The sequence below is a fragment of the Chiloscyllium plagiosum genome, unplaced genomic scaffold, assembly GCF_037043375.1.
Source record: "Chiloscyllium plagiosum isolate Xiang-an unplaced genomic scaffold, Cpla_swu_hap1 HiC_scaffold_2, whole genome shotgun sequence".
Lineage (NCBI taxonomy): Eukaryota > Metazoa > Chordata > Chondrichthyes > Orectolobiformes > Hemiscylliidae > Chiloscyllium > Chiloscyllium plagiosum.
Genome location: NW_028270140.1, coordinates 114,169,038 through 114,718,552, shown reverse-complemented (window position 1 = coordinate 114,718,552; position 549,515 = coordinate 114,169,038). Strand labels below are relative to the sequence as shown.

The window sequence follows — 549,515 nt, the reverse complement described above, 5'->3', positions numbered from 1 at the left end:
TATTTTTTGTCTCTGATATACAGCATCCGCAGTTCTTTTGGTTTTTAAAAACTAAACATTTTTTTTAAAAACGCTAGGAAAGGACATGTTGTGACATGTACACAAAATACAAAAATGTCTTCCAGCATCTACCCTTCAGTGTGAGATTCCATCTGTGCACATTACATATTTTTTAAATTCACCTGTGGGACATGGGCATTGCTGGCTGGTCAGCATTTATTACCCAACTCCAGCTGCCCTTAAGAAGGTGGTGGTGGTGAGCTGCCTTCTTTAAACATTGCGGTGTATGTGCTGTAGGTTGACCCATAATGCCATTAGGGAGGGAGTTGACAGGAAAGGGCAGTGAATATTTCCAAGTCTGGATGGTAAGTGGCTTGGGAGGTGGTGGGGGGGGGGGGGGGGGGGGGGGGGGGTGAGGGGTGATGGAAATTTTCAGGTAGTGGTGTTCCCATGCTTCTACTGCACTTGTCCTTATACAGAAGTGGTAATGGTATTGGAAGATATTGTCTAAGGGTCTGAATTTCTGCAGTGCATTTAGTAGATAGTACACAATGCTAATACTGAGCATTGGTAGTGGGGGGAATGGATGCTTGTGGAAATGATGCCAATCAAGTGGTCTGTTTTGGTGTCAAGCTTCTTGAGTGTTTTTGAAGATGCACGCTTCCAAACAAGTGAGGACTATTCCATCCCACTCATAACTTGAGCCCTGTAGATGGTGTACAGGTTTCAGGGAGTAAGGAGGTGAGTTACTTACTTCAGTATTCCTAGGCTCTGACCTGCCCTCGTAGCCACTGCATTTATATTACTGGTCCAGTTGAATTTCTGGTCAGTGGTTACCCACAGGCTGATGATAGTGGGGGTTCAGTGATGGGAACACTACTAAATGTCAAAGACAATGGTTAGATTATACTTTTTTGAAAATGGTTAAAGCCTGGTATTTATAAGGTACAAATGTTCCTTACCAATTGTCAGCCGAAGCCAGGATATTGTCCAAAAGTTGTTGCATTTGAACATGGACTGCTTCAGTAGCTGAGGATGTGCAAATGTAGCACTGTGATCGTGCTCAGTGGGACAGACTTTGAATAGATCTAACATATCAAGTCTTGGCATCCCTGATGCACTGTGGGCCACCAACAGCAGCTGAACTATACTCCAGCACAATTTGCAACCTCATGGCTTGATATATCCCACTCAAACATTACCATCAAGCCAGTGGATCTATGGTTCAATGAAGAATGCAGGAGTGCATGCCTGGAACAGCACCATGCATGTTTATAAATGACAGGTCAACTTAGTGAAGCTACCATCAGGACTACTTGCATGCCAAACAGCATAAGCAGCATGTGATACACATAGCTAAGTGATCCCACAACCAACAGATCAGATCTAAGCTCTGCAATCCTGTCACATCCAGTCATGAATGGTGGTGGACAATTCAACAACTCACTGGTGAAGGAGGCTCCACAAATATCCCCATCCTCAATGATGGAACAGCACAACATAGCATTCTCAGCTCTCTCTGTTCGACAACATCCCCATGGCCCTATGATTAACTGCAATGGGGCCTGCTTTAGTTTGCTTTATCAAACTGCAAGACCTCACATTTCTCTCAATTAAACACTCTATACCAACCCTCTGCCCATTGGTCCATCTGATCAAGATCTTGTACTCTTAGATAAACTTCACTGCCTACTATATCACCAATTTTGGTGTCATCCACAAAACCTACTAACCATGTCTCGTATATTGTCATCCAAATCATGTATATAATTGGCAAACAAAAGTAAACCCTGTACTGATCCCTGTGGAATACCTCTGGTCACAAGCCTTCAGACTGAATAACAGCCCTCTATCACCACCATCTATCTATTACTGTCAAACCAATTTTGTATCCAATTGGTTAGCTCTCCTTGAATGCCATGTGATCTAACCATACTAACCAGCCTGCCATGTGGACAAGCAGGAGGCTGGAAGAACACAGCAAGCCAGGCTGCTTCAGGAGGTGGAGAAGTCGATGTTTCGGGTGTAACCCTTCTTCAGGTCTCGGGGTAGATGAGGGGGGGGGGGGGGGGGGGGGTAGCTGCAGATGGGGGGGAGGTGGGGACAGGGTGGTGAGTGGGGATTGGTGAAGACAGAGGGTATGACCTGGTTGGTTGATGAGAGGAATGAATCCGGTAGGTGCCTGAGAGGAGTGGAAGGGAGATGGAGGGGCTGGGACGGGAGTCAGGGGAAGGGAAAGGAGATTATTTGAACTTGAATGCTGAGTCCTCCAGGCTGTAGGCTGTCCAGGTGGAAGATAAGGTGCTGTTCCTCCAATTTGCCATTTGATTAGTTGTGGCAATGGAGGAGGCCAAGGATGGTCATGTCAGAAAGGGGGTGGGAAGGGGAATTAAAATTGTGACTGGGAGGTTCAGGTGGCCCCTGCGGGCCTGGCTGAGATGCTCAGTGAACCATTCACTAAGTTTGAGTTTGGTTTCCCTGACATAGAGAAGAACACATTGGGAGCACCTAGGTTAGAGGAGTGGCAGGTGAACCTCTGTCTCACCTGGAAGGACTGTTTGGGGCTCTGGATGAGGTTGGAGGGTGGTGTATTGGCAGGTTTTGCATCTTTTCCAGTTGCAGGGGAAGGTACCTAGGGTTCAGGGGGGTTAGTGGGTTGGTAGCGCAAACCAAGGACTGGCAAAGGGAACTGTGCTTAGTAGAAAGCAGAAAAGGGTGGAGAGGGCAAGATGTTCTTGGTAGTGGAGTCTAGTTGGAGTCGGCGGAAGTGTTTAAGGATGAGTTGTTGGATGTGGCGACTGGAGGGGTGATAGGTGAGGACAAGGGAGACTCTGTCTTTATTGCATGGGGGAGTTTAGAGCAGTGGAATGGGGAATGGAGGTGGTGCAGCAGAGGCCTATCTGGATGACAGAGGGGGACAAAGCACATAGTTCAAAATAGGTGGACATCTGGGATGCTTGGGAGTGGAATGTCTCCTCGTGCGAGCAGATGCGGTGGAGCCGGAGGAATTGGGAGAACGGGATGGAATCCTTGCAGGATAGTGGGAGGGAGAAAGTGTAGTCCAGGCAGTTATGGGATTCTGTGAGTTTATAGTAAACATCCGTCTGGAAACTGTCACCAGAGATGGAAATGGAGAGGTCAAGGAAGGGGAAGGAGGTGTGAATTTGAGATGGACCAAGTGAATTTGAGGAGGGGGTGCAAGTTGTGGGTGAAGTTGATGGACTGCTTCAGTTCAGCTTTTGGGTGCAGGGCGCTGCAACAATGCAGTAATCGATGTAACGGCAAAAGACTTGGGGCACAGTGCCAGTATAAGTACAGAAGAGGGACTGTGTGATGTGGCTGACATAGAGGCAGGCATAGCTGGGGCCCACCTGGGTGCCCATGGCCACCCCCTGGATTTGGAGGAAATGGGAGGAGTTAAAGAAAAAATTATTAAGATTAGATTAGATTAGATTACTTACAGTGTGGAAACAGGCACTTCGGTCCAACAAGTCCACACCGACCCGCCGAAGTGCAACCCACCCATACCCCTACATTTACCCCTTTAACCTAACACTACGGGCAATTTAGCATGGCCAATTCACCTGACCTGCACATCTTTGGACTGTGGGAGGAAACCGGAGCACCCGGAGGAAACCCACGCAGACACGGGGAGAATGTGCAAACTCCACACAGTCAGTCGCCTGAGTCGGGAATTGAACCCGGGTCTCTGGCACTGTGAGGCAGCAGTGCTAACCACTGTGCCACCGTGCCGCCCACTGTGCCACCGTGCCGCCCAGGTCAAGGACCAGTTCAGCAAGGCAGAGGAGGGTATTGGTGGAGGGAGGCAGGATTGGTCTGTTGGAGAGGAAGAAGCTGAGGGCCTGGATCATGGTCACATGGCCTGGAGACAGCTGGAACCAGGGGCAAATTTCGAACAGCGAGCGAGTTCTCTGACTGGAGGTGAGAGGAGCAGAGTTTTGCAAACTTCTGTTTTTTTTTACATTGGATACGAAACCAAAAAAGAAATTTGAGCTGGTGGATTTTGCATTGGATGTAGAAGAATTGAGGTCCTTCACACATTTGGGAAAGGGAGGCCTTGAGCTGGGAGAGGGATGAGGAGAGGGAATGGAGGTGCCTCCATGTGGAACCATGTTGAAGGCCTTGCTAAAGTATCCAATTGGCTAGCTCTCCCTGGAGAGCTAGCCAATTGGATTTAACCTTACTAATCAGTCTATCATATGGAATCTTGTCAAACGCTTTGCTAAAACCCATTAAAACAAGTCTACTGCTCTACCTTCATCTATCTTCTTCATCATCTCTTCATAAAACCTCAACCAAGTTTATGAGAAACAACTTTCCACACACAAAGCCATTCTGACTATCCCATCCAACTGCATGTGAATCCTGTCCTTCAGAATCCTCTCCAATAACTTACCAACCACTGATGTAAGGCTCACAGATCTATAATTCCCTGGATTTTCCTTCTTAAATAATGGCACAACATTAGCCAGCTTCCAGTCTTTCGGAACCTCACCCGTGGCCAACGATGATGTAAATATCTCTGTAAGGAGCCCTGAAACCTCTTCCCTATTTTCAACAATATTCTGGGATAAACCTGATCAGGTCCCAGGCATTTAGCGACCTTAATGTGGCTTAAGATCTCCAGCATCTCCTCTTCTGTAATTATGGCCTCCTTTCAATACATCATTGTTTATTTCTTCAACTTTCCAAGTTTACATGTCTTTCTCCACAGTGAATACTGATGCAAAATGTCCATTTAGTGACTCACCTAACTCTTGTGGTTCCACACACAGATGGCCTTGTTGATGTCTATGGGGCCCTGTTTTCTCCCTAGTTATTCTTTTTCCCTTAATGTACTTGTAGAATCTCTTTAGATTATCCTTAATCTTATTTGCCAAAACTATCTCATGGCCCCTTTTTGCCATCCTGATTTCCCTTTTATTTGTTCTTCATCCTCCTTCAGGGATTCACTTGATCCCAGCTGAGCACAAGAGACAAATCTGGAGCTACCCAACTAATCTTACCTACTAGTTTCATACAGCTAAGGTATGGGTCATAACTTGACACTTGACCTGGATTTTCTACTCTAAAGTTTTAGTTGTGAACAAGAACTGGATTTCCCTTTTTTCTTGAGGTCACAATAATGCAGTACTAATCCTACCCTGCCATGTTACATTTCCTTTATGATTCACCAGGTATACCTCAACAGACCACTGATCTTACAGATGGATAGGTTGGTAAAAGTACATGGCTCTAACATGCCTATCTGTAATCCAGGAATGCAATCCCTTAGAGATTTGAACAGGCTTGTCTCAACACCCAAGCACAATATGTCACGTTGACATTATTTACAGCAGCTTCAGAGAGGCATTTTTATGTTGTGCATAATTTTATATTATCTGTGAATTTTTATTCACATGCTGGCCATGTCTCTCCACTTACCCCATCACACTTGCTGTTGGATGTTCATGATTTTATCTTCTTCCAATTCACACTTTTCCAAACCATTTATTTCTTCTAATATTTTAAACATTTTCTAACAGTTTTTATTGATGTGTTAAAAGTTGCAATAGCTAATCTGTTTACAAATTGTGTTCCTGTACCAAATGTTGCAGCTGAAACATGAATCAATTCTTCTTGCACTCATCCATGAGAGTGAGATTTCATTTGGTTCCCCTGAACTTCATAGAGAGAAGCACTTTCATCCTCATTTACCACATCCTGGAATGTTGGATGTAGTATCCCCATTTCCAATGATCAAAAACACAGGAAAATGAGTTTACTGTTCCAGCATTTCAGGGTTACTATCCTTATCCAATTAAATAATTATATACACATACACATTCTCATTATATGACCTAATCACAATTTCTTGCATTCTGGTTAATCCAAGATGGAGGACCTGAAAAATTTCTGGCTGTAACAGTTGCTCCTTTTTTTGAGGTATTTTAGGTGCTGGAGGTGATTTCCTCGAATTCCAGGAGCAGCAATTACTGTTTTATATGCAACACCAGGTTATAGTCCAACAGGTTTAATTGGAAGCACACTAGCTTTCGGAGCGACGCTCCTTCATCAGGTGATTGTGCAATGCTCGATCGTAACACAGAATTTATAGCAAAAATTTGCAGTGTGATGTAACTGAAATTATACATTGAAAAATTGATTGTCTGTTAAGCCTTTCATCTGTTAGAATACAGTGATAGTTTCACTTCTTTCATGTGTAAATCACAAAACCTTTTTTTAAAAGTTGCATTTTTGGGTTAACTGTTAACAATGGTGATAATGAGCTACGAGCTAGTGAGGACAGGAATAGGAGGATAGAGCAGATGAATGCATGGCTGAGGAGCTGGTGTATGGGAGAAGGATTCACATTTTTGGATCATTGGAATCTCTTTTGGGGTAGAAGTGACCTGTACAAGAAGGACGAATTGCACCTAAATTGGAAGGGGACTAATATACCGGAAGAGAATTTTGCTAGAGCTGCTTGGTAAGATTTAAACTGATAAGGTGGGGGTGGGACCTAGGGAGATAGTGAGGAAAGAAATCAATCTGAGACAGGTACAGTTGAGAACAGAAGTGAGTCAAACAGTCAGGGCAGGCACGGACAAGGTAGGACTAATAAATTAAACTGCATTTATTTCAATGCAAGCGGCCTAACAGGGAAGGCAGATGAACTCAGGGCATGGTTAGAAACATGGGACTGGGATATCATAGCAATTACAGAAACATGGCTCAGGGATGGGCAGGACTGGCAGCTTAATGTTCCAGAATACAAATGCTACAGGAAGGATAGAAAGGGAGGCAAGAGAAGAGGGGAGTGGCATTTTTGATAAGGGATAGCATTACAGTTCTGCTAAGGGAGGATATTCCTGGAAATACATCCAAGGGAGTTATTTGGGTAGAACTGAGAAATAAGAAAGGGATGATCACCTTATTGGGGTTGTTTTATAGACCTCCTAATAGTCAGAGGGAAATTGAGAAAGACTTGTAAGGAGATCTCAGCTATCTGTAAGAATAATAGGGTGGTTATGTTAGGGGATTTTAACTTTCCAAACACAGACTGGGACAGCCATAGTGTTAAGGGTTTAGATGGAGAGGAATTTGTTAAGTGAGTACAAGAAAATTTTCTGATTCAGTATGTGGATTTACCAACTAGAGAAGGTGCAAAACTTGACCTAAGGCAGGGCAGGTGACTGAAGTTTCAGTGGGGGAGCACTTTGGGCCAGCGACTATAATTCTATTAGATTTAAAATAATGATGGAAAAGGATAGACCAGATCTAAAAGTTGAAGTTCTAAATTGGAGAAAGGCCAATTTTGACTTTGTTAGATTAGATTAGATTCCCTACAGTGTGGAAACAGGCCCTTCGGCCCAATCAGTCTACACCGACCCTCTGAAGAGTAACCCACCCAGACCCATTTCCCTCTGACTAATGCACCTAATGCTATGGGCAATTTAGCATGGCCTATTCACTTGTCTTACACATCTTTGGACTATGGGAGGAAACTGGAGCACCCTGAGGAAACCCACACAAACACAGGGAAAATGTGCACATAGACAGTCACCAGAGGCTGGAATTGAACCTGGGAACCCTGGTGCTGTGAGGCAACAGTGCTATCCACTTAGCCACTGTGCCACCCCAAGAGCTTTCGAAAGCTGATTGGGAGTAGATGTTCACAGGTAAAGGGTCAGCTGGAAAATGGGAAGCCTTCAGAAATGAGATAACGAGAACCAAATGAGGGTTTGGTTAAGAAAAAGAAGGAAGCATATGTCAGTTATAGACAGGATAGATCAAGTGAATTCTTAGAAGAGTGTAAATGAAGTAGGAGGAGACTTAAGAGGGAAATCAGGAGGACAAAAAGGGGACATGAGATTGATTTAGCAAATAGAATTAAGGAGAATCCAAATGGTTTTTACAAATACATTAAAGACAAAAGGGTAACGGAGGAGAGAATAGGGCCCCTCAAAGATCAGCAAGACGGCCTTTGTGTGGAGCCGCAGAAAATGGGAGAGATACTAAATGAGTATTTTGCATCAGTATTTACTGTGGAAAAGGATATGGAAGATATAAACTATTAGGAAGTAGATGGTGACATCTTACAAAATGTCCAGATTACAGAGGAGGAATTGCTGGACATCTTGAAACGGGTAAAGGTGGATAAATCCCCAGGACCTGATCAGGTGTACCCTAGAACTCTGTGGGAAGCTAGAGAAGTAATTGCTGGGCCTCTTGCTGAGATATTTGTATCATCGATAGTCACAGGTGAGGTGCCGGAAGACTGGAGGTTGGCTAACGTGGTGCCACTGCTTAAGAAGGGTGGTAAGGACAAGCCAGGGAACTATAGACCAGTGAGCCTAATGTTGGTGGTGGGCAAGTTGTTGGAAGGAATCCTGAGGGACAGGATGTACATGTATTTGGAAAAGCAAGGTCTGATTCGCGAAAGTCAACATGGCTTTGTGCATGGGAAATCATTTCTCACAAACTTGATTAAGTTTTCTGAGGAAGTAACAAAGAGGATTGATAAGGGCAGAGTGATAGATGTGATCTATGTGGACTTCAGTAAGGCGTTCGACAAGGTTCCCCATGTGAGACTGATTAGCAAGGTTAGATCTCTCAGAATACAGGGAGACTTAGCCATTTGGATACAGAACTGGCTCAAAGGTAGAAGACAGAGGGTGGTGATGGAGGTTTGTTTTTCAGACTGGAGGCCTGTGACCTGTGGAGTGCCACAAGGATCGGTGCTGGGTCCTCTACTTTTTGTCATTTAATAAATGATTCGGATGCGAGCATAACAGGTTTAGATTAGATTAGATTACATTACATTACAGTGTGGAAACAGGCCCTTCGGCCCAACAAGTCCACACTGACCCGCCGAAGCGTAACCCACCCATACCCCTACATTTGCCCCTTACCTAACACTACGGGCAATTTAGCAAGGCCAATTCACCTGACCTGCACATCTTTGGATTGTGGGAGGAAGTATAGTTAGTAAGTTTGCAGATGACACCAAAATTGGAGGTGTAGTAGACAGCGAAGAGGGTTACCTCAGATTACAACAGGATCTTGATCAGATGGGCCAATGGGCTGAGAAGTGGCAGATGGAGTTTAATTTAGTTAAATGTGAGGTGCTGCATTTTGGGAAAGCAAATCTTAGCAGGACTTATACACTTAATGGTAAGGTCCTAAGGAGTGTTGCTTAACAAAGAGACCTTGGAGTGCAGGTTCATAGCTCCTTGAAAGTGGAGTTGCAGGTAGATAGGATAGTGAAGAAGGAGTTTGGTATGCTTTCCTTTATTGGTCAGAGTATTAAGTACAGGAGTTGGGAGGTCATGTTGCGGCTGTACATGACATTGGTTAGGCCACTGTTGGAATATTGCGTGCACTTCTGGTCTCCTTCCTATCGGAAAGTTGGTGTGAAACTTGAAAGGGTTCAGAAAAGATTTACAAGGATGTTGCCAGGGTTAGAGGATTTGAGCTACAGGGAGAGGCTGAGCAGGCTGGGGCTGTTTTCTGTGGAGCGTCGGAGGCTGAGATGTGACCTTCTAGAGGTTTACAAAATTATATGGGGCATGGATTGGGTAAATAAGCAAAGTCTTTTCCCTGTGGTTGGGGAGTCCAGAACTAGAGGACATAGGCTTAGGGTGAGAGGGGAAAGATATGAAAGAGACCTAAGAGGCAACTTTTTCACACAGAGAGTGGTACGTGCATGGAATGAGCTGCCAGAGGAAGTGGTGGAGGCTGGTACAATCACAACATTTAAGAGGCATTGGAAGGGTATATGAATAGGAAGGGTTTGGAGGATATGGGGCGGGTGCTGGCAAATGGGACTAGATTGGGTTGGGATATCTGGTCGGCATGGATGGATCGGACTGAAGGGTCTGTTTCCATGCTGTACATCTCTATGACTCTATTACATTGTTTCTTATTCCTATAACGAGGTAACTGCATTCTTGTGGTAACTCACACCCTCCTTTATACCAGCCATTGATAACATACTGAACTTAACTAGTTCTAGCAGCTTATATTTGAACTGTTTCTGAACTTCCCATTGACATTCCAGGTAGATAGAATTTTCCTACTGTAAAGGAGTTAGTTACCTTGGTGAAATGGAAAAAATTATCAATTTCGCTTGCAACTTCCACCCTGTTCTCACCTTCATCTGGTCCATCTCTGACCCTTCCTGGCCCTTCTTTTATAAAGGGGAGGTCAACAACCCCCCCTACCTCCCCCCACCCCCATAACTAAAACTTAAACCGAAGAGGTTTGCCTCACTCTATAATCTGTTAAAACAAGTGTGAAAAGTTGTAGAGCGTGTCTCTCACTCTCAAGCTGTTATAAGGAAAATATATGAAAATAATCTCCCAACACTTATTTTATAGTCAACAAATACCTCTCACAGCGAACACAGTAACTGAATTATTCTGAATAAAATAAAATTCTAATGATATGCTGTTCCAATAAATACAAATTGCACTTGTATTAACCAAAATAATAAAAATATTAGAACTTAGTCTCTCAAAAGTACAACCAGGGTATATCTTCAAGAATGTTCTGGGCCATCTCCACTGATATTCAGTTAGGAACATCTTTCTCCGTCGAATATTTGTGTGAGCTATATTAGCTAAGAGTGCCACTGTACTTTTTGTTAGTTGATGCTTATTAAGAGATCTCAGAGAAGTATCTGAGAGCCAGTGATTTTCTTTGTAGAGTTAATGGTTGTTAACTCTATCAGATGGCAGTTGCTCACATCCCGATTTGCTAATGCTTTCTTTTGTTATACCCTTGATGACTTATCAGTAATTTTACAATTGGATTTAAATGTAATAGGTTTTGGTAGCTAAGGGCCTGGTTTTGTTAAATTGATTAACTTAATTTGAACTTGTCATCCTGATAGCAAAACTAACCTACTGCCTGGGCTACTAACCTCACAGCCTTTTTGATACAAATGTGCCAATTCAGGGGCTCTGTGCACATGCAAACTCACAGACATCCGTTTTTGAATCTCAAAGCATAAGAAAAAAAAACATCTTTTAAAGGGAGCACACAATGCTTTCCCCATTTTATAATTTTACACACACCATTTTCACAACACTTGCTCCACATAACTGTTTCCATTTCTGGGAATGGGCTGAGCACACTGCAAATCAACTGACTCCCACAGTTACCTGGAATATACATTTTCAATTTATGCTTCCCCCTGTAAAGACTCTATTCCATTTCCCCAGTTCCTCCGTCTACATCACACCTGTTCCGATGATCCCAACTTTGACAAGGGAGTCTCCAAAATGTCCACCTTCTTCCTCAACCAAGGATTCCCCATCACCTAAGTTGACAGGGACCTCAGCCAGGTCCAACCCATCTCCCGACTTCAACCCTCACCCCCTCTCTTCCCTCCCACAGCAGTGAAAGGGTCCCCCTTATCCTCACCTACCATTCCACCAGCATCCACATCCACAGGATCATAAGCCACCATTTCTGTCACCAGGATGCCATCACCAGACACATATTCCCTTCCCCTCCACTGTCAGCCATCCATAGGGACTGTTCCCTCTGGGTCACTCTGGTTTACTCCTTCACTCCCAACAGCCCCCGACAGTCCCACGGCAGTTTTCCCTGCAACCACAGAAGGTGTAACTCCTGTCTATTTGCTTACTCATTCCTCAGTATCCAAGGGCCCAAACACACCTTCTAGGTGAAGAGCACTTAACTGCACTTCACTCAATCTAGTCTACTGCAACCTCTGCTCATAATATGGTCTCCACTCTATTGGGAAAATGAAGTGTAGACTGGGTGACTGCTTCACAGAACATTTACATTCTGTTCGCAGAAAAGAGCCTGAGCTTCCAGTTGCCAGCCACTTCAAGACACCACCTTATTCCCTGGTCAATATTGCAGTGGCCTTTGGGGGACCAACCCTGAAATATATATCTATATCCTACCCCTAATGTACAGTCAAGGCCATGAAGGAACCAGCAAGTCATGCCACCTGACTGAGGTGAGCAGTTTATCATCCACATTTTTTGTTTTGGTTAATCTATTTATATAATTTGTTTTAAAATTCAGTATATTTCAGATTCAGATTCCTTAATTTGTGTGTTATTTAATCCTCCACTTTCTTATCCACAGAGTACTTCACCAGTAGCAGTAAAGTAACATCATATGCAGAATCAAAATTTCTCCAACTCTCTTCACCTGTATTTGTCTTGAGGATACTTCTTCAATATGTTCTCTGCCTTGCAGTTTTATGAATGATTGAATCATTGAATGGTAACTACTTCCAAACGCAACTACAATGCACATGGTCTCAAACAATACAGCTCTAACATTCAGCTTATGCTTCTTGCCTTTTATTTTTCCCGGGACTCCCTCATCACAAACTTGTACACCTTCTAAGACTTAGATCAGCCTTGTTTCGCATACACTAACTGTATGTGAACGGTATGTAACAATTTCACCTACTGGTTTAATCATTCAAACGCATGGGGGAATCTGTATGTCATCTGATGGGCCCTTTCACTCAGTCCACAATTACATATGCTTTCATTTCTGTAACATTTTGATACAATAACCAATCACACTTCTTATTTTGATCATTATTCTTCTTATATCCCTTTCACTAATACTACTTGCATTATTTTAGTCAGTTTCTCTAAGGATTTTGATTCAATGTCTTATTATTTAAACTATGTTTACATGTTTTTCCAAGCCACACTAATCCTTTTGTTGGGTGTACATGTCTGAGTACTGTTTTTCAGAGTACCCCAAGATAATGTTCATTATCCCCAAGGTAATATTCACTTTTGCACACTTCCATGCACTTTCTCAATTCCCAGAGCCCTTTAAATTTTCAGGTAAATATTCCATTTAAATGTTTTAGAGTACCAGGGTATGTTAGTCTTAATATAACTTGTTTAGATATGCTTGAGTGTACGCAGGCTCAATGGTTTCGAGATTCTTGACAATCACCACAGTTAATATTTCCATAATACTTCCGCAACATTGAAATGTGTTATTAATGAACGGCCGAATGGACTGAGGATGTTTCATCCAACACTTTGTTATGACATTGAAACTCTACAAACGGGTTTAGGCTTCAGTGTTTACAATTTCTAAAAAACAAACAAGTAAGTTCCATCCATTCCACATCAAGCAGAATGGGTTAATTAGTATTGATCTAGTAAGGATTCAGAAAAATTGGTTTGGGGCGTAAACTTTTGCACATAATTACTAATCTATCTCTCCTCCTGTGAGGAAAATAAATGAATTTACTTTTAAAGAAGGAAAAGCCTACCTGTTTGCTAAATTTGCCTTTACAGAAGGTTGCATTTTCAACATTTCACTTGGATATTAACAATGAGTCAATCTTATCCTCTGGAATTAAAGATTCACTCATGTGTGAAAACAATATTTGGAAAATCACTCTGGCCAAAAAATGAAATTCCAAACATGGTAATTTCTGGAATTAAAATTTGCCCAAGTCCAAACACAACACAGAACCAATTCCAAATGGTAAATTTTTGCTACGCTTTACAAACTAATCAACACTTCAGAGATATTTGTTTTACACAACATTGATAGTTTCTTAAAAGGGCATTATATTAATCATACACTGATACAAACACACAAAACACTTTCAAATCACCACACATTCCCAAAACGTAAACTAATTTCAAAGTATCCCCAAATCTCGTGCTCCATAAAATCCAAACATACACATTGTACAAGATGACATTGAAAGTATTTTGAATGACATCTTAAGACCAATGAGGAGAAAGTGAGGTCTGCAGATGCTGGAGATCAGAGATGGAAATGTGTTGCTGGAAAAGCGCAGCAGGTCAGGCAGCATCTAGGGAACAGGAGAATCGACGTTTCGGGCATTAGCCCGAAATTCCTTCCTGAAGAAGGGCTAATGCCCGAAACGTCGATTCTCCTGTTCCCTAGATGCTGCCTGACCTGCTGCGCTTTTCCAGCAACACATTTCCATCTTAAGACCAATGCGTGATTACTTCCAATATTGTTTATTAATACATGTATGGGCTTGAGCAGCTTGATTTTTGTACAGAACATGATCTTCCATTGATTTGCACTGTGTTTCTTGGAATGGAAACCTTTCTTAAGGTACTGGTGCCAGATTGAATTGCTTCCAGTAATGCAGTCTGTGCCTCTTCTGTTTTCACAACAGATTTGGTAGTGAACTTCTCCATTTTGTGGAAAACCAGGAGGAGGAGCACAAGATGCAGTTGCTGATTGTCTTATTTGAGAATATTCCCTTATATCCTGTAGCTCTTTTGATCCTGTAGAAGTTGTCTTTTTCAGTTTTGTAATTCCACTGTGTGTTCTAATTGATGCCAAAGATGTAGAGAGTTCATTCTCTGGTACAATAGAGCAAATTTATTTTGGGTTACCATTGTTCACTGTATCAGAAGTCTGTCTAAGCCAACTTTTGTTTTGCCCTGATTGGATAGATTCCATTAGAGAACTGTGTAAGCCCTCATCTTTCTGTACAGGCTTCTGAACAATTAGTTTGAACTTCTTGATAAGCCCAAACATATTGGTATTGAAGCAATTGTGAAAAGAAAGTGAAGTTTATGACTGTGTCACAAACGTTGTTTAAGCAACTGAAGAGATAACTGACTAATCCCATGGGGCATTGGAAATCACAAAATCTTTCATGAAAGCTGACTGTATGTTACTTTGTGGAGTCTACCTGTTTGCACTGGGATGTTGCTTGTCAGTAGAAAAGCCATCCTTTATGAGTAATTGGGAAGGCTGTGATTGGGATTTAACTTCATTGAATGGGATTGTTTGATTTGACACATCTTTAATGATTAAATTCTGATTCGAAATAGCTTTAACCTCCTAATGTATTGTCATTTTTCAGTACTTTCTGTCTTGGAGCAGAGTGAAAACTCTGTCTTTTCTTGGTTTTTCTTTCTCCCTCTACATCTCATTTGATCTCTCTTACTTTCTCACGCTTTGGAGAACAGAGGGTCTTCCACATATTACACATAGCACTTATAGGTATTCAGACTATCATACTCCTCTCTGTTTCTGCTTTCAATAATGCCACAAACACCTCTCTTCTGGTTATCTTTTGTTTCGCTTTAGAACCCTCCCCATCTCTAGCTTGTTGTCCTGGTTTGTCACTTGCTTGGTTGGGCCTCACTCTTCGTTTACCAGCCTCCATGTCCTCTAACAGTCTTAACAACAAAAATACCTTTCCGACTACCTGACCCTGGGCAGGGCCTATTAGAGCTAATAGGGCACCTCTCATCCAGTCTGGACCATTTCATATTAGCTGGCTCCTCATTTCGGCTGTGAAAGGTTCCTGGTCTGCACCCTGAAACTGTGGAGAATACATACCCACTGCATTCCATGCTGGAATATGTCCAGAGTATCAGGTTTTCTCTCCCTTCTCTTAAATAATTTCCCGAATCCCATCCTCGTTGTTAAATGTGTCTTGGTTCACAGGGTGTATCCAAGTGGTGCTTTTGGATTTGGTTCAATATAGTTAAGGGAAGACTTGACAACAGCAATTTGCTTAAATGTGAGTGTTCATTAAGTAATAATAATGCTAATAAGGAGAGTAATAAATGGAAAAGAAATCAGAAAAAGCAACAAGTCTCACACCCTTCTGCCCTTTGGGGACTCCTTGATCGATGAATGGTCTGGAGGCTGAGGTTCGTTCGAAGCACGGTTCGCGATCCTGATGCAAGATGAAGTCCCTCTCTCGGAATAAAACTCTCTTTTTCTTACCCCGTTTCAAAGAAACAATACAGAAACAGCTACAGAACAAAAACATGCTGCTGGTACCACCTTTGGCCTGTCCAGGAATGTTCGAGGTTACGCAGCTGTCAAATACCATCAACAATTTTAGCCTTACGGCCCATCCTACACTATCTATTTTCCGTGTAGCTGTCGAATATCATCATTAACTTTTAGCCCTTCGGCCCTTCCCATACTGGCCCATTCTATACACTACAGAAATGGCTCAGGGAATGTCGGGCCAAAGAGAAAAGAAATATGCCTTGATGACGCTAGACGTACAAGAAGAAGAATTTTTAATCATCTGTAGTATTCTGATGTGAGTGAATACACACAGGTTAGCAACTTCTTTACAGTAGGAAACTTTATCCATCTGAAGGGACAAACGGATATCTGTTCAGAAGCTCAGAAACAGTTCAGATACAAGCTACTAGAACTGATTAAGTCCAGTATGTTGTCAACGCTGGAATAAAGGAAGGTGTGCAGTTATTTCCTCATAGGAATAAGAAGTAATGTGATAATGCAGATAGACAAATTGTGATAAGGTTATATGATGAGAATGTGTATGTGTGTAGAATCATTAAATTGGAAAGGTATGAAATATCACAAGAATGCAGTTACTTCCCTGTAGGAATAAGAAGCAATGTAATAATGCAAGTAGAAGAAATTGTGACAAGGTTGTATAATGAGAATGTGCATGTGTATAGAATCATTTAATTGGATAATGATAGTAACCCTGGAATGCTGGAACAGTAAAATCATTATCCTGTGTTTTTAATCATTGGAAATGGCGATACTATATGCAACATTCCAGATGTGATAAATGAGGATGGAAGTGAGGATGAAGTTCGGGAGAATCAAATAAAATCTCAGTTTCATGGATTAGTACAAAAAGAATTGGTTAATGATTCAGCTATAATATTTGACATTGGAACACATTTTGCAAACAGATAAGCTTTTGCAACTTTCAACAAATCAGCAAAAACGGTTCAAAAATAGGTTAAACTATTAGAGGAAATAAATGATTTGTGTTATAAAGATGTAGAGTACTCTGCCTTTAAGAGAGTTGAAAAGCTAGCATGGACTTAAAGAGGCATAGAGCGTACTGAAAGAAATTAAAACGTAACACTTGGTCGAAACTAATAGTCCAGCTGTGTTGCGAAGAAACCAAAACAAATTCAAATCCAGCCAATCAGTTTAAATTATGCCCAAAGATCTTTCAAAAACTTTCGTTCGTCATTGAAGAGCTGGCACACATTATTCATTCCAATAAATAAAGTCTCCAGTGTTAAAAAAAACTGATAATTATTTGGCTTAATCAGTCAATCAAAGTTGCCAATATCTTTTTAACCAGTCAATTTTGTACCACATTGAACTTTTCAAATCATCTCAACATAATTTTCTCTACATGGAATCAGATTTGAGGAAAGATGTAATGGCACTGCAGGCAGTTCAGAGGAGGTTTACGAGATTGATCCCAGAGATAAGGGATTTGTTATATGAAGAGAGATGGAACAGTGTATATATATCTGGATTTCCAACTGGCACCACATCAGCACAGGCTTAGATTAAGCAGTGACTCAGCTTATACCCTGGAATTTAGAAGAATGAGGGGAGATCAAATTGAGGTATTCAAGATGATAAAAGGTGAGGATAAAATAAACGTTGAGTGGATGCTTCCTCTTGTGAGACATTCCAAGACGAGATGTTATAATCTTAGGATAAGGGGTAGAAAATTTAAAGCAGAGTTGAGGAGAAACTACTTCTCCCAAAGGGTTGTGAATCTATGGAATTCACTACCTCAAAGTGCAATGGATGCTGGAACAGTGAGTACATTTAAGGAGGATGTAGACAGATTTTTAATTGGTAATGGGTTGAAGGGTTATGCTGATTTTGCAATAATCAATGCACAGTCTTTGTGATCAATTTAGTTTTGGCACCATCAAAATAGGTGAGCTTTAGCTCCTATCACTTAATTCAATAATGTCAATGCCCATCATGAATTTAATGTCTTCTGTCACTTGAACTAACTTCCCTGAGATGAGTATGTAACAATGTTGTTTTATGGGTAATGCATCCAGGTGGGACTAGTTTAATCTGAGAACATAGTTGGACGAAAGGGTCTGTTTTCGTGCTGTATAACTCTATTATTCATAAACAGACATTTTTCCTGCCTGTCTGGAGAAGCAAACTCCCAAATCAGGGGACAAAGACTCAGGAGGTGGTGGGAGTCAGGCATGTGCCAGTTTAGTCAAACATTCACTGGATCATGCAGGAACCACCCCCAAATCTGGTCTCAACTTGAGGGCTCAATTACCCCCTCAATCTGTGGCTCAGATCAGAAGAGAGGTTAATAATGCTTCAGTATTTTTATACATTTTGTGTTAGAATAATCATGTACAATGTGGTCACTGTGCCTTTCCCTCTTATGCTATACATTCAATCTTGTGGAACACCTAATCAATGATGGACACTCCTATGGACAGCCCCAGGTTTCCCATGGTCATAGAGTCATAAAAATGTACAGCACGAAACAGACCCTTCAGTCCAAATTGTTCATGCCGATCAGATATCCCAACCCAATCTAGCCCCATCTGCAAGCACCTGGCCCATATCCCTCCAAACCCTTCCTATTCATATACCCATCCAGATGCCTTTTAAATGTTACAGTTGTACTAGCCTCCACAAGTTCCTCTGGCAGCTCATTCCAGACACATTCCATCCTCTGCATGAAAAAGTTGTCCCTTAGGTCTCTTTTATATCTTTCCCCTCTCACCCTAAACCTATGCCCTCTAGTTCTGGACTCCCTCACCTCATGCCCCTCATAATTTTATAAACCTCTATAAGATCTCCCCTCAGCCTCCGACAGTCCAGGGAAAACAGCCGCAGCGTATTCAACCTCTCCCTGTAGCTCAAATCCTCCAACCCTGGCAACATCCTTGTAAATCTTTTCTGGACCGTTTCAAATTTCACACCAACTTTCCGATAGGAAGGAGACCAGAATTGCATGCAATATTCCAACAGTGGCCTAACCAACGTCCTGTACAGCCGCAACATGACCTCCCAACTCCTGTACTCAATACTCTGACCAATAAAGGAAAGCATACCAAGCACCTTCTTCACTATCCTATCTACCTGTGACTCCACTTTCAAGGAGCTATGAACCTGCACTCCAAGGTCTCTTTGTTCAGCAACACTCCATAGGACATTACCGTTAAGTGTAGAAGTCCTGCTAAGATTTGCTTTCCCAAAATGCAGCATCTTGCATTTACTTAAATTAAATTCCATTGGCCACTTCTCAGCCAATTAGCCCATCTGATCAAGATCCTGTTGTAATCTAAGGTAACCTTCTTCGCTGTCCACTACACCTCCAATTTTGGTGTCATCTGCAAACTTACTAACTATACATTTATGCTCACATCCAAATCATTTATATAAATGATGAAAAGAAGTGGACCCAGCACCGATCCTTGTGGCACTCCACAGGTCACAGGCCTCCACCACCCTCTGTCTTCTACCTTTGAGCCAGTTCTGTATCCAAATGGCTAGTTCTCCCTGTATTCCATGAGATCTAACCTTGCTAATGAGTCTCCCATGGGGAACCTTGTCGATCGCCTTACTGAATCCATATAGATCACATCTACTGCTCTGCCCTCATCAATTCTCTTTGTTGCTTCTTCAAAAAACTCATGATGTTTAACAGACATTGTAATCACCATGCGTTGGGATCTTACAATGCATCCCATTAATTAATATTCCAAAGTTAATGGTTAAAAACTTGATTATTCATTGGACTGCTCAAATTCTGTTATTCATTGTTATCCCTATCAGATTCTGTTACTCATCTTATATTTCCTACTGTCCAAATCACAAGAGATACAAAGGAAGTTAATTCTTATTAACTGCTATAAAAGACATAATATTAGTTCAACGATAAAGTTACTTATATGTAAAGTATGTCTACCTACTGTGAGCATTCTTTACTTCGAAGATGGAATAACACAGCACATTACGGGCTCTTCAGCCCTCGATGTTGTGCCTGCCTTTTATCCTACTCTAAGATCAAATTAACCTACATATTCTTCATTTTGCTATCATCCATGTGCCTATCCAAAAGTCGCTTAAATGTCCCTAATGTAACTGACTCTACTACCACTACTGGCAGTGCTTTCCATGCACCCACCACTCTCTGCGTGAACAACCTGCCTCCAATCACCTTAAAATTATGCCCCCTTGTGAGAGGCATTTCTGACCTGGGCAAAAGTCTCTGACTATCAACTCTATCTATGCCTCACATCATCTTGTACACTTCTATCAAGTTGCCTCTCACCCGTTTTCATTCCAATGAGAAAATCCCTAGCTCCCTCAACCTTTCTTCATAAGTCATTATATTACATTTTTTTTACATTACATTACAGTGTGGAAACAGGCCCTTTGGCCCAACAAGTCCACACCGACCCGCCGAAGCGCAACCCACCCATACCCCTACATTTACCCCTTACCTCACACTACAGGCAATTTAGCATGGCCAATTCACCTGACCCTGCACATCTTTGGACTGTGGGAGGAAACCGGAGCACCCGGAGGAAACCCTCGCAGACATGGGGAGAATGTGCCTAATCACATTGTGATTGCCTTTCCCCCATCTATAACCCTTGCCCCATGGTCTATACCTATTCCTTTCCATCACTAAAGTAAACATAACCAAATTGTGGTCATTATCACCAAAGTGCTCACCAACCTCCAAATCCAACACCTGGCCGGGTTCATTACCCAGTACCGAATCTAGATTAGATTAGATTACTTACAGTGTGGAAACAGGCCCTTCGGCCCAACAAGTCCACACCGACCCGCCGAAGCGCAACCCACCCATACCCCTACCTTTACCCCTTTAACCTAACACTACGGGCAATTTAGCATGGTCAATTCACCTGACCCGCACATCTTTGGACTGTGGGAGGAAACCGGAGCACCCGGAGGAAACCCACGCAGACACGGGGAGAATGTGCAAACTCCACACAGTCAGTCGCCTGAGTCGGGAATTGAACCCGGGTCTACAGGCGCTGTGAGGCAGCAGTGCTAACCACTGGGCCACCGTGCCGCCCACAAATCTAATGTGCCCTCACACCTTGTTGATTTTGTTGTGGTGGACTGTGCATCTTAATAATGATTAGGAGACGCTGAGGATTCCTCAAGACATGAAGCCTTTATTTGCAAACAAAAGCTGTGACAACCAGAGAAGTACTTGCTGATTGCCCCCGAGCAGTGAGAGTTCTCTCTTGTTTATGTCTTTTGAAAAGCAGCACCCTATCCCGTAACATTAGCAAAACCACTCACACTAAGCCTTAACCAATCACACTCTGCCACAATTGTCTTCTGGTTTACACCCAGTCCATCATGTAGAGGAGATTTCATACAATATACTCACTCTTATTTCATAGTTATGTACCCATATTTATCATAGTTATTTACCATAGCCTGTCTGCATACTGTCTGCATACTGTTCATTCCTGAAGAAGGGCTTATGCCCGAAACGTCGATTCTCCTGTTCCCTGGATGCTGCCTGACCTGCTGCGCTTTTCCAGCAACACATTTTCAGCCCTGTCTGCATACTGTGTCAGGAAACCCTCCTGCACACATTGGACATAAACTGACCCATCTAAAATACTTGAACTATAGTATTCCCAGTCAATATTTGGAAAGTTAAAGACCCCATTATAATCACCCTGTCACCCTTGCTCCTATTGAGGATCATCTCTGCTATCCTATCCTTTACATCTCTGGAACTATTTGGAGGCCTTTCAAAAACTCCCATCAGGGTAACTTCTCCTTTCCTGTTTCTCATCTCAGCCCATACTACCTCAGTAGAGGAGTCTTCATTGTCCTTGACTAACAGTGCCACACCTCCCCCTCTTTTACCATTTTCTCTGTTCTTACTCAAACTCAATTCTTATCAAACTGTCTCCAACAGACTTTTGCGGCTGCTGTTTATGCAGAACTCTGTCACCTTGAGATTATCCCTTCTCAAAGTTACCACTGTGTTAACTTATAGCCTCACTTAAATGTTGAATCACACTTTTAATTCTTGGCAAGGTTTGAGAAGATTTGTAGCTCAGGTTGAGGTTTTGGATGTAGGTTTGCTCGCTGAGCTTGGAGGTTCATTTGCAGACATTTCATTACATTACTAGGTAACATCTTCAGGGTGTCTCATGAGAAGCAATGCTGAAAAATTCCTGTTCCTTTTCTCAGGGGGTGGTAGAGGGGGGTCTAACTCGATGTATTTGTTGATCTACTATCCCTTGAGAAAAGGAACATGAAGTGACTTCACCACAGGAAATAACATCACCAACCCAAAGAAACCCAAACATATAAATAGAAAGCAGGAACTTTCAGCATTGCTTCATGAGGCTCCCTGACGATGTTACCTAGTAAAGTAATGAAACGTCTGCAAATGAACCTCTAAGCTCAGCGAGCAAACCTACATCCAAAACTTTTAATTCTGTTTAACTCCTGTTAGCCATTTTCTGCAGGTTAAAGGGACAGCTAGCTGTCAGCCATTTTGTGTCTGTCAGTTATGGGCATCCCTAACACTGCCATAAAAGTTCAACATGGTAAACAACTTATCAATTGACACCACAGGTATCCTGCCTGGCACTTAACTGAAGTCATATAACTTTGTGGAAATTATGTATCATTCACAATTCCAAATGATCTCTAAAAACAAAAAAACAATAACTTGTCAGAACTAAAATCAAATATTTATTTCATCTCTATTTTAAAATTTAAATTTGTAAATGATACTAACATATTATACACTTTTTTGAGTAACAAGACAAATGTAACCATGTACTGTGTTGCATTCTGCCAGTATCCCTTTAACAGACTTGCTCACAATATCATTACTGTACCATAGCACGTGACTTGAGATAGAAAGATTTTATTTGGGCCCACTTGAAGTATGACATGCTGATGAAACATGAAACTGTCTGCAACTGAATAGCTCAATGTTAGCCCAAACACAGATGTGTTTATGAATATAATATTTGTAGATCTTATTGTTGCGTGGATCTTTTAATACCATAGTTCTTATAATAACATAAGAACTAGAAACAGGAATAGACCTCAAGCCTGCTTTACCATTTGGTATGATCATGGCTGATCTCATCTCAGCTCCTACTCCATTTTCATGCCTGTTCTCCATATCCCTTCAATTTACAGGCGGCACGGTGGCACAGTGGTTAGCACTGCTGCCTCACAGCGCCAGAGACCCGGGTTCAATTCCCGCCTCAGGTGACTGACTGTGTGGAGTTTGCACGTTTTCCCCGTGTCTGCGTGGGTTTCCTCTGGGTGCTCCGGTTTCCTCCCACAGTCCAAAGATGTGCAGGTAAGGTGAATTGGCCATGCTAAATTGCCTGTAGTGTTAGATAAGGGGTAAATGTAGGTGTATGGGTGGGTTGCGCTTCGGCGGGTTGTTGGGCCGAAGGGCCTGTTTCCACACTGTAATCTAATCTAAATCTAAATTCATTACTAAGTAAGGAATGTCTATCTCCTCCTTAAATCTACTCAATGTCCCAGCATCCATCACATTCTAGGGTAGTGAATTCCACAAACTCACGACACATTGATAGAAGTAATTTCTCCTCAGCTCTGTGTAAAATCACTATAGAGTACCCCTTATCGTAAAATTATGACCTCTTGTTCGAGACTGCCTCATATGAGGAAATATCCTTCCTATATCTACTTTGTCAATCACATTTAGCACATAACATACCTCAATTAGATCTTCTCTCATTCCTGAAAACTCCAGAGAGCCTAAACTGTTGAAGCTCACTTGGAAATTAGTTTTTTGAAACTTCTCTGAATTGCCTCCAGGATATCTACGTCCCTCCTCAAGCACGACGACCAAACCTGTATGCAGTCGCACTAATGCCTTGTATAGTTTCAGCAACCTTTCCTTACTTGTATACTCTCTTCAATTTAGCAATAATTGCCAAAATTATATTTGCCTTCTCTATTATCCTCTGCACCAGAATACTGGTTTTCTGTGATTCATGCATGAAGACACCCAGATCCTTTTGCACCAAAGCATTCTTTCCATTGAGCTAATAGGTTGCCTTTCTATTCCATTTAGTCAATAAGTTGCCTTTCTGTTCCTCTGACAAAGATAGATAACCTTATACCTATCCATATTAAACTCCATCTGCCATCTTTTGGTCCATTTACTTAATCTATCCATATCCATTTTTAAATTTCTTATTTTTTCATTTCAACTTAGTTTCCTATTTTTTCCCACCTATTTTTTTTTAATCCAGCATCCAAGTCATTCATACAGATTAATATACAAGAATTAACAAACTTTGAGGCATCAGGCAAAGACACTCTGTTGGAGGGAAAACAACACATTTGGTAAAGAGTGATAAATGTCTAAGAAGTTATGATTATAAAAAAATTACACCATAATCTTGGTCCAGATATTTGGGAACCTCATTGAAGATCAACAGTATTTCAGCCCTAAACTTCTTTATTTTGAATCAAAGAATATACCTGATACCCTCCTTTTTTTTGTTTTTCGGTTTCAATCACCTGATGAAGGAGCGTCGCTCCGAAAGCTAGTGTGCTTCCAATTAAACCTGTTGGACTATAACCTGGTGTTGTGTGAGTGAAATATATGTATTCCTACAACTTCCTCAGATTTCAAAATTATCAGTTTATCTTTTTAAATGACACTTCCAATTGCTTCAAAATTCAAGCGTTTTCTAGAACAAAATCGAGAAAAAAATGCATTTCATGCAAATCCACAGGACTCTAGCATTTGTTTCACTTCATTGTAATTCTCTTCTTTAGATTCCAGAAGGGGTGTTAAAATTAACACACATTACAATATCATTGGATACTTCATTTGCATTCTACATCCTTACAACATTTTCTTAAAAACTGAAGTCAGACTCAAAAATATGCAAGCAAGCTAAATATATTTTTATGTTGGTTGTCGTGAATTCCATTTTTCTTCAAGTGCTTCGAGGTTTATTTTACAGGACCCTATCCCTATCATATTCTAGGTTTCTCTATCCTGAATAGTTGCCAAAAGCACATATTCTACTTCAAAGGCACCACAGGAGCTTGAGAACAATTCTCATCCAACTGCCTATAAGTTCAGGGAGTGGCCCCACACACCTCTCATAAAATTTCTCTATGTACTTGCAATTTTTATCTCTCTCCTCCAGCTCCTGTCTGAGTTTTACTAAGTTGGCCTCATATCTCCTATTCTGGTAAATATATCAGAGTTCTATGAAGGAGTGATATGCACTGTGATAAGGAAGAACCCAAAGGCATGCAGTTCTAGGACATGTTTGACAAGATGTCACATAAAAAGCTATTGCACAAGGTAGAAGCATGTGAAAAAGGTAATACATTTTCACAGATTGAAGATCGGCTAACTCAAAGAAATGGAGGTTATGTTTACATAAGTCTTTTTCTGACTGATAAGATATGTCAACTGGAATCCTGCAGGGGGGTGTGTTGGGCTATCAATTTTTCACAATTTGTGTCAATGATAAGGGAAACAATAGTGGGTAACTAAATATGAAGATGACACAAAGGTAGGAATTTATGTGATGCAGAGAACACAAGGAGGTTGCAGACTGATTTGGATAAGGTTGATTGAATGGACAAAAGTCTGGCAGATTATAATGTGATGTATAATGTGTTAAAATATTAAATTGTTGAATTTGGCAGGAAGACTAAAAAAAGAGAGTATTACCTCAGCAGAAAATAACTGCAGTGTTTGAATATGTAGAGAAATCTACGTGTTCCAGTTACAAACTGTGACTGTATAGGTGGAGCAAGTATTTAAGAAAGCTATTGCAATGCTGACCTTTTTTTAATGAAAGGAATTGAACATAAAAATAAGTATGTTATGTTTCAGTTTCCCATGCACTGGGGAGACCCCATCTTGAATTCTGTGCAGTTTTGATGTCCTTATTTAAAGAAGGTTGAGATAAAAGGAGGCTTATTATGTCAATATTTGGAATGAGTGCGTTAATATAAGAACATAGTCTTATCAAGGGGATCAAGGGCAATGGGGAGAATACAGGAGAATGGAGTTAAGAAACTTAGCAGTCATGATTGAATGGTGGAGCAGATTAGATGAGCTGAATGGCTTAATTTCTGCTCCTATATTTATGGTCTCATGGTCTAACATAAGAACTAGGAGCAGGAGTGGGCAATTTAGCTCCTCAAGCCTGTTCTGCCAATCGAAATGGTCATGACTAATCTTATCTCAACTTCAACTCCACATTCCTGCCCACCCTGCATAGCCTGTCAATTTCCAATTAAAAGTCTATCAAGCTGCAGCTTAAATTTACTCCATGTCCTGGTGTCCAGTGCACTCAGGGGAACTCAATTCCAGAGATTCACTACCCTTTGAGAGAAGTATTTCCTCCTCATCTCGATTTTATGTCTGCTAACCCTTATTCTCTCATTCTTGATTGCCTCACAGCAGAACCAGCCACTCTACATCGAAATGGTTTGGTTTGACATAAGTTTGGGCTTGTTTCCATTGGAGACTAGGAAGCTGAGAGGTGTCTTGATTGAAGTATGCATGGTCCTGAATGGTTTTGTCAAGCTGGACAAAGAACTGATACTTCCTCTAGTGCGTGAATCCAGAGGAAAGGAACACTGTTTAAATATTAGAGCTCATCTTTCTAAGAGAGATATGAGAGTTTTCCGTCCCACAGCAATTGACTTTGGAATTTCCTGTGTCAGAGGGCAGTGGAGGTGGGTCATTAAATATTATTAAGGCAGACGTAGATAGATTTATGCTGTTTTGACAGAGTGGATTGGAAGGGTACGGATTGGGAAGTGAACTGAGGACACGGGAGATGATGCCAAGAGAAGAGAGAGGGAGGGAGAGTGGGAGAGGGAGAGGGAGAGAGAGCGACCAAAAAGAGATAGGCAAACAAAGAGATAGCTCCTGCGTAATGTGCTAACCAGAAGTGCAAATGATTGAAAATGGTATGGCTTTTCTGGAACAAAAAGGACAGATATAGGGGCATGAGAAGAAGGAAATTAACATAAGAGAGAAGATGGAGGGATGTTCACATTCTGAAAATTTTAACTCAATGTTGAGTCTTGAAGGCTATAAGGTACCCAGATGGAAAATGAGGCACTATTCCTTCAGCATGCATTGAGCTTTGTTGGAAAATTGAGACAGAAATGTTGGCCAGGGAACACGGCGATCTGTTAACTGGAGTATTGTGTCAGTTCTGGTGGTACATTTTAGGAAAGATATGCAGACAGTACAGAAAAGCTTCACAAGGATGTCTCTGGCAATGTGGAATTTCAGTTAAGAAAACAGATTAGGGAAGTTGACTCATGTTCCCCTTAAAGGCTGAGATTAGATTTGGTAGAGGTATTTAGAATCAGGAATGGTCTAAACAGAGTAGATTTTGAGAAACTGTTCTCGCTCATGAAAGGATCACGAATGAGAGGACACACATTTAATGGAAACGCCAAAAGAATTAATGACAACACAGGAAAAACATTTTCACACAGCGAGTGGTTAGGATTGGAATGCACAGCCTGAGAACGTGGTGGAGGTAGATTTAATCATTCAAAAACACTTTGAAGAGAATTTTCTGAGAAGATTTGAAGGTGTCGGTGTTGGACTGGGGTGTACAAAGTTAAAAATCACACAACACTAGGTTACAGTCCAATAGGTTTATTTGGAAGCACTAGCTTTCGGAGCACTATTCCTTCAGCTACCTGATGGAGAGCACTCCGAAAGCTAGTGCTTCGAAATAGACCTGTTGGACTATAACCCGGTGTGTGATTTTTAACTTTCAGAAAAGAAGAGTAGACAGAGTTATGGAGGAAGGAGTTCAGGGAGTGGCAGGAAAAGTGTATCACTCCGTCAGGGAGCCATGCACACAGTGAGATGGATGGTTTTGTTCTGCACTGTAACAATTCCATGGTACAAGTTTGTTCGCAGGAATGGAAGGGGGTATGAGTCATTTCCTTCACACACCCATCTTTGACAGCTTCGAAAAGGCTGTATATGTCACCCATGGAGCCCTGACAACTTCCTGGAGCAGACAATTGGAATGTCTCACAACACTGAGTTTCATTCCAAATCGATGTGCCTAAACAATCTCAGGTCCTACAGCCTGGGACAGTCTCCGCTGATTAAACTCAACCAGGAATTGGGCTACCACTGTGCCTGTACCACTCGCATTTTAAATATCTTCCCCAGAAGGGATCAGCTTCACTCCATACCAACAGAATGGTCAACTCTGATGATTCTGACTCATCTGCTCCTTCTGTTGATCCAGCTGAGTTGCTGTCTAGTTCCTGGCTGCTGAATGTATCTTATGCCTTGTCATCAGGATTGTTTCTTTTTGACCCGTCTTCTCTTGTTCGGTTTGAACTAACAATTTGGGGTGACATGGCCCACTTGTTTACATTTTCGGCACTTGGCCTCTCGAGTCCAACATGTCCGCTCCTAATGGCCAAACCTGCCACATTGACAGTATTACCCTATTGAACTTCCACTCCTTTATGCCCGTGGACACAGACACCCAACTGTGCTGCTTCGCTGGCTGCCAACTTCATCGAGGTACCAATTTTGAAATCCAGGTCTCTCCATTCGTAACTTCCATTGAGCGGCTTCATGCTAGAGGTCACAAAGTAAACTGCAAGGCAGCTTGTAGGAACCTAGGAGAGAGTGAGGACTGCAGATACTGGAGATCAGAGTCAAAGAATGTGGTGCTGGAAAAGCACAGCAGGTCAGACAGCATCCGAGGAGCAGGAGGATCTTGGAGGAATCCTCTGAACTTGCAATGTTCCACTAACCTCTTTAAGGTGGCCATGAGTTGTGCAATGGACACTGTCTCTTTCATAACAATGAAAATATTCCGCAGTCATCAGTGACTTTGGTGCAAAGTGACATTCCAGAACTTCACATAGTTCTTTATTGGTTTCTCTGGTTTACCAGGCTCCTTAGAATCACGTAGGTTTTGCTCTCTGAAAACTAGTATCCTTAAGTCTTCAGCCACTCTAGTTGCCTTCAGGTACACATTAAAATGCTCGGTGGATGGAATTCAACTTTCTGAAACTTGACAAGCAGTCCCATCATTCCAAATTGGCCTGCCATTTGTTTTCCTGCCAGTGGGAATTTTTCCCACCACTTGAGTCTGTATAGCTAGTAGCCGCTTGCTGCCCTCAGTGAACACTCTCCACGACAATGTCAGTAAGCTCCTGGGTGAATACTCCCTTTTTTACCCGTCACCTCACGATTGCTTCTCTCAACGTTTTGGGCCTTCTCTCAGCAATCCTGCACTGTTTCCAAGGTCCAGATTACATTTGATTTCCTCCCTGCCTTCCAAAAACGATGGCAGCACACAGTTAGTGGGCCGTGTCTCTGCTTTGTCGCCTATGTTTAGGTGAATTTATAAAATAGAAATGTAACTTAAGATCGGCCAGTGACCCCTGAACAAGGAAGAATTTATTACATGTCTTTACAGCTACACAGTCAGGCCGAGGCTGATACAAAGCTCCTGTTCTGGGTCACCTGACCCACTCTCGTAAAGGGACAGCAACCCCCAACGACATACATAATAGGTGCTATATGTTTCTTGTGCACCGTTAAAATTGTCATTCTGGTTGTATGCAACTGCAAAATGTTTTAACAAAATAGATATCCATGACATGCAAATGTAGCACAAATAGAATTCCACTGGGGGTAGCATGAGGTCTATGAGATATTGCATTATGATTCTCTTTACTAACTCACTCACAAGCACTCTATGTTTACTACATCGCGTTTCCATTCATGCATTCAAAAACTACATCGCGTTTTTGGAGTACATTTTGTTTTTACATGATAAACTAAAAATCCCTTCCTAGGCTGCCAACCATGACTGTTTCTTTACATCTTTCAATTCTTATTGGCCCCATGCTGCAAGCAGTGTTTAGACCTGTTTCTGTGTCAAAGGCGGTCCCTGAATAAATGTTAATATTGTAACCTACTCAGAAAAATGTCAATCTGCCATCATGTCTCCATAACTCACTCGAAACTATGGAAAGAATATAATATGAATTAACCCTTAGCAAACGTGTCTCGAGCCCTGAATAGGCTGCAGGACATCAAACAGTTTCCTCACCAGCATGTCCCTACAATCTGCTGCTTTTTATCTTTTTGAAATTTCCTTATCCACTATCTATTTCTATAAGGCCGTACTAGCTATTTCTAACTTCTATTTATGACTATCATCTCGTACTAACATATGGATTTATACTTTTTAAATACATATTAAATGGGGCACCACCCTCTTTAAGAACATTACTATCAGAACAGCACTTCCATGAAATTGCATGAATGATTGTGTAGGAACTGTCAAAAACTGGCAATAGTAGATGAAATCTATGACCCAGCTGCGGGAGATCAGCTTAATATCCTCTATTTTTTATTTACTGCGTGTATAATTTCTCACTTATTTAGATCATATAAGTTTGTATATTTACGAACATTACTAGCTTTAAGGACAAAAGGACGATCACCTCATAATTATGCAAGCTCAGACCAGACAGACATTCTAATCCCATCAGGAGTAACAGCCAGTATTTAGCAAGTGTTTAAACTATTTCCTGCTTCCCCAGGACAGATGTCACACATGCTTGTGTACAATAGATACACCATAGTGCTAAAATTTTAAATATAATAAGTGTATAAAAGAGGCTACTGCAAAACGGTGGCTGAGTGGTTAGCACTGCAGCCTCACAGCACCAGGGTCCCAGGTAGAATTTCAGCCTCAGGCAACGGTCTGTGTGGAGTTTGCACATTCTCCCCGTGTCTGCGTGGGTTTCCTTCGGGTGCTCCGGTTTCCTCCCATCATCCAAAGATGTGCAGGTTAGGTGAATTGGCCACGCTAAATTGTCCATAGTGTTGGGTGCATTGGTCTGAGGGAGATGGGTCTGGGTGGGCTGCTCTTCGGAGGGTCAGTGTGGACTGGTTGGGCCGAAGGGCCTGTTTCCACACTGTAGGGAGTCTAAAAAAAATAAAAACGATACATTGGGTTCCATCGCCACCTCAAACTGTGCCACTGCGGATGCTCAGTAAAGAGGCAGGTTTTGCCACTCACCGATTTTAGTTGCTATTGAACATGATGCCACAGGTCATTTCATGAAACTGAAATGGGACTTCAGACCTATTTAGTCAGCCAGCCTGCCATGTTATCCATTCCTACAAGCTACATTAAATACCACTGTCAGTGCTCACAGCTGTTTCCTCACCTGTCACTGGGAAAGCTGGGATTGTTGAGGGCATTTTTGGTGAGGCAGGTTTGTGTCAGATTGGAGAGTCAAGACCAGGATGGGCGGCACAACAGTTGACAAAGATTGGACCTAAGATGAGGAGCAAGATGACCATCATCAGCAGCAACATTGAAATGTTCTGGAGAGTCCTACAGATGGGCAGCATAGCAGGGAATAGTGGAGAGGAGCAGCAGAAAGATACTGTTTGTATAACAGAGTGTACAATCAAGCATCTTGATCTCTCAAATGTTTCTGGAAACTTGGAATGCTATATCACGTGGTTACAGAGATGACCACCACCCTCAATAGTTTTGGCTTTAGATCCTTCCAGAACACTGATGGAGATATGTTTATGATTTCCCTGAAGGCTCGATGTAAATACATTTGGCAGATTGGTGATTGATTTTTTTTCCTTCATTGGCAATGTCACAAACAGTTGCCGATGGCAGCCAGGATGAGTGGGCTTTCTATGTTTTTTATCTGGATGGTTTCACATGGTGCTGAATATCACTGACCCATACACAGAGTAATCTGTGCAGCCTGACCAAATAGGATTATCCACCAACTGCAAATGGTTCCACTCCATTAATACTTAGCTGGTATGCAGCTTCACGAAAAGGCAAAGTTGTGGCTCTCATTCCTGGAGAAACTGACATTAGATCCTGTGCAATCATGGCTCACTGATCTGTTTGACTTTCCATGATGTGGAGGTGCCGGCGTTGGACTGAGGTGGACAAAATCCAACAGGTTTATTTGTAATCACGAGCTTTCAGAACGTTGGTCCTTCATCAGGTGGTTGCTAGGGGATAAAGGATATCCCCATCAAACATACCCAATGATACTCATGAGAAACCTATCAATGAAACCAAAAGCAGTATCAAGAGAGCTTTATGATACCTGGTGCTTGCCATCCAGGATATCCAGAATGCGCTGTTCAACACAACTGCACAACCCAAGCAGGAAGATTTTGAGTTGCCTAAGAAACACAGCCCAGAGAGCAAATCATCTGCACTTTCACTGGTTTTAGATGTGAGAAGAGGAGGGAAGTGGTGAACTTAATGTACCGGTTGCCTGGAATGCCAGGGATTGCCATTGGCTGATCATCTCTATTACTGGACTGAAGTGAAAACAACACAGATGACAAATATCCTCTACCAGCCCCTGCCCACATCCCCTGGCAGCCATCGATTTCACTTATTCAAAACAATTAAATTTCTTTCAACAGCAACAGTGCCGAGGAAAAGTTATTTTTGAAACAATTTTTGAAATAATTATTTTACAGAATGGAATCACCTGACAAAAATAAAACTTTTAACCTACTGAAAGGAAAATGAGAAAGAGTCATGGATTCAAAATGTTGACTATGTTTCACTCCACATGCTGCCTGACTCACTCACTCACCGTTTTTAAAATTTTTTAGTATTTTTAAAAATTGTATTTACACTTTCAGAAATGATTACCTCAAAGACAGTTTATGAACATCTTTTTCAACTTGACCTCTTCAAAAAGCCAGTGAGGATTGCACAGCATGGAAATGACTGACAGCTGGAACCAGGTAGGATATTTAATCCAGAGCTTTTTTTCAATTAATGCTGCTTTTCCCCTTAGCTATTAGCAACTAATGCTGTTGTTTGACAAAATTTCCAAAACCAGAAATGTTGCTTCATTACTTTTCTCCTGGAGTAATTATATTCTCATTGAGTAATCTCTGCAAGTGCATTACAATGCAGTCCAAACCCAGATGTTCATTTCAGCAAAGTGCAGGCACAACTGTACAAGGCTGGTTTAATTAAATGAATGTTCTGAAAATCAGCCACCAAATGTTTCTATATCTAACTTTACAAAGAATGAGATTATCTTTGTTCTTTCAGGGTATGTTAATGTGAACATTTATATTCTTGGAATGGGAAAACTCAGAGGCTGCAGGTACAGGAACATTGATTTGACTAATTTCATAAACATGAATGTTTAATTGTGTACCAGTCATGATCATTGTGCATTTAATATGACATCCCATTATACTTTATCTTGTATATAGATAAGCAAGAATAATTTTCAAACAAAAAGAAAATGGATTTTTTTGAGTCATTCCATACTACAGGAACAGGTGTCGGCCATTCAGTCCCTCAAGATTGTTCCACTATTCACTAAGATCATGGCTGCCCTTGGCCCATTTCCCTTAATATCTTTACTTAACAAAAGAAAAAAAAAATCTCAGCTCTAAAATGAATAATTGATCCTGTATCCACTGTTTATGGAAGAGAGTTCCAAACCTTGACCACCTTTTGTGTGAAGTGCTTTCTCACATCCCTCTCCTGAATGGTCTGGTCCTGTTGCCATACACTGCCCCCTAGTGCTAGAATCTTCAACCAATGGAAATAATTTATCATTAACTACCCTGTCTTTTCCGGTTAATATCTTGAAGACTTTGACGAGATCACTATTTAATCTTCTAAATTCTAGAGAAAACAGGCCTAACTATATAATCTCTGCTCATAACTTAAGCCCTGAAGTCCAAGTATCTTTTTTGTAAACCTATGTTGTGCTACCTCCAAAGTTCCTAAGGTGTGGCGCCCTGATCTGTTCACAGTACTCCAAGTGGGGTCTAACCAGGGTTTTATATAACTGCAGCATAACTTCTGTATCCCTTTACTTCAAACCTCTAGACATAAGGCTATTTCATTACCTTTCTTGATTATTTTCTGCACCTGTTTGTGACATTTTAAAGATCTATATACCTGACCTCAAATCTCTTTGGACATCTATTGTATTTAAGTTTACACTAGAAGGTATTCCAATCTATCCTTCATTGGTCCAAAATGGATAACCTCATACTTGAACTCCATTTGTCACAGTTTTACCCAATGATCAAGGCTAATTGTAATTTTGTAACTTTATAATTTTATGCAATCATCTACACTGTCTAAAACGCTACCCAACTTTGTATCACCAGCAAATTTGATTACTTGCCTTTCTATATCATTGTCCAAGTTGTTAATAATGTGAACAATTGAGGCCCTAAAACACATTTTATGGGATACCACAGGTCACATCCTGCTAAATTGAGTACCCAAACATAATGCCCATTTTCTGTCACCTGTTGCTCAACCAATTTCCCAGTTATGTGATCTCAGTTCCATGGACTTCTATCTTAGTTAACAGCTTCTATGTGATACTCGATCAAATGCCCCCTGGAAGTCCATATAAACAATATCCATAGACATTCCCCTGTCCACTACCTTAGACACCTCTTCAAAATTTCAATGAACTTTGTCAGGCCTGACCTATCTGTCATGAACCCATGCTGGCTCTCCCTGCTGAACTGAAATTTTCAAGGTGTTCAGTTACCCCAGCTTTAATGTGTAGACTCCAACAATTTCCACACCACATGTGTTAGGCTAACTTTCACCCTACTTAAAAAGTAGAGTGACATGAAATTTTCCAATCCAGAGGGACAACTCCTGTATTTAGGGATTATTATAGTTAGGGTGTCCACAATGTGCTCCCCTACTTCCTTTAACACTCTCGGGTGGAAACAGTCAGATCCTAGGTATTTGTCACAAACAAAGACAGACATTGCTGAGAAAGCTCAGCAGGTCTGGCAGCATCTGTGAAGAGAAATTAAAGTTAGAGTTTCGGGTCCAGTGAACCTGAGGAAGGATCAGTGGACCCAAAATGTTAACTTTAATTTCTCTTCACAGATGCTGCCAAACCTGCTGAGCTTTTCCAGCTAATTCTGTCTTTGTTTCTAATTTACAGCACCCATAGTACTTTTTATTTTTTACCCGGATTGTCAGTTTTTAACTCCATTAATTTCCTCATTACCCATGTTTTACTGATATGAATTTTATTCAGTCCCTGTTACTCATTCACTATCAATTTCCTTGTGACTTCCAGCGAGCCAACCTGCTTCTCTACTGCAAATACTGAGGCAAAGTAATTCTTCAACATGTCTGTCATTTCCCCCGTAGTCAGAGACAATATCCCAAGTCATTTGTGGGCCAGCATTGCTCCTGCTCAGCCTTTTTACAGAACTCCGAGATTAGAGGTTGGGAGAAAATACCAAACAGGTATTAAAGCACTGAAAGAACTTGAAAGAAAGAAGATACATTTACATAGCTGTTTTCACAACTTCAGAATGTGTTTTGTAGTCAGTGAAGTACTTTTCAAGTCTAGTTACTGTTGTAATGCAGCAAACATTGTTGTCCATTTGAAGATAACAACGTTCCATATACAGCAATGTCGTAAGTGGCCAGATAATCTGTTTTTGTGACACTGACTAAAGACCAATATTGACCAGTATGACCCAAGAGGTGTGATTTGAATACACACACACATACATATTAGTATAAGTTAGTTTAGAGTTTGGATTTTGAAATAGCAGCATGTGGTTTTTAGTTTATGTGTACAATGAGGTTTCATGACTTAATTGTCAGTATTTTTGGAGCCATGTTTCTTAACCAGTATATGTACGAGGGAAGCTTCTTGACAAGTCATGAGAATTTGCTTAGATTGTGAAAATTGTACAATTAAAGAGTGTAAACATTAGATAGAATTGGCTTTCATTTGGTTCTGAAGAATCAGGATTTTGTTTTGCTAAAAACCCAAAGACTGAAAAACATTCGTTGGCAATTCATAGAAAACCTGATTGAAATTAGAACAAAGAACCTTACAGCACAGGAATGGGCCCTTCGGCCCTCCAAGTCTGCACTGATCCAGATCCTCTATCTAAACCTGCTGCTTATTTTCTAAGGAACTGCCCATTTATGCATCTGTCTAGATACATCTTAAATGACACTATCGCTCCTGCTCCTACCACCTCTGCCAGCAATCTGTTCCAGGCACCCACTACCCTTTGTGTGAAGAACTTTCCACGTATATTTCCCCTAAACTTTTCCCCTCTCACTTTGAATTTGTGATCCCTAGTAATTGAGTCTGGGAAAGGGTTTCTTGGGATCCACCCTGTCTACACCTCTAATGATTTTGTAGGCCTCAATCGGTTTCCCCCTCAACCTCCTTCTTTCCAATGAAAATAATCCTAATCTACTCAAACCTCTCCTCATAGCAAGCACCCTCCATACCAGGCAACATCCTGGTGAACCTACTTTGCACCTCTTCAAAGTATCCACATCCTTTTGGTAATGTGGCAACCAGAACTGTACAGAGTATTCCAAATTTGGCCGAACCAGTCTTATATAACTGTAGCATGACCTGCCAACTCTTATACTCAATACCCCATCTGATGAAGGAAAGCATGCCGTATGCCTTCTAGATTTTGTGTACAAGTTGTAACTGATTAATTTTCCACATTTTTGGGTGTATGCCTGTTCTGGAACAACTTAGACCAGGGGGTGCAGCAAGTTTTCGAGGCAAGTCTTCAGCACTATTGCCAGAATGTTACCTGGGCTCACAGACATTGCAGTATCCAGTGTCTTCAGCTATTTCCTGATATCATGTGAAGTGAACTGACTGGCTGAAGACTGGCATCTGTGATGCTGGGAACCACTGGTGGAGACCAAAATTACCTCTTGGCCCTTCTGTTTGAAGGCCATTGCAAATGTTTCAGAATTGTCTATTACACTGACATGTTAGTATCCCTCATTATTCAGAATGGGGATATTTATAGAGCCAAACCCTCCAATGAGTTGTTTCATTGCCCACCACCATTTATGACAGAATGTGGCAACACCACAGAGCTTTAATCTGATCTGTTGGTTGTGGAATCACTTAACTCTATCCCTTGTTGCTGAGGGGCATGCAGGGAGTCCTGTTGTGGAGCTTCACCAGTTTGAAATCTTATTTTTAGGTATGCCTCGTGCTGCTCTTGGGATGTCCTCTTGTACTCCATATTGAACCCAGGTCAATCCCCTAACTTGGTAGTAACAGTTAAGTGGGGGATAAACTGGGCCATGAGATGCAGGTTACATTGAAGTGCGATTCCACTGCTGCTGATGGCCCACAGAACTTCATGGATATTCAGTCTTGAGTGAGAGATCTGTTTGAAGTATGGTTATAATGCCACATGAAGAAAGACACTCACAGTGTGGAGATGGTTCTCCATAAAAGGTCTGTGTGGGTGGTCACCCTTACCGATACTGTCACAGATAGATACATCTGTGGTAGGCAGATTGGGTAAGGATTATGCCAAGTGTATTTTTCCCTCTTCTTCCCTCACCTGCTACAGACTCAGGCTTTTAGCTATGTAAATTCGGATTTGACCAGTTCAATCAATAGTGGTGCTGCTGAGTCACTCTTGGTGATGACATTGAAGTTCTCCACCAAGACTACATTCCGCATCCTTGTCCGCCTCAGTGCTTCCTCCAAGTGTTGCTGAACAATAATGATTCATCATCTGAAGGAAGACAGTAAGTGGTAAGTGGGATTAAAAGCTGATAAATTCCCAGGACCCAATAAAGTATATCCCAGAGGACTGAAGGAACTAGGATGCGTTGGTGCACATCATTCAAGATTCTACAGACTCTGGAATAGTTCCTATGGATTGGGGGGGGATAGCTAATGTAACCCCACTATATCTTAAAAAAGGCAGGTAGACAGAAACAGTGAATTATAGACGATAAGCCTGACATCAGCAATGAGAAAAAATCTAGAGTCTATTATAAAAGATTTAATAGCAACAGTTTAGAAAACAATGACAGAATCAGACAGCATCAGCATGGATTTACAAAAGGGACATCATGCTTGACAAATCTATTGGAATTTTTTTGAGGATGTAATTAGTACAGTTGGTATTGGAGAGCCAGTGTTGACGTAGTTTACTTGGAACTTTGAGAAAACTTTATATAGGGTAACACAAATAAAATTAACATGCAAAATTAAAGTACTTGGGATTGGGGCAAGAGAACTGGCTGTCAGACAGGAAACAAACAGTAGGAATAAGTTGGTCTTTTTACTAAGCAACAGGCAGTGAATTGTGGGTTACTGTAGGGCTCAGTGCTTGGAGCCCAAGTATTCACAATATACATTCATGATTGAGATGAGAGAGTTAATATCTTCAAGTCAGTGCAATTTGGACAAGTTGAGTCAGTGGAAAATGCATAATGTATAATATGGATAATTGTGGTTACCCACATTGGTCGCAAAACGAGGAAGACAGATTATTATCTGAATGGTGATAGATTGATAAATGGGGGAAATGCAGCTAAGGTGTCCTTGTACACCAGTCGCTGAAAGCAAACGTACAGGTAGTCAAGAAGTCAAATAGCCTGCTGGCCTTCATAGCGAGAGGATTCAAGTAAAGGAGCAAAGATGCCTTATTGCAATTGTACAGGTCTTGGTGAGTATTGTGTGCAATTTTTGTATCTTTATTTCAGGAAGCTATGGGGGGAGTGCAACAACAATTTACGACACTGGGACAGCAGGACTGACGTAAGAAGAAAGACTGGATCAATTACAATTCTAACTAGAGGTCAGAGGAATGAGGGAGGATCTCATAGAAACTAATAAAGTTCTTACAGGACTAAACAGGGTAAATGCAGGAAGGAAGTTCCCAATGATCAAAAGACCTGAACTAGTGACCACAGTATAAGAATATAAGATAAGCCATTTCTTCACCCAGAGAATGGTGAGTCTGTGGGATTCTCTGCCATAGAAAGCAGTTGAGACCAAAACATTGCATGTTTTCAAGAAGGGAAACAAATATAGTTCTTGGGTCTAAAGGGAATGAGGAGAAAGTAGGTAAGGGGACTGAGTTGGATAAGCAGCCGTAATCATATTGAATAGTAGAGCAGGCTCTAAAAGCAGAATCACATACTCCTACTCCTATTCTCAATGTTTCTCACATTGTGTTACCAACTGATGGTTGCATTGCATTATAAAAGCAAGTCTTACTTTTATCACTAAACCCTAAATAATTTTCCTAAGAAATCTAAAAGGTACTTTAAAGATCATAGCAGGTTGAATTAAAAACATTTTATTAAATTCATGTGCAATTATAATCATGTTTTAATTAAAAGCAAATTACAGCAGATGCTGGAATCTGAAACCAAGAGAGAAAATGCTGGAAAATCTCAGCAAGTCTGGCAGGATCTGTAAGGAGAGAAAAGAGCTGACGTTTCGAGTCTAACTGACCCTTTGTCAAAACGGTTTTAATTAATGTTTTTTTTAAATTAAATCCATTTGCATGAAATGCCAGTATCCAGTGCTTGACATCAGTGAAAACCTCTTTGTTTTGATGATGATGCATGTGCATATGCAATAGATACTCAAAGATATGTCCACTGAAAGTAGTATATGCGTTGTGGTCAATAGGGTGTTTTCATTTGAACAACTAATTACCTCCCAATACAATATCAAGTTTGGCTTCCTATGAAAGTACTTGCCTGCTATTACTTGATTCATCCATTCTTGTGCAAATACAACCAATTGTTTTTTTTTCTATTGCATTGTTCTATTGACCTTGTGTATTGAAGGCATTTCCTTCGGAAAAGAATCTTCATCAAATATTTCTTTCCACTAATTTATTGTGTGGTGTGCGACTTGATTATGTTTCAATGGTTCCATTTTTTTGATCAAGTAAAGGAAAATGAAAATAAACAAGCTATCTTTTAATTCTGAGCTTGGAAATGACACCACCATGTTGTCACATACAAGATACATTTATCTCTGCTGGTTCTATTTGTTGCCAACAAACATCACTTAGGTGGATTTGCCATTGGGATGAATGCCCATAAATTTTGCTGTCAAATCAATGTTCAGTGTGGTTATATATCTCACTCCATGGTAAGCTGAGAAGGATATACAGCATCATGTGAAATTATGAAGCGAGTACAAGATAAGTGAATGGTCTCTGTAGTTAAAGTCATTATGTATCAAGGTAACAGACTACGATTACATGAATATATTCCTTGCAATGACAACAAACTTGCAGCATGCTGACGGTTCACGTGTATTTGGTTAACAATGGAATTGATTTCTTTCTTGATTTGTTGAAACTTAAGTAATGCATTGCATAAGGCAATGGTTAGACCACAATTGGCTATCCTAATACACCAAGAAAATTCTACAGAGAGATCTCTGAACAGCCAGGAAGAGGTAGAGTAGATATGCAGACAAATCTCAGAGAAATGTAAAATAGAAAGGTAAAATAGTAGGGGATTCCAACTTCTGTCTAGATTAGAGTGGTGCTGGAAAAACACAGCAGTTCAGGCAGCATCTGAGGAGCAGTGAAATCGACGTTTTGGGCAAAAGCCCTTCATCAGGAATACAGGACTTTTGCCCGAAACATTCCTGATGAAGGGCTTTTGCCCGAAACGTCGATTTCACTGCTCCTCGGATGCTGCCTGAACTGCTGTGTTTTTCCAGCACCACTCTAATCTAGACTCTGGTTTTCAGCATCTGCAGTCATTGTTTTTATCTCGGGGATTCCACCTTCCCCAGGATAGACAGAGTGAAATACCCAGGGAGAATTCTAATATGTATCTAAAAGAGCTTTTTAAACCAGCATATAGAATGTACTGCAGATGCTGGAGATTAGAGTCAAGATTGTGTTGCTGGAAAAGCACAGCAGGTCAGGCAGCATCCAAGGAGCAGGAAAATTGACGTTTCCAGCAAAAGCCCTTCATCAGGAATGTCCTATCAGAGAGCGGCAGTTCTATACCTAATATTAGGAAATGAAGCTGGACAAGTGATAGAAGTGCCAATGGGACAGCATTTCATGAATAATGACCACACACCTCAGCCAGGTTTAAAGTAATCGTGGAAAAAAACAAAACCAGTTTTGTAATTGAGGGTAGGCTAAATTTTAGTACAATATGACGGTAACCAAAGTGGACTAGACAGAATCACTTGGTAAACCTACATCCAAAGTGATAGTCTTTTGGAAAGAAAATGGCGAAAATGTCCTCGGAAAGATGAAGAGTGGACACAAAAATTCCAGAGAACCCTGGATATCAAGGAACATACAGGATTGGATAAGGAAATAAAAGGAAGCTTATGGTAAATACCAAAACCATCTTCCTCTGTGATAGGTATCACTCCAATTAGCAGAGAATTTACACCCTGATACTCATTGATTCCAGTTTTGATACTCATTGATTCCAGTTTTGCTAGGGCTCCTTGATTCCACACTTAGTTGAATGTGGCCTTGGTGTCTCATGGAGTCACCCTCACCTCCCCTCTGGAATTCAGCTCCTTTGCCCATGTTTGAACCAAGGTTGTAATGAGGTCAGGAGCTGAGTGGACCTGACCGAATCCAAACTGGGCGTCACCGAGCAACTTATTCCTGATCAGCTGCTGTTTGATAACAGATTTGAATATAGTGCTGTGAAGGGTGGGGACACAAAGGTTTGAAAGGTTTATTTCTAACTCTCATCATTGAGTGTGTACAGTGCAGATTCAGCAGAATTATGTCAGGATGTGAATTTGTACTTATTTGGAGAAATTTGAGATATCAGGCCTATTTTGCTAGAGCAGAAATGGCTAAGAAGAGATATACAGGTTTTTTAAGTTAAAATATTTGTAGATTATATAAAAGAAAGATCATTTCCTTTGGCAAATTTATGCATTGCTTTGATTATTAAGAAAGTAAAGAGAAGTATGAGGAGAAATTTCTTTGTGCAGGAAGTTGTTAGAGCATTTGCCTCAGGGACAGTTGAGACAGACAATTGCAGCCTTGAAGACGGGAAAGGATAAATATTCGAAGCAGATGGTGAAACAGGACTCTCAGAAGAGAAACAGTCTGCAGGATTAGTTTTGAATGGCTTTGGCAAACAGTTCATATCGGTGTAGTTAGCAGAATCTCCTCCTCCGCTGCTGCTGTAAACTCCATGTTTGGCTACAAACACAGGTGAAATAATGCACTCAAACTAACAAAACCTTGCTGTTACCTAACTCCAAACATCCTACCTCCTCCAAGCGATTGAGGATGTTTATGGAACAACAATCATTGGAACCACTGGAATATTTTGAACTAGCAAGTTATTTAATAAATCAATGCCATCAATCAAAATGAAAAACTGCATTAATTGCCAATTTTAAGTTTACCTTCTTAAAAGTACTGTTTTTCTTTTTAGATGAGTAATGATGTACTCATTACTCTTTGAATAATGAATAGAGTATTCATCTGCTGTGACTTCAGCAAAACGTCTCCATGTCCCAGGAATGAATGAAAAAAACTCAGAGAAAGGGCAAACCATCCAATATTAAGTTTACCTTGCAAACTTGTGTTAAAGGTGCATTGACAATCAGTAGAGGAGTAAACCTTTAAAGTTCTAGGCTGTATGGATATGTAGTTAACATTGTATGTATTATACAATACAGGTAAAGACAAAACAATTTCTGGAAGAATGCAGATGATTAGCTTTGTTCAATGTAGCAGCAGGAATTGATGATGGGTTTTCAAATTGAAAAGTGTTTATAGTCCACAAGGCATCTGGCCTGGATTACATCAACTGTTGCTGGTCCACCTATAAAGAAATGTCAGAAGAAAAATGATCATAACAAACATTAAAACTTACTCTGACAATCACCTTTTCAAATAATTTAAATTTAATTAAAGATTCTTTTACTCCGTTATGTGATAGTAACAAAAGTAATTCATATTTACTGAATTCCTGCTACCCAATTATGACAGTCATAGACCGTACAGTACAGAAACAGGCCCTTGGCCCAGCTGGTTCATGCCAACTGGGTTTCCCAAACGATGTAGTCCCATTTAGAACATAGAACTGTACAGCACAGGAACAGGCCCTTCAGCTGACTATATTGTGCCAAACACGATGCCAAATTAAACTAATCCCTTCTGCCTTCCCTTGGTCTACATCCCTCCATTTCTTACATATTCATGTGCTTATCTAAAAGTCTCTTAAATGTCCCTATTGTATCTGTGTCCACCATTATCACAGCAGCACCTTTCACACTCCTACCACTCAAATTTCCTTTGAACTTTCCCCCTCTCACCTTAAATGCATGCCCTCTAGTATTAGACATTTCAACTCTGCTTTGACTGGCAACCCTATCTATGCATCTTATAATTATGCAGACTTTAATCTAGTCTCCCCACAGTCTCTGCCACTTCAGAGAAAACAACCTGAGTTTTTCCAGCTTCTCCTCACAGTTCATATTCTCTAATCCATGCAGCATCCTGGTAAACATCTTCTGCAAAGCCTCCACAGCCTTCATGTAATGGGATGACCAGATTGGAACACAGTACTCTAAGTGTGACCTAACCAAAGTCTTATAAATCTGCAACATGGCATCCTGACTCTTATACTCAATTGCCAGTCCAATGAAGGCAAGCATGTGAATTTGTATTATTTGGAGAAATTTGAGATATCAGGACTATTTCGCTCGAACAGAATTGGCTAAGAAGAGGTATAACAAGTGTTTTAAGTTAAAATACTTTTTGTAGATTCTTTACCACTCTATCTACTTGCGTGGCCAACTTCAGGGAGCTATGGACTTGACCTCCAAGATCCCTGTGTACATCAAAGATCCCTCTGTACATCAATTTGCCTGTGTGTGGCTCAGATCACTCGAAGATAATTTGGTGAAAGGGCAGGAATGACAGGGATTACACTTCTTTGGGGGTGGTGGGGGGACAATGAGTGGTGTCATCTCCAATAGCCACCTTATGGCACCCTGAGATTGCACCTTGAACTGTACCTCCCTGCCTGCCCTCTCATTTCCAACAGAGGAGGAGGTTGTAGCATCGTAGCAATGTCGCTTGGCCTTCTAATCCAGCTGTATTAATCACACTTTAAAAGTTAGCACACATTAGTACATCAAGAAGTCCTTTTAGAGTCATAGAGTCATAGAGATGTACAGCATGGAAACAGACCCTTCGGTCCAACCTGTCCATGCCGACCAGATATCCCAACCCAATCTAGTCCCACCCGCCAGCACCCGGCCCATATCCCTCCAAACCCTTCCTATTCATATACCCATCCAAGTGCCTCTTAAATGTTGCAATTGTACCAGCCTCCACCACATCCTCTGGCAGCTCATTCCATACACGTACCACCCTCTGCGTGAAAAAGTTGCCCCTTAGGTCTCTTTTATATCTTTCCCCTCTCACCCTAAACCTATGCCCTCCAGTTCTGGACTCCCCGACCCCAGGGAAAAGACTTTGTCTACTTATCCTATCCATGCCCCTCATAATTTTGTAAACCTCTATAAGGTCACCCCTCAGCCTCCGACGCTCCAGGGAAAACAGCCCCAGCCTGTTCTGCCTCTCCCTATAGCTCAAATCCTCCAAATCTGGCAACATCCTTGTATATCTTTTCTGAACCCTTTCAAGTTTAACAACATCTTTCCGATAGGAAGGAGACCAGAATTGCATACAATATTCCAACAGTGGCCTAACCAATGTCCTGCACAGCCGCAACATGACCTCCAAACTCCTGTACTCAATACTCTGACCAATAAAGGAAAGCATATCAAACGCCTTCTTCACTATCCTATCCACTTGCGACTTCACTTTCAAGGAGCTATGAACCTGCACTCCAAGGTCTCTTTGTTCAGCAACACTCCATAGGACTTACCATTAAGTGTATAAGTCCTGCTATGATTTGCTTTCCCAAAATGAAGCACCTCGCATTTATCTGAATGAAACTCCATCTGCCACTTCTCAGCACATTGGCCCATCTGGTCCAGATCTTGTTGTAATCTGACTAACTCTACCTCTTACGCTCGATTCCAAATCATTTATGTAAATGACAAAAAGTAGAGGACCCAGCACCGATCCTTGTGGCACTCCACTGATCACAGGCCTCCAGTCTGAAAAGCAACCCTCCACCACCACCCTCTGTCTTCTACCTTTGAGTCAGTTCTGTATCCAAATGGCTAGTTCTCCCTGTATTCCATGAGATCTAACCTTGCTAATCAGTCTCCCATGGGGAACCTTGTCGAATGCCTTACTGACGTCCACATAAGATCACATCTACCGCTCTGGCCTCATCAATCTTCTTTGTTACTTCTTCAAAAAACTCAAAAAAACTCTTAAAACACTACTTTTTCTTTCTCAGTTGACAACATAAAATACAGATTATTTGTTCATTGGTGCATCGCTGTTTTTGGAGGCTTGCTATGTTCAGTTTGTCTGCTGTGTTTCCTACATTACAATAGTGACTCCAGTTCAAAACGGATGCCTTGGCTATGAACTAATTGCTGCGATGAAAGACACTATATAAATGTGAGTTTTTTCTTCTTCAGTTACAACCAGCAAAAGACACAAGTACTTTGACAGAAATATGAGCTTCTCTTTAAATCTCAGCTTCTCATTAAAGTGCAGTCTTCTTAGTCTTTGTTGACTGAGCACAAGACACCAACAAAATGCCATTATTCAACTAAATCCTAACATTTATTGCCCTGCATTAAGTTTGCCAAAAACACACACAGTCTTCTCTTAGGTCCCTCATATCAATTAAGAAACTAAAGATTTAGGTAATTTTAATTTACAACACCTTGGTAAGTAGATGCTGAAAATTTCTGTAATGAGTCAACAAGAATAGACTTTTTAAACGAGGTGGCTCAGTCAACTGGATACTAATCAAATTATGTTTTAAAAGAATATCCATGAACACCAGATACAGCCCTTGGCATTATTTGACTTAGTAACTTGCTGGCAAGTTGGAGAGATTTAGTTAAACACATCCATTATTAGTTCAATAAGCCTTAATTTCCCAGATCATCTTATTTTAATGCTAACATTTGTCTGTTTAAAATAAGTGGGCCAGTGCTAAGATTATAATAATACTGATGAGAAATTTTATATTGCACAATGTAAATGCACTGACTGATCATACTCACTTAATGGAAAGTAGGTATCCTTCCCAACATCTTGACGTGCTGCCTCAATAGCGTGCTTCACGGCAAATAATGTGACACAGGACATACACTGGGGAGGTTCACCAGAGGCTTTGGAACGAAGAACACCCATTGGGTTGGGAGCATTCTTTAAAAGCTCAATGTTGAAATTAATCGGTATGCTCTGATAGACAAAACACAAACAAGGTGATCTTACTGGCAGCTGCTCTTACATTTCCATTCTACAATATTTTTGGAATGTATTATCTTATCCTCAATTGCATTAATTAAAACTTCATCCTATTTTCTGGAAATAAAATGAGATGCCCAAAAAGTAATTAAGAACAGCTGATTCTTACCTTAGTAAGCCAAGAGAGCCAAAACAGAATTCAACAGGGGAAAGAGGCTGTACCTTCAGTGCACTAGGATTTTGGAAACATACTGCTTCCTTCAGTTCAGAACCTACCTTGCTGAATGGTGGTTTGTAATCCCATGTCCCTGGATTCAGTACCTCCCCAGTCGAAGGGTCATAAATCATCTTCTCCAGCAGCCAATATCCCATGCCCATGACAAAAGCACCCTCAACTTGTCCAATATCAATGTCAGGGTTCATGCTGCAGATAATGAGAACAAAGACAAATCGTCTACTAAAACGGATAACTAATTTGGTTAATTATCTCACTGCTGTTTGGGGAACTTGAAGCACAAAGTTGGTTACTTTTTTTTCATCATGACACGAAAGGGAAGTAAATTTGTTCAAAACTAATGTGTTAGATGTAGTATGTATTGTACATTATGTCAGTCTCTTTCTTAAAACACCAACATTGATGAAAATACTAATGTTGCTGATGCAGTATAAGTACTACTGATATGGCACTTCTGATTTAAGAAACATCAAGACTGAGGACTTGGGTATTTGAAGAAAGCAGTGCAGCAACAATAAGATTAATATTGTCTGTGGTAGTGTCACCTCCCATCCAGACCTCCACTCCCTTATTTTTTAGTTGAAGGTAGAATGACTGATCATTTGCAGAGTTTCACTATTAACGGTGTCTTTTCAGAATTTCCTCGCTATTGGATAGTCTTGTATTCAGAAGCTAAGGTTAGTATTGCAACTTCAAACATATAATTTTGCACATGGGCAGTTGTTTGTATATTATTGTTATAGATACAGCCAAGATTACGCAGTGGCTTCTAGAAAATTTGGTGGTTTATTAGACAATCATTTTAATAATACAAACATAGTATTGTGCCAATGGAGGTAGGGTGGTGTGAGGAAAAAATACCCATTTGACACAGCGAGTTTTTAAAGTCTGGAAGGTGGAGGCAGGTTCAATGAAACATTCAAGAAGGTATTGGATTTTTTTTGGTGTGCAGGGATATGAAGAAAAGGGAGGAGATTGGCATTCACTAATAGAGCCAGATTAGAGAATGGAGTCAGTGTACACACCATGGGCCAAATGGCCTCCAGCTGCACCGTAATAAATCTCTGATTCTGTGGCTTCACATCTACAAAGCTTCCACTGGCACCTTTAAGTGGTATATCTATTCAACTCTTTTGGGGGGTATGGGGGGAGGGGGTCAGCATTTATCTGTTGGCAGAATTATTTTCAAAATGATTTAATGCTTTATTGGCTCAATTTACAAACTGTGATTAAACGACTCATTCATTAAGTAAGGTTTTTTTTGCTGAAAGCAGGGGCAGCTGCCAGAGAAGAGCCCAAATGTTCAATGTGAATAAACGTTTCCTCTAAGGAACAGAATGTAACATCGACAAATCCCTGACATTTAAGGTCTAACATTATCTTGGTGTTACCTGAATTCTGTTTCCTACCTTTCACCGCAGTCAAACAGTATGTCCACTTGACTAATCTGGTTCTCGCCAGTCAGGACATCAAGGTCAGCCTCTGCCACAGTTACTCCATATGAATTATACTGAGGGGCTCTTTTGGGCTGTGCATCAGGCCACACCCTACACAGATGACACAATGCCATGTCTTTATAGAGATAAAAATAATTAACCATAACATTTTAGAAAATCACACCATGAAGTAGATATTTTGGTTAACTATAGGTAGAAGAAACTAACAAATATTCCTGCTTTTTGATATAAGCAAAAATGCCTTGATTACTCACTTATGAAAACAAGGTCACAATGATTTGTGCATAAACTCACTGCTAGTGGTACAGTGCAGGTCTCCAATAATACACTGATTTACAATTGAATGGAATCATTTTACAAAGGGTGGCATCACGCCAACTGGAACACCTGGATCCTGAATCCATGACAAGTGGGAAACCAGATCAGTTCTATAATCACACACATAATGAATTTCCATCTCAGTTGTGCTGCTGTGTGAAAATGTGGAGAAGCCAGACTGTTTCTCAAGCTAAAGGCAGAGCCAAACTCTGCTGTTCTTTTGCATTTAGCAGCAGCTAAATGTCATTGGTGAGATGCTGATACAACTCAATGTAACTAGTACCTGAGAAAATACACGTACGCAGTATCATTAATAACCTCCTAAAAAGTTTGTACTTCTGTCTGATACTTTGAGGTTAATCTATTTCACCAATCACTTATTTATACTTGTAGCTCCCCCCAACAGTTCAAAATAATTTCCAATCCACAGCAATCCAGTAAAGAGGTACAGCTTTTCAACCAGTGTTAGATGCTACCAAAAAAAAAGTGTCATAAATTCCAAGTTTATTTAAGTATAGCAGCTTGAGGGCAATAAGTAGGCAAGTGAAAAATGGATACATTAATTATTGGGCTAATGTGTAGACAGCCACCACTCCCAACACATCAAAAAATACTATAAATATTACAAAAACAATGTTCCTTTTTAAAGAGTTAAAAGAGCAAAACAAACAAGCACAAAACAAACTTAGTTCAATGTATCAAATGTTTGTGTCCAGATTTTAACCATATAATTGTTCATATTTTGCAGTAATAATAATGGACAAGCTATCAGTGTTCGTCACTATCACTTCTCTGAAAGTGACAGCAACTTTGGGGTCTCCACATAAGCTGCTGACAGTGATTCTATACCTTGCTATAGGATGCACTATTGAAATCCTCAAAGGAACTACAGTTAATAATTAACCATTAAACAGATGAGAATGTCACTTTTTTCTTGCAAGAGGGCTGCAACCATGAAAATCCTCCGCGTAGTTAATGGTCAGAAATTTCATTTTTTAAGCAACTTGCTTCTGATCTTTCAGCTTCTATTGACTGTGTTCCAAACATTTATTTTGCTCTCTATAAAATTTATAAGCAATGAATGATAATCAGTACACTTTAATTCCTGATTTGTTGTCTTCAAAGACTTTTTCTCAGTATAGTTGGCTGCTTTATCCTGTTTTATGATATACTTATTGCCTAATAACTGAAGACTCCTTTAACGTAGATTCAGATCAACTCAGAAAAGGGTAAATTGACACTTCAGGTCAGCAGAGAATGCTGTTCTTTGCTGCTGACTGCATGATCAAAGCTTTGAAATCTTATGGATAAGTTTTAAAGAGGCAAATACAAACTTGAACAGCAGAGTAACTTCATCATTCAGATTCAGTAAGGATTACTTGATTAATTCAATTAACTCACCAATACTGTGCAGTCAAATTCACTTTGGCTTTAAAACAGGCTGCCACCAGGTCCTTCCAAGGGGTACCTGGTGGAAGAGTATCCTTCACTGGGTCCATTCTCTTCTTCAATATCTCACAACAATTTTTTACACCCTGTGAGGAAACCAAATCACAGGTTTACAGGATAGAAAGCAGGATGAGACTACAACAAATGTATGAGATGGCAGGGTCCAGCAACTCAATTCTTTTCTAAACTAACCTTGAAGATCCATATAGTGCTGCTTATCCCAATGATATAAGCTCCTAACTAAATAACAACTCGAAACAACAGCTTACACAAGTATATTGCACTTTAAGTTCATATATTGAGGATGTGAATTAGGAAGGCAAACAGTGCGTTGACATTCATTTCAATGAGATTTGATTTGAATTGCATAACCTAAGCTGGCTACCATTTCAAGGGGATTCAAATATGAAGTAATAATTCAGGTTGTAAATTTGCTTGCTGAGCTGGTAGGTTTGTTCTCAGACGTTTCATCACCATGCTCGGTAACATCATCAGTGAGGCACCATTGAAGCACTGTCCCGCTTTCTATTTATGTGCCTTGGTCTGTTTTGGTGGGTGATATCATTTTCGGTTCTTTTTCTGAGAGTTTGGTAAATGGTGTCCCTCTTTGTCTGTGTTTGTCTGTCACCAGTTCGACTGGGACAATATATCCATCCGAGGACATGCTACATAAAGACACGCACAGGAATTCTTAAAGGCCTGGCATTTAAACTGGAACTCCATCAATAAATGCATCAACTTGGACCCCATTTACCAAACTCTCATAAAAATAACGGGAAATGATATCACCCACCACAACAGACCAAGACACATAAATAGTGAATGGGACAGGATACCAACGTTTCACTGGAGGCCCACTGATGATGTTACTGAGCACGGTGACAAAACGTCTGAGAACAAATATACCAGCTCAGTGAGCACACCTACAACCAAATCCTCAACCTGAGCTACAAATCTTCTCAAAAATCGCAAGGAGTAATAATGTCTTGCTACACTTGCATACAACCTTGGTAAATCCTCACCTGGAGCACAATGAACAGTTTTGGTCTCCTTATCTAAGAAAGAATATACTTGCCACTGAGGGAATATAATGGAGGCCCACAAGATTAATCCCTGGGATAGCAGGGCTGTTCAGTCAGGACCAATTGAGGAAACTTGGTCTATTTTCCCAAGAGTTTCGAAGAATGAAGAGTGATCACAAAGGAACTTAGAAATTTAACAGCATGGATATAGATGGGATACTTTCCCTGGCTGGTGGTTCTTGAACCAGAGAACATAATTTCAGGATTATGGCAGAAGCCATTTAAGACTGAGATATGGAAAAACTGCTTTATTCCACTACCTGCAAGTTCCCCTCTAAGCCACTCATCATCCTGACCTGGAATACATCATTGTTCCTTAAGTGTTGCTTATCAAATTCCTGCAACTTCCTTCCTAATACCACTGTGTGTGTTCCTACGCCAAAGGGATCGCAACTGTTCAAGAACAAAGCACACTACCACTCTCTCACAAGGGGGAAATCAGGGATAGGCAATATGTGCTGGTCCAGCCAGTAAAGCCCACATACCATAAATGAATAAAACAAAACTCACAGAGTGGTGATTCTTTGGAATGCTCTATGTCAGAGGACAGTGGAAGTTCAATTATTGGGCAGGTGCAGGACTGAAATTGATAGTTTCCTGCAGATTAACAATATTAAGGGATATGGCATTATTACAGGAAAGTAGCATTGAGGTGATGATCATCCATGATCTAGAAAGGTGGAGTAGGCCCGATTAGGAGAATGGTTTACTGGAGTGCCTATGCTCATATATGTTACGTATACAGAATTAACAGCTCAGAAACAGTCCTGATCGTATAAAGACAGCTTAACATTGAAATCCCATACTTCACTCAATAGCAACTCACATTTACTCGTATAGAATTTTACAGCACAAAAACAAGTAATTATTTTCTCATTAGCATATCCTTCTATTCTTTTTTCCTTGAAGTACCTATTTAGTTTTGCCTTAAATACATCACCTTAACAACCTCAATCACATTTTAGCGACTGTGAGTATAAGAGATTCTCCTGAATTTCCTTCTGAACTTATGAGTGACTTACATTTGAAATATATTTTTTAGAACAAGATAAAATTCTTGGCTTGAACAAGCCCTTGGGTTTATCACTGATTAGTCATAATTCTCCATATTTGGGTGATACTGCTGTCTAATTGATGCTGGCAAGCATCACCAACAATGAATTGGAGCAAACTGCAGATCCATCACATTGCGCATTGTTTGTGTGACTGCTGTGACTCCATTCTCACCTCTGTGTCAGAATGTCACAGGTTTAAGTCTCACTCCTGTAAAGTGGTGACTGCATGCTGCAATGTTGGAGGTGCCATCTTATATGGGTATCAAAGATGCCATGGAAGGACGTGGAAGAATGGCAAATGTTTTATTAGCAGTGTTTCAGCCAATGCTCACACTCCAATGGTAGTATATTGTTATGAGGGTCATGAGGTATTTATATCCTGGAAGATATAGTGAAAAATGTTTTGTCACCACAATCCAGTGCCATTTTCAGTCACAAAAAGAAATTGAATAAAGAGAGTTAATCTTCTGTACTCAGTGTTCACCACTATTACTTTTCAGAAACTGACAGCAACTTCGGGGTCTCCATGTAAGCTGTTGGTAGTGATTCTATACTTCACTATAGGGTGTACTATTGAAATCCTCACAGGAGTTACACTTAATTATTAATCATTGAACTGATGAGAACACCCCTTTTATGTTGCAATAAGCTTGCATATGTGAAAAACCTATGCCTAGTTAATGGTCAGAATCATTTTCTTTTAATCAAATCGCTCATGATATTTATTTATTTTGCTCTCTATAAAATGCATAAGAAGTGAAGGATAGTCACTACACTTTAATTCTGATTTGTGGTCTTGAGAGAATTTTTCAGTATAATTGCCTGTTTATCCTATTTTGTTGTATACTGCTGGACAACTGAAGACTCCGTTAATTTAGAGTCAAATTAATATCAGGAAAGGGCAAATCTACTTAGGTCAACATCTTCTGTACAAGGGGTCTTCAAAAGACAGCTCCAGGGCTTCTGCAAGATCTCTGTGAGGTGTCCTGGGCCTCAATGAGTCCCCTCTTTGGGAACAGCAACAACAATCCTACCAAGAGTCCACACTTCAGGCACTGCCTCCATTACAGCGACCTGCTGAGCACTGCATCTGCTTCTCCATGACGTCAGAAAACGTGGGAAAGAGAAGGAAAAAGACGAAGAAGGAGAAGAAGACTGAAGGATGCAGCTCGCTGGAGCAGACAGACTCAGGGACCCAAACTCATTAATGTTACTAGACTAGCAATCCTGAAGTGCAGTTTAATGCAGTGGGGACATGGGGTTAGATCTCATCATGACAACTGATAGAATTTTCATTCCATTTACAAAACAAGTCTTACTAATGGCAACCATGAGAACTGAACGGACCTTTGTAAAAACCCAATAAGTTCACTAATGTGCTTTCAGGAAGGAATCCTGCCATCCTTACCTGGTCGAGACTATATATGACTCCAGATCCAAAGCAATGTAAGTCACTCACAAATGCAGAATTAAATTCAGGAGAAACTTCTTCACCCAGAGAACGTAGTTAGAATTCTCCAACACTGGAGTTGGTGAGGTAATGTATTTAAGGCAAAACTAGCTAAGTACTTTAAGGAAAAAAAAAGTAGAATAGGATACGTTAATGAGAAAAAAAATGAGTTGTTTTTGTACTGTAAGTTCTATGTAAGTAAATGTGAGTTGCTATTTGTGAAGTATCGCTGTCTTTATACTGAATCAGGGCTGTTTCTGCTGCTAATTCTGTGTACATAACAGATTAACATAGAGGTGCAGTAAACCACTCTATTACTTGAGTCTACTCCACCACTCCAGGTGATGGATGAACCTCACCTCGATGCTACTTGTCTACAGAATCTCCAATATTTGATGTTGGAAAACACAAAGTGGCACTAAGTAGGGAGTTACAGGATTTTGATCCAGCAATACTAAAGAAATGGCAATGTATTTCCACGTCAGGATGATAAGTGACTTAAGGGATGCTTTCAGGTGGTGGCATGAAAAAAAATTTCCGTATCTCAGTCTTGAATGGTCTCTGCCACAATCCTGAAATTATGGCCTCAGGACCAGAACCTCCAGCCAGGGAAGCATTACTCTGTCACACCCTGTACAAAATTTCAAAGTTTCTTTGAGATTACCCCTCATTCTTAACTGTCCTCTGAAATGGCCTAGCAAGTCACTCAGTTCAAGGGTGAATAGGTATGGGCAGAAAACTGTCAGCCTTGAAAACTGTCCACCCCAGGTAAGGATGAGAAAAGTATCCCTCAGTCAAAATCCTAAAACGTTTATCTGGAAAGTAGTGCACTGCTTCTTGTGGGAGTCTGCTGTATGCAAATTGGTTGTTATGTTTCCTACCTTATAGAGAGTCCAACATTTGAAACCTATTCTGGAAATGGACAAGGGTGCTGCAGTAGGAACACTTCCTTCAGACTGGGAATGATGCATACATTTGGTAGTGGTTTCATGTTGTAGCTGATGAATGTGGAGGATGATCCCCTTTAAAGTGAGCGCTGCTGGCAGAAGAGGAGTGGAGCAAAATTCCACTTGCTATATTTCCACTTAGTGAAAATTTACCAAATCCACTTCCCCGTACCACTCCCTGCAGGAACTGGTGAAAGCTCACTACAGGGTATACTGGTTTAATGCAACAGTTGTGTTCCTTTGCAGTGCTTTTCCACAGAGGATCATTCTACGGAAAACCGCTACAGAAAATTGTAAAAGATTGCTACAGAAAATCGCTATACCCTTTCAGTAAAAGATTTGTGTTTCTGAACAGTAACCAAACTTTGTCAATTGCATTATAGCCAATTCTCATCAACGAAACACCAGAACAATCTGTATAACATAATCTAAATATAATTGTTGATACCACATTGATAATTGAGGATGTCTGTTCTGAAAAATATGAAGTCTCACCAAACAGTTAAGTTCACTGGTCATGCTGCCACCAGTTGGGCCAGAGTTCGGGCTACTGATTGTTGTGGTTGGTTTTATGGAGATGGAATTAACTGGAATCCCCAATGCATAGGCACACACTTGAGCAACCTGGTTTCCAGAAGGAATAGAAATCATATATTGTTTCAACATCCAAATAATTAAAGCATTTTAGAGAAATGGAAATAGTGAAAATACCAGAACATCTTTTCCTCCCTCTTTTACCAGAGGAAATTGGACAGTGCACACATTGCATTCACTTAACATGACACATGCTGAAAATGGTCTATTTTGTATGAATAATTATGTTTCATATCTTGGTTTCAGAGCATATCTTGGACTTGAGGGAAGAGAATTTGTGAATAGCATAGCTGAAAGCAAGATAACAATGCGGGCTGAAATTTCTTGGCATCACTGCTGTGCAAGGACAGTTTTGTGCTAATTTACTTTTGAGGCAATTCACTTGTAACTGAGCTGTGCTCATTTTACATTAAAACATTGGTAAGCTTGAGGTTTGTTAGTGTATGCATTACTTCTGATGTAGGTCTTCTGCCATTTACTTGCATAGTCGTATTCCTCAAATTAAAACCCAGTTCAAGTGAATTTCCTGCATTAAGTCATGTACAGGTGTAGATTTCCATCCACATTGCAGGTGCAGCACAGTTTGACACCAACTACTGGCATTAAGACTGGGAGTTTAGAAAATTATTGATACTTATTTTGGTGATATGTTTTTAAAGAAACAACTCTTACTAAAATCTGCAGAATACTTAAGTGCTATCAGTTTCAATGCACCCAAATTTATCCCTCTATCAATATGCCAAAACCAGATCACTTAGACATTACCACATTGTTGTTTGAAACGTTTTTTGTGCAATTGGTTCTCATATTTCCTACAGTATGACTGCACTTCAAAAGTACATTATTGGTGGAAAAGCATTTGAGGGTATTCAATGATCTTAAAAACTGCCATTAAATGCAAAACTTTATTTTACTTTTAGCCATTGATTTCCGCTAATTTTTAATATTTGGGCCTTTCAGATTCGCTCAGTGTGAATTGCCAAAATATTAAATCAAATACCAAGTGCCTGAACACCTAATTTCCCCCTCAGGTTGGCAACAAAAATAGTTCACTCTCTTAAAATTGTTAACCATTCTCCTTCATAACTATTGCCAGCATGTCTGTCCTCGAATAACCAATTACTGACCCCGTATCTTTGCCATCAACCATGTCCAGCCCCACTGTTCTCTTCTAGTTTGTTGAACATATAACTGCTTTACAAATTTGTATTCACTTGCAACTTGGGTGATTGAATCTCTTCAATTCTGATTGTGCCCATCATCTATCATTCCTGCTGAGCCTCCTTGCAGTCCTGGACAGAGAACGCTAATTATCCTCCAGTTGCTTTCAGCCAAGTGGGACTGCTTCGAGTTCCATTCTTATTTATAAAATCATTGTCAGAGCACTAAAGCAGTAACTTCTCCATCCAGGTGCCATTCTATCTCAAGATCCCAGGAATCTGACCACATCTGTCTCCCTCATTTATATTCGATTTCTAGCTACATCATCAACCTTTCAATGTAGATTAATGACAATTATCTCCATCTCACCAAACATTTTTGACATTCCCACTGTCCCTGTGCTATGAAATTACTCATCTAACATTCAATCCTGTTTAATCAAAGCAGAATATAGTGAATGTTGGAAACTTCTGTAGTTTGTTCCTTTTGCTGTCAGTATGGCAGATGCTTTTTCTCCTTCTCACACCTAATGTCAGCACTTATTTTACATCTCTTTATCTCTCTTTTCCCACCATGAGCATTCCCTTTGACTTTTATTCTGGGCACTCCCACTGTTGGTTCCACTTGCTACTCATCCACTCTGTAAAAACCATCACTTTCAGTTCTGAACAGTCATATCACACTGGACACAAAACATTAACCTTGTTACACTTTCTTCAGATGCTGACAGATCTGCTGAGTTTCTCTAGCATTGCCTGTTTCAACCCTGTTTATATATCACTTCCTTTGATTTAATATTTTCAAGATCAAAAACATCATCTATGATCACTGCCACAAATCCTTCATCAAAATCTCAAGTGCAACCAAACCATTAGAAACCTTTGGAGCCACTTACCAAAGACAAAAGTGGGAGGGGGGTGGGGGGGTTCATCATTGGCTTAGGAATCAATAAGAGTCAGTAAGGAATCATGTTGGCTCCTTTGGGAAAGCCAACCAAACTAAGAACACATCAGGTATGTTGGTTCAGAGTGGTGGGCCCTTTCCTCGATCAAGAACTTCCCAGAGGAGGAAATCCTGCGGAAAGTCAAAGTGGGTTGTGGGAGACGGGCATCTGGTAGCAATGTATTGACCAAAGGCCCAGGATTATCAAGGCACTCCAGGTCAAAGACGAATGAGGGCAGGATGAAGTCTCTAGGTCACTGGGTATATGTGTGTGTTTCTGTGAATGTGTCCCTGTGTATTTGTTTGTGTCTCTGTGTATGTATTTGTATGTGTGTCTCTGTATGTATTTGTGTGTGTGTGTGTATATACACATAACTGTGTATCTGTGTGTGTCTGCATATGTGCGTGGTTACCATCAGCATCTAGGGAAGAGGACTGGCTCTCTTACTTTTGATGCCAATGGCAGTGACCAATAACAAGACACACACACAAGACTCTGTATAACGTAGCCATTTACACCATTTACTCTATTCAGAAAGTGATCATGGAGACTGCCTATCTCTACTGCATTCCCCATTGAGACAGTCATTCCCTATTCAATCAGTGCCTCGTCTGAGAATTAAGACTGACTCTTCCTCTTAGATCATATGAGTGATGGCCCAACCAATCAGGGCTGTCTTCTCGTGCTGTCTAAATAGGTATTCCTTTTACAAATTGGATTTCTTGTGTCCTGGTCTGGATGAGTGCAAGACAAAAAGCCTCAACTTCATTTTCCTTTTGAACAGTATAACTTCTGAAAATCATGACAACCATTTCATTTGAGAGTTGTAACCTGAATGATCATACAAAACTCTAATGTCGATGTCTTCACCAACACTAAGAGCTGATCTAACATCCTGTTAATTACCTCCCACCCCACTGGCTGACATGGGGGACTTTTAATCGGGGGGGAGGGAGAGGTGGATGGGGACCTCACCACTTCCTGTCTTGAGGACACAGTGAATTAAATCTGGGGATAGCTTGTGAATGCTGTTCCCAACCAGGCGCTAACTGAGCCCCTCAAGTGGGTTATTAATGCACAGTAAAGGCTGTAACCCCAACATTTCTGGTATTGAACCAGCAATAGGCAGGAGAGGTGCCACAGAGTAATCCCAAAAAAAGCAAATCCAGCGTGGGTGATAGTGGTTCTCCCTCACACACACCTCCTGGGTAAAAATGTTAGCAATGAGCCATAGATCACTCAGTCCTGAGGTAAGCAGCCATTGAATTGGAACCCAGCAAGCAGACAATATTTCAGCATCCACTTGTAGAAGTTTTCTGGATGAGGCTTTGATCTATTTCATTCCTGACTTAGAGGATTAGCATTTCGATAGCTAAATCAAATCTTTTTTATTTTAAGCCTTACACTCTGTACGGAGATTTCATGCATAACCATTATGTTATTATCAACACAGTGAAAGCAGTTGAAAGTATTATCCTTCCACTGGATTTCAGCCTCCTGAATTTTTCTTCTGTTTCTCACCCCTTTGCAATGATTAGTCCAAAATGGTCCCCAAAGTATTACTGAACTGGCTTTGACAGCTTCTGTAATGTACCTACAGGGTGTAAAATGTCAAGTAATTAAGATTTCACTGGGAGTAGAATAAAAAAAGGGAACAGTGGGAATGTAACAGGATTAAGATATTAAAATGAAGGAAGCAAGTAAAAGGACCATAAAACTAAAACTCTGTGTAATGAGAGTCACACCATAAATTGTGAAGCTTACCTTGGTATCAAGGCCTTGACCAGACTCAATGCCACCTTGTGAAATCATGACTGAACCATCACTGGCGAATATTGAAACAGTACCTAAAATTACACAAATCACAATTTGTGATGCAGACAGATAAACCTCTTTCGAGGTACAGTGTTACCTGATTGGTACAAGTGTCAGCAGAAAGAATCAGGTGGTGACTGGATTGTTCCCGGTGCTATTGAAAACAAATATTTCTTCCAAACAAACATTCAAATTATTGCTAGGTATAATCACATATGAGCCAAATGTTTATTGGAATTTTCTAAAATATGCATAGGACATCTTTATCTCATGTGATTCTACCTCTTACTAGCAGATTCTGAGGAGAGAAATAACTGCACATAAGATAATAGGCCAAGTCTTCTGATCAGTGGTGATGTTCAATGTCCTGCTGGTTGCCTGTGAAGATCTCTGCATGATTGCCTTCTTGTGCACTTACAGTCCGAATTTCCAGTCCAGGTGAAACCACAATGCTTCAGCACAGTGACCCATAGGGAACACCAGTGAAAAGAAGCAGTACAGCAGAGGAGGGACAGAGGAGCTCAGTGGAGGGCAGGTCTTGTTTTTATGACATTAGTTGCTGTATTCAGGTAAGTTCTTGACAGTCTCAAGACCTTCACTGGGTTAAAAATCACACAACACCAGGTTATAGTCCAACAGGTTTAATTGGAAGCACACTAGCTTTCGGAGCGTCGCTGTGTGAGAATCTCTCCGGTTATGTTGAAGACATCTTTAAACCAATTGTACAGGGGATCCCCAGCTTCTGTCGCGACACTACGGATTTTTTTACAGAAACTCAGCACCCATGGACCAGTCGAACCGGGAACATTCCTCATCACAATGGACGTTTCCGCACTCTACACCAGCATCCCCCACAATGATGACATCGCGGCAACAGCCTCAGTACTCAACACCAACAACTGCCAGTCTCCAAACACCATCCTACAACTCATCCGTTTTATCCTTGGTTACAACGTCTTCACCTTTGACAACCAGTTCTTCATCCAGACACACACGGAACAGCCATGGGGACCAAATTTGCCTCCCAAAATGCCAACATTTTTATGCATAAGTTCGAACAAGACTTCTTCTCTATGCAGGATCTCCAACCGACATTGTACACCAGGTACTTTGACGACATTTTCTTCCTCTGGACCCATGGCGAGGAGTCACTGATAAAACTACACAGTGACATCAACAAGGTTCATCCCACCAAACTCACCACGGACTACTCTCGACTATCTGTCTCATTCTTGAACACTTGCACCTCCATCAAGGATGGACACCTCAGCACCGCACTCTACCACAAACCCACAGACAACCTCACAATGCTACACTTCTCCAGCTTCCACCCAAAACATATTAAAACAGCCATCCTCTAAGGACAAGCCCTACACATACTCCGGATCTGCTCAGATGAGGAGGAACATGACGGACACCTGGATGTACTCAGGGATGCCCTCACAAGAACGGGGTCCGATGCTCAACTCATTGACCGCCAGTTCCGACGTGCCACAGCAAGGAACCGTAATGACCTCCTCAGGAGACAGACACGTGCTGCAACCAACAGGGTACCGTTCGTTGTTCAGTATTTTCCAGGAGCTGAAAAACTATGCCATGTTCTTCGTGACCTGCAGCACATTATCAATGAGGATGAGCATCTCACCAAGACCTTCCCCACACCTCCACTACTTGCCTTTAAACAATCACCAAACCTCAAACAGATCATTGTTCGTAGCAAGCTGCCCGGCTCTCAGGCCAATTCCATGCAACCCTGTCACGGTAGGCGCTGCAAGACGTATCAGAGTGTGGACATAGATACCAACATTATGTGTGGGGACACCTCCCACCTTGTACATGGCAGGTACTCATGTGACTCAGCCAATGTTGTCTATCTTATACGTTGCAGGCAAGGATGCCCTGAGGCATGGTACATTGGGGAAACCGAGCAAAGGCTACAACAACGGATGAATGGGCAGGGTTCCCTTCCAGTTGGGGAACACTTCAGTGGTTCAGGACATTCGACCTTGGACCTTCGGATGACCATCCTCCAAGGCAGACTTCGGGACAGGCAGCAGCGAAAAGTGGCCAAGCAGAGGCTGATAGCTAAGTTCGGTACCCATAGGGAGGGCCTCAACCGGGACCTTGGGTTCATGTCACATTACAGGTGACCACCATTGCACTACACACACACACTCTCACACACACAGGCACTCCTATACACACATACACACGGACACACATATACACAGATGCGCAGACACCCACACACACCCTTACAGACGCACACACTCCCACACGCACCCCCTCACAGACTTAAGACACTCTGCACTCACTACGCACACACACATACACTTTCTCACACTCACAACCCCCAACCCAGGCAAAGACCCACATGCACACATATATTTTGTGGGGTGAATTTGAACTTGCAGGGTGACATTGTACTTTGCCCATTGTAAGTTTAAACTTGCGGTGTATTTACAGTGTCTTTGTGCATGTAAAGACTTCCAAAGAATTCCACTGGCAGCAGCAACTTATGTTCAGAACATTACCACAATTTACGGTGAAAGATCTGACATGATACCCATTCTGAAGTTAGCAGGAGGTGAGCTCCTCAAAGCCTAGTCCAGTTTGTTACACTTAATAGCACAGCCTGGCCAAAGTCAGTGCAAGTGGGTTAACGGATTCCAGTGCACTAAGAAAGCAGAAGACCTTTTCTTTGTTCACAATGAAATAGATAAACTGCAATTGCCAATATTGAACAAGCGAATATGTAATTTTATGCTGGAATCATAAAATCGCTACAGGGTAGAAAGAGGCCAATCGGTGCACTCAGTCTGCATTGAACTTTGAAAGAGCATCCCACCTTAACTAAGTTAGGCTGGAATTGAGCCCTGTTCCCTGGCCCTGTGAAGCAGCAGTGCTGACCATTGCTGGTTGGGTGAAACCAGTATCTTAACTTCACTGACACCTAAAATAGGCAGCAATTCTGAATTGCAGCACCAGCCTTAGGGAAAGCCTTTTGTATTTTGGTGCCCAGTTTGTTCAGTTTAAGTATGGACTAGTATTCGTGCAAGTTGCAAAAATATAGCAGGAACTCAAAAGATTAGCTATACTTCAAATAAACAGCACCATAAAAATAACAGTAGAATGACTGACAATTAGGGTAAACATTAAATTAAATACTAAACAAATAAATACATTTTAAAAATGATTCTCCAAGATTTCAAGACTGAAGGTTTGTGTTTGTTTTTTTCAGATTCGTGACATATGTTGATATCTACAGTAGGTGGAGCTCCTGAGCCTAAGTAAAATACACTAAATTGCAATAATTCTGATTAAATGCCAAGGTATTGAGTGCATTAAAACACTTACTGTTGCAATCCAGTCTTTGTGTATTCTCATACTATCAATTTAACACTAATTTATGCTGAATTAAGATAATTCATAGCATGATAATGTATAAAACTGAGTAAACATGCTTGTCAGGACTGGAAGTGACAGGAGCAAATTACTGAATATGCTGGAAGCTAAACTGAAAACAAAAAATGCTGGAGATCACCGCAGGTCAGGCAGCATCCATGGAGAGACAGCAAGCTAATATTTGAAGTCTAGGTGGCTTTTTATCAAAGCGAAAGTGTGGAGGGGACAGCATTTATGCAATAGTTGAGGGGGGGGGAGTGTGTTAGAGTACGAGGGGAGAAAGGATGTTGATAGTTCAGATTAAGTGATCGGATTGTCAGAATGACAGAATAATGGTGTGTCTAACTGCCAGACTGGAATGAACAGACAGTGCCCCTGGAGTGGGGGAAGGCGAGAGAAGGTGACAGTTGAAAAGGAATCTTTTTTCCCCCAGTAGTTTGGGCTAAACTCAACTAATTATTTCAAAGCCTTTGAGCTGGGATATGATCATCGTGGATGAAGCTGCTTTTAAATGTAATCTGATAATTAAAGAAGCCAACATCAAGCCATATAGATACAAATGTTTCTTTCTCGTCACACGAGACTTGATTGTGCAACCTTTGCACCATTCTTAGTAAATACACTGCCCTACAGAGTAAGTTAAAATAGCAATTAAGATAATTACATTTCATAGATGTTCAAACATTCTTAAAGAACAATAGAGATATTCTTCCTCCGTGATGTAATCCCCTGATGATTTCAATTATGCAATCTAAACCAGCTACAGGACCACAGTGTTTCAAGCAGCACTCACACAAGTAATAGCTTTCAGACCAATACAGGCCGTATTTGAGGGGAACCACTGCCAGTCCTTTCTTCTTCCACCTGTTGTCTGCATTGAATTTCTTAATTGCTTGCAGTCGCCCAGCCACATCCACTTTTTCTAACTGAGCTGTTCAGAATGACAATAAAAATGGTTAATTCTCTAATTCATTAAAGGTGCAATAGGAAAATACAGTAATGCTGTCCTAGTGTTTTTGCATAACATAGACATGGATGTACAATATTCAATCACAGCTGAATCATCTACATTTCATATGCTTTGTGTATTCATTAGTAAGTACCACTAAAAACAAATAAAAATCAGATGAGCCATGAAGTGTGCTAACTTCCGCATTATGATTAGTATCCTGAGCATACAAGCCCCATGTTGAGTGCGCTAATTTGTAAAACCAACTTCACACAATCCAATTTGCCCTGTTTATAAAATAATTCCTTTTGCTGCAGTCATTAACTTGACATCTTGACTGTTGTACTAATTCTACTGCTACTGTTGCTTTTGTATGACGAAAGAAGCTTATCATGGGATGTCGAGTTTGATTATCCATTCAACAACATCCTGAGATGATGAATGGAGAAATGAAGTTTCTCCTGCAGTGGATCATAGAGGGCAGGACAATGTTGGTAATCCACAGACTGGAATAATGGTCACAATCATATCTCAGGTCATCCCCAATTTTCCAGTATTTCTACTTTTAACTCCTCACCTCAACAATCTGGCTTCAGTCAGTTCTGCAGCTCTTCAGCTGAGAAATTGAGCAGATAGCCTGCTCTCAGGTTTGGTCATGTTATTTTTGATAATGCTATAGCACACAAGTCTGATTTCTTTGGAGGATTGTGAATGAATGAAGATGGGCTGTGAAGGGGAGGAGACATGTTATGCTAAAATAAAAAAGAAATGCAGACTCTGGAAATCTGAACAAAAACAGAAATTGCAGGAGAAACCCAGCAGGGTCTTGCAGCATCTGTACAGCAAAAGCAGTATTAACATTTCGAGCCCATTGACCCTTCTTCTGTTTGCTTCTGAAGAAGGGTCACTGCATTTGAAACGTTAACTCTACTTTCTCTGCACCGATGCCTGGCATCTTTAAGCTCCTAAAAACATGTTTGGTTCCTTAATAAATTTGGTGAATGTATGAACATAAACCAGCAGGCAGCTCAGACCTACATAACACAATCATCTCTTCCTGTGGTTTGTGAGTATAAACTTATGTGGGCACAACTGGGACAACTAAAGGACAATAAAAAATAAGACATTTAAACCACCTTAATAATTGTGTCAATATGTAATGCCCACAAAACAGAGAGAATGATGTATATACCACCTTTGAATGTGACTACCAAATCATTGGTAAGATTTGTAAAAGAGCTCTTTGAGTATTCTTAACATTCAGTGACTACATTTAGATTGTTCAATTACTTCTTCAGCATTGAGAGAAGCCAATGCAGTAGTCAGAAGGATAGATGCAAAGCTATAGAGGATTTCACATCCACTGCTATTGTTATCAAATACAATAGGTCATCACAGAATGAGAATCTGTCCAACTTTGCACCGGACTCACTTGAGTAAAGATCCCAGATGCTGCAGTAGGGCAGGTTGAAGCCCAGTGGTGTGATGTCTCCTTGAACATACAAGTTCTTCTGCTTTACAGCGATTGGATCCAAGTTCAGAAATTTGGCCACATGTTCAAGAATTGTCTCAATGACAAATATGTTGGGTACTGAACCTGTAAAAGCAGGAATTTTATATTTGTATGTCAACTTGGCTTGGTGATGGAACTCTAGCCTCAGACACATTATGGTCACATCACACTGCTGAGTTAAGTATGTAATCTGGGCTGATATTCAGTCATTTGGCTGATATAGTGTTACTGTACATATACGGTGCTTCAGTGCTGCATAATCATAGGTGGGATCTTTAAGATGAAATGTCCTGCCTAGGTGGTGTTCCAATAACAAGACGTTCCCTCAGTGACTGTAACAAAGACTCCCCTCAACGACATTAACAAGACCTAGTTAGTTCTCATCTCCATCTTGGGTTCCATTTTCAGCTTTCATGGGAAGTTCAATTCTAATTTCCAATTTCGTCCATACTGACACAACATAGCTAACTGCTGCTTTTACATTTACCCATGAAGTTACATTGGTTATCAGTGGGTACTGCTGAAACCCAATTTGTTGTTAGCTGTCAGCTTAAATTTGATAGTAGATTGCAATATTGGACACAATAATGAATATCAAAATTAGCTTGGGTAGGCATTCAATGCTAGATCAAGGAATTAATACGACAGTCTTTGGAGCAGCATCAAGTTTCAAGAATGTTGATGCTATAACAAGAATCTACCTGATCATCACCTTTGAAATCAATGCTGCCTTCAGGAGAACACAATCCCACATTTATTAAATGTCACAGAAATTTGAGGGTGCATACATGAGGATCAATGGTCAGCACAACATCGTGGGCTGAAGGGCCTGTTCTGTGCTGTACTGTTCTATGTTCTATGTAATCTGAGGATATTACTTCACTTCAGGTGACGTAGGACGATACCAAAGGGAAATTTTTCCCAAAGATTTTGCTGGTTGCATTAGTCAGAAATTACAAGTCAGTTTACAGCATTGCTTACAATTTGGTTTTGTTCTCCCCAATGTAAGGAGCCCTGTGCGACATCAACTATTGCCCACAATGGGACAATCTGAAGACAGCCACAAATGCATATTCACTCTGGATCTTGATTTGGACTTTCCACTTCTCTCAGTGACAAAGTGATCATCATTCAGACGTCCACGTGTAGCTCAGATATTCGGAGCACTAGATTGTCATTGGAGCAACACAAATGGATTTGCACATTGGGACTGTGTAGAATTCCAGATGCAGCTGTAGGAACTTCCTGGGGAATTGAAGATCCCATTTTGCAATGTCTCTGTGCCTGGAACCACCTGCAAGAATCCATGTAGATTGGAGAACTTGGAAGGATCTGTTTTAGATGAGACACTAGTTGCTCAGAAAGGGTGAGAGGCTCAAAATCCTCCTGGGTAACCCATCCCCCAACATGCTACTAACAATCCCCAAACTACATCTACCCCACCCCTTTACACACTCCCCACCTGATAGACAACAACCATTACCCTGAACTGACACCCCAAAGGCGAGAAGATTCTAATTCCAAGCTCCACATCACCTAAATCCTCTCCTTTCACCTTCCTTGCCACCGCCCCAACCCAGCTCCGCTCCAGCCAGGACCTTCCTTCATGTTACCTGATGTGGTCGCCCCCAATTTACCCTCAGCATGACATTACTTACCAAGCACCCTAACTCCTTACCCAACCTTTTAAGGATTTTATGGTGAGTGATGGTCTAACTCCTGCTTCTACTTCTTATGTTTTTATGTTCAACTGCACCCCAACCCTACACTTACAGATAAACCTGGCTGGCTGTACTACTGGATATTTAAGACACAGAATACTGCAAGTATTGCTGTGAGAAAGGGGGCTTGTTTCGATATTCTCCCTGAGTATCTCGCACAATAAGGCAATAGTTTGACTCCAAATATGCTTCTGAAAAAGCGAGGATTAGAGTTGCTGGTCAGAATCTGGAGCTCAGTCCCAGGAAGGAAAGAAGTAGGAACACAGTGGCAGTCCGACTTTGATTCCCATGCCTTGGAATATATTGGTTGGGGTGTAACAGATACTGTGACCTCAGTGAGCTGCTTTCTTTAACACAGTTTGTGGGTCTTTAAGCTTTTCAGTAAAGTTAAAGTTGCCATAGTCTTATCAGACCATAGGACTACTTCTTTATTAGGCAGAGAGAGAGAGAGAGAGAGAGAGAGAGAGAGAGACTGGTTTACCTTGAGGATATTATACCTCAAGTGAGCAGAGAGGCTGAGAAGGAGGGATCTTCCTGAAGACAGCAGCTAATGTAGGAATTGAAACTGCACTGTTGGCATCACTCTGCATCACAATCCAACCATCCAGTCAACTCAACTAACCAACCCCATTCACTAACACAAACTGGAATAATGCGGTTTTCTGGAGATTACCTGGAGCTCTGCACCATGTGTGAGCTGCTCGGTTTGTTTTAAGCGCAACAGGGATCAGCTTCCAGTTCTGACATTTGTACACTGCAAAATAAACATGGGGTCAGGCCATGGATCTGAGAGGAGAAAGAAACAGCAATGGCCACATCTTGAACTGCATCAGAATCTAAACAACAATAAGAGGTACAGTTAGTAAGTTTGCAGATGACACCAAAATTGGAGGTGTCGTGGACAGCGAAGAGGGTTACCTCAGATTACAACAGGATCTTGACCAGATGGGCCAATGGGCTGAGAAGTGACAGATGGCTTTTAATTCAGATAAATGCGAGGTGCTGCATTTTGGGAAAGCAAATCTTAGCAGGACTTATACACTTAGTGGTAAGGTCCTGGGGGTGTTGCTGAACAAAGAGACCTTGGAGTGCAGGTTCATAGCTCCTTGAAAGTGGAGTCGCAGATAGATAGGATAGTGAAGAAGGTGTTTGGTATGCTTGATTTTATTGGTCAGAGTATTGAGTACAGGAGTTGGGAGGTCATGTTGTTTCTGTACAGGACATTGGTTAGGTCACTGTTGGAATATTGTGTGCAATTCTGGTCTCCTTCCTATCGGAAAGATGTTGTGAATTTGAAAGGGTTCAGAAAAGATTTACAAGGATGTTGCCAGGGTTGGAGAAGGCTGTTTTCTCTGGAGCGTCAGAGGCTGAGCGGTGACTTTATAGAGGTTTACAAAATTGAGGGGCATGGATAGGATAAGTAGGCAAAGTCTTTTTCCTGGGGTCAGGGAGTCCAGAACTAGAGGGCATAGGTTTAGGGTGAGAGGGGAAAGATATAAAAGAGACCTAAGGGGCAACCTTTTCACACAGAGGGTGGTACGTGTATGGAATGAGCTGCCAGAGGATGTGGTGGAGGCTGGTACAATTGCAGCATTTAAGAGACATTTGGATGGGTATATGAATAGGAAGGGTTTGGAGGGATATGGGCCGGGTGCTGGCAGGTGGGGCTAGATTGGGTTGGGATATCTGGTCGGTATGGACAGGTTGGACCGAAGGGTCTGTTTCCATGCTGTGCATCTCTATGACTCTATAACTTATTGTTCATGCTTTTAAAATTTCTTTGATGCTTTAAATGCAACAGGAGGCTTATTTTAGTTTTAGTTATAGACATAGCAAAGCTTAAACTGACTATAATAAATGGGGTATTTTCATGGTTTACTTAATTTTATGTACAAATGTAGGGAGAGGGTAATTTAAATGTGTCAGCACCTGCAACGTCTATACTATTGAAGTTCAATGCCACAACTTAAGACTGAGTAGAAATGTATTTCTGGTTGGAGAACTTGTCAACTACGTTTAGTTCTTTATTAATAAAGGTCAATTTTTGTCATGGGATGTTATTTATTATCGGTTCTAATCAACCTTCGTCTATCCATCATTATGTGAACATACAAAGAAAGAGAAGTAGGCCATTCAGCCCTTCAAGCCTGCTCCATCATTAGTAAGATCTGATTGTAACCTCAAATGCGCACCAGCCTCCCTTGATAACTATTTAGACCTTTGCTTAACAAAACACTCACATTATCTACATCAAAAAATATTTCAGGACTCTGCTTCCACCACCTCTTCAAGATGGGAATTCCAAGGTTTCACATCTCTCTCTGAGAGGAAGAAAATGGCAGCCCATCAGTTTGAAATGGCAACCCCTGATTGCCAATCTAGTGGGCTGCTTCATTATGGATGATGGCTGAAAATGTGTTGCTGGAAAAGCGCAGCAGGTCAGGCAGCATCCAGGGAACAGGAGAATCGACGTTTCGGGCATTAGCCCTTCCTGAAGAAGGGCTAATGCCCGAAACGTCGATTCTCCTGTTCCCTGGATGCTGCCTGACCTGCTGCGCTTTTCCAGCAACACATTTTCAGCTCTGATCTCCAGCATCTGCAGATCTCACTTTCTCCTCATTATGGATGATGTCAACCTTGAGCGTTGCTAGAGCTGCATCCATTCAGGTAACGGTAGAGAATTCCATCATACTCTTGACTTGTGCCTACAGACAGTGGAGATGCTTTTGGAAGCCAGTAGGTGAATTACTTGCTCTGGGATTCCAAGCCTCCAACCTGCCCTTATAGCTGTAATATTCATATGGCTAGTGACCCCTAGTTCTTGATACCCAGATTGGAGGAAATATCCTTTTCGTGTCCTGTATGTTTCAATCGACTCACTATTTACTTCTCTAATATCTGGTGGACACAAGACTATCCTTTCTAGCCTTTCCTCATAAGACAAGCAACCCTTTCCAGTCATTAGTCTTGGAAACCCTCTGTGAACTGCTTCAAATGCATTTAAATTCTTCTTTAAGTTGACCAATGCTGTGCATAGTATTCCAGATATGGTCTTACCACTGCCTTGTATAACTGAAGCATAACATACCAACATTTTTATTCAATTCTACTCGCAATAACTGATTACATTCTATTAGCTTTTCTAATTATTTACTGTACCCTCACAATAGTCTTTTGGGATTCATGCACTAGAGCACTCAGGTCCATCTACATCTCAGAGCTCTGCAATCTCTCTCCAATGAGATAATATGTTTTTTTTTGTTCTCCCATATCATATTCTACTTGCCAGGGCTTTGCATACTCACATAACCTATCTATATGCCTCTTCTAATAATTTCCCAATATTTTAATTTTTATAAAAGTTTTTTTGTATCTATATTCTCTCATGGGATGTGACCATTGATGTCTGAGCCAACATTTATTGCCATCCACAGTTATCATTGTGAAGGTGGTGTCGAGCTGGCTAGTTGGTGCACTGTAGATCCACAATGCCATTAGGGAGGGAGTTCCAGGATGTTGATACAATGGCCCTGTAAGAACCATAAGACAATTCCAAGTCAGAATGATGAGAGGCTTAGAGGGGAACTTGCAGGTGGTGGTATTTTGCTACCTTTGTCCTTCTAGGTGGAAGTGGTCATGGAGTCTGTAAGGAGCTGTCAAAGGAATGTTGGCGAATTTCTACAATGCATCTTATAGATGATACATACTGCTGCTATTGAGTGCAGGTGGTACAGGAAGTGGGTAGTTTTGACGTAGTGCCAATCAAGTGGACTAATGTGTCCTGGATGGTGTCAAGCTGGAGTGTTGCTGAAGCCGCACTCATCCACACAAGGGTAGATAATTCCATCATACTCCTGACGTATGACACATAAATAGTAGAGAGGATTTGGGAAGTCAGGAGGTATAAATTACTTGCTAGATTCCTAGCCTTCAACCTACTGTTTTGACTGCAATATTCATATGTCTAGTCCAGTTCAGTTTCTGGTTAATGGTAACCCTCAAAATATCAAGTGATGGTAATGCCATCAAACATAAGGGGGCAGTGGTTAGATTTTCTCATATTGGAGAGGGTAATTACCTGCAATCTGTGGTGCAAACGTTTCCTGCTATTTTTCAGCCATACCCTGGCATTATCCAGGCATTGCTGCACTTGGATACGGACTGCTTCAGTATCTGACAAGTTGTGAAGGTATTGAACATTGCGTGATGACTGGTGAATATTCTCACTTCTGACTTTGTGATAGAGGAAAGGTCATTGATAAAGAAGCTGAAGATGGTTGTGTCTAGGACACATGTTTATGGACCTATGACAGATGTTAAGCTAACTGGCCTGTATTTTAGCGCTCTCTGATTCCCTTCTTTTTTGAATAAACAGTTTAATTTGCTACTATCCAATGTAACGGAATCTTCCCTGAACCAAAACTAAAGATAAATGCATCAACAATCTCATTAACCACATCTTTTATGACCTTAGGATAAACTGCATTAGGTCCCAAGCACTTATCAGCCCAAATCTCCAATAATTTATTCTGTAGTTCTTTGGTAACTTTCATGAGTTCCTCAATTCCTTCCATAATCTGATGTATCACTCCTATGGGATCTTACTGGCAACATCTACAGTGAAGACCATTGCAAAGTATTTGTTCAATTCACTTAACATCTCTTCATTCCCATTATTAGTACTCCAAACTTATTTTCTACAAGACCGCTACATTAACTCACAATTTTAACACTTTTTAAACATTACATTAATTATATTTATAATTCTTAAGACAAATGCTGTTTTGACATTGCTAATTAACATTATTATTGTATGCTAATTCCTCACCTTGCAGATGAACTAGATGACAGGCTTGGGTGCTCAAAAGCTGAGCTTTGACTTAGATTAAGGTACTCAAGAAATCAACAGCTGCAAATCAAGCCTGAAAAGTTGATCATGTTATGACATTGCACTCCTAGCTGAGATACTTTACCATTATCAGAAAATACGAGGGATTCTCCAACCTCATTATCATTCGGGCTACATCCATTGTCAGCATAGTAAGTAATGATAATACCATTTAGTTTACCATCTTCATTAAACCCCACCTGGAACAAAACAATAGAAATATTCACTTTTGTTAAAACCACCATTTGTTGTGACAGATTCACAGCTGCCTGACTGGTCTACTCAGCTACTTGGCAAGAGGTGTCCAGTTATGGACCTCAATTAATGATTACATGCTTTGGAGCATTATATACACAATGTTGAAAAGAAATATAACAAATTTGTTACGTGGGCCACAAAACCATGTATTCGGTGTTTATAAGCAATGAAGAGAGCGAAAAAAACATTGGCACACCGAACTGAAGATATGACTAACAGTAGAAAGAAATTACTTGGAACTTGAGGAGCCAGTCAGAAGACATGTTATATAAGGACAACATGGTGACTCAGTGGTGAACACCATTGCCTCACAGCACCAGGAATCCATGTTTGATTCTAGCCGTAGGTGACTATGTGCAGTTTGCATGTTCTCCCCGTGTCAGCACGCATTTCCATCGGGTGTTTCAGTTTCCTCCCACAGTCCAAAGATGTGCTGGTGGGGTGGGCTGGCCATGCCACAGTGTCCTGTAGTGTCAAGAGATGTGCAGGCTAGGTGGACTAGCCATAGTGAATCTGGGGTTACAGGGATTTGGGTAGACTGCTCTTTGGAAGGTTGGTGCAGACTCTATGGGCAGAATGACCTCTTTTGCACTGTAGAGATTCTATGAAATTTGATCCAGTACTGTGCAATGAAAAAGGGCTAGTCAACAATTTTGTTGCAAAAGAATGTTTAAGGATGAGTGACCGCAGTATGATAAAATTTTTGATATTTGAACATGAGCTAGTTTATTCTGAAGCAAAGTGTTAAATGCGAATAAGGGAAATTATGAAGGCATGGGGTATAAACTGGAAGGCTAAGGTGGATTGGGAAAATACGTTAGAAGGCATGACTGTACACAAGTGATGGACTGTCTTTAAGTAACTGTTACATGATCAACAGAAGCTTATTTCAAGGCACAAAAACTCAAGTCAGTCAACTGTTCAGGAAGTTCAGGATTGTCTAAGGTTATTAGATTAGATTAGATTACTTACAGTGTGGAAACAGGCCCTTTGGCCCAACAAGTCCACACCGCCCCGCCGAAGCGCAATCCACCCATACCCCTACATTTACCCCTTACCTAACACTACGGGCAATTTAGCATGGCCAATTCACCTAACCTGCACATCTTTGGACTGTGGGAGGAAACCGGAGCACCTGGAGGAAACCCACGTAGACACGGGGAGAATGTGCAAACTCCACACAGTCAGTCGCCTGAGGTGGGAATTGAACCCGGGTCTCTGGTGCTGTGAGGCAGCAGTGCTAACCACTGTGCCACCTTGCTGCCCATAAAAACAGCCTATAAAGTTACCAGAAATTGCAATACTATTGAGGATTGTGAGGTTTTTAGAATACAGCAAAGGGGGATCAAGAAATTAATAAGGAAAGGGAGAATGGAATGTGGATGTAGTATAACAAAAATCATTTTAAAAAGCTGACCGCAAAAGTTTCTATAGTTATGTCAAAAAGTAATGTTTGGCTATAACAAATGTGGGTCCATTGCAGGCATGGTGAGGAGAATTTATAACAGGGAACAGGGAAACGGCAAAGAAGCTAAATTATTATTTTGTGTCAACTTTCATTGAGGAAGACAAAATAAATCTCCTAGAACTGCAGATCTAAGTGGATAGGGAGAATGAGGAATTTAAGGGAAATAGAGTTAGTAAGAAGATTCTAACTGGAAAAATTAAAGTTGATAAATCTTCAGGACCTGATGGCTTGCATCCTAAGGTGTTAAAATAATTGGCTATAGAACTAGTTCATGCATTGGTGATTATCTCTCAAAATTCTATAGATTTGGGAATGATTCCCATGGATTGGAAAGGAGCAAATGTCACTCCCTATTTAAGATGGGAATGAGAGAGAAAACAAGGAACTACAGACCTGTCAATCTTTTATCATTACAAGAAAAAAAAATCTGGAATCTTTAATATAGGAGGGGACAAACATATCCTTGGATGATTGGGCATAGTGAATGGGAAATCGTATTTGACTTCGAGTTTTTTTTTGAAGATCTTACTAACAAAGCTGCAAAAGATGAGCTGATGGATGTAGTACATTTCAATTTTCAGAACCCATTGATTAAGTCCCCCACAGAACTTTGGTGAGCAAAATTAAAGCACATGGGATTAGAGGTAATGTACTGGCATGGAATAAGGATTGGCTAACGGGCGGAAAACAGAGGGAAGGAATAAAGGCTGCAACTATTGGGGTAACGCAAGGATCAAAAATTGGCCCCAGCTGCTCAGAATATATATCAATAATTTGAAGGTCGGGATCAAATGTAATATTTCCAAACTTGCAGATGATACCAAAGCTTATTGAGACTGTGTGATGTGAGAATGATGTAGAATGGCTTCCGGAGGATTTGGACAGGCTTCGTGAATAGGCAAGAATATTGCCAATGGAATATGTGGAACAATGTAAGGTTATCCACTTGGCTAACAGAAACAGATTTGAAGACTATTTCTTAAATATTAAGAGGTTAGGAATTGAGATGTGCAAAGGGACATGTCAATAAGTCACTGAAGGCTGATAAGCAGATGCACCAAGATGTTAGGGAAGGCTAATGAAATGTTAGAAATAAAAACAGCTCTGGTAGCATCTGTGGAGAGAAGGCAGAGTTAGGATTTCAGGTCCAGTGATCCTTCTTATGTACATCATTTTTCATTTTTGATTTCCAGCATCTGCAATTCTTTGCTTTTTGTGCTGAATGAAATGTTAGCGTTTATTATGAGGGGATTTGAGTACCAGAGTAGAGACCACATGCTTCAGTTGTATGGGAAAATGATTAGACTGTGTTGTGGTTCTGTTCGCCGAGCTGGGAATTTGTGTTGCAGACGTTTCGTCCCCTGCCTAGGTGCCATCCTCAGTGCTTGGGAGCCTCCTGTGAAGTGCTTCTGTGGAGTTTCCTCCGGCATTTATAGCGGTTTGTCTCTGCCGCTTCCGGTTGTCAGTTCCAGATGTCCGCTGCAGTGGCCGGTATATTGGGTCCAGGTCGATGTGTTTGTTGATAGAATCTGTGGATGAGTGCCATGCCTCTAGGGATTCCCTGGCTGTTCTCTGTTTGGCTTGTCCTATAATAGTAGTGTTGTCCCAGTCGAACTCAAGTTGCTTGTCATCTTTCCGTGTGGCTACTAAGGATAGCTGGTCGTGTCGTTTCGTGGCTAGTTGGTGTTCATGGATACGGATCGTTAGCTGTCTTCCTGTTTGTCCTATGTAGTGTTTTGTGCAGTCCTTGCATGGGATTTTGTACACTATGTTGGTTTTGCTCATCCTGGGTATCGGGTCCTTTGTCCTGGTGAGTTGTTGTTTGAGAGTGGCTGTTGGTTTGTGAGCTGTTATGAGTCTTAATGGTCATAGTAGTCTGGCTGTCGGTCCAGAAATGTTCTTGATGTATGGTAACGCGGCTAGTCCTTTGGGTTGTGTAATGTCCTCATTCCGTTGTCTTTCCCTTAGGCATCTGTTGATGAAATTGCGGGGATATTCATTTTTGGTGAATACATTGTAGAGGTGTTCTTCTTCCTCTTTTTGCAATTCTGGTGTACTGCAGTGTGTTGTGGCCCTTTTGAACAGTGTCTTGATGCAACTTCTTTTGTGTGTGTTGGGGTGGTTGCTTTCTCCCATTTTAGACGTGATGGTACAGAGAACACCGAACGGAGAATTCAGCCCAAAGGTATACAGGAAAGCCACACACACAGACCAAGTCCTGAACTACGAAAGCCAGGGAATTCCGAGAGGCATGGCACTCATCCGCAGATTCTATCAACAAACACATCGACCTGGACCCAATATACCGGCCACTGCAGCGGACAGCTGGAACGGACAACCGGAAGTGCCAGAGACAAACCACTATAAATGCCGGAGGAAACAACACAGAAGCGCTTTACAGGAGGCTCCCAAGCACTGAGGATGTCACCTAGACAGGGGACGAAACGTCTACAACACAAATTCCCAGCTCGGCGAACAGAACCACAACAACGAGCACCCGAGCTACAAATCTTCTCACAAACTTTGAATGATTATACTGTACCTAGAGTACTGTGTGCAGATAGCCTCCTTGTCTTAGGAAAGATGTCAATGTCATACAGGGAGTGCAATGAAGGTACACTAGACTTGTTCCCAGGATCGAGACATCTTCTTGTGAAAGGACATGGGGCAAACAGGTTCTGGATTCTCTAAAGTTTTGAAGAAGGTGGTCTCACTGAAACTTACAAATTTTTTTAAGGAATAGACAGGGTAGATGCATTGAAGTGTCTATAAACAGAATGCATGATTCAAAAGTAAGAGAGATGCCACCCTGATCTGAGACAAGGAGTTTTTCTTTAACTCAGAGGATTGTAAACATTCGGAATTTTCTACCACAAAGACTGTGAAAGCTCAATATTTGAGTATGTTGTTATTTGCTGCAAGTATTTCATTGGAGAAACATATATTCTAAAAAGTTAAACAGGTTAGTCCTTCTAACATTGAAGTACTCTTCAACACATAGATTTTAAAAAAAAATTCATTCACGGGATGTGGCTTCACTGGCCAGGGCAGCATTTATTGCCCAGCCCTTAATTGTTAAGCATCAACCACATTGCTGTGGGTATGCGATCACATGCAGGCCAGACCAAGTAAGGGCAGGAGATATCCTTCCCCACAGAATAATGGTTTGATGGTTACTATTACACTCTTAATTACAAATTTATTTTTAAACTTAATTCAAATTTTATCATCTGCCATGACAGGATTCGAACCTAGGTCCCTAGAATTCGAACCCAAGTCCCCAGGATCTGATTCTCTGGATTGATAGTCTACAAGTAGGCCATCGCCTCCCCTTTTTAATCAGTTGTTTATACATCATTACATTATTCTTGTTGATAGCAAAGTTGGTACAAGGAAAAGCCATCTGTGATTTTTGAACTCTGACCTTGTATTTGAAAATATAACTATGGCGTTTGCCAACTGCTTTCATGTTGGTGCTCAGGTCCATTATGCATCGAACAGGTCTGTAAGGAACAATATGATCACATTAAGAAAACATGAAAGAGGAAGCCTGAATAATAGAACATAGAACAATACAGCGCAGAACAGGCCCTTCGGCCCTCGATGTTGCGCTGACCTGTGAACTATTCTCAGCTCGTCCCCCTAAACTATCCCAATGAAGACTAACACTTGAGTAAACTTTAGAGAGAGCGCGGTTAGCTCACTTGGCTAATTCAATAGCATGAGGTAGCCACCAATAACCAGAAGCATGGCTACAATTTCTGTTTGCATGACAGAAATAGTTCCCCTATTCTCAAAGCTAATAAAAGGCAACTTTGGACTAATTATCCAATTCCACTATCCAGCCCTCGCTAGCTGTTTTGCATTTGTAATGAAATACTGATCTCATCAACAAATGAAACATCACTTCCCATGATCAGCTCCTTTTCTATTGGCTTTATTCATAGGATACTAGTGCCTTCAAGCTACCTCATTATTTAAAGCTACATAGAGATCCCATCTGCCAGACCTTGGCCCACACCCTTCCAAACGCTTCCTATTCATTTATCAATCCCAATGCCTTTTAAATGCTGTAATTGTACCAGTCTCCACTCCTATCACTGGCAGCTCATTCCATACACACACCAGAAACATCTCTTTTATAGGTCCCGTTTATATCTTTCCCCTCTAACCCTAAACTTATGCCCTCCAGTTTTGGACTCCCCCACACCAGAGAAAAGACTTTGTCCACTTACCCTTTCCATGCTCCTCATGATTTTATAAACCTCTATATGGTCACCCTCAGTCTCTGACACTCCAGGGAAAACAGCCCCAACCTATTCAGCCTTTCCCTATAACTCAAACCCTCCAACCCTGGCAAAATCCTTGCAAATCTTTTTTGAACCCTTTCAAGTTTCACAGCATCCTTAACTAGACATTTCCCAAATGTTTGGGTTCATCAGAAATCATTTCAACAAAAAGTTAGTTCGTTCATCTTTCATTAAGGCCAATTACCAGACAAATCATATTTTCCTGAGTCTTATTGTTTAAACTTGTTCATAGAATGTGGTCATCAGTGGCTTGGCCAACCTTAATTTTTTCCATCCTTAATTGCCTTGAAAGAGGTTTGGTAGATCTGCAGTGTGCCTTCAGTTGTAGGGATACCTGCAGTGCTATTAAAAAAGGGGAGAAAGTGAGGACTGCAGATGCAGGAGATCAGAGCTGAAAATGTGTTGCTGGAAAAGCGCAGCATGTCAGGCAGCATCCAAGGAACAGGAGAATCGACGTTTCGGGCATAAGCCCTTCTTCAGGAGGGGTGTATTAAAAAAGGGGGTCCAGAATTTTGACCCAGTGACAGTGAAGAACTGACAATATAACCACAATTGGATGGTATATTGGGGGGGAGGGGGGGGGGGGGGGGGGGGGGTGGTTGCAGTGACTGGGATGAAGTGGCAACGTAGGTTCCAAATCCAGATGGAGTTCAGTTTGGAAAGCAAGTTGCAGATAGAGGTGTTCCTGTTCACTTGCTGCCCTTCATTTTCTAGGTGGTAAAGGTCATGTGTTTGTAAGATGCTATCAGAGGGGTTTGGTGAAATTCAAACACATGTCCTTAGAAAATGAGCCTGGGCTTCTGGATTACTAATTTACTGTCTTTACCACCATGTCACCCGTCTTCCCTCGACGTTAAAATTTGGTTGTCATTCAGTGGTGATTGAAAAAGTGGGTTACATTTTTAGAGGATATCAGAAATATAAAGTGAGAATGGAACTCAGTCAGTGCGGTAGAACATTCCAATGAGAACAACAAATGCTGGAGATCACAGTGGGTCAGACAGCATGGAGAGACAGCAAGCTAATGTGCTGAATCTCAAGGACTCCAATGTTTGGGCAAAAGGGAGGGTGGTCACATAGAAATGAGTCGAGCAAAGGTGTGAGGGGTGTATAAGACTAGAAGAGATTGCCAAGACAGAATGAAGTAAAATTAATGCAACAATTGAAAACAAAGATGATGAGTTAAAAATGTTGTTAGTCTGTAAGGCAAAGCAGGTTAGCAGGTCAAGATTGAAAGGATGGAGAACCTTTATGTATGACAAAATACAGTCATCAGCTGGCATTTGTCAAGGATGGAGTTTGAGATAACAGAAAGGCAAGCGCACAGCAGTCTCTGAGGCACATAAATCCATGATCTTTTCGCTCTTTTTGTCAAAGGTAGGTGATAGATAAAGAAGATTAAGTTGACAATGAATGGCACAGAAAAGGAATATTAGGTGTCCACATCCTCCAGGATGATCCTGGTGCAGTCAGTAATTTAGTCTTTGGACAGTGAGGCATTTTGGTAATCAAGATGTTGCAATTCAATCTAATTCTGGCTTTGTTACAGTCCTTTAAATTAAAATACAACATAAAGGTCAAAACATTGGCAGTAATATCCTTGCACAGTTGTGAAGTTTAGTAGTAGGTCACTGGTTGTGAAGAATTCATCACATGATTGGTCCTCAGAGCAGGAGCACTCCTCTGTGTTTCACATGGAAAGCTAATGAATTTCCTGCCCCAGACTTGGCTCCCTGTTCCACTCCCCTTCCAAACCCTCCACTCAACCACCGTCCCAGCTGCTAAAATATCCTGCACTATCTACCAACCAGCTCTCGCTTCCTGTCAGTTTGGGTAATCAACAGACAGATGGAAGGTGATGCATTGCTCACCCTCTACGTGGAAAAACCTATCTATAGTAGCAATCCACTGACAAGCTCAGTGTGGGATTCCTGTTCCTCAGAGTCCCACTCTTGTGCACTGCTAGCCAATGTGACTGGCAGGTCAGGGCCTGAACAGGCCTCAGAATGGGCAGGCTAGTGGGCACCTTACTCTGACATTGTACTTCATGGAAGTGGACGAGCGATTTGTCATTATCTTACCTACTCTTCTACAAACACCTGCCCAGTGGGAACTGAAAAGGCCAGCGCCCCCTGTCAATGCAGATGAGGCATTGGACTTGGTTTTTTAAATGTGTCAAATTAATGCAAATTGTGCTGTTCCAAATGTAAGACAAACTATCAATTGAACCACATGTAATATTTAAGATGTTTCAGATTGGAGTTTCTGTAATTAGACTGATAATTATTCCCCTGGAGGACTGTTAAGGAAGAATTTAATGCTTCATTTATCTTTTCTTTCTGGAGGTTGTGAAGGGAGTAAGTGAACATTTGGATAGATATCTATATCCAATCTGATTGGATATTGCTGGGATTTCAGCCAATTCTGCCCTCACAGCGATCACGGCACAGCGAGGAAGGTAAAAACAGTCAAAGACCCACCCTAGAGGCAATGCTGCCCAGATTGCCATCTTGGCTTTGTTGCCTCTACAAAGTGATTTTCAAGAGCAAGTTATTATCAAATTAATCTTGCTCTTACTCTGCAACCCGGCAAATGTTTATTTTTACAGAACATATCTTTGAAAGTTATCTTAAATCTTGTTCTCCTACTCTTTCAACCAATACAGATCACAATAACTTACTGCACTAAAAGAATCTCATCTCCCCTCTGGTTCTTCTGCCATGGCTTCTGGTGGGCAATTGGTATGTTATTTGAAACAAGTTGTCTTCACTTAAAACATGATAACTCCAATCTAAGTTTGAATGCATCGATTAATATCCAGCTTACCCTTTTTCTTTGCATTATGTCGATCAATCGTAGCTTTTAATACAACTTTTTCATTAATGCACATAAAGATGAAATAAAGAGGGCAGGATGTGTGTGGAAGTTGTAAGAACTTTGCATTTTGCTTCATGATGGGATACTTGACCAAGGTAAAAGCTATCTTGGCTCTCAGCCTCTCGCTTTAGCGGGAAAACACGGCTGGAGACTAAGGTTGTGTAATTATAATTTGACAAAATATAGGGAGCATATCATAGGCTCGTTAGTAGGGTTGCTTCCTGAGCTCGTTAGCTTTTCTATCATTGAGTCATAGAGCTGAGCAACAAGGCTATAGCTTCACTGTGCTTATCTTTATCTTGAATTATTGTAAACTGCAGAATGTCAGCAAAGTTGTTTGTATCAATATATAAGTACAGGCTGACTGTTCAGCTTGAAACAGTGCTGTTAGACAGTGGAGACTGTCTTCAGCCTCTCCGTGAATTCACAAAAAATAAAGCTTCTTTAAACAAGACTCAAAGTCTCAGACCAAGTAAGTTCCTCAACTACGTGTTGCTTCTGATACTGCCAAGTTTCTAAAAAAAAAATCAACAATATATTCTGTCCAGTATTCAATTGAATCCTACCTGCAAAGGACTGTTGCAGCCACTGCTGCACCACAAGCTACTAAACTGGCCCGTGTAGCTTTACCTCCATAAGCTCCTCCCAAACGCTTAGCTGAGATGTTGATACTGTGAAAACAAAAACCTTTCTAAATGATATTAAACCCTATAATTATTTTTAGATAATACTGGAGTAAAAGGTAACCACTAAATTTCAAAGTTGTACATTAAGAGGTTAAAATTGCAAATGTTTGATATTTGATATAATGACCACAAAAAATGTTACAAATAAATTGCAGTCCATCAATTCTGTGAACACACAAGACAGGTTAATGTTTCAGGTTGGTGTCCTTTGCCACAGACTAGTAAATATCAAAACATTCACTTATCCTTTGTTCTCACAAACCGTAAAACTGCTATGTATTTTAAGTACTTTATATTGATATTACAACACTGCCTCTTGCTGATTTAATTAACTATTGATGAGCAATGATATTTTTCCTTCAATCATATATACAAACTCACCTTGCCACAAACCTCAGCAGAGCTCTGACGCAACTTGGACGTTTCCATACATTCTTGTTTGAGGTTAAGGACAATCAACCAAGGTTCTACCAATCTCACACCTTACAGTGTGGCTTGGTCAAATACATCTGTCATTAGTGATCAACTAAATAAATCAAGATTCAAGATCAAGATCAGTGCCAAATTGTCTACTTTTGCTGCTATATGTTTGTATGTATGTACAAATATTAATTTGCATGTTTGTCTGCAACATTTTCTTAACTGCTGTGAATTCAAGTCTTTCGGAGGCTGTGATTGGTTATCACAACTGTTGGTGAGGAATATTGTAAGTTATTTATTTTTGCATTTGTTTCACAATTAAAAATGACATATTATTGTTGTAAGTATGATTGGCAGGTATTTTACTATATTGATTAGAATAGTGATGTGATGGATGATTTAAAACAAAGATAGCCTGGTAACTGAGATGGTCAGGTGACGATCTCTTTATTTAGATTCTGCTTAGAAGTGTTTTTGTCAGTTTAACTTATGACATGATACATTAAGTACATTATACCACACCTAACTCAGTTTAATGTTGAAATTTGCCTTCTGCAATTTCAATGTTACTATTAATGCAATTTGTAAAGTTATTGTAGCAAGTTAATCACAATGGGATAAGAATGAACAATCTGCTTACTCTGTGGCAGGTATTCCAATGGCACAGGCAATGGCTTGTTGTGCTAAGTCCAACCATTGGCTTGCTGCCTGAACATCCAAGCCATCTTCAGTAGGCATGCACCGACAAATCTGACCAAAAATAAACAGTTGTCAAAATATAATCCCTGACAGTTATTTCTAATTAAATCGCAGATTATACAATCTTAATTTAAGAAGTAGCTATCAGCTCAGTTAGGTCCTACCTTCTCAACGTATCATCTCTCTCTCTAGTGAGACAGTAGTCCTTTAAGATATGTTGACTTTACCTTTAACATAGGAATCATATGAATTTCCCCGAAATGTTTCATTAGGGCAGAAAGCACACAGAGTATTGCGCAATTATACTTGTTTCATTCCTTCTGCTCTGCCCAAATATGGAACTGTACCCTTTATTTTACCTCACTCTTCTCTGGTTTAAATTGCATCTGCCACTTGTCCTTTCATTCAATTGACCCCCTTTATATTTCTAAGGTTTAAAGTGATCACTCTTACAGTTCACAATGATACCAGCAAATTTTGAAATGCTGCCATGTACCCTAAAGTGTAAAATATTAATACGGATCAGGATGAACAAGAGATCCTCACACTGAGTCCTGAAAAACCCCATTTTTATATACCACCACTCTCTGCTATCACTCAGTCCCTTTCTTAACTATGCTGCTACTACATCTTTTATTCAACTCAGTCCATGACTCAGTTGTGTGGCACTTTTTCAGATATCTTTTGGAAGTCCATGTACACCACATCAGTCATATTACATTCATTTACCTTCCCTTTTACTTATCAAAACTGCAATGAATTACTTAAACAGGACTTTCTTTTAATACATCCTTACTAGATTTCTCTAATTAACCCTCATTTGCCCAAGTTACTTAATTCTGTCCTGAATAATTTGTAAATCCATCTTGTGGATGATGGATAGAACAAATGAAGCTTGCTTTGTAAACCACCAAGCAAGTGGAATATCCCTTTAGTTAATGACACTAAGCACAAAAGTAATTCCATCTGCAGTTGCACATAAATCATCAAATTGGCAAAAAATTTTAAAAATTATCAAGTAACAAAATTATGCTGATGATTTCTTTGCAAGCACAGCATTTGCTAACCTGAAGTTTTCTTTTTACAGCTTGCCTATAAAGTATTTCCAGTAACTTTCAATATTATGGATTACTGTGGAATACAAATTCTCAGTTGCCAGGAAGACTGTAATTGTGCAAGTTGTTTTGGAAAGTATGCAAAGATCTGTCCCACCAGCTACTTTACACCATAGAGAAGGTGTTCCAGGGAACACACCAGCGGTGTTAGAGATGTGTATCTTATTCTTGGAAATTTGTTTGCATATCAGCGCTAAGAAACAAACTGTCTTAATGTATACATAAATTACGAAACAATCAGTTCTGCTATAACATTCTTTTCTTCAATGCGAATTAACTATAATGTAATTGAAGAATTTCGTCCATTATTTGTAGAACACAAACTTTCCTTACCTGTACTGGCTATAATGTGAATCTAGGCCCATTGGTTTATATAGTGCTGCTATTATACAATTTTCTTATAAAGTGGGATTGCACAGGAACGGAACTATTGCTTTATATCAGAACAGACTATATTGTTCAACTTTGTTTGCTCTCAAAATTGCATCTTGTTAAAAAATTTTCTTTCTTCACTATTTGCTAAGAACTTATTTTATTCCATATTCAATATAATTAATTAGGCTGCATTTTAACATATAGACCTGCTCACAATGGCCAGCAGAAGTAATGAACCCGGAAGATCGTGGGGTTGGGCTTTTCTTTTCCATAGCAGTTTAAAATCTTATTACTGGCTTTCCTGACCAATTACAATGGGTGCACATGTTCACAACTCACATCTGACTGTCAAGCCTCAGCACTGAAAGGGTCGAATAAAACTGAAAATGGACTGCAGGGCGGCCAATGCAGTACTGCCATTCAAGAACTGAGCAAGGGACAAACCAGGAAACTTAAGGCCACTCAATCCAACATCAGTGCTGGACAAAATATTGGAAGCAATTCTGAGGGAAACAATTAATCTGTATTTGGACAGGCAGGAATTAATCATGGACAGTCAGCATGGCTTTGTTAAAGAGAGTTCATGTCTGACCAACTTGATTGAATTTTTCAAAGAGGTGACCAGATGTGTTGATGAAAACAATGCTTTTGATGAAGTCTACTTGGACTTCATCAGGGTTTTTAAATAGGGTCCCAAATGAGAAACTGAGAGCAAACATAAGAGCCATGGGATTCAAGGAAATTTGGATAATTGGGTCTACATCAATTATTTAGACTTGAATGTGGAGGATTCATCAGTAAGTTCACAAATGACACAAAAATTGGTGGGGTGGTGAATAGTGAGGTGGATAGTCTTAGATTCCAAGTGGGTATAGATAAGGTTGGATGTATGTCAGGTGATGCACTTGGGCTGAAAAACAAGGCAAGGAAATACATAATGAAAGATAGGATCCTGTTGGGCATCAAGGATCAGAGGGACCTTGATGCATATGAAAACCATCAGAGCAGATGGATAAAGTGGTTAAGAAGGCATGTGGTATACTTGCTTTTATTAGTCGAAGCATAGAGTTTAAGAGCAAGAGGTTATGCTAGAACTGTATAAAACATTGATTAGGTTCCAGCTAGAGTATTGTGTACAGTTCCGGAATCCACATTATTGATTTTATTTATTATTGCCACAACTACCAAGATACAGTGAATCTCCTCACCACCTTCTCCTGTGCTATCACATCTCTTCAAAATCCACTCATGACTTATGTCAAATTTGCTCATGAAATAGTGATTTGGATCTCAAACAATGATGAGACAGAGTACAGGAAAGAGAGAGAGCGAGTTTAGTGGCAAGTGGCGAGCTTGTTTTGCGTGCTAACAAGACAAATCATACCTTACATAAGTACATCAGGGTAACAGAACTGAATGCAGGATATAGTGTTACAGCTACAGACAGGGTGTAGAGAAAGATCAACTCTAATAAATAAGAGATCCTTCCAGAAGTCTGATAATAGCAGGGAAGATGCTGTTCTTGAATCTATTGGTACATGTTTTCAAACTTCTGTATCTTCTGCCCAATGGAAGAGAGTGGAAGAGGACTTAACCAGGGTGGGACGGGTCTTTGATTATGTTGGCTGCTTTTCCAAGGCAGCTGGAAGTGCAGACGGAGTCAATGGAAGGAAGGCTGGTTCCCGTGATGAACTGGGCTGCATTCATAAATCTCTAATTTCTTGCAGTCTTGGGCAGAGCAGTTTCCACAGCAAATGGATGTATCCGGATAGATGCTTTATATGCCGCATCTTTAAAAATGAGTAAGAGTCAATGCTGAATTTTCTTACCCTCCTGAGGAACTTGAGGTGTTGGTGTACTTTCTTGGCTGTAATGTCAATGTGGATGGACCGGGACAGAGTTTTGGTGATACTTACTCCTTGGAACTTGAAGCTCTCGACCATCTCCACCTCCAGACCATTGATATTAGATTACTTACAATGTGGAAACAGGCCCTTCGACCCAACAAGTCCACACCGAAGCGCAACACACCCAGACCCATTCTCTTACATTTACCCCTTCACCTAACACTACAGGCAATTTAGCATGGCCAATTCACCTAACCTGCACATTTTTGGACTGTGGGAGGAAACCGGAGCACCCGGAGGAAACCCACACTGACATGGGGAGAATGCGCAAACTCCACAGTCAGTCGCCTGAGACGGGAATTGAACCCGGGTCTCTGGCGCTGTGAGGCAGCAGTGCTAACCACTGTGCCACCATGCCGCCCTGATATAGATAGGGATGTGTCCTCAACTCCACTTCCATAAGTCGATGACCAGCTCCATTGCTTTGCTGATGTTGAGGGAGAGATTATTGTTTTTACACCATGCCACTAAGCTCTCTCTCTTTCCTGTATTCTGTCTCATCATTGTTTGAAATCCAAACCACTATGTCATAAGCAAATTTGGCATAAGTCATGAGTGGATTTTGAAGGAATGTGGTAGCACAGAGGGTGGTGAGGAGATCACTAACGCGTTGCCTGAACTGGAGAGTTTTAGTTTTGAAGGAAGATTGGATAGATGGGTTGTTTTCCTCAGAGCAGAGAAAATTAAGAGGGGTGTGCATGAGAAGTATAAAATTATGAGCAGACAGGAAGGAACTCTTCCCCTTGATGGAGGGATCAATGATCACTGGGACACAGGGTTTAAGGGAAGGTGCAGAATACTGAGGAGGTAGGAGGAAAGACATTTTCACCCATAGGGCAATTCTTACTGTCATAAATATTTAAACAGTTATTTTAGTGTCAATAAGTAGTTTTTTTTTTTTACCTGTGTTTCCATGTGGAAATGGTACTGTTCACCTGCTCTAACTTCCCCTTCAATTTTGCAAGGAGATTCTGAAATAGCATCTTCAGGGTGTCCAACAAGCAATCCCTTTCCAGGTGATGGGTAAAAGGATTTTTTCTCAATAGCTTCATCAAGGGTCACTATTGGAGGCTGTTGATCTTGGTAGGTGACCTTCACTACTTCTACCATCTCCAGAGCATGATGTTGTGAATCTTAATATGAAAATGGACATGATTAAACCCATATGTATCTCGGTAGCTGGTGAAGCAGTACTGAAGATCAACACCTTTTTTACGTAGTTAAAAAATTCTCAAACTTCTAATTCAAACTTCTAATTCATAACACTACGGGCTAAATTGCCCGTAGTGTTAGGTAAGGGGTAAATGTAGGGGTATGGGTGGGTTTCGCTTCGGCGGGTCGGTGTGGACTTGTTGGGCCGAAGGGCCTGTTTCCACATGTAATGTAATCTAATCTAATCTAAAAAAAAAATCTAATAGTTTGGATAGCAATGTTAAAACAATTATTGTAGCTATGATTTTATAACCGTCTTGAATGGTACATAACTTCTAAATACAATTATGGTCTGCTATCATTCATGGGTATTGAAAAAGGAAATCAGCAAATGATATTAATTATCATTTGAAAAACTCATTGAACTGAACTCATTGGCCTTTCAACACATTACAGATCTATACAACATCATTAAAATAGTGAAATCCCAAAGTACTTCTGGTATGAAATAGTAAGTAAATAATGAGAGATTTAAAGAGTAGTTGGAAAGATTGGTTTTGAGGAAACATTTGAAGATCTAGAAATGTGGAGAAGTTTAAAGGAAAGCATTCACGAGAATAAAACCAACATAGCTAAAAGCTTTTTCCAAATTTCACTGGGTGAAAATTATCCTTTTGGAAAGCTCTAGCTCAGAACCACTATAGAATTTAGTGAGGACTGCACAAACATATTGATCAAATGCTTCAGGTTAGTTTTCAGCCTTAAGAGATTGACAAATGCATCTCGACATTTTAAACCCTGCACTCAGTGATTCCGTGCTGTTTACAGTCACAGAATACTTCCCCTTTGAAAGAAACCTGGCTGAGGGCAGTCGGAGCAGTGACAACAGCAGCAACAGAGTGAAGGAGAGTGAACATGGGAGTGAACAGCAGCAGCACGGAGTTGAACCTAGGAGCCAAGTACTGGCAAATGGGACTAGATTAGGTTAGGATATCTGGTTGGCATGGAGGAGTTGGACTGAAGGGTCTGTTTCTGTGCTGTACACCTCTATGATTCTATGACTAGGGGACATAGGAAAAAGGGGGCCAAGTCTAAAGAGATGTGAGAGGCATATTTTTTTTCAAAGTTTGTGCGAAGATTTGTAGCTCGGGTGCTCGTTGTTGTGGTTCTGTTCGCCGAGCTGGAAGTTTTTGTTGCAAACGTTTCGTCCCCTGGCTAGGCGACATCATCAGTGCTTGGGAGCCTCCTGCGAAGCGCTTCGCAGGAGGCTCCCAAGCACTGATGATGTCGCCTAGCCAGGGGACGAAACGTTTGCAACAAAAACTTCCAGCTCGGCGAACAGAACCACAACGGCATGTTTTTTTTTTTACACAGAGGGTGGTAAGTGCCTGGAATGTGCTGCCAGAGGTGGTGGTAGAGGCAGATGCAATTACAACATTTAAGAGTCATCTTGACAGATTTGTGAATCAGCAGGGAATAAAGGAATACAAACCACATCGAGGCATCCTGTATTGTTGTAAAATCCCATCTGGCTCATCAATGTTCTTTACAAAGGAAGCTGCCTCTTCACGTGGTCTGGCCTACATGTGACTCCAGATCTACAACAATATGATTGGCTCTTAACTGCTTTCTGAAGTGGCCTAGAGAGACACTCAAATCAAGATCAATTTGTGATGGGCAACAAATACCCCTTAAAAATGTGTTGCTGGAAAAGCGCAGCAGGTCAGGCAGCAACAAAGGAGAAGGAGAATTGACATTTCGGTCATAAGCCCTTCTTCAGGATACCCCTTGCCATGAAAGAAACAAAAAAAAATTGCATTACCTGCAAGACACAGCGCGATTGGCTGCCCAGCATACAGAACAGGACCACTGCTCAGAATCTCTTCAGCCTCATAGGGTGGAGGCATAAATGTATTGCATCCAGGTATATCGCTTGCTTTAAGCACCTTTAATAGAGACAGAAGAGATTAATTAATTCAAAGATTAATATTTTGGTGATTGTTTTTGCTGATGAGGGTAATTCCCATGAATGGAGTATTTTTCTTGCCCTTTATTGCAATCATAGATTCTCAAGCTTGGTTTTGCATGTCACTGAAAGACAAAGTTCCCTCGAAAATTGCCCAGCAATCTTCCATTACTTTGACATAAATCTTATTCTAAGCATTGCCTTCAACATTGAAGGGGATGGAAAGGGAGAGACTTTCATTCCCTGTTGCTATCAAATCATATTTCTTTTTAGTTCTGTCTTACTGCTCAAAAACTGTCTCCAGAAAAATAGTTTCTTTAAGGATTCCAGTATCTGACGTCATTTTTATTTTCAAACCAGATGATCTGCAGGCAATCTTTATTCCAAAATGTAGCTACTAATAAACTGTTAATCAACTAAAGATACAGATCTGAGTTTCATAATGATGCTAATTACAGCCCAGACGGATCCTAGTTTACTGATAGTTTCATGACCTTAGCTAAACTTGGTCAGGTGATCACAGCTGCCATCTTAGGTCAGCCACTGTTATTTTTAAAAGTAATTTTTAGTCTCTGAAAGATCCTGATTATGACAATAAGATGATGAATGTTGAACATTGGTAGTCCATATTTACCATTATGCGAAGCATGTGTTATTAAGTTTCCTGCTGGTCCAGCTTTTAATGATATAAACATTGGAAACACAGAGGGAATTTTTAGATTCATTGGATTTACTCCAGTGTCTCTGACACTAGAAGTAGAGCTGCTGTAGTGTAGAGATGAATTTTCCCTTTAACTGGAATAGGAATGTTTTGCTAAACTCTGGAACTTACTAACTGGAATTTAAGTGTTTTAAGTGTCGGTGAATATCTTAAATAGTTCCTTGTGACATCAAGTAAAATTTGGCTTCTCTATTAGAAACAAGGTGATACTTTATTTTGGTAGAGCTGTCAATGTTGTAATTGATTATGTTGAATATATTGTCCCATATAATCTTCTACATCCAAACTCAGGAGTACATCTCCACACACTATTCAGTGAAGAGGTACATTTTTGACAAAACTTGGAATATCCGAAACAAAAAAAAAACCCAAGAGAACTGCAGATTCTAGAAATTAAAATCAAATATAGAAATTGTTGGAGAAAGCTCAGCATGTCTGACAGCATCTGTGGAGAGAAATCAGAGTTAACATTTCGGGTCAAGTGACCCTTCCTCAGAAGATTATGAGGAAGGGTCACTCAACCAAAATGGTAACTCTGATTTCTCTCCACAGATGCTGTCAGACCTGCTGAGCCTTTATAGCAATTTCTGTTTTTGTTTTGACTGACAGCATCTTTCAGTTTTTAGTTGATATTATGTAACTGCTTGGGTTGTTTCATACAAATTAAAATTGCGAAGTGTAATGAAGAAAGGCAAAGAATATAACAATGCTTTGATAACCACCCCATCATTCTCCATGGAAACAATAAAGTGATAGAGCAAATTGCAATAGTGACATCAATACTCACTCACCAATGTTCATTTCAGACTCTCACAGAACCACACTGTTTTGGACTTCATCGTAACTTTGATCCAGATATGGATACAAGAACTGAATGCCAGAAGCAAAGTACAGTATCTGACCAAACATTGTACCAAGAAGTTCTACAGTTGCCTAAATTTCCACTTGACAGCTCTTCAAACTGGAATGGTTGACAAACTAATTTGTGTACTGGGGCACAGAAAACTGAAGTTAACAAGCACCACAGGAGCAATCTCTGCTGTGATGAACCTCAGGAAAGAAAATGCAAAACAATATTGAAGACCTTCTGTTTAAGCCCCAGGTCATCATCGTAAAAGTTTCTCAGACCTTTAGTCCAATCATCTTCATCTACTTTAACAATTAAATTCTTTCAAATTTAAGGTCAAGACTGGGGTAGGAGCTTCTACAATGCCCAGCTCCAACTACAAAATTCTCAAATATACAGCAGGCCATTCCAACCTTGTCAGTTAACATCTGCCTCTCAAAAGCCTGAAGTGATGACAATCTCTGACAAGAAAATGTACATCTCTCCCTGATCATCCACGGCAATGCCAATGCAAATGGGTCCACCATCAACAGTAGGAGATCACGGATAATCAGAAACTGAAAAGGATGAGCCAGAGTGCATTAGAAAACAGTTCTCTGTAAAGTGTGGCTCACTTCCTGATGTCAGAAAGTCTCTTAACCATCTTCAAGGCTGAACATGAAAGTCCAACACAATACTCAGCATTCAACTGGAATTACTAACACCTGAAGGTGAACAATATTCAGGACACTGGTGCTTAACAGACTGTCAGCCTTGTCAGAGGGCCACCAGAAAAACACAGCTGCAATATATGCAAGTCACAGGATGCACTACAACTCTTCACAATTTGACAGTCCCTCCCAGTGCAACTTGAACCTCCAAGAGGGGTAAGGGCAGCCACAAGCTTCCTTCCAGGATTTATACCATCATTCCTTCAAAGCCCTTAGTTCTAATTCCCCACTTAGCATTGCTGCGGATGCATCATTGGCTCAGACACTGTATTAGCTCATGGAGCAGGTTTACCCGCATCTCACAGGGCAACTCGGAGTGGGCAATAAACCCAGCCTTCTCAGTTTCACTCACACCCCGAGAACAATTTTGCAACAAAAACCTCTTTACTCGCACATGAATCTTAGTCTTATAGATCGGGTAAAGTTTTTAAAAACTCCTGAAAAAAAGGAACATGACCAAAGCTACACAAAACAATCTCACTTCAGAGGAGCTAGCTAACCTTCTGTGTCAGTGCAGCATTTTTTGTTTGATTTCAGGCTCACAGCATTTGCAGTTTTCCTTATTTTTGTTTTATAAAGTTAACATGTTATATTTAAGATGACTGTATTAAGACGAGTTAAATAATGTGCTTTGTGGATAGATTTAATTACTTACTGCAGCAGCACCAGGCACACTCATAGCTGCCGTACTGTCAATTTTGCTGATAGTTGCACTTCCCTCTGTGCTCAGCACGAACATTGCAAATAACTCATTCGGAAGAGGCAGCAGGTCGTTGATAAACTCAGCTTCACCGGATGTCTAGACACAAACAAAGGAAATAGATGATTAAAATTACTCCAGCTTTCAAAGGACTATGACAATTCACCAGACAGATCTAGCAAAGAACACAAAAGAAATCCCAGGATCTGCCTTATTTACCATCCTTTTTAAGCAATCCTGAATTAGCATATGTCTAAATGCAGCAAAACCTGAATAATATCCAAGCTTGAGCTGGCAAGTGGCAAGTAACATATTCACCACACAAGAGCTAGATAATGACCATCTGCAACAAGAGAGAATCTAAGCACCAGCCTTTTACATTCAACAGAACTACCATTGCTGAATCATCCATTATCAACATCCTTGGACTTACCATTGACCAGAAACTCAAATGGATTCACCACATAGACAGAGTGGTTACAAGAGCAGGTCAAAGGCTAGGAATACCAAGGCGAGTAACTCACCTCCTGATTCCCCAAAAGCCTCTTCCCCCAGGAGTGTGATGGAATACTCCCCACTTGGCTAGATGACTGCAGCTCCAATTACACTCAAGAAGCTTGACACCATCAAGGACAGTGCGACTTGATTGTCATTACATCCACGAACATCCACTTCCCCCATCACTGATATACATAAGCAGCAGAGTGTATCATTTATAAGGTGCACTGCAGGAATTTGCCAAGGCTCCTTCGACAGCACTTTTGACACCCACAACTACTACTATCTAGAAGCACAAGGGCAGCAGATACATGGAACACACCATCTGTAGGTCCCCCTCCAAACCATTCATTATACTGTGCAAGTAATATATCACTATTCCTGGAGTGTTGCTGGGTAAAGATCCTGGAACGCCATTCTTAACATCATTGTGCTGTATACATTGTAAAAGGCAGTTTGTCACCACCTGCTCAAGGGAAACTAGGGATGGACAATAGACACTGGGTCAGCAAAGCCCAAGGATGAATATAAAAAAGCAAGAAAACATTTCTAAGGGCTTGCTTATGAGATGGTACCCAGCACACGGTGATGCTGCAGGAGTTAGAGTCCTCCAATAGCTAAAAGGAGTAAGGGCCATTGTGTACAAGAATCTGCTTCCTCCAGATATTATTGATGTTCTTGCCAATGATGGTTAATTTTAGTGTTTTAAGGTAATTGATGTGCTATGCTTTCACTGGCAAGTTGGGATATACCATATATTCTAATGCCTAAGGTAGGATAAAGATTGAAATTATTGCAGAAAAGTTGTGGAATAAAACATTTTTCTAAAATAGTGAGAGGAAATTTATTTAACACATCCTACTTTAGGTTTATACTCTAATATACCTAAATATAACCACACATTATTCTTAGTCTGATATATTTGGTAAAGTTTTTTAAAATTCCTCAAAAAAGGGAACACGACCAAAGCAACACAAAACAATCTCATTTCAGATGAGCTAGCTGCCCTGCTACGTCAATGAAGCTTTTTTGTCAGTTTACCATATTTAGGCAGATGTTGGGGTGACTGAGAAATAAATTAGATCAAAAGTTGGACAGCCCTCAGTTACTGAAATGTTTTTTAAAGAAAATACCTATCATTGTGTCTGATACAAGCTTCCTTCCAGGATTTATACCATCATTCCTTCAAAGCCCTTAGTTCCAATTCCCCACTTAGCATTGCTGCAGATGCACCATTGGCTCAGGCACCGTATTAGCTCAAGGAGCAGGTTTACCCGCATCTCACAGGGCAACTCGGAGTGGGCAATAAACCCAGCCTTCTCAGTTTCACTCACACCCCGAGAACAATTTTGAAAAACAAAACCTCTTTACTCGCACATGAATCTTAGTCTTATAAAGTTTTAAAAAACTCCTCAAAAAAGGGAACACGACCAAAGCAACACAAAACAATCTCACTTCAGTGGAGCTAGCTAACCTTCTGTGTCAGTGCAGCATTTCTTGTTTGGTTTCAGGCTCTCAGCATTGGCAGTTTTCCTTGTTTGCAGTTTGCAGTAAATAAGTTGTCTGATTGTGTCTGGGCTTGTATACCCTTGAGTTTAGAAGGCTGAGAGGGGATCTGATCGAGACATATAAGATTATTGGACACTTTGGAGGCAGGAAGCATGTTTCCGCTGATGGGTGAGTCCCGAACCAGAGGACACTGTTTAAAAATAAAGGGTAGGCCATTTAGAATAGAGTTGAGGAGAAACTTCTTCACCCAGAGAGTGGTGGGTGTATGGAATGCTTTGCCCCAGAAGACTGCGGAGGACAAGTCTCTGGATACTTTCAAGAAAGAGTTGGATAGAGCTCTCAAGGATAGTGGAATCAAGGGTCATGGGGATAAGGCAGGAACAGGATACTGATTGAGAATGATCAGCCATGATCATAATGAATGGTGGTGCTGGCTCAAAGGGCAGAATGGCCTACTCCTGCACCTATTGTCTACATGACGGATCCATATTTGTGCACCTAATCCACAAACAATGCTTGGATCTGCTTCTTAACATGTTCCAAGCTTTTTAAAAAGAATTCTCCACCTTAAACTATAGAAGCTTGGGAAAATAATCTTGCCCGAATGATGTGCTAGCTTTAAAAAAAAGAAATTCCAAATTAGCTACCTTGGAAGGTCTTTATAATTTAGCAACATGTCCATTCCTGATATACTCTCCAGTATTTCTATTTTTAACAAAACATAAAGCTCAAAGGGTGACTTTTTGTTCTGCCTGCTGTAAAGCCCCAGAAGCTGCATAATAATTCAATTCTGCATTGTCTCATCCAACACCACTGTGTGGTAATAAAGTATTCGTCTTATCCTGATCACTGTTGTGACACAATCAGATTTATTTTGTCTCAAAAACCAATCGGTACCATTGGCACTTTGCAAGAATTTATCACTTGCAGTGCGGTTAGGTAACATGATGGGATTTTGGTGCCTCTACACATGTAGTGGACAGAAACTGTCACTTTTTTTTAAGTAGATAATGGAATGGCATTGCAACCTCTTGGGAGTTTGAAAATCACCAAAAGCAAGATCAGGATATTTTATTCAGACCACTTGGGTTTACTCTAGTGTACAAAATCAATCTATTTTTACTGGAGAATAGATCTACATGCCAATGTACAACATGCATAAATCAAACTGAAGACAAAATGAAATCCTACCTGCTTGTAGGCACTTAATTTTGGCATAGGCTTTGTCAAAGGATATTCCTCTGGTTTGCTGCTGAACGTTTGTTTTCCCGTGGATACAGGACGTTCCAAAGAACATGTAGCACTCCGGTTGCAAGGTGAAACAACACCTTCGCTCAACAGAGAGAGGAAAAACTGAAAAACGTTTAGAGTGGATTTATTAATCCGTAAACAAAAACAATAAGCTCACAATGCAGTAACACTTTTCAATTTTTAGGGATAAATTGGTTTAGGCCAGTAGGATTAAAAGGCCACAGAATTGTTCAGATTCTCTTTGGAGACTCCTATTTCCTCATCTCACTGCCACTTTTATTTAGTTTGCCAATAAAAATTCTTCACAATATTTCCCAAGTCAATGAAAAATAAAAACTAAGTGCAATGAAAGATCAGCTTCCGGTTTGCTATGCACCCATTTCCTGTGGCTGATGCAAACCAATTACACCAATATAACATTTGAAATTAACCTGGTAAAAACTGATCAGTAATCTAGAATAAATAAGAACATAATCAAGAAATCATTGGGTATGGTACAGTGTAGTGGATTACTACATTGGCCTTTCACCCCTACAGCTAGACTTGAATACCACTCAACCTGAACCTGGATAGATGAGTGGAGGAGATGTATCCCCTAATGAAACACATGTTTCATTGTGTGTCATTACAGGTCTCATTACATAGCAATTAGTATTGAAAATGTTGCTTAAGCGTCCATTCTCTAATTTCTGCTATGGCTTCATCATTATCAAAATCATTGCTGAACTTGCCAAAGACCAGAAACAAATCTGAATTTCTCTAGTTTGCAGCACCAGTGTTGTGCTCTGTGGTGCATTTATAAAATGAAATACTAATCTTTCCCTGCCATCTCAGTTGCTCCTCTTCCTATAATATTAGATTGCAGAACTGTACTGAATACATCTTAAAATACTTTGAAGAGTTGCTCACCTTATAGAAAAGCCCAAGTGCCAGTGATTTTCTGTACTCAGCGCTTGCAAGTAATGGATTATCTTCATCAGGAATTATCTCCTTGTCAAGTGTTGTCAGGGCACCTGCAACCATCACTTTTAATCATTTATCCCCAATGGAAAGAGCTTTGCATTCTACCTTGATCTCAAATGCTATACAATTATTAATACCACATCAACGTATAAATTAGAAATTGAGAAACAATACTAATCAACTTCTTGTCTTCTGAAATGAGAGAAGGAGAAGGAAAAGAGGACGGAGCCGAGAGAGGGGAAGAGGAGAAGGCAGCTTAGACAGTGATGTCGAGTTCAGCCTTGAATACGCTTAATGACTCACCTTCATTAGCCCTTTGTGGCAAAGAATTCCACAGATTCACTACTATCTGAGAGAATCAAATCCTTCTCATCTCTGTCTTAAATGAGCAACTCCTTATTCTAAGATCATAGAATCCCAAAAGTACAGATAAAACTCATATGGCCCATTGAGACTGTTCCAAACTTCCAAAGAGCTGTGGTCTGACCAGTACCTTGCATGATTTTAACAAAATCTGTTACTTTTGTACTCCACTCTCTTTGAAATAAGACTGATGTTTCACACGCCTTCTCTACCACCTGCTGAACTTGGAGGCTAGCTTTTTGTGATTCATGCACAAGGACTCCTAAATCCCTTTGTTCTGTAGCTTTCTGCAGTCTTTCTCCATTCAAATAATATTCAGCTCTTCTATTAGATTAGATTAGATTAGATTACTTACAGTGTGGAAACAGGCCCTTCGACCCAACAAGTCCACACTGACCCTCTGAAGAGCAACCCACCTATACCCATTCCCCTATATTTATCCCTTCTCCTAATACTATGGGCAATTTAGCATGGCCAATTCACCTAGCCTGCACATTTTTGGATTGTGGGAAGAAACCGGAGCACCTGGAGGAAACCTACGCAGACGCGGGGAGAATATGCAAACTCCACACAGACAGTTGCCTGAGGCGGGAATTGAACCCGGGTCTGTTGCTGTGAGGCAGCAGTGCTAACCACTGAGCCGCCGTGCCGCCCATCTTTTGTCAAAGTACATAACTTCATATTTTCTCACATTATATTCTATCGGTCACATTTTGTCCATTCCCTCAAGCAGTCGATATCCCTCTGTAGACTTCTTGTGTCAGATTCACCTGTTTTTGTGTCATCTGTAAACTCCGACAGTACATTCACTTTCATATGTATTGTAAATAATTGTGGCCCCAGCAGTGATTCCTGTGCACTTCAATAATTACAAGTTGCCATCCTGAAAATGCCTAGGCAAAGTGAGGACTGCAGATGCTGGAGATCACAGTCAACATTACAATGGGTTTAATTGGAAGCACACTAGCTTTCGGAGCGTTGCTCCCTCATCAGGTGATAGTGGAGGGCTCAATCCTAACACACAGAATTTATAGCAAAAATTTACAGTGTGATGTAACTGAAATTATACATTGAAAAATTGATTGTCTGTTAAGCCTTTCAAGTGTTAGAATACCGTGATAGTTTCACCTCTTTCATGTGTAAATCACAAAACCTTTTTTTAAAAAGTTGCATTCTCGGATTGGCTGTTAACAATGGTGATAGCCAGACAATATGTTGAAGGTTTTGGCCTCATGTGTTCTCTGTCTATGCCATGATGTTTAGATTGATTCTAATCTAAAAAGTGAGATAACGGAGTTTTACATGAATTCCTCGGACCTTCAGGTGACCATCCTCCAAGGTGGACTTCGGGACAGGCAGTTGAGAAAAGTGGCCGAGCAGAGGCTGATAGCTACGTTCGGTACCCATAGGGAGGGCCTCAACCGGGACCTTGGGTTTATGTCACATTATAGGTGACCACCATTGCACTATACACACACACACACAGATACTCCTACACACACGCACACACGGTCACACATATACACAGACGTGCACACAGACACCCACACACACCCTTACAGACACACACACTCCCACACTCTCACATGCACCCCCTCACAGACTTAAGACACTCTGCACTCACTACACACACACATACACTTTCTCACACTCACAACCTCCAACACAGACAGACAGACACACACACACACACACACACACACACACACACACACACCCATATATTTTGTGGGGTGAATGTGTATTTGCAGGGTTACATTGTACTTTGCTCAAAAACTGCATGCATTCATGTAAAACTCCGTTATCTCACTCTTTAGATTAGAATCAATCTAAACATCATGGCATAGACAGAGAACACAGTGGCCAACACCTTCAACATATTGCTGAAAATGTGTTGCTGGAAAAGCGCAGCAGGTCAGGCAGCATCCAAGGAACAGGAGAATCGACGTTTCGGGCATAAGCCCTTCTTCAGGAATGAGGAAAGTGTGTCCAGCAGGCTAAGATAAAAGGTAGGGAGGAGGGACTTGGGGGAGGGGCTTTGGAAATGCAATAGGTGGAGGGAGGTCAAGGTGAGGGTGATAGGCCGGAGTGGGGTGGGGGGGGGGGGGGGAGATGGAGAGGTCAGGAAGATGATTGCAGGTTAGGAAGGCGGTGCTGAGTTCGAGGGATTTGACTGAGACAAGGTGGGGGGAGGGGAAATGAGGAAACTGGAGAAATCTGAGTTCATCCCTTGTGGTTGGAGGGTTCCCAGGCAGAAGATGAGATGCTCTTCCTCCAACCGTTGTGTTGCCATGGTCTGGCGATGGAGGAGTCCAAGGACCTGCATGTCCTTGGTGGAGTGGGAAGGGGAGTTCAAGTGTTGGGCTACGGGGTGGTTATCACCATTGTTAACAGCCAATCTGAGAATGCAACATTTTAAAAAAAAGGTTTTGTGATTTACACATGAAAGAAGTGAAACTATCATAGTATTCTAACAGATGAAAGGCTTAATGGACAATCAATTTTTCAATGTATAATTTCAGTTACATGACACTGTAAATTTTTGCTATAAATTCTGTGTGTTAGGATTGAGCCCTCCACTACCACCTGATGAGGGAGCGTCGCTCTGAAAGCTAGTGTGCTTCCAATTAAACCTGTTGGACTATAACCTGGTGTTGTGTAATTTTTAACTTTGTACACCCCAGTCCATCTCCAAATCATGAACATTACAATGGTGCTGGAAAAGCACAGCAAGTCAGGCAGCATCTGAGGATCAGGAAAATCAACGTATCGGGCAAAAGCCCTTCATCAGGAATGAGGCTGGGATCCTTGGGTGTGGAGAGATAAATAGGAGGGTGGGGGGGGGCTGGGGAGTAGGTAGCCAAGAGTACAATAGGTGGATGGAGGTGGCGGTGAAGGTGATAGGTCGGAGAGTAGGGTGGAGCAGTTAGTTGGAAAAGAAGATTAGGTGGAACAGGTCATGAGGATGGTGCTGAGCTGGAAGGTTGGAACTAGGGTAAGGTGGGGGGGGGGGAAATGAGGAAATTAGTGAAGTCCACATCGATGCCATGGGGTTGAAGGATCCCGAGGTGGCAGATGAGGCATTCTTCCTTCAGGTGTCGGGTGGTAAGGGAGTGATGATGGAGAAGGCCCAGGACCTGCATGTCCTCGGCAGAGTGGGAGGGGGGAGTTGAAATGTTCAGCCATGGGACGGTGGGGTTGAACAGTGCAGGTGTCCCAGAAATGTTCTCTGAAGCGCTCTGTGAGTAGGTGACCAGTCTCCCCAGTGTAGAGGAGACTGCATCGGGAGCAACAGATACAGTAAATGCAGTAAATGACATGTGTGGAAGTGCAGGTGAAGCTTTGATGGATGTGGAAGGCTCCTTTGGGGCCTTGGTGCTGCCCGACCTGCTGTGCTTTTCCAGCACCACTCTAATCCTGAAAATGCCCCCTTATCCCAACTCTCTGCCTTATATTGGGCAGAAAATCATCTATCTATTTTTATACAACCTCCAACAAGTAACCTAACTTCTGGTACCTTACCAAATGCCTCTGAAAATCCAAATTTATCACATCTACTGCTTCCCCTTTATCTCTCTGATTGTCACCTCCTCAAAGGATTTTAATAAACTTGTCGTGCACAAATCTCCCTTCATGAAGCCTTGCTAATCCTGCTTGATTATATTTTGCATGTATTTCTAAATACTCTAGTCTTATATCCTTTATTAATATTTTCCCAGTAACAGATGACAAGCTAACTGGCCTATAGCTACCTGTTTTTGTTTTGTCTCATTCCCTTTTCAAATACAGGTATTACAATGGCAGGTTTCTATTCATCTGGAACTTTTCCGGTCATGAACTACCTGTCTTGGTATCAAAATCTGGGCATAAGTCTTTATTTGTTGTAATGCTTATGAGATTATGAAAACATGCTTTCTCACACAAATTAAAAAGGATACCCACTCTTTTACAAGTGTATTTGAGGTGGAGATCAGCCATGCTTACTCAAATACAATGTGGTGCATCTTTGGTTCCTCAGTTCCTGTACACATTTTCACTGACTCATGCACGTACCTTGCAAAGTTGCATTGGCTGTGATGTCTTTGCCTTGGAGATATTTTTCTGTGGCAACAGCATGAATGAAGGTCTCATTGATTCCAGTGTACACCATTGAGATGGATTCGACCAACTGTTTCTTATCCAAAGCCTTTAACTGAACCCGGAACCCTGCACTCACATACGTGTGAGCATTCTGTAGAATAGAAACAGGGAGACAGGAGCAGGAATGTAACAAGTTACTTACATAGAAATAGTTTTGGTATTTTACATATGGACTACCAGAGATTCGCAGCTGACAAAAGAGGCCATCTCTTTTCAATAAAAGCAATATCCAGATAATGTACCTAAACCAGGGTGGTTAGAAGTTAACTCTATTTTCAAAGCAAAAGAAAAAGCTCCTTTATTCAGTGTTTCCTCAACCTAACACAAATCCATTACATCAGTTAATAGGAGCAAATGGCACTACTTTTTAAAAGGAGTGTAATGTTAAGGCTAATTCATACTGCCGAATTTTACACTTTTCCGACTAAGTGCAAGTTATGTTGAGCTTTTTGGAGGGTTTTTCATTACAATGCCGAGGGTGTTTTCTCACTGTATCTTACCAAATGCATCTCAGTAATTATCTATCCCACCCTATGGCACCCATGATATCCAATTCCAGACCCATCTGACCACTAACCATTCCCAGAACAACCCAATACTCAGAGGACATATGCTGAAGGATTGGTGTCCCTTCCTTCTGTGCCATCTTAGAGAGGCTGCTATGCACTTAGACAAACGTTGGCAATCAACATTGCATCTCACCGGCAATGTTATGGCACAATGGTCATAAAGCCATGTGGATAACGACACAAAGTTGACATGAATGGCATACCATCACATGTATCACCCCATTCAGCACAATGTATCTGTCCCTAGATACATCCTGTCTGGACACTCACTCTGAGTCCCTGTTACTATTTTCCCAATGTCCAGTGGACAGACACAGCCTGTCATTGTCCAACAGAGGAACACCACATACAACGCAGCATTTTGGCAAGACCAAGCATGAGTTTTTATCGACAGCCAGGAAAATAAATCACAAAGAAAACTAATACAGGCTGCAGTTCACACTCATGATGTGAACCAAATGCCAACATCTTGACCCAAATAATCCATGACAGTCTTCCGCAGCTATAGAAACTGGGTGTCAATCAGGTCCTGTCTGTTTTGTAAGTAAAATACAGCTAAACTCTATCATCTACGAGGAGAGCTCATTTTGTCCCAGTGTCCTCATCCTTTACCATGGACGACTGTTTCCATTCCCCCAGTTCTTAGCATCCAGCACACCAGCGCAGACTCATAGAGGCTACGACGATGGTGTGTTTGGGCCCAGTACAAGACCCAACGGCATCGGCAGTGGCTGTATCGGCGAGGTGAGCCCAAAACGCACTCATGATGGCATAGGGAGTTGAGTTTGGGCCCTCCCATGCACTACGCGGTAGCACTGGTAGTGTCTGCATTGGTAAGGCCTCACAGTGGTGAGGGCATTGGTGGAGGCAAGATGGCGCTGAAGAGTGGCAACTTTCATTCCAACAGCAGTGACTGCATGGCGAAGATGACTCATGCCGAGCCACCAGATCCATGGTGGAGCACTTAATGAGAAGAACCATAAAGCTAAACACTTCTTCTTTATTTCTTTATGTTTTTATATTCTTATGTTTTGGTTTATTTTTCTGTGCTTTATGATGGGACCAGAGAATGACAACACTCTACAACATTTTTCACTGTATGTTGTAACAAAATACATATGGCAATAAATAAATCAAACCGAATCCAATGCAATCTCCTTAGTGTCAGCACTGATTGTGCAGAGTGCAGCATGCCAAGATGGCATGGCACACTATGAATTAAACTGAAGCCCCCACCCACAAGTAGCTTTGATCGTCCACAAGTGATGGGGCATTTTGCTAAGTATTCACCCTCTCTTAAGTTATTGTCATTAATTTCTCCATTGCTGAGATAACAGGATTATTTAGGCTAGAATGAAAGGCAACCTTATTGAAACATGTACGATACTTAGATTAAAGAAAAGGAGTAAAATGTAAGATTGTTAGGGGGCCTTGACGTGGTAGTTCTGAAAGGTTTCTTCCCCTACTAACAGAATCTGGGACCAGAGGGTTCAATCTCAAAATAGGGAGTTGTCCACTGAGGACTAAGGTGAGGAGGAATTTCTTCTTGGAGAGGGTAGGGAATTGGTGAAATTCTTTACTACAGAGACAGCGAGATTAAGCAACGTTTGATCTAAGCTACCCAGCTGCTCTGACACTCCGCCCATGCCAATCGATTCTGGATGTTGCTGCCACTACAGCGGACAGCTGAAACTGACAACCGGAAGCGGCAGGGACAGGCCACTATAAATGCCGGAGGAAACACCACAGAAGCGCTTCACAGGAGGCTCCCAAGCACTGAGGATGTCACCTAGACAGGGGACGAAACGTTTGCAACAAAAACTTCCAGCTCGGCGAACAGAACCACAGCAACGAGCACCCGAGCTACAAATCTTCTCACAAACTTTGATGCACAGACTCTCTGAAGTCAGCTTAGAAGACAAATAAATTAGAAGGAATACAATCATTGAGCATATTCAAACCCAAATTTTTATTCAGTAAGGAAATCAAACATTATGGGGAAAAGGCAGGAAATGCACAGAATTATCAGGTCAGCTATGATCTACGAAGGGCACAGCAGACTTGCTGGGCCAACTGATCTACAACTGACTAAGGTCCTATGGTCCTACTGGCATTTGCAATCCATCTTTGACCAATGTTTGATGTGTAAACACAGTCACTCTGCATGTATTGCATGTGTGTGTGAGAAGAAATGTTTGGAAGTGAAATGTAGCTGGAGCAATAAGATGTTCCCCCCCCCTCCATCCCAAAGCAGCCTGTCTGTGTCTGTGCAAGAAAGCTCATCAAAAGAACAGGACTGACAGCCTTGCATCTGAATGAAATGCCAGTATACAAACAGGGATGGGCATGGTCAGGTCAGTGCAGGCATGCCAGTAGGCATTAAGTGAGCAAAGAAAAGAGCAAGCAAGCAGCCTTGAAATACAATCTGCTCCAATCCATAAACAGGGTGCCTATGTGTGCAAGCAAAATGTTCCTGCACACAGCCTTTCAATACTAGGTGCTGATGTGCCCTGCAATGCAAGTCTATACTTCCTAAAAGGCCCGTCAGTGTATCAGAGTGATGTCATGATGATGATGTAGCATTGGCAAATTCCAGATGCTAAGGTCCTGGTCAAGTGATGCATGCAGCTGGAGTCTACAGTTCATATACATTGGCATGGGAGCTCAGTTGTTAGCTAGCACTGATGCCCAGGTTTGATTCCACCTGCAGGCAACTGTATGGAATTTGCACATTCTCTCCATGTCTGTGTGGGTTTCTTCCAGGTGCTCCTGTTTCCTCCCGCAGTCCAAAGATGTTAGGGGGACTGGCCATGCTAAATTCCCCTGTAGTGACCAGGGATGTGCAGGTTAAGTGTATTAGCTAGGGGAAATGCATGGTTACAGGGACAGGGTAGGGGGATGGGTCTGGTTGGGATGCTCTTCGGAGGGTCCTTGTGAGTCCAAAGGGCTGAAGGGTCTGCTTCAGTACAGTAAGGATTCCATTAAAAGAAATATATCCTGAGATGTCACTTGGTCTATGCAGTAGAGGTTTTTTTTTTGGATCAAGCATCATGCTGAATCCACCAGATAACCGTTCGGATTTCCCAGTCAGGTTCTCTTCATGTCTAGCTCGTTTGGCAAATTTGGCAAGATAGAAAGCTGAATGGCAATGAGGTATGCTGATCCATTAACAAAGTGTTTAACATTCGATCATCTCCCTTAACTGACAACTTACTACTGCCTGGTGAGAAACACTTCATGCCGCTTGTTAAAAGCATGGAGGGTGGAGCCAGAAGCTCCCAATGACCTCCTGACCTCAGTGGACTTCTTAGCAGATTCTGTCACAGATCTCACCATAGACCCCATTACTCAGACCCCAATAAGATTCCACTCATAATACTTTTCCTTTTAGACTTTATTTTGGTTTTGGTTTCTTGGCCTATGCTGTATGTAAACCTCACTCCTTGAGAGCAAAGGCATTTTCACTACTTTCAGAAATCTTAGTAAATCCCTCTCAAGTTTCACAAGGTAGCAGAATAAGACAATGCTACCAAAGATTGAAACTTATTGTTTAATAAATTTGGTTGAAAATTAAAACCTAAAACAAACCTTAAACAGTAGTGACGCACTATAGATATTTAGACTTAAATGTAACTAGTTAAAATCAGTCAGTAGCAATTAAAAATACTGTATTACATTACAATGTACATGAAATATAAAAGATTGTGAGCTTAAGGACATAACTATGTCTGAACTTCCAATACAACATTAAAAAGTGCTGTATAGTCAGGGTAGTCATGTGGATGTAGATTGTGTTAGATAAATTCATGCATGAGGGGAGGATTGGATACTGGACTAGATCCTGTCATGTTATGACATTCTTTGCTTAAAAGGGGTTAAAGAGGAAGAACTCTTAATATTGAATTACTGATCAAAAATTCATTATGTAGACTGGTGAAGGGATCAGACATAAGCAACAGGAATTATGTGCTTTGAATTCAACACCTGCTTGATTGAATTTTACATTTCAATACAGAGGAGACAGGTGATGGGTGAGTTGGAACAATAGGCAAACTAAGTACTGTGATGATACTATGGCTTTAAGAGGATTATTTGATCCTTTTTTTAAAATGAAGAAACGTTGAGCCAGAGTTGATGATCTGTCTGCTCCAAAAGCCCAAAAAGTAAGCTGTTTGTTAAGCCTTGTGTTTTTTTCTCAAGTTGGAACAATAGAAGTGGCCTGAACGGGTGGAGTCAAGCTCCCACAGAACCAGGATTTTTATTTTTACTTAGTAGCAATTTCTGGAAGTCTTGAAGATGGCTGTTTTCTCTTCCTGTTGCTAGAATTGTATGTGAGACCATCTATTTTAATGAATTTGTCATTGGCAAGGGTGTGTTTTTGGGATGTTACTATAGATTAGATTAGGTTACTTACAGTGTGGAAACAGGCCTTCGGCCCAACAAGCCCACACCGCCCCACTGAAGCGCAACCCACCCATACCCCTACATTTACCCCTCACCTAACACTACAGGCAATTTAGCATGGCCAATTCACCTAACCTGCACATTTTTGGATTGTGGGAGGAAACCGGAGCACCCGGAGGAAACCCACGCAGACACGGGGAGAACGTGCAAACTCCACACAATCAGTCGCCTGTTATTATAACTGGAGCAGTTATTATTTAGTAGTTAAATAATCTATAATTCTGTTAAGTTTTCCGATAAAGCTAAGCTACTCAAATTTCTTTTTTCTTTTGTTGCATTTTAACTCTAATGTATGAATGAACTGTGTTTTGTTTCAAGACTGATAGTTTGACAAATCGAATTATGTCCTGAATGCAATGCTCAGTACTTGCGTTTAAAATATAAAAAAGTTAGAGCTCAGGCTATATTTTGAGGGGGTTTGATCTGGTCCATAACAGCACAAATCCAACGACCTACCAAGCATAATTTCTTCCTAATAGTAGATTAAAGAGAAATTTCCATCACCATCCCCAGGAGCATACAATGGGATTGAACTTTCTACTACAAAAATTATAAAACTTGACAAAGTCTACCTTTAGCCAGGTCCTAAAGAAAATTTAGATATACCCTCCAATTAATAATCTGCCTATCACTAACCTTTGTTTACTTCCTGCACAATTGATACTATCTGAATCTATTAGCATGCATGTGTAGATCTTTTAATTTGTAAGATCCCTTATCTGCAAAACGAAATATCAGTGTTGTGCTATTCAGAAAAGGTGAAATCATTGTAATCAGTTTCAAACATATTTTACTAAATATTGGCTAAGTATCAATTTTAAGGAGTTTCATGGAAGGTTTCTCTCTATGAGCTGGAACACGTTGTCTCATGCAATTCTCTACGGCTTGCCGCATTACGTATATAGAACCCCTTCACGGTACCCCACTCACACTGTTGTGCACTAATTAATGGCAGATGCATCTCTGCTGCTGGATCTCTGGGATTTCTGGTGCCTTTTAAAGCCCAGCCACATAACAGGTCAAATACTGACCCCACCCCCAGCACATAATGGGAGGGAAAAATAAGAAAAGCTTCTGAGAGTATATAAGCGGCACTTGCAACACTTCACTGCAAATACAAGCTCATATTATTAAATGCATTGTTATCATGTTTGATTGCCTGCCATTGTAACTACAACTATAAGGATCATGCCATACAGGCTATCTGATTCAAGGACAATATGGTCTTAGAACCCTGTCTCACGGATTGCTACTTTACTACTATTGCCCAGTGCAGTTTAATATCTTCTCATTATTTGTGGTATTGGACTGGGGCGTACAAAGTTAAAAATCATACAACACCCAGGTTATAGTCCAACAGATTTATTTGGAAGCACCAGTTTTTGGAGCGCTGCTCCTTCATTAAGTGGTCCACAACTATACTCCACAACCACTTGATAAAGAAGCAGCACTCCAAAAGCTAGTGCTTCCAAATAAACCGATTGGACTATAACCTGGTGCTGTGTGATTTTTAACAATCTCATTTTTCGATGTGGGAACTCTTGTCTCCTCCTGCCATCCTTGGAAGTCATTTAGCCCTTGAAATGGTCTATCAAGGCTGTCGGAGCTTTGTCCACCCCAGTCCTACACCAGCACCTCCACATCATATCAAGGTTGTGGCGTAGTGGCAGCTACCAGATTACCTGGCACATACCACTAGGATGTGATATCAATGGTCACAAATGATTTGTACATTGATTGAATGGAACCCTTTTCTTTTGTTGAAGTCAGCTGTGTTATGACATGTGCTCTCAACATGACAAGTGCATAGTCAATAGTACTGCCAAGCCAGCTCTGTTGGCAATACTAGTGCCGATGCTGCAGCACCGACCTCTCCATTGGGAAATAAGATGAGGCAGTGTGACCTGGCACAAACCGTACCAGTAATAGCCTCAGTGTATTTATGGGTGACTGTGGATGATTGAAAGATCCTGCACAGGCATCCAGTGGAACTTTGGAAACAGTTAATTACACTAAAGTTTGGCGCAAATGGGATAGGATGGCCATTCACTCTTCAATGTTGCAGGGTCTGCTCTGGTAGCTGGCAATATTCTGTGACAGTGTCAAGGAAACCTCAGTCTGCACCGACACTGCAGCTCTCTCACTGCAGGAAATGGTATCAAGGACAATAATCTCTGGGCCTTCTGTAGATCCTCTGCATTGTAAAGAGACCTTCAGCTGTTATTTCTTCACAAAGAGGCTGTTTAGCAGCTGCTGTCTTGCTTGAGAATCTGTTCCTGCTCATTTTCTCTATGATTCCTCAGTGACAATAACCCCTGCTGTGGCTGGATCCATTTGTTATGCTCCTAATGAATCGCATGGGAACTATCAGAAACAGAACAGCTTCTTAGTAATAGGAGCACTCATTAGTCCCATCACTCACAAATTGCAGTTTTCTACAGTCTTCCAGACATTGGGATATGGAGGGCATAGACCTCTACATAGACCTTTGACTGAGGAGATTTTATTCCAATGAGTGCCATGTCAAGAAAATACTATAGGAGATGGTGAATGTTTCACTAAGGATTGAGGAAACCTTGACCCTAACCCCCACATTACCCAAGAAAGGCAGTGTTGCACATAAGAACGTATCGGTGAGTATTTACAATTAAATGATGCTTTTTCAGCTGAGAAGACCTTGGGTTGTCGTTGCGAAATGTCACCTGCAGCTAACATCTTTTACAACATCCATGATTAGCTTTACTTCATAAAGATGACTGTGATCAATCTGTAATGGCCTATGACATGGTCAAGATTGCTTGTGAACAGGATTTGAATCTCACATTATTGGATATTGCATATACTTTCCATGCAGGGTATTATGATTACAGATGTTTGTCATCTGTAATGTTTGAGTATCTGATTATTGAGTATTAATGCAATTGCCCCTTGAAAGTCCACACATCACTCAAGTAGAGTCTTTGTGCTCAAGAAAGGTAAAGCAATTACTCCACCAACTTTGGGTGTGGTCGTAGCCATTTCCATATCCATTGTGTATTAATGATTTGAATTTGGATGGTTGCCCCTGGCATATTAACAGGCTGAGCTTACACTAGATGACGCACCTCAAACCATCAAGTTCCTTTCTCCTGTATTTCCTTTTGACCATCAACGCTGAGTATCCACATAGAATTATAGAGACATACAGCACGGAAACAGACTCTTCAGTCCAAGTTCCAACTCTTTCTTTAATGTCTTCACCACCCAGTAAGCCTTGGCCCTACAACTTAGCCATGCCAACCATTATGCTGGTGTTGCTCCCCTCACAAAACCAGGGTCACTGCCATGGAGCTTAACTTAAGATACAGGGGAATGCTGGCCAAACTGGAGGTACAAAGGAGCATACAATATGTTGAAGCTGTCAGGTACCTTGCTCTGATTTTCCTGTGGCTGTAACATTTCTCTCTTGTATATAGCACAGTGGGAAATTGCATCCATATAAATGAGGTAAGATCAAGACATGTGTTGCTGTTATGACATTGTGGGTGTACTGTACCTTTAAGGGAGCTGAAATTTCTGGCCAGCACAAAGTGTGCTGAACATTTAAAATGCAATATTTGGGTTGAAACACATATCCAGTGCTCTGTTGCCAGGATACAAAACCAATTCAAAATTCAGCCAACCAGTTTAAATGATGCCCCAGATACAAAAGTCCAATCAAACTTGAATCTTACTATTTTGGACAACATCAAACCAATGAAATGATCTGATGTTTTGGGATATAAATATCAAACAGTTCGAACAGTTAGCCACAGCAACAAAGAGCAGCCAACAGCAACAAGACTTCTTGCAGAAAAATCTGCTCTCTGAAAGGTACCTTTATCTATCAAAGACCCGGGAAGTAGAATCCCCAAGAAAAAGGAAAGAAGACAGGAATATAGAGATGGACCGAAAGCTGCCCGGTTTTGAAATAATAAGTGTTTTAAAATCATAATTGGGATTTTTAAAATCAAAATAGTATTGAAGAGGGGGAGGTAAAATATAGATTTAACAGAAAGAAGTTGGAAATTGTTGTGAGTTAATATTGTCTTTTAGACTTAAAGAGTAAAGATGTTAACTTTTATTTCAATAGTGACTTTTGGGACAGTTCTTTGCCTCTTGAATTTTAACAGGTTGCAGCACGGGATGAAGCTTTCCTGTGTTGCTGGTTTAAATTAGCAGAGGGTTTACCCTGTGTCATAGCAGTTGAAGACATATAAATAGGCTTTTCATTGCTCACGAAAGAGATTTTCACCTTGCCGTTCAAATTTTTGTTTCAGAATCAGATTTATTTTCCCCTCGATTTGTCAGGGGCTTGGAAAATTCAGCCCAACCTTGAGTTCTCTTGAAATTTTATCAATATAATAAAAACTTTATTGATTACTTATTTTAGCACAGGATTTATCAGTTCCAAAATTCACACTGAAAAGGAAATGGAGTAGGATTTTAAAGATGGAAAAAGGCTGAGTTTCTGGCAGACTGCAGTTCAGAGTCACAGAGTTCTTCAGCAGACTCTTCAGTCCAACCCATCCATGGCAACCAGGTATCCTAAATTCATCTAGAGTTTGCCAGCACTTGGTCCATATCCCTCTAAACCCTTCCCATTCATAAACTGATCCAGATGCCTTTTACATGCTGTAATTGTACCATCCTCCATCACTTCCTCTAGCAGCTTGTTTCATATGCACACCATCCTCTGCATGAAAAGGTTGCCCCTTACATCCCTTTTAAATCTTTCCTCTATCAATCTAAACCTATTCCCTGTAGTTCTGGACTAACCCACCTTCAGAAAAAGACCTTGACTATTCACCCTAACATGCCCCTCAAGATTTTATAAACCTCTCTAAGTTCACCCCTCAGCCTCCAACACTCCAGAAAAATATCTCCAGCCTTTTCAGCCTCTCTCTATAGCTCAAATCCTCTAACTCCACCAACATTCTTGTAAATCTTTTCTGCATCCTTTGAGTTTAACATCTTTCCTATAGCAGGGAGACTAGAATTGAATGAAGTATTCCAAAGTGGCTTAATCAATGTCCTGTACAGCCCAACTCCTATACTCAATGCACTGACCAATAAAGTACCAAACGCCTTCTTCACTTGTCTACCTGTGACTCCACCTTCAAGGAACTATGAACCTGCATCCCTCGGCCTCTTTGTTCTGGAATACTCCCCAAGTATATAAGTCCTACTCTGATTTGTCTTTCAAACAAAACACCTCACATTTATCTAAAGTAAACACCATCTGCCACACCTCGGCCCATTGGTCCAACTGATTAAGGTCCTGTTGTATTGTGAGAGAATCTTCTTCACTGTCCATTACACCACTAATTTTATTGTCATCTGCAAACTTACTAACCATACCTCCTATATTCACATCCAAATAATTTATATAAATGACAAGAAGCAGTGGACCCAGCGGCACGGTGGCTCAATGGGTAGCACTGCTGCCTCACAGCGCCAAAGTCTTGGGTTCAATTCCAGCCTTGGGTGACTGTCTGTGTGGAGTTTGCACATTCTCCTTGGGTCTGCGCGGGCTTCTTCCGAGTGGTCCTGCTTCCTCCCACAATCCAAAGATGTGCAGGTCATGTGAATTGGCCATGCTAAATTGCCCATAGTGTTAGGTGTATTAGTCAGAGGGAAATGTGTCTGGGTGGGTTACCCTTCGGAGGGTTGGTGTGGACTTGTTGGGCCGAAGGGCCTGTTTCCACACTGTGGGGAATCTAATCAATCCTTGCGGCACACTCCTGCTCACAGCCTCCAGTCCAAAAAACAACCCTCCACCACCACCCTCTGTCTCCAACCTCAAGACAATTTTGTATTCATTTGGCTAGCACTCCCTAGATTCCTTATGATTCAACCTTGCTAACAGTCTGCCATGCAAAACCTTGTCGAACGCCTTGTAGACAATGTCCCCCTCTCTGCCTTCGTCAATCTGCTATTTCACTTCTTCAAAAGAAACTCAATCAAATTAGTGAGGCACAATTTCCCATGCATAAAGCCATGCTGACTATCCGTAATCAGTTCCTGCCTCTCCAAATCCTGTCCCTCAGAGTCCCCTACTCATCACTGATGCCAGATCTATACTTCCCTGGGTTTTCCTTACCTCCTTTCTTCAATAATGGCACCACATTAGCCAGCCTCCAGTCTTCCAGCATCTCTGTTAACTCTACTTGCCAAAGCTATCTCATGTCCCCTTTTTGCCTTCCTGATTTTCCTCTGAGTATACATCTACTGCCTTTAAACTCCTTGAGGGATTCATTCGATTCCTGCTGTCTATACCTGCCAAATACCTCGTTCGCTTTCTTGACCAGAATCTTAATTTTTCTAGTCATCCAGCATTCCCGACACCTAACAGCCTTGCCCTTCATACTAATAGGAACATACTGCCTCTGGACTCTCATTACTCATTTTTGTAGGCCTCCCACTTTCCAACCACCTTTTAACCTGCGCATGGCTTTTCTTAATCAATTTTTGATAGTTCTTGCTTAATACTATCCAAATTGGCCTTATTCCAATTTGGATATTTAACTTTTAGATCAGGCTATCCATTTCCCTAACTATTCTAAAACTAATAGAATTACGATCACTGGCCCCAAAGTGCACCCCCTCTGACACCTCAGTCACTTGTCCTGAGGTGTCCAAGAGAAGGTCAAGTTTTACTCCTTCTCTAGTAGGGTCATCTGCAAACTCCACATGATTGTTGAATGTTATCATGAATTATTGAGTTCAATACCTCAAATGATATTCAGAATCTGCACTTGATTTTCTGGTCCAGTTAGAAAATGTCTGAGCTTTGTTCTCAATGTTTTGAAGTAGCGTTGGTGCCAAAAGCACACCATACCAATCCCTGCCAATAATATTATCTTCAATATATACAACGGCATTACTGTGGAGGCGGTGATGAAACATCTCAACATATTTCACTCAAGCATATGTTCCTTGAATTCTTTCCTGTCTCATGCTACTTCATTTATTCTGCAGGTAGAAGCCAGTTTGCTATAAAAATTCTACTTACCTGCATTCGGGGCATAATCTTATAGCTGTTCATCCTTTCAGACTCTGCCAGCTTTGGGATTTCCACACACAAAAGAACCTTTACAGAATGAGCACAAGTTCACAAATTATATTCTTCATTTTTTGATAGAATCGCTATCCCTAGTTATAGTTTTAACAACTAACAAATAGGAATGTGAATCAATGATATATCAATTAATAGTAAATGTGAAGTCACTATAGACTATAGGAACTATAAGGGTGCTCTCTCATTACAGAGTGAGGGAGAGACAACCAGTGGTGCCTTAACCAGGCCTCAGGTGAGCAGAGGGATTGAGAAAGCAGGACCTTCATGGTGACCTCAGCGTATGTGGGAACTGAACCCACATTGTTGGCATCATTCTGCATTACAAACTAGTTGCCCAGCCAACTGAGCTAATAGAATTAAATTCACTCAAGTGAGAATAACAGACAATAGCACCTTATCTCAGCCCATTTCCTCATGGATAGACTTCCTGAGGGCTTCCTTGTGGAGGTGTACCCAAGAACAGCAGTAGGTCATCTGATCCTTTGAACCTGCTCCACCATTCAATGAAAACAACAGCAAAACAAGTTAATCTTCTACCTCGGCTACACCTTCCCATAATCTCCTCATATCCATCAAGTGACTTAAAGACGAGAAGGCCACAAGAAATAGGAACAGGAATAGGCCATTCGGCCCCTTGTGCCTGCACTGCCATTCAATAGGACCATGGCTAATCTGACATTCCTCACATGTATTTTCCTGTGTTTCAACTGCAAGCCCTGTTTCTGCTACTGATTAAGAATCCATTTACCTCAGCCTTAATTATACACAAGGACTCTGTCCCCACAGATCTCTGTGGCAAGGAGTTCCAAAGACTATCAAATATCTGGGAGAAGAAAGTACTCTTCATTTCAATTTTAAACTGGTGTCCCTTAATTCTGGGACTATGCCCTCTGGTGCTAGACTCTTGCCATGAGGGGAAACATTGTCTCAGCATTTACCCTTAATTCCTCTAAATTCCAATGAGTACATACTCTTTGTGCATACAATGTATCCAATCTGTTTGTAGTACATGAAAATATATCTGAGTTTAATCGGTCTTATAATTGAGCAGACAGGGATCTCTGGGTAGATAATTCCAAACATTCACAACCCCCATGAATGCACAATACTTTTCTAAGTGCTAAATGACCAATACTTTGAAATTATTGCCTGGAGACAGCAACAGCCTCTCTGCATCTATCCATTCAAAACGTTTCAGAATCTACATTTTCTAGAGACTGCCTCTAATCATTGTGAACTCTAAGGCTAAGATTTCTCAGAATCGCTTTGAAGGGAAATCAAAATATTCCAGGGACAGAATTCCCTCCCCACAACAACAATATCTGGAATGAATGTAAGGGCCCACAAAATGTGGCACTGGAGAGCATTTAGGTTTCAGAATGCTGGTCCTGGTAGTAACAAGTATTAGGCCTGGGGACAACAGAAGAGGAAGCCAATTCTTGTCCCAATCTACTCAGTTAACATACTAAATAAGAGATTGCCCACAGCTGAACTTCAAGGGGCAGATAGATTACCCATTGCTTCAGAACAGATTAACTGAGGGAAAGTGGGTGTGCAGAGCCAGTCATGGCTGCCCTAGGATGTCATTGTTGGCAGAATGGATATTGAGTGTTTGGGGTCTTCAATGGGGTTGGCACACCCCACTCACACATCAGAGGGCAATACAGAGGTTAGCTGCACTGAGGAAAGGCTCCAGCTGTTAAATGGATCCTGGCTGTTAGATTCCAAGCCAATTAAAGGCAACGGGCATCTGGAAGTCATGGGAGAAATTAGCTGCCAAAGTTAGTGCATTTTAAGGCAGATTGTAAACCGAAACTAAAGAACTGCTGGAGATCTGAAACAAGCACAAGCAGAAATTGCTAGAGAAGCTCAGCAGACCTGGCAACATTTATGGACAGAAAACAGAGTTAACATTTCAGCTCAAAATTTTGGTAATTATTTGTTTCAGCTTTTAAACCTACTTCAATATTTAAGTATTAACTGGGAAAGTAACCGAACTTTCACAGTTAATAACTCACAGAAACCCTTAAATCGGGTCATAAAAAACATACCTTTCCATTCATGTTGACATCGAGAAACTGCGCTGGGGTATAAGTGTTCAATTCTGCAATATCTCCAACAGTCAGTTTAGCACCAGCAACTTCAAAGGCCACAAATACATCAGACACAAACTCATGGTGTTTCCATTTCATCATCAAATTTCCAGCCCATCCACCAGCCTATTTACACAAAATATAAATGTGCACACGTAAATCTCAGATAACAGTAATTGCCCTTGACCACTGGCATTACCAACTGTACTTACCACTCAATACCTGACTCAAAATTGCAAGCGAGATCAAATTGATTTCTTAAACTTTCCAGAATAAATTTTGAGAGTTCAACAGATTTTTGACCATGAACCAAAGTTGTACTTTTATTCCACCACCTCTTGCAAATAAAGTTTGGACAATTTTCAACAACATTAATCATTGGAATACCAACAAGTAGATGGATGTCCTGATTTTGAAAGAGAACGTTTTCGAGCAGGAAGTTTTATCACTCCAGCAGGAAGAAGTAGGTTTTAGCAGTAAAATTAGAGCATGTTTAGTGATAAAATTAAGAATACACATCAAAAATTCAAAAACTACTTTTCAGAAAAAAACTCAAAACATACTGAACTTAACTATTTTCTTAACGTTAAGAAAATCGAGTAAATGCAAAATTTCTAATGAGTGTCTTCATTACAGAAAACAATGAAGATGCAGCTCACTGAACTGGGGCCAAAGCTTGTTAGTAAAGTAGGCTTTACAGAAAAGTTTCCATGTCAAGATTATTTGCTATTTAAGTGTAAATTATTGGACAAAAATCCAAGCATTCAATATTCTGGCGATGACAATATGTGTAGTGTAATCATAGAACTATTTACTGTGGTTCACCAATTGCCTGCACAAACATGACAAATAAACATCAATAAAAACAGAAATTGCTGGAGAAATTCAGCAGGTCTGGCAACATCTGTGGAGAGAGGGAAAGTTAACATTTCGAGTCAGGTGTGACTCTTGATCAGAAAAAGCTTGAAACATTAACTCTTGTTCTCTGGCCACTGATGCTGCCAGATCTGCTGGATTGCTCCAAAACTTTGTTATTATTTTTTTTCTCTGAGATTTCACAGCATTTTGCTTTTATTTGAGACTTCAAGAGCACATAGTCAGGCTGCTCAAATGGCAGACATAGCAGATAAAACTTCATGCAGTCAAGAGTGGCATGTTTTTTTTCAGTTGACAGACCACAGAAAGGCAATTAACAACAAAGGATTCAGTGCATAACAGGGTGCAAGAGCAGAAAAACCTAGGGGTAATAATTATTGAAAATGGTAAGGAGCGTGAGAAAATGGCATTCAGGATATTAAGGTTTATAAACAGAGGCATAGAGTTATAAAATTCTTGTTTGGCTTCAGCTGGTGTATTTTGTCCAATTCTAGGCAACAAGATTAGGAACAATAGGTTGAAGTTTCCTGTGTTTACTTGAATGAGATTCATAGTGTCTAGTCTGCCATGGTCCATTATGGCTTTTCTGAGCAACCTTCCCTTCCTCAATGCATTAAATTTGAAACTATTCCCTTCAGAGTGCTTCTCATGGAATCATGCAGCTGAAGAGGTAGACGGGCTCACGACTACCAGGACATTGTGACATTCATGCCATTGGTACCACATTCAAAACCTAGCTGCACCCAGTTACTGCCTGTTACACTGAGATCCTGCACTGTTACCCAAAGGAAATGATCCAGAAAGGCACTTAGCAACTTGCTTCATCAAAAGCGTCAGGAATGGATGGGGTGTTTGAGGAAAGAGCACTGCTTCTTCCTACTGGCCACCAAAACAGGCCGTTCCACCAGTCTCAACCAGCCTGAATACAGATAGTAACACAGGCCAGTGCAGAGTCCCAGTGAAATGCAATGCACAGCACTGAAGGAAGAAGGTGAATGACCTTGTATTCTGCAAGACACTCTCAGGGTCAGCATTCACTCTAACTCTGCCATTATACACTCACCTTACCTTGGACTACAACTCTCAATATTATATAAATCAGCTCCAGTTGAGAGGTCCCACCCATCTCATCCTCCCAAAATGTCAACTCTTCCTGCCCTCTGTACTTTACAGGAGAAAGTGAGGTCTGCAGATGCTGGAGATCAGAGATGGAAATGTGTTGCTGGAAAAACGCAGCAGGTCAGGCAGCATCTAGGGAACAGGAGAATCGACGTTTCGGGCATTAGCCCTTCTTCAGGATTCCTGAAGAAGGGCTAATGCCCGAAACGTCGATTCTCCTGTTCCCTAGATGCTGCCTGACCTGCTGCGTTTTTCCAGCAACACATTTCCATCTCTGTACTTTACACTCAACTCACTGGGGAGACCTTATCACATTTCCTGCTCCTGAACTGCAATAACTGGTTGTTGCCATTGCTAGGTAACTGCTCCCACTCACACATTGTGAAACGGCACTGATTAAGGAAAGATTTGGAAGCTGCTTACAAAAGAGGTGAGGAGACTAATAATGAAAAGTGAATTAGTAATGAGGTGCAAGTGCATGAAATAAGGTAGTTGCCAATCATTAACATGATTCTGACCTCACTGTTTAAACCCAAGCAGAAAATCCGTATTTTTTAATCTTAATCTTGAAATTCTGACCTTTTCTTCACTTTTTCTTGTATTTTCCAAACCTTCTCACCATTGTCCATGGTGCTCAAGGGAGCAGAAAACTCTCAAACTTTGGAGAAGGCTCAGAAAAGATAGGGAATGATGGTTCCAGGGTTAAGAGATGCCGGTTATGTGGACAGATCTGTGAAGCTGGTCTTTTTACAGCAGAGAAAATTACAGAGGTTTGACAAAGGTGTTCAAAATGTGATGGTCTGGACAGAGCAGAAAGACAGAGACTATTCCCATTGGTGGAAAGTACCCAATTCTTTTTTGGAAATAACAGTGGAATTGACCAACATTGTGCTCTCAATCACTACATTCCACATCCTAAAAAAATCCTCATTGCTGGATCCAAAAGACATCAATTTAAAATCAGAAAAAGATACAGCAATGAGGAAAAAGTATATTTTTTTTAATGTAGCAAATATTTAGGATCTGGAATGCGCAGTGAATTGAGAGCGCAATGTTCGTCAATTCAACTGTTATTTCCAAAAGGGAATTGGATACTCATTTGAAAATAAAAATAAGAAAAGGTAAAAAGGAGTGTGGAACTAGCTAAGCAGCTCTTCAGAGAACCAGCAGCAGCACAACATGAATTTGCTCCCTCAGTACTATTACAATCCTGTGATTCTATTCCATAAAAATCCACTGACAGCTCAGGGAACTCCAGGCTATCGTCAGAGGAATTAAAGCTCTGGAATAGGTGTAGGGGAGTGTGTAGGGTTAGTGTTTTCAGGAATACAGCTATGAAGTCTTAAGGATGACAAGTGCAAACATGGTCCTGGGGAATGGATGGGCAAGAAATGATGTATAAGAGGATGGACTGAAGTTTATGGATTGTGAGGTCTGGATATAATTGCACAGGTTAATATGCAAGGTGAAATGATCAATGTTACACATATGGTTGGAAAACAATAATAGTAGGGGCAAAATGGGTGTAAATCAGCACCTAAACAGAAAGTCACTCAACAGTTGGCTGAAGGTTAGACGTTAGAACAGAATGTTAATTGTTGGACTGGTACTAGGCTGAAAGGAAATCAGGAGAGTAGAGAATAAAATTCTCTGCAATAAATATCCAAAGGAAAAGTGAATGTGCAGTGAGTGTCCAAAGAAACAAGGAATAGAAAGAAGGATAAATTAAAAATTTGATGAATCACTCCACTGATGAAATATGAAGCAAATGTGTTTTCAGATGTAACTATATTTGCCCCACTGGAAGAGGTCACACGCACCTCCTGTGTACTCAATACCCTCCCTCATGAGCTGCTGCCAGGAAAACAGCAAGACAAGATTGGGTTCAATCATGCCAAAGACCGCACAGAGAATAAAAAGAAAAATACAGTGCACTTCCAGAGTTTGCAATTTATTAAAGCTTTTCCAATGAAAGGGTGGAATTTGTCTGGCACTGGATCACGTATGTGCTCCTTGGACTTGGCAAAGTGAGGAGAGTTGCCACATAAAGGGCCTAAGCAGAACGTAGGAGGTTTAACTGAGTCAAGGCCAACAAAGTTAAATTTAAGGGAATGATTGAGCAGAAAGACTGTATTTTGGCAAAAGAAGGTAAAGAAACAGATTTAAAATGCTAGTGATTTGGGGAGTAATGCTTACCAGATTAGATGTTGAACTAAGTACAATTAAAGGGGATGAGGGGAGAAATGGCTGGGGGGGAAGTAGGGTTGAAGATGGTTATTTTAGTAATCCAGATCATAACAGTAGGAAGTCTGTGAGATGCAGAGTCAAGGAGAGGCACCTCACAATACAGTTGGGACACTCCATGGAAGGACATAAGGTCAGTGACTTCAAAGCAAAGAGATGGTAACATGACTGGAGATAGAAATTGAAATCACTGAAGATGAGGAGCACAGAGGTTCTGGGAAGAAAGGTGGGATGTTGGCTCAATAAATAAAAGATTTGGGGTGTTTAAAGGAGGGGAAGGCGTGGGAGTAGAAAACGGGGGATGCACAACTTCACCAATACTTTGGAAAAGGCAGTTGGCCATCGTCTAGCCAGGCTGAAAGGGCTCAGTAAAGAGAAATGCATAACCACAGCTGAGTCAACTTTGATGGAAGTACAATCACATACAACTAGGTCATAGAGGAACCTCGATTCTCCATGGACACGGACGGAGAATATTAATCGAATTCCGGATAACAGTTTAGCCAAGCATCGGGACCTTACGATCTTGTTCAGATAGTCAAAGGTCAGATAATTGAGGTTCTTCTGTATAATAAAAGACAGTTTTGTGAGTAAATAGTCATTCTGTATCAAAGTCTGGTGGGGCCAGTTATTACTGATAACTGAAGCCAACAATTGCTATAGGAAGTTGAAATCAAGCCCCTGTCAGGAAAGCCAATGAAATGGAGGCTGGAGGGCAATTAGCATTATTTCTCATCACAAGGCAACAAGAGAGAGTAGCACTCAGAGTGACTATTTAATAAGGTTGGAGTGACGTCAGAGTTATGGGCAGAAGATTTAAAGGGGTCAAGACGGCAGGGTGGGGAGAATTACAAAATGGCACGACTGGGTGACAAGAAGATGAGGAAATAGGAAACAAGGGTGTAAAGACAACACAATAGAGAAATAACTGTAATAGGCCAGGCAGAGGTAACATGGTGTACAGGCTATGAAGAACAGCTTGATGGGTCAGAAAATCAAATCATTTTCTTCCCCTTTTGTCATCAGAAATTAGAATCAAAGGTTAGCGAATTGTCTAATAAGAGATTGTCTGTGACTGCTGTGGTTCAGACCCTATTAATGACAATTAATAAGCCAAGAACATTTCTTGCAGAAACTACAATTGCTTTCTCAAAGCTAAAACAACAATAAACTTACATTTCGCACAGGCCCATTTGCAACCTTGAGCAAGTGACGAGCTATAACGTTGTAGGACAGTGATTGGTCAGAATACTGTTTCAGGTAGCCGATGAGTGAACTCAGGGTAACATTGGAAAACACCTTTAAACCATTAGGTCCCATAGTGACCTTGTAAAGATCAGGGATTCCTTTCACATCAATGAGAACTTGATAAGGTCCATCTTTCTTGTAAACTCCTATGGAAAGATGACATATTTGTTTTTAAATCTTTGAAATTATTTGTACTGTCAAGGGCAAGAGATCTTTAAAATACAAAAAGGTTATTGACCAGATCTGACCACCCTCAAATATATCATGAACGTAGCCTAGACCCTAGCTTTTTCTTATTTTAAAGGTAAATGTCAGGTGCTGTGTTCCAGACGCATTTCCAGATGCAAGGTCAAACTACTCTGCTCAGCAAAACGTAATTTATTCAAACACTAAAGTTAATATACAACAAACGAAAGAAGAACTTGGCATAACACAACTACTGGAAAACTTAACAGAATAATAGACATAGTAACTATTGCTAATTAACGGTGCCAATACAGTAACACACCCTTGGCAAAAAGGCAAACTCAGAAAACTGATTTTGTCTCACATGTAATCCAGCAGCCTAGGAAGAGAATCCCTTTTGGTCATAATCAAGAGAGGGGAAAAAAATAGCTTCCACCTCTTCGAGACCTCAGCAGCAACTGATCCTGAAGAAACTAAAAACCTAAAATCCCTGGTTCGTGGCTCGGAGTTTGACCACACCCACTCAGGCTGCTTTTATCGTTGCAACTTTTGAAAAAAAAAAACGCCCAAGGCTTCACAAGCTGTTTATCATCTCAAAGACCGCTCAGCACCTGTCCCCCAATCTCTCCCTAAAAGAAACCAGCACAAAATACACCTCTTAAAGCCATAGCATTATTACAGAAGGACAAAAATCTTTGCATCCTCTGGCAGATCATCACCCTCTCCCCCTTGCCGAAGAGAATAGGACTACATACACTTATAAATCTCTAAATTAGTTCAGTTAAAGCCTTCCAACTTGGTTTAATGTAAAGTGGAACATGGCCAAGGAGATAACCTTTACCTTCAGCACTTTTGAGAGCTGTCCAATCTCGTGAATTCGATCACATATTGCACCTGCTTCCAACTCTAAGATGTATCCTTGTAAGTACTGCCACTAATGTATCAATATGTTAAAGACATATGTTACCTTGATTGCAGGTAAATTAGCAGGATCAGGATCAACATTTACCATCTTCAAATGTCAGGCCCAAAAATGGGCCTTACTTTAGACAATACATGCCAACAAAGGTATTGTTAAATGAAGACAGGAAGTTTTTAAATTAGCTGTCTCTTGTGACAAGAACTACAAGCCAGGTAGGACCAAGCTCCAGAACAAATTTTTTTGTTTCAACTTTGGCTTTGACTACGCCCGGCACCCATCTCACATTCAGCAAAAAATAAATTTCTGCATTTTTGGCACTGAAATTGATATCTGATAACGTTGCTGTGCTTGCACTTCTTGACCTGAGTGCATGTTTCTTTCCTGTTCATTTCACCTCCATTGGCTGCATCTCACACAAACAGTTTGTGTTCCCAGATAACTTGTACCAATCAATATAGTGACAACACTGCCCACAATTCCTCATATTCCGAAAGCCACGCCACAACAAGGTCACAGTAGAAGATATTTACTGAAAATAGTTAAAGGAAACAAAACAAATCAGAACTGGTAGAAAGTAAATCGCATTGACAAAACATGAACTGAATGTACTTTGCTCTATTACACACACAATGGCTGAGATTAGGCAGGATGATCTTGGGGCTAAGAAAACCAAGTCATTCGCCCATTAGATATATGGCCTTGAGTAAACTGATTCCAATTTACTGTGGTGTGGGGGGGGGGAGGCACAGGAAGAGTCTCATAGTTGCGTCACCCACTGGAGGCTAGATGTCAATAAAGTTCAATGAGCCACTCTGAGGCAGTTATCCTGGAAGCCACCAGGAATTAAGAATGAATCTTGGAATTAATGGGTTTTTGGATGGGTCCACTGTGTGTCACAGTCAGATTTATCTATGTTGCGATGGGGATGTCCCTCTTTGACACTCAGTGCCTAATGGAGAGAGTCAGGATATGGTAACAGGTAGGTGATTTGCCACAGGAAGTTACCCCTCCTCCTTAAATGTTCTCACATTTGGCCCCTTCCTCCCTCCTCCTCGCTCCTGCCAACCTCCCCACCTGTCCTGCCTCAGATGTATTCAGTTATGCTGTGAAGATTCCTGTTGAAAGCCTCTGAGTGTTATCGACAGTAAGAAAACGGTCAAAGTGCAGCTAAGAAGGTACCAGATCTTGCGGTTTGGATTTCCACTCTCCTATTATTTCAATGACGGGCTGAATACCCAACTGCATTTTTAAAAAAAATGTCATTGTGTTGAAGTAAAGAGAAATTAGACCCCCAAATCCTTCTCCAATCACTTTGGAGGGAGCTCCCATCATTGGATCGAAATTCTGCCTATTTTGTCAGGAAGGCAGCAAGGACAGCTGTGACATAAAAAGACTGGCAAGCTTTTCCAATTAAATCTTCCATTCAAAGCATCTCACACTTTCGCATTTTGATCAGTAATAATTTATGCACAAGGTATATCTACTGGTCAAATTTACACTGCGGTGAAAATGGTGCCAGATTCATACTCTGAAGCTTTGTCGAATTATCCGACGGACTCAGACAGGTAGTAGTGCCATAAATGGTGAAAACCCTTCAGGTTGTAAACAAATTGATAAAGGGTCTGACAGCAACTGTTGAACTTAGTGAGGCTGAATCGCCATTTCCTTGTTGGCAGAGAAAATGTCAACCATTTCATTTAAAAAATGTGTACAGTTGATGAAGAAGCTGTTGTTGATATTACATCTGTACTGTACCATACACATAGCCCTCCGTTTAGGTGGAAAAGACTATCATGATTCTGTGAACAGATGGAACTTTGCAATCTATTTCACAATTTCCTTCACCTTCATTACCTTTGGCAGTGTCTCCATGTACAAGTTTGACAGTTTCACTCGAGTGCTCCTGCATTAATAGATATAGCTGAGTTAGTTCTGTTGGCTGGTACCATTTGAGACCATCCTTTGAGAAAAGCATGCTGGTGGTGCCCTCTGCTGGACTAGTGGAAGATGCAATTTCACCCAAGGAGCTCCGAGTACAAGGTCTCCTTATCTTGGTACAGCTCATCAAATCCTTTGGGCAAAAATGAACACAAATTAGAAACATATTTGAACACTATAAGCTGATCAATACCTAAAATGTTAAAAACTGTAAAGTAAGTCCAATAAAATATGGATCATGCCATTCAAGTTGCTACAGTTCATTGGAGCAAATAATGTGCCCACGCATTCTCCTATTTGTTTAAGATGTCATAGTGCAATTTGAGAACAGGATTTGCTAGCCATGCTATTGCTAATCAACCAATACTTATTAAAATAGATTAATTTGTCATGTCATGTGGGCAGCACGGTGGCACAGTGGTTAGCACTGCTGCCTCACAGCGCCAGAGACCCGGGTTCATTTCCCGCCTCAGGCGACGGTCTGTGTTGGAGTTTGCACATTCTCCCTGTGTCTGCGTGGGTTTCCTCCCACAGTCCAAAAATGTGCAGCTTAGGTGAATTGGCCATGCTAAATTGCCCGTAGTGTTAGGTGTAGGGGAGTGGGTCTGGGTGGGTGCGCTTCAGCGGGTCAGTGTGGACTTGTTGGGCCGAAGGGCCTGTTTTCACACTGTAAGTAATCTAAGTAACGTCTACTACATTTTTAACACTATGTTTATTTCTTCATGGATTGTGGGTATCACTGACCAGGCCAATATAAATTGCCTTCCATAGGTTACCCTGAGAAGATGGAGGCAAATTGCTTTCTTGAACTGCTGAAGCCCTTGAGGTATAGCTACACTTAGGATAAGGAAGTTTATAATGGCAGCAAAAGAAAGGCAGTATATTTCCAAGTTATGATAGTGCATGGTTTGGAGAAAAACTTGTAGGTGGTGGCATCCGCATACAAAGCTACACTTGTCCTACTAAGTGGTAGAGATCATGAGTTTCTAGGGTTTTGGTAAAGAATGTTGGTGATTTACTGCAGTGCATCGTGTAGATAATGCATGCTGCTGCTGATGCGTTAGTGGTGAATTTTGAAGATAATGGGTACAGTACCAATTACACAAGCTGCTTTGCTCTGGATGGTGTTGAGCTTTTGAGAATTCTTGGAGCTGCACTCATTCAGGGAAGTGGACAATATTCCTGATTTCTGCCGTGTAAATGATACAGGAGCGGAGTTAATTAGTGCAGAAGTTCTAGCCTCTAACCTGCTAGTATAGCCACAACATCTATACAGTTGGTCAGTTCAGTTTCTATGTGATGATAAACCCCAGGATATTGATAGTGAGGGATTCAGAGATGTTATTACCATTGAACATTTAGAGCAGTCAGTTAGATTCTCTCTCATTGGAAATGGCCATTATTTGCAATTGCGTGGCATATGTGATGACACAATGACTTTGTGAGGTGTACTTTGTCCTGGTTTCTTTATGAAGAGAGGTTGAGACAGAGGTAGCGAGCAGTCTGTTCCAAGCCAATCAAGTAAGCAGTTTGTGAGGCTTTGGATTTTATTTTTAATGTCGGAACAATAGAAGCAGCCTGAATGGGTGGGGTTAAGCTCCCACAGAATCTAGATTTTAGTTTAACTTTATGTAGCTGTTGGGAGTTAGGAATCTGCTGCACATCCTTCCCTGCCACAGCAAAATGCTCAAGTTCTTTCTTGACGTTCTTTCCTCCTAGACTGGAGAATTACACGTGAGTGAAGTTATTCCAATTCTTCTTTTGTTTGTATTTTAACCACTGTGTAAGAATAAGGTGTGTCTTGCTTCAGGCCTGGTAGGTTGACCAAATTGCATTTAAAAATAAGCAAAGTTGGGGTCTAAAATATCCTCAAAATATATTTTGAAGAGGTTTGGTCTGGTTCATGTTGCACACATGTTATTTGCCACTTCTCAACCAAGCCTGGATACTGCTCAGGTCTTGCTGCATTTGGACAGGGAAGGCATCAGTGTTTGAGCAGTTGCAAAAAGTGCTGAACATTGCACAATCATGGGTGAACATCTGACCTTATGATAAAGCAAATATTAATGATGAAGCAGCTAAAAATGGTTAGGTGTGGGATATTACTCTGAGACATTCCTGCAGTGATGTCCTGAGGGGACTGACCTCTGACAAGAACCATCTTCCTTTGTGCATGACTCCAACCAGTGGATGGTTTTCCCTGATGCCCAATTATTGTTATATTGTTGATGCTCCTTGATTCCACAATTGGCCAAATGATGCTTTGATGTCAAGGACTGTACAAAGACTATCAAGTACTGCACAGCTGAAACACTACCTCCCTACTTTTATATTCAATTGGCTTTACGACATATAAAATTCCATAAGCTCGACTAATTACTTGCTGCACCTGCACATAAACTTTTTGCAACTCATTAACTTAGACATTCAGATCCATTTGCATCCCAGAGCTCTGGGAATTCTCACCATTTAGATAATATGCTTCCTTTTTATTCTTCCTACCAAGATGGATAATTCGACACGTAACCATTATACTCCATTTGCCGCATCTTTGTTCATTCAGTTAACCTGTATGCTTTTGTTTTAGCCTCTGCATGTCTTCTTCACAACTCACTTTCCTACCTTTCTTTGCACCATCAATAAATTTGGCAACAATACTCTTCATCCCTGCATCTAAGTAATTTATAGCAACAATTAAAAGTGGGTGTCCCAGTACCGAACTCTGTGGCACACCACTCTTTTCATCCTGCCAATCTGGAAATGATCAACTTATGCCACTCTGCTTTCTGTTGGCCGGTGAATCTTTATCACACCAATGTGCTATCCCCTGCGCATACAGGTCTTATTTTCCACAATAGCCTCTGATAAAGCATCTTATCAAATGCTTTCTGGAAATCTATATACAGTACATCCACTGATTCCCCTTTATCCACAGCATGTGTTACCTCCTCAAAGAATTCCAACAGATTGGACACCATTGCAAAATTACTTTGACCCTGCCTGATTATCATGAATTTATTCAAGGGCCCTGCTATCATTTCTTTAAGAGTAACTTTTAACATTTTCCCATGACAGATGTTGAGTTACCTATCCTGTAGTTTCCTACTTTCTGTCTCCCTCCTTTTTTTTTTAAACAGAGGAATTATATTTGCTCTATTCCTATTAATGGGATTGTCTGCAAATTGGGGGAGCTTGGAAAATTAAACCAAAATTATCAACTATCTCACCAGTCATTTCTTTAACAGCCTGGGATGAAGCCCATCAGAACCCAGCCACTTGTTCACCCACAGCTCCAACAATTTAGTGAATAATTCTCTGGTGATTATCTCTCTGCCTCAATGAATTGGAATGTAGGTCATCCCCTTCACTTACTATTCAGCTATTGATACTTTACTCACACTGTCTAACACTTCTGATCACCCGCAGAGACTTATTATTTAGTGTATCAATACTCCACTCACACCATTTATGTGATCTTTTGATCTCTCTGCCTGTTGACCTCTTTGTCTATAAATTCTGTGCCTGTATGCTTTTCTCCACTTCACCGGGTAAAGGGACAGCGCACAGAAAGCTTGTGATTTCAAATAACCTGGCATCATATGACTTCTGACCCTGCAGTCCTTGGCATTGCAGTTGCTAGCTTTTAGCCAATTTGCTACATCCCCTGTGGTATTAAGAAATGGTGGAATACACTGGATACTGCAAATATATTGATCCTTGACAACATACTGGCAGTGGAGGGTCAAGAGTGTGGTGCTGGAAAAGCACAGCAGGTCAGATAGTTTCCAAGGAGCAGGAGAATCAATGTTTTAGGCAGAAGTCCTTCATCAGGAATCTGGCAGTGGTAATGAAGGTTCCTGCTCCAGGACTGGCCGCACTCCAAGCCAACCTAGTCCAGCACAATGTCAATGTGAAGACACTCTTAGCCAGCAGTGACCTGTAACATATTTGGATTTTACATTCAATTGGAGGTAGAGAGTCTGAAACTTTTATTTCACAAATGTAAATAAGGAGAATTACGAGGGCATAAAAGCAAAGCTGGTAGAGTGATCTGGCAAATTATCTGAAAGATCAATACAGATATTGGCAGATATTTAAGGGGATATTTCAGAATACACGGAATAGATACATGAAAACAATGAAGAAAAATATTAGCAGACGGACCTACCAGCTGTCATTGACTAAAAATGTTACAGATCCTATCAGGCTAAAAAGAAACGTCCAAAGACAAGTGGCAGGTCAGATGATTTGACAGAATATTAAAAAAAGCAAAGAAAAAGTGAGGTGAATTGGCCAAGCTAAATTGCCCATAGTGATCAGGGATGTGTGTGTTAGGTGCATTAGTCAGGGGAAATGTAGAATAATAGGGCAGGGGAATGGGTCTGGGTGGGATACTGAGAGTTGGTGTGGTCTTGTTGGACCAAATGGCCTGTTTCCACATTGTAGGGATTCTATAATACAATAGAAAAAATGAGGGAATTACGGTATAAAGGAAATTGAGCCAGAAATATAGAAACAGATTGTAGGAATCTATATAAATATTTCAAGAGTGAACAAATTTTTTATAGAAAGAGAGTAGAGAATTAATAGTAGAAAATACGGAAATGACAGATGAGTTGAATTCGGATCTTGCATTGGTCTTTACTATAAAGAACACATGTAACATTCCAGAAGCAAGGAACTTTGGAATAATTCAGGGCTTATCAAGCAGAGGAGATCTGTGTCTTCTTAAATCCCCAGAATGAGTGCAATGAGGTCTCCAAGAGAGCAGAAGCCCACCATCTTCAAAGACTTCAGATCAAATACCATCAGAGATACACGCCATGTTGTATTTCGTCCCAGTTAATAACTGCATTCTGCATCTGCTATTATCCTTATCCTGGAAACTTTAATAACCCCTGCTGAGCCCTCCCCCTTTAACTTTTTCCATAATTTTCTACTTAACTGAATATCTCCCATTATTTAGTTTAAAGTCAGAAGCGAGATTGATGAATTTCCACTTGTTTGGATGAGTACAGCTATAACAGTATATAGAAGCTCAGCACCATCCAGAGCAAACTAACTTGCTTTACTGCCTCCCCAACCATTACACATCCATTCCCCCATCAACAATACACATTGGCAGCAGCTTACTTTACCTATAAGATGCATTGATCAAGATTCCTAGAGCAGCATTTGCAAATCTATTGCCAAAGGACAGGGCATCAGACTCATAGGAACACCATGAACTGCAAGTTCCTCTTCAAGTCATATACATACTGAACAAAATAATTCTTCTTTCACTATCACTAGGTCATTATTCTGGAGTGCCCTCCCTAACAGGAGTGTGGGTATTACTAGCTGTTCAAGAGGGGGTTTGCCCCCATCATTTCCAGGGTAATGGTGTTGCAAGTAAGTGTATTGCCAATGAAATGATGGGCTTTTACTCGAAACGTCGATTTTCCTGCTCCACGGATGCTGCCTGAACTGCTGTGCTTTTCCAGCACCACTCTAATTTAGAATCTGGTTTCCAGCATCTGCAGTCATTGTTTTTACCTTGCTGATTTAAACCCTACTGCGAATCCTCTTGCAAGGATGCCTGCCTTGAAGAAGTTTTCCTCCTCTCTCTACAAGAATCTCAGGGAGTCCCTCTCCCACTGCAACTCCCAGGTCATTTCCTCTGCCCTGAAGCTTTACAACCATGTACTCTATGCTACTTTCTCTCCAGCCGCACCCTCCTCTCATTTATCTCTCCACCCTGCAGGCACTCTGCCTCTATTCCTGATGAAGGGCTTTTGCCCGAAACGTCGATTTTCCTGCCCATCGGATGCTGCCTGAACTGCTGTGCTTTTCCAGCACCACTCTAATCTAGTATCCGGTTTCCAGCATCTGCAGCCCTTGTTTTTACCCTGCCAATGAAATGAAACAAACCCTGCCAACTACCTGCCTGTCATCAGAATCAGGTGGATGCAGATACAGTTACAACATCTAAAAGACATTTGGATAAGTACATGAATAGGAAAGGTTTGGAGAGATGTGGGCCAAATGCAGGCTGGTGGGACTAGGTTAATTTAGGAACATGGTCAGCGTGGACTGGTTGGACCAAAGGGTCTATTTCCATACTATATGACTCTATGAGGACCATTCCTCTTCTTATTTTATGTACTAATGACCTGGTTCTGAGTAAAGGGCATACAGTTTCAAAGTTTAAGGAGCTACCACAGGAACAATGAGATGAACAGTTGCCTCTTTGGTCTCTCTGCATTTGCTGTAATGATACCATTGCAATCATTTTCTAACCTGTAATTACATGTCACTAAATCATAAATATCAGGTTGACATCCAATTTAGTGGGGCTATCACCAATGTGTAAAGCAGAAAGCAAATCTAAATAAGTGCACATTCTTCGATGTCTCTAAACAAAAGGGGAAATATGCCATACTCAGCAATCAGAATGCAGAGCATTGAGGATGCTTGAATCAATCCATAAGTAAGTAATTTGGGGCCAGAGGTAGCAGAAACAGATGAGATGTAAGCTATCAATGGAAAAACAAATGGATGCAGGTTTTACACTATTTTTTGAAGAGTCAGGTCTTTCTGACATACTTTAATAGTCTTGCATAGATCAAAATATTGGAATATCTTACCTGATAACATTTCAGGAGCACCATTACCAAAGACACTGATGCAGATGAAGAAGGCAGCTTACTAACACTCTCCCGAAGGGACAACTATAAGAAAGTATAGTCTCCTACCCTGGAAGGTTTGAAGTCAGGTCATTTAATTTGGTGAGACAATCCAGTACAAGTACCCTGCTGCCTTCCCACCTCCACCCAATTAAGTCAGAAGGCTAGAAGCCTCAAGGACAGCCCTCCTGCCCAAGTACTAACTAAGGCCCATGTTTAACGTCCACTTAAAAGCCTCATCCTGTCACTGCTAGTATGTAACCTGCCGTGGGTGGTAGAGTCCTAAGTGGGGAACCACACACTGTTTGAAAGGCACTCAGTGCCTGACTGAGGAACCCAGCAGAAAACCAGTCCTCCTTTGTCCTTTGTTCAGACCTTCTCTTCCACCTGGCCTACATCCCCTCCTCACACCCTCACTCTGTCCTCACTCGATCTTTAGGTTTGTTGATCCGAGGTCAGTGAGGGGTAGACTGTTGGCAGCAGCCATTCCTCCTGCTGTCCCTGGCGGGTCAAGGAAGTCACTTGACTCAGGATGGCCACCACTCTCACGAGGCAGGATTTCCACCTCTGGGATTCTACTTCCTGCAGAAGCATTAGTCAGTAAAGTTCCGATAAGGGTTTAATTCCTGCACAGCTGCCCCAACTGAGTGACTCGGTGCACCTGTCAGTTCTCCAGCAGGACAGCAAATCCCCTATCGCCAACATTACATCCACCTCCACGTGTGGCAACAAGGGTGACACTTCCATCAGTTCCCGCATACACAGAATGATTATTTAAAAAGCAATGTGTCAGCCATGGAATCATCTGCGGCTTTATCAGAAAGATTCACAGAGTCAGCAGGAGTAGAATCTGTGTGAGTAGAGTGGAATAACCACAAAGGAGAAAAAGACCCTTATGTGAGTTACACACAGGCCTCCTCGCGGGAGTCGGGATGGCGGGGGGGAGAAAATACATCAGGATATAGAAAAGGCAAGTAAGAAAGGCACTATTACAATAATCACGTGGGACTTCAGTATAAAGGTGGACTGGGAAAATCAGGCTCGTATTGGATCTCAAGAAAAGGAATGTCGACACTATGATCTTTTGGAGCAACTAGGGGTAGAGTCCACTGGGGGACAGGCGATTCTGGATTTGGTGATGAGTAATGAGGTAGACTTGATGAGAGTTAAGGAATCCCTAAGGGGCAGTGACCATAATGTACATTAGAATTCACCCTGCAGTTTGAAACCGAGAAGACTGAATCAGATGTAATAGCATTTCAATTGAGAAAAGGCATGGGGGTGGAGATGGCCATAGTTGATTGGAAGGTGAGCCTAGCAGGAAAGATGGTGGAACAGCAATGGCAGGAGTTTCTGCAGGTAATTCAGGAGGCCCAGCAGATTTAGGAAAAAGAAGCAGACAAGGGAGAGCAGTCAGAGAGAGCATAAAAGCAAAATAAAAAGCATGTAATGCAGTGATGGTTAGTGGGAAGCCAGAGGACTGGAAAGCCTTTAAAACCAAGCAAGAATAACTTAAAAAGCAATAAGTGGGTAGGGGGAACAAGATGAAATTAGAGAGTAAGTCATCTAGTAATTTCAAAGTTTGCAAAATGAGGCAGGAGTGGATATTAGACTGCTGAAAAATGAGGTTGGAGAAATAATAATGGGGAACAAAGAAATGTCAGATGAACTGAACAGGTACCTTCCATCTGTTTTCACACTGTAAGACACCAGCGGCATTCCAGAACTTCAAGAGAATCAGAGGGCAGAGGTGAGCGTAGTGATCCTCACCAAGGAGAAGATGCTGGGGAAGCTGAAAGGTCTGAAGGTGGATACATCACCCAGACCAGATGGACTACAATCCAAGGTTACAATTATAGAATCATACAACATGCAAATAGACCCTTTGGTCCAACTAGTCCATGCCAACCATATTCCCAAACAAAACTGGTCACACCTGCTTGCATTTGCCCCACATCCCTCCAAACCTTTCCTATTCATGTACATATCCGAACATCTTTAAAATGTTGTAAGTGTACCTGCATCCACCACTTCCTCTAGCAGTTCATTCCACACACGAACCACTCTGTGTAAAAATGCTGCCCCAATGTCCTTTCTCCTTTCATCTTCAAAATATGCCCCCAAGTTTTGAACTCCCCCACCTTAGGGTAAAAACCCTTGCTATTCACCTCTTCTATGCCCCTCATGATTTTATAACCCTCGATAAGGTCACCCCTCAACCTCCTATGCTCCATTGAAAATTGTCCCAGCCTATCCAGTCTATTTTTATAACTCAAACATTCCATTCCTGGCAACATCCTGGTGAATCTTTTCTGAACCCTCTCCAGTTTAATATTATCCTTTCTATATCTCTGACAGAGATAGCTGTTGAGATTATAAAGGTATTAGTGGTAATTTTTTAGGACTCACTAGAGTCAAGGAAGATCCCAGAGGACTGGAAAATGACAAATGTAACATCCCTGTTAAAGAAGGGATGGAGGCAGAAGACAGGAAACTATAAGTCGGTTCGCCTGACCTCGGTTGTTGGTAAGATTTGAGACCATTATTAAGGTTGAGATTGCAGAGTACTTGGAAGTACATGGTAAAACAGGGTGGAGTCAGCACGGCTTCAACAGGGGAGGTCGTGCCTGACACATCTAATAAGAACTCCTTGGAGGAGTAGAGTCGAGGAGTCATAGGGATGTACAGAATGGAAACAGACCCTTCGGTCCAAATCGTCCACGCTGACCAGATATCCCAACCCAATCTAGTCCCACTTGCCAGCACCCGGCCCATATCCCTCCAAACCCTTCCTATTCATATACCCATCCAAATGCCTCTTAAAACAAATAAGTTAGACAAACGAGAGCCAGTCGCTGTGATTTATTTGGAATTTTTTAAGAGGTCTTTGACAAAATGCTGCACAGGAGGCTGCTAAATAAGATATGAGCCCATTATGGTCAGAGCAAAGTACTGACATGGACAAAGGATTGGCTGACTGGCAGAAAGCAGAGAGTGAATAAAAATGAATTATTTTCAGGATGGCAACCAGTGACTAGTGGGGTTCTACAGGGGTCAGTGTTGGGACAAACTAATCACATTATACATTAAATATCCGAATGAGTACACTGAGGGGTTTGTTGCTAAGTTTGCAGATCATACAGGATAGGTAGAGATACAGGTAGCATTGAGGAGGCAGGGAGCCTGCAGAAGGACTTGGACAGGCAAGGGGAAAGGGCAAAGAAGTGACAGATTATACACAACGTGGGAAAGTGTGAGGGTATGCAATTTGCTGGAAGAATACAGACGTACACTATTTTCTAAATCAGGAAAGGCTTCAGCGATTTGAAGCACAAAAGGAATTTGAAGTCCCAAACCAGAATTCTCTTCAGGTGAACATGCAGGTTCAGTTGGCGGTTAGGAAGTCAATTGCAATGTTAACATTCATTTCAAGAGGGCTAGGATACAAGAGCAGAGATGCACTGCTGAGGCTGTGTAAGGCTCTGGTCAGAACACATTTGGAATATTGTGAGCACTTTTAGACCCCATACCTAAGGAAGGAAATGCTGGCATTGGAGAGGGTCCAGAGGAGGTTTACAAGAATGATCCCAGGGATGAAGGGTTTGAGGAGTGGTTGAGGACTCTGGGTCTGTACTTGATGGGGGTTTAAAAGGATGAGGGAGCTGCCTGAATCAAACTTACAGAATACTAAGAGGCCTGGATACAGTGGATGTGATGATGATGTTTCCAACAGTAGGAAAGAGTAGGACCCAAAGGCACAGTGTCAGAAAGAAGGGACCACCCTTTAAAACTGAGCTGAGGAGCAATTTCTTCAGCCAGAGGGTTGTTAATAGAATAGAAACCCAACAGTGTGGAAACAGGACATTTTGCCCATCTGATCACACCAACCCTCTGAACAGCATCCCACCTACACCCATCCCCCTACCCTATATTTACCATGGCTAACCCAACCTAGCCTGCACATCCCTGAACACTACAGGCAATTCAGCATGGTCAATCTACCTAACCTGCACATCTTTGGACGGTGGGAAGAAACCAGAGCACCCAGAGGAAACTCACACAGATACAGGGAGAAGGTGCAAACTCCACACAGACAGTCACCCAAAGGTGGAATGGAACCCAGGTCCCTGCAGAACTAACAATTAGCAACCATGCCGCCCTTAATCTGTGGAACACATTGCTGCAGAAGGCTGTGGAAGCTAAGTCATTGAATGTATTTAAGACAGAGATAGATATGCTCTTGATTGGTAAGGAGATCAAGGATTACAAGGAGAAGGTAGGAGAATGGGATTGAGAAACAAATCTGCCATGGTATAATGGTGGAGCAGACTCGATGAGCAGAATGGTCTGCTCCTATATCTTATGGCCAACGTAACACTTGAATACAATTTCACTATCAACAACAAACTGAATTTTAAACTATAACAGTTACATTTTTACCTCTATATCAATAAAGGAACCTCTCAGCTTTGTGTCTGTACTCTTGACAAAAGACTTCATGGCATCCAAAATAGATCGATAGCCTGGATTGATCAGACAGAAAACGACGAGTCAGCAAACAGAATTAGTAAGGTATTTCCTGCATATTTGATTATCGTGTTTTTGTTTTCAATTTAATACAAGGGTAAGAACATTATTCATAAGTTAAAATTAAAAAGTCAACTTGATCCAAACCTAAAAGTGGCATTTCTGTCTGCACCTTTTTAGTTTTCCACTGATAACTAACATTTCACCTGTTGCCGTCTTTTTTGAGTCAAAATCATTCATCCTTCATTGTTTGATTCAAGCCACCTGGGTGACCTGCAGTGCAGCCACTAGGTATTCAGCTTTGTAATTATTAAGAGGTCTTCATTCATTTCTTTTTGACAGTAACAACAGCAGCTTTCATTTAATGGCCAAATGTAATAAAATGTCTCAAAACACTTCACATGAGCAATAAGTTAAGAAATAGTAACAACAATAGACTAAATAGTCCACCCATGCTGCTGTGCTATTTAATATGATCATCATTATCAGGCTTCAACTCCTTTTCCTCCGTACGTTTTAGTCTATTTGACATCAAGACTGCATTTAACTATTGAGTTGGAGTCATATCTGGCACAAAGTTAGAAGGTTGCCAGATGTTAGAGATCATTCATCTCAACTCTAAGACATCACTTCAGGAGTTCTTCAGGGTAGCCCAACATCTCCATCTGCTGCAACAATGATCCTCCTTCCATCATAAGGTCAGAAGTGGGGAGGTTTGTAGATCATTGCACAACCGTTCAGCACCATTTACAATTTCCCAGATGCTGGAGCTGTCTGCATCCATTTGCAGCAAGACCTTGACAAAATCCAGTTCTGAGCTGTCAAATGGCGAGTAAATTCCGGGCAATGACTATCTCCAACAAAAGAGAATTTAACATTACCACTTGACATTACTGCCCATTGCTATCATTGACTCCCCCACTCTGAACATCCTGGGAGCCACAATTGACCAGAAACTGAATTGGATTAGTTATCAAAATACTATGGCTATAAGAGCAGGTCAGAGGCTGGGAATTCTGCTGCAAGTAACCCATCTCCTGACTCTGTCCATTGTCCATAAGGCACAAATCAGTCCACTTACCTGAGTGAGTGCAGCTCCCAAGCAGCTCCCTTGATTGGCACAAGATCTACAAAACATTCGTTCCTTCCACCTCCAGAGGCAGTAGCAGCAGTGTGCACCATTTACAAGATTCACTGCAACAATTCACCTTCGAAGCACCTTACAAACCCACAACCACTGCCATCAAAAGGATAAAGGCAGCAGACAGCCGAGAACACCACATCCTGCAAGTTCCCCTCCAAGCAACTCATTATCCTGACTTGGAAATATGTCATCATTTCTTCAATGTCTTTGGCTCAAAATCTTGGCACACCCTCTCTAATAGCACTGTGGAACTAAATATCCGAAATGGATTGTAGTAGTTCAAAAAGACAGCTCACCTCTATCATAACAAGGGCAACTAGGAATAGGCAATCAGCAAAGCAACATTCCACAAATACATTAAAACAACTTGTCAATCGATCTTCAATTCCCCAACTAGCTAACTCTTCCCGCATACCAATTCAATTGACTGTTTAATTTTAAGGATCTTGTTTCTGATTGGCTCTGTTCTTCTCAAAGTTATATCAGTATTATTCTGAGACATGCAAACTTACCCCATGAGCATTTTCTAACTCCCGCTATTTTTAATCTTTACCCATACTGATCCCAGTAATACTCTGAGCCAAAGTCTGGTGTGAATGGGAAGCAGACAGGAAGCTCTCTACTGGTTGGAGTCATATGTAGTACAAAGGAAGATGGTCTTGGTTGCTGGAGCTCAATTTCTCAGTCCCAGAACTGCAGAAATTCCTCAGGATGGAGACCCAAATATCGGTAGTTGCTTCTTAAATGACCTTTGCTTCATCAAAAAGTCAGTTGGCTCTCTGATGATTGTATAATGTTCAGCACAATTCCCAATTCGCCTGATACTGATATACCTCAAGAATTGGATAACATTCAATGAATAAGTAACATTCACACCACACAAGTGCCAGACAATGACTAGCTCAAACAGTAAAGAGTCAAACCTATCTGCATGACACTCATGGTATTACCAATGCTGAATCCTTCCATTAACTATCTTGAGAATTTACCACTGACCGGGAACTAAACTGGACCAGCGGATTAAATTCCACTGGAGGAAAAAGGCTGGGAATTCTGTGGCACAGAATTCACCTTCCAATTCCCCAAAGCCTGTCCACCTACACGCAGGAGTATGATCAAATACCAGCAGAGATAGTAGATATGGACAAGGCCATCATGCATTAAAAGGCCTTTGAGGTAAAGCATTCAATAATGAATAAAAAAGGACAGAGAGGTGAATCGATCTCTTGTAATTCTCTGAAACTATTTCAAGATGTCACATAATTGTCTAAATTATTGCTAATTGATAAAACTACAAACCTGTACATCTGCAGACATTGCCATCAAAGTTATCCTCCACGTCCTGAAAGCTAGGACTTGGTTTGTTTTTCAGAAGCCTGTGGAAGAAGGAATTGACAGGTCACAGATGTCAAAACCTCAGATCTAAAATCAAAGGATCAATTCATATTTGCATTTTTATTCAATGCCTGTCTTCATTAATCCAGAGTCTTGCTGGAGTTTGATTCCCAAACTGCCAGTAGTTTTATTTAAATTAACCCAATTTGCTTCATGAAAGAATCAATAAGTGTTCGTATGCTGGAAAAACGTATGTGACCATTGTATATTTGGGCTTCCTGGTATTGTCATCTGAATGTAACCATGGAGTTTCTATTAAGGCCTGGTAAGTTCAGCTATTAATAGGGCTAGGATTAGCACAAGCAATGAATAAAACATGCTGCATTACAGGCTAATTTGCTGCCATCACAACTGCAGAGGATTTACCTATCACTAACACAATCACTGCGCCGGTAACGTCATTGCTAGCAACAGCACAGCTAACTCGTACTTAAATCAATTCAATTCAAATCCTAGGATTGTAATGTTCACATTGCTCATAACCAATACTCAGGTGACCTACGTGCTAGTTCCCTGGCCAATTTGCTCCTAACCTCTCACTGCCTTTCTCCCACTCCCGCCCTGCTTTTCGTATTTTCCTTTATTTCATGGAACCAGAAGTCAACATGTACGTGCACATCAATCCCTCCAAGCGGCTGCACATCGTTGAGAGAATACCATTCCCAGGATGTTGACAGGCAAATAGAGTGAGTTTAACAGCCCACTGCCATTCATGGCTGAATGTGGCAGGACATCAGTGCTGGATCTGATCCACTGATCCTACACACATAAGTGAATCAGATAAGTTTTTATGGCAATTGACAATGGTTACACTGTCACCATTTCATTAGCTTTTATTTCCACCAACTGGCATGCTGGAAACTGTAATTATCCAAAGCATTCGTCTGTCTCCCTGGATTATTAGTCTAGTGATGACAACATCACTCCCCCTAAGATGGACCTGATGTATCTTCTTTGGTTCCTTATCCTAAACAACACAAGACCAGGTGGGAAGGCAAGTGGTGAAGCTGGCACAAAGTATTGCTAAAGCGATACAGACAGGTTAAAGAAGTGAGCAAAAACTTGGCAAATAGAAAAATATGAGGTTATGCGCTTTGGCCGTGAGAACAGGGGCGGTGAATATTATTTAATTGGAGAAAAACTGCAGAAAGCTACTGGACAAAGGGATTTAGGAGTCCTCGTGGATAAATCTCAAAAAGCATTCAAGTTCTGTGGAAAATAGGGAAGGCGAATGAATGTTGGTCTTAATTTCAAAGGGAGCAGTGTATAAAAATAGGGAAGTCTTGTTAAAACTATATAAGCAACTCATTAGACCAGTACCGGAACACAGTGAACAGTTTTAGGTCTCTTATCTAAGACATATTTACATTGCAAGCAGTTCAGAGAAGGTTCACTCGGCTGACCCTGGGTACGAATGGATTCTTTCATGAGGGGATGTGACAGATTCAATGCAGATTTTGGCTTCAATTCCACTGACCAATCACACCTGATAATCAAGAATCTATCTACCTCTATTACCGCTAATCATACCGCTATTATGACCAAGGCTGAAGGAATGCTTTGTCACTTAAGCCGCACTATTCCTTAGATCACAAGATAAAATTAAAATATTTTTCCCAGTTACCAAACATGACCAATAAAATACTTATCTATATCAGGTATTAAACAAAAAGATTCATCAACCAGGTTTCTTAATATACACAATTATCAGCTTATTATCAAAACAAAATGTATTCAATGAAGATTTAGATTAGATTCCCCACAGTATGGAAACAGGCCCTTCGGCCCAACAAGTTCATACCAACCCTCCAAAGGGTAGCCCACTTAGACCCATTCCCCTATTCTATTATTACCCCTGACTAATACACCTAACACTATGGGCAATTTAGCATGGCCAATTCACCTGACCTGCACATCTTTTGACTGTGGGAGGAAATTGGAGCACTTGGAGGAAACCCATGCTAACATGGGGAGTATGTGCAAACTCCACATAGTCACCTGAGGCAGGAATCGAACCCGGGTTCCTGGAGCTGTGAAGCGGCAGTGCTAACCACTGAGCCACTATGCCACCTTATTTAAAACTTGGTTAACATACACAGTCATTTGAAATAAAAATGCTTATTTCCAAAGCGCACATGTAAACACACACACATTCTTCAGGAAAAGAAAAATAACATTCTCTGACTTTTTGATGAACAGAACAATTGGCCAATACATAATTCTGAAAGACAGAAGTAATAAAGCTTTAAATGTCCCCGAATTCTGACATGTGATCAAGTCATTAACCATGCACAGTTTTCTCTGAAATCTTACAGATACAGATTGCTCAGGAAATAAGTCTTGACTTTTTTTCAATCACTCTTCCAACAGAACAAACACTTTGAACTCAACAAGAGAGTTTTCTTTTCAGAAATGAGAGAGAGTTCAGATGAGCTGTTTGGTCTTAGCAGGCTTCCCTCCAGATAAAATAAACATCTCGACAGACCATCTTGCAAAATGTCCAGATTACAGAGGAGGAAGTGCTGGATCTCTTGAAACAGTTAAAGGTGGATAAATCCCCAGGACCTGATCAGGTGTACCCGAGAACTCTGTGGGAAGCTAGAGAAGTGATTGCTGGGTCTCTTGCTGAGATATTTGTATCATCGATAGTCATAGGTGAGGTGCCGGAAGACTGGAGGTTGGCAAACGTGGTGCCACTGTTTAAGAAGAGTGGTAAGGACAAGCCAGGAAACTATAGACCAGTGAACTGACCTCGGTGGTGGGCATGTTGTTGGAGGGAATCCTGAGGGACAGGATGTACATGTATTTGGAAAGGCAAGGACTGATTCGGGATAGTCAACATGGCTTTGTGCAGAGGAAATCATGTCTCACAAACTTGATTTGAATTTTTTCATGAAGTAACAAAGAAGATTGATGAGGGCAGAGCAGTAGATGTGATCTATATGGACTTCAGTAAGGCGTTCGACAAGGTTTCCATGGGAGACTAATTAGCAAGGTTAGATCTCATGGAATACAAGGAGAACTAGCCATTTGGATACAGAACTGGCTCAAAGGTAGAAGACAGAGGGTGGTGGTGGTGGTGGAGAGTTATTTTTCAGACTGGAGGCCTGTGACCAGTGGAGTGCCGCAAGGATTGGTGCTGGGTCCTCTACTTTTTGTCATTTACATAAATGATTTGGATGCGAGCATAAGAGGTACAGTTAGTAAGTTTGCAGATGACACCAAAATTGGAGGTGTAGTAGACAGTGAAGGGGGTTACCTCAGATTATTGACCAGATGGGCCAATGGGCTGAGAAGTGACAGATGGAGTTTAATTCAGATAAATGCGAGGGTCTGCATTTTGGGAAAGCAAATCTTAGCAGGACTTATACAGTTAATGGTAAGGTCCTAGGGAGTGTTGCTGAACAAAGAGACCTTGGAGTGCAGGTTCATAGCTCCTTGAAAGTGGAGTCGCAGGTAGATAGGATAGTGAAGGTGGTGTTTGGTATGCTTTCCTTTATTGGTCAGAGTTTTGAGTGCAGGAGTTGGGAGGTCATGTTGCGGCTGTACAGGACATTGGTTAGGCCACTGTTGGAATATTGCGTGCAATTCTGGTCTCCTTCCTATTGGAAAGATGTTGTGAAACTTGAAAGGGTTTCGAAAAGATTTACAAGGATGCTGCCAGGGTTGGAGGATTTGAGCTACAGGGAGACGTTGAACAGGCTGGGGCTGTTTTCCCTGGAGCGTCGGAGGCTGAGGGGTGACCTTATAGAGGTTTACAAAATTACGAGGGGCATGGATAGGAAAAAAAAGGCAAAGTCTTTTCCCTGGGGTCGGGGAGTCCAGAACTAGAGGGCATAGGTTCAGGGTGAGAGGGGAAAGATATAAAAGAGACCTAAGGGGCAACTTTTTCACACAGAGGGTGGTACTTGTATGGAATGAGCTGCCAGAGGATGTGGTGGAGGCTGGAACAATTGCAACATTTAAGAGGCATTTGGATGGGTATATGAATATGAAGGGTTTGGAGGGATATGGGCCGGGTGCTGGCAGGTGGGACTAGATTGGGTTGGGATATCTGGTCTGCATGGACGGGTTGGACCGAAGAGTCTGTTTCCATGCTGTACATCTCTACGACCAGGTCAGCTCACCCCCAGCATATGTCTGCCACAAAGTATCACCAGTGACATGATTTCCAGGAAATATTGTTCGAAAAAAAACTCTAGTGTCCACAGTAAACTTGCAATTATCTTTTTTCAAAGGCCATTCCATTTATTTTCCCAAAACTTGAAATAAATCAATTTTCCACAATCCTTCAAAACTTGAGTTCTCCAAGCAATATTAAATATAAAGCAGCTTTATAACACTGCATCAAAGAATTCAATATCCCACCTCCACCATTCTCAGGGGAAGAGAATTCCAAATATTCACAACACTCTGAGTAACTAAATTCCTCTTGACCTAAGTCTTAAATAGGAGACCCCTGATATAAAGCAGCGTCCCCAGTTTTAGTCTCCCCCACACGAATAAACATTCTTTCAACATCCAACATGTCAAGTCCCTCAAGATCACAAATGTTTTAATAAGTTCACCTCTTTATTCTTCTTAACTTCGATACAGGCCCAGCTTTTCCAACATTTTCTCATGTAATAACACCACAACATCCCCACTTCAGTTAATGAGTGAACTTTCTCTGACCTGTCTCTAACACATTTCAAACTTTCTTAAATAAGGAGACACAGTACTCCAGATTTGACCCCACCAATTTTCTATATAGTTTTGCAGTAGCAAAGCCTCCCTACATCTTTATTCACTTCTCCTTGCAAGAAACAACAACATTCCATTTGCCTTCCTAGTTACTTGCTGTATGGTTAAGATAACCTTTTGTGATTCATGTACAAGGACATCCAGGGTCCTGTTGCTCAGAGTGCTGCAATTACTATCCATTTAAGCAGTATATTGCCTTTCTATTCCATCTGTCAAGGTGGACAAGTTTATATTTTCCCACATTATACTCCATCTTGAAATCTTTTGTCCATTCACTTAACCTATCTATATCCTTCAGCAGACACAAGATTCCTCTTCACAATTCACTTTTCTACCTATCTTAGTGTCATCAGCCATTTTAACAACATGCATTTATTCCCTTCATCAAATCATTGATATAAGTTTTAAATAGTTGAGGCCCAAACATTTAGCCTTGTTGCATTCCACTCGTCACACGCTGCCAATATGGAAATGGACCATTTGTACCAATATCCTGCTTCCTATTTAGCAATGCAGTTCTCTATCCATTCTGGCGAAACTCAGCAGCTTTAGCAGCACCTGTGGAGGGAGAAACAGAATTAATGGTTCATGTCTGATATGACTTCCTCAGAAAAACTACAAATCACTAGGATGATCTATGCTGTGAGATGATGAGCTATCCTGTGAGGCATTGGCAACCCTGATCAGATCTTGATGAGAATTATGCAAACACATGAATGGGCCTAAGGCCAGCACATTCAATCCTGAAAAGTGCATAAGGCTACCCTCAGGTTATTCTGGGAATGTGAAGCTATTTCAAATACTTGAACACAAATAAAGCTCGCAGTTTCACGCTGTTATTATGAAGTAGCAATGTGAGTAGTGTTCAACACTAACAGGATGCTGCTGTGAAGCCAAAAAGACATTCTGCCTATTACACATAGCATGATGTATATTAGGGGGAGTAACAGGATTTCAATCCTGCAACAAGGAAGATGCGACAATATAATTCAAAGTCATTCGAGTATATGGTTTGGAGGAGGACTCACAACATTTCAGTTTGTTCCAGGAGAGAAGAGGAAACAGAAGGAAGATCCTTTTCAGATATTCAAGATCCTAAATGTCCTGATTTGGAGATGCCTGTGTTGGACTGGGGCGTACAAAGTCAAAAATCACACAACACCAAGTTATAGTCCAACAGGTTTAATTGGAAGCACACTAGCTTTCGGAGCGACGCTCCTTCACCACCTGAAGCGTCGCTCCGAAAGCTAGTGTGCGTCCAATTAAACCTGTTGGACTATTACCTGGTGTTGTGTGATTTTTAACCAAGATCCTAAAGGTTACTAATAACCTGAAACCTGGACATCTGCCCCCACCCTCCTTGCTGATCCCACTCCCCTGGGCAGCACCACCCCTCCCCCAGAGAGCTCCCCCTTCCCCCTTGCTGATCCCACTCCCCTGGACAACTCCCCCCTCCCCCTTTGCGGAACCCCCCCGGACAGCTCCCCCTTCCCCTCTTGCTGACCCCACTCCCCTGTACAGCTCTCCCCCTCCCCCTCTTGCTGACCCCACTCCCCTGGACAGCTCCCCCCTTGTTAATCCCACTCCCCTAAACTGCTCCCCCTCCCCTTGACAGTTTCCCCCCCTCCCCCTCTTGCTGATCCCGCTCCCCTGGACAGCTCCCCCCTCGCCCTCCTGCTGATCCCACTCCCCTGAACAGTTCCCTCCCCTTGATGACCCCATTCCCCTGGACAGCTCCCCTTCCCCCCTTGCTGATCCCACTCCCCTGAACAGTTCCCCCCCTTGCTGATCCCACTCCCCTGGACAGCACCCCCCCCTCCCCTCTTGCTCATCCCACTCCATAGACAGGAGATCGGTGAGGCCACCTTTTGACTACAATGTACTATTTTGGTCTGCTTGCTTTAGGATGTTGCGAAACTTGAAAGGGTTCAGAAAAGATTTACAAGGATGTTGCTAGGGCTGGAGGGTTTGAGCTATTGGGAGAGAATGAATAGGCTGGGGCTGTTTTACCTGAGCATCGAAGGCTCGGGGTGACCTGATAGAGGTTTATAAAATCATAAGGAGTATGGATGGGGTAAATAGGCAAGGTCTTTTCTCTGGGGTAGGTGCATCCAAAACTAAAGGGCATAGGTTTAGGGTGAGAGGGGAAATATTTAAAAGGGGTCTAAAAGGCAACGTTTTCATGCAGAGGGTGGTATGTGTATGAAATGAGGAAGTGGTGGAGGTTGGTACAATTGTAACATTTAAAAGGCATCTGAATGCGTATATGAATAGGAAGGGTTTAGATGGATATGGGCCAAATGTTAGCAAATGAGCAAATTTAGGATATCTGGTCAGCATGGAGAATTTGGACCGAAGGTTCTGTTTCTGTGCTGTATATCTCTATGACTCTCTGATTTTCCCCTGCTGATTCCATTCCCACTCTCTTCACTTACGCACATATATAAAACACACGTTTAGAAACATGAATTCTACCTTGTTTTGCTGCTGACATAAATTATGCTAACAAGACCGGATTCTGGTTAATCGCACACCTCACTCGGACATGAATTTGTTGGTCCATATTTCAGTGGAGTCTAAACTTAGCGGTGTCAAGATATACTGCTCTATACTTGTTAAAATTAACAAGCAGATAATATATATTCATTGAAGTCTTATATTTTGTAGGCTCAGAGGGACATTGTTGGGCTGAATCTTCCCATATTTTGGCTATGAAATGTTTGGAGAGTTTCGTAATAGTTTTGCAGCTTTCTTGTTGAATCATGCAGTCTCCGAGGTGGTACTGCTGACCAATGCCAGCTCATTCCAGCATTAGCACCATGGGATCAATAAGGTGCACACGGTCAAGGAGGAGAGATCCCATCTGGAGTGAGACACAGCGCGATAAGTATATAGTTTAGGGAAGTTGGAGACAACGTGGGAAGACAATGCAGACAGGAACAAGGTGCTTTTTGATTTCTATTTTTGGCTCATAGTTTGTCAAGTGTTTTTCCTTAAAGAAATGATAAATTTAAGTCTGGAATCAGGGGCCCAGCACAAAAGAATGACATCATAGGAAAACCATAAGCTCATTGGTTGGTGACAGCTACTAATCTGACTATATTTATACATACTTTCTGATTGAAAGTAAATAGGGGAAATATTTATAGGCCGCAAACTAAGTGACCCATATGAAACTTTTAAAAATCAAATAGAGAACAAATTAATAAAAATAGACAGGCATGACCAGGCAATGTGTTACAATTGCAGGATGTGGAATCTGGTGGATGCCATTGTGGTTCATTATGACCACATTTGCAGCAAGTATTGGTTGCTCGAGGAACTCTGGCTCAAAGTTGATAAGCTGGAGCCTTAGCTTCGAACTCTGCGACAAGTCAGGGAGGGGAAAGAATTATCTGGGCATTGTGTTTCAGGAGGCTCGGGGTGACCTGATAGAGGTTTATAAAATCATAAGGAGTATGGATGGGGTAAATAGGCAAGGTCTTTTCTCTGGGGTAGGTGCATCCAAAACTAAAGGGCATAGGTTTAGGGTGAGAGGGGAAATATTTAAAAGGGGTCTAAAAGGCAACGTTTTCATGCAGAGGGTGGTACGTGTATGAAATGAGGAAGTGGTGGAGGTTGGTACAATTGTAACATTTAAAAGGCATCTGAATGCGTATATGAATAGGAAGGGTTTAGATGGATATGGGCCAAATGTTAGCAAATGAGCAAATTTAGGATATCTGGTCAGCATGGAGAATTTGGACCGAAGGGTCTGTTTCTGTGCTGTATATCTCTATGACTCTCTGATTTTCCCCTGCTGATTCCATTCCCACTCTCTTCACTTACGCACATGATATATAAAACACACGTTTAGAAACATGAAACTTGGGTTAACTATCTCAGAGTTGATCAGTGGAGAGGAGGGTGTGACTACCAGTGAGGCAGGTAGAGAAATCCAAGAGGTAGTGCTGAAGGAGCCTCAATCCTTGACCTTTTTCTAACAGGTTTGAAATTCTTATTCCTTGTGTGGATGAGAATAAGGCCTGTATGGAGGATGAACCAACTGACCAAAGCATCATCATACAGGCAGCCATTCAAGAGGGGGGGGAAAGGAGAAATATAATTTGTAATCAGGGCTAGTATAGGCAGGGGAATTGACATTGTTCCCTGTGGCCAGGATCATGAGTCCTAAAAGCTGTATTGCCTACGTGGTGCCCAGGTTCAGGAAATCTCATCTGGGTTACAGAGGAACTTGGTGGGGGAGAACAAAAAGATCCAATTGTCATGATCACACAGGTACCAACAATATAGTAGAAAAGTGGAAACAGATTCTGCTGAGGGAATATGAACAGCTTGGGGTTAAATAGAAAATAGAACCAAAAAGATAATAAAAACTGAAAGAACTGCAGATGCTGCAAGTCAGAAACAAAAGAAATGGTTGGAAAAGCTCAGCAGGTCTGGCAGCATCTAGAGAGAGAGATCAAAGTTGATGTTTCAGGTCCAGTGACCCTTCCTCAGGACTGGATAATAAACTCTGGATTACTGCCTGAACCATGAGCTAATTGGCACAGAGTCAACAAGATTAAAGAGGTATTCGCATGGCTCAAAGACTGGTGTGAGAAAAATAGATTTGAACACACAGGACATTGGCACGAGTACTGGGGAAGGAGAGCGCTGTTCCAAAGGGATGGGCTCCACTTGAATCATGCTGGGACCAGAGTCCTGGTGAATCATATAACTGGGGTTGTGGCTATGGCTTTGAACTAAATAGTAGGGGGTAAGTTCAGCTGCATAGAAAATATGGAAAAAGTCAAATTTTGGGTGGGGCAGGGGGAGGCTCAACAGATGTTACTAAAATTTCCACAACAAATAATAGGGCAGAGAGTATAGAAAGGGTAAGGAATCTAACTTCAAGCACAGCAGATAAGGGGAAAAATATGAGAAGGGGGGGAAGTCAACACAGGACTGAAGGTGTGGTAGTTAAATGCATACAATATAAGAAACAAGGTTAAAATTAGATTGTGGGTATCAAAAAGATGGCTGCAAGAGGATCAGGGTTGGGAACAAAATATCCATGGAATCACATCCTATTAAAAGGACAGATGGATGGATACAGGGGATGGGGTCTCCTTGTTAGTAACAAACAAAATTAAATCAATAGCAAGAAGTGATATAGAACTGGAGGGTATAGAATCTGTGTGGGTAAAGTTGAGAGACTGCAAAGGGAAAAAGATGCCGATGAGATTTGTATCAGGAGATAGGAAAGACATGTAAGAAAGGCACTATTACAACAATCATGGGGACTTCAATGGGCAGGTGAACTGGGACAATCAGGTTGATACGAAAAGGAATGTGTGGAATGTCTATGAGACTTTTTTGGGAACAGCTTGTGGTAGAGCTCACTGAGGAACAAGCAATTCTGGATTTGGTGATGTGCAGTGAAACAGACTTGATTAGGGAGCTGAAGGTGAGGAATCTCTATGGGGCAGTGACGATATGCAGTGGAATTCACCTTGCTGTTTGAGAGGGAGAAACTAGAATGAGATGTAACAGTATTAAGGAAAGGAACTGAAAGGTTGATTGAAAAGGGAGCCGAACGTGGAAGGTGATGGAGCAGCAATGGCAGGAGTTTCTGGGGTTAATTCAGGAGGCACAGCAGAAATTCATGCCAAGAGAGAAGAAACATAATAAGCGGAAGATGAGGTAACCATGGCTGACAAGAGAAGTCAGAGGACAAAGGAGAGTGTAGATGCCTGCAATAAGAAGGCGCTGCTTGGGGGAGCTGAAATGTCTGAAGTGGATAAATCACATGGACCAGATGGACTACACCACAGAGTACTAAATGAGGTAGCTGAGGAGATTGTAGTGACATTGCTGATGATCTTGCAGGAATCACTGGAGTCAGGAAGGGTGCCAGAGGCCTGGAAAATGGCGAATGTAACACCCCTGTTTAAGGGCAAGAGGCAGAAGATGCGAAACTATAGGCCGGTTAGCCTGACCTCAGTCACTGGTTAAGATTTTAGAGTCCATTGTTAAATATGAGATTGCAGAGCACTTGGAAGTGACCCTAGGACTGAGTCACCATGACTTCATCAAGGGGAGTCAAACCTGAAAAGTCTATTGCAATTCTTTGAGGGGATAATAAGCAATTTAGGCAAAGAGAAGCCAGTGGGTGTGATCTATTTGGATTTCCAGACGGCCTTTGACAAGATGTCACACAGGAAACTGCTAAATAAGATTAGGGCTCATGGTGTTAGGGGCAGGGTCGTAGCAAAGCCAGAGGACTGGCTGACTGGCAGAAGGCAGAGAGTAGGAATAAAGACGTCATTTTCAGGATAGTAGCTGGTGATAAGTGGAGTTCTGCAGGCATTACTGTTGGAACCACAACAATTCACATTGTACATTAATGATCTGGACAAAGGAACGAAGGTCACTGTTGCTAAGTTTGCAGATAATACAAAGATACTGTTGAGGAAGTGGTGAGGCTGCCAAAGGACTTGGACAGGCTAGGAAAGTGGTCAACAAAATGGCAGACTGAATACAATGTGGGAAACTGAGAGGTTGTGCATGATGGTAGGAAGAATAGAAGTAGGGAAAGGTTTCCGAAATCTGAAGCATGAAATGAATTGTGAGTCCTGGTTCAGGGTTCTCTTAAGGTTAACAAGCAGGATCAGTTGGCAGTTGGGAAGGCAAATGCAGTTCAAGAGGGTGAAAATACAAGGGCAGAGACGTACAGGGGAACCTCGATTATGTGAATACCAATTATCCGAAAATCAGATTATCCAAAGGAGATCTTGAGATCCCGTGTTTTCCAGCAGTGATTGCATCTTTTGTTTACAGTGATTAAACAGGCACCGTCTCCGAATAACTGACCTCCCACCCTCTCTCTTCCCACACGTTTCCTGGAGTTCTACAGAGAGGTGTACCCTAACCCCACACCACCCCCCCCTCAACCTCCCCCCACCCCCCAGGAATAATCTCTCCAACTTTGTCCAGTACAGGGTAAACGTGGAACCTGTCAAAAATGTGCAGCTGTGGCTGTATCTGTGCGCTACTTGGAGACTTACCCCACAAAGGCAGCTGCAGCAGCAGGAGCAGCAGGCTTGTTGTTGGTGTCCAGTCCAGCTGCCCCGGAGAGGGGCTGGGGGTGGACGGGGGTCTCGTGCACTTTGTGCTGGGGTTGGACCTGATTGGGGGACAATGTTGAACCAGGTTGGGGCGGGGGGGAAACGGTTTCGACAGGTTCAGGAGGCAGAGACAGATCTGGAGCGGGTTTGGAGTGGGGGTGGATTGGGACCGGGTTAGGGAACAGGGGGTGGGGTTGGACCGGGCTGTGGGCAGCGGGCGGCAGTGTTGGGGGCAGGTGTCGCGCAATGTGTGTTGCTGCAGTCTCCTGAACCGGGAGAAGACTTTAAGACTCCAAGCCCTGGATGAAAGGCTCTAATCAATTTTCCGAATAATCGATTATCCAAAAGAAATAATGCTCACCCATCTCATTCGGATAATCGATTTTGTACTGTATTGCTGAGGCTGTATAAAGCCCTGGTCAGACCATATTTCGAATATTGTGAGCAGTTTTGGGCCCTGGATCTAAGGAAGGATTTACTGGCTTTGAGGGGGTCCAGAGGAGGTTTTCATGAATGATCCCTGAGATGAAGGGCTTGTTGTATGAGGAGTAGTTGAGGACACCTGGTCTGTAGTTGATGGAGATTAAAGGGATGAGGGGGGAATCTGATTGAAACTGACAGAATCCTGAGAGGCCTGGGTAAAAATGACATGGAGGAGATGTTTACAATAGTAGGAGAGACTAGGACTGAAGGGTACAGCCTCAGAGTGGAGGGACAATCCTTTAAAACTGAAATGAGGAGAAATTTCTTCAGCTAAAGGGTGGTTAATCTGTGGAACACATTGCTTTAGAGGGCTGTGGAGGCCAAGTCATTGAGTGTATTTAAGACAGAGATAGACAGGTTCTTGATTGAAAAGGGGATCAAGGATTACAGGGAAAAGATTGAAGAATGGTGTTGAGAAACATATCTGCCATGATTGAATGGTTGGTGGAGCAGATTCGCTGGGCTGAATAACCTAATTCTGCTCCAATATCTTATGGTCTATGGGTACCAGGCTGCAAGTCAGGAACTGACATTCAAAGTTTGCTGCTTGCCTGCCACTTTGAGGAGATGGTTGAGAAATGGATGTTGGCATCTCCGTTCGTAATCCAGTGCACACAAATCACATTATGGTTTTGGAAAATGTAAACGGTTTATTATAAAGAAAATCTAGGAACAAAAACACTGGATTGGACACCTGACAATGAAGGGGCCAGATTGTTGTAAAAATGTAACTGGTTTATTAACATGATGTTAGAGCAGGAAACCATCATTCTTACCCAGTCTGCCTATATGTGGCTGGTAAATATCGTCTGAAGTGACCTGCAAAGCTTGTTAGTTGTGTCAAACCTCAATCTGTGATTTAAAGAGCCCAGCACCAATAAACGGTAGCCTGAGGCTGAATGAGGAGAAATAGCTTTGCTTTGATGTACAGCAATGTTCTCAGCAATAGAAATTCTATCAATGAGAACCATTTGTCTTTGGTTAATACAAACAATAAAAATTAAGCAATTGTGCTAAACAAAAATCCATCAGATCTAGCAGAGAAACAATTGGTCTTCAGGCTACATGTCATGGCTTTCTACTTAACTGAAGAATAACACCAAATTAACTATGACTTTAGGTAACAAATGCCACTTTAGTTAACAAATGCTTAGTCAGCTCAAGCCTCATGATGACACTTTTGGAAGAACAGTTTAGTGCTGAGTTTCTGCTACACCAAAGCAGGACACATCTAGTTTTTAAATTGAACATGATTCTCTTCACATCAAGCACAATATTTTGACACTTATCATTTGTGTTTAAATATCAGGCAAAGGCTTGTGTTCACAAAGCTATTATTAACACAGGAAGTATTAACATGAATAAGTTTAAAGTAAGTCAAAAGAAAACTCAATTTAACTGAAGAAACAGTTTCCTGATTAGATTAGATTAGACTCCCTATAGTGTAGTAACAGGCCCTTCGGCCCAACCAGTCCACACTGACCCTCCGAAGAGTAACCCACCTAGACCCATTTCCCTCTGATTAATGCACCTAACACTAGGGGCAGTTTAACATGGCTAATTCACCCTGACCTGCACATCTTTGGATTGTGAGAGGAAACCGGAGCACCCAGAGGAAACCCACACAGACACGGGGAGAATGTGCACCCCTCAGCCTCAGACACTCCAGGGAAAACAGCCCCGGCCTATTCAGCCTCTCCCTATAGCTCAAACCCTCCAACTCTGGCAACATCCTCAAAAATCTTTTCTGAATGTTTTCAAGTTCAAGAAATCTTTTCTACAGAAGGGAGACCAGAACTGAACAGGAAATTTGAATCTTACATGCAAGTGAATCATTAATTGTTGACTTTCATGCACAAGCTCAAATGGATTGATGGTGGAAACATCTGGGGCAAGAGGACAAAACTTTAAAATCAGATCCAAATCATCTCGGCGCAATGAATAGTTCCACATGCAAGAAGTGGTAGAAATGTAGATGGCTCTCCTTAAAAAGTGCAGATGTTAGCTGAATTAATATTATCTTTGAGATTGGTAACATTTTCCCAGACAAGCATATTAAAAGGCAGAGAGGTTCCAAAAGTATAATTAATACTGTTATGAAAGAATCTAGAGGCATTTTAGTTGAGTAGTTGAACCTTCACTAAAATCCTCAGATCATAAAGTTAACCATATCAGAAATGTGAGCTTCTTTCAACAAATAAATCATTTGTTTCCAAAACCAAACACAAACTGCACCAACAATCTATTACCCAAGGCAATATTCAATTCTTTGTACAGTATTATGGTCGAGCATAATCAAAAAAATACACCAAAAGTTTTAATGGGTTTTAGAAAATCATTAAAATGTATTTTTTGCCTAACAGATACACTTGATTTTGGTATAACTCCAAAACTTAGTAACTACAAAATTTTACAAAGCCTTGCTACAGTTATTGATTTATTAAAAGAATAGCATAGATTAATTTTGACATTTGTGTTGATGGAATTTCTAATGTTACCACTGAGCCATCAAACAAAAGAATATAATCAAATGATTTCACTTGCAGCCTGACCCCATTTCCCAAACCAGCACATGGTACAGCAGTGACAACTGCAGAAGGCTCTCGATCACATCTGTCACACCAGATGAATTGCAAATATGGTGGGTGCAGTTGGCACCACTTGTGCTTGGAATCAAATTAGGACTTCTGGCTATAAGAAGTACAAAGTGAGAAAAGAAGATGGTGCTGTTTCTAAAAGGCATACCATGCCATATCTTTGTAATTTGCAGTGCTTCTTTCAATCCTGTTATTTCACAGCCACCAGCTCACAATAGTAACGGTATTTATGTCCATAAAGAAGCATTGGAAAGAAGACAGACCTGCTTTCTCTGGTATTTCTAATGAACTCAGGACATCCCAATTCCGTATTCTTGAACTGGATGGACCATTTCAAACCAGAAAATGCTGCAAAGTGTGCACCTAACACTCGAAAATAGCAACAAAATAAGTAACCAAATAATGTGTTTTTGGTGTTAATTGAGGGACAAATATTAGCCAGGATACCAGAATAAACGTTTTTCATTGAATAGTGCTGTGGTATATTTTACAACCACCTAAAATAGGGATGGAAACAGGATACAGACAGGACCTTAGTTTAACCTGTTACCACTCCTGCAATAGGGGACTGAAATGCCAATTTAGGTTGTTCAGGTCTTTGATCTAAGTTTGTACCAACAATCACCTCAGAGACAAGACTGTTAACAACTATGTCATTGGGTCAGAACTGTCATTATCAAAAACAAATTTCATGAATTTGTCCTGAAAATGTAAAAACAAAAAGACTGGTTTGAAATATATTCAAGGAACAAGTGGAATATAATTTAATTCACATTGTGTTGTAAGTAAGTTGGTCTGCCTACTTAAAGATGCCAAGTATGGACAAGTATATGTTCAGATACTTAATGGTGGAAAATTGCAACAGAGATTATTTTAACCATTTCAGAAATTAAATGCAGGTTTATGTATCTTTTAATACCACCCTCACCTCCATATGTATCTCAGTTTCAAACCAAATGTATGACTTGACAAGCAGAAAAATAAAGCAAGGAATGGGGAGATTGAAGTGAAGTTCCCATGAAAAGACTGAGAGGTTCCTATTATTTTAGCTTTTAGAATGGCTGCGAGTAGGGTCAGACCAGGTACTTGGTGAAGCCCTGACCTCGGAGCAGTTGTAAGAGTTGATAGAGAATAATTGGAGATAAATTGGGAATTGACATAATAGATTACATTCAGAACACTATGATGACAATAAACTGAAGACCTTTCATTAATAACTCTTCTACATGTTTTTCTTGGAGCACAGTGATTTGGGGAGAGATTTGACAGTGGTTCAGGGTTTAAATCCAGTAAATAAAGAGAAATTGGTTTCAATGGCTAAAAGGTTGATAATCAGAGGATTCAGAGTTAAGATGATTGGGAAGACAGCAAAGGCAAAATACAGAAAATCTGTTACATGCCAGCAAGAGAGAAAACAGGGAAAATATGTATCTGTTAGCCCCATACCACTAGGAGGGTATTAGAATCTAATATAAAGGATGTGATAAATGGACACTTTAAAAATGTTTTGCTCATTATTAACATGGACGTGCTAAAGGGAAATCCTGTTCAATGAACTTGTTGAAGTTTTCTGACAACATTACTGAAAAACTTAGTAAATAGAGTTGATGGAGATAGAATACTTGGATTTCCAGAAGGTAATAGGAGGTATTATACTGCCGTGGAATAAGGACTGGCTAACCCGCAGAAAACAGCAAGTGGGAAAAAATGGATCATTTTCTCCATGACTGGCTGTGACTATTGGGGGACTGCAAAATCACTACATTGCCCCAGCTGTTCACAGTATTAATCAACGATGTGGAGACCCAATGTAATATTTCCGAATTTGCAACCAGATGAAACTAAGTGAGAATGTATGTTGTGAGAAAGATGTAAAGCGATTTCAGGAGCATTGAACAGGCTTATTGACTGGATAAGACATGGCAGATGGATTGTAGTATGGAAAAATGCAAAGTTATTCACTTTGGAAAGAGAAAAAAATGCACAGATCATCTCTTAGATGGTAAGAGGTTGGAAAATGTATGTGTCTTTGTCGAGAGGTCACTGAAGGCTAACATGTATATGCAGTAAGCGACCAAAGAGTAATGGAACATTTTCATTCATTGCAAGAGTACTCAAATACTAACCAGAAGCTTGGTTAGATTGTACCTGGAGTACTGTGTGCAGTTTCGATAACCCTATCTCAGGAAGTCAGAAATCACGTGACACCAGGTTATAGTCTAACAGGTTTATTTGAAATCATTTGTTTTCGAAATGCTTTCAGGAGAAGTGGATGGAAATGCAGAAGTACAGAATTTGTAAGTAGAGAGATCATTGCAAGGCAATTCCGGGTAATTAAGTGTGTCAAAAGGTAGTACAAATGGAATGAGTGGAGTGTTGACTGGCTGAATAACAAGTCTTTGCAGGTGATCAGAAGTGTCAAACAATGTGAGTAAAGTGTCAGTAGCTGAATAACAAGGGATGACCCGTGATCCAATTAATTGAGGCAGAGAAATAATTACAAAAAATCAAAAATAAGATGGCACTACAGACAAACCAAATGGAAAAATGTGGTTGGTGTAAGAGTCACATGACAAAGGTCATCCTGAACTAACAAGTTATCTAAAACTGTACAAATTAATTCAGCCCACCACACTGTTCTGTTTGTAAAATCTTCTTTACTGTTGTTTTAACACCATTCACCTTGATAAATTACAATCTCTCTACTTTAATTAGTTTGTACAGTTTCACAATAGCTGTGCGCTTTCCTCACTGCCTTATGAAGGAGCAGCACTCTGAAAGCTTATGATGTCAAATGAACCTGTTGGAAAGGCAAGGACTGATTAGGGATAGTCAACATGGCTTTGTGCTTGGGAAATCATGTCTCACTAACTTGATAGAGTTTTTTGAAGAAGTAACAAAGGGAATTGATGAGGGCAGCATGGTGGTCATAATCTATACACACTTCCTCATGGTAGACTGCTTAGCGAGCTTTGTGTGCAATTCTGGTCTCCCTCCTACGGGAAGGATGTTGTGAGAGTTGAAAGTGTTCAGAAAAGATTTACAAGGATGTTGCCAGGGTTGGAGGATTTGAGCTATTGGGAGAGGCTGAATAGGCTGCAGCTGTTTTCCCTGGAGCATCGGAGGCTGAGGAGTGACCTTATAGAGGTTTATAAAATCACGAGGAACATGGATAGGGTATAAAGACAAAGTATTTTCCCTGGGGTGGGGAAGTCCAAAACTAGAGGGCATTGGTTTAGGGTGAGAGGGGAAAAATATAACAGGGATCTATGGGACAACATTTTCACGCAGAGGGTGGTGCGTGTATGGAATGGGCTGCCAGAGGAAGTGGTGGAGGCTGATACAATTACAACATTTAAAAGGCATCAGGATGGTTATATGAAAAGGAAGGGTTTAGAGGGATATGGGCCAAGTGCTGGCAAATGAGACTAGATTAATTTAGGACATCTGGTTGGCATGGACAGGTTGGACTGAAGAGTCTGTTTCCGTGCAGTACAACTCTATGGCTGTAATCTGGTGTCATGTGATTACTGACTCTGCCCACCACAGTCCAACACCAGCACCTTCACATCATATCTCAGGAAGGGTATTATTGCCAATGAGGAAATGCAATGAAAGTTCACCACACTGGTTCCTGGGATGGCAGGACTGGCCTTTGAGGAGCGATTGGACAAGCTGGGTCTGTAGTCTCTAGAGCTTTGAAGAATGAGAAGTGATTTCATTGAAACACTATAATTAAAAGGATAGACAAGGTAGGTTCAAATAAAATGCTTTCCCTGGCTTGGGAGATTAGAACCAGGGAACACAATTTAAAAATAAGTGGGATACCATTTCGGACTGAGACAAGAACTTTTTTAAACCCAGAATTGTGAGCCTTTATAATTATCTATCCAAGAGAGCTGCAGAAGCTCACTCTTTGAGTATTTTCCAAGTAGAGATTAATGGATTTCTGACTTCCAATAGGAATAATTTGGGTAAAGGGTTTCGAGATGCGCAATAAGCCATTTTGTATTAAACAGCAAGCAGGCCTGACGGGCTGAATAGCCTATTCCTGTTCCCATGCATCAAGTGGCTCAGGTTTGGAACACACTGCCTGCACAATGGTGGATACTGAATCAATAGGAGCCATCAAAAGAAAAGTAGATAAATATTTGAAAGAGAAAAATTGCTGGGATTATTTGGAAAAGCAGGGAAGGGTGAATTGGGCTGTTCTTCAAAAGAGCCAGTTCACGTTCAAGGAGCCAAATGGCCTCCAGCTGTGCGATAAATGGAATGACTGTGTTGTATCATTATAGAATCCACTTTGAGAGCAGGTTACCATGGAAACCCAGACCCTTAAAAAATTGTCTATGGCAATAATTTAACGCTTCCTTGATCCTTAAAGAGAGAACACCAGCAAGAGACCTCTGAGTATGCAAGGAAGCACCTGTAGCCAGACATCTACATTGCATGTGTCATCCTCTGTACAACAGAGTAGCTACACATACATTGACATGGACACTGATTACAGGATGGCCTCCACCATCCCATGTCTCAGTGAAGGAAGCAGCAGAGATCACCAGCAAACACTCTCCTAACAGAAATGTCAGGACTATTGGCCTGCCGATTTGCAGAACCCAAGAGCTGAATATTTGTCATTGCATTTCTTAGTTTCAATTTAATACAGTTAACATTAATAAGATGCCAACCTGCTGCTGGTGCTTAAAAGCTACAAATCCCACATCAAGTTTTGCTTTGGTGTCATAATTAGCATTAAAAAAAAGGAAGATTTTATTGGGAAAACTATGGCTTGATATGTCCTACAAATCCCCAAGTTGTGCGTGAAAACACATTTAACAAAAGAAGAAATTTAACTGGACACAGGCAGTTCTGCTTTAACGCATCTTTCGTTAACACAAATTGGCTGTAACACGAATGGCTGAATAGGGAACATTTTTTCAAAAATATGAACTTTTAAAGTAGGTGTTGGCTATAATGCGATTACGTCACCAATATTTTGAAAATATTTGTATCACAAGATTTTCGTAAAGCACAGGGTTGCACAGTAATGCAATTATCATGTAATCACAGAACTACCTGTATTCTACAAAGGCAATTGTCTGTACTTACCCAAACATCTGCATGACAAAGCCTGGGCTGCAAAATCCACATTGACTTCCATTGTAATCAGCCAGTCGCTGTTGTATGGGGTGTAAACCCTTCTTCATAGACCCCAGTGCCTCTATTGTTACAACCTGATGGTTCTTCAATGAAAGGAGGGAGCCAATTGGAAACAAACACTGAAAAAAAATCAAAACATATGGTACAATACTACCTTCAGATATGACAAGATATAATATTTATTTTATATATTCAATAAGATGAGGAAATTAAAATCAAGTCTGAAAGCCATCAAAGCATTGTGTATGTCTATCCAATAAAGTTATTTGATGATTTGAGAGTTTCTGAGTTGGTGCATTAGCATTAAGGCAATTTTAACTTCAGCAACAGATGCTCACTATAATGAAAATGGAACATACTGGAAATATTCGGGATATAACCCCAGCTGATGGCGATATTGGACAACTCAGACCTGAGTAAATCCTGGCTTGATAGACCTTAAGTTCTCCTTTTGCCGTTTGATATCATGTTGGTCAGTCACTGAACATTTTCACATGAGACCATCAATGTTCTTTCCACAGAGAAATAAGAACAAAAGAAATGGGACCAGGATAGGATATGGAGCCCCTCAAGTCCTGCCCTTATGTCAGATAATGGCTGATCTGCCTCAGTCCTCAGCTGCTTGATGTTTCATAAATCCATTACCTCCTCTTCAAATACTTTCTGTGATCTAACTGCCAAAACTCTTTGGAGTAGAGAAAGACAGAAATAAATTTCTTTGCACCACAGTTTTAAATGAAAAATACCCTTATTCTGCAACTATGACTCCTAATTCAAGATTCCCCTCATAATGGAAAGCATCTTTTCAACATCTACCCTGTCAAGCCCCCTCAAATCTTGCATGCTTAAATTTATTACAGATGTTTATTACACAGTAAAGCCATAAAAATCTACACAAGACAATTTAAACATCTTAACATATACAGCAAAATTCAATCCTTCTCCCTGCAATATCCTTTACAGTTACTCAATCCCAGTGAAGTACCACTGCTTTCCTCATTAGATTCTTATTTAGAACGTAAGAATTAAGAACCACAAGCAGGAGCAAGCAATTCAGCCCCTCCAGCCTGCTCCACCATTTAATACATCATGGCTGATCTCAAATCAGCCTCATACTCACACTTCTCTGTCCACTCCCCATAAGCCTTTAACCCGTTACTAATTAAAAATCTTGTCTATCTCCTCCTTAAATTTATTCGATATCTTAGCATCCACCACAATCTGAGGCAATGAATTCCACAGACTCATGACCGTTTAAGAGAAGTACTAAATCTGCCACTCCTCAATCTAAAACTGTGACTACTCATTCTAGTTTACCTCAGAAGGGGAATCATCTACTTTGTTAATCCTTTTAGCATCTCATAACTGACCTCAATTAGACCTTCTCTCAGCTTTCTAAACTCTTACAATTATAGGCCTAAAGTGCACAATCTCTCCTCATCAGATAAGCCATTCATTTTTAAAATTAATCTCGTGAACCTTCGCAGAACCACTTCCTTCCTTCAAACCCTCAAATCTGTCCACCCTTCAATAATGTCATGGTTATTCTACTTCAGGCCTCAACTGCTCTTTCAAGCCAGCTCCTCATCACCCTCAACTCCTCAATCAATACTGTACACAGTACTCTAGATGTAGTCTCACCAATGCCTTGTACAGTTACAACACTTCCCCACCTAAATCCTCCATTCCTTTAGCAATAAGTGTCAAGCTTTCATTTGCCCTCCTTATTATTGCTGTACCTGTAAATTAGCTTTCTGTGACTCATGCACAACGTCAACCAGATTGTTCTGCACTGAAGTATCTTGATGTTTATCTCCATTTAGATAATAAGTTGCCTCTTCTTTCTTCTGGCCAAAATGAATAACTTCATTCTTATCCACATTAAATGCCAACTGCCACATTTTAGCCCATTCACTTGACCTATCCATATCCATTTGTAAATTTCTTATTTTTTCATTGTAACTTACTTATTATAGTGGCTATTTAGAGGTTATTTAGTGCAAACTTGGCGACAGTATATTCTATCCACGTCATTGCTGTCTCTTTCTAGCCTTTCTCTTCGGATTGCTGACACAAACAAAGACTTCTTTCCAGCTCTGATGGTCTGGATACTTTTCAATTCTGACAGCTTGCAGATTTCTGCCAATTCACTCAGTCTAGGGACTTCTATGAACTAAACTGCCCTTCTCCAAGCACAAATGCGTTTTTCTCAACTGAAACCTGATGTGGCCCTTTGCCTTGTCTTTCTGCACATCATAAAAGTTCAACTTTGTTAACAATTTATCAACTAACTCATCAGGTTGCTGATCAAGTAATTTAACTTAAGACGCATGCTTTCTTGGAAACAACATTAGAACTGTCTGTTCAAAATGGCTTTTCTGATCTTTGTTAAAAGAAACAAGTCACCTTCACAGAAATTAAAACTAAAATCATTTCCTCTGCTATCAAATCCAACTTCCCAAAATATAATAATACATTACAATCCTACAACAGAAAAAAAGAGAAACAGAGATTTTGTTTCAGGCTTATGATGCATCAGCAGAACTTTCAATGTTTTGTTGCAAGGTCATTAATCGGAAAACGTTGCTCCTTTTCTCTCTCCACAGAGGCTGCCAGACCTGCTGTATGCTTCCAGTGTTTTCTGTCTTTATCTACATTTTCTGCATTAGCAGGCTTTTACTTTTATAATGGTCACTCGTGTCTAACAGTTTACCCTCTTGTCTATCTAATCAAATACTTTGGTCCCAACCTCAGAAGAGCAGCCATGCGACTCTGGTTGATTTGAGTACAGCCCCTTATGCTACCTTTCAAACTGCACAATTTGCTGATTGCATGACAATCATTTAGGGAATTGTTTTGATGGAATTACTGACCTCCTATTGTCCTAAAGCTGAATGAATGTATACAATTAAATCACAAAATCACCAGAGAATCATGCATCTCCTAAAATAGCTACTTCACTTGCACAGTAATTGCACCAGCAAGTGCCCCAGATTAGGGTACTGTGAGTTACCATTTAGCCAAATAAAAAGCACAGAAAACAAAATCAAGAAAATGTTAATACAAAAGGCTGATTGTGGGAAAAAAAGATTTTAAAAAAAAAGGGTATGTGCTCAACTCTACAGCTCAGAAATAACCAGCAGATGGCAGTGTGTAAACACTTCACACACACACACACGCACACAATAAAAATGCTCCCAGTATTTTGAATATATGATGTTATTCACAGGTTCACAATAGCAACTTGATTATTCCAGATTAAAAACTGTCAGTCAGCAAATGTCTAAAATTCAAACTCCACTATTTAAGAACTAAATATAGTATTACATATTGTTATTACTGGAGGAATCTGTCACACTGAACAATTCAGACTGTTTCAGTTCCAAATGAATGTGCATACTATCATTTTACATTATTTATTTATACAGTTGCCAGTATGTTACTGATTATTCCCATCAACACACCTTTGATCTGTGACAGAAAATTGGGTCAATAAGTAGGAATACTCCTACTCACCACCAATGACACTCCACAATCAGATCTCAGCAGTATAGTCATAATGATACAATAGCAGCAATTCCAAACTTCTCATCATCCTTTTACAAACTTCTGCCCTGCAGTGTGGACTACAAACTAGCTGTGGAGTTGCGAACTGATATTTCCTACAACCTAGGTATGTAAGACAAAAGCTCATTTGCAAAGACTATGTTGACACTACAACAGCAAGCCACAAAGGGAGTTCAAGGATAAGCAACACTGAAAACAATTTTTGATTCCAACATTTCGAAATATAGGCGTTGATATCTCAGCAATACTTAAACATGCCCTTATTCAGGAGGATGTACTATAGTGTCTGGGTAATCCCAAATTGCAAACTTTGACCAAACCAAGTTTATAATCAAGGACTACACTAAGTGGTCAGAGGGAATTCTTCAGCACAATGAAATTAAAATGGAAGCCAATTTTGAGAACTTCAGCAATTATAACAATATTTAATAATGCCTCTCAACATTTGAATACTGGATTCATCTCATTTTTGATTGAATTGTTTTATGAAGGAAACTGGTTGAACATGATTAAAGTGATCAGATGTCAATTGGATTGTCTGGGGAAGTGATCATCATAATTTTCTTGGACTTGTGCACCTGCAGAGGTCAGAAAGTGATTTCCTTTTCAAAATGACAATTCTAATGTGCCTGCCCCAACTATAGCTTAAGAAGAAATTATCAGATTGCCATTTGAGTATTGCCAATAGATGTCACATATTGTCTAAGTTTTTCATCTTGCACTCATCAGGACAATTCATCAAAATAACAAATCAAGAGGGAAACAGCATACATTCTGTTTGACAGGAGTCTGTAGATTGGTTGGGAAGTGGACTCTGATTGGTGGAGGACTGGAAATGGAGAACACACAGGTTAGAAAATGACTGGCAGAAAGCTACTGAACTTTGTTTGGCATTCCCTAGTTAGCTATAGCAAATGGGTACATTGATACTGACTGCATTGCTATGATTAAGCTTGGAAATATGTGGTGAATCAAAGGCAAGAGTCAAGGTCAAAGAGAAATGTATTAATCCAGGAAATGACAAACAGACAGGATGGACAGCATGAATCTAAGAGTGGACCAACAGTTAAGACTAGAATTTACAAACTGAGTTAAAGTATCAAACGTTTTTAAAATCTGAATGTGTGTAGCAACTAAAACAAAATAGATTAACCCTGAGCACAAACAGAAATGAATAAGTGCAATCTAACATTCCAGAGACACGGCCGCAGGGTGACAAGGATTGTTGTGAGAAACAGAACTCATTCACAAATCAGCCTGAGACAAAGCCTTGGAAACAAGAACAATTTATTATGGCCTTGCAAGTACCGGACGCCTCTGCAATCAAGCAAAAATGCGCGCATAACAAAGCATGTAAACTTTCTTTGTTCAGTTTGCAAGTTGCTGAATCATGCCTCCCTTTTCTCATTGGTCTAATCTCATCCTATCATAAGCCGGTTACCTCACCGGTTTTTTTTCTCTAGTTATTTTCTTATCTGGCCATCTTGCTGTCCTTGTATGTCTGCATTCTTTGTTCCTTGTTTGTTACAGCTTGTTCTTTTATCCAGTTTCTCTTATCATACTATAAGCTTTATTGTGAAATGCCCCTGCTGCTTCTTTTGTGGTCAGCTAAAACCTTTCATAGTTATTTCCTAGCTTAAAACTATTTTCTTTAAAAGACACTCTATATCCATTAAAATCTTAGCCTTAAGTATGCTACATGCTACAAGAATTCCGCGACCATTTGTATAATGTTACACCCCCGCAACACCCCACCCCCCCACCTGCAGAAACTACATTTATAACCTCCCACAATTTCCCCTTTTCGTTTTTTTAAAACTGTTGTTTCTGCACTTGTTAAGTCTCCTTTAATCCATTTTCTTATGTTCTGCCCTCTTACACCTTTTGGCGATGAGGATCACAATCTTATACACGGTATAAAAGCATCTGATGATGCATCTGGGTTCCTTCCCCAAGGGATGTCATCAGTCGGCTCATCACCCATTTTAGGGCATTGAACCCTACCACCAGGCCCACTAATATCAATAATCCATAGATAGCCAGATTGACTAACCACCTTCCCCAATTAGTGCACAGGTACCACCTTTCTCTGCCAGAATATAATCTAGAGCCATCCTGTTCTGAAGAGTCGTTAGCCTAGTGGCAATCATTTCGGTCGTTATGGCTGCTACTTGGGATTGGGTTTCAGCCAACGCATCAGCAGTATTGTTGGCCAACTCTTCCAGGGAAGCCGCCAACTTTTGTATTTCTACTCCTGCTCGAGCGGTCCCATACATAGGTATCAAAGTCCAGAGGAAGTGATCTCCTTCGGTTACTTTCCGGGTTACTCGCCTTCCTCCCTGTTTATTCCGAGGTATTTTTAGGGCTCTCTTTAACAGCCTCAAGTGGGGAATTATATAGGCGAGGTAGCAGCAGCCACTCCAGCCTTTCTGGCTTTGAGGCAGTGTTTGATCAACATCATAACATGCATGCATTCCTATACATTCGGTCACGTGAATGTATTTTTCCCTGGAATAAATGGATAGGCCTTCAGGCCGCATACCCAATGTGTTCCGTTTAATGGTCGTGGCAGTGGCTTGGCTGGTGTAGACACAAGATGATTTTCCTAATCGGAAGGGTGCGGTATCATTCTGATTACAGAAACAAGTGGTATTTACTGCTCCTTTCAGGGGGAAACTCTAAGGCCATCGATAGCACCCAGAGTTTTCGGGGCTGGTCGAGGGAACCATCCCGCAAAGTTATAATTACCCCTGTCAGATCTCCATTTTGTATTGTTTGAGCCCGAGTCAAATTGTTATACATCGTACACTTCTCTTTTGGTAAGTGGTATTACCGTGAGAGGAATTCCGGATTCCCCATGGTGTGGGATCTCAGCACATACCCAACAGTCGGTATGCCCCTTTAATTTAGCATAATTCTGACATAAAGCGGTAAAATGATTTTTCCCATCCCCCTTGGCAGCTAGCACCAATATTATCGTGACAATATAAAGCTGACCACTCATTTCAGCTCACAACCCTATCTGTCTATTTCCTAACCCTTTGTATGCCAGGGAGGAGTGAATCCATGCAACACTTACAATTGTTTTGGGATACAGTTTTTTTAACCAATACTTAATAGTCTCTTATCTCAGTCCATTCTTTTTGCTCAGCTTGACTTTCATAGGGTTGTCTGCAGGATGAGCTTGCCACTCTGCCGAAGGGGAAGGAATGTCCACGGGGCCCTCAACATAAGTGTGATGACTTCACCCTTTTCAAGCAGTTCGGGCGGCTGATTCAGTAGTCAGGAGGGTTAGGAACGGTCCCTCCCAGCTTGGGTGCAGTTTGGTATCTTTCCAGGTCTTTATCAGCACCCAATCACCCGGTCGTATCCAATGTACTGCGAACTCAAGTGGCGGTGTCTGGGTCAACAGACCCTTCTTCCTAAGGACAGACAAAGAAGAACCGAGCACCACAATATAATTTTTTTAAGAACTTATCACTGAGCTCTACAGTTGGTAATTGTCCTGTCACTTCCTCATCATTTCCTCTAATTAGGGTTGGCTCAAAAATAGGCTCCAAGAATTCTTCGCCTTTTACTCCGGAAACCCTGAGATTCTTGTTAGTCAATTTAACACCAGTAGGTCTAAAACTTAGGGATGATCGTGCCGCTCCCATGTCCACCAAAAATACTGCCTCCTCCCCTTCAGGTCCCACCTTTAGATTTATCAAGGGTTCCCGATGGGTCTCAGGAGGAAGGAACCCCTGACTCCCCTAATCTTCATCTAAGGTCATTAGGGAAACAATTTCCCTTTCTCATGCTAATCCCGGGCATTTCCGTTTAAAATGCCCCACTTTTCCACAATAGTAATAGCCTGCCTGTTGCCTCCTTCCCCGGGTGTCCGACCTTTGTCTTTCGTGTCCTCCCCTATTCTTCCTGTTATCCCATGATCCCAGTCTCCTTTTTGTTATTTCTTCTACTGCCGCCACCATCATTTTGGCTTTCTGTTTCTGCTTCTCGTCTTCCCTTACACTTTCTGTGCCTCACATAACAGTTCTTCCATCTGTCTTTCACTCCATCCATCTAATTTCTGTAATTTTTTTTGTATGTCCGGCCATGATTTAGTCACAAACTGGACTTTTAAGAATCCCTGAGCTACCGGATCATCGGGATCCATTCCAGAATATTTCCTTGTGCCCTCCTTGAGCCTTGAAGAAATATAGAAGGGGTTTCATCCTTCTCTTGTCGTACTTCGAAAGCCTTAACAAAGTTTTGTGATCTAGGTGCCGCCTCTTTAATTCCTAATATTACCATTTCTCGTAGATCCCGCATTGACTCCCTACCTTCTCTGTCATTATTTTCCCAAATGAGGATCAACATTTGGGAATTTCTGTTCTGCTGGGACCCCTTCTGCCCCAACTGGGTGCTTCTTTTCCCATTCCTGTAAAGCTGCTCTCCTAATCATACCTCGTTCTTCCCCTGAAAATAATGTTCCTAAAATTGCCATCAGTTCTCCCCAGGTATATAAATTAGGCCCTAGGAATTGATCTAATTGTTCGGCTAGTCCAAACGGATCCTCTATTAAACTTTTCATTTCCTTTTTAAAGACCCTAACTTCACTGCTAATTAAGGGAGCATTTACATATCTGATTGTACCTTCCCCAATCGGAACCTCTCGTAAGGGACATAATTTTATATTTTCCATTAAGTCTGCCCCTCCTTTACGTGTGGTGGCTCGAGTGATTCTGAGCCCCCTAGGTTCTGCATCTTTTAGTTCAGAGTCCGTTCCCCTTTTTGTGTCTGGACTCGGTTCTACTTCGGGAGTTGTAGGCTCGTTCCGGGGAGTAGTATATGAAGGCGGCAAACACGTTAAGGGATCCCACTGTGGCTTTCCTTGTTCATTCTTTTTCTGTTCTTTCCCTGATTCCTCCGTATTCATGGGACATAATTTTACTCCCACACCCTCTATCCAGCAAGCCGCATATTCTGATTCTTCTTGACTATATGTTTCTTTCCGATTGACGTATATATTTAGATCTTGGCACAGCCAATCTTCATCGGACCCATATTTGGGCCACAAAAAAAACCAGACTCCTTAATGCTTTCTCGAATCCAGACAAAATAACAATAGTTTATCATTATAGCCTTATCTTTCCCTCGCGTCCGGGAGTTGTGTACCCAATTTCCCAATGTTTTCCCCAAAGGACTGTCGGACGGAATATATTCCCCTTTAACGTTATTTACAGATCGATCGTTACCCAGGCAACTCCCCGTGCCTCCCATTTTTGCTAATTTAATTAATCTCAACAAGGTCCAGTGTCACCTTCTTCCACACCCCCTTCAGGGTCCTGACTAGACACCTTATTCGTCCGATTAATCTGACCAATTATATGCTTTTTGAGACTTCAACTGTTCTCCATAAATCACTTTTATGTAAGGATAAAAGAGATTAGTTAGAAACTGATAGTAAGGCAGTCATGACCTGTAAAAAGAACAGGAGTTAACATTTTATTTCATAATCTGTAAAATCCTTCACCTTAAAAGAAATAATGCTAAAATTTCCATAGTAGAAATCAGATTCAAAACAGTCCCGGATCTCAGGCTCCAGGGAACAAAGCACAAACATTCAATCACCAACAAACAAATGTGCATTCAAACCGAATCACAAAGGGTTAAACTTTCTACTAGCTGTACAGCTCTTTCTCTCTCTCTCTCACACACACACACACACAAACACCGTATCTCACAGACACTTTGAACTTCCCGCAACAACTCCTCTAGCTTTTGAATATTTTTCTGGACGTCTGGCCATAAGTTAGTTACGAAGTGCACCCTCAGTAGCCCTTCAGCTACTAGCCCTTCTGACACGGGCTATTTTCCATTGACATATGCTTTATTTTATATATCGCCAATTCCCCGTACTTTCCGTACATCCCAACCACCAAGGCAATACTTAAAGGTCTCTTTTCTTACCTTGGTCTATGCACAGAGTTACCTGGTTGTTTCAGTGCGCCCCGCCCGCGGCAATTCCTGTAGCAAATACAACTGCCCCCAGTCGCCCGGATATATCCTTTAAGACCTTTCCCTACCCAGGTCTTGTGCACAAGAGTTGCCCGACCGAACCCGCCGCGTCTGCCCGCCTTGTTTCCAGGGTCTCCCAGTCCGGATCGTACTCGCACAAACCGCGAACGGCAAACAAGGGAGTTGGAGATCGCCGAAATCGGCGAAGTGCACCTTCTCCGTCGTCCCAAGAGTGTCGAGCAGTAGGAGTTTTGGATCCTGGAACGAGGCCCCCAATTGTGAGAAACAGAACTCACTCACAAATCAGCCTGAGACAAAGCCTTGGAAACAAGAACAATTTATTACGGCCTTGCAAGTACCGGACGCCTCTGCAATCAAGCAAAAATGCGCACGTAACAAAGCATGTAAACTTTCTTTGTTCAGTTTGCAAGTTGCTGAATCATGCCTCCCTTTTCTCATTGGTCTAATCTCATCCTATCATAAGCCGGTTACCTCACCGTTTTTTTTTTCTCTAGTTATTTTCTTATCTGGCCATCCTGCTGTCCTTGTATGTCTGCATTCTTTGTTCCTTGTTTGTTACAGCTTGTTCTTTTATCCAGTTTCTCTTATCATACTATAAGCTTTATTGTGAAATGCCCCTGCTGCTTCTTTTGTGGTCAGCTAAAACCCTTCATAGTTATTTCCTAGCTTAAAACTATTTTCTTTGAAAGACACTCTATATCCATTAAAGTCTTAGCCTTAAGTATGCTACATGCTACAAGAATTCTGCGACTGTTTGTATAATGCCCCACCCCTGCAACACCCCACACCCCCACCTGCAGAAACTACATTTATAACCTCCCACAGGACCTGAATCTTGAACAAAGTAGGATTGACAGGAAGCTAGGAACAATTGGAGAGGTTATTCTGGTCGGTAATGGTGGTATTAGCACTATAGAGAGGGAAAACCTAAGTTCAGGAAACCAAGATGCGGTGACAGTCTTGGATAGAGTTTGGGAGAAGATTTGTAGCTCGGGTGCTCGTTGTTGTGGTTCTGTTCGCCGAGCTGGGAATTTGTGTTGCAGACATTTCTTCCCCTGTCTAGGTGACATCCTCAGGGCTTGGGAGCCTCCTGTGAAGCGCTTCTGTGATCTTTCCTCCGGCATTTATAGTGATTTGTATCTGCCGCTTCCTGTTGTCAGTTCCAGCTGTCCGTTGTAGTGGCCGGTATATTGGGTCCAGGTCGATGTGCTTATTGATTGAATCTGTGGATGAGTGCCATGCCTCTAGGAATTCCCTGGCTGTTCTCTGTTTGGCTTGTCCTATAATAGTAGTGTTGTCCCAGTTGAACTCATGTTGCTTGTCATCTGAGTGTGTGGCTACTAAGGATAGCTGGTCATGTCGTTTCGTGGCTAGTTGGTGTTCATGGATGCGCATCGTTAGCTGTCTTCCTGTTTGTCCTATGTAGTGTTTTGTGCAGTCCTTGCATGGGACTTTGTACACTACATTGGTTTTGCTCATCCTGGGTATCGGGTCCTTCGTTCTGGTGAGTTGTTGTCTGAGAGTGGCTGTTGGTTTGTGTGCTGTTATGAGTCCTAATGGTCGCAGTAGTCTGGCTGTCAGTTCAGAAATGTTTTTGATGTATGGTAGTGTGGCTAGTCCTTTGGGTTGTGCCATGTCCTCATTCTGTTGTCTTTCCCTTAGGCAGCTGTTGATGAAATTCCGTTTTTGGCGAATACATTGTATAGGTGTTCTTCTTCCTCTTTTGCAGTTCTGGTGTACTGCAGTGTGTTGTGGCCCTTTTGAATAGTGTCTTGATGCAACTTCTTTTGTGTGTGTTGCAACACAAATTCCCAGCTCAGCGAACAGAACCACAACAGTCTTGGATAGAAATGAGAAATGGTAAAGGCAAGAAGTCACTTACAGGAGTGGCATACAGGCCCCTTAAATGTAACTTCACAGGAGGATGGACCGTGAAGAAATAAATAATGAGCATTTGTCAGAAAGACAAAATGACAATCAAGGGAGATTTTAATGTATTTAATAAGTGGAAAAAGCAGATAGGCAAACATAGCCATGATAAGGAGTTCACAGATTGTTTTTCAGGATAGTTTGTTCAAAATAGTACGTTCCCGAGCCAACGAGAAAGCATGCAGTACTACTATTGGTATTGCACAATGAGACAGGGTTAATGATCTCATAGTCAAGGTGCCCCGAGGTAACAGCAACCATAAGAAGTCTGATTTTTATATTCAGTTTAACAGAGAGAGGTTTGGCTCTGAGATTTATTTTAAATAAGAGCAATTATGAAGGCATACAAGCAGAACTGGTTAGTTAAGTCAAAGGATAGGTCAAATGAGATGCAGAGGCAGATATTCAAAGGTATAGATCAAAATACACAGAATAGTTACATTGTACCAAGAAAGAAAATTCCAATTCCACTATTTGTGGTTAACTAGAACAGCTAAAGATGGTGTCATAGTTAAAGAAAAAAAAGTTTATACTTGTGGAAAGACAGGTGGTAGGTCAGAAGCTTATACAGAATTAATTTAAAAAAGCAAATAATGACCAAAACTTAATATAGAAAAACGTTAAGAGTACAAGTGAAAACCAGTCAGAGATTTTTAAAAGACAATAAGAGTTTTCTAGAAACATTTAAAGAGTTAACAAAGTGAGTAATGGCCCTACAAAAAGGGAGATTATAACTTAACATCCCAGAAGTAGTTTGGTATGTCAGGAAATGGAAGGAATTCACATAAATTAGCACCAGATTATAATCCAGTTTATTAGTTATTAGTTTTATTAACAGAAAATAAGGGAATGGCAGATGAACTGAACAGATTCTAGATTAGAGTGGTGCTGGAAAAGCACATCAGTTCAGGCATCTTTCCACCCTGCAGGCACTCTGCCTCTATTCCTGATGAGGGCGTTTGCCCGAAACATTGATTTTCCCGCTCCTCGGATGCTGCCTGACCTGCTGTGCTTTTCCAGCACCACTCTAATCTAGAATCTGGTTTCCAGCATCTGCAGTCCTTGTTTTGACCTAGATGAATTGAACAGGTATTTTCATCAGCGTTCACTGTACACTAAGAACTTAACATCCCAGAAGTAGTTTGGTATGTCAGGAAATGGAAGGAATTCACATAAATTAGCACCAGATTATAATCCAGAGCTTGCACAGTGGCTAGCACTGCGGCCACACAGCGCCAGGGATCCAGGTTCGATTCCATCCTCAGGTGACAGTCTGTGTGGAGTTTGCACATTGTCCCTATATCTGCATGGGTTTCCACCAGGTCCTCTGGTTTCCTCCCACAGTCCAAAGACGTGCAAGTTGGTGGATTGGACATGCTAAATTGTCCATAGTGTTCAGAGATATGAAGGTTAGATGCATTGGCCATGGGAAATGCAGGGTTACAGCAATAGGGTGGGACAATTGGTCTGGGTGGAATGCTATTTGGAGGTTCGGTGAAGGCTTATTGGCTGAAGGGCCTGTTTCCACACTGTAGGGATTCTATTTGAAAAGTGATACTGGGTAAATCATTGGAGTTGTGGGCTGACAAGTGCCCAGGCACTGATGGACGTCATCTTAGGATCTTAAACATGTGGCCAGTGAGATCGCTACGAGAGTGGAGGATATTGAATAGAACTCCTTTAAACAAAAAGAGAGAGAGACAAAAATCAGGAAACTACAAGCCAGTTAATTAAACATTATTGTGGGGAAAATGTTCAAAGCTACTATTATAAGATATTATAGCAGTGTTTTTGCACAATTTCAAGATAACCAGACAAAGTTAACATGTTTTTGTGTAAGGGAAATTATGTTTGACCAACTCATTGCTTTCGAGATAAGGTACCACAATAAATGTTTCTGCAGAAAATAAAAAGCTATTCTGTAGGAGGTTGCATGCTGGCATGGATAGACGATTGGCTGTCTAACAGGAAGAAGAACATTGGCATAAATGGATCTTCGAGGAGAAAGTGAGGACTGCAGATGCTGGAGATCAGAGCTGAAAATGTGTTGCTGGAAAAGCGCAGCAGGTCAGACAGCATCCAGGGAACAGGAGAATCGACGTTTCGGGCATAAGCCCTTCTTCAGGAATGAGGAAAGTTTGTCCAGCAGGCTAAGATAAAAGGTAGGGAGGAGGGACTTGGGGGAGGGGCGTCGGAAATGTGATAGGTGGAAAGAGGTCAAGGTGAGGGTGATAGGTCAGAGTGGGGTGGGGGCGGAGAGGTCAGGAAGAAGATTGCAGGTTAGGAAGGCGGTGCTGAATTCGATGGATTTGACTGAGACAAGGTGGGGGGAGGGGAAATGAGGACACTGGTGAAATCCGAGTTCATCCCTTGTGGTTGGAGGGTTCCTAGGCGGAAGATGAGGCGCTCTTCCTCCAACCGTCGTATTGTTGTGGTCTGGCGATGGAGGAGTCCAAAGACCTGCATATCCTTGGTGGAGTGGGAGGGGGAGTTGAAGTGTTGAGCCACAGGGTGGTTGGGTTGGTTGGTCCGGGTGTCCCAGAGGTGTTCTCTGAAACGCTCCGCAAGTAGGCGGTCTGTCTCCCCAATATAGAGGAGGCCACATAGGGTGCAGAGGATGCAATAGATGATGTGTGTGGAGGTGCAGGTGAATCTGTGGCGGATATGGAAGTTTCCTTTGGGGCCTTGGAGGGAGGTGAGGGGGGGGAGGTGTGGGCGCAAGTCTTGCACCTCCTGCGGTTGCAGGGGAAGGTGCCGGGAGTGAAGGTTGGGTTGGTGGGGGGTGTGGATCTGACGAGGGAGTCACGGAGGGAGTGGTCTTTACGGAATGCTGATAGGGGAGGGGAGGGAAATATATCCTTGGTGGTGGGGTCCGTTTGGAGGTGGCGGAAATGACGGCAGATGATGCGCTGTACATGGAGATTGGTGGGGTGGTAGGTGAGGACCAGTGGGGTTCTGTCCTGGTGGCGGTTGGAGGGGCGGGGCTCAAGGGCAGAGGAGCGGGAAGTGGAAGACGTGGTCGACGATGCCCTCCACTGCATCTCTTCCACTTCCCGCTCCTCCGCCCTTGAGCCCCGCCCCTCCAACCGCCACCAGGACAGAACCCCACTGGTCCTCACCTACCACCCCACCAATCTCCATGTACAGCGCATCATCCGCCGTCATTTCCGCCACCTCCAAATGGACCCCACCACCAAGGATATATTTCCCTCCCCTCCCCTATCAGCATTCCGTAAAGACCACTCCCTCCGTGACTCCCTCGTCAGATCCACACCCCCCACCAACCCAACCTCCACTCCCGGCACCTTCCCCTGCAACCGCAGGAGGTGCAAGACTTGCGCCCACACCTCCCCCCTCACCTCCCTCCAAGGCCCCAAAGGAAACTTCCATATCCGCCACAGATTCACCTGCACCTCCACACACATCATCTATTGCATCCTCTGCACCCTATGTGGCCTCCTCTATATTGGGGAGACAGACTGCCTACTTGCGGAGCGTTTCAGAGAACACCTCTGGGACACCCGGACCAACCAACCCAACCACCCTGTGGCTCAACACTTCAACTCCCCCTCCCACTCCACCAAGGATATGCAGGTCTTTGGACTCCTCCATCGCCAGACCACAACAATACGACGGTTGGAGGAAGAGCGCCTCATCTTCCGCCTAGGAACCCTCCAACCACAAGGGATGAACTCGGATTTCACCAGTGTCCTCATTTCCCCTCCCCCCACCTTGTCTCAGTCAAATCCATCGAATTCAGCACCGCCTTCCTAACCTGCAATCTTCTTCCTGACCTCTCCGCCCCCACCCCACTCTGACCTATCACCCTCACCTTGACCTCTTTCCACCTATCACATTTCCGACGCCCCTCCCCCAAGTCCCTCCTCCCTACCTTTTATCTTAGCCTGCTGGACAAACTTTCCTCATTCCTGAAGAAGGGCTTATGCCCGAAACGTCGATTCTCCTGTTCCCTGGATGCTGTCTGACCTGCTGCGCTTTTCCAGCAACACATTTTCAGCATAAATGGATCTTCTTCAAGTTGGCAAATTGTAATGAGTTGTGTGCCACAGGAATTGGTCTTTGGATCTCAGTTGTTTACAATGGATATTAATGGCCTGGACTAAGGGATGGAAGGTACCATTGTCAAACTTGCTGACAACACAAAGCTAAGGATTACATTGAGCCGTGAAAGGACACGGTGAGGCTCCAAAAAAAGATAGATGAAGTAAGTGGATACAGATGTGACAAATAGAGTACAACGTGGAAAATATGAAATTGTCCAATTTGGCAGTAAGAACAAAAATGAAGCATATTATTTAAATGATAAGAGATGTCAGAGCTTTGAGATGCAGACAGAAGACAGCATCGTAGTGCATGAATCACAAAACCTTTGTATGCAGATACAGCAAGTAATTATGAATGCTATAGAATTTCATCATTTATTGCAAGAGGAATTGAATACAGAATCAGCGATATGCTACAGTGTAGGAAGAGGCCATTCAGCTCATCATGTCTGCATTGGCTCTCTTGAGCATTCTGACTTAGTCACAAACTCCTGCCTTTTCTCCATACCTTTGAATATTGTTTCTACTTAAATAATCAGAGTGACCTCCTAAATGCTCCAATTTTACTTGCCTCCACCACACTTCCAAGCTGTCAATTCAATACCCAAACTACCCGCTGTGAGAAAAAGATTTTCCTCATCTCATATTTGCTTCTTCAGCAAAACACTTAATCCATGCTCTAGATCACAATCCTTTAACAAGCAGGAACAGTTTCGCACCAATAATTCTGTTCAGGCTTGTCATGATTTTGAAAACTTCTATCAAGTCTCCTCTTAGCCTTCTCCTCTCCATGGCAAATGATCCCATTTCGAAGTTTCTCATCCCTACAGCCTTTCTTCTATTCCTCTTCGGCACTCTCTCCAATGAGTTCACATCTTTTCTCCAGTATAGTGCCCAGAACTGTACACAACACTCCAGCTGAGATCTAACCTAATGTCTTCTGTAAGTTTAGCATAACCTCTTTGTTCTTCTACTATGTCCATATTAAAGAATTTTTGCACAATGTACATTCCTGCCACCTTTAGTGCTGATATATACCCAGGTCTCTCTCCTTCTGCAGTTAAAAATCACACAGCACCAGGTTATTGTCCAACAGGTTTATTTGGAAGTACTAGTTTTCAGAGTACTGTTCCTTTATCAGCTACTTTATTTCCAAATAAACCTGTTGGACTAGAACCTGGTGTTGAGAGATTTTCAACTTTGTCTACCCCAGTCCAACACCGACACCTCCACATCATACTTCTGCGCAAAGTTTGGAAGAGTAGAATAGTACCCTTTATTGTATATTGTCTCTTCATGCTCTTGTACCAAAATGTATCACCTCATATTTCTCCGCATTGAACTTCACCTGGCACCCGTCTGCCCACCGCACGGACTTGTACACTTTTGGAGTTTGACACTGTACTCCTCCCAAGTTTCATGTCATCCCCTGAACACCAAAATCTAGATCATACAGGGAAAAGCATGAGTCCTAATTCCAACCCTGAGGCATGCTAACACAAAAGGTTATGCTTCAGTTATCCAGGATGCATCTGGAATACAATGCACTGCATTGGTCACCTTACTTAAAGAAGGATGTAAGTGCATTGGAGGCAGAATAAATTCACTCACAGGATGTATGCATCGCTGGCTAGGCCAATATTTATTGCCCCTCACTAAAGGCCAAAAGGGCAGTAACGGTAAACCACATTGCTGTGGGTCTGGAGTCACATGTAGGCCAGACCAGGTAAGAACCGCAGATTTCCTTTCCTTAAGGACATGAGTAAACTGGGTGTTTTTTTAAAAAATCAACATGGGTTTTATGGCCATCAATTAGACTGTCAATTCCAGATGTTTACTGGATTCAAATTTCATCTGTCATGGCAGGATTTGAACTCAATGGAGCCAGGGCCTTATCCTGTAATGGGTGAGTTGGGAGTCTTTGAAAATCTCTTTAAAGAGCTGGGATTCTTTTACAGAATCTCTATCAATGCTCTTGAAGGATGGATTATGTCTATAGAACAACCAAGTTGCAAAGCTAATTAAATGGCTAGTCCTTTAAAAATTGAAAGCACTGCTAACAGCTTCAGGACATGTTTATTGAACTAATTCTAAGTGCTTTCATTATGGTATTATTAATACATTGCTGCTTTCCACAATCTACACTTACCACAATAAAGTCACTTATGTAATTGAAAATGTACTTAGCAGTATTTGATGTGGAATTATGAATATAAATGGTTTTATAAGGAATTCAGTACTTGAGGAGACTTAAATCTATTGAATGGGCTTTTACACAAAGGAGCTTTTGAGAATGAAATCTGTACTAGATGAATGATTTGGAGGCTCTGGAAGTCTACCTACAGAGAACACAAGGTGAGTTGGCATGGAGACTGTGGAGCAAAGGGTGGTGGGGCATAGGCTGACTTGAGATAGCACTAAGTTGGCACAGGGGCTATAAGGGCTAATAAGGATGGATGGGAAATCATGCTTTTTCACAATTAGCAAAGGGTTATAAAGGACCACCATTTATAAGGCATTGGCATTGAGAGTATAAGAGACTATTGAGGATAGGGATGGGGTCACAGGGATTTTAAAATTCATTCATGCGATGTGGGCATTTCTGGCAAGGCCAGCACTTTTTGCCTCTCCTTAATTGTCTAGAGGGCAGTTAAGAGTTAGCCACATTTCTGTTGGACTGGTTACCATGCACATGTCTAGGGATTAGAGGAAGGAATGATGTGTTGTGAAGGGTGGGGATTCGATGACAATGTTTACCAAAACAACTGGAACAAAGTCACAAAGAATCAAAGTAGGCCTGACTATACTGACTCCTGCAGCCCGGTTGTCACTTCTGATGTGCATCTAGGGGCAGTGGATCCTATCTCTATCCTTGACCACTCTCCCTAACTGAGGACATACACCATTCAGGGCAGTTTTTCTCTCACAAATGAAAATCCATCCCAAGATCTTTGATCAATGCAGTCATTGATTCATTGTCCTTCCATATGTTTCCTGGATAGCTAAGAATCAGGAATATTAAATCTTCATTTCTTGTGTTAATAGTTTCTGCAGTTCACAACCGGACATTAAATCCACCTTCATGTGTTTAGTAAATCTACTCATTGATCCCTCAACCTTTAAATTAGTCTTTCTCATAATGTTGTGTCTTTGTCCCAGATTTCAATGTGTCTTGGTTCTTTTTTCTCTAGTTTCCTTCTGTCTGCATAGAATTACTTCCTGAAGTAACATTGGATGACTGAAAGGTTTAATCATGAGAATGAATGGGACCATTGAATAGGTTAGGTTTGACTGACCAATTGTAATGTCCTATATTTATTCATCATTTCTCATATTTGGTAGTAGTCTATGATCAAGTTATTGGCTGAACTGATGGATATTTTAAGGTAATATATGTTTGATAGGAGTAGAAGTGGAAATACTGGTTTCACTTGTGAAAATAGACAAAAACCAGAAGTATAAAATGGAGCATATTCACCAATAAATCCAAGGGATAATCCAGAGGAAACTTAATTTAAACTGTGTTTTCACACAGTCATAGAGTTATACAGCACAGAACAAACCCTTCAGTCCAACTTGTCCGGCCAACCATATATCCCAATCTGACTTAGTCCAGTTTACCAGCAGTTGGCCCAGATCCCTCTAAACCTTCCTATTCATATGTCTATCCAAATGCCTTTTAAATGCTGTACTTATACCAGCCTCCATCACTTCCTCTGGCAGCTTGTTCCATACACACACCACCCTGTGTGTGAAAAATTTACTCCTCAGGTCTTTTTGTAAATCTTTACCCTCTCACCTTAAACCAATGCTTTCTAGTTTTGGACTCTGCCATCCTGGGAAAAAGACATTGGCTGTGCAACCTATCCATTCCCCTCATGATTTTATGAACTTCTGTAAGGTCACCACTCAGCCTCTGATGCGCCAGGGAAAAAAACCCCAGTCTATTCAGCCCCTCCTTATAACTCAAACCTCCAGTCCCAGCAACATCCTTGTAAATCTTTTCTGCGCCCTCTCAAGTTTAACAGGATCCTTATTATAGAAGGACAACCAGAGTTGTACAAAGTATTCTAAAAATGGCATCACCAATGTCCTTTACAGCCACAACATGACGGCCCAACTCCTATACTCAATGTTCTGACCAATGAAGGTAAGCATGCCAAACACCTTCATCACTACCCTGTACCTGTGACTCCCCTTTCAAGGAACTATACACCTGCATCCCTGGATCTCTTGTTCAGCAGCACTCCCCAGGGCCCGACCATTAACTGTGTATCTCTTGCCCTGGTTTGCCTTACCAAAATTCAGCATCTCACATTTATCTAAATTAAACTCCATCTGCCACTCCTCAGCCCCACGGCCCATCTGACCAAGGTCCTTTACAGCCACAACATGACGGCCCAACTCCTATACTCAATGTTCTGACCAATGAAGGTAAGCATGCCAAACACCTTCATCACTACCCTGTACCTGTGACTCCCCTTTCAAGGAACTATACACCTGCATCCCTGGATCTCTTGTTCAGCAGCACTCCCCAGGGCCCGACCATTAACTGTGTATCTCTTGCCCTGGTTTGCCTTACCAAAATTCAGCATCTCACATTTATCTAAATTAAACTCCATCTGCCACTCCTCAGCCCCACGGCCCATCTGACCAAGGTCCTGTTGTACTCTGAGATAATCTTCTTCACTGTCCACTACACCATCTATTTTGGTGTCACCTGCAAACTTCACTAACCATATTTTCTATATTCGTACCCAAAGCATTTATATAAATGACAAAATAATCAGTGGACCCAGCATTTATCCTTGCGGCACACTGCTGTCAAAGGCCCCCAGTCCGAAAAGTAACCCTCTATCACCTTCCTCTGTCTCCTAACTTAAGTCAGTTTTGTATCCAATTGGCTAAATGCCCTTGTGGGCACCGGTGTTAATGTTTATTATGGTGGAGGTGTTGACACATATCCTGACAGATTACAGTCTGTGGGCCAGGAAGTCAAGACTCCAGTTGCGGAAAGTGAAGGTTCTGGGGGAAGAGTCCTGCATCACAGGGTTTGCATCTTTGCATTCCACAGCTTGGATGCAGGGCAAATCAAACTTCATCTCCATCCCATCCATGTTGCTGATGTGACTTAATGAATACTATTTGTTTTTGTCACTTTCTAATTGTGAACCATTACAACTCCGTTATTTGAGCAGAAGTCTCTTGGTAGTATCTGAGCAATTTTGCTCTAATGTTGCAAAACTGTTTTGTCCCATAAAATGTTCACATCAACTAGCTATTTGAAATCTCTGTTGGGCTTAGGGCTTTATTTAGGATTAGGATATTAGTATATTTTGATAATTTTTTAAAATGTGAACTCCCAACGAATGATATTTTTTGGGTTAAGATGTTTACAATCATGAAAAGAATAAAAGCCTAACTAATTAAATACTGTTATTGTTGGTAAATTACACTTCAAATTACAGAATTTAATACTTTTTCTGTTTTAAAACACAACCACATAAACATTTGACAGGTATACATAACATTGTCTTTTAAAGTGGATATTAAATGCCCCAGAATCTGTCCAAAATTATTCTTAACTTGCGATTTCTGCCTTTTTCCTTTATCTGCCTGGTAACATCTAGCTTGAGAACTGTCTTTTGTAGAGAGAGCATTACTGGAGATCTTTCTACTGGTGGGAGTGAGGTACACCTTCCAGCTTAATTTTTAACACCTCTGAATTTATTTTGTTAAATTCAAGATTGAGCTTCACCCACATTCTGGCAAATTAAAACATAGAGCCTTTAGACATGGAAATGCTCTCTCTCCAGGCCTCTGGCAAAATAAAGTTTCTGATGTTTTAGGAAAGCCTTATAAACTTAATAATTGTACCACACATAAGCGAGTATAGAGTGATGATGATTCTGATGATTTTGAGGACCCATTTTAATGCGTGCTTCTCAATATCAGGCCAGCTGTAGGTTCCTGTTCTGATGTACATTTGCTACAAAGTGGATTCCTCCTCGTCCTCCTATTCTCACATCATTTTTCCACTGAATTCCTTTGCTACATTACAGTTATTTGACAAGTTAGTATATATTATGACTTTTAGCTTGAAAACAGCTTCATATTTCAATACTTTTAGAGGAGGAGCCATATTTTGCTCAGTCTTTTGAATAAAAGCAAAATACTGTGGATGCTGGAAATCAAAACAAACATCTGGACTTTTATTTGTTTTTTTCCACTAAAATGCCCAAATTTAATAATTAGTCATAATAATTAAAAATAATTTAATTAGGTTAATTATTAATCTAGAATGCTGTCTGCAGCAAATCAAAGATGATATTCTGTTCTTCCTATCTATACAAGTTAACAAATGGTCAAATCTATTTACAAGTCAATATAAAAAATCCAAATGATACAGCAATATACTGAAGTACACTAAGATTTGAATAATTTTTTCAAACTGACTTGTGGAATGGTGATAAAAAACACGGTTCTTGAATGTGACGATTGTGCTTTGGCAGTTTTTACAAATGCAATGGTATACAAGAAATAATGCAAACCTCAGCTCACTTCTGGAGCTCAGATGTCCAAATAAAATTAAAGATAATTGGAGAATCTCTGAGTATTCCTAAACTCTAAAGGTCGACCGAGGTTAGCACTGCTAAGCAATCATGATTAAAGAGACAAACAGCAGGAACTGATGCAGGAGAATGCTTGTGATCAGGTGCTCACATACTGGCTTCATTATGAATAGTTATGAGCTCCTTGCTCACATATAATTAATGCAAATTTCAGTTCAACCGAACCAGATTGGTTCTTGAAGTGAACTTAATGTATCGTTTTCAAGAGATAATTGTTTTCAAATAGGGATGCGACCCTGGCTATCATTTACATTCATTCGTTCATTTGTGGGATGCAAGTGTCACTGTCCAATCCAGCATTTATCGCCCATCTGTGCTGATCTTCAGAACAACCGCTGCAATCCAGATATTGTCGGCACACCAACAATACTAAAACAATGACTTCTCAGTCTAGTGTGCACCATGCAAGGAAGTATCGCCTCTACCTTGTTGTGAATCTGTGCAATTCAATACCCCAGAGTACAGTGGATGCCAAGCCAGAGAGCTGTAAATGCTGAGACAGGCAGAATTTTAATCAGTAATGAAATCAAGGGTTACAGGAAAAGGACAGGAAAGAGGAGTTAAAGATGATCACATCAGTCATAATTGCATTGAATGGCGGAGCAGACTCTATGGTTGAATGGCATATGGTCCTATGTCTTATGATCTCATTGGTTATGAACACATTCAAACCCAGTTATTCAGAACATTAGTTATTCCTAGTTCCTTATATTGTTTTACAAAGCTATTCTTCCTCTTCAAAGACCACTGGGAAATGGAATTAGTACAGACAGTTTTGTTTTACATCAGTGCAGACCCAATGGACTGATGAGCCTTCTGACTACAGATCTTTTGCATTAATTGCATCAGGCTAAATATATATATATTTCTTGCCACTACAACAATTCTGTTGTATAAAGTTTACAACAAGGCAGACTAAAATGACCTCAAAAAAATGTTTATCTGCATCACTGAAAATGGGTGAATCAATATTTGAGACATTGAAAGACACTGGGTTTCTGCACTGACAAATTGTTCTTTGTGTGGGTAGGCATAATGAAGGTCCATAGAACTGAAAGAATACATATACATATGTATGAATAAATGTATTTTGAAAAAGACAATTTTGTCATCAAAACAGATAAGGTGAATAACAAATGTAGCAGTCATCGGCTTACTGAATTCATTGACTTGATGATTCTTTTCTCTGGTTTCGTGGGGTTGTCATATTCAAGTACAACAACACAGCAGCCACAACCTCCTTCGTGACACATGGTCTTTGTTCCACAAAGATGTAGAACGGAACGCAAGTATTCAGCCAGAGACATCAGAGGGTCTTCATTTTTCACTGTTTTGAGATATTTAAAAACAATGCATTAAGTCAGAGCCAGGAGAAATAAAATTTGATAAAGCTTAAAATGAAGAAACTAGACAGTATATGCAACTTGTAGTTACATCCACCACCAGTGCAACTAAGTAATTATCAGTAGTTTTACAGATTCTCATGGTCATAATCAGGCCATTTAGTTCAACCTTTCTAATGCCAGCATTTATACTCCATGATGTTCTTTCTTTCATTAACTCATCCTGCGATGTGAACATCACTGACAAAGCAAGTATCTGCTGCCTATTTTAATTGCCTTTAACAAAAGGTGGTCAAGAGCCACCTGTTTGAACCACAGCAGGCCATTTGATGTAGGTACACCTAGAGTACTGATAGGAATGCAATTCTTAAGGTTTTTGATCCAGAGACATTAAAGGAAAAGCAATAAAACTGTCAGAGTCTGTATTAAATGGAGAATCTGCAGGTGCAGTGTTTCCACACATCTGTTGCCTTTCTTCTATGAGGTAGCGGTCACAGGTTTAGAAGGTGCAGACAATGACAACTTGGCTATTTGCTACACATAGTCACATGTATTGGTGAAAGTAAAATGTATGAGGTGTAGACAGGACACCCATTAAGTCAGCTACATTCTACTGTCAAGCTTTTAAAAGTGTTGCACTCATCCAAGGAAATACAGAGTATCCTATCGTACTCCTAAGTTATCAAGACAGACAGGATTTGGAGATCTAAGAGGCAATATACTCACCAAAGAATTCCCAACATGTGACCTGCTCATGTTGCCACAATAATCATATGGCTGATCACATTTCTGTTTCATAGTAACCTTCAGGTTCTTGATTATGGTAATGTGATGGAGTATAAAGGGGAAATGGTCAGAATCTTTGTTGGAAATGGTCATTGCTTGGCACTTGTGCAGGATAAATGCTACTTTCCACTTGTCAGGGAAAGCTTGAACATTACCTAACGGTGTCTGGGTAAGGACTGCTTCAGTCGCTGAAGGATGGTGAATGGTGCTAACACAATTAAAAAACATTCCCATCTCTGACCCTCTGATGGAGAAAAGGTCATTGATGAAGCAGAGATGGATGAGCCAAAAACACTACCCTGAGGATGTCCTACAGCAATGTCCTGGACTGAGATGACAGACCTCCAATACCAGAGAACATCTGTTTCCATATTACATAGGCCTTCATTACTTTGCTGACAGAACATACACAAGCATGGTAACGGAGGGGACTGGAACATTAACTCAAAAATATTTGATTTGCTAAGTATTAGAGATGGCAGTACCATGGTGGTAGCGTCACCAGAAGGGTAATGAGAGGTCCAGGATAATGCTCATGGGACATGAGTTCAATCCTACAACTATAGGCTTAATGAGAATCATGAAACCACTGTCACAAAAACATAAAAATGCTGGAGAAACTCAATAAATCGGGCAGAATCCGAAGACATACTGAACTCAAAAGATTTACGGTTTCTGTCAGTCAAATGCTGTCAGACCCTGCTGAGTTTACCAATCTTGAAAGGAAATCTATCGTCCGAACCTGATATGACCTACATGTGGCTCTTACATGAGAAGTTTGGTAGACGCTTCAATGCCCTCGGAAATGGTCGAGCAAGCCACTCAGTTGTTTGCAAAAGGACAGGGATAAAGCTGGAGGATTGTCCTAGGCATTGGAAATGACAATGCCGACATACCCAGCCCAGACTTTGGGAGAACTGAAGGAGATATTTAGCTGAGTTTTATTGGGCAAAAAACAAAATAAACATGAACACACACCTTAAATACACAAATTAAATAATACATGAATACACATGCAAATTAAGATGAGTAGCATATGCCTGGCACATACTCTCACCGGTAGAGAAGGGTACACAGTGTATGAAAAACATCTGCTGGCTTGCTTCTGGGCAGTGCAACATTTTACCTACAGAGTGCGGTTGAATCCACTTACAATATTCACAGAACATACCTGTGTATAGCTACTATTAGACAGAAGGATGAAAGATGTCTCAGTTAGTTGAAATAGAACCACTAGACGGACAGTGTTGCTACAGGGAAGGGATGTCACTGTAAAAGCCACCACCCTGTTAGCAGACAACTTAGTATATCAGGGAGAAAAAAAACATGAATGTCAATTGACAATAGCAAATGATTCCAAGGGCCCATTTGTATCAAAACAAATGGGAGGGGGTAAGATGGGGCTCAAAAACAGGGAGACAAAGGGAAAAGTAAAGGAGAAGCTCCACTTCAAAATGTTTGTGCATGGTTCCTCCTCAGTGCAGGAAGGAGAAAGAAAGAAAACTGGGTGCAGGATATACATGGAGGATTAGAGCGGACAGGAAAACTATAATGTGACTCTAAAAAAGTTACTCATAGAATCATAAAGTCATAGAGATGTACAGCATAGAAACAGGCCCTTCAGTCCAACCCGTCCATGCCGACCAGATATCCCAACCCAATCTAGTCCCACCTGCCAGCACCCGGCCCATGTCCCTCCAAACCCTTCCTATTCATATACCCATCCAAATGCCTCTTAAATGTTGCAATTGTACCAGCCTCCACCACTTCCTCTGGCAGCTCATTCTATACCTGCACCACCGTGTGTGTGAAAAAGTTGCCCCTTAGGTCTCTTTTATATCTTTCCCCTCTCACCCCAAACCCATATCCTCTAGTCCTGGACTCCCCCCACCCCAGAGAAAAGACTTTGCCTATTTAGCCTATGGGTATTTACTCATCTGCGTATACCCCGGATCATACTATTAGGCCAGGGAACACATCTTATGGCCCAAGTAATGACTCTTTTTGGAATCAGACAGAGATTCCAGATACCTTATGGACCACAGTCTCATGGAATGTGGAAAGGATGAATCTGACATTGAGAAACATGACAGACAAAATGATGCAGCAGCACAAGATAACCTGGCAGGTTGTTCTACCCTGTGTGCTGCTGATAATGAATACCATTGCTTCATCCACAGGCTACACCCCTTATAAGTTTTTGACAGGAAGGGACACGAGAAGAATGGATGGGTTGGTAGATTTGGATTTGTCTGAACCCGAGATAGACAGCACTATATCGGAAAAATGAGTTCAACAGCTGGTGGAAACAGTAAAGGAGGCAAATGATAAAGCAGCTCATCAACAGGAAAAAAGAAACAGCAAAGCTTATTTTGACACAAAAGCTAGTCCAATAGAGTTGAGTCCTGAACAAAGAGTAATGATCAGAATACATCAGCCCAACTCATTCTTCAGTCCAAAGTTCGCAGGTCCCTATGAGACAGTAGATAGAGCTAGGCCATCTGTATACAAGGTATTGACAGCAGCAGATAAGAATGGTTGGTATCGCATTAATTAGTTAAAGTTAGTAGGAGAGAAACAAAGCAACCACCAATGGCATGTGATATTCAATGCTAATGATGCTGCATTCCCAAGTTAAAGGGAATCAAGAGCAGGACCAGACGCTGATATCAGAGGAGATAACTGAAAGACAACCTGATATTGGCCATCCATGTACAGAGGGTAACCAACAAAAACAACAAGAGAAGAAATGTTCAGAATTCAAGATGGGTTAGATGATTAGAATCTGAAACAAACTGGAAACAGGGGACAGATGATTTGGCTCAGCTTATGCAAAACCTGGACTTAAAAGTAAAATTGGGAATAAGACTATAAATAAGAGCTCAAGCTGCACTTGTATGTTGCAGATCCAGCCTAGAATGAGGGGAGTAGTGCATTTTGTTGCTATTGGATTGAACATGTTTTGGACTATGGTAGAACCGGCTTTAGAACTAGCACAATGGGCGAACAGACCTTGAACAGCATCAACGCTGGAAGACTATCTTGTGACCAAGAATAACTCGCTCTGCAGCACAAGATAACACAGACTAACAAAAGGACATCAAAGAGGACTTCAATTTATACCAAATGGGAGCACGTGGGTTGGAATGCATGGGAAAGACATTGTGTATACTAGAAGGAACAGGGGTGCAATTTTCATGTAACATTTCTGGAGGTGACAGTGGCACCAATCCCAGAAGGGCAAATCACTAGCCAATTGATGGGTCAATTCATTTAGCAACCAATCGGAAAATAACAGTCGAGATAAAATTATAGTTCACTTGGACTGTGCCCATGTGAACATAGACTGGGGTAGTGATGCATACAAGAGATATATTGACTGGGGTGGCTATTCAGTGAAATTGGTGGGATCATCATCAGTTTATACAAAGGATGATATAGCACCGGAAGGGAGTTGAGAGCATAGGCCACTCAGAGATGCAGATAGAGGTTTTTAATTTGGGTGCGGGGCCCTTCATAACTTTTAGGACCCGTAGGAAGCCTATCACCACTACCCAGCCGCCCCCACCCCCCACCCTCAGCTGTGATTAGTACCACACCAGAGCCTAGGTGTGTCGAATCTCAGTACAAAACAAAAAGGTGTAGGTTTGGTGCTAGAAGACACAGGAGAATCTGTCACTTTGGTACCAAGATATCGGCACGCGCAGGTAGTTTTCAATTTAACTGAAATGACCACTCCAGAATGGTGTCCATCCACCACAAAATGAGTATTGGTCCACCTCCTCGAAGAACAGTTGAGCAGGAATGAGCTAAAGTCCTAAACAGGTATGAAGAAAAGAGGACCGTTGGAGTTAGCAGGGGCAGGATATGCATCAGGAGTAGCAACTGTCAACACCGTGGACATAGAATTAGAAAGTCAGATACAATCCCTCCAGCAGAAAATACAAGTCATTATTGGAGGTTACTTAGATTGGATATGGACCAATCAAATAGGATGGGATGAATCACAAGAAACCATGGACACAGCAAATTTTCTGAAGCCTCTACAGGATACAACAAATTTGATCATTGATCATATGGTCAATACTTCTGAGGCTGCCCACAAGACTGAGTGCGTGCTATTGTTAACACCCAGCTGGTATAATATATATATGTGATTGATAATAACTTTTTAGAGTTTCATGCACACCCAGTTCCAGATTATGTTTTGGATGAACAGTTAGCAAAATGGATTGGAGAAGAGCAACCTCTACATCACCTCAGTAGTTTGACCTTAATAGGTTGTTAGGTACCGGTGACAAGGATAAAGGGAAATACTATGTTGGGGCAATGCTTCATATTTCCTGCCATGGGAACAATCTAACCTACCCTTTAAAAAGAATCCATAATGTGGACAAATAGCATGTGAGTACTTTGATATCCTTAAGCAATTCATTATGCGGCACGGTGGCACAGTGGTTAGCACTGCTGCCTCACAGCGCCAGAGACCCGGCTTCAATTCCCGCCTCAGGCGACTGTGTGTGGAGTTTGCACATTCTCCCCGTGTTTGTGTGGGTTTCCTCCGGGTGCTCCGGTTTCCTCCCACAATCCAAAAAGGTGCAGGTTAGGTGAATTGGCCAGGCTAAATTGCCCATAGTGTTAAGTGAAGGGGTAAATTTAGGGGAATGGGTCTGGGTGGGTTGCGCTTCGGCGGGTCGGTGTGGACTTGTTGGGCCGTAGGACCTGTTTCCACACTGTAAGTAATCGAATCTAATGGATAATGCTGAGAAAGGGGTAAGTTGATATGCCATCGGGTGTGCAGGGAGTTGGAGAGGGGAAGTCACTGGGCCGGTCCTGAAGAGATTCCAAGGCAGAGACGTACTGAAACCACAGTCTGTACCTATGAAAACAATTCATTATCCACTCTGCCTGTTAACAACTAACCAGTCATCTTTTCTACAATATGCCCTTGTACGGCAAACATATTACAGCCGCGACAGGTATGAATTCAACCAAAGGATGGAGATAATGCCCTCTGGGAAGGACACTATGTAGCCATTAACAACATAACATCTGATGTGATTATTAGTGAGCAAGTTCTGCCTCAGCCAGTAACCAGGAAGGTGGTAAAAGAAAACCTCACAGTGCAACATACCGATACAGACCAAAAGGTACGGAGGTATGTCTCAACTGAACTATCACCCTTCCATACCGGACAGCAGATTGGACATGTATAGTGGAAGAGGCAAAAGAGATAACCCACCAATGGACTAAATGCATTAAAATAATTAGAACTCATGCAGATAAAACAAAAAGGAGTTATTGCAGGATCCCAGATTATGGATTAGGTTTTGGAATTGGGGAACCAATGTTTAAAATGAAGTTACATGAAGATTGGAAGTAGAGCTTATAATGAAACAGAAGGAATGTTAGGGAAACTAACTGCAGATATGTACACGTTTTTCATATATACTTTTTATATATTATCCATGTACATTTTTATACATGTTCTATTATAACAATATTACACTAGCAATTATGAGAAGATTTGTAGCGCAGGTTGATGATATGAATGTCAGTTAGCGCACTGAGCTGGAAGGTCTGTTTTCAGATGTTTCGTCACCATGACAAGGTAACATCATTAGCAAGAGTCTCCAGTGAAGTGCTGGTGGTATGCCCCACCTCTCTATTTAAGGTGAGACAAGCAAAACGAAGACATGCACAAGAATTCCTACAGGCATGGCATTCTAACCAGAACTCCAATAAACACATCAATTTAGACCCCATCTACCTTCCCTTGAAAAAAAAATGGAAATGGCATCACCTGCCTTAAGAAACCAAAACCTAGAGAGAGAGAGAGGCAGGACATACCACCAGCACTTCACTGGATACTCTCACTGTTACCTAGTCATGGTGATGAAATGTCTGAAAACAAACCTTCCAGCTCAGCGAGCTAACTCACATACACATTATTACACTGTAGGATGTGATACACCCACTGGGGAACACTGACAATCCTGTGAGTGGTCCACAGAGAGAGATCCTAAGGGAAGTATATTTGGATCAAGAGGGGTAGATGTTAGCCTGATTGCTGCATAGAGAGAGAGATGGTGTACCAGTTAGAGACATGCTCCTGAAAATGTGATGTTCATTATGAGGCTGCAGAGACACAGGGGTACTGTGAGCTGACAGGGCTTAGGGATACTCAATATATAAAAAACTGCTGACACCCAGGGAGAAACAGCTTGTGAACTGAGAATGACCAGAGCCCAGGTACTGCTTGGTATCAACTATATTTTTCAGAAAAAGAAAGAAAGATGAGGTAATGCAGAAGCCTTGCTTGGACAAGGGGCAATGAGGAGAAAGTGAGGTCTGCAGATGCTGGAGATCAGAGCTGGAAATGTGTTGCTGGAAAAGCGCAGCAGGTCAGGCAGCATCCAGGGAACAGGAGAAGCGACGTTTCGGGCATAAGCCCTTCTTCAGGAATGGGCAATGAGGTAATGAGGTAATGCTACCCAGCTCCTTGGTCTGGAGCCAATAAAAAGTAAAGACATGCATTAACAGGTGAACCTGAGCCAGTAAAAGACATCATGACTTGAGAAAAATAAGGAAAGAGGATCAAATATGACTTAGAGGCATCCAGGAAGTGATAACTCTGGAGACCAACTCTCAAAAATCAGACTCAACGTCAGAGACGTGGAGAGTGAGACCAGCGTGTGACCAAAATCAGGTCTCAGGAGCAGCAAAACAGTTATCCAGAATAGGTATTATCTTTTATATTCTGTGACTATTCAGGGAGTGTCAGAGGACTGGAATGGGTGTATAAATAGTTTTTTTAATTCAGTATGAGAGAAAATATATAACCTTTAGTTTGTAAGAGAACATAAGAAATAGGTACATAATTTTTGTAACTTTACAAATTAGATTAGATTACTTACAGTGTGGAAACAGGCCCTTCGGCCCAACAAGTCCACACTGACCCGCAACCCACCCGTACCCCTACATTTACCCCTTACCTAACACTACGGGCAATTTAGCATGGCCAATTCACCTGACCTGCACATCTTTGGACTGTGGGAGGAAACCGGAGCACCCGGAGGAAACCTACGCAGACACGGGGAGAACGTGCAAACTCCACACAGTCAGTCGCCTGAGTCAGGAATTGAACCCGGGTCTCTGGTGCTGTGAGGCCATTCTTAACATTAATTACTTAATTAATGTTAAGAATGGACTGTTCTCTATGTATAGACCAGCAGCTACAGCCGGAGCCAGAAAGTAGCTGGCGGTTGCTGGACTCAAACAGGCATCAACACAGGTTACATTGCATAGGGCGTGAACTAGGTGAGATCATCGTTAACAAGATCAGCATTATTTGAAGCTATATAATCCATTTGTCAGTCTAATAATGACCATGAAGAAGTTCTTCCTGAATCTGCTGGTGCATGTGTTCAGGCTTCTGTATCTTCTGCCTGAAGAGGTTGTATGAGATGGTTACCAGGGTGCAACAGGTCTTTGATGTTGGCAGCCTTTCTGCGGCAGCAAGCAGTGTAAATGGAGCCCATGGATGGAAGGTTGGCTTCCGTGATGGTCTGGGTTGTACACACCAACTTCTGTAGTTTCTCATGGTCCTAGACAGAGCAGTTACCATATCAGGCCGCATTGCACCCAGACAATAAGCTTTCAGTGGTGCATCTGTAGGAGTTGGCGAGGGTCCTTACGGACATGCCAAATTTTCTGAGCTGCCTGAGGAAGGAGAGGTGTTGTTGTGCCTTCTTGGCTGTCGCAGCTACCTAGGAAGTCCAGGATAGATGTCGGTTATTGTCACTTTTAGGAACTTGGCGTTATCCACCCGGTCAACCTCAGCTCTGTTGATATAAATGGGGGTGCCTTCTACTCCCTTCGGAAAACAATGATCAGTTCTTTAGTTCTACTGACATTGAGAGAAAGATTGTTATCATTGCACCATGTCACCTAGTCCTCTATCTCCCTTCTGTATTTTGACTCGTTGTTGTTTGATATCCATCCTACGCAGGTGGTGTCATCAACAAACTCGTAGAATTCCAAAATTCTGTTTGAAATTTGGCAACACAGTCGTGGGTGTACAGGGAGTATAGTAGGGGGCTGAAGATGCAGCCTTGGGGGTGGGGGCTCCAGTATTGAGAGTTATTATGGAGTAGGTGCAGTTACGTATCTTCACTGATTTCCACTCTGTGGGTCGGAAAGCAAAGGACCTAGTTGCAGAGGGCAGAGCCAAGACCAAGGTCATGGAGTTTTGAGATCAGTCTGGAGGGGATAATGGTGTTAAAGGCAGAGCTGTAGTCAGTCAATGAGCAGGAGACTGACATAGGTGCCCTTCTTGTCCAGATGTTACAGGGATGAGTGCAGGTTTAAGATTTAGACCTCCATCCTACTAAGCCTTTATTCATGGGTATGTGTTGTGTTGTGATATCATGGTTTATCAATCTGTTTTGTACCAGCATTTCCATATCATAAGAAGGATATCAAGTATTGAGAAGTATTCATAGCATTTACCAATTATAATCTAAATCAAGCCTCAATGCTTTTCTGCTTTTAAATTCTGCCCCTCTAGAAACAAACCAAGTCTTTTTTTTGTTTGTTTCTTTAAATAGTCTGACTAATCTGTGTCCTTAGTGATGTGCAACTATACCATAGATAACTGTTTCCCTACCTCATGTGATTTTTAAGACTCCCTATTCCTTTCAAGGGATGCAATATCTCCATACTTTGAAACCAAAATCAATTTGCCAATTACATGCTCATTCTATACATTTAACGCGTTGCATCATATTGTTGCTCAATGGAAAGTGTAGTCCATCGACGATTTTGATGCCACTTACAAAATAATAAATTATACTTCCAAATCCAGAATCTAAACCATCAGCTGGAATTGTGGTCCCAGGACTAGCAAACATCTCTTTCGACCCAAGTACCCTTGACCCGTTTGTTACCTTAACTCGAATCTGTAGTGCATATCGTGGGTTCTCAGAGCACTTTTGCACAATTATTCAAACCAGTGAAAAGGAAATGCTTTAAAAAAAATGATTGTGACATTAATACATATTAGAATTTTTTTTAAATAAAAGTGGATTAAATTCTTTGTTTGTTACAGCAATGGGTACATTTCAGGGATGGACAAAAATTAACTTTTCCAATTTTCTAAACCACATGACCAAGGTTTTACATTGGTCAGCTGGAAGACCCAAAAAAATCACATCGCTCCAAGAAAAAGCAGGTTCTCAGGTCGATATTGGATTGGCAGAATAAACTAATAAGACTCAGGGACAAACAGGAAAAGTTAGAAAATTAAAAGGCAAGAATTTAATTGAGCCGGATCATGACCATTTCAAAAATTGATCTGCCAAAATAAACTTTACTGTAGGAACAGGATCAAGTGCCTTGAAGACATTGAGTAGTATTATTCAGATTGATAGACAAATCTAAAAATAGCTGATAGAAAAGTCTACAGAATAGATCATAGACTTGATAAAAGTTAAGCACCAAGGGCAGAAACCTGAAGTCCTCCACTTCAGCAAGAAAATCAGCATTATGCAAGATCAGTAATAAATAAATGTGTGAATCTGCAAAACAAAAAAACACTTTATCGGGTCAAAAAGATATCAGATTGATGAGTTAATAGAACTAGAATGAGGACTTTGAGATGCGACCAATAAGAACGATTCAGAACCAAGTAACAAGCAGATGCCAATGTTTCAAATCACTTCAGTACTTTACTGGAATTGTTGGAAAAGTGCATGCTGAAAATATCACTGTGATCAAGGACTCCTTATTAATGTACAGGTTTGACTGTACATTAAAGGAAATCAATTTTTAAAATAATCATTGATTGGATTTGGGAACATTGGCAAGGCTAGCTTGTTTTTTGCCCATCCCAAGTTGCCCTTGAACAGAGTAGCTTGCAAGATGAAGCTACTTGAGAGCAGTTAAGGGTCAGCATATTGTTGTCGATCAGCCAGACCAGATGAGGATAGTAGGTTTCCTTTCCTAAGAAAGGATACCAGTGAACTAGACAAATGTTTACAAAAATGTTAGTTTCATGGTCACATTAACTTACATTAATGGTCAATTCCAGATTTTGTTAATTGTTTATTAACTCCACCAGCTGCTGTGTTGGGATTGGAACCCACCTCCACATAACATTAGCCTATGTCACTGAAGCAACTAGCTCAGTGACATCATCATCCTAGCAAGGCAACAGGGCAATTAGAATGGGCAATAAACACTGGCCTATCTAGTGGTTTCTCATCCCGAATAGACATCTTTCCTTTGTAAAAGCCACCCATATCCCAAATGTGATCACCCTATTCTGCCAAGAGCTGTAGACAAACCTTTGTAGTACTCTACATCCCTGCTGAATTCTGCTCAGACACCTCTATATATCCTTCAAACAGCAGAGTTAACTTTATGCTATGGAATCAGAGCTTAACTCTTGCATCTCATGGAACAGGAGGATGAAGCCATTTGGTTCCTTGAGCCTGCTCCACTATTCAACTAGAACACAAAGCAAGGCTGTTCTATCCCATTACCCTTGACATCTTCAAAATCTAGAAAGGTATTGATCAGTTGTGAGCCTATTGAATGACTTTCCACAGCCTTCTGGAATAAAAGTCAAATACTTACCGTCCTCTGAAAAGGGAGAAATTGTTCATCTGTCGTCCCCAAATGGAAAATCCTTTATTCTGAGAGTGTCCCTACTAGTTATAGAATCTCCAGCCAGGGAAAACATCAGTACTGCCCTACCCTGTTAATCCTGAATGAGATCACCCTCATTCTTCTAAGCTCAAGAGAATACAAGCTCAGTCTCTTCATTCTCATTTTACAGGAAAATCGCACCACCCCGTCAATCAGTCTGGTGAACTTTCACTGCACTCTAAATGACAGGTATACCATTCCTTAGATTAGGAGACCAAAACTGTACATAATAGTCTGTACTACTGCTGCATGACATCATAATTCCAGAGTTCAAATTATCTTGCAATAAAAGCCAACATACTATTTACCTTCCTAATTTCTTGCTGCACTTGCTCATGGCTCACTAAAAACTAATGTGCAAGGGCAAGTCTCTGTCAATGAACATTTCTGAACCACACCATTTTGCAAACACCCTGCATTTCTGCTTTTCTTGTCACAGTAGATAACTTTACCTTTGTTCAACATTTTTCTTCTGTCTGCTGTGCTCTTTCCCACTGTCTTAGTTTGTCTAAATCTTAAGGCCTCCTTGCACTGTCCTCAACTCTCATTTGTAACTAGTTTTCGCAGGAGAATCCTTGAAATACATTTCATCCTCACACACACATCTTTGGTAAAAGATTGCGAGTAGCTGCCACCCAAGCACTGATCCTTGAGGTAATGTGCGAGTCGCAACCTACCAAATTGAAACAAAAACTATTTATTCCAACTTGCTCTTGTGCCCATGAACAAATTCTTAATCCATTCTAGTATGTCTTCCTAATGTGTTTACTAACCACATGTGGGACCTGAAATAGCCTTCTGCAAACCCAAAAAAGCCACATTCATTGGGTTTTCCCCTTTTACACATTCTACTGAATTACAGAATCACTACAGTGTGGAAGCAGCCATTCAGCCCATTGAGTCCACACTGACCCTCTGAAGAGGATCTCACCCAGACCCCCACCATACCCTATCCCTGTAACCCTGCATTTGCCATGGCTAATCCACTTAGCCTGCACATCCCCTATCACTCTGGGCAATTTAGCATTGCCTATACATCTATTTTGCACATTTTTAGACTGTGGAAGGATACTGGATAACCCAGAGGAAACCCATGCAGACATGGGAGAATGTGTGAAGTTTGCACTGTCGCCCGAGGGTGGAACAAAACCTGACCCCCTGGCGCTGAGGCAGTGCTACCCACTCACCCACCATGCCACTCTAATTCAGCATCTTCCGAACCTGATTTTTCTTTCACAATTCAATGTTGACTCTGCTCAAGTTCACTGCTTTGCAAGTGTCTGGTTATTAGATCTTTAATAGATTTAGAATTTTCCCTACTACTGCTGATGTCAAGGAAATGTCAAAAAGCAACTGCAGTAAGAAGAGATGTGCATGAACACACTACTTTAAACATGCTAATCAAAACATCTCGACTTCCAGTTTGAGAGAAGGTGCATTGACACTATGCGCAGCTGTACCTAATCTGTGTTACAACTGCCCTCAGGAGTTACACCTTCAATTGGGAGTGAGTACCTGAAAATGATGGATCCCCATCGGAGTGAAATTTAATCAACGTTGTAGACATCTCCTGCCGGGTAGAAAATAAGCTTAAAATGCAAGCTTCCCTTGGAGGCTTCTGCAGTCAAACAAGACTTTTGCCTTTTATAACAGAATTAAAAAGCAACAAAGCAAGGTGGAGGTTAAAGCCAGCAGATTGATGGTCATGCACTGCAACAAAAGGAGGAACAGGATGACCCGAGAGCCAGAAGAGAAACAGCCTTTCCCAGCTGTCAATTGCATATCATGAGGTTCTTATTATTATTGCCCATTCTTGGTGAGCTGCCTCTGAACTGCTGCAGTCCATTGGTTGGTGGTATACCCAAAATGCCATTAAAAAGGAGGAAGTTCCAGAATTCTGACCGAGCAACACTGAAGGAACAATGATATATAAGTGGAATCAAACTTGCAGGTGCTGGAATTCCCTTGTGCTTCTAGATAGCAGTGGTCATGGGTTTGGAAGATGCTGTCCAAAAGAACCTTGGTAAATTTCTGCATTGGATTATCTCCTGGGGATGGTCATTATCTGTACTAGTGTGACATGAATGTTACTTGCTACTTGTCAGCCCAAGCCTGGATATTGGGGGAAGGTTGAGGAAACTTGTGAAATCCACACTAATCCTGTGTGGTTGCAGGGTCCCAACGCGGATAATGAGGCGTTCTTCCTCCAGGGGTTAGGTGGTAAGGGTTTGGCGATGGAGGAGGCCCAAGACCTGCATGTCCTCGGTGGAGTGGGAGGGAGAGTTGAAGTGTTCAGCCATGGGGCAGTGAGGTGGACCTTACAACCACACGGGATTAATGTGGATTTTATCAGTTTCCTCATTTCCCCTCACCCCACCTTATCAGAGTTCCAAGCCTCCAACCCGGCCGCATCTTGACCTGTCCATCATCTTTCCAATCTATCCACTCCATCCTATCACCTTCTCCCACACCTTCATCTACCTATCGCATTCTCAGCTACTTTCCCCCATCGCCACCCCTACTCCCCTTCCACTTATCTCTCAGCCCCCCACGCCCCAATTCATAAGCCTCATTCCTAATGAAGGGCTTATGCCCAATATGTCGGAGCCCCCTGCTCCTTGAATGCCGCCTGACCTGCTGTGCTTTTCCAGCACCACACTCTTCACTCTGATTTCCAGCATCTGCTGTCCTCACTATCTCCTAGACTCACTGTTGATAAGGATTTTAACATCAACAAGACTTGTTTGCAGTTGTCATTTCCAGTGCCAATGTTAATGCCATTAATCCACCTAGTTTCATTCAATTTGGAAACGAGAGTGAGAGGCAGATTGAGACACCGCGTTCCCTTTCTGCAGGTTAATGTGGTATCTGCAGGAGATGTCACTCATTAATCGGCAGTTGAGTGAGCTGCTGTGTAACAGGCCCTCCCCCCCCCCCAACCCTTCCCTTTGCCTCCTCCTTCCCCTAAACCCCAACCCTCCATCACCATTTGGCGCAAGGTTATGAACCTCTAGTGCCTTCCATCAGCACAGCCCCACACAGGCACATGGCAGGAAGGTGGTGCCGGTCACCTGTCTCCAATGACATCACTACCTGCCAATCAGATTACCCACCTGCTTGATGGGCAGGCCACACGCCAATCAGAGCTGTAGCCTGTGGGCAAGGAACCAGCCCACCCAAACACCACAGAACAAATGGAACTCCATGTATTGTATCTGAGAATGTAGCAAATTGAGGAAAGTTTGCGTTCCTGACTCAGACCCAGCAGGAAGATGGAAAGCAACAGATTAGGATTCAGTATGTATTTAGGATTCTTCTTTACCTGGGATTCGTTGTGTGATCAAATTGACCTCTGCTAATAAGATGGTATTTCGAACTACATCATGAATTTCACCCCATTGAAAACAATACCTCGTGTCTAAGTCAAGCCCCTAATTTCAGCTTAAAAAAAACAAAGTCTTCAAAATTTGACCTATACATGAGTACACAAGATCTCTCAACCTCAAATCAAATTGAATTTAATTAGCTTTGTCACATGTCCTCAAATGAATACAGTGCAAGTTTATAGGGCACCGCTTACAGCACCATCTTAGGTACAAAGGTACTTATGTAAACTTCTTCAGTTCCAAGATTAGTTACAGTATAACAATGTCACCAACACACAGCACCACCTTAAGATTGCACCTAGGTACGGTGTACGTACAGAATAGAGAAATGAAGAAAATAAAAGTTACATTAAAAAGGTACAGCTTGAGTATAGTTGTACCTTTAAAATAACTTCATAAAATCCACCCTTTCAACTTCAATTATCTCTCCAACTTCTAAAACTACAGTTTATTCATTATTCCTCACCCAATAAGTATTGGGCTAATTCTGATGTTGAATGTGATTGGTAGGTCATAAAATATTGTGGTTACTAAATTGGATTAGAACAAAAATTGTCACTGCCCACTCATTTCCATATTTATTTTCATCTATTATTCTGTTTCAGAAAACAGGCTATTAGGCTTACGTGTTTGAGGTTTAAGTTTTGCAGGCACTAGGCCAAACGACAGCCTTAAACTATCAAGTTGCTCATACTGAAAGTCAACATACTTCCTAACTGCAGACAAGCTAACTGTAAGGAAGTTCTTGAAAATGCAACAACCAAAAACTATAATGACAGATACTTGTACATAACCAATCATTTTTTCCCCATCCTATTCAACCTCAGAAGCTACTAGACATAGAGATGAGAAAAGGAGAGAGAGAGAGTGAGGACTGCAGATGCTGGAGATCAGTCGAGAGCATGGTGCTGGAAAAGCACAGCAGGTCAGGCAGCATCCGAGGAGCAGGAGAATTGATGTTTCAGGCATAAGCCTGCTCCTTGGATGCTGCCTGATCTGCTGTGCTTTTCCAGTGCCACACTCTCCATAGAGATGAGAAAGGAAAACGTTGAAGAAACAAACTGTTGAAAAATGATAAGTCTTATAGCAAGAAAAATAAAACACAAATTGTAATTAATTATTTAACTATTTGTGGTTGATATATAAATTGGTAAAAAGTCACTGGTTAGTATAGAACTTGAGCATTTAGAGTCAGATATACAGCACAGAAACAGACCCTTCAGTCCAACTCATCCATGCCAACAGATATCCGAACCTAATCTAGTCCCATTTGCCAGCACGTGGCCCATATCCCTCTACATCCTTCCTATTCATATATCCATCTAGATGCCTTTTGCATGCTGTAATTTCTTAAAACAATTTGAAATTTTGTTTTGCATTCATCAGAAAATTTTGCAAGAATAAAAATCCAAAGGAAAGAATCATTCACACTACATGAGAAAAGCGCTGATTGGTTGACAAGTGGACTCTGATTGTTGACATGAAGAATGTATCCATTGAAAGTTATCAGCTAAGCTGTGCTTAAATTTTAAACCAAACAGATCAACTCCGATTGGCTAAGGTTTTCACTGACAAATGAACCAGCTTATGGGGAAAAACAGAAACAGAGGATAGGAGGAGTAGGCCATTCCATGCTGAGAATAATGTATCAGTCATGATTGTCGCTGATCATTGAGTTCAATATCCTAATCCCCAGCCCCCTCCCTTTATATCTTGTGAGTCCCTTAGCCATAACAATGTTTTGGTCGCAATCACTTTATGGTCATGAATTCCACAGGCTCACTACTCTTTGGTGAAACAGCAATAGCCTAACAGTTTTAGCACAATATATTAAAGAAAAATCCAGATAATGCTCTGGGGACCTGGCTTCAAATCCCACCATGACAGATGATTTGAATTCAATAAATATCTAAAATTACAAAGCTGTGACCACAAAACCGTTGTCAATTGCCAGAAGAAAACCCTTCAGTTCACTCATGTCCTTTTGAGGATCTGAAAGCTGAATACTGGCTGAGGTAACCAGTTGTTGTCAGGAACAACCACTTAACACATGCTCTTACTAACTTCGGTGACAACAAAATGGCTTCTCAATGCAAATAATATGACAAAATGGCTTTGAAACTGCAAATTGACAATTCTGCTAAAAGCTGCATAAAATGGCTTTTAACTCTGCCATAGCGGCACAATTAACTAACCACAGTTAGCTTCAACGGAGATTAGCAGACAGTGCTTCCTTTATATCATAGAAATAACTATATTAGATAAGAAATTACTGGCTATCCTAACTGACATTCAAGTGCAGGTGCAAAGACTCGGTTTCGGAGATAAGGGTGGCCCGAGTGTTGGAAAACAAAATTGGTTCCCAGGAAATATCATTGGACCAAGTAGCTGTCAAATAAAACTATTTTGTTAATCGATTGATAATTGTCTGAATGTACTATACGATTATGAACTGTACCTTCTTTAAGAAAACTATAAAAATGTCTTTGTTTTAAGCCACATGCGCAACTCCTCTGAGGAACACGGAAGTGTATAACCTCTGTGTTTCTGGACAATCTGTGCCCAGCCGTATGAAGAAAATAAAGAATGAAGTCTTAAAGAACCAGACCAATTATGAGTACTATTGACTGATCACAGAACAGAGAGACCTCCACCCCACCCCACCCTGGGGTCCAGATCTTCACTTTATATATTTAAATGTACCTATGAGAGAAGGAGCAAAACTTGACCTATTCTTCGGGAATAAGGAAAGCCAAGTAACTGAAGCGTTAGGAGTGGAACATTTTGGGACAAGTGATTATAATTCTATTGGTTTTAAAATATAGTTACAGAAAAGGATAACTTGCATAAAAGTTAAAGCTCTTAATTGGTGTAAAGCCTATTTTAATGATAGGAGATGAACATTCAAGTTAAATGAAGTAGACTGTTCTTAGGTAAAGGGACAACTGACAGGTGTGAGGCTTTCAAAAGTGTGATAATGAGAGTTCAAAGGCATTATGTCCCTGTTGGTAAAGAGCAAGGCTGACAAGGTTAGGGAACAATGGATAAAGACAAGGTTCTAGTTACGAATAACAAAGAATATTAGATATAGACAACTGGGATCAACTGATTCTCGTGAAAAGTTTAAAAAAGTGTAGGGGCATTCTTAAGATGAAAATCAGGAGAGCAAAGAGGGGATTGATAGTGTTGGCCGATAAGGTTAAGGATGATCCAAAAGAAATTCTACAAACACTTTAAGAGCAAAAATACAACTAGAGAGAGATTAAGGCTCCTTGTCTATGTGTTGATCCTCAGGAGATAGGAGAGATATTGGTTGAATACTTCACGTCAGTTTTTACTGTGAAGAAAGAAACGAAAGCTGGAGAACTTGGGAAAATACATCTGGTTGTTCTGAAAATAGTTCAAATTACAGAAGTAGTGGTGATGGAGGTCTGAGAAACCTGATAGATTCTCTGGTACCTGTTCACTTGTGTCCTAGGGCATTGTCGGAAGACAGAAAAGAAATTGATGGGCCCCAGCAGAAATATTTGCATCATCTATAACTATGCGTTCGGTACCAGAGGTCTGAAGGGGTGCTAATGCTGTGCCTTTATTTAAGGAAGGTTGTAAGGAGAAGCCGGAGACTTGAGAGTTTGACATCGGTGGTGAGTAAGTTGTTGGAGGTGTTTCTGCAAGATAGGATTTACATGCATTTGGAGAGGCAAGGACTGAGTAGGAATAATCAAAATGGTTTTCTGGGAGGGAAATCATGTCTCAAACTCGATTGGTTACTCCCTTCAAAAACTCAAAAATTGATGAGGGCAGAGCAGTGGACATTGTTTATGTGATTATTGTTTAGTAAAGCCTTTAACAAGGTTCCGCATGGAAGACTAATTAGTAAAATTACATCATATGAGATTCAGGATGAGCTTGCCAATTAGATACAAAATTGGCTTGATGGTAGGAGACAGAGGGTGGTGGTTTCTCAGACTAGAGGCCTGTGACCATCAGTGCTCCACAGGAATCAGTACTGAATCCACTTTTATCTGTCAGTCATACAAACAGTTTGGAGGAGAATGTAGAAGACATGATTGGTAAGTTTGTAGTGGTGGTATAATGGATAGTGGAGAAGCTTATCCAAGGTTACAAAGATATCTTGATCAATTGAGCTGAGGAGTGGCAGATAGAGTTTAATTCAAATAAATGCAAGGGATTACATTTGGTGAAACAAACAAGGCCAGGACTTATACAATTAATTGTAGAACAGAGAGACCTTAGGATTCAGATACATAGTTCTTTGAAATCTACATCACAGGTAGACCGGGTGGTTAAGGCAGTGTTTAGCATGCTTGCCCTCAGAGCTCAGACCTTTCAAGTACAGGAATTGAGATACCATGTTGAGGTTGTGGAGGACATTGGTAAGTCCTCTTCTGGAGTACTGTGTGCAGTCTGGTCACTCCGCTATAGAAAGGATATTATTAAATTGGAGAGGCTTCAGAAAAAATATTTACCAGGATGTTGCCAGGAATGGAGGGTTTGAGTTAAAAAAATAGACTGGAAAGACTGAGACTTTTTTCACTGGATTGTATGAGGTTGAGGAGTGACTTTATAGAGGTTTATAAAATCATGAGGGGCATGGAGAAGGTGAATAGATAAAGGTGTTTTCCCTAGGTTGCGGAAATTCAAAACAAGGGAGCATATTTTTAAAGATGAGAGGAGAAAGAAAGATATAAGGGGCAACTTTTTACATAGAGTGGTTACATATGAACATGAACTAGGAGCAGGAGTAACCCCTTTGGCCCTCTGCGCCTGCTCTGCTATTCAATAAGATCATGGCTGATCTTTTTGTGACCTCAGCTACATTTACCCACCTTCTCACCATAACCTCTAATTTCTTGATTGTTCAAAATAATTATCAATCTTAGCTTTAAAAACATTTACTGAAGTAGCAGCAACTACTTCACTGGACAGAGAATTCCATAGACTTACAACCCTCTGGGTGAAGAAGCTCCTTCTCAATTCAGTCCTTAAGCTGCTCCCCCTAATTCTGAGGCTGTACCCTCTTATTCTAGTTTCATCTGCCAGTGGAAACATCATCTCTACGTCTATCTTATCTATTCCCTTCATAATTTTATGTTTCTAAGCTTCTAAATTCCAATGAATATAATCCCAGTCTACTCAGTCTCCTCATAAGCCAATCCTCTCAATTTTGGAATCAACCTAGTGAACCTCCTCTGCACCTCCTCTCGTGCCAGTCCATCCTTTCTCAAGTAAGGAGACCAAAACTGCCCATAGTACTTCAGGTGTGGCCTCACCAGCACCCTATACAGCTGCAGCATAATATTCCTGCTTTTAAATTCAATCCCTTTAGCAATGAAGGGCAAAATTCCATTTGCCTTCCCAATTACTTGTTGTACCTGCAGACCAAACCTCTGATTCATGCACAAGGACACCCAGGTCCTTCTGCACAGCAGCATTCTGCAACTTTTTAACCATTCAAATAATAGTCCTTTTTACTTTGATTCCTACCAAAATGGATGACTTAACATTTATTAACATGGTATTCCATCTGCCAGATGTTTGACAACGCATTTAAAGTATCTGTGGTCCTCTACAAAGTTTCACAGTCCTCTGAACACTTCGCTCTGCTACTCATGTTAGTGTTAACTGCAAACTTTGATATATTCTCATGTGTGGAATGAATTGCCAGAGTAAGTGGTGGATGCAAGTACAGTTACAACATTTAAAATACTTTTGGGTAAGGACGTGAATAGGAAATGTTGAGGGATATGGGCCAACTGCAGGCAAGTGGGAATAGTTTAGTTTGGAAACAGGGTCTGGTTTCCATGCTGACTGACAATGAAAGCAAACCACCATCCTTTCTTGGTCTGAACTACAGAATGCCAGACCTACAGCAGTGTAGTTGACTCAACTGTCCTCTGGGTAATTAGAGATGGCCAATAAATGCTGGCCCAGCTAGCAATTAAAACTAAAACTAGATTTACACTCTTTACCAATTTTTGTTGTACTAGAGTCCACCTCCTAACGAATCAGACCTCTCCTCTTGTTCAGTACAAATTTGATTCGCCAACTTTAAGTACATTTAAGTTGTCACTAGACAAGCACATGGACGTACATGGAATAGTGTAGGTTAGATGGGCTTCAGATTGGTATGACAGGTCAGTGCAACATCTAGGGCCGAAGGGCCTGTACTGCGCTGTAATGTTCTATGTTCTATGTAAATGTTGTCTTCCTCTGGAATTTGTATTCTTGCAAAATGTCCTGCCAGAATGCAGGATGAGAAACTTCAACATAATGTCAATTTTTTTTCCCACTGAAATATTAAAAAGTAACAATACTCATTTTAAATGCTTTAGTTCATCTCCATGCAAGTAATAGCCTGAGTAAACTTCACTTTAAACAAAAAAGGGCACCCAGATTTTTTTTACAAATGTGGGGGAAAAAAAACAAAGAGGAGAAAAGAAAGGCAGTTTTATTAAAAATCCTTGGAGATTTCCAAAGCTGATTCTTAGGTTGGTGAAATTGTATTAAGCAATGCTTCCATTTACTAAGCCTAGGAATTTAAAAAAAAATCCATAACCAGTGTTACTCAAATGATGGAACAAACTTAACGACTGTCTTGACTTATCACCTGATCTATAATTATTCACAAGATGTAGGTTTTACCATCATGTAAAACTCCATTCACTTGAATCATATATCGTTGTGCAGCAGTCCGATCTTCTACTGAGTCATTACTTTGTCCCGGAGGTGAGGCCGTCTCCATCTCTAAAGACATGGTGAAACACAATCAGAACATAAACAATAGTACATGCTCAAAATATGAAAACAAACTCTCAGAACAGAAGCACAAAATTTGTGAATTGTTGGACTTAAGATTGTATCAGATCATTTACTGTGCTTTAAGAGCAAGCAGAGGAAAAAAAAGCAAATATAGAAAAAAGGTTGTACCACATTGCTAGTACAGTTGCAAAGGCATTACTACATTACTAACACAGAAACGCTGAAACAGGAAGGTATTTTTCTTTACAAACACTATGGTTGCTGGTTCTAACCTGCACTTGCTACTATTGAGGTCTGTTTGTATCACCAACTGTATAAAGCGCACTTCCAGTAAACATTGTACTCAGGGCAGAAACAAAACCATTGCTGCATTCACTCAACGCTTTTAGTTTCATGAAAAAAGTTAAATAGGGTCTCTAATACATGCACTTTTCAATGCATGTAACCCAAGAAAATAAAACTTAAAAAAAAGGTACCAGAAAATAAAACCTTCATGGACAGGATTTTCTTCTTCATGGTATCTAAGAAAAGCAAGAGCCTGGAAATAGCAAATGGGAAGGGTGGGGAAAGGAGAACATATATTCCTGACAGACCCAGTTAAGTTGTTTGCCCAAACTAAAAAGTATTTTTGTATATATTATACAATACCAATTTTTTTTAAAAATCACTGACTAGGCTGGCTCAAACATGTAAATTTTAAAATAATTCATATTAAAAATATTACTCAATATAATTAAAGACTGGCAGTCTAATTTCATTAGCACATCTGAAAATGATTTGCCACAAATAAAACAGATACTTTATCTAGCAATCTACCACCTACAAGAAATCAAATTTTAAAAATTCGTGACACTTTCAGTAATATTTGCCGTGTTTTCTTGTGTTATCAGTAAGAAACAAATTGAGTCACACAAATTCCATTTACTTGACAAGCTCAAGCAGGGTCAACAGCTTAGACTAAAATTTGCAGTTCAGGATGTGTGCAACTCCAAGCACTGCTTCTGCTGAACTATTAAAGGTTAGTTGGTCATGTGATTTATGCTGCTAAGTCCAAGGCTAGGATGTATCAAGTTATACAACTCCTAAAATAACATTACACCATTTGTTTTTCACCACACCTTAGCCAAGACATAGCTACATGAAGTGTGAATGCAGACGTTAGTACACAGAGGGGCCTCAACTATCTGAATGAGATGGGCAGGCAGTATTTTGCTCGGATAATTGATTATTCGGATAACTGATTCAATGCCTCTCCTTGGGGACTTGGAGCTTTCTGAAGATTCCTTTTTCCTCACTCTGCCTGTCTTGCTCCCTCTCGCTGTCTCAGGGTTTGTTTCTGAGCAGACACACACTTGTAAGGGACCTGTAGCATTGCTGAAGCCTGTCCTTGCCGCTGCTTCAATGGGATTGACAGAGTAAGCACTTGCTATGTCCACCCCCTGTTCAGGAGATTAAGCAACAACACCCCCCCCCCTCCCCTGCCTGCACACTCCCACCTCCACCACTCCACCCTGCGCACCCCCACCCCCAGAATGGAGATGGCAGCCGGACTGGACACCAACAGCAAGACTGCTGCCGCCTTTGAGGGGTGAGTCTCAAAATAGCACACACACACAACTTTTTGACAAGTTCCCACTCTGTCCTGTACAGGACAATGTTGGAGAGATTATCTGGGGAAGGGGGTGGTTTAGGGCACACCTCTGTCTAGAACTCCAGGAAAAGTGTGGAGAGAGAGAGAGGGAGGGAAGGAGATCAGTCATTTGGAGACAGTGCCTGGGCTCCAATCGATGTGCAGGACTGTTCTCGGCAGCATTTCAGTAAGCCAAATTCACTTTTAATCACTGTAAACAAAAGACGCAATCAGTGTTGGTACACCTCTTTGATGTAATGTTTCTATCTAAACCTCGAAATCTTCTTCGGTTAATCCGAAATTCGGATAATTGATATTCAAATAATCGAGGTTCCTCTGTAGTTACAAATTTCTTCATTTATTACTGTAACTATTTACATAACTGTATAAAAACGTGGAAGGAAAATCTTCCAAATGGGGTTTCAAAGGGAGTGAATTCCTGAAATGAAGAATATCACTGTTCAGCATTCAGCGTGGATACTATAGCTTGTGAATTTGGAATTTGGTTTCTCCACGTTTGGAAATTTGACAACATGGAGAGAAAACTTAAGATTTCTTGGGCCCAAACATGCACCCCCTCCCCTGTCAAAGTGATAGGTAGCACCCAAGTGTAGCGTTCAGCTCACATTTTCAGCAGATTCATTTGTACCAGCAGGGGGAAGGGTGTGAATCCCAAATTCGGCAGGGCCTTCTGAACAACACATTCAGTTAAGAAATAGCCAATAGAATTAGAAAAAACAATAAACACCTCCACAAATGCTTCAATTTTTTTGCAGTGAAACTGCTAAAACCCAACTGAGCAGCTTTTTTTCTTCTGAGAGAGGTTTACTTTTTCCAGCTGTTTATTTGGCAAGACAAATGCAGTTATTGTTACAAGTTTCCAGTTAGGGACAAGAATCAAACACTCCTTCCCTAGACCAAAAGTGAGCAGTCACCAGCAGCAACTCATAGCCACAGCCAATTACTCAACTGATAGGAACAAGGTAGTAAAACAAAGACAAAAGACAAAAACAGAAACTGCCAGAGAAACTCAGATCTGCCAACACCTCTCGAGGAAAAAAAATTAACATGGAGTCCTTAGAATACGGAATTCAGTTTTGAGGGTGGGTCACTGTACACAAAACTGTTTTCTCTCCACAGATGCTGCCAGACTTGGAGTTTATCCTGCAATTTATTTGTTTCAGGTGTCAAAGTTGGGCTGGTAAGATCCACTTTTACCAAACTACTCTGTTAAACAAGAGGGAAAATCCTTATCACCAAGTCTCAAACTCCAAATCTTCTCTAGTGCTGGTGAGTATTTTGATGTTGTGGAGACAGGGTGGAAAAGGAATTAAGGTTTGCTAACCTGCCTGGTCATAGAATACAGTGGTACTAATTATCTGTAGCTTACATTTCTGAAAATCAGATTAAACTTGCTCACTAACAAGCCAGTGTTTAAAATTTAAAAGGGAGAGATGAAACTGGAATTCAATATGGCCTTTTGAAGCTTAGAACATTGGTATTTTGAGAAAGATTCTCTGGGCCCACAGCTATTGACAAACAGTAAGACCTGTGTATGTTTTGTAAATAGTGTACTGTAGATTGTATCATTGACTCCCAATAATTTTAAATCTGGAAGTTTACCCCACTCCAAGTGGGGCAGATTCAGCATTGAAGACATGGAGAGTAGGAGGTCACACTTAAAAGAGCAATCATGATCGTTTTAAATGGTGAACTATTCCTGATCCCATTCCTTGCGTCTTTGGTCACTTGTTACCACTGAATGCTAGAGAGAAAAAAAAAACATTGGCTGATGCATTCAAAAGTAATTGAACTGTTAATGGCATACTAAGTTTTCATTAGAGCTCAAAACAAAAATACCTCAATGGCACTGATTTTAAATTACTGATCATTCCTTTGTTTCATACATCTGATGTTATCCAGATTTATTTCTCTACCATAGCTTTCCATTGCTCAACCTAGTAAACTTGGAGTAATTTTAATTGGACATACCCAGGTGGAAAGAGTAGCTGCCCTGGAAGTGGCAGAAAATACCAAACTCAACTGAGCTTATCCAGCTGAGCAGACAATCAGGATAATGTCAGTCATGGATGAGGGAGCGGAGTAGATTAGATTCCCTACAGTGTGGAAACAGGCCCTTCGGCCCACCAAGTCCACACCAACCCTCCAAAGAGCAACCCATCCAGACCCATTTCCTTCTGATTAATGCACCAAACCCATGGGCAATATTGGCCAATTCACCTGCCCTTCACATCTTTCTGACTGTGGGAGGAAACTGGAGCACCCGGAGGAAACCCACGCAGACACAGAGAAAATGTGGTGTTGGAAAGCAAAAGATATTTGTAGTGCGGTAGTAATGAACCACAGACTAGAAGGCCCAGGTTCAAGTCCCACTTGCTCCAGACCGGTGTACTCGCAACTCTGAATAGATGGATTAGGAAAATATCTACACAGAGCAAGAAAATGTGTAGGGTGAGGAGGAGGTATCCTGAGAGGTGAGGGAACAGTGCCAAAAGTGGTTAGCGGTGATTCAGGTTCTCCACCCACACAACATCCTCACTGGAGGGAGATTCAAGTTTTGTGCTGCCACATTTGGAGAAGAATTGAGGCTACAGAAGAGCAACAGGTTCTGTACGTAGCAATTCTGTGACTCTTGGGGCAGAACAGTGGTTAGTACTGCTGCCTCACAGCACCAAGGACTTGGGTTCAATTCTAACCTTGGGCATGGGTTCCTAACAGGTGCTCCAGTTTTTCTCACACAGTTCTAAGATTTGCAATAGATTAGCTGGTTAAATTGCACCGTAGCATCCGGGGATGTAGAGGCTAGGTGTATTAGCCATGGTAAATATGGGAATGGGGAGTGGGGGGGGGGGGGAAGCTGGGTGGTGGTGAGATGCTTTTGAATTTCGGTGCTGACTTGATGGGTCGAATAGCCTTTATCTGCACTGTAGGGATTGTACAATTCTATAAACTTCAAGGCTGGTAGCATCTTTTGTTTTACCAATTAATGTCAGCCCACTTTCATTTTTACACACTGTGGCTTGCCCAATCCAATTGGGATTCAGGCTGCAGTTGGTTGTTTCTGTTTTCAACATGCTCAAAATTAACAAAAATGAACAAGTTTAATTATTTAAAAAGCAGCAAACAGTAACAGCCATTTCGCCAATGCAGTTTAAAATGATGCACAAGCTTTGAATTTGAGTTCACAGTCAGTCGAATACCTCTGATTGGTTGTTTTGCAAATCTCTCATGCAACTAATACACAAATACTTCTTAGTAACTGCTCAATTCCAATGGAAGTCTTTTTTTTATTTTTCAGAGCAGTGCAAGCATGCCTGCAAGGGCTGCTGTAAGTAGATCATGCTGAACAAACGTATATGAAAAGCAATCTTTAAACCATCCTGCAGACTCCCTTTTGATATTCAAGAATGGAGCTGTTTTACTTGAACAATTTGAACAAGTGTATCTGTTGCATTTGGTCAGTTCCACCTATTCTAAAGAAATCCTCACTTTTCCTTTGTGTGATAGCATGGTGATGCATGGTAATTGTTGCTATTCAAGTGATATCTTTTTTTTAGATTAGATTAGATTAGCTTAGATTAGATTACTTACAGTGTGGAAACAGGCCCTTCGGCCCAACAAGTCCACACCGCCCCGCCGAAGCGCAACCCACCCATATACCTACATCTACCCCTTACCTAACACTACGGGCAATTTAGCATGGCCAATTCACCTGACCTGCACATCTTTGGACTGTGGGAGGAAACCGGAGCAAACCCTCGCAGACACGGGGAGAATGTGCAAACTCCACACAGTCGGTCGCCTGAGACGGGAATTGAAGCCGGGTCTCTGGCGCTGTGAGGCAACAGTGCTAACCACTGTGCCACCATGCCGCATAATGAATTGCTTAAGGATATCAAAGTACTCACATGCTATTTGTCCACATTATGGACTCTTTTTAAAGGGTAGGTTAGATTGTTCCCATGGCAGGAAATATGAAGCATTGCCCCAACATAGTATTTCCCTTTATCCTTGTCGGATGCATATGGTTAGAAAGATAATTACCAACACCATCTTGACTGTTTTCTTTCTAATTGACTTCGCCTGTGTCAAATAAATGTTTCCACATCTCCCAGTACTTAGTTAAGCATGCTATCTCAAAAGAAAGTGTGAGAGTCATATGTGCTCAGTCACATTCAGCCAACTCTCTCTCAAAAATCAACTAGTCAAGCTACTGGGACAATTTATACAATCAACACAGGAATTCTTGGACATCATCAGAAATATACACATAGACAAGGAAGAAACTATGGTCTCATTCGACGTAACGGCACTGTTCACCTCTATTGACAAAACCCTAGCCAGAGAAACAATAGCCAACCTGCTGGACATACAGAACAGGTAACAGGACGTTGAACCTATCAACAAAGACGGCATACTTAAACTACTGGACTTGTGCCTCACAACACACTTCACATTCAACAACCAGATATACGAACAAATCAACGGAACACCCATGGGCTCATCAATCTCTGGACTCTAAGCAGAAGCAGCAATGCAAAGGTTGGAACAAACAGTCTTACCACAAATTCAACCCAAACTCTGGGTCAGATATGTTGATGACACCTTTGTAATCATTAAAAACACAGAAATAGAGAACACACACCGGATCATCAACGCCAACTCCCATTCCTAGACGTGATGGTACAGAGAACACCGAACGGAGAATTCACCACCAAGGTACACAGGAAAGCCACACACACAGACCAAGTCCTGAACTATGAAAGCAACCACCCCAATACACATAAACGAAGTTGCATCAAGACACTATTCAAAAGGGCCACAACACACTGCAGCACACCAGAACTACAAAAAGAGGAAGAGGAACATCTGTACAAGGTATTCGCCAAAAACGGATACTTGTGCAATTTCATCAACAGATGCCTAAGAGAAAGACAATGGAACAAGGACACGCCGGAACCCAAAGGACTAGCCACACCACCATACATCAGGAGCATTTCAGAAATGACAGCCAGACTATTGCGACCACTAGGACTTATAACAGCACACAAACCAACAGCCACCCTCAGACAACAATTCACCAGAACGAAGGACCCGAGACCCAGCATGAGCAAAACTAATGTAGTGTACAAAATACCATGCAAGGACTACACAAAACACTATATAGGACAAACAGGAAGACAGCTAACAATCCGCATCCATGAACATCAACTAGTCACGAAACGCCACGACCAGCTATCCTTAGTAGTCACACACGCAGACGACAAGCAACATGAATTCAACTGGGACAACACTACCATTATAGGGCAAGCCAAACAGAAAACAGCCAGGGAATTCCTAGAAGCATGGCACTCATCCACAAACTCCATCAACAAACACATCGACCTGGACCCAATATACCGGCCATTACAGCAGACAGCTGAAACTGACAACCGGAAGCGGCAGGGACAGGCCGCTATAAATGCCAGAGGAAACACCACAGAAGCGCTTCACAGGAGGCTCCCAAGCACTGAGGATGTCACCTAAACAGGGGACGAAACGTTTGCAACAAAAATTTCAGCTCGGCAAACAGAACCACAACAGCAGTTAAGAGAATGTTCACTAGACTGATCTTGAGTCTGGATCAGTGGTGCTGGAAGAGCACAGCAATTCAGGCAGCTTCCGAGGACAGGCAAAATCGACGTTTCGGGCAAAAGCCCTTCTTGAGTTTGACAGGAACCCTCTTATGAGGAGAGGTTGAGTACATTATGGAATTTAGAAGAATGAGAGACCACCTGATTGAAACACTGATTCTGAGAGCACGTGACAGGGTTGTTGCAGAAACATGTTTTCCCCTTTGGGTGAATCTAGGACTCGAGGACATAATCTCACAATAAGGAGTTGCACACTTTATAACTGATAAGGAGGAATTTCTTCTTTGTGAGTAATGAATTTGGAATCTTTTTTCAGCAGAGGGCTGTTGAGGTTGGGATATCAGGCACATTCAAGACTGAGGGAGTCATGCTTTTTCAAAGGAATCCAGGGAAGAGGCAGAAACATCGGCCAGATTTCATTCAATGGGCTGAATGGCCTACTTCTGCATCTTACGGTCTAACCATTTCGAACTGCTTCAATGACCATTCCTTCAGCGTGAGGTCGGGGTGGGATTTTTGCTGCACAGCGTTCAACACAATTTGTGATTCCTCAGATGCTGAAGCAGTCCATGACCAAGTGCAGCAAGACCTGGTCAATATCCAGAAACAAAGAAAATATATTTCTCAGACTTTGAGCAGAGTAATTGCTTAATACAAGACAGCACAATTGAAATAGAACTGAAATATTTTTATGGATTTGTGCCTCAATTTCTGGATATGTAGATAACAACATTTATTTAAAAACATAGAATAAATTGCTGGCTTTTGACCTGATGGGGTCAAGTAAAACCGTAGACCACCAGTACCTGGACTACACCTCCCACCCTGTCTCCTGTAAACACGCTTTCCCTTATTCCCAGCTCTTCTGCTGCATCTGCTCCGAGGAGCAGCTGAAACTGACAACCGGAAGAGGCAGGGACAGGCCACTATAAATGCCGGAGGAAACACCACAGAAGCGCTTCACGGGAGGCTCCCAAGCACTGAGGATGTCACCTAGACAGGGGACGAAACGTTTGCAACAAAAATTTCCAGCTCGGCGAACAGAACCACAACAACGAGCACCCGAGCTACAAATCTTCACCCAAACTTTGAATTCTCTTAACTGCCTCCAATGCTAGTATATCATACCCTTACACGGGCCTCCGACACTGTTCACAGTGTTCCAGCGGTGATCTGATTAGTGTTTTGTACGGTTTCAGCAAAGCCTCCCTAACGTCATACTCCATTCTCTTTGAAATAAAAACCATTGGAATTCCCCATTACCCAAGAACTTGGATGCTAGCTTTGAGAGATTCATGGGTGTGGAATCACAACCTCTTCTGCAGCACCCTGCAAACTTTCTCCATTGAACTAATATTCAGCTCCTCTATTCTTTCTGACAAACAGCATGACCTCAAAACCTCGATTTTGCCTACTGACTTAACCTATCTGCAGACTTAGTCATCCTCACCACTTGCCTTCTTGCCCAGATTGTCATCTACAAACCTGGTTCCAGGACATGCATATACAGGTGTGGAACATTAAACATTCTAAAAATCCAAATTTATTACAGCCACTGCTTCCCCTTCATTTTTCTTATTAACTCCTCAAAAGAATTTCAGTGCAATTTGTCAGGCACGATTTCCCCTTTCTGAAGCCATGCTGACACTGTTTGATCATACTGACTGTCAGTGCACTCTCCTGAAGAACTCCTGCAGAGGTGCCAGACCTCCAGCAATTACAACCAGGAGAGAGCGTTTTCTCTCCAATTCTCACAGACTCATTTCGATTGGGTTCTTGAGTAAATACTGTCCTTAATGACAGTAACCCTCACCACCTCTGGAATTAACTCCTGTGTCAGGTGTTTCAACAAAAATTAGATCAGGAGCTGATGGGCTTCAGCGGACACTAAACTACAAGACAGTGAGCAGGTAATTATTCAGTGCCTGTGGATAACAATGTCAATGACACCTTGCTAATTGCAAGTAGACTTAAGGGAAAATTGGTGGCAGTCATGTAATCATGGGCATGGTGATCTGGAGGCCCAGATTAATGCTACAGGCACATGGGTCAAAATCCAACTGTGTAAGCTGGGAGAATTTGAATTCAATCAATAAGTAAAATGTGGAATTGAAAACTAATTTCATCGACAGAGCCATGCAACAATTATCAGTTACTGTCAAAATCCTACTGGTTCACTAATGTCTTTTCGAGCACAAAATCTACTACCCTTACAACCTCACCTGGTCTAGTCCCCATGTGGCTCCAAGTCCACAATAATGTTGTTTACATTAAAAACCCTCAGATTGCCAAGCAATTCACCCATTTCAAAAAATAAGGGATAAAAAATGCTGACCTGGCCAGTGAGGCCTACATTGTTTTTGAAAAGCCTAATGGGACAAAAATTGACAGGGCTGGACTTCTCCTGCTTCCAGGGAGGAGGTGGGGGGTTAGGTGGGATATACCTAGTTAATTCTCCACAACTGGAGAGATGCAATTTTTCGAACATCCTAGTGCTCAAAAATGAGGTGAGAATAGTTAGGTGGTTTGGTTAGGGGGCACAGTGCTTTCTACAGTACACATTTATCACTAAAGTGTTGTCAGGACCCACAGCCTTTTCAGTATCCAGTATCTTTAACCTTTTACAGTATCAAGAAACAGTTGATGTCTTTATTATTAGTGGTCCAAAACTGGAAAACAATTGCTTTGAATCAAGGAAACTGGAAAAAAAATGGCTGCTATTTAAAAACAAAACTTTTCCTGGGCTGTTTACAGCTGGCACATCAAATGAAGGCAACAGGTGCACGATAAACTATGTTACTATTTGGAAACATCAAAGCTAGACAAATAGTCTCCACTTGTTTGTGTTCAGGAACAGCTTGCCTAATGACAGAGTTGTTGGGCTTTACTATTAACCAGTTATTCTGGATGCAAGAGAGCTCAATGTAACAGCAGCTTTTGAACGGATGTCTGACCAAATGATAGATTGTTTATATGAGCAGCACAGCAAAGAGAATCTAACCTCGGAAGGGAAACCAACATGAGAGATGTACCACTAATGTTAGCTGTTCGCATCCACTTCTCCTATAACTGCTTTCTTTGCGTAACCTTATCGATGGAAGGAGAAAGAGCTTACTGAAAAAAAACACTGGAAATCACAGCAGGTCAGACAGCATCCACAAGCTAGCATTGAGTCTAGATGACTCATCAGATGAGTTATTTGACTCAAAACATTAGCTTGCTTGCTCTCCATGGATGCTCCCAGACCTGTTGTGATTTCCAGCACTTTTTGTTATTAATAGGTTCCAGCATCTGCAGTAATTTGTTCCTAGCATGAAAGGAAGCTTCCCAAGTATTGAAAGGATCGATTCCTGACCAATGATTGAACTTAAGTCATTAAAGACCTGTAAAGACTAATCAATTCATTGAATCTTGTAATCCAGATTGGCAGTATTGAATGTTATTATCCTCCCCTACCCACCCCCACTACCCTTAATACCTACCAAGGTATAGCTTTTATGTGACTAGTTTAAACTCTAAGTCTGACCCCATACTTCTGTTACCTGCATTTAAAGACAAATGTTCACAAGCTCTTTTTTGGCTAATTATACAAAGTAGAATTGGCTGTACTGTTACAGGTAATCAAATGAGTGCAGTGAAAAGTCACCACCCATGGCACTCTCTTCAGTACAAAGGTCCCTGGGTACAGCTTCTTCAGTTAGTTATAGTTCTTAGAAATTTAGAGAAGTACAAAGTCCACAATAAAATACAGACTTTAGGAATAAGTTATAAAATGGAGGAAAAAAATTCAGAACAAGAGAGTTTTCCAACCCAAATATGATCGAAAATGCAATTTCAAATCAGAATTGGATAGCAAAGTAGAGTTGTAAATTTTGCTGGTGATCAAACTTTTTCCACTTTTGTCAAGACTACAGGAATAGTGGGTTGGATTTCCAGTGTGCTATCCCAGCCAATCCTAACGCTATCATGGAGTGAATTAAATTGGCTGAAGGCTGCATCTGAGATGCTGGGGACCTCAGAGGCTGGACTGCTCCGATGTTAAAAAATTCAGTTGTACAAAGTGTTGCGGGAGATAGGGGAATCTGGCTGGAGCAGCAATTATTGCACATTCCTAATTGCCCAGATGCCCATTAAGAATCAACCACATTGCCATGAGTCTGGAGTCCCATATAGATCGACCAGGCAAAGAACCGCAAACTTTCTTCCCTGAAGGACATCACTAAATCAGATGTGAACAATGGTCATTGGCAATGGTAGTCAGGAGACTAGATTTTAATTGCAGATTTTCATTCACTTCAAATATGACCATCTGCCATGGTGGTTTTCAAATCCAGTGTCCCCAGGGCATTAGCCTAGAGCCCTGGATATCTAAAGTTAAAGAGTGTGGTGCTGGAAAAGCACAGCCGGTCAAGCAGCTTCCGAGGAGCAGGAGATGATGAAGGGTTTATGTCTGAAACGTCGACTCTCCTGCTTCTCGAAAGCTGCTAACCGGCTGTGTTTTTCAAGCACCACACTCTAACTTTCGATATACAGCAACTGCAGTCCTCACTTTCACCCGGTATATCTAGTCCAGTGACATTGCCACTATATCACCACCTCCCACAGATGCTCTGTCTTCCGTGGAAAGAGCTGTTTAAACAAAAATCTATCCCCATGCAGCATGGCAGGAAATGAAGGGTACTCCAACTGAAGGGTATCTTTCCTTTTTCAAGGGACCAGAGCAGACAAAAGGCAGTACTCTCCTTATCAATGACATTTGAGGAAACAGAGGCATGATGGAGGAGAAGGTAGTAAGACAAACTAAGTAAAATTAGTGTTATGAAGATGTGGGTGTACCTTTAAGAGAGTGAAGGACTTGGAAAGTACACCGAGTGCTGGAGAATTTACAAAGTAACATTTGATTCAGAACAAACAGCACTTGCTGAGTTGCCAAGAGACAAAAAACACAAATTTGAATTCGGCCAATCAGTTTAAAGTATACCCCGAGAAAAATATCAAATTCCAATCCAATTTGAATTGAGTATATTGACAATCTTATAAGCCAATGACAGAATCCAGTGCTTTCAGGGTATAAGACCAGGGGGAAAATTGAACAGTTGAGAGGAGAACTGCCAAGTCCAGAATGTAAACAGACTGCCTGAAAATAGCTCTCTTAAAGTTCCTTTTCGATCAGCAACATGGGATGCAGAAATTCCTAAAAAGAAAAGACAACATAGGAAGACCCAAATAGAAGAACAAAAGCTGCCTGGTTTTGAGATAAGAAGTATGGTTTTGTAAATCTTAATTGGGAGTTTTATCGGATTAGTATTATAGAAGGGAATGTAAAAGATAGGGGGTTAGAGGAAGAAATTGTAAATAGTGGTTAGTTAGTTATTCTCTGTTATACTTTAAGAAATAAGGTTGTTAATTTTTACTTTAAATAGTTCTTGGCCACTCTAATTTTAACAGATTACTGCATGGGATAATTATTTTCTGTGTAGCTGATTTTAAATTAAACAAGAGGGTTTACCCAGTGTTGTAACATTAGATAAAGCAAGAAAATTATCAAATGCAAGTTTGAAAACATCAATAAGAACAAAAATGTAGTACCTGCAAGAAAATCTTCACAATTTCAATTCTTTTTGAACTGATGAGGTGGAGTAACTGCAAGAAAGTAAATGGTGGTATTAAGAAGGTTCCTTGCATCATTAAGAATGCAGCCTAACTTTACAAATTTTAATTCATTTCAGCAATACAACCACAGCAACTTCTTGATATGCATGGAGAATTGGGCTGCAGGCTTGCTTTTCCTGTGGCCAGTGACAGAACAGTGCAGAGTCCAGCAATTGGTGGCAATCTGTGATGCCCAGGACGTATAATGTATTCCTCACTACAAGATGCTGGGACACTTATACCACATTATTGCTAAATAGTGTTATGGATATCATGCAATTTGGTGTAATGAATGAATGCATCATCTTTGCTACAAAGTATAGCAATAATTATCCAAGTTCTACAATGTTGTGCAGAGTAATAAAACAAAAATAATTGTTTCTGAGCTTCAGCATCCATACAGACCGAAAGTACTGGCTGCATTTAGGAGGCAATAGCCTAGTGGTATTATCGCTAGACTATTAAGCCAAGAACTCAGCTAATGTTCTAGAGTCCCAGATGGGAGAACTGGAATTCAATTTTTTAAAAATCTGGAATAATTAAGGATCTAATGACGGTGAAACCATTGTCAGAAAAACCCATCTGGTTCACTAGTGTCCTTTCAGGATGGGAATTTGCCATCTTTACCCAGTCTGGCCCACATTTGACTCCAGACCCATAGTAAAATGGTCGACTCTCAACTTGTCCTTTGAAAATGGTGCAGTTAGCCACTTGGTTGAAGGGCAGTAAGCATGACCAGGGCAAATTGACGCCTGGAGGAAGAGCGCCTTATCTTCCCCCCAGGAACCCTCCAGCTTCCTCATTTCCCCTCCCCCCACCTTTTCTCAGTCCCAACCCTCGGACTCAGCACCTCCTTCTTGACCTGCAATCTTCTTCCCGACCTCTCCGCCCCCACCCCCTCTCTGGTCTAACACCCTCACTGTAACCTCCTTCCACCTATCGAATTCCTAACGCCCCACCCCCAAGTCCCTTCTCCCTACCTTTTATCTTAGCCTGCTTGGCACACCCTCCTCCTTTTTGAAGAAGGGCTTATACCTGAAGCATCGATTCTCCTGCTCCTTGGATGCTGCGCTTTTCCAGCAACACATTTTTCAGCTCTGATCTCCAGCATCTGCAGTCCTCACTTCCTTCTTCACGCAATCTAGTCTAATGTATTCACTGCTCACAATGTAGTCTCCTCGACATTGGGAAAATTAAGCAGAAACTGGTGACAGTTTCCCTTTTTGGCTGGAGTTTTGAGCAGTCACTTAACTTAAGTGTTAGCATCTGGAGAGAAATGAGAGTTATCAGACCTGCTGAACTTTTCCAGCAATTTGTTTTTGTTTCCGATTTCCAGTATCAGCAATTCTTATTTAGTATGCAACTCACGACTGACTTTTTTCCACCCTAACTCCCCCTCATGGGCTTAGCAACAATTCGACTACAAAAGGAATTCCATTGAGCTCACCAGTTTCTCCAGACTTCAGCTAAGTTTGATAAGATAATACTACATTCAATGTTCAATATTCAAATGCACAAACGTTTTCATGCCCACAAATCACACAATCTTAAAATCTCAGTCTTCCTATTTGAGATTTTATTGTTGTCATGAGCTAGACCGGTTTCCACAAGATACAGAACTGTTGAAACATGAAGTTCCTCCCCCCCCAACAATATGTGTTTCACTTGGTGTACCTGGTAACCACGTTTGTACCAAGACTTGTTCAACTGCAATTTCTCATTATGGGGAGACTAACCTCACACTGACAGATCTCCCTAGACTCAAGTTTTAATCGGTTTGGCGGAAGCAGTTGGTTGTGTGGACTAAAGGACACCGCTCCCTGGCCATTTGCTTAGCTTCAGCATAACGTCTGAACAGCTGAAGAAACCTCTCTCTCAAATGCCCTGTCTCTTTCAGTTCTGCGCAACGCGCGACAGTACAGTTCACCGAGATCACATGAAAGTGGAATGGCGAGGTGGAAGAAACGAAACTATGCAAGTATAGCTCAACAAACTGCATAGCTCACTATCGAGGCTGGAGAGGAAAACATTAAATGCAATCCTCATGAAACATTCAGTGCATTCTGATCTACATTCAGAAATTGAGAGAGCGCAGTCGAAAACGAACCTTTAGCAATTTACAAAAGCAGTTGGCTTTCAGTATTAGCGTCACTTACGTCCGTGAAGTGACTTTCACTCGACAGCGGAAAAGGAGGATCGCACACTCGCGGTTCCTGGTAAACAAATGCCGAGAAAAGAAAGGGGCCACTTTAACACTGTCACTGCTGCACGGTCATGAGACGATAAAGATTTGGTAACGAAAGTCTATGCATTCACAATGAAACCATTCTAGCAAATAGCCCTTGGTTTTATTTAACTAATTCATTTTTAATTAACCTGTTCAGAGCTGTTAAAACACACCGCTTGATCTCTTGGTTCAGAGATAGAGACAGTGCAAGATCCTTAGAGTCATAACAGCGTGCAAACACACCCTTTGGTCCAAACAGTGTATCCTAAAAATGATCCCAAACAAAACTAGTCCCACTTGCCTGCTTCTGACCTTTATCCCTCCAAAATAACTTTTAAAAAGCAAAAGACTTAAACCATTTTCCCATAATTATTACAGAAGTAGAACAAAAAAGATTTAATGGAAGCAATAAAGAAATATTTAAGAGGCTTATTAAGTGAAAAAAATGATAAACTGGTCAGTCAAATTAACACCAAATTACAAACTCGATATAACCTGAATACATTTATTCCTGCCAATGAGGCATTATCATGATTTGGAGATGCCAGTGTTGGACTAGGGTGTACAAAGTTAAAAATCACACAACATCAGGCTATTTCCTGCTTGCCTGCATTTCTGTAGAAACTTGATGTCTATGTTGCTCTCTTCTTGGAGAGCCTCTCCACTTTAAGCTGGCAATTAGTGTTGTCGATAGTAGTCATGATTTGGAGATGCTGGTGTTGGACTGGGGTGTACAAAGTTAAAAATCATACAACACCACAATAACCACAATTATCAGTGAGTAAAATAAACCCCAGTAGTTTGTAGACTCAACATTTCAGGTCCTCTGCATTTTACCAGACAATTACTGCTGATTTATCATTTGTTTTGTGACTTTTAATAACATAAATAGTCTTTCACGTCAATTTGAAAAGGAAGGAAAATGGTTTTGAAGTTCATGTTCTACCTCTCAGGACAATTTAATAGTATATCTAATTCCCAGAGTATCATAGGGCTGTTCCCACATTGTCAGTGCTCACACATACAACTGGTGGTGGTTTAACTTAAGGGTCACTACATCTCAGGAGAAGGGACAGGTTGAGAAAGTGAGACCTTCATGGTAACCTCAGTTGGTACAAGAATTAAAACCACAATGCTCTGCATCACAAACCAGCTATCCAGCCAACTGAGCCAACTAAGCTGGTTCAGTATGTCTGAACAGGTTGAATGAAATAACTACATTTCTAATATATGCAAGCTGACCCCATTACATTTTGGGCTCTTGTGGTAGTGTCTCTACATCTGAACCAGACAGTCTGGGTTCAAACCCTACCTGGAAAAGGGTATGGATCCTGACAACATTTCAGCAATCGTACTAAAGACTTTTACTCCAGAACTTATCACGCCCCTAAGCTGTTAGAACACTGGCATCGACCTGGAAATGTGGAAAAATACCTAAACACAAAAATCTGGTCAAATTAATCTATTCTCTATCATCACCCAAAGTTATGGAACAGGTTGTCAACAACGCTGTCAAAGAGCACTTGCGGAGGAATAATCTGCTCACTGATACTCTGTTTGTACCCTGCCAGGGCCATTCAACTCCTGACCTCATTACAGCCTTGGTCCACATACAGACAAAATAGTTCAACTCCAGGGGTAAGATAAGAGTGACTGCCTGTGGTGAAACGGTTAAAAATTATGTCCCAATACATGTGTGAATCTAACCGGAATGGAGGTGTTGCTTAGTCCCGTGTGAATCTTATTACACACCTCCCCGTGTGAATCTTCTTATCTGTATGTAACCAGAATGGAATGTGTTTTTTAGCCTTGCTCTGCTGTTCACATGAATGTTTATATCTGGAAAAGAGTATATCAGCTGGAAAAGTCTCCAGTTCGGTGAGTCTGCTCCGGGGTTACGTTTAACCGCCGAGCGTGGGTTGTTGGCAACCGCTCTATGAGAACTGACGGCTCCCAGTTCCGGTAACATGTAGAGTGAGTATAAGCCAGACCCGTTGGTTGTGGCGACGCTGCGGGGAATAAAATGCCCATATTCTAGCAGACTCGCCTCTTGGTCGTTTGTTCTGTGTCAGACTACTCTCCTACGAACCTGACCTTGAGAATTTTTTAAAACATTTGGCGTAGTCGAGCAGGGTCAATCGCAATTGAGGAGAGATTTTGATACAGAACAATGTTTTGGAAAAAGACTAAGAAACCAGAAGAACAAACTGTGGAGGTCCCGACCGTCCCGGGATGGCATGGATGTGGGCATGTACGTGGCAGTTTGTTTGAGAGAGGATCCCAGTCCTGCCGAAGAACCCCTTGCCTGGGGTACAGCGGAGGATGTGGGCATGTCCAAAAAGCTGAAGCGGAGTTAACAGAATTGAATGGGATTGAACTGAACTGAACTGAGTGGAACTGAAGTGAATCAAATTGAACGGAACAAAATGGAACTGAGCTAAATTGAATTGAAATGGACGGAACTGAATTGAACACAATTGAATTGAACTGAACAGACCTGAACTGAGCTGAATTGAATTACACTGAATTGACTGAACTGAAATTAACTGAAACGAATTGAACTGAATTAAGCATAATGTAACACATGTATTGGGCCAAGCAGTGGAATGTGGTGTAAAATTATGTCCCAATACATGTGTGAATCATAATGTAACACATGTATTGGGCCAAGCAGTGGAATGTGGTGAAACGGTTAAAAATTATGTCCCAATACATGTGTGAATCTAACCGGAATGGAGGTGTTGCTTAGTCCCGTGTGAATCTTATTACACACCTCCCCGTGTGAATCCTCTTATCTGTATGTAACCAGAATGGAATGTGTTTTTTAGCCTTGCTCTGCTGTTCACATGAATGTTTATATCTGGAAAAGAGTATATCAGCTGGAAAAGTCTCCAGTTCGGTGAGTCTGCTCCGGGGTTACGTTTAACCGCCGAGCGTGGGTTGTTGGCAACCGCTCTACGAGAACTGACGGCTCCCAGTTCCGGTAACATGTAGAGTGAGTATAAGCCAGACCCGTTGGTTGTGGCGACGCTGCGGGGAATAAAATGCCCATATTCTAGCAGACTCGCCTCTTGGTCGTTTGTTCTGTGTCAGACTACTCTCCTACGAACCTGACCTTGAGAATTTTTTAAAACACTGCCCTTGACATAAAGGCAGCATTTGATCAAATATAGCATTAACGTGCCCTAGAAAAATTGGAATCAGTGGGAGATAAGAAAACCAGAAATTGCTGGAGAAACGTGGCATTATCTGTGGAGAGAAAACAGTTAACATTTCAAACCTAGTCACCCTCCTTCAGAACGGAGACCTAGTGGAGATGTTCACCTATGATTGCACAATATTTAGCACCATTCGCAACACCTCAGACTCAAAAGCAGTCAATATACAAATGCAGCAAAACCTTGCGAATATCCATGTTTGGGCTGATAAGTGGCAAGCAATGTTCACACCACACAAGTGCTAGACATTGACCCTCTCCAACAGGACAAAATCTAACCATTGTTCCTTGACTTTCAATAGCGTTATGATCACGAAATTCTCCCACTATCAAGATCTTGAAGGTTACCATTGAAACTGAACTACACTGGACATGTTATTACAGTAGCTACAAGATAAATTAGAGGCTAAGAACTCTGCAAAGAAAAACTCATTTCCTGAATTCCTTGAAAGGAGAAAATGAGGATTGCAGACGCTGGAGATCAGAGTCAAAGAGTGAGGTGCTAGTGAAGCACAGCCAGTCAGCATCCGAGGAGCAGGAACATCAACGTTTCGGGCAAAAGCCCTTCATCAGGAATGAGGGGGTGGCCCAAGGGGGCTGAGAGATTAATGGGGTGAGGGGGGGTGGAGCTGGAGGGAAGGGAGCTAGGAATGCAACATTTCAATGAAGGTGGGGGTGAAGGTGATAGATCAGAGAGGAGGGTGGAGTGGATAGGTGGGAAGGAAAATGGACAAGTGGGACAGTTGAAGAGAGCGGTGCTGAGTTGGAGGGTTGGATCTGGGGTAAGGGGGATGGAGGGGAAATGAGGAAACTGGTGAAATCTACATTAATCCTGTGTGGTTGGAGGGTTGCAATGCGGAACATGAGGAGTTCTTCCTCCTGGGGTCGGGTGGCTAGAGTTTGGCAAAGGAGGAGGCCCAGGACTTGCGTGTCCTCGTGGAGTGGGAGGGGGAGTGAAGTGTTCGGCCATAGGGTTGTGAGGTTGTTTTAGTGAGTGTGTCCCAGAGATGTTCCCTGAAATGTTCCGCAGGTTGACGTCCTGTCTGCCCATTGTAGAGAAGACCACATCGAGAGCAATGGACACAGTAGATGACGTGTGTGGAAGTACAGGTAAACCTCTGCCAGTACTTGCACACCTATACTAATGCCCCGCTGGCTCCTTCTTTCCCTTCCCTCTGACTCCATCCTTTTATTTATCCCACTTTCTGTTGTGTATTTACTATATCCTCTGACTTTTCCTCTGTAATGCTGAATGATCTGTCCTCAGCAAAGGACTTAGTTTAATCCCTTTACTCCTCTAACTCAATTAATTTTGAGCAGGACATTACAGTGAACTTTTCTTCCATAGTCGTCGACTGCACACCCGCTGCTTTGTTCAGGAGTCCTTTTACTACCAGACCTTTCAGCATCGCCCTCTGCCCTTATACCTGTACTTGATCTCTTCAAGAATTGCTGATGTGAGATACACTGTCTTAATTTCTCTGCTCTCCTCACCCGCTCTAACTATCTCCCTCTGAACTTGGAGCAGTTTGTTCGCGCGAGTCTAACCCTGACTTTGTTATCAAACCTGCCATGAAAGGGTAGTGATGTTGACATATATCAGACAGAAGCTAAGCACCAACTCTCAGACTGCTCCTTCTATCTCCCTCTAGATCAATGACCCCATCATTGAACATTAGTTTGTTAGTTCCAGGACTGTCACTAACCTCATCTCCCCTCCATAATTTCCCACCTCAGAGAACCCCAACCACACAAATTCCACAAATCCACAAAAGACTGCTTTGGCATACCCCAAACTAAAATAAAGAACAGTCGCTGCTCCCAAAACGTCAACTCTGCTTTCTCTTCAGAGATACTGCCAGAGCACTGAGTTTCTCAAGCAGTTTTTATTTTTGCCTTATAAGACCATAAGACACAGGAGCAGAAATTAGGCCATTCAGCCCATCAAGTCTGCTCCGCCATTCAATCATGGCTGATAAGTTTCTCAACCCCATTCTCCTGCTTTCTCCCCGTAACCCTTGATTCCTTTGATACTGAAGAACCTATCTGTTGCAGTCTTAAATATACTCAGTGATCTGGCCTCCACAGCCTTCTGTGGCAATGAATTTCATAGATTCACCACTCTTTGGTCGAAGTTTCTCCTTATCTCTATTCTAAAAAGTATTTCTTTTTAGGACTGTGCCCTCAGGTCCTAGTCTTCTTACCAATGGAAACATCTTCCCAGCATCTGTGCTGTCCAGACATTCAGTATTCAGTATGTTTCAATCAGATCCCTACTCATCCTTCTAAGGTCCATCAAGTATAGAGCCAGAGACCTCAAACGTTCCTCTTATGTTAAGCTTTTCATTCCTAGCACAGTTCTCGTAAACCTCCTCTGAACACACTCCAGGGCCAGCACATCCTTCCTGGGAAATGAGGCCCAAAACTGCACACAATACTCCAAATGTGATCTGACCAGAGCCTTACAAAGCCTCCCTACTTTTATATTCAAGTTCTGTGAAAGTAAATGCCATCATTGCATTTGCCTTCCTAACTACTGACTCAACCTGCAAGTTTACCTTGACATAATCCACATGTTTGAGTGTGAGCAGCAGCGGAGGTAAGCCGAACCCGGAAGACTGCAGCTAAGGTAAGGCAGTTTTTTTTAAAAATTACTTACCGGTAGCGGACAGCGGTGTTTTCCCTTTCACAGAAGGAGCGGGAGCAGCGGGGGAAGTGACGAGGACCAGAGGGGCAGCCGGGAAGGAAAGCAGTGACCATATATATCAGCAAGGTGGCTAAACCCGAGACTCCACAACTGTAGTGTCTCCCACCCGCCCTCCTCCTCTAACCTAGTTAATAAGGTAAGGTTCATTCTAAGCTTCCTCTATTGAATATAAGTTTGTTATTGATTTTATAGCAACTTGAACTAAGCTTTCTACTTTAGTACTGAGTGCGTGTTCAGATAAGTCAGGTATGGAAGCTAGGGCAGTTGCTTGCTCCTCCTGCAGAATGTGGCAGGTGGAAGACATGGCACACGTCTCCGCTGGCTACATCTGTGGGAAGTGCACCCAACTCCAGCTCCTTGAAAACCGTGTTAGGGAATTGGAGCTGGAGCTGGATGAACTACGGATCATTCGGAAGGCTGAGGGGGTAATTGAGAGGAGTTACCGGGAGTTGGTCACTCCTAAGGCTCAGGACAAGGATAGATGGGTTACAGTTAGGGGGAGGAAAGGGGACAGACAGACAGTGCAGAGATCCCCTGCGGACATTCCCCTCAGCAATAAGTATACCGTTTTGGATACTGCTGGGGGGGGGGTGACCTACCAGAGGAAAGCCATAGCAGTCAGTTCTCTGGCACTGAGTCTGACAATGTGGCAAAGAAGGGAAGGGGGCAGAATACAAAAGTACTCGTGGTAGGGGACTCGATACTTAGGGGAATCGATAGGAGATTTTGTGGTCAGGATCGGAATTCCCGGAAAGTATGTTGCCTCCCTGGTGCCAGGGTCCGGGACGTCTCCGAACGGGTGTATAAGGTTCTAAAAGGGGAGGGCGAACAGCCAGAAATCTTGTTACCTATTGGCACTAATGATATAGCCAGGAAAAGGATCAAAGATATAAAAAGTGATTTCAGGGAGTTAGGATGGAAGCTGCAAAGCAGGACGAGCAGAGTAGTGTTCTCTAGTTTACTACTGGTGCCACGAGATAGCGAGGCGAGGAACACGGAGCAGGCACAGCTTAATACGTGGCTGCGCAGCTGGTGTAGGAGGGAGGGCTTCAGATATGTAGATAATTGGGATGCCTTCTGGAGAAGGTGGGACATGTACAAGAAGGACGGGTTGCATCTGAACTGGAAGGGGACCAATGTCCTGGGTGGTAGGTTTGCTCGAGTAGTTCTAGAGGGTTTAACTAGTATGGCAGGGGGGTGGAGACCAGAGCTGTATACCGGAGGTGAGAGTTGATGCAGATGAGGCAATAGCAAGAGGTAGTGGGAAGGATTTTCCTGGCAAGGAACCAAGGTATCAGTTAACGTGTGTTTGCTTTAACGCAAGGAGTATCAGGAATAAAAGTGACAAACTTAGAGCATGGATCAGTACCTGGTGCTATGATGTTGTGGCCATAACAGAGACATGGGTTGCTCAGGGGCAGGAATGGCTGCTGGATGTTCTAGGGTTTCGAGCATTTAAAAAGAATAGGAAGGGAGGAAAAAGAGGAGGGGGTGTAATCAGAGAGGGTATCACAGCTACAGAAGCTTCCATTGTCGAGGAAGATCTGCCTACCGAATCAGTATGGGTGGAAATTAGGAACAGCAAGGGAGCAGTCACCTCTTTAGGGGTTTACTACAGGCCCCCCAATAGCAGCAGGGAGATGGAAGAAAGCATAGGTCGGCAGATTTTGGAAATGTGTGGATATAGTAGGGTTGTTGTAATGGGTGACTTTAACTTTCCCAATATTGACTGGAACCTCCTTCGAGCAGAAGACTTGGATGGAGCTGTTTTTGTAAAGTGTGTTCAGGAGGGTTTCCTAACTCAGTACGTTGACAGGCCGATGAGGGGAGAGGCCATTCTAGATTTAGTGCTCGGAAACGAGCCGGGGCAGGTATCAGATCTTGTGGTGGAAGAGCATTTTGGTGATAGTGACCACAACTGCCTCACATTCTACATAGCTATGGAGAAGGAGAGGATTAGGAAAAATGGGAGGATATTTAATTGGGGAAGAGGAAACTATGATGCGATTAGACATGAGTTAGGAAGCATGGATTGGGAGCAATTGTTCCATGGTAAAGGCACTATAGACATGTGGAGACTGTTTAAGGAACAGTTGTTGCAAGTGATGAATAAATATGTCCCTCTGTGACTGCAAGAAGTGGTAAGATAAAGGAACCTTGGATGACGAGAGCGGTGGAGCTTTTCGTCAAAAGGAAAAAGGTAGCTTACATAAGGTGGAGGAAGCTAGGGTCAAGCTCAGCTCTAGACGATTACAGGCAGGCGAGGAAGGAGCTTAAAAATGGTCTGAGGAGAGCCAGGAGGGGGCACGAGAAAGGCTTGGCAGAACGGATTAGGGAGAACACAAAGGCATTTTACACTTATGTGAGGAATAAGAGAATGGTCAAAGAAAGAGTAGGGCTGATCAGGGATAGCATAGGGAATTTATGTGTGGAGTCTGAGGAGGTAGGGGAAACCCTAAATGAGTTTTTTGCTTCTGTCTTTACGAAAGAAATGAACTTTGTAGTGAATGAAACCTTTGAAGAGCAGGTGTGCATGCTGAAATGGATAGAGATAGAGGAAGCTGATGTGCTGAAACCTTTGTCAAACATTAAGACTGACAAGTCGCCAGGCCCGAACCAGATTTGTCCTCAGCTGCTTTGGAAAACGAGAAATGCAATTGCTTCACCACTTGCGAAGATCTTTTCATCCTCGCTCTCCACTGGAGTCGTACCTGAGGACTGGAGAGAGGCAAATGTAATTCCTCTCTTCAAGAAAGGAAATAGGGAAATCCCCGGCAATTACAGACCAGTAAGTCTCACGTCTGTCATCTGCAAGGTGTTAGAAAGGATTCTGAGGGATAGGATTTATGACCATCTGGAAGAGCATGGCTTGATTAAATGCAGTCAACACGGCTTTGTGAGGGGCAGGTCATGCCTCACAAACCTAATCGAGTTCTTTGAGGATGTGACTAGAAAGGTTGATGAGAGTCGAGCTGTGGATGTGATGTATATGGACTTCAGCAAGGCATTTGATAAGGTTCCCCATGGTAGGCTCATTCAGAAGGTCAAGAGGAATGGGATTCAGGGGTCTGGATACAGAATTGGGTGGCCAACAGAAGACAGCGAGTGGTAGTAGAAGGAAAATATTCTGCCTGGAAATCTGTGGTGAGTGGTGTTCCACAGGGCTCTGTCCTTGGGCCTCTATTGTTTGTAATTTTTATTGATGACTTGGATGAGGGGATTGAAGGATGGGTCAGCAAGTTTGCAGATGACACAAAGGTTGGAGGTGTCGTTAACAGTATAGAGGGCTGTTGTAGGCTGCAGCGGGACATTGACATGATGCAGAGTTGGGCTGAGAGGTGGCAGACGGAGTTCAACCTCGATAAATGCGAGGTGATGCATTTTGGAAACTCGAATTTGAAAGCTGAGTACAGGATTAAGGATAGGATTCTTGGCAGTGTGGAGGAACAGAGGGATCTTGGGGTGCAGGTACATAGATCCCTTAAAATGGCCACCCAAGTGGACAGGGTTGTTAAGAAAGCATATGGTGTTTGGCTTTCATTAACAGGGCTATTGAGTTTAAGAGTCGTGAGATCTTGTTGCAGCTCTATAAAACTTTGGTTAGACCGCACTTGGAATACTGCGTCCAGTTCTGGTCACCCTATTATAAGAAAGATGTGGATGCTTTGGAGAGGGTTCAGAGGAGGTTTACCAAGATGCTGCCTGGACTGGAGGGCTTATCTTATGAGGAGAGGTTGACTGAGCTCGGACTTTTTTCATTGGAGAAAAAGAGGAGAAGAGGGGACCTAATTGAGGTATACAAGATAATGAGATGAATAGATAGAGTCGATAGCCAGAGACCATTTCCCAGGGCAGAAATGACTAACACGAGGGGTCATAGTTTTAAGCTGGTTGGAGGAAAGTATAGAGGGGATATCAGAGGCGGGTTCTTTACACAGAGAGTTGTGAGAGCATAGAATGCGTTGCCAACAGCAGTTTTGGAGGCAGGGTCATTGGGGACATTTAAGAGACTCCTGGACATGCATATGGTCACAGAAATTTGAGGGTGCATACATGAGGACCAGTGGTCGGCACAACATCGTGGGCTGAAGGACCTGTTCTGTGCTGTACTTTCTATGTTCTATGTAATCCAGGACTAGAACTCCCAAGTCTCTATGCACTTCAGACTTCTGAATTTTCTTCCCATTTAGAAAATAGTTCATGTCTCTATTCTTCCTACCAAAGTGCATGACCTCACAGTTTCCCACATTATACTTAGTCTGCCACTTCTTTGCCCACTCTCCTAATCTGTCCAAATCCTTCTGCAGCCTCCCTGCATCCTCAATGCTACCTGTCCCTCCACCTATCTTTGTATCGTCTGTAAACTTAGCCAGAATGCCCTCAGTCCCTTCATCTAGATTGTTAATGTATAAAGTAAAAAGTTGTGGTCCCAACACTGAGCCTTGTGCAACACCACTTATCACCAGCTGCCATCCTGAGAAGGACCCTTTTATCCCCACTCTCGCCTTTCTACCAGACAGCCAGGCTTCTATCCATGCTAGTACCTTACTTCTAACACCATGGGCCCTTACCTTACTCAGTAACCTCCTGTGTGGCAGCTTGTCAAAGGCTTTCCTGAAATCCAGGTCTCCTTGGTCGAACCTGCTCATTACTTCCTCAAAGAATTCATGTAAATCTGTCAGACATGACCTCCTTTTGATGAAATCATGCTGACCTTCCCCTAATTTACCATACCCTTCCAAGTATTCAGAAATCTCATCTTCCCAATGGATTCCAGGATCTTATCCACAACCAAGGTTAGGCTAATTGGCCTGTAATTTTCTGTTTTTTGCCTGACTCCATTTTTAAACAGGGGTGTCACGTTAGTGATTTTCCAGTCCTCTGGGACCCTCCCTGATTCTCACAATTCCTGAGGGATCACCACTAACCCTTATCTCTTCAGCTATCTCCCTTAGACTCTGGTGCGTAGTCCATCTGGTCCAGGTGGTTTATCCACCTTCAGCCCATCATTTTAGTGCCTACCCCAAGGAACTTATTTCTTCCTATCTTTGCTCTATTTTCTTGTACCCTTGCCCTACCCCTACACCTTGTTTGACTTATATGTTTAGTACATGGCAGGATTTTGGAGGCCAAAAATATAGGGTTGTCTTTTATATGCCAACTACACCGCAACGTTTGGTGGCTCTGCATTGTGTCAAGGTGTTCCAGTTAACATTAATCTAACAGACATTATGTCCTCTTCACAAATAGCAGGATAATTCCAATCAGATGAATTACAGGTCATAGTCAGAGAATCAGAGAGGTCTACAGCACAGAAAAAGGCCCTTTGACCCTGCACCAGTCAAAAACAATTACCTATCTGTTCTAATCCAATTTTCCAACAGTTGGCCCATAGCTTCATATCCCTTGGCATCGCAAGTGTACATTAAATATTTCTTAAAGGTTATGTAGGTTTCTGCTGTTACCCATGTGTGTCTAATTCCAGCACATGGATGCATCAGTTCAAGAAGGCAGCTCACCACCACCATCTCAACATTAACCAGCCCAGTCAATGATGCCCGTGTCCCACAAGTCAATTAAAAAAACTTTACTGAAGATTCCCAGCACTGGATGAAAACATTCTTTTGTCATGCCCTCAAAACCTTCTGCCTCTTACCTTGAAAATATGCCCCTGAATGTTGATCCCTCCATCAAAAAAAAAATACTTTGTGTCTATTCTGTCTATGCCCTTCATAATGTTATACATCTCAATCATGTCCACTCACAAACTCCTCTGCTCTAAGGAAACCAACAACAGTCTATCTAATCTCTCTTCATAACTAAAACTCTCCAGCCCAGTCAACATCCTGACAAAACTCCTCTGCACCCTCTCCGTTGCAATCTGTTTTGACAGATAGTCTAACAACCAGTTCTATCTCTGTCACAATACACAGCAATTGTAGCGATAGCCCTCCTTCTTAAGTGCAAATGAAATTTTCTGGCCAGGCTTAAAGAATAATTTCTTCAAAACCAACTAGATCATACAGCTTTAAAAGGTATAGCGTGGCTGTAAATTAAGTGCATTTATGGGCAGCACAGTGGTTAACACTGCTGCCTCACAGCGCCAGAGACCCAGGTTCAATTCCCACCTCAGGCGACTCTCTGTATGGAGTTTGCACATTCTCCACCCGCACAAACTGTGTGGGTTTGCTCCGGTTTCCTCCCACAGTCCAAAATTGTGCAGGTTAGGTGAATTGGCCATGCTGAATTGCCTGTAGTGTTAGGTGAAGGGATAAATGTAGGGGAATGGGTCTGGGTGGGTTGCGCTTCGGCGGGTCGGTGTGGACTTGTTGGGCCGAAGGGCCTGTTTCCACACTGTAAGTAATCTAATCTTAAAAAAAAGAAGCAATGTTAGAAAATAGCCACAGTTAGAGCATGATGTGAAGACATCTTCTGCATAATCAACCAAATATGACAAGTGTCCTGATTTTAATTTTTTGATGTCTATTTGAAATGGGTCTGTAGTAGTTTACTTTTATAAAATTGATTCAGATATATGCTTCAGGCCTGTTGACCTCAGTTACTATGTTGCAACGGAGGAGGAGGTTTATTTGAACTGTGGTGTTGGATGTCATCTCAAGACAGGATCAGAAAGTTAATTATTGAATGCAAATCAATTGGCTAATTTTCTTTACTGAAGGTCTGTCAATTTGCTTCATTATTCATAGAATATAATGATGTCCAATAGCATGGTGGTTACAACTTCAATTGTAACCTTCAGAAGGGAATTGGATACATACTTAAAGGAGAAAATTAGAGGGACATAGGGAAAAAGCAGGGAAGTCGGATTAATTGAACTTTTTTATGAAAGAGTCAGTCCTGAATTGGGGAAGATGAATGGCCTCCATATGTTGTACACTACTATTCTCAAGACATAGCATCATAGAGTCATATACAGCATGGAAACAGACCCTTTGGTCCAACCCGTCCATGCCGAACAGATATCCTAAATTAATCTAGCCCCATTTGCCAGCATTTGGCCCATATCCCTCTGAACCCTTCTAATTCATATACCATCCAGATGCCTCATCAGGCTGAGTCTTACTTTTTTTGGACTAAATGTTGAGTTTATTGAAGTGATTCTTGCCTCATGGCCGAGGAAGATTGCTCATCTTCTTTGATAAGACGCACCTCAAACTACCTACTGTGCTCATATGGAGCACCCTAACATTCGATTCTAGCCTATTTTACCATGCTCAGTTTCATTGCACCCGCGTCAGCTTTGAAAAGGAGCTGTGCACCTGGACAAGTGTTGGCAATCTGGTGATACCCCTCACCAGGAACATAATGGCAGAGCAGTCATACTGCCCACAGCACATACCCAGCATAAGTGGCACTCCCTCGTACATAAAACCCCATCCTCTCACCCTAGTTGCAATTTAACCACCTTGCCACACCCCTTTCCCAGCCTTAGGTAGATTCCACCCAATGACACGGTCAAATTCCCTCTTCCTGTTTCACCTTTTGCCCACTGGTCACCCACCTCTTGTTATTGACCACTGGGGGGAATATCACAAACTGGACAGTATTCTGACATGTACAAACATAAGTTTTTAATTGACAGGCAGCAAAAGGAAACATCAAGCAAATAATTACAAGCAGCAATTCACATTCACAATGTGAATGAAATGCTGGTATCTTGGCCTTGACTGTCCATGATGGCCTTCTGCCCACCCTCCCCAACTCGTATCTACTCGAAATGGGTGTCAATCAGGTCCTGCCTGCCTTATCATACCTGATGGATCTGAACTGAAAATGTGTTGCCGGAAAAGCGCAGCAGGTCAGGCAGCATCCAAGGAACAGGAGAATCGACGTTTTGGGGCTTAAGGAAAGTGTGTCCAGCAGGCTAAGATAAAAGGTAGGGAGGAGGGACTTGGGGGAGGGGTGTTGGAATTGCGATAGGTGGAGGGAGGTCAAGGTGAGGGTGATAAGCCGGAATGGGGTGGGGGCGGAGAGGTCAGGAAGAAGATTGCAGGTTAGGAAGGCGGTGCTGAGTTCGAGGGATTTGACTGAGACAAGGTGGGGGGAGGGGAAATGAGGAAACTGGAGAAATCGGAGTTCATCCCTTGTGGTTGGAGGGTTCCCAGGCGGAAGATGAGGCGCTCTTCCTCCAACCGTCGTGTTGCCATGGTCTGGCGATGGAGGAGTCCAAGGACCTGCATGTCCTTGGTGGAGTGGGAGGGGGAGTTAAAGTGTTCGGCTACGGGGTGGTTGGGTTGGTTGGTCCGGGTGTCCCAGAGGTGTTCTCTGAAACGTTCCGCAAGTAGGCGGCCTGTCTCCCCAATATAGAGGAGGCCACATCGGGTGCTTCTTCAAGGAGGGCATCCTTGTAAGAGGATTCGCAGTAGGTTAAAATCTTCGAGGAGATAGTGAGGACTGCAGATGCTGGAGATCAGAGCTGAAAGTGTGTTGCCGGAAAAGCGCATTTTCAGCTCTGATCTCCTAATGGAGCTGATGTCTGTCAGACAGAAGAACAGATTGCTCCAGCTCAATGGTCTCATTCTTTTCCTTAGACAATTGCTCCCATTCCCAGGTTATTCAGCATCTATCACAATGCCTCATTTCTTGCTCCAAGATCACAGCACACCATGATGTAACAACACACTCTGCCAGAACTACATTTAAGAGTCCTGTCCAGATTGGTTGAAACTGCAGAACTGGATCTTCATCATTTATTCCACCATGGCCCTGATCACAGCATGTGTAGCAACTTGGTAAAGTTGCCACATAGATTGAGCATCCCAGTGATGTGTAATCGGGCAGGTTTAACAAATGATCTCCAAATAAAACATCCTCTCAAAAACAGTAACAACACAGTAGAATTTAACATTCAGTTTGAGAGGGAGAAACTGTCAAAAACAACTGTGCTAAACTTAAATAAGGGTAATTATAAAAGAAATAATGGCACAGCTAGCTGGAGTGCATTAGGAAAGGAGTTTAGGAGTAACGACGGTTGAGGAATAATGTTAGATATTTAGAAATAGCTCATGGCTCAGAACAAAGCTGTGAAAGAAAGATTATAGTGAGGGGATAGGTCAGTCATAGTTAATCAAGGAAGGTTTGTTTCTGTTCTTTCAATTTAATACTAAGTAGCAAATATAAGTGGCAAGATAGAGGTTGGAAAAGATTTAAAAACCAACAAAAAATTGTGAAAAAGATGTGAGAAAAAGAACTTTGAGGATAAACTTGCAAGTAATATCAAAATAGACAGCAAGAACTCCTTTAATATTTCAAGAGAATGTATTTAGAGAATGAGACTGGAGCGATAGTAGTGGGGAACCAGGAAAGGACAGAGGAATTGAATAAATATTTTGCAATTATTTTAATGGTAGAAGACATGAATACCTATCCCAAAATAATAAATAATCAAGAGGCAATAAAGAGGCAAGGAAAATAAATACAATTACACTTGAAATAACTTCAGAGAGTCCAGTATCCCTTCATCAAGTCATGGACTGCCCTTGACACAGATCCAGGTCTCTCAGTGCCAGCTCTCAGAGTGAACAGAACCTCTGACACACCTGTTTATATTTGTCAGCCAGGGTTCCCTGATTGGACCAGATTACCAGCCCCAATCAGGGAACTCATATTCTATGAGGTCCACTGGCTTACCTCATTACAATCATTATATTCCTTTCCCCCCAAACCCGATACTGAGGACAGAGGCTGCTTCTTTTTGTAGCATCTCCTGGTGCATTCAGCACTGGGTCAGGCTCCAATTTCACCTTTGATAAGTGTGGTGTGCAACTTAAAGTAGCTCATCTCTTGTGGCCCAGAGCACCTTGGAAGAAATTCATCCTCCTGTTCAGGCAGCAAAGGTGTCAAGGTGGCAACATCTGCCATGTCTATCTTTGAGACATCTTCAACACTTGACAGAGAGAGTGAACCCGCAAGTTCTGGAAAGCCCATCAAAGAACTGGGCACATTTTGCTCCTGCACCGTTTGCGAGTTTTCAGCTTTCATATAGTCCACATGGACCATTCAGGACTGTTGTACGTACCCGAACTTTATACCTGACCTCGTGTTGACCATGCCTATTACCCATGAAGGGCCATTCCCATGGTTCCTACACCAAACATCTGTAGTTGCATAAGGGATGATCCTATCATTAAACAGGAACCAGGACAGTTTGATATCTAGTGAAGCTGTTTCTTTAAGCTGGCCTTCAAAGTTTGGACTATGCTTTCTGTCAGATCATTGGACAATGGATAGTATGGAGCTGTCATTATACAACAAATAACATTTGACTTAAGGAAATACTCAAACCCCCTACTGGTGATTGATGGCTCATTATCTGTGACCAACACTTCCTGGAGTCAATGTCTTGCAAATGATGTGAGCAGTTGTCCCCATGACTGGTCAATGAACACTATGTACGTCCAGTCATTTTGAATGGGTGTCCACAATGACTAAGAACGTTGAGCACATGGAAGGACCTGCACAGTTGGCATGAAGATATTGCATAAGCTTCAAGGAAATGCAGGCCATTGGAATCACAGCCCCAACCTACTTTCTCTTCAGCCACCGCTGAAGCAGCCATTGTTCCTTCAGTGTTGCTTGGTCAAACTCCCAGAACTCCCTCCATAACTGCAATGTGTGTATACCTACAGCATATTGACTACTGTGATGATGCTGTCACTTTAAGAGGTTACTTTGTCCTGGTTTTTTTTTAAATGAGATTGTAAGGCAGAGGTGAGAAGCTGTCTCTAAGGAAGTAAACAACTTGTGAGACCCTGTTTTTTTTTAAGAGTTGAAACAATGGAAGTAGCCTAAGTGGGGCCAGCTCTCTCAGACCAGGCTTTCTAATTTGTTTTTAGGTTTAGGGTTTAGTTTTCAGGTTAAGTTTCAAGCAGTAGCATTTGGGGGTCTCAAAAGCTTCAGTGAATGTCACTTAGCTGCTACTTCCCCTGAATTTTTCTGAAATGTTTTTTCCTCCTGGATTGGAGAACTGCATGTGAGAATCTGTGTCTGAATTTGCCTTTTTGCCAATGGGAGTGTTTTTAGGATGTTACTATATTGGAACAGTTGATTAGTAATAGGTATTATATTATTCGGTTAAGTTTTCCAGTAAAGTTATTATAAATTCCACTTTCTTTCATTTGTTTTATAACAACAGTGTTTAAATAAATTATGTTTTACTTAACATTGAGTAGATGACCAGTTGCATTGCATCGGGAACACGTACAGAGGAACCCCTCGATTATCCAAACAAGATGAGCTGGCAATATTTCATTCGGATAATTGATTATTTGGTTAATTGATACAACGCCTTTCCTCTGGGTCTTGGGGTTTTCTGTTAAGTCCGCTCCCCATTCAGGAAATCCATCAGCAGCACACCGCATGCAAGCCCCCGCCTCCCGCACCCTGCCCCCCGCCCGCACCCCTGACCCCGTCCAACACCGCCCCTCCCACCCGCCACCACCCTGCCCCCAACCCCATCCAACACCACCTCCGTCTTCCTGCATCCCCACCCACCACCCTCCCCTCCAAACCTGTCCAACACACCCCCTTCCTCTCACCCGAAACCCATCCAACACCGCCCCCTGTCTGCCCTCACCTCTGCCCCCCACCCTCCCCAAACCCATCCAACACCGCCCTCCTTCCCCCCACCCCCCAAACCCATATAACACTGCCCTCCTCCCCTCCCACCCTGCTCACCCCTCAATCCTGTACAACACCACCCCCACCCCCGCCCGCTCCCCATTCGCCCCCGCACCCTCTCCGGGGCAGCCAGACTGGACACCAATGACACGACTACTAATTTAGGGAGGTGACACACACACACACACCATTTTACTGCAACCTTTTGACAGGTTCCACTTTTGCCTGGTACAGGATAATGTTGGAGAGATTATCTGGGGAAGGGGAATTTAGGGTACACCCCTCTATAAAACTCCAGGGAAGGTATGGGTGGGGAGAGAGAGAGAGAGAGAGGCAGGAGGTCAGTCATTTAGAGATGGTGCCTGGGCTCCCATCAGTCCAAGGCTGTTCTCGGCAGCATTTCAGTAAGCCAAGCTCACCTTTAATCACTGTAAACAAAAGACATGATCAGTGTTGGAAACAAGCCTTTGATGTAATGTTTCTATTGGGACCTCGAGGTCTCCTTCGGACAATCCGATATTCAGATAATTGATATTCAGATAATCGAGGTGCCTCTGTACTTCATATATACCTTTAAAATTAAAAAAAATGATCTAAGCTACCTCCTTAAAATATATTGAGGGGTGCTGGTGTAGTCCAAAAAGCTACAATAGTACAATAATGCTGCTCATCGCTATCTTCGCAAGGGTAGTTATGGATGGTGCATCCTGCATAGCTCACATGCCATGAATGAGTAAAAAACTCAATTCTTTTGCCATTCTTTTCTCTTGAATCATCATCCTTGATGAGGCAATGCTATTGTAAATTGTTAACCTAGACGCCCAGGTAATGTTCTGGAAATCTGTGTTTGAATCTATGAAAGATGCTATAATTTGAATTCAATAAAGGTCTGAAATTACAAGTTCAATAGCAATCCTGAAACAGTAGTTGATTGTTGGGGAAAACCCATCTGGTTTACTAATGTCCTTTGGGAAAGAAATCTGCCTTCCATACCTAGTCTGGCTTATATAGGATTCCAGACTTCACAATGTGTTTGACTCTTAACTGGTCTCTGGCAATAAATGCTGGCCAAGCCAGTGATACCCAGATCCTGTGTGTGAATCTCTCCTGCCATCCATCCTATCATAGGGCCCTCTTTTGTTCTTCACTCCTTGCTGCTTTTACCTGATCCTGTCCTTGATTAACCTTTCAACTTCCCTCAGCATAATGAAAGGTCATTGACCTGAAATGTTCACCCTCTCAGTGCATCGCTGCCTGGTCTGTAAAATGTTTCGAGCATTTAATGTTTTCACTTCTGCTGTTCGATGATCTTTCGTGCCTCCTCTCCCCTTCACCTCATCATTGCCTGCAATACTTTGACTCGTCTGATCCATGGTTTTGAATTCCCTCCTAAATTTCACTGACAATTCCTCTCCTCCTCCTTCAAAATCCTTGTCAAATCTCCTTCACCAAGGTTTTAGTCATCTCTTCTGACATTTCCTTCTTTGCTCAGCATTCCTTTCATCTGACTATTCTTCTGTGAAGCACAGCAATACTTTTTCTACATTTGTTTTACAAGAACTGCTGTTGATTTACATCAAATTCAAAACACACAACTGAGCACTCTTGAAATAAAGATCTCTAATAACACTGTATTATTTACTTTGGCATTACATTCTTCCTTTGCACACTAACGTTTAAACTAACGTGAGTTTATGCTACTTACATTTTAGAAAGCCCTATCTAAGTTTCCAGTCTAGTAGGGTATTTTGGTGGCTTAATTGGAGCATAAAATACCAATGAATTGGGAAATCTGGTCTGGAATTTTCTCAATGGTTTGGATTCAGTCCAGGCATTAACTCACTTATAATGCTGCAAAGCAAACAAAAGATTAGGCAGAAAACAGTAATGCTGGATCTCGAAATACAACAGGAGCTAACTGGAAATTCTGCGAAGACCTGATGTGAATGAAAGTTTGTTCTGCGCTATTCAAAGTACTGATAGCAGAAAGAGATGATGGGGTTGGCAACTAACTACCAAATTTCCATGGCCACCTCTTCTGCACTCAGTAATTTAGAAACGAGAAAGTAAATGGGAACCAGATCCTTGGAGTTACATAAAAAAAACTGCCTACTATGTACAGACATGGCCCTAATGATTCCTAGTCAAGATTAGAGTGGTGCTGGAAAAGCACAGCAGGTCAGGCAGCATCTGAGGAGCAGGAAAATTGACGTTTTGGGCAAAAGCCCTTCATCAGTAAATGATGAAGGAAATTAATTTTTCCCGAAACGTCAATTTTCCTGCTCCTTGGATGCTGTCTGACCTGCTGTGCTTTTCCAGCACCACTCTAATCTTGACTCTGATCTCCAGCATCTGTAGTCCTCACTTTCGCTTAATGATTCCTAGTGTGACTAAAATACTATAGTAACTGACCTGATCCTGAATGCTCAATTGCCTTTGAAACCTGCCTACCCTCCCCACTCTTGCATTTCATAGAATCCCTACAGTGTGGAAACAGGCCATTTGGCCAAACAAGTCCACACCAACCATTCGAAGAGTAGCCCACCCAGATCCATTCCCCTACCTGATTACTCTACATTTACCCCTGAATAATGCACCTAACCTACACATCCCTGAACACAATGGGCAATTTTAAATGGCTAATATACCCAACCTGTGCATCTTGGGACTATGGGAGGAAACCAGAGCACCTGGAGGAAACCCACGCAGACACAGGGAGAATGTGCAAACTCCACACAGACAAAAAGGATGGAAGTGAAGCCAGGTCCCTGGCGCTGTGTGGCAGCAGTGCTAACCACTGAGCCACCATGCCACCCACATGATGCAAATGTCCAAGTTGCATCTCTACTGATAACTTACATCAACTAGAAGTTTGCAAATTCGATAAACCTATTATAATCCAGGATGCTCGAATGGATTCAAAAATTAGAGGTCACATGTAGTGCAGAATTCTCACTCCAACACATTAATAGTGCTTGATTGGATATAAGTAATTTTTGTCATTTATCTTTGCCCTAAAATTATTTTAACTTCTACATCTTTCTAGCAAAGGACTTCATACTTTAATTGAATTATTTCAATATCGCTTGGCAATATTGGATCACACATGTATTACTTACATCACTTTTGCTTTAAATTTTCATGCAAACTAACATACAACTGGAAATTGAACCTAAAGATCTGGTAGACAAAATATGTTACTGTGGAAAAGATTTGCAAGATTTAAACATAATTTCTTCCAAACAAATGTTTTTTGCCTCATAGTTTAGGCAAAGGTAAATGGATGTTGGAATTGATATTAATCAGAGGACAGTCCCTATTTACAGTAGCTTGCAATATTGTACACACTAGAATGGAAGATCTCCCAGTATTTAGCTAAGGAAACACACTGGCATTTGACTATGTCAGGTTTCCTATTCTTTCAGTTTAGCTCAGAAGAAAAAACTCACACTACACCACAGCATTAGCAAATTCAGCAGATTTCAGCTCATTAACTGTAGGATCACAGCTAAATAATTGGATCAGCATTACTGCATGTGAGTTCAAACTGTCTGAATGATCCTATAATTGGAACGAGAAATTTCATCTTCAGAATCTGTTGCAAATAAGACAAGAGTATGACGAGGTTTCTATTGAGGTTTGTTTTTTGTTGCTTTAACATAGCCATGAAGAGTTTGGCAAAATACTTCTGTGTGAACAAGAAGTAAGGCCTGTCCTCTTGGTAATAAACTTAAGAGGAAGTCAAGCACCTGATTTCAAACACACATTCATTTCATTATTGGTTTCATCATGAATATGAATATTCTTATTTATATGTGGACAGCAGTCAGGAGCTTCTGGCAATCCATAATAGGGTATAATATGGGTTAATTTCAAAACCAAGGGAGGAATTTGAGTTGCATCAAAATAAAATGAAATCTATCCGTAATGAAAGATTTTAGTAAGCTTCCAAACCATTCTAGGTAATAAGCAAAGAGGGCCTGTGTATAAAACAACGATGGAAAAATAGGCTAGACTTCTAATGCACTTCTGACTTCTTTTGTTTCTTGCTTTCAAGAAAATAGATAATAACATTTCTATTGTATATGTACTTGTTTCTTGATTGTTGCACTGTTCTACCTTATTAAATCGCTTATTTGTTTTAAGTACCCTGATTACATCATCCTATAACCTTCTAATCTCAAGGGAATACAAATATAACCTAATAATTTAACAGAGAATAGTAGAACAGTGGTTTATTACTGGACTGGTAATTCAGACATCTGAACTGATGATCTGGAGCCACAAGGTAAGATCATGGTTCAGTATCTGAGAATTTTAATTCAATTAATTAATTCAATTTGAAATGAAAATTCAGGGTCAGTAATGGTGATCATGAACTGACGGGATTGCTGCAAAACTCCACAGCTTTACTAATGCCCTTTAGTAAAGAAAGCTTCCTGTACTTACCCAGTCTGACCTAAATGTGACTCCAAATCCATAGCACTGTAGCTGACTCTTAATTGCTATAGCAAGCCATTCAGTTGTATTCAAGAAACAAAGTTTCCACAAGGATTATACATATATGTATACATAAAAATGATTTGGATGAAAATGTAGGTGGCCTGATTAGTAAGTTTGCAGTGATGCAAAAATTGGTGAAATTATGGATAATAGGGAAGGTGCTTTACCAGCACCATTCTGATCTAATAGGGAAGGTTGTCAAAGGATACAGCAAGACATAGATCAGTTGGAAAATTGGGCAAAGAAATAGCAGATTTAATACAGACAAATGTGAGATGAGTTTGGAAGGTCAATTGCAAGAGGAAAGTATACAGTAAATGGCATAACCCTTAGGAGCATTGATATACAGAGGGATCTTGCGGTGCACGTTCATAGCTCCCTGAAAGTGGCAGCACAGTGGATAAGGTGGTAAAGAAGGCGTACAGCATACTTGCCTTCATCATTGAGTATAAAGGTTGGTGAGTCATGTTGCATCTGTATAAAGCTTTAGGTAGGCCACCTTTGGAATATGGTGCACAGTTCTGATTACTACACTATATGAAGGATGTTGAGGCTTTGGACAGAGTGCAAAAAGAGGTTTACCAGGATGTTGCCTGGATTAGAGTATGTTAACCATAAGGAGAGATTGAACAAACTTGGATTGTTTTTGTTAGAGGCATCAGAGGCTGAGGGCTGACCTGATAGAAGTGTATAAAATTTGATTCTTTTCTCGCATGTGGAAGTATCAAATACTAAAGGACATATGGTTAAAATGAGGGAAGGAAAGTATAAAGGAGAGGTACAAGAAAGTTTTATTTTACTCAGTGTGATAGGTGACAGGAATGTGATAGGGGAGGTGGTAGAAGCAGACACTTAAGAGGCATTTAGACAAGATACATGAACAGGAAGGGAGTACGGTAATAGGATATGGACCATGTGCAGGCAGATGGGATTAGTTTAGATTGGCAGCATTGTCAGCATGTTAAAAATTTCTGGTTAGCTGCTTCTGATGCTTCTCTCCTTTGCCCAAGGCTCAATAAACCTGTCTTAGCCCAAATTTGCATCCTTTCCTTTCTTTCTCTCTTATATTCTCTCTGTAGAGAGGATGCAGAAAGGATCTATGAAAATTGTTCCAGTTTTGACTGTCTTCAGCCTTGAGGATAAACTGAAGAAACCAGGGTTCTTAATTTTAGAGAATAAAAAAATTAAAAGGAAATCTAATACAGAGCAGATGAGGAGAAATTGTCCTTTTTTTAAATTCACTTGGGGGATGTGGACGTCACCAGGGCTAGCCAGCATTTATTGCCCGTCCTTGCTGCCCTTGTTCATTGGGAGAAAGGTTTGGAATGCAATACCTGAGAGTGTCTAGAGGCTGATTCAATCAGTGGTTTTAAGAAAGAAATTCAATGTTTTTCCAAGTGAAAAGGTTTGCAAGGTTATGGGGAAAAGACAAGGGAGTGAATTGGCTGACTTGTTCTTGCAGAGAGTTGGTATAGGCACAAATGGACAAATGTCCTGTTTCCATTTCATGATTCTAAGACGTACCTCTTACCAAACATTTAGCCATCTGCCCTAATATCATGTGCATTGGTATTCATCTTTGCTTTATAACCTTCCTGAGAAATACTTTGGGATATTTTATTATTTGAAGGTAGTTATTTTTGCAAATATTATATTTACAAATTAAATTTACAAGAAAAAATGACAAAAATAAAAATTACAAATTAAACAGAGAGATCTCACAGCATTAGGAAATTGTGGAAACAATATAAAAAAGAGTTAATTTAAATTCAGAATATTGAGTACAGAAGTTGGGAGGTCATGTTGTGGTATACAGGGCATTGGTTAAGCTACTGTTGGAATATTGCGTGCAATTCTGGTCTCCTTCCTATTGGAAAGGTGTTGTGAAACTTGAAAGGGTTCAGAAAAGATTTGCAAGGATATTGACAGGGTTGGAGGATTTGAGCTACAGGGAGAGGCTGAACAGGTTGGGCTGTTTTCCCTGGAGCGTCGGAGGCTGAGGGGTGACCTTATAGAAGTTTACAAAATCTTGAGGGGCATGGATAGGGTAAATAGGCAAAGTATTTTCCCTGGGGTCGGGGAGTCAAGAATGAGAGGGCATAGGTTTAGGGTGAGAGGGGAAAGATATAAAAGAGACCTACGGGGCAGCTTTTTCACACAGAGGGTGGTACGTGTATGGAATGAGCTCCCAGTGGAAGTGGTGGAGGCTGGTGAATTTGCAACATTTAAGAGGCATTTGGATGGGTATATGAATAGGAAGGGTTTGGAGAGATATGGGTCGGGTGCTGGCAGGTGGGACTAAATTGGGTTGGGATATCTGTTCGGCATGGACAGGTTGGACCGAAGGGTCTGTTTCAATGCTGTACATCTCTATGACTCTATGACTCTAAATGGAAGCAGACCGAGGAGACAGGCTCAAAATTCATAAAATAAAACAAAATTGGATTGATAGAGAAATTCTTGAAACAAAATGCGATTGCTACAAATTTTTGGATAGAGTCATGGAATCAAAAATTATTCTGAAACGTTACTAAATGAGAAAAATGTAAATATTTTATGACCAGGTGTACTTCAATTATGCAAGGATGAAATACAAGGAAAACTGAAGTGAGATAGTGAAAGAAATTAAATAGCAAATGAATTTTACAAATACCTTACATAAAAGATAGTCTTTTGGAGAAATCATTTAAAATCTAAATACAAAGGAAAATGAAAATATGGAGAAGGGGACGAGCCTATTAGCCACTATCAAGAGTGGAGTCAGCTATTTCCATTTAAATTAAAGTACTGTGTCTCTGAATGCTACTTTTCTTGCTCTATTTGAAAAACACAACTAAACAACTCAGCCTATATTTGAAATGTAAATGAATGTTGGCAAAGATAAGGACATTTTCTCAACAAAATGGGAAAAAAAAGACTCCTACAGGCATTGCTCAGTGTGGAAGAAGCTTCCTGAGATCTTAAGAAAAAGTATAAAGCATTTAAGAAAGGGCCGGGCAATAGACAAGGTTGAGACAAAGTGTGTGTGTGGAAGAGTGGGATGGGTTTTTTGGGGGGGGAGGGGGGTCGGCAGCGGAGGGGGGGGGGGGAGTTTGGTCTGGGTGCAGATCTAAAATAACAAATTGTAACAGATCTTAGCGTAAGAGCAGAGCAATCCCAAAATTACACGGTTCCACTATAAATTCAGATTTGAATGCAAGTTACACAGAACCATGTTTAGCATCTAACTCAGGACAACTATTAAGATATAGCTTTGCATAGAGTTTTACGTATGTTAGAAGTTTGCAAGTGGCACAAACCTTTGGCTTTTAAAATGAATTTATTATACATGAGATGTGATGTCACCGGGTGTCATATGCTTGGTGCAGAGACATCAGTTCGCCTAAAAGGAAGGCGAACTGCAGTAATTGCAGTAAAAACACCTGAAGCCTGAAGAAAGCCATTTTAATCTCCCTCATCAATTCTAAGCTGCAGCCGTTAGGAAATAGCTGATTTATTTGTTAAGTGTGAACCAATCGGCTGTACCTCCTCCAAGCAATTGTAAACATGAGAGAGAAGGGGGATCAAGGAGCATCAAATACTGACAAGCTAAAATCATTATCCCAGTGAACCCCGTGAACAGAGGCCATAGAAGTACCTTCTAGTCTTTCCCTCCACCTATCATACCCAATTTGTTTGTCTCTGTAAGACAAAGATGACAGAAAGGAACCAAAAGATGTGTTGTATTTGGACTTCCAGAAGGCATTTAACAAAGTACCTCACAGATGGTTAAGTCATAAGATAAGAGCCCATGATATTGGAGGTAGTATGTTGGTAACTTAAAGGGAGATATTTGCAGTGGGCAAATAGTTAGCAAGTGGGGGATAAAGTGGGAAGATATCAAGTTGTTTATTTTGGAAGGGAGAACAAAAAGAACAGAGTATTATTTAGAGTCATGGAGATGTATGGCATGGAAACAGATCCTTCGGTCCAATTCCTCCATGCTGACCAGAGATCCTAACCTAATCTAGTCACTGTGCCAGCACTTGGCCCATATCCCTCTAAACAATTCCTTTTCATATACCCACCCGGATGCTTTTTGAATGTTGTAATTGTACCAGCCTCCACCACTTTGTCAGCAGCTCATTCCAAATCCACACAACCCTATGCATGAAGAAGTTGCCCCTTAAGTCCCTTTTAAATTTTCCTGTCTCATCCTTACCCTATGCCCTTTAATTCTAGACTCCCCCACCCCAAAGAAAAGACCTTGTCTATTTACCCTATCCATGCCATCATGATTTTATAGACCTCTATCAGGCCACCCCTCAGTCTCTGACACTCCAGGGAAAACTGATTCAGCCTATTCAACCTCTCCCTTTAAGAGAGGCGGTAAGGACAAGCCAGGGAACTATAGAGCAGTGAGCCTGACATTGGTGGTGGGCAAGCTGTTGGAGGGAATCCTGAGGGACAGGGTGTACATGTATTTGGAAAGGCAAGGACTGATTCGGGATAGTCAACATGGCTTTGTGTGTGGGAAATCATGTCTCACAAACTTGATTCAGTTTTTTGAAGAAGTAACAAAGAGGATTGATGAAGGCAGACTGGTAGACGTAATCTATATGGACTTCAGTAAGGCTATTGACAAGGTTCCCCATGGGAGACTGGTTAGCAAGGTTAGATCTCACGGAATACAGGGAGAACTAGCCATTTGGATACAGAACTGGCTTGAAGGTAGAAGACAGAGGGTGGTGGTGGAGGGTTGTTTTTCAGACTGGAGGCCTGTGACCAGTGGAGTGCCACAAGGATCGGTGCTGGGTCCACTACTTTTCATCATTTATACAAATGATTTGGATGTGTGCATAAGAAGCATAGTTAGGAAGTTTGCAGATGACACCAAAATTGGAGGTGTAGTGGACAGCGAAGAAGGTTACCTCAGATTACAACAGGATCTTGACCAGATGGGCCAATGGGCTGAGAAGTAGCAGATGGAGTTTAATTCAGATAAATGCGAGGTGCCGCATTTTGGGAAAGCAAATCTTAGCAGGACTTACACACTAAATGGTAAGGTCCTAGGGAGTGTTGCTGAACAAAGAGACCTTGGAATGCATGTTCATAGATCCTTGAAAGTGGAGTTACAGGTAGATAGGATAGTGAAGAAGGCGCTTGGTATGGTTTCCTTTAGGGTCAGAGTATTGAGTACAGGAGTTGGGAGGTCATGTTGCAGCTGTACAGAACATTGGTTAGGCCATTGTTGGAATATTGTGCACAATTCTGGTCTCCTTCCTATCGGAAAGATTTTGCGAAACTTGAAAGGGTTCAGAAAAGATTTACAAGGATGTTGCCAGAGTTGGAGGATTTGAGCTATAGGGAGAGGTTGAATAGGCTGGGGCTGTTTTCCCTGGAGCGTCGGAGGCTGAGGGGTGACGTTATAGAGGTTTATAAAATTATGAGGGGCATGGATAGGGTAAATAGACAAAGTCTTTTCCCTGGGGTGGGGTAGTCCGTAACTAGAGGGCTGTCTTTGTTCAGCAACACTCCCCAGGTCCTTACCATTAAGTGTATAAGTCCTGCCCTGATTTGCCTTTCCAAAATGCAGCACCTAGCATTTATCTTAATTAAGCTTCATCTGCCATTCCTCAGCCTACTAGCCCATCTGATCAAGATCCCATTGTACTCAGAGGTAATCTTTTTTGCTGTCCACTACACCTCTAATTTTGGTGTCATCTGTAAACTTACCATTAAATGGAGAAAATCTGCAGAAAGCTTAACACAAAAAGGGACTTTTGCACAAAACACAGAAACCTAGCACACAGGTGCAGAAGGTTATCCAGAAGGCGAGTGGGAATGTTGCCCCTTATTTCAAAGGGGTTAGATTATAAGAGTGGGGAAGTCTTACTGCAATTGTACAAAGTGCTCCTGAAACCACATCTGGACCACTGTGGGCAGTTTTGGTCCCTTCACTTCAGGAAAGTTCAGAAAAGGTTCACTATGGAGTGATTGTTTTATGATCAAAGGCTAAACGCGTTGGCACCCTGCTCACTGGAGTTTCGAAAAATGAAAAGTGATCTCATTGAAACACATCAGATTGTTAAAGGGTTTGACAGGATAAATGCTCAGAGAATGGTACCTCTCATAGGAGAGTCTGGGATCAGAGAGCAAATCCTCAGAATAAGGGGGGAGGAATGCAATTTAAGACTGAGTTCAGGAGGAATTTATTCTCTCAGAGGGTTTAGAGTCCTTGGGATTCATTGCCGTCAAGAGCTTGAGAGCAGTGTCATTGTGTATATTTAAAGGTGAGAGAGATAGATTCTCCATCAGTAGGGGAATCAAAGATAATGGGGAAATACAGGAACATGGATATAAGGAATGTCAGATCAGATATGATCCTATTGAATGGCTCAACTGGCTGAAAGGTCTACTCCTGTTTCTATTTCTTACCAGAGTCCAGGAAACTGCTCAGCTCCAGGAAGGTGAGGACCTAACAGAGTCAACATAGGTTCATGCAATACAGAACAGGGTCTTTGGCCCATCAAGTCCAGAACACCTAAAATACACATTTACACTAGTCCCACTTTCCAGCACTAGGCCATTGCTTTGATCATAAGGTATAGGGGCAAAATTAGGCCATTGGCCCCATCAAGTCTGCTCCACCATTTGATCATGGCTGGTATGTTTCTCAGCCCCATTCTTCTGCTTTTTCCCCATAACCCTTGTTCCCCATACCAATCAACAACCTATCTCTGTCTTAAATGCACTCAATGACTTCGCCTCCACAGCCCTTTGAGGCAGTGAGTTCCACAGATTCACCATCCTCTGGCTCAAGAAATTCTTTCTGATCTCAGTTCTAATGTCCCTTCACTCTGGAGGGTGTGCCCTCAAGTCCTAGTCTCTCCTACCGGTGGTAACATCTTCTCCAAATTTACTCTATTCTGGCCTGTCAATATTCTGAGAGTTTCAATCAGCTTCCCCCCTCAAAGACCTCAACTGCTCCTCATATGACAAACTCTTCATCCCCTGGATCAATCTTGTCAACTTCTTCTGGAACCCCTCCAAGGCCAGCACATCCTTTCTTTGATATGGGACCCAAACTGCTCACAATATTCCAAATGCAATCTGACCAGAGCCTTGTACAGCCTCAGCAGTATATCTCTGCTCTTGTATCCTAGCCCTCTTGAAATGAATGTTAACATTGCCTTCCCAACCACCAACCGAACCTGCATGTTCACCTTAAGAGAATCCTGAACTTGGACTCCCAAAGTCCCTTTGCACTTCAGATTTCCAAAGCCTTTCCCAATTTAGAAAATATTCTGCCTCACTATTCTACCTCTCAAAGTGCATAACCTCACATTTTCCCACATTGTATTGCATCGGCCTCTTCTTTGCCCACTTGCCTAGCCTGTCCACCTCCTTCTGCAGCCTTCTGCAGAATAATATACTTCAAGGCCTCATTCAAATATATTTTAAAGTACTTGCGAGGTTACTACCCTCCCAGACAGCATATTCCAGACCCCCACCTTTCTCTAGGTGAAAAATATTTTCCTTAAGTCTCCTGCCTTTCAGAATAAAAAAAGTGTGTCCCATATTATTGACTCTTCAACAAAGGGTAACAGCTGCTCTTTATCCACCTTGTCCATGCCCTTCATATTCTTATACTATCAAGTCCCCTCTTAAACTTCTCTGCTCAATATCCAGCCTTTGTTCTTTGCTAAAGTGCACCATCAGAGGCAACGTTCTGGTGAATCGCTTCTACACCAGCTGCAGTGCAAATATTTCCTTCCTCTTGCACAGTGACCAAACTGCATGCAGTTCTCCAAAGAGAGCCAAACAGCACCAACATAACCTCCCTCCTCTTATAATCTATGCCTTGGCTGATAAAGAGAAATGTTCCATGTGTTTCTTTAACTACCCGTGTCCTTTCGATAATCGAGGTTCCTCTGTACATCTTCCAGTAACTTAACACCTTCTTCGTCACTGTTAAACACCTGGCCAATCTTCATGTCATCATCTGCAAACTTACTTACCATCCCCTCCACATTCTCATCTATATTGTTTAATAATACAAACAATAAAGTGACCCTGTAGGAATAGTAACAATGTCAGCCAGGTGGACCTCAGAAATATTTTTTAAAATTATTTTATGGGATGTGGACATTGCTGGCATTTATTAGCCATCCCTAATTGTCCAGAGGGCAGTTAAGTGTCAACACATTGTTGTGGGTGAGGTCAGGCAAAGGGCATTAATGAACCAGATGGGTTTTCCAACAATTGACAATGGATTCACGGTCATCATTAGACTCTTGATTCCAGATACTTACTGAATTCAAATTCCACCGCCTGCTGTGCCATGATTTAAACCCGGGTCTCCAGAACACTACCCAGGACTCTGGATTAACAGCTCAGCGATGATATCACTATGCCATCACCTCCCCTCAGAATGAGTTCACTGATTGGAAAAGTTTAACAGCCCAATTCAGGGAGCCTTGGCTGACAGATATAAACAGGAGTGTCAGAGGTTCTGTTCACTCAGAGCTGGCTTTGAGAGAGCTGGATCAGTGTCACGGCTCCACGTGTAAATAAAGGGTGACTTGGTGACAGGATACCATCTCTGTAGAGTTATTTCAGACCCAGCACTTAGTGTTATAGTGTGCCACAGGATAACTCCTTCAGTCACACAAGCAGCCTTCCACCACTCTGCCTCTTTCCACCAAGCCAATTTTGGATCTAACTTGGTTAAATTACCCTGGATCCCACGTGCTTTTACCTTCTTTGTCAGTCTCCAATGTCGGATTTTGTCAAAGGCCTTGCTGAATCCATATAAACCATGTCAACTGCACTACTCTTATCTACACATTTGGTCATCCCCTCAATAAATTAACCAGATTTGTTAGGCATGGCCTCCCTCTGACAAAGCCACGATAACTATCCCTGATTAAACCTCACCTCTCTAAATGGAGATTAATTCCTTCCATCAGAAGTTTCTGCAAGTTTCCCTACCACTGATGTGCAACCCACTGGTCTATAATTCACTAGTTTATCCTTACCACCCTTCTTGAAAAATAGAACCACATTCACCATCTTTTATGCTTTTCACAAACAACATGGTGAGCTGCCAACTGATGGTAATTATTGCTTTTTAAATGTCTTTCTAACAGCCCAACTTGCCTCATTTAATATTCTGCTCCCTTAAAACCATCTCATCGCAGGAAAATATGATAAAAAAACCAAGTGCATACCTTGCAGATTCAGCTCGCTGATTTCTCCAAACCCCTGTCATGTTGCATATGACCAAACTGCAATCCACACTATGATCCATGGCCAAAGCCATTCTGGCAGCTATTCAATACATTGGAAGCAAGACCTGCATTGCAGGATGAGCCAGCAACTAGCATTGAAAGGCTGCAGCATTGCAAAGGGCCAAGACTACAACTCACGGACTGGGCCAGGCTGTATCTTAGGGCTGCTCACTTTTATTTAGTGCTTGCTCACTTAGCGCCTACCTGCATGCTCACAGCTTCCATGGTTTGCCTTATCATTATTTAGAGAAGCCGGTGTTGGACTGGGGTGGACAAACGTAAAAATCACACAACACCAGGTTCTCATCCAACAGGTTTAATTGGAAGCACTAGCTTTTCAGCCTGCTTCTTCATCAGGTGGTTGTGATACAGGACCATAAGACACAGAATTTATAGCAAAGGGTTACAGTCTCATGCAGCTGAAATGGTATATTTAACAAACCTAGATTGTTAAGTCTTTCATCTTTTAGAAAGGGTTGCAGGTTTTGGTTCATTAATATGTAAATCCCAGAACTTCTTTTAAGTCACATTCCCGAGATAATTTATGTTTTATAACAAACGGTGACATCTCAGCTCAGGCAGTGCATTCAAGGTGTGAGGTTAGAATCTGTCCGTATCCCAGTCTTGAGGCAGACTGTTCTATTTCCAAAGTGGAATTTACAAACTATTGTATGGATTGACTGTCTGCACTGACTGCTTGCAGATTGTGCATTTTCTGAGCAAAAATAGAATGTATCTGCAAATATAATTCTGCAAATACACATTCACCCCATAGACTTATGTGTGTACGCATGCATGTGAGAGAGTGTGTGTTTGTGTGTGTGCAAGCTTGGTAAAGTGTGTGTTTGAATGTGATGGTGTATAAGCCTGTGAGAGGGTGCGTGAAAGGGTGTGTGTGTAGTCAACTATAGTGTCACATGAACCCAAGGTCCCAGTGCAGGCCATCCCCATGGGTATCGAGCTTGGCTATCAGCTTCTGCTTGGACACTTTGCATTGTTGCCTGTCCCGAAGTCCACCATGGAGGACGGTCACCCGAAGGTGCGAAGCCAAATTTCCCTGACAACTGAAGTGTTCCCAACCTTTAATGCATTGTCTGAGTTGTCACCTTTTGTTATAAAACCTTCGGGAGCTTTTCCTCACATGTCCTCTTAAACCTTCTACTGCGTACCTTAAATCTATGGTCATTGATCCCTTTATCAAGGGATACCCTATCTTGGCCTTTCATAATTTTATGCTTCTCAATCATGTCCCCTCTCAATCTCCTCTGCTCCAGGGAAACCAACTCCAGTCTGTCCAATCTCTCCTCTATATGGGCGTGGCAGTGTTGGACTGGGATGGAAAAAGTCAGAAGTCACACAACACCAGGTTATAGTCCAACAGGTTTATTTGAAATCACAACTTTTGGAGTGTAGCCCCCTCATAGCCATTTCACCTGATGAAGGGGCTGTGCTCTGAAAGCTTGCGATTTCAAATGAACCTTTTGAACTATAACCTGGTGTTGTGCAACTTCTGACAATCTCTCCTGACAACTGAGATCCTTCAGCCCAGACAACATCCTGACAAATCACCTCTGCACTTCTCCAGCACTACCACATCTGTCCTATAATGTAGATTACAGAACTGCACACAACAATCTAGCTGAGGCCTGACATTTTGTGCAGTTCCTGGATAACCTCCCTACTCTTTTAGATTAGATTAGATTACTTACAGTGTGGAAACAGGCCCTTCGGCCCAACAAGTCCACACCGCCCCGCAACCCACCCATACCTCTACCCCTACATTTACCCCTTACCTAACACTATGGGTAATTTAGCATGGCCAATTTACCTGACCTGCACATCTTTGGACTGTGGGAGGAAACCGGAGCACCCGGAGGAAACCCACGCAGACACGGGGAGAACGTGCAAACTCCACACAGTCAGTCGCCTGAGGCGGGCATTGAACTCGGGTCTCTGGCGCTGTGAGGCAGCAGTGCTAACCACTGTGCCACCGTGCCGCCCACTCTTAAACTGTGCCTTGATTAATAAGTATAAGTATATGATATGCCTTCTTAGTCAATTTATCCACCACCAGCCCTGATGCCTTGTGGACCAGTGGACACCAAAGTCCCTCTCATCTCCTGTGCTTCCCAGGATCCTCCCATTCATGTGATTCCTTGCCTTGTTTGGCCTGCCCAGTTGCTTCACCCCACACTTATCCTGACTGAAGTCGATTTGCCACTGATCAGCTTATATGACTAGCCTGTCTGTGTCCTCCAATAATCTAAAGATATCCTCCTCAATATTTACCACATCACTCATGTGTGAATCATATGCAAATGTACTGATTAATCCTCCTATATTCAAGTCTAAATCATTTATGTAAACCTCCACAGCAAGGGCCTCAACACTGACCCCTATGGGACTCCTTTGGATACAGTCTTTCAGTCAGAAAAACACCTCTCAACCATCACACTCTCCTTCCTGCTACTCAGTCAATAATGTATCAAATTGCCCAAATTTCCTCAGATCCCATAGGTGTTTACCTTTGCCTTCACTGGCATACACGGGTCCTTACTAAAGGTCCAGTTGAAGTCGAAGTATTTCACCTCAAAAGCATGTCCTCATCTACAAACCTCTACAAAAAAATTCAATCAATTCATTAAAAATAACCTCCTCTTAACCGTGTTGAATGTCTTGATTTATTGCTGCATCTCTAAATTGTGCTATGGCTTAAGAATGGCCACTGTATTTGAGACAAACCTGCCATAAAATTTAGCAAGCCCAAAAATTGTTAGAGTAGGTTTACAGTTTTAGATGCTGGTGCTTCAGTTACATTTTTTACTTTTGAAGGTGACCTGTGTAGTCATTTAACATCAAAGGTAGAGCGAGAGATCCATCTTCCTTCGTGCCTATCGCTCCACCCTCCTCTCCGACCTATCACTTTCACCCCTACCTTCATCTATATATCTTACTCTCAGCTACCTTGCCCCCAGCCCCACCTCTCCCCCTCCCGTTTATCTCTTCAACCCCTCGGCTCACAAGCCTCGTTCCTGATGAAGAGCTTATGCTCGAAACGTCGATTCTCCTGCTCCTCAGATGCTGCCTGACCATCTGAGACTTTCTAGCACCACACTCTTGATATTTAACACCAATGACCTAAATATTTGATGGAAGATTTACAAAATTCACACTTTTCTTTCAGCATTTTCAGGCCATATTCTTCATGTCACCGCAGATTAGCATATTAACTGAGGGGATGCTCTTTTTTGTTTCTCCCTGTCACTAAAATATTGTCTAGCTTGTGACAGTCTGATAGAAAATAGGCAAACAAAAATGGAGGAAAAGGTACAGATCCTAGTGAATGAGGAGGTAAAATGAACAGTGACGAGTGACAAAAGAGTTGGTCACAGCATAAAGAGTAAAATTAGCTTTTCTCCGCAGAAAGTTTACACTGCAGAAAGAAGCCATTCTGTCCATCTTGCTTGTACCAGTTCTGTTGTCAAATCCCCTGCGTTTTGATGAAGGGCTTTTGCCCGAAACGTCGATTTTCCTGCTTCTCGGATGCTGCCTGGCCTGCTGTGCTTTTCCAGCACCACTCTAATCTAAACTCTGGTTTCCAGCATCTGCAGTCCTCACTTCTGCCTAATCCCCTGCCTTTTCCCATATCCGTTGCACATAAGTGTATCTAAAAAAATCCAATGCCCTCATCATGCCTTAACTGAACCTGCCTCCATTCATTTCCAGGTAGTGTGTTCCATATCCTAACTACTCGCTGTATGAAAGGATTTTCCTCACATCACCTTGGCTTGTTTGCACATTTCAAATCTATGCACTCTGGTTCTTCTTTTCTCTTACACTCTGGCTTCTCTTTAGTTACTCTATCCATCCACTCATGATTTTGAAAACTTCCATCCAATCTCCTCACAGCTACCTTTGCTCCAAGGAGAACAGATCCAACCTCTTCAATCTATCCTCATAAAGGAAGAAGTTGCTTATACTTGGTGCCATTCTCAGGAATCGCTTCTGTTCTCTCTCCAACATATTCACAGCTTTCCTGTAATGTATTGCGCACATTACATAATATGTGCAATGTGTATACACAGCAGCTGAGATCTAACAAGTGGACAAGTTCAACATCACCTCCTTGCTTTTTCGGGATAGCAAAATCAATACAGTATTTTCTTCCATTGTTTTAAGAAAGATAGGCCCTATTGTTGTAATAAAAAGGGAGATCAAGAGTGAAATTAGCTGCTTGAAAACAATGGTGATATTGTCAATAACAACAAGTCGTATTGAATAACATTGCAACAGGATTTTTTAAAAACCCTGTATTTTTGTAGTTCTTTCATGACTACTGGATATCACAAAGTTCTTTAAAAACGTGAGCAGACCAGTTATCCCATTAAGCCTGCCCTATCATGGTGATGGAGGGTTTGAGCTATAGGGAGAGGCTGAATAGGCTGGAGGTGTTTTCCCTGGAGGCTGAAGGATGACCTTATAGAAGTTTATAAAATCTTGAGGGGCATGGATAGGGTGAATAGCCAAGGTCTTTTCCCCAGAGTAATGGAGTCTGAAACTAGAGGGCATAGTTTTAAGGTGAGAGGGGAAGGATTTAACAGGGACCTAAGGGGCAACATTTTCTTGCAGAGGGTAGTGCGGGCATGGAATGAGCTGCCAAGGGAAGTGGTGCAGACTGGTACAATTACAATATTTAAAAGGCATCTGGATAGGTACATGAATTGGAGGGGTTTAGAGAGCAGGCAAATGGACTAGATTAATTTGGGATATATTGTTGGCATGGATGTGTTAGACCAAAGGGTCTGTTTCCATACTGTATAGCTCTATGACACCATGACTCTAAACATATTCAAATACTGGGCCTTTATAGCCCTGTGGTGAAAAATTCCAAGGGTTCACAGCCCACTCAGTAAAAAAAAATTCTCTTAATTTGGGACCCAAGTTGCATCTCCTTATTTTATTTAAATTGTGCTTCCTGGTTCGAGACTTCCCACCAGGGGAGTCATTTTACCTGCATTTACCCTGCCAATCTCTGTGAGTATTTTGTAAGATTCAATGAGATCACCTTTCATTCTTCAAAATGCTCAATCTCTGTTCAGAAGACAATGCCAGCATCCTGGGAACAAATCTGGTGAATCATCAGTGCACCCCCTCTATGGCAATAATAACCCTGTTGAGAGGGACATGATCCTATAGGTGCAGTCTAACCAAGCTCCTATATGTTAGTCCTCAATGATTATTGACAAGAATACTGAGGTCCTTCTGTACATCTGCAGTTTACGACGTAATACCATTTCAGAAATAATCTACACATTTGTTTCACCTAACAAAGTGAATGTCTTACCTCACATTTTTTCACATTACATTCCATTTCCCATGTACTTGCCCATTCACTAAGCTTCTATAATGCACATTCCCGACTGGTGTCTTGTATAATTTTGGCATGACTTCCTCACTTTTATACTCTGTTCCCTTTGGATTAAAGACCAACATTCCATTTTCCTCTCCTGTTACCTAATGAACTCAGATGTTAGCTTTTTATGATTTATGTATGAGGGGAGCTTCAGAGGCTGAGGGGTGATTTTATAGAGGTTTATAAAGTCATGAGGAGCATGGATAGGGTAAATAGATGAGGTACTTTCCCTGGGGTGTGGAATCCAGAACTAGAGGGCATAGGTTTAGGGTGAGAGGGGAAAGAATTTAAAAGGGACCTACGGGGCAACCTTTTCATGCAGGGGGTGGTGAGTGTAAGGAATTAGCTGTCAGAGGAAATGTTGGAAGCGGGTACATTTACAGCATTTAAAAGGCATCTGGATGGGTATATGAATAGAAAGGGTTTAGAGGGATATGGGTCGAGAGTGTGATGCTGTAAAAGCACAGCAAGTCAGGCAGCATCCAAGGAGCAGGAAAATTGACGTTTCAGGCAAAAGCCCTCCTGAAACATCGATTTTCCTGCTCTTTGAATGCTGCCTGACCTGCTGTGCTTCTCCAGCACCACACTCTCGACTTTAATCTTCAGCATCTACAGTACTCGCTTTCGCCTGAGAGGGATATGGGCCAAGTGCTGGCAAATGGGACTAGATTGGGTTGGGATATCTGGTAGGCATGGATGATTGGACTGAAGGGGTTGTTTCCATGCTGTACATCTCTATGACTCCCAAATATCTTTGCACTGCACCTTTCTGCAGCTTTTCCCCATTTGAATAATATTCAGCTCCTCTAATCTTCCTGCCAAAGTGCATAACCTCACATTTTCCCACATTATATTCCAACTGCCAAGACATTGACATCTCACTTAATCTGCCTGCCTCCCTAGGGGCAGCAACGTGGTTCAGTGGTTAGCACTGCTGCCTCACAACACCAAGCAATTGTCTATCTGGAGTTTGATGTTCTCCTCATGTCTGTGTGGGTTTCCTCCCACAGTCAGAGGATGTGCAGATGAGATGGATTGGCCATGCTAAATTGCCCATTGTGTCCAGGGATGTGTAGATTAGGTTGATTCGCTATGGGAAATGCAGGGAAAGGTTATGTGGTGGGGAGGTGGTATGTCTGGGTGGTATGCTCTTTGGAAGGTCAGTGTGGACCCGATGGGCTGAATGGCCTATTTCTATACTTAGTGATTCTTTGCAGACTTTTTCCCTTGGCAATCTGTAACTAGCGGAATGCTACAGGGATCAGTGCTAGAGCCACAATTATTTACTCATTAGCTGTTATCTCATTAGTCCAGAATGATTTAGGGAAATTAATAACTAACTCATCTTTCTTTGATCCTATGTACAATTATAAGGGGATGCAGGAACAGAGATACCTAAGAGTCCACATTCTACACCTTTGAAAGTAGCAAGAAAAATTGATCAAGTTGTTACGAAAAAGCCTGCAGAATGCTTGGTTTTACAAACAGAGCCATAGACTAGTTAACAAAATAAGCACATGATGGTCAACATTAATAAATCACTGGGTAAACTTCAGTTGAAGCCTCTTGTCCAGGTTTGTGCACAACACTTGAGGAAAAATGTCAAAGCCTTAGACAAGGGGCAGAAAAGACGACATTGTGTGGACAGATTGGAAAATGGCAGCAGAAAGATTAAGAAAATTCAAAACCATGAGATGAAAGAGCTGATGGGGAGGAACAATTAACACCAGCAGAAAGGCCGGAAATCAAAGATAAATGTTTAAAATAATTGGCAAAAAAAAATTCCAGGGTGAGAGGAAACAATATTTACATACCTTTTCATGATCTGAAATGTTTTGCGTGGAAATAGCAAATTCAACATTGTTTTTCAGAATCAATCTTAGAAGTTTAGAATCCGTACAGTGTGGAAACAGGCCCTTTGGCCCAACAAGTCCACACCGACCCTCCGAACAGCAACCCACCCAAACCCACCCCTCCCACCCATTATTCTATATTCACCCCTACACATCCCTGAACATTATGGGCAATTTAGCATGGCCAGTTCACCTAACCTGCACATCTTTGGATTGTGGGAGGAAACCAGAGCATCTGGAGGAAACCCACGCAGACACGGGGAGAATGTGCAAACACCACACAGACAGTCAAACCTGGGTCCCTGGCGCTGTGAGGCAACAGTGCGAACCACTGAGATACCGTGCCGTCCCAAGGAAGGAACAGGATATGTACTGGTAGCGAACAAATTTGCACAGTTATGAGGCTAGACAAAGGGCATGAGACTAATTGTATAGCTCTTTTTAAAGTACTGGCACAGGTATACCAGGTCAAATAGCCTTCTTCTGTGCTTAATGATTCGAAAAGCCCCCGAAAATAGATGTGATGATTGCAGTGAGGGATTAACCAGTTCCCATTGCTGCCAATGCATGAGTATGCAAATATCATGCTGCTTGCTAATTAACATAGCTGCAGTGTGGTGTGCAACGTGTTCTAACCATGCTATTTACACCTCAGCAGGAGACCTAAAATTGCAAGAGGCTAACATCAGTTAAAACTAGTCTGCCCTACTTAAAGCGAGCAGAAGCCTCTTAAAGGGGCTTAGTTATGGTCAAAGCAAGTGCTGAAGGCATTCTACAATTAATTGAGACTCAGGGAAAACAGAAGAAAGGCACAAAATATTGCTCCAGCATTTTCCGACAGTACTCTGGAAACCTTTCTTGAGATGATGCAGAGGAGCAGAGATGTACCCTGAGGTCTGGAGGACCTTCATATCCTAAGAAGATGTTGAAATCAAAATAGTGAATGTCAGAATTCAAGTCCGAAGATCTGCAGTGTTGCAAAAAGGTTTATTGAGCTTAAGTGAATTGTCATAGTCACTGAAAGAATTGTACTACATCCCACCAGCTGCACTGTGAGCCTCACACAGTCCTCTCTGCATTACAACTCCATCATTCACTCAACAATCACTACTAATGGAAAATGCAGCGACCAACCTAAATGAGTATGCCACTACCATCACATTCACAAGTGCGTAAAAGTGCCAAATAAGTGACTCTGAATGTTCCCCAATCATAAACCATGGATGAACCATTGGGGGAGCCATTGCCTACTAAAGTCCAGGTATGTAGCGTTCAAGCCAGATGACCTTGACCTTTGCAGGAAATCCAGATACAATCTCTGTAAGACCATTACAGATGCCAAGAGGCGCAATATCAGGCTAAGCTAGTGACCCAAACTAATCATACAGACACCTACTATTTGTGGCAATGCCTACAAAAGAACAATGGACAAAATAATGAGCTCAATGCATTTAACACTCAGTTTGAACAGAAGATCAGTGAAATGGTGCCACCTGCACTGAAGGCCTCAGCTGCTCCTGTCCCCACAGTCACCACTGCAGATGTCAAATTGGCCTTTTTGAGACTGAACCCATGGAAAGCCACTGCCCCAGATGGTCTCCACAGCCATTCACTCATATCCTGTGCTAGCCAGTTGGTAGGATTATTGGCTGACATCTTTAATCAGTCCTTACTACAATGTGAAGCCTCCATCGGCTTCAAGAAGACCACCATCATCCCAGTGCCAGAGAAACTCATGTAGCATGCCTCAATGATTAACACCCAGTAGTTCTGATCTCCATAATTATGAAGTGCTTCGAGAGGTTAGTCATGGCTCCCAACAGCTCTAGCCTCCCAACCTACCTTGATCCCTTGCAATTTGCCGACTGGTGCAACAAGCCAATGGCAGATATCATTTCGCTGGCCTTACACTCACCCCGGAAGGTCTGGATAACAAGGATACATACGTCATGCTCCTACGTATTGACTACAGCTCTGACATCAACACCATAATTCCAATCAAACTAACTGCCAAACTTCGAGACCTAGGCTCTGCTCTGCCGTCTGCAACTGGATCCTTAACTTCCTTACCCACAGACCACAATCAATGAGAATAGGCAACAGCACATAGAATCATAGAGTCATGGAGATGTACAGCATGAAAACAGACCCTTCGGTCCAACCTAACCATGCCGACCAGATATCCCAACCCAATCTCGTCCCATCTGCCAGCACCCAGCCCATATCCTTCCAAACCCTTCCTATTCATATACCCATCCAAATGCCTCTTAAATGTTGCAATTGTACAAGCCTCCACCACTTCCTTTGGCAGCTCATTCCATACACGTACTACCCTCTGTGTGAAAATATTGCCCCGTAGGTCTCTTTTATATCTTTTCCCTCTCACACTAAACCTATGTCTAGTTCTGGACTCCCCGACCCCAGGGAAAATACTTTGCCTATTTACCCTATCCATGACCCTCATAATTTTGTAAACCTCTATAAGGTCACCCCTCAGCCTCCGACACTCCAGGGAAAACAACCCCAGCCTGTTCAGCCTCTCCCTGTAGCTCAAATCCTCCAACCCTGGCAACATCCTTGTAAATCTTTTCTGAACCCTTTCATGTTTCCCAACATCTTTCCGATAGGAAGGAGACCAGAATTGCACGCAATATTCAAACACTGGCCTAACCAATGTCCTGTACAGCCGCGACATGACCTCCCAACTCCTGTACTCGATACTCTGACCAAGAAAGGAAAGCATACCAAACACCTTCTTCACTATCCTATCTACCTGCGACTCCACTTTCAAGGAGCTATGAACTTGCACGCCAAGATCTCTTTGTTCAGCAATACTCCCTAGGACCTTACCATTAAGTGTATAAGTCCTGCTAAAATTTGCTTTCCCAAAATGCAGCACCTCGCATTTATCTGAATTAAACTCCATCTGCCACTTCTCAGCCCATTGGCCCATCTGATCAAGATCCTGTTGTAATCTGAGGTAACCCTCTTCGCTGTCCACTACACCTCCAATTTTGGTGTCATCTGCAAACTTAATAACTGTACCTGTTATGCTCACATCCAAATCATTTATGTTAATGACAAAAAGTAAAGGATCCAGCACTGATCTTTGTGGCACTCCACTGGTCACAGGCCTCCAGTCTGAAAAAGAGCCCTCCACCACCACCCTTTGTCTTCTACCTTCAAGCCAGTTCTGTATCCATGAGATCTAACCTTGCTAATCAGTCTCCCATGGGGAACCTTGTCGAACGCCTTACTGAAGTCCGTATAGATCACATCTACCGCTCTACCCTCATCAATCCTCTTTGTTACTTCCTCAAAAAACTCAATCAAGTTTGTGAGACCTGATTTCCCACGCACAAAGCCATGTTGACTATCCCTAATCAGTCCTTGCCTTTCCAAATACATATACATCCTGTCCCTCAGGATTCCCTCCAACAACTTGCCCACCAACGGCATCAGGCTCACTGGTCTATAGTTCCCTGGCTTGTCCTTACTACCATTCTTAAAGAGTGGCATTGATCATCCATTGTTGCCCCTCACCAGCAATGTTGTAGTAAAGAAGCCACAAAATCACACTACTCACAGCATGTAGCCAGCATGGCTGTCACTCTTTCATACATGCAATCCCATTCTCTCATGTTAGTTGCTGTTCAACCACAATGCCATACACTCTACCCACCCTTAGATACATCCCATCTAAACATCCTCTCCACATCAGAGCATTGATTGTTCCTGTAGGGCCTTAGCAGCAGTCAGGGAGAATTGTGTATCATCAGTCAGGGGAGTCAGTGGTCAGGGTCTGGTCAGTCATTTCTCGCGGTTGCTTGAAATTGGTTAGAAGTTTGGGGGAATTACAATACTGAAGGTCTGTGTGTTCATCATTAAGGCGGGTGCAAGGGTAGCTGGTGGGAACAGTTCTGAAGAAGAGTTGTATCAGGCTTGAAATGTTCATTCTGATTCTCACTTTGGTGGTTGTAAAATATTAATAGGACTTGTTTCATGCACGAGTGGGTTGAATAATATCAAATATCATAATTGCTGGTTTGAAAGCATTTATTCACAGCTACCGTACCTTGTTTTGGTGGCAGATCTTGGCAATAGGTCAGGCTCTAGATGATAGCATAATCTTTTGCATTAAGTATTGGCAACACATTCAGCAGTGGAGCCTTCCATCAGTACTGCAACAAAGTCAGGCTGGATTTTGTAGTCAAGTCTCGGGAGTAAAATTTGAACACAATACCTTCTGTTAGGTCTCTTCAGATTGCCCAGATAGGTGCACTTGCATAGTTATGAAACTGTGAAATCCTTCATCTGGCAAATCAGGAATTTGGGGCAATTCAGCTCACTTAACCAAGCTCACTTTCTGAAATACAAGATCATGCTCTGTGAGTATATTATAACTGAATTGTTTTGGATGACAACACACTAAAATAAGGTCAATAATGTCATCAGGCCACGTGGCATGTTCCATAAACTCCTAAATAAAAAAAACTGAGAGGTGCTAAACAGAGGTTCCAACCAGTATTTTTCAATTCTCCTTAGATAGGAAAATATTGTTGACTGCATGAAAGCCAATCAACATCATCTGAAGAAATAACCAATTGGACAGATAAAAAAAAATCTTATTCAATAATCATTGGTTTTAAGGAAGTTTAGTGTATCTTTAAGATAACCTTCAGCAAGGTTCCAGTGGTGAAGTTTATAAACCATGCATCCTTCAATTCTTGGACAGGTTTTTACCATGGATTTTGAGACTCTGACATCAGGATCATGTCGGAGTTCTGTGCCTGCACTTGCTCGCAGCAATCTTGAGACTTAGTCATTTTTCTGAAGGTAAGGTGGGCGGCACGGTGGCTCAGTGGCTAGCACTGCTGCCTCACAGCTCCAGGGACCCGGGTTTGATTCCAGCCTCAGGTGTCTCTGTGGAGTTTGCACATTCTCCCCGTGTCTGTGTGGGGTTCCTCCAGTTTCTTCCCACAATCCAAAGATGTGCAGGTTACATGAATTGGCCGTGCTAAGTTGTCTATAGTGTTCAGGGATGTGTAGGTTAGGTGCATTAGTCAGGGGTAAATGTAGAGTGATAGGGTAGGGGAATGGGTCTGGGTGGGTTGCTCTTTGGAGGGTCAGTGTGGACTTGTTGGGCTGAAGGGCCTGTTTACATTCTGGGATTCTATGACTTTGTAACCTATTCTCTCAGCTGGAAAAGGTGAACATTTTTAAAGTGGCATGGAATCTTAGTGGATGCCTGTAATTTGAGTGACCTCAGGCAGGTAAGTGAGATTCTAAAAACTGTAGGCGGCCGGCCTAATGGCCCAGTGAGGCTATGGGATAGCTTTCCATCCCTGAGTCCCCCTGTCTGGATTGTTGGGCTTACCAGTATGGGTGCCACTCAGCCAGCATAAGTATGTGAGCTAGGACCTTTGATAATTTAAATTAACTACCAACCTCTATTCAGCAGGAAGCAGATCCATGTCAAACCCTCCCACAGGGAAACCCCCTTGGCAAGGGGCCACATTAGTGAATCATCCCGATACAACTCTTTGCTATACTTTCACCTACCAATCAACCCTTGCAGGCCCATCACCCCAAACCCAGGCAAATCCTGCCCCTTAACACTAGTGTTAGAAGCATTTGTATTATTTCAGAATGTGTGATTACAACAATGTAAGGACAATTCCCATTCTATCAACATTTTTTAAATCATAAATTAGTATTACAGAATCTACAGCACAAATACAGGATGTTACTTACAATCTATTAAGTCTAGTTTCTTACATTTCCTCAACATTTCTTCCTCTGGGATCCATTGTTTTCATTGCAATATCTTTGTTGTGCTTGTATAAGAAGCATACATATTTGATACTAATACAGGAAAAAAACTGAAATGTTGATACTGCTTGCTCATCATGTGGCCTTCTCCCCATTCGCTGCCATATCATTACTATTTTATGTTTCCTTTTCTAACATTGAATGATTTATCCTCAGGAAGGCTGTCAGGTTCAATCCCCCAATATCTGCACCTGAATTTCAAATTCTATATAATGTTGAGCTCTTCCTCTGCATCTCAATTTTTGCTGTGGAGGTTTATCATCCCACTGCCCAACACCATTCCTACCCCAAATCACCATGTATCAAACCCTTTCCCCTGCATATCCTTCTTGATGCTCCTTAACATTGATGTCTCATCTCTGGCTTTGTCACAACAAAGTTGGTTTTCTCAATTTCTCCACACATATTGGCTGAATCTTATAGCTCCTGAAATTTGTTCGCTCGGTTCCAACCATAATATGAAGCTCTTAACAAAGTGGGGGCTGATGTCATGAGTTGAGATCAATTTTGCCTGAGTAAGACTGAAAGCCAACCATCTAAGCCCTCCTTTCTCCCTCTGGACCAAGCCTGCAACAAGACCTAATCATCACTTCCCAGGAATGCTTTCCTACTAACTAGTCGTCACGGAAACCAGTAACTCTTCACCTCTGTACTATCTTTTGCCTAAAATTTGTAATCAGATCTTTCCTGTTATGTCAATTGTTTTCAGCCTGTTTCTGACCCTCAGAGTTAGGCATTTCTAAACCTTGATTCGGTTTTTTTCATTCCATGCGAAATCTCGACCTCACATCTTTGAATATCCTGGTGTTCTTCAGTCCCAGGTGTTTCACTTGCATCACGGATATACAATTCTCTTCACACCTCCATCCTTCACATGACCAGTCACCAAATACCAAAAATAAAGCAGGACTTGGATGGTTGCCTTTCAGCCTTACTCAGACAAAATTGATCTCCACTTTGGTAAGAGCTTTATGTTATGTTTGGAATTGAGCAAACAAGTTTCAGGGGATATTGAGAATGAATACTTCTGTGTGATTGAAGTGAACCTTTTTGCTTGCCTACTCAAGTTAATTTATCTTCTGCATTTAGCACTGCTGACTATTCAAATCCCCGTCATTGCCTCGTCTCCACAGTGCTTGTACAGCCTCAGCATTTGAACTAAATCTAAGAATTAAATTTTGCACTCTTTTGTTAAGATCACCAATCCTCCACTTCCAGGATAAACATGATTAATCCCTTACGTCATCCCTTTCACTTGCTTTCCTTCATCAAATTCTTCGAATCTTCAGGATTATTTTCCTTAATACTCAGTTCTTACCAACCATATCAATAGCATCCTAAAGTTCACCTCATCTAGAACAGTGGTCTATTTATTCTTTTGTGGAAAAAGCGCCAAAACCTGATCCTTGTTTTAATCCAGTTTGAAAGATTTCATGTGACCTACCAAATCGACTATGAGACCTTTATCCGCATTTTCAAGTCCCTCCATACTCTTGTTCCACCACAGCTGGAAAATCTTTTCTGGCAATTTGCCCCAGTTTCCATTTTTGCCCCTCTTATCCAGACCCATCTAGTTCATTTCACTGTTTAAAATCACTGCATTCCTGTTTCCAGACACCTGTCTAAAACAAATTTGGTTTGCCACAATTCTGGTTAAGTCTACTCCTAAAGTCTTTACATCCTATTCAGTTTCTCTAAATAACACGGTGAAACAAGTTTTATTTATCTCACAGTCTCACTAAGCGACAGTCTAATATAGTCGCACTTACAGAATCATACTGCCTCACAATGTCCCAGATATCATCACACCACCCCTGACAGACCCAGCAGAGGTGGCAGCACAGTGGTACACAGTCAAGAAGGAGTTGCCCAAGAGGTCCTTAACATTGACTTTGAACTCCATGAAGCTTCATGGCATCAGGTTAAACATGGGCAAGGAACTTTCTACTGATTTATCATGTAAATTCTTCTCTTGGCTGATGACTCTGTTCCTCCACATTGAAAACTACTTTGGAAAAAGCACTGAGAATGGCAAGTGTCCAGAATGCATTCTGAGTGAGGGATTTCAACGTCCACCACTAAGAGTGGCTCAGCTGTGGCACTACTGACCAAGCTAGTCATGTCCTGAAGAAAATAGCCACTACACCAAGTCTCTGGTAGATGGTGAGGAAATTCATAAATGGAAAATGTACTTGACTTCATCCTCACCAATCTGCCAGCTGCAGATATGCCTGTCCATGACAGAATCGGTATATACACCCACTGCACAGTCTTTGTGGAGACAAAGTCAAATGTTCACATTGAGAATACCTCAATGCAAATTGGGACAGATTTCAGGCACATGTAGCAACTCAAGATTGGGTATCCATAATGTGCTGTGGGCTATCATTACCAGTAAAACTGTACCCACACACAATCTTCAGCTCATGGTCTGGCACATGCCCAACTCTTCCATTATCATCAAGCCGGGGATCAATCCTGGTTCAATAATGAGTGCAAAAGGGCAGCATCCGGCATTCCTAAAATTGAATTGTAACATTCACTTGCTCAGTTTGTGTTTCACCAGGGCCACTCATCTCCTCATTATTGTCACCTCATTGCAGTCTTGCTTCAAACATGGGCGAAAGAGCTGAAATCTCACAGGGGAATGAAAGTGACTGCTGTCGACATCAAAGGTGCATTAGACTAAATGTGGCAGCAAGGAGCCCTAAAAAAACTAGAGTCAAAAGAAATCAATGGGGATACTCTCCCCTGATTGTAGAAGTACTTTGCACAAAGGAAGATGATTGTGAATGCTGTAGGTCAGTAATCTCTGCTCCAGGATTTACCTGCATAAGTTCCTCAGGATAGCATCCTGGGCTCAATCATTTTCAACCAACCTCCACCTTCCCCCAACGCCTCCCCCTGACACACACACACACAGGAAAAGAGTCATTGTCAGATTCCAATCATTTCAAGTCAAAGACATGGCTTCAGAAGCTCATCAGGGCAGTGCAAAATCATGTTTTGCTGTTTTGACAATGAACTTAACTCCATCATAAGGTCAGAAATGGGAGTGCTTCCTTATGAGTGTCCAATGTTCAGTTCCATTTGCAACTCCTCAAGTAATAATCCATGTTCACTGCAGCCCTGACCATCATTCAGGCTTGGGCTGATAAATGGAAAGAAACAAAATTCATCAGGGTCAAAATTAATAGGCAATTGGAGAAATGTAGATTAATTAAGGAAATTCAGCACAGACTTGTTAAAACAAATAATGTTTAACTAACCTGACAGCGTGTTTTGATGGTATTACAGAAATGTTATTTGAGGGTACAAAGTGCCACCTAGAAAGCTTGCAAGCAAAGTCATAACCTGTTGGTTCAGTGATAAGAAACAGAAAGTAGAAGTGAACAGTTGCACATTGTGTGAGGAGAATTGCAAAGTCTATAAAATACGAATGTAAATATAAAAGCAACTGTAGCCGGTCACTTGTAACAGTGTGGGATCCAGAAGTGATTGAAAAGGGAATTACCCAATCATCTTCACTTCAGCTAGAAACAATTCTTGCACTTACTTTCATTTGCTTGATAATTGAGTCGATGGCACATTAAGATTTTGCTCTCAAATTGCTTTCACAGTTTTCACGCTCTTGCTGTGTAAATTTAAATAATGAATGCCTTTCAATTAATCTCCCAGAGGTGACCAGTTCAGGCCAAGTGGGGAAGCAGGGACTGCATGCTCAGATATTGACAGGAGGAGGGTGGCCTGGTTCACTTGTGCCAGCCTGCACTCACCTGCCCACCTGGCAGGGGGTGCTGTCCTTCATGAACCTGGACATGAGACTTGCCTACCTGCAACTGCGGATAGATAGGATTCCCAGAAGTATGCTACAACTAATACACATAAGGATTTCTACCAATACACAAGACTGCCATTTGGAATTTGATCAGCCTGTGAAATTTTTCAGCAGATGATGGAGAACATTTTACAAGGTCTATCCCAGGCTGCCATTTATCAGGATGACATGACAATATCAGGGAAGACCAATAAGGAGCACTTAGAAAATTTTGATATAGTTCTTAGATGCTTCTCCAAGTTGGACATATGCCTTAGAAGGGAAAAATATGTGTTCTAGGCACCCCAAGAGACCTACTTGAGCTAATGAGTCAACAAGGCCAGGTTACACACACTGGAAGATAAAGTGAGCGCAATCAAAGATGGTCCCGTTCCAAGTCTATATCGGAGCTTAGAGCTTTCCTTGGATTGATAAATTAATGGAAAATTCATTCATAACCTGGTCTTCATCCTGGCACCCTTACATCTGCTGTTGAAAAAGGATCAGTCTTGGAAATGAACTCATAGGCAAGACGTAATCTTCAGGGAAGTGAAGAAGCAGCTATCATCATCTAAGGTGTTGACACACTGTGATCCAAAGCGAGATCTGGTGCTGACATTCACAGCTGGTCCAATGAAGAGGAATGCCCAATAACATATTCTTCCCGGACTTTGGCAGATGCAGAGTGCAGATATGCTCAGATAGGGAAGGAAGATTTGGCGCTCATCTTTGGTGTGAAAATGTTCCACCAATACTGACATAACTTTGTAATAGTAACAGACCACAAACCTACTGCTAAAACTTTCGGGTTACTCTAAAAAAGAACAAGGCTATATTGCCCATAGCTTCAAGCAAAATTCAGCAATGGGCTTGCATTCTCAGTTCATACAATTAGAAATTGGCCAGAAAGCCAAGCTTCAAATGCAGATGTGTTGAACCGCCTCCTGCTGGTAGATACACTGTCGGTGGTGCTGCCACCAGAAGAGTCTGTTCTGGTTTTAAATTTTCTGAATGCCCTCTTGGTCAAAGCTGACAATATCAGACTGTGGACCCAAAAAAGGTCCAGTGCTGGCAAAACTGAAACATCTGATGGTAGTGGGGGAAACAAAAGGGCCATCACAACCAGAATTGAAACCTTTCTGGGCCCAGTGAGACCACATCACCAGCATTTTAGTAAGGAAAGTAAGAGTGACTGTGCCAAGCAAAGGTTATTGCCAAATACTGGTTGGAGTCCACCAGGGTCATCCAGGGGTGTCCTAATGAAGATGCTGGCAAAAGGTTTTGTTAGGTGGCCAGGTTTGGTTGCAGACAAAGGTACGTTGGTGGGGACAATGCCCAGAGGACAAAAATTGCCACTGGCAGATCCCCCATATTTGTGAGAATGATCGGGTAAAGCCTGGACTCAGTTACATATCGTGTATGCCTGCCCTCTCATGGGCTCAATGTCCTTAGTCTTTGTGGTCACCCACTCAAAGTGGTTGAATGTCATAGAGTTAATTCATCAAACACAGGGCCGACAATGCACAGACTCCTGGTCATAGATAATGGGCCATCATTTACCAGCATGGAATATGAATATTTTCTAAAGTTGAAAGACATTCATGATATTTTGACAGCTCCATTCCATCCATCCTCCAAAGGTCTGGTGGAAAGAGCCATCCAAAATCCAAGTACATGGACCACAAGAAAGCTGCAACTTCACAAATGGTACGCAAGTAAAATGTGCCAATCAGAGAGCCCTGGCTGACAGATATTAGATTAGATTCCCTACAGTATGGAAACATGCCCTTTGGCCCAACAAGTCCACACTGACCCTCCGAAGAGTAACCCACCAAGACCCATTCCCTTACCCTATATTTACCCCTGACAATGCATCTAACACTATGGGCAATTTAGCATGACCAATTCACCTAACCTGCACATCTTTTGATTGTGGGAGGAAACCCACACAGACACGGGGAAACGTGCAAACCCCACATGGACAGTCACCCGAGATAGGAACAGAACCCAGTCCCTGGTGCTGTGAGGCTGCAGTGCTTACCACTGAGCCACCGTGCCATGAACAAGATTGCCAGAGGTTCTGTTCACTCTGAGAGCAGGCTCTGAGGAAGCCAAACCAGTGTCAATTATATGGCACATGCAAATAAAGGATGACTTGGTGATGGGATTCTGGCCTATGTGAAGTCATTTCAGCCCCCCCTGTGTACTTGTTTTTCCAGTCTATCTAAGCCTTCTTGAAATCTAGCCCTGTCAGTCTCATAGCTCATGATACTTCCAAGTTTTCTATCATCCGGAAATTTTGAAATTGTACCTGTGCATCCAAGTCTGATCCAGAAGTAAATCAATGGTCCTAATACTGACACATAGGGAACCCCACTATAAACTTACCTCCAGTCCAAGAAACAACTGTTCACCACAATATTCTGTTCCCTGACTCTCAGCAATTGCACATTCAGGTTTCCACAGTACCTTTAATTTCATGGATTTCAACTTTGCTGACAGGTCTGGAAGGGAAATTTTATCAAATGCATCCTGGAAGCTCATGTACATCATGTCAACGGCATTATTAACATCAAGCCTCTCTATAATCTCATCAAGAATCTTAATCAAGTGAGTTAAACACACTTGCCTTCAAAACCTTCATAAAGGCTTTTCTTAATTGGTCCACATTTAACGAAGTGGCAGATAATATTTGTTCTGGATTAATATTTCTAAAGCTTTCCCACCACCAAGGTTAAAATGGCTGATCTGTAGCTGCTGATTATAACTTTACACAATTTATTGAACAAAGTTAAAATATTTGCAGTTGTGCAATCCACTGGCATCAGCCTGATATCTAAGAACAATTGAAAGGTTCTGACTAGTGCTCCAAATTTCCTGCAGCATCCTTGGGTGTATCCTATCTGACTCCAGTCATGATCCTCTTTGAGGTCAATAATCACCACCACCTCTCTTTGTATTCCACCTTCCCTAAGTAGACAATAGAAAACGTTGATGCGTTTTCTGTGTTCACTGTCACTCGCTTCTCATGCCCTCCCTTTGCTTCTGTTATTACTTTGTCACTTAGAGTCATGTAGATTTACAGCTTGGAAACAGACCCTTCAGTCCAACCCATCCATGCCGAGCAGATATCCCAACCCAATCTCGTCCCACCTGCCAGCACCCGGCCCATATCCTTCCTATTCATATAACCATCCAAATGCCTCTTAAGTGTTGCAATTGTACCAGCCTTCACCACTTCCTCTGGCAGCTCATTCCATACATGTACCACCCTCTGTGTGAAAAAGTTGCCCCTTAGGTCTCTTTTATATCTTTCCCCTCTCACCATAAACCTATGCCCTCTAGTTCTGGACTCCCTGGCCCCAGGGAAAAGACTCTATTTATCCTATCCTTGCCCCGCATGATTTTGTAAACCTCTATAAGGTCACCCCTCAACCTCCGACGGTCCAGGGAAAACAGCCCCAGCCTGTTCAGCCTCTCCCTATAGCTCAAATCCTCCAACCCTGGCAACATCCTTGTAAATCTTTTCTGAACCCTTTCAAGTATCACAACATCTTTCCGATAGGAAGGAGACCAGAATTGCACACAATATTCTAACAGTGGCCTAGCCAATGTCCTGTACTCAATACTCTGACCAATAAAAGAAAGCATACCAAACGTCTTCTTCACTATCCTATATACCTGCGATTCTACTTTCAAGAAACTGTGAACCTGCACGCCAAGGTCTCTTTGTTCGGACCTTACCATTAAGTGTATAAGTCCTGCTAAGATTTGCTTTCCCAAAATGCAGCACCTCGCATTTATCTGAATTAAACTCCATCTGCCACTTCTCAGCCCATTGGCCCATCTGGTCAAGATCCTGTTGTAATCTGAGGTTAAAAATCACACAACACCAGGTTATAGTCCAACAGGTTTAATTGGAAGTACACTAGCTTTCGGAGCAATGCTCCTTCATCAGGTGATAGTCGAGGGCTCGATCGTAACACAGAATTTAAATTCTGTGTTACGATCGAGCCCTCCACAATCGCCTGATGAAGGAGCGTCGCTCCGAAAGCTAGTGTGCTTCCAATTAAACCTGTTGGACTATAACCTGGTGTTGTGTGATTTTTAACTTTGTACACCCCAGTCCAACACCGGCATCTCCAAATCGTAATCTGAGGTAACTCTTTGCTGTCCACTACAACCTCCAATTTTGGTAACATCCGCAAACTTACTAACTGTACCTGTTATGCTCGCATCCAAATCATTTATGTAAAAGACAAAAAGTAGAGGACACAGCACCGATCCTTGTGGTACTCTACTGGTCACAGGCCTCCAGTCTGAAAAACAACCCTCCATTACCACCCTCTGCCTTCTACCTTTGAGCCAGTTCTGTATCCAAATGGCTAGTTCTCCCTGTATTCCGTGAGATCTAACCTTGCTAACTTCTTCAAGACACCTCCACTTCTCCGTATTGTCAATGAACATCTATCATGCAGAATGTTTTATAGTCCAGGTTTTGCTCTTTTTTTTGCATCAAGGAACTTTAGTTTTCGGTTTCCCTACTGCTGTAAATAAACTTCGAATATACCTCAATCATCTCCTCTTTCAAGGCAGACCTTTGTTCCATTACAATTTCAATTACCAGTCTTTAATTCCAACATACCTGGGACAAAAACATTACAATTCACTAAAATTGGCCAATTAAGTACTTTTACTTTAGATCACTTTTTAAAATTTTCCCTCACCAGCAAAACCCTTATGAGTCTATGTTCATTGTTCTTTAAATATTTCCTGGCACTTGATCCAATTGCCTCACCTCATTCACCAGAAATAGATACAGCAATGCTTTCTTGTTTGTTTGGCTGGAAACATACTGACAAAGAAAATTCTCCTAAATGCACATCAAAACCTACCTCTGTCTGCCGTATGCACTATTACAATCCAGTCTATATTAGGATATTAAGCATTAGGTCAGTACGGATTAAGTACTGTGATTAAAGTTTGTTTTTATTTGTTGAATCCCATTTGTTATGTGTATCAGGTGCAGTTCGTAGTTGTACAAATGACAACTTACATATTATTTCATGATATTTGCTCATTTACAATCAGTAAGAACTACAAGGAGAGTATGAAATGAAGCTTACAGGGATTTCAAATTCAATGTATAAACTTCTAAATTTGAAAGATGTGGTTAAGATCAATGTGGGCCTGTTCAAAACTGTTAATGGTGATACTGAACAACAGGACAATATCAATACACGTCCACCTTATTTACAATGGAGGACGAAAGTATGCCAGAGGAACCAAGGAAATTTATTGCAAGCAAATAAACTGTAAAATGAAACAATGATATGACAGTGTGACAGTTTTCTCGAACCAGGTGGTGTCATTTCTAAGATTTAAAAGGTGGGTAAGAACATTGCAGATGCCCTTTGATTTTTTAAAGGTCTCTTGATTCAATAACAATTCCATGAGATTGGTCAAATTGTGCATGGCACTGTCATTTAAAAAGAAAAGGTGAGAGAGGGAGACCAAGGAATCATAAACTAGTTAGCCTTGCATCATGTTATTAAGAAATTAATAGGATAAGGATTAAGTGACTAAGCAACTTGATCAGAGAATTGATTTGGTAAAGGGCAGGTCATGCCGAATGAACCTGATTGAATGTTTTGAAGATGTCACTAAAGTAGCAAAAACAGTAATGACTGCTGTTCTTTGTATGGACTTGTAGAAGGCATTTGATCATAAGCGACTGTTAGTGAAAGTTAAAGCTTTAACAGGTATACTTTCAGTTATTAATGCCAAATGGTGTGGTTCAATCTCTCTATCTTCCTATCTCTCTGCCTTTCTTTAAGATGTTCCTTAAAATGCATCGCAAGCTTTTGATGTTCTGTCTAAGTAACTCTTATGCAGCTTAAAGTCAAATTTTCTTGCCTGACAATCTTCTAAAGCAGCTTGGGAGGTTTTACCATATTTAAACCACTATATAAATGCAAGTTGTTGTTCACAGAGGAATTGTCAAACTGTCTTCATACTGCTGGATAAAATATTCACTGAATTCTTTTCAGTGTAACAAAATAATGTAATGATTACAGAGGTTATAGAGTCATAAAGTTATGCAGCACAAAAACAGACCCTTTGCTCCAACTCATCCATGCTGACTAGATTTCTTAAATAAATGTGGTCCCATTTACCAGCATTTGGCCCATATCCGTCTAGATCCTTCTTCATCATATACCCATCCATATGCCTTTTAAATGTTGTAGTTGTACCAGCCTCCACCACTTCCTCTGGCAACTCATTCCATACATGCACCACCCTCTGTGATGCCCTTTACATCTCTTTTAAATCTTTCATCTCTCACCTTATACCTATGCCATCCAGTTTTTGACTCTCCTACCCTGGGAAAAATACCTTGTCTATTATTCCTATCCATGCCATTCATAATTTTATAGATCTCTATGAGGTCACCCCTCAGCCTCCGATGCTCCAGGGAAAACAGCCCCAGCCTCTTCAGCCTCTCTCCAGCTCAAATCCTCCAACTCTGGCAACATCCTTGTAAATCTTTTCTGAACCCTTTCAAGTTTCACAACATCTCTTCTATAGCAGGGAGGCCATAACTGAATGCAGTATTCCAAAAGTGGCCTAACTAATGTCCTGTACAGCCACAACATGACCTCCCAATTGCTATAGAGGAGAAAGTGAGGACTGCAGATGCTGGAGATCAGAGCTGAAAATGTGTTGCTGGAAAAGCGCAGCAGGTCAGGCAGCATCCAAGGAGCAGGAGAATCGACGTTTAGGGCATGAGCCCTTCTTCAGGAATGAGGAAAGTGTGTTCTGCAGGCTAAGATAAAAGGTAGGGAGGAGGGACTTGGGGGAGGGGCGTTGGAAATGCGATAGGTGGAAGGAGGTCAAGGTGAGGGTGATAGGCCGGAGTGGGGGTGGGGGCGGAGAGGTCAGGAAGAAGATTGCAGGTTAGGAAGGCGGTGCTGAGTTTGAGGGATTTGACTGAGACAAGGTGGGGGAAGAGGAAATGAGGAAACTGGAGAAATCTTAATTCATCCCTTGTGGTTGGAGGGTTCCTAGGCGGAAGATGAGGCGCTCTTCCTCCAACCGTTGTGTTGCTATGGTCTGGCGATGGAGGAGTCCAGGAAACTGCATATCCTTGGTGGAGTGGGAGGAGGAGTTGAAGTGTTGAGCCACATCGGGTGCAGCGGATGCAGTAAATAATGTGTGTGGAGGTGCAGGTGAATTTGTGGTGGATATGGAAGGATCCCTTGGGGCCTTGGAGGGAAGTAAAGGGAGAGATGTGGCCTCCTCTATATTGGGGAGACAGGCCGCCTACTTGCGGAACGTTTCAGAGAACATCTCTGGGACACCCGGACCAACCAACCCAACCACCCCATGGCTCAACACTTCAACTCCCCTTCCCACTCCACCAAGGACATGCAGGTCCTTGGACTCCTCCATTGCCAGACCATAGCAACACGACGGTTGAAGGAAGAATGCCTCATCTTTCGCCTAGGAACCCTCCAACCACAAGGGATGAACTCAGATTTCTCCAGTTTCCTTATTTCCCCTCCCCCCACCTTGTCTCAGTCAAATCCCTCGAACTCAGCACCGCTTCCTAATCTGCAATCTTCTTCCTGACCTCTCCGCCCCCACCCCCACTCTGGCCTATCACCCTCACCTTGACCTCCTTCCACCTATCGCATTTCCAACGCCCCTCCCCCAAGTCCCTCCTCCCTACCTTTTATCCTAGCCTGCTGGACACACTTTCCTCATTCCTGAAGAAGGGCTCATGCCCAAAACGTCGATTTTCCTGCTCCTTGGATGCTGCCTGACCTGCTGCGCTTTTCCAGCATCACATTTTCAGCTCCCAACTGCTATACTCAATGCACTGACCAATAAATGCAAGTGTACCAAATATAAAGGCAAGTGTCTTCTTCACTACCTGTAGCTCAACTTTCAAGGAACTCAATGTTTCTTTGTGAAGATAAACTGAAAGTGTCAAGTCAAATAGTACCCCAAGATAATTGGGTAAGTGGCTAATGAAACTAGACATTTTCAGTCTGCATTTTCAGTAAACCCTTGAAAACTGGAACTGTGTCTGAGTACTGGAGAAAAGCAAATATAATACCAATGCACACCTATCACAGGGAGTGCAACAGATGTGACATGAATGAAAAAACAATGAATATCAGAGAAATATGAGGGAGCTCAAACATTTTATTTAAGTCATATCATGCTGACAAATCTCTTCAGTTCTTTAAAAAAGCAACACATGTGATGGATGTTAATTGTTAACATTTCAGCAAAGCTGTTGGTACAGTGCCACGCAAAATGCTGGAGCACACAGCAAAGGTGGACTGCTTCTGAAATAGCTCAATAATTGATTATAGCAGATAACTGGAAGAAAGTAACTAGTAGGATATCTCAGGCATCCATTATGGGGATTTTTACTTCAAAGTCTACAAATCATTTGGAAGTGAGAACAAATTTTGGAATATAAAAGCAGAGATGTACTAATAAGACTTTATAAAGCTCTGGTTAGGCCCCATTTGGAGTACTGTGTCCAGTTTTGGTCCACACCTCAGGAAGGACATACTGGCACTGGAACGTGTCCAGCGGAGATTCACACGGATGATCCCTGGAATGACAGGTCTAACATATGAGGAACGGCTGAGGATACTGGGATTGTATTCGTTGGAGTTTAGAAGATTAAGGGGAGACTTAATAGAGACGTACAAAATAATACATGGCTTGGAAAAGGTGGATGCGAGGAAATTGTTTCAGTTAAACGAGGAGACTAGGACCCGTGGACACAGCCTTAGAATTAGAGGGGGTCATTTCAGAACAGAAATGCGGAGACATTTCTTCAGCCAGAGAGTGGTGGGCCTGTGGAATTCATTGCCACGGAGTGCAGTGGAAGCCGGGACGCTAAATGTCTTCAAGGCCGAGATTGATAGATTCTTGTTGTCTCGAGGAATTAAGGGCTACGGGGAGAACGCTGGTAAGTGGAGCTGAAATGCGCATCAGCCATGATTGAATGGCGGAGTGGACTCGATGGGCCGAATGACCTTACTTCCACTCCTATGTCTTATGGTCTTATGGTCAAAAGTAAAATTTCCAAAGCTGTTGATTTCAAACTCTTAAATGAAATCAGTTGAATGAGTCCACAAACAACAGGAAAGAGGTAAACCAAATATAGAATAGATTATTGACAAGTTCCAGATATCACTTACTGTGGTCAAATACAAAGTTTGCAAATTATGATAAGCAGAAACAATATAAATTAATGAGACTAACTGGCAAAACACATTTCAGGAAAAAAGCTTTTACAGGTACTTATGGACAGATAACTGAAGCCATCAGTATAGTGACAGGGAGCCAATCAAACTTCTTTATGTGATTCTAAGTTTGAATAGATCTTTTGTCTAGCTCAGCTGTGATTGATATACAATTCTCATCACCATGAGAAGACATCCAGAACTGAAGAAAGTGCATCAAAAAGAAATGGAACAGTGTTCTGGGATCAGGTGTATAATCAGGAGACGTTGTCGAAGCTGGAGGAATACTGGAGTAGGGAAAGATGTGGGTGATTACGTTGAAATATTAAAGATCCCATGGGTATTGAAAATATAAAAAGCAGTATGCTTGCCAGAATCTGCAACAAGAGGGATGACACAAGGGGAAGATGAAAATACAGCTTAGATTTAGCTATTTCTATGTAAAAGGTAATGAATGTATGAGATGTACTTCCAAGGGAAGCAATGAGGGTTAATTATATTGGAGATAATTGGATAAGTACCTGGTGAAGAATTGCTAGAGGGATATGTGAAATATTGTGGAATAAATTTCCTTGAAATTATGACTCGTGAAATGGACCACAATGTTCTTTCTAGTATTGTAAAATCCTATGTGTTTATATATAGAACTAATGCATACGAATGAACATGTTATGAAGTACAGAGCACAAAGGGAGTAATCTTGGCAGCAACTAGTTATAAAATTTGTGGTTTTTTTCTAAATCATTATACATCATGAAAAAATTTGGACATATTTGAATCACTGAAAAATAAATACGTGTGTAAGTATGGACGGAATATATTTTCTTTACAAAATGCAAACACATTCGGTGGGATAATTTTCAACTGTGCCTGATATTCTAATGTGTTTGATAATATGAAAGCTTTTAAGTTAATTCCATAAAATTGTTGAATTTATCAGTCAATTTGGAAATTTTAATTTCAGTTTTGAAAGATTTTCAATCCCTCTCTCTCCACCAAAAATCATGTGAAAAGGAACATTTTAAGCAACACAAAGCTTGTAATGACACTCAACTTGCAATCTAAAGATATCATAAGAAGATTACAAATTGGCTTGCCCATCAATGGTATTAAATTCAATTGTTTATTTTGTTCATGCTGCAAATACAAGCATATGTCAGTCCTTTCCCTCTGTTTTCTGTCACCATTATATAACCCTCACCTACTGATTTGCTGCATATTCACCTGCATATCACATTTTTGAATAAATAGGGGAAGAGTTTTCCACTGCCTTTAGTGGAATGGGTATTGGAAAGCAATGTGGGAAAACATGGTGAAATGAAAAAAAATCAGCAATGCAACATGGAGAAAGCCAGATTCTGATTTTCCCTTTGAGATTTCAATGAGGAGCTCAAAATCTTGTTAATAAACAATGATTACCTTACTTCATACGTTTGGATGTCATTGTTTACTCAAATTGACTAGTTTTTGCACAGTCTCTAATCCTTCTCACCTTCCCCAAGGAATCAGTTGGCTTTGATTCCTGATGTGAAAGCCAAAGAATGTACCTGGTTGGGGAGGGTGTGTGTGTGTTGGTGGTGGGCGGGGGGGGGAGCGGGGGAGGTTGCAGCTCACCATTTGCTTTTCCTGACCTTCAAACAACTCTGTCTTCCATAATGCCCCTCTGTGCTCCATGGACACGGTCATCCATGGTCCACCCTTCATCCATGAAAGTCAATATCATCAAAATACCAGCTTCGCGACATCATCACATCTCCTTTAGTACCAACTTGAACAACACTTCAGCTTTCAGGTATTCACTGTGGAGCTCATCCTTTGCATGATTCTGACAGGTAGCTTTGCTGCTCTGATCCTGGCTGGCGTTACTACTGGACAAGTCAGATTCCAGAATGAAATCTGGCTTGACAGGTCGCTTTCATTACATTTAATGTTGTGGTCATTGACTGAGAAGTAGGTACACAAGGCTGAAGATATGTGTTACCTGTTAAACAGAAATTTGTTACAGAAAAGAACAGGAACAAACTATTTAAATATACAACACAGTTTGAAAGAACTAAAGACACGCAATAAAACTGAGTGGCATGGTGGCTCAGTGGTTAGTACGGCAACCCTGCAGTGCCAGGGACCAGGTTCAATTCCAGCTTATCGATTATCTCTGATGCTGCTCCTGTGCCTGTCTGTGCTTTTTGACGTAGTAATTAATGGTTAAAACAGTGGTATTGGCTTCTGTTGGAGGCTGAGCAGGTGCCTGGTCTCCTGCAGGTGTAGAACATAGAAAAGTGCAGCAGATTACAGGCCCTTTGGCCCACAATGTTGTGCTGAGGATTAATCCTAATCTAAATTAACCTAACCTACGCTCCCCACAATTCACTGCTGTCCATGTGCATGTCCAGCAGTTGCTTAAATATCCCCAATGACTCTGCTTCCACCACCACAGCTGGCAACGCATTCCATGCATTCACAACTCTCTGTGTAAAGAACCTACCTCTGATGTCTCTTCTATATCTTCCTCTGAACACAATAAAGCTATGACCCCTTGTGATAGTCAATCCTGTCCTGGGAAAAAGTCCATGTCCCCAAGTGAATAGCTGCATCTTCTCCGGTGAAATCCAACATCCCATCCTCATATGGCCTTATGTCTATCACTAAGTCTCACCAGACTTAGTCCTCCCTGCCTGGTTGTGAGTCATTTTTCCTGCAATGAGATAAAAAGATGGATTGAATGTGATGGAATGAAATGGGAGAGCTGATAGTAGTGATGCAGGAGCAAGCGAGGTTGTGATATGTCCCAAGTGAATGAGTAGGAAGTGCAGAGAGCAGGAAAGGTTCGGACTCTGAGGAGATGAAGTAGGTGAGAGCTGTGGGGTGGAATTGATGCATGTAATAATGAGAGTTGAAGTTCTTGAGCTTTTCATTTCAAACTTCTAACTTTAGACTTACTCAGAGGGGATTGGAGGAGACAACTCCCAGACTGGAGGCTGTTGCAGACAAATCCCAGCATGGTCAGCCTGGGAGGTGAGTCTTAATGGCAAGTCCTAGACTGGAGGCCAGCAGAGGAAGGCGAGTTCCAGACCAGAGATCTGCACAGGGAGGCAAGTCTGGAGGTGAGAGCTGGACTAGAGGCCGATGAGGGGAAGTGAGTCATGGACCAGAGGCCTGTGAGGGGAGATGAGTCATGGACTGGAGGCCTGTGAGGGGAGATATGTCATGGACTGGAGGCCTGTGAGGGGAGGTGAGTCATGGACTGGAGGCCTGTGAGGGGTGATAAGTCCCGGACTGGAGGCCTGTGAGGGGAGGTGAGTCACGGACTGGCGGCCTGTGAGGGGAGATATGTCATGGACTGGAGGCCTGTGAGGGGAGATATGTCATGGACTGGAGGCCTGTGAGAGGAGGTGAGTCATGGATTGGAGGCCTGTAAGCGGAGATGAGTCATGGACTGGAGGCCTGTGAGGGGAGGTGAGTCATGGATTGGAGGCCTGTAAGCGGAGATGAGTCATGGACTGGAGGCCTGTAAGGGGAGGTGAGTCATGGACTGGAGGCCTGTGAGGGGAGATGAGTCCCGGACTGGAGGCCTGTGAGGGGAGGTGACTCCTAGACTGGAGGTGGCCATGGGGAGGGGACTCCTGGACTGGAGGCTGCCATGGGGAGGTAAAGCCCTTGCGGACTATAGGCGAGGCCTCGAGTTTTGAAGCCCAGCATAGTCAAGAGACTTGGTTTGATGCTGTCTGGAGGCAAGGTGTTGGCATGGACTTGGGTGAAAAGAACATAATTTGAAGTTTTTTCCTCCTTTTTATTCTTACACTGGACTTTTATTTATTATTATTATTTTAGTTTTGTACCAAATACTTAAGTATGGGTACCGAGGAACTTTGTGCCTAAGGTGGATCCATAAGCAGTGACATTGCAAAATTTTCACTGCAACCATTTGAGTGCACGTGACAACAAAGCTAATTCTGAAGGTAAGTTCTGAACTTCTTGTCCAAACGACAACATATCTAATAGTAGAGTATTGAAGTATCAAGCCTCTATTATGTGCTATAGTCTCTGAAGTGGGGTTTGAACTAACAATCTTCTGACTCAGAGGCAAAAGTGAGTCAAAGCTGACATCTTAAAGCAGAGAAAACTTTCATTTGTAGCATTCCATTTACAACTCGAGGGCCTCCCAAAACATAATAACAATCATTGAAACAATCAATGATTATATTAATTGTAATCATTAAAAACAAGTCTATTGGAACTACAAAGACTAGAAACATAGAAACACAGAAGATAGGAGCTGGAGGAGGCTACTTGGCCCTTTGAGCCTGCTCAGCCATTCATCACGATCATGGCTGATTGTCCAACTCAATAGCCCAATCCTGCTTTCTCCCCACAACCTTTGATCCCATTCACCCCAAGTGCTATATCCAGCTGCCTCTTGAATATGTTCAATGCTTTGGCATTAACTACTTCCTGTGGTAATGAATTCCACAGGCTAAAAAAAAACATGGTTGTTGTTTGTTAATGAAATGTGGGTGCCACTGGCTAGGCAAATAATTATTGCTCATCTTTAATGAGTGAGCAAATTGGATGTTGTAGACAATTGGACAATTCACAAACTTCTTCATATGCAATGTTATTTCTTCATTATTTTGTTATTCCTTGAGCACCAAATATTCGCAAGAAATTAAATTCAAACAGTGTAGCATGCAGCTGCTTCACATTTGCCAAATGAATTGGGGAAGAAAGGTTGTATTCATATTTGCATTTGGCCATTGTGAGACAAATTGAAATTGGCAGTTTTAACTCAGTGGTTAATTTATACATTCTGCGATCACCAAGAAATCTAGTTAAATGAATATGTTGCACTTTGACTAAAATAAGGCACTCATATTATTCTCTTTTAGCTGTAACTTATATGTAATTTTTACTCTCAATTTTATACAACTCAAAAAGTCTGAACAGAATTGTATTGCTGCCAATTTTTTGAGGTAATCAACTTTGCTATTAGTTCAGAGTTGTGGTGCCAGAGGAGTTTACCGAAATGTGGAGGACTGAGACCAGAGGGGGTTTTGAAACAAAGATGGGGATTTTAAAATCAGGACATTACTTGACAGAGAGCCAATATACGTCAGTATGCACATGACTAATGAGGGAATGGGACTTGCTGTGAGTTAAGGTGCAGGAAACAGTGCTTTAAACTGGCTATTATTTGAAAGATTTTGAATAAATGTCATTGATGACCGTTATAGTTGACCTTTTGCAAATGAGCAGAAACCGAACACGTTAAACGCATTGCATACAAAGGCCCAGATGTTTGGGTCATGATTCAAGATCCTTTTAAAAATATCAGATGAAACTGGATTTGGACTCCCTGCAGGGGACAAGTACACATGAAGTACTTCTCTCTTACTGGCACCATTGCCAGATTGGTCAGTTTAAAAACCATTCACTGTAAGTAGAGTCAGGCACTTTAGTAAGTAGCTGTGTTCACAAACCCTCAGAGGAAATATATGAACATGCAAACAAGGAACCAGAGTGGGCCCCTCAGCTCAACTGAGTTTGTTTTGCCATCCAGTAAGATCATGGCTGATCTGATTTTAACCTTGAATTCACATTCCTGCATATCCCCGATAATCTTTCATTGCCTTGGTAATCAAGAATCTATCTATCCCTGCCTTGAAAATATTTAAGGATTCTGCCTCTGTTGTCTTTGGAGGAACCCTCCAAGAGAAAAAAAAGTTTCCTCATCTCTGTTTTAAATGGGCGCTGTCTTGTTTTTAAACTAGATACCTAGTTCTAGAGTCTCTCACTAGAGGAAACATTCTTCCAACATCCAACCAGTCAAGCCCCCTCAGGATATTATATGTTTTAATTAAGAAACTTCTGACTCTTCTAAACTCCAGATGACCCATGTCCAGAACTTCCCCATGAGCCAATCTGCTCAATCCAGTTATTAATCAGGTAGACCTTCTCTGAACTGCTTCCAATAATTTAACAGCCAGTACCTGAGACAATACATGGACCATAGTGGTTCAATGAAGCAGCTTTCCAGCACCTTGTCAAGGACAGCTAGGGATGGGCAATACAAATACTTACCAGCCAGGGATGACCAAATCCCACAAATCAATATAAAATCATACTCAACCATGTTCTGTACACCTAAAGCTTAGCCCTTCCTCCAAATTGGAACTAATGACATTGGAAGAAAAATGGATAAGGTTCTGAGGACAGAATACAGAAAGTTAGGCAGGAATTTAAAAAGTAGGTCCTCGAGGGTAGTAATGTCTGGATTACTCCCAAAGCTAGGAAGTAGTGAAGGTAGGAATGGGACGATAGAGGAGATGAATGTGTGGCTGAGGATCTGGTGCTGGGGAGGATGGATTCACATTTTTGGATCATTGGAATCTGTTCTGGGGTAGAAGTGACCTGTATAAGAAGGATGGATTGCACCTGAACTGCGGGGAGATTTGCTAGAGCTGCTTGGGAGGATTTAATAATGGGGTTGGGTGGGACCCAGGAAGATAGTGGGGAAAGAGATCAGTCTGAGATTGGCACTGTTGAGAAAAGGAGTAAGTAAAACAGCCAGGGTGTGCAGGAACAGAGTAGAGAACAAGGTTAATCTGATAAATTAAACTGCATTTATTTCAAAGCAAGAGGCCTAACAGGGAAGGCAGGTGAACTCCGGGCTTGGTTAGCAACATGGGACTGAGAAATCATAGCAATTACAGAAACATGGCTCAGGAATGGACAGGGCTGGCAGCTTAATGTTCCAGGCTATAGATGCTGTAGGAAGGGTCAAAAGGGGAGCAAGAGAGGAGGAGAAGTGGCATTTTTGATTAGGGATAAGATTACAAAACTGTATTTAGGGATGGCTTTATGCGTGTAAATCGTGTCTCATGAACTTGATTGAGTTTTTTGAAGAAGTACCAAAGAAGATTGATGAGAGCTGAGCATTCAACATGATCTATATGGACTTCACTAAGGCATTTGACAAGGTTCCTCATGGGAGACTGGTTAGCAGGGTTAGGTTATATGGAATACAGGGAAAAGTAGCCATTGGACACAGAATTGGCTCAAAGGTAGAAGACAGAGGTGGTGGTGGAGGATTGCTTTTCAGATCGGAGGCCTGTGCCCAGTGGTGTGCCATAAAGATTGGTGCTGGATCCACTGCTTTTCATCATTTATATAAATGATTTGGATATGAACAGTGTAGCTATGGTTAGTAAGTTTACAGATGACACCAAAATTGGAGGTGTAGTGTTACCTCAGATTACAACGGGATCTTGATCAGATTGGTCAATGGGCTGAGGAGTGGCAGATGGAGTTTAATTTAGATAAATGTGAGATGCTGCATTTTGGAAAGGCATATCAGAGCAGGTAAGACCCTGGGGAGTGTTGCTGAACAAGGAGATCTTGGAGTGTAGGCTCATAGTTCCTTGAAAATGGAGTTGCAGGTAGATAGGATAGTGAAGAAGGTATTTGGTTTGCTTTCCTTTATTGGTCAGAGCATTGAGTGTAGGAGTTGGGAGGTCATGCTGCGGCTGTACAGGACATTGGTTAGGCCGCCTTTGGAAGATTGCGAGCAATTCTGGTCTCCTTCCTCTCGGAACGATTTTGTGAAACTTGACAGGGTTCAGAATCGTTTTACAAGGATGTTGCCAGGGTTGGAGGATTTGAGCTATAGGGAGAAGCTGAATAGGCTTGAGCTGTTTTCCCCAGAGTGCGGAGGCTCCTTATAGAGGTTTATAAAATCATGAGGGACATGGATAGGATAAATAGACAAAGCCTTTTTCTTGGAGTGGGGAAGTCCAGAAATGGAGGGCACAGGTTTAGGGTGAGAGGGGCAAGATTTTAAAGGGATCTTAGGGGTAATGTTTTCATGCAGAGGGTGGTGCATATATGGAATGAGCTGCCAGAGGAAGTGGTGGAGGCTGGTACAATTACAACATTCAAAAGGCATCTGGGCATATGAATAGGAAGGGTTTAGAGGGGTATGGTCCAAATGCTGGCAAATAGGAGTAAATTAGGTTAGGATATCTGGTCAGCATGGACAAGGTGGACCGAAGGGTCTGTATCCACGTTGTACATCTCTATGATTCTAATAGGAAACGTTTGGAGGGATATGGACCAGGAACAGGCAGGTGGGACTCGTTTAGTTTGGGATTATATTCGGCAATGACTGGTTGGACTGAAAGGTCTTTTTCCATGCTGTATGACTTTATGACTCAATGACTTTCTGACTTATTTTGTAACATTTGCAAATTTAGTTACCATACCTTCAATCCCTTTATCCACATCACTGATTTAAATTGTAAAGAGTTGACGCCCTGTGGCACACTGCTTGTGACATCTTGCCAACCTGAAAACAACTCACTTATTCCTACTCTATGTTTCCTGTTAGCCAGCCAATCCATGTGATCCACGAGGGAACAATCATCCCAATTGGAGACCAAAAATACAGTCACCTATTCCAGGGTCAGATTCAATGACAGGCTTTGAAATACAAAAAAAAAAGAAAGCTTCTCCAATTTCAATAGTTGTCTGCTGTATTGTAAATTAGATATGTTATTACTGTGATTGGGATATCTCTAGTGTAATAATCTGAAGTGATTTCACAGAATTGTTGTGGTATGTTCAGCCCCAGATCTCTCCAACAAGTCTATTTTCTGTTTAAATTTTAACAAAACCTTTTAAAGCGCTGGTATTTTGGGCCTGTTCCACCATTCAAAGAGATTTCTCATTATTGAACCATATTTTAGTTACTCCCATGAGTGGGAACACCTCCCAGGCATCTAACCTCCCAGATATCTTGTATGTTTCAATAAGATCACCTATCATTCTTCGAAAGTCCAATGGGTACAGACCTAACTTGTTCATCATTTCTTCATAAGGTAACTCTTTCATTCCAGGAATGAGCAGAGCAAACCTTCTCTGAACTGGTTCTAAAGCAATGAAAGCCAAAATTGTAAACAATACTCACATGTAGTCTTACCAAGACCCTATGTAGCTGCAGTAAAACGTTCCAATTCTATGTTTCATTCCTTTAGCAACAACAGAAATATTTCATGTTATCTTCCTGCTCATTTGCTGTTGCTATACCTGATTCATATACCAGGTCACCAGATCCTAATGTATCTCACAGTTCTATGAGCTCTTTTCATTTATTTTTTTTATTAGATTCTCTACAGTGTGGAAACAGGCCCTTCGAATGAACAATTCCATACCGACCGTCTGAACAGTAACCCACCCCCCTACATTTACCCCTGACTAATGCACATAACACTATGGGCAATTTAGCATGGCCAATGTACTTGACCTGCACATCTTTGGATTATGGGAGGAAACCCACACAGAGGAGAATGTGCAAACTCCACACAGACAGTCACCGAGGCTAGAATTGAACCCCAGTCCCAGGTACTGTGAGGCAGCAGTGTTAACCACTGAGCCACTGTGCTGCCCCAATGGTATGCTGTTTCTCTATTCTAACTGACAAAATCGACAAGTAGACATTTACCCATGTTAGACTCCACCTGCCAATTTTTTTCTCACTTACTTAACCAATTTAAAGCCTAGCAGACGCTCTTTCTCCTCTTGATAACCTTGCCTACCATATATTAGCGTAATCTCGGTTATGGGTAAAATCCTGGAATCCATTGTGAAGGATGAGATTTCTGAATACTTGAAAGTGTATAGTAAAATAGGGCAAAGTCAGCATACTTTCATCAAGGGGAGGTCATGTCTGACAAATCTGCTAGAATTATTTGAGGCCGCCTACTTGCGGAGCGTTTCAGGGAACACCTCTGGGACACCCGGACCAACCAACCCAACCACCCTGTAGCTCAACATTTCAATTCCCCCTCCCACTCCACCAAGGATATGCAAGTCTTTGGACTCCTCCATCGTCAGACCACAGCGAAACGACGGTTGGAGGAAGAACGCCTCATCTTCCGGCTAGGAACCCTCCAACCACAAGGGATGAACTCGGATTTCACCAGTTTCCTCATTTCCCCTCCCCCCAGCCTGTCTCAGTCAAATCCATCAAATTCAGCACCGCCTTCCTAACCTGAAATCTTCTTCCCGACCTCTCCGCCCCCACCCCAGTCTGACCTATCACCCTCACCTTGACCTCTTTCCACCTATCACATTTCCGACGCCCCTCCCCCAAGTCCCTCCTCCCTATCTTTTATCTTAGCCTGCTGGACCAACTTTCCTCATTCCTGAAGAAGGGCTAATGCCCGAAACGTCGATTCTCCTGTTCCCTAGATGCTGCCTGACCTGCTGCGCTTTTCCAGCAACACATTTCCATCATTGAGGAAGTAACAAGCAGGTTAGGCCAAGGAGAGCTAATGGATGTTATCTACCTGGATTTCAAGAAGGCCATTGACAAGGTGCGTAAGAGAAAGTGTGGACTGTGGATGCTGGAGATCAATGTCCAAACGTGTGGCACTGGAAAAGCACAGCAGGTCAGGCAGCATCTGAGGAGCAGGAGGATGGACGTTTCAGGCATAAGTCCTTCATCAGAAAGTGTGAGGTCATGCATTGGTAGGAAGAATAGAGACATGGAATATTTTCTAAATGGGGAGAAAATTCACACATTCCTGATGAAGGGCCTATACCCGAAAAGTCGATTCTCCAGGTCCTCGGATTCTGCCTGACCTGCTGTGTTTTGCCAGCATCACATTTTTCAACTTTGACACAATGCCGTACAGGAGGCTGCTGAGTTAGATAAGAGCCCCTGGTGTCAGAGGCAAGGTGCTAGCATGGATAGAAGCCTGGCAGTCTGGCAGAAAGGAGAGAGTGGGGTTAAAAGGTCTTTCTCAGGATGGCAGCCACAAGGTGTGATGTTCCACAAGGGTCAGTGTTGGGACCATAACTTTTCACTTTATACATTAACAATCTAGGTATTTTGGTTAAGTTTGCAGATGACACAAAGATAGGTAGAGGGAGAGGTAGCAATGAGAAGGCAGACAGGCTGCAGAAGGAATTGTTCAGGTGAGGAGACTGGGCAAAGAAGTGGCAAATGGAGTACAACATGGGCAAGTGTGAGGTCATGCACATTGATAGGAAGAATAGAGACATGGACTACTTTTTGAATGGGAAGAAAATTCAGAAGTCTGAAATGCAAACAGATTTGGGAATTCTAGTCCAGGATTCTCTCAAGTTAAACTTGCAGGTTGACTCAGTAGTTAGGATGGCAAATGCAATGATGGCATTTATTTTGAGAGGACTTGAATATAAAAACAGGGATGTACTTCTGAGGCTCTGGTCAGACCACATTTGGAGTATTGTGGGCAGTTTTGGGCCCCATATCTCAAGGGTGCGGTTGCCCTGGAGTGTATTCAAAGGAAGTTCACGAGAATGGTCCTAGAAATTAAAAGCTTAACATATTAGGAATGTTTGAGCACTCTGGGTTTATACTCAATGGGGTTAGAAGGATGAGAGGGGAATCTAATTGAAACATACAGAATACTGAATGGTCTGGACAGAGTAGATGTTGGGAAGATGTTTCCATTGGTAGAAGAGATTAGGACCCGAGGGTATAGCCTTAGAGTAAAGAAATAAGAATGGAAATAAGAAGAAACTTCTTCAGCCAGAGTGGTGAATCTATGGAATTCATTGCCACAGAAGGCTGTGGAGGCCAGGTCATTGAGTATAGTTAAGACTGAGATAGACAGGTTCTTGAGTATCCAGGGGATCAAGAGTTACGGGGAGAAAGTGGGAGAATAGTATTGAGAAACCTATCAGCCATGGTTGAATGGCAGAGCAGACTTGATGGGCTGAATGGCCTTATTTCTGCTCCTATGTCTTATGGTCTTGTATTTGGTCCCCTCATCTAAATCATGGATGTAGATTGCAAATATTTGAGGACATAGCATTGATTTCTAAGGCACTCCACTAGCGAGTTCTTGCCAACCTGAGAAAGATCCATGTAACCCTATTTTCTCCTTCATGTTAACTATCCAATCTTTTATGTCACCAACAAACCTAGTGCTGTTATCTTGATCAGCAAGCTTTCATGTGGCTTCTTATCAAATGACCTTTGGAAATCAAGGTAAACTACATCTATTGGCATTTCTTTATCCGTCACGGATGTTACTCAGTCAGAAAACTCAAATAGATTAAATAAACACAATTTCCTTTTCACAAAGCCAAGCTGGCACTGTCTGATCAAGTTATGATTTTCTAAGTACCTACAAAAAGCTCTTTAAAATGGATACTAGTACTTTCCCTGTTAAAGACGTTCAGCTATTTGGCCTATAGATTCCTACTTTCTGTCTCCCATTTTTATTATTCATTTCAATATTTCTGGAATTCATCCCTTGTTATCATTTTTTGATTTTCAGTTGTCGTTTGGAAATTTTTCAATCTTTTAACTTGAAGAAAGGTGCAAAGCCTTAATCATTCCCAATACCTCATACTCACTCTCTACAGGACCAACATTTCGTGACTATCTTACTATTCAAATAACTGGAGAAACTTACTATCTACTTTTATCAATAGTTTTCTCTCACAAAGTGCTTTCAATCTCTATTATCTTTTCAGTGATTGTTTGCTGGTTCTTAAAGTCTGCCCAATTTTCTGACATACTACTAATCTTTGCAGATTTGTGCAGTGTTTCTTTCAATTGAAACCTATCTTCCTGATAGTTAACTAATCTATCCTATCTAACTTCCTTATTTAACCATGGATGATTTATCTTTTTCAAAATGTCTTTCTTTCTCACTGGAATAAATCTTTGCTGAGAATGATTGACATCTCCATTGCAACTCTCCTGACCTAGCTTTTACCTTAGTTTTCAAATTCACCTTAACCAGCTCTTTTTTCATCGCATTATGGATGCCTTTATTGATTATTTAAGTTTTAAATTTTAGTCATGGACTCATGCTTCTCCTTTTCAAACTGAGCATGAAATCCTGTCATATTGAGATCACTGTCACCTACTGGATCATTTGCCATGTGATTATTGATTAATTTTGTCTCATTACATATCACCAGATCCAGGGTTGCCAGTTCCCTGGTTAGTGCTAGAATGTACTGCCCTAAGGTATTGCCATAAATACACCCGATTAACTCATTTTCCAAGTTACCTTTACCAATCTAATGTTCCCAATCCACACAGGATTAAAATCACCCATAATTATTGTGGGTACTGTTATGAAGATGTGGCTGTACTGCACCTTTAAGAGAATTAAAAGCAACAGAACTACCTGACAGCACCAAGTGTTCTGAAAAAGAATATAATGAAACCTTTTTGGACCAGCAGTTGGGGTAGCTGGTTGCCTGGAGACAAAAATAGATTTGAATTAGGCCAATCAGTTTAAATTAAACCCCCCCCCCCCAAAAAAAAACAAACTCCAATCCAGTTTGAATTTAGTATATTGACAATCTTAAAAGCCAATTACACAATTCAGTGCTTTGGGGGTATAAGACCAGGGAAAATTGAACAGTTGAGAGGAGAACTGCTAAGCCACCAGTATGTAAAGACTGCCTGAAAAAAATTGCTCTCTCAAAGGTACCTTTATCAATCAGTAACCTCTGAAGTAGAATCCCCAAGAAGAAGAAAAGAAGTCGGGAATATAGAGAAGAACCAAAAGCTGCCTGGTTTTGAGATAATTAGCTTTGCTTTGTAAATCTTAAACGGGATTTTTTATCGGACCAGTATTGCAGAGGGGAAAGTAAAGGATGGGTTAGAACTAATTTTAAATAGTTGTTAGTAAATTATTCTGTTATACTTTAAGAAATAAAGTTGTTAATTTTTACTTTAAATAGTTCTTGAACTCTTAAATTTTCACAGATTACAGCACAAGATAAATCTTTTCTATGTTGCTGGTTTTAAATTAGCAGAGGGGTTTACCCTGTGTCGTAACAGTTTGGGGGCTTGTTGTCGATATTTGAACTGGTTTAGACAGAATGGAATAGATATGGGGGTATGAAAAATCCCAGCAGATTTAAAAACTTGCAGGTTAGTGTGTTAGAGTTTTAAATAAAATGTAGGTGAGGCAATTTGCTTACTTTCAGTGAGTTGTGATTGATTAAGTTAAAAGTGAGCGAAATGGCTCTTAAAATTGCTAAAGAGATTCTGGGATTTGAAGATGATTCTCAAATTTGCCAAGAAAGCTTAGAAGGAAAGAAAAAGGTCATACATTTAGGATTAGCAAATAAGTTAGATTTGGGTTTAACAGAGGACAAAAGTAAATCTGAAATTGAGGGAATTACTCAAACACTTAGGTGTATCAGAGAGACAGAAAAGTGCAGTACAGGTAGAAAAACTTTAATTACAATTGAGGAAAAATTGAGTTAGAAGATAAACAAAGGGAGAGAGAGAGAGTGAGAGTCAAAAGAGAGAGAGAAGGTTCTTAGCTGAACAGAAAGAGAGAGAGAGAGAAGAAAGGGAGAGACAAAAAGAGAGAGAATTTGAACTTGAGAAGTTGTGACTTTGTCAGCAAAGTCAAGTTAACAGGATGGAGATTAAAAGAGAAGGTAGTGATATATATAAATACGTCAAAACATTGCCACATTTTGATAAGAAAGATGTTGAAGCCTTTATTTCATTTAAATAACTGGCTAGGCAGATCGAGTGATCGGAGGATTTATGGGTAATGTTAGTTCAGACTAAACTGGCAGGCAGAGCTGGTGAGGTATTTGCCACACTGTTAGATGAGGGGTAAAGAAATTATGAAAAGGTTAAACAGGCTATTTTAAGAGCTTATGAATTGGTACCAGAAGCATATAGACAGCGGTTCAGAAACACAAAAAAGGAACCAAGTCAGACTTATGTTGAGTTCAAAAGAATTAAACATAGTCATTTTGATCGATGGGTGAGTGCTTTGAGGTTCTAAGAGAGATTATTCTGCTGGAGGAGTTTAAAAACTCACTTCCAGAGATGGTAAGAATTCACGTGGAGGAACAGAAAGTTCAAGAAATGAGAAGGGCAGTAGAATTAGCAGATGAGTACATGATGGTGCATAAGACAAGCTTCCGGCCAGAATTTCATCCTATGAGGGATAGAAGTTGGGAGAAGGGGAGATCCTACCAAGAGTAGAGCACTGGTAAGATTTTACCACAGGTTAAAGAAGCCCAAGCGGGTGGACAGGAAGAGAAAGGCCTGGTGTCTTCACTGTAATAGAGTGGGACTCAGAAAATTACAGTGCCGGTGGTTTCAGAAGGACACTGGGAAAAGGTGTTTTCACTGCCAGAAAGTGGGACAAGTAAAGTCACAGTGCTGACTGTTAAAGAAAGACATTGTGGGAAAAGATATGGTAAGAGAAACTTAGCCAGTGGCATTTGTGAAGGTATTAAAGGAGATTTCGAGAAGAGTCGATGAGCTGCAGGAGAGTGCACAGCCTAGGCAGGGGCTGGGTATGGAGTTAGTACTTGATATCTACAAAGAATTTGCCTCTGTGAGTAAAGTTTCTTCAGAAAGAACAGGGGGAAAAGGACAAGAAGTTATAATTTTGAGAGATACAGGATCTAACCAGTCATGAATAGTAAGGGATGAGTGAATATGCACACTTTCTGATCTGTTACCTGAGACTGTGGTAATTTGTGGGATAGATGGATGGAGATTTAATGTTCCCTGATGTAAAAATCAGATTGGAGAGCCAACTCAAGACTGGGGAGTAATAGAGTATCAGTTCCAAGAATTCAATTTGTTCTTGGGAATGATTTGGCAGGATCCAAGGTGGGAGTGACACTCCTTGTTGTGGAGAAGTCCAAGGAAGACCAAGAAACTGAGGAGTTAAAACAGAAATATCCCGGTATTTTCCCAGACTGTGTGATAACCGGATCCTAAGTCATAAGTCACAGTACAAAGTGAAAAGTAAAGAGAAAGGTGAAGGAATTGAGGTTCAGTTAGTTGATACCCCGTTTGACGTAATGGTGCAGGAAAAACCTGAACAGGCAGAGGGTCAGACAGAAGTGTTTAGTCCTGAAACGCTCAGACTCCTCCCTCCCCTTCCTAGACCTCTCCATTTCTATCTCAGGTGACCGACTCAACATAGACATTTACTACAAACCGACCGACTCCCACAGCTACCTAGATTACACCTCCTCCCACTCTGCCCACTGTAAAAACGCCATCCTATATTCTCAATTCCTTCGCCTCCGCCGCATCTGCTCCCAGGAAGACCAATTCCACTACCGAACAGCCCAAACGGCCTGCTTCTTCAAAGACCACAATTTCCCCTCCGACGTGGTCGATGATGCTCTCCACTGCATCTCCTCCACTTCCCACACCTCCGCCCTTGAACCCCGCCCCTCCAATCGCCACCAGGACAGAACCCCACTGGTCCTCAACTTCCACCCCACCAACCTCCAGATACATCGGATCAGCCTTCGTCATTTCTGCCACCTCCAAACAGACCCCACTACCAGGGATATATTTCCCTCCCCACCACTATCAGCATTCTGGAGAGACCACTCCCTCCGCGACTCCCTCAACAGGTCCACACTCTCCACCAACCCAACCTCCACTCCTGGCACCTTCCCCTGCAACCGCAAGAAATGCAAAACTTGCGCTCACACTTCTCCCCTCACCTCCCTCCAAGGCCCCAATGGATCCTTCCATATCCGTCGCAAATTCACCTGCACCTCCACACACATCATTTACTGTATCTGCTGCACCCGATGTGGTCTCCTCTACATTGGGGAGACAGGCCGCCTACTTGAGGAATATTTCAGGGAACACCTCTGGGACACCCGCACCAACCAACCCAACCGCCCCGTGGCTGAACACTTTAACTCCCCCTCCCACTTCGCCAAGGACATGCAAGTCCTTGGCCTCCTCCATCGCCAGACCCTGGCCACACGACGCCTGGAGGAAGAGTGCCTCATCTTCCGCCTAGGAACCCTCCAACCACACGGGATGAATGTAGATTTCTCCAGCTTCCTCATTTCCCCTACCCCCACCTTATCTCAGTCCCAACCCCCGGATTCAGCACCGCCCTCTTGACCTGCAATCTTCTTCCCGACCTCTCCCCCCCCACCGACCTATCACCCTCACCCTCACCTCTTTCCACCTACCATATTCCCAACGCCCCTCCCCCAAATTCCCACCCCTTACTTTTTATCTCAGCCTGTTTGGCACACCAGCCTCATTCCTGAAGAAGGGCTTATGCCCGAAACGTCGATTCTCCTGCTCCTCGGATGCTGTCTGACCTGCTGCGCTTTTCCAGCACCACACTTTTCAACTCTGAAAGGCTAAGGGACTTGCAGCAGCGAGACAAGACAGTAAAAGATATATATTTGGATGGGTACCCTGGAAAGGAGGCAGAGAATATTCCGGAAGTTTATTGTCTGAAAGATAGAATCCTAAGATGGAAATGGAGACCATGGCAGGTTAGTGCAGAGGGGAAATGGGCTGAAGTGCAGCAGATTGTGTTGCCGGTACCATACAGACAGGAGGTATTACGGGCAGCACATGAACTACCTGTAGGAGGTCACCTGAGGGCATGAAAGACTCAGGCTAAGGTATGGAAACATTTCTATTGCCCTGGAATGCACAAGGATGTGGTTAACCTTTGCCATACGTGTCATACATGCCAAATAGTGGGTTATCCACAGGCGGTAATAAAACCAGCACCTTTGTCGCCAATTCCCACATTGGAAGAACCTTTCATGACGGTTATAATAGTTTGCGCAGTTCCCCTCCTGAGAACTAAAAGTGGGAATTAGTACTTATCAACCATAATGGATGTGTCTCCCAGATTTCCAGAGGCAATTCCATTATGGAATGTCAAGGCAAAAAAGGTGGTCGAGGAGTCAGTAGCTTTCTTCACACGGTATGGGATACCCAGAGAGAATTGGTCAGACTAAGGGTAAGATTTTACTGCTCAGCTGTTTAAGGAGGTCATGGATAGCTTAGGTATACAGCACTTTAAATCCAGCGTGTATCATCCTAAATTCCAGCGAGCTTTAGAAAGGTGGCATCAGACCCTGGAGACCATGTTGAGAGGATACTGTCAGAACTACCAAATGATTTGGATAAAGGTATCCCATTCATATTGTTTGCTGTTAGAGATGCCCCAAACGAATCTACTCAGTTCACTCCCCCGGAGTTAATATTTAATCATGAAGTGAGAGGCCCTTTGAAATTAAAGAAAAATTGGCAGAATCAAAGTTGGAGATCTCACACTTAGATTATGAATTGGAGGTGAGAGAGAGAGACTAAATTGAGTAGGTGAGTTAGCTAAACTGCACCCAAAGAGGGCACAGTATAGAAGAAAGCAGGTGGCAGATAAAAGTCTGAGACTCGGATGTTTTCCTGAGGGGATAACGTCTTAGTACTGTTACCAGTGGTAGGAGATCCCTTCAAAGCCAGGTTTAGTGGTCCTTATCAAATTGAGAAAAAGTTGAGTCAGGTGAACTATCTAGTAAAGATGCCAGATAGAAAAAACACAGGTATTGGGTATGTCATGTGAACATGTCGAAACCGTATTACACTAGAGAGAAAGAACTGGAGAAACAGGTGTTAGTTACTGCCCCGCAGAGTGAGGAATCAAATCCAGATGATGTGGATTTTGAGCTGCCTCAAAATAAGATGAAAAATTGTAGATGTTCTTGAGGACCGGGATAGGTTGGTAAGCTATCATGAGCATAGGACACAGTTGAAAGATTTGTTACTGCAGTATAAGAACATATATAAGAATCAGATGGGGAGGACTAATGCTTTTGTACATGAAGTGGACATAGGGAATATTGTTCCGATGAAACAACATGCCTATTGGCTTAATTATTTCAAAGCCATACAGGTCCAGATGGAGGTGGAGGCCATGCTGACAAGGACATCATCGAACCAAGCCAGAGCGAGTGGAGCTCGTCTTTGTTCCCAAACCAGATGGGACTCAAAGATTCTGCATGGATTATTGGAAGGTCAATGCTGCTACAAAATTGGACTCATATCCAATTTCTAGATTGGAGGACTGTATCAAGAAAGTCGGATAAGGCAGTTACATCACCAAGGTGGACTTAATGTGTGGTTACTGGCAGGTACCTTTGTCAGAGATGGCAAAAGAAATTTCTGTGTTCGTAACCCCAAATGGACTCTATCAGTTCAAAGTGATGCCCTTTGGAATGAAGAACTCACCCGCCACCTTCCAAAGACTCATGAACAGAGTTGTGGCTGGGTTAAAAAACTGTGCAATCAATTTGGACGATGTAGTGATCTTTAGTAAGACCTGGAAAGATCATATGGTACAATTAGCAGAGCTCTTTGAACAAGAAGCAAAACCAGTGATAAACTTAAATAACATGGAATTTGTGAAAGCTGAGGTGATGTTCTTGGGATGTAGCGTTGGTCATGTAAGGTTGACCCCACTGAATGCAAAGACGAAGGCCATAGAGGAATTTCCATGACCAACCTTGAAGAAAGAGGTGCTTCGATTCTTGGGACTCAGCGGATTCTATCGGAAGTTTGTTCCAAACTTTAGCAGTCTAGTGATACCGTTAACTGATTTGCTGAAGAAGAACACAAAGTTTCAGTAGATTTGAATTCGGCCAATTAGTTTAAATTATACCCCCAAAAATAATATCAAACTAAAATCCAGTTTGAATTTAGTACATTGACAATATTAAAAGCTAATGACACAATTCAACGCTTTGGGGGTATAAGACTGGGGAAAATTGAACAGTTGAGAAGAGAACTGCTGAGTCACCAGTATGTAAAAATTACCTGAAAAAATAGCTCTCTTAAAGGTACCTTTATCGATCAGTAACCTATGAAGCAGAATTCCCAAGAAGAAGAAGACAGGAATACAGAGAAGAACTGAAAGCTGCCTGGTTTTGAGATAAGAAGATTTGTTTTGTAAATCTTAAATGGGATTTTTATCAGATCAGTATTGTAGAGGGGAAAGTAAAAGATAGGTTAGAGGAAGGAGTTGTAAATAGTTGTTAGTTAATTATTCTCTGTTATACTTTAAGAAATAAAGTTGTTAATTTTTACTTTACATAGTTCTTGACCTCTTGAATTTTTACAGGTTACTGCATGGGATAAATATTTTCTGTGTTGCTGATTTTAACTTAGCAGAGGTGTTTACCCCATGTCATACAGTACCTTTCTGAAATGCCCGACTCCTTTCTTCTTGTATGATCTCCTCTATGATGTAACTACTGTTTAGGCGCCTGTAAATTACTCCCATAAGCAAATATTAACCTTTGTTATTCCTTACATCTACCCAAATTGATTCTACAATTTGATCCTTCAAATTAAGGTATTTCTCAGCAATGAACAAATTCTTAATCCATCCTTGATTAACAGAGCTACACCTACACAAACACACGGGATACATAAGACAGTACAGAGGGGGAATGGGGGATATGAAGAAAATCGGAGGGATATATTGGGTGTAGGGTTGGGTAAGGGCGTGAGAGTTTAAGGGTCTGACACTCACCATTGAAATTGTGCAGTTGTCACAGAAGGCAGGCATTCCTGCCCGGTCACCTCTTACCTGTGAGCCATTTCATGCCTGTCTCCAAAAGCAGAGCCTGTCTCCATATTGGTCCTGCCTACCTGGAAGAATATGGAAAATGTGAGCCCTTTTAACAGAGACAGGTTTGTGGAGTTGCAGCATTTCCTAACCTAACCTAAGTGTCCCATCAACTTGACAAAATCCCAGCCAAACATCAAACTAGTGATAATACAAGTAGAAGATAGAACATAGAAAAGTGCAGCATAGAACAGGCCTTTTGGCCCACAATGTTGTGCCGAAAATAACCTAACCTACGCACCCCTCAATTCACTGCTATCCATGTAAATGTCCAGCAGTCGCTTAAATGTCCCTAATGACTCTGCTTCCACCACCACTGCTGGCAATGCATTCCATGCATTCACAACTCTCTGCATAAAGAATCTTCCTCTGACGTCACCTCTATACCTTTCTTCTAATATCTTAACACTATGACCCCTTGTGCCAATCAATCCTGCCTTGGGGAAAAGTCTCTGGCTATTGACTCTATCCATTTCTCTCATTATCTTGTATACCTCGATCAGGTCTCCTCTCTTCCTCCTTCTCTCCAGAGAGAAAAGTCTGAGCTTAGTCAACCTCTCTTCATAAGGCAAGCCCTCCAGTCCAGGCAGCATCCTGGTAAACCTTCTTTGCACCCTCTCCAAAGCCTCTGTATCTTTCCTATAGTAGGGTGACCAGAACTGGATGCAATATTCCATATGTGGTCTCACCAGGGATTTGTAGAGCTGCAGCAAAACCTCGCGACTGTTAAACTCGATCCCCCCCTAATGCAAGCCAAAGTACCGTTTGATTTCTTAACAACCTATCCACCTGAGTGGCAACTTTGAGGGATCTATGTACTTGCATACCCAGATCCCTCTGTTCCTCCACACTGCCAAGAATCCTGTCTTTAATCCTATATTCAGCATTCGAGTTCAACCTTCCAAAATGCATCACTTCGCATTTATCCAGGTTGAACTCCATTTGCAATTTTTCAGCCCAGCTTTATATCCAGTCTATGTTGCGCTGCAGGCTGCAGTAGCCCTCGATACTATCAACGGTCCCTCTAACCTTTGTGTCATCTACAAATTTACTGACCCACCCCTCAATCTCCTCATCCAAGTCATTTATAAAAACTACAAAGAGCAGAGGCCCAAGAACAGAGCCCTGCAGGACCCCCCCTCCCCCCCTTTCTCAACAATGGCAGAATACTTTTAATCTACAACCACTCTCTGCCTTCTGTCAGCCAACCAATTCTGAATCCAGACAGCCAAATCTCCCTGTATCCCATACTTCCCGACTTTATAAATAAGCCTTTCGTGGGGAACGTTATCAAATGCCTTGCTGAAGTCCATATACACTGCATCCACTGCTCGACCTTCATCAACCTGTCTTGTCACCTCCTCAAAGAACGCAATAAGATTTGTGAGGCATGACCTGCCATTCACAAAGCCATGCTGACTGCCTTTAATCATGCTATGCTTTCCAAATAGTCATAAATCCTTTCGCTCAGAATTATTTCTGAAACTTTGTTAACTGATCTGTATTTGCCAGGGATTTTCTTATTAACCTTCTTGAAAAGAGAAACAGCATTCGCCTCCTTCCAATATTCTGGTATAACTCCCCTGGAGAGTGAGGAGGCAAAGATCTTCGCCAAATCTTAACATGCAGTTTAACATGAAACATTTTCAGATATTCAACAATCGTGTAGAACAAGCAGATGGAAAATTTCCAATCAGGCTCAACATGATAACAACTCCAGTCCAATATGTCCTTGTTGTGTGCTACTGACCTTAATGGTTAAGCTGAAGGAAATCCTGGATAGTCAGACAGCACATCATTGTTCCTGTAACAGCACTAACCCTTTGGGTCAGTTCAATGGTCATTGTAACAAAGAAGAAAAAGTCAATTATGCACCTGCAGAGATCCTAAAGACTCAACCAAAACTGTGAAGTGGAACATTCTGTTCTGTTGACTATTGCAGCTACAGATCCACACAGTACTTATATTTTCACGATTCTCCATGTCTAAAATGGGATATTGGCAAGTTCATCTCTGAGAACCACCTCATATCTACTCACATTCCACACCTCTTGGGAGAGGTACTGTTAGAAATCTGCCTCATTTGTGATCAGCTCAAAATCATAGTTTTCAATTGGAAGACGTATGAGCCATGGAAGGACTGAAGGGGTTAAAAGTAATTGGAGATGGATTTAAAACAGATGGGTTTGGAAAAACATTTGAAGGAGCAACTCAAGACCTTAACACCTAGAAACTCCTCATCACTGATGCAACAAATGCAGTGTGATGTGGCACATGGACTATGGTAAGAAGCAAGAACATAGGAACAAGAGGCAGCCATTTAGTGTTGACAGCCTGTTCCAGTATTCAATGAGATTATTACTGATCTATGACTTACCTCAAAAGGCTCAATTTTGTTCTTTATTATATAACACCTCAGGATACCAAAAAACCTAACAATCTCAGATTTAAATTTATCTGCCAATCACCATTTGTGGAAGAGTTCCAATGTTCCATTTTGTGAAGTCAATCAAAAATGCAATGCATATTAATCTAGACTTAGTGCAAAATGAGCTAATTACCTTTGAAATAAGAGCAAGTATTTTGTAATTTGGGCTATAAAGTTGAATTGCATCAATGTCAAGCCTTCTGTTTTATTCACTCATGAGAAATGGGTATAACCGGTTGGGTCTAGTTGTCATTGAGTAGGTGGTGGCAAGTTGCCTGCTTTAACTGCGGCAGTCCATGTGGTGTATGTTGATTCACAATGCCCATGGGAAGGGAATTTCGGGATTTTGACTCAGCGACCGTGAAAGAACAGCAATATATTTCCAAATCAGGATGGTGAGTGACTTGGAGGGAAACTTGGAAGTAGTGGCGTTCCCATGTATCTGCTGTCCCTGTCCTTCCAGATACAAATGACAGTGAGTTTGAAAGGTGCTAAGGATCTTTGCTGTTTTTCTGCAGTTCATCTTGTAGATCATAAACACTGCTGCTATTGAGCATCAGAGGTGGAGGGAGTGGATGCTTGTGTCCTGGACGGTGTCAAGCTTCTTGAGTGTTTGAAGCTGCATCCATTCCGGAAAAGGAGGAGTAATCCATCACACTCCTGACTTGTGCCTTGTAGTTGGTAGGCATGATGTGGAGGTGTCAGTGTTGGACTGAGGTGGACACGTTCAGAAGTCACAAGACACCAGTTTATGGTTCAACAGGTTTATTTGAAATCACAAGCTTTCAGAGCGCTGCTCCTTTCCCCAATGAAGGAGAAATGCTCCAAAAGCTTGTGCTTTCAAATAAACCTGTTGGTCTATAATTTAGTGTCATGTGACCTCTGACCTTGTAAATGGTAGACAGGCTTTGGGGATGTGAGTCATTTGCTGCAGCATTCCTAGCCTCTGACCTGTTCTGGTAGCCACCGAATTTATATGGTGAGTCCAGTTGAGTTTCTGGTAATAGTTTCCCCTAGGATATTGATTGTGAGGGATTCTGTGATGGTAATGCCATTGAACATCAAGCTGCAGTATTTAGAATGTCTCTTATTAGAGATACTCATAGCCCGGCATTTGTGTGGTGTGAATGTTATTTGTCACTGTATTTTGACATGGACTGTTTCAGAATCTGAGAAGTCGCAAATGATGCTGAGCATTGTGCAATCATTAGTGAACATACACACTTCTGATTTTATGATGAAGATCATGCATGATATAGCTGAAGATGGTTGGACCTAGGACATTACCATGAAGAAGTCCTGAAGAAATGCCCTGAAGCCGAGATGAGTGACCTCCAACATACACACCAGCTTGCTATGTGCCAGGTAAGATACTGACCAGTTGGCTCCATGATTCCCATTGATTCCATTTTTGTTCGGGCTCTGTGATGCCTGTATACAATGTTTACATGGTTTATTCTTTCTTCACATGTTCTCCTTCTATGTGTGGTACAATGTTCTGTGCCTGGGCTGTCTCCAACTCTGCTGATGGTTAATGTTTAATTATTATTTCAGTCAGGGAGAAAATCCAATATTTATACTTCCTTTTGGGCTGTACTTCTTTGGCAACTGTCTCACTGATGACTCAGAGCAGGCGTTTCTTTTGTTTGATATTACAGTTAAACATGATTTAATACTTCTTTCATTAAATGTGTAAATCCAACATTATGTCAAAGTGAATTGCCAGACTGAGGATTGCTTTTGTAATCCTGACCATAAATTGAAAGGAAACCGATAAATGCCAACCACCAGTTGACGAAACAAAATTTATACTTGTTCTGGATCTGCAGAAACATAGGAAATTTGAGTTAGAAGCTCGCTCAATAAAAGTGGTTGTGAAATCAGATAAAGGAGGGAAGCTATGTCCCCTTGTGCTAGCCATCTCCATCCAAAGAAAACGATTCTCACTGTCCACCCTATCAAACCCTCTGATTATCTTATATGTCTCAACTAAGCCACCTCTCAACTTCTTCTCTCTAACAAAAACAGCCTCAAATTTCTCAGCCTTTCCTCATAAGTCTTTCCTTCTATACTAGGCAACATCCTTGTAAATCTCCTCTGAACCCTTTCCAAAGCTTCCACATCCTTCCCATAATGCAGTGGCCAGAACTCTACGCAGTACTCCAAGTGTGGCCACACGAGAGGTTTGTATAGCTGTAGCATGACCTCATGGTTCCAAAACTCAATCCCTCTACTAATAAAAGCTAACACACCATATGCCTTCTTAACAACTCTATCAACCTGGGTGGTAAACTTCAGGGATCTATGTACATTGACACCGAGATCTCTCTGCTCATCTACACTACCAAGAATCTTACCATTAGCCCAGTACTCTGCATTCCTGTTACTCCATCCAAAATGAATCACCTCACACTTTTCTGCATTAAACTCCATTTGCCAACTCTCAGCCTAGCTCTGCAGCCTATCTATGTCCCTCTGTAATCTACAACATCCTTTGCCATTATCCAAAACTCTACAAACCTTAGTGTCATCCAGAAATTTACTAACCCATTCTTCTATACCCTCATCCAGGTCATTTATATGAATGACAAACAGCAGTGGACACAAAACAGGTCCTTGCGGTAGACCACTAGTAACTAAACTCCAGGATGAACATTTCCCATCCCATTTCCCAATTTCTGATCCAAACCGCTAATCACCCTCAATCCCATGCCTCCTTTTTGTGCAATAGCCTACCGTGGGGCACCTTATCAAACTCCTTATTGAAATCCATATACACCACATCAACTGTTTTACCCTCACCCGCCTATTTGGTCACCTTCTCAAATAACTCAGTAAGGTTTGTGAGGCATGACCTATCCTTCACAAAACCGTGTTGATTATCCCCAACCAACTTATTCCTTTCTAGATGATTATAAATCCTATCTCTTATAACCTTTTCCAATACTTTACCCATAACTGAAGTAAGACTCATTGGTCTACAATTTCCAGGGTTGTCTCTACTCCCCTTCTTGAACAAGGGAACAACATTTGCTATATTCGTCTTATGGCATTATTCCTGTAGACAACAACGACTTGGAGATCAAAGCCAAAAACTCGGCAATCTCCTCCCTGGCTTCCCAGAGAATCCTTGGATAAATCCCATCTGGTCCAGGGGACTTATCTATTTTCACACTTTCCAGGATTGCTAACACCTCCTCCTTGTGAACCTCAATCCCATCCAGTCTGGTAGCCTGTATCTCAGTGTTCTCCTTGACAACATTGAGTTTTTTCTAGCTTGAATACTGGCAAAAAATATTCATTTAGCGCTTTTCCTATCTCCTCTGACTCCCCGCAACTTCCCACTACTATGCTTGATTGGCCTAATCTTACACTAGTCATTCTTTTATTCATGATATACCTTTAAAACGCCTAAGGGTTTTCCTGGATCCTATTCGCCAATGACTTCTCATGTCCCCTCCTGGCTCTGCTTAACTCTCTCTTTAGGTCCTTCCTGCCTAACTTGTAATTCCCCAGCATCCTAACTAAACCATGACATCTCATCCTAACATAAGCCTTTTTCTTCCTCTTGACAAGAGATTCAACTTTCTTAGTAAACCATGGCTCTGGAGTTTGACCATTTCCTCCCTGCCTGACCACAATAGCTGGCCCTTGAATAAGCTCCATCTTTCAATTGTGCCCATCCCCTGCAGCTTCCTTCTCCATCCTATGTATGCTAAATCTTGCCTAATTGCATCGTATTTGCCTTTCCCCAGCTATAACCTTTGCCCTGCAGCATATACATATCCCTTTCCATCACTAAAGTAAACATAACTGAATTGTGGTCACTATCACCAAAGTGCTCATCTACCTCCAAATCTAACACCTACCCAGTACCAAATCTAATGTGACCTTGCCCCTTGTTAGCCTGTCTGCATATTGTTGAAACTTTATTGCTGGAACAGCACAGCAGGTCAGGCAGCATCTAGGGAACAGAAGATTCGACGTTTCGGGCACACGCCTTCTTCAGGCGTGTGCCCGAAACGTCGAATCTTCTGTTCCCTAGATGCTGCCTGACCTGCTGTGCTGTTCCAGCAATAAAGTTTCAGCTTTGATCTCCAGCGTCTGCAGACCTCACTTTCTCCTGTCTACATACTGTGTCAGGAAGGCCTCTTGCACACATTGGACAAAAACGGATCCATCTAAAATACTTGAACTACGGTATTCCTAGTCAATATTTGGAAAGTTAAAGTCCCCCATAACAATAACCCTGTCACTCTCGCTCCTGTCGAGAATCATCTTTGCTGTTCTTTCTTCTACATCGCTGGAACTATTCGGAGGCCTATAGAAAATTCCCAATAGGGTTACCTCTTCTATCCTGTTTCTAACCTCAGCCCATACTACCTCAGTAGGTGAGCCCTCAAATGTCGCTTCTGCAACCGTAATACTGTCCTTGACTAACAATGTTACCCCCCCCCCTCTTTTGCCATCTTCTCTGTTCTTACAGAACCTGTAACAACCATTCCTGTCCCTGATTTACCCATGTCTCCAAAATGGCCACAGCATCAAAATCCCAGATACCAACCCATGCTACAAGTTCACCCACCTTATTCCAAATGCTCCTGACGTTGAAGTAGACACAAAGGTAGAAGACAGAGGGTGGTGGTGGAGGATTCTTTTTCAGGAGGCCTGTGACCAGTGGAGTGCCATAAGGATTGTCATTTACATAAATGATTTGGATGCGAGCGTAACAGGTACAGGTATTAAGTTTGCAGATGTTACCAAAATTGGAGGTATAGTAGACAGCAAAGAGGGTTACCTCAGATTACATGATCTTGACCAGATGGGCCAATGGGCTGAGAAGTAGCAGATGCAGTTTAATTCAAATAAATGCGAGGTGCTGCATTTTGGGAAAGCAAATCTTAGCAGGACTTATACACTTTTTACCTACTTAATGGTAAGGTCCTAGGGAATGTTGCTGAACAAAGAGACCTTGGAGTGCAGGTTCATAACTCCTTGAAAGTGGAGTTGCAGGTAGATAGGATAGTGAAGAAGGCGTTTGGTATGCTTTCCTTTATTGGTCAGAGTTTTGAATACAGGAGTTGGGAGGTCATGTTGCGGCTGTGCAGGGCATTGGTTAGACTACTGTTGGAATACTGCATATAATTCTGGTCTCCTTCCTATCGGAAAGATGTTGGGAAACTTGAAAGGGTTCAGAAAAGATTTACAAGGATGTTGCTAGGGTTGGAGGAGTTGAGCTGTTGGGAGAGGCTGAACAGGCTGGGGCTGTTTTCCTGGAGTGTCGGAGGCTGAGGGGTGACCTCATAGAGGTTTACAAAATTATGAGGGGCATGGATAGGGTAAATAGACAAAGTCTTTTCCCTGGGATCGGGGAGTCCAGAACGAGAGGGAATAGGTTTAGGGTGACAGGGGAAAGAAATAAAAGAGACCTACGGGCAACTATTTGACACAGAGGGTGGTATGTGTATGGAATGAGCTGCCAGAGGAAGTAGTGGAGGCTGGTACAACTGCAACAGTTAAGAGGCATTTGGAAGGGTATATGAATAGGAAGGGTTTGGAGGGATATGGGCTGGGTGCTGGCAGGTGGGACTAGATTGGGTTGGGATATCTGGTCGGCATTGACGGGTTAGACCGAAGGGTATGTTTCCATGCTGTACAGCTCTATGACTCTAGATGATGGCCTTTCTCAATTATGCCTTTGCACAGCTGAATGCCCAAGCTCAAATGCATCCCTCAGTACATAGTCCTAGACCTTAGAATGTGTCAGTCTACAACACTCAGTTGTGGACAAATTTACTCGAGAACACCAACAAGCTTTGTATAAACCAAAGAGTGTTGTTCAGCAAATTAATATTTATATGCAAGTGTATCCCTGACAACAACAATGTTGAGCACATGGGCCTGCATCATGGAGCTGCCCATAATGAAATGCAACAAAAACCATTGCACTTATTTCTTGACGTTCTCTGCAAATGCACTGGTTTGATGATCCTCCAGCTGTAGTTTACGTTTGTCTTGGTGTGCATCTCAGGGAACAGTAAGTAGAGTTTTTGTTTTACAGTGGCTATGCACGCCTTCCAGGTTTTAACATATGCTCCAGCACCTTCAGCTCATCTGATGTGACAGTGATGGGAACAATGCATTGGCCCAATTCCCAAAAATTATGACCTTGCTCTTGACTTGATTTCTCTTGATTCCCAGAACAGTTGGAACTGATTACAGATGTTCATCAGTCCTCTCTTTCTCCTACAGCTGCTCATCAGTCTGTGTACCAACAGAGGATCTCAGCAGAGGACACTATTGATATTCATGTACATGGAGGCTTTGACACTGGTGCCTCCATGATCTGGAATAGTTACTCCTCTTAAGCCCACATTCTTTCTTATGGCCTTGCTAAAGGTTCTATACATTAGCAGGGCAGGGCAGCTCTACCTGACTCCAGATTTGATTGCCACTCATTGACTGAAACTTCACTACCGATGTTTGCTTCCAACAGTTGTATCCAATTGTGGAATCGAAACCCCATTTTGTTAGGCAACTCTATTGTGCATGCGTGCGATATTCAGATAAAGCCTTTCTCTTTGTCCAGGCTGATGAGGCATGTGCCCTGAACTCCTGCCTCCCCCAGCTCTGTCCCACACATAGGCAGCCATATCCCTAAGGAGTGTGAGGTTCTTGGAGGTCTTCCAGCTAGCTATAGCATATGTGTTTGATCAGATTGAATCCCCAACTCCAAAGCAAGCTTGCATTTTATAGTCCACATGGGCTGATTAATTCACAAGTAACATTCACACAACACAAGGTAATGGTTACCTCCAACATGAGGAAGAATTGAAGCATCTCTCCTTGACATGCAATGGCATTACCGTCACTAAATATTGCAGTATCAACATTTTGAGGACCAGAAAATGAAATGGACTATTCATATAAATACAATAGCTAGAGCAGCAGATCTGTGGTTGGGGATTCTGTATCAAGTAACCTACCTCTTGACTCCCTAAAGCCTGTCCACCTTTCACATGATTTGGAGATGCCGGTGTTCGACTGGGGTGTACAAAGTTAAAAATCACACATCATCAGGTAATGGTCCAACAGGTTTAATTGGAAGCACTAGCTTTCGGAGAACTGCTCCTTCATCAGGTGACTGTGGACTAAACAATTGTAGGACACAGAATTTATAGCAAACGTTGACAGTGTGAAGTTCACATCACACTGTAAACTTTTGCTATAAATTCTGTGTCCTACACAACCACATGAAGGAGCAGCGCTCCGAAGCTAGTGCTTACAATTAAACCTGTAGTTCTACAACCTGGTGTTGTGTGATTTTTAACTTTGTACACCCCAGTCGAACACCGGCATCTCCAAATCATGTGAAAGGTGGACAGGCTTTAGGGAGTCAAGATGTCGTGTGATTTTTAACTTTGTACACCTTTTACATAGCAGCTATATGGAATATCATGGAATACTCTCCATTTTAATGGATGAAGAAGTTTGACATTATCCAGTTCAAAGTAGTCATCTTGAATGGCACATTACACATTCACACCACTAATGCACAGTTGTAGCAAGATGTACCAGATACAAGATCCTCTGCAGTAACTTATCAAGATGTCTTTGATAACACCTTGTAATCTTATGACCCCTGCTGCCTAAAAAGAAAAAGATTGCAGACATATGGGAATGCATCAACTGTAAATTCCCCTCCACACCACGCACTGTCAGTGGGTCAAAATCTGGATCTTCCTACATAACTGCACTGTGTGTGTACCTAGACCACATAGTGGTTCAAGAGGTGGCTCACCATCACCTTCTGGCATACTTATTTCTGGAATAGCCGACAATGCCCACATGTACAAGTATAAAAATCATTCACACATGTGGAAAATGAGACCTGTTCAATAGAACAGAGTTTTAGAGATAACTATTGAAGGACTGCCTACCCAATACAACTATATCTAAAATTGAGACCATTTGTATGCTATTAATTTTTAATTCTATTAATGGAACTGGAATTTAAAAATAGGTAAAAATAATTCTAAAGCAGATTTGAAGGTGCATGTATATTGTTAAAATTAGAGCTAGGACTTGCAGCAGAAAAAAAATCAGGGAACACTTTTCTAGACAAGGAACAATGGAACTTCACCACTCTGTACCCCCCAAAAAATGTGAATACAAGAGTAACTGAAATCTTCAAGGCTCCTGGATTTTTGTAAGGTAATGATTTCGAGTGAAAGGGAGTAACAGACCATCTAACTGAATGATGCAACAAGCTCAAAGGGTGAAATGGCTTACGCCTGTAACTATGTTCATTCTACAATCTATGTAAGGCAACTTAGACAATAAGACCATAATTTCAATAGCATCATATGAATTGTAGACAAGCAGGAGGCATCAATCTGTTCTCTCTCCTGTCTTTTGTTTCTAAAGTTTATTACTAGAATCTGAATTGTTTATTTTTCATAATTAAGGATTTGTAGTGAGAGATTTCTGCTCATTTCTTTTGATACATTAATGGCAATTTTCTGAAGTGAAATCTATATTTATTTCACTCACCATAATCACAAAATTATATGCTTCATTGTACAGAACAAAAGTGTACACATTGCGAAAAGTGTAATCTGGACAAAAATCATTCAATCAATGGTAGTTAACAGTTAAAATCACATAAACAACAGCATACAATATTTTCCAGCTTGAAAACTGTTCAGGATTTTCCAAGGTACAAATTTTTTTTTAAATTAATCTCATTACATATTTTCCAGATGCTAAATAAGCACTTCAATCAAACTCTACAGATGGTATTGTGTTCTTTTTTACCATGAATTGTTCTAATGGAGGAATATATTTGAAATTCCATCACAATAACCTGAATGGAACAAGATGTTTGAGTGCAAGTGTGTAATTTTAATATGACATAAATAAAATGTATGGAATGAAGAGAGGTAGTTAGTGCAGTGATTTCTTTGTGCTTAATACCTTAAGATACAGTGCGAAGAAGGTTAATGAAGTCGCAAGGTGCTTGCTTCTTATCTTTCTGGAGCATTTAAGTAACTGAGGAATTGCAGTTTCAGTTTGGTTTGGTTCAAGATTGGAAGTCTGCTCACTCTCTCAATTATTTTGCCTGTTGTCACATGTATATGCTGTACTTGCAATAGCTGATAAGCTAGACTTGCCAAATTACGTTCAACATGGTCTCAGCATCAGCCTGTCACTATTTCTCTAGTGAGTACCAGATTTACATTTATCTAAAATATATGCAGGACATGTGTACTCCATTGGCTAAATCTTTTGTGTTCTGTTGAAAAAGTGCCAAATAAAAGTGGAAGGAAATTAAAGGTACACAGTTTCAGGATTCTAAACTTCTTTACATTGTTATTTTAATGACTGATTCACTGCATGTAAGGATTTAATAGGTTTTCCATGAATATTTCTGGTTTGATTTTTTAGTTTAAATGACAGTCAACTGTATTTGTTATGCTAATATTCAGAGATGCATCCTTAACCTATTAATACTTAAAACCTGAAATGGAAAATAACCAGACAAGATTACAAATGTAAACGATATCTTGAATACCTGTTTATTAAGTGTGTACAGACAAAACATATTAAACATTGGGAAGTAAAATAAGTCAGTGAGTACAAATACTTGAAGAAAATTCTCCTAGAATGTTGCAGAATTAAACACATTTATTTATGCTAATAATTATGTTTTAGTTGTTTTTAAATCGCAAACTATAGATACTTCAAGAGGTAACTTAAGTTGACCTGAAGAGGGCTCCAATGTATTTTCATTTGTGCTAGTCAGTAACAGCTTCGATAGTACCTTGTTTTCACTTATTTCTTTTGCACAATATGTGACAACATTAAGCTCAATTTGCAAGCAGTGTGACACTTGCAAAAACTGAAGAAAATATAAACTGTATGTTCAAAACAAAATACATCTATCAATGTGTTTGAATCTTCGTGACAGATATTTCAAGCAAGAAGAAGGTTTATGGGAACTCCTTGGTGTCATTTAACAAATACAGCACATTATTAACATTTTTAAACAAAAATGCTCCTTTTCCCCTTCTCAGGATGATCTAATTTATTTTCAGTTTTAATTTAATTTCATTCCATCTCAAGATTTCTGAAGAAAATGTGTGTCTTTCTTTTGGTGTTAAGTACATTTTACTGCACTTCTGCACACACGTCCACATTAGGTTTCACAGCCACAGTGTTTAAACAAAATATCTTCAAGTTCAGTGAACATGGATTCTTTTGTCAACTATTGAAACAATATTGTATCAGAGACCAAAGATAAGTTTCCTTTAACAGCACAGACTAATCAGAGAATGGCATATCTTAAGCTGTAAGTACAGAGAACAAATCTTTGACAGTGCCAGTAAGAAGCTGTTGATTTGATTTTGGATAAAGATCGTTGTTCTTCTTCTCAGAATTCAGTGTTCTACGTAATAAACAACAGGATTTTCTTATTTATCCACTTCAAACATTCCCTAAAAAACAGTGGAAAATCTTACTTTTCTTGGTTGTGTAATTTTCCTGATTCATTCCCACAAGTTATTTTCTCAAGTTAGGATTACATGATGGTCCAGACTGCACATTTCAGTTTACCAGTCTCTTTTCCTCGAGTGACCCACCACTGGAACGAGGTGGGAAGAGACCACCTACCTAGATGATAATTGCTTGAACTTGCTCCCTGCAGAAAACCTAAGTGCAGAACTTGAAGTCAGTCAAGTCCTTCAACTATACTTACATTCAAGGAACCATAAGATGGTACAGCATGGTAATCCAGACAAGCAACCTATCAGGGCAGCATCACTTATGGTAGTTGAATACTGAGTAAAATTTAACATAGAGTGTTCAGCATGTCAAATAAATACTAATATTATGTAATTAAGATGGCCATCCATTTATGTTAAAACAACAAGTTAAAATGTTTTACATTGCACCAATGATCTATTAGAAAAAGCTCAAATGTTAATAAATATCAAAATAAACAGTATAAACATTATTAGGAAATCCCTACTGTGTAACATCTGGAACAACAAACCCTTTTCGATCAAACTAGAATAACAGATATACTAACATCTATGCAATCCCCATGACTCTTCATCAGATCACCATCATTTTGTGCTCAAAAACATTTCCACTTTTCTTTCTGCATTACAACCTCCACCTTCCCCGACTCTTATGTACAAAACACATGCCATAAAAAATTTACAAGCAAAGTGGAATTTTTGATAACTGAATCATCTACATACCAGGGAGCTGTAATATTTATATTCCTTGTTACAAACATTCCCTAAACAATGTAAAACACAATTCCTGATTTTATTCCTTGGTTGCAACTTGGCTTATTTCACTTCATACATCAGCTTCTGCTAAAACATTGTCAAACTGGAAGTGTGTTATGAAAAATAAATATATTGTGTTCACATACTTTTTTCAATTTGGGTCAAAAATGCCCTGTGATACAGCTGTGGCATAGCTCAACGGTACATCGAGTCCCACTACTGGCCCCATCATGCTCAGCCAGCTTGTGATGTAATTTACATTCCTAAACAAAAGAAACATAAAATAAGCATGACATTTTCTTTAAAAAAAATTACTTCACGTTTTTCTTTTAACGTAGACAATTACAGTTTTGAGACACTTTTGTTTTCTGCATTAGTTGATTTAACAAAGCAATGTACAGCATAATAATGAGCATACACTATGTATTACAGTGTAGAACAAATATAAGTAAACTGGACATTTTCAAAGGCACACATAATGAATTACAAAAGGATTGCTTGCATTGCAGCACAGCTCATACAGCCTGAAGTATTCTGAAGCTGAATGTCAGTAACTCTGAAATGTGTTTCCAATCACCAGAAAGCAGTCACAGTTTGAGACATGTCTAAAAGGCAGAGTTTGAGTTCGACAATGCTGTTTTTCTCCCCCACAACCATCCCCCGCCCCCATTACATTTTTTTCTCTTTGCTCACTGGTTTTCTCTCCTTGAAAGAACGGACTCCTTGCTAGAATATGGCTCAGTGGACGCAGCATGCTGTCCAGGACCTTGCTCAAATGGCCATTATTCACGTCTACAGTGAGTGTAAGCAGGCTGTTTCATAATCATCAGAAGGGGGTTGTGGTTATAGGTAAATATTATGCTCTCCTCATCCAGCATCCAAACACAATCACATCCAACAGGGATTTCTGGATAATGATCAGGAGCAACAACCTTAGCTGATTTCCACTTCATAATCCAGGAATGCTGAGGCCAATGTTTTGTGCCCCTACTACTGTAGTATCGGAGATCAGCTAATTCAGCATATGTTAGGGTCGATTCTGGGTCTTTCCTGCTTTATACTGTTCAGCTCCTCAGTTGATAAAGTCAATAAACCATGGAAGGGGAAGACCTAATTAAATTTCTACCTTCCTACCCACTATAAGTTTAATACTGATGAAACAAAGCAAGTTGAAGAAACCAGAAATGTGTGAATGTAACAGACATAACAGTACTGTGCTCAACTCATTCCAAAAAAAAATCTTTGCATCTCATTAAGAATGCATTTCAATTCTTTAAAATTGCAACCTCCTTAGCAGTCTGAATGCCAAACACAAAACAGTATATTTCTCTTCATAACTTGTAAGTAGAATGTTAACCAAGTAGGGCATGAAACTACATAGTCTTTGTAAATCCACAGTCTTCCATAAACCAGCTGAATGCAAAGTCTGAATATTCATCTTTTCTTGGATGCTGTTAGTTACAAGAGGGCAGATGGGTGGCTATTACTAGACATCTGCCAATATGAATCTGTTACCAACTATTAGATGGAACACAAGATCAGCCAAAGTCGACCTTGCCTCCAGTTTTCTCCATTACTGCAGGGAGGAGGCTTGCTTTTATTCATTTTCCATCCCTCCCTTCCCAACCAGCACTGGAAATTTTTACTGCAGACCGAGGTATGATCCCTCATTCTAACATTCCACTGCTCCTTTACTTAAATGATTAGTAGTCACATTAGACATGAATGGCTGAAATTATGTTGTGCAATATTAGTAACCACACACATAAACATTCAGGTAAAGTTAATGATATAATCTGTTTGCTGCTTAAAACAAATGCAAACACATAATGCAGTTTACACCTTATTTTGAATCATCAATTAAGGAACTGCATCTGAATATGTTAACACTTTAATACCTATATCATAATACACAATGTTATCCCACTAAACGTTTTCTCTATTTCACACAGATCATCACAGTTATTTGTTTATTTTAACAACTGCATTTTGGAAAGGCAAACTAGGGCAGAATAACCAGGGCAGGACTTACACACTTAATGGTAAGTTTCTGGGGTAGTATGGCTGAACAAAGAGACCTTGGAGTGTGGGTTCATAGTTCCTTGAAAGTGGATTCACAAGTTGGTAGGATAGTGAAGGCAGCATTTGGTATGCTTGCCTTTATTGGTCATTGCACAGAGTACAGCAGTTGGAAGATCATGTTGCAGCTGTACAGGACATTGGTTAGGCCACTTTGGAATACCGCATGCAATCCTGGTCTCTCTCCTATAGGAAGGATGCTGTGTAACTTGAGAGGGTTCAGAAAAAATTTACAAGGATATTGCCAGGGTTGGAGGGTTTGAGCTATAGGAAAAGGTTGAATAAGCTGGGGCTGTTTTCCCTAAAGCGATGGAGAATGAGGAGTGGCTTTGTGGTTTATAAAATCATGAGGGCTTTGGATAGAGTATGTACACTCCATGGGCTAGGGGAGTCCAAAACTAGAGGGCACAGGTTTAAGATGAGAGGGGAAAGATTTAACAGGGACCGAAGGGCCAGTTTTTCCACGCAGAAGAAGGGCTTATGCCCGAAACGTCGATTCTCCTGTTCCTTGGATGCTGCCTGACCTGCTGCACTTTTCCAGCAACACATTTTCAGCTCTGATCTCCAGCATCTGCAGTCCTCACTTTCTGCACGTGTATGGAATGAGCTGCCATAGGAAGTGGTGGAGGCTGATACTTTTAAAAAGCATTTGGATGGGTATTTTTTATAGGAAGGATTTAGAGGGATATGGGCCAAGTGCTGGCAGGTGGGACTAGATTTATTTAAGAAATCTGGTCAGCATGGACAAGTCGGACTGAAAGTTCAATTTCCGTGCTGTACATCTCTATGACTGTATGCCTCTATTTCACATTGTTTTTAGACACTATGATATAGCACAGCTTAAGATCAAAGATGGGCAAAGAAACCTGCTGCTTATCACCAAACAATGAATCACTTCTCTGCTATATCGAGCACCACTTGGAGGAAGACAGGGAGCAGCAAGAGCACAAAATGTACTCTGGATGAGGGCCTTCCATGTTCATTACTGAGAGGCTGAATGGCACCATTGCTGACTGGGACCTTAAGGATGCATCTGCCTAATAGGATTCATGTCAGATGCTGAGTAACCAGTAAAATGAAAATTCTATGAAACCTTTTCCTCACCCATCACTTAACAATCCAGCTGTTAAGGTGGGAGTGACCACTGCACAATCCTTGTGGAGTCAAAGTCATGAAGAAAACTGTCCCCAGGTCACTCCGGTGCTGTGAGCTAGTGAGTCCAGAAACAGGAAGCTAATGCAGTCGATTACATGATTGGAGAAATGATTCAGGATGTCTGAGGTACCTGGGGAATTAGAGTGGTTTCTAGAGAAGTTGGAACCATTACATGCTGGACAGGTTACACCTCCATTCAGCTGGGACTAATATCTCTCACGAGGAGGTTTACTGGGGCTTTTGAGAAGTGTTTAATTTATTTTATAGGTGAAAGGGAACATGAATATTGATTCAGAAAGTAAAGAGCAAAACTGAAAATGGAAGGCAGAAAATTGTGAACAGAGTATGGGAGGCAGTGAGAAGAAAGAATAAAAGTATCAAAAGAATTTGTCAATGCATATGGTACATACTTCAAAGAAAGGAATTCAGTGAATAAAGCAGATCAGTTGAGCTCAGAGACACTTTGCATTATGATATCACAGTTACGAATGAAACTTGGCTAAAAGAAGGGTAGCAATGACATTTCAATATTGACAGCATTCTAAATGAGATAATGAGAGAAAGAGGGGGGAGTTTGCAATATATTTGCTAATAAAACACAGACAGCCAAGAGACGATAAGCTAGATGATTTGATGGGATGAATGGCAGAACAAAAAAGGGCACTCATGGTGCTAAAAGTGAATTATGACTGTCCAGTCAGAGGGAGATGGAAGAAAAAAAAGTAACACAGAAACAACAGAGCAGTGGTATATTCGGGATTTCAGTAATCCTAACATTAACCGGGATGGAATCAGTGTAAATGGTACAGGTGGAACAGAATTATTAAAATGCACTCAAGATAACTTTTTACCTGGTTCCTAGCAATCACAATCAGTGAAAGGGTAGTTTTGGACCAGGTTTAGATTTTACAGGGTGAAATGGTCCCCAACACCAACTCACACACCTGCTAAATGGTTGGTAGGGACCATCTCTGCCCAAGGCGGAATGTCTGCTCTCCTGCTGCCAATGAGGAAATAAAATCCTGGAATTCCCTCCCTAACACCATTGTGTTTATTTACAGAATATGAAATGCAGCAGTACAAGAAGACAGCTTATCACCGCCTTCTCAAGTATGACTAGGGACAGGCAATAAATTCTGGTCAGCCAGTGACACCACATCCCAGGAATGAATTTTTAAAAACTCTTGCATTTATTAATTAGCAAGCTCACTCTTTTTGGGAAGTCAAGAAAGTTTGGTTAAATTGGCTCCTTTTAAAACAGAGGCGAGGAGAAAGTATTTCTCTTTGTGAACCTGTGGAATTCACTATCCAATAGGACGGTGGACATGGGGACAGTGAATAAACTGAAGAAGGAGATAGACAGATTTTTATTTTGGAATGAGTTGAAGGGTTATCGAGAGCATTTAGACAGACACATGAACAGGCAGAGAATAAAGGGGTATAGGATTAGTTTGGAATGGCATCATGGTTGGCACAGACATGGAGGGCCAAGTGGCCTGTTCCTGTGCTGCATTGTTCTATGCTCTATGCTAACATAAGAAGTAGGAGCAGGAGTTGGGGAGCAGGCAGAAAAGTGTAGCTGAAGCTGAGATGAGACCAGTTCTGATCATATCAAATGGCAGAGCAGGCTTGTGGGGCTGAACTGCTTACTCCTGCTCCTAGTTTTTAATGTTAATAAAGAGCACAGAACAATACAGCATAGGAAGTGGCCCATTGGCCCTCCATGTTCGTGCTAACCATGATGCCCTTCCAAACTAATCCTATTTGCCTGCACGAGGTCCATATCCCTCTATTCTCTGCATGCCTAACTTTGCTTCTACCACCTCCACTGATAGCACGTTCCAGGCACATTTTATTTGGTTTTTAATAGAATGGTATTAAAAAGGGAAGGGAGCAGTTTTTGTATTAACCTTGTTGAGATCAACACAAAGGGGCAGTGAATAAAGACGGTGAATCAAATTATCCGTCCTCATCTGTGCGTGTTAAGAACTGGGATATCCCGCCTGGAACCAGAACACATTGGGGGTATTTCAGTCAGGGTCAGGACGTAATATCATTCATCATGAGCTTCACATTCATTTTCAGGCCCTGCTGAATTTTGCGACTACAGTATCTGTGGAAAGTCCCGACAAATTAGCAACTTTGGAATTCAAACATTGATCCTATCTGATCTGAAATTCAAACTGGTATAACCTTTCAAAAGCGAGAGCATACTCTGCATGTGTAATAAATTACCAACTTTCAGAGTACAGATGAAAGGAGATGTTGAATTTTACAACCACTTTTAGATGTGCTGTAAGTTTTGTCTACAGAGCTATTGTCAACTTAACCTCATCTCTTTAGTTATTTTTATTCTAAAGGCTGTATCCAAGGATAGATTCATGACCTTCTTTCATTTAAGAAAACTATTTGAAATACAACTTTTAAAATACTCTGCTATAAGAATTGGTGGGAGATATTAATTACAGCACAACAGTTTTACATAAGCAGTTTCTATTATACATTTTGTCCTGGGAATTTGAAATGAGATACAGAAACGGGAACTCAATATAGGAGCTGAATGTTAATGTTTCAATCTGCTTATAATGGAGGAACCTGACAGTGTGTTAGGAACTCAGAAAATTCAACAGTACATTGAACTCAACCATAGAATCTGACACTGGGGTCTCCTGATCAATCAGAGAGGGCATACAAGATGATAGTCCAAGGCCTCAGTATCTAAAAGGATCCCACAGGATTGTAAGGCTTTGGAAACTGCCAAAAGAGAGTCATAAATTCAACACAGGAATGTTCGACCTGTCCAAAGGTTGCCCCAACATTCTCAGATATATCCTGGACAGCAAGCTGTGGATTGTAGGAGCACATGTGGACACTACTTTTTCCCATGATTCCCACGGAGCAAAAGAGGACATGGCTGGATACAGAAGAAAAGATGAATTGAGGGTTACTCAAGAATTATTAGTTTATTCTTCCTATCGTTACAGTGAAACTGAACACTAAACTGTAGGTGAGGCAGAGGTAGCCCTCCACTTATCGTCATACTGACACCTGTGGAGCAGATAGCAGTAGAGGTAAATTGGATGTCAGAGTACCTGGTCATTGGCAAAGATGTGATGGTGGTGTTCCAGCTACCGAACAATGTCAGCAACAAAAGAAGAATGATCTGCACAATGATACATAGAATCCTCTGAGATTGTCAATTCTAATTTATGCTCTTCATCCCTGACAGACTATCCTAGTGTCCTTCAGGAGCTGGGGTCATAGGAGGAAGCTGAAGGTTTGTTAAAGGGGCTTGTATGCTCTGAGAATGGTCACAGGATATATACACAAGCTCTCAGGTGGTCAGCAAGACATGTAGTGAATTGCGATACAGTGAAGTGCACATCACAAGTCAGCAGGAGCAGAGGTAATGGATACACAAAACAATGATGTAGAGTCTCTGTTAAAGGCTACAAGACTATCCAAGATTTGCTCAGATGGGTACAAATGCTGAGTCTTGTAAGCCATCAATAAAGAAGACTATTCTGAAGCACCAGCTGAAACGTGTGAGGCTCTGCCAGTTTGTCCAGAGGCACCAATGGTGACTGGAGGGAGACTGGCGAACTCAGCCGCAATAATGAGCACTATGATTGCTCCCATTTCATACTCATGTCTAGATCCATGGAAAGTGAGGCCATCTACATGAATGTGGTAGGCAAGCACAGGCCTGAGGACCCTAACCAAAAGCTGAAACATTCAGTGTACCATGTTATGGAGGGTGGCCATCTAGCACCACACTGAAAGATACAAAGGACAGCACAGCTCAAGGGCAGACCCTTTGGCCAACCCAAGATTGTGCCAACACATAATGCCTTTCTAAACTTTAAAAAACATTTGCCTCTATAAAGTCCATATCTCTCTATTCTCTGCCTATTCCTATATCAAGATGCCCTCAGCACCTCCTCTGACAGCACATTCCAGGCACTTACCATCCTCTGTGTAAAATATCTTGCCTCTCACATCTCCTTTGAACTTACCCCTTTTACCTTTAACTTATGTTCCCCTTTTAACTTAAATTTACCTTTTATCTTAAACCAGTCCCTATCCCTCTCCCTCTTTTACCTTGAACTCGCATTCCCTCATAATTGATATTTCTACCCTGGGAAAAGACTCTGATTATTTGCTTTATCCATGCCTGTCAGAAGTTTGTAAACTTCTTTTAGTTCACCACTCAGTCTCCAACATACAGTCAAATGGAAATAAACCGAGTTTGTCCAATCACTCCCCACAGCTAATGGCCTGAAGCCAGGCAACATCCTGGTAAACCTTTTCTGTACCCTCCTCTCACCTTTCTGGTAGCCTGGCGCCCAGAACTGTATGCAATATTCTAAATGTAAACTAACTAAAGTTCTACACAACTAAGTGCAGATATGTTATTTTGTGCTCCTGGCTATTGGAGAAATGCAGGTTTTCCAATGGGGGAGTATGATGGAGAAAGGGAACACATAAGTCGGAACTCTGGTCAAAGAAGTTTCAATCCCCAATCCTTGCATTCTTCATACCCCAGCCCCTGCTAAATTAGATTTTGATGGCTACCATGACGCTGAGGCCAACTGGTTAGGAAATGGAGATAAAAGGCAAACAACACTTCCAAGTGAGCAGAAATTAGTCTAAATTCTTGAAAGTCACTTCCCCAGCAATGAAAAGCACACTCTCAGAATCGGCCCAGTGAGCTGAAACAATTTGTTTCAGCATGGAAACAGCTATTTGATTTTGCCAAGTAAAATTTTTAAAATTGGTTTCTGCCAACACTGGACATACCATTGTCTGGTTTTGTTAAACATTTTCTGATTATATCTGGTACACATTCAGTACGGGTTTTGCTTTAGTAAATTCAACACTCTGTGTTTTGGCTACCTTGTTCTCACAAGTCACTCAAAATGCCTTCTGACATGTTTTCCAATTGCTCTTTAGCTTTTCAGCTGAAAGTTCACATGACCAGTGCAGGATTTTAAAAAATTGAATTCTTGTTAGTAATGTAGTAAATATGACAGCAAGTTTCCAAAAACATTGTGATAATGACCAGATAATTGGCTTTTTTTATTATGTTGATAGAGAGATATATCAGCTAGAACAATTCATCTGCTCATCTTTGATATCCATCTGAGAGAGCAGATGAGACCACTGTTTGTCAACTTATACAAAACAGATAGAGCCTTCAACATTGCAACACTGCTTCAGTGACGCATGGAAAGATCAGCCAAGATTTTGTACCTCAGTGTCTACAGGACTTCATTCCACAACCTGAGATCCACACAATTTTGAGACTCTGGCAAAAGTGTTATTAAATGAGCAATGAATGAAACAACACTGTTTCCCCAGGTCCATCCCTGATGAAGGGCTTTTGCCCGAAATGTTGATTTTCTTGCTCCTTGGAGGCTGCCTGACCTGCTGTGCTTTTCCAGCACCACTCTAATCTTGACCCTGAAAAATCAATGTCACTGTCTTCTTGCAAGATCTTTCACCTATTTTCACCAGTCAGGATCGATGCTACAGCCTTAGGACTACAAAATAATGAGCTGCTCAAAATGTACTTTTACCTACGACTGATATACTTTCTGTCATCAAAAGAAGTCTGTTACTTCTTGGTGGTCACTACTACAGCTATTTTCAGCTGTTTCTCACAATGTTTCAAAATCATTGAATTTTTAAAAAAGCCTCAATCACCTTTTGTTTGCAGTTCCTGGAAAAGACTGGGTTTGGGGGAGGAGGTTTGGATCAGTAACCAGCATCAGTGCACTAAAGGAGTCAATAAGTGTTCTTACTTCATTTGATTTGATTTGATTTACTGCCACAAAATACACTGAAAAGTGCTGTGTAGTGTTGCCATGCTCCAGCACCATCTTAAAACACAGAAAAATAAACAGAAACCTAGCATATAAAGGCAGAAAAATTAGGAAATAAAGAAAAAGCATTCAACTTTCAACTCCTTATAATGGAATCTGTCATGGACAATAGGCCCAGTGGCTAGGCATGGGTGCTCATGCTTCGGTGCTCTCTCATCTCCACTGCCGCCCTCACCATTGGTAGTTTGCGATGGACTTCGGCAATGCTGCCTTGAGCTCACTTCAGGCCCAACTCACTGATGCAGCCGCTGCGCCTCACACTGGGCCCGAACTCGCATCAGCTGCCGGCTCCATGAATTCCACACACTGGATGCAGACGCTGCTGGGAACACAAACTTGTCTTAGCCGCAGCAGCCCTGAGTTGGCACTAGGACCGCCTCGGCGATGCGGGAGGTGTCAGGTACCTAAACGTGTCTTTGACTCCACCATCACAAATCTGCACCGCTGGGCCCAATCACCACCACGGGTCTGCACTGCTGGGCCCAATTACCACCACGGGTCTGCACTGCTGGGCCCAATCACCACCACGGGTCTGCACTGCTGGGCCCAATTACCGCCACAGGTCTGCAATGCTGGGCCCAATCACCGCCACGGGCTGCACTGCTGGGCCCAATTACCACCACGGGTCTGCACTGCTGGGCCCAATCACCACCACAGGTCTGCACTGCTGGGCTCAATTACCGCCACGGATCTGCACTGCTGGGCCCAATCACCGCCACGGGCTGCACTGCTGGGCCCAATTACCGCCACGGGTCTGCACTGCTGGGCCCAATTACCGCCACGGGTCTGCACTGCTGGGTCCAATTACCGCCACGGATCTGCACTGCTGGGCCCAATCACCGCCACGGGCTGCACTGCTGGGCCCAATTACCGCCACGGGTCTGCACTGCTGGGCCCAATTACCGCCACGGGTCTGCACTGCTGGGCCCAATCACCACCACAGGCTGCACTGCTGGACCCAATCACTACCACGGGCTGCACTGCTGAACCCAATCACTACCACGGGCTGCACTGCTGAACCCAATCACCGCCACGGGCTGCACTGCTGGACCCAATCACCACCACGGATCTGGACTGCTGGGCCCAATCACCACCACGGATCTGCACTGCTGAACCCAATCACCACCACGGATCTGCACTGCTGAACCCAATCACTACCACGGATCTGGACTGCTGGGCCCAATCACTACCACGGGCTGCACTGCTGGACCCAATCACCACCACGGATCTGGACTGCTGGGCCCAATCACTACCACGGGCTGCACTGCTGGACCCAATCACCACCACGGATCTGCACTGCTGAACCCAATCACTACCACGGGCTGCACTGCTGGGCCCAATCACCACCACAGGCTGCACTGCTGGACCCAATCACTACCACGGGCTGCACTGCTGAACCCAATCACTACCACGGGCTGCACTGCTGAACCCAATCACCGCCACGGGCTGCACTGCTGGGCCCAATCACTACCACGGGCTGCACTGCTGGACCCAATCACCACCACGGATCTGCACTGCTGAACCCAATCACTACCACGGGCTGCACTGCTGGACCCAATCACCACCACGGGCTGCACTGCTGGGCCCAATCACTACCATGGGCTGCACTGCTGGGCCTACTCACCACCACGAGTCTGCACTGCTGGGCCTACTCACCACCACGAGTCTGCACTGCTGGGCCTACTCACCACCACAAGTCTGCACTGCTGGGCCTACTCACCACCACGAGTCTGCACTGTTGGGCCCAATCACCACCACGGGTCTGCACTGATGGCCCAATCACTACCACAGGCTGCACTGCTGGGCCCAATCACCACCACGGGTCTGCATTGCTGGGCCTACTCACCACCACGAGTCTGCACTGCTGGGCCTACTCACCACCACAAGTCTGCACTGCTGGGCCTACTCACCACCATGAGTTGCACTGTTGGGCGTACTCACCACCAATGCTGTCACTGTGTGCAAACTCTTCAACAAGAGGTAACATAAAAGAAAGAATAAAAAGAGCGAAAAAAAGAAACAAGAAGAAAAGCAGATGAAGTTAATAAGCCCTGTGCTCAGAAGCCTTCACCTTAAGAGTAGTATGCTGTTGAAACAGCTTTACAGCCGTCATATTAACGGTCTTCTATCCCTTCAATGTGTTATCAATCAGAGAAGCTTGAGCCAGCCTACCGGCAGGTCAGTCCCAAACCACTGCTGACTGATAAATGCTACCATATGTAGTTAATCATGTTTGCAGTGTGCCCTGCAACAACACCTTCTGGCCCCAAGCTCCAAATTTCTTGGATGTGTTTCAGTGAATAGAGGATTTATTCTCGAAATAGACATATACTTTGTGTACATCAGGTTACAGGTTAGAATTATACAAGAGATATGCTCAATAGCTATTATGGGGTCATCATTTGTCTACTTCAGCTTGAGGTTATAAGAATTGAAAACAAACCCTTTCGTGTTGAATTTATGGCACCACACAAACATGGTTGAAATGTCATTTTAAAGTAAGTTGGTATCAAGCCCTCAGGATTGAAGACACGGGATCCCAAAATGGATGACATCCAGGTTCTATTTCAGCAAGATTTGGGTCAGAGTGCCAGGAGTACTGACTCATCCTTTCTACCTCAGAAATCGCAAAGAAATTTCCACCAAAATCAGTGGAAAAGCTGAAATTTCAAAGCATTTGGAACAAGCTGAAACTGAAATTCTGCAGCAACGGGAACTTTTACCATACCTAAATTAAGGAAGAAGTCTGCAGTCTTTTGCTTTTGTCCCAAAGGCTGTGGCAAGTCAGTCAAAGCAGCCATGTCAGATCCAGAGTTAGATGCCATGAAAAAAATTCTTCCATGATTACCATAATGGGTGCCAGAGTTGGTGATCCTGGTGTTGGGACGAGCTTCCTAATAGAGGATTTAATACTACATTCCAGCTTGTCAGTGAAATCACAAGTTTGAGGTCACAGGATCTCTGGCAGTAATGTCCTCGGTTGCAAATTGGATACCAAGATATAGTTCTGTTTTCTCATAACAAATACACAAAATAGGTGTGGTCCAATAACAGATAAAGGAAGTAGCTACAATTCAATATGTAACTATTTATGATGGACTGCACCAAAGTACTTTACCACAAATGGGTAACTTATGAAATGCAGTCATTGTTGTATCAGCCAATATTTCCTGCTAATGACTACTTTCATTCTCTAATGTCAGAGAAATATATATTGGAGATGAAATTTTTCATCTCCTTTCCAGCTTTAGACTGCAGGCAAACAGCCAAAGGTCATATTTCAATGATTGGGAGTGAGAATGAATATAACCATCGACACAAAACAGCAAGCTTTAAATTTTCTGAAGTCATGATTCAATGGGAAGCAGCAATAATGATACTTAGCTTCTGGAATGACCAGATATCAGGAATAGCAAAACTTAAAGCAAACAAGTACTGGGAGATCTAATTTGTGAACTAAGAACTATTTTAAGAAAACAAAGGTAATAGAATTGTTGTGAAACATATAATGATGCAAAAAGTGTCACAGAATTAGGATGAAGGCTGTCACTGAAACTCCAAAGTGGAAAAATGATCCATTACAAGCACAGGGAAGTATAAGTTATCTGAATCCCTGTCGTTGCAGTCTGCTACTTTATTAGAAAGCATTAGGCAGGAAATATTGCACATCTCTTCCAAGACTACAGAAGGTTAAAACTTGAAAGAGTCACCATTCCTGTGATTTTAGTATTGGATGATGGATGCATCAAAACTTTGGAGGACAAACGAGTAAATCTTGTTACTTTGCAGACATTGGTCAGTTCAGCTAATGGTTGTGGAATTTTAGTGCTGCCTCTCTTGTTCTATGCCTTAAGGTTTTTTTTGGAATACACCAAAGACTCTCCATACGTTCAAAGTTTCTCTTGCCTTATGTTGCTGAACAATAATTATTTCAGGATGTTTTAGCCTGCTGCTTTGTTAAATCTGACGAAGGTCAAAGATAGTTGTCCTGAAGGAATCATGCTTTAATATTTAAGGCAAAGGAAACTTAAAATATAATGCAGTTTTACAAATGTTCAATAATTTTTTTTAAAGAGACAAAGTATAAGACTAACTTTTAATCCTTGACAAATCTATGGCGAGATCAGTCATCTTCAATAAATTGTTATTTATCTTACATGTAACATTCTTGAAGTAACATTATCAAAACATATATTACACATATGATTTACAAATGAAGTGTTTTATACAATACAGTACAATATAGCATAGGAACAGGCCCTTCAGCCCACATAGCCTGTGCTGATTCTTAGTTAGATTCGCTACTTACTGCTCAAATGTAATTTCTATCCCTCTGTTTGCCTCACGTTCATGTGTCTATCAAGATATACATCTTGAACATTGCTAATGTGCCGACTTCCACTATCCCCACTAGCAGTGTTTGCCAGGCACCCACTACCCTCTGTGTGTAAAACTTTCCCTGCATTCTCACCTTGAACATGTGCCCTCTTGTAGTTGACCTTTCCATTCTGGGAAAAAGGTTCTGACTATCCACCCTATCTATGCCCCTCATAATTTTACAGAGCTCTGTCAAGTCGCCCCTTAGCATCCATCTTTCCGAAGTTATCCAAAATCTTGTTAGAACCAAAACCCTCCAGACCAGGCAACATCCTGGTAAATCTGCTCTGCACTCTCTTGAAAGCATCCATGTCCATCTGGTAGTGTGGTAACCAGAACTGTATGCAATATTGGAAATGTGGCCTAATGTTTTCTACAGCCATAACATAACTTACCAAGTTTACCTGATTGATGAAGTCAAGTGTGCTGTATGCCTTCTTGACCACCTTATCCATCTGTGTTGCCACTCTCAGGGATCTGTGGGTCTGTATGCCTAGATCCCTCTGTATGTCAATGCTCTGAAGGATTCTGCTATTTATTATATAACCTGAATTTGATATTCCAAAATGCATCACCTCACATTTGTTCAGATTAAACTCCATCTGCCATTTCTCTGTCCAAATCTGCAAGCTATCTACATCCCATTTTATGCGTTGACAATCCTAACTATCTGCAACTTTGACAATTTTGGTGTCATCCGAACTAACTAATCAGACTGTCTACATTTTCCTCCAGGTCATTTACATATATTGCAAACAACAAAGTTCCCAGCACTGATTCCTGCAGAACACCACTAGTTACTGATCTCCACTCTGAAAAACACCCTTCTATTGCTACTCTCTGTCTTCTATGGCTAAGCCAGTTTTGTATCCACCTAGCCAGCTCACCCCAGATCCCATGTGACTCAACGTTTTGTATCAGTCTGCCATAAGGTACCTTATCAAATGCCTTATTAAGTTCATGTAGACAACATCCACTACCCTTCCCTCATCAATCATTCTTTTCACCTCCTCAAAAAACTCAATTAATTTGGTAAGACATGAGCTTTCCCACACAATGCCTATCACTAACAATTCCATTTGTTTCCAAATGTGAATAAATCCTGCCCCTCAGTATCTTCTCCAACAACCTCCAAAGCACTGATGTCAGGCTAACCAGCCTGAAATTACCTGGATTATCTCGGTTTCCCTTCTTAAACAAAGGAATGGCATTGGCTATTCTCCGACCCTCTGGAACGTCAGTCACCCAAGGCCACAGAGGATGCAAAAATATCTGCTAAGGCCCCAGCTATTTCCTCCCTTGCCTCCCATAGTATTCTGGGATAGATCCCATCTGGCTCTGCAACTTGTCTATCTTTAATGTGTTTCAAGATACCCAACGCTTCCTCATTCATAATGTTGACCTGCTCAAGAGTATTCACACACCTTTCCCTAACCTCAACATCCCCCATGTCCCTCTCTTTGGTGAATACTGATGTAAAGTACTCATTAAAGATCTCCTAGGAGAGTGTGAGGACTGCAGATGCTGGAGATCAGAGCTGAAAATGTGTTGCTGGAAAAGCGCAGCAGGTCAGGCAGCATCCAAGGAGCAGGAGAATCGATGTTTCGGGCATGTGCCCTTCTTCAGGAATTCCTTGGATGCTGCCTGATCTGCTGTACTTTTCCAGCAACACATTTTCAGCTCATTAAAGATCTCACCCACTTCCTCTCGCCCCGCACAAAACCTCCCTCCTTTATTCTTGTTGTGGGGAGGACCAACACATTCCCTAGTTAGCCTCTTGCTTCTAATATATGTATAAAATGCTGAAGGATTCTCCTTAACACTGCTGACCAAGGACATTTCATTGCCCCATTTAGTCCTCCTAACTCCCTGCTTGAGCTCCTTTCTACTTTCTCTATATTCCTTGAGGACTTTGTCTGTTTTTAGTTGTCCAGATCTTAGGTATGCTTCCTTTTTTTGACGAAGCTGATAATTTCCTGTCATTCAAGTTTCCTCAATCCGGGCATTCCTCTCCTTCATTTTCAAAGGGACATGCCTGTCCTACATTCTTTAAAAGACTCCCCCATGTCAGATGTGGACTGACCCTCAAAGAGCTGCTCCTAATCCACATTCTCCAATTCTTGCCTAATGTGCTGATATTTGGCCTTCCTTGAATTTAACACCTTCATCCTAGATTCACTTACCCATAAGAATCCAAAAACTTACAGAATTATGGTCTCTGTTCTCAAAATGCTCCGTCCACTGAAACTTTCATCACGTGGCCAGTCTCATTTCCAAAAACCAGGTGTGTTATGGCCCCATTCTTCATTGGACTATCCACATACAGTTTCAAAAAACTCTCCTGGACACAACTAACAAGTTGCTCACCATCCAAATTCCCGGCACTAAGGGAGTCCCAGTCAATATGGAAGAAATTAAAATCATCCACCACAACAATCCTGTTATGTTCATATCTTTCCAGAATCTGACTGCATTTCTCTTCCTTTATCTCCTGCTGGCAGATGGAGGTCTGTAGTACAATCCCAACATTGTGATTGCACCCTTCCTATTCTTGAGCTCTATCCATAGTGACTCACTGTAAGATCCCTCTAGGGTGTTATCCCTCAACATAACTGCAATATGCTCCTTAGTGCAACTCCCCCACCTCTTTTGCTTCCTCCTCTGCCTCATCTAAAACATCAATATCCCAGAATGTTAAACTGTCAATTCTGTCCCTCTTTCAACAATGTCTCTGTGATAACAACATCATTATAAATGCATGCATTAACGTAGGCTTAAAGTTCATCCATCTTACCTGTTGTACTTCCTGTATTGAAGTCTAAGTCTCTAGTTCGGCTGAGTTCAGCAGCCTCTCCCTGACTGCTCTTCCTATCAGCTATATTTGCCTTAGTCTCAAGGTCTTCCCCAGTCTTTATACTTACTGATCTGCTGCTCCGGTTACCACCACACACCACAATGTCTCCCTGCCAGGATATTTGTGTCCCTCCAGTTTAGGTGTTATCCGTCCTTCCCAGTTTTAGTTATAATGAAAGCCATAATCATTTTTATTTACTGCACATTTGTAAATGCCATGCAATTCATATTCCAGGAAAACTGCAGAAATATTTGTATTCAACAGTTAACTACCCTATTTTATCCTCCACACTTACTCTTCTTTATTAAGTCAGATGAGTTAGAAATCCATTTGTTCTTATCTAAACTGTTGATCTAATTGCTTAAAAAAGCTATCATCCATATCCATTGTCCTAATAGTAATTCAATGCATTTTAATTCACCTGCGTCAGTTGCTGCAGCTCAACAGACTCTCTATTTAAACACTTTACCTCTGCTCCTGTGTGGCACCCATTATTGAAGTCATTAATTCAGATGTTCGACAAGGATGGAGAACAAAAAAAGGTTGACCAAGTAAATGGTGTTCCTGGACAAATAAATACAAAAGAATAGTTAAAGAACCAGATTATTGTTTCAAAGAAGCTTTAACACATGAAGCTACAATTCAACACATATTATCTGTGCTAGCTGCAAACTCATCCTGGAATCCCTACTGTGTCCATTATACACATTCCAAGATTTTTAAAGTATTCTTTATGTTATTGTAATTTTAATGATGTTTTCCAATTTAGGAATCTTAGAACCAAACGATGTTTAAATTGCAAAGCAAGGGAAAACACAAACTCTAAGAGCACAATCAGTTAGATTAAAAATAAAAATGTAATAGGTCATAGCAGTCAAAACTAATGTGTTTAAGGGGGTTATAATGATGTACATTGTGCAAAAATAAAGGAGAGGTTCAGAAGGTAAAGAAATAAGAAAAAATAGCAAACAAAATAAGTGGAATGGAAAGCATACTTATGATGAAAGGGTCAAAGTTTGCATGATTTTGTACAAATGTGCACAACATTGAAATGATTCATGAAACTATATATATTCATTCGAATGGAGAGACAAAATTCTACATTTTTGAAGAATATGGAGTTTGACTTTTGAAGATGCAGGCTCTTGATTGCTGTAATTTAGGGCGGAAACTCTGGAGAAATATAAATGTTGGTCTTTCACTGAATGTACAGCAGTTAATTATAATTAGATCATTTTTAAAATTCCTTGCTGGCATGTGGATGGCCCTGGCTAAGCCCATCCCATAATGCCTTTGACCCTATGAGAGTGAAAGCTTGATATAGTTTAAAGTCAGGAATGCAAATGGTTTAGAAGGAAGCGTGTGTGTGATGGCGCTCCCATATATTCAAGGTAATCCATTATAGGAGGAATGCTGAAACAAAGCACGGAGTGAACAGTCATGATAATCGCAACAAAAATGAAAAATGGAGCAAAGTGTGAAAACTTTATCCTTTTTAATAGAGCAGAGGAGGTCACAAGGAATAGGGAGCATGAGAAATTTTCAGGATTATGGAAAGGTTTGAAAATGTCATTTTCAAACTGATTTGAATTTATTTATTGTCACGTGTGTGTTGATACAAAATCCAGTGAAAAGTGTTGTATAGTTTCCCCACTCTCCGGTGCTATTTAAAACACAGAAAATAAACCAAAACATACAATATGAAGGCAGAAAAATGAAGGAAGTATTCAACTTCACAGTCCTTCTTGTTAATTGGTCCATCATGGGCCATGGCCCATGGGCGTGGTGGCCAGGCACGAGTCCCCTTTGCCACTTCACTAGTGCTGGAGCAAAGTCACCACTCTTTGGTGCCATTTCATCTCCACCGTCACTTCAACACTGTGAGGCCTCGATGGACCTCATCAATGCAGATGTCACTGATGACACTGGGTTTCACGCCAGCTCAAACTCAACACCGCCGATGTTGATCCGCTTTGGGACCCACCTCGCCAATACAAGTCGTTGCTGATGCCCAAACTCGTCTCTGTTGCTGACTCCATGAATCTGTGCTGGACGCAAACACCACTGGAAACACAAACTCACTTCGGCCACAGCTACAACGAGTTGGCGTTAGGACTGCCTTGACAATGCAGAAGCAGCCAGAACCAAAAATCTTTCCAATGTTGCTGCGAATTTGCACTGCTGGGCCTACTTGGGTCTGCGCCGTTGGTCCTACTCGAGTCTGCACTGCTGGACCTACTTGGGTCCGCACCGTTGGCCCTACGTGAATCCATGCTATTGGGCCTACTTAAGTCGGCGCTGTTGGGCCTACTTGGGTCCGCGCCGTTGGCTCTACTTGAATCCACGCTGTTGGGCCTACTTAGGTCCGCGCCATTAGGCCTACTCGAGTCTGCACTGCTGGGCCTACTTGAGTCTGTGCCATCGGGCCTACTTGAGTTTGCACTGCTGGGTCTACTTGGGTCTGTGCCATCGGGCCTACTTTAGTCTGCGCTGCTGGGCCTACTTGAGTCTGTGCTGCCAGGCCTACTTGGGTCTGTGCCATCAGGCCTACTTGTGTCTGCTGGGCCTATTCGCCACCACCAATGCTATCGCCTTGACTGAGGTCTTCACCAAGATGTAAGCAAAACAAAATAGAAGAGAGAAAAAAAACAAGAGAGAGAAATATAAGACAAAAAAAGAAATGAAAAGAAAAGCAGACAGAACAGACGAGGCCCGGGCTCAGAGGCCCAACTCCACCACCATCATGCTGGAGTTGGTAATGAAATGTAAGATCTGATTCTCAAAAAAATGAAAAAGTAAATTATAAGAGATCTTTCCCACTGAGCAGAGAGAGTCTCTGAAAAGCTGCAGCTGTTTCTGTAAATTATTTTGGAATCTCCTGGAATGACATGGGCTTGCCTAGGTTTCAATGCAGAGAAGTGTAAGGCGATGCATTTTTGGAGGAAGAGCATTGAAAGGGAATTTAAAGTAAGGGGTACAATTCCAAGAGCTTGCAGGAGCAGAGGGGCCTTGGGTATATAAGTGCAGAGATCATTGAAAGTAGCAGAATAGGCAGACAAAACAGCAAGCAATATGGAGAGTATCTCAGCTTTATTAATAGTATCATAGAGCACGACAGCAAGGGCTAATTAAGCTTTCTACATTCACAACCAATTCATGAATGCATTTAACAAGCGGCAAGGGTGCCAGCATCGATCTCTGTGGTACACTGCTGATCACAGGTGTTGAACTACAAAAACATCCCTCCACCATAACCCTATGTCTCCTGTTTAGAAGCCAGTTTTGGATCCAGGTGGCCAACATGTCTTGGACCTCATGGGGTCTTAACGTTTGGACCAGCCTTCCATGTGGGACCTTGTCAAAGGCTTTAATAACATTCACGTAAACCACACCAACTGCACTACCCTGATTAATATATTTAGTCATAGTCATAGAGATGCACAGCACAGAAACAGACCCTTCAGTTCAACTCATCCATGCCGACCAGGTATCCCAACCTAATCTAGTTCCATTTGCTAGCACTTGGCCCATATCCTTCCAAACCCTTGCTATTCATATACCCATCCAGATGCCTTTTAAATGCTGTAATTGTACCAGCCTCCACCACTTCCTCTGGTAGCTCATTCCATACACGCACCACCCTCTACATGAAAACGTCGCCCCTTAGTTCTCTTTTATATCTTTCCCCGCTCATCCTAAACCGATACTCTTTAGTTCTGGACTCACCCACCACAGGGAAAAGACATTGTCTATTTACCCTATCCATACCCCTCAGGATTTTATAAACCTCTATAAGGTCACCCCTCAGCCTCCGATAATCTAGGCAAACAGCCCCAGCCTATTCAGCCTCTGTGTAGCTTAAATCCTCCAAACCTGGCAACATCCTTGTAAATCTTTTCTGAACCCTTTCAAGTTTCACAACATCTTTCCCATAGCAGGGAGACCAGAATTGCACACAATATTCCAGAAGTGGCCTACAACATGACCTCTCAACTTCTATACTCAATGGTCTGACCAATGAAGGAAAGCATACCAAGTACCTTCTTCACCATCCTAGCAACCTGAGACACCACTTTCAAGGAACTATGAACCTGCACTCCAAAGTCTCTTTGTTCAGCAACACTCCCCAGGACCTTACCATTAAATGGATAAATCCTGCCTTGATTTGTTTTTCCAAAATGCACCACCTCACATTTACCTAAATTAAATTTCATCTGCCATTCCTTGGCCCATTGGTCCATCTGATCAAGGTCCACTACATCTCCAATTTTGGTGTCACCTGCAAACTTAATAACTGTACCTCCTTTGTTCACATCCACATCATTTATATAAATGACGAAAAGCAGTGGATCCAGCACCAATCCTTGTGGCACACCACTGGTCACAGGCCTCCAGTCTGAAAGGCAACACTCTACCACCGCCGTCTGGCTTCAAGCGAGTTCTGTATCCAAATGGCTAGTTCTGCCTGTCGTCTATTGATCTACCCATGCAAACCAGTATACCATGAAGAATCTTGTTGAACATCTTACTGAAGTCAATATAGATCATGCCCATCACTCTATCCTCATCAATCCTCTTCGTTACTTTTTCAAAAAACTCAATTAAGGTAGTATGACATGTTTTCCCATGCACAAAGCCATGTTGACTATCAATAATCAGTCTTTACCTTTCCAAATACATGTTAATCCTGTTCCTCGGGATTCCCTCCAACAACTTGCCCACCACCGATGTCAGACTCACCAGTCGATAGTTCCCTGGCTTTTCCTTACCATCCTTCTTAAATAGTGGCACCACGTTAGCCAATCTCCAGTCTTCCAGCATGTCACCTGTGACTATCGATGATCTAAATATCTCATCAATTGGCTTAGCAATCACTTCCCTCACTTACCACAGAGGTCAAGGGTACACCTAATCAGCTCCTGGGGATTTATCTAACTTTATGCATTTTAAGACATGAACTGAAAAATGTGTTGCTGGAAAAGCGTAGCAGGTCAGGCAGCATCCAAGGAGCAGGAGAATCGACGTTTTGGGCATAAGCCCTTCTTCCCAAAACGTTGATTCTCCTGCTTGTTGGATGCTGCCTTACCTGCTGCACTTTTCCAGCAACACATTTTTCAGCTCTGATCTCCAGCACCTGCAGTCCCCACTTTCTCCTAGCGTTTTAAGACATCCAGCAATGCCTCCTCTGTAATATGGACATTTTTCAAGATGTCACCATCTATTTCCCCACATTCTATATCTTCCATGTCCTTCTCCACAGTAAACACTGATGCAAAATACTCATTTAATATGGGTGGCACAGTGGTCAGCACTGCTGCCTCACAGTGCCAGAGACCTGGGTTCAATTCCCGCCTCAGACTGATTAGGGTCTGTGTGGAGTTTGCACATTCTCCCCGTGTCTGCGTGGGTTCCCTCCCACAGTCCAAAAATGTACAGGTTAGGTGAATTGGCCATATTAAATTGCCCGTAGTGTTAGGTGAAGGGGTAAATGTAGGGGAATGGGTTTGAGTGGGTTGCTCTTCGGAGGGTCGGTGTGGACTGTTGGGCCGAAGGGCCTGTTTCCACACTATAAGTAATCTAATCTAATCTCCCCCATCTCCTACAGTCCACACAAAGACTGTCTTGCTGATCTTTGTGGGGCGCTATTCTGTCCTTAGTTACCCTTTTGTCCTTGATGTATTTACAGAATCCCTTTGGATTCGCCTTAACCCTACTTGCCAAAGCCATCTCATGTCCCCTTTTAGCCTTTCTGATTTCCCTCCTAAGTATACTCCTACAGGCTTTATACTCTTCTAAGAATTCACTTGATCTCTGTTGTCTATACCTGACAGATGCTTCCTTCTTTTTAACCAAAACCTCACTTTCTCCAGTCATCCAGCATTCCCTATACCTACCAGCATTGTCATTCACCCTAACAGGAATATACTATCGCTGGACTCTAGTTATCCCTTTTCTTTTGAAGGCTTCCCATTTTCCAGCCGACCCTTAACCTGCGAATATCTGTCCCTGGTCACATCTTCAAAAACCTCAATTAAATTAGATCTGATCTCCCTTTAAAAAATCTGTGTGTTCTCTTCAAGAGAAGGCTGCTAAGAGGATTTCAGATCGCTTACATTATCATGAGTGATCTGAATAGAGCAGATAAGATTAGATTAGATTACATTAGATTAGATTAGATTACAGTGTGGAAACAGGCCCTTCGGCCCAACAAGTCCACACCGACCCGCCGAAGCGAAATCCACCCATACCCCTACATTTACCCCTTACCTAACGCTACGGGCAATTTAGTATGGCCAATTCACCTAACCCTGCACATCTTTGGACTGTGGGAGGAATCCGGAGCACCCGGAGGAAACCCACGCAGACACGGGGAGAACGTGCAAACTCCACACAGTCAGTCGCCTGAGGCGGGAATTGAACCCGGGTCTCTGGCGCTGTGAGGCAGCAGTGCTAACCACTGTGCCACCGTGCCGCCCACTAAGGAGAAACTGTTCCTATAAAAGAAGCACAAAAAGCTCTTTCCCTCAGCAAGTAGTTAGGGTAGTGCAAGTGTGGTGGAGGTGTGTTGGAGGCAAGTTCATTGAAGCATTCAAAACAGCACTGGATATAATTTGTGCAAGGGTAACATGAAAGGTAGGAGACTGGCATTACATAATGATGTTCATTTAACAAGCTACAGCAAACACAGTGGGTCGAATGGCCTCTTTCTGCACCATAACCATTCTCTGATTCTGTGAACTAGCAAACCCTGGAGTGAATGTTACACCATGTCGCTTTCATTTTATTCTTTGTGGGAGATGGGCGTCACTGGCCGTCTAGCATTTATCATCCATCCCTAATCTCCTTTGAAAAGCCGGTAATGAGCTGCCTTCTTGAACTGCTGCAGTCCATATGCTTTAAGTATACCCACAATGCTGTTAGCTATAGTAGGATTCTGACCCAGCAGCATTGAAGGAAGGCTGATGTATTTCCAAGTCAGGATAGTAAGTGTCTTGGAGGTGAACTTGTATCCATGTATCTACTATCCTTATCCTTGTGTATGGAAGTGTTTGTGGATTTGGAAGGTGCTATTGAAGGATCTTTGGGGAATTTCTGCGGTACATCCTGCAGATAGTACACATTGCCGCTGCTGAGTGTCAGTGGTTGAGCGAATGAATGCTTGTGGATATAATGTCAATCAAGTGGGCTGCTTTGTCCTGGTGTCAAGCTTCTTGAGTGTTTTGGAGCTCACACATCCAGGCAAGTGGGGAGAATTCTATCAGACTCCTGGCTTGCGCCTTTGGGAAGTCAGCAGGTGTATTATTCGCTGCTGTATTATACTTGTTCTGGTGCCATTGTATTTATCTGGCAAATCCAAAAGTGTTTCTGGTCAATGGTAACACCCAGGATATTGACAGTGGGGAATTCGGTGATGGTAACACTATTGAATGTTAAAGGATAGTGGTTAGATTGTCTCTTATTGAAGATGGCATTTGTGTGGTGTGAATGCCATGTGCCACTTGTCAGCCCAAGCCTGGATATTTCCAGGTCTTGTTGCATTTGAACACAGTCTGCTTCAGTATCTGAGAAGTTGTGAATAGTGCTGAACATTGTACAATTATCAGCAAACATCCCCAGTTCTGACCTTATGATGGAGGGAAGGTCATTGATGAAGCAGCGGAAGATGATTGAGCCTGGGATACTACAACTCTCACAGAGGTGACCTGGAGCTGAGGTGATTGACTTCCACAAATAAAACCATCTCCCTATGTGCCAGGTATGAGTCCAAGCAGTGGAGTGTCTTCCCTCAATTTCTACAGATTCTAGTTTCATTAGGGCTCCTTGACTCGATCAAATGCAGCCTTGATGTCAGGGTTTGTCACTCTCACCTCACCTGTGGAATTCAGCTCTTTTGTCCATGTTGAACCGAAATTGATGAGGTCAGGAGCTGTGTGTCCCTGGCGGGACCCAAACTGGGTATCAGTGAGTAGTGTGTTGCTACTTTACTGATGATTGGGAGTAGACTGAGGGGCACTAATGGATGATAGTGCAGTAGAGCCTCCCACCAGTTGAAATGTGGCAACATCAGTTCCCATGATGTGGCCTCTTGATGGGAACCAGAGCTATGATTGATGTTAGCTGAATAGCTGAAAGTGGAGCCCATGCCAAAGGCAGGGAGAAAGTAGGGACTGCAGATGGTGGAGATTGAAGTCAAGAGTGTGGTGCTGGAAATGCACAGCAGGTCAGGCAGCATCCAAGGAGCAGGAGAATCGATGTTTCGGGCATAAGCCCTTCATTAGGCACTCCATGCCAAAGGCACCACATAGACCCTGAAACCTTAAGAGGTAAAGAGGTAATAATCTTTCCTTGGTTTGGTTAGGGCAGTGGGGATGGTGGAATTGGGGGTAATCTCTGAGTATACCTTTCTCGCAGAGAGAGATTCAGAATTGCTTCCTCCAGACCAGGTACCCTTCAGCTCAATCATCTGGCCTCCCTGGTACGATGCAAGTATTAGTAGCACAACTAGTGATACGGGTACTGGGCATTATCAGACAGTCAATGGAACCTTCCCCTGATACAAACAACTCCATTCGCAGTAGAGGTCTCCTTTGGGTATAACTTGGCACTTGCACTGAGATGTACCCATTCATAAATTTTAGAATTTCAAGAAATTTCAAGAATGTTTCACCAGAAGTGGCTGTTGAGGCAGATTTAAGGGAGCATTTAAGGGAGCATCAGGAAGTGTTTGAAAAATAAATAAATATATGTATTATAGGATAGGGAAATGGCAACACAGTAAACAGTTCAAACTACCCTGTCATAGATATTCTAGTTGTTTGAGCTTACTGTGCACTAATTTCTAGAATCAGTGCCATTTTCATCAGTTGTATTACACTAACATGAAAAACAATTTAAAGAGCACCAGGACTGACATCACAAAGTGTTTTACAATCTGTGCAGGCAGCAAAATTATTTTGAAACATTCAAGAAGGTCTAATCATCACACAGTACAAAATTATTATGCAGAGTGTGGAAATTTGGAACTTTTGTCCACTTGATTAATGCAAAATGAATTGTTTGTTGTAAATCTGACATTGTTACAATTTCTTAACCAACAGTATCAATGAATATGCGTCAAAAAATGAATATGTGTGTTGGGTTACAAAACAGCCAAAATCATCTCAGAACAGGCAGAATGGCCCATTTTTGAGTCAACGTAGGAGCCAAGAAATTAGATAACAAGAAATAGTTGATGATAACTTTTAATACTTGCCCATTGACACAACCAATTTGTATTACACAGCCTATTAACTGTGGGAGGTGGATTTTACATTATGACTGGACGTAGTGAGTTGAAAATAGAATCCAGATTGCCAATTGCCTTACTTTAAATTGTTAAATCATTATTTTCCACCATATGAAACTTCCAAACCTCCAATTTATTCATTAAAATGTATGCTGAAAATGTATAATGTACACCACACTATCAATCAAGTAATGTGATATATCTAAAATAAGTAACAGCATCAACATCTTTTGTGCAAATCTACAAACCTTAGCATACTGTACTAAACAATATACCTGGGAGTGAGTTGAAGACTAATTGGAGGCATAGACAGCAGGGAAAAGAGGGTCCACATAATATTACCATATTGCTTAAAAGAACTGTTGCTACTACATATAATTTTGTTATAAATGAGAAATCTTAAAATGATGCTGAAAATGTTGCAATAAACAGCACTTTAATCAAAACAACATAACAATGAATGTCTTTTCATATTAGAAACCTATCAAAACAAAATGCAACATATAACATTAAAAAACTCTCAAAAGTTACCCCACATCCAAACAGACACTTTAACACATTCAGAAGATGTTATTAGTGTTTCTAAGCCTTGTTACAGCATGAAATAAAAAGTGCATTTATAGCCTCAACACATCCTTAAAGAATTACTCTTCAAAATACAGAAGTTACTTGTTTTGTAAGCAAAAACAGAAGCCAACTGAGCACGGAAATTCCCATAAAAGTAAGCTTTTTCTGTAAGCGTTGACAAGGATGTATTTTTGTTTTTTCTATTTATATTTGTCCCGCAATACTTTTCCAAGTCTGCACATCTGGCTACCAGTTCCCATTATAATCATCCTGAGCCAGTGGAAACACTTCCATTGGTAAAGGCAGAAAGACTGGTGCACTGTTAAAGTCAGGGCAGTTACAACTATATTGCCTTTGCCAAAAACAAGACTCGGAAAGGCTGAAAAGTTTTACATTTGTAAATATTATATTTTAACCTGGAGTTCAAACAATGATTCTGAAGTGATTCTGATCTCAAATTATTTTTTGAAGTTCTAGGTATTTGATTTCTTTCCTAGAAGTGTTGATTCCTTGCCCAACCTACATCAGTATGATTTCGAACCTGGCCATTGAACTTCATCCTCTGCTGCCATCATAGGTTCCTCCCTAATAAGCACTAGTACAAAATAATTCTATTTTCGCCATCTAGCTTTCATGTAGCAATTCATTGCTTTCTTTGACCTGGTCAAGAAACTGCCTCAGCTTAGGTGGCTCTTAAAATACCAGGTACATTGGGAAACACTAAAAAACCCTGAACGTTGGTCATAGCCATGAAAACTTGGACAATGCCAGCAAAAATTTTAAATTCCTCAGAGACTTAAGTTCAATGGTTTTAAAATTTGGCCAGTGAGATGTTTTGACCAAAAACTTCAATCACTACAAAACAAGGCCAGCACTTTTCCCAAGAAGTTTTAATAAAACAAAGAAAACACAGATGCAATGCTGTTCCCAAAAGCTTGGCAGAAATCCAAAACTTCTAAAAATGATGGAAGAAAAATAACTGAGGGAATAGCCCAAGGCCAGGATTAATAAATGATTCCAAAAGCAATGGTCATGTGACAGACGTCACAACATAAAAATGTCTTAAAAGGGTTAGAGTGCCTATGAATTTCTTCCACTGAATACAAAGGAAACAGAGGAAGTGAATTTTCTGTGGCATTTTCCACATATTGAAACAATGTAGTACCGTTTTAGACGAGATAATTCAGATTTCTCCATTTCTTCACCTTTAAAAAGTCCTTTACGTTTTCTTGTACTTATTGAGCCTCCCAGTCTCTGTTCATCATGTCTCTGGTTCACGTATTTGCTTACTGCTACTAGCTGTAGATATCTGGTAAACCCTTTTGGCACTTGTATAAGTTAAATCAATATGCAAATGATACAAGAGCTACTCATGTCCATTGATCAAATTCGAAATGAGAAGGTTTCTCAGTTTGGAAGAATGGAATATTTTAGTTTGCGATATCTGTAGCTTGAATGCATCACGCCAACATGTTTTTTCTTCCCAAATTTTCTGCAACTGCACCTGATTTCAACCATGTCATGTATTGTAATAAACTGTCTGCAATGCACTAACTTCCAATTTGAAGATACATTCGGACCTTCCCAGCATTTCTTTCAGAACCATCTGCAAAACAATTGATTAGTTCATGGGAGAGTCAGGATAAGTAAGGAAGTGATCCTCTTCATATGCTGTTAAACACAGTGGCGAATTTTCATTCCCAATGAACAAAAAAAGATTGAAAACAGCTTTCAAGAAAGCTGTATGGCTGCAGTACCAGTTTTCTAATATAAAATACCTACTGTGATTTTCACTCACCAAAGCAAGTACTGAAGAATTAAAATACAAGGCATACTTTTCATAATGAAGCAGTGTTTGAACAACCGATTTTTCAATTTGAGTCAGCAGGTTTTACTAGTTCAGTGAACATTTGATAAGAAAAAGTCTGAAATTCTTCAATATTTCATTGACCTAGGAGTTCAGTGTTGCTCCCTGGAAGAATGGGAAGCATTGGACTCTGCAGACTCAAAACCTGCTCCAAGTTAAGCCAACTTCCATCAAAGAAAACATTCCCAACGGATTAATACATAAATGAACTGAATGGTATGATATTGAGCAATGCAGACTAGGAAATATCTAACACTTGTGTATGTTGGGATAGCTGACCTCAGCTAGTATGTGCTGTGGTTAGTATAATTGGGCTTAATGCCTAAAGCTGAGGAGCTGGGCAATAATTAGCTAAGGCTCTCATCTCTGACGGTTAATCAATGAAATAAAAACAGCAAATGCTGGTAATACACAAAACTGGTTATCAGTTTTTAAGAAGAGGGAGGTCACCGAAAAAATGATTCATTCAGTGAGGAGAAAGGAAAAGCCAGGCCCACAGAGAAATAGAGGTCCTAGTTAAGTTGTTCCCACAGAGAATGGGCATATATATGATGGAATAAATGGCCTCATTCTGTGCTGTAACCATTCTATGAGGATAAGATCAGGTTTATGTTGCCAGTCCAGTTGAAAACGCTGCTGTGACTAGTCAGATGGAGTTCTGTGATTATGTGTTTGAGGTTCACAAGAAATAAGGTTGAAACGTAGCCTTGAACATTGCACAGAAAGTGTTTTTGCAGGTGTTAAAGTGATCTTACATGTACAGCTACTTCACTATCAGCCTTCAATGTCTGGCTTAGATAGTCCAATAAATGAATTAGTGTTTGAATTAGATTTGAGTTAACTGCCAAGAAAAATGTTAATAAAATTCAGAAAAGTTGCCATTTACCTAAAATATTAACTGTTTTTCTCTGGACAGTGTGCTTCCAGGAGTTTCTGCTTTTATTTCAGATTCCCAGCATCAGCAAGGTTTTGTGTTTGGAGAAAACCTCCTTGCTCTACTTCCAGTTTCCAAAGCTGGTCAAGCTACAACACAGGGCTACACAAATGTTATCCTGTACTGCATCTCAGGCACAGAACACCCAAAGGATTGCGGATGCTGGAAATCTGAAATTGCTGGAAAATCTCAGCAGGTTTGACAGCATCCGTGGAGAGAAATCAGATTTGCCACTTAAGCTCCAATGACCTTTCCTGAATCACCAATTTTCCAAGGGTACACAACACCAGACTATAATTATTAAAGGAGTGGCATGATGGCTCAGTGGTTAGCACTGCAACCTCACAACACCAGGGACCTGGGTTTGATTCCAGCCTCGGGCGACTGTGTGGAGTTTGCTCATTCTCCCTGTGTCTGTGCGGGTTACCTCTGGGTGCTCTGGTTTCCTCCCATGATACAAAGATATGCAGATTAGGTGAATTGGCCATACTAAGTTGCCCATAGCGGTTAGGTGCATTAGTCAAGGGTAAATGTAGAATGATGGGGGAATGGGTCTGGGTGGGTTGCTCTTTGGAGGGTCAGTGTAGACTTGATGGGTCAGAGGACCTGTTTCATACTGTACAGATTCTGATTCTAAAGGGCATCAGTGAACAATTTTTTTTTCCCTGACAACTGGTTATCATTAGACTCTTAATTTCAAATTTTTATTGAATTCAAATTCCATCTGCTATAGTGGGTTTCAAACCCAGGTCCCAAAAACATTACCTAAGTCTCTGGTAACAGTCTAGCAATAACACCACTAGGCCATCACTTCCCCAATTTGTCAGTAATAAACCAGTTGGTTTTATTTAAATGTACTTTATGGAAAAAAATCTGCCAATCTTTAGCTGGCATGGCCTACATGTGACTCCTGTGCAATATGGTGGCTCTTAATTCCCCTCTTGGCAATTAGGGATGGCCAATACATGCAGACACTCAAACCCTGTGAACAAATAAAAAACACAAGCTGCATGCAGTAAATATTGCTAAATGACCCCACCACCAATGGATCAGATCACAACTCTCCAGTCTTGTTGTGAATGGTACTTCACAAATTAACTATACAGAGGAGCTGATTCCACAAATGATAGGGAGCCCAGCCCAACTGTGTAAAAGACAAAACAGAAGTACAGGTCTTTCTGCTGTAACACACGCTCTGTTGACCCAAATTCACTGTAATGAGATTGATGAATTGGGAATGTTGTTTCTAAAGTGCGAAAATTTAAAACATGTGTGAGCTGCGAGTGATTACATCACCAACACTTTAAACGCTGTTTCTAAAGCGCGATTTTTCCATAACGTGGGGTTGCACAAGAACTCAATCACCGCATTATAGAAGAACTGACCGTACATTGCAATCATCTTCAAACAGAAATCATAGCCTCTTCCTGAGGATCCCAATATTACAGAAGCCAGTTATCAGCCAATTTGATTCACTCCATATTTTATCAAGAAATAGCTAAAGACATTCAGTCTACAAGGTGCACTGTAGGAAATCAGCAGCTACTGGTGTGGTATGTGACACAGAGCAAGGGGAATTGTGTGTTCTGGTTGCTTGGGTTGAATGCTTTCTGTGTACTGCAAGAAATTATGCCAAGTTCTGTGTACTAAGCTGATATCAAATGCAGTACTTTTTTTCCCTTGTGCTCACATTGCTGTCTTGGCTCTGCTGCAGTGTTACAGTAAAGCTCAGCAAAAGCTGGAGAAACAGCATCTTATTTGCTGATTAATTTACAATCTTCAATCTTCAATCTGGACTCCACATTAAATTCAACAGTTTCAGATCCTGAACTCTCTCTACAATGCCTATTTCCACAACCCCTCAAACCCAGTTTCTATTTTTCTTTTAACACACCTCTCCAATATTCTATGAGCACCTGTTCTGGACTTCACTTCCTCCTCTACAAACATGATCACTCCCTTTGCCTATTGTTCTGTGACACCTGTGACCTTTAAGCTCATCACCCTTTGATAACATTTGCCTGATCTTCCCTTGTGCTCCTCCCGGCATCTTTTCCACAGGATAAAGCCTATCACTTTTCCACCTCACTTTTCAGTTCCAAAGCCAAGTCATTTGACTTTAAACATCATCACTTTCTTTCTCCATAGATACTACCAGACCTGCTGACTTTCTCAGGCACTTCAAATTTACTCTGACTTGGTTCATATTTGCTCAGAGTAGGAAGGGTTTCGACTTAAGTTGCACATCAAGAATCAAGAATAGTAACTAAAAAATTCATACTGTTGTGAGGAAGTGGTTACTTGAGGTCATGTCCACCATGTGATATGACAGACTGATGTTTCTACTTACCTGTTCTGATTATTCGGGCAAACCTTAAAGTTACACTAGCATCAAAGCTCTGTCTGAGCTATTAGCCATGCACTGCCATCCCGACCCCACCCCCTCCTACACCCGCCTCCCCACCCCCACAAAGGTTCCTGCACAGGTCAAGCACAAGATGTTGCACAAGATCTGACGTGCAAAAATAACAGGCCCACGCACTTAAATGAATAGGCTGCAGAAAAAAAGCAAATACACAGAATTTTGTCTGGCATCTTTAAAAAAAAACGGTTTTTCCTCGGATCTGAGCAAACAGTCTGAACTTAAGAAACAATCAACTCAACACGTCAATCATCTTACTGCTGTTTGTAGGATCGTAGGATGGAAACATGGCCATCACATTTCCATACATAAATAAGTGACAACCCTTCAAAGCATCATAGCTTTCTGAGATATACAATAAAATACAATATGAATGTTGACGATCCCCACTTAACAAAATTACTGCTTTATGCCCAGAATTCTGGATGTTTAACAATTTAAAAGTTACATTCAAATTGTTTAGTTCGGCCATGCTTGAAATATTGTATATTGTTCCAGAAGGAAGTGAATGCTTTGGAGAGAGTACAGAAATGGTTTACCAGGATGGTGGCCGGTATGGGATTTTTAGCTATGAAGCAAGGTTGGATGGACTGTGTTTGTTTTTACTGGAACGCAGGAGGTTGAGGGGGCGACTGTGAATGGCATGGATAGAGTGGAAAGAATGAGATTTTTTCAAGGGTGGAGGGGTCAATTACTAGGGGCCACAGGTTCAAGGGGGTGGCTTTAAAAGAGATGTGCGAAGCAAGTTTTTCACCCAAAGGGTGGTGAGTGGCTGGCACACATTGCGAGACATGGTAGCAGAAGCAGACACAACAGCAGCATTCAAGAAGCACCTGGTGAAAGAGAATATAGAGATATATGTATCCTGAAGTGAAGACAATTTTATTATGGAAGGCAAAAGGCTTGGAGGGCCTGTTCCTGTGCTATATTGTTCTTGTTCTAGGAAAGCAAAAGAGCGAAGCATTTGACAGATATTTATGCTTTATAAGTAAAGCTTTAATTACTTTTTCCACTATGATTTCCTGTCCTATGGCAAAGTGTAGCATACTTCCTTCCATTGCAGAAACTCAAGTTTGCAGTCAATACCTGCGCTGCATTTTTCATGCATTGGAATAGGAAGCAGGTGCAATAAGTCAATTCTTCCAGGGCAGCCTATTTAGGAAATGTTCCTCCATAATGTTATGGCCTATAAGAACAATTCTCCTCTGGTACACATTCATCTCCTGTAAACCGTGCTCTGCTTTTCTAGATGAGAGACCTCACGACTGAGTTAGAAGGCTGTGGGTTCCAACCGTACCTCCAGGGACTTCAGTATAATATCTATGCTGACGTTGCAGTGCCTTCCTGAGGGACTGCTGCACTGTCAAATGTGCTGACTTCACGATGAGACATTAAAACAAAGGCTGATCTGCACAGCAGATAGATTTAAAAGATCCAGTGGTAGCGTTGTGAAGAAATGCTGTTCAGTTCCCCTTGGTGTACTGGACAATATTTATCTGTCAGCCAAAGTGATGAAATATAAAGAGACTATGCTGGGGAAATCTCAACCTTCCAGTTGCTTGCCACTTCAGTACAAAATTCAGCTCCCAGACCAACAATCCTCTCCTAGTTCTGTGGCAGTGTGCTAGCAAAATCCAACACAAGCTGGAGGAATACCACTGCATTTTCCACTTAATGCTACAGCCTTCAGGGCTTAACATTAAGTTCAACAACTTTAGAGCATGAACAGTGTCCTCCATTTTGATGACCCGTCCTTGAGTCTTGACTGTGTCCTGTTGGCAATGCTCTCAGCAAAACTGACTTACATTCTCTTAGTCAAACCTACCATTAACACCTATTTTATATTCTAAATCTCCTCTATTACCATTAGCACTCTTTTTGTTCTGAACACCCTCACGATCTGTTCCATTCACTCTGCCTACCATTTTGTCAATAGCACAAAAAAGCATTATCCAGCCCACCTCAGATCAAATAAAAGTCTCTGGATTTGAAACATTATCTCTTTTTCCTCTCCAGAGATGTTGCGGGAAGGCATGAGTTTCTCCAGCACTTTGTTTTTATTCCAGCATCTGCACCATTTTGCTTTAATTATTAAATGAAAGTTCAGATTATGTAGAAGTCATCACATTGTCACTTAGAGTCATAGACTCAGAGGAGTACAGCACTGAAACAGACCCTTCAGTCCAACTCATCCATGCCAACTAGATATCCTAAACCTAATCTAGTCCCATTTGCCAGCACTTGGCCCATATCCCTCTAAATCCTTCCAAATACCTTTAAATTGTTGTGAATGTATCAGCCTCCACCACTTCCTTTGGCAGCTCATTCCATACACGCAACATCCTTTGAGTGAAAAAGTTGTCCCTTAAGACCCTTTTAAATTTTGTAAATTGGTTGCTTTCCACACCGCAACAGGAACTACACCTCAAAAATACTTATGCGTTGTGAAATACTTCAAAATGTCCTGAAGTCTTGTAAAAACAAATTGGCCCAGATATTTGAATGGCCAGAGAGTTCTTGGAGAAATGTGGACTGGAGATGTGTGTCAGGACCATGTGGAATTCTTGACATAGCTGACTCCATGGGAATTGACCGAGGAATTAAACTTTCCACAGACAATTCCCCTGTGTGTCAAACCCTCTGAAAAAGTATATTGTAGTTACAGCCTGACAGTTTCACAGGGAAAGTCAGGCTAATACAAATATACTTCCCAGGTGACAAATAAACTGAATTCCCAATTGACCACTGATTCCCCAACTACATCTTCATCTCAACCCAACAGCGCCTTCATTGTGGCCCAGCCAAGCTTGGCTGGAATCAGCCAAGTAAAGTCACGCAGATCTACAGCAAAGTAAAAAGCCACTCGGCCCATCAAGTCCAGTCAAAAAAAAGCACCTAACTTTTAAACAAGTCCCTCGCCAAATTCAATAGCTGCTTCCCAAATTTGCCACCTCTGATTCAACCTAAGCACCCATCCAACACTCTACCTCTCTCCAACCTCCTTATGTACTTGCTTTTCTTCAGTCTTGGTTAGAGACAAAAAAAACTGCAGATGATGGAATCCAAGGTAGACAAGCAGGAGGCAGGCAGCATCAGGAAGAAGGGTTGCATCCGAAATGTTGACTTCTCCACCTCCTGATGCTGCCTGGCTTGCTGTGTTCTTCCAGCTTCCTGCTTGGCCTCCCTCAGTCTCTGTCAAACCACCATTCAGATCTTTAACTGCTGAAACATTGTGAAAAATGGTGCACCAGTGACCTACAACATTATTCCAATGAGTGAAGCTCCAGTAAACGGATGACTCCAGTTTCCTTTGATGGATGTATTTGGGATAGGCCAGCCTCAGACTCTTGAATAGAAAAAACTGGCTACAGGTAAATGGGTAATTTTAAAGTGGGCTTCTGTTGGTGTAATCTATGTTGATGGTAATGAGAATACTCGGGCCGAGGGGTGACCTTATAGAAGTTCAAAAAATCACGAGGGGCATGGATAGGGTGAATAGCAAAGGTCTTTCCCCCAGGGTAGGGGAGTCGAAAACTCTAGGGTAAGGTTAAGGTTGAGAGGGGAAAGGTTTAGAAGGGACCTGAGGGGCACATTTTTCACACAGGGTGTGGTGCATTTTTGGAATGAGCTGCCAGAAGGCGGATGGATACATGAATAGGAAGAGTTCATAGATTAATGGGCCAAATGCTGGCAAATGGGACTAGATTAATTTTGAATATCTCGTTGGCATGGACAAATTGAGCCGAACAGTCTGCTTCTGTGCTGTAAGACTCTATGACTCTTTTTTTGATTAGTTTGGTTGCTGTTTTGTCAACACATGTCCTACTGAACAAATGTACAATGGGTGTGCACTAATTTAATCTGTGATGATCAGGTTTTTTGTTGTGTCATGCTAGGTACAGGAAGGGTCTCTGTAAGGCTAAAAAACCTCTTTGTCAAAGCGCTATTTTAACTGCCTTTCATGATCGACTTACAATTTATCCTGGTAGACTTCACCATTTGTTGCTAAACTGAGTTTCTTGCTATGTACTAGCTTTTTCCAATAGACAAAACAGTAAAGGGAAATTTTACAGCTAATTACTATACATGTGACATAATCTTCAGACATTAGTATGTGTGCTTATTCATTTTTTACACTATGATCTTTTGTACAGCAAATTAAGTTTAATTTTTCCTTGTTTGCACAGGCAATTTGTTCACCTTCACGCTAGTATTTCAGATTTAGTCAAATTTGTTCATGAATAATGCAAAATACAAATAAGGACTTTTCCTATACTAGATGAGACACTTTGATCCAAAGTACATTGAACATTTCTACGAAGACAGTGCTTCATTCATGAACTCTACTTGGTCACAATTGTAAATTACTTGCCAATAATGTCCCATGTCCTCCATTAGTTACGGTCATTTTTAATTTCAGCTGTATTTTTAAAAACTCATAGAACTCTTTATGGCCCTCTATCCAGGTCCAGATGGTGGTGGACCCAAAGTTCATGCTTTTCACAATGAACCTGCCAACTGCTTTGCAGCCTTCACTGATTTGTTACAGAGCCCCTTTAGCATAAAAGGTCACTTTATTATTCACGTAAGTCCTTTATTAGGGCACCGAGCTCACAGTCTGCATAGGGTACATTGGAACCTCTGCTCTATTGCCCTGTTGTGGCTCCAGGTTTTTAAGGAATTTGAGAACTTAGCAAATTGAAAAGGCTGAGAAATTCATCTGGAAGCCGCAGTGATTAATTTGGTCGATTCAGCAAACAGTAGCAACTTCAAAAACCAGCATTATGCTACAATGAAAAGAGAACATTTCAAATTCAATGGATAAAATCTGTAAAACGAGGATTAACTCAAGCCACAAAATGAGCAAACTATGTGCAGTGATCCACAATAATGTGTAGATGAAGAACCACATTCATATAATAAATACTTGATAGGGCAGAGTGTTATTGCTGGAAAAAGACATATTGTCAAAACTCTTCATCTTGTGCTCATCAGGATAATTCACAAAAACAACAACTTGAGAGCAAAACCAACATTTACTCAGTGCAGGTGTCATTCCAGGTATGCAGGCTGTAGAGCCCAAATGGTTGATCATATCAAACAGCATAACCTTTTGCTGTTTGCAACAAACAAAATATTGATCATACCAACTATTGGAGAACCATCAATTCAGTGAAAGACATTCTTTGGTCTGCCCAAAAGTTGTTAGTCTTCCAGTTGAAAAAGTTGGCCCTGACTGAGTGTTGCAGACTGGCACGTTCCAAAGTCCAGGACTACGTACTGAGGGATGCACTAAGGCACAGTGGAGAAAGACCATGCCTGAGGTCTTTCTGCCAAAGTTATTAGACCCCGGTGCCTCAAATATATAGGTATTCTTTTGTATGTCTTTGGTTTGTTTTGTTGGATAGAATCAAACCCCAATGTCACCATAGATTACACCAACAAAAACCTACTTTAAAATTACTCATTTGCCCGTAGTCAGTTTTTTCCATTCAAGAGTCTGAGGCTGGCCTGTCCCAAGGCGTCCATCAAAGGAAACTGGAGTCAACTGTTCACTGGGGCTTCACTCAGTAGCAGTAATGTTGTAGGTCACTGGTGCACCATTTTTCACAACGTTAAAGATCTGAATGGCACTTTGACAGAGACTGAGGGAGGCAAACCGAGGCTGGAAGAACACAGCAAGTCAGGCAGCATCAGGAGGTGGAAAAGTCAACGCTTCAGATGTAACCCTTCTTCCTGATTGTCTGCCTTGGATTCCAGCATCTGCAGTTTTTTTGTCTCTAACCAAGACTGATAAAATGTGGAGCTGGAAAGGTACAGCTGGTCAGACAGAATCGGAGAAGGAGAAACGTTGACCTTTCAGGTCAGGACCCTTCGTCAGGACTGGGGAGTGGGAAGGGAGCTCAGAAATAAATGGAGGGAGGGGTAGGAGTTGGGGTAGGATAGGTGGGATGGTAATAGGTGGATGCGGGATAGGTAGGTGGGGTTTTGATCCCGCATCCACTGATCACCACCCTCCCTCCATTTATTTCTGAGCTCCCTTCTCCCTCCCCAGTCCTGATGAAGGGTCCTGACCTGGAACATTGACGTTTCTGCTTCTCCAATGCTGTCTGATCTGCTGTGCCTTTCCAGCTCCACATTTTATCGACTGACTTCCCACATCTGCAGTCCTGACTATCTCCAATATTTGTCTGTTTCTCCTTATGCTACTGTATAGAACAGAACTGTTTTAGTGACTACGCATGCATATAAAGACACTGATATGAGTAAAGTATTTTTTGAAATTTTAAAAAAATTGATCATACCAACAAAACTGCACTTGCAAAACTCTCAATGCTTGCTGGATAAGCCTGACGAATATTATGCTGACAGCCAATTTATTCAGGGAGACTCTCAATGTGCACCTGCAGATACTGGAAGCTACATATATTAGCTCACAGACCCTGGTTCTCTGCAGGTATAAAGAATAAGTATATGCACGGCATCTGCTTCTATAAAATACATGATATTCATTTGATGATAAATTTCTTAGGGCAGTGCCCTGACCAATCAAAGACAACCTGCCTGGTTTAACATTTGAAGAAAGCCTGGTTTAGTGGTTTGAACCAGGTGGATCTCATTGACTGTGAGACCTTTGATTGGGATTGTGAACCTGGGCCAATCAGGGAGCCCTGGCTGACAGATATAAACAGGGGATTCAGAGAATCAAAAACCGTAAGTGCTGGAAAAGCTCAGCAAGTCTGGCATCATCGGTGGAGAGAAAAATAGAGTTAACGTTTTGGGTCCAGTCATCCTTCCTCAGAACGTTTTCCTACCTACCATCAGTTCTGAGGAAGGATGACTGGAACCGAAACATTAACTCTACTTTCTCTCCACAGACACTGCCAGACCTACTGAACGTTTCCAGTGATCTCTGTTTTTGTTTCTGATTTATAGCACCTGCAGTTCTTTTGGTTTTAATTCAGAGAATCCCCTGACTTTAGCAAGTGACTTTAGCCTGTGTATTGTGCACAAGTAAATAAAGGGTGACTTGGTGACGGGATAATGGTCTCTGTGCAATTATTTCACCGGGCAATTAACATCAATACCCGCCATGACAATGCTTCTACCTATCAGTAATCACCTCTCATGCAGTATGAATGTTGGCTTTCCCCTTGAATTAGTATTCTTGCAAATTGTCCTGATGAAAACAAGATAAAAAGCTTCAACAAATGTATCTTTTTATCATAAATACTCAAGTTCTGAGTGACCGTAAAGAGTCATGCTGAATTTAGCAATTAATACTGCATTAGCAGTGGCTGAGAAATTAGGGAACACATGAGCACACCTTTCCCAAAAAAGATAGTCTGTTTAATTTCTCACGCTCTTTGAGCCACAGTGCAAGACTGAGAGGGTTAACAGTTTTCACTGAATTGAGAATTGCTCCTTTCAGCGTGAGTTGATCTTGTTGATCTTGCCAGGTGTGGTAAATTGGTGTCATTATGAGCCACTAGGAAATGCCCACAGAGATTTCTAGCAACATTTCAGAAGTTTCATTAAACAGCTGCATCTTGTAATTGATTTACAGTATTTAAAACAAAAGCATTTAAAACAAGTTACTGAATGCTGGTGCACATAAAATGGATGAATGAGGACTCAAGGGAGATTCCCACTGAGACAAAAGCTGACTGAAAGAACATCATTGGGTCCATCTAGAATATGTGTAGACTAAGTCCCATTAATTTCATCACATGGGTTTGTTAATAATGTATTTGCTATGCTGGAAAATATACTTAAGATGACAAGTTTGCTGTTTAGTTTATATGAAACAGATCTTAAATTATAACTTTTCAAGGCTTAAGTTTTAACTTAAAAATGTATGCTAGTTTATGTCTGATTTTATACTCTGAAAACACAGGCAACATGAGAGTTGGTTATTGAAATAATAAACATCTTCTTTCTATCATTTTCACTTGATTGTAAAGCATTGATTATTTTGACACGCTACACACATTCACTTGGCCAAGGGAACGCAACATAAATAATAGATTAACTTTCAAGGTGAGCAAACATTTTACCTGGGAGTTGGAGGGGAAGAAAAAGCACAAGGAAGTCAAGGAAAAAAACATTTGAGATTACAACACAGAAGGACGCATTGTCCGTGATTAATTTCCATGTGAGAGAGATGCGGAAGGTGGGTATGCTTGAAAAACAATGGACAATGTGAGGTGGGTAGCAGACAAGCCTTGTGCTCTGGGTGTATAGTGGGCAGTGAGTACAGGTACAGCAGCTAACTGGCGAAGTCGAGTAGGACCTGACTAGATTTCATTGTCAATAGTTATTATAAATATGGTTGATCGGATAGCTCAGGTTGCTCAAAAAATAACAATAGTGATGTCTTTGCAAAATCCTGCAAATCCACTGGCAGGATTGGTGCTCCAATCACCTTTCAGAATATCAGCCCCCAGCTTTCAGGCACTGATTTCTGTAAGTCTGTTGTGCTGGATGGACCCATGGTCCACAATCCTGACACCAAATTCTCAAAATAAACACTCTTTTCTGAGCCTTGGCACAGCAAATGGTTACCAGGAAGGCAAAGAAAGACAAAGGACATCCTCAAAGCTTCCCTGAAAAAGGCAATGTCCCTTACTCACGGAAACCTCTTGCCCAAGACTGCCCAAATTGGAAATTACACATCTGAACAGGTGCCGACCATTTCGAGTATCTTCAACAAGCCCAGGCAGAGGCCAAGTGCAAACTGCTGAAGGAGGGTGCGAAAACACATGCATCCCACCCAATTATTTCTTCAAACAGCATCTGCCCACCAGTGGCAGGATGTGCAGATCTAGCATGGGACTGTCCTCAGGACCTATAACTCCAGAGTAGAAGAAAGTCATTCTTGAGCTTGAAAGACTGCTTAAGAAGAAAGATGGAAGAAGAAAGAAGATAATGTGGTTGGCAAGCCTGTAGCCTGTAATGAGTTACTCAAAGTAAAGGATCACTCTTTTGGGACCATATATCAGCGGTACCACTGAAATCAGGGGTACAGTTATAGTCAAAGAAGCAATACTGTGGAGTAGGAGGTAATGTACTTGCAGATGCATGGGGCTAAGAGATTCTGCTTTTAGCACAATCAACAACACAAGGAAAACACTGCACTTAAGGATGTATTAGTTTTAAGAAGTTTTATTTTGCTCAAACTCATCTGTCCTACACCCAGAGTTAAAACTCACCTCAAATCCACACAATCGAGCTGCAGTTTAGCTAGTTTTTCCTTTAAGAAGCAACTTTGCAATAAATGACATTCCTTGACATGTTTAGAAATGGCAACTTATTGCAGCTTGATAGGCACATCTGAAAATAGGTTTATCATAAAAATACTTAATGTTAATCAGATGTCGTAGACCACTACTCATGAATGACACAAATTTAAGTATCTGTTCTGTCTTTTTTAAAATTATGGAATAATTTAGGATTTATCATTTTCTTAGTAAATTCAAACATATAAAATCTTTTAATTGGGTGTCTATTATTGTTCTTATGCCTAACAAAACAACAACTTAATTTTAAGAATCTCCTCAAATGCCCTCAAAAAGGTGCAATAAGCAGAAACTCACAGTGGTGATTAAATTGATTGGAGTGTGTCTAATTTGGTGGGCACAGAAATATTCCAGTCTGGTCTTCTGTAAACCACCATAGAAGATCATGGAAACTTGATTTTAGCTTCATGTAGTTAAAATTCTGCAATCATTTGCGCAATTTCAGGCAAATTGCCGAACAGAAGTCACTAACAAGTGAAAATTCAGTTTAATTTGGAAAACTTAGCTAATTCTCAGAAACTACATCCATAGCTCCATCCAGCTTTATCTGAAAGAGAAGCTGATTCACATCTACTATCATTCGAAATTGCTCATATATTGCATCTGTCAGGCAGAAGTAGTCCGAGGCAGCTGAGGATGACATGAGGTCTAAAGGACTTCATTTGACCTCATCTGTATTGGTTCTGGTCTGTTTCAGATAAGAACTTTGACCATCAGGCTCTTGGTACAGTATATCCTCATAAAACTTAGAACAGGCATCGATATCTGTGCCTTTTCATGAGGAAAACAGCATTACCATATATGAAACACTAATGAAAATAAACCCTTTTCTTATTCAAGATCAGTTTATATATTGCCAAAAATTGCTGCTGACTAGGCAGTTTTGCACATGATGAGATTTCTGTGTTCTGAAACAATCCACACATTTATAGAGTGGCACACATCCTGATGATGCATGCAGTTAGCTTCACATGTGGAGTCCTGATCACCACATGGGTTCCATCTGGAACACCATCCAGTTGTGGGAAGGCAGCCAGACAGCAACAGTTCTATGTCCCTTCAAGTCAGTGCCTCATTCCCACTGGGAATGTGATAAAGATGTTTCTTCTGGCAGCTGTGGTGTCAGCACTGTTCTCTGTTGCAAGTCTGAACTGTCAAGGGGTTTATCTTGCACATGTTTCTTGCAGTGGCCTGGAAAAATCCTTGGCATTGACTGTTAATGATACAGTGACATTCACAGCTCCAGGAACAGCCAGCCTAATCAGTAAAATTGTTTGTACTTCGATCTTCAGCAAGTGGAACTGTTTGGACTGTGCTTCTCATGAGTCCACGTTGCTGACAACAGCTGACTTATACCCAGGGAGAAATAACATTGCTTAAAAACTTTGTACTTGGGTACGAATGGCAGGGACTGTACTCTGATGTGCTTGGACATGAATTAGTTTTAGCTATAAAGGATTAAACAAGGAATCTGGGTTTTGTAACTTGATTGGCTACATCTTGCACTGTGGGCAGTAACTGCCAAAACTCCAGGAGAGTGCAACTTAGGAAAGGTTTCCATAGAAAGTATAGAGAGAAGAAACAGCACATATATCTTAACTGCTGTAAAGAAATGTTAGTGCTAAAACTAGCCTTCAATAAAAACAGAAAGTGCTGGATAAACTCAGCAGGTTTGCAGCATTTGTAGACAGACAAACAGAGTTAAAGTTCTGAGTCTGATAATGATGCTTTGAAACTCACGAGATGTAGAAATGTAATGCTTTGAAATGTGGGGAGGGGAACAGAAAAGAGCTGAAAATGTGTTGCTGGAAAAGCGCAGCAGGTCAGGCAGCATCCAAGGAACAGGAGCATCGACGTTTCGGGCATAAGTCCTTCTTCAGGAATCATTGCTTATGCCTGAAACGTCGATTCTCCTGTTCCTTGGATGCTGCCTGACCTGCTGCACTTTCTCCTCAGGGGAACAGGAAAGGTCAGGGATATGTTAGAGGGCAGGTGTAATGGAAAAAAAAGCAAATGAACAGTAACAGTGAATGAAACAAAGCATCAGTCATTGTAAACAGCAGAATAAAGTGGAGCTCTATCAAAAAACAGAACCATGAGGACAAAATACAGACTGGCATATGGGGAAGAATGGAATCAAAATGGGGCACAGGGTTCATGGTCTGAAATTGTTGAATTCAAGTGCTGATCAGAAATGATTGCTGCTCCTCCAGTTTGTGCCGTGCCTCATTGGAATAGGGCAGAAGGACTGTCACCTGTTCTGAAGTGTTTTAGTTATGAGAGATTGGATAAACTCAGATTGTTTTCATTGGAAAGACGGAGGCTGAGGGGGCGACCTAATAGAAGTCTACAAAATTACGAGAGGGATAGATAGGGTGGATAGTCAGAGGCTTTCTCCTCAGGGTGCAAAGGTCAACTACAAGAGGGTACAGGTTCATGGTGAGAGGGGGAAAGTTTAGGGGAGAAGTGCAGGGAAACCCTTCACCCACAGGGTGATGGGCACCTGGAACGCACTGCCAGTGGAGGTGGTGGAAGCATGCATGCCACTGCAACGTTTAAGGTGCATCGTGCATCTCGATAGACACATAAATGTGAGGCAAACAGAGGGATAGAAACCATGGATAAGTAATAAGTAATGGGTCTAAATAAGGACTAGGAATTAATGCAGGTTTGGTGGGCTGAAGGGCCTATTCCTGTATTGTAACATATTGTATTGGATTGACTATGGCTGAAATGTGTCTATAGGCATGAAGGAATGGAACTGCTGCAAGTGACCAGAACGTTCTGCTTTTATGTTAGATCTCCAGTATCTGCAGGACTTTGTTTTCATACTAGTGGTCATACACAAACACCAAGAGTAAGCTAACCTCAAAACTGAAGCAAGACCATTTCGTTATCATTTATCAAATTGATACCATTCAGCAATGATCTGTGGGATAAAGCTTTGCACCACAACATAGTTTTACAGTAGACATGAGTTGCACATGCTTGCTCTAAAACAAGCCACAGAAAAATCAGTGTGACACAAGGACAGAGATTTGCTTTTCCATCCACCGAGTGGGGAAGATGTGGTGGATGTGGAGCTCAGAGAATAAGACAGGAAAGCAAAACAAAATTCCCATTAAAGAAAAACACAAGGAAGATTTAAATAGAGAGAGTCACATTAGGCTGTAATCTTTCTCTGAAAATCCTATTCAGGGGTCTTGATGAAGAGTATCCCAATAAGATTCTTAAACAATGTTCTAGTTTGGACGGGATTGTCATCAATTAATAGCTTAAAGTTATTAAGGAATAAATGAGCTTAACACAGGAAACCAAATTGCTTTGAGGTTTTAGCAAAGGAAAGGTCATGTGACTTCCTTTTCATTCACGGTAGATAAAGAAGGTTAACTTTTGTGGAAGCTGTTAGAGAGCAAGTAACAAGCAAAAACACCAAACCCAAAATTTCAATTGAGTTCTGGAGGCTGGGGGCCACATAATGGGGGTAATTGGACTACATGCAGATACCACAGTGTGGTGCTGGAAAAGCACAGCAGGTCAGGCAACATCCTGATGAAGGGCTTATGCCTGAAACGTTGATTCTCCTGCTCCTTGGATGCTGCCTGACATGCTGTGCTTTTCCAGCACCTTACTCTCGACTCTGATCTCCAGCATCTGCAGTCCTCACTTTCTCTTACATGTAAATTCCACCCTATTATTTTTAATTTAACTGTTTGCTAACGTCGCTATGCACTGCTGGTATCTGGGGCAAGATGTTCAGATTCTACAGGAGGTGAGGGTGGTGGGTGGGTGAAATCAATCAGGTGAGAGGCAAAAAGTCAGATTCTCACCATGGAGGTGAAATTTGGCAATTCATTTCTCGGACCTCAAAAAGGCAGGAAAACTTTGCGATAAACAGATGAGGAGAAGCTTATCTGCATGCACGAGCATCTCATTAAAAGCCCAACTTGCCGAAAATAAGTTAGCCTTTCCAATTAATTTCAGTCGCATCAATAAATTCAACATTTCAGATACACAACCACAGTGTAGAAGGCACCTTCCAAGCTCCCTTTCTCCTGGACTTTGGGTTAACTATTTGCTGTTTTGTCTTTGTAGTCATAAATGTTTGAAGGATGCTCCAGCTGAGTAAAACTGTCGGCTCTACAAGTATGGTCACAGTATCCAAGGGAAAGGGAAGCTGCATTACATGGTCCATGTTAGAGGGCAGGGAGGAGTGTACAGAAATATGTGAATAGAAAAGGGAAAGGTGTTTAGTGGGGTTCGGGTGGACCACAGTCTTTCTGCAGGCGGCCCCAGTGTGTCAGGGTGGGCCAATGACAGTTTGGGAGGGTGAATCACTGGTGGTCTAATAGTGGGGTTGGTGGTAGGGTAAGAGGGGGTTGGTGGGAGGTGGTTTGGGAGGGCACAGTCAGTCTAGGAGCGGGCAAGTTTGTTTGTGAATGCGCTACAGTCAGTCCCTGCTGCAGGCAGCTCAGGTTTAGAAACCTGTCCAGTTGTATTGTGCTGCAGAGGGAATAGTGACAGTCATAGGAAGGAATTTGTTGCGATAACGAGAGACTTGGTAGGTTGGGGGGGGCAGTGTACGTAGCAAAATCAAAGAAAGTGAAGGTACAGGTGGCTTTGATTAGGAGGGGTAATGGTACTTGGACTGGGTTAGAAATCAGATGACAGCAGGTTATAGTCCAACAGGTTTGTTTGAAATCACAAACTTCTAGAGCGCTGCCCCTTTGTCAGGTTCCATCTGATGAAGGGACAGCGTTCCGAAAGCTTGGGATTTCAAATAAACCTGTTGGACTATAACCTGGTGTTATCTGATTTCTGATCTAGTCCACCTCAGTCTAACACTGGCACTTCCACAACTTGGATTGTGATAGACTCCTAGGGCAGAAATGGGATCATGAAACATCATATGGACGGGATTGGCAGGAAACATGTAGTTAAGTCCATGCAGAGAATGGAAGCAACTGAGACAGAAAACTGGTGAGGAAATAGGAGGCATTTGTTGGGGGTCGGGGGTAGCTGGAGCTCTTAACTTTCCAGGCAAACAGTGAATTCTCTTTGATTTTGAAAAGGGGATACCCGAAGTGGGAGTAGTAAGTTTTTCTGAGTTGTATCTTCGATTTTCAAGTATCGAAGGGGATCTCGTTAATCATGACTCCAGTGGATGGAGAATCATGAGAAAATCAGTTTCCACATAACAAGCTAATCAAGTCAATTCACGTCACATTCCAACAAGATCTCATGAGTCATGGAGCCATCGCGCATTAGTGCCTGACTGCAGTCTCGTGATGTCTCAGCTACACACAAAGAAACAGAGCTTTGGGAGTGCATTCAATCCACCGCTCAGACTTAGCTGGAGCATTAAATGGCTTGCGGGATAGAAGTCAAACAGGAAGATGACCATCTGCATTAAATGACTGCCTTTGGCGATCTCCTGACGGCATGATCAAGCCTAATATTCTTCTGAACAACTTGCAAAAGGAAGCAGAGGTGAAGGTTGGTACAACCAGCTGTCGGTCAGCTTGCAGAAGCGCAACATCTGTGGCAATGTCTCACCTCCAGGCTCTGAAACAACTGACAGACAAGTGATGCTGAAGATGCCTCAGGATGTCCTAGGATGTTGTAGCCTACATCATTCCAGTGAGCTACTGGGGATCTCTAAAGAAGATCACAAGCATCCATGCAAATTAATCTGGAGGAGACTGATGCTCTATACTAACCTATTCACTTTCCCCTGTGTGCTGGAAGCCAGGCAGATAAACAGCCAGGGCAGTGAGCTTCCTTTCTACAGTGTACTTCCCAATGCAATTTACCACATCTATAAAGCATTGAGAGCATTCGAACATCAACCAGCAGTCGCCATCAACAGGAAAGAGTTCCATTTCCTGAACGTACACATCATCTGTGACCACACCGGCCAAATACGGCAGCTCAGGGTAGGATATCGAAGGAGGAATCACAACCCTTACATTCTGCATCTTTCAATGCACTTCATCACATACTCAGGCTGCTGCTTCAGGGACAAGGGGGACCTCTGCCAAAACTGGGCTGATAACTTCTCTCAAACAATCTGCAGACCGACACTGACCTGAGGTATGATTCTGCATTTCCCTGCCATGATGGAGTACACCACACACCCGCCATGAACGAGTGCAAAGTATACCCGCCCTGATCGAACACACGGTATACCCGCCGTGAACGAGTGCATTATGTACCCGCCGTGAACGAGCACACGGTATACCCGCCCTGATCCAGCGCACCGTAACCCGCCCTGATCGAGCGCACCGTATACCCACCTTCACCGAACACACCGTATGCCCGCCTTAATTGAGCACACATAATACCCGCCCTGATGGAACACACCATATACCCGCCCTGATCGAGTACACAGTATACCCGCCCTGATCGAGCGCACCGTATATCCGCCCTGATCAAGCGCACAGCATACCCGCCCTGATCGAGCGCACCATATACCCGCCCTGATCGAGCACAAGGTATACCCGCCCCGATCGAGCGAACCGCTTACCCGCCCTGATCGAGCGCACCATATACCCGCCCTAATCGAGCACACATAATACCCGCCCTGATGGAACACTCCGTATACCCGTCCTGATGGAGCGCACCGTATATCCGCCCTGATCAAGCACACAGCATACCCGCCCTGATCGAGCGCACTGTATACCCGCCCTGATCGAGCGCACCGTATACCCGCCCTGATCGAGCACAAGGTATACCCGCTCTGATCGAGCGCACCATATACCCGCCCTGACCGAGCGCACCGCATAACCGCCCTGATCGAGCGCATCGTATACCCGCCCCGACTGAGCGCACCGTATACCCGTCCTGATCGAGCGCTCGATCAGGGCGGGTATACGGTGCACATCGTATACCCGCCCGGATCGAGCACAAGGTATACCCGCCCTGACCGAGCGCACCGCAATCCCGCCCTGATCGAGCACACGGTATACCCGCCCTGATCGAGCGCACCGTATACCTGCCCGGATCGAGCGCATTGTATACCCGCCCTGATCGAGCGCATTGTATACTCGCCCTGACCGAGCGCACCGCATACCCGCCCTGATGAAACACACCGTATGTCCGCTCTGATTGAGCACACCGTATACCTGCCCTGATCAAACACATGGTATACATGTCCTGATCAACCGCACGGTATACCCGCCCTGATCGAGCACACCGTATACACGCCGTGGTCGAACACACGGTATACCCACCATACCCACGATGATCAAGCACACCGTATACCCACCCTAATCGAGCACACTGTATACCGGCCCTGATCGAGTACACCGTATACAAGCCATGGTCGAGCACACGGTATACCCGTCCTGATCAAGCACACCGTATACCTGCCCTGATCGAACACACAGTATACCCGCCCTGATCAAGCACACCGTATACACGCCGTGGTCGAGCACACGGTATACCCGCCCTGATCGAAAACACTGTATACCCGTCCTGATCGAACACCCCGTATACACGCCGTGATCGAGCACACAGTATACCCGCCATGATCGAGGACACTGCATATGGGCCGTGATCGAACACACGGTATACCCGCCATGATCGTGCACACCGTATACCCACCGTGATCGAGCGCACCGTATACACGTCCTGATCGAGGACACGGTATACCCTCCATGAACTAGCACATGGTATACCCGCTCTGATCGAGCGCACCGTATACCCACTCTGATCGAACACACCGTATACCTGCCCTGATCGAACACACCGTATACCCGCCCTGATCGAACACACCGTATACCCTCCCTGATCGTATACCCGCCCTGATCAAGCACACGGTATACCCATCCTTTTCGATCACACCGTATACCCGCCCAAACCGAACACACAGTATACCCGCCCTGATCGAGCACACAGTATACCCACCGTGATCGAGCACACGGTATACCCGCCCGGATCGAGCACACCGTATACCCGTCCTGATCGAGCACATCGTATATCCGCCCTGATCGAGCGCACCATATACCCACCGTGAACAAGATAATCGTATACCCGACCTGATCGAGCGCACCGTATACCCGCCCTAATCGAGCACACATAATACCCGCCCTGATCGAGCACACGGTATACCCACTGTGATCGAGCGCACGGTATACCCACCCTGATCGTGCGCACCGTATACCCGCCTTCACCGAGCGCACCGTATACCAGCCCTAATCGAGCACACATAATACCCGCCCTGATGGAACACGCCGTATACCCGTCCTGATGGGACACACCATATACCCGTCCTGATCGAGCACACCGTATGTCCGCCCTGATTGAGCACACCATATACCTGCCCTGATCAAACACATGGTATACATGTCCTGATCGACTGCACGGTATACCCGCCCTGATCGAGTACACTGTATACCCGCCGTGACGAGCACACAGTATACCCGCCCTGATCGAGCACACAGTATACCCGCCCTGACTGAGCACACTGTATACCCGCCCTGATGGAACACGCTGTATACCCGCCCTGATGGAACACACCGTATACCCGTCCTGATCGAGCGCACCGTATACCCGCCTGATCGAGTGCACTGTACACCCACCCTGATCGAGCGCATCGTGCCCTGATCGAGCACATGGTGTACCCGCCCTGATCGATCACACCATATAGCCGCCGTGATTGAGCACACAGTATACATGCCACGATCGAGCACACGGTATACCCGCCCTGTTCGAGCACACCGTATACCCGCCCTGATCGAGCACATGATATACCCGCACTGATCGAGCACACGGTATACCCGCCGTGATCGAAAGCATTGTATACCCGCCCGGATCGAGCGCATTGTATACCCACCCTGATCGGGTGCACAGTATACCCGACCTGATCGATCGTACGGTATACCCGCCATGATCGAACACACCGTATACCCGCCCTAAGCGAGCACACCGTATACCCGTTCCGATCGAGCACACCGTATACCTGCCCTGATCGAGCACACGGTATACCCGCGCTAATCGAGCACACAGTATACCCGCCGTGATCGAACACACCGTATACTCGCCCTGATCGAGCGCACCGTATACCCACTGTGATCGAACACACTGTATACCTGCCCTGATCGAACACACCGTATACCCGTCCTGATCGAACACTCCCGATACCCGCCATGACCGAGCACACGGTACACCCGCCCTGATTGAGTACATGATATACCTGCCATGATCGAACACACGGTATACCCGCCCTGATCGAGCACACGGTATACCTGCCCTGATCGAGCACACCGTATACACGCCGTGGTCGAACACACAGTATACCCACCATACCCACGATGATCAAGCACACCGTATACCCGCCCTAATCGAGCACACTGTATACCCGCCCTGATCGCGTACACCACATACAGGCCGTGGTCGAGCACACCGTATACCCGTCCTGATCGAGCACACCGTATATCCGCCCTGATCGAGCGCACCATATACCCAACGTGAACAAGCTCATCGTATACCCGACCTGATCGAGCGCACCGTATACCCGCCCTAATCGAGCACACATAATACCCGCCCTGATCGAGCACACGGTATACCCACTGTGATCGAGCGCACGGTATACCCACCCTGATCGTGCGCACCGTATACCCGCCTTCAACGAGCGCACCGTATACCAGCCCTAATCGAGCACACATAATACCCGCCCTGATGGAACACGCCGTATACCCGTCCTGATGGGACACACCATATACCCGTCCTGATCGAGCGCACCGTATACCCGCCTGATCGAGTGCATGTACACCCACCCTGATCGAGCGCATCGTGCCCTGATCGAGCACATGGTGTACCCGCCCTGATCGATCACACCATATACCCGCCGTGATTGAGCACATGGTATACCCGCCCTGATCGAGTGCACCATATAGCCGCCGTGATTGAGCACACAGTATACATGCCACGATCGAGCACACGGTATACCCGCCCTGATCGAGCACACCGTATACACGCCGTGGTCGAACACACGGTATACCCACCATACCCACGATGATCAAGCACACCGTATACCCGCCCTAATCGAGCACACTGTATACCCGCCCTGATCGAGTACACCATATACAGGCCGTGGTCGAGCACACCGTATACCTGTCCTGATCGAACATACGGTATACCCGCCCTGTTCGAGCACACGGTACACCCGCCCTGATCGAACATACGGTATACCCGCCCTGTTTGAACACACCATACACCCGTCCTGATCGAACACACCGTATACCTGCCCTGATCGAACACACCGTATACCTGTCCTGATCGAACACACCGTATACCCGTCCTGATCGAACACACCGTATACCCACCCTGATCGAACACACCGTATACCCGCCCTGATCAAGCACACCATATACACGCCGTGGTCGAGCACACGGTATACCCGCCCTGATCATGCACACCGTATACCCGTCCTGATCGAACACCCCGTATATACGCCGTGATCGAGCACACCGTATACCCACCCTGATCGAACACACCGTATACCCGCCCTGATCAAGCACACCATATACACGCCGTGGTCAAGCACACGGTATACCCGCCCTGATCATGCACACCGTATACCCGTCCTGATCGAACACTCCGTAATCCCGCCCTGATCAAGCACACCGTATACCCGCCCTGATCGAAAACACCGTATATCCGTCCTGATCGAACACCCCTTATACACGCTATGATCGAACACACAGTATACCCGCCCTGATCCAGCACAAGGTATACCCGCCCTGATCGAGCACATCGTATACCCGCCCTGATCGAGCACACGGTATACCCGCCATGATCGAGCACACAGTATACCCGCCCTGATCGAGCACATCGTATACCCGCCCTGATCGAACACACGGTATACTCGCCCTGATAGAGCGCACCGTATACCCGCCCTGATCGAGTGCATCATGTATCCGCCTTAATCGAGCGCACAGTATACCCGCCCTGATCGAACACATCATATACCCGTCCTGATCGAGCACACCGTATACCCACCCTGATCGAGCACACCGTATACCCGTCCTGATCGAACAGACGGGATACCCGCCCTGTTTGAACACACCTTATACCCGTCCTGATCGAACACACCGTATACCATCCTGATCGAACACACCGTATACCCGTCCTCATCGAGCACACCGTATACCCGTCCTAATCGAGCACACCGTATACCCGCCCTGATCGAACACACCGTATACCCGTCCTCATCGAGCACACCGTATACCCGTCCTCATCGAGCACACCGTATACCCGTCCTCATCGAACACACCGTATACCCGTCCTGATCGAACACACCGTACACCCGTCCTGATCGAACACACCGTATATCCGCCCTGATCGAGCACATCGTATACCCGCCCTGATCGAACACACGGTATACTCGCCCTGATAGAGCGCACCGTATACCCGCCCTGATCGAGTGCATCATGTATCCGCCTTAATCGAGCGCACAGTATACCCGCCCTGATCGAACACATCATATACCCGTCCTGATCGAGCACACCGTATACCCACCCTGATCGAGCACACCGTATACCCGTCCTGATCGAACAGACGGGATACCCGCCCTGTTTGAACACACCTTATACCCGTCCTGATCGAACACACCGTATACCATCCTGATCGAACACACCGTATACCCGTCCTCATCGAGCACACCGTATACCTGTCCTAATCGAGCACACCGTATACCCGCCCTGATCGAACACACCGTATACCCGTCCTCATCGAGCACACCGTATACCCGTCCTCATCGAGCACACCGTATACCCGTCCTCATCGAACACACCGTATACCCGTCCTGATCGAACACACCGTACACCCGTCCTGATCGAACACACCGTATATCCGCCCTGATCGAGAACACCGTATATCCGCCCTGATCGAGAACACCCTATATCCGCCCTGATCGAGCACACCGTATACCCGCCCTGACCGAACACACCCTATACCCGTTCTGATCGAGCACACCATATACCCACACTGATCGAGGATATCGTATACCTGCCCTGATCGAGCACACGGTATACCCGTCCTGATCGAACACACCGTATACCCACCCTGATCGACCACAACGTAATACTCGCCCTGATTGAACACACCGTATATCCACCCTGATCGGGCACATCGTATACTCGCCCTGATCGAGCACACCGTATACCCGCCCTGATCGAGCACACAGTATACACGCCGTGGTCGAACACACGGTATACCCACCATACCCACGATGATCAAGCACACCGTATACCCGCCCTGATCGAGCACACCGTATACCCGCCCTGATCGAGCAAACGGTATACCCGCCCTGATCGAACACACCGTATATCCGCCATGATCGAGCAGACCGTATACCCGTTCTGATCGAGCACACAGTATACCCGCCCTGTTCGAACACACCGTATACCCGCCCTGATGGAGCACACAATATACCCGTCCTGATCGAACATACCATATACCCACCCTGATCGAGCACACAGTATACTCGTCCCTGATTGAACACACCGTATACCCACCCTGATCGGGCACACCGTATACCCGCCCGGATCGAGCACATGGTATACCCGCCCTGATCGAGCACACCGTATACACGCCGTGGTCGAACACACGGTATACCCACCATACCCACGATGATCAAGCACACCGTATACCCGCCCTAATCGAGTACACCATATACAGGCCGTGGTCGAGCACACCGTATACCTGTCCTGATCGAACATACGGTATACCCGCCCTGATCGAACAGACGGTATACCCGCCCTGTTTGAACACACCATACACCTGTCCTGATCGAACACACCGTATACCCGTCCTGATCGAACACACCGTATACCAGTCCATATCGAGCACACCGTATACCCGTCCTGATCGAACACACCGTATACCCACCCTGATCGAACACACCGTATACCCGCCGTGATCGAGCACACCGTATACCCACCCTGATAGAACACACCGTATACGCGCCCTGATCAAGCACACCATATACACGCCGTGGTCGAGCACACGGTATACCCGCCCTGATCAAGCACACCGTATACCCGTTCTGATCGAACACTCCGTAATCCCGCCCTGATCAAGCACACTGTATACCCGCCCTGATCGAAAACACCGTATATCCGTCCTGATCGAACACCCCTTATACACGCCATGATCGAACACACAGTATACCCGCCCTGATCCAGCACAAGGTATACCCGCCCTGATCGAGCACACGGTATACCTGCCATGATCGAGCACACAGTATACCCGTCCTGATCCAGCACAGGGTATACCCGCCATGATCGAGCACATCGTATACCCGCCCTGATCGAACACACCGTATACCCGCCCTGATCAAGCACACCGTATACACGCCGTGGTCGAGCACACGGTATACCCGCCCTGATCGAAAACACTGTATACCCGTCCTGATCGAACACCCCGTATATACGCCGTGATCGAACACACAGTATACCCGCCATGATCGAGGACACTGCATATGGGCCATGATCGAACACACCATATACCCCCCCCGATCGAACACACGGTATACCCGCCATGATCGAGCACACGGTATACCCGCCATGATCGTGCATACCGTATACCCACCGTGATCGAGCGCACCGTATACCCGTCCTGATCGAGGACACGGTATACCCTCCATGAACTAGCACATGGTATACCCGCTCTGATCGAGCGCACCGTATACCCGCCCTGATCGAACACACCGTATACCCTCCCTGATCGTATACCCGCCCTGATCAAGCACACGGTATACCCATCCTTTTCGATCACACCGTATACCCGCCCTGACCGAACACATAGTATACCCGCCCTGATCGAGCACACAGTATACCCACCGTGATCGAGCACACGGTATACCCGCCCGGATCGAGCACACGGTATACCCGCCCGGATCGAGCACACCGTATACCCATCCTGATCGAGCACACCATATACCCGCCGTGAACAAGCTCATCGTATACCCGACCTGATCGAGCGCACCGTATACCCGCCCTAATCGAGCACACATAATACCCGCCCTGATCGAGCACACGGTATACCCACTGTGATCGAGCGCACGGTATACCCACCCTGATCGTGCGCACCGTATACCCGCCTTCACCGAGCGCACCGTATACCAGCCCTAATCGAGCACACATAATACCCGCCCTGATGGAACACGCCGTATACCCGTCCTGATGGGACACACCATATACCCGTCCTGATCGAGCACACCGTATGTCCGCTCTGACCGAGCACACCGTATGTCCGCCCTGATTGAGCACACCATATACCTGCCCTGATCAAACACATGGTATACATGTCCTGATCGACTGCACGGTATACCCGCCCTGATCGAGGACACTGTATACCTGCCGTGACGAGCACACAGTATACCCGCCCTGATCGAGCACACAGTAAACCCGCCCTGACCGAGCACACTGTATACCCGCCCTGATGGAACACGTTGTATACCCGCCCTGATGGAACACACCGTATACCCGTCCTGATTGAGCGCACCGTATACCCGCCTGATCGAGTGCACTGTACACCCACCCTGATCGAGCGCATCGTGCCCTGATCGAGCACATGGTATACCCGCCCTGATCGATCACACCATATACCCGCCGTGATTGAGCACACGGTATACCCGCCCTAATCGAGCACACTGTTTACCCGCCCTGATTGAGTACAACGTATACCTGTCCTGATCGAACAGACGGTATACCCGCCCTGTTCGAGCACACGGTACACCTGTCCTGATCGAACACACCGTATACCCGTCCTGATCGAACACACCGTATACACGTCCATATCGAGCACACTGTATACCCGTCCTGATCGAGCACACCGTATACCCACCCTGATAGAACACACCGTATACCCGCCCTGATCAAGCACACCGTATACACGCCGTGGTCGAGCACACGGTATACCCGCCCTGATCAAGCACACCGTATACCCGTCCTGATCGAACACTCCGTAATCCCGCCCTGATCAAGCACACCGTATACCCGCCCTGATCGAAAACACCGTATATCCGTCCTGATCGAACACCCCTTATACACGCCATGATCGAACACACAGTATACCCGCCCTGATCCAGCACAAGGTATACCCGCCCTGATCGAGCACACGTTATACCTGCCATGTTCGAGCACACGGTATACCCGCCCTGATCGAGCACATAGTATACCCGCCCTGATCGAACACACGGTATACTCGCCCTGATAGAGCGCACCGTATACCCGCCCTGATCGAGTGCATCATGTATCCGCCATAATCGAGCGCACAATATACCCGCCCTGATCGAACACATCATATACCCGGCCTGATCGAGCACACCGTATACCCACCCTGATCGAGCACACTATATACCCGTCCTGATCGAACACACCGTATACCCGCCCTGTTTGAACACACCTTACACCCGTCCTGATCGAACACACCGTATACCCGTCCTGATCGAACACACCGTATACCCGTCCTCATCGAGCACACCGTATACCCGTCCTGATCGAACACACCGTATACCCGTCCTGATCGAACACACCGTATACCCGTCCTCATCGAGCACACCGTATACCCGTCCTGATCGAACACACCGTATACCCGTCCTGATCGAGCACACCGTATATCCGCCCTGATCGAGCGCACCATATACCCACCGTGAACAAGATAATCGTATACCCGACCTGATCGAGCGCACCGTATACCCGCCCTAATCGAGCACACATAATACCCGCCCTGATCGAGCACACGGTATACCCACTGTGATCGAGCGCACGGTATACCCACCCTGATCGTGCGCACCGTATACCCGCCTTCACCGAGCGCACCGTATACCAGCCCTAATCGAGCACACATAATACCCGCCCTGATGGAACACGCCGTATACCCGTCCTGATGGGACACACCATATACCCGTCCTGATCGAGCACACCGTATGTCCGCCCTGATTGAGCACACCATATACCTGCCCTGATCAAACACATGGTATACATGTCCTGATCGACTGCACGGTATACCCGCCCTGATCGAGTACACTGTATACCCGCCGTGACGAGCACACAGTATACCCGCCCTGATCGAGCACACAGTATACCCGCCCTGACTGAGCACACTGTATACCCGCCCTGATGGAACACGCTGTATACCCGCCCTGATGGAACACACCGTATACCCGTCCTGATCGAGCGCACCGTATACCCGCCTGATCGAGTGCACTGTACACCCACCCTGATCGAGCGCATCGTGCCCTGATCGAGCACATGGTGTACCCGCCCTGATCGATCACACCATATAGCCGCCGTGATTGAGCACACAGTATACATGCCACGATCGAGCACACGGTATACCCGCCCTGTTCGAGCACACCGTATACCCGCCCTGATCGAGCACATGATATACCCGCACTGATCGAGCACACGGTATACCCGCCGTGATCGAAAGCATTGTATACCCGCCCGGATCGAGCGCATTGTATACCCACCCTGATCGGGTGCACAGTATACCCGACCTGATCGATCGTACGGTATACCCGCCATGATCGAACACACCGTATACCCGCCCTAAGCGAGCACACCGTATACCCGTTCCGATCGAGCACACCGTATACCTGCCCTGATCGAGCACACGGTATACCCGCGCTAATCGAGCACACAGTATACCCGCCGTGATCGAACACACCGTATACTCGCCCTGATCGAGCGCACCGTATACCCACTGTGATCGAACACACTGTATACCTGCCCTGATCGAACACACCGTATACCCGTCCTGATCGAACACTCCCGATACCCGCCATGACCGAGCACACGGTACACCCGCCCTGATTGAGTACATGATATACCTGCCATGATCGAACACACGGTATACCCGCCCTGATCGAGCACACGGTATACCTGCCCTGATCGAGCACACCGTATACACGCCGTGGTCGAACACACAGTATACCCACCATACCCACGATGATCAAGCACACCGTATACCCGCCCTAATCGAGCACACTGTATACCCGCCCTGATCGCGTACACCACATACAGGCCGTGGTCGAGCACACCGTATACCCGTCCTGATCGAGCACACCGTATATCCGCCCTGATCGAGCGCACCATATACCCAACGTGAACAAGCTCATCGTATACCCGACCTGATCGAGCGCACCGTATACCCGCCCTAATCGAGCACACATAATACCCGCCCTGATCGAGCACACGGTATACCCACTGTGATCGAGCGCACGGTATACCCACCCTGATCGTGCGCACCGTATACCCGCCTTCAACGAGCGCACCGTATACCAGCCCTAATCGAGCACACATAATACCCGCCCTGATGGAACACGCCGTATACCCGTCCTGATGGGACACACCATATACCCGTCCTGATCGAGCGCACCGTATACCCGCCTGATCGAGTGCATGTACACCCACCCTGATCGAGCGCATCGTGCCCTGATCGAGCACATGGTGTACCCGCCCTGATCGATCACACCATATACCCGCCGTGATTGAGCACATGGTATACCCGCCCTGATCGAGTGCACCATATAGCCGCCGTGATTGAGCACACAGTATACATGCCACGATCGAGCACACGGTATACCCGCCCTGATCGAGCACACCGTATACACGCCGTGGTCGAACACACGGTATACCCACCATACCCACGATGATCAAGCACACCGTATACCCGCCCTAATCGAGCACACTGTATACCCGCCCTGATCGAGTACACCATATACAGGCCGTGGTCGAGCACACCGTATACCTGTCCTGATCGAACATACGGTATACCCGCCCTGTTCGAGCACACGGTACACCCGCCCTGATCGAACATACGGTATACCCGCCCTGTTTGAACACACCATACACCCGTCCTGATCGAACACACCGTATACCTGCCCTGATCGAACACACCGTATACCTGTCCTGATCGAACACACCGTATACCCGTCCTGATCGAACACACCGTATACCCACCCTGATCGAACACACCGTATACCCGCCCTGATCAAGCACACCATATACACGCCGTGGTCGAGCACACGGTATACCCGCCCTGATCATGCACACCGTATACCCGTCCTGATCGAACACCCCGTATATACGCCGTGATCGAGCACACCGTATACCCACCCTGATCGAACACACCGTATACCCGCCCTGATCAAGCACACCATATACACGCCGTGGTCAAGCACACGGTATACCCGCCCTGATCATGCACACCGTATACCCGTCCTGATCGAACACTCCGTAATCCCGCCCTGATCAAGCACACCGTATACCCGCCCTGATCGAAAACACCGTATATCCGTCCTGATCGAACACCCCTTATACACGCTATGATCGAACACACAGTATACCCGCCCTGATCCAGCACAAGGTATACCCGCCCTGATCGAGCACATCGTATACCCGCCCTGATCGAGCACACGGTATACCCGCCATGATCGAGCACACGGTATACCCGCCCTGATCGAGCACATCGTATACCCGCCCTGATCGAACACACGGTATACTCGCCCTGATAGAGCGCACCGTATACCCGCCCTGATCGAGTGCATCATGTATCCGCCTTAATCGAGCGCACAGTATACCCGCCCTGATCGAACACATCATATACCCGTCCTGATCGAGCACACCGTATACCCACCCTGATCGAGCACACCGTATACCCGTCCTGATCGAACAGACGGGATACCCGCCCTGTTTGAACACACCTTATACCCGTCCTGATCGAACACACCGTATACCATCCTGATCGAACACACCGTATACCCGTCCTCATCGAGCACACCGTATACCCGTCCTAATCGAGCACACCGTATACCCGCCCTGATCGAACACACCGTATACCCGTCCTCATCGAGCACACCGTATACCCGTCCTCATCGAGCACACCGTATACCCGTCCTCATCGAACACACCGTATACCCGTCCTGATCGAACACACCGTACACCCGTCCTGATCGAACACACCGTATATCCGCCCTGATCGAGCACACCGTATATCCGCCCTGATCGAGAACACCGTATATCCGCCCTGATCGAGAACACCCTATATCCGCCCTGATCGAGCACACCGTATACCCGCCCTGACCGAACACACCCTATACCCGTTCTGATCGAGCACACCATATACCCACACTGATCGAGGATATCGTATACCTGCCCTGATCGAGCACACGGTATACCCGTCCTGATCGAACACACCGTATACCCACCCTGATCGACCACAACGTAATACTCGCCCTGATTGAACACACCGTATATCCACCCTGATCGGGCACATCGTATACTCGCCCTGATCGAGCACACCGTATACCCGCCCTGATCGAGCACACAGTATACACGCCGTGGTCGAACACACGGTATACCCACCATACCCACGATGATCAAGCACACCGTATACCCGCCCTGATCGAGCACACCGTATACCCGCCCTGATCGAGCAAACGGTATACCCGCCCTGATCGAACACACCGTATATCCGCCATGATCGAGCAGACCGTATACCCGTTCTGATCGAGCACACAGTATACCCGCCCTGTTCGAACACACCGTATACCCGCCCTGATGGAGCACACAATATACCCGTCCTGATCGAACATACCATATACCCACCCTGATCGAGCACACAGTATACTCGTCCCTGATTGAACACACCGTATACCCACCCTGATCGGGCACACCGTATACCCGCCCGGATCGAGCACATGGTATACCCGCCCTGATCGAGCACACCGTATACACGCCGTGGTCGAACACACGGTATACCCACCATACCCACGATGATCAAGCACACCGTATACCCGCCCTAATCGAGTACACCATATACAGGCCGTGGTCGAGCACACCGTATACCTGTCCTGATCGAACATACGGTATACCCGCCCTGATCGAACAGACGGTATACCCGCCCTGTTTGAACACACCATACACCTGTCCTGATCGAACACACCGTATACCCGTCCTGATCGAACACACCGTATACCAGTCCATATCGAGCACACCGTATACCCGTCCTGATCGAACACACCGTATACCCACCCTGATCGAACACACCGTATACCCGCCGTGATCGAGCACACCGTATACCCACCCTGATAGAACACACCGTATACGCGCCCTGATCAAGCACACCATATACACGCCGTGGTCGAGCACACGGTATACCCGCCCTGATCAAGCACACCGTATACCCGTTCTGATCGAACACTCCGTAATCCCGCCCTGATCAAGCACACTGTATACCCGCCCTGATCGAAAACACCGTATATCCGTCCTGATCGAACACCCCTTATACACGCCATGATCGAACACACAGTATACCCGCCCTGATCCAGCACAAGGTATACCCGCCCTGATCGAGCACACGGTATACCTGCCATGATCGAGCACACAGTATACCCGTCCTGATCCAGCACAGGGTATACCCGCCATGATCGAGCACATCGTATACCCGCCCTGATCGAACACACCGTATACCCGCCCTGATCAAGCACACCGTATACACGCCGTGGTCGAGCACACGGTATACCCGCCCTGATCGAAAACACTGTATACCCGTCCTGATCGAACACCCCGTATATACGCCGTGATCGAACACACAGTATACCCGCCATGATCGAGGACACTGCATATGGGCCATGATCGAACACACCATATACCCCCCCCGATCGAACACACGGTATACCCGCCATGATCGAGCACACGGTATACCCGCCATGATCGTGCATACCGTATACCCACCGTGATCGAGCGCACCGTATACCCGTCCTGATCGAGGACACGGTATACCCTCCATGAACTAGCACATGGTATACCCGCTCTGATCGAGCGCACCGTATACCCGCCCTGATCGAACACACCGTATACCCTCCCTGATCGTATACCCGCCCTGATCAAGCACACGGTATACCCATCCTTTTCGATCACACCGTATACCCGCCCTGACCGAACACATAGTATACCCGCCCTGATCGAGCACACAGTATACCCACCGTGATCGAGCACACGGTATACCCGCCCGGATCGAGCACACGGTATACCCGCCCGGATCGAGCACACCGTATACCCATCCTGATCGAGCACACCATATACCCGCCGTGAACAAGCTCATCGTATACCCGACCTGATCGAGCGCACCGTATACCCGCCCTAATCGAGCACACATAATACCCGCCCTGATCGAGCACACGGTATACCCACTGTGATCGAGCGCACGGTATACCCACCCTGATCGTGCGCACCGTATACCCGCCTTCACCGAGCGCACCGTATACCAGCCCTAATCGAGCACACATAATACCCGCCCTGATGGAACACGCCGTATACCCGTCCTGATGGGACACACCATATACCCGTCCTGATCGAGCACACCGTATGTCCGCTCTGACCGAGCACACCGTATGTCCGCCCTGATTGAGCACACCATATACCTGCCCTGATCAAACACATGGTATACATGTCCTGATCGACTGCACGGTATACCCGCCCTGATCGAGGACACTGTATACCTGCCGTGACGAGCACACAGTATACCCGCCCTGATCGAGCACACAGTAAACCCGCCCTGACCGAGCACACTGTATACCCGCCCTGATGGAACACGTTGTATACCCGCCCTGATGGAACACACCGTATACCCGTCCTGATTGAGCGCACCGTATACCCGCCTGATCGAGTGCACTGTACACCCACCCTGATCGAGCGCATCGTGCCCTGATCGAGCACATGGTATACCCGCCCTGATCGATCACACCATATACCCGCCGTGATTGAGCACACGGTATACCCGCCCTAATCGAGCACACTGTTTACCCGCCCTGATTGAGTACACCGTATACCTGTCCTGATCGAACAGACGGTATACCCGCCCTGTTCGAGCACACGGTACACCTGTCCTGATCGAACACACCGTATACCCGTCCTGATCGAACACACCGTATACACGTCCATATCGAGCACACTGTATACCCGTCCTGATCGAGCACACCGTATACCCACCCTGATCGAACACGCCGTACACCCGCCCTGATCAAGCACACCGTATACACGCCGTGGTCGAGCACACGGTATACCCGCCCTGATCAAGCACACCGTATACCCGTCCTGATCGAACACTCCGTAATCCCGCCCTGATCAAGCACACCGTATACCCGCCCTGATCGAAAACACCGTATATCCGTCCTGATCGAACACCCCTTATACACGCCATGATCGAACACACAGTATACCCGCCCTGATCCAGCACAAGGTATACCCGCCCTGATCGAGCACACGTTATACCTGCCATGTTCGAGCACACGGTATACCCGCCCTGATCGAGCACATAGTATACCCGCCCTGATCGAACACACGGTATACTCGCCCTGATAGAGCGCACCGTATACCCGCCCTGATCGAGTGCATCATGTATCCGCCATAATCGAGCGCACAATATACCCGCCCTGATCGAACACATCATATACCCGGCCTGATCGAGCACACCGTATACCCACCCTGATCGAGCACACTATATACCCGTCCTGATCGAACACACCGTATACCCGCCCTGTTTGAACACACCTTACACCCGTCCTGATCGAACACACCGTATACCCGTCCTGATCGAACACACCGTATACCCGTCCTCATCGAGCACACCGTATACCCGTCCTGATCGAACACACCGTATACCCGTCCTGATCGAACACACCGTATACCCGTCCTCATCGAGCACACCGTATACCCGTCCTGATCGAACACACCGTATACCCGTCCTGATCGAACACACCTTACACCCGTCCTGATCGAACACACCGTATACCCGTCCTGATCGAACACACCGTATACCCGTCCTCATCGAGCACACCGTATACCCGTCCTGATCGAACACACCGTATACCCGTCCTGATCGAACACACCTTACACCCGTCCTGATCGAACACACCGTATACCCGTCCTGATCGAACACACCGTATACCCGTCCTCATCGAGCACACCGTATACCCGTCCTGATCGAACACACCTTACACCCGTCCTGATCGAACACACCGTATACCCGTCCTGATCGAACACACCGTACACCCGTCCTGATCGAACACACCGTATATCCGCCCTGATCGAGCACACCGTATACCCGCCCTGATCGAACACACCGTATATCCGCCCTGATCGAGAACACCGTATATCCGCCCTGATCGAGAACACCGTATACCCACCCTGACCGAACACACCCTATACCCGTTCTGATCGAGCACACCGTATACCCACACTGATCGAGGATATCGTATACCTGCCCTGATCGAGCACACATAATACCCGCCCTGATCGAGCACACGGTATACCCACTGTGATCGAGCGCACGGTATACCCACCCTGATCGTGCGCACCGTATACCCGCCTTCACCGAGCGCACAGTATACCAGCCCTAATCGAGCACACATAATACCCGCCCTGATGGAACACGCCGTATACCCGTCCTGATGGGACACACCATATACCCGTCCTGATCGAGCACACCGTATGTCCGCTCTGACCGAGCACACCGTATGTCCGCCCTGATTGAGCACACCATATACCTGCCCTGATCAAACACATGGTATACATGTCCTGATCGACTGCACGGTACACCCGCCCTGATCGAGGACACTGTATACCCGCCGTGACGAGCACACAGTATACCCGCCCTGATCGAGCACACAGTAAACCCGCCCTGACCGAGCACACTGTATACCCGCCCTGATGGAACACGCTGTATACCCGCCCTGATGGAACACACCGTATACCCGTCCTGATCGAGCGCACCGTATACCCGCCTGATTGAGTGCACTGTACACCCACCCTGATCGAGCGCATCGTGCCCTGATCGAGCACATGGTATACCCGCCCTGATCGATCACACCATATACCCGCCGTGATTGAGCACACGGTATACCCGCCCTGATCGAGCACACAGTATACCCGCCGTGATTGAGCACACGGTATACACGCCCCGATCGAGCACACGTTATACCCGCCCTGTTCGAGCACACCATATACCCGCCCTGATCGAGCACACGATATACCCGCCCTGATCGAGCACATGATATACCCGCACTGATCGAGCACACGGTATACCCGCCGTGATCGAAAGCATTGTATACCCGCCCGGATCGAGCGCACTGTATACCCACCCTGATCGGGTGCACAGTATACCCGCCCTGATCGATCGTACGGTACACCCGCCATGATCGAGCACACCGTATACCTGCCCTAATCGAGCACACCATATACCCTTCCCGATCGAGCACACCGTATACCTGCCCTGATCGAGCACACGGTATACCCACGCTAATCGAGCACACAGTATACCCGCCGTGATCGAACACACCGTATACTCGCCCTGATCGAACACACTGTATACCCGTCCTGATCGAACACTTCCTATACCCGCCATGACCGAGCACACGGTACACCCGCCCTGATTGAGCACACCATATACCCGCCGTGATCGAGCCCATGGTATACCCGCCCTGATCGAGCACACCATATACACGCCGTGGTCGAACACACGGTATACCCACCATACCCACGATGATCAAGCACACCGTATACCCGCCCTAATCGAGCACACTGTTTACCCGCCCTGATCGAGTACACCGTATACCTGTCCTGATCGAACACACGGTATACCCGCCCTGTTCGAGCACACGGTACACCTGTCCTGATCGAACACACTGTATACCCGTCCTGATCGAACACACCGTATACCCGTCCATATCGAGCACACCGTATACCCGTCCTGATCGAGCACACCGTATACCCACGTGATCGAACACACCGTATACCCGCCGTAATCGAGCACACCGTATACCCACCCTGATCGAACACACCGTACACCCGCCCTGATCAAGCACACCGTATACACGCCGTGGTCGAGCACACGGTATACCCGCCCTGATCAAGCACACCGTATACCCGCCCTGATCGAAAACACCGTATATCCGTCCTGATCGAACACCCCTTATACACGCCATGATCGAACACACAGTATACCCGCCCTGATCCAGCACAAGGTATACCCGCCCTGATCGAGCACACGGTATACCTGCCATGATCGAGCACACTGTATACCCGCCCTGATCGAGCACATCGTATACCCGCCCTGATCGAGCACATCGTATACCCGCTCTGATCAAATACACCGTATACCCGCCCTGATCGAACACACTGTATACCCGCCAAGATCGAACACACCGTATACCCGTTCTGATCGAGCACACGGTATACACACCCTGATCGAACACACCGTATACTTGTCCTGATCGAGCACACGGCATACCCGCCCTGATCGAACACATCGTATACCCGCTTTGATCGAACACACCGTATACCCGCTTTGATCGAACACACCGTATAGCCGCCCTGATCGAACACACCGTATACCCGCCCTGATCGACCACACCGTATAGCCGCCCTGATCGAACACATCGTATAGCCGCCCTGATCGAACACACCGTATACCCGCTTTGATCGAACACACCGTATACCCGCTTTGATCGAACACACCGTATACCCGCTTTGATCGAACACACCGTATACCCGCCCTGATCGACCACACCGTATACCCGCTTTGATCGAACACACCGTATACCCGCTTTGATCGAACACACCGTATAGCCGCCCTGATCGAACACACCGTATACCCACCCTGATCGAACACACCGTATACCCACCCTGATCGAACACACCGTATAGCCGCCCTGATCGAACACACCGTATACCCACCCTGATCGAACACACCGTATAGCCGCCCTGATCGAACACACCGTATACCCACCCTGATCGAACACACCGTATACCCGCCCTGATCGACCACACCGTATACCCGCCCAGATCGAACACACCGTATACCCACCCTGATCGACCACACCGTATAGCCGCCCTGATCGAACACACCGTATACCCGCCCTGATCGAACACACCGTATACCCGCTCTGATCGACCACACCGTATATCCGCCCTGATCGACCACACCGTATACCCGCTTTGATCGAACACACCGTATACCCGCTTTGATCGAACACACCGTATACCCGCTTTGATCGAACACACCGTATAGCCGCCCTGATCGACCACACCGTATATCCGCCCTGATCGAACACACCGTATACCCGCTTTGATCGAACACACCGTATACCCGCTTTGATCGAACACACCGTATAGCCGCCCTGATCGAACACACCGTATACCCGCCCTGATCGAACACACCGTATAGCCGCCCTGATCGAGCACACCGTATAGCCGCTTTGATCGAACACACCGTATAGCCGCCCTGATCGAACACATCGTATAGCCGCCCTGATCGAGCACACCGTATACCCGCCCTGATCGAGCACACCATATACCCGCCCTGATCGAACACACCGTATACCTGCCCTGATCGAGCACACCATATACCCGCCATGATCGAGCACAACGTATACCCACCCTGATCGAGCACACAGTATACCCGCCCTGATCGACCACACCGTATACCCGCCTTGATCGAACGCATCGTATACCCGTCCTGATCGAACACACCGTATTCCCGCCCTGATCGAACACATCGTATACCCGCCCTGTTCGGGCACACCGTATACCCGCCCTGTTCGGGCACAACTTATACCCGTCCTGATCGAACACATTGTATACCCACCCTGATCGAACACACCGTATACCCGCCCTGTTCGGGCACACCTTATACCCGTCCTGATCGAACACATTGTATACCCACCCTGATCAATCACATCGTATACCCACCCTGATCGAGCACACAGTATACCGGCCCAGATCGAGCACACCGTATACCCGTCCTGATCGAACACATCGTATACCCGCCCGGATCGAACATATCGTATACCCGCCCTGATCAAGCACATGGTATACCCGCCCTGATCGAGCATACGGTATACACGCCCTGATCGAACATACCGTATACCCGCCCTGATCGAACACACCGTATACCCGCCCTGATCGAACATACCGTATACCCGCCCTGATCGAGCACGCGGTATACCCGCACTGATCGAACACACCGTATATCCACCCTGATCGAACACACCGTATACCCGCCCTGATCGAGCACACAGTATACCCGCCCTGATCGAACACACGGTATACCCGCCCTGACCGAACACACCGTATACCCGCCCTGATCGAGCACACAGTATACCCGCCCTGATCGAACACACCGTATACCCGCCCTGATCGAGCACACCGTATACCCGCTATAATTGAGCAGACGGTATACCCGCCCTGACCAAACACACCGTATACCCGCTGTAATCGAACACACGGTATACCCGCCCTGACCGAACACACCGTATACCCGCCCTGATCGAGCATACCGTATACACGTCCTGATCGAACACACCGTATACCCGCCCTGATCGAACACACCGTATAACCGCCCTGAGAGAGAGCACACCATGTACCCGCCCTGATCGAGCACACCATGTACCCGCCCTGATCGAGCACACCATGTACCTGCCCTAATCGAGCACACGGTATACCCGCCCTGATCGAACACACCGTATACCTGTCCTGATCGAATACTCCGTGTACCCGCCCTGATCGAGCACACCGTATACCCGTCCTGATCGAACACACTGTATATCCGCCCTGATCGAGCACATCGTATACCTGCGGTGACTGAGCATACGGTATACTCGCTGTGATCGATCTCACCGTACACCCGCCGTGATCGAACTGACCGTATACGCGCCCTGACCGAACACACCGTATACCCGTCCTGATCGAGCACACCGTATACCCTCCCTGATCGAGCACACAGTATACCCGCCCTGATCGAACACACCATATACCCGTCCTGATCGAACACACCGTATATCCGCCCTGATCGAGCACGCCGTATACCGGACCTGATCGAACACACCGTATATCTGCCCTGATCGAGCACATCGTTTACCCGCGGTGACTGAGCACACGGTACACTCGCTGTGATCGAACTCACCGTATACCCGCTGTGATCGAACTCACCGTAGACCCACCCTGATCGAGCACACTGTATAGCCACCCTGATCGAACACACCGTATACCCGCCCTGATCGAGCACACCGTATACCCACCCTGATCGACCACACCGTATACCCGCCTTGATCGAGCACACAGTATACCCGCCCTGATCGAGCACACCATATACCTGCCCTGAACGAGCACACCATATACCCACCCTGATCGAGCACAACGTATACCCGCCCTGATCGACCACACCGTATACCCGCCCTGATCGAGCACACCGTATACCCGCCCTGATCGACCACACCGTATACCCGCCTTGATCGAGCACACGGTACATCCGCCCTGATCAAACGGACGGTATACCCGCCCTGTTTGAACACACCATACACCCGTCCTGATCGAACACACCGTATACCCGTCCTGATCGAACACACCGTATACCCGCCGTGATCGAACACACCGTATACCCGTCCTGATCGAACACACCGTATACCCGCCCTGATCGAACACACCGTATACCCGTCCTGATCGAGCACACCATGTACACGCCCTGATCGAACACACCGTATACCCGTCCTGATCGAACACACCGTATACCCGTCCTGATCGAACACACCGTATACCCGCCCTGATCGAACACACCGTATACCCGCCCTGATCGGGCACACCTTATACCCGTCCTGATCGATCACATCGTATACCCACCCTGATCGAACACACCGTATACCCGCCCTGATCGATCACATCGTATACCCACCCTGATCGAACACACAGTATACCGGCCCAGATCGAACACATCATATACCCGCCCTGATCGAACACACCGTATACCCGCCCTGATCAAACACACCGTATACCCACTGTAATTGAGCAGACGGTATACCCGCCCTGACCAAACACACGGTATACCCGCTGTAATCAAACACATGGTATACCCACCTTGACCGAACACACTGTATACCCGCCCTGATCGAGCATACCGTATATCCGCCCCGATCGAGCACACCGTATAACCGCCCTGAGAGAGCACACCATGTACCCGCCCTGATCGAGCACACCATGTACCCGCCCTGATCGAGCACACGGTATACCCGCCCTGATCGAGCACACCGTGTACCCGTCCTGATCGAGCACACCGTGTACCCATCCTGATCGAGAACACCGTGTACCCGCCCTGATCGAGCACACGGTATACCCGCCCTGATCGAGCACACCGTATACCCGCCCTGATCGAGCACACCGTATACCCACCCTGATCGCACACACCGTATACCCGCCCTGATCGAACACACCGTGTACCCGCCCTGATCGAGCACACCGTAGACCCGCCCTGATCGAGAACACCGTAGACCCGCCCTGATCGAGCACACCGTATACCCGCCCTGATCGAGAACACCTTATACCCGCACTGATCGAGAACACCTTATACCCGCCCTGATCGAGAACACCTTATACCCGCAATGATCGAGCACTCCGTATACCCGCGGTGACTGAGCACACGGTATACTCGCTGATATCGAACTCACCGTATACCCGCTGTGATCGAACTCACCGTAGACCCGCCCTGATCGAACACACCGCATACCCGCACTGATCGAGAACACCGGTGGCACAGTGGTTAGCACTGCTGCCTCACAGTGCCAGAGACCCGGGTTCAATTCCCGACTCAGGCGACTGACTGTGAGGAGTTTGCACGTTCTCCCCGTGTCTGCGTGGGTTTCCTCTGGGGGCTCCGGTTTCCTCCCACAGTCCAAAGATGTGCAAGTCAGGTGATTGGCCATGCTAAATTGCCCGTAGTGTTAGGTAAAGGGGTAAATGTAGGGGTATGGGTGGGTTACGCTTCGGCGGGTCGGTGTGGACTTGTTGGGCCGAAGGGCCTGTTTCCACACTGTAAGTAATCTAATCTAAACCGTATATCCGAGCTGATTGAGCACACCTTATACCTGCCCTGATCGAGCACTCCGTATACCCGCACTGATCGAGAACACCGTATATCCGAGCTGATTGAGCACACCTTATACCCGCCCTGATCGAACACATCGTATACCCACCCTGATCGAACACACAGTATACCCGCCCTGATCGAACACACAGTATACCTGCCCTGATCGAGCACACCGTATACCCGTCCTGATCGAACACACCGTATATCTGCCCTGATCGAGCACACCGTATACCCGTCCTGATCGAACACACCGTATACCCGCCCTGATCTAACACACCGTATACCCGCCCTGATCGAGCACACCGTATACCCGTCCTGATCGAACACACCGTATATCTGCTCTGATCGAGCACACCGTATACCCGTCCTGATCGAACACACCGTATATCTGCCCTGATCGAACACACCGTATATCTGCCCTGATCGAGCACATCGTATACCCGCCCTGATCAAACACACCGTATACCCGTCCTGATCGAACACACCGTATATCTGCCCTGATCGAACACACCGTATATCTGCCCTGATCGAGCACATCGTATATCTGCCCTGATCGAACACACCGTGTACCCGCCCTGATCGAGCACACCGTGTACCCGCCCTGATCAAACACACCGTATACCCGTCCTGATCGAACACATCGTATACCCGCCCTGATCGAACACATCGTATATCTGCCCTGATCGAACACACCGTATATCTGCCCTGATCGAACACACCGTGTACCCGCCCTGATCGAGCACACCGTGTACCCGCCCTGATCAAACACACCGTATACCCGTCCTGATCGAACACATCGTATACCCTCTCTGATTGAACACATCGTATACCCAGCCTGATCGAGCACACAGTATACACGCCCTGATCGAACACACCGTATACACGCCCTGATCGAACAAACCATATATCCGTCCTGATCGAACACACCGTATACACGCCCTGATCGAACACACTGTATACCCGCCTTGATCGAGCACACTGTATACCCGCCCTGATCGAACACACCGTATATCTGCCCTGATTGAGCACACCGTATACCCGCCCTGATCGAGCACACCGTCTACCCGCTGTAATTGAGCAGACGGTATACCCGCCCTGACCAAACACACTGCATACCCGTCCTGATCGAACACACCGTATACCCGCCCTGATCGAACACACCGCATACCGCACTGATCGAGAACACCGTATATCCGAGCTGATTGAGAACACCTTATACCCACCCTGATCGAACACACAGTATACCCACCCTGATTCGAACACACAGTATACCCGCCCTGATCGAACACACCGTATACCCGCCCTGATCGAACACACTGTATACCCGCCCTGATCGAGCACACCGTGTACCCGCCCTGATCAAACACACTGTATACCCGTCCTGATCAAACACATCGTATACCCTCTCTGATTGAACACATCGTATACCCAGCCTGATCGAGCACACAGTATACCCGCCCTGATCGAACACACCGTAAATCCGTCCTGATCGACCACACCGTGTACCCGTCCTGATCGAACACACAGTGTACCCGCCCTGTTCGAGCACACGGTATACCCGCCCTGATCGAGCACTCCGTATACCCGCGGTGACTGAGCACACAGTATACTCGCTGTAATCGAACACACGGTATACCCGTCCTGATCGAACACACCGTATATCCGCCCTGATTGAGCACACCGTATACCCGCACTGATCGAACACACCGTATACCCGTCCAGATCAAACACATCGTATACCCAGCCTGATCGAGCACACCGTATACCCGTCCTGATCGAACACACCGTATACCCGCCCTGATCGAGCACACCGTGTACCCGCCCTGATCAAACACACTGTATACCCGTCCTGATCAAACACATCGTATACCCTCTCTGATTGAACACATCGTATACCCAGCCTGATCGAGCACACAGTATACCCGCCCTGATCGAACACACCGTAAATCCGTCCTGATCGACCACACCGTGTACCCGTCCTGATCGAACACACCGTATACCCGCCCTGATCGAGCACACCGTATACCCATCCTGATCGAACACACCGTATACCCGCTGTAATAGAGCACACGGTATATCCGCCCTGATCGAGCACACCGTATACCCATCCTGATCGAACACACGGTATACCCGCCGTGATCGAACACTCCGTATACACGCAGTGACTGAGCACACGGTATACTCGCTGTGATCGAACTCACCGTAGACCCGCCCTGATCGAGAACACCGTATACCCGAGCTGATCGAGCACACCTTATACCCGCCCTGTTCGAGCACACGGTATACTCGCCCTGATCGAGCACTCCGTATACCCGCGGTGACTGAGCACACGGTATACTCGCTGATATCGAACTCACCGTATATCCGCCGTGATCGAACTCACTGTAGACCCGCCCTGATCGAACACACCGCATACCCGCCCTGATCGAACACACCGCATACCCGCCTTGATTGAGAACACCGCATACCCGTCCTGATCGAGCGCACAGTATAACCGCCCTGATCGAACGCACCGTATAGCCACCCTGATCGAGCACACCGTATACCCACCCTGATCGAGCGCACTCTATAACCGCCCTGATCGAACACATCGTATACCCACCCTGATCGAGCACACAGTATACCCGCCCTGATCGAACACACCGTAAATCCGCCCCGATCGAGCACATCGTATACCCGCCCTGATCGAGCACACCGTGTACCCGCCCTGATCGAGCACATCGTATACCCGTCCTGATCGAGCACATCGTATACCCGCCCTGATCGAACACACCGTATACCCGTCCTGATCGAGCACATCGTATACCCGCCCTGATCGAGCACACCGTATACCCGTCCTGATTGAGCACACCGTATACCCGCACTGATCGAACACACCGTATACCCGTCCAGATCAAACACATCGTATACCCAGCCTGATCGAACACATCGTATACCCAGCCTGATCGAGCACACCGTATACCCGTCCTGATCGAACACACCGTATATCCGCCCTGATCGAGCACACCGTATACCCGTCCTGATCGAACACACCGTATACCCGCTGTAATAGAGCACACGGTATACCCGCCCTGATCGAGCACACAGTATACCGACCCTGATCGAACACAACGTATACCCGCCCTGATCGAACACGGTATACCCGCCCTGATCGAGCACACCGTACACCCATCCTGATCGAACACACCGTATATCCGTCCTGATCGAACACACCGAATATCCACCCTGATCGAGCACACCGTATACCCGTCCTGATCGAACACACCGTGTACCCGTCCTGATCGAACACACCGTGTACCCGTCCTGATCGAACACACCGTATATCCACCCTGATCGAGCACACCGTATACCCGTCCTGATCGAACACACCGTGTACCCGTCCTGATCGAGCACACCGTATACCCGTCCTGATCGACCACAACGTATACCCGCTGTGATTGAACACACCGTATATCCACCCTGATCGAACACACCGTTTACCCATCCTGATCGAGCACACCGTATACCCGTCCTGATCGCACACACCGTATACCCGCCCTGATCGAGCACACCGTGTACCCGCCCTGATCGAGCACACGGTATACCCGCACTGATCGAGCCACTCCGTATACCCGCGGTGACTGAGCACACGGTATACTCGCTGTGATCGAACTCACCGTATACCCGCCCTGATTCGAACACACCGGATAACCGCCCTGATCGAACACACGGTATACCCGCCCTGATCGAGCACACCATATACCCGCCCTGATCGAACACACCGTGTACACGCCCTGATCGAGCAAATCGTGTACCCGCCCTGATCGAACACACCGTATACCCGTCCAGATCGAACACATCGTATACCCGCTCTGATCAAACACATCGTATACCCAGCCTGATCGAGCACACCGTGTACCCGCACTGATCGAACACACCGTATACCCATCCTGATCAAACACATCGTATACCCAGCCTGATCGAACACATCGTATACCCAGCCTGATCGAGCACACCGTATACCCGTCCTGATCGAACACACCGTATATCCGCCCTGATCGAGCACACCGTATACCCATCCTGATCGAACACACCGTATACCCACTGTAATAGAGCACACGGTATACCGACCCTGATCGAACATAACGTATACCCGCCCTGATCGAGCACACCGTATACCCGTCCTGATCGAACACACCGTATATCCGTCCTGATCGAACACACCGTATATCCACCCTGATCGAACATAACGTATACCCGCCCTGATCGAGCACACCGTATACCCGTCCTGATCGAACACACCGTATATCCGTCCTGATCGAACACACCGTATATCCACCCTGATCGAGCACACCGTATACCCGTCCTGATCGAACACACTGTGTACCCGTCCTGATCGAACACACCGTGTACCCGTCCTGATCGAACACACCGTGTACCCGCCCTGTTCGAGCACACGGTATACCCGCCCTGATCGAGCACACCGTATACCCGTCCTGATCGAACACACCGTGTACCCGCCCTGTTCGAGCACATGGTATACCCGCCCTGATCGAGCACACCGTATACCCGTCCTGATCGACCACAACGTATACTCGCCCTGATTGAACACACCGTATATCCACCCTGATCGAGTACACCGTTTACCCGTCCTGATCGAGCACACCGTATACCCGTCCTGATCGAGCACACCGTATACCCGTCCTGATCGCACACACCGTATACCCGCCCTGATCGAGCACACCATGTACCCGCCCTGTTCGAGCACACGGTATACCCGCACTGATCGAGCACACCGTATACCCGCGGTGATTGAGCACGGTATACTCGCTGTAATCGAACTCACCGTATACCCGCCCTGATCGAGCACACCATGTACCCGCCCTGTTCGAGCACACGGTATACCCGCACTGATCGAGCACTCCGTATACCCGCGATGATTGAGCACACGGTATACTCGCTGTGATCGAACTCACCGTATACCCGCCCTGATCGACCACACCGTATACCCGCCTTGATCGAGCACACGGTACATCCGCCCTGATCAAACGGACGGTATACCCGCCCTGTTTGAACACACCATACACCCGTCCTGATCGAACACACCGTATACCCGTCCTGATCGAACACACCGTATACCCGCCCTGATCGAACACACCGTATACCCGCCCTGATCGGGCACACCTTATACCCGTCCTGATCGAACACATCGTATACCGGCCCAGATCGAACACATCATATACCCGCCCTGATCGAGCACACGGTATACCCGCCCTGATCAAACACACCGTATACCCGCCCTGATCGAACACACCGTATATCCGCCCTGATCGAACACACCGTGTACACGCCCTGATCGAGCACACCGTGTACCCGCCCTGATTGAACACATCGTATTCCCGCTCTGATCTAACACACCGTATACCCACCCTGATCGAGCACACAGGATACCCGTCCTGATTCGAACACACCGTATACCCGCCCTGATCGAACACACCGTATACCCGTCCTGATCGAACACACCGTATATCCGCCCTGATCGAGCACACCATATATCCGCCCTGATCGAGCACACCGTATACCCGTCCTAATCGAACACACCGTATATCCGCTCTGACCGAGCACACCGTATACCCGTCCTGATCGAACACACCGTGTACCCGCCCTGTTCGAGCCACGGTATACCCGCCCTGATTCGAACACACCGTATATCCGCCCTGACCGAGCACACCATATATCCGCCCCGATCGAGCACACCATATACCCGCCCCGATCGAACACAACGTGTACCCGCCCTGATCGAGCACACCATGTACACGCCCTGATCGAGCAAACCGTATACCCGCCCTGATCGAACACACCGTATACCCGCCCTGATCGAACACACCGTATACCCGCCCTGATCGAACACACCGTATACCCGCCCTGATCGAACACACCGTAAACCCGTCCTGATCGAACACACCGTATATCCGCCCTGATCGAGTACACCGTATAGCCGCCCTGATCGAACACACCGTATACCCGCCCTGATCGAACACACCGTATATCCGCCCTGACCGAGCACACCATATATCCGCCCTGATCGAGCACACCGTATACGCGTCCTGATCGAACACACCGTATATCCGCCCTGACCGAGCACACCATATATCCGCCCTGATCGAGCACACCGTATACGCGTCCTGATCGAACACACCGTATATCCGCCCTGACCGAGCACACCGTATACGCGTCCTGATCGAACACACCGTATATCCGCCCTGACCGAGCACACCATATATCCGCCCTGATCGAGCACACCGTATACGCGTCCTGATCGAACACACCGTATATCCGCCCTGACCGAGCACACCATATATCCGCCCTGATCGAGCACACCGTATACGCGTCCTGACCGAGCACACCGTATACCCGCCCTGATCGAGCACACCGTGTACCTGCCCTGATCGAACACAGCGTATACCCGTCCTGATCGAACACATCGTATACCCGCTCTGATCGAGCATACAGTATACCCGCCCTGATCGAGCACACCGTATACCCGTCCTGATCGAGCACACCGTATACCCGTCCTGATCGAACACACCGTATACCCGCTGTAATAGAGCACACGGTAAACCTGCCCTGATCGAGCACACAGTATACCCATCCTGATCGAACACAACGTATACCCGCCTGATCAAACACACGGTATACCCGCCCTGATCGAGCACACCGTATACCCGTCCTGATCGAGCACACCGTATACCAGTCCTGATCGAACACACCGTATACCAGTCCTGATCGAGCACACCGTATACCCGTCCTGATCGAACACACCGTGAACCCGTCCTGATCGAACACACGGTGTACCCGCCCAGTTCGAGCACACAGTACACCCGCCCTGATCGAGCACTCTGTATACCCACGGTGATTTAGCACACAGTATACTCGCTGTAATCAAACACACGGTATACCCGCTCTGACCGAACACACCGTATACCCACCCTGATCGAGCACACAGTATACCCGCCATGATCGAACACACCGTATACCCGCCCTGATCGAGCACACCGTATACCCGCACTGATCGAGCACACCGTATACCCGTCCTGATCGAACACACCGTATACCTGCCCTGATCGAGTACACCGTATACCCGTCCTGATCGAACACACCGTATATCCATCCTGATCGAGCACACCGTATACCGTCCTGATCGAACACACCGTATATTCGCCCTGATCGAGCACACCATATACCCGCCCTGATCGAGCACACCGTATACCCGCCATGATTGAACACACGATGTACCCGCCCTGATCGGGCACACCATGTACCCGTCCTGATCGAGCACACGGTATACCTGCCCTGATCAAGCACACAGTGTACCCACCCTGATCGAGCACACAGTGTACCCACCCTGATCGAGCACACAGTGTACCCGTCCTGATCGAGCACACCGTGTACCCGCCCTGATCGAGCACACGGTATACATGCCCTGATCGAACGCACCGTATACCCACCCTGATCGAGCGCACTCTATAACCGCCCTGATCTAACACATCGTACACCCACCCTGATCGAGCACACAGTATACCCGCCCTGATTTGAACACACCGTATACCCGCCCTGATCGAACACACCATGTACCCGCTGTGATCGAACTCACCGTAGACCCGCCCTGATCGAGCACACCGTATACCCGCCCTGATCGAACACACCACATACCCGCCCTGATCGAGAACACCGTATACCCGATCTAATCGAGCACACCTTATACCTGCCCTGATCGAGCGCACGGTATAACCGCCCTGATTTGAACACACCGTATACCCGCCCTGATCGAGCACTCCGTATACCCGCGGTGACTGAGCACACGGTATACTCGCTGATATCGAACTCACCGTATACCCGCTGTGATTGAACTCACCGTAGACCCGCCCTCATCGAGCACACCGCATACCGCCCTGATCGAACACACCGTATACCCGCCCTGATCGAGAACACCGTACACCCGAGCTGATCGAGCACACCTTATACTTGCCCTGATCGAGCACACCTTATACCCGCCCTGATCGAGCGCACGGTATAGCCACCCTGACCGAACGCACCGTATAGCCACCCTGACCGAGCACACAGTATACCCACCCTGATTCGAACACACCGTATACCCGCCCTGATCGATCACATGGTATACCCGCCCTGATCTAGCACACCGTATACCCGTCCTGATCGAACACACCGTATATTCGCCCTGATCGAGAACACCGTATACCCGTCCTGATCGAACACACCATAAAACCGCCCCGATCGAGCACAACGTATACCCGCCCTGATCGAACACACCGTGTACACGTCCTCATCGAGCACACCGTGTACCCGCCCTCATCGAACACACCGTATACCCGTCCTGATCGAACACATCGTATACCCGCTCTGATCAAACACATCGTATACCCAGCCTGACCGAGCACACCGTATACCCGTCCTGATCGAACACACCGTATACCCGTCCTGATCGAACACATCGTATACCCGCTCTGATCAAACACATCGTATACCCGCCCTGATCGAGCACACAGTATACCGACCCTGATCGAACACAACGTATACCCGCCCTGATCGAACACGGTATACCTGCCCTGATCGAGCACACCGTATACCCGTCCTGATCAAATACACCGTATATCCGTCCTGATCGAACACACCGTATATCCGCCCTGATCGAGAACACCGTATACCCGTCCGGATCGAACACACCGTGTACCCGTCCTGATCGAACACACCGTGTACCCGCCCTGTTCGAGCACACGGTATACCCGCCCTGATCGAGCACCCTGTATACCCGCGGTGACTGAGCACACAGTATAGTCGCTGTGATCGAACTCACCATATACCCGCTGTGATCGAACTCGCCGTAGACCCGCCCTGATCGAGCACACGGTATACACGCCCTGATCGAACGCACCGTATACCCACCCTGATCGAGCACACAGGATACCCGCCCTGATTCGAACACACCGTATACCCACCCTGATCGAGCACACAGGATACCCGCCCTGATTCGAACACACCGTATACCCGCCCTGATCGAGCACACCGTGTACCCGCCCTGATCGAGCACACCGTGTACCCGCCCTGATCGAGCACACCGTGTACCCGCCCTGATCGAGCACACCGTGTACCCGCCCTGATCGAGCACACCGTGTACCCGCCCTGATCGAGCACATCGTACACCCGCCCTGATCGAAAACACCGTATACCGGTCCTGATCGAACACATCGTATACCCACTCTGATCGAGCACACCGTGTACCCGCCCTGATCGAGCACACGGTATAACCGCCCTGATCGCACACACCGTATACCCGCCCTGATCGAGCACTCCGTATACCCGCGGTGACTGAGCACACGGTATACTTGCTGAGATCGAACTCACCGTATACCTGCTGTGATTGAACTCACCGTAGACCCGCCCTGATCGAGCTCACCGTATACTCGCCCTGATCGAGAACACCGTATACCCGCCCTGATCGAGCGCACCTTATACCCGCCCTGATTGAACACATCGTACACCCGCCCTGATCGAAAACACCGTATACCCACTCTGATCGAGCACACTGTATACCCGTCCTGATCGAGCACACCGTATACCCGTTCTGATCGAGCACACTGTATACCCGTTCTGATCGAGCACACTGTATACCCACCCTGATCGAACACACCGTATACCCGCCCTGATCGAACACATCGTATACCCAGCCTGATCGAGCACACCGTATACCCGTTCTGATCGAGCACACTGTATACCCACCCTGATCGAACACACCGTATACCCGCCCTGATCGAACACATCGTATACCCGCTCTGATCGAACACATCGTATACCCGTCCTGATCGAACACACCGTATACCCGCTGTAATAGAGCACACTGTATACCCGCCCTGATCGAGTGTACGGTATACCCGCCCGATCGAACACACGGTATACCCGCCCTGATCGAACACACCGTGTACCCGTCCTGATCGAGCACACCGTGTACCCACCCTGATCGCACACACCGTATACCCGCGGTGACTGAGCACACGGTATACTCGCTGTGATCGAGCACACCGCATACCCGCCCTGATCGAGAACACTGTATACCCGTCCTGATCGAGCGCACCTTATACCCGCCCTGATCGAGCGCACCTTATACCCGCCCTGATCGAGCGCACCTTATAACCGCCCTGATCGAGTGTCCGGTATATCCACCCTGATCGAACACATCGTATACCCACCCTGATCGAGCACACAGTATACCCGCCCTGATCGAACACAACGTATACCCGCCCTGATCGAACACACAGTATACCCGCCCTGATCGAGCACACCGTATACCCTTCCTGATCGAACACACCGTATATCTGCCCTGATCGGGCACACCAAAACCCGTCCTGATCGCACACACCGTGTACCCACCCTGATCACACACACCGTGTACCCATCCTGATCGAACACACCGTGTACCCGCCCTGATCGAGCACACCGTGTACCCGTCAATATCGAACACACGGTATACCCGTCCTGATCGAGCACATGGTATACCCGCCCTGATCGAGCACTCCGTATACCCGCAGTGACTGAGCACACGGTATACTCGCTGTAATCGAACTCACCGTAGACCCGCCCTGATCGAGCATACCGCATACCCGCCCTGATCGAACACACCGTATACCCGCCCTGATCGAACACACCGTATACCGCCCTGATCGAGACCACCGTATACCCGTCCTGATCGAGCACACCGTATATCCGCCCTGATCGAGCGCACGGTATACCTGCCCTGATCGAGCGCACAGTATACCCGCCCGGATCGAATGCTCCGTATACCCGCCCTGACTGAGCGCATGGTATACCTGCCCTGATTGAGCGCACAGTACACCCGTCCTGATCGAACACACCGTATACCTGCCCTGATCGAGCACACCGTATACCCGCCCTGATCGAGCACACAGTATACCCACCCTGATCGAACACACCGTTTACCCGCCGTTACCAAGCACATCGTATACCTGCTGAAAATGAAGGGCCAACATGCCGAATGCTTAAGCAGGCTGGTACAATTTACTGCAGACATGGTGTCCCTCATCATTGATGTCAGCTACACCACCCAAAAGCTCACTTGACAAAGGGGATTTTTCTTAGGAGAGGAAATGACATAGAGGTATATAGCACAGAAAGTGGCCCTTCGGCCCAGCAAGTCTCCTTGATCAAAAACAAGCACCTAGCTATTCTCATCCCATTTTCTAGAATTGGCCCAAGGCTTTGACTGAATTGGTATCACAAGTGCATGTCAAAATACCCCTGAAATGTAACAACAGCTTCCATCTCCACCACATGTACAGTCAGTGAGCTCCAGATTCCCACCAACTTCTGGGTGAAAAACCTCTTCCTCACATCCCCTTGAAACCCGCTGTAACGTATCTTAAATCTATCCCCACGCCCCCTGCCATTGACTCCTCCACCAAGGGGGAAGTATTTTCCTGCCTACCCTATCCATGCCCCTCTTAATGTTTCACATCTCTATCATGTCTCTCCCCCCCCTCCCACCCCCCCCACCTCAGTCTCCTCGGCTCCAAGAAGAAACTTCTGATGGAGGAATGCAAAGGTGTGGATCCCAGGATGGATCTCACAGACAGGAAGATGTTGGGGCGATACAGTGACAAAGCAGAAATGGCAGTTACAAATGTACAGCCATCTCCCCTTCATGCCACATGAGCTGCATGATCCTTTTGACATTATGCCCTTTGTACACTAGTTCGCCAAGAGCCCAGTGGTTTCTCAATGCAACACATTTCAATGACTAAGGATTTCATTTTGCACTACGGCTTACAAGTCCAAACACAGCCTTTATTGCAAAATGGTGGCAATGTGACCACTTGGAAGCAAACTGCACGCACAAGGCTAGCCTTTGCAGTAACTGTACATAGCTGCAGCTGTAGCTCAGCGTGCACTCCCTGTGAACAGGGACCTTTCGTGGGCAGTACAATTTTGGACCTTTTTCAAGCAAAGTGGAGGAAGAATAGGAAGGAGTCTGGAGAACACTCCCCAGGTCTCTCACACTCCAACCTGATGGCAGTAGTTAGGAAGAATACGGAGCAGTCTGGAGAACACTCCCCAGTTCTCTCACACTCCAACCTGATGGCAGTAGTTAGGAAGAATAGGGAGCAGTCTGGAGAACACTCCCCAGTTCTCTCACACTCCAACCTGATGGCAGTAGTTAGGAAGAATAGGGAGCAGTCTGGAGAACACTCCCCAGGACTCTCACATTCCAACCTGATGGCAGTAGTTAGAAAATACTAGAATCCTTGATTGTATGATTGCAATGGCTAAGCATCCTCAGAGACTGTGCTTCCACCACTCCTGGCTGCACAGATGCAAATACTTCTCCCCTGCCCCCTGAAGAATGCTGAGATTCAATGCAGAGCTGGGCACTGCCTTACTCATATACCGAGAATGTTTGGTTTGGCGAAAGAGATTCCAGACAGGGGAAAGATATTTCCTTCCAACATCCTTCACAGTCCAACCGCATTTCTGTGTTACTTCTATAACTTTGCTACCGTGGTGCCTGCAATGTAGCTATCCCAGTGTTCTCCCTTTGACTTCATTGGACAAAGTCAATGTCTTGATTGCATTCCTCAATTGCCAGGCCTACGTTTCGCTGGTGATGAGAGCAACATTAGGCGCAAACATTGCTGATGATATAAGACAACCAAAGGTGTCCTGATGGAAGAGTATGGTACCAGACAATATGGTAGCACCCACTGAGGAAATGAGCCTGCAGTAAACACTCCAGAAGTTGCTTCAACTCTTGGTCCACTCAGACCTGCACATTCAGAAAGAGTATTACAGGGAACACTGGTAGACTGGCTTTAGGGTGTCAGGTGGTGAGTAATCCTTCTAAGTTTCCTAGCCTCTGACCTGCTCTTTTAAACACAGTGTTCATTGGCTTGTCCAGTTCAGTTTCTGGTCAATGGTGACTGCCAGGATGTTTATTCACGTATTCAGGATGTGCCCATTGATGGTAATGCCAATGAATCTCAAGGGGCAATAGTTTGATTCTCTCGTTAGAGATGGACATTGCCTAGCACTTGTGTGTTGCAAGTGCTACTTGCCACTTGTTGTGAAGGTGTAGAAGTACACTGTACTTTTAAGAGAGTGAAGGATTTGGCAAGCACACCAAGTGCTGGAGAATTTACAATATTTGGTTCAGAATCGATAGCACTGGCTGAGTTGCTATGAGATAAAAGCAAATTCAAATTCAGCCAACCAGTTTAAATTATACCCGAAAATACCAAATTCCAATCAGGTTTGAATTGGGTATATTGACGATCTTAAAAGCCAATGACACAATCTGATGCTTTGGGAGTACAAGACCAAGGAAAATTGAACAGTTGAGAGGACAGCCTGAAAAATAGCTTTCTTAAAAGTACCTTTATCGATCAGTAACCTGTGAAGCTGAATCCTCAAGAAGAAGAAAAGAAGACAGGAACACAGAGAAGAACTGAAAGCTGCCTGGTTTTGAGATAAAAAGTTTTGTTTTGTAAATCTTAATTGTGAGTTTTATCGGACTAATATTGTATAAGGGGAAGGCAAAAGATAGGTTAGAGGAAGGAGTTGTAAATAGTTGTTAGTTAATCATTCTCTGTTATACTTGAAGAAATAAAGTTGTTAATTTTAACTTTAAATAGTTCTTGGCCTCTTGAATTTTCACAGATTACTGCACGGGATAAATGTTTTCTGTGTTGCTGGTTTAAATTAAGCAGGAGAGTTTACCCCATGTCTTAACACACTTATCGGTCCAAACCTCGATATTGTTCAGGTCTTGCTGCATTTCAACATGGAGTGCTTCAGAGGATAGGGAATGTTGCTAAACATTTTGCAGTCATCAACAAGAGTCCACATTTTTAATGTTATACAGTGGATGCAAGGTCATTGATGAAGCAGCTTGGCCGAGGACACGAACATGTAAAGTTGTCCTAAAGCGGACAATTGCAACAACCATCTTCCTACATGCAAGGTATGACTCCAACCAGTGGAGAATTTTCAGCCTAATTTCCACTGACCTGAGTTTTGATAGGGATCCTTGATGCCACACTCAGTCAATGGTAGCTCTGCTGTTAAGTGCTGTCATGTTCACCTCACCTCTTGGTCTTATTTGTTTTGTCCACATTGGAACCAATGTATTGGATGGTGAGGGCTTTTTCAAAAAAAATCACTGAGACATGCAAAATAATTTACATGTGGATTCAGAGGACTGTCTGACTGATTATGGACAGTGAGGGGGTGAGACATTGAGTGATCCAAGGACCAATGGAGGATACTCGAGGCATCAGGGGTTGGCTGAAGTGCTGATGGGATATTACTTTACACAGTTTTATCACTGAGTCAAGGCCATAAACTGAACAGTGATTGTTTACAAACCTGAAGTGAAAATAATGGCTTTGCTCAAATCTACTGACTGATGCATAGAATTGATTAGCTTAGATAAATGTATAATTAATTACCTGTTGTGTAATAGTATCCCAGGGTCCTTGAAAAAGTCGCTCTTTGTAACAATCATGTACATTCTCCCAAATTTCTTCCAAAGTAAGTGGCTTTCCATCTAGAATATCAAAAATATAACTTTTTACCATTTCTAGTGAAAAGTGAAGTGCAACATTAAGGTAAATGTTATATAAAATGCAATCTGCGAGATCCCCTTCTACACCCTAACTTTTTGATAGAAGTAGCAAACAACTACAAAAGCAACAGAGCAAAACAAACCCTGCAGTTGTTGCAAAGTTGAAACAAAAACTGAAAACACTAAAAGCAATCAACAGGTCAAGCAGCATTGCTGGAAGTAAAACTGCACTTAACATTTCAGGTCTTTGACCTTTCACCAGAACTATAAAAGATGGTCACTGATAGAAAACAGACCTATTGAAACTTTTGTGATTTTAGAATACATACAATAGCTATTTTAGTTTCTTCCTTATATCTGCATTATTATCATATATAATCCCTGATGAAACAGTGAGAACAGAAAATTAACTGGAGTGCTGGGAAACAATTAATAAATTAAGAGAATCGCTTAGAATTTACAGAAATTGGCTGTGATGCAAGGTCGTGATATAATCATTATCATAACAATTCAAGGACTTGGGTTGTAAAGTGGAGAGAACAATGTATTAAATTTGATCTGTGTCTCTATAACATAGCTGCTAAATAGGGAAGACTCTGGATGCATTCTCCCTAGCCCCTGAACAATGTGGGCTATGAGGTGAAATCTGTGAAAATTGAGCAGGATGTCGAGAGAGGCTCTTCTCAATGTCACAATTTCCAACCAGGTCTTGGAAGTTGAGGAAAGATTCTCAGTACTGAATGGCAAGAGGCTTATCAGCATGAAATATTACTCATCAATGCCCTCATGATTACTGAATCTTACCTCATTAAAGTGCAGTCACCCATTCCCTCCACCCACCAGACAAAAACTCGACAGTGAGAATTCATAACATGAAGGTCAGAGTGGGCACCTGGGGATTCCAATTGCTGCTCACTGCTCCAGCATCTCAGGTCTCAGGCCATGTTCCAATGGGAGCAACTGCATTCATCCCATGTCCATGAACATTGGCATTTGACACATACCAAGCTCATTGCACCATCATGCCATCTCTCCAATTCAAATACAGTACAGCTCTGCACTTCAATGTTGGACTTTGGATGGTCCAGCACACTTTAATGGAATGCTGCTGCAAGGGTACTTTGTGCACAGGGACAGGCTGCCAACTCATGGATTGGACTAGTACACATCGCAGAGCAGCTTGCTCACAGCACTCTCACTTTGTGCCAACTGAATGCTCACAGCATCCTTCCTTCCCTTCTTTGGGCTCTGGTTCATCAACTGGACCTTACAAGTGTTCATGCTACTTCTGTTTAACATAAACAGAAAGCTAGGGAGCTTATTATGGTTGTCAGCAGTCAACAGTCATGGGAACAAACATGTTGCTGCATGGTACCACATAACATCAATCTTACACAGAGGAACAGAAGTGGGCCATTCAGTACGGTCATGGCTGATCAAACAGTATCTTTGCTCACACCATTTCCATATCTTTCTGGTCAATGGTTAAAAAAAACTATCAATCTCTATCTTAAACCTACTGAAAAAGTAAGTTTCAATAGTCCTCTAGTGTAGGGAATTACAAAGGTTCACAACCCTCTGAGTAAAAAAACTTTCTCCTCAAGTCAGACTCAAAAGACATTCCTCTGTGGCAATAATATCCTTCCTGAAATAAGGAGACCAAAACTGCACACAGTACGACAATGCTCTAACTAATCCCCTGTACAACTGAAGCAAGACTTCTTCACTCCTGTACTCAAATCCTCTTGCAGTAAATATGAACATTTCACTAACTTCCCTAATAGCTTAGTGAACCTGCCTATGAGCCTTCAGTGACTTATCTACAGGGACTCCTGGGTCCCTTTGAACATCTACAACTTCTAACTTCCTGCCACTTAAAAAAAATACTTTAGACATCTCCTACAAACTGGATAACCTCACGTCTTTCCATATTATATTCTATCTGCCATGGTCTTGACCATTTCCTAGTCCTGTCCGAACTCTCCTGAAGCCGCTTGACATCTTCCTCAAAGCCTTTATTCTGACTTAGCATTACATCACATTTGTATCAAATTTCAAAATATTAAGTTTGGTCCCCACATCTGACTCATAGACATGCTTGGTGAACAGCTGGGGTCCAAGTACTGATTGTAGAATCATAGAGTCAGGGACATACAGCCCAGAAACAGACCCTTCGGTCTTACCAGTCCATACTGAACATAATCCCAAACTACGCTCGTGCCACTTGTGTGCACTTAGCCCATATCCCTCCAAATATTTATTATTCATGCACTTATGCAAATGTCATTTAAATGTTGAATCTGTTCCAGCTTCCACCACTTCCTCTGGAAGTTCATTCCATGCACGAACCACTGTATAAAAGAAACTGCCCCTCATATCTTGTTTAAATCTTTCTCCTCTCACCTTAAAAATATGCCTCCTAATCTTGAAATCCCCCACCCGAGGGAAAAGATCTCTGCCATTCACTTTATCTATATTCCTCATTATTTTATGAACTTCTATAAGGTCAGCCAACAATCTCCTACACTTCAGTGAAAAAAAGGCCCAGCCTATCCAGCCTTTCCTTCCAACTCAAATCCTCTAGTTCCGGCAACATCCTGATAAATCTCTTCTGAACCCTCTCCAGTTTAATAATATCCTTCCTACAACAAGGCAACCAGAACTGGACACATACTCCAGAAAAAGCCTCACCAACATCCTGCACAACCTCAACATAATGTCCCAACTCCTATACTCAAAGGTCTGAACAATGAAGGCAAGTGTGCCACAGCAGTTCAGGCAGCATCCAAGGAGCTTCGAAATCGACGTTTCGGGCAAAAGCCCTTCATCAGCCCTTTATCATAAAGGGCAAAAGCCCTTTATTCCTGATGAAGGGCTTTTGCTCGAAACATCGATTTCGAAGCTCCTTGGATGCTGCCTGAACTGCTGTGCTCTTCCAGCACCACTAATCCAGATTCTTATGGGACCCTAGTCACTGTCTACCAATGTGAGAATGGCCGCATTATTCCTAATGTCTGTTTTTCTTTCATCAGAAAATCATTAATTTGTACCAGTGCATTATTCTTATCCAATGAGCTTTAATATTTCTAACCAACTTCCTGTGGGGGATCTTATCAATAGCCTTTGAAAATCAAAATAAACTATGATCATTGGCTCTGCTTAATAAATTTTGTTAGTAACATCCGCAACTAGTTTGTCAAACACAATTTTCCATTTGCAAATCCATGCTGATGATGCTCAATTCAATTGTTATTAACAAATTGTCTATTTGATCAATGTTTGTTTCTGTTCCAAGAAGCAAATGCAGCTTCTTATTGTTTGATTTCTGGTCGCTTTTGGTTTCCTAAATGAAGGTGACCATTTTGAAATGATTGAAAACTTCCCTGTATGTGATGCTCCCACATTAAACAATGCTAAGATGCTAGAGTACAGTAGGCACTGGAGAAAGAGTAGCAGTGACTTAGAGATGCAAGATAAGACGTGGCTAAGGTCAGGTAAGCTGTACAACCATGTCCTTAAACAGCAATTGGTGTAAAAATGTACGGTTGTATGTACAATGAAGTATTAGCTGGGCTTCCTATTTCCTATGAGAAGCATTGAACTGTGCCTCTGTGCCACTACACTGATGGTATGCAACTCTGAAGTGCTGCACTTGACCAGGCGCAAGGGTGGGTGGGGGGTTGGTGGTCAAAGATGACAATAGGGCCTGGGATAAAGGGATCCCTTTTTATCCTGGCAATGGATGAACATACCTCTGCTTAGGTCAAGTGGGAAAATTGGGATGCCATAGAGATGTGTGGCATCTGATTTAATGAGGCAAGTATGAGACTGTGTGTGGGGAAAGTTCACTAGGCCTCACTGAGAGAAAATCTTCATGAAACTTAAAGAAAATGACACTTTATCAATATATGGTACAATTCAGCTCAAAGCTTTTGTTTAATTTAAGAATTCAGCCATTGACACCAGGATGGCTGTCTGGGATTTTGTCTGCACTTAAATAAGGTTTGAAAGAAAAAAACCTGCAGGTGAGTAGTTCCATGCTTTAGAAAATAAGAGTAGAAGAGAGATGCTAGGGCTGTTTCCTAGCAACAAGGTGTCCTACAACATAATGATACAGAGACAGAAACAAGCTTCCGTTTAGAAAGGCAGAACCACCCAGAACCATCCAGTTAGACAGAGTTCAGGTTTCTAACAGAGAGAAAGCAAGCCTTTGGCAACAAGGGTACTATTAGATTAGCAATCTTGAAAACAGTAAGGGCAAATGAAAATAAGCCTTCCGTGACTTATAGCAGGAGAAAGCTCCTGAAGAAGGGGGCTGTGAAGTGTCAGAGAGGAAGACGTCTTATAAGGCTGTTGAATGCATGTATTTAAGGAACACACTTTAAGGAGGTAATGTACTGTATTAGCCATTTTGACAAGGATCTCTGGAAGAGAGGTTAGTTAACAAAGGTAGCATCACATGAATGCAGAACTTCACTGAGAAGAAGCCAAGTAAAATCAAGTCGATGAGGGTGGTGCATGTATGGAATGAGCTGTCAGAGGAAGTGGTGGAGGCTGGTACCATTACAACATCTAAAAGGCATCTGGATGGGTATATGATCAGGAAGGATTTGGAGGGATATGGGCCAAATGCTGGCAAATGAGACTAGATTTATTTAGGTTTATCTGGTTGGCATGGACAAGTTGGATCAAAGGCTGTATGGCTCTATGAAACATTTTTGAACTCGAAACAGGAAGACAGTGAGGTTGGAGTATCCGTATCATTATTGCTGAGGGCAATAGAGTTGAATATTTACTTCTGATATTTGTAATAAGACAATTTTAATTAGTTCTTAGTGTAAATAGTATTTTTTATAGTTTCCTTTTTGTGTAATAGCATTTAATGTTCTTTTGTTAAAACACATTAGTATCCGTTTGTAAATATGTTCATGTTGTGAATATGATCAACCATTGTGGTAAACAGATAGCAAAAATAAAACTTCCATCAGGTTTCACTCCGAGCTCTGGACTGACCTGTATTACCAGCCACTTGGATTGTAACAAGGCTAATTGGCACAACATGACTACACTACTGCTTATTGTTCACATCAGTCTCCTCTCACCTTACCTCATCCAATCATAATCTTGCACTCTTTTGCAGAAACCTTATTAGCTCAGCAGCTTTGGTACCATATTGGTGGGGCAGCTGGGGGAAGGTGAAGTAGTTCAAAAGGGAAATAACAGAAAGTGGATCCAAAAAACAAGGCAAGCCAAGAGCATTTGGTATAGGGTAAGGGAAGGATTTTTTTTAAAGCCAGAGATCAGGAATGAACAAAGTCAGAATAGCTTAGGTCCTAGGTGTCAGCTATGTAATTTACACCAAGATACAGAGATTAAAGCATTAGGCAGTTAAACATAACATTGACTGAACCTTAAATTTCACTGGTGTTGAGTTTAACATACCTGAATAACAAGCTCTGAAATACAGTACAGGTGCCTGGTAACTGCTGGAGTACACAACATGGTACTCATATCGAATTAGTTGAGATGTTGTGACCTGGGCTTCCTCAATGTCACTGCTAACATTCTTCACGTTAAGCTAAATAAAGATAAAACATTTTATAACTTCGTACTCAAGAAGTTATACTCATAAAATGAAACTTACAGTTTACAAAGTTAACTGAGAAAATATTTCCGAACACAACATTTATTTATAAGACTTAAAGGTTACATGAAAGACTTCACATTCTGTCCAGGAGCTCCACATAAGGCCATCAAGTAGCCTTTTATAAATAATTAATGACCAATTGTCATCTATAATGATGACAAGAAATTCATGACCAAAATGTTAATGCTCAGGTTTTCTTTTGAATATATCTACTCTGTGTACTTTTGTACATCACAATTGCTTTTAATGACAACAATTATTTGTATATATGGCCTTTGATAACCAGAAGAAATCAGCAAATTTGGTGAAACAAAATCTGTCAAGTCAAACTCAGAAACCTAGAAAACCTAATCAAACAAGTAAACATATTCCTTTTTAAAAAAAGGTGTTATGACTTAACATAGTAAATTAGTTACGCAGAATATATTCAGCATCCTGGAAGAGGAATTTTCTGTGACCCACCTTGGGAAAACGCAACTAGAGTTAAGACCAATTTGTAATCGATCAACTTACTCTTAAATGTTCTGCCAAACAAATTAGCACCAAATATTCTTTCATTAAGTATGAAAATTAAAATTTCAAGCCATCCAACATTCATTCAAGTATATTAGACACAGCAGAAAATGTAAATGTGGAAAGTTTCAGAATTCAAATGTTAATATGATTTACACTGAAGTAAGAAAAATCTAAATAATGTTTATAAATGTATAAGAAGGTCTCAGTAAGGTTAATAAAAAGAACCATTGTCTCTAATTCATCAAACTGCTTGAATGACACCAGAGTCTCATTCTCCTCTCACCCCTGTATTCAGTGACATACGCTGGCTCTGAGCATGAAACATCTCAATTTTAAAATTCTCATCCTTGGTATTAAATCGCTCTAAGGCCTTGCTCCCTCTACATCTGTTACATCCCTCCAAGCCCTACAACACTGTAAGATGTCTGCATTGTTCCAATCCTGCTGTCTTGAACAGTCGTGTGTTAAATCGCTCCACCATTGGTGATCATGTCCTTAGGTGTCAGAGCCTGAAACTCTGAAATTTCCTTGCTTAGCACCTCACATTTCACTCCTTCTTTAAGATGCTCCTCTATAAGCAACTGCCCGAACATTTCTTGATGTCACTTGTTATCAAGTGTTATTTGATAATGTACCTGTGAAGTGACTTGGGATGTTTTACCACATTAAACGTTCTATATGCTGCCAAAAGAAAAATCCGTTTAAACAAACACAGTAAAAAGGCATTATTTCCAACAGGAACTGAAATTTCAAGATTATTTTTACATCCAATTTGAACCAATAGTGTTGCAGGATATTTGTTCATACTGCTTGTTAATCTGGGCTTGAACCATTAGAAGGAGATGCTTTCAGCTATAACAAAAGATAGGCATGAAAGAAAAACTGAGGAAATTTGAGTGTAACATTAATACAGTTGCACCATATTAGCTTGATTGTCACCCTGGTACTTTATTTTCACCCTGATTACTCGGTCTCTATGTGCAAACACACAGGAAATCTCAGTTTTAAAAAAATACAACGCTGATTTTGGATTTGATGATTTCATGTTAGTAACAAGACAACAGCTGCATAAATGACAATTATATAATTATACATAACTCAGGGGTATCCGTAAGACTTTTGATATTTAAACTAAATGCTTCAATTAAAATTGAAGGACAAAGGTTAGATTCATTGTACACAGAATCTCTGCGTGTACATTTGTCTTTTGAAGCACGTTCCCCTTGTTACTGAATATTTTTTTCTGTAGCACAGTATCAGAAATATACCAACAGACTGTGTACAATTATTATCACCTCCTGCTTGAGCTCTACAACTATCCAGCCCAAGACTGGGTTTACTTTCCTTACTGCTGCCGCCCACTGTGGTATTGGTTTCAGTGAGCTATCCACAAATATTCCCAGATCCCTTTCCTCTATTGTGTCCTATAGCCTCTAGCAACGGAATAATTAAGTGGGATTCAAGCATGATCGCTGGCGTGGTGTAACTAACAGCAGACTTGCAAGCACTGCATGAAGGAATGTTAACAGCTGCCTGTCTGCAGTGGCAAAAGCCTGGAAACCATTAATAACTGGCTGCTTCAAGTCAGTAGAGTGATGTGACTGAATCAGAATATCGATTTATAAACTTAACAAAACATCAACTTCTATTTCGATTCGCAAAATACAGGGCAATTTCTATGTAACTTTCTATAACTATTTAATGGTTATAGAAAGTTACATAGAATCTAGTTAGCTGCAATGATTCCAGCATGGTTCTTCCCTAGATCCCAGCACCAATAAACGGAACTGGAGGGGGCACTCGTGAAAATAGGTCCAAAACCATACCCAGTCTCTACAGACAATCGAGTCTTTGTGTGGCACCAATAAGGAAATGGAACCTCCAGACAAAAACAGGAAATATATTTTGATTTACACGATCCACAGTATATGTTGGCTCATGATAAATCCTCAGTGATTGACTGTCATTTAAATGTTGATCTTGTGAGTCCACCCTTTCAGTCCACACTTGTCCTCACCTTGTGTCAATCATGGATGTACCTGACAGTTTTCTTTGGGTAACCATTCTCACCAGGCACTGGAGTTCAGATCTTCTTTGGACCAAATCTGTAATTATGTCTAGTGTTGCGCAGTCCTAGTGGAACCTAAACTGACACTGATTGACATGTTACTGGTGACTTGAATACTGGTGACTAGCTGGCCCTTCTTTCACTTGGTTAATGGTTCAGAGTACTAATGGAGCCAAAGCTAACCTGGATTCAGGCTGCTTGGTGCCAGTGCATACCTGGGCGATTTTCACACAGTTGTTCAATAGATGCTAATCCTGTCATTGCACTTGAACAGCTTGGCTACAGGCATGGCTAGTTCTCAAGCACAGGTCTTCAGGACCAGAATGGTTTTGCAGTTTGTCATATGTACAGTATAGGCTATGGTTTCAGTATAATGTGGAGTGGCGGAAATTGGCTCAAGGCTGGAAGCTGTGATGATGGGAACCTCAGCAGGAGGTTGAGGAGGATCACTGGCTTGGCATTCTCACTGAATACACGAACAAACCCTTCAGTCTTGTGTTGTGCTTTTGCGTATTAGGCTGTGTCATCATTTGCAGCCTCCTCTTGTTAGCTACTTAATTGTCCACAACTTTGTACTTTGAATACGTGAAACCTAATCAGCTGGTGGGGAGATTGCTCAATTCTTCTATAGCACATGTCTTCACTGCTTACCATGCATATAGTCCTGTGCTGTACCTTCATTAGATAGTCATCTGATTTTCAGGGAGGCCATTTAGCTTGATGGTGCAATATGAAATTACAGATTAGATTCGGTGGCATATCATTTTGTTCTGCTACTCATGAGTCTCAGGTGCAAATATGGATTTTTTATCTCCACAAAGACTGCACTTACTGATGCTGTTATGAAGCATAGCATCCACAGAACGGTGATTGCTGAGAATGTCATCTTGTATGTTATTCTCGTTTTGTTCCTCTTACCAACTGTCACAAGCCCAGGCTGCTGCTTATTGGTCTACTCAGCCAGTTTTGTCTGTGGTGATACTTCTAACGCATACCTGCTGATTGAAGCAGGACTCCCAATCAATTATATTCTGTGCCCGTGCTACCAGCAATGCTTATTCCAAGTGGAGTTCAACATGGAGGAGCGTGAATTCACCCAGTGAAGGAGGGCAGAAAGAAATAATCAGTGGGAAGGAAACACGATGTCCTTATCTAGTTGGGTCTACATGTAACTGTTGCCTGACATAAATGTTGTTGAATCTTACCTACACCAGGTTCAGCTGTACTGAATAACTGCAAAGAATATTAGGGTGAATAAAACAGAGCGCGTGTTGGTTGTGATACAAACTTTGAATGGTGGAGACGCACATAATGTGTCAATTCTCCAAGTTAACTTAACTGCTCCAACATAACTTAACAAGTAACTGCTCACTTAAGATGAAGACTGGTGTTAAAGTATGGTGAACATCCCCAAAGACTAACTAAGCAATTAAGCGACTTTTGTTTTGTGTATGGCAACCAGTTTCCATTCCAAACTGCCCCTGATGAGCCCCTGCTATGGTTTACTTACACATGATGTGGAGGTGCTAGTGTTGGACTGGGGTGTACAAAGTTAAAAATCACACAACACCAGATTATAGTCTAACAGATTTAATTGGAAGCACACTAGCTTTCAGAGTGCTGCTCCTTCATCAGGTGGTTGTGGAGTATAAGATCTTTTTAGCTTTCTACTTAGACACATCCACCTGAGGTGAGGACACAGTGATCTGCAATGATTGAGAAGGTGTGCTGGGAGTTCCTAAACAATTACTTTGTATCATTTGATTTAGGTTAAACATGGACAAGAAAACTGGGGGTGGGGGGGGTGCTGTGGGAGAAAAGTTAAATCAGGTTCTGGTTTGGATTGGGTAATTGGGTGCAGTAGAGTGTAATTGATCAGATAGCTGAGTGGTTGTTTAAGTGAAAGGGATGAGATATGGGGAACAGTGGGGTGAGTTGTTTTGTGGGGTAAGTTGTTGTGATGTTCAGTTGAGTTATGCTACCTGACCACCAAGTTATATCAGATGTTAAACTGTGTAACATTTGCATTATAAGCATACAGGCAAATCTCCTCCGTTTCAGTCCCAGTCTCTGCCTGGAGGTCAGAGTCAGAGACATGCATGGATGGTCTTAGACAGCAGGAATTAGAACTTCCCAGTTCCTGGGCAATTTTCATTTATGTCTATACATCAGGACCTCTGCAGGATTTATGCCCCATCTCCTACAATTCAGTAACCAGAGAATTTGAGTCTTTGTTACTGACAGAAATCAAAGTACCTTCCATAAAATATCAAACCTGGTATACACACATTCACTTGATGTAGTTACCTCGTAGTGGGTACTAAGTATCTACATTTGCTTGCATCTTGCTTTATGCTTATAGAATTTATAGTACAGTAACAAAATCCAAAATAAACTACAATGCAAATTCATGACCCTCTGTGACTGAGTACGAATATCATCTTACTTACTGTGAATATTTACACAAGGCTTGTACAAAATCGATATTAGTTTAAAGCTCTGACTGTTGGCAGGCTTTAATTCTTGGGTTCTTTCCCACTGACACTTCACTTTAATTGAAAGGCAAATTCATCAATCATTTAGTAGTTACAGGTCACAAAATTAAATATTGACACACCTCAAAGTATTAACATCAAATGAACCTCATGCCACTCTGTTTGATTTGGAAACCACCTGTCCAGCCGAGAGCCACAACTGGCTACGATAAAAATATACTTTATTAGTTCGGGAAATCAGCATCAACAAGTTATTCACTCACAAAGGAAACACAAGTGGGAAAGAGAACAACTAACATTTTAACATATTATCTATATTCACAGTTAATTCCTCACGAACAAAATAATTTGTTCTCAATCATCACTGCACTTCTATGGAGCAGGGGCTGGCAGAAATTGTCTGAGTGTGCCTTCTTATGTTAAGTATAACTTGACAGTAAGTGAAGAGCAGCTACCTAATGCTACCAAGTGGATAAAAAATCAAGAAAGGAGTTTTTGCTTAACAAACAGAATGGAAATCTTTGAAAAGTACTGGGTGTACCTTGTTACACAGGAATTACAGAGTACAAGAACAAGTTTTTTTGTCTCAAATGGTTTGTGTTGATGTTTATTCTTCATAAAATCCCCCTTTCATTCTTTGCCACCCTACCTTAGTATCACTATTTCAAATTCCCTTGGCTCTCTAATAAACTTTCTCTCAAGTATATTAACACTATCTTTTCCAGCAACTTGTGAAAGACCTACCTCCATAGTTCTTTATGTGATCTGTTAGTGCTGATCTTACATTATTGCCTTCATGTTGTGGATATAGACACAAGTAGACACAGTTTCTCCACACCCATTTAGTGAATTGCTCATACATTAAGATCGGTTTTAACTAAGTTTTCTCTTAGTCTTCAATTTTGCAATTTTCCAACCCTCAATTTGGAATCAACTACAAAACTTTGATTCCAAGTTATTCATATTCATGAATCCTGTATGAATGAAAATTCTTATGGATGACAATTTTCTACTTTCTGCCAGGTCAAGAAACTTGCATTAACTCCTTTTTTTTGGTTTTGCAGCCATCTTTGTATCCATTCTACTACTTAACTGGTGATTCCACACCTTTGTCTTGAGCTGCTGCTTTGATTTGATTTCTTATTGTTCTATGTACCTAGGTACAGTAAAAAAAATTGTTTTGTTTGCAGTACAGGCAGATCATACCATATCATACAAAGTGCATTATTAAATATCTTCTGAAAGTCTTTTTGGTAATTCTGTCCATGTACTGCTCTAACAGATCTTGACTAATGGATAAACCAAAAGGTAGTCTCTGGAAGTTATTATCTTTTGAATGATATCCTGGAAGTATCAATCTCACAAGATCCCTCTGCCAAATGAAATGAATAACACCACATCTGGCAATCAACTGGAGAAACTTTTTACCACCGTGATTTTTTCCTAATGCTGGAATCTTGTATGGGGCTTTCTTTGAAACAAGATTTAGATATCTTGGTTTGTGCCAGTGTTTTTTATTCAAGCTTTAAAGATACACCTAGTGAGAGCGTTGATGCAGACGATGAATAATGATGTTACATTACATGACATCAATTTATTCTTAGACATCTTCTGTATGTTCATGATGTATTTGATGGAATTAATTCTTCCCTTACATGTATTACCGTATCATCTCTGAAATATCCTAATACATTGAATCTATCTGGGTACATCATCTGTTGACCTTTGTCATGATCCCACAGGATATCATATGGAACCTCTGACAAGAGGGGTTTTACTACGGTGAGGGGAGCAGAAACCTGACGAGAGGTTCAATTGTAGATTTCCAGAAAATATGGTCATGGATTTAGGAAGCACCAACAGTGGGAATAAAATGAAACAATCTCACACAACAGAAGGTGGAAAGAGAGCAATTTAGGTTTTTTGTTAACTCCCAGATAAGCGCAGCAAGGGTAAGGACAGCTAATCCAATCTTGGCATAAAAATACACAGGGAGAGAATAAGAATTCAAGACTAGGGTGGTGCAGCTGAATATGAATTAGACACTGGTATGACTACAACTTTATACAATTCTGGCTGCTCTACGATAGCTTATGTTTCTAGGCATTAAATGTAGTGATGAAAATGGAGAACAAATCAATATCTAAACTTGCAGTATGAGTGGATTTTCAAGAACTGAGGATAGTTTGCTCTAGAAAAGAGGATTGAGCAGAGAGTTTTATGAAAAGGATTAATTGCATAGATAAATTGGTCACCAAAAGGGTGCTCAAGATCACTACGAATGAAAATCAAAAACTCAGATTCAAACTACGAAGAGGGCGGAGAACGTATGGAATGGATGAGAAGTAATAGTGGAAAACTCCAAGGGAGAATAAATTTGATAGTTATGTGAGGAAGTGGGTGTTAAAGATTTATTAGTCCTAAATCTTTCTGTGTTCTATTTGCTCCACAATTTGAAAAAGAATGGTTCAGACACATTGATAAGATAACAAGGAACCACCCAATCTACACTGGGAACTTTAAAATAAAATAAAAATTTAGATTAAAAGTAAACAGGTTCATAAAAAGAGAGGGAAATGCTTGCTGTGGTTAGACACACGATTCACATCACTGTGGTTGGGAAAATCTGGGGTTGTGGCAGACGCTGAAATATGCAAACCACATATTCAGAGTCTGTTCTTCACTGGATAGCTACAATAATTCAGGTTTAACTCCTTGCCACCAGTTAAAAGTTAGCAAATTTCTTCCTAGAGATGAGTCACAGGACCATCAAAGTGGGGACTCAAAAAGCAGACGTAGGTTAAGGGATTGTAAAATTGAAGAAAATGATCTGGGCACTTTAGCTTTTGACCACTTAGGAAGCTGTGTTAATTGTAATCATGACGCAATACCTGCCCTACATTATTACAGCAAAGAAGCTGAAAACTTTTTGATCCATATGTGCATCCATGAACAGCCAAATTAAAAATTGTCAAGTTTCTTAAAATTTATAAGAAATACTATAGAACTGAACTTGTGTGTTGAATTTTAGTTTGCAGTTATTTGCCACCCAAATATTTTCCAAGTTGAAAATCTATAAATTAAAATCTAGTATTTAAGACTTTGAACACAAGTAAATTCATGGGAAAAAAGTAATAACTTTCACATTTTTGGTGATGGTACATAAGTAATACATATTGGGTTTCAGCTTACTGCTTCTCCTCCCCGAGCTAAAGAAACCTCTGCACGTTGGTATGTTACCTACAGGGCATCATTGTAAAACCCTGTGCAGTAATTACATGCAGACATAGTGGAACAACTAAAAAAAAAGACATTAAAAATACCTTTGCAAACTTAACAAGAGTGTATAGTTTCAAAGTATATTTAACACCATTAAAGATGCAAATTGAGTTCAATACACAAATCAGAAAAGATGTTTTTAATACTTCTTTAGTCCATTATACTTTGAATCCAAAAACTTCTTGGAGTTCCTCACTTATTAAGATCGGGTCAAAGGTTGACAACTGGAATTATTTATCACTTAGTTCCTTTGTTGCAGATGTGTACCATTTGAAGATATTTTGTTTCAAAGAAAACTCACAGCACAGTACGCTCCAATAAACCAACCTCTCTCACAGAGGTGGTTAAGTGTTAACTAAGTGCACATACTGGCTAAATCATGAAATCATACAAAACGTTACATTCAACCCATCAAGTCATGGCAGTTCTTTGCAAGAGCAGCTTCGCATGTCCCAATTCCCTGCCATTTCACTGGAATATTGCATATTTTTAATTTCAAATGCTTATTCAACTCCCTTTTAAAAGCCATGACTGAATTTGCCACTGCCAAACTCTCAGGGAGTGAGCACTGGATCCTAAACAATGGGTGTGTAAAAATATTCTCTCTCCTGCTGCTTCTGTTTCTTTTGCCAATCATCAGTGTCCTCAGGTTCTGGACCCCTCTACCAAAGGAAATACTTTCTCTCCATGTCTACTGTGACTAGATCTCGGAGGACTTGGAACACCTCAACCAAATATTCTTTATGAAAAACAATGTCAGTTTCTCCAATCTATTGAGAGAACAAACTCAGCATCCATTGAAACATTGTCTTCAGTAATTTCTGCACCTTTCAAAATGTTCACATCATTCTGAAAGAGAAACACAATACTTTAGTTGAGGCCAAAGCAGTATTATATAAAGAATCATTGACGCTTTCTTGCTTTCATATTGTACCCTGGTTGGCTTGCCTTTTTAACCACTTTCTCAGCCTACCCTGTCACCTTCAACAATTTGTGCACTTAATCTCTGTCCCTGTACCCCGTTAGAATTATACTTTTTATGTTGCCTCTCCTCATTCTTCCTATGTATCATTTCACACTTCTCTATACGTGTATTAAATTTCATCTGCCATGTGTGCACTTATCCCACCAACTTGCCTCTGTCGTCTTAAAGTCTATCTCTACAGGTCCATGCTTTGTGTCATTCTGCAAATTTTGAATTGCACCTTGTGCATTCAAGTTAAAACAATTTATCCATCTGTGCATCAAGGTTCAGAAATGTATAGCAGAGAAAGTGGCCATTCAACCCACTGAGTCAGTGTTGGCTCTTTCATACAAGATATACATTATTGAAATTTTCCTCATCTTAACCACCTACTTTTCAGTGATGCTCTACATCACACATATATACTGAGTACACATATTCCACCTCTATACCAGCTCTCGTAGCTCCTCTGACACCTTTACATTATTTACTTGCTTGTCTGCCATCTCTAATTCTCTCTAGACAAATAATTGGATTAGATTCCCCTACAGTGTGGAAACAGGCCCTTCAGCCCAATAAGTCCACACCGACCCTCCAAAGAGTAACCCACCCAGACCCATTTCCCTCTGATTAATGCATCTAACACTATGGGCAATTTAGCATGGCCAATTCACCTGACCTGCACCTCTTTTGGACCGTGGGAGGAAACCAGAGCACCCAGACACAGGAGAATGTGCAAACTCCACACAGACAATCGCCCAAGGCTGGAACTGAACCTGGGCCCCTGGTGCTGTGAGGCAGCAGTGCTAACCACTGAGCAGCCATGCTGGCCTAAAGTCATTGCCTCCACGGCTGTGACCATTGCCACTACGTTTAGCCCCGCCCCAGCTGCAATACACCCTTTGTTCCATTTTTAACGATTCATTACAGATTGATGAGCTTCGCTGGCTGGGTCAGCATTTATTACAATCCACAGATGTTCTTGAGCAGGAGGTGGTGAGTCGCCTTCTTGAACCACTCCAAACCATTTGGAGTACCTCCACCCTTAATCCAGGAGGGAGTTCCAGGACTTTAGCATCGCTGAAGGAACTGTCTCACATTTCCAAGTCTGGACAGTGGGGACCTTGCAGGTAGTGATATTCCCATGAATCTGCTGCCCTTGTCCCAGGATGTGTCGCAGGTGTATTAATAGACCAATCTGCTTTAGGAATTCAGTTAAGCGCAGTATTGGCTTAAAGCTGAAGCATTGTTGGGTTTCTGGATTCAGTTTCGATGTGAAGACAGAAACAAATTAGAGAAGCAGCATTTCTGTATATGCAAATTATTGCATATGTTGACAATCTGAAGTAAAAACGACAGTCTCTATACATCAGTGGAGTATTTCATTAGTTGTAAAGGGCTTAGGGAAATATTTTGGTCATAAATCCAAGAGTCCCTTCTTGTCATCATACTATGATCATAGTTGAAGGATGGTACTGTCTTTCTCTAGTTCTGCTACTCCACTAGTCAAACACACAACATGGACTAAATTGAAATAAAGTTTTATCAATTTATTTTCTTATTTGGTCATGGGCTGTGGGCATCACTAGCTACACCAGCATTTATTGTTCCATCCTAATTGCCCAAAGTGCAAGCAAACACATTGCTGTCTGCCTGGAGAAACGTTGGGCAGAGTGAATGAAGATGGTGGATGTCATAGATATAACCAATTTTTTAACCATTTCAGAATACAAGTCCACCAGGCTTCTTTAACACACAACAAACTTATTGATTTACTATAAAACAAAGCCTACTCAATGTAGTAATAATGCTTATTACATCACTGGAATATGACAGAATGAATACTGATACTATGGCTTCCTGGATTTTTTTTATGAAGAAAGACTGAGACAGAGGTGCCGTATAATCCACTCCAAAACCAATAAAGTAAACAGTCTGTGAGGCTTTATGTTATTTTTAAATTGGAACAATAAAAGCAGCCTGAATTGGTGGGGTCAAGCTCCCATACAACCAGGATTTTCGTTTAGTTTTAGCCTTCAGTAGCAGTTGCTGGGGTCTTGAAGTTGGATGTGGAAGTGCTCTGTTACAGCTAAAAGCTGGGGTTCTCTTCCTGCTGCTAGAATTGCACGTGAGACAATCTATTTTACTGAATTTACATTTGCAAGGGTATGTTTCTGAGATGTTACTATTCTGGAATAGCTAATAGTCCAGGTCGTTCTGCTATAACGCAAGTTTCGTTAGCACAAATTTGCGATAGGTGAACTGCAGACAGTGTTTCTAAAGTGTGAACTTTTAAAATGTACGTTGGCTGTAACACGATTACATCGCCAACGCTTTAAGCGCTGTTTCTAAAACACGAGGTTGCACAAGAACACAACCATCGCTTTATAGAAGAACTACCTGTAGTTTTTATATATATATTATTTTGTTAGGCATTTTTATGGAGTTACAGCTGAGCCAATTCTTTTATCTTCATTTTGTCTGCATTTTAATTATAACGTATGAATAAAATGTGCTATGTTTCAAGCCTTATAGTTTGAACAATCAAATTGCATCCAGAACACAAGACTTACACTTACATTTAAAAGAAGAAAAAGTAGGATCCAGACTACTTTCTTCATTTTTTTTTGGGGGGGTGAGGTGTTGGTATGGTCTGGCCCTTAACAATACCTAGCCAAATAGCAAACAGAGACCCAGACACAGATATATACACATGAATATACACAAACACATTCTCTGACGAGATTTAAACAAAGGATCATGGTTAGTTCTTGAAGAAAAAGGATATGATTTGAAAAATGTTAAGATGAATTTCAGTCTTATGTCCTGCTACACATAGTCAGGTGTGACTAGATACAGACATTGTCACTGTCATTGGTATTTCATCAGATGGAGTTCATTCAAGAGATATCAAAAGGAAGGCTTCCAGAAGCTTCTCAGGAGAAGGAGATGACGTGGCTTTTCCATCCCTACATTAGATTCTCAAATAAGGATTTCTTTCTAACTAAAGAAATTCTCATATCTTCAGTATTATTCTGGATCACTCCTGGCTGATTATATGGTGTTAGTTGTGCAACACCAAAGATATTTCTCCAAGGAAATAAACTGATCTTATTCTGTATTGCAAGGTCAGGTCAGGTCATCGTAATAGTTACCGTTACAGCATCATGTGTGCTGAGAGGTCAGTTAGCTGGACAGCTGGTTTGTGATACAAAGTGATGCCAATAGTATAGATTCCTGAACCTGCTGAGGTTACCATGAAGGACTATTCTTCTAAACCATTCGCTTCATCTGAGACTTGCTGACCTTCAGGTGAAACCACCACTGGACCTTTCTCTCTCATGAGACAGCAACCCTGTGGTCAGGTTGGCCGATGGTGACATTATCTAACCTTATGTGTGATATAGCGGGAGTGGGCCAAGTTCCAATAGGTGTGACTTCGTGTGCCATTGACAAAATACTGCAGATGTCTATAAAGAAAAGAACCTTCTCTTGGGGGACAGAGCGATGAAAATATGGAGAAAAGGGAAGGAACATCGCATTAAAGAAGGAAGATATCCATCAAGCAAATGAAATGTCACCTGGATAATCTAAGTGCAACATTTTGCCCAGCACAGGAAATGTTCTTCTAAATAAGTCCTCATTTGTAAAATGATTGTAAGACTGCCTAGTTAATTGTTTCAGACTCAAGAATAATGTGGACCAATGTGATATTAAAGAGTTAACTTTGTCTGCTGACCTGCAAGAAATTGGATGTCATGAGGATAGGGTGGAATGCCTCTGACTTACAAATAAATTGTAAGAAATAACCTTATCATCTCCTATTATCCAGAGGCATTTACATGGCCATTTATTTGCCATTCAGAGCTATTTACATTTTTATCCCCTATTCTGAAATCAATAAGAACATTATAATTAGAATTCTGACTACTCCCTGTCATTAAAAAAACTACAATTCACACCAGATCTGGCCAAGAAGGGATGATTTGCATTACATTGTTTCTGGAGATGAGGTGGTCACTGCATTATGTCTTGTATGGCATGTGACTGTGGGAGAATGCCTGGGGGCTGTCTTGCAGGCATTGTTAACTGTGATGTAAATATTTTGTATAAAGGAAGGCCTGTTTCCTCTATTTGGGGAGAGCTTTTGCCATGACCCTATGAACCCTGCAAGATGTATGTTAAAGGCTCCTCCAGAAAGTTTGTACTGTACAATATGCTTAATAAAATTTGGTTGTTGTTCACAGAAGATGGTGTGTTGCACTTGCATCAAGTGTGTAAGAATCTCAGGAATAAAGAACTTAACATCATAATAAGTCATGGAAGAATGCAAACTTGCAGTTCCTACCCACGAGATGCTCATGAAACATGCCCCAAAAGCGAATCCATTCAGATGTTGATATATTCTCTCTCTATTTCACTCTCTATAAATGAATTATAGCTTACTCTTTGTTGTTCAGACTATATAATACTTGGAAGGGATTCTCTAATCTAATTGTTGACAGTCACTTACTTTCCCTGCTCATACAGGTTTCATGTTCTATATGGGATACCATGATGATTCATAACTGAGTGCATAAGAACAGAAGAAAATAAGAATTACTGTTGAGCCTGCTGTGTTGTTTAGTACTATAGTGACTGATCTTTGGCTTTAACTCCACTCTGCTGCCTACTCTCCACCACTTGAGTTACTGAGAGAGAAAAATCTCTGTATAAACATTAATGGGGCATCCAGACCCTTCAGGAAAAAAAATCAAAGTGTCATAACTCTTTACATGAAGAAATTTGTTTTCACCATAGTCCTGAAGTATGGGCCCATGTCTTGAGATTTATTGTCAGAGGTTTCATGTTTTACATTCCCCAGTCAGGTGAAACAACCTGACAGTGTCTACTTTATCAAGTCCTCCAGAATCTTCAATCATTCACTGAGGACATCTCCCATTCTTCCAAACTCCAGAGAATGAGGACACAATTTACAGAGCCAACAGGATAGCCCTCTCATCCCTAGGTCCAATCTAGTCAACTTTCATTGAACCACCTCCTATGGAAGTATATCCTTGCATAAATATGAAGACTAAAGCTTCACAAAGTCTTCCATGTGTGGTCTCAGGAAGGCTCTGAACAATTTTAGTGAGACTTCTTTATTACTGTGCTCCAATCCCTTACAACAGAGGCCAACATGTCATAAGCCTTTCCGCCTGTTGAAGTTGAACAGCCTTGCTTAGGTCTGATGCATGTCACTGTCAAACCTAATGGGGGTATACAATTTTAGTGTTACTTCCCAGCACATCTTTACTACAAGAATATAAATTAACACTGTTTAGTTAAATCTATGTTATTGATTCCATGTGGACCAGAACAAAAGGATCATACCCATCTCACACCAAGTTCATCCCATGGAGATGCCTTTACCTCGAGCACCAGGTATGCAGGCACTGCCAGATCCAAGTTACTTTTGAAACTCTGGTCACGGCTATGGAGCGCAGTATCTGTCCCCGTTCTGTACCATAGTCATTTCCCCCATTTTAATGGCATCCTGTGCCATCTGTACCACAGATTGTCTGCTCATCCATCCTGCAGTCTTGCTCATATTCACACAGAAAGTACGTATCTCGTGCTTGTTGGTACAAGTCAAAGGTTGAGGCTCTCTATCATTTCCAACTCAATCTCCATAAATACCTGATTCACAGTCACAGTCACATTCTCCTGTCCCTGACTGATGATCAGCTGTAAAGTTCTCCTGACAAAAGGGTCATGGGGATACAACGGTCTAGTGGTATAATCACTAGACTATTAATCTAGAAACTCAGCTAATGTTCTGGGGACCCAGGTACAAATCTCACCACGGCAGATGGTGGAATTTAAATACAACAAAGAATCTGGAATTCAGAGATCAATGATGATTATGAAACAATTGTCTATTATCAGACAAAATCAACTAGTTCACTACCTAGTCTGGCCTACATGTGACTCCAGATCCACACCAATGTGGCTGACTCCTAATTGCCTTCTGGGCAATTCAGGATGGGCAATAAATGCCCATCGAGCCAGAGATGCCCACCCCCGTGAGTGAATAAGAAAAGGGGTGTGAATGCCTCCCGGAGCAAAGTGCCCAGATAGTTCTCTTGTTTGAAGTTCTGCAACTCAGGCACTAGTTTGGTAAGTCTGATGCAAAACTGTTACAGCTACAGAAGCAACATAAATATGTCTGCCCAAGACTGCAAAGTATTCCATAGGTTGCCATACAGATCATAGTGATGGCAATCTATCAGTCCTGCCATGGCTGTCTAACCTTGTTTATTTCATTAATCAATTAGTTACTAAGTTAACTAACTGACATAAATGCAAATTACAGTTCCTTTCTTGGTGACAAAAAAAGTGGATTCACCAGCAACCAGAGGTGAAACAATAATAAAATGACACATCTCCATTCCTTTCTGCACCAATTTTCAGACTCAGTACTCTGTTCACTTACCCACAAAACACGACAAGCGTAGGCGTAAATAAATGGTGAGAACCATTTGCTCACCATTCACCAGATGATCTGGACCAGTTTTGGGTGTAGCTCATATTTGAGGTCTATTTGAATTTAATGCAGTTAGTTCACAGGCTCCAAGCATACTGCACTATAACCAGAAACACTGTTTTCATGCCAATTCAGTATTTTAAGCGAAAGGAAAGGTGAGAGTTGGTGGAGTAGTGATGCTATTATTGGAGTAGTAATGCAGAGCCCCAAGTTTCATACGTTCTGGGGTCATACATTCAAAACCCACCAGGGCAGATAGCAAAATTTGAATTCAATGAAAATCTGGAATTCAAAACTAGTCTAGTTTAATGCCTAATTAAGCATCGTCCATTATTGTAAAAACTCATTTGCTTTGTTAATGGCCTTTGAGGAAAGGAATCTGCCATATATATTTGGTCTGGCCTACATTTGACTGCAGACCCAACAGCAGTGTGGTTTATTCTTAACCGTCTCCTGAAATGGCCAAGAGTAATTAGGGATGGGCTAAAGATTCTGCTGCCTACTCCCCACCACTTGAGTTACTAAGAGAGAAAAATCCCTGTATAAACATTAATGGGACATCCAGACCCTTAAGGAAAAAAAATCAAAGTGTCATAACTCTTTACATGAAGAAATTTGTTTTCACCATAGTCCTGAATGTATGGGCCCATGTCTTGAGATTTATTGTCACAGGTTAAAAATTCTGGCCTTGCCAGCGACACCCACATCCCATTCAGGAAAAATAAAAATACAGAGACTGCACTGAATACACTTCCACGCTAATGTGGCTGGGTATCACAGTAACAAGATATGCTATCAGTTACCAGGTTTTATTCAGAATTTAAGTTTTGTTTGCAGTTGTAGCAAGTCATTGCACATTACAAACTGCATTAACCATATTGTGCTGGTGTAAATGCAATGTGGAACAGATTAGGGAATATAACTGTGGTTGGCTTCCAGGCGACCCTGGCTGCTTTTCCAAGTCTTTTCTTCCCTCTATATTTTCCCCAGGGAAGGTGGTAGCTCATAAATACATCCTCTTTCAGATTATTTAACTCTTTTTAATATTTTCTCCCAATGACCATAGATTCTGATAGCTACCAGAGAGTTGAATATCTTTATTAAAAGTTGACTGTAAGGGTCATGAGATTTTTTAAAAAATTCTTACAATGGGAAAGCAAATTAAAAATAACAGTCTAAAACTTATGAAGTGAACAACTTATATTTTAAGCACCAAACATAATCCCTAATTTAACTCTTAAAACAGAAAACCTTTATTTTAGGCATTACTCTGCCCCTTAGGCGTCACCTCACTCTCTAGGAACCAGGTCACAGTTTTCCTCAGTTCCTGGTGGCTTGCTTCCTTTCCCCTTTGCGAGCTAGAAAACCTTTAATCTGTGAATGGACTAAGCCTCACGTACAGACATTCATATTAGAAGCAGGAATAGGTCATTCACGGCTGATCTGATTACAGGTCACTCTGCTATATCGCGCGTTTCATTAACACGAATTCAGTAAAATACAATTGACGAATTAGGGACATTGTTTCTAAAGTGCAAAGTTTTACAGCGTGTATTGGTTATAACGCAAGTCTGGCCCCGTTATCTTAAATGTTGATGCTATTATGTGATTTTCTTATAAAAACAGGATTGCGCAAGAACAGAACTACCACGTTATATCAGAACTAACTCTATTGCAACAACTTCATTTCCTGCAGCCCCAAAACATCACTACAGTTTCTTGTTTGTCAAGAGTGAAGAGAGATTGGACAGTCTAGAGCTGTTTTCCTTAGTACAGAGGAGGTTGAGAGGGACATGACTGAGATGTGTGAGATTATGAGGGGCGTAGATAAGATGACAGAAAGAAACTTGTTCCCTTCGTGGAAGGATCAATGACTGGGGGACATAGAGTTAAGGTCAGGGACAGGAGGTTTAGAGGAGAGGTGATGAAAGTTTTGCACCCAGTAGGTAGTGGGAATTTTGTACCCACTGCTTGTAAGAATGGAACAAGCAGAAACTCTCATAACATTTAACAACACCGAGATGTCCACTTGAAATAAAAAATCATAGAAGGCTATGGGCCCAATGCTTGAAACTGGGATTAGATTCGTTGGGTGGTCTTTTCTGACCAGTGCAGATTCAATGGCAGGAGAGTCCTTTTCTCTGTTGTTGATCTTGATGACTCTACTCCATCTACCTCCGCATTAAAATATTCAATCCCTCTGCGTCCACTGCTCTCAACCTCATGTTCAGTCTCTTCAATCTGCACACCTTTCACAGGTCACTGACAGGCACAGTATTTTCTCTGCTTAAATTAAAGAGATAATCCCAAAAAAACCTTGAAAACTTCACAATTATTATATAGAATCTCCATCAGTCAAGTGCTTTTCAACATACCATCAGAAAACTGAGGGGGGGGGAGTGAACAGGTCATAAAATACTAATTATTAGCATTTGAGGATGGAACATATTTACAGGTAGGAATTCTTGTGATAGTTCTGTAAAATCCAGAATTCCAAACCACAGCATAATTCCTGGAGCTTTATCATGCAATTGCCAAGAGACGTGATGATTTCATAGAATTTGTAGTTGCAACCTGCAGCAATCAGTAAGCACGTGCAAGACATTGATACAGAAATAGAAAGGATAAGAAACAAGCACACACCAGACCACTTCACGTCATTCTTAATGCATGACGCTACTCTGCTTCAGCTCATAATCAGGTTCACCCAACAGCACAACGACTTCCACTGGAGGCAAATCCCAAAACCCACACAGCTTGAATGGGAATCGAACCATTTGCTGTGGGTGCCGATCTGATCCACATCAGCTCTCTAGCCAACTAAGCCAAGCGATCTCCAAAGAATTTCAAATTTCTGTGTCACCATACACTTTCAATTGCATGTTGCAGTCCAAAAGCTAGTGCAAAGGCTACTTTTCCAACTCATGGTTAACCAGAAGTCACTCTCACTTGTGTATATGTTTGTATGTTTCACAGGTTGCTATGCAATCTGCTTGGCCACATTATGAATGTACCTTCATTGGCCACCAAGTCTTGGAATGGACTCCGACTTGGAGCTTCTGATTCAGATGACAAGGTGTCATCCATTTCTCTACAAGACAATGTGTCATGGCACCTTTGGAGAGGAAAAGGGATAAATTTGTCAGAGAGAACTGGAAGGAATAAGGGCCATGGGATTTTCCTAATGAACTGAGTGGAAAGGAGGGTGGGAGAAGACCAACATGAAGGAAAGCTGGAATGAGAAAATGCCTCCATGCTAAAGAGTATGGTCAGGCAAGAAGGAAAGTGTGGTGTCAAAATGTTTCAGGATTAACTGTAGAAATCAGAAGTGTGTAAAACGGCAGTACAGTCATACAGTCATAGAGCTGGACAGCATGAAACCAGACCTTTCGGTCCAACTGATCCATGCCGACCAGATAGTCTAAGTAAATCTAGTCACATTTGCCAGCATTTGGCCCATTCCCTCTAAACCTTTCCTATTCATATATCTATCCAGATGATTTTTAAATGTTGTAATTGTACCAGCCTCCACCACTTCCTCTGGCAGGTCAGTCCATAGACACTCCATCCTCTGTCTGAGAAAGTTGCCTCTTAGGTCCTTTTTAAATCTTTCCCCTCTCACCCTAAACCTATGCCCTCTAGTAAATCTGATCACGTGAATTCACCGCAGGGTGACTTAGATTAAATTATCCCATACTTCTTAAAACAAGGGCTTCAAGTTTCAGACATGAATTGCATCCATTTGCATGCTGTTATAAGAAAAGAAAAAAGTACTTTATGCACTGGGACTGTGGACTAAAGTGCTGCGGCATGAACCATGAGCATATGAAACTATGTCTATATATATTCATCTGTATATCTCAGTAACCCTGTGTTTTTGTGTAAGCAATATTTTATGAATCAATAAAGTAAGGTAACAATATAAAGTTGTGAATGAGAACAGTGTCATGCTTGGTTGCCATTGCCAGCTATTCAACCATAGCAGTTAGATCAGCCAACCACACTCCACTACATTCTCTGTATTTCCCTTTCTCTTGCTGGACAAAGCAGTGCAAAACTGGGGAGAGCAAAGTTTAACAGCAGGCCAAGCATATGCATTTCTTAACTCCAATGGAGATATAAGCACTGGTCATCATTGGTGTGTCCATTGCTGAAACTGTGACCAGTGTCAGGCTGAAACTGTTTAAGATGATCGTAGCTTCATCTCCAATCCCCCTTTCTCATGTCCCACTTCTTCCTCAGCTCATAGTCTCTTCTGATTTAATAGCTACCGATGATGCAAGGCAAGTACCACTTACTTCCGCTCACTCAGCACTCAGTTCTACTCTAGTGCTTTTCTGTTTTCAGATAACCAAGCTATGCAATCTGGCTGAGTACTGGATGAACAACTGTGGTATTTTCTCAGTTAAATGGCCCCAGTATTCTGTGATATTTGCCACCTCCACCACTATGCTGTGAGTAAGGATTGTTGGAGTTTATTAGCTGACTTCCAATCTTCCTTTGTCTTTGCTCTGCCCAGGGCCAATTTGGTGATTGGTGGAAACTGGCTATACCATCGTGGCTCTGTTCTTTGATAATAAGAAGGTCTCCTGCAAGGTAAGATTAAGCACAACTACATCTGGTCAGGCATAATCACTCGGACCTTAGGGATACAACAACTACCTCTGAAAGCTAGATTAGAATACCTCGCCTCTACCCATAGAATTTGAGTCTTTAGTGTAATGGGTGGAGTCAATGTAACATGAACATTAACCACTTCAGAATTTTTAACATATAACAATAAGGAGAGAAGACAAACATGTAGGGTCATCACTTGAATTCACCATTGTAGCACCAACTCAGATACTGATATTGCAAGTATCAGAGCTGAAAAATGTGTTGCTGGAAAAGCGCAGCAGGTCAGGCAGCATCCATGGAGCAGGAGAATCGACGTTTCGGGCATAAGCCCTTCTTCAGGAAGGGCTTCACCTCCAATCCCCCTTTCTCATGTCCCACTTCTTCCTCAGGTCATAGTCTCTTCTGATTTATTGCAAGTATCACTCAAGACAGAAACAAGACAGGATCTACACATCAGGTAACAAGAACTTCAGCCAGGGCAGGAAGGGAAAGATACTGCAGGTGTCAGCTCCCCAGAGGGACACACAGGCTCCACTGTGGAGAGCCTAGATAAGCATTTTGATAGAACGGCCTACAGATGAGTATTCACATTGCTGCATTGGTAAAACTGCCATAGAAGCCTGGTGCAATGCCAAGGACCACAAAAGAGACGAGCATGGTGTTGGAGCCCAGATATCCCAGCATACAAGAAGTGTCCAACTCCACTCATAGACCCAGGCACATGCAGGGAGCAGCTGATGGCCGATGTGACAGCTCCACTGCAGCACAGGCTGCAGCGATCCAGCATTCAAGTGTTGCTGCCATCATGACTATACAAGGCAGCTTGCAGGATGTCACAGCAGTCTCACAATCTGACTGATCACTAGAATTGCTGTGACACTGGCTTGGGAGAGTGCGAGTGACACCATGGAACACAAATCTATTGTCCCTTCTCAGGAAAACAACAATTGTCCTCACACTGCAGACATGCCAGCTATGCCCTGCTGTTGCCTGACAGCCAGCCAACCCAGTCTGCTGCTGCTTATGCCAAGTTGAGGCTGCCCACAGCTGGGCTTTCTTGGCCCAGAGCTGCTTGCTGTTGCCCTCCAAGACAATCTGCAGTCTCCTCCACTGAAGGTGAAGCTTTGTTTTGGCCAAGTCACAGTCACTGGAGCAACACTAACTAGGAGCACTAAGGCAGGCGAAAGCACGTGGAAGACAGGCACTAAGGGAATTTTAAATGATGCATGGTTGACTTTTAAATACAATGTGATGGAATTTCACTTGCAAATTCTGTTTGTAGCTTTTATTTTCTGGTGGCTGTTATTTTTGCATTGTAACCAAGCAGACACTGTGAGGATCGATGAGAGAGAGGGGAGCCAAGCTGTGGGAATGCTCTAAGTTTGAAACTGTGATTACTGATATTGTACTCTGATGAATACATCATTGATGACCCAAATAGGAAGAAGCTGTCTAGGTTACCTCCTCCCTTTCTCTTCCTTCATCACTTGCACCAGCTCCACAGCTGCTGACCATATGGTGGCAAGGGCTGTCCCCTCATCATGTCAAGGATACGCAACAGAGAGCAGACCACCCTGAATCTTCAAACTCACTCTGTCGAGTACTTCAGGGCTATTCCAGACTGCTCCAGGCAGTGAAAGCATTGTTTCAGCATGCTCATGGTCTGCTCTATCATATCTTATGTGACAGCATGGCTTTTAAAGTATACATGATGTGCATTCGTGTAGGGATTGCACAGCACATTCAGCAGTCATATCATCAGCAGATAGCTCTCAGTTGTCCATTAACCATCCTGTGGCATTGCAATGGTTGTACTCATGCAGCTAGCACCTTGACTGCCACAAAATGAAGGCATTGTGACTGTTGCCATGATTCTAAGCATTCACCTGCATTAGTCACCAACTGTTATCACTTAACAGCTGGAGAGTTCCTTTTGGTACGTTTTTTGGCAGAGTTACTTTGCACAGTCTACAAAGTGTGTATACAGTTAACAGAACCAAATGTTCATGATATGTCTGCAATTCTAGCAAAGCTGTGAGCTCACTCTTCTCGCTGGGGTCTGGCAAGGGAGGATGAAGTGTGGTCATTGAGGAGAGGTGCCTCAGTGGCCTGCATGACTCAACAATGGATGTCAAACCACACAGCATTGCCAGTATCTCCAGTTCCATTCTGTAAATGAAATCCTTACCCAGCTCTGAGGTTACAGTTCTCATTAATCTTCAAACATTAACTCTTGTGTGTGTGTGCGTGTCTCTCTCTCTCTCTCTCTCTCCCCCCCCCCCCCCCTCCCCCCCACCTCCACAAATGCTGCCACACCTACTTAGTAGATCCAGCATTTGTTTTGCTTTTGTATCAAATTTTGAGGATCTGCAGTATTTGCATTTGGACAAAATATATTATTACACATATTTATGTCTCAGTGACTCAGACACTCACTTCCAGGAAATTTATTATCATTTGTGTTCATCCACACACTTCATTAAGTGTTTTCTTCCACATTCAGCACAAATGTGAGATCTATTTCTTGAAAACTGAGTTGATGTCATACTTCCTTTCTTACTACAACACCATCATATAAAAATCAGAACTCTACACTCTGAATATGGTATCGCTTAGTTAATATAAATGTTCTGAATGAGTTAGGACTGACATTAAGTGCTACATAATATGAGGATGTCAGAAGGACTTGATGGATAAAGGTACACTGCTCTGGATCTTGAAGGAGACAGACTTACCATCAAAAGAGAAAATGCTGGAAAATCTCAGTAGGTCTGGCAGCATCTGTAAGGAGAGAAAAGAGCTGACGTTTCAAGTCTAACTGACCCTTTGTCAAAGCTAAAAGAAACAGCAGAAATGGGGAGGTATTTATACTCAGCTGAGAGAAGGTGAGTCATGGCTCCAGAAGCAAAGGTAGCAATAAAGACATGATAATGACAGTGCATAGAGAGATTATAGGGAGATTAGGAGCTGGGAATGACCAAGGCTGAAGCCAGTGCTATGTGACAAAATATGTGGGGGATGGGGGGGGATAGGTGAAGCAGAGGCAAAATGGAAAACGGGAGAAAGGTAGCAAAGGGGGAAGAGGAAGACTTACCATCAAGGTCTTCTCAGAATCTTAACATCAATGTCTAAAATACTATTATAAATTGCACCTAACTGCTACCGTGCCATCTTATTTAGGATAGCAATCTCTTGTCTTAGACCACCTTTCTAAATGATTTGGATGTGAGCATAAAAGGTATAGTTAGTAAGTTTGCAGATGACACCAAAATTGGAGGTGTAGTAAACAGCGAAGAGGGTTACCTCAGATTACAACAGGATCTGGACCAGCTGGGCCAATGGGCTGAGAAGTGGCAGATGGAGTTTAATTCAGATAAATGTGAGGTGTTGCATTTTGGGAAAGCAAATCTTAGCAGGACTTATACACTTATGGTAAGGTCCTAAAACGTGTTGCTGAACAAAGAGACCTTGGAGTGCAGGTTCATAGCTCCTTGAAAGTGGAGTCGCAGGTAGATAGGATAGTGAAGGCGACGTTTGGTATGCTTTCCTTTATTGGTCAGAGTACTGAGTACAGCAGTTGGGAGGTCATGTTGTGGCTGTACAGGTCATTGGTTAGACCACTGTTGGAATATTGTGTGCAATTCTGGTCTCCTTCCTATCAGAAATATATTGTGAAACTTGAAAGGGTTCAGAAAAGATTTACAAGGATGTTGCCAGGGTTGGGGGATTTGAGCTATAGGGAGAGGCTGAACAGATTGGGGCTGTTTTCCCTAGAGCGTCGGAGGCTGAGGGGTGATCTTATAGAGGTTTACAAAATTATGAGGGGCATGGATAGGGTAAATAGACAAAGTCTTTTCCCTGGAGTCGGGGAGTCCAGAACTAGAGGGCATAGGTTTAGGGTGAGAGGGGAAAGATATAAAAGAGACCTAAGGGGCAACGTTTCCATGCAGAGGGTGGTATGTGTATGGAATGAGCTGCCAGAGGAAGTGGTGGAGGCTGGTACAATTACTACATTTAAGAGGCATTTGGATGGTATGTGAATGGGAATGGTTTCGAAGGATATGGGTCAGGTGCTGGCAGGTGGGACTAGATTGGGTTGGAATATTTGGTTGGCATGGACGAGTTGGACCGAAGGGTCTGTTTCCATGCTGTACATCTCTATGACTCTACATAATCTAAACCCTGTAGATAACTACTTGTAAGGATAATGGTGACAGCAAATTCATGTTAGGGTGATCAAACATCCAGTTAGTTCATATGAAATGGTACAAGTGATGGTTGCCTGAAGATTTGAGTTTAGTGACACCATTACAATACAATCAACAACCAATTTGTACTTATACCCAACAGGAATGCATCTCTTGCCCACTACCATTGTAATCAGCTGGTGGTGGGTTATCATTTAGTTATCTATTTATTTAAAGCATCTTTGTTAGTGAAACTAAGAGAACAATCTTCCATAAGCAATGGAACAGACAGTATTAAATTTGCTGCCCTCCAGTCTTTATCTATCTAAACAGCATTGAGAAAAAAAGTGACAAGACCCTGTCAACTATTTTCTAGTATTTCTCTCAACAACTTGCACTTGTGTCTCTCAACAGCAAAGAATGCATAGCAGTAAATCTAGGAACTTAGATTGAATACTCCTACTTTGAGTGATAGCTCGATAAATTGTCCCATAGCTGCATCTAGTATAGAAATAAAAACAGAAATTGCTGGAGAAACGCCGGAAATCTCGCAGCATCTATAGAGAGGAAACAGACTTAACATTTCGAGTTTTCACTTTCATCACTTGCACATACCAGTATAAAATATTTAATTTTAGTTAGCATTTATTTCTCTAACAACTCTCTTAGCATCCTCCACCAACGCTCACTCCATCATTGATCTCTCTTCAAAGAGTATGCATTTATTCTTCACATTCATATAAAAGCCTTTACATGATTTGCTGCACTTCTTTTAGACTCCCTCAAAGATAGCTTTTCAAAAGATTATTTTGGGATTGTTAACAGCACTTCATGCTACCTTTTCATCGCACCACTTTAAGTTGAATCTCCTGATTTACTAACAAAACACTTTTGCTTTAATGAATTTCCTTTTTCCTTGTATATTTATTTTGTACTCAATGCATTTTATCTTTGATGATTTCCCACTGGTAATGTGTGGACCAGTTTGATAAATTTCTCTCAGTTGACTCAGTCTCTTTCATCTTGCTGAAGTTTGACTTTTGCAGTTTACCTTTATCTTTGACTCAAGAGTTTTTTTATTTTCTTACGATAATCTAACTACGATGTGATCGTTATTTTACAATTGTTCTTCTATTTTCATCAGTTACTTGCCACAACTAAACTATGTATATGTTCCATTGCTTAGAACTAAACCAAGATTCTTTCCTTGCTGAATTAGAAATGCACCAAGCTAGGAAGCAGTCCCAGATGTTTTCTTGAAAGCATTCCTCACTCGGACATGTGTTACCTTTATTCCAGGCTATTTTAGGAAAGATGAAATTACCCAAACTTATTGCTCTGCTATTTTCACATATTTCTTACAGCAGTCTGCAGACCTCCATCACTACCTCATTTCCCCTGTTCGATGTGCTGGAATAGACAAAGTTGTACTATTTTTCTTCCCATTTCTTAACTCTATCCATATGGATTTTGCCTTAACACAACCCCCAAGCACATTTCAGGATTGTTGCAAAATCATTCATTAAACCTCTTTCTTTCCCTCACTATTCTTCGAAGAAGTATTCTAAGTGAGAAATTACATTTACAGCCCTGTCCAAAGACAGAACCACTCTACCTTCCATAATTATTCAATGTCTTTTCAATCTCCAATTCTGCTTTGTGTATCACTACATGCATTCACACAAACACCATCAATCAGAAAACAAATTTTACGTATGTTAACTTACCGATTTTCCAGGTGTTGCATCTAATTTTTTTGATATTTTACTTCTTCTCGAACACTGTTTTTATCTTATTGTAGCCTTTTCCTTATCTGTCCTTATTTTAGGTAAGCTCCTACTTCTATTCCAATTCAGTTTTTCAATCAACTTCCCTTTCAAACCTAGACCTTTCCTGTCCCTGCGACATTAGTTTAAAACCTTCCTTTTTGCCCAGGTATTTTAACTCTCCATTTGAACTTTCCATAAGGACACAAATTATTTTTCACTATCTTTTTTAACTCATCTTACTTTGTTCTGGAAAGCACACCAATGCCTCATTCACCATGATACCATAAGAGATGGAAGTAGGCCATTCAGGCCATCAAGTCTGCTCTGATAATCGGTGAGATTATGACTGATCTGCGAATGCTCAATTCCACTTTCCTGCCTTTTCCCTCATTACCATCGATTCCGTTCCTGATTAATTATGTTCATGGCTGAGGCAGACAGGTTTTTGATGAACCAGCCTCGACAGCCCTCTGCAGTAAGATTTCCACAAACTGACTACTGTCTGTCTGAGAAGAAATTCTTCCTCATCTGTTTTAAATATGTAACCCCTTATTCTGAGATTATGCCCTCTGGTTCTAGACTCTATCACAAGGGGAAACAACATGTTTCCTTCAACCTTGTCAAATTTCATAAGAATCGTGTATGTTTCAATAAAGATTACCTCTCACCTTTCCACATTCAAACAAGCACAAGCCCAACATACTCAACCTCTCCAAATAAACCAGTCCCTCCATACACATGATGAGCATCATGAACTTTCTCTGAACAGCCTCCAATGCCAGTATCTGTTCTTAGATGAGAGGTCCAAAACTGTTCTGACAGTGGTTTGAAGAGTTCCCTGTTTAGTTTTACCTTCCCTATGTGTTTACACCATTCCCTTGCAATAAAGGCTAACATTCGATTTACTTTTCCTATTACCCACTGATTTTGTATGCTAGTTTTTTTGTGATTGCTGCATGAGGATTCCCAAATCTCTCTGTGGTGAAGCTTTCTGCAGTCTTTCTCCATTTACATATTATTCAGCTCCTCTATTCCTCCTTCTAAAAGTGCATTATCTCACATTTTCCCACATTTTGTTCTATCTGCCAAGCCTCTGATCACTTGCTTAATCCGTCTACTTCCCTTTACAACTCAGCATGTGACTTCCAACCTATTTGTGCATCATCCACAAATTTGGCTGTAGAGTACTCACTTTGCGTATTCAATTCAGTAATATATACTGTAAATAAATGTAGCCCTAGCACTGATCCCTGTGACTCTCCACTAGATACTGGTTGCCATCCTACAAATACTCACCTTACCCCAACCGTCTTCTATTCGTTAGATTATCCCCTATCCATGCTAATATTCGACCTCCACCACAGTTATAACTTATTTTATTGTGTAACCTATGATGTGGTACCTTATCAAATATCTTGTGAAATTTCAAGTATATTACATCCACTGCTTCCCCTTTATCTATCCTATTTGCTACCTCTTCAATGAACAGATTAAATTTACCCTTCACAAAACCATGCTGATGCTGCTTGATCATAGTATGTATTCCTAAATACTCTGCTATAACATTATTTGTAATAGACTCTAACATTTTGCCAATAAAAGACGTCGAAGGTGTTAGATCGGCAGCTTTATAATCGTATATGATTTTCTCAGACTCTAAGGATTCCTGGAACAGTACGACTAGAGCATCCAGTAATCTCTATTGTTACTTCCTTTAATATCCTAGGATGTATCCATAACATCCAGGGGACATATTGGTCTTTATCCCCAATAGTTTCCCTGGCAGTTTCCTTGCTAGTGATAGCTATTACACTTATTTCCTCTTCTCTGTTTCCCCCCCCCCCCCTGAAATATTTAGTAATTTTGGAATACTATTAGTGTATTTTACTGTGAAGACTGATACAAGTATTTATTCAATTTCTCTACCATTTTCTGGTTCATTGTTACCGTGACCCTAACTTTCTTGTCTGAGGTGCCTATGTTCACTAAAAACCTTTGAATATTCCCTTCTCTCCATCTTTGAATTTTTTTTTTACCTTTTCTGTTTTACTCAAATTAGAGGCACTTATTCATGGATACAAATAAGGTGCTTTCATTTCTTATTATGGGGTGCCACTACGCTATTCACAGAATCACAGAACTGTTCCATAGTATTTTGGAAAATATGAGTATGTGTGGCCCTTTGAGTCTGCTCTGCCATTCAATGTAATCATGGCTAATGATCCAACTCAGTACCTTATTCCTGCTTTCTCCCAACACCATGTCATCTCTTTAGCGCGATGAAGTATACCTCACTCCATCTTGAAGATATTCAATATTTGGCCTCAACCATTTTGTGGCAGAGGATTCCACAGGCTAACCACTCTCTGGGTAAAGAAATTTCTCTTAATCTCAATTCTAAATGGCCTATACTGAATCCTTAAACTATGACCCTGGTTCTGGACTCCCTGGTCATCATGTCTTCCTGCACTTATCTGTCTAGCTTTGTTAAGATTTTATAGGTTTCTATAATTCCCCATTCTTATATATTCTAGTGAATATAGTCCAAACTATATTTAGTCTCTCTAAATATGTCAGTTCTGCCACCCCAGGAATCAATTTGGTAAACCTTTCATTGCACTTCCTCTGTAGCCAGAGCATCCTCCCTCAGATAAGGAGACCAACACCACACACAAAACCCCAGAAGCGGTCTCACCAAGGCCCTATGCAATTGCGGCAAGGTATTCCTGCTCCTGTTCTCAAATCCTCTCACTGTGAAGACTAACATACAATTTGCCTTCTTCAACACCTGCTAAACATGCTTGCTCACTTTCACTGACTGCTGTGTAAGAACTCCCAGTTCTTATTGCGTGTCTCCTTTTCCCAAACTATCACCATTCAGATATATTCCACCTTGATAGTGAAGTGGGTAATCTCACTCTCTATCCATGTCAGTAGAGCACATCCAATCTCATACACTTTAGTTTTATAGGATAATCTTATGTTAGACCTCATCAAAAGCCTGCTGGAAGTTCAAGAAGGCCATAGCCACTGAATCCCCCTTATCAACTCTATAGTTATATTCTTGAAAACTTCTAGCAGATAGGTGAAGCATGATTAACAGCTCTGCTGTTAAATCTTTTATAGTGGATTCCAGCATTTTCTCCACTACCACTGAGAGGCTAACTAGTTTGTAATTCCCTTTATCCCCTTAACGCCTTTTATAAATGGTGGGGTTACATTAGCCACCCTCCATCCACAGGAACTGTTCCAGGGTCTATATGGTGCAAGGTTACAGTGTAGGATGAGGCCACTTCACATTTCGTCTCTGCATTGGTTCTCTGAGCATTTTCATTTAATGCCAAATTCCTGCCTTTTCCCCAAAACCCCACACCTTTCTATTTTAATGCTGTCTTGTCCACCTCAATTGAACTGCCTCCATCAGACCATGCATTTCAGACCTGAAACACTTTGCTGCGTGAACAAGTTTTAACCTCGCATTTGCTTCTTTGGCAGAAGTCTTTAAAACTGCGTCCACTTGCTCTCAATTGTTTATGAGCAGGAACAGTTTTCCCTCAGCTACTCTGTCCTTATGATTTTTAAAACTTTTATCAACTCTCCCCTCAGCCTTCTCCTCACTAAGAAAAACAACTCCACTTTTCCTTGACCAACGTTTGAATCATTACTGAAATTAAATCATCTGGCTATTCAATAACTAACTGTTTTTGGATGTTATTTTGCACAAATTGTCTGCCATATTTGGCAAAATTAGAACAGCCTTCAAACGTTTGGTGGTTGTAAATACTTTTAGGACATTCTTGATAAATAATAAAGGCACATATAAAAGCAAGTTATATTGTTTGTAAATTAAATTTTCCATTGCCTGGCAAAATTTAGCTCCTGCCTTCTCATAAAAAGTATCGAAAATTTTCTGAAATAAATTTTAGGAGGTAAGCTTTACTAGTGCAGGGAATGCCATGAGTCACATGTTAAATTTTCTCTCTATCTCTCAGGGCTCTCCAAAAAAAATAGGCAAGAGCCAAGAAGATTATATTAGGTTCCCTACACCGTGGGAACCTTCGGCCCAACCAGTCCACACCGACCCTCCGAAGAGTAACCCACCCAGACCCATCCCCCTAACTAATGCACCTAACGCTATGGGCAATTTAGCATGACCAATTCACCTAACATGCACATCTTTGGGTTATGGGAGGAAACCGGAGCACCCAGAGGAAACCTACAGATACGGGGAGAATGTGCAAACTCCACACAGACAGTCACCCAAGGCTGGAATTAAACCTAGGTCCCTGGCGCTGTGAGACAGCAGTGCTAACCACTGAGCCACTGTGCTGAAAGAGGGAGAAAGAGGAAAGATTTTGTCAAGATGAAAGTTTGGAGTGTAACACCTGAAATGTGTTCTGGTCTGACTGAGAAAGATCACAGCTTAATACTCTCATTAAGATGGAATTGTTGTATCCTTAATATCTAATCGTACAAATTAAGAACTTTAATAAAATAACTTAGTAGGTTCTCCTGCAGGATTTCAATTGAATTGAACAGATCATTTAAACTAAATATTTTTTGAGTTAAGAATTGCAGACTATACTTAATTCCTTTTATAGGCAACTGTATTAACTTATTTCCCATGATTCAGAGGGTTTTAAGGGCAGGCAGGCACAGTTTAAAAAAAAATCCTGGTTTGCGTTTGCCCTTTTTTTCAAGCTTCTCTAAATTGAGAAACCTGAGGCGTCTTATAATTGCAAATACATTTTCTGCTTCAGTCACAGTTTGTCAAAGATCCGTAGTTATAGCCAGCAAGTGCAATGTCTGGTTTATCTCCACGCAGGCTAATAAAATTCTGGAAATGTGGTCTCAATGAGTCTAACCTTCTCCCAGGCAATTTCCCAAATAGCATACCAATGACTTGTTTAGTCACTATGTGGATGCTGTGAAGCTGTTCTAAGGCGAGTGAATTTTGTATCCTTTTATTCTCAACTGCCACAAAGCAGATCTCATGCTTCAACACACATTGTAGGCTAGGTTCATAAATACATCTTATTTTTGTTAGTGTATTAATTAATTTAGCTCCATCTGCCAAGCATTTAGACATCTAATGCTAATCTGTGATTTCTATGAAATATATAATTTGCTCTTACCTCACATCTTTGGTCAGGATTTGTTTTCTACTTGAAGCCCAATTTCAGATCCTTGCTGCTGATATTCTCATTAGACACAAAACAATGCATCATTATTTACTACAGGAATAAATCTAAACTAACCTGCTGAGAGTTACACTTGCCTTTGTTCATTTAATCTTGATGATATTTTTGTGCCACATGTTGCTGAAAGTGCAAGCTGGTAATGTCACAATGACAGAAACCAGGCATCTGCATCACAGGGAGAAAGTGAGGACTGCAGATGATGGTGATCAGAGTTGAGAGTGTGCTGCTGGAAAAGCTTCGGTCAGGCAGCATCCGAGGAGCAAGAGAATCGACGTTTCGGGCATAAGGCCTTCATCAAGAATTACATTTGTGCTGAACACCAATCCCACAACCAACAGACCAGATCAAAGTGCTGCATTTCTGCCAATCATGCCAACTGTGAAAGTTGATGGGCAATTAAATAAATGATGAGAAGGGGAGACTGCAAACATTGCCATCCTGCTAAATGTTTGTCGTAATCCCCTCCTACAAAATCAATCGCAGCCTTCTCCAGAGATCTCCAGCATCACAGGTATTTGACTTCAGCCAATTCACAGAACTATAGAATTGTTAGAGTGCTGCATATGGTGTATATATGAATGCCTCATAGTGCCAGGATCGCGGATTTGATTCTATCCTTGAGTGCTGCCCACATAGAGATTGCACATTATCCCCATGTCTGTGTTGTTTTTCTCCCACACTGCAAAGATGTACAGGTTAGGTGGATCGACCATGCTAAATTGTCCATCATGTCCAGGGAGGTGCAAACAAGGTGGATTACACATGGGAAATGCAGGGTTCTAGGTACAGGGTAGGGGATTTGGTCTGGGTGGAATGCTCTTCTGAGGGCCAGTGTGGACTCGATGGGCTGAACAGCCTGCTTCCACACTGTAGGGATGCTCTGATTTCTATAAGATATCACTGAATTCACTGGGCATGGAAAAGGCAATGGGCTCTGACAATATACTAGTTATGCTTCTTCAGAAGTGCTCTAGAACTACGTGTGTTCTGCAACAAATCTGTTCCATCACAGCTACAAAACTGGCACAAGAGAACATTGATTTTTTTTTTTCTTTTATTCATTCACAAGAAGTAGGTGTCGCTGGTTAGGTCAGGATCTCTTGTCCATCCCTAACTTGCCTTGAGAAAGGTGCTGGCAATCTGCCATCTTAACTGCTGCAGCTCATGGGGAAATAGAAGGAGGGACGATCCATGAGCTTTAGAACATAGAACATAGAACATAGAACATAGAAGAATACAGCGCAGTACAGGCCCTTCGGCCCTCGATGTTGCGCCGATCCAAGCCCACCTAACCTACACTAGCCCACTATCCTCCATATGCCTATCCAATGCCCGCTTAAATGCCCATAATGAGGGAGAGTCCACCACTGCTACTGGCAGGGCATTCCATGAACTCACGACTCGCTGAGTAAAGAACCTATCCCTAACATCTGTCCTATACCTACCCCCTCTTAATTTAAAGCTATGCCCCCTTGTAATAGCTGACATTGCAACGCTTAAGGAGTGGCCATATATTTCCAAATCATGATGGTGTATGGCTTGGAGGAGAACCTGGTATTAGAGTACTACCATGTATCCGCTGCCATTGTTCTTCTCTGTGCTGAACGGGGTGGGTTCAAAAGATTCTGTTGCAAGAGCTGTAGTGAGCTGTTGAAATGCATTTTGTAGTGAGTACACACTGCTGTCACAGTGTGTCAGTGGAGGAGAGAGAGTGAATGTTAAAGGTGCTTGACTGGATGACAATCAAACTGGCCACCTTGCTCAGGATATGATTTAGATTACATGATATCACAACCACCTAAGCAGCGCTCAGAAAGCTAGTGCTTCCAATTAAACCTGTTGGATTATAACCTGGTGTTGTGTGATTTTTAACTTTGCTCATTATAGTTTGAGCTGACTGTTGTTGGAGTTGCACTTATCCAGGCAAATGAGAAATATTCATCGCACTGAAGATTTGTGCCTTGGAGACATGCTTTAAGGTGCCAAAAGGTAAATTAGTTGCCATAGGATTCTCAGTTTCTGACCTGTTCTTAAAACACTGAATGTGTCCAGCTGATCCACTTAATTTTCTGGTCAATAGTAACTCCCAGTATGTTGATAGTTGGGAATTCAGAGATGTTAGTATCATTGAATGTCAAGGAGTGATGGTTGGATTCTCTTTTGTTCGAGATCAATAATGCCAGCACTTTTATGATATAAACAGTGTGCCACTTACCAGCCCAAACTCCAGTCATTCTGCATGTGGACTCAGCTCACTTCAGTGCCTGAGGAGTTGTGAATGACATTGAATATTGTGCAACCATCAGTGAATTGGGTGGCACGGTGGCCCAGCGGTTAGCACCGCTGCCTCACAGCGTCAAGGATCCGGGTTCAATTCCAGCCTCGGACAGACTGCCTGTGTGGAGTTTGCACATTCTCCCAGTGTCTGCGTGAGTTTCCTCCGGGTGCTCCGGTTTCCTCCCACAATCCAAAGATGTACAGGTGAGGTGAATTGGTCATGCTAAATTGCCCGCAGTGTTAGGTGTGTGAGAGGGAAATGGGTCTGGGTGGGTTACTCTTCGGAGGGTCGGTGTGGACTGGTTGGGCCGAAGGGCCTGTTTCCACACTGTAGGGAATCTAATCTAATCTAAAAAAAATCTGACCCTATCATGAACAAAGGCTCACTGATGAGGCAACTGAAGATGGTTAGGCCTAGAGGATTACACTGAGGAAATCCTGAGGTAATACCCAATGGCTGAAAAGCTGATCTGCCAGCCAACAAAACCACTTTCCTTTGTACCAGGTTAAGACTCCAACCAGCAGTGCACATTCCCCTTGATTTCCATTGACTTTTCCCAGATATTCTCAACCAAATGCTGCCTCAGTGTTAAGGGCACTTGCTCTCATTTCCTCTCTGGAGTTCACCTCTTTTGTACAAGCTTGGATTAAGGCTGTAGGCAAGTTATGAGTCGGGGGTGTGTTTGTGGATCTGGATGGGGTATTGGGTCAGGATACAGATATGCAAGTGTCCTCGGGGAAGTGTTGTTGGGAGTGTGAGGCAAGCCTGGGGTCAATTGAATCGCTACTCAGAGTTATTACTGTGCATTTCCTGAGTAACTATTTACTTAATTTCATCTGAAGCTTCTGAAGACTCCAATTTAAATAAATACGTTCAAAAGGTCCCAGATGTGGGGGAAAAGCACAGTGGAATCTTCAAGTTTCTAGACATTTCCTTCAGAGTCTGCTATGATGAGGACTCCTGAGGGTCCAGTTTGCAATCACCATTGCCTCTGGATAAACATTGATGGTTATCTGGCTCACATTTTTAGCTATGCCTGGTGCTACTCCTGGCAAGCCCTCCTGCACTTCTCAATGGATCAGGATAAATGTCCAGCTTGCCAGGAGGTTATAGATTGTGGTTCAATATAATTCTGCTGAATGCTGATGGCCCACAGTACCTCAAGGATGCCCAGTCTTGAGTTGGTAGATCTGTTAAAAATCTATCCCATTCCACACGGTGGTACTGTCCCACAACAACGGGGCGGCACGGTGGCTCAGTGGTTAGCACTGCTGCCTCACAGCAACAGGGTCCCAGGTTCGATTCCAGCCTCAGGCAACTGTTTGTGGAGTTTGCACAGTCTCCCTGTGTCTGCGTGGGTTTCCTCCGGGTGCTCTGGTTTCCTCCCACAATCCAAAGATGTGCAGGACAGGTGAATTGGCCATGCTAAATTGCCCATAGTGTTAGGTGCATTAATCAGAGGGAATTGGGTCTGGGTGGGTTTCTCTTCGGAGGATCGGTGTGGACTTGTTGGGCCGAAGGGCCTGTTTCCACACTGCAGGGAGTCTAATCTTAATCTAATCTAACATGATGTAAAGTATCCTTAATGTGAAGGCAGAACTTCATCACCAAAGAACTATGCTCTGGTCACTCCCACTGATACCATCGTGGGCAGATCTACTGCAGTTGTATCAGTGACCCTACCACCTGCCATAGTCTCAGTCTCGTGGTCTCTCATCGTTGCTGAGCCAGTATAGTTACAACATTGGCACCTACCCAACAATATGAACAATTGCCCAGGAGTATCCTGTACATAAGATGCAGGACAAATCCAACCTGCCCCATTACTGCCCCATTAGTCTGCTCTCGATCATCAGTAAAGTGATGGAAGATGTCATCAACAATGTTATAAGTAGCACCTGCTCAGCAATAACCTGTTCAGTGATGCCCAGTTTAGGTTTCCCCAGGGCCACTCAGCTCCTGACCTCATTGCAGCCTTTATTCAAACATGGACAAAAGCGCTGAATTCCAGAGGTGAGGTGAAAGCAACAGCCCTTGTCATCAAGGCTGCATTTGACCAAGTGTGGCATCAAGGAGTCCTAACAAAATTAGAATCAATGGGGATCAAGGGGGCAAACTCTTTGCTGCTTGGAGTTATAAATGGCACATGGAAAGATGGTTGCGGTTGTCACTTATGAGAGCTCCAGGATATTTCTACAGAAGTTCTTCAGGGTAATGTCCTCGGCCCAACCATCTTCAGCTGCTTCTTCAATGACCTTCACTCCGTTGTGAAGGTCATATGTAGAAATATGCACTGATGATGGCACATTGTTCAGCACTATCCGTGACTCCTTGGATACTGAAGCAGTCCATGTTCACAAGCCATGATATCCAAGCTGGGACTGACAAGTGGCAAGTAATATTCACACCACAGACAATAGCCACCTTCAATAAGAAACAATCTAACCACTGCCCTTTGACAATCAATTGTGTTACCATTACTGAATCCCCACTGTCAAAGCCCTAGGGTTTACAATGATCAGAAACTCAACTGGACTCACTACATAGAGACAATGGCTACAAGAGCAAGTCAGAGATGAGGTACACTATTGTGAGTAACTCACCTCCTGACTCTCCAGAGCCTACCAACCTATCTATAAGGTACAAGTCAGCAGTGTGACGGAATACTCTTCACTTTCCTGGATAGATGCAGTTCCAACAACACTCAAGAATTTTGATACAATCCAGATTGGCACCACATCCAGAAATGTCCACTCCCTCCATCAACGCTCAAGACACACTGCTGCAATTATGTTTAAGATGCATTGCAGAAATTCCAAAGATCCTTAGACAGCACCTTCCAAGCCCACAATCCCTTTCATCTCGAAGGACCATGACAGCAGTGACATGGAAATACGACCACCTTCAAGTTCCCCTCCAAGCCATTCACCATCCTTCACTGTCGCTGGGTCAAAATCCTGGAATTTCCTCCCTAATGGCATCATGAATCAACCCACAGCAGCAGTTCAAGAAGGCAGCTCATCATCACCTTCTCAAGGGCAATTAGAGACAGGCAATAAATACTGGGCCAGCCAACGACACCAACAGCCCACAAATGAAGATGACTACAAGTCCTTTAAAACTCAATCAGCTCAGTCAGTAGGGACATTACTGGTATGTTCTCTCTGCAAAAATGCCTGTCCAGACCAAATCTAAAATAGCCAAATATCACCCAATCAATCTCCAATCAGTTACTAGGAAAGTGAGGGAGGTTTTCATTTACCACTGGATCAAATGTGACCTATACAATCATTAACGTTCATTCTGAGACTAGCTGGACAACTCCAGAAGTTTTACGGCCTTCACTCATATAGATAACAAGCTGAACTGTTGAGGTAAGATTAGCTGCTTTTGATATTAGGGCAGCTTTTGACTGATTGCAGATTCAAGCAGCACCAGTCAATGGGAAATTAAAACCTCCAATTTATCTGAGTACATTTCCACTGTATTTCTCAGTATCCTCAATGGAGATGGTTAAGTCTTGTTCCCAGAATTTTAATTAATTAGCATCCATAATCAAGATAAATGATTAATAGTATTGACTAACCAATGATAGAATTTGGTTATTACAATAAATTGGTCAACACATCCAGCAATCGCTACTTGCTCCCTGTTGAAATGAAACCATATGCTCACATGTGTGTCACAATGCCCATGCCAGCCCTCAGTCCACATGCAAGGGCTGGCAGATTTACAACTTTCCATCTGAACAAGAGTTGCAAGCCATCGAAGCTAGCCTCCTGAAGCTTTAAAACAATACTCAACAGCTGTTTCTTGGCAATCTGCATTTGCACCAGTGACAGTGCAAGAACGATTAACCCATGCAATTTCTTAATGTCTCTCCAACAGAACAGTTGGTATGGTATTTGGGCACGTAAAAATAGTCTGGGAAATCTTCCCGTAGGCACTGACATACAAAAGAACAGTTAACAGCATCAACATGCTGCATTTAACCTGGACAAAAAGAAATCATCACTGCTCAGAAAGCCACTGCTTTACTAGACTGCAATGAGAATTTGAATTTCAGCTGGTCTCCCTCACCAGAACTTGCTCAATACTATGGCAATATTTAAAATATTTTTAAACATTGCTTGAAGCAATCTGTTTCCCCTTCAAGGGCACACTGAGTATCCTGCACTTTTACAGAAAATCCATATTTTTGCTAGAATTACCTTGGTCTCTTCAGATCGAATAGTGTGTATTTATTTTATTCCCCATTAGCAGAACTGAATGGGGGAAATGTTAATCGAGATCAACAAAGCATAACAGATTATAGAGAATTGCCAGACTAATTTTCTATTAAGGTCAGTACAAGAAGAAGCAATAAACTGTAAAGAAATGAGCTACCAAGTTGCTATTTATGCTAAAGCCAAATTATTTTCTACCCCAATGCGTTTTCCCTTCCCTCTCCCTTGGATCAGTGTTCACTACTTAGTCACCTTCCACAATCCATGTGATGTTATCTATACTTATGACAATATGCGCCTGTTTCAAATGCTAAAATGTCAGTTCAATGCAACAGTTTTCTTCTTCCTTATTAGATAATATGTCTATGTTTTCATCCAGTTATTTTCCATGTTCCTCCATTATTTATCCAATTGCACAATTTTCTGTGCAATCAGATTCCATCAAAAGTACTCTTCCCAATTGCATTCCAGTTTGAAAAAACATCTTAAACAAACTTTAACAATTCCTCAATGACCCCATGTAAGCCCCTAAGAGTGCTTTTGCATAACACATTGTTGCTAGAGATTTACAAAAATACCACCATTCCAACCAACAGTACAGGGCAACCAGCCAGACATCTGAAAATCTCCAGCTTTGAACACAAACAACTGGGCAGAATTACTATCAAATTTGTTCATCTGCATCCCAGGAACTGCAGCCACTTGTTTGCCAAAGTGTGCACAGGCACTCACATGCAGGATAGCTTGGTTCCTCACCTCATCAGCAGGACTAAAGAACTAAAGATTATCATGACTCATTCCTTCTCAACATTTTTTTGCACTTCTTTCCTTAGCTCCCTTTTGTCTCTGTACAAACAGGCACACAGTCACAAATCCTGCAGGAAGAGAGGAAATAAATGAAGTTGTGCAATGCAGAACCCAGGATCGACTTCCTTGCCTTTCCTGCCACCACTCTTCCTCATTAATAAAATGTTGGGACTCAAAGCACGATGCAACTTGATGAAGGAGCTCTTGCCAAATTCGAATGATTGTTCGCAAGCTCCTCCCAACATTAATGGTAATGCTGTCCATCAAGTTTGATTCACAGGAGTTTTGCCTGAATGCTTGTAGAATTAGAAGTTCATCTGGAATTTTCAGGAGTGATCGATAAAACCAACCCATGCATAGCCCACCTCCTCCCTCACTCCAAACCAAAGGCACAATGGCTGGAGGTGGACAGAGTCATAGAGTAACTCAAGATCAACCCATACATAATTTGCTGTTTTTCACCTTCTCCATTTCAGTTTCATGGCTATCTGAAGAATAGCTAGTTAAGTTCAAGAACTTGGACACATCATAAGCTAATGTTGCTTGAACTGGATGACAACAAGCATGCTTTTGTCAGGCTAGAGCAACTTTGACTTTTATTTCTTTCTGTCAGGCTGCTCCCGTCAGCAGTTCAGCTGAACATTACACATCAACTGGAATTGTTGAAAACGGCGAGAATCATGCGGCCACCCAAATAAGTACACTTTTAACATTTTAAACTGATTAACACACAAAATGTAGGCACAAATGTTTTCATTCACAGCAGGAACCACCATAGCAGTATGCGGTACATTTTAATCCAGAACATATGCAACATATCATTCTTTTACATCATAGCATTTATTTCCATGCATGGGGACAAATATTTTGCTAAACTACAAGCTGAGAATGAAATGAATTATATTTACTGAAATTTGCTGCAATTTTTCCTACTATTGATTAAAGCAGTATAGCTATTATCACTTTTACAGCAGAGACGACTGCCAAGTTAATCATGGGAAAATACGACAAACCTATAATTTTGAGGCTCCCCATTCCCTCTCACCCCATTCTTCCTGTTGGAAATGTTAAACCCATGGATTTTTTTTTATCCACTTCATTTTGTTTCTCCGTAGGAAGCTTCATGTCAAAAGAAGGAAGGAAAAAAAAGAGTCACTGCCATAAATTTTAGGCAAGTATGCTTTGTAGCAGAAAAGCGAGACAAAGTGAATGGGTTTAGTATAAGAAAAATCAATGCCATGTGTCGAGAAACATAGGCACCTTTTTCACCCTCTGGTCTGGAATCTTTGGACGTTTTTGCATCCAATTTAACTAGAAATGTGAATGTTCACAAAATAAAACTGTTTCTTTGTCAAAGCTGTCAGAGATAACCTATTAACTTGTCAAAATAAATGCATAGCAATGCAAATAGTTCAGTTAGTAAAAGAGGCCAACATTCAAAAAAAAGAGGTCTTCTGCTTTCATATACTTTGTTAGTATGCACAGGCTCCGGTTTCACAAACACCACTTTGCAGGTACTGCCCATGATAAACAATGAATATAAAGACAACTAAAAAGACAGTGCAAGAAAAAGATACCATAAAAGGTATCATAAACGGCAGGCACTATTTTCAATGGCAGAAATGACAAAAATCAGAGGTCACAGAATTAAAATTGCTGGCACAAAGCCAGAGAGCGGAAGGAGGATATTTTAGTCCTAGGTTTGTTACAATCCAAATCATACTGCCTGCATGAATGTGCACTGGATTCAATACTAACATTCAAAACAGACCTGGATCTCTACTTTAAAAAGGGAATATTTTCAGTTATGGAGGAAAATAGGTGAGTCGCACTAATTGCAAACTCATCCAGAGTGACAGCATTTGCCTGTTCTGCATGATTTTCTGAAAAACAGAAATATGACATCAATAGTTCACTCTTGTAGAATGGTTTTTGAATAAATCTGGAGAATGATTTTAATGTTAATGGATCAAAAGATATTCAGTTTTATTTAATTCATGTACATCGATAGCTCTAATATTTCACTAGAAACAAAAATAGTGCAGAAAATAGCATATCAATGCAACAAGTGGTAAGGCTTGAGCTGCAGCTTAGAACTCTACACATCAAATTCACGATCACAGCTATGCATCTGTATCCAACCAGATTCTTCCCTCTGGGAAAAGAGGAAGGAAAAACAGTAAGATCGATTTGTGTTCTGAGCTACAAGTTCACAACAGAATTGTCTGTAACAGTTTGCATTCCCACGTTGACACCACTTGCATGGACATCAATCAAGAAGATTGGTTGACATTACAGAGAATATAAAGAGAACTAATACACCTCTTTCAATATCTGCATTATTGTCCAAGCTTTATGAAGATAAAATAAATATGGAAAGCAGGTTGGAGGCAGGGATGATTCAATTCCGATTATTGAAAGTGTTAAACAGGATGGAAAAGGAAGAATATTTAGTTGACAAGTAATACTTAATATGTTCTTGTCAGCACAGGATCTGAGCATTGCTGAAAAATAATACCTTTTCTTAAATCTTTTCATTTTGCATGCATCAGGACAATTTAAAAGAAATACAAATTAAAAGAGGGAAGAAAAACATTTGTACTGCATGAAAAGAGAACATGCATTGATTGGCAAGTGAACTCTGATTGGTAGGGGTGTTGCTGTGGAGATCCACCAGTTAGATATTGTCTGACAGTTAATTGCCAAACTTACCTTAATTTTAAGCCAGGCAAATTTACAGAATCATTAAATTGTTATGGTACAGGCGGCCATTCAGCCCATCACTCTATTAGTGAGTTCCAATCTCCTGCATTTTCCCCATATCCATGTTGCTATTTCTATCTAAAACAGAATCCAATGCCCTCTTGAATGCCTCCATTGAATCTGCTTCTATTGCATTTCCAGGCAGTGCATTCTCAACAACGCACTGCATGACAATACATCAGCCTTGCTTCATTTGCACATCATTTTAAATCTAGGGCCCTCTTGTTCTTGTTATGTATACAAGTAGGAACAGCTTCACCTAATCTACTCTGTGCAAGCTGCTGATGATTTTGAAAACCTCTCAGCCTTCTTCTCTGCAGGAAATACAATCCAAATGTCTTCAAGCTATTCTCAAATAACGTTTCTCATACCTGAAAGTTGATTGATTAGTCAAGGCATTGCCCTGAGAAACAAATCACAGAATGGCTGTCACCTATTTCAGTCTGTTTAAACAGGCAAAATGTATGAGATCCAAATGCAGCCAGCCAATTGGATACAACATTGGCTTGAAGGTAGGAGACAGAAGGTGTGGAAGAGGATTGTATTTTGGGCTGGAGGCTTGTGACCAGTGGCGTGTCACAAGGATCGCTGCATTTTGTCATGTATATAAATGATTTGGATGTGAATATAGGTGGCATGGTTAGAAGATTTGCAGATGACACCACAATCGGTGGTGTAATGGACAGTGAAGAAGATTATCTCAGAGTACAACGGGATCTTGATCAGGTGGGCCAATGGAGTGACAGATGGAATTTAATTTTGATACATGTGAGGTGTTCCATTTTGGAGAGGGAAATCAGGGCAAGACTTATACACTTAATGGTAAGGGCCTGGGGAGTGTTGCTGAACAAAGAGATAGATCCTTTAAACTGGAGTCGCAGGTGGACAAGGTGAAGGCGCCATGTTTGGCACGCTTGTCTTCATTGGTCAGAACATTGAGTATAGGAGTTGGGACATCATGTTGCAGCTGTACAGGAAAGTGGTCTCACCAATTTCAGAATACTGCATCCAATTCTTTTTGCCCTTCTATAGAAAGAATGTTATTTAAGTTAAAAGGGTGCAGAAAAGACCTCCAAGGATGTTGCTGGAACTGGAGAATTTGAGTTATAGGAAGCAGCTTAGTAGGCTAGGGCTTTTTTCGCTAGAGCATCAGAGTCAGAGGAGTGATCTTACAGAGGTTTATAAAATCATGAGGCGCAATGATTTTTGTGAATAGCCAAGGTTTTCTTCCCAGAGTAGGGGAAAGCTAAACTAGAGGGCATAAGTTTAAGGTGAGAGGGGTAGCATTTAAAAGGGACCCGAGGGGCAACCTTTTTGTGCAGAAGATAGAAGAATGCAAAAATGGAAGAATTTGCTGGAAGAAGTGGTGGAGGAGAGTACAATTACACCATTTAAAAGCCATCTGTATGGTATATAACGAGGAAAGGTTTAGAATGATAAGGGCTGAATGCTGGCATACAGGAGCAGGTCAGATTGGGAGGTCTGGTCAGCGCAGATGAGTTGGACTGAGTGGATTGTTTCTGAACTGTATGATTCTATGTACTTTTTTTTGCATCTGCTAAGAACTGAGTGATGTGTATTAAGATACAGAATTTCCGCTCTGCGTAAATGCATCACAGTGTGAATCCAACTGACAATCCTGAATTGACTGTGAGTGTAATTCTCAGCACGTTCAAGATTGAACAACATTTACTAAACAATCACAGAATCACATTTTGTATTGGAAACTGCAGTTTGAGTTTTACAGGAATGGGTGGTTTGAGTATGACCAGTACCTTGCCTGCCGAAAACAGCTGAAGGGATAGGTTGTTTGATAAAATCCACCAGTCCTTGGGACTTATGATCTCCATTCCTAGTACCACACTGACACTGAAATTCATATTCATAAATTCCTTACTTATTGTGTGATAGGCAGCTGTCATTCATTTTAATGGCACCACTCATGTTAACGCTGCATAACAGTAGCATCAAACTGCTCACTTCGCTTGTTGTTCAAATGTTTGAGATAGTTTGCACATCTCACAATGAATTAAGGTAAACTGCACACTTTTCAAAACCAAAAATGACAGCCAATGAGCGTGATGTACAGCGAGTAATTATTTGATCAAGGTAGCCATTATCCTGCAGGGTGACAGAGAATCAGATACAGCGAACATGTCATTTATATATAATAAACATGCAAGGGCTATCATTCCATCAAAGATATGGTTTTCTTCTGGTACTCAAGTATGAATAGTGAGTGGCAATGCAACTCTGATCCAACTGCTTGGCAAAGGATGAACCACCCTCAGATTGCAACATACTGACTTCGTAGGTACAACTTTGTGCTTATGGTGGAAATTTAACATCAAAAACCATAAGTCACAGCATTAATATTCCCAATGCTAAATGAAAACACCTTGCTCTTGCAGATTGATTAGAGTATTATTGTGCTTCAATAGTCCATCATAATCTCCTTGGGTTCATTTAGATCACCAGCATTTCTTGTGCTGTTGATGCCCATAAGTCAGGGGTAATTGGAATACGGAACGGAGAGAGGACATGAAAGTGCACAAATAATCCCTTGAACAGTTTGAACTGGATTTGATCCAGAGTGCTGGAGGTGAAAGGACTGTAGGCTGATAGACAGGAGAGGTGGCCAATAATGAGAAATGAACAAGGGCTAGTCCTGAAATTTGAGTAGCAGATAACATATTTGAAAGGGAGATGGCAAAGGTCGGGCAACACAAGCAGGGGAATCTGAAAGTCCAGTCAAGGGTGACAACGGCAAATAACAGCTGCTAGAAAGAGTAATGAAGAACACCCACTTCTTGAGGGCTTTCATTCATTTCCAAAACTCTGAATATGTAGATTCCCTTCAGAAAAATTCACTAATCTTTATTCTTCAATGTATTCACAAAGTTTCACCAACCTCCAGCTTGTCACTCTGAGGCATTATTTACTCTCACCATTCCTGCTTTGCTCATAACGACTGCCAGCTTCAGGTATTATGGACTTGCCTGAGGCCCTGCTTCTGTGGAGCTGAGAAAGTGCTGAACTTCCACTCTTCACATTGAAAAAAAATCTGCAAATTTGCAAATTTCTGGAACCTGCATGTTAGTTGGCTTGATCGACCAACCACAACATGATCACTCTCGGCTGCCTGACCTCTAGAAAGTTTCAAAAGCAGCAGAAACTAATCGGGTCTCCATCCCAACATGTTCTCCCACCAGCTTGTAGGCGTACGTGCCTCTCAGGCTGTCACATCAGGTGCGCAAAACCTTGACCCAGTTTTTCTGCACTGTTCAGTTCTCACATCGTTTTCCATCTTGTTTTTTCTGTTTTTATGAGTAAATCTCAGCTCCATATGGATTTGTTAAAACATAGGATCATTTTAATAGCATTATCAGTAAGTCTATATAATGCAACTCAATCTCTTTGAGCCAGAGAAGGATCAGAAAGGAAACTGAATCCAATAAGCCACAGGAAGAGAGATGGTAGATAAGAGAGATTGTTAAAAGAAAGGTCACAAACCCAAATGATTGGATAACGCACATCAATACAGTTTTATATATGGATAAATGTATACAATATAAAAAAGCATTTCTTCCACAAGTGCTCCTGCTCATACACAAACATTTACATCATTCAGCTGATGACTTTTTCTTTTGCTCAGTTTTTCTTCCACTTCTCCCAATGGATGGTAACACATCATTTTGCTTAATACATCACATGAAAAGTTTTTTACTGCATTTTAATATGTTACTGAATACCATTGAAAGCATTCAAAGATACATTTAACTAATTTTGCAGAAATTTCCAGCATTCTCTATACAGCACTAACAAAGCATACAATGGTAATTGTACTTAACTCTGGGAAATTGATGGCAGTGATTGATCTTGTAAGTGTTTAAAACATGAAAAAAAGTGAATTAGTTTTTTAAGGACCTCAAAGTTTTCTCATCCAGGGTCCTTAGTTCATCCCATTTTAAAATCCTATTGCACTTTGGATATTCGAATATCTTTCACTACTGCTTCATATAGGATGTGGTGCTGGAAAAGCACAACAAGTCAGGTAGCATCCAAGGAGCAGGAGAGTCAACGCTTGGGGCATAAGCCCTTTATCAGGAATTTCCTGATGAAGGGCTTAGGCCTGAAGAGTCGATTCTCGTGCTCCTCGATGCTGCCTGACCTGCTGTGCTTTTCTAGCACCACACTCTCGATTCTGATTTCTAGCATCTGCAGTTGTCACCTTCTCCTACTGTTTCACAGAGTAGGTTACTCCAAATATTTACCAGGTTTTAAGCTTTTTGCTCCTTTCACATCTGGAATCTGGTTTGAAAATATGGTAAATTCTTCCAAACCTTTAACTAAATGCTTAACAACATGATAATATGTTCTGCAAGCACACTCAAAACTCGTGCGTTTTTCCAATATTTTCACAGATGATATCAGGGATCCTTTCATCATCTTATAAAAGCATATTCGGACATTATCATGCCACAAACTGCTTGAGCAAACTGGTCTTCATGAATTCAGCATTACTTTTGAAAAGGCTAAAGAATTCTATTTCTAAAGAGGGAGGAGATGTGGCTATAAAAACACAATATTTTATTAAAATGTTACAAGATACTTAAGGGTTACAGCATTCAACCTGTTTTAATGCATTCATCCAGAGACTCCTCCCCCACTACTGCATCTACTTGGTGCTGTAATGACTTCAGGATTGCCACCTCCATTTCTTCCATAAGCACATCTCAAAATGTTCATCATTTTTTTACATGAATGTTCTCCTGATGTCAAGCCTAAATTTGTTTTTATGGGCTGGATTTTCATTCTCCTAAAGAAGATGTAGTGTATCTAGGTTTCTAAAAGACATTTAATTATGTATTACAATATTATTGTACTACACAAGATAACAGCAGAAGACATGTGGGTGGTATAAAAGCATAGTAAGAGGCCATACTAACGAGGAGGAAATAGCTAGTCATTTTCAGGTTGAACTCGTCATGACAACTGGAAGTGCCACAGGAGCAGTGCTGTGTCCTCAACTATTTTGAATTCATTGGATTAAGGGGGACTAACTGTATTGTAGTCAAACTTGATAATATCAAGACATGCAGAAATTTGAATGTGGCCTGCAAAATGATAAGATTAAGTGGGTAAAAATTTGGTAGATGAAATAAACTTTGTTATCCACTTTGACAGGAAGAATGGCAGAATGCTGTTTAAATAGATAGAAACTGCAAAATTCTGCAGTACTGAGAGATATGGGTGTTGTCACAATTGATAAAAAAAAAATTGGCACGCAGATTACAGCAAGTAACTAGAAAGGCAATAGAACCTTGGCCTTTATAACAAGGAACCAGAGAAGAATAACAATTTATTCAAAACTTCAACTCTGTTTCTGTCTCCACAAAGCCCAGTTTGTAACACTTCAGTGGAATGGAGCCTTAAACCAAAATCACCTCCAGTGGTTAAACTGGACTTTAAAGGTCTGAAGCAGAAGATTCCAATTTCCTCGAAAATCTCTCTTAAAAAATTGTGTGATTTGATTTTCTAGTCGATGCTGCTTGGCAATATTTGTCACCGTTTCAACACACTAGCTTGTAGTATGCAGAAGGAGAGACACAAGTAAGTCAGTCCAGATGAGTTGGTAGGTTATTTTCCCTAAGCATATTACAGTAACAACTATTATTTCTGTAGTACCTAAAACAATGCTACTGAACTAACAAGACAAGTCCAAAAAAGGAAACAAAAACAGAAATTGCCGAACAACTTAGTGGGTCTGGCAGCATCTGTGGAACGTCTGCAGAGTTAGCATTTTGGGTCCAGTGACTCTTCTTCACTTCTAGTCTGGCAACCAATTATGTAATGGGTCAACAAGTAGAGGAGCAGCCAATCTAACAGAAACAAGTTTGTAGAGGAATGGGAATAAACAAGACATAGAAGGTGAAAAAGTCTGAAGTGGCAGATTATTTATATTGAGGAAGAAAGTTACAAACTACGCTAAGTTGAGTAAATAAAACGAGGGGATTTTGATGGAGAGTTGTGATTACTAAAGCCTAAATACTATCTCAATATTGAACTATTTCTTTAATAACCTGGCAACTTTTCACTGTTAATCTAATCATTTCAAAATACAATTTGCAAAATTTATTGAATACAGTTTTTCAGCTGGTTCTCATAGCAATCCTACCATCTCTGGTTTGCGTGTTCAAGACACCTCAATGTTTGATTTGATTGATTGGATTTATTAATGCCACATGTGCCTAGGTACAGTGATAACTTTTGTTTTATGTGCAGTACTAGCAGATCATACCATACAAAGAACATAGGGTGATAGAACAGAGCAAGGAATACAAAGTTATGATTGCAAAGAAGGAGCACAAAAAACAAGATATATATTAGATTTGAAATTTGAGAGCTGCTTCCCCCAATCTGTAGTACGGGGGACAAACAACTCAGTTGGTTGTTCTTTATGGGATTTTGCTGTTCAAATTGATAAATTATGAACTTTGGAAAAAAAAGTCAAAACAACAGCAGTTTTAAAGGGAAGAAAAACAAAGGAAGCACATGGTGAGGACAGTGAAGGAGACAGAGAGAGAGAGAGAGAGAGAGAGAGAGAACCTGCACAGTTACTGCCTTTGCTGCTTTTGAATTCATGTGTCGCTGGACATCGGACTGCATCTGGGAAAATTAACAAACAGTGAATTTCACAACTAATCTTGAGGAACCGGTTAGGGCGAAGTTTAACAACACAGAATCAGATAAGTTATATGTTGTTTTAAGTCTGTCCAAGAGAAAGGATGCATTCATGAGTACAGTGGGTTCTTTCTTGATTATATGTTTTTGGAGATAAGTCATTTGATTAAACTTAAAATATAAGCCATAGCTATTAATTTAACCTGGTGCAGTGTTTTGTAGAGGAATAAGACGGTGTTATTTTCTGGGTCTGTAGATTGTGAAGCAGCAAAAATGGCCTTTGCAGTGATATGTACTTCTTGTCAGATGTGGGAGTTTAAAGAGAGTTTAAGGGTGACTGTGGATTATATCTGCCATAAATGCTGTTGGATGTGAATCTTATCAGATCAAGTGGATCGGTTGGAGAGACAGATAGGAGGGATGAGGAATTTGCAACAGCAACAGTATGTGATGGATGGCAGTTATAGGAAGGGGGGAAAGTCTCAGATACAGTCACATAGATGGGTTAACTCCAGGAAGGGTAAGAGAGGTAAGCACCTAGGGCAGGAGTCTTTTGCGGATATACCCATTTCAAACAGGTATGCTGTTCTGGAAAATGTAGGGGGTGATGGATTCTCAGGGGAACGTAGCGTGAACAGCCAAGTTTCTGATATTGAGACTGGCTCTAATGCAATGAGGAGTACGTCGGCTTCCAACAGATCAATTGTGTTGGGGGATTCTGTAGTCAGAGGTACAGACAGACATTTCTATGGCCAGCAGTGAAAAAGCAGAATGGTGTGTTGTTTCCCTGGTGCCAGGATCAAGGATGTCTCAGAGGGTACAGAATGTTCTCACGGGGGAGAGGGGCCAGCAAGAGGTCATTGTCCACATTGGAACCAACGATATAGGAAGGGAAAGGTTGAGATTCTGAAGGGAGATTATAGACAGTTAGGCAGAAATTCACGCTTAACCCCACCCCCACACCGATCTCCGTCACCACGCCCAACTCCGCCCCCCCACCAATCTCTGTCCCCACCCCCATGCCTAACCCCACCCCCACTCCCAGCTCCAGCACCACACCAGGTCCTAGCTCTCAGCCCTGCCATGTTTTCACCATCCCTCCAGAACTACCCCTCTCTGAGGATGAAAGATCATCCTCAGCAGAGGCCTCACCTTCATTCCCCTACGCTCTCGGATCAACGAGTTCAACACTCGGCGTGACATCGAACAATTCTTCTGCCGCCTTCGCCTCCGTGCCTACTTCTTCAACCAAGACTCTCGCCCACCCTCTGACGACCCCTTCTCCCGCCTCCAACACAACCCATCCACCTGGACACCCCGTGCTGGCCTCTTACCTGCCCTCGATCTCTTCATAGCCAACGGCCGCCACGACATTAACCGCCTCAACCTCTCCACCCCTCTCACCCACTCCAACCTCTCACGCTCGGAACGTGCAGCCCTCCACTCCCTCCATTCCAACCCCAACCTCACTATCAAACCAGCAGACAAGGGAGGCGCGGTAGTAGTTTGGCACACTGACCTTTACACCGCTGAGGCTAAACGCCAGCTCGCGGACACCTCCTCCTACTGCCCCCTTGACCATGACCCCACCTCCCACCACCAAACCATCATCTCCCAGACCATCCATAACCTCATCACCTCAGGGGATCTCCCATCCACTGCCTCCAACCTCATAGTCCCACAACCCTGCACCGCCCGTTTCTACCTCCTGCCCAAAATCCACAAACCTGACTTCCCCGGCCGACCCATTGTCTCTGCCTGCTCCTGCCCCACCGAACTCATCTCTGCATACCTCGACACGGTCCTGTCCCCCTGAGTCCAACAACTCCCCACCTACTTTTGGGACACCACCCACGCCCTCCACCTCCTCCATGATTTTCGCTTCCCCGGTCCCCAATGCCTTATCTTCACCATGGACATCGATTCTCTGTACACCTCCATCCCACATCACGAAGGACTCAAAGCCCTCCGCTTCTTCCTTTCCCGCTGTACCAACCAGTACCCTTCCACTGACACCCTCCTTCGACTGACAGAACTGGTCCTCACCCTGAACAACTTCTCTTTCCAATCCTCCCACTTCCTCCAAACCAAAGGAGTAGCCATGGGCACCCGCATGGGCCCCAGATATGCCTGCCTCTTCGTAGGATATGTGGAACAGTCCATCTTCTGCAGCTACACTGGCACCAACCCCCACCTTTTCTTCCGCTACATCGATGACTGTATCGGCGCTGCCTCGTGCTCCCACGAGGAGGTGGAACAGTTCATCCACTTTACCAACACCTTCCACCCCGACCTCAAATTCACCTGGACCGTCTCAGACTCCTCCCTCCCCTTCCTAGACCTTTCCATTTCTATCTCGGGCGCGACCGAATCAACACGGACATTTACTATAAACCGACCGACTCCCACAGCTACCTAGACTACACCTCCTCCCACCCTGCCCCCTGTAAAAACGTCATCCCATGTTCCCAATTCCTTCGTCTCCGCCGCATCTACTCCCAGGAGGACCAGTTCCAAATCCGTACAACCGAGATGGCCTCCTTCTTCAAGGACCGCAATTTCCCCCCCGACGTGGTCGAAGATGCCCTCCACCGCATCTCTTCCACTTCCCGCTCCTCCGCCCTTGAGTCCCGCCCCTCCAACCGCCACCAGAACAGAACCTCACCTACCACCCCACCAACCTCCATGTACAGCGTATCATCCGCCGTCATTTCCGCCACCTCCTAACGGACCCCACCACCAGGGATATATTTCCCTCCCCTCCCCTATCAGCTTTCCGAAAAGACCACTCCCTCCGTGACTCCCTCGTCAGGTCCACACCCCCCCACCAACCCAACCTCCACTCCCGGCACCTTCCCCTGCAACCGCAAGAAATGCAAAACTTGTGCCCACACCTCCCCCCTTACTTCCCTCCAAGGTCCCAAGGGATCCTTCCTTATCCGGCACAAATTCACCTGCACCTCCACACACATCATCTATTGCATCCGCTGCACGCGATGTGGTCTCCTGTATATTGGGGAGACAGGCCACCTACTTGCGGAACGTTTCAGAGAACACCTCTGGGACACCCGGACCAACCAACCCAACCACCCCGTGGCTCAACACTTCAACTCCCCCTCCCACTCCACCAAGGACATGCAGGTCCTTGGACTCCTCCATCGCCAGACCATGGCAACACGACGGTTGGAGGAAGAGCGCCTCATCTTCCGCTTAGGAACCCTCCAACCACAAGGGATGAACTCAGATTTCTCCAGTTTCCTCATTTCCCTCCCCCCACCTTGTCTCAGTCAAATCCCTCGAACTCAGCACCGCCTTCCTAACCTATAATCTTCTTCCTGACCTCTCCGCCCCCACCCCCACTCCGGCCTATCACCCTCACCTTGACCTCCTTCCACCTATCGCATTTCCAATGCCCCTCCCCCAAGTCCCTCCTCCCTACCTTTTATCTTAGCCTGCTGGACACACTTTCCTCATTCCTGAAGAAGGGCTTATGCCCGAAACATCGATTCTCCTGTTCCTTGGATGCTGCCTGACCTGCTGCGCTTTTCCAGCAACACATTTTCAGCTCTGATCTCCAGCATCTGCAGTCCTCACTTTGTCCTCAAGGATAGTAATATCTGGATTACTCCCAGTACTACGAGCTAGTGAGGGCATGAATAGGAGGACAGAGCAGATGAATGCATGGCTGAGGAGCGGGTGTATGGGAGAAGGATTCACATTGTTGGATCATTGGATCTTTTTTGATCTTTTGGGGTAGAAGTAACCTCCACAAGGAGGACAGATTGCACCTAAATTGGAAGGGGACTAATATACTGGCAGGGAAATTTGCTAGAACTGCTTGGGAGGATTTAAACTAGTAAGGTGGGGGGTGGGACCCAGGGAGATAGTGAGGAAAGAGATCAATCTGAGACGGATACAGTTGAAAACAGAAGTGAGTCAAACAAACAAACAAACAAACAAACAAACAAGTCAGGGCAGGCAGGGACAAGGAAGGTCTAATAAATTAAATTGCATTTATTTCAATGCAAGGGGCCTAACAGGGGAGGCAGATGAACTCAGGGCATGGTTAGGAACATGGGACTGGGATATCGTAGCAATTACAGAAACATGGCTCAGGGATGGGCAGGACTGGCAGCTTAATGTTCCAGGATACAAATGCTACAGGAAGGATAGAAAGGGAGACAAGAGAGGAGGGGGAGTGGCATTTTTGATAAGGGATAGCATTACAGCTGTGCTGAGGGAGGATCTTCCCGGAAACACATCCGGGGAAGTTATTTGGGTGGAACTGAGAAATAAGAAAGGGATGATCATCTTATTGGGATTGTATTATAGACCCCCGAATAGTTAGAGGGAAGTTGAGAAACAAACTTGTAAGGAGATTGCAGTTATCTGTAAGAATAGTAGAGTGGTTATGGTAGAGGATTTTAACTCTCCAAACAATGACTGGTACTGCCACAGTGTTAAGGGTTTAGATGGAGAGGAATTTCTTAAGTACGTAGAAGACAATTTTCTGATTCAGTATGTGGATGTACCTACTAGAGAAGGTGCAAAACTTGACCTACTCTTGGGAAATAAGGCAGGGCAGGTGACTGAGGTGTCAGTGGGGGAGCACTTTGAGGACAGCAGCCATAATTCTATTCATTTCAAAATAGTGATGGAAAAGGATAGACTAGGTCTAAAAATTGAAGTTCTAAATTGGAGAAAGGCCAATTTTGATGATATTAGGCAAGAACTTTCGAAAGCTAATTGGAGGCAGATGTTCACAGGTAAAGGAACGGCTGGAAAATGTGAAGCCTTCAGAAATGAGATAACAAGAATCTAGAGAAAGTATATTCCTGTCAGGGTGAAAGGGAAGGCTGGTAGGGATAGGGAATTCTGGATGACTAAAGAAATTGAGGGTTTGGTTAAGAAACAGAAGGAAGTATATGTCAAGTATAGACAGGATAAATCGAGTGAATCCTTAGAAGAGTATAAAAAGTAAGAATATACTTAAGAGGGAAATCAGGAGGGCAAAAAGGGGACATGAGATAGCTTTGGCAAATAAAATTGAGGAAAATCCAAAGGATTTTTACAAATATATTAAGGACATAAGGGTAACTAGGGAGAGAATAGGGCCCCTCAAAGGTCAGCAAAGCGGCCTTTGTGTGGAGCCACAGAAAATGGTGGAGGTACTAAATGAATATTTTGTATCAGTATTTACTGTGGAAAAGGATATGGAAGATATAGACTGTAGGGAAATAGATGGTGACATCTTGCAAAATAGGAAGGGTTTGGAGGTATATGGGCTGGGTGCTGGCAAGTGGGACTAGGTAAGGTTGGGATATCTGGTTGACATTGACGAGTTGGACCGAAGGATCTGTTTCCATACTGTATATCTCTATGACTCTGAGTCTAAATGCTTCCAGACCCCGACTTTCTCCAGTTCTAGTTGCTATTTCAGATTTCCAGCATCCACAGGACTTTGCTTTTGTTATAAAAGGTAGGGAAGCTTGTACAATTATAGAAGACACAGGGAAGACTCACACCTGGAGAACTGCATACAGTATTGGCTTCCTTATTTTAGAGGAATGTATTTGCTTTGAAGCAGTTCAGATAAGGCTAACTCAGACTGAATAAATAAAAAATGGGGATGAGTAAAGGTTGAGCTGACTGGGTCCATAGTCAACAGAGTTTAGCAGAATGAGAGGTGATCTTGTTGGAATATAAAAAATTCTGAGGGGCTTGTCTCAGTCGGTTATGAGAGAATGTTTCCTCATGTAGGGCAACTCAGTATAAAGGCTTTAAAAGAAGGAGTTTCCCATTTAAGACTGAAATCAGAAGTAATTTCTTCTCCCAGAGGGTCCTGAGACTTTATGGTGTTCTCTTCCACAATGGAGGCTGGGTTACTGAATAGATTCCAGGCTGAGTTAGATAGATTTTTAAATCTACAAGGGTGTCGAGGGCTGTGAAAAGCTGATGGGAAAATGGAATTAAAGGTCACAAATCAGACCCACTAGGACCTTATTAAATGGCAGAGCAAGCTAAATGGCCTAACACTGCACTTTTTTTATATATGATGTCAGGTAAGCTTGAGAAAGTGGAGTCGGTCCTTCTGGACTCAATATTGATCTTGACAATTTTGGATCATAATCATTGTGCTCCTTCTTTTTGGACAGGAATTATCAAAGGCAACTCTGCTTTTCCCTGTACACCTTCCTACATCCAACTTCTCTTTCTTTGCTCACCCTGTTACCTGTTTTAATCATTCCTTTTGTCAATTAACTCCCTCCTGCCTTTCACTCTATCACAGGGCTTCTTTTACTGTTCCTCCTTCCATCAGCCTATCGATACCCAAATCTCTTTTTTTCTTCCCCTCTGTTTCGAATTGCCTATCACGTCTTAACCTAGCATTAGAACTGGAAAAAGTTAATCAACCTGAAACATTAATTTGGTTTCTGCAGCACAATTTGAATTGCTTCGTATTTTAAGTATTTTCTGTTCCATTTCACTTTTCCAGCATCCACAGTATTTTCTTTTGATTTTTTGTAACCTTGGTATGCCTGATGTGATTTTATCTCTTCACAGTCCATTCATAAAACAGGAGATGAGTAAACGTTCCTGAAATGTTTGCTTATCATTTAGTTATTCTCTTCCGAGCAACTCAAAATTGCTGATCCTTGTTCAGGATGCAGAATGGTAATGACAACCACTCTTACTGTAAGAAGTATTGGAAGTTTGTGAACAATGTCACTCCATTTATTTGGCTAAACCAAATAAATCATTTTTCTTTTAAGTTCTTTCATGATAAGGCCATGAAAGAATGAGCAATTAAGAAATCTGAGCCAGTGAGCCTGAAGGATCAGCTATATGGTTGGGATGGGTGGCAACCTTGCAGAAGAACTTGCAGGTTGTACTTCCACATAGATGCTGCTTTGTCCTTCTAAAGTCAAATAACTCTGATTGTTATTAAAGGTATTAATAAAGCAGACCAATAAAAAAGCCATTACAGTCTAAATCTCTTATCATTTATTACAAATTCACAGTAAAGAACTTGTTATTTTGTTATTTTTAGAAATCAGCACAGAAAGAGTTAACAGTATTGTCACTTTGAGGAGCTGAGACACACTGTGTATCCTGAAGGCACATTTAATCCAAAACAGGAAGCCACAAAGACAGCAGTTATGTTAATCTTATACAGATCTTTCCAGCAATTTTTTTTTTTATTAAACAATCATGGAACTAAGCTTTTTAAGTTCTACATGCTTCAGCCTGCAACCTGACATGGTTCTGAAGAAATTGTATAGGCCTGCTATCACAAGTTTTGCAAACTGTAACATGCAGAACAACCAATCAATGCACAGCAGTTTCACCATGTGAATAACTTTCCAAAGCTGAAATACCTGAAAGGTCAATCTTCCTGGCAAAGCTCACAAATCACTTAGTACAGCGGTCACCATTATTCGGTTTAGAGAAGGGAAAAGTAAGAGTGTACAATGTGTTTACTGCAAACTTGCACGAGTCTTTCTGAACAATTGTTGAGGATAAATAAAGACTTTACAAAACAAAGCTTATCTTTCTTTTAAATATTTAGGAACCAACTCCAGTGTTGGATCACCTAAAATAGCTTGTACAAAATACATTTGACATATCCAGGTTAAATGCTCTACCCACCTATCTTTTACTTTTTGGAATATATTTGATTTTAACATTACAAATTTGAATTTTGCGAATTGGTATTTATTGAAACATTGTTAGGGTCCATTCCCAATGGGGCTGTCAAACAAGTTAAATAGTTAATCTCCATCAATCTTGCAATTAGAATTTGTGATCCTGGCTTCACCACATTTAATTGAAACAATTGCTCCATCCATTGTTTTCATATTTGTTACTAATGCTACTATAACTCAAAAACAACACAGCGTTCAAACTCTGCTTTTGTATTTCTGGATAAATATAAATCTTCAGTACTTCTAAAACATCTTTAGATGTCAACAGAAAGCCACAAAAAGAGCAATAAAGAAAAGTAAGATAGATTATGAGAAAAAACTAGCTCAGAATATAAAGGCAGATAGCAAAAGTTTCTACAAACACATTAAACAAAGAAAAATTGGATAAAGTAAACATTGGTCCTTTAGAGGATGAGTAGGGGGATTTAGTAATGGGATATGCGGAAATGACTGAGGCATTGAACAGGTATTTTGTGTTGGTCTTCGCAGTGGAGGACCCGAATAACATGCCAGTAATTGACAGAGACAAAAGTAGGTGAGGACCTAGAAACAATCATTATGACATAAGAGGTAGTGTTGGGCAAGGTAATGGAGCTCATGGTAGACAAGTCTCCTGGCACTAATGGAATGCATTCCAGGGAACTAAGAAAGTTGGCAGGAGAATTAACAAATGCACTGGTGATAATTTTCCAAATTTCACTGAACTCTGGAGCAGTTCCAGCAGATTGGAAAACAGCAAATGTGACACCACTATTTAAAAATGGAGGTAGACAACAGATGGGGAATTATAGACCAGTTAGCTTAACTTTAGTAGTGGGAAAAATGCTTGCATCAATTATCAAGGGAAAAAAAAGCAAGGGGTTTAGATAGAAATTGTCCCGCTGGGCAGACGCAGCATGGGTTCATGAAGACCAGACCATGCTTAACTAAGCTTTTGGAATTCTGTGAAGACATTACAAACGTGCTGGACAATGGGGACCCAATTGATATGGTGTACCTAGATTTCCAAAAGGCATTTCATAAGATGCCACACAAAAGGCTGCTGCATAAGATAAAGATGCAAGGCATGACAGGGAATGTATTAAAATGGACAGAGGATTGATTAGCCAACAGGAAGCAAAAAGTGGGAATAAATGAGTGCTATTCTGGTTAGCACTCACTGACTAGTCATGTGCCTCAATGATCAGTGTTGGGACCGCAATTATTCACAATTTACATAGATGATTTGGAGTTGGAGACCACATATAGTGTGTCAAAGTTTGTGGATGACTCAAAGATGAGTGGTAGAGCAAAGTGTGCAGAGGACTGTGAAATTTTGCAAAGGAACATAGATAGTTTAAGTGAGTGGGCAAAGGTCTGGCAGATGGAGTACCATGCTAAAAAATGTGAAGTCATCCATTTTGGTAGGAATAACAGTAAAAAGGACTATTACTTGAATGGTAAGAAATTGCAGCATGCTGCTGTTCAGAGGGACTTGGGTGACCTTGTGCATGAGTCACAGAAGGTTGGTCCACAGGTACAAGTAATTAGGAAGAAAAATGGAATTTTGTCCTTCAGTGCTAAAGGCATGGAGTTTAAAAGCAGGGAGGTTATGTTGCAGCTGTACAGAGTGCTGGTGAGGACACACCTGGAGTACTGTGCGCAATTTTAATCTCCTTACTTGAGAAAGGATGTACTGGCACGAGAGTGGGTGTACAGGAGGTCCACAAGATTGATTCTGAAGTTGAGGGGGTTGGCTTATGAGGAGAGAGTGAGTAGACTGGGATTATATTCACTGGATTTCAGAAGAATGGGGGGGGGGGGGGGGGGATCTCATTGAAACATATAAAATTATGAAGGGAATAGATAAGATAGAAGTAAAAAGGATGTTTCCACTGGCAGGTGAAACTAGGACAAGAAGATATAGACTCAAAATTAGGGGGAGCAGCTTTAGAAACAAACTGAGAAGGAACTTCTTCACCCAGACGGTTGTAAATCTGTGGAATTTCCTGCCCAGTGAGTAGTTGAGGTTTCCTCAATAAATGTGTTTAAAACTAAAATAGATTTTTTTTTTGAACAGTGTAGGAATTAAAGGTTATGGTGACTGGGCAGTTAAGTGGAGCTAAAGCCATGAAAAGATCAGCCAGAATTTATTGAATGGTGAATCAAGATCGACAGGCCAGATGGCCTAATCCTGCTCCTGGTTCTTGTTCTTATCTGTAAAGTAAGTGCCACTTACGCACTGGGTGTTACATATATGCCCAGAGCCATTAAATCACAATTATACTGAACATCAGCACATGAACAGCATTCTGGCTATCTTTAGAATAGAATCATAGAAGCCCTACAGTGTGGAAGCAGGCTATTCAGCTCATTGAGTCTACACCAATCCACTGAAGAGCAAGGGGCCCAAGGTGGAAGATGAGGCGTTCTTCCTCCAGATGTTGGGTGGCTGGGAATTGGCAGTGGAGGAGGTCCAGGACTTGCATGTTCTTGATGGAGTGGGAGGAGGAGTTAAAGTAAAGTATTCGGCCACAAGAGTTGTTTAGTGCATGTGATCTGAGATGTTCTCTGAAATAATCCGCAAGTTGGCTTCCTGTGCAGAGGAGACCACATAGAGAGCAACAGACACAATAGGTGACGTGTATGGAAGTACAGGTAAATCGTTTGGGGCCTTGGACGGAGGTGAGGGAGAGGTGAGGGCACAGATTTTGCACTTCTTGCAGTGACAGGGGAAGGTGCTGGGAATGGAGGTTGGTGAAGGCATGGACCTAACAAGGAAGTTGCAAAGGGAATGGTTTCTGTGGAACGTAGATAGGGGTGGGGAGGAAAATATATTTCTGGTGGTGAGGTCTGTTTGTAGGTGGTGGAAATGGCGGAGGATGATCCGGAGGTTAGTGAGGTGGAAGGTGAGACACTTTAACTCCCCCTCCCACTTTGCCAAGGACATGCAAGTCCTGGGCGTCCTCCACTACCAAACTCTAGCCACCTGATGCCTGGAGGAAGAACGCCTCATCTTCTGCCTTGGGACCCCCCCAGCCAAACGGGATCAATGTGGGTTTCACCAGTTTCGTGATCTCCCCTCACCCCACCTTATTTCAGATCCAACCTTCCAACTTGGCACCACCCTCTTGAACTGTCCTACTTGTCCACCTACCATCCCACCTATCTGCTCCACCCTCCTCTTCGACCTATCACCATCACCACTCCCCCACTTTTATCTACCTATTACATTCCCAGTTACCTTCTCCCCAGTGCCTGCCCACCTCCACTCCATTTATCTCTCAGCCCCCTTGGGCTACTACTCATTCATGTTGAAGAGCTTATGCTCAAAATGTCGACTCTCCTGCTCCTCGGATGCTGCCTTTCCAGCACCAAACTCTTCGACAGACAGTTGGTACAGCCATCCATTATCATATCTGAGAGGATGATATTACATTTTACAAAGCCTCTTGGTACTAAGCTAGGATTTCCCATTACTCAAGATCATCATGGAACATAAGGATGACTCCATGCTCTCTTTCTTCACCATCAACTTATCTTCATTATTCTCTCACTCTCTGTCCATTAACTTCTTTAAAAAAAAGGTTATGTGAACTTATGAATTTCCTATTTACCATGGTGAGTTTGGTCAGCTACTCCTAGCCAAATTTCCTCACTGACTGTTTTCAAGAAAGAGTTAAATATAGTTCTTCAGGTTAAAGGGGTCAAAGATTATGGGGAGAAAGCAAAACAGGGTACTGAGTAGGATGCTTAGCTCTGAACATATTGAATGGTGGAGTGGGCTGGAAGGGCAAAATGGCCCATTGCTATTTTCTATGTTTCTACCTACTGATAAAATATACTACAACTTTAGGTTTTCTCTTTCTCAGAACTCAACATCTGCCTCAAATTTAGGAAGAAGAAGAATTTTACAATTTATTTTTTGGCAGTTTTTATGTCTGACAGTTTATAAAGAGGAGAACGTGAGGACTGCAGATGCTGGAGATCAGAGTCGAGAGTCTGGTGCTAGAAAAGCACAGCAGCTCAGGCAGCATCCGAGGAGCAGGAGAATCATATTGTCTGGCATTCATCAAGATGATTCACAAGGATTCCGATTCAAGAGGAAACCCCATATTTATTTGGCATGAGAATAGTCTCTCGTCTGAGGTTTGGGCATAAGCCCTTCATCAGGAATCAGGAGACAAATTCCTGAACCAATAGCATCAAATAAAGGTACAGGTCAGCACCTTTGGTCCTATCAGATCACAGGACTGCCTACCTGATGACAGCCATGATGTGGAGGAGCCGGTGTTGGACTGGGATGGACAAAGTTAAAAATCACAATGTGAGGTTATAGTCCGACAGATTTATTTGGAAGTGTTAGCTTTCGGAGTGCTGCTCCTTCATCAGGTAGCTAATATGAGAAAGAGAGAGCGTGTGAGACTGTGAGAGAGAGAGAGAGGCAGCTGGCGATGGTTTAACTTGAGGCCATAGGTGAAGGTAGCTAACCAACCCCACTCTTTTTAACCCACCAAATATACCCATTTGGGTCAGCACAGTTGCAGACTCTACATCCAATCATATATTTATTTCTTTGCTTGTTCTATGTTGGATATGCATTGATTCTCCAGTCAGGTCAGAATGATCATACAACAGGCCATGTTTATCAAATCATTTTCAGCTTCTGAAAGACCCACAAAAAAATGTGAGATTACATTTATTTTCCAATGTCCCAAACATAAAATGGCTAGAAATGGTATAAATCTGTTAAAGTTTAACAATTAATGCTTATGCAAGTAGTAGTTTGGTAGTTCAGAACTTGAATGTTGCTGAAGAAAGACATAATATTGTCTGGCATTCATCAAGATGATTCACAAGGATTTCAATTCAAGGGGAAAACCCATATTTATTTTGCATGAGTATAGTCTCTTCATCACTCCTCTCACATTCTGTATAAGCGCTGGCTTTCCGCTTGATCTAGTATTCTTGCAAATTGTCCTGATAAATTCGAGAAAAATAGTTTGGACAACATGTGTCCACCAACACAATTCCTTTTTAAGTTGTGAAATTAAAATCTTAATTCATTCATCACACCAGCCATAGCATATTAAGGAACTTGTGCTCAGGAAAGCTTCCCAATTTGTAACATGATTTATACCAGAAAAAGAAACTGAAAATTCAGAGAAGACCTCAGTTGACATACTCTCAAAAAAAAAGTTAAAAAAGACAGAAGAGCGTAAAAAAATAACTTGCTGCTGAAAATCTGGCTGCAATATTGCCTGGTGCCCCTCCCCAAATCTGAACAGGATAATTGGTGAATACTTGTAAGCATGAGTAGGTTGTATGTGCAGTGATCTGTTTAGACAGAGGGTTCAATGGATGAACATTAAAACAAAAATAAGGAGGCTTGTTGAAGGTTAGCATGCAACTCACTTACGCCCAAAACTTCATAACCTTTCAAGCTACATAAATTGATTATGAGTCTGTTCTGGTGCAAACTGAAAGAAACTCTTGACCTTTGTGTTCATTCCTTGTTTTCTTCTTAATGGAAACTTATTTATGAAAATGAAAGGCAGGGAATGTCAGAATTGGAGAACAAGATACTTATACTGCCCATTTTCCACATTAAAGATTGGGATACTCAGCATTAATGGGATACTTGCCTTTATTAAGAATAAAGAAAATTACAGTACAGGAACAGGCCCTTCGACCCTGCAAGCCTGTGCTGACCCAGATCCTCTATCTAAACCTGTTGCCTATTTTCTAAGGATCTGTATCCCTCTGCTCCCTGCCATTCATGTATCTGTTTGGTTACATCTAGAATGACATTATCGTGCCCGCCTCTACCACCTCCGCTGGCAACATGTTCCAGGTACCCACCATCCTCTGCGTAAAGAGCTTTCCATGTATATCTCCCTTAAATTTTTTCCCTCTTACCTTGAAATCGTGACCCCGAGTAATTGAATAACCTAATCTGGGTAAAAGCTTCTTGTCAATACCTCTCTTGATTTTGTAGACCTCAATCCAGGTTCCCTTCTCAACCACCATCTTTCTAATGAAAATAATCCTACTCTACTCAACCTTTCTTCATAGCTAGCGCCCTCCATACCAGGCAACATCCTGGTGAACCACCTCTGCACCCTCTCCAAAGCATCCATGTCCTTTTGGCAATGTGGCAATCAGAACTGTATGCAGTATTCCAGGTGTGGCCGAACTGAAGTCCTATACAACTGTAAGATGACCTGCCAACTCTTGTACTCAATATCTCGTCCAATGAAGGAAAGCATGCCATATGCCTTCTTGACCAATCAACCTCTGTTGCCATCTTCAGGGTACAACAGACCTGAACATCCAGATCTCTCTATTAATTTTCTCCAGGGTTTTTCCATTTACCATATAGTTCACTCTCAAATTGGAACCTCCAAAATGCATCACCTCATATTTGCCCCATTGAACTCTATCTGCCATTTCTCCATCCAACTCCCCAATCTATCTATATTCTGCTGCAATCTCTGACAGTCCCCTTCACTATCTGCCAATCCACCAATCTTAGTGTCATCTGCAAACTTGCTAATTTACACTGAGGCGTAGAGTTTTACAGCAGGGAGGTTATGCTGGAACAGTATAAAACGTTGGTTAGGCAACAGCTAGAATAGATTAGATTCCCTACAGTGTGGAAACAGGCCCTTCGGCCCACCAAGTCCACACCAACCCTCCAAAGAGCAACCCATCCAGACCCATTTCCTTCTGATTAATGCACCAAACCCATGGGCAATATTGGCCAATTCACCGGCCCTTCACATCTTTCTGACTGTGGGAGGAAACTGGAGCACCCGGAGGAAACCCACGCAGACACAGAGAAAATGTGCAAACTCCACATAGACAGCTGCCTGTGGCAGGAATTGAACCTGGGATCCTGGTGCTGTGAGGCAGCAGTGCTAACCACTGAGCCACCATGCCACCCTGCATAGCAACAACCGACTATGGTTTAGTGGCCATCACAGACTCTTAATTTCAGATTTAAAGATTTTTTTTACATCTGTGGCCATCTACCTCTAAATACTTCCAGCATAAGACAAGCACAGAACAGCTCATCACTACACTTGATGTTAGCTTCAGTGAAACATTATGTACTCCTGATTTAAAGTTTGATCTGAGACAAAAAAACTGCAGATGCTGGAATCCCAAGTAGACAGGCAGGCAGCCAGAAGAACACAGTAAGCCAAACAGCATCAGGAGGTGGAGAAGTCGACTTTTCGGGTTTAACCCTTCTTCAGGACTGGGGTGGGTGTGGGTCAGGGAGGCTGAACATAAACTTAAGGTTCACCTGCTCTCTTCAAACCTAGTTTACAGCATCAGGTGCCCCCGATGTGGTCTTCTCTACATCGGGGAGACCAAATGTAAACTTAGGGTCTGAAGGGGCCGATTTGACCTCCCAGTCACTGTCTATTTTAACTCCCCTAAACACTCCCTTGCCGACATGACCATCCTTGGCTTCCTCCATTGCCAAAACAAACCACAGCTCCTATTGGAGGAAGAACACGGGTTAGCACTGCTGCCTCACAGCGCCAGAGACCCGGGTTCAATTCCCGACTCAGGCGACTGACTGTGTGGAGTTTGCACATTCTCCCCGTGTCTGCGTGGGTTTCCTCCTGGTGCTCCGGTTTCCTCCCACAGTCCAAAGATGTGCGGGTCAGGTGAATTGGCCATGCTAAATTGCCCATAGTGTTAGGTTAAAGGGGTAAATGTAGGGGTATGGGTGGGTTGCGCTTCGGCGGGTCGGTGTGGACTTGTTGGGCCGAAGGGCCTGTTTCCACACTGTAAGTAATCTAATCTAATCTAATCTAATCTAAACACCTTATCTTCCGCCTGGGCACCCTACAGCCTGGAGGACTCAATATGGAGTTCTCCAATTTCAAATAAGCTCCCGTCCCAGTCCCAGTCCCTCTCCCATCCCAGTCCCTCTCCCTCCCTTCCACTCCTCCCACCCATCAACCGGATTCATTCTTCCCATCGACCATCTAGGTTTTACCCTCTACCTGTCTTCACCTATCCCCACTTCACCACCCTGACCCTGCCTCCCCACACCAGTCCTTCTACACCTCTTTATGCTGCCTAGCCTGCTGTGTTCTTCCAGCCTCCTGCCGATCTACTTAAAGTTTGGTCTCCCATAAAACCAATGCCAGGACACTAATACTCTTAAGTTTCTCAGAGAGAAAATTACTATTAAATCAGTCTCCACTTTAAGTTAACAATTTAGTAATATTTCTTGGATTCACTTTACCAAGAGTCACTGTAACTAGCAGAGAGAATTTGAACTGCACTAAAATCTAGCACCTTGAAGTAAAGGTGTTAACTCACTGTACTATACAGTTTACCATTCAGGCTTGGCTTGTACTAATTGTGTGAAATTCTATTCAGCGTGTCATTGTTGACTGGCATTTTAATCGTTCATGTGAGGTGTTTCATTAGCTCTCCACCAACCTGTCAACTCAGTAGGAATGAGCATGGGAGAGAGAAAGAGAGAGTGAAACACCATATGACTACTTGGGTCTTAGGTGTTTTCAAGGATTAACTATGTCCTCTTACATGTTATTCCAAAGAAAAGTGTAAAAAAGAAGGTCTTTCCCAATGAAGAAATAAGTCCAAGAAATATTCCTAGCTTCAGTGTCAATATTTATCTTATTTTGGTCCTGATCCTTTAGGATACTTCCTACCTTACAGGCACTATACAAATGCAAATATGTGTGGCTAATTTTTAGCAATCTACCAAGATGGAAGTGCATTTTACTCTGACTGGAAGAAAATATAGGTATGATCAGCTTCAGTGGGTATGCCAAAAAAATTAACCATAGATGTATGAAGTGACTATTAATAGTAAACATTAATAAAATCCAAAACAACTGTATCTCTAAGTGTTCAAATGCATAAATTCTCCATACAATACTAGATGTGTGGTAAAATATTGTCCAGAGACTTGTAATTACAGTACCACTGCACACAAAACATCATTTCACAATCCAAAAAGAGAAATAGTTTACTATTTATAGTCAGAAAATTGCAGTTAATATTTGTTATATTATACACTGGAGTTAAGTTGAATAAAAAAAATCAAGAGAGCTTTCAGCCATTTTAAGTGAATGCTCAAATGGTTAACAGTATGTATTCTGTGATTTCAATGGCCAACAGTCACTGCTTGTATTGCCTGTTGATGTCATTGACTGAAGGGTGAAATAAATCAGAGAACCAGGGAAACTATTTTGCAAAATAAGATTGCTTTCTAGCCAATCACATTTCGGGTTTCGCCCAAAGGTACAATAAAATATTGCTTTAACAAGGACAATATAATGTTTCATGCTATAAACATTCCTCAAGTGCTTCAAGCTGTAATACAAGTTGATACTACAAGACTAGATTACAGACTTCCTTTGTGAAACTTTTCTAGGTTTAATTGGTGCAATGTGTGCAAAAGACAGGTCTTATTATTTAAACCATCATCAGCCTCTGTGCAAGACCCTACTGAACTGAGGAATCCTACCAGGAACTGCACGGGAGAAAAAAAACATGATGATAGGGGCTTTTTTTGGCAAAAGTGGAATATTAAACAAAAACGGATGATAGCTAAATCAAACCATCTGCACCACAGATAAATTCTAATCATTGAAATTTTTCTTGATTTGTAAATGAAATATCCAAACAGCATCATTATTAATCTTATCAAAAATACTTTGAATTCTGAAACTTGACATTTTTGCTTTGTCGAAGACCGAACATTGTGTTTCTTACCAACAAATCAATAAAAATTATTTTTGCAGCTAAGTAAATTAAATTCTTCTTTGCAGACTTCTTGTGCATCATAAATGTGTTTTCTGGGCACATGTACTGTCTGGCAACTTTGCTGCATGACTTTACAACTCCATTAAGCAGAACATCATTTTGGAAAAACAGGTAATGCAAAATTCAAGTTTTGTATTCTTAGTAATCTATTTTCAATCAATCAATGAGTCTCCCAGTTTCTATTTCCCATTGGAAAAAAGGGAGTGCATTGGTTTTTTTTCTTATTTCTCTCTTCACCGAGTACCATCCCTAGCTGAAAATACAAGTTGGTATCGTCAGAAATGCATTACAGTTGTTCCTAGCAGCCAAGTAAAATTCACCGAAGATGTTTCTGCCTCCACACTATATGATGTGACATCTAGTTGTCATTTTGCACTGTAGGACATGACCACTGCTAATACTGGGAATTCAAGGTAATGAAAACAGTTAGTACTTCCAAATCAAAGTCCAATCACGTGGTTTAAACTTTCTGTCAACTGAATAATAGATTTCTCACAAGCAATACTTTCTTACCTCTGCATTTATAAAATTGTAGTAAATGCTCAACTTTTATGGAGGATTGAAACTAAGAATGCAAATACCACCTGTGGCATCTTCAACAACTTCCTGCATAAAATTAATATTTGACAGGTTGTTTCTACTCCTGCTGAATCAAGCAAGGAATTAATTTAAATCCTTAAGATTGCATAATAAATCTGCATTAACGAATTAAATATCAATCCAGAAAGATGGAATGAAGGACCACAATTTCAGTGAAGGATATGACCCATCAAGTTGCCTGTCTTCAATTACAATTTACGGTATCCCCATGCATCTGCTATTGCTTAATTCAATCAACCCTTATTTAAATAATGAAAGTTAATTAACTCAACTATCAATTGCAGACCAATGTATACGAAGATGAATGCTTTAAAGCAAGTGCCAAAGGTAATATGGTCATTGATAACCAACTGACAGAAAATATCCACAAATCCATTCACTTTGCTCACGCTTACACTAACTTCCAAATTTCTCAATAGAGTTTTACCCCCTTGAACTCTTCAAGATTCACATCCACTTCTGGTAGCATTAACTAAAAACAAGTCATACAAGCCAGAATTTCCCATCCAGGCTGAAAAGTCTGCACAACGTGGACATATTGGAAAGATATTGCTGGAAAAAACTCAGCATCTGTGGTGAGAAAGCAGAGAGCAGAACTTCAGTTCTGAAAAAAGGGCGCTGGACCCGAAACATTAACTCTGCTCTGGTGCAGCAAAATGATGTTGATATACAGAATAGGTTCACTTTTATAGAACATAGAACATGGAACATGGAACATGGAACATTACAGCACAGCCCTCAATGTTGCACCGACAAGTCATACCAATCTGAAGCCCATCTAACCTACACTATTCCATGTCCATATGCTTGTTCAATGATGACTTAAATGTACTTAAAGTTGGCAAATCTACTACCATTGCAGGCAAAGCATTCCATACTCTTACTAATCTCTAAGTAAAGAAACTACCTCTGACATCTGTCCTATATCTATCACCCCTCAATTTAAAGCTATGCCCCCTCGTGCTCACCGTCACCATTCTTGGAAAAAGGCTTTCCCTGTCCACCCTATCTAACCCTCTGATTAACTTATAGGTCTCTATTAAGTCACCTCTCAACCTTGTTCTCTCTAATGAAAACACCCTCAAGCCCCTCAGCCTTTCCTCGTAAGACCTTCCCTCCATACCAGGCAACATCCTAGTAAATCTCCTCTGCACCCTTTCCAAAGCTTCCACATCCTTCTTATAATGCGGTGACCAGAACTGTACACAATACTCCAAGTGCGGCCGCATCAGAGTTTTGTGCAGCTGTAGCATAACCTCATGGTTCCGGAACTCGATCCCTCTATTAATAAAAACTACAACACTGTATGCCTTCTTAACAACCCTGGCAACTTTCAAGGATCTGTGTACCTGGACACCGAGATCTCTCGGCTCATCTACACTACCAAGAATCTTACCATTAGCCCAATACTTTGCATTCCGGTTACTCCAACCAAAGTGAATCACCTCACACTTGTCTGAATAAAACTCCATTTTCCACCTCTCGGCCCATCTCTGCAGCTTATCTATGTTTCTCTGTAACCTATAACATCCTTCGTCACTATCCACAACTCCACCGACCTTAGTGTCGTCTGCAAATTTACTAACCCACCCTTCTACGCCCTCATCCAGGTCGTTTATAAAAATGACGAACAGCAGTGGACCCAACACCGACCCTTGCGGTGCACCTCTGGTAACTGGACTCCAGGATGAACATTTCCCATCAACCATCACCCTCTGTCTTCTTTCAGCAAGCCAATTACTGATCCAAACTGCTACATCTCACACAATCTCATTCCTCTGCATTTTGTACAATAGTCTACTGTGGGGAACCTTATCGAACACCTTGCTGTAATCCATATACACCACATCAACCGGTTTACTCTCATCTACCTGTTTGATCACCTTCTCAAAGAACTCAATAAGGTTTGTGAGGCACGACCTACCCTTCACAAAACCGTGCTGACTATCCCTAATCAAATTATTCTTTTCTAGATGATTATAAATTCTTTAACCTTTTCCAACACTTTACCAACAACTGAAATAAGGCTCACTGGTCTATAATTATCAGGGTTGTCTCTACTCCCCTTCTTGAACAGGTGAACCACATTTACTATCCTCCAGTCTTCTGGCACTATTCCTGTAGACAATGACGATTTAAAGATCAATGCCAAAGGCTCAGCAATCTCCTCCCTGGCTTCCCAGAGGATCCTAGGATAAATCCCATCCGGCCCAGCGGACTTATCTATTATCACACTCTGCAGGCTTTCTAATACCTCTTCCTTGTGAACCTCAATCCCACCTAGTCTAGTCGCCTGTATCTCAGTATTCTCCTCGACAACATTGTAGTTTTCTAGAGTGAATACTGTCGAAAAATATTCATTTAGTGCTTCCCCTATCTCCTGTGACTCCACACACATATTCCCACTACTATCCTCGATTGGCCTTAATCTTACTCTCGTCATTCTTTTATTCCTTAAATACCTGTAGAAAGCCTTAGGGTTTACCCTGATCCTATCCGCCAACAACTTCTCATGTCTCCTCCTGGCTCTTCTGAGCTCTCTCTTTAGGTCTTTCCTGGCTACCTTGTAACCCTCAAGTGCCCTAACTGAGCCTTCACATCTCATCTTAACATAAGCCTTCTTCTTCCTCTTGACCAGAGATTCCACTTCTTTCGTAAACCACGTTCTACAGCTTCCTCCCTGCCTGACAGGTACACACTTATCTAGGACACACAGTAGCTTTTCCTTGAATAAGCTCCAAGTTTCTAATGTGCCTATCCCCTGCAGTAAAATCTTCCCTAATCGCATCGTAATTGCCTTTCTCCCAGCTGTAACTCTTGCCCAGTGATATACAGCTGTCCCTTTCTATCACTAAAGTAAACATAACAGAATTGTGTTCGCTATCACCAAAGTGCTCACCTACTTTCAAGTCTAACACCTGGCCGGGCTCATTACCCAGTATCAAATCTAATGTGGCTTTGCCCCTTGTTGGCCTGTCTACATACTGTGTCAAGAAGCCCTCCTGCACACACTGGACAAAAACTGACCCATCTCTAGTACTCGCACTACAGTGTTTCCAGTTAATATTTGGAAAGTTGAAGTCCCCCATGATAACTACCCTGCCTCTCACTCCTATCGAGAATCATCTTTGCTATCCTTTCCTCTAGAAGGGCCTGTGCCCGAAACGTCGAATCTCCCGTTCCCTGGATGCTGCCTGACCTGCTGTGCTGTTCCAGCAATAAAGTTTCAACTTTGATCTCCAGCATCTGCAGACCTCACTTTCTCCTCTACATCTCTGGAACTATTCGGAGGCCTATAGAAAACTCCCAACAGGGTTACCTCTCCTTTTCTGTTTCTAACCTCAGCCCATACTACCTCAGTTGGCGAGTCCCCAAACCTCCTTTCTGCAACTGTAATACTGTCCTTGACCAACAATGCCACACCTCCTCCTCTTTTATCATCTTCTCTGCTCTTACTGAAATATCTAAATCCTGGAACTTACAACAACCATTTCTGTCCCTGCTCTAACCATGTCTCCGAAATGGCCACAACAACATCAAAGTCCCAGGTACCAACCCATGCTGCAAGTTCACCCACCTTATTCCGGATGCTCCCGGCATTGAAGTAGACACACTTCAAACCAACTTCTTGCTTGAAGGTGCCATCTTGCGTCTCTGAAACCTTATTTTTGACCTCCCTATTCTCAACCTTTTCTATACTTGAACTACAATTTTGGTTCCCATCCCCCTGCTGGATTAGTTTAAACCCACCCCAATAGCCTTGGCGAATTTCTCCCCAGGATATTGGTACCCCTTTGGTTCAGATGAAGACCATCCTGCTTGTAGAGGTCCCACCTACCCCAGAAAGAGCCCCAATTATCCAAGAATCCAAAACCCTTCCTCCTGCCACATAGTCAACTCCTCTCTCTCCCTATTCCTCGCCTCACTAGCACATGGCAAGGGCAACAAACCAGAGACAACTCCGTTCGTCCTAGCTCTAAGCTTCCATCCTGGCTCTGCCTTAAATCCCCATCTCTTCCTACCTATGTCGTTGGTGCCTATGTGGACCATGACTTGGGGCTGCTCCCCCTCCCCCTTAAGGATCCCCAAAACACGATCAGAGGCATCACGAACCCTGGCACCTGTGAGGCAACACACCAACCGTGAGTCTCTCTCGTCCCCACAGAACTTCCTCTCTGTCCCCTAACTAGGGAGTCCCCAATGACTACTGCCCTGCTCCTCTTCCCCCTTCCCTTCTGAGCAGCAGGGACAGACTCTGTGTCAGAGCCCTGTACCCCACTGCTTTCCCCGGTATTTCCCCCCCCCCCTGCAACAGTATCCAAAATGGTATACTTATTGTTGAGGGGACTGGCCACAGGGGATCTCTGCACGGCCAGCCAGTTCCCTTTCCGTACCCTGACTGTAACCCATTTGCCTTTTTTTGTACCTCCCTGTAACTCCTCTCAATAACTCCCTCTGCCTCCCGAATGATCCGAAGTTCATCCAGCTCCAGCTCCAGTTCCAGTTCTCTCAGGCTGTTTTCAAGGAGCTGGAGTTGGGTGCACTTCCCGCAGATATAGTCAGCAGGGACACTAGTGGTGACTCTTACCTCCCACATTCTAGTGAATCCAAGATTTCTTTGAGAAACTAGGTTTCAGAGGTTTAGGCTAGTGGCAGCTTTAGCTAAGCCGAGAATTCTGCTGTGCTATCACCAGGTATATTCTGAGCAGACTGTGATGTTAAGAGTACAGTAGATTTTTACTGGATTTAAGAAATAGGATCTAGAGATTACAGTTAACCTCTTCAGAGACCAGGGTGGTTTTGGTCATGTGACTGTTCCTGGATGATTCAATTCCAATTTAATGTTGCATTTATCTGCACCTAGTCAAAAACCTTGTAACACATTGTTAATTTTAAAATAAATGATAAGCCCTTAGCACCTTTTCATGTATAATAAGCTTCAATACTCCTCTTCATTTTCCAGATCCTCCTGTGGAGACACATTATCCACTGCTCTTCTGTGTTTGTTGACTGCACGGTCAAGACCATTAGTTTCCAGAAGAATGATCATTTTGCTTTTATTGAAGCTTTGACCTGTTTGGAATTTAGCAGCATTGCAAACAACTCAGCATGTGAAAGGTGGAAGTCATATTTTAGTGCAGCTAAGCAGGAGTTGAGCTTTTAAAATAATATATGCTCTCTTTCAGGTCCTGGGGACCTGGCAGAGGTGTGGGTTTGTGACGAGTACATGGTGCTGATATCAGATTTCTGATGCCCAAGGGAAAACAGCCTTATATCAAAAATGTGTGCTTATAGAATTACACAGAGGAAAGAATGATCCTTGTGGGCAACAGCACAGTTGCAACAAATGAAATCTATACCTCACTACTTCTTTTTCCCAACCTAAAGGAAAAAATGTGCGTTCTTACTGTTTTGAAGTTCAGATCCTCTTTATATCAGGATCTCAATATAGTCTGGTAACAAGTAAACTTTTCCCTAACAGTCCCACAGATAGAACTTTTAACTCAGGTGAACTGTTGGCACAAACCAAGACAGGAAGCTGCCTCAATTGTTTGCAAAGATTTGGGGTTTTACTTTGAAAAACCAAAAGGTGCTGACTTATGTTTTTTACACAAGTTGATAAATCTGTGTTACCAATTTCATATTTCTTCTAATCAAGCCAATGGATCGGATCTCTGATTTTCCCTATTTTCTTGTACTTAATTCCTGATCTAAACTTTATTCATCCAATGAGTGCCGAAAGACTCCAGCTGTTTATAATTTCTACATTGAAACTAGCATGTGCCATCCTGCTGGTGAGTTGGAGAATCACTGAGAAATAAGGCTTTCTGCATCTCCATCTAAATGTGAAATAGTTTAAGTCTCGATAACAAGGACTATTGAAAGAACTAGAGGGAACGAGCAGAATTAATTCAGAGATAAGATTGAGAATTCAGGAACACTTTGAGCGGTTATGGGGGAACAGCAGTATAGAAACACCAGCACCACAAGGACTGCAGCAATTCAAGACGAATGACAAACATTGGCACAACTGGAACTGGGCAACAAATTCAGTCCTGCCAGTGTTGCACAAATAAGGAGAGCATTATCTTTTTAAATTCAGCAAATGGGAGCAAAGAATGTCAGTTCAGAATCACTGAGTAACAGAATCATACAGGAACATGCTTCAGAATATATAAAATGCTTAAATAATTTATCTTTGCAATCCCCTCTGTATGCCACTACTCATTAAAAAAATAAACCGACTGCCTTCCAACTGCTTCCTTTGCCTTCCACAAATGCTGAAAATTCAAGCATGTCGGCTCGTGCAGTACAAGAGCTCCTAACAGCCCAGTGTAGACCATGGTCTGCTTCAGCTGCTTTAAAATTTAAAGCTGAATTTCAGACAGGGCATATTGCCAGCAGTGCAGGACCGCATGATCCGTGCTGATGGAATGTCAGATCGAATATGACACTCCAATGCAATTACCCTGGATGGTTCGTTACAGCAAATTACCAGGGAATAACCTCAGCAAATGGTGTAAGCTTCAGAATTTAGAGAAACTGTCAGATTCCCCCAAGAATTAATTATTTCTGCATATCACAATATTCTGAAAACATTCTCCACAGTGTCAGGGCAGAGAGAGGGGATGGAGGATGTTTAATGAGAGTTTTGGAACCAATAATTGTTCACTAGTTTGTGGTACAATCCAATCTGAACACTTGAAAACCACAAGGTTTGGATGGACATTCTATCTGGGGCCCAAAATGTAGCAGAAGTAGCTTCCAAATTCAAGGGACTTGAAGACAATAATTTTCTTTATTATAATAAAATATTTTTATGAATGAAAGCACATTTTGTTATGTGAATCTTGTAGAGTGCCTTGTGAATATAGTTAGGTCCACTTATGATTTACATTAAATTACATTGTTCATTAATTTTAATGAAAAGTAATATCAATCAGATCTAGATCCTCTGGTCTCTTATTACCAAAGTATGTGACTTCTTGGATTACATCGCCCGCAGCTCACACTCTCAGTTTGTTTAGTGAGAGTGTGTACCCTGGGGCATCACCTGGTTTTCTGCAATTTTTTTCAAAAAACTAACGTTACCTTCACTTTTAAGGTCTCATTTGTTACACGGTTAGTGTAAAGTTTAATCATTTAAAATAGAAGTTAACACCGAATCACAGAATAATTGCAGCACAAAAAGAGGCCTTTCGGTCCATTGTGTCTGCATTGTGCTCCAAATGAGCATCTCACTTACAGCCATTCTCCTGCTTCTCTTTGTAACCTTAGACATTGTTCCTTTTCAAATAATCATCTCATTCTCTTTTGAATGTCTCAATTGAACCTACCACCAATGCACTCTCAGGCAGTTCATCATAGGTACTGACTGTTTACTATGTGAAAAAGCATTGTTTTAGCTTCTCTTGTAATTACCATAGGAACAGAGAAACACAGGAGAAGTAGATCATTCAGCCCATCAATCTTTCTCCACCATTCAATAATATCATCACTGGTAATCTACCTCAATGCCATTTTCCCTCACTTAGTTCCATATTTCTGGGAATCAATAGCCTACAGAAATTAATTTCTTTCTGGCTTGAATATTCTCAATGACTGAGCTTCCATAGTCCTTTGGGGTAGGGAATTCCAAACATTCAAAATCAATGTTCCCTTGCAGTTGTGCAGTTAAGCCTCCCTGATGTTCCATGCATGGCAATTAGCATGTCAATGTGGATCACCAAACACCTCAGATCAGTTTTAGATAGCCTATCCCTTATCCTGAGATTATATCCTGTGGCTCTAGATTCACCAGTCAAGGAAATCATCCGATGTATATTTTCCCTGTCACATGTTATAAGAAATTTGTAACATTCAATGAGATCACCCCTCATTCCTTGAAACTGTATAGAATAATCCTGCAATCACCCGCGAAGGGAGGGATATCCTTCCTTAGGCAAGGAGATGGAAATTATAGACAATACTCCAAATCTCACCAAGGCTCTGTACAATTGCAATTGAAAAATGTGTTGCTGGAAAAGCGTAGCAGGTCAGGCAGCATCCAAGGAGCAGGAGAATCGACGTTTCGGGCATAAGCCCTTCTCCAGCATCTGCAGTCCTCATTTTCTCCTCTGTACAATTGCAGCAAAACACCCTTATTTCTGTACTCAAATACTCTTGCAATGAGTGCCAACATAATTTTTGCCTTTCTTACTGATTGTTGCACCTGAATGCTGGTTATCAGTGACTTATATATAAGGACAGCAACCTCTCACCATTTAAGAAATATCCTGTATTTTGTACCAAAGCAGATAAGTTCACACTTATTCAAATTATATTTTATTTGCCTATTCCCTCTCCTGAAAGCCTCCTTCCATCCACCTCCAACTTAAATTACCACCTAGTTTTGTGTTATTACACAATTTGAAAACATTATATTTGGTCCCCATATTTAAATCATCGATAAATATTATCAACAGCTCTGACCCTTATGGTACCTTTATGAGGTTGGCACAATGGCTCAGTGGTTAGCACAGCTGCCTCATGGCACCAGGGACCCGGGTTCAATTCTATCGACTGTCTGTGGAATTTGCACACAGTGTCTGTGTGGGTTTCCTCCTGGTGTTCCGTTTTCCTCCCACAGTCTAAAGACTTGCGGGTCAGGTGGATTGGCCATGCTAAGTTTCCCACAGTGGGAAATGCAGGGTTGCAGAGATAGGATAGGAGTTTGGGTCTGGAGGGTGGGGGGCTGCTGTTCAGCGAGTTGGTGTGGACTCAGTGGGCTGAATGTTCTGCTTTCACACTGTAGGGATTCTATGATTCTATTCTATGATACCCCATTAGTAACAGCCTGCCATCCTGAGTGTGATCCATTCATTCCTACTCTCTACTTTCTGTCTGTTAACCAATTATCAAACCACACTAGCATATGTTCTCCAAGCCCTTGTGCTCTAATTGTGTTTACTATTCGAGAATATAGGGGCAGGAGTAGGCCATCTGGCCCTTCTAGTCCACTTTGCTGTGTGGAGCCGAATCAAAAACTTTCTAAAAAATCCAAATACACCACATGCATGGGACTATCTTAATCTATGCTGCAATAATAGCCTGCAAAAATCCAATGGGTTTGATAAACATGTTTTGCCTTTCATTATTCCTCGTTGATTCTGCTTAGTTCTATTATTATTTTACAAGGGACCAATTAGCATACCTTTTATAATAGATTCTAACATTTTGCCTAGCACTTAACATGTCTGTAGTTCACCAGCCCTGTCCCTCCCTTCTTGCACAGCAGGCTTACATTTGCTGCAATCCAGAGTCAGGACTCTTTTTGGAATCGATTGAGTTTTGAAACATAATCACCAGTGCATCCAACTATTTCTAAGGCCACTTTCTTCAACACGCTAGATGTAGCTCATCTGGTCCATGGGATTTATTCGTCTTTAATTCAGTTAAAATTTCAAGAATTATCTGTTTAACAACACTAATCTTTTTCAATTCCGCAATTTCGCAAGTCCCTTGGAGAAGATGTTTCCACTAGTAGGAGAGACTAGGACCCACGGGCACAGCCTCAGAGAAGGGTCAACTCTTTCAAACTGAGATGAGGAGAAATTTCTTAAGCCAATGGTTGTTAATCTGTGGAACTCACTACCACAGAAGGATGTGGAGGCTGTGTCATTGAGTGTGTTTAAGTCAGAGATAGATGGGAACATGACTATAAAGGGATCAAGGTTATGGGGCAAAGACAGGAGAATGCATTTGAGAAACAAATTAGCCATGACCGATTGGTGGAGCAGACTCAATGGGCTGAATGGTCAATTTCTCAATCTTATGGTCTAGTAAAGCCTAGCATTTGTGTGTTTTATTAACTGCTCTCTCCACCTGCCCTGCTTTATTTAATGACTAAAAAACACAGGTCACTCTGCTTCTTAACCTTGTATTTTTTTAATTCATTCACAGGACGAGGGTAGCTACGTCAGCATTTATAGCCCATCCCAAATGCCTGGAGGGCAGTAAAGCATCAACCACATTGCTGTGGGTCTGGAGTCACATGTTGGCCAGACCAGGTAAGGACATTAGTGAACCAGATGGGCTTTTCCACCAGTGAATTTATGGTCATCATGAGACTTTTAATTCCAGGTTTCTCCTTTTCTTGAACTCAAATTCCACTATCTGCCATGGTGGGATTCAAACCTGGTCCCCAGATCATTAGCTGGGTTTCTGTATCAACTGTCCAGTTCGACTACCATTAGGCCATCACCTTCTCTAAAGAGACTTTTTTTAAGAGTTGCACCCTTTATTTTATGCTCTCCCTTCATGTTGTTTCTGTCAAAATGAATAATCTTGCACTTCCCCCCCCCCCCATATTGAACTCCATCCATCACATGTCTGCTCACTCTCCCATCCTGTCTAAATTCATTAGTGCAGCAAAATTTCCAAAAAAAAAAGTATATTCAAGTATAATTATAACACATTCAAAAATCAGGTCTCTTCAGAATAGTATCAAGACAAGAATTTTCTGAGAAACACCAGCTTTTCATTTGATTAGAGAGTTTATCATCAGTATCCCAAAGAAGCTACACATGAAGCTAATTGCTGAATATTCTTAATTCACTCAATATTTAAAGGCAAGATATTCAGTGTTATTATGAATGGAAACAACTGTTACCCGAAGTATTGCTGATAGCTATCAACTTAATATAGCAGCATCACATATTTCACTATCTTTAAGAAGTATATAACCAGATTCCAGCTCCTGCTACACGATGTCTTTTCTTCCAATACAGTTATTATATGTGCATTAAACTTGGATAACCAGATCAAAAATGAAGGAGACACAATTCTAAGATTTTCTTGAGTGAAACAGAATAGAGTTGTATTACCTAACAAACCCAAGAAAGGAAAGAATACATGTAACCCAATGTATACATACTGACTTAGCTAACAAACGTTTTATAAAGAAGTGGGTGGGAAGATATCTGTAAGACAGGAAGGTAAAGGCAGCTGCATTTTAAAGATTTAGAGTCCTTAAGTTGCAGGAGAGAAACCAGAGTTCCAATTATTCAGATGTTCTTTTGTTCCCTCAGGAGTGGTAAAACTTTCAGAATTTCTTCAGTGAATAGTAGTTTTTGCAAGTTGCTTTTTAACTAGCACTGGTTTCTGATATGAAGAAAAGAGACACAGAGAAACAGTTTTCAGCATCCTTGTTTTTGTCAGTTCATATTTCTTTTTCTCTCCTCTGTTGTCCAGATTTTGTTGATATATAGTTCCTTTACAAATACTAATGTCATTCTTTCACTCTAATCTGTGAATTTATCATGCAAATGTGAATAAAACAAGTGACTAAAAATTTCTTGGCTGTCAGTGACTTTCAGTACCTTTTGTTTGAAAGAAGAATTCTGATGCAACCCATTTCATATCTTCCACATGAGCTGCCTGGTATGTCATGTAACACCGTGTGGGCGGCACGGTGGTTAGCACTGCTGCCTCACAGCGCCTGTAGACCCGGGTTCAGTTCCCGCCTCAGGCGACTGACTGTGTGGAGTTTGCACATTCTCCCCGTGTCTGCGTGGGTTTCCTCCGGGTGCTCCGGTTTCCTCCCACAGTCCAAAGATGTGCAGGTCAGGTGAATTGGCCATGCTAAATTGCCCGTAGTGTTAAGTAAGGGGTAAATGTAGGGGTATGGGTGGGTTGCGCTTCGGCGGGTCGGTGTGGACTTGTTGGGCTGAAGGACCTGTTTCCACACAGTAATGTAATCTAATCTAATCTAAATATAACAGCAGCCACTTTAGGTAACCAGTATTCTTTTAGGTCCATGAAAATCTCACGCTTAAAGTCAAAAGATGAAAGTTGAATATTGAATGATGATAACTGCAGTATATAAGAATCCAAAGTGAAAATAATGAATTGGGGAAGGGAAACCTCAACGAGGTGGAATCCAAGATTAGTGAGAAAAATAGCAAAGTGAGCATGAGCTCACTTCAAAGAGGTACAATCATGGTACATCCCATGAGGGGGAAAAGCTAGGATAAACAAATACAAAGCTTCCCAAATAAAGGTATAATAAGCTGAACAAGGACACAATTGACTGATGTCATGTTAATTGTGTGTCAAACTGAATAGAAGACTCAGAGAAAAAGTGAAAAAAAAACTAATAACAGAAGTAAAGGGAGTAGAGACTATATAAACCAAAATTCTCTACAGGCAGAAAAATGACAAAAGCATAATTAAAGATGGAGTAGAACAGACTAGGTATCAAAAAGGGAACAAACTAGACTGCTTGGTGGAGGGATTCAATGAGCACTATACATCAATTTATTAAGCCACCAAAGTCATAGCCAACGTCAAGATAGTTGAGTTGCTGATGGAATAACTATATAGAGGCCAGTACCCCATCACCAACTCAAGTTTTATTTATATACGGACAGTCCTTGATACTGATCCAGCTCTCTCAGATCCAGTTCTCCAAGTGAACAGGATGTCAAACACTCCTTATCTGTCAGTCAGGGCACCTTGTTTGGGGATATTAATCTGTCCAATCAGGGAACTCATTCTCGGAGGTCCAACTTTCTGAACTTGTTACAATCACTACAGTTGACTGTGCTAAAATGAAACAGGAAGATAGGTTGGCTGTACTTAAACTTGAGAAATCAACGGGTCTGAAAATACTGAGGAATGGAAAGATGAAAATGGCGACAGCAGATATCATAACCTTCCAATCCTCTTTGGTTGTGTGTGTGATGCCAGAGGACGGAAGAGTTGTTCATGTTTCACCCTCATTGAAAAAGGTCTGTAATGATAATCCCCTTAACTGCTTTAAGACACCCAGTTTAACTGCAGTCGTGGGAAAGCTTTCAGAAATGAAAACATAGGACAAAGTCACCAGTCATTTGGAAAACTGTGGATCAATTAAACAATTTTAGCATGGATTTCTTCAGGATATACAGGGCACAATTTCAAAATTTGTGGATGATATAAAATATTTGGAAGCAAAGCATTGAAAAGTTATAAGGGGTGGCAGGAGTGTGGATTTTACATTGCAGTCGGGTCAGCCGTTATACTATTAAATGGTGGAACAGACTCAAGGGGCTGAACAGCCTGCTCCTGATTCCTATAAATCATATTGTGAACTGAGAAGAAGATTAGAATAAACTCCAGGAGGACAGAGATAAACTGTTGGAATAGGCAGACAAGTGGATAATGACATTTAATGCAGAAGCTTCAAATTATTAGTTTTAATTGGGAAAATGTAGTAACACACCATAAAAAAACAAATGGCACAATTTTAAAACTAGGTGCAGGATCATAGCAAACTGGAGGTAAATGCACATAAATTATTGAAAAGCAGTAAGGCAGGTTGAGAACGTTATTAATAAACAGATGGTATTCCGGGCTCGACAAATAGAGGAAGAGAGAACAAAAGCAAAGGTGTCCTAACCAAATACTGATCGCAAATAAAAAAAACTATCTCCAGTTCTGGGCACAACATTCTAAGAAGGATGTGAAGGCTTACACTTGTTATCTGCTGGTTCACTACTGATGGATCTACATATTTGTAAAGGTGGCCTCAGACCCCTACCTTTTACTCTTCATTGAGTCATCCGGGCTGATTGCACTCCTTCACCTTACATATGACAGTTACACAGGAGCAATATATGCACTTTTTGTTACCTTCCTTTAAAGCCTTTAAAGATTTGTGGGCTTGGCTGAGGTCCCAATGAGGGTTTATAAACCAGAAAAAAGCAAATTTAGCAAAGAAAAATCACTAACTGAAGAAACAGGGTTTAAGTTTTAGCATCTCTTCTTCCGAGCAGTCCCCATCACCATCCCTCCTCTCTCCCTCTACAGGTGGCCACATCATGTCAATTACTTCTTGGCTCCTATCTTTGATGTTCCTACAATCTTTGTTGAACATCTGATGAACTGGGGGAGTCCAGAACTAGAGGACATAGGTTTAGGGTGAGAGGGGAAAGATATAAAAGGGACTAAGGGACAACTTTTTCACACAAAGGGTGGTGCGTGTATGGAATGAGCTGCCAGAGGACATGAGGGAGGCTGGTACAATTGCAACATTTAAAAGGGATCTGGATACATGAATAGGAAGGGTTTAGAGGGATACGGGCCAACTGCTGGGAAATGAGATTAGATTAGGTTGGGATATCTGGTCAGCATGGATGAGTTGGACCAAAGGGTCTGTTTCCGTGCTATACATCTCTATGACTCTAAGTGGTTCCTGATTTTGGTCTTTGTCATCACTCCATACTTGCATCTCACCAATATTGGATTGTTGTTACTTTTTTCTCAGTGTCACTCAGGTTTGCGCAGTACATAGCAAGGCTGGTTCACAAATATCTTATAGGTTTTTCAGACCTTTCAATTCAGATTCCTTGGACATTTCAATGTCATTTGTACACCTGGGTCAAAGGACATGATAAGGTGTACTTCAAGGTTGATTTTCTGTCCTATACTTATCAGGTCATAGAGCCATAGACTTATATAGCATGGAAATAGGCCCTTCAGTCCAACTTGTCCGCAACAATCAGATATCCGAAAGTGATCTCGTCCCACTTGCCAGCATTTGGCTCATATCTTTCTAAATCCTTCCTGTTCATGTACCCACCTTAATGCCTTTTAAAATAATTGTAACAGCCTCCATCACCAGATGCACAACCCTTTGTGTGGATAAGTTACCCCTCAGGCACCTTTTAAATCTTTGCCCCCTCACCTTAAATCTCTGCCCTCTAGTTTTGGACTCCCCTATTGTTCTTCAAACTCATTTCTCCAGGATTTTTTTCACTTCTTTACAGGGGATAAACACAACTGGTACATTGTGGTAAAGTCTCCTAATCACTGGTTAAAAGTCTCAGATTCCCATTTATTGTGCATCCCCTTCCTTGTTAAGCCTTCCTGAAATGCACCACATTGTGCTATAGGTCTAACTCAATTCCTACCTGATTAGTCCATTGCTATTTTTCTACATTACACAGCACTCTTCATTATCAACTACATGGCCAAGTTACTATTACCTGCCAACAACTTAATTAGATCCATAACATAGTACCTAAAAGAACACAAACATTAGTTACATTTTAGAAATGCATAATTATCAGTAAATATCAGATTCTAGAGAACTGAACAATGGGAACAATTCAATAGCCAAATTTCCATGCTTGCTAGTTATTATTTTAAAAAGAACTGCAACTAATGTTGTTGTCTGATTACTGGCTGCAATATGTGCCACATGCAACTGTAGAAAGGTGTGGGTCACAAATGTTGCCTTTGAAAAAAATTAATTTTCATGCAATTCCACAATGCATGCAGTTCTTTAAAGCAAGGGCTCAGTGGTCCTCGCAGAACCCAAGCTGAGTGTCACTGAGCAGGTTATTGCTGAGCAAGTGCTGCTTGATAGCACTGTTGATGACATCTTCCATCATTTTACTGATGATCCAGAGTAAATTGATGTGCAGCAATTGGCTGGATTGAATTTGTCTGCTTTTTGTGTACAGGATATAACTGGACAAAAATTTTATTTTACATTTTTGGGTAGATGCCAGTGTTGTAACTATATTGGAACAGCTTGGCGAGGGTTGCAGCAAGGTCTGGTGCACGTCTTCAGTATTATCAGAATGTTGTCAGGGCCCATAACCTTTGGAATATCCAGTGCCTCCAACTTTTATTGATATCATGGAAATTATTCTAATTGGCTTAAGGCTGTCAAGCGTGATGCTGGGGCCGCTAGAGAAGGCTGAGATATAGATCAGCCCATCTGTACTTCTGACTGAAGGTTATTATGAATGCTTCAGCTTGATATTTTACACCTCTATTCTGGACTCTCCAACATTTTAAGATGGGAATGTTGTTTAGTCTCCTCTTCCAGTGAGTTGTTTAATTGTCCATCACCATCCATGACTAAAATAAATAATTACAATTAACAAAACGCAAGAACAAAGTGGACAGGACTCGAGAGGGGAGGGAAAGTGACCATCATTGGTTCGTGATGACTGAGTAGACAGAGATGAAACATAGCAGATTGGAGGAGGAGGAGGCCATTTGGCTCTTCGAGCCTGCTCTGCCATTCGTCATCATCATGGCTGATCGTCCAACTCAATAGCCTTATCCTGCTTTCTCCCCATAACCTTTGATCCCATTCACCCAGAGATCTATATCTATCCACCTCTTGAATACAATCAATGTTTAGGCATCAATACTTCCTGTGGTAATGAATCCCACAGGCTCACCACTCTTTGGGTGAAGAAATGTCTCCTCCCCTCTGTTCAAAATGGTCCACGCTGAATCCTTAGACCGTGACCCCTGGCTCTGGACACACCCACCATCAAGAACATCCTCTCTGCATCTATCCTAAGATTTGGACAGCACTAGCAGGGCCATTATTTATTGCCCATCCCTTTGAAGAAGTGGAGGTGAGCCATTTTCTTGAACTGCTGCACTCCTTACAGTAATGGCAGCCTCAGAGCACTGCAAGGGAGGGAGTTGCAGGATTTTGACCCAACAACAGTGAAGCAACACAATACAGTTCCACAACAGGGTGCTGAGTGACTTGGAGGCGAACTAGGAAGCAAAGTAACTTCTGCTGTTGTCCTGTTCAAATGGGAGAGGTTGCTAATATTGAAGGTATCGAAGGAAGCTGAGTTAATTAATACAGTACACTCTGAAGATGATACACAATGTGAATCATTCTTAACTCTGCTGCCCCGCATCTTAACTCACACCACATCTTGTTCGCAGCAAAGACAGTGCCACACAAATGGCCATGTTCTTTGGTTTTTGTTTCCTTCATCTGCAACAAAGCGTACTTAGCTTCGTAAGTTATTTTTGGCCTCTCTATTAGGCTATAATTGTTCCAGTTGCACTCCTTTAGATTACTTACTTTAGATTAGATTACTTACAGTGTGGAAACAGGCCCTTCGGCCCAACAAGTCTACACCGACCCGCCGAAGCGCAACCCACCCATACATCTAACACTACGGGCAATTTAGCATGGCCAATTCACCTGACCTGCACATCTTTGGACTGTGGGAGGAAACCGGCACACCCGGAGGAAACCCACGCAGACACGGGGAGAACGTGCAAACTCCACACAGTCGCCTGAGGCAGGAACTGAACCCGGGTCTCTGGCGCTGTGAGGCAGCAGTGCTAACTACTGTGCCACCGTGCCGCCCAGTGCTTATCCCATGTTGATATATCTTTTCCACATCCATCAAATTTGTTTTTCAATATACGTGGCATTTTCTTCCTTTTTTCTCAGATTTCACAACTCGTTATCAATAGTTTCTTTACAGATGTTATGCACTATTAATAATGACATACATTGCAATCTAGTTGTGCAATATGTCACAAACGGACTGGGGTTCAGATTTTATCAGAGGGACAGGAAGGCCGAACTGGGACATTTCCTGACTGGCAGACCCATGTCCTTTGAAAAAGCCCCCCCATCTGCTATATTTTGGTTCCATGCAGGCAGGGGCAGAATGAGACAGACCTGCTGTATCCACAGGCAGATGTGAGATGACCAGAGGCAAATGGACGACAGGATGGTAGGTTGTAAAGGCCATATTCACTTAGAACATAGACCCTTCTGCACTGGAATGTTCTTCGGCTATCGATGTTGCGCAACCTGTGAAACCAATCCAAAGCCCATCTAACCTATACTATTCCATTCTTGTCCATATGCCTACCTAATGACCATTTAAATGCCCTTAAAGTTGACAAGTCTACACCTGTCAGGCAGTGCATTCCATGCCCCTACTACTCTGAGTAAAGAAACTACCTCTGACATCTGTCCTATATCTATCATCCCTCAATTTGAAGCTATGCCCACTCATGCTAGCCATCATCATCAGAGGAAAAAGGCTCTCACCTTCCACCCGATCTAACCCTCTGATTATCTTGTATGCCTCAATTAAGTCACCTCTCAACCTTCTCTCTAACGAAAACAGCCGCAAGTCCCTCAACCTTTCTTTGTAAGACTTTCCCTCCATACCAAGCAACATCCTAGTAAATCTCCTCTGAACTCTTTCCAAAGCTTCCATATCCCTCCTATAATGCGGTAACCAGAACTGCATACAATACTCCAAATGCAGCCGCACCAGAGTTTTGTACAGCTGCAGCCTGGTGTCATGGTTCTGAAACTCCATCCCTCTACTAATAAAAGCGAGCACAGCATATGCTTTCTTAACTACCCGATCAACCTGGGAAGCAACTTTGAGGGATCTATGTACATGGACACTGAGATCTCTCTACTCATCTACACTACCAAGAATCTTACCATTAGCCCAGTACTCTGCATTCCTGTTACTCCTTCCAAAGTGAATCACCTCACACTTTTCTGCATTAAACTCCATTTGCCACCTCTCAGCAAAGCCCTGCAGCTTATCCATGTCTCTATGTAACCTACAACATCCTTCGCCACTATCCACAACTGTACCAACCTTAGTGTGATCTGTGAATTTATTAACCCATCCTTCTACGCCCTCATCCAGATCATTTATAAAAATGACAAACAACAGTAGACCCAAAACAGATCCTTGTGATACACCACTGGTAACTGAGCTCCAGGATGGACATTTCCCATCAACTACCACCCTCTGTCTTCTTTCAGCAAGCCAATTTCTGATCCAAACCACTAAATCACCCTCAATCCCATGCCTTCGTATTTTGTGCAGTAGCCTACTATGGGGAACCTTATCAATGGCTTACTGAAATCAATATACACCACACCAATGGCTTTACCCTCATCCACCTGTTTGTGAGGCACGACCTACCCTTCACAAAATGATGTTGACTATCCCGAATCAACTTATTCCTATTGAGAGGATTATAAATCCTATCTCTTATAACCTTTTCCAACACTTTACCCACAGACGAAGTAAGGCTCACTGGTTTATAATTACAAGGGTTGTCCCTCTTCCCCTGCTTTAACAAGGGAACAACATTTGCTACCCTCCAGTCTTCTGGTACTATTCCTGTAGACAATGACATCATAAAGATAAAAGCCAATGGCTCGGCAATCTTCTATCTGGTTTCCCAGAGAATCCTAGGATAAATCCCATTTGGCCCAGGGATTTATCTACTTTCAGACTTTCCAGAAATTTTAACACCTCTTCCTTGTGAACCTCAATCCCATCTCATCTAGTAGCCAGTTTCTCAGTATTCTCCTCAACAACACTGTCTTTTTCCAGTGTGAATACTTATTTGGACATTGGCCAAGTTCCAATGATGAATGCCAGCCCCTCAATCATTCATTCCTTCATCTCTTATCCACTCCACATGCGCTCTCAATGCCTCCTCATATTCCCAAACTGCATGCCCTCTCCAAACTCCATCATCTCTCATGTATCTATTGTAGCCATTCACCTAAATTGGGCAGATCTCAGGAGCCATGTTTGAAATGGCAATGAACACATAACAATTAAATTCCTAATAGAGCTCTCAGGCAGTCAGTCAGTCACAATTCATAAAGAAGAAAACTAATGCATAAAACCTATTCAAAAACATATATACTTTTGAGTGGTTAATCTGTTACAAAAACAAAATTATTTCACTCAATCCAACAAAGACAAATAATGACTTAATTACATCTTAGAATGATCAAAATGTGAAAATAGCATTTTAATTGATGAATGTTTTTGAACTTTAGCCAAGAATTCATAATGGACTTAGCTGTAATAACAAACTATTACCAATGCAAACAACAGAATCCATTGAAACTTAAAAATTGCCTTTTTATCACCAAGCTACACCAGGTGTCCTGTGAAACAAACAGTCCAGGAGAAAGGGTGGAATTTAACACCTTCTCACAAATTCAGTTTGGAAGCCAGTGAATTAAATCAGTGCAGAATGGGGAGGCTGCTACTTCCTGCATCTGACCAAATGAAATTTGGAGTGGGAAGGCTAAAAGGCAGTCTTCCCAACCTGATATCAATCAGTGTCTGTAAAGCAGCAGTTAATCTCCACTTACAGGGGTTTCATTCTGTAATTCTGTTCAGCCAGCTGCAGATATGGCATTTGCCATGCAGAGTGCTTGAGAAAATCTATCAATTTAGAATGTCTAACAGTGAAATACCATCCCTACTACCTGCCGTGTACATTCACCTCTGCCATCCTGACAGCAATCTGCATACACCCAAAGTGGAGGTGAAGAATGCTCTGGATGAAAATTACACCACTACAAATGCACTGGAGGTGAAACTCCCCAAGGCCTTATTCATTGCAGCTGGCGACTTCAACCAGACCAACTTCAAGAGTCTGCTTCCAAAATACCATCAACATGTCCCCCGTCCCACCTTGGGGGCCAAACATCCTTGACTATTGCAACACAACCATCAAAGATGCCTACTGATCTATATTCCATCTGCACTTCGGAAAATCAGATCACAGTGTTATGTTCCTCCTCCCAACTTACATGAGGACCCAGTACAGAAAGGAATATGATGCTGGTCTGAGGCAGCAGAAGAGCTTCTGTGGGACTGCTTGGATTGGTGGATACCCAAGAATTCAGGAGGCCAACCTAAATGAGTATACCACATCATCATGGACTTCATCAGCAAGTCTGTAGAGGACTGGGTGCCAAAGAAATCAATCCGTATGTTCTCCAAAACGGATGAATTGGAAAAATCCATCGTCGAGAATGTGGTGCTGGAAAAGTACAGCAGGTGAGGCAGCATCAGAGGTGCAGGAGGATCGACGTTTCGGGCCGGAGCTCTTCATCAGGAATTCTGATGAAGGGCTCCAGTCCGAAAGATCGATTTTCCTGCTCCTCGGGTGCTGCCTGACCTGCTGTGCTTTTCCAGCACCACTCTCAACACTGATCTCCAGAATCTGCAGACCTCACTGGAATCCATTGCCTCCTGAAGACCAGGTATGCAATGTTCTAGTCAGAAATGCAGAAAAGGCCTCCTCAAAGCCATTAGAGAGCCAAGAGGCAATAGCAGATTAAGTCAGAGACCCAAACTAATCACATGGACACCCGCCACCTGCAAAGCCTACAAGACGTAACAGGATACAAAAAGAAAACCAGAATAGCCTCCCTGAAGTGCTCAATGCAGTTTATGCTCAATTCGAGCAGAATGCCATTGGAACAGTGTCAACTGCCGAACAGCCCCGGATGCATCTATTTCATCAGATCAACCTTCTTGAGAGTGAACCTACGGGAGTTGACTGGCCAGATGAAGTCGCTGGCCATGCACTCAGATCCTGTCTGGACCAACTGGCGGGAGTATTCACTAACATCTTTAACTTCTCCTTGCTACAGTCTGAAGACCCCCGCCTGTTTTAAGAAGACCATCAACATCCCGGTACCAAAGAAAACACCTTGTGCCTAACCAACTATTACCCAGTTGTTCTGACGTACATAATAGTGAAGTGTTTCGAGAAATTAGTCATTGCTCATATCAACTCTAGACTCCCAGCCTGCCTCGATCACTTTTAATTTGCTGAACAGCCCAACAGATCCACAGCAGATACAATTTCCCTGGCCCTACACTCATCCCTGAAACATCTGGATGACAAAGATACCTGCCTCACGTTTCCATTTATTGACTACAGCTCTGCCTTCAACACTATAATTCCAAACAAACTAATCTTCAAACTCAAGACCTACGTCTTTGCTCTGCCCTCTGCAACTGGATCCTCAGCTTCCTGACCCATAGACCACAATCAGTGAGAATTGATAACAGCAGCTCCTCTATGACAGTCCTCAACACTAGTGCCCCGCAGTGATGTATACTCAACCCCCTACTGTACTCCCTGTACACTCATAACTGTGTGGCTAAAGTTCATCCGAACACCACCGACAAATTCGTTGACGATACCACCGTTGGCAAGTTAGAATAACGAAAGGGAATAGGATGCTTGGTGTCATGAAGCAAAGATAACAATGTCTCCCTCAATGTCAGCAAAACTAAACAGCTGATCATTGACTTTAGGAAGAAAGGAGGAGGACATGCCCCTATCTACATCAATGGAGCTGAGTTGGAAAGGGTCTAAAGCATCAAGTTCCAAAGAGGGATGGTAACCAACAATATGTCCTGGGTAAAAACAATGACTGTAGATGCTGGAAACCAGACTCTGGATTAGAGTGGTGCTGGAAAAGCACAGCAGTTCAGGCAAATCAGCATTTCGGGCAAAAGCCTTTCATCAGGAATAGAGAGGCAGAGTGCCTGCAGGGTGGAGAGATAAATGAGAGGAGGGTGGGGGTGGGGAGAAAGTAGCATAGAGTACAATAGGTGAATGGGGGTGGGGATGGAGGTGATAGGTCAGAGAGGAGGGTGGAGCAGGTAGGTGGGAAGGAAGATTGGCAGGTAGGACAAGTCATGAGGATAGTGCTGAGCTGGAAGGTTGGAATTGGGGTGAAGTGGGGGAAGGGGAAAATGAGGAAACTGGTGAACCATTTCCTCATTTCTCCCCACCCCCACCCTCCTCATTTATCTCTCCACCCTGCAGGCACTCTGCCTTTATTCCTGAGGAAGGGCTTTTGCCCAAACATCGATTTTCCTGCTCCTCGGATGCTGCCTGAACTGCTGTGCTTTTCCAGCACCACGCTAATCCAACAATATGTCCCGGACCACCCCCACTGACAGAAGAATCAAGAAAGCACAACAACTCCAAGTCTTCCTCAGGAGATTCAGGAAATTCAGCCTGTCCATAAGGACTCTCACAAATTTTTACAGATGCACCACAGAAAGCATTCTATAGTACGGCTCTGTCCCAGACTGCAAGAAACTACACAAGTTGTGAACACAGACCAGACAACCACTGAAGCCAACATCCAATCCACTGACTCCATCTACACTTCTCGTTGCCATGAAAAGGCAGCTAACATCATCAAAGACACCTCCCACCTGGTTATAATCTCTTCTAACTTTTTCCATGAGGCAGAAAATACAAAAGTTTAAAAACATGGACCAAAAGGTTCAAAAACAGGTTCTTCCCTGCTGTTATTAGATTGATGAATGGACCTCTCAAATTTCAAATCTAATGTTGATCTTGCTTTGCACACCTTGTGTGCAGCCATAACTTTGAATTCCTCACTTTGTTCAATCACCCTATGATCTGTATGTCCTTATATGTTATGATCTGACTGTACTGCTAGCAAAACAAAACTTGTTGGCTCTGAGAGAACTTCCCACATAATCAAGGGATACAGCATTGGGAAATCAGGGCTCACTGAGAACCAGCCAGTTTTCACAAATTAAAAGGGCTTTGAGAACTTAATTCAGATTATTGCACTAGACATCCCAAGAAGAATCTTCAGTTCTCAATACCTGGTAACATTTTTCCCTAGTGAGTAAAGTATTCCAAGGCTGCTCAACACTTGGCCAATGCTGACCAACATTACAGTCACTGTACCTTTGCAGGATAGTGTTCTATACTCAACTACTGCAGAACACCTTTTTTTGTATTTCAAAGTCTGTTGTGCAGACACAATGGGCCAAATAGCCTCCTTCTATGCCATAACAATTTTGAGATTCTAAATGTATGGTGATTGGAACCAGCTGGATCTCACTGACTATGAGATCTTTGATTAGGGTTTTTAATCTGGGCCAGTTAGGAAAGACCTGGCTGACCAATATAACCAGGGGATTTAGAATTTCCTTAGTTCAGGGGACTGAGCATTGAGTATAGGGTTCAGAGCACTGAATATAGGAGTTGGGAGGTCATGTTGCGATTGTACAAGACATTGGTTAGGCCACTGTTGGATGTTTGCATGCAATTCTGGTCTCCGTCCTATAGGAAGGATGTTGTGAAACTTGAACGGGTTCAGAAAAGATTTATAAGGATGTTGCCAGGGTTGGAGGATTTGAGCTACAAGAGGCTGAATAGGCTGGGGCTGTTTTCCCTGGAGCGTCAGAGGCTGAGGGGTGACCTTATAGAGATTTATAAAATCATGACGGGCACAGATAGGGTAAACAGACAAGGTCTTTTCCCTGGGTTGGGAATCCAGAACAAGACGGCATTGGTTCAGGGTGAGAGGGGAAAGATATAAAAGGCACCTAAGGAGCAACTTTTCCACAAAGAGGATGATGCGTGTATGGAATGAGTGCCAGAGGAAGTGGTGGACATTGATACATTACAACATTTAAAAGACAACTGAATGGGTATAATGAACAGGAAGGGTTTAGAAGGATTTGGGCCAAGTGCTGGGAAATGGGACTATATTAATTTAGGATATCTGGTCAGCATGGATGAGTTGGACCGAAGGGTCTGTTTTGGTGCTGGACAGCTCTATGACTCTATGACCAACTCTGAGCTGGCTGGCCACAGTCAGTGTAATGTGCACAAGTAAATAAAGGTTGACTTGGTGATGGGATGCTGGCCTCTGTGCAGTTATTTCAGAATGCCAGCAACAGAAGGCTGTGTCTCTTTTTGATTCCCTACTTGGGATTGTAGCCTCCTTTGAGAAGCCACGAAACAAGTCTACTCATGGAAGAAGCCCAAACCCACAAGCTCTGCGGAGGAGGTTCAAACAGTCGAGCTCTTGGTGTAGCTGGCTATTGCAGGAGTGGTGCGTTCAGGCTGACTGCCTTACTCATACCAAGCAAAAATGCCAGGGTTGGGAATGGTAGTGGCAATTTTGGAATCAATTCCCACACCTTATTTTTAAAGGGTGCCCGAGCTGTCCCTGAAAAATCCAGGGCCAAATGTTCATTTCTTTGAAAGCATATTTTTTAAAAATTGGGCAAAGCTACTTAACAGTGAAAAGCACAATATTTAACCTAGCAGCCTAATTTCACCCAATTATCTCCCTCAAAGTGCAGAAAGATTTTAGCTATTCATGTTCTATTATTCTGATATACTGAAATTTTCTTAATTAACATAAGTTTTATACAAGCTCTTTGTGAATAGGAATCCATCTGTTCATCATGAGCTGGCAGTCAATATTAGGTATCAATTGTTTCCTGCGCTAATTATTAATTTCTATTTTTTCTGCCACTCTGTCCACTGGTATTGACAGCAATGTGATAGGTTAAAACTTGCTAGTAGTGTCACGCTTTCAGAAGTATAAGAGATTATCTTTTTAAAAGGTCACCTGTTCCCTCTTAACACATTCTCTACAATACCAAAGTCAATATTTTTGAGAGATACATACAACCCAACACCTTATGTTGCATAACCTTACAATTTAAACTTGTCTCTCCATTCCAATACATTGCTCCAACAAACAAAACTGTAGATTACAATGTTTAAACAAGCACTAGCTCTTGCCATGCATAAAGATACCTAAATTGTTTCTGAGCCATAAATAACTGTTATATTAACCACTAAGGTGATTAGTATTGACTCTTCATTGCCTTCTGAAATGAACTGGTATGCAAACAGTTGTATCAAATATCCACAGAAAACTCGAAAGAGAATTCAATCTGATGGACCACAGACCATCGAACTGGGCCTCAAAAATGACAAAAGCACATCGTCCATTGGATCTTACAAAGTTCTCTCTGCTAATATCGGAGGACAGCTGTCCAACATATTAAGACAAGCAACAGCCTGACACAGTCATAACGATTAAATTACATCTAACAGGCAGTGTCCTATATACTATTGCCATCATCCCTGGGTACTTCCCTTCCTACCAGCTGAGGCAGTAAAGCAGCACACAGTCAGAAGGGGCTGCCCTGAGAGTCCTCAACATCAACGTCAGACTCACTGAAATAACATGGGTGGGGTATTGCATTTTGTGCAGCACTTGCGTTCGACGGGGCTCCTCTATGAGCCAAAGGCGGTTAATGTTCCAGCTTTGCTGCCCATGGTAAAATGATAGTGGGTTTGGTACAGGGAAAGACATTGACAATGCCATCCCATTGAATTTTACACCCCCATGACATTGGCCTCCCAGAACATTCCCTGGAGCTCTGAAAACCCCTGAAGATATTGAAAATAACCTTCTCATTCATCAGGATTCCAACAGGTGAAAACCCCAAGGAGACCGACCAGAAGTAATTTGTTTCAGGTGTACAGTATGAGGTGGACACAAAGTTATGCATAAAGGTAATGTCATGGTTAAACAATGAAATGATTGTAAAGCAGATTCAAGATGTCAAGTACTTCAAAATTAATTATGTTGGCAATTGGTGCCAACAAATGCCAATAACTCACAAATATAGGATATAACTAGTTAAGCTGGTTTTGGTGATGTCAAGTCAGGGAGAATGATGATCAAGACACCAGAAGAACTGAATGTGTTTTTCTATGTTACAGGATCTTGCACAATCATCTGTATTAGGCTACGGTTTATTTTTACATCTTACTTGAAAGACATTGCCTCCTTAATGTCACCCCAGATTATAGAAGAAGCTTCTGGCTGAGAGATAAGAATGCTACTGACTGAGACATGTTGACAGGAACATGGTCTAGTTGGCAAAATTCCTGCCTTGGAGTCAGAAGGCTACAGGTACAATACTGGGTAAGACAGTTTAAGCAGGTAAACATATTCTGTGAAAGAGTGTATCAGTACTGCGTGCAGATAGGAACAGACCTGTAGGGAAAGATAGATACCAGCTGCCAGTACGAGAATGTCTAGGCATCAATTAGCAATTAAGAAAAAATAATTTAGAAAGCTGAAATTGATTCACAAATGGAATTGTGCTTAATTCAAGACAGGTAGCAGTCAAGATGTAGGAGCAAGGAATATATGAAGATTCTTAGTGAATCCCAGTAATTGGCTTTGATGATCTTTATCCGGGCAGATGATCTATATTCAGTCTGATTCTTCAAGCATTCCGAACCCTATTGTTTGGCATTGCCTGTCAACTCAGAAGCAGACAAAAGTCTAATTCTTTCTTTCTCTCCAGGAGAGAAATATCTGTCATGCACGTAAATTTTAAGTCAGCAGGCTTGGCCGGCCTATAAAGATTCATGATTAGGAGCCTTTTGGGTTTTGCTTAAGGGCATTTGTATAATTACTTATAATTATGCCATTCATACATAGTTGCTTTGGAATAGAGTAACAAGTTTGGAAACCACAAGATTATGATTAAACACCTGTACTTAAGAGAAAAAGGAAATGTGGCAGGCTGTAGACTCTCAGCTTGCACAGTAAAACCTCTTCATATAAACTCAATTCCACATTGGCAGGGTGCATGGGTGCACACAATGACAAAAGTTTAGTTTTAACTCCATCAATTTTCTTTTATTTTAAGAAAAGCAAATGCATTGTTACCGGTTAAAATTATAGTCTGTAATCTTTACAAAGCAGACTATTTTAAGGTTAGTTTTGGAGTAGTAAATTCAAATGACAACAAAGGGCTAGATCTTATCTCAAAAACATTCCTAAGTGAAAACTACAAGTAACTATTGAATACCAAAGGAACATAGATACTAGAGAACAGCTCCTGCTTCTGAAAATAAGACTAAAAATCAATCCTGGTGATTTTTTTCACATTTCATACATGTTCAGCACTGCACAACTTAAAATGTCCTCTCAAAGAAAAATGATGATTTCTTATTTTTGCACTTATGTGCAGATATCTGAAAAGAAACGGTATTCTAATTAATTTACACTGGAAGATTAATAAATGAGAATTGATAGGAGGAAGAACACTATGCTTGCTTTTTTAACATATAAAAGTATAGACACATTGATGGGAAGAATCAGTTTTACAGCTACATCTTAGTGCTGGTCTGTTTGCAGCATCACAACTTGATGCTGCAGGCATCAAAGGGTTGGATGAAAAGAGAAACATTGGAGGTATTTTTGCAAAAAGGAAAAATGGATTTGCAAAACTTCCCATTTCAACAGAAAAATTAAAGAGTTTCATGTTTCCTTGCACTAGATTACAACTGGAGTCTAAATTCAGAATTTACAGCAGGGCTTGAAATATTTCATGAACAATTTTTATCCCATCTGCTATACACAGGATAACATTGAACAATTTTTTTAAAAAGCTACCATCACAAATATATTGACAAAAGTCAGTACCACTGGACAAGATAATGATTTTGTGAGCATGAAGACAAAGCAAGGAAATGATGGCAGAGAACCTTTTATTTAAGAAAAGGACTGCGGCTTCAACTCCTGCTATTAAATTACTCAAGAGAAAAAGCAGCGACAGACCCAGAAAGAGTGTTTGAAATATTCACAGCTTAACAAAAATCTGCATAACTCTGTAATGCTTTAGGATACTAAAAAAGGCATCAACAGTATGATGGTGCACAATATTCCAGTTATTAGATTAACAAGCTGAATATTTAAACAGACCTCCTAGAACTGAATTAAATTAAGGTGTAATTAAAAGCAACCATGCAAAGACAATTGACAAGTAGCAATGGTTTTCCAGTTGAACTGCATCCAAATTTTTTTGGACATATTGTAGATACAATTGCAAAAACGTGCACCATTAAATATTAGCAGAAAAGAAATACTGGATTATATTATGCTTGTTTGAGTATGCATACAATGAATAAAGCAAAAACATATAATACAACAGCTGTCACATCATTTCCCCACTTGCTGCCAATTATAAAAATCTGAGCAACAAAAAAGCAGCAGAATTTTAAAAATGTCCTACTACCTACAACAGCACTTTAAAAAAATCATACTTAAAGCTTAAAATTAGACTATGAAACAACAATTCATGTCTTGACACAATAAATTTATGACAAGATGGAATGGATCTTTAATATTGTCTATTTGTGGCTGGATTTATAAGCTAACTCACTACCGCTTCAGCCAGAGCTCATGGTAGAGGAAAACCAGGGATATCCTTAGCGACCCTAGTCTTACATTTTCATTGTGGTAAAACCACTTACTGAGAAACGAACATGGCAAGGGTCAAATGATCATGGACATGGAATCAACAACAGGCTCTATATGCAATGGAGCACTTTCAAATTAAAATCATAACATGCTTCTCAGAAGGTTTTATCTTGCGGTATTCTGTACAATGGCTTTATTAGATTTCTTTTCTTGCCGTTGTTACATGTATGGAAAGCAAGAAAGAACTTGTAAGCAGATGACTGCTTTTATTTTTTCAGTAAGTTCCAAATCACTTCACAAGCAATGAATGACATCTAAATTGTCACCATTGTTGCTATCTAGGTAAACATAGCAGCCAAATTGAGTATGGAACGTCTGCAAACAGCAATGAGATAGTGAGTCGGTGTTATTTTGCAAACTGTTGGTTGAAAAAAAATGCTAACCATGACAGTACGTGAGTTACCCTCCTTGGTTTCAATTTGTTATTTTGCATCTACTCAAGCAGACAGATAAGACCTCAATTCAAAGCATCATCCAAGACATGGTCTCACCAATTACACAACAAAGTCTCAGCAATGCAATCAATAACATTCCTTCACTGGCATTTAAATCTGCAATCTTTAGACTCAGAAACGCGAGGTTAACTTTTCTCAGACCCATGGTGTTGGGGTTTAGAGGCAGAGGACTGGAAGAAAAATAGGGGTCAGGCAAATCAGGAGCGCATCTTGAAGCATTCCTGTCACTGGAGGGACAGATAGCTGATCAGCCAAACAGGGCCAATACTGTGGCCTTGTTGGCATTTTGCCAGCTACAGACCAGATCCCTGTCACGTGAGAAAGACATCATCTCTGGACAAAGTCTCAGTCTCCTAATCTGAATGAGGTGTTTCCTCTTTATCCTTCTTGATCTCCCCATTTAGATCATAGCTGCATTTTGCAAAAGTACACATTTTCATTTGTAAAAGTACAATACAAGACATTTCAGCCTGAAGATTCAAATACAATAAAATTCAACAGTTCCATACAGCAAGTTCCACTCTTAGATGCCAAATGCAATTTCAACATTTTTGACATTCAGATCACAGTTACTTACTGATTGATGCTCAGACCAGGGAGGGAACCTCATGTTCAAATATCTTTGCAGTTCTGAACCTATCAAAGAAGCCCCCACCTCTTCCAGTATGGCTGTCAAGGCTCCATAGCTACCAGCTCTGGTGTTGGACCAGGAGACTTTCCACCTACTGAGCTTAACAAGATAGCAAATACAAAGGCAGCCAAATAAGAGGCTACTTCCAGGAACAAAGCTCAACTCATCTTACTGTTGACAAGTGTAAACTTATGACCCAAATCCACAGAATAAATCTGGTGGAAAGTTTTATTAATGAACTAGGGTGGGACTTCAGGAAAACCATGATAACTGTTTACTTGGCCCTTGATAGAAAATAGCAATTTCTGAACACTAGTGTAAGTGATAAAAAAACAAATAAGATTTAAAAATATACTTTGCAGTTTATGGTTAGAGAATGTAGCTTTAAAACAAGTATCTTGCTTGAATTATTCATCTTTCCAGTACTTTTTAAAAGAAAAGATAAATACACAAATCATTGCTTTGGCTGAAGCAAGATGGCATTTGATTCACTTCTGTAATCCCATTAATCACTCAAATGCTAGAACTGATAGATGACTTGTTTAAGCGAATAAGAAAGTCCTTCATAAATTTTTAAAATCTGGGATAACAAAAACTTCAAAATGCAAATGATTATGTTAGACATCAGCAATTTAAAGGAAGGTCAGGATTACCAGATCCTTATTTACATGATGTTTCTATTTACTTGGCTGCCTGCGGTAACCTATGCTGCAATCAAAATGTTATTCCACCCCATGGTTAAAAATGAAAACCAATTACAGCATTTCATCAACAAACATCTGTTATTGCCATTCTAAATTAATGCCCAATAATTAGAAGCTTTGTAGGATATGCAAAAATTAATTTCTTTCACATTTCAAATATTGTTCTGGGAAGAAGGTGCAAAAAAGATCTGGTTATGCTGTATTTAAAACCAGAAATGGCAACGAAGTTTGAGAACAACAGAGGACATCGTCACTGTGAGGTTAGACAATTCCTGCCAGGAATTTGTGAATACCAATAGTAAAGTCACCAATCTAAGTGGGTGTGCCTCACAGCTTTTCTACCTCAGGGATTAGGTTGTCCTAAAGGTTTTAAAAGTTCTGCTATTCCGTGCAGCACCAGAGTTGCAGATAGTTGTACAGGTGCTCCCCCGCTATCCGAAAGTACAGCCTTCCTATGAAACCGTTAGCAGGCCAAAATACTGTAAAACGCAGCAGCAATTACCATTAGTTTATATGGGAAAAAGTTTTGAGCGTTCCCAAACCCAAAGAAACCCCTACCCAATAAAGGCCATGAGAGGTTGGGTTGGTGGGAGGTGCAGGATACCTTGGGACACATCTTGCTAACGGATGCACAAAATAAATCGAGATAAAGCACAGATGTTCATAGATACAGTTCAAAGCTAGGGTGGCTTGATGCTGAGTGTAGTTTTCGGTGAAGGCACTTGGCGGCGCCACTCTCACTGCGCACGCTTTCCCGTAAAAGCGAAAATCCTCTGTCATTTAGCAAAAACAGGCACTAAAGTAGGTCTTTCGTAAAAGTGAATTGGCATAAGGTGAATGTTCAAAAGGCAGGGGATACCTGTATTCATGAACTGAATTTTTAACCTTGGCCACTGCCCATATCACTATCAGCCTCAAATGAAATTATAAATGGATCATGAATTGCCTAAAATGATAACTAAATTATGAATATTATTATAAGAACACCTTATTTAATATTCAGCACCAAAGATCACATATTTCCAACAAGATATAGAATTCCATGCAGAGTAAGATTCAACTGCAAATAAAGTGGCATAAGAATAAAACGTAAACAAGGGAATTAAAAGAAAAATACTATATTATTTAAACTGACCAACCCAAACATCAAACTACAAATTATAATTTCCTGTTGTCTAGGATTTCATCCTCTATTTGATTCATTATTGAAAGATTCATCACACTTTAATATCACACATTATTAACATTTGTAATGTCACTGCAAATATAACGTCTTAAAAAAAAGCATCATATTGTCATTGACCAGAAACTGAACTGGACCAGCCATATTAATAGTACAGTTACAGGAGCATGTCAGAAGCTAGAAATCTTGCAGTGAGTGACTCACCTCTCAACTTACCAAAGCCTACCTACCCACGTACAAGACGTAAATCAGGAGTGTGATGGAATACTCCCCACTTCTTGGATGAGTACAACACCCAAGAAGTTCAACACCGTCCAAGACAAAGCAGTCGTTCAACTAGTACTACATCCACAGCATTCATTCCCTACTTCAGCAATGCTTCTTGGTAGCAGTGTACACCATCTCCAAGTTGGATCAATGAAATTCACCAAGACTCCTTAGACAGCACCTTCCAAACCCACAAACACTTCCATCTGGAAAAATAAGGGCAGCAGATACACGGGAAACATCACTAGCTGCAAGTTCCCTCTAAGCCACTTATCACTCTGACTTGGAAATATATCATTGTTCCTTCAGTGCTGCTAGTTCAAAACCATAACACTACCCACACCATCTCCCCCCAACAACACTATGGGTCTATCTGCACCAAATGGATTTCAGCAGTTCAAGACAATAGCTCACTTCACCTTTTTGAGGGCAATTACGTAGAGACAATAAATGTTGGCTCAGCCAATGAAGTCCACAAGCCCTGAATAAAGTCTCGTAAAGCTATTCAAATTTCCATTTACCTAGATGATAACAAGAATCATCAGAAATTAGAAACAGAGGCCAAAAAATACAGCAAATAAAGATAGCAGCTGATTCTTCATTTGGGCTTTAAGACCTCAGATGCTTGTAACATCTTTGTCAATGATGTTTTTGAGGTCCTCAGCTTTTAAGGAACTTTATATCCAATATATTTTAAAAATTCATATGAAATAAGATCCATCTATATCAAGAGGGCAGATAATAGCTTTGGACTCTGGATAATGGCAAGGTTTGACTATTGCTGAGGAAAGTTTAAATAAATTGGGGTTATTTTCCTTAGAACAGCAGTGACCAAGGGATTACTTAACAGGGTTAGATGTTTATAATGGGTTTGGATACAGCAGGTGGGAAATACCGATTTGCTTTAGTGGAGGGGCCAGAAAACAGGTGACATAGTTTTAAAGTAATTATTAAAAGGATTAGAGGGACTCTTGTGGTCCAGTGGTGGTGTTTTTACCTCTGAGCTAAGAGACCCAGGTTCAAGTTCTACCTGCTCCAGAGGTGTATCATAATATCTCTGAAAACCTTGATCAGAAAATACAGAAAAAGATTAGAGGGCAGATGAGGAAGCATTTCACTCAGAAGAAGGCCACTGGGACTTGGAACTTAATGTTGCATAGGATGGTACAGACGGAAATCCTAATGACATTTAAAAAGCATTTCAATATTATTTGAAGAATTGAGAGTGCAGGACTGTGGACCTAGTGCTGAAAGGTGGGATTAGACAGATTAATTCTTCATTTACTTGCACAGACACAATGGGCTAAATGGCCTCCTTCTGCACTGTTACCTTTTGACAATTTTTACACATTCTGCCAGTTCCTGTTGCCAGTCTGACAACCATGGATTTGTTTTCAAAGTCCGTTGCCAATAAGATAATTCACCATGAAATCTGCTTGTCCATATTTTTGCCCACCTATATTTCCATTTTATTGACTAATAACCATTTTGTAATCATGTTCTTTTAAGCACTGCAGTGTGAGTACAATCACTGAAGTTAACTGTTTGGATGGCTGCAGATATAATAAATCAAATCTATTTGTTGTGAAACTAAAAGAATTGTTTACATCATGAGTTTGGAACACCAGTCCAAAGTAGCAAAGGTCTGCTGAACTTGCTGGTGGCATTGCCAATCCTCATTTTTAATTCTTTAAGAAACTGACAAAATGTTGTTAACATTAAGACCAACATATAGTCAAAAATGTCACTGAACTGTTTATACTAAGTTTAAGTGATTTGTAGGGCTGACTAAGCTAAACCCAGCATGACATTGTCACCATCTACGGAGTAAAAGGAGTTGAATTAAGCTATCATTGTGGGACATAGCAGTACAGTCGGTTATGTTAACACACTAGCAATCCAGAGATATGGACTAAAGATCTGGAGTCACATTTTCAAATCCCACCATGACAGCTGGGAGATTTAACTGATCAAATAAATTTGCAACAGAATCAGTAATACTAGCAATGAAACAAATGTCATCAAAAGCCATCTAATTAACTAATGTCTTTGAGAGAAGGAAACCTTTACCCAATCTAGTCTATATGTTACTCCAAACCTACAACAAGGCAGTAGACTCTTAAATACCCAGCAATAAATAATAAATTCTCACCTCACCTGTAACACTCACATCCCATTAATGGATTAGTTCAGATTAGATTAGATTCCCCACAGTGCGTAAACAGGCCATTTGGCCCAACCAGTCCACACCAACCCTCCGAAGAGTCACCCACCCCAACCCATTTCCCACTGACTAATGCATCTAGCACTATGGGCAATTTAGCATGGTCGATTCACTTAACCTGCACACCTTTGGACTGTGGGAGGAAACCAGAGCACCCATAGGAAACCCGTGCAGACATGGGGAGAATGTGCAAACTCCACAAAGACAATCGCCCAAGGCTGAAAGTGAACCTGGGACCCTGTGCTGTGAGCCACCGTGCCGCCCCTCAGCTACTATAAATAAGGTGTTGGTCAAACAGTGACATCTCCATGGCAAGCCAATCATTTTGTGGTAAGTTAATTGTGATAAAAAATACCATGACTCAGGAGTGGGTTAGATTTTGGAATAGAAACTTGCAAATGAGTAACAATGTGGACAATAAACTATTGACAGAATGAGCTTATTCTCTTACAGCAGTTCTTCAGTCCAAAATATTTCAAAACTATTTTGTTTAGATTTTATTTCTGAGTAGTTGACAATCCATGTTGAAATGCTGGGAAACTTCATCACCGCCTGGGCCAGAATTCTGTCAAAAAAATAATTATAGCCAGATCTGGATCCAGCCTTAATTGCTACCTGATCAACTAAAATATAGATTCATAGAAACCAGAACATCGGTTTTGTCAGAAGTAATGCCACCAGCACAGATTCCTGACAATGGTTGACTCAAAACCCATGAACATTTGTAAAATATTACTTTATGATGTACAAGTCATCTGCTTGATTCTGTGATGGAACAGGTTCAGATGACTGGCATAGACAGTCTGCACAAGCCAAGGCAAATGAGGGAATCAGTGTGAAAAAAAATCAAGAGGGTCATACCTCTCTTTAGGGGCTTTGTAAAGCTTATCCATGATAAACTGTCACAGTGGCTGGATATTGCTTGGTCTTTGTAAAAATCAAACCAAATAGATCCAGTTGGACAGGGAATGCCAGGTGCATATTCTCTCTCACACTATTTGATCATATATTAAGGAACTAAAGATATAAAAACAAATTTAAGAAGAATGTTAAGTAAATAAATTAATTCAACACAGTAATTATTCCTTTGCACAAATGAAATAAAATTACTTTGTCTTCACTCGTGCACAATTATTTTCGATGAAGAACTTTTCCAAAATGTTACTCTTTGTTTGTTATAGCTCCCTTTATTTTGGAAAAATCAGAAAAATCTGTTCAGAATGTAGTCTGGAATGTAGTCAGTGCAAAGTATGGACTTGAAAAACATAAGTAAATAATCACACTTCTGAATGCTAATCATTTTTTAAAAAAGCTTTAAAGCAACAAATTTATATTACATGGCATATTTAAACATAATGAAACACCCAATGTGCTTCATATGCATCATATAAGGTGATATTAAAGGTGGCCAAAGAGGTAGGTTTTAGGGGTATCTGCAAAAAGAAAGAGAGGTAGAGATTTGAAGAGGTTTAGTAAAGGATTAGATTAGATTAGATTAGATTAGATTAGATTAGATTACTTACAGTGTGGAAACAGGCCCTTCGGCCCAACAAGTCCACAACTCCCCGCAGAAGCGCAACCTACCCATACCCCTACATGTACCCCTTAGCTAACACTACGGGCAATTTAGCATAGCCACTTCACCTGACCTGCACAGCTTTGGACTGTGGGAGAAAACCAGAGCACCCGGAGGAAACCCACGCAGACACGGGGAGAACGTGCAAACTCCACATAGTCAGTCACCTGAGGCGGGAATTGAACCCGGGTCTCTGGCGCTGTGAGGCAGCAGTGCTAACCACTGTGCCACCGTGCCGCCCACCAAGGAATTCTAGGGCTAAGGACATTGGCAGCTTTAGGCATAGCCACCAATGGTGGAATGACAGGGGATGCTCAAGAGGTCAGAGGTCGACAAGTGCAGATATCTCCAAGATTTTGTGGGGCTTCAAGAACATTACAGGTAGAAAGGGGTAATGCCATAGTGGGATTTGAAAGCAAGGATGCAAATTTTACAATCAAGTTATTGCTCAACTAGGAATCAATACAAGTCAGCAAACCCATGGTTGGTACAGTGAAGTTTGTAATAAAGGTAAGAATTAATATTTTAGCAGCAGATGAGTTGAGGGAGGGAAAGGTTTGAGTGATGTTAGAGGTGGAACTAAATGGTCTTAATAATTGTATGGATATGTGATTTCAACTCAGGTTGAAATATGACCCCAAGATTTGACTTGATTTATTATTGTCACATGTACCAAGAAACAGTGAAAAATATTGTTTTGTGTGCTATACAGACAAATCAAACCTTACAGAAGTACATCAGTGTAATAGATCAGAATGCAGATACAGTGTTACAGCTTCACAGAAGATGCAGAGAAAGATCAACGCTAATATATGAGAGGTTGGCTCATAAATCTGATAACAAGGATTCCTAAATCTGTTTGTCTGTATTTTGTATCTTGCGCCCGACGGAAGCGTTTGGAAGAGAGTAACCGGGGTGGGAGGGGTCTTTGTGGGAAGTGTAGACGGAATCAATGGAAGAAAGTCTGTAATCCTGAATGACTGGGCTGCACTCACAACTCTCTGTAATTTCCTGTGGTCTTCAGCAGAGCAGTTGTCATGCCAAGCTCTAATGAATTGAGATAGGATCTCAAACTGTTGCCAGAGAAAGGCATGGAGTCAATAACTAGCAAATGGAATTTGGAGCAGGGATGAAAAACAATAACTTCTGTCTTCCTAAAATTTAATTGATCTAATTCTCTGCTCTTCCAGTATAGCAAGTGTGGAAGAGTTGAGTGAGGTTGTGTTTTCAGATTATATTGTTGAGGGACAACATGTAGTTTGAGAAATAGGAGGACTCTGAGATAGATCCCTGGGATCAACCCGAGATAGTGGTCAAGGAGTAGGAAGAGAAGGCATTGCAAGAAATATTTTCGTTATTAACAGATAAAAGTGCAGGCAAGTGCAGTTTCACTCAGCTGGACAAGCATAGAAAGAAGTTGGAGGAGGATTGTATGGTCAACCATGTTAAGGGTTACAGACTAGGTCAAGAAGGACAAGGAGGGAAGATTACTCTCATCACAGACTAAAAATGGACTTTGTCAGAGCTAAGTGGAATTATTCAATCATGAAGCTTCAGGAAAGATGACAAATATTTGGAGGGGCAATACTTAAGGATTTTTCAGAGGAGAGGTTGGAAAAAGGGCTGGGGTTTGCAAGGACAGTAAGGTCAAGGGTTGGTGCTCTGAAGAGTGGGAGATGATGGTACATTGCAGGAGATGTTAATAAATTAAGATATACAGAGTCTTAGAGATGTACAGCACGGAAATAGACCCTTCAGTCCAACTTGTCCATACCAACCAAATATCCCAACCCAATCTAGTCCCACCTGCCAGCACCTGGCCCATATACCTGCAAACACTTCCTATTCATATACCTATCCAGATACCTTTTAAATGTTGCAATTGTACTACCCTCCACCACTTCCTCTGGCAGCTCATTCCATACACGTACCACCCTCTACATGAAAAATACATGAACAACATTGGCTTACACAGGATTAATTGGGATTGAAAAGTTCCACTAACATTTTTAAGGCATTGCAGAATTGTTTTTAAGTGTACAACATGGAAATGAGTTCAGAAGTTAGAACCTTCAAAAGATATCTAGGAGGCATCCTCCAACAAGCTGTTTCACACTGACTTTAGTCCTAAAATGAGCACTATATATAGAGTTTGGAAATATTTCAAAGAAATTATATACTGTAATTGCTACATCAATTAACTTAAGCAATATAATGCCAACCAATTAGGTTTTAAACTTAATACTCATACCATTGTATGTAGAGTGACTGCCAAAATAATTTTAATGCAATTTTAAAAAAGAAAAAGAGATCACACCCTAGGAAGCTGATTTTCAAAACCAAGAGATTTGTAAGGCCATGGTTTGGTTTTCCTTACCTGCAGCATAGATAGAGAAGACTACAGTGAGCTGCTGTTGTGAATGGGCACAGATAGAGAAGTATAATTTTAATAATCATAGTGAAGCACAAGGCTATAGCATTTTATCCAGTGCAACAGACTGCCTGCTTTATTACTTGTTTCCACTTCAGTTCTGTAGAAATTATCATACCTCTCCACCATTCTGTAATCCTTTTTACATGCTGATTATTTCTAATAAACTTTAGTACATCACAGAATTTTACAGAGCAGAAGATGGCCATTCAACCCAATATACACATCAAGGCTTCATATGTGAAATGTTATCATGCCAGTACTTCCCTAAGATAACACATGGCCTGTTGTATTCCCAGCATTTTCTGTCCATTTCACGTTTTCAGCATTTGTACGATTTTTCACTTTGTTAATTTATTTGTATTTCCCTATCCTCACTATCTTACATGGTGTGGACTGAATGGAAACAAAGAATTTCAGACTTACTGTCACTCCCAAGTTATGTCTGGATTTGCTATAAAGCCAAAAAATGTTGAATCTATTTACATACTAAAAAAACACATTCACATCTCTACTGTTTAGTTCAAAAATTCAGAGTACTGAGTTCTATTAATGAATGATTCATTTATCAATGGTTTTATTGTCACAAATATCTAGGGAGATACAGTGAAAGGTGTTCTGTCACCACAATAGGACATCATTTTGAGGTACAAGAAGAATAAAAGGAAATGTTTAAATAGAGTTCATCTCACTGAGAACAACTAACAACCAATATAGTACATGCCTTTTTCCAAGTATCAATTCAGCAATCTGCCCTGTTACCAAAGCTCTCATACCCGAGACTGTATACAGTCAAGTTTGAAGGCAGATCCAAATCCAGAAAGCATTACACAGAGGCACAACTAGATTACTTACAGTGTGGAAACAGGCCCTTCAGCCCAACAAGTCCACACCGACCTGCCGAAGCACAACCCACCCAGACCCATTCCCCTACATTTTACCCCTTCACCTAACACTAGCATGGCCAATTCACCTCACCTGCATATTTTTAGACTGTGGGAGGAAACCGGAGCTAACCCACGCAGACACGGGGAGAATGTGCAAACTCCACACAGTCAGTCAGTCAGTCACCTGAGGTGGGAATTGAACCCGGGTCTCTGGTGTGTGATGCGACAGTGCTAACCACTGTGCCACCATATCACCACATTGCAGAAATCTCTCACTTAGACACAATTCTTTTTCTTTATTCATTCATGGCATGTGGGTGTTGTTTTGTTGTCTGTCCCTAACTTCACTGCAGAGGGGTTTAAACCTTAAAACACTGCAGTTCTCGGGGAGTACGAACACATACAGTGCTGCTAGGAAGGGAATTCCAAGATTTAGATGCAGCAACTTTGGAAGAATGGTGATATGTATCTGAGTCAGGGTAATTTGCAGTTTGGAGTGAAAGTTGCAGTTGGTGGGGCTCTACTGCTTCTGCTATCCTGTCCTGGGTTGCAGGGGTCACAGATTTGAAAAGCTTTGTCAGACAAGCCTTGGTAATTTCATGCAGTAAATCTTGTAGATAGAACACATTGCCGCCAATGTGTGTCAGTGGTGAAGAAAATCAATGTTGAAGGTGGTAGAGAGGGTGTCAACTGAGTGGGATCAAGTGGTCTCTTGGAGAAGAGCATTCATAATATGACAGACTTTTTCATTAAGATGGAGAGTGGCACGGTTGATTCTGAGACCAGTGTCCTGAATTTAAATGGACAAAGTGATGACATACAAGGGGTGAGATGGTTACAATAAATTGGAGAACACTACTTAAGGGCATGTTGTTGGATAGGCAAAAATTTAAACAGTGCATGGAGGAACTGCAAAAAGTTTTTATTCCTATTTTATACAAAAACAAAATGGAAAAGGTAGCCTGGCCATGGCTACAAAGGAAGTTAGAGACATTATGAGATCTGAGGAAGGGACGTACAAAAAAGCCTAGCAGGTGTGGAGCAGTTTAGATTTCAGCAAAGGAAGATAGGCTACTAATTAAAAAAGGGATAAAAAAAGAGTATGAGAATGTGTACAAGGAATGTAAGAACTGATAGTAAAAGCTTATATAGGTTTGTGAAGAGAAAAAAAAGACAAATGTATGTCCCTTACAAATCAGAAACATGGAAATTATGATAGAGAAGAAAGAAATGGCAGACAAATAAAATACATATTTTGGTTCGGTCTTCACAACAGAGGACACAAATAACGTCCCAAAAATGTTGGGGAACCCGGGGTCTAGTAAGAATGAGGAACTGAAGGAAATCTATATTAGTAGGGAACTGGTGTTAGGGGAATTGATGAATTAAATGCCAATAAATCCCCAGGGAAAATCTACATGCCAGAGTACTAAAGGAAGTGGCCTTAGAACAAGTGGACACATTGGTGATCATCTTCCAAAATTCTATGACAAGGGAAGAGTTCCTACGGACTGGAGGGCAGTTAAAATAATCCAATTATCTATAAAAGGAGATAGAGAGAAAACAGGGGATTACAGACTGGTTAGCCTGATGGCAGTAGTGGGGAAAATGCTCGAGTCCATTGTAAAAGATTTAATAGCAAAGCACGTAGAAAACAGCAACAGGATCTGACCAGTAAGCATGGATATATGAAAGGAAAAACATGCTGGACAAATCTACTCGAATTATTTGAGGATATGACTAGTAGAGTTGGCAAGGGGATGCCAGTGGATGTGGTTTCTCTTAGAGGTAATGTAATGACATGGACAGAGACTCCGCAGATCTGGCAGCATCTGTGGAGAGAGAAGCAGATTTAAATTTTCGTGTCTAGTATGATGTTTTTCGGAAGTAAAAGGCGTTGGAAAATGGGTCTCTTTATATTTCTGACAGTGGTGGATTTGAAGCAGCAGGACAGATGGCGTACAGGTCTAGTGCAAGAGCCAAAGGGGTCATTAATGTTGGCAAAAGAGAAAGGGACAATACCACCTGGGAGTAAATGAAGGTGCGAAAGGGAAAGAATGAGTCCTCTCCACTCTTATACTATTCTTTCCAATACTTCCTTCACAGAATTTTTCAAACATGTTACTATTTTGCATTATTGTTTTTAATAGGCTGGGTAGAACATAATGTGGAATGCATTAAGTGCAAAGTATGGTCATTTGCTGACCATTGATGGCAATGTCGGATCATGAAGTTACAGCTAGTGATTCAATGCAATTCTTCTGATGATGGCTCACGCTGCCTCATGGAAGCCCAGCTTTGAGTTATTACATTTGTTTGAAGTCTATCCCATTGAACATGTCGGTTGTGCCACATAACATGATGGAGAGTATTCTCAATGTGAAGACAGAACTTTGTGATGGTCATTACTACTAATACTGTCATGAATAAATGTTTCTCAGAGAGGTTGGTTGGTGAAAATGAGGTCAAGTAGATTTTTTTCCCTCTTGCTGGTGCACCAGCCAAAGGCCCAGTCCAGCAGGTATGCCCTTTATGATTCGACCAGCTCAAGGCACTGTCAGTGAAGACATTAAAATGTCCCACCCAGGGTACACTCTATGCCTTTGCTCCATATATATAGTAAGAAATAAAAGTTATGCATATTTGTTATAGCAAAAATAAATTAATTCCAATGCACTAGAAATCATAGAATCCCTACACTGAGGAAGCAGGCCATTTGGCCCATCGAGTCTACATTGACCCTCCGAAGAGCAACCCACCCAGATCCAACCCCTTACCCTATCCCTGTAACCCACCGAGCCTGCACATCCCTGGACACTATGAGCAATTTAAAATATCAGATTTCCTTCCGTCAGCATAGTTGGTCTTAAGTCCTCAAAAAATAGTTACGGTATAAATGGTGCCCTCAGACAGGCATAACCTAATTATTTGAAATGTATATCCCTTATAAAAAATCAAGAAAATGTCTCAAATTGAAAGAATATTCCTCCACTTCATATGTTGTAGTTCTTTCCAAAGCACTGCACTTATAGAGTAACAGTTTGCTGCTGCCTGATGTAGAGATTACACCAGATATATCACTGGATCCTCTGCAATCCATATGTATTCTGTGGCATAGAAAGATTCCATTTTTTAAATACACTTTTTCAAGAGGAACAAAGACTAGTAAAATGGATTTAGATGCAAAACAGGCCATTCTCACTTTATTCTCGCTTTCAAAGGTGCAACTGTTTTGTTCAAACAGCTTCTTCAGTAGAAGAACAAAGACCAGCAGCATGTACTACAATATAGGTGACAATTGCACCAGGCAAAATATCAGGAGCTGACATTTGTGTACAAACCAGACCCAGCACTGAAGCAAGCCATGTCTCATCAAAACTATAAAGAACAAGCTCCAACAAACAAGAAAGTGAAGCAAACCAAAAAAAAAACATTTCCTTCCAATTGGAAAAAATATCAAACTGTAATATTGTTACTCAAACAGGCAATAAAGATCTGTTCCTATCAGCAAGTGGGTCAGTAACTAGAGGACACAGACTTAAGATAATTTCCAGAACTGCCTGAAGGCAGATGAGATATTATATAATTGAATTTGTCACAAAAGAATTTAGGTACTTGATTACATAAATCTCTGAATAATCAGCAATAGCAATAACTGTCTGCTCAAAAATGCTGGGCACAAGTAAACTAGCATGCAAACAAGATCCAATATCTCGTTAACTCGGTCATATTAGTCATTGATGCACATGGTTTTGAATTCCTGAAGGAAGGGGGTCTTTATGCCTTTCTTTGAACACGCCAGATAATGTTGTCTATATGTGAAGACTGATGCATCCTGAAAAACGTTAAAAGATTCACAATCAATGAAACCAAGCTATCGAAATCAATAGTAGCAAGTGACGTTCTCGGTCCATTAGCAGTTAATAAGAGCACCCCACAGGATAAATCTTTGTTTATCCAATAGGGTGTTATGAAACACGATATAAATGAAAGGAAGGATAAATATAAATTGGCATCTAAGCAATGAGTATGTTCACATTCATGTTAGTCTCAGAAGAATATTCACAAACAGCTTATCTTATTTTCCTGGTTAGCACCACATAACTATGGAGTAGACATAGCTGCCAACAGATTATTGTATAAGTTAAATTGATCTAGGCAGTATTAAACATAGAATTATTGTTATTTTGGGAAGGAGGAGCTGGGGTTACAGATGCAGTAGGGAACTTTCCTTTGGAAACAAATCAAAATTAGTAATTCAATGACTTTTGAATCAATTTCTTAAATGGAATATTTGGATCACAACAGCAGAATTCTCAATAATTATGAAGTAATTCAAGTTGCAATCTCTGGAGTGCATATATACACAGTAAAACACGGAAATCTGCAAGTTGCAGCTCAACTTGTTCCTTCACCTCTGTAAGCTTTGTTTCAACACTGTCTTGCTGAGAAAAGTGGGGAGTCTAATTCCTCTTGAATATAATGAACATTTTCTGTCTTTCATCAGACTCTTTTTGATGTTCATCTTTCTTTCCCTTTTAATTTCACTTTCTCTGCATGGTTCTGTAACGAATTAAGTATGTTGTGTATACTTCCTAGCTTAAGATTCTTCAATCTTACTGTTGGAAGAGCCTAACTGTTCCTTGTCATACTCACAAACACTAACAAGTCCTTGGAAAGTATGCCATGTCACAGAATAGAAGCACAGAAAATAGAAGCAAGACAAGGCCATTCGGACCTTCAAGCCTATTCCACTATTAAATATGAACATGGTTGATCATTTAATTCAGTACCCTGTTCCCCTGCTCCCCATTTCATTTGATGCTTTTAGCCCTAAGAGATCTAATGCCTACTTGAAAGCATTCAATGTTTTGAACTCCGAGGAGAAAGTGAGGACTGCAGATGCTTGAGACCAGAGTTGAAAAATGTGGTGCTGGAAAAACACAGCAGGCCAGGCAGGGAGTCCAGAAAGTAACGTTTAGGAATGTGGACAGACCATTTAGGACTGAGGTGAGCAGTTTCTTCACCCAGAGAGTGGTGAACCTGTGGAATTCTCTGCCACAGAAATTGGTGGAGTTCAAAACATTGTTGAAAAATGTGGTGCTGGAAAAACACAGCAGGCCAGGCAGCATCCGAGGAGCAGGAGAATCGACGTTTTGGGCATAAGCCCTTCTTATAAACCTCTGTAAGATCATCCTTCAGCCACCGATGGTCCAGGGAAAGATGTCCCAGCCTATTCAGCCTCTCCCTATAGCTCAAAGTCTCTATTCCTGCCAAATCCTTGTAAATCTTTTCTGAATCCTTTCAAGTTTGACAACATTTTTCCTATACCATGGAGACCAGAATTGAACACAGTATTCTAAATGTGGTTTCACCATGCTGCAATGTGACTGCAATCCAACTCCTGTACTCAATGCACTGACCAATGGAGGCAAGTGTGCCAAATGCCTTTTTCACCACCCAGTCTATTTGTGGTGCCACTTCCAAGGAACACTGCACCTGTAACCCTAGGTCACTTTGTACAACAACACTCCCCTGGGCTCTACCATTAACTGTATAAGTCCTGGAGGAGAAAGTGAGGTCAGCAGATGCTGGAGATCAGAGCTGAAAATGTGTTGCTGGAAAAGCGCAGCAGGTCAGGCAGCATCCAGGGAACAGGAGAATCAACGTTTCGGGCAGGAAGGGCTTATGCCCGAAACGTCGATTCTCCTGTTCCCTGGATGCTGCCTGACCTGCTGCGCTTTTCCAGCAACACATTTTCAGCACTGTATAAGTCCTGCCCTGGTTTGCTTTATTCAAATGGATCTTCTCACATTTATTTAAATTAAACTCTATCTGCCACTCCTTGGCCCATTGACCCATCTGAATGAGGTCCCATTGTACTAAGAGATAAGCTTTTTCCACTACACCACCTGACCATTACACACCTATTTTATTGTCATCTGCAAGCTTACTGACCACACCTCTTATATTCACCCATCAAATCATTTATATAAATGACAAAGTGCAGTGGACCCAGCACCGATCCTTGCGGCACATCCTTGAGATCACAGGCCTCCAGTCTGAAAAACAACCCTCCACTACCATCCTCTCCCTCCTACCTTCAAGCTAATTTTGTATCCAATTGGCTAAGACCCTCTGAATTCCCTGTGATCTAACCTTACAGAATCTTGTCGAACACCTTGCTGAAGTCCAGATAGACAACATTTACTGCTGTTTTCTTCAATCTTCTTTGTCACCTCTTCAAAAAATTTGAATCTACTCACTATAACTTTCAACAAACCATGTCTTCCGTACTTGCATGCTTACTTTCAACAACTAGTGCACAAGGACACCCACTTGCATCTCCTGCCTCTGCAATCTATCACCACTAAGAAAATAATCTGCTTTCTTGTTTTTGCTACCGAAGTGGATAACCTCACATTTATCCACATTATACTTCATGCCATGCATTTACCCACTCACTCATCTCTGCACCTGCCTCACCCTCCCACCCAGCTTTATGTAATCTGCAATCTTGAACATATTACATTCAGTTCCCACATCTAAACCATGATCATATATATTATGAATAGTTGGGGTTGAAGCTCTACATTCTTGTCTGCCCACCAAAACTCTTGACTACCTTTTCTATCAAAAATCCAACTCAACTTTGAACAAATTTGAAGACACAGCCTCCAATATTTTCTGGGAAAGAGAATTCCATATCCCAATGACTTTTTGAGAAAAAATATTTGTCTTCATCTCTATCTTAAAAGGGAAGCCACTTATTTTTAAACCATGTGCCTTAGTTTTAATCTCCATCAGACCAGGAAACATCTTCTGGGTGACAACCCTCTCCAGACTCTCTAATACTGAAGCAGTCTGTGTCTATGACATGGACTACAATTATGCTGGGCTGACAAATGGCATGTGACATTTCTGCCACACAAGTGCTATCTCCAAAAATAAAGAATCTAACCATCATCCCTTGACAGTTAATGGCATTACTGTCACTGAATACCCCCTCGTAACATTCTGGATGTTACCATTGTCCAGAAACTGAACTGAACAGGCCATATAAATACAGTGGCTACAACAGCAGGTCAGAGGTCAGAAATCCTGCAATGAGTAACTCACTTCCTGACTCCCTGAAGCCTGTTCACCGCCAAAAGATGCAAGTCAGGAGTTTGGTTGAATATTATGCCAGATGAGTGCAACTCCAACAACTCAAGATGTTCAGCACAACGTAGACCAAAGCAAACCATTTGATTGGCACCATATCCGTAACAGTTATCATTTACTTCCTCAACATCAATGCACAACAGGAGCATTTACAAGATGTCTAACAGTATCTCACCAGGACTCCGTGAACACCGTCCAAATCCATGACTACCATCTCGAAGCATAGGCCAGCAGGTGAACCAGAACACCACAATCTGCAAGTTCCCTCCACTTGGGAGTACAGTTGCTATTCCTTCACTGTAGATCAAAATCCTGGAATTCAGCACTGAATACACCAACCCATATATCACATGGGTCACAGTTGTCTATGAAGGCAGTTCACCAGCAAAAGCTTTTCAAAGGCATGAGGAATGAAGACATTCCTAACAGATTTCTACATCCCATAGAAGAATAAAAACAACAAAAGCAGTTCAGTGATGATTCATTACATTCATTCCTGGAATGAAAGGTTTATCATATCAAGTAAGCTTGAACAGATCAGATTTGACTCATTGGAGTTCAGAAGAATGAGAGGTGATCTGATTGAAACATAAAAGATCCTGAGGGGACTTGATGGGGTGAATATCAGAGGATGTTTTTAAGAGACTAGATTTGAGGTATCCCATTTAAGAATAAGAGGTTTCCCTTTTAATGATGTAGATCAGGAACAATCTTTTCTCTCGGGGGGTTATTAGCATGTGGAGTACCTTTTTCCAGAAGGTATTGAAAGCTGGGTTTTTTTAATCTATTCAACGCAGACGTTGATACATTATCAATAGACATGCAAATCAAGGTTCATGGATTAACGAAAGGAAAGTCGAGTTATTGAATGATGGAGTAGGCTTGAAAGACCAAATGGCCCACTTCTGCTCCTAAACTCTATGTTTCAGTTTAATCACTCTTTAAGCTACAAGTCAAAACCCAGACTCAACTGTTTGTGTATTTTTTTTGTTTTAAAATGTGTGGTTGCTAAGGTTAAGCTTTAAGTTAGACACGCAGACATTCTGACTCCTGCATCAATAAAGAAGTTATTTTTTGTTGCTGGAGGAGTCTCTCTATACAGTCTAACTGATTGCCTTTATTAAACTTTTTAAAAGATGTTGGAAGAGATTTGTATATGAGCCAATTTGCTGCAAGACTCTTTTTTTCCCTAAAAGTTGTGTTATAAAGAAGGTACAAAGTGAAAAACATGCATGCATGCAACTTCAGCAATTATTGCATACAACTGGCAGAACTTCTCTGATGCTGCTCACAATAAGTTAAATGAAATGAAGACGATATTATCCTGTTGCTCAGGTAAAGTGGTGTCCATTAAGATCATGACATCCAAACACTATGAAGTAAAAACTGGAGGAAGTCAGTTTTTAATTACTCTGAAAGCTTCATGCTGCACCTCAGCCTTTGATCTCTTTTTAAAAAATGTGTAATGTGCATTAGACAAACATTTCTGAAAATGTGGGATTTAAAATTATTCTTCCACGGTACTGCTGACCAAACTAAGACATGTGCTATCTAAAAACAGAAACTGTGCAATGTAAGATATATTGCGTTATCCTGCAGTTGAAATATTCTGTAATAATATTATCTTGCCTTTACATAGCACTTTTAAAGTAGTAAAACGTCCCAAGGTGCTTTGCAAGAACATTATCAAACTGAACTTGCTTCCACCCGGAGAAGGACATGTCAGGATTAATGATGAAAGAGGCAAGTTTTAAATGAGCATCTTATGGAATACAGAAAGGCAGAGGAGTTTATGGAGGAATTCTGAGTTCAGGGCCTACACAGCTGAAAAAACAGTCATCAGTGTTGGAGTGACTAAAATCAAAAATGTGCAAGTGGCTTGGATTAAAGCAATGCGTGGATCTCAGTGAGATGCATGACTTGAGGAAAGGACAGAGAAAGGGAGCAGCAAGACTGTGAAAGGATTCAAAAACGACAGCTTTATAAATTGACATGTAGCCAAATCAGGAACCATTGTTGGTTAGCAATTGATGGTAATGAGTGAACAAGACAAGCTGTGAGCTAGGTACGGTCTGCATAGTTTTGGATCAGCTGAAGCTTATGTGCATGGATGAGTTTCAGGAGCAGATGAACTGAGCTGGGATGAGGTTGCATGATGGTAGAGAAGTGGAAATGGGTGGTCTTAGCGAAGGCACTTATGTGCGTACAGAAGATTGCTTCTGTGTTTTAAGCATTATAAAGGAGATAAAGTCCAATAAATAAATAAACATGGGATGAGTTCACTGTAAGGTTAATCACTCTGCTTGCTTAAGACAAGACCATAACACATTGATTGTAGCCAGATCCAAAATTCTGCAAACAATGTGTTTCTGGGATCTTGTTTCTAGGCTTTTCCTTTAATATTACTACTTTCGTTCATATTACTTTTCTTTTAAATAACACAAATAGATGGCATGTGAATTATGGCAGACAATTGAGGTCTGATGCACAGCCCGAGGGAACATACATAACACTCTTCTAGAACATGTTCATACATGCACAGGCACACACACACAGCTGACAATGAGATAATACCACTTTTCAAATCTCAGAAGATAAGGGTGCCATCAAGACTGTACTTATTAATGTTGACTGACAGTTAAATATCAGGCTTTGTTAAATTTTAGACCAGGCAGGTTGACTCTGATTTCTCAGCGCAATGCCCTGAGTAATGAACCAGCAAATAACACTCGCCTATTATGGCAAGGTGCTGAGCATGTACCTGCAAAGATAATGCCCTATGTGTGTGATTTCCAGTACACACTTGTGAGCAACATTGCAAACCCATCTAACGTAATTTCACATGTATGGCAAAATCATTTCATTTCCTATGAAATGTTAATAAAAGTAAAGCATCATCAATGTGTTTTATTTCCTGGCTGTCTGTGAGAATTCTTCAATGTAGTTGTCTGCTTACATGTTTGATGACATGCCTGCTGGCATGCAAATTTGAATGTTCCAGAAGTGTAATTAAATTCTTGATACTTTATGGACGATGTTGAAGATAAATGTTGCACCTGGTGATTCCTTTGACTTGGTACAAGATTCAAACTATTGTTTACAAAGAGGAAATCCATGCCAAACAGATTGTTAAATCTTTGTAGACAGTTCTCTTTGAGGTCAAGGACAAGCATTATCACTTTAATACAGTCAGTTCTGGTATAATGGGATAGTGCTGTTCTCATGCAATCTTGCATTATAAGAAAATCACGCATTTATATTAACATAGAACATAGAACATAGAAGAATACAGCGCAGTACAGGCCCTTTGGCCCTCGATGTTGCGCCGATCCAAGCCCACCTAACCTATACTAACCCACTATCCTCCATATACCTATCCAATGCCCGCTTAAATGCCCATAAAGAGGGAGAGTCCACCACTGCTGCTGGCAGGGCATTCCATGAACTTACGACTCGCTGAGTGAAGAACCTACCCCTAACTTCAGTCCTATATCTACCCCCCCTTAATTTAAAGCTATGCCCCCTTGTAATACCCGACTCCATACGCGGGAAAAGGTTCACACTGTCAACCCTATCTAACCCCCTAATCATCTTGTACACCTCAATCAAGTCACCCCTAAACCTTCTTTTCTCGAATGAAAACAGCCCCAAGTGTCTCAGTCTATCCTCATACGATCTTCCTTCCATACCAGGCAACATCCTGGTAAACCTCCTCTGCACCCGTTCCAGTGCCTCCACATCCTTCCTATAGTATGGCGACCAAAACTGCACACAATATTCCAGATGCGGCCACACCAGAGTTTTATACAACTGCATCATGACCTCAGGACTCCGGAACTCAATTCCTCTACCAATAAAAGCCAGAATTTTTTTTCTTTTTTTTTACGTTTCTAGGACTATTGGGAGGCCTGTAAAAGACTCCTAACAGGGTGACCTCACCTTTCCTATTCCGAACCTCAGCCCAAACTACCTCAGATGGCAAGTCCTCATCCATCGTCCTTTCCACCACTGTAATACTATCTTTGACAAGCAATGCCACACCTCCCCCTCTTTTACCCCCACCTCTGACCCTACTAAAACATTTAAATCCTGGAACCTGCAACAGCCAATCCTGTCCCTGTTCTAGCCATGTCTCCGTAATAGCCACAACATCGAAGTCCCAGGTACCAACCCACGCTGCAAGTTCACCTACCTTATTTCGTATACTTCTTGCATTGAAGTATACACACTTCAAGCCACTTTCTTGTTTACAGACACCCTCCTTGGAAATTGATGCCATGTTCCTAACCTCCCTACACTCCTGGCCCTGCACCCTGAAGCTACAATCTGGGTTCCCATGCCCCTGCAGAGTTAGTTTAAACCCCCCCCAAGAGCACTAGCAAACCTCCCCCCAAGGATACTGGTGCCCCTCAGGTTCAGGTGTAGACCATCCTGTTTATAGAGGTCCCACCGTCCCCAGAAAGAACCCCAGTTATCCAAAAACCGGAATCCCTCCCTCCTGCACCATCCCTGTAGCCACGCATTTAAGCATTTAACAGGGTGGGAACTGCTTAATAGCCATACAGGTAAGGAAAGTCTGCATTCTACAAATAACGGTCTAATTTCTTCAATTGGCTTAAAGTCAATTCGTGTTGAAGAAACGCGCGTTACAACAGAAACGACTATACTAACTGCAAAATCTGGATCACCCATTTTAAATTTTCAGGCAATTGCAACATTTATCTTCAACATAGTCCATAAAGTATCAAGAATTTAATTACACTTCTGGAACATTCAAATTTGCATGCCAGCATCTTTTCTGGGCCTCAGGGAGGAAATGACTTAATTACTTTAACTGCATGGCACAAGGTTACAGCCTCCCCCACTGCTGCTCCACCCACCTTCCCCCCACCATTCCCTTCCCCCCACATAGCAATAAAACAGCATAAATACAGTGCAAACCTTAACTTTCATAGAAAAATAATTCATTATAAGGCCACAACTTGTACTGTTTTTTTTTCCAAGATCACAATATATTCATTTGTAAATTTGATAACACAAGAAAGGCATTTGAGTATAGACAGCACAATTATAACCAAAATCTAAAACTATTTAATCTATTCACAATTTCAGCTTCTCGGTCATTCTCACCTTTTCTTTATCATCTACTTCGTGACCCTGAAGATCTTGAAAGCAATGATCCCCCACAAGTAAGCTGTTTAAGGATATTTTAGATCTCAAGTGCACCTTTACCATGTATCCCTCATTATGCTCCTGTAAGATAAACAGAATGGAGAATGAGACTTCTTCTCCAGCCAAAAAAATACTGTCTTTACTGTATCACAGACCCACAGTAAATCACTGGTCATTTTATTTCAAGCACAGTAAATTTCTTAAGGGAATTTCAAGGCTCAATCTTGTGAAAAAGTCCAATGCTAGTAACAGAGAATATTTCAATTACACAAATTCACCTAAGCAATATGAATAGCACAGTAAAATGGGAATTCATTGATTTAAAATTGAATCAAAATTTCAATTAATATATCCTAAATCAAGAAAATACACATTTAATTTAACAAATAAACATCCAATAGATAACTCCTAAATCAATTTAGTCTTGTTATTTCCTCCAAAAACTGAAATCAAGTTTTCACCCACAGAAACCTGCCATTTACCATTGATATTATACTGCATTGTGTATTATACAAGGAAATTAAAAAACAGTAAAATAGAGTTTCTTGTAAATTTTGATTTCTTGAGTGCAATTGTACAAAAAACTAAAAATGAGGATTCCTTGATTACTGATTAAAGAAAAAAAACTACCAATAATCTCAAGGGTATCATCTAATTTGAGCTCACAACAAGCAATGAATACATGATCAGGTGACAAAGCATAGTTCACAACAGTATTATGGTCAAACATTGCATCTTAATCGATTCAATTTGTCCTCAGTTTTATAAACTGGATCACATTTGCTCGGCTTTATTTATACTTCATATGGTTCAAGGAACTTAAATACATCTCATTAAGTACACCAAACTGCATACCCCGACTCCATGCCTTAATTTCAACAAAATGCACAATTACATACATATGGACGAAGGGCAGTATTTAAAGGTCAGCCATGAAATCATTGAATGGTGGAGGGGTTCAATGGCTGACTCATGTTATAATGTTCCTAGATCACAGAATCCTCTCTATTGGTGATCAGCAGCAGAAACACTCCAGGACTATGAGGATCAACCCATGCATTAACCTAATGATCTTTAAGGAAGTAAGTTATCATCTTTACCTGGCCTGGCCAACATGTGACTCCAGATCCACAGCAATGTGGCTGACTCTTAACTGTCCTCTGTGTAATTAGGGATGGACAATAAATGCTGAGATAACCAGTGACACCCACATCCCATGAATGAATAAAAAACAAGTCCACTGCATTGTGCTATACAGCGGCTGCAGCATGTACATTCTACTGAACACACTGAAACTTCGCAATACTTTGCAAATCTGTGATTTCCGCCACCCAATATAACAAGGAAGTCAGACACATAAGCATGAAAGTCTGCTTTATATCAAAAATAACATTGGAATCTACTGGTTGGAGACTCCAAAATAATATTTCTTTTAAATGAAAAGAGTAAAGCCATATTCTAGTGATTTGTACTCTCAGCCAGAGATGGTTACTCAATTTGTATAATTCTACCTAACTCATTCTAACACCACTGAGTCAAATACCCACCAAAGACAATGATCCTAGGGCTACGTGTATGAACCATATCACCCTAACATTAGCACAGCATTCAAACAATGATCTGGGTACACAACTGGGTTGAAGTAAACCCATTGCAGAAAGCCAGTTGGACAATGGAACCTTGGCTAAGACAGGGATTCCTCGACATGACCTCATCATTTTGGCTGCAATTGGAAGACACTGTCCATAACCTTGTTTGGATCCCTGACAGATGGAAAAAGGTCACATGACAAGCCAACCTTCTGAGTCGTAAGCACCTGCTTTCTCAGCAGAACAGGAGAAACAGTTGACATACTGAGAAGAAAAAAGACTCAGAGTGGGTTTCTAGCTCTTTCTCTCTCCACCTGACTTACTGATGGCAAGTAATCCAGATGCAGACAGAGCTTTTTGAAAGAAATCAAACCAGGATATACATCTAAAAGAACAGAGAAAGGACCTAAACAAACACACAAAACGCTGAATAAACTCAACAAGTCGAGCAGCATCTGTGGAGAGAGAAATAAAAAGTTAAGATTACATTCCCTACAATGTGGAAGCCCAACAAGTCCACACCGACCCTCCGAAGAGTAACCCACCCAGACTCATTTCCCTACATTTACCTCTGACGAATAACCTAACACTATGGGCAATTTAGCATGACCAATTCACCTGGCCTGTACATCTTTTGGACTGTGGGAGGAAACCGCAGCACCCGGAGAAAACCCACGCAAACACAGGGAAAATGTACAAACTCCGCACAGACAGTGTCCCGAGGCAGGAATTGAATCTGGGAGCTGTGAGGCAGCAGTGCTAACCACTGAGCCACCATGCTGCCTCAAGTCCAAAGTGGATATTTAAATTGCCTCAATGTTGAAAGCATCTGGGCCGCCAAACTTAGCCTGAAGCTAGCCAAGTCACCAATTTCCATGATCAATCTACCCCCTTCATTCTACTGAACTCCGCCTTGCTGAAGCTCTCCTTCTCCACCCTAATCTATTCGTGTGCAAGCAGAGGGCATTTTACTATTTTACTTAGATCAGATCAAGTGCAATAAAATTATCCTATTTTTATTAAAATTTAAGAAAATCTGTTTGCATCTTTTATTATCACACTATATAAACAGCTAAATATTTGTTGAATTGGCAAGTATGTGTATTTTTAAAAACTGTTACAGTCGTCAAATGAAGAGAGGGTAAAGAGAGGAATCAATTAACTGTTCCTTAACTAATCTTAGCAATATTATCTCAACATGAATCTATATTACCTTTCTTTCATTATTACTGAGATATGAATATGTCCTATATCAGATGGTACTTTGAAATTTCATCTGCTGAATTCACATTATCAGAATTGTGCAACAGGCAGTTTCAACTGCAAAATGAACTTGCTCTAGAACGAAAGGGACACTTATTTACATTAAAATGGCTGTTAATTTGTTTCAGTACGTAGCTACATGTCTATTAAATGGAGAAGCAAAGTCGAGGAAGACCACAAGACAGACAATAAATACTGAAGACATGCGAAAAACCATTTTCTCTGCTATTGACAAAGCATTGAGAAAAGTACTTGAGATTCAACAGTAAGAAGCAGGGCATTAAAACTATTTTACCTAAGGTTACATCATAGCCAAGATGAGTTGACGTGAACTAAGCAAAATTACTTTTTAAAAAATACAAGAGATTTTGAACTTCAGTGGCAGTTTGACTGACGAGGCTTTTTGTATGTACTTGGATCTGCAAAATGCTCCAGGAGGAGTGGGGAAAAGCTGTTCTCCCTCTGACTATCCATCCTCCCAAACTATTAGCTAAGCCTCATAGAGTCATAGAGATGTACAGCACGGAAACAGACCCTTCAATCCAACTCGTACATGCCGACCAGATATCCTAAATTAATCTCATCCATCTGCCAGCACTTGGCCCATATCCGTCTAAACTCTTCCCATTCATTTACCCAAACAGGTGCCTTTTAAATGTTGTAATTGTACCAGCTTCCACCACTTCCTCTGGCAGCTCATGTTTGCTGAGTTTTCAACTGTGTTATGATCTCAGCTAATGGTAATACTAGAGAAGTCAGAACCTAGGGTGAAACTTGGCTTCACAGAGAACAAGTTTAGTTCTTGCAATTTGTTTGTTGTGGCAGCTGATTTCTGACCATATACACAAAAGGCTGTCAATGTACTTTCAAAAAAAGAGAAAAATTTATTTACACATACAGAAGGAAAGCACAAACCATTTAAGACAAGGACTCATACATGAGAGGGAACAGAGGCAGATGTAAAAGCAGCATACATCCAGATACACATTGCACATGGATGAGAATATGGTACTTTGTAACTGGGAGTGGAACAGAAGCACATGGGAGCAACATGAATGCAGTACAGAGATGGGAGCACAGCCTGTCCAAGCTGGGGGTGGAGTGGAGTTCAGTGAGGTGGGGCATAATATATATAAAAGAGAGAGAGAGACAGAGACAGAGAGAGAAAAAAAGAGAGAGAGAGAGCATGTGTGTGTAGGAGTGATGTGGGGGGGGGGGAACATTATAAAATCAAAATGACAAGAAACTGCTAACTAATAAGTTCATCAATGATCGATCAGTCTTTGGCATAAAGGATGGTTAGCTTAGGATGCCAGAATTAAGCTACATCCATGAAATGAGCTAACATTTGAAAATAAACTAAATATAAAACAAGTAAAAGGTATAATAAAATAATTAAAATGAACATCTAAAACACTGCTGTATAATTAAGAAATGAGCAATTTTGTTGGAGATGATAAAGTATTTTTCCGTTTATTCTTCAAGCCTAGCATTTACAGGGGAACCTCGATTAACCAGCATTCAATTATCCGAATATCGGGTTATCCGGCAAGATCATAATGCTCAGCTCAACTGTTATCCGCCATTCGATTATCCAGAATTCAATTAACCAAGCAAAATACTCCTCATCCGTCCTTTGGTTCATCAAGGCTCCTCTGTATATCTCATCCCCATTTGCCCTTGAACAGAGTGATCTGGTCAGCTTTGCAGAGGACAGTTAAGATTTAACCACATTGCTGTGGATCTGGAGTCACATGTCAGTCAAGCCAGGGAAGGATGGCAGATTTCCACCGCTAAAGGACTTTAGTGAACTAGGGGGGTTTTATGACAACCATTACAGAGAGTAGCTTTTAATTCCAGATTTATTTGATCTGAATTTCCAATGGCTGGCATGGCTTCTGGTTTACGTGCCCAATGACATTACCACTGTGTCACCATCTCCCTTGAGATCTGTTAAGCACAGTACATTCTATGGTACACGGGAATTATCCTAAATTGCTTAAAAAAAAATTAAAGTCAATTAACAAAATACCATGAATAACAATGGCAGAACAGGTGTTGTAGAGCAATGGTGGAATGTGACAGCTTTCAGATGCCAAGACAAACATATCTGCAGAAAGAGTAAGCAGCTAAAGAAATTCCAAAGAATGATTATTGATCAGGTAGCCGGACTGCAATGTACAGTCAACCTGGGTTGAACTAAGAAGCAACGAGCAGCAGAAACAATTTAGAGAGTGCTGTCCATTGTCCTCCAAACTATTATTAAAAATGCATGCATCAAACAAGTTCATACAGCCCATCACCATTCTTAGCATAAATCAAAAAAAAGAAACTAAAACAATCTTTCCTTTCTTAACATACATAATAAAACAAATCAAACTTCAAGCTACACAGTACATATTTAGTTTCCATTTTGAGCACAATTTTCCAAATAATAAAAATCCCTGCAATCAGACAGAGAATTCTGCAACAATATTTTGAGAAGTGAAAAAAGGAACATTCCACATTTTGAAACATCATATTAGATGAGAACCAAAGGTTTATGAGCTTTACAGCCAAACCAGACTATCAGACATAAACTGTGAACCGACTCTTATTTTTCTCTTGATTTAGTACACAGTCAAATTTATCTACCTCTACTTTTAAGCTGAAATTGTACGTGTGTGAACATTGAACGTCTGCGTTGTATTTGAGGACTTGTATCAACCACTTAATGTTTTTACTCAGCTCTGTTTCAGAACAATAAACTTGATCTCTTACTTAAGAAAACTTGACTGGCTAATTCTTTACAACCAAGGTATGAACAGTTAAGTACATAAGCTGGATTGGAAGTATTTGTTTTTAAATTTTGAAATATAATTGCTATATTCAAACAAAGAAATAGGAAAGCCATTACACTCCTCCTCACCCCATCGTAACTGATCAAACTCATGGAACTTCCTAACTAAAAGCATAGAGTCATTCAGCACAGAAACAGACCCTTTAGTCCAACTGGACCACGTCAAACATATTCCCAAAGTAAACTAGTCCCACTTGCCTGTGTTTGGCCCATATCCATCCAAACCATTCCTATTCGTGAACTGATCCAAATGTCTTTTAAATGTTTTAACTGTACCTGTATCCATCACTTCCCCTGCCAGTTCACTCCACACATGAATCACTTTCAGTATAATAGAAAATTGCCCTCATGTCCTTTTTAAAACTTTCTTCTCTCACCGTTAAAATACGCCCCCTAGTTTTGAACTCCCCTACCCTAGGGAAAAGACCCTTGCTATTCACATTATCTAAACCTCTCATGACTTTATAAATCTCTAAAAGGTCACCCCTCAATCTCCTACGCTCCACTGAAGAAAGTCCCAGCCCGTTTTTATAACTCAAACCCTCCATTGCCAGCAACATCCTGGCAAATCTTTTATGAACACTCTCAATTTAATAATATTCTTCCTATAATTGAGTGACCAGAACTACGTAGAGTACTCCAGAAGAGGCCTCAACAACATCCTGTACAACCCCAACATCATATCCCAACTTCTCAGATCTAAGTAAAGTTGGGAAGCATGCTAAAAGCCTCCTTAGTAACCCTATTTACTTGTGATGCAAATTTCAAAGAATTATGTACCTGAAGCCATAGATCTCTCCGCAAAACAACACTGCTCAGGGCCCTACCATTAACAGTATAAGTCTTGCCCTTGTTTGTTTTATCAAAATGCAATACCTCGCATTTATCCAAATTAAACTCCATCTGCCACTCCTCAGCCCATTGCCCAATTAATCAAGATTTCTTTGAAATCTTAGATAACCTTCTTCAATATCCACTATGCCACTAATTTTGGTGTCATCTGTAAACTTACTAACCATGCCTCTTATATTCTCATCCAAATTGTTTACATAAATGACAAACAAAGGTGGAGCCACTATTGATCCCTGTAGAACACCACTGGTCATCTGCCTCCAGTCCAAAGAACAACCCTTCACCTCTGTCTCTTATCCTCTGTATCCAATTAGTAAGCTCACCCAGAGTCCCATGTGATCTAACTTTCCTTAACAGCCCACCATGCAGAACCTTGCCCTCAATCTTTTTGGTTACTTCCTCAAAAAACTCTATCAAGTTTGCAAGACATGATTTTCCTCTCACAAAACCATGCTGACCATCTCCAATCAGTCCTTGTCTCTCTAAATGAATGTAAATTGTATCTTTCAGAATCACCTCCAATAACATACTCACCACTGAAGTCAGACTCACAGGTCAATATATCCAGGTTTTTCCTTCCAGCCTTTCTTAAATAAAAGGCACATTAGCTACCCTCTAGTCGTCCCATGGTTATATACGATACAAATATTTCTGGTATTTCCCACAATGTCCTCCCTAACTTCCCACATCTTTATGTTTTCTAAGACTTCAATCACTTCCTCATGCTGAACACAATGACCATACAGACTGCAGCAGTTTAAATTAGAGGCCCACCACACATTGCTGAGAATGAATTCTGTCCTTGAATTGCAGTGACATCTATTTCCTAATAATGAAATAAAAGATATGTCTACATCTGAACTCCTCTATTAAAGGTGACTTCCGCCAAGCAATAAAAAAAACCATCAATCTGAACCAGTGTGAATAAAATTCAATATATAAATACTTTCATAACTTTAATGTTGCATATTTCATTTAGTCCCTTTCAAATATAAACATTACAAACAAACTGCAGCAAAGAGGGATTTCGAGGTCCAAGTGCATGAATCACAAAGAGATATGATCCAAATTTAATGGGCAAGTGGAAAGGCAAACAGAACGTTGACCTTTATTTCAAGGGAATGGAGTACAAAAGTAGGGAGGAGTGAGGACTACAGATGCTGGAAACCAGAGTTTAGGTCAGATTGGTGCTGGAAAAGCACAGCATGTTCAGGCAGCGTCCTAGGTGCAGGAAAATCAACATTTTCTGGATGACTTCCTGACGAAGGTCTTTTGCCCGAAACGTCGATTTTCCTGCTTCTTGGATGCTGCCTAACCTGATGTGCTTTTCCAGCACCACTCTGATCTAAACTACAAAATTAGGGAGGTCTTGCTAAAACTATACAAGACACTGATCATACCACAAGTGGATTAAAGACAGTAGTTTAGTCCCCTCATCTAAGGAAAGACGCACTGACTTGGAGGAAACCATTAGAAGGTTCACTAGACTGACCCAAGCTTTGGGTGAATGTTCTTAGAGAAAAGGTTGAGAAAGTTGGATCTTTCTCTCAACCTGGAGTTTAGGAGATTGACAGGATGCCATTTTGCCCCATACAGTTCATTCTGTTATAACACGTGTTTTGTTAACGCGAATTAGTTGTAATGTGAATGACAAATTGGGGGCACTGTTTCTAAAGCATGAACTTTTAAAACATGTGTTGATTGTAATGCAATTCTTCTATAATGGGATGGGAGATGTTGCACAACCATCACGTTATAGAAGAATTGCCTGTACAAGATTCTTAGGGAGCTTGACAAGGTAGATATGCAGGAGCTTGTTTACCCATGTGTGAGGTGGGGTGACCTAAAAACACAGAGCATAATATCGGAATAAGGAGTCATCCATTTTAAAAAAAGATAAGGTTCTTTTTCTCTCAGAGGACTGTCAAAGTTGGGTCTTTAAGTATATTCAAGGCTGAGATGGAGACACTTTCTAAATTCATAAGGAAATCAAAGGTTATGGGAAAATGGCAGAAATGGAAAATGGAATTGAGGGTTATCAGCCCAGCAATGATCTCATTGAATGGGAGAGCAGACACAATGGGGCAAACAGTCTATTGCTACTCGTATATCTTATGGTCTTATGCAATGGCTGGTTAGAAGAGTTTCCCTGTTTTAAAGGTTTGATAATGGGTCAGAAAGAGCAGGAGTCCTTTGCCCCAGCCTCACAAGAATGCCTTTGGACTCTCATCCCCACAACTCTCTCATTTTGTCCAACCAGCTGCTACTGATCACAGCTCCAATTGCTCCTACCTCCCCTTTGTCACCCCCATTACAGCCCTCAAACTACTAAAGACAGAGTAAGACTTTCTCCTGATGTGATTTAAAATATGCAACATGCCAAGGACATTATCAAGTGATAACCCTTACGTGTTAAATCAGCAAGTCTTCAGTGGAAGCTTCGTCCAGAAGGAATGTTACCATAAACATAAGGTGGCTATGAACAGCTCACCAGGAGGGTCCTCTGTAAGACTGAAACTACATTGTAGGAATAGCATAACATAGCCAGAATACATTAAAATGCCATTGAGAACCAAGTTGAAATTGAGTCTCTGATCTGCTCTCTTAAAGGCGACACTATTTTGCAAAGTGAACAAGATATGGAGAAGTTTGCAAGCTATTCCAAAAGCTCTAGTTCAAGTCCCAGTTCAGGACTTTTTGGCTACAGAAGTTGTGTCACAATATACTCAAACAGGTTAATCATCAGTCTGTGGACCCTTCCAGTATGGTTATAGCAAACAGAAGGAGTGGTAGAGTTTCCTGATCAACCAGAACCTTGTTGTAGGTGCAGCACAACCGCCTCCCCATGTGAAAAGATCCAATACACAGGTACTTAACATGAGCACACTTCATTGCCATTCCAAGAGACCGCACACAAATGCAAGCACACCTGTTGCAATTTAATGGATGGACACTAAACTCCAACATACCTTCTGCCTCCACTCCCAGCCATTGCAGATTTCATCGGAATGCTTAATAAACAATTTACAGAACTTCTGAAATTGCTCTTCACCCAGGCAAATGTTTTCATTTCGATTAAAGGTATGTGACATCTACAAACAGTTAAAAAAATGTAAACCTGTTAGTCATTCCACAAACAGCACAGACAATAACTTCATCAGCACCTACACTGTGTCAATTTTAACTTACAGAACAGTGGGACATTTAAATTTGCTGCAATAGAAAGAACACTCATTTTGCATTTCAAGGAAATATTGTAGAGTCATGGAAACAAACAGAGTGAGAATAATTAATCCAATAAAAATAACACTTGAAATCTTTTTATCTTTTTCAGTTCTAGATTTAGTACTTTCCTTAGCTGGCCCAACAAATCTTGAAAATCTAAATGCAATTATCCATCTTGAACGGATGACTGTTCTTCACACCTGTCTTTGTGATTCCGAGCTGAATGGGAGTAGTCCAATATCAATGTCATATTTTAGATTTCTTCTTGGAACCATTTAGATTTGGTATTTTCCACAGCAGAAGAGCGAATGTTGGACCTTTGCAGAAACCATTAGGTCACTCACACCAGCCATTTATATGAGCCCTTGCACACTCTGCTGCTTTCCAGCTGAGGTAAACTTAGTCAAGAGGTTGGTGTTTTGGAGTTTACTCAGCCATCAGACTAAACAAACTAATCATTAATTGCCAATCAACTGCTATAAGATAACAAATATACAGTCTGAAATAACACCACAGAGGCCAGTATCCCATCACCAAGTCACCCTTTATTTACATATGAAGTGTTCTTGACTCGAATACTTCTTTTCACAGCCAGTCCCAGAATCTCTCAAACTTGTATCTAACAGCCAGGGCTCACTGATTAGACCAGATTAACAGCCCCAAAAAGGGAACTCATATTCTATGAGGTCTGGTTGGCTGACCCCATTACAATCACTACACAAGCTAATGTGAAAAGGGATACAAAAAGCTCTAGAAGGTAACAACAGCTTTCCTTTTACTAGTTATGTCAATTCACTATCCAAGATGATAAATAACTAAGTATCATTAAACCACCTACCCAAAAGTAAAATGCATTAAAACTTGGGCAATTCTACCTTCAAAATGCTTGCTGGGTTAAAATACCTCTACCTTGCAGCTCTCCATCTTTAAAACCTAAATTCAATGTTGGTAAATCAATGATCACACATAAAGCCTTAAGCACATGTCTACTTCATTATCATGATTTGAAGTGATAGTAATTCTATGTTGCTTGTTACAGTCATAGTGAAAATGGATTAGCTATATTCTGCTTACATTGTTTGTCTTTAATACACAGATGTTCACGGAGTTTAAAAAAATTAAAAAGGGCAATGCTGAACTAGAATGTTTGCTATGATCACCTGACAAGTCCAGACAAGCCACATGGAATACACAAACCCAGGCTGCCATTATCATTTTTAATCCAAAAGCACATAAACTCTGAGCTGTTAAGAAATTTATATCTCCTGTTTATCTTATACTTGCAATGGTAAATTTACATATTACAAATGGGAAGTTACCTGCCGAAGCATGCAGTTTGAAAAAGACAACGGAGCTTGGTTTGGAAATATACAAACAAACTATGTTTCTATACTTTTCCTCGAGCAAAAAGAGAAAACGACACACATTGCAAATGCAATGTTAACATTCATTTCAAGAGATCTCGAACACAACAGCGAGAATGTACTGCTGAGGCTGTATAAGGCTCTGCCCAGACTGCATTTGGAATATTGTGAGCAGTTTTGGGTCCTATATCTCAGGAAGGATGTGCTAGTGTTGGATGGGGTTCAGAGAAGGTTTACAAGAATGATCCCGGGGATAAAAGGCTCGTCATATGAGCAGCAGTTGAGGATTCTGGGTCTATTTGATGGAGTTTAGAGGGACGAGTGGAGAATCTGATTGAGACTTACAGAATACTAAACAGCTGTTGAAAAGATGTTTCCACGAGTAGGAGAGACAAACAGCCAAAGGCATAGCCTCAGAGTGAAGGGATGACCCTTTAAAACTGAGATGAGAAAATTTCTTCAGCCAGAAAGTGGTTAATCTGTGGAAGTCATTGTCACGGAAGATTATGGAGGCCAAGTCATTGAGTGTATTTCAGACAGAGATAGTGTTTCTTGATTGGGAAGGGGATCAAGATTTATGAGAATGGGGCTGAGAAACATATCATGCTTGATTGAATGGCAGAGCAGATTTGATGGACTAAATGGCCTAATTCTCCTCCTATCTTTTACGGTCTTATGAACTGAGCATAACAAGGATATAAAAATATCCTCTATCTTTCCCTCTCAGCAAACCAGTGCTGGTAGAAAAAACAACTTGGAAAAGCCTCCACTGAGAAATCAAGGCTATGTACAATCTTTCCCACTCCCAAGTATCAGGAGTGTGGTAACTAGGTATAAAAAGGAAGAAATGAAAATATATTTCCTGTGACTGACCAAGCCAGGACTAAAAGAAAAGGGGAGTTGAAACCCCTCCTCACCTGGTCATTTCAAACCAAAGATATTTATTGGATACCTATTTCTGAAAAAGTATTCATTGCTTCATGGAGTGAAATACCCATCTGTTACTGCATACAACTACTGCAATAAACCATCATGGGTTACAAAATTAAAAACTTTGCATTAACTATTTCATATCTTAGTCAGATTTTTTAAGTATTTGCACTTCAAAGCAGTTTCTTTATAGATATATAGATGACACTGTGCTACTTTAACCATTCACTTTGGCTGTCAATATTTTGACTGATTGCAGCATATGGTCCATATGCAATATCTATTTTTAGTTAAAATAGTGAGAATATTTTGTGCTCATGAAAACTTAATTCATGCAATATTTTTGAACTAGCTGTGCAAAAATATCTAAGCTATATAAATAATTCATGATAATTGTTTAGCTACACCTTGCCTTTCTGTTGGTGCCCGTTGGCTTATTTCATATTTAGTCATATTCAAAAATAGCAACTTTTGCTGATTTTCTCCAAATTTACATTAGGCAATTTATTTCACAGTGTTTTCCAATTCATTTTTAGTACCAAACATCCTTTAAACAAAACAAGTTTCAAAATTACAAATAGTAATTGATTTTAGAAAATAATCCAACAGAATTACACAGATGTTTTGGGGTGGGGGGGGGGGGGGGGGGGGGAGAAGAGTTGGGACATGGACGGGTGAGGTTAAAGGTGGAGAATGACAGATGACAAGGGTTAGGGATGCAAAACAATGAATGGGGAGAGGTTATTCTGACAATCGTCCCGGACATTTTTGAGCATTTCTCCTCCTGCAGCATCCATCATCAAGCACCTGAGCCACTGAAACTGATTCATGCACGTGAATCACATTTAAGCTAACAGTGCATCAAGTTTTATGGCTCTATAGCTTTCACGCAAAGCAGCCAAGACTCACATTTGCAAATTAAATTTTCCTTGTATGCAAAGCAGCAGTTTTGATTTTTACCAATGACTGGTTATGGTTAAGCATGATCAATAACTTCTCTTCAAAATACTTCAAATATTCAAGAATAAAAAAAGTGCATCAACACATCAAGGGTGCCAGAACACTGTTTTCTTAAAACAAGGCTATGCCCTGAATGATTGAATTACCTTGCACTGACGCAGAAGAGTATGCCTGTGCAACTGTGCATTTCCATTATTTACAACAATCTTGCGCCTACTGGAGTAGCAGACACTAGTCTTTGGCCAATTTGATTCACTCCATGTGACATCAATAAATGGCTTAAGGCACTGGGTACTGTAAAGGCACTAAGCCCTAAAAACATTTCTGGGAACAGTACTGATGATTTGTATCCTGATAAATTGCCAGACTCTTAAGCAAACAGTTTCCAATATAGCTACAGCATTGGCATCTAATCAGCAGTGTGGAAAATTATCCAGGAACGTCCTGACCACAGAAAAAAAGGACAAATACAATCCAGCCAATTACCACCTATCAGTCAACTCTTAATCAATGGTAAAATAATGGAAGGGTTCAACATCAGCACTTACTTGGAAATAACCTGCTCACTGGTGCTCAGTTTAGGTTTCAGCAGGACAACTCAACTCCTGACTTCAATACAGCTTTGGTCCAAAATTAACCAAAAAACTGGACTATAGTGGCAAGTGATAATAACTGCCCTTGACATGAAGATCACATTTCACCTATAACTACTTGGCATCAAGGAGCCCTGGTAATCTAAAGTCAATGTGAATCTGGAGAAAGCTCCCCACTGGTTAAAGTTATGCCTAGCAAAAAAGAAGATGGTTGTGGTTGTTGGAGGTCACTCATCTCAGTTCCAGGACATCTCTGCAAGAGTTCCTCCGGTGGTGTCCTCAACCCAACCATCTTCAGCTGCTTCACCAATGACACTTCTTGCATCATAACATCAGAGCTGGGTGTTTGTTGATGATTGCACAACATTCAGCACTATTTGCAACTCTTCAGATATTTTAGCAACTTATGTCCATACTTGTAAGGCACAAGTCATGAGAATGATGGAAAACTCTCCACTTGCCTGGGCAAAACAGTCCACATGATTGGTACCCCACCTACTATATTAAATATTCATTGCACCCACCGGTGACACACAGTAGCAGCTGTGTGCACCATCCACAAGATGCAGTGCACCTTGATATTTCCTTGCACAGCTCTGTCGAATACAGCGATTTCTACCACCTAGAAGGACTTGGAAATTCTATGATAGATTGGGTGAGTGGGCAAATCAAGGCAGACGCAGTATAATTTGGATAAATGCAAGATTATTCACTTTGGAAGCAAAAACAAGAAGGCAGATTACTACCTGAGTGGCTGGAAATTGGGAGAGGGGAATGTGCAGCAGGACCTGGGTGTCCTTATGCACCAGTCGATGAAGGTAAAAATATAGGTGCACCAGGCGGCAAAGAAGGCAAATGATATGTTAGCCTTCATTGTAAGAGGTTTTGAGTACAGCAGCAAGAATGTGTTGTTGCAGTTCTGCACAACACCTAGAATATTGTGTGCAGTTTTGGTCTCCTTTTCTGAGGAAGGATGCTCTTGTTCTCGAGGGAGTGCAGCAAGGATTTACCAGGCTGATTCCTGGGATGGCAGGACTGACATGTGAGGAGAGATTGACTGTTTGCACTGGGGTTAAGACAAATGAGGGGGGGATCTCATTGAAACTGATAAAATTCCAACAGGACTAAACAAGCTAGATGCAGGGAGGATGTTCCACATAGCAAGTGTGTAATAGAACCAGGGGTCACAGTCTGAGGATTCAGGTAGACCATTTAGGACAGAGATGAGGAGACATGTCTTGACCCAAAAAAGTGCTGAGCCTGTGGAATTCATTACCACATGAAGTAGCTGATGCCAAAACATTGAATGTATTCAAGAGGCAGCTAGATGTAGCACTTGAGGTGAATGGGATCACAGATTATGGAGAGAAAGCAGGATTAGACTATTGAGGTGGACCATCAGCCATAATCATGATGAATAGCAGAGTGGTATCAAAGGGCCAAAAGGCCTCCTCCTGCTCTTATCTTCTATGTTTCTGTGATAGTGTTCATGTCATGAATGGCTGTTGCCATTTGCTAGGCAAAGATGTGGTCATTTCACTGTCATCTGTTATGCTGTTACAGTCGAAACTAAGAAATTAGGTTCAAAAACCACCTTAGCAAATTGCAAAACAGAATTTAAGAAATCTAATACTTTACAGTACCAATACCAGAAAATAATCAAAGAAGTTGCTATTTTGTTGCGAAAGCCTACCCAGTCATCTAAAGTCCTTCAGAGGAGGCAAACTGCTATCCCATAGTCTTCCTATATGTAACTGAAATACCATTCTAAGTGAATGACTCTGAATCCCCTCAGGAAATCTAGGCATTGCTTTAAATCAGTGTCGTTAGTAAAAGCCACATTCCAACTATAATTTTTTTAAAAAGACAATGAATAAATTTCCCTTCCAATGTCCGTGGCAGAGGATCCAGAATATTTAGATGCAGACGGAAATCTAATCTTGATATGACTAAACTAAAGAAAAACTGCCAAATCAAGTTTAGTGTCAATAGCTCTTTTCCCACTGCTAATTAAATTTGATAGGGAAGACAGTGTAATTCCAATAATTCATCCACAGGCATGTAAAGCCAATCTCCTCTGTTCTCCCTCAACAAGCAGTGAGGAAAAAAAACAGGGTCCTCTTGATTCAGGCAGAGCAATCTTCAGTGAAAACAAAAAATGCTCAAAATAGTCAGAAGGTCAAGCAGCAGCTATGGTGAGAAACAGATCATAATTCAGGTCGTTAACCTTTCATCAGGACCAGGAAGGAAAGGACAATGTCAGCAAGGCACCACAGATATAGGATCTAGTAGACATTCCAGAACAGAGGACAGATTAAACATCCCAACTTAGAGAGTTATTAGGTCATGGAAGTATTTTCAAGGGCAGAAGTTATGCCACCATTCAAGATTAGTTTTGATAGACAGAAAAAGGGAATGTGCTTCATAAGTGGAACATTGGAACTGCTTACACATGTGTATGGTAACTACCACCAAGGGCCATGTAGCTTGCCTCTTTTTATGCTGTTAAATTTAATAAATTTGTTAAAATGTATGTTGCTTTTCCACAATTCCTGTACAATACAACTCAAGCCTTCAATTGTGAAACCAGTTACCAATTTAACTAAGCACTAACAAATACGTCTGTGAGGAATATTTGCCTGAAAAATCTGAGATTTTCTGATCAAACAAACTAAGCTTGGTCTCCAAGCAAAATCATGTTCCTACCTCCACACAGGACATCTATTGATAGCATTAGGTGCCCAATAATTCCTCTTATCCAGTATCCTGGAACTTGAGGATATTACGACTAGAAGGTAAAACTGGAAGAATGCACACAAAGTTCAAATGTTAAAAGCTCAGCTAATCTTAATGTAACTACATAATACAGATGACATGGAAGGCTAGCATGAATGACTTGAGATGTCATTAGAATCTGATTCATTTAAAACAAATTGCCTGTGAGGAAGGAAATGGATCACAGTTTTGGAGGAGCACATAAGGAGCACACATCCCCTCTACCATCAAGAAGATAGTTCACAAACTCCCAATTTTTACTTCCCACTTGCACTGCAAAACCCAGCCCCCTCTAGCCATTTCTGAAAGATCACTCCCTTCCCGCCTAATACCACCTTCACTAACGTATTTTAGGGTAATGAAGACCATAGGAATGAGAACAGGCTATTCTGCCCTTCGGGTTTAATCTGCTAATCATGGCTGATCAAACATAGACTCATAGAGATGTACAGCACGGAAACAGACCCCTCGCTCCAACCCGTCCATGCTGATCACATATCCAAACCCAATCTAGTCCCATCTGTCAGTACCTGGCCCATATCCATCCTAACCATTCCTATTCATATACCCATCCAGGTGCCGTTTAAATGTTGCAATTGTACTAGCCTCCACCACTTCCTCTGGCAGCTCATTCCATACACATACCACCCTCTGTGTGAAAAAGTTGTCCCTTAGGTCCCTTTTATATCTTTCTCCTCTCACCCTAAACCTATGCCCTCCAGTTCTAGACTCCCCCACCCCAGGGAAAAGACTTTGTCTATTTATCCTATCCATGCCCCTCATGATTTCATAAACCTCTATAAGGTCAACCCTCAGCCTCCGACGCTCCAGGGAAAACAGCCCTAGCTTATTCAACCTCTCCTTATAGCACAAATCCTCCAACTCCAGTGGTTAGCACTGCTGCCTCACAGCGCCAGAGACCCGGGTTCAATTCCCGACTCAGGCAACTGACTGTGTGGAGTTTGCACATTCTCCCCGTGTCTGCGTGGGTTTCCTCCGGGTGCTCCGGTTTCCTCCCACAGTCACAAAGATGTGCAGGGTCAGGTGAATTGGCAATGCTAAATTGCCCGTAGTGTTAGGTTAAAGGGGTAAATGTAGGGGTATGGGTTGGTTGCGCTTCGGCGGGTCGGTGTGGACTTGTTGGGCCGAAGGGCCTGTTTCCACACTGTAAGTAATCTAATCTAAACTCTGGCAACATCCTTGTAAATCTTTTCTGAACCTTTTCAAGTTTCACATCTTTCGATAGCAAGGAGACCAGAATTGCACGCAATATTCCAACAACAGCCTAAACAATGTCCTGTACAGCCGCAACATGACCTCCCAACTCCTGTACTCTGACCAATAAAGGAAAGCATACCAAACGTCATCCTCACCATCCTATCTATCCACGATTCATTCCCATTACCCTGTATGTTACTGGTAATCAGAAACCTACAAATCTCAACCTTAAACATAATCAAATAGTCAGCTTCCACAGTCTTCTGTGGTGGAAAACTCCAAAGGTTCACAATCCTTTGATAAAACCCTGGACCCAAGTGGCATTCCCTTTATTTTTAAGTTGTGCTCCCTGGTTTTAGACTCCTCAATCACAGGGAGCATCTTAGCTGCATTTACCCTGTCTAACTCTTTAAGTGTTTTGTCAGTTTCAGTGCCATCCTCTCATTCTTTGATGTTCTAGAGAATGCAGGCCCAGTTTATCCACATAAACATAAAGAACTGCAGATTCTGAAAATGTGGAACAAAACAGGGCTGGTAGCATCTGTAGAGGGAAAACAAAGTCAACTTTTCAAATTCAGTAGTTCTGATGAAGGGTCACTAGACTCTATAGATGTTGCTAGACCTGCTGTAATTCTCCAGCACTCTCTGTTTTTGTCCCGGTTTACCCAATCTCTATTCATAGGGTAGCCCTGCCATCTCGGGAACAAATCTGGTGAACCTTTACTGTACTCCCTCTATGGAATAATATTTTACTTTTAGTAAGGAGATTAAAATTGCATACCATACTCCATGTGAGGCCTAACCAAACTCTTATACATCTGAAACAAGAATGCATTACTCTTGTGCTCAAATCCTTATGCAATGCTTGTACTGTTTTGATCTATTTCAGAACAGAAAGTGTGATTTTCAAAAATAGTAACTCCAATTAACTCTTACTTTGTCATATCTAAGCAAAGTTACTTGTAATTCTTTGTTTGGTAGTCTTTGAACGAACAAGCAGAGGGAGAAATTTGTGGATAGAAGATGGTCAAAGTCCAACACTGTGAAAGTTTTGATATAACATGAAGGTAATAGCTTAGGTAGTTGCTACATCACCAGTTACTGAATGAATGCCTGAGACAAAAGGGATAGCAGATGCTGGCATCTAAGCAGGAGGCTGGAAGAACACAGCAAGCCAGGTAGCATCAGGAGGTGGAGAAATCAACGTTTCCAATCAAGCCCCTTCATCAAGATTGGGGAGGGGTGGTGGTGAGTGGGGGGGGGGAGGGGAGGTAGGTGGGATAGCGATAAGTGGATGCAGGTAATGGAATATTGTAATAGGTCAGTGGAAGGGTGGAGCAGATGTGTCAGTGGGAAAGAAGATGAGCAGGTAAGGTCAGGTTAAGGAGGTGGGGAGGAGTGTAAGGGCTGGACGTGGGTTGAAGTTGGGGGTGGTGAGATAGTCAAGATAGTGAGGTGGGAGGTCGAATGGTAGGGAGGAGGGCAGTCTGGACACGGAGCCGGGGGATGGGTGGAAAGGTTATTTGAAATCAGAGAACTCAGTGTTACGTCCTTCAGGCTGCAGGCTACTCAGGCAGAAGCTGAGATGTTGTTCCTTCAATTTGTAGCCTGGTTCACTGTGGCAATGGAGGAGGCCAAGGATGGACATGTCATGGAGAGTGGGAGGGGAATTGAAATGGGTGGTGATTGGGAGGTCAGGCTGGCTGGTTAGGGTCCGGCGACGATGCTAGGTGAAATAGTTGCATGTCTGGTCCAGAAGAGACCAAGAGGATGGAGGTTATAATGGGAGCAGGATCAACTTGAGTCTTTAACCTCACCTTTGAATGATGGAGGATGGGAACTAGTTGGAAATGTATTTAAAAGTAGCAGCACATTCTGTGCTACAAAAGTAACAAGACCATCTTGCTGGGAGAATGGAAATATAGAGATCTACAATGAAATGGTCATAGTTCCAGAAACTAGTCAATTTGTGAAGGAGCAAAGTAGTTTGAAAAGATTGAACAAGAACAAAGAAAAAAAAAGAAGATATGGCAAGAACTCGGGCTGCCCTGTCATTAGTTCTGCGAGAGAAGTAGAAATGGGCAGCTAGGGTTGGAAATACAAATTTGGAAGTGGAAGGAAGATCTCCAGTGGAGATAAGATCATGATATCAAATATGAAATCAGTTATTTCAAATCTGGTTTTACTTCACACTCTGTGTACATGCAGGTTTTCCCTATACATAATTAGCATTAATTTCCCATTGTTGTACTAAGTAATAGGGAAGTCATTTTTTTCAAATTGAATATTTTGGTTCAATGTATCAAGATCATTAAGATTGTTATCTGAATTTTGTCATGTGTCATTAAGTAGTCTCATCTGGTTTATTTAATCTTCAAGTTGAATTTATAATAAATACTGTCAGGTTCACAATACTGCTAATGTAAAGGGGACAAACAATGCAAAATGATCATAACCAAACGATCTATGCTAGCAAACTCTAACCATGGTGTCCAATATTCAATGCGATTCCATGATAGAACAAACTTTTGCTCAATAATCCTGTATATTAGGAATTACAATTTAAGATCATCAGTCAGGTTTTCAGTATGGTGCACTTGCATTTACATGTAGCTATGTACATTAATACAATAGGCTCTGTACTTTGTAGAAAGGAAGAACTTCTACCTTCACTGTGCCTGGTTTAAACTAAATGAAGTCGACAATAGCCATTCTCTAGTTTATTACATTGGGCAATGCCTTGGATACTTAGCCCAGGTATTTTGAACAAATCTGTTTGGATATGTTGAGACATTTCCAGTTCAGGTAGAACTTGAGCCTGCATCTTTTGGCTCAGAGGCATGGACACCAACACTATACCACTTTGCCATCACTCAGAGTAAACCTGCCTGGTTTAAATTTAAGGAGAAAGTGAGGTCTGCAGATGCTGGAGATCAAAGTTGAAACTTTATTGCTGGAACAGCACAGCAGGTCAGGCAGCATCCAGGGAACAGGAGATTCGACGTTTCGGGCACAGGCCCTTCTTCAGGAAGGGCCTGTGCCCGAAACGTCGAATCTCCTGTTCCCTGGATGCTGCCTGACCTGCTGTGCTGTTCCAGCAATAAAGTTTCAAAACTGGTTTAAATTTAAACAATGCTTGACAGTTAACTGTCAGTCATAATCCAATTAGTGCATTTTCCATGGGAACATCTTTACTAAACAGAGCCCATTACCTAACCATTCAGCCTGCTCTAGTCAGACAGTATAAAAACGTTGCTCCCCTTTACAATAGTATCCTTGTGAATATCCTGTCAACAAATTGCATCTTCATTGAGCTACACTCAAGTTCAATGCTAGGAACTACCTTCAATGTGACAAGATAATTACCAAACTTAAAAATAAATGTACAAGTATTTTAAATATCAGCAATTCATATTCTTTGTGGTTATATGCTGATCAACCCTGCAGTAGAACATGAACATTTTAACAAGGTTAAGCAGCCACACGTCTATTTATATAGTGCCTACAGCATAATAAAATATCCCAAAGTGCTGCATTTGACATTATAAAATGAACTATAATACTGAGCCACATAAAGAGGTGTTTGCTCAGATAACTAAATGCAAGATCATAATTTTAGCAAGTGTCTTAAGTGGAGAAAGTGAAGTAAACAGGTAGAAGGGTTGTGAGGAATTTCCAAAGTTTAGGGCTCAGGCAACTAAAGATATAATCATCAAGAACAGAGGAATTAAACTCAAAGGCCAGAATTAGAGGAACTTAAAAGTTATGGAGGATTGTAGGAGCAAAAGAGATTAGGGATAGGGAAAGGCAAGGCTATAAGGTGATTTGAAAACAAAGATGAGAATTTTAAAATCAAAATGCTCCTGATTGGCAGCCAATGTAGGTCAGCAAGGATGAGGCTGGTTGGGGATCAGGACATGGGAAATAAAAGCAGAATTCTGAAGCATCTCTAATTTACAAAGACAAAATGTGGGAGACAACCAAATCAAGCCTAGAGGCCATACAAATATGAATGAGGGCTTCAGCTGCAAATGACCAAGGCCAGTTGATATTGCACAGATGAAAATATGCAGTCTTAGCAATGGCAAATATATGAGGTAGGTAGCTCTCATCTTGGAGTCAGATATGATACCAAAATTGCAAAAACTCATTTGTTCTCATATTGTTGCCTGAGAGAGGTGAGATGTTGTAGTCTGGAAAGAATTTGTGTGTGAGGACTGAAAACCAATGATTTCCAGTCTTCTTCCCGATCAGTCTGTGGCCTTTCACATTGCTGACCACATCCTCCTCTTCCAACCTTTCTCCACTGGAATCCAGCTGAGAGATAATTCATTCACCAGTTTGCATTCTTTACTATCTAACAAGAATATCTCTTGTAATGACTTCTCTTCTTGATCCTGTTAACTCTGGTGATCCCAAAGGATTATTCTTTGACCCTTCTCCTATTTCTCAATGCCATGCTTGCCCTTGATGACATTATCCAAAACCACAATATTCGTTTTCATATGTACTGACAACACCCAGTTTCACCTCACCACCATCACTCTCGCCTCCTCCCCTGATGCTAAATTATCAGACTGCTCATCTAACACCCAGCACTAGATGAGAAGTTTCCTTCAATTAAATATTAAGACGTCAAGGGAAAAGTTTAACAATTATTACAATGCAATGCACCATTAAGTTAAGATGTTGAACAGAAAATTCTCCCAGAGTGCATTACAGGATTCTGCCACAAAATAATTTGCAACTGTCAGACTTAGGGTGAACAGGTATCATTCTGTAGAAGTCCTTTCTTTCCTGATTATATAATTTAAGTAGAAAACACCTTATGCTGAAAGATAAAGAAATCAGATGGTGTTAGAGAAACTTTGTGAAGGCAAGTACTTTTTTCAGTTAGGTGTTGAAATATACTCCTGAAACAGTGAAAGCCAATGCATTCCTCAAATCTGGGAAGTTGTGTTCTTCACAAAGTTTTCATGAAGAAATTTCTGAATTAGAAAACAGTTGCAACTAGAAACATTTTGGGAATAGTGAATGATGGAGATGATTCATTTCTGGCAATAGTTTCTCTCCACATAGAACATCAGATAATTTGGACTGTGCAAAAGTGCAAAATTGGGGGCAGCAACTTGGCAGCACACCTTCAGACATCTCAATGGAAATAAAAAAAACCAAGAGATTTAAAACGGGTCATCGATGCACAATCACAAAAATGAAAATTACCTCTGTGTTGCACATCGACATTATAACGAAATACACATCAAGCTCTGCAACATTTAAACTCCCAAACATACTATTTGAATAATATATAGTGCAGTGTCAACATTTACCAAGTATTTGACAGACATCCAATACTGGATAAGCAAAATTTCCCTATAATTAAATATTAGGAAGACCGAAGCCATTGTCCAACTATGAATTCCTTTCCCTAACTACAGACTCCATTACTCTCCCTGGCAACTGTCTGAGGCTGAATCAAACTGTCTGCAATGCACGACTGGCCAACATCCCACATTCTACCCTCTGTAAACTTGAGGTCATCCAAAACTGCTGTCAATTGCTGTTTACCCTTCAAACTTCTGCTCGCTGACCTATATTGGTTCCTGGTTAGAAAACCTTAGTTGTAAAAGTCTCAAATCATGACCTCTTCCTTTCTTATTTTTGTAATTTCCTAGAACCCCGATCTGTCAGAAATATCTGTACTCATCAAATCATGGTCTCATGAGCATCACCGATTTTAATCACTCCACCACTGGTAGTGATGTCTTCAGCTGCCTAGACCCTAAGCCCTGGAATTCCTTCTTGAAATGTTTCCATTTCTCTTTCCTCATTTAAGATGCTCCTTAAGACTCACCTCTTTAACCACTTTCTTTAAAAGTTTTTCAAAAATGCTCCTGTTTCCCCTGGAACATTTTAAGATGTTAAAGGTGCTCTATAAATACAGAAAATGCTGGGAATACTAATTTGGCAGCATTCATGGAGCAACAAAACAGTATGTCAGGTCTGTGATCATTCATGGCAACTGCAATCAGTATAAGGTTTAAGGGAACCATATTCACCTATTGTACAGCTTTCAGCAGTGAACCGTTATTGAAACACACCAGCACCTCTACTCAAAATGCATTCGGAAATGCATCCGTTCATTTCCCAAACACCTGCTGTAAACTATTGGTTTGCAAGTGGCCCCAATTCCTCCAAAAATCGAATGGAGGTTAGCAAAGTATCATTGCTCATTGGCAATAACAAAAATAGAGTTAAAATGGTACTCTATAGCCAGTATAAAACATTGTCTTCTGCCCACATAAAAGCATGTAAATTCTTTTAGCAGTAAAAGGCATCTGACAGCCTGAAAGCAATGAATAACTCCCCTTATTTGTGGGTCAACTATCTTTTGGAACTGATTATCAGACAATTTGAGCACTTTCACATAGTTTCAGTATCAGCTCATTCAGTTCTTTAGAGAATCCAGAGCAATGGTTTTGTACTTTTACAGTTAGGGGTTCCACAAAAAGTAAAGAATAGAAGCCTGAAGCAATTAAGGTCATATTCAAAACTATACTGTTGATAATTTGAGAGTGCAACCACTGGGCTCTGGAAAAGTTTAACATTTGATAAACAAAGACACCTTCAAAACCCTCAGAAAAATCTTTCAGGCCACCTGTGGCATTCAGTGGAATTGATTCATTGCAAAGGATCACATCACAGATTTGAGGTGATTTCAGAAGAATAAGAGGCTACAAGAGGAAACTTATTGTTTTAAACACAGGATTGTAATGATCTCCAGTGCACTGCCTGAAATGATGACGGAAGCAATTCAGTCAGTACATTTAAAAGACCATTAAACCACGACTTGAGGTGAAACAATTTACAGGGCTCTGGACAAAGACCAAGGGGAGTGGAGTTAATTGAGTAACTCAAATAAACAAGCTTGCACAGCATGATGGGTCAAATGTCCTACTTCTTTGCTGTATCATTCTGTGATTCTATAAAGTCACATTGCACTTATCAACAACTCCACTGGTGAAAATGAGCACAAGTGGTCAAAGTACCTGATAAAACAGAGCCACAGAAGTGTTACAGCATTGTAGAAGGCCATTCAGCCCATTGAACCTGCAATGGATCTGTCAATGAGCAATTCACCTGGTACCGTCCCAGCCTTGCCTCCTTTCTCCTTTTCCTTTTAAAGTTGTCAATAACATCTAAGCCACACAGAAAAGTAGGATTAAGTACTTTGCAATCCCACATTTGATTTACATATGCTACATAACATTATTGAACTTGCGCAAGATGCTGGTTTGATCTCATTTGAAATATTATATCCTGTTCTGGGTGTCATATTTTAGAAAGGAAGTGAAGGCATTATGTAAGGTCTGATTCCTTTTAGAATGCTTTGATTGAACCTGGCTCCATCAAAATCTCTAACAATACATTCCAGATCCTAGAACCTGACTGCATATGAAGATTTTCCTCATTGCACTATTGCTTTTTGTGTTGCCAATTTCCTTAAATTTGTGCCATTTTGTTCCCAACATTTTCATGAGAGGGAGCAATTTTTCCCTACCTATTCTGTCCAGACTTTGTGTTATCCAACACCCCCATCAAATCTCCTCTTGGCCTTCTCAAAGGAAAATTATTCTAGGCCCTCGAACTGAAGCTGAACTAGGCCCTCTAACTCAAGCTGAACTCGGCCCATAACTAAAGCTGAACTAGGCCCATAACTAAAGCTGAACTAGGCCCATAACTAAAGCTAAACAAGGCCCATAACTAAAGCTGAACAAGGCCCTCTAACTAAAGCTGAACTAGGTCCTCTAACTAAAGCTGAACTAGGCCTGCTAACTGAAGCTGAACTAGGCCCGCTACCTGAAGCTGAACTAGGCCCTCTAACTGAAGCTGAACTAGGCCCTCTAACTGAATGGTTCCCTGGAGCCATTCGCATGACTTTTTTCTTGCCAGTGCAGACACAATGAGCTGAATGGCCTCCTTTTGTACCATAACAATGCTATGAATCTGCACCTTCTTTAATGCCTCCCTATTCTTCCAGAACAGAATACAACACTATTATGAGAGTAAACCAGTCTCTCATACAAATTCAACATAATGTTCAACAACATATGTAAATCCAATGTGAAGTTACAAAGTATTCATCCTAATTTTCTACGTGGCTTAGGTGTTGGCACCTTAACTTTAACAAGTAAAAAATAAACTGACTGAACAAAGTTAAAATCCTGACTGAACAAGTTGTTGTAGGAAAAGCAATTAGATCCTACACATCCCAAATACTTATCACTTGACTTTAAAAATGCTTCACATCTTCAAGTAATTTCATGCAATTTTCTGTGGCTTGCACGAAAAAAAAGTGAAAATGAAGGCAGACAAGTGGTGGAGAAAGGAGGGAGAGCAGTTGAGAAAGAGACAGCTCAAGTGAGAGAACGTTGCAGATTTGGGGGATTAAAGATAGGGGGTGTTCAAGAGGGATGGCAGGAAGGGGAGAAGAGGGAGTAGTGAGCGAGGGCAGGACAGTGGTGAGGAATGGTGGGATAATAAGGGGAAGAGTCCCTGTCTCCAAATTCTACAAACTAGTATTTGCTACATAGTTAATTTCTCTCACAGGCCCACAATGATTGCCAGTAGCTGCCTATTTCAGAAAAAACGAAGAAACTGTGGATGCTGTAAATCAGAGACAAAAATAGAAATTGATGGAAAAGTTCAGCAGGTCTAGCAGTATCTGTGGAGAGAAATCACAGTTAGCTTTTCAGCTCAAGTGACCCTTCTGTCCATCCAAAGATGCTCCCAGACCTGCTGAGCTTTTCCAGCAATTTTTGTCACTGACTATTTCATCATTGGCTTGCTTTTCCCTGGCTGGCCATGAACACAAACCATGTGTTGACTGGTATATCTCAAGTCCTTTCATGACCTTTGGGTACCACAGGGTGTATAGTGCCTGAATGGCAAACATAGTATTCAATCAGTTTAATTAGACATCACTGGAGCAGTTTATCAATCACCTTTATGAATCTATTACAATCTCATAACCAGATTCCCCAGATTAAAGATCTATAAAACCAAGTGCTGTCTACCATTCAACTATTTACTCTTCTAAAAATAAATTACATAAAATATGCATTTTAAAAAGTGAAAAAAGTATAAATTCTCTATTCATTGCCCTTTCCAAATAATATGCCTCCTATCCTGCATACCTTAATTCATCCCTTCTATCACAGAACTGATCTAATAAGACCCCCTTTCCACATCCCAGCCTAGTTGATATTGTACCCAATGTGCCAAACACGTTTCATAATTATCTGATAAACAAACAAAACATTTTATTTTATTATAATATACATTGTTTTGTTTGATATATGGAGGACTTAAGGTCTAAACCTTGACTTCTAGATTAGACCATTTGAAGCAAGCTTACTGATGACCAATCACAGTAAGAGACCAAGCCACATAAATCAATTTTATTGTTGCTCAATAGAGATTTGTAGACCTTGTTTCAAAAAAAAGCTGTGTCGCAGACAGGAAACTAAGCACAGTAGAAATCTGAAACAGGACAAATACCAGCAGCAGTAAGAAAGACGAGAAACTAAAAATTGGAATGTATAAGGATAAACATGCTAAATATTTTACAAAAACTAGAAATGGCTTTGTTTTTCAGACTGCCTATAGGAAACAGAAATCTTTGCTTTGCTTTGATAGCAATATAGTTAAGTAAAAATGCAGTCACAACATGATTGCATACATGTCATTGCTCCAGGACGAGATGTCGACTGTATCTCACAAAGAAGTCAAGAAGTGGTGGTTAAAGAAGGTCTGCTCACAGAAATAAGTATGATCCAGAAGAGAAAATTAATTAAAACTCACCCCAGAAAAATAATGAATAAACTTGGAATCAACAAAATTTCTTCAAAAAGACTGGGATCATAGAAAAGACAAATCAACTTGCTAAAGGTAGAGAACACTGGAAGCAGCATAAAACATTCAACAAACAGAAAGATTGGGGTAAACCTTCACTCCTTTGAATTTGATGTGAAACTGCACTGAAACAAAGATTTTGATCCTTTCATAAAGAACCATATAATTTTAAAAACATGATGGTTTGTTCCTTCTTGATTCCATTTCAAACAAGGAAGATTGAGGAATACACACCAACAAAGCTGCAAATTGCTTGTTTCACACAGAACAGAATTTTCTGTTTAAATAGCCTCCCAACATTAAAAAGAGCTTCCATAACCAAAACTGAAAAAACAACATTGTGCTAATTGACACAATACTGTCAAAGATCTTACAAATATCCTTGGTCTCCTTTTACAAGAAACTAAACAGATACCTAAATGGTACAGCTCGATACAGAAATTGACCTTTTTGAGGACTGGAGTATACAGCAGAACTCTGAAGCCCTTCTTTTAGATTTCACAATAGTTACAGATAGAATTTTAGCTCTCAAGCAAATAAGAGACATTATATATGCCATCTACATCACAGCACTGTCTCCCATGAGAATCACACCACCCACCTTACTAATGTAAGTAATATGCTGCTAGGGCTGCCAAACTCTCCTGAGGAGAGATTCCTCTGTCCATCTCTGCACAATCACTGACAGAGCTAAATAGCTGCTGCTATTGTCAATACCACTTCCAACCCTTTAATTCTAGATAAAGGTAGACCTCTTTAAAACTCAGGAATGCATTGATGACACTACAGTAGCTCCACATATATACTTCTGGTATTAACAGATGTGTCTATCAACAAGACAAGGAATGACAAGACAAAATGGCTCATACATAGGCCTGGCCTGGAAGGAGGGTCATATTGAACTCAAAATATCAGCTGTATTTCTCTCTCCACATATACCGCCACACCTTCTGAGTTTCTCCAGCACTTTCTGTTTTCATTTCACATTTCCAGCATCCACAGTACTTTGCTTTTGTTTGATGCATTAGTGTCAGCTTGACTCTGTTGGTATCACATGTCAGAAACACATGGGCTCAAACTTTGCTCTAGGACATCAAGACAAAAGTGTTAAGTTTAGTCTTTAAATGTAGCTCTTAAAGAAGTACCAGAATTTGGTTGAGACTTTAAATCATTGCATTTCCGCTTGTTAGATTAGCTCCTACTAATACTCAAATAAGGTTCAGGAATTCTCCCAGTAATTTTCTTAAGCAATTTTCATCCCGAAACCAATCTCAACTGGTTACACTCATTGCTATTTGTGGGGCTTTATTGTTGGCTGCACAGCCTATGTTACCAGGGACCGTATTTCAAAAGAGCAAATCATCAGTTTCGACGCACTTTGCATCATTCTAAAGAATATGAAACTTATATTATTACAATTGACTGGCTCATCTCAAACATGTAGACAGCCTGCTTCAATAAACACGCAAGGTTGCAAGTGTCTATGGAACAATATTCCCAATGTACTCCTACAGAGAGAACAAAACTACATATACCAAAAACCATGAATAAAATGGTTGCACACATGAAATTCAGAAATTTTACCACACACCATAAAATTCTTGTCCGCCAAAAAGCTTCAACAAAATACACAATTACCTATTTTTGATCTTAAATACTGGCAGCCACAATTTGCAACAGGCCTACATGGAATAAAGTATTTCAACGGCACTCAACTTAATACATCAATGATCTCCTAGTAATCGCAAGACTTTGCAGTTTCAGCAGGGCAAACAAATTCACCCAACAGATCAGATTATAAATTATATTCTCAAAACATTTCTCCAATGGATGGCAAATATAATTCGTGACTGTTGAGTCCATATGATTTATAGATACTGGAATCTTATCTTGAGACAGTTTCCCATTACTCGCCTTTTTCTCAATCTGCAATATTCTATGTAGTTTGGAGGTTGGGAAAATCTAAGCAAGATACTCAAGCTAATTGATCAAAGCTCTGAGGCCCACCTGAATAAAGCACAAGAGAATAAAGAAGGGCTAATGCCCGAAACGTCGATTCTCCTGTTCCCGAGATGCTGCCTGACCTGCTGCGCTTTTCCAGCAACACATTTCCATCTCTGATCTCCAGCATCTGCAGACCTCACTTTCTCCACAAGAGAATAACTCCCAAACAACTACATTTCTACTTCAACTCCTATCAGATACAAACTACTTTGCGAAGCAGAGAGAAAATAAAACATATATGAGACACAATTGATATTTAGTTTCCCCAGGTGGCACTGAAAGACACTCACATTGTAGGACTGAGTCAACCTGAAAAAGAATCAGTCACAACTGGATCATAGCAGGTACACTCCTGCATTTGGGACTTCTGTTATCAATTGTTAAGAAGAGCTCAGTTATGGGGCTCAGGGTATCTGCAGTTCTTCGCCACTTCAGATGCAAGCACATATCTTGTTAAACAAGTACAAATAATATGACCAACTATTATGAAAAGTCTATCACTCTCGACTCTGATTTCCAGCATCTGCAGTCCTCACTTTCTCCTATGATCAGGATAACCTACTATCCTAGATATAGGAGCCTTGCGCTTTCAAGTGGTCCTCAGGATGAGCAGAAAAATACATAATGAGTAAATGATACACTTACAATCTAAATGCATTTATTTCTAATTTGCTGACTAGTCTGAGCAAGTTACTCCATTTTAAAAACCTATCACAAGTTTTTGAAAAATATTTGCCCCAACTGTTTTTTCAGCTATCATACAACATATATGATAGGTACGTGGAAGACAGAGTATACATGGTCTGTCAAACAACACCAACGTTTATACATCAAATATTTGCATCAACATTAGCATTACTTGCTATTTACCAGCAATAAATGTCCCTTCTCCCAAAAAAGCATAAAAAATGCTTTTCTTTAGTTACCAACATATTAGAAGATAAAAAGATTACAGGGCCAGGTTTGGAACACACTTCACAAACAAGTGAGGATGTACAAAATGACAACACAGAGAATCATTTTTTTTCTGGGGGGGGTGGGGTGGTGGCGGGGGAGAGGAGCAGGAGAATAATAATTTTACAGGAGTTCACCTCTTGCAAATTTATTGTTAAATTAAACTTGGGAAGTTGATCTGAAGTCCAGATTCTGCATAAAAGCATTGTTTATCAAGAATAGTTAAGCCATATCACATTCCAGAGAAGATCCAGGACAGTACAATCCTTGCTGATAAATACCCAGTGCTGACTCCAAAACAAGGAGACTGACAGACAGACAAGAGATGGGGCAAAACCAAGTCATTTCGTTCATGACTTTCAGCAATGAAAAACATTGTATTTGTAACCTACAGCAATTAACCTAGGATAATTTAACATCACCCAAGTACATGTCCTGCAATACATACTTGATTTAAGCGGCTTTCAGATGGAACCACCCAGCAGTAAGAATCGCTGGTAGGCTAATTATTTACTACTACACTGAATATACGCCCCTCCCTTTGTCTAACTGGAAGCACCTCCAATATCATTGTCAGTGTTTTCTCCCCAAGATTAATAATGTGGAATGATTACAGTTTCTAACTCACGGTGATTTTGTTTTTTTTTTGAAAAATGGGGCATGGGAGCAGTTTGTGAGAGCAGTTCGCATCTCATTGTTCGCTCGGTATGGTTTGCCCACCCCTCCTCCAAAAAAATGCACAAAATCAATGTTGCTTTATATACATATATATAGATACATACATGCATGCAGGCGCATATATATATATATATATATATATAAAGAGTAGGTGATGGAGTGACATACAGAAGATGCAGCACATACCCAAAGATATATTAAAAAACAGGCAGTGTAGAGAAAGTTTCGCGAGCAATGAAGGGCTAAACTTCCGGGGTATGTATCGCTGCAGCGGGGGGAGGATACGGGAAGAGTAAATGCTATTCAGCACAGCCGGTTTCAAGTCGCCCTTGCAGGGGAATTACTGTAGTCTGTGCAGGACTCCCTCGAACTGCATTCACCCAACAGGGGAAACGTGCTTTGTAAACATCGAGCCACGCTGCGTTCAGAGCTGCCCCAGCCTGGCTCTGCCTTTTGCAAACGCAGCCTCCTGTTATGATTTTTAGCTGGCCGTCCGTCAGGGCGGCTTTGCTGGCGCTCCTCTGCGAGCAAGCAGGCATCTCGATATTATATAATCCCCCACAGGGTTGTAATGGGACACTCCAAAAATTTATTCTTGGGAAGACTGACAGCCGGGGTCAAGAAACAGCTGTTGAAGTTAATGCTTCTCCCTCCCACACTGTCTGACAGCAGTGGCTTGCCACAACAAAGTTGGAAGCCAGAGGCACATTTAAAGATGTGGTGCATCCGCGTTTCTTGTACATGTAATGTGAAATATTATTAGGTGTAATGAGCATTTATATTTCGGCGTAATTAAAAGAATGAAGCTGTTTGAACCCGTTCCATTCTCTTTCTTACCTCTCTCTTCCGAAAAATGATTTTA

General features: G+C 42.2%; 2 protein-coding genes and 2 long non-coding RNA genes across 13 annotated transcripts; 2 read left to right on the top strand and 2 right to left on the bottom strand.

Moving 5' to 3' along the window:
* Nucleotides 1-42,224: 42,224 nt before the first annotated feature.
* LOC122559054 (uncharacterized) lies at nt 42,225-216,908 on the bottom strand. Of its 4 annotated transcripts, none has more exons than XM_043708275.2 (31): nt 216,842-216,908; nt 214,623-214,676; nt 201,633-201,734; nt 179,899-180,068; nt 156,478-156,647; nt 136,341-136,417; nt 133,811-133,893; nt 122,622-122,838; nt 119,588-119,805; nt 114,131-114,298; nt 112,014-112,091; nt 99,861-100,038; nt 95,391-95,494; nt 94,422-94,583; nt 91,179-91,322; nt 88,102-88,225; nt 86,031-86,260; nt 81,672-81,781; nt 80,492-80,596; nt 76,163-76,241; nt 71,098-71,212; nt 66,798-66,878; nt 64,323-64,487; nt 62,735-62,872; nt 58,486-58,568; nt 54,519-54,647; nt 49,442-49,575; nt 47,675-47,812; nt 46,307-46,454; nt 45,844-46,024; nt 42,225-42,500 (listed from the first exon to the last, which is right to left on the bottom strand). In XM_043708275.2, the coding sequence occupies exons 3-31, from the start codon at nt 201,730-201,732 to the stop codon at nt 42,433-42,435; spliced, it is 3,897 nt and encodes a 1,298-aa protein (XP_043564210.2). In that variant the 5' UTR covers nt 201,733-201,734; nt 214,623-214,676; nt 216,842-216,908; the 3' UTR covers nt 42,225-42,432. The 4 variants fall into 4 exon arrangements, with proteins under 4 accessions (XP_043564210.2, XP_043564200.2, XP_087855907.1 ...); XM_043708265.2 differs by having other exon boundaries at nt 216,793-216,894; XM_087999781.1 differs by lacking the exon at nt 216,842-216,908 and adding an exon at nt 215,721-215,939.
* Nucleotides 202,826-215,061, top strand: LOC148151969 (uncharacterized). Its single transcript, XR_015761228.1, has 3 exons — nt 202,826-203,337; nt 204,564-204,669; nt 214,763-215,061. It is a non-coding gene; the product is annotated as an uncharacterized LOC148151969 (long non-coding RNA).
* A 61,381-nt stretch (nt 216,909-278,289) lies between the features above and the next one.
* On the top strand, nt 278,290-306,217 carry LOC148151968 (uncharacterized). Its single transcript, XR_015761214.1, has 3 exons — nt 278,290-278,397; nt 298,498-298,696; nt 306,094-306,217. It is a non-coding gene; the product is annotated as an uncharacterized LOC148151968 (long non-coding RNA).
* Nucleotides 306,218-307,730: 1,513 nt separating this feature from the next.
* atg10 (ATG10 autophagy related 10 homolog (S. cerevisiae)) lies at nt 307,731-548,989 on the bottom strand. Of its 7 annotated transcripts, none has more exons than XM_087999757.1 (9): nt 548,840-548,894; nt 545,965-546,102; nt 527,007-527,129; nt 517,453-517,575; nt 399,356-399,491; nt 393,798-393,895; nt 325,448-325,542; nt 308,775-308,891; nt 307,731-307,778 (listed from the first exon to the last, which is right to left on the bottom strand). In XM_087999757.1, the coding sequence occupies exons 2-8, from the start codon at nt 546,040-546,042 to the stop codon at nt 308,780-308,782; spliced, it is 765 nt and encodes a 254-aa protein (XP_087855883.1). In that variant the 5' UTR covers nt 546,043-546,102; nt 548,840-548,894; the 3' UTR covers nt 307,731-307,778; nt 308,775-308,779. The 7 variants fall into 7 exon arrangements, with proteins under 7 accessions (XP_087855883.1, XP_087855886.1, XP_087855878.1 ...); XM_087999760.1 differs by having other exon boundaries at nt 307,731-307,827; nt 545,887-546,102; nt 548,840-548,893; XM_087999752.1 differs by having other exon boundaries at nt 307,731-307,827; nt 548,840-548,893.
* Nucleotides 548,990-549,515: the final 526 nt, after the last annotated feature.

What these genes read in the sequence shown, in the direction of transcription:
- LOC122559054 (XM_043708275.2), bottom strand. Translation starts at nt 201,732, where the DNA reads ATGGAGACGGCCTCACCTCCGGGACAAAGTAATGACTCAGTAGAAGAT. An exon ending in GTTCCTTTATTGATATAGAG is followed by an intron (nt 122,839 to 133,810) that starts GTAAAAATGTAA and finishes TTTTGCCCAAAG; the next exon opens with GATTTGATGAGCTGTACCAA. An exon ending in ACATGGAGACACTGCCAAAG is followed by an intron (nt 119,806 to 122,621) that starts GTAATGAAGGTG and finishes ATCTTTCCATAG; the next exon opens with GAGTTTACAAGAAAGATGGA.
- atg10 (XM_087999757.1), bottom strand. Translation starts at nt 546,042, where the DNA reads ATGCATCAAACAAAAGCAAAGTACTGTGGATGCTGGAAATGTGAAATG. An exon ending in GTGCTGGAGAAACTCAGAAG is followed by an intron (nt 527,130 to 545,964) that starts GTGTGGCGGTAT and finishes AACTGTTTGTAG; the next exon opens with ATGTCACATACCTTTAATCG. An exon ending in TTTCAGAGCTTGTTATTCAG is followed by an intron (nt 393,896 to 399,355) that starts GTATGTTAAACT and finishes TTGATATTCTAG; the next exon opens with ATGGAAAGCCACTTACTTTG.